At 41.4% G+C, this 576,716-nt stretch overlaps 3 protein-coding genes, 1 long non-coding RNA gene, 1 other non-coding gene and 2 pseudogenes across 16 annotated transcripts; 2 read left to right on the forward strand and 5 right to left on the reverse strand.

Moving 5' to 3' along the window:
* Window positions 1-39,587: 39,587 nt before the first annotated feature.
* Window positions 39,588-141,442, reverse strand: MRPS28 (mitochondrial ribosomal protein S28). Of its 2 annotated transcripts, none has more exons than XM_015145517.3 (3): window positions 141,239-141,442; window positions 119,560-119,741; window positions 39,588-40,016 (listed from the first exon to the last, which is right to left on the reverse strand). In XM_015145517.3, exons 1-3 carry the CDS (start codon window positions 141,431-141,433, stop codon window positions 39,848-39,850), a joined length of 546 nt encoding a protein of 181 aa, XP_015001003.1. In that variant the 5' UTR covers window positions 141,434-141,442; the 3' UTR covers window positions 39,588-39,847.
* Window positions 141,443-147,810: 6,368 nt separating this feature from the next.
* TPD52 (tumor protein D52) lies at window positions 147,811-284,395 on the reverse strand. Of its 8 annotated transcripts, XM_077942514.1 has the most exons (9): window positions 283,814-283,959; window positions 276,154-276,287; window positions 175,899-176,014; window positions 164,709-164,857; window positions 162,928-163,029; window positions 161,838-161,864; window positions 155,614-155,655; window positions 154,056-154,104; window positions 147,811-149,746 (listed from the first exon to the last, which is right to left on the reverse strand). In XM_077942514.1, exons 2-9 carry the CDS (start codon window positions 276,233-276,235, stop codon window positions 149,627-149,629), a joined length of 687 nt encoding a protein of 228 aa, XP_077798640.1. In that variant the 5' UTR covers window positions 276,236-276,287; window positions 283,814-283,959; the 3' UTR covers window positions 147,811-149,626. The 8 variants fall into 8 exon arrangements, with proteins under 8 accessions (XP_077798640.1, XP_015001007.2, XP_015001009.1 ...); XM_015145521.3 differs by lacking the exon at window positions 276,154-276,287 and having other exon boundaries at window positions 283,814-284,395; XM_015145523.3 differs by lacking the exons at window positions 276,154-276,287; window positions 283,814-283,959 and adding an exon at window positions 191,118-191,637.
* Window positions 190,104-195,291, forward strand: LOC114680284 (uncharacterized). Of its 2 annotated transcripts, none has more exons than XM_077943841.1 (5): window positions 190,104-190,607; window positions 192,618-192,900; window positions 193,391-194,444; window positions 194,707-194,860; window positions 195,103-195,291. In XM_077943841.1, exons 3-5 carry the CDS (start codon window positions 194,238-194,240, stop codon window positions 195,126-195,128), a joined length of 387 nt encoding a protein of 128 aa, XP_077799967.1. In that variant the 5' UTR covers window positions 190,104-190,607; window positions 192,618-192,900; window positions 193,391-194,237; the 3' UTR covers window positions 195,129-195,291. The 2 variants fall into 2 exon arrangements, with proteins under 2 accessions (XP_077799967.1, XP_077799968.1); XM_077943842.1 differs by having other exon boundaries at window positions 192,618-192,735.
* A 32,358-nt stretch (window positions 284,396-316,753) lies between the features above and the next one.
* Window positions 316,754-343,876, reverse strand: LOC106999826 (uncharacterized). Its single transcript, XR_001446736.3, has 3 exons — window positions 343,666-343,876; window positions 330,819-330,889; window positions 316,754-316,911 (listed from the first exon to the last, which is right to left on the reverse strand). It is a non-coding gene; the product is annotated as an uncharacterized LOC106999826 (long non-coding RNA).
* Window positions 343,877-376,713: 32,837 nt separating this feature from the next.
* LOC700008 (large ribosomal subunit protein uL13 pseudogene) lies at window positions 376,714-377,763 on the reverse strand (annotated as a pseudogene). Its single transcript, XR_013397312.1, has one exon. The product of XR_013397312.1 is annotated as a large ribosomal subunit protein uL13 pseudogene (transcript).
* A 34,095-nt stretch (window positions 377,764-411,858) lies between these two features.
* LOC704396 (small ribosomal subunit protein uS7 pseudogene) lies at window positions 411,859-412,543 on the forward strand (annotated as a pseudogene). The gene has a single exon (XR_001446737.3). The product of XR_001446737.3 is annotated as a small ribosomal subunit protein uS7 pseudogene (transcript).
* Window positions 412,544-429,397: 16,854 nt separating this feature from the next.
* Window positions 429,398-429,528, reverse strand: LOC114680498 (small nucleolar RNA SNORA20). The gene has a single exon (XR_003732716.1). It is a non-coding gene; the product is annotated as a small nucleolar RNA SNORA20 (small nucleolar RNA).
* Between the last annotated feature and the right edge of the window lie 147,188 nt (window positions 429,529-576,716).

Below are 576,716 nucleotides of genomic sequence, written 5' to 3' on the forward strand. Positions count from 1 at the left end.
TGTAATCATTATTTTTCTAGAGGACTCTCTACTATCATAACAAATTTAGTCTCATAGGTCTTTTTGAGTAACCTGTTTGACTTTGAAGAAGGCCATTAAGAACAATTACAGATCTGTCATGAAGGGTTGGTATAGTCCCCAACTATCAGAATTTATTTGTCCTAAAATATTCATCCATTCCACAAATATTTGTTAGGCATCACTATGTACCAAGCACTATTCTAAACCCTGGAGATACTGCAGTGAATTTTTAAAAGTAGTGGGGGGAAAAAAAACCTGCCCTCATGGAACTTACATTCCAGGGGTGAGGTGGATATAGAAAATAAGCAAAGAAAACAAGAATATGATATAATATAATAGGTCATAAATGCTATGGAGATAACTAAAACAGGCAAGGGGATGGGGATTATGAGAAAGGGTTGCAACTTTTCAGTGGTCTCAGTAGGACCCCTTGAGGAAGTGGCATTTGAGGAAATGAAGGAGCCAGGCTAAGTGGAAGGGGGTGGGATCATTCCAGGCAGCAGACCTAGTGAAGGCAAAGGCCCCGAGGGCAGTGGGCTAAGGGGATTTCAGGAAAAATGAGGCCAGTATGGCTGGAAGGAGAGATTGCTGGAGAAAGTATAGGAGAGGTTTAGGAGCTAAGGGGGTGGTATAAAGGGCAGATTGGGCAAAGCCTTTTCGGCCATTCTAGGGACTTTGGTGTTCATCCTGAGCGAGATGGAGCATTTTGATCCAATGAATGACACAATTTGGCTTTGGTTTTTAAATGATCACTCTGGCTTCTGTTTTGAGAATGTCTATCAGGGAACAGAGTTACAAACAAGGAGACTGCTTCACAAGCTACTGCAGTAATTCAGGTTACAGATGATGAGGGGTTGGGCTAAGGTGATGGAAGTAGAGATGGTAAGAAAGAGTTGGATGCTGGATCCATGTTAAAGGTAGATCCAAAGGATTTACGGAGATATCAGAAATGGGGTATACATGAAAGAGAGGGGCCAAGGATGATTTCCAAAATGTTTGGCCTAAGCAACTGGCCAGAGTCGGGACAGAAGGCTGTGGAAAGTGGGAGGTGAAGGGGATTAGAAGTTTATTTTAGGAGATACTAAGTTTTGCAACGCTGTCTGGACATTCTAATGGAGTAGATGTTAAGTAAAGGGGTGTGTGTGTGTGTGTGTGTGTGTGTCTTGAATTCTGGAAAAGTTCAGGCTACAAATCCAAATCACTTAAAGAGTGAGTGTAGATAAGAGAAGATAATATGTGTGAAGGACTGGTTCCCAGGTACTCCAACTTTAAGATGCAGGGAAAATGAGCAGTGAAAACATGCTTGCATGTTTTGAATCATTTTCTACATTATATTCTCCAAAGGTAACATTCAGAAGCTCCGCTAGGGCCCCTCTTGTGGGTTCCTTCTGTACTAAGCCAACAGCTTCTATAACTGGCTGTGAAATCGCTACATTTTTCTAGGAAGTCACCTCAGAACTGGCTACTAAAATTGTCTGTTGGGCTTATGGGCCTTATATTGGAATCACACCTTCTCTCTTTTGCTTTTGGTAAAAAAAAATTTGAGAGGAATGGAGAGGGGGCATTACTTGATCTCTTCAGTAATATTTCCCAGAGCCAGGCAGTTCTGGCATGCCCAACTGCAAGATGCATACTTGAACACCAAGATATGTACTTATCTTATCCTGGCAATTAAGACCCCGTTCACTTTTGTTTAGAAAGATAGAAACCAATGCAATGATCTTTGGCTAGATTCTTCACAGAATACATGGAAACCTTGAACTCTAAAGTCAGAGAAACCAAAAATTCTCTTATTTCAAATGAGGCCTTTTAAAATGTATTTTTTCATGTGTTTATGCCTGACTCTTGAGGTCTTAACATCACGAACATTTTTTAAATATGAAAATTATATAAATAAAAACTTTGAGCTTTTGTCTGACTGCCCCCAAGTCCAGCCCCACCACACATTGGGAAGAGAGAGAGGTGGGAAGCAAATAGTAGTCCTTTAGGTAGCTCATTTGAGGAACAAACAGTATTATCTGGAAAGAAATCATGGGAAATGTAGATTTTCTTTTTTGGAAAAAAAAAGGAAAATTTGATACCATGGGTTAAGTGCTTCTAATTTTCTTTTTCACATACCTCATCTTTGTGTTATTATCCTATTGTACCTCTCAGAATTGCTGAAACCTCTAAACAAAGAAGTAGAAAGTACACAACTACAAAAGACTCCAAATCCTTTTTCTATGTCAGAACACAATACCAGCCTCTAGTCCAATTACACAGGACTATGCCTTCTTCTCTTTGAGTTGCAGAAAGAACACACTCATGCTTCTTAGCTTGTACTTATGTTCATCAGGCAGCTCTAAATGCATTTTAAGACATTTAATAAATGAGATGCAGACCCCTGACTCAATTTCTAGATTGATACTTTGAAAAGTTTGAATCTCTACTGAAAAGGGGGTAAAAAGAATTCAAAATTTCTGACATGTCACTGATACTCAAATTCTCAAAACATATTCCATAAATTTGTAGATGCCTAAAGATTTCTGTGCATTCAGACCTTGGAACAAATAAACCAGTTCAGCAAATGGAATCTCATTCCTTTGGGAAGTCATATGGGAGGGGCACCTGCTTTAGAAAAACACAGAACACAGACTGGGCTTGAAGACTAATTCCATCATTTTCATTACTTGTGTGTCCAAAGGCAAGTTACCTTATCTCTTTAAGCTTTTAGCTTTCTTGTCTGGAAAAAGAAGATAATAAATGCCTTCCTCATTGGATTGTTGTGAATATTAACTGAGATAACTTAGGTAAGCACCTAGAACAGGGCTAGTGCTCAACAAATGTGATACCCCTAAATAGAAATGTAGAGAAATAGACTCAACCATAGTTACTGAAGAAAGGAGATATTTTGAGTGTGTTTTGAAATAGACATCAAATAACAAAGGGAAAGCACACAATTCTTTTTTTCAAGTGATTATATATTGTGATATGCATCATCCTTTCTTAAAGCAAGGAAAGTCTTGGCACTGCCAAATCTACTAATATAGCTTTATAATTATTACTCCGGGGAAAGAGATGAGCTTTTAAAAATTTTTAATTGGAGCTCAGATTTTAGAAATTTCCAAGATTTTGCAAATTCAAATACTAGAATCAATTTTGGAAACATCTACCAGTTATCCTTGCAACTTAGCTAAGACAAATGAAATCTTAATCTTGAAATTTCATTTCTGATGCTCTATTTCCATTCACATAAATTCTTTTCCTCTTTGTATGGCTCAGGAATAACCAAGTTCTTTTGATCTTGTTTCCTTATTTTCGTGTTCTCTAGAGAAACCCAGATATTCTTTTGTTCATATTTGTTGGACCACGACCAACAGTGGTCTGACGTGCCCTGTGCACCTCTAGTATAAGTTTCCATGTAATCCTTGTGGTCAACTCTGAATTTGCCTTTCCCAGATATTTTCTGTAATTTTATCAAACTGCCTCCCAATGCTTAATGACATACACAGAGAATTTGACCCAAATCTAACATGCCTAATGCTCTTTAGCCAGCCTCCTCTGGATTGGGATCTCACGACTAAGCAAAACCAGGCTTCAACTCTTCTTGGATGGAAAATCCAAGGGAAAGAGGATGTAAACTGAATGATAATCTTTCCTGCAATCAGCACTGAACCAACCACCCGTTATAGTCTGAGGTTTAACTGGAGCACATCCATTGGAATAACACATAAAACTAAGCTGCTGTTAATTTTTCCACTAAAATGCTTCATTTACCTAACATTCTTGAGGAATGAAGAATTCTACTTATCTATTTCACAACTAACTAAAGCTTATCCCCTTACATGCTAAAATCTTCTATTTTAAATCAAAATCCTTATAATCCTTATACTTGCCTACCTTTCTAAACAGTGCAATAAGTGTAATTTCAACTTGTCTTCAATATTAAAGTTCATAATTATTGTCATTTATATGGAGAATATTAATGGCCTTTTGTGCTGAAAAGGAAAGGTTTGTTGTTGTTATTGCTGTTGTTTTGAGACAGAGTATCGCTCTGTTGCCCAGGCTGGAGTGCAGTGGTGCAATCTTGGCTCACTGCAACCACTGCACTCCCAGGCTCAAGAGATTCTCATGCCTCAGCCTCCGGAGTAGCTGGGAAATTTTCATATTTTTAGTAGAGACAGGGTTTTGCCGTGTTGCTCATGCTGGTCTGGAACTCCTGAGCTCAAGTGATCTGCCCACCTCAGCCTCCCAAAGTGCTACAATTACAGGCATGAGCCACTGTGCCTGGCTTGGAAAGGGAAGTTTGCTCACACATGCAACGACTCCATATGAACCTAATTGTTTTTTAAATTACTTGGCACTTCTCTGAAGTCTGAAACTCTCTTCAGGTTCTCAGTTACAGTCAGTATTCTATCTTTTCCATTCTAATGGTCTATTGTGAGGTGGATTAAAAAAAAACAACAACAAACCAATACTATTAGGATTGTGCTTCAAGAAAAAGCAACTAGGCTGAGTGGATGTCTGTGGGAATCTCCTAATAACAAGGTATATGACCTTCAGTGCATGGCCGTATAAGTCTTTTTTTTTAAATGCTTTCTAATTTGATAGTTGTGTGTCTGAGAGTTAACGTTGGAGTCATTGTTTGAGTCAAGTGTTACCTCACCAGAGCATTTCCTTATTTTAAAAAAACACACACACAAAAAGTATTTAGTTCTCATCACTTCCCAGGCAGTTTTATGACTGGTCCTGCTTTCCTGTTTTTATTAATGGGAGCGGACAAGTGAAGTGACTTATTGAAGGCTAGCAACACTAGGGTTAGAATCAGATACAGAAGTTTAGTCTTTTAACTTCTCTGATCAATTCAGTAAACGCATCATGATCTACAGGACTTACACTTAACTGAAATTTTAATTGAGTAGTTTTTTGGTAAATCAAATGTTATAATGATAGTATATTTAGTGATGTCTCTAAATGATTTTTCATAAACGGAAGGACTGAGGGAAGCCTTATAGAAAGAGAAGGCAGAGCTTTTACAGTTGCCTTAATGGACTGGATGCCTCAGGATGCCTTTTTCTAGCACCTGGGATTTGGTGATCTAAACCCAGTTTAGAATTTTTAAAAATGAAAGTTACTGCCAATCATGTGGCCCCTTGAGAATACGTAACAAAATGAAAGGAGATAGATGGATGTTTCTTGTCAGGTGTCTATAATTCCACCTGATACATAAAAGGCATTAAGTTGGCTGGGTGCGGTGGCTCACGCCTGTAATCGCAGTACTTTGGGAGGCTGAGGCAGGCAGATCATGAGGTCAGGAGATCAAAACCATCCTAGATAACACAGTGAAATCCTGTCTCTACTAAAAATACAAAAAATTAGCCGGGCGTGGTGGCGGGTGCCTGTGGTCCCAGCTACTGCGGAGGCTGAGGCAGGAGAATGGCGTGAACCCAGGAGGCAGAGCTTGCAGTGAGCCTAGATCAGGCCCCTGCACTCCAAGCCTGAGCGACAGAGCAAGACTGCGTCTCAAAAAAAAAAAAAAAGCATAAAATTGATTTACTTCATTTTGAGGAGAGTAAAATCCTGCATACAAATCAACAGCTCTTTTAGACTAAATCTTTAGAACACAAAGTTTTTTGTTAGAAGTGAAGCAGTATCTACAATTAACAGATTCATCAGGCCGTATTTTTTGTTTTAATGCAAGCATGAGCCACATAGGCCTCTGCAGGGTAGTATGCTAAAGGCATTATCAGCCCAGATGTTTCTACCTTACCCTTGGCCATTCTGGTATGAGAGATTTTGGGCTGTAGGTGGGCGGGAGGACCCCAGGTTACAGGAGTGGGAGGATGGCTGAAAGCAGGCAAACTTCTAAATGCCCTTCTGTGACTCTCCCAGGCTGAGTGGAGTACTATCTGGATCAGAGGGTTTCATTGTACCCAGCTCCACACTAAACTTTCAGCATTGGCCAGGGAGAATTGGTTAACTTCTTGTTGTCCACAAGGCATAAGGTAGTGTTCTGTGAGTTTCACTCACTGCAATTATTTATTTCTTACATTAAATTTTGCTCGAGTCCCTTACAATTTTTCAAAGATAGACATGTGGATGTGGGCAAGCAGGCACAAAAGCAAAAAAGCAAACAACAACAACAACAACAAAACCTCTTGAATTTCATTTTGCTTCTTTTGATTATTCAGAGAAAACTTCTGAAAGTTAATGTAGCACAGATAGAAAAATGTGAAATACAGAGTTGAAAGAAGACAGTGCTTTCATCTGTCAAGCTTTAGGGGTTTCCCAGCCTGGAATGTACCTGGCTTTAATAGTTTTTAAGGGATTGGTTTTTATTCTGAACCCAAATCCCACCCCACCTCCCCAAACACACACGCGTACACGCAGGCACACGCTTATACATATCGGGTTATACAGTGATGCCAGAACAGACAAGGAAGGGAAGTCAAGATTAATAGCGGTGAGCAGGGCGCTGATTTCAGCCAGTTCTGTTTACACAGCATTTTCCTTCCAGAACCGCAGAGCTCTACACAGATACTATCTCACTAATCCTCAATGGAGCTTTCTCAAAGCGCCTTTATCCAGCCTCTCTCCTAGGAGAAAGTGAGGCATGGCGGGCAGAGGTGGTGAAGTCCTCGCAAAAGCTGGAAACATGACCCCGGGCTCCTGACGCACGGGCCATTGTCCTTTGCACTCCACCGCGCCACCTTCCTGTCAGGTGTCTGGTAAACAGGTTAACTGATCACTGATTGGGGCCTCCCGCCTACGTGCCGTGAGTGGCGGAAAGGAGCTTTTCCTTATCGATACGAAAATCTGAGTGCAAATCGATAAAGCTAGAGATTCAAAGACTGGCTTTATAAAACTGGAGAAGATGCACTCTGGCCACAGGCGGAGGGGGCGGCCCGGGGCCCCTGTCAGGAAGCCAAAGCGGCCCGAGGCACCCCTGGAAGGTTGCCGAGTGGGCAGCGCCGCCTCTGGGGACGGCTTCGTGGCGAGTCCGGGACGGGCGAGAAAGAAAACCAAGCCCCATTTGTTAATTTTTTTTTTTTTTTTTTTTTTTTTTTTTGTACTCTCAAATGCCACCGGCACATTCCTTTAAAAAAAAAAATGAAAGGAAAGAAAGAAAGAAAAAGAAAATAAGAGAGGAAAAGGTCCTGAGAAATGACGGACGCTTGAACCTCGGGCCCGGGAAGACCAGCGCCCTTCGGCGCCTCGGCCTCGGGGGCGTGCGGAGGGCGGGCCCCGCGCGACCGCCGCTTTCCCAGGCCGCCAGGGGTGAGGAGGTGACGCCGCAGGCTTGGTGGCGGCTGGTTTTTCACACAGGAATCCCGCTCGCCACAGCTCACTCGAAGGCCGCCTCCCCGCTCCACCCCTAGCGCTGGGCGCCCGCGCCTTCCGACTCAGCCCGCCGCCGAGCAGACGGCGCGCCGCGGTAATTGGGCACAGGGCCTTTTTCAGAGTCGCTCAGTCGATAAATGAAACGTCAGCTCCCCTGTGATCCCGCGTGTGTGCGGCGGCGGCGGCTGCGAGCCGGGGCGCGGGGCCGGCCGGCAGCCGCTGCTCTTTCACAGCCCCAGGCCCTGCGCGGCCTGCAGGCTGCTGGCGACCTCCCTTCCCCTCCCGTGGCGCCTGTGGCCTCCCTTCCCCTCCTGGGGCGCCCGCGGCCTCCGACCCCCTGCCGGGGCGCCTGTGGCCTCCCGTCCCCTCCCGGGGCGCCCGCGGCCTCCGACCCCCTGCCGGAGCGCCCCAAGGGCCGCTGCCCCATACCAGAGGCTCCTGCGGTCTCCTGATTTGGTTCTACATCTCTGAAACCCAGAGGTGAACAGGAAACCATGGAGGAGAATCCGAAACAGTCTTCCAAATCAGACCTCCAAAATAACTAAATTCTTCTTGTTAATCATTAGATTCTCCCTTTTATTTAATGTGTGAGTCCAAGGGGATTCCCTCTGCTTCCCCATTCAATTAGACAGCAACCACTTCCTCTAAAGTTCTCTCATCTGAAACCATCTGAGCAGGAGCACTTTGACCAACCCAATTCTGCTCTGGTCTGGACTACTTCTCCCAGTTTAGGGATTAGTAAATTGCCAAACACTTCCCAGTTTATCTCTAAAGGAACCCCTGAAAAATGATGGCCTTTATTCTCCCTCAGAGAGGGAGCTTGAGCTCTTGAGAAAGACATGAAGGCATCACTTATTCCTCCCTAATCCGGTCAGTTAATTGCTGAGTGCTCGCTTCCTGATCTGCGTGATGGCCTCGGAACGGGGCTGCGTGTAGACCTGGGTGACTCTCAACTCAGATCCCGAGTGCAGGGCCTGGGAAGACGCTCTGTGCTACCTAATAAAAAGCACGAGGTAACAGCCCTTGGTACTTTCCATGGGATTTTATTATTATCTTGTTTACTCTTCACAACGGTCTCTTTTATGGGTAATCAAACAAGCTGAGGGAGGTTCAGAAATCTGCCTGAATCTCACGGTTCGTATACATGGCAGATGTGTCTGACTCCATGATCTGAAGAGCTCCTCAGTCTCGGGCTAGCCGGAGTTGGATCAATATGGTGTGATAAAAAGCAGCAGAAAGGCAGGAGGGCAATGGAACCTGAGAAGGCATTCTACTTTTTATTAGATACTAGTTTAGAAGCTCAGTTTGCAGAAGCGGCATTCGCATTCTTGCTGGAGGGACCCGGCCTTCGCTTTTACCTCTGAGGGATTTCCTCACAGGCTTGATACTTTAACCAGCATCAGAGAAAGTCATATGCTCACTATGGTGAGACGCACGCTGTCATTCCTCACTCCTTGGACTTAATGTGAAACTCCTAATACAGGAAATCCTAAAAATTCAACCCGGTTCCAGAATCCAAAGATTGTGACAGCTTCAACAGCAACAATTAGATATTGGTTAATGCATTAGTATTAATGGAAATGGGGTAAGAGAGAACCAAAGTGATGTCCTTGTTGCTGCCCTAAGAATAGTTTTACAATTTAGAATACGTGGCTTGATATTCATTATTTTGCGTATACTATAAAGTGAAGCTCGCTGGCATCTTCAGGGTCTAATCCCATGAGACCATCTTCAAGATGGAATTGTATCACAATGCCTTGTGACACTTCGAAAACTAGATTTCTTTCAGGAAAGCTAATGAAGAGTCATTTTATAGAGAATTATATTTGAGAAAGATTCCCTTGTAACTGGAAGCAACTTACACAAATATTTTTACAGGGTTAGAATCATTTATTGAATAGAACAGCTTTGGTTCAAGCTAACATCAGTGGAATGCCATTTTGGTATGGTTTTCCATTTTTTCAAAAGCAAGTCCAGGGAAGCCAGATTAATCAGGAATCTGATTATGTTTCTCCATATATGAAAAAAGAATAATCCTATTGAGAAGGCTTATCTTGGTCAAGCATATAGCTAACAGAAGCAATGTAGCTTTCTAGTGACATCTGTGTAGGGTTGGTTGATTGTGGTAAAGAGCTGGGAACGGGGACTGCCAAGTTCTAATAAAATTCCTCTCGCACTTCAGTCTTGCAAAAGAAAAATGATGCACTTTACTCAGAGTAGCCAAGCACAACAAGAAGTGACAGCCATAGTACTGGCCTAAAGAATTGCCACCTATCAGCAAATCCTTCAGTCATGAACATCTTAGTATGAATTTGCTTTCCTCTTAAGTGAGAGACAGAATCAATACGTTTTCTCACAGTTTATTCTTTTGCAAATCACTAAATGTTTTATAGTAAATAGTATTTCTTTTCATGATCCACACCCCTTCTGAAAGCCTGTTATTAGACCACTGGAAGGTTTGATGGGATGGAGTAAGAAGTGAAAGTAGGGATAATTCCGATTAATTGTGCCTGGCCTCCTGGATGGTGGGCCTGGGGCTGGGATGGCGAATTGATGGCAAGAGGATTAGAGCTTCAAAACTTCAGTACTGAAGGCACTTAGTGCTCAGTGGGAAGAGGAAATAAGATTTCAGCAGACGGAGAAGAGGTATAGAAAGGAAATCAGGAACCAGACTTAATTTGTTTTGTGGTTTAAATAGATTAGGTCCTAGGCACCGGCAGCCACCTCCTACCCTGACCTGCAGACATGGCCCATTCTTGGTTAGGAAAACTCATGTGGACCATCACCACACTATTAAATCAAAAAGTAAGGTTACTTAACTGCTGTTATTATTTGTGACTGAGACAACTTTTGCTCAGAAATAATTAAGACATTGCATCCTAAATTATAACAATTCAACTTTCCTGGGCTATCTATACCCCTGGGTTCCGGGGCTATCTATACCACTGGGTTTCTACATTTATCTTTTGTTTCAATAGAAACAGGCCATATTAATTCAACAGGGCATATTAAGCCATATCTGCTGGAAAAACTTACACTTTATTTCTTGACCAACAACTACAGAGTGATTACTTAAATTTTTTTTTATGGTAAAATATATATAACATTATAACATTTATAATTTTAATCAGTCTACGTGTACAGTTCAGTGGCATTAAGTACATTCACATTGTTGTACACCCATCACCACCATCCCTCACCAGACTTTTTCATCCTACCATATGGAAATTCTACCCATTAAACGTTAACTCCCTATCCTACCCCTAGCCTTTGGGAACCGCTGTTCCACTTTCTTTCTGTATGTGATTAACTATTCTACCTTATATAAGTGGAATCATACAATAGGTATCCTTCTGGGTCTGGCTTATTTCACTTGACATAATGTTTTCAAGGTTCATCCATGTGGTAACATGTCAGAATTTCTTTCCTGTTAAAGGTTGCATCATATTCCATTATATGTACATACACATTTTGTTTATCCATTTATCCATGAATGGAAGTAATTATTTTTAAAAAGCACACCAGTACTTAGACATAAAAACGATGCTGTCCTTCAGAATAGGGCACTTCAGAAGTTATCCTTACTCAGTGATGACTTGTGTCATGGGCTCTTTAGGGGAATTGTGTTCCCCTAAAATTCCTAGCCCCCAGAACCTCAGAATGTTGAATTCCTTACCCCCAGAACCTCAGAATGTGACTGTATTTGGAGACGGTGCTCTTTAAATAGGTGATTGAACTAAAACAAGCCCTTTAGGTGGGTCATAATACAATGTGACCAGAGTCCTTATAAGAAGAGGAAATTTGGGCACACAAAGAGACACCAGGGGTACACACAGAGAAAAGGCCATGTGAAGACACAGCGGGAAGATGGCCATCTGCAAGCCAAGGAGAGAGGCCTCCAGAGACACCAAACCTGCCGACAACTTGATCTTGGACTTCATGCCCCCAAAACTGTGAGAAAATAAATTTCTGTTGTTAAAGCCACCCAGTCTGTGATACTTTGTTATGGCAGCCCTGGCAAAGTAACACAACTTAGTACAAAAGACATTTAGGGTGCTTTTGCTGAAATTGTCTCAGAAACAGCGTAAGCCCATGCACCCACATCAGCCTCGTTACTTTACAGTCACAAACACCATTCAGCTTGATCACTAGCTTTTTTCATCATATTGGGCTTTAAGTGGCTTCTGACTCTTTAACAAAAAATTAAATCCTCTCTCAAGGGATAAAGTGCCTTCTCCTGAGAATATGCAAAAGAATACCCTGCCAACTTTGTAGGCAATTCCAAAAGGAAATTGCTTTGAGCAATAGCAGCAGAGTAAGAAAAAGTGTTTTGTCTACTATGGTAACTTGCACTGAAGAAGGCAACACTCCTTAAGATAAATATGCCCTGTTGTATTTGCTAAAGAATCTGTTGCTGTACTTTATATTGCTGCCTCCTCTATCAAAATGCAATATATGTACATTTTGGAACTTGCCTCACACCTTTTTTTTTCCTGCAAGAGCTCAAGCTCTTCAAAGAGCTCTATGACCTGACTCTTAAACCAAAGCTGCAGAGCCTTCTGTTTCTTAATCCGCAGCTGGATTGCTTTGATACTTTGGTCAAAAGGATCACTTCTCAATGGGGCTCAGTTCACAGGCAAGCTCCAGTACAGCCCTCTCACCCCTACCCTCAGCCTGATCAAGGAAAAGTGGGGGTCGTGAGGAAAGGACTGTGTGATGTGGAGAAGAGAGCAAGTCCCAGGAAAATAGGCTTTGGTGTCTTGAGGGAAAAGAACTGAGCTGGAATCAGGGATTGTATTAGTCATTTTTTTGCACTGATCTAAAAGAATACCTACAGCTGGGTAATTTAAAAAGAAAAGAGATTTATTTTCACTCATGATTCTGCAGGCTGTACAGGAAGTGTGGCACCAGCATCTACTTCTAGTGAGGCCTCAGGAAGCTTTTACTCATGGCAGAAAGTGAAGGTGGAGCAGGTGTGTCATGTGGCGAAGAGGAAGCAAGAGAGCTGCCAGGCTCTTTTAAACAACCGGCTCTTGTGTGAACTAATAGAACAAGAAGTCACTCATTACCATGGGGAGGTCACCAAGCCATTCATGAGGGATCCGCCCCTCTGACCCAAACACTTCCTACCAGGCATTACCTCTAACATTGGGGATCACATTTTAAGATGAGCTTTGGAGGGAACAAATATCCAAACTGTAACAGGGACCTTGAGTTATTATATGCAGTTAGTTTGCCAGATACTTGTCATTTGTCAGGCATTTTCCAAAAAGCTTTCAATTACGTTATCTTGAAAGTTATTTTAGAAGAAGAGGTTGGACTAGGAATCATGGTCACCGTCATGATTACATCAATCTCTGACTTTAAGAAAAATGACACTGGCTAGGAATCTCATTTGTTTTCTAAAAAACAAAGTCCTATTTCTCACTGAGTGGAGCTCCTTGAGGATAGGGTCTGTGCCATCATCATCTTCACACATTTAGCACTGTGCAGGGCACCGAGTAGGTATTCTAAATGTTGAATGAATGACCTACAGCCCTTCACTAGATTTCCAGCTCCTGTGATTCCAGTGTCTACCATCCTCTGTTGTGTTTCACATTTCTGCCCAGTTCCCACTTGATTTTCCCTTATTTGTATTTCTCAGGTTGAAGCCCAGATTTATTGTAAAACTGTGCCTATGACCAGAATAGGTTTTATCTTCACCATATCTCTGAATTTGAACTCGTAAGGAGGTCTGGAGGCTACAAAGGTAACTGGATGCTACGTAAGCCTAGGTTTCAGTCTGTTGGAAATGAACTTGAACTTGGACTTGGACTGAAGCTTTCTGCCTTCCCCTTGTCAGCCATCTCTCAGGCAGGTAAAGAATGGCATCAGAAAAGAACCAGCCATCAAAGCTCCCTTAATTTTTGATATCACCTGACTTTAAGGTAACATCACCTTAAGACTTCAGACTTCAAATGGTTAATATAATTAGGCTAATGCAAGATAACTATTTGAACTAAGAAAAAGAAAATCTAGTGTATAATGACAATTCCTTTCATCAAAAAGAGACACACAGACACAAAAAAAAACAAAACACCTGTTAAAAGGGCTGCCTTTGTCTCCCACTCTCCTGGAGCTCCATGGCTGGTACAAAATTGAAACAACTCTTTTCCCTGTTCCTCCTAAAACATTCCTTGTATGAGACTATTTTATGTGGGCAGAGATCAACAATGATGCCCCAACACAGTGAAAGAAGTTTGGATTCCTTCTCCTTAAGAAAATATTTCTCCAGCGAGCCCTCACTATTCTAGCTGACCAGCTGGCAGGCTGGCAGGTGGAGACACTCTCTTTGCAGACCCCAAAGCCTTCGGCAACTTCTCAACTGTGCCTGAACTTGGCAATCATGCCTATGGAGAATGAGCTTTCTTTTTTTGAGAATGGAGGAATGCAATATGCACAATTTACCTTTTTTCTCAGAAGCTATTTTATACCTCATTAATGCCAGGAGAAAGGGCTTATAAGGGTCCTGACATGTAAATGTCTAATTAGGAAACTTTCAAAGCTGACACTATGTAAAACACTCACGTTTTATTTAAAAGAGAAAGAAATGAAAAGATAATTTATCATCACACTGCTAAAGAAGTCCTCCAATAGAAAAAGGAACGCTTTTACACTGTTGGTGGGAGTATAAATTAGTTCACCCATTGTGGAAGACAGTGTGGTGATTCCCCAAGGATCTAGAACCAGAAATACCATTTGACCCAGCGATCCCATTACTGGGTATATACCCAAAGGATTATAAATCATTCTACTATAAAGACGTATGGACACGTATGTTTATTGCAGCACTGTTCACAATAGCAAAGACTTGGAACCAACCCAAATGTCCATCAATGATAGACTGGATAAAGAAAATGTGGCACATATACACCATGGAATACTATGCAGCCATAAAAAAGGATGAGTTCATGTCCTTTGCAGGGACATGGATAAAGCTGGAAACCATCATTCTCAGCAAAATAACACAGGCACAGAAAACCAAACACTGCATGTTCTCACTCATAAGTGGGAGCTGAACAATGAGAACACATGGACACAGGGAGGGGAACATCACACACCAGGGCCTGTTGGTGAGTGGGGGCATAGGGGAGGGATAGCATTAGGAGAAATACCTAATATAGATGACAGGTTGATGGGTGCAGCAAACCACCATGGCACGCATACAGCTATGTAACAAACCTGCATGTTCTGCACATGTACCTCAGAACTTAAAGTATAATAAAATAAATAAATAAACAAATAAATAAATAAATATGTTTTGTTTTTAAAACACTACAGAAGTCCTCCAATAAAATGAACTTCTTATTTGTATATTCCACTTAAGCTCAGCTCAGCCTGCTGCTCTCATCTATTAAGTCCAATGTTCATGTTCTCCTTTCTTCCTTCCTGCAGGCATTTTGTCACACTCTTATTGCCTTAGCTTGGTTTTCCCTGAAGGAAGAGCCTGATGCCAGCGCTTTTGTGCAGATAGATAACTTTGGAGGTGGTCCTAGGGCAGAAGAGAGAGAGAGCAGGGAGAGTGAGATGGTAAGGCAGGGAAACACACTACTACGGGAAACAAGGGTTTGATTCTGCCGGGACCACCTGAGAAGCCTGTTTAATGCCTTCTTGAACTGTTCTCTTGAAAGATAGGAAGCAGGTCCATGGATTCATCAGTTCCCTTCCCATGGGTCAAAGGTTATTCCCAGGAGTTTTAACTTCCCAATCTATGCATATGCTTGGGCAAAGGCAACCCTCCTAGTATCTGTGGTGACCCAGTATAGAAAACAAAAATATATGATGTATTAATTATCCATTGCTACAGAAAAAAATCACCCCAAAATTTGGTGGCTTCAAATCACAATGATTCCTCCACAGTTTCTGTGAACCTGGATGTCGGAGCAGCTGAGAAACTCTGGCTCAGGGTCCCTCATGATGTTGCAGTCAGGACATCAACCCAAGATTCCATCACCTGAGGGCTTGACTGTGGCTGGGGGATCTGCTTCTAAGAGAGCCCACACACGGCAGCTTCCTCGCTGGCTGTTGGCAGTAGGCCTTATTTACTGTCACAAAGGCCTTCCCATAGGGCTGTTCGAGTGTCCTTACTCTGTGGCAGCTAGCTTCTCAAAGAATCGATGGTCCAAGAGAGAGCAAGGCAGAAGCCACATGTCTTTTGACCTCACCAATAGTATTTATGCTATTGGTCATATAGACCAACCCCAGTGAAATGTGGGAAGGGACTACACAAGAATGGGAATGCCAGGAAGTGGAGACAATTGGGGCCATCATGTGGGCTGGCTACCACATAGGTTATGTGTGCAAGGGTCACATAGCACAAAATGTACCAAAACCTGCACAGAACTGTCAACCCTGACATGGCTGAAATAATATATGAGTCCACAAAGACGTGAGTCATGCTGAACGCAGTGGCTCACACCTGTAATCCCAGCACTTTGGGAGGCCAAGGTGGGCGGATGACTTGAGCCCACAGGTTCAAGACCAGACTGGGTAACATGGCAAAACCCAATCTCTACAAAAAATACAAAACTTAGCTGGGCATGGTGGTATGCACCTATAGTCCCAGCTACTTGGGAGGCTGGGGTAGGAGGATAGCTTGAGCCCGGGAGGTGGATGTTGTAGTGAACCGAGATCGCACCACTGCATCATTCCAGCCCGGGTAATAGAGCCAGATCTAGTCTCGAAAAATTAAAAAAAAAATTTAAAGGATATGAGTCATGGTATTCCAGATGCCTGTTCCAGCTATGTCTCTTTCTTGCTTCCCACCACTCAGACCCAACCATTTCCTTGGTTCCTCAAGTTGAACCCAGGATTTGCAATTAAACGAAGATCTCAGAAAATACTGAGGTGCTAAGCTGATCTACAATTGTAACATTACAAGTACAATAAATGATCTGAAAATGGCCTACGTCTTGGATTGATTAAATCATTCAGGAAGTTTATTTCTTGGTTTTCTTTTACTCCAAAGCTACAACAGGCAGGCTGCAGAAGCCAACACATGACTGTCTGCCTTTCAACAGGGGAAGAGAACAGGTCAGATGCTCCAGCTTTATGGAACAGAACATTACCCTCAAGCAAACAAACCTGTGTAAAACATTTTCAACCTGGAAAATATAGAGAAATGAATCTCTAAGTATAAAGGTTTTATTTGGGAATAATAGATAAGAAGTAAGATTGCAGTCTGGGACATACATACATGCAGATCATGGTGGCCTCTGAAATGTCCAGAAAGCAAAGGAAACGATTAGGGTCCACTGGGGAAAAAGATTTACACAAGTTGTTTTGAAAGAAAGCTTATTGGCACTGTATGTGTCTTACAAGCGCTGGTGAGTTCTGATTGGTGAATGTCAGTAGTTGCTAGGTAGGACTTGTAACCTTGGAGTTATGGTTAGGCGCTTGTAGGTTTTTTTGTTTGTTTGTTTGTTTGTTTGGGGTTCTTTATGAGACACAGTCTCACTCTGTTGCCCAAGCTGGAGTGCAGTGGTGTAATCTCGGCTCACTGCAACCTCTGTCTCCTGGGTTCAAGTGATTCTCCTGCATCAGCCTCCCAAGTAGCTGGGATCACAGGCTCATGCCACCATGCCCAGCTAATTTTTTTTTGTATTTTTAGTAGAGATGGGGCAGTCTGGTCTCGAACTCCTAACCTCAGATGATCCACCCGCCTTGGCCTCCCAAAGTGCTGGGATAACAGGCGTGAGCCACCCTTATAGTTTTTGACTGGGCTTAGTGAGACAGTTTTTAAAACAGGCAAATGTTCTTATATAAGTGGCTATCTCTCCTTGTGCTGCTAGCTGCAGTTTGAAAAAATTCCTTGGGATATTTCCTTTTGTCAGACAAATCATATGTGAGAGCCCTCCCTTCATGGCCTTCTCTGAACCCAGTGGCGAGTTTGACACAAGTGACTTTATTTTGAATCATACAACTTCCATGGCATGAACATTAATTGAACACATTCATCACAAGGACAAGATTCGTTTTGATTTAAGTCCAGTTAACAATGCAACTGACTACTCCAGACTTTCAGGGTCTTAGAGGATGACGAACACATGCCTCAAAGTCATCACTGCAGCATGACTACTCTGACTCCAGTCATTGTCCCCAACTTTCCAGGCAAGGGCAGAACACAAAACAGGAGTAATGTGTGTATCAGAACAGAAAACCCTAGAACTTGCCAGCCAGCAGACTTCACATATATTTTATTGGCCAGAACAGTGTCACAGGTCATTCCAGGTTGTCAGAGAAGATGGGGAGGTTGTTAAAATGTATTTGTTATTAAAATTTAAAAAAAAAAATAGAGACAGGTCACGCATGGTGGCTCACACCTGTAATCCCAGCACTTTGGGAGGCCGAGGCGGGTGGATTACTTGAGGCCAGGAGTTCGAGACTAGCCTATCCAACATGGCAAAATCCCATCTCTACTAAAAACCACAAAAATTAGCTGGGCGAGGTGGCACATGCCTGTAATCCCAGCTACTTGGGAGTCTGAGGCATAGGAATCACTGGAACCCAGGAGGCGGAGGTTGCAGTGAGCCAAGATTCCACCACTGCACTCCAGCCTAGGCAACAGAGCAAGACTCTCTAAAAAAAAAAATAAATAAATAATAAATTTTAGAGACGGGGTTTGTTCTGTTGCCCATGCTGGAGTGCAGTTTTAGAGACAGGGTTTTGTTCTGTTGCCCATGCTGGAATGCAGTGGTGGCATCACAGCTCACTGCAACCTCAAACACTTGGGCTCAAATGATCCTCTGGCCTTGGCCTCCAAAAGCTCTGGGATTATAGGCATGAGCCACTGTGGGGAGTTTTTTTTTTAAAGCTGATTATCCAAATTGGGTTCTATAAATAAGGGAAAAGGGGAGGTTGGATATTGGATGGGCAATTCATTGTTTTTGCAACCCAGGGATTTTTAGCCTACTCTATGGGTGGAAATGCTTTTTGCTACAGTCACCCAAAAGGCCAAGATAGTCAAAGGGATCTTGAACGACTAAACAACCAGCCACTGGTTAGTTCTGTACTTGGGCGAAAAAAAAAAACCCACTGTGACATGACCCATTGCTGCTGGATTTTCTGTTACATGCAGCTGAACTCAATGCCCGATTGATACAACCCACAGAAATATTTTTATTTATTTTTACTTTTTCTTGAGACAGAGTCTCGCTGTGTCGCCCAGGCTGGAGTGCAGTGGTGCAATCTTGGCTCCCTGCAACCTTCACCTCCCGGATTCAAATGATTCTCCTGCCTCAGCCTCCCGGGTAGCTGGGGTTACAGGCATGCACCACCACCACATCTGGCTAATTTTTTTATTTTTAGTAGAGACTGGGTTTCACCATGTTGGCCAGGCTGGTCTCGAACTCCTGACCTCAGGTGATCCACCCACCTTGGCCTCCCAAAGTATTGGGATTACAGGTGTGAGCCACCATGCCCAGAAAGAAATATTTTTAGATCATCTCTAACCAAGTGACAATTATGTTGCATTAATTGTTAAATTTAAAATTTGTTCATTATCTTCAAAGATGTGGTTTCAAATTTGTCAAATTTATAAACATCATCATTATTGATCTTCTGAAAAAATAACAGCCACGTGATAATCCTGACGCTTCTGCACATTGGTGTTTTTCTGTTTGTTTATTGTTTTTTCCAGTCCCTTTAACTGGACACGCTCTCACACACCTTTGGGTCTTCATGTCTGACAGGCCCTCTGTCTAGATGCTATCTGCTCTCCCTACCCCATCCCCAATTTGCCAAACACCTCCTTGCAAAGGCTTTCCCTGAATCTTCCAGTCTAAATCAAGTAACTCAGTTAAATTCTCAGGCAGACAGAACACTTTCTTTCTGAAACTTACTGCATTTTATACATACCTATTTCTTTTTGAGGGTATGTATATAATGTGTTTTCCCACTGAACTGTAAGTCCTATGAGGTCAGGGGCTGTGTTAGTTGTGTTCGCGCGTGTCCTGATCCTGAGAGGAGAAAAGTGCCAGCTGGAATGTTATGTCCACATTGACTTTCAAGAAGCCCCTGGAAAGTTCAAGTGGGATGCTCTTGTTCAAGGGATTGATAGACTCTAGACATGATCAAGGATGATGTCCATAGTGGATTCTGCTAATTGAAATGTTTAAGCCTTTCTATTTGTTTCTTATTTTTTATTTTTTTTTCTTCTTGTAAGCCTCTGGGGAACAAGGAATGTGTCCAGGAATGGCAGGCTCCACAAAGCAGTCTGGGCAAACTTCCAGGCTGTCCAGCCAATCAATAGAGTTTCCAGGGGTGACAGGCCAAGTTGTAATCCCTCTTAGTAACTCTAAACAGAGCAAAAATACTGATCGACCACAGTTAAAGGTGAGAATCTCTTAATGCTTGCTCATATAATATTTCTTAAGGCTTGCAGTTTGCAGAAGTAAATACAGATTGGAAAATATCTGTTTATACTCTTGTGGCAAAGCAGGCATCTGGAGCGCATTTAACTGTGGTAATACTTTGCTCCCAAGTAAATGTTCTGTTTGTGACAATACAACACCAGGTTATTTGGCATTTCAGAAAGGCACCATTCTCCTCCTGGGTTCTATACAAAACTGAAGGCAAGATTTCAGGACAATCCTTTCTGAGAATATTAAAACATGCACCAACTCAAATGAGAAGACCAGGAAAAACTGGAAAGAAGTTCAAGTTATAAGAAAATTTGAAAATATAATGCCGTCGTAGAAAATTACTGTTTGTTGTCTATTCTACTTCTTTCCTTTAAAGACTACTATGATGGAAATGCCCATTAATGACTCCTGCCTATGAGGAAGTCTTGTTTATCCACACTATCTGGGGTTTGAAAGATGTGGAGGCAGGAAGTGGGGTAAGAGAGACGGGAGATAGAGGTCAACTGGAAGCTGCACTTCCAGGTATAGGCTACACACTGTGAGGCTATAATAATAGCTGGTCAGCTAGAGATGGGGGTTCTGGAATATTTGGATGTTTATGTATCCAGATTACTTGAGTCCCAAAGGAGCCAGGTAGAAGGAATTCTAGTGAATAAATAAAACTCTGACCCAGCATTTATTTAATTCAAGGTAGTAATTTTACAAGCTGCTTCATTTTTTTACTGAAATTAGGACAAATTCTAAATAAATTAAGAGTTTAAGTCACTAAATAAAATTAAAAGTAGACTACATGGCGGGGGGATAAAAATTATCTTACTAATCACTTACTCATTATTTGAGAGGTACCGCTCTAAGAGGGAAAAATATTATTTATCTATTTTTTTCCTGGTTTTTATACACCAAAACATCCTAAAAGTACTGTGAGAAAATAACATTTTTAAAAATGGATAATACTTTTCAGTGTCTTTTAGAAAATAATTTTTGAAAAGTTACTGATAAATTATTCACCAGAGGTAATCCATCATAAAGAATTAACCAGAAAATATCAGAGACATACAGTTAACAAACCTAAGGCAGAGAATTGTATGCTTTTGTACTTTCTGTATCACTATAAGGGAAATAGGTTTAAATCCAGAGAGGAGATACTGCCTTTGCCAGAAACAGAAACATTTTTAACACTATTCTTCCTGGGAAAAAAGCATTTAAAAATTCGATGGGGCCAGAATACCCATCCAGAAGTTATGACCTTAAAGCCACTTTCAAGTCCACAAGAACAAGGTGTGCTGTGGCCTACTCAATCTACCTCCTGGGGAGTCAGGCTCATAAAGCTGAAGTTGAGGTCAGAAAAATGAGTAGGATGCAGCATACACCTTTTATCAGTGCCAGCAAACGGTCCATGAGCTCTCAAAAATGCTTCTATTGTTGTTGCTGTTTCAACCATGACTTGGAATTAACACAGCACAGAACGATACTGCCTCTCTGTTCTGAAGTCCTGGTAGGTAAGTAAACAAGTAACTTGCTACAACTTCCCCGCAAAAGTATGTATGAGAAGCCTGCCCTGGCCGGGTGCGGTGGCTCACGCCTGTAATCCCAGCACTTTGGGAGGTCGAGGTGGGTGGATCACAAGGTCAGGAGATCGAGACCATCCTAGCCAACATGGTGAAACTCCGTCTCTACTAAAAATACAAAAATTAGCCAGGTATGGTGGCACGCGCCTGTAGTCCCAGCTACTCATTGAACCCGGGAGGCGGAGGTTGCAGTGAGCCAAGATCATGCCACTGCACTCTCGCTTGGGCGACAAAGAGCAAGACTCTCTCTCTCTCTCAAAAAAAAAAAAAAAGCCTGGTAGAACGTTGAGTCTAGCTGAGCTTCTTTCATAGCTTGCATTGCTTGTGTTTTCTTCTTTAGGTAAATAGTAGAACTATTTCGCCAGTCATATTACAGTTTAATCTGCGGCACTTGGTCTAGAAGAAACACAGATGGAACTGATGAAGGTTTTACTGTGTGGACAGTGTGATACTCACCATGTTTGAGTGACACTGTTTTGTATATATACACATAGAAAAGTTTAACAAGCCATCATTTGCTATGACAATGGGGCATATGAGTGGTTCTCAAACCAAGGAGCAGAGATTATCTCTTTGTGAGGAGAAATTTGATTAAGAGGCATTCCTTGTGTGCTTTTTGTGGTATTGAACAGAGAGCCAAATGCTTAGCTTCAATGTAACCATCTTTCCAGTACCCTTGAGAAAAAAAGCTGCCTGTCAACACTTGGGTAAACAATATCTAGAAGTGATGGAAGGAAAAATACTCAGAGGCAGGAAAGCAATGGGCATTGCAAGTCTTACAGACTTGCATACAATTCATGAAAGAACCAGAAGGCTCAAAAAGAATAGAATTCTGGGCCCTCCCCTCTTCAGTTTCCTCAAACTTTCCACAGCCTTTAGACTCAAGGGATTCTTCTTTGGTTGCAATGAATATAGTGAACACTTCAAGGTTTGTGCCAACAGGGAAGTAAGAGAGCCCAGTTAACACAAAATAATGAGACATCCTTTAAAGTCATACACAGTCACTTCCCCTGTCCCTGCCCCACAGGCCAGCAAAATGCTAGACGTGGAGACATGGGCCCAGCAACCAGCTCTTTTCTAGAAAATTACCAGGAGAGATGAACCAGACTCAGATGAATACTTAAAATCTGGATATGCAAAATCTGTTCATGTAGCATGATCTTTTTATTTCTGTTAAGTCTCTAAAACAAAATGTGATGAAACATCATTTAGGCAGAAAGCTTGTGGAGTTGTGGGGTGGCAGAGACAAGGGGGTGAGGTGAAGGGGACTGTGGAAGAGGAGGAGTGAAAAGGAAAAAAATCCAGGAGATTATCTGTATCAATCTCATTGCTAAAAATGTCTGCTTCCTTCCTTGGGGATCAGAGTTTGCGGGGTTTTCTCTTTCTCTGTTGACAGAAGATCTTGTAAAATGATAGCCACTGAATCAACTAAATACATTCAACAAATATTGATGAGTATTCTCTATGTTTTTGACACTGTGCTGGCACAAAAGAAGATACAAAAATGAGTAAAACTCAATTGCCCATCGTTGACACTTCTACAGTTTATTAAGAACGTATACATTAACTCCCCAGGAGATTAATCTACAAAGTACATGAATTGGTTTCAAAGCAGAGGTAATTGATGAATTCATATCCATTTACCCACTTATTTACTTAGATGCTTAAGGTCTAGGAGATTGTATCAGGACAGTCTTTAAAGTTGTTTTAAAAAATACCAATTTGCTTATTAGTTTTATCTTCTTTTCTAGAGCCTTTAATTGTAAATGATAGAATGAAATAAAATTAACAACCTTTGACATGAGACACAGCTGTGCTTCTGAAAATAAGGGACAAAGGCTGTGAAATAGAAAACAGATATCCAAAATTCATGCATTGTTCCACAGTTTTACAAAATTGGCCTCAAAGCCTCTTCCAGACTACTGTAAAACAAGCTTATAAATTAGAAGCGGAAAAGCGCACTGATACCAATAAAGGTTACAAATTTAGAGAACAGAGATGGAAAAATATTTAATGCAAACAGAAGAACTAAAGGAGGATACTTATTGATGGTCATTTTGTACATAGGCATAAAGCTCCCTCAATTAGATCAGGAGCAACTTGTTAGACAAGCAGGAAATTACTAGAAGTAGGTACATTAGCATAAGTAAAAACTATCAGCTGATAGTAAGGGAAGTTGTAGGTAACCAGTTAAAAAATTCAAAGAGCACAAATGGTCTGGGACCACTTGGTAGAAGCTAGCAGCTCTACCCACCTTAATAATCCCTGGGAAATCACATCATTACAAAATTGTTTTTCATAATGGTGGCCCTGAGTCATCAAGGAAAACTTTAAATCCTGTCAGTATTCTCTGTTTTAAAAAGCAGGAAATGTTTTGGGGCCAGGAGACTATGTAATGCATTTTAGGGTTTTATAGGCAACATTTGGTTGTGTAGACTATTCCCTAGGAACTGAAATCTCCCTGATTACTCAGGAATTTACAGTGCCTTTGACCAAGAAAATACTCTTTGAAAAACTTTCTCTAATAACTATCAACCATGTTTCATTAGAGAAAATAGTAGGTTATCTTTTCCATATATTCCCACAATTATTTTAAAACACTGAATCTGGCCTACTCTAGGGAAAGCTTTTTGTGTAGAATTTATGTAGATGGAGAGATGATAGGGAGGAAGGTGACAGCAGCAGAAATAGCAGGAAGGTATGTGATGACTTGACACATTCACTAATGCTAAGTAAAAACTGACTACAGAGCTTCTGTGGTGGAAGGTACAGAGATGCAGGACCCTATGAGTGAGTCATGGTGTTGGTAGAGTATAAGAAAATGACCGCATGTCTCTGTCTTTCTTTAATACGTGTGAAGACTGTAGTGTTTCGTTCCAACAGGCATGTCCTGTTCAGGCCCCAGGAAAGGGCCACACTTCTGTGAAGAGTCCCTATCTTTCATATGGAGGAAGACGGCACTAGAATAAAAACTAAACTTGACAAACAGGCCCTTACAGAGGTGGGTGGGAGAACGCCTTGTTTCCTCTAGGCCTCACTTTCCTGGGCCTTGATTTGGAGCAGCCTGGATATGCTGAGGGAGCAGCCTGGTGAAAGCGGAAGCTGGTCTCTGTCTTGGGGCAGGAGGAAAGGAACAAAGCCAAAACACATCCAGGGGTCTTGTATGGATGAGCAAGCCTGATCTCATTATCTAGAGTTCTTAGTTACAGGTGAATTCTATGTCCATTTTCCTTTAATAACCATGGAACTTCGGCTGCGTCTTCCTGCACCTTACCACCTCTTCTCAAGTGGTCATCCAGTTCACACTGCAAACAGCTGTGACCAACTTCCTACCTCTCGAGGCAATCTTAGAGAATCATTTAGGAGACAGCCATGTTAATGTTAATTCACCTCATATCAGTAAGACTTTAATCTCTGGCTTACCAGAGGATCCAACTTTATAATCATTCTTTTTCTTGCTCTTTGTGGAATAATGTCTTTTCTAGTTTTTCTAGTCCTTGCATCCACACTTATCAAGTGACATGTACCTTAGACTACATGGAGGCTGATAATACTATGCTCTTGGTAGATTTTCCAGGACTTTTTCTGGTGCATTAGTCCATTCAGATTTTGTTAATACCCACACCAGAGGCTGAGTGGGAAAAAGAGAGGTGTTAACAAAGATTGAAATGACTAATGGACCAGATTTTTTAAAAGACAAAATTAGAGGGGATTACCTTAAATTATCATCCCTTCTGTGGCTCTATTTTAAAAATTTACTAGTATATTAGGCATTGCTAAATATGTCTAAAAGACAGTTATGCAGCAACATAGCTCAGACATAGTATTATTTCCCACCAAGAAAGATGGTAGCATTTTACCCACAATCCTTGTCTCAGCTGCCTGCCTGAGTGGAATTCCCACTCCTTTTGGTATGGTTTTGAGAGTTGAGACATCATCTTTATCTACTGGCTTCTGTGGTATTTACTGCATCTAAAATGAAAGATTCTGCATTTAAGTGTTGCCTAGAAAAAAACACAGTATCTTGCTTTCTTTTATTCATTCATTTGAAGTAATTATTGCTATCACAGTCTCATGTGCATTTTTCCCAAACCATAATGATTTGAGACTTATAGAGCATGGTAAAACAGTTGGATTGTTTTTTCAGAGAGGCAATTTTGTGAAGAAAATGGTAGTAATCTGAGCCACTTTTTGGTTTCTAAAGATTTCATCTGTTCACAGGACAATTTTGGGGTTCATACAATTTTTTACCTGGAAGCTGAGAACCTATGTTCAAAATCTTGTTTTCCATCTTCCACATGTAGAGTGCAGGTATAAGAACTTAAAATAAGACACATTCTTTTGTAGAATTTTCCTTTCCTTCCTCCTTTGCCTCAGAGCATCTCTGAGTTCTTTGTAATTAGTTTTAAAGAAACATGAAAAAAGTTATAGTCTTTTCAAATAAAATACATGTTTCCCTTAGGAATTTATACTAAAATGTGTATTTATTTTTAAAAACCAAATGATATGAATATAAGAAATGCAATACTGGGTCAGCCCAATGGTCTAACCAGTCTGTGGTTTCAAAGTTTCATAGTACTCCATTAATGTTGACCTCAGAAGTTTTGGGATGTATTTCAAACTCCCTGGTTTCCTTTAATACTGAAATCTGAATTTACCATTCAGAGATTCATCTAAATCTTTCCTGAACTTATTTATATCTCTAACTTATATCAACTATCGAAATAATGAGTACCATAATGGCGAGGTTACTATATCCTATCTACTATGAGACCATAGAAAGGATATTACTACAGGGGGATGAAGAATTGGGATGGATAATTCAATCTCTTACAATTATTTTCTTTTTCTTGAGACAGGGTCTCGCTCTGTTGCCCAATCTGGGATGTAGTGGTATGATCACGGCTCACTTCAACCTCAACATCCTGGGCTGAAGCAATACTCCTGCCTCAACCTCCTGAGAAGCTGGAACCATATGCATGTGCTATCATGCTGGCTAATTTTTTTTTTTTTTCACTTTTTGTAGAGATAGGCTCTACGTTGCCCAGGCCAGTCTTGAACTCCTGGGCTCAAGCAATCCTTCCATCTCGGCCTCCCAAAGTGCTGGGATTACAGGTGTGAGTCACTATGCCTGGCCTACAATTATTTTCTTGGTTACAACTATTTATATCCCTCCCACATGCAAAACTCCCCCATCCCCATCTTGTGACATCTTTCCCCGATCCCAAAGCCTCATCCAACCATGGCATCTGCCAAAAACCTACGATCTTGTGATCTATAAACCCAAATGCTGCTACTTAGATCCAAATACCTATAAGCCGGATAGAAATTATCTACCTCCTGCATACCCATGGTAGGCAGCTTCTAAGATGGTCCCAATGGTTCCTGCCCACTGGTATTTGTGGCCTTATGTTATCTTCTTCCTATGAGTAACTTGCTTCTAGAATGTGGCAGCATTAAGGGGATGTCACTTCTGTGAATATGTTACATAAGAGTGACTTCCATCTTGCTAGCAGACTCTGTCTCTTTTGCTGGCTCTGATAAAGCAAGGTACCATGCTAAGGAGGCTCACAAGGTAAGGAACTGAAGGTGACTTCTGGCCAATAGCCAGCAAGGAATTGAAGCCTCAGTCTAATAGCCATCAAGGAAATGAATCCTGGCAATTATGTAAGTGAGCTTGGGAGTGGATCCTTCCCCAGTCAAACCTTCAGATGAACCCCAAGCCCTGGCTGACAACTTGAACAAAGCCTATGACAGACCCTGAATCAGAGAATCCAGTTCAGCTGTGCCTGGAATTCTGACCCACAGAAACTATGAGATAATAAATATGTGTTCTGTTGTTTTAAGTGACTAAATTTTGGGGATGTTACTTAGCAACAGATAATTAATTAGCAGTAGACAATTAGTACATCTAATGTACAATGGTGGAACAGGGACAGGATAACCGCAATAAATACTCCCATTTGAAAAAGTAAAGACTGGGCTGGGTGTAATCTTAACACTTTGGGAAGCTGAGTAGGGGCAGATTGCTTGAGTTCAGGCATTTGTGACCAGCCTGGACAACATGGCAAAACCCTAGCTCTCAAAAAAAAAAAAAATTAGCTGGGCATGATGGTGTGCACCTGTAGTCCCAGCTACTCAGGAGGCTGAGGCACGAGAATCACTTGAACCCGGGAGGTGGAGGTTGCAGTGAGCTGAGATTGTGCAACTGCACTTCAGCCTGGGCAACAGAGTGAGACCCTGTCTCAAAAAAAAAAAAAGGAAAAAAAAAAAAAGACTGAAGGCACATCATAATCATTGGCCCAACAATTCTAAAATCCCATTAGGTAAGTGTTGTGGGAGTCCCTCTTATGAACAGAGTGGGGTCCCTCTACCCCAAGGCAAGAATGTTCCTTACTAGATCTCCATTCTGCTTCATGAGTATAGCTCTCAAGTCCATTTTTCTCCATCGCTCTTGGTTCTATTTTCTCAGAGACCCTTCCTGTTCCATGATACTTCTTGCTCCTTTGTGAAGAGAACATTGGAACAATTTCAGTTGAACATTGGAACCACCCAATCCCAGAACCAATGCCACTTCTAGGTATTAATTTCTGTATTGGTCAGGTATTGCTGCTTAACAAACAACCACAAAAATGTCAGTAGCTTACAACAATAAGCACTTATTGCACCCTGTGGTCTACAGACCTGAGGGTGGCTCTGCTTCAGGCTGGAAGTCCATTTGGCTTATTCTAGTCTGAGGGTCTATGCCAAAAAGCAAGGCCACACTCAAAAGCATCTTCTCTGTTCACATCACAGACACTAAAATCCTATTGACCAAAGCAAGTCATATGGCCAAGGCCAAAGTCAAGGCGCAGAAAAGTATTTTGCCATCGTGAGATCATGTGGAGAATATGGATATACAATATCACTACATTTGAGGAAAGAACTGAGTTCAATTATTCAACCTATCACACTATATAAATTTTATATGAAGAAGGGTTCCTATGCCTAAAAATATTTTAAGTTCCTGGCCAAAAGGATTTCTAAAATCTCTAGTTTTTAGAGCACCATGGAAACAGAATATTTGCATGGGTAAGGGGTAAATAAGTAAGTACAGAGAGGCCAGCCCTGTTTGGCAGGCACTGAGGGTGGTTGTGTATTTCATCAAGCACCTGGAAGGAGTACAGGAAAGGCAGAATGAGGATGCTGGATAATTAAGCAGCTTATCCAGAATTAGCCCATTATTTATTATGGGATAAAAAAAAATTTTTGCATGTCTCAAGCAAGATAGATGCATTCAATTGTAAGTTCAAAAGTATATTGTAGTACCCTAGTGTTTGCAGTGGCATGATACATAATAGCAAAAGATGGAAACAACCCAATGTTCTAGATTGTCCGGAGCTGCGCGCCCCGGCCATAGCGAATGATAGCTGACGATTGGGAACGCCTGAGCTCTGTTCATTTCCACCTTCTACCTCCTCCCTAGATTTACCTTTTTCCCTGTATTAATACCTCATAAAAGATGGCGCTCTTCCTGCTTCTTCTTCACCCATTTTTCCCGTGCCCGCGAAAATTACTACCTGACAGCGCAGGTGCAACATGACGTTCGACCAGAGAAACCAATACCTACTTGGTCACGCCTTTTGCGATGAGATCATCTCCACCTCTGGCCCAACCCCTTTCCCTCCAAGTGTATATAAGGCACTGCATTACCGCCATTAAAAGAGACTTGATCAGAGCACTGTCTTGTCTCCATTTCTCGTATCTCTTGTTCCCCAAATTCCCACTCCCTCCTCCAGGGCCTGCTTCGACTATCCCGCGGGCCGGGATACGTGGCGCCCGAACAGGGACCTGGAAACGAGGGACTTTGTGAGGAAGAGGACGCCAAAGGATGGTCGACCGCTAACAAAGACAAAAGGAATTAAACTGATCACCGCGGGAACCTGCCGCATCAGGATCGAAGGTAAGTGACGCGTCCGAAATGGGACAAGAATTAAGCCAACATCAAATATATGTAGGACAATTAAAAGAGGCTTTAAAGATACGAGGAGTAAAGGTTAAAGGTAATGACTTGTTTAAATTTTTTGATTTTGTAAAAGATACTTGCCCTTGGTTCCCACAGGAAGGAACTATTGATATTAAAATATGGCGTAGAGTAGGGGATTGTCTTCAGGACTATTATAATACTTTTGGGCCAGAAAAAATTCCTGTGACCGTTTTCTCTTATTGGAACCTCATTAGAGATTTAATAGATAGGAAGGAGGTCGATCCTCAAGTCATGGCTGCGGTCGCTCAGACAGAGCATATTTTAAAGGTGAGCTCTCGTTCTAACCTTGCAAAGCCTCCGCAAGATATGGAGGAGGGTCTCATTTCCCTCGAGGGTGATAGTGGGAGTGGATCCCAGTGGATGTGCGGATGGCTGGGTGGGTCTTGCATGTTTGCAGTTTTTGTAAATTTGTCGAGTACCATCTGAAAATAATTATTACTATTCAGTGATTCTCAAGCTTTCTCAATTTTGGCAGTGTATATGAACCACCTGAAGATTGTATTTTAATTGGTTAAAACAATGGTTCTCATTGAGTTTCAGCCTTCAGTGTGCATGAAACTCACCTGGGAGGCTTGTTCAATCACAGCTTGCAGAGCTCTGCCCTCCAAGTTTCTGATTTGCTGCGTCTGGGGTGCAGACCATTATTTACTTATCTACCATGTACCCAGGTGATGAGGTTTTTGGTCTTGTAGGCATGCTTTGCGCTTACAAGATTTAAGAGCAGTAAATATCACTATGATCCTTATGGGTGCCTTACAACCAGGATTACCTTCACCGGTTGCGATTCCTCAAAAATATTTTAAAATCATTATTGACCTTAAAGATTGCTTTTTTACAATTCCCCTTCATCCTGCTGACCAAAAAAGATTTGCCTTTAGTCTTCCATCTACAAATTTTAAACAACCAATGAAACGCTATCAATGGAAAGTCTTACCTCAGGGTATGGCTAATAGTCCTACCTTGTGTCAAAAATATGTAGCTGCTGCTATAGAGCCAGTCAGAAAAACGTGGGCACAAATGTATATTATACATTATATGGATGATATTTTAATAGCAGGAGAAATTGGCAAACAAGTCTTACAGTGTTTTGCTCAACTCAAACAAGAGTTAGCAGCAGCTGGACTACAAATAGCCCCAGAAAAGGTACAATTACAAGATCCATACACCTATCTTGGTTTTCAAATTAATGGACCCAAAATTATTAATCAAAAGGCCGTTATACGTCGTGATCATTTAAAAACTTTAAATGATTTCCAAAAATTACTGGGAGACATAAATTGGCTTCGGCCGTACTTAAAACTCACTACAGGAGAGTTAAAACCTCTTTTCGATATATTAAAAGGAGACTCTAATCCAAAATCTCCCAGGTCCATTACTAAAGAAGCATTAATGGCACTCCAACAGGTAGAACATGCCATTGCAACACAATTTGTTACCAGTATTGATTATTCTCAGCCATTAATATTCCTTATTTTTAACACAACAATAACCCCTACTGGCCTATTTTGGCAGAACAATCCCATTATGTGGGTACACCTGCCCTCCTCCCCTAAAAAGGTTTTGTTGCCTTATTATGATGCCATAGCTGATCTAATTATCTTGGGAAGAGAAAACAGTAGAAAATACTTTGGAAAAGAACCCTCTACTATTATACAGCCCTACACTCAATCACACATTCATTGGCTATTACAAAATACGGAAGCCTGGCCAATTGCTTGCGCTTCTTATACTGGCGCGATTGACAACCATTACCCACCTAACAAACTTATTCAATTTTGCAAACTTCATGCGTTTGTGTTTCCCCATATTACCAGTAAAGAACCTCTCAATGACGCATTATTAATTTTCACTGATGGATCTTCCACAGGACTTGCCGCTTACACCTACAATAATGTAGTCGTTAAATTCCAGACCACTTATACATCAGCTCAGCTGGTCGAATTGCAAGCTATAATTGCAGCACTATCAGCTTTTCCTTGTCAGCCACTTAACATTTACACAGACAGCACCTACCTGGCTCATTCAATACCCCTCTTAGAGACCGTGCCTCAAATTAAACATATTTCAGACACAGCTGACCTATTTTTACAATGTCAACAACTTATTCGAAAAAGGACTACTCCCTTTTTTCTTGGGCATATTAGAGCACATTCAGGATTACCGGGACCTTTAACACAAGGTAACGCAACAGCTGACGCGGCAACAAAAATCATAGCCACAGTCACTACAGACAATTTGCAACAAGCACAAAAAGCACATGCCTTGCATCATTTAAACGCCCAAACCTTAAGACTCATGTTTAAACTTACCAGAGAACAAGCTCGACAAATAGTTAAACAATGCGCCAACTGCATAACGTATTTACCTGTTCCCTATCTAGGAGTTAACCCCCGAAGACTCATCCCCAACGAAATTTGGCAAATGGACGTTACTCACCACTTAGAATTCGGTCAGCTAAAATATATCCATGTATGCATAGACACCTATAGTGGATTCGTCAGTGCAACTCTCCAAACAGGAGAGGCCACCAAACATGTCATAGCCCATTTATTGCACTGCTTTTCTATTTTAGGAATACCCAAACAAATCAAAACAGACAATGGCCCCGGTTATATAGCCAAAACCTTTTTACAATTCTGTAATACCCTACAAATTAAACATACCACAGGCATTCCCTACAATCCCCAAGGACAAGGTATAGTAGAAAGAGCTCATCTATCTTTAAAAACTGTTATCACAAAATTAAAAGGGGGGAGCTGGTACCCCGTGAAGGGTACCCCTAGAAACATATTCAATCATGCCCTGTTTATCCTTAATTTTTTAAATTTGGACAGTCATGGAAAATCGGCTGCCAATCGTTTCTGGCATCCTGAATCTCAAAAACAGTTTGCAATGGTAAAATGGAAAGATCCATTTGATAGTTCATGGCATGGCCCCGATCCAGTTTTAATTTGGGGAAGAGGTTCAGTATGCATCTTCTCACAAAAAAATGATGCAGCCAGATGGCTGCCTGAAAGATTGGTAAGACAAATAAATCATAACCATTGTCAGTCCAGGGAAGATAAATCTCCCTGAGAAGTTCTTTCCTTTTTGTTTTTCAGAAAATGAAGCCTAACATGAGATTCCTTTGGAGAATAATCGCTCTATATAACATAGTGACAGTCTATGCAGGTTTTGGTGACCCTCGTAAGGCAAGAGAATTATTACGAAAACAATACGGCCAGCCTTGTGATTGCAGAGGGGGACAGGTATCTGAACCTCCGTCAGACAGAATCACCCAGGTGACTTGCTCGGGCAAGACAGCTTACCTAATGCCAGACCAGTCATGGGAATGAAAAGTGCTGTTTTTACGTCAACAAATCCGGAATCGTCAGAGATAAGATAAAGACTTTACAGGAAGAACTAGAAGAGCGCAGAAAAGGTCTGGTCGCTAATCCCTTGTGGACTGGACTCGATGGACCTCTCCCCTATCTCCTGCCATTTCTTGGTCCTTTACTTACTCTTCTACTCTTTCTCACTCTCGGGCCTATAATCTTTAATAAGCTTATGGCATTCGTCAGACAACAAATCGAGGCCTTCCAGGCCAAACCTATACAGGTCCATTATCATCGCCTTGAGATGACTGAAAATGGTGAGTCTTATTTGCCTTAATAAGACCACCTCCCCTGTGTGCTGAACTGGACAGTCAATGACGGGTAAGAGGACACTATCTCCATCGGAGCCTAAGACAGGAGGGCCGCCCTTGCTGCTGCCTTATCCCATGACGGGCCTAGAAGGTGGGGATGAGTTGACCCAACCTAAGACAGGCGCAGTTCCCGAGGGGTCGTTTTCTCATCATAAAATAATTAAAAGGGGGACCTGTCCGGAGCTGCGCGCCCCGGCCATAGCGAATGATAGCTGACGATTGGGAACGCCTGAGCTCTATTCATTTCCACCTTCTACCTCCTCCCTAGATTTACCTTTTTCCCTGTATTAATACCTCATAAAAGACGGCGCTCTTCCTGCTTCTTCTTCACCCATTTTTCCCGCGCCCGCGAAAATTACTACCTGACAGCGCAGGTGCAACATGACGTTCGACCAGAGAAACCAATACCTACTTGGTCACGCCTTTTGCGATGAGATCATCTCCGCCTCTGGCCCAACCCCTTTCCCTCCAAGTGTATATAAGGCACTGCATTACCGCCATTAAAAGAGACTTGATCAGAGCACTGTCTTGTCTCCATTTCTCGTATCTCTTGTTCCCCAAATTCCCACCCCCTCCTCCAGGGCCTGCTTCGACTATCCCGCGGGCCGGGATACTAGATGACTAGATAAACAAATGACTATATATACACACAATGAAATATTATTCACCTTAAAAAGGAGTAAAATTCTGATACATGCTACCACCTTATGAATCTTGAAAACATTATGCTAAATGGAATAAACCAGACACAAAAGAACAAATACTGTATGAGTCCACTTACATGGGGTACTTAAAATAGTCAAACTCATAGACACACAAAGTAGGATAGTGGTTACTAGGGGCTGGGAAGAAATGAAGAGTTCTTGTCTAATGGATACAGAGTTTCAGTTTGGGATGACTGAAAAGTTCTGGTGATGGATAGTGATGATAGTTGCATAATGTGAATGCACTTCAAGCCACTGAATTGTACATTTAAAATATGGCTAAAATGGTAAATTTTATTTTTTCTTCTTTTTAGCCATCTATAGGCTTATCAATTTTGTTATCCTATGTGGTATATTTTATCACAAAAAATTTGCTTCATAGAAAAAATATATTCTAAAGCTAACCACAAATAATTAGGATAATCTACACCACTGTACTTCTCCACCATAATGGGTAAAGGGTTGACCATATTTAATAATGAAATCTTATGCCAAATAAAAATGAAATTGGGAAGGGCTGAGAAACTCTTATGACATGTCTATATTTCAAAGAAAATTAGGCTCCTACAAAGACATGATAAACCTGTTATGATTGAAGAAAATCCACTTATTTCCAGCTTCTATTCTTGTTCAGAAAACCAAGAGACAAATCAGAATGGCAATAGTCCTCATATGTCAGTACTTTTATGTTTGAAAATTCCATAACCCTAGGAATACACTCTTAGATCTCCCTTTAAGAAAGCCTAATTCCTGGCCGGGCGCGGTGGCTCAAGCCTGTAATCCCAGCACTTTGGGAGGCCGAGACGGGCGGATCACGAGGTCAGGAGATCGAGACCATCCTGGCTAACACAGTGAAACCCCGTCTCTACTAAAAATACAAAAACTTAGCCGGGCGCGGTGGCAGGCGCCTGTAGTCCCAGCTACTCGGGAGGCTGAGGCAGGAGAATGGCGTGAACCCGGGAGGCGGAGCTTGCAGTGAGCTGAGATCCGGCCACTGCACTCCAGCCTGGGTGACAGAGCGAGACTCCGTCTCAAAAAAAAAAAAAAAAAAAGAAAGCCTAATTCCTGTAATCCCAGCACTTTGGGATGACGAGGCAGGTAATCACCTGAGGTCGGGAGTTTGAGACCAGCCTGGCCAACATGGTGAAACCCCGTCTCTATTAAAAATACAACAAATGAGCCGGGTGTGATTGTGGGCGCCTGTAATCCCACCTACTCAGGAGGCTGAAGCAGGAGAATTGCTTGAACCCTGGGGGTGGAGGTCACAGTGAGCCGAGATCATGCCACTGTACTCTAGCCTGGGCAACAGAGCAAGATGCCGTTTCAAAAAAAGAAGAAAGAGAAAGAGAGAGCCTGATTCAAGGAGTGTAGTTTGCAGACAGCCTCCAGCTGCTGAACCTTCAGAATCCAGCAGTGTCATGCTGAGGTGACACTCCCCGGACCTCTCCAATGACTGAGCTTGGTGGGAGTAGTAGAGATGGGCCATTCTTGCCTACTGTGGAACTCTTCTAATGGGCAATCTTCGCTCTGACACTCCCATTAGCCTGGCTGAGAATTTCACAGAGCTGCACCGCAGTCTGGACACTCTTCCTACCCAACCTCCCTTTACAGGTGTCAGATCGTCATCACAGCTTGAGGCTCTCCTGTTTACTCCTGCTCCCTCTCCCCTTTATCCTTCACTGGCATTTCTCCCAGAATTGCACGTCTAGTTCTGTCTTGGTGTCTGTTTCCTGGAGGGCCTGAGCTGACAGAGAAACACTATAAGTTAAGTTTTGTTTGTTTGGCATGTTGACTTAGAAAACTTTAATAATATTAAAAGAATGAAGACTGTTCCCTGAAAACTGGTTCTCTAGGCTATCTCAACCTGGCTGACTTGAACTAGGTGACTGGGGTTTGGGGAGCTGGTTTTGCTAGGTTGAATATAGCTGGAGGCCCCATTGATGTTTTCATTCAGGCTGTAAAAGAGGTCAATGCTGGACCAAAATATAAAAGTAAACGAAAAAAGAAAGGAGCACAGGAAACTGGAGATATAATATGGGCTGCAAATGGCAATCACGGAGTCAAAGCATCGGGAGAGATGGACAGCTGTTCTCTGAGTCAGGCTGGGAAATCAATCCCTGACTAGACATCGTATGTCTTAGAGATGCCTGGTGTAGTTAGTTTTCTAGGGCTTTCCTAACATACTACATATTGGGTGGCTTAAGGCTTAAAACAACCAAAAGTCATATTCTCACAGTTCAAGAGGCCGGCAGACTGCAGTCAAGGTGTCGGTGTACTGATTCCTTCTTAAAGTATTCAGAGGGAGAACCTGTTCCATGCAGCTCTCTGAGCTTCTGGTGGCTGCTGGCAATCCTTAGCTTGTGGCAGCAGAACTTACCATCTCTCCCTCACAAGCCACATGGCATTCTCCCTGTGTGTCGGTGTCCAAAGCTTGCCTCCCCTTCTAAGGACACCAGTCATACTGCATTCACTATGACCCACTTCAATCCAGCATGACCTCATCTTAACTTGACTACACCTGCAAAGTCCCTATTCCAAATAAGGTCACATTCACAAGTTCCAGATGGACATGAATATGGGAGAAGGTTGGGGGGTGGGGGAACTCTTCAACCCAGTACACCTGGGAACTTGAGTTTAGATTAAAAAGAAGCCTTAGATTGGTGTCATAAGAGATGAGGAAGAATTTTCTGGTGGTGAGACTTTGAAAATAGGAATATAGGGTCTTGTTGCAGATCTGAAACATCAGAAGGTACAGACTGCCTTCTTTCCTGACCACTGTTCTTAAGGTATTACTTAATCGGGCCGGGTGCAGTGGCTCACGCCTATAATCCTAGCACTATGGGAGGCCGAGGGGGGGTAGATCACAAGGTCAGGAGATCGAGACCATCCTGGCTAACACAGCGATTCCCCGTCTCTACTAAAAATATACAAAATTAGCTGGGTATGGTGGCACGCGCCTGTAATCCCAGCTACTCAGGAGCTCAGGCAGAACTGCTTTAACCCGAGGTTGCAGTGAGTTGAGATTGTACCACTGCACTGCAGCCTGGGTGACAGAGCAAGACTCCATCCCCCCCCCCCCACAAAAAAAAAATATATATATTACTCAATCGATACTCTCCTTGGCTTCTAGTCTTCAGAGCAGTGAAATATCTGGTTTAGTGCATTTGTGTATGTGCATTTGACCCACTCCTTTACTGCCCCACCCCCAACTGTTTCTACAGAGGAAGGCAGATAGCAAAGTCCAAATACGAAATTGCCAGAATCATCCTGGAAAGGGAGAGAGACAGCCACTTTGGGTGGAAGTGGGCTGCCACATCATTTAAGTGGAATGGGGAAAGGAATCTAGGTTATTTTTTAGCTTTTACCCCCCCAAAATTTTTTTTTCCCTTGAGATGGAGTTTCACTCTTGTTGCCCAGGCTAGAGTGCAGTGGTGTGATCTTGGCTCACTGCAACCTCCGCCCCCTGGGTTCAAGCGATTCTCCTACCTCAGCTTCCCGAATAGCTGGGATTACAGGTGCACACAACCAGGCCTGGCTTTTTTGTATTTTTAGTTGAGACGAGGTTTCACTATGTTGGCCAGGCTGGTCTTGAACTCCTGACCTCGGGTGATCTGCCCACCGTGGCCACCCAAAGTGATGGGATTACAGGCGCAAGCCACCATGGCTGACCCCCAAACCTCTTTATTCTGACCTCCCCTAACCCCACTTCACTCTTAGATCTAGAAGTACCTGGTTCTGCCAGTTCCTGAATATTCTGAGGATTCTGCAGTAAATCAGGTTGGTTCTCAGCTTTCTGCGCTGACAGCTAAGAATGTGTCTACCTCTGTTCTGCTATGTAAATGTCTATTCATCCATCTATTTTCAGATTGCAAAATTTTGTTCTTTTCCTGTTTTTCTCACACTTGACTTTTTTTTTTTTGCTGTGGGTATTCATGTGTCTCTATCATCTATCTTCCTATTCATCCATCCATCTCCCTTTGTTGTAATTTTAGTGAGGCTTTGGAGGGAATAAAATTAGATGTATGTATTAACCTGACATCTTAACCTGAAATTCCAGATTTAAAGTGATACCAATCAATATAATTGTAAGGTTGTCTTCTGTAATGCTGAACAGCTCAGGTGCAGGAATGAAGCAGGTAGACATTTAATCAGGGTTGAAGTTATGCCAGGTGAAAAATGGCGGAAGGGAGAAGACTCAACGGTGTTTTGTTTGCAAGGGAGTCATCATAGCGATGCACCCCAGACTCTAAAGCTGGATGAAGGGGATAGTGAGAACATAAGATGATGAGTGAAAAAATTGGGAGTCAATGGGGATTGGAATCTCAAAGATTTTTGAAAAAGTGCTCAATTGGGCACACAAAATTAAGGGAGCAGGAAGGATAGTGAGTGGAGGGGTTAAAATTTAGATTTGAGACTTTGCAGAGGCTATTGGCTACTGGGTGTGACCTTGGGAAGGGGTGCTGTGGCAGGCTCTTTTGCCACAGTATCATTAATCCACTGACCTTCTACACTGTGACACTGTCACACCTCCATTAAGAGGTGGAGTCTTATTCCTTCCCCTTGAATCCGGACCTTATAACTTTTTTTATAACCAACTGGGTACAAGTGAAGCTGTGTGATTTCCTGCGCTCGGTCAGATAGTGTCAGCCTGGTTCTTGTGGAATGCTCCCTCTGGGGAAAGCCAGCCCATGAGAGCCATCTTACTATCCTGAGACTGCCATGCTGGAGAGGCCACGTGTAGGTGCTCTGGTTGACTGTTCCAGCTGAACCTAACCTTTCAAGCACCCCTGCCAAAGTACTGGACACGTGTGTGAAGCTGTCTTGGACGCTACTAGAGTGGCCAGCCAGGTGACTTCAACTGATACCATGAGAAACAAAACTGCCTAGGCCAGGTCAAGAACCCTGCCTGAATTCTTGACCTACATCATTTGTGAAGTATGATTATGACTTGCAAGTATGTTTATGATTTGCAAGTCTCTTTCTTTCATCCAGAGCTCTCCCAGGAACTCCAGAGCCATATATCCAACTGCCTTCAGAACATCTCCAGTTAGATGGCTAATATGCATCTCAAATTTAACATGTCCAAAATTGAGTTCAGAATAGTTCCCTCAAACCTGCTCTTTACCTACCTCAGTTAAAGGCAATTAAAGTCTTCCAACTGTGCAGGCCAAAAACCTTGTTGTCATCCTCACTCCTTCCTTTCTCATATATTCCATATCCAATGTGTTAGGAAATCCCACGGGCTCCATCTTCAAAATATATCCAGATTTCAAGAACTTCTCGCCAATTACACTGCTACTACCTTGGTCCAAGTTGCCATCATCTCTTGCCTGGATAAGTCTCCTTATGGGTCTTGCTGTGGCTGTCCTTGTTCAACTTAGGTCTACGCAGCTAACTTACTCAAAGAGATCCTGCTAAAATGTCAGATTATATCCTTCCTCTGCTCAGAATCCTCCAATGACCTGCCATCTCAATCAGTAAATAAATGCCAGAGTGCACATGAGGACCTACAGAGCCTCCCTCACCTCTCTGTTCATCTCCTACTTTTTTTGTGCTCCTACAGTGGCTTCCTCCCTGGTCCTTAATCTGGATAGGTGCAGTCGTGTCTCAGGGGCTTTGCACTAGTCGCTCCTTCTGCTGGAAAATTCTTCCTCAGAGACCCATGTAGCTAGCAACCTATCACTCAGATACCTTGTAACCCCATTCCTTGCTTCCTTTTTCTCCTTAGCTATGTATCACTGTCTAACATACCATATATTTTACTTATTTATTGCCTGTTTTCCCCAGTGGAATGTAAGGGCCACAAGGCAGGCAATTTTGTCTAATTTGTTTATTGCTGTTTAAACTAGTACCATACACATAGACAGCACTCAAAACATATTTATTGAATGACAATTTCTCAGTACAGTGTATACCATCCCCATCAAAGGAAAAAACATTAAGGGCAAAACAAGGGGTAAGGGGCAGGAATATTGCTAAAGAAAATTCTAACAAGAGCTATCTATAATTATAGCTTTTATTTATTATATCTTAATTCAATCATTTATTCACAATTAGTCTAACTGCATTTTTGATGAATACCTGACTTCAGCAAAGGAATGAATCCACTAAGCAAAGTTCATTTATTTTTCATGATGTTCTTCTTTAGATCTTGAGTCTTTACTCTCCTGGATTCCTAAGAGAACCGCATCAGCCTCTAGTATAGTTGTATCTGTTGTTGCTCCCAGGAACCTAGATGTAAGCTCAAGATCTAATAGCCGCAACCGGACCCTGGTTCCTTTCTGGTATTTCCTAAATAGTAAAAAAAAAAAAAAAAAAAAAAAAATCCATTAATTCTGAATATCATAACACGAACAACTAGTTTAACGACAACAACCAAATTCCAATTTTAATTTCTGTTAGCTCAAGATGAAGTTAACACTGGTAATTTGATTGTATCAGAAATCCTGCCCCCCACCCCCAAACTTTTTTGTTTTGGAAAAAAAAAAGACAGGGTCTCATTCTGTTACCCAGGCCGGAGTACAGCGGTGCAATCAGAGCCTACTGTAACTTCAAATTTCTGGGCTCAAGCGACTCTCCTGCCTCAACCTCCCAAGCAGCTAAGACTACAAGCATGCACCACCATGACCAGCTAATTTCAGAGTCAGGGTCTCTCTATGTTGCCCAGGCTGGTCTCAAACTCCTGGCCTCAAGTGACCCTCCCAAATTTTGACCTCCTAAATTTTGGGAATAACAGGTGTGAGCCACTGCCAGCTCTAGAATTTTCATCTTAAAAGTTGCCTTTAAAGATTTTAAAACCCACAGTAAACGGAAATTCAAGCCAGACAGTTCTTAAAACTGGTGTCTGCTTTGTCAATTAAAGTCAGAGAGTATCAAGGGGAAAAGAAGTTTCAGATACATTTTCCTTCTAAAATTAAAACTTTATTTTAAAGTAAAATTTTACAAAAGCAAAATGGAAAAATGTCTAAGTGTAAAGAACTCAGTATTTGGGATTGGTTGCAGTGTTATTAATATGTAATGCCAGTTGGATGAACCTGGAGGACTTTATAAACCAGGCACAGCATGACAAACCCCACATGATCTCTCACTTATATGTGAAATCTAAAAAAGTTTAACATCTTATAGTAGAGATAACTACAGCTCCTGTGGTTACCAGGTCAAAGGATGTTAGTCAAAGGATACAAAATTTCAGTTAGATAGGAGGAGTAAGTTCAAGAGATCTATTGTGCATCATGGTGATGACAGTTAATAACAGTGTGTTGTAGACTTCGAAATTGCTGAGTATATTTTATGTTCTTATCACCAAAAATGATTTAAGTACATGAGGTAATGCATTTGTTAATTAGCTCGATTTGGCTATCCCACAATGTATACATATTTCAAAACAGCATGTTATACCCAATAAATATGTACAATTTTTTTTTTTTTTTTTTTTTTGAGATGGAGTCTCGCTCGTCACCCAGGCTGGAGTGCTGTGGCATGATCTCCACTCACTGCAAGCTCCGCCTCCCAGGTTCACACCATTCTCCTGCCTCAGCCTTCCGAGTAGCTGGGACTACAGGCGCCTGCCACCACGCCCGGCTAATTTTTTGTATTTTTAGTAGAGACAGGGTTTCACCGTGTTAGCCAGGATGGTCTCGATCTCCTGACCTCGTGATCCACCTGCATCGGCCTCCCAAAGTGCTGGGATTACAGGCGTGAGCCACCGTGCCCAGCCAAATATGTACAATTTTTATTAGTTAAAAAATAAATTACAAAAGAAAATGTAATGCCAGTCATAACACATGATGACTTAATTTAGTAAATAAAAGATTCAAGTATTTTATAATACCAAATGAAAACTGATATCCATTTGCCTTTCTTCCTCAATCAATTATTTTAAAAGTTAAACATCAACATTATAGAATAGCAAGATGGAAGTACTGCTGATTAAAAACCACAAATCTTCAACAATCTATATACTTTATATATTCTAATTTAATTTTAAAGTTAAAATAACTTTATATAAACAGAAAATGAAGAAACAAAGTTCTCAAAAAAGTCACTGGAAAATAATTTTGGTAGACTACATATGAAGAGTCTCCACATAATAATTGGTATTCTGAAGAAATTTATATATGGTCCATCAAGTAAACATTTAGGCTATTCAGCTTTTTTTGAGAAGTTACTTTTTCTGATTTTAGAAATAAATGTCCTTTTGTAAAATCTGGAAAATGATGAAGTCAGTCACATTTTCTAGTCCTTCTATATGTTTATATGCATATATGTATATATGTGTGTTTGACATCATAGGTAATATTTTGTGTCTTTGTTTTAAAAAACTAGAGATATCCTCCATGTTACAGACAAAAAAATTATGGTACACGGAAGTAAAGCTACTGGCCTAATGCCACACAGTGGTGTAAAACGATTCACAGATTCTTCTGTTCCTCCTTAAGTTTTCAATTACCTATGACCTCTTGAAAGAACTGTAAACATAATCCCTTTAGGAGTGGTAAGAATTTATCACTTCATATAGTCTCATGTCTTTCCTATGAAGTAAAATATAAGCCATATTGCTGCCATTCAACTCATTATTTTAATTCTCATTAGAAAAATGGCTACTTTCAAATAAATTATCATTAAAAACAATACTGCCTCGTGCAATGTGATATTTTTACATCTTTTTTTAAATTGGGGGAAAAGCCCCCCAGGCAGCAGTTTTTCAGAAATTTTGTATTTCCTATTAAAACCAAAGAATACTGCTGTCTTGAAAGGCAAATAGGATGTCTCCACTGAGCACGTTCAAAATGAAAATAGCCTGTGTTTTTACTGCTTGGTGTGTTTCTTTTAACTTCAAGTGCTTGCTTCTGACTGATCTTTGTGAACTCCAGCCTAAATGGATTCAATCTCAGCCTTTACCAAGACTGCTCTCTTCCACTGTGCACTTTCTCAGGCCATATGCTGCAGTAAACGAGCCTGCACGTCTGAGCTGTATAGGAAAAGGGCAATTAAATCTGGTTTTGCATTTCTGTATTAAGGGCATGCTTTAAAGACTTTCCTTTGGAGAGGTTTCTGACATTCTTTCCACAGACATTCTTTAACATCTGTCAGTGCATGCTACTGATGGTTCTCACAGACTTAAAATAGAGAGAATCTCTCTCACTAGTTCTTTGATATAAATAATATTAAGTAATACAAAGCCAACAAATACAAAGCTTGGATTGAACCTTGGTATCCAAAGAGAATACTGTAAGGAATTCTGACATTGCTAGTCAAATTAGCTGTCTTGCTGTAATCATAATTCTCACAAGTTTTAAAATAGTTCTTTTGAAATCATTAACCATCCATGTTTTCATCCTACTAAGTTAAAATCATTCAGATATTTTTCTGGCTTTCTCGCAATTCCTTAATTAGAGTTTTAAGACTACAGAAGAAAAGTTTCCATTTTCTCTTTTTTCAACAGGAAGAAAAACATTTCTAAAGGTTTAATTGGCCGGGCGCGGTGGCTCAAGCCTGTAATCCCAGCACTTTGGGAGGCCGAGACGGGCGGATCACAAGGTCAGGAGATCGAGACCATCCTGGCTAACACCGTGAAACCCCGTCTCTACTAAAAATACAAAAAACTAGCCGGGCGAGGTGGCGGGCGCCTGTAGTCCCAGCTACTCCGGAGGCTGAGGCAGGAGAATGGCCTAAACCCAGGAGGCGGAGCTTGCAGTGAGCTGAGATCCGGCCACTGCGCTCCAGCCCAGGCTACAGAGCAAGACTCCGTCTCAAAAAAAAAAAAAAAAAAAAAAAAAAAAAAAAAAAAAAAAAAAATAAAGGTTTAATTAACATCAATTTGTTTCTTTTTCTAATTCATACAAATATAGTCATACCAATCTATATGTGAAGTCAGTAGCCATGTCCCTGTGTGTATGTGTGTAAGTAGGAATGTGTATGTATTTTCTTCTTTAAATAAACTGTCTGGGCTTCAATTTCATCATTGTTAAAAAGCACAGGGTCAGAAAAGACCTTAGATCTTTTGCAGTTGGATGATTTTATTCTACTTTATACAATTCTAAGTATTTGGAAATTGATATAATGTAAAGTGATATTACATGCAAAATTGATTATATACACAAAATGCAAACTTTTAAGCCTTTTTATTAGCTTATATAAAACATTGTAATAATCTTGAACATTCAATTAACAAATGAATCTTTATACGCAGACTACTTGGTTTATTTCAGGTTTGCCCCACTTTTTCAAAGTACCATCTGCCATGTTCCCTTGACCTGTCTAGTCTATTGCTTCTTTCCATTCAATCTGTAAGATGCCTATAAAAAGTCTGTCATTTGTTGTTTTTATTCCCTAGATGATCATAAGCATGTAACATTACATAACCCCTGATTTCTAGACAATCTATTGAATAAGTGGCTATTTAAACTATGTGTGCTTTAGTACTGCTATTGTTCATCACTGTACTATCTGTACTGTACACCATCAAGCACAGAAGCCAAGATTAACAAAATAAACATGACAGGGTGTTCAAAAAGTTCTACTCCTCTCCAATATTTCTAGTCATCATTAAAATTTCAAATACAGCGCACATCTTAAGTCCTAATTTATTATCCCAGGCCATTAGAAGATACAAATTAAGATATAAAAATTATTATAATCATAATTTTTGCTACCTGAATTATTCCCAAAAGTCCTTTGGGAAAAAAAAAAAAAAACCTAATGATTATCACTTAAAAATACTATCTAGAGTGTGCCTACCATTAGGCCAAATAAACAATATGTATAACTGGCCCGCTGGAAATCTACATACTCTCACAGCAATGAGCAAAAGATACTATTCATAATATACCAAAACACATTTCCTCAAACTGCAATTATCCTGGATAAAGATTTTAATCTTGTTCTAAAATTCTAATATGAATATATATTTTTCAAGTTCTTTTTAACCTTGCCCTGCTAGTATTCTGTGCCACCACAAACAGAAGTTTTGTCTCTTGTTCAAGAATTGATTTATTTTATAAAATGTGAAAATGGAGAATTTAAAAAGTCTAGTAAATGATTTCATTTTTTAATAATGTGGAATATGCATATAATACATTATAAATGGTATCAATAATGACAGTTGTAATTTTTTCTCAAGTTACAAAAGAAGATGTGTCAAGAAATTAGGGAAGGCCAGCCATGGTGGCTCACGCCTGTAATCCCAGCACTTTGGGAGACTGAGGCAGGAGGACTGCTTGAGTTCAGAGTTCGAGACCAGTCTCGAACATGGGCAACATGGCAAAATCCCATCTCTACAAAAAATACAGAAATTAGCCAGGCGTGGTGGCACGCATCTGTGGTCCCAGCTACTCGGAAGGCTAAGGTGGGAGGATTGCTTGAGCCTGGCTGGTCGCAGCTACAGTAAGCCAAGATTACACCACTACACTCAGGCCTGGGTGACAGAGCAAGATCCTGTAGGGAAAGGAGAGGAGAGGAGAGGGGAGGGGAAGAGAGGAGAGGAAGAGGGGAGGGGAGGAGAGGAGGGGAGGGGAGGAGGGGAGGGGAGGAGGGGAGGGGAGGGGAGGAGGGGAGGGGAGGGGAGGGGGGGAGGGGGGAGGGGAGGGGAGGGGAGGGGGAAAGAAAGAGAAAAGAGAAGAAAGAAAGGAAAGCAAGAAAAGAAAGAAAGAAATGAGGAAAAGGAAAATCCTGTCACCTAACAACCATAACAATCATCATATCAAGTCTATTTTTATTAAAAAACTAAATACTTTTTGCTAGTTAAATATGAATACATACATATGGAAAGGGCAAAAAAAAAAAAAAAAAATCCAAAGAAACAGAAGGAGTAAATGCTTTCAGGTACCTGAAACATGCTGATGACTAAAATTGGGATCAAACTTGGCAGTAGTATTATAGCTTTTAAGCAAAAAGGGATGTTTTGGAATATGCAATTTTCATTTTAAGTGAGAGGAAAATATATACATTTATTGACTGAAACAAGTTTTTTTCAGTGTAGCACAGAGGTTTGACTGTGACCAAGTACAATACATCTGCCTTTTCTGAGCTGTTTACTCATCTGCAATATGCAACACCTTGCAAGTCTGACAAGAGGCTTAAAGCATTAAGGTATGAAAAGTACATGGCACATAATAAATATAAAATAAATAGGAGCTTACATAATTCACTGCATCAATACTTATTTATACTTCAATATGGTTTTACTAAAGATACTAGAATACTATTCAAGTGGACAAGTCTGGTAGCAACCTTCAACATATATAAAATAAATGACAGGAGAGCAAAACTCATTGAAGGCATTCTTTGAGTTTGGGAATTTGGGGCAGAGGGAGGGGATAATAAGGTCTAAAGATCACTCTGCAGTTTACAGTGACAGACTTGGTATATCTGTGGGTAGCCTGAGCTGGGAGCTATCACAGAATATCTGTGGAAGATTTTTAAAGTTTTTTCTTAAAAAGAAAATACTGATGGCCTGGGGTCCAACCCAGACCTGCTCCAGCAAAATCAATAGCGTAGAGCTGGAGATTCATGCACATTTGGGAAAACACTTCCCATATGAGTCTGATCTCCTGACTGTTAACAAAATCACTGATTTAACGTGTTCAGCAGCTATTCTCCAAATGGTTTGTGGTAGTTTTGGGCCAGGCTGAATCTTGCTTAATTCAAGCCTTAATTTCCTTAACAAGTGCATGCAGTTTAGACATTATGTAGAAGGTCAAAGTTAGAACTACGTGTTTTAAATATCAGATATGACAGGCCAAAATTGTTTTTCCATTATGAAAACTGAAGAGATTAAAAGATATTTTCATCTAAACAAAAGGCTGAATCATTTTAGCTTGGCTATGTAAGGTTTACTGTCATTAAGGTTGTACTTTCATGACCAAAAGACGTAAGATTTTCAAAATCACTAGCACAATGCTCAAGAACATAAGCACTTGCTCCATACACAAGAGTCAAGTTTTGGCTTGACAACTGCTTGATGGCAAATGTTATTTCCTGATTTCCTCATCCCTAAAATGTCCTTAACAATGTCCTCCCATGGTAAAACCCCTGTCTCCAGATTCCTAATCCCCTGTACTTTTGACTACATTAAGAGAACAGAAAACTTTTAAATTTGTTGTACCACCCATTTTCAAGTTTGGTTTAATCTTGTTTCTGTCTCTCTGAATTAGTTACTTATAAATAGGTATTGTGGAATTTTCAACAAACACTTGTTCAACACCTACATGAAGTAAAAGGATACCAACAAGAATTAGAGAGACTATCCCCTCTCCTCTCCTCTCAACCCCAGGAGGCAAAGATGGAGGGAAAAGTCATATTCCACTCATTCCCTTGGTGGGAAGAAGTACTTTAGGTCTGTTGTGATTTCTTTGTCTTTTCAACAAGAGATGAGACTTCATGGATCCCTTTTGGAAGGCCAAATACTTAAGAGACTGTTATTGCAATAGAGTATGTGGGCTGGTAACGGTCAGAGAGAGGAAAAAATCTTTCATGAAAGAATCAGACCCATGCTGCAGATTCCATGCAATCCAGAGTGCTTTAATTAGCCTCTTCTGTAGGACAAGAACCAGGGTCAATGAGGGGAGAGAGAACAGAAAGGAAAGCAGAAGGGGAAAGGGTGGAGCACAAAGACTACTATCCCATGCTGACCAGACTTATGTTAAGTTGATTTGAGAAAGACTCTCGGCTGGGCATGGTGGTTCACACCTATAATGGTAGCACTTTGGGAGGCTGAGGCAGGAGGATAGCTTGAGTCCAAGAGTTTGAAATCAACCTGGTCAACGTAGCGAGCCCCTTTCTCTACAAAAAAAAAAAAAAAAAAAAAATTAAAAATTAGCCAGATGTGGTGGTGAGTGCCTGTAGTTCCAGCTACTGGGAAGGCTGAGGCAGGAGGAGATCTTGAGCCCAGGAGTTCAAGTCTGCGGTGAGCCATAATCACGCTACTGCACTCCAGCCTGGGCAATAGAGTGAGACCCTGTCTAAAATTAAATTAAATTAAAAACAAAAAGAGACTTTCAGGGCTTAGAATAGAGCTCGTGACTTGACCACAGGTCCTGTTTGATATTTGCCCTTTGCACCCCCAATTTGGAGAACTTTTTTTTTTTTTTTTTTGAGACACAGTCTCTGTCACTCAGACTGGAATACTGTGGCACAATCTCAGTTCACTGCAACCTCCACCTCCTGGGTTCAAGAAATTCTCGTGCCTCAGCCTCCCAAGTAGCTGGGATTATAGGTGCATGCCACCACACTTGACTAATTTTTTGCATTTTTAGTAGAGATGAGGTTTCACCATGTTGCCCAGGCTGGTCTTGAACTCCTGGCCTCAAGTGATCCACCTGCCTCGGCCTCCCAAAGTGCTGGGATTACAGGGATAAGCCACCATGCCCAGCCTGAGTACATTAATTAAACACTACAGGCCAGGCGTGGTGGCTCACACCTGTAATCCCAGCACTTTGGGAGGCCGAGGTGGGTGGATCACCCGAGGTCAGAAGTTCAAGACCAGCCTGGCCAACAGATGGTGAAACCCTGTCTCTACTAAAAATACAAAAATTAGCTGGGCGTGGTGGCGCATGCCTGTAGCCCCAGCTACTTGAGAAGCTGAAACAGGAGAATCGCTTGAACCCAGGAGGTGGAGACTGCAGTTTGCCGAGATTGTGCCACTGCACTCCAGCCTGAGCAACAAAGCGAGACTCCGTCTCACAAACAAACAAACAAACAAAAAATAAAACAAAAAAACACTACAGTTCATGCTCTTTATTAAAAACTGAGGGCACTGCAGCCTAGAAAACTCTGTTAAATTAAAAATAAAAATCAACTACATAAGTACAGAAAAGCAAGCACTTTAAAGTCACTTAATGTGAGAAGATGGTTTTAGATCATCACAAGCTCAATAAGAATCAACAATGTAGTTTTGCTCCCCCAATAAGCAAATGTAATTTTAGGCTGAATTAGAAGTACATATTCTATTCTATAAACTGCATAATAATCTCAATCTCCTTTCACTTTTCTGACCATATTTAGACTACTGTGACCTGCTCTGTGCAACACAATTAGAGGGTCATTGATAATCGGAACCTATCAAGAAGAGGACAGTGAAAGAATACTGTATTATGTTGAAGGAGGAATTGAAGGGAAGGCAGGCATTTAGCATATTGGAAAAAAAATAGCAAGAGGACCCCAAACCTGTCTGAATTTGCAAGGGTTTAATATTAAAAAGGTGACAGTACTTATTTTATGTGACTACATATTGTATGCCCCCGCCCCAAAAAAAGCAGAAATAAGACAAACGGGTAGAAGCTTTAGGATGGCAGATTCATAGCAGTTTAATATGAGAAAGAACTTCTAACAGAGCTGGCTGGAAAGGGAACAGGTTGTTTTTTAGTGTGTATTAATGGTGGAAATCACAGGGAATTTTCAAAATGGATGACCTTTGTAGTAATGATGGAGTTTGAATTCGGTAAGGGTTGAATTAGATGACTTTTAAGATCCTTCCATTTCTAAAATTTATGATTCTGTGACCCAGAAAGCCTAATAGTTCTCCAACACCAGAAAGCATGAAAGCTGGAAACCAGATTAAAAAGAGTAGCCAGCCAGCCAGTCAGGAGGTAGGTCATGCGTACAGTAACAAATTTAACATCTGATTATCTTTCAGTCTACCTATCATCATTTAACTCTGATAGACCATGAAGTACAACACTCTTACTGACTTACCACATCCATAGGTACCCTGACTTATTTCCAGATAACAATATCCATTATGCATAATTAGCTTCTTTATCTGACTCAAATCTGAAGCTAAAGATTTTTCTGGACATGATTTCCTGGATAGATGGTCAGCTAAGTTGTGTTTCAGATAGGAGGACCACTTAATTAACCAGGCGACACAGGTTATTTTAGTATATTAATCACTTCCCTAGGTAGGCAAGTCCTAAATCACCCTTTTCTCCTATATGAGGACACATGGAGCTACCGTTTTCTGTTTCCATGCTACTCTTTAATCTCTGTCAGTGTTGTACTTTTGAACTTCCACTTTGTAGCACTGCACTACACTATATGTACTAAGCATTCTATATGTTTGTAGAAGATTTTAGTAAATATGCACTTTCAAATGCTATATAACACATCTGCAACTTGTTTTGCAAACTAGGGGTCTGAAGTCTTTGGACAAGTCTGCATTCCACCACCTGTCATATGTGCTCCTTAACTTGGCTTCCAATCTCAAAGCTGCATTCACTTATTTTAAATCTTGAGGGGCAGCATAGGTGTTGACAATGTGTTACTTAGAATGTTCCAAGTATTCCCTGATCTCTGGGTCATTCCTGTCAAAACAGGAGTGTGACTACACAGTGACCAGGATGCAAGTTGATATTTTTGCTTCTAATCTGAGAAAAGAAATTGCTTCTGTGCAGATTAGTATCTCTAGGGTGACTTTGTTCTAAATGCTAATATCTTATTCTAAATATCATCAATTGTCAAATATCTTTGGAATAAAATTCTGCAAAAAAAAGTACATACTTCAGAATTTCTAAATAAAAAATATCAAAGCATCTCTTTATGATTTAAATTGTAAATAGGAGCTTTGTTGTTTGCTTTTGTTTTTATTTTGATGGCAACAGGACGTTGAGAAAATTTCCTTGATATTAGATAATGACATTATTTTAAACTTTTTACTCTCTGGGAAAAAACATTCAAATAATAAAATTCAAAAAAATGTTAGGCATATTTTGAATAATATATCTTTGAATAATTCGTATGCCTTTAAAGTAAGACAAAACAGGGTAGAATAATGACTTATTTTTGTCTTCACCACTAAGAAGGAATTAGTAGTTCCTAATAGGAACTCTAACTTTGATAAGCATTAATTTCCCCTATCAAATTATATTTTATAGAGGTTATCTGCATCTAGTTGTCCTTGCCCATTTGGACTTCCTAGATCAGTGGTTACAACACAGAAAAAGATCTCAAAATCTTGGAGCTTTCTAACTTTCTAAGAAAAGATGAAGAAAAAGCAGAATTCTGTACAGAGAGCATGTATCATGCCATATTAATGGGTAAAGAAAGCCGGTCTACTGGTGGGAACTAATTAAAACTAGGATAACCAACGGACAGTGTTTAAGAACACTCCTTGTAGGTGAACAACTCTATGATCATTATGTAACCCTAGGCAAGATATTCAACTCCTCAATCATTACTGTAAAATAGGAATCACCATAGTTCCTACCTCATAGGATGGCTGGGAAGATCGTAGGAAATAATGCACATAAAAGACTTAGTAAATCCTCAATGAAAGTCCAGTCAGGATAGGCCTTGATTTAACAAAGAAATAATTCAGGTACAGAACTAGTTACTCTCTGTCATAAAGTAGGTCTGGCTGTTAAGGTTTACTGGAGCTAATTGGCTAGCAGGAGGATTGTCTATGTTGGGAGTAGACAACAGTTGACAGGGAAATTTTCAAAGATGTGTTCAACGAATTAAGCTTAACTTTGGTGGGTATCAATTAGCTAAAGGCTTCTAATCTACTGGATAAGCAACAGCATCTGGACTTTTGAGAAAGTGTGTCTCTAGACTGTAGAGGGCCTTCCTGTTGACAGCAAGGCCCAAGTGACTGAGGATATGGGAAAAGAATATGAGCCTTGAGAAAGATGGGCCCTGCAGGAGTACTTGCCCTGGCCCTGGGGCTCCAGCCTACCTGTTTGTTCACTGGTTCATTCATTCACTCAAAAATGTTTTTTAGAGGCCCATCTGTGGAAGATACTGCTCTAGATGCTGCAATAACCAGTAAGTATAGAAGAAAGAAAGGGTTCCAGTACTCTTAGAGCTTACACTCTGCTAGGAAGAGAAAGACAACAAACCAAAAAACAACCAAATCAAATAGGACTAAGTGTTGTACAGAAAATAAAAATAAAGTGGTATGTTAGAGAGGACTAGGAAACAACAGTAGACTGGGTGGTGAAGGAAGGCATCTCTGAAGAGGGGACGTTTAATGACAAGAAAAGGAGCCAGCTGTGCAAAGATGGGGGCAGAACTTTTCAGGCAGCAGCACCGTTGGTTCAAAGGCTCAAAGGTAGGGTAAAGTTGGCACATTCAAAACCAAAAGGCCAGTGTGGCTGGAAAGTACTGGCAGGACCCGGAGGCCAGACAGGAAGGCAGGAGGCAGGCCATGTAAGGCTTCACACACCAAAGTAAACGGTTGGGGGTTTCTTTTAGGTGCTCTGGAAAACCTATGGAGGGGAAGTGAATGATCAAATTTCTGTTTTGAAGATCACTCTGGCTGCTCTGTGTAAGAATGAACTCTAGGGGACAAGGATGGAAAGACACTGGGCAGGGAGGGTGAAGTGCTAATCAGAAAACTTATCTGCGGACAAAGGCACTGCAGCAAGAGAAAGAGGCTGTGCTGGCATGCCACACTCCCGGCAGCCAGATCTAACGCCACTGATGAAGCTGTCTGTCTTGGTCAGAATTCACTCAGGACCATGGTAGAGTCAAGCTTTGCTATACTGCCCGCATTCTTCTCGGTTTAACAAACAGTTCATTCAGGAACAGAACCACTCCTTCCTGTCAGAATTGTTGGAGGTCTGGCTGTAAGGTGGTCTGGGTGGGTAAACTGAATTGGCAGGATTGTATTCTTATGAAGGCAGAAAGCAGTTGACAATGTTTTCAAAGATGTGCAGTGGGATCTGGGGAAGCAAACCTTTTTTATTTTCTACAACAATGCGTACTCCTCCATTTGCTTGTTTATATATGTGTATATTAGTCTGCTTGGGCTGCTATAACAAAATACCACAGATTGGGTGGCTTAAACAACAGAAATTTATTTTCTCACAGTTATGGAGGCTGAAAGTCCAAGATCAAGGCTCGGGCCAATTCAATTTCTGGTGAAGGCTGTGTTGCTGGCTTGCAGAGGCTGTGACCTCATGTGGCCCTCTCTCACTGCATGCACATGTGGAGTGTTCTTTCATGTTTCGTCCTCCTTTTATGAGGCCACCAATCTCACTGGATTAGGGCCCCAACCCTTACACCTCACTTAACCTTTATTACTTCCTTACAGGTTCAATCTCCAAATACAGTCACATTGGAAACTTGGGCTTCAACATATAAATTTTGGGGGGATAAAATTCTGTACATAATAAGGTGTTATTACCATATGAAAGCCTATTTGCATGCAAATGTTCAATTTATTTGAAACATGTACTAGTCACACATTATTTGCCAAGGAGATACTCAGGAGATGAAAAAGAAATCAGTGACCTTAAGGAGGTTAGAGTCTAGCAGGAAAGACAACCATAATGAAATGAAATACACTAGTGGTATAGGTAAATGTAAAGAAATTCTAATAGGAAAGAAGTATCAAGGAACTCTCGGGAAAAGAGCTGAAATTTATGTTAAGTTTTGTAGAATAAGCTGGAAGTCACCAGTGAGGCAGACAAGAATATTCAGACCCACCCCAAAATACAAACTGTGAAAAAGGTGTTCCTCTGACTATCCTAGTCTAAAGATATTTATTCTTTTACTGAGTTTCAAGAATGATCATTGTTTGCACAGTTCATTTGGCCACTAAAGAAGTAATACTCTGAGACTGGACTCTCGTTGTTGCCTGAAACTATAATTGAAATCTTTTGTTATCAACACCTTTTAATGATTAAATTTCTTGTTTACTAACTAGAAACTAAGTTTTTCCATGGTGAATATCTGATGAATCCTTTGACAGAGTATATCAGTAAATGAACGTTGGTTTAATTTGGTAAGATTGAAGGAAATAAAAGAGAATGTTTAGCTGTGAGAATTAGCAGCAGTGTAATCTGGTTTCAATTCCTCGTAACCAGGTTATTACTGGTTAATTTTTCTGCATCTCACTTTGTCAAAAGAGATGGTTGACTAGATATCTATGGTTCTTACAAAGTCTAAAGCTTCATGAACATATTAGTTCAATCTCTAATTCAGCAACCCCATCTAATTAGGGTTGATCTTAAGGTTTCCACCCTTTACTAATTTTTATAGTCTCCTTTCCCTTCCTGTTTGAATTTTATGTAAGCAATTAAAAGGCCATAAAAATTCATTCAATATTATATAACATAAAAGGAAGAAGGGAGGGATAAACTAAAAAACATTCAATTTCAATCCTTAAAGTTTACATTTTAACCTTAAAATACAGTTAACATCTAGGTTAACATCCAGTACAACATAGCTAATTGTTCTACTTCAAGTAAACTCTATGGAAGACAAGGACAGATAATACTGGCAAGCCAATTAAAGAATACTCACCTTTGCTTTCTGGTGATTAGATTTATATATACGTTAAACATCTCACAACATAGTATTTATATTTAAACAAAAAAGCACTCCAAATATACACAGACTGCTAAAATATGAAGCATGTAAATCAGCACTTTCTAGTTTATAACAAAACTTTATCTTAAATGAACAAGAGGGTTAAGAAACAACCTGATTAAAATATTTCTATAACAATTCCAAAAAACACTAGTTTAGCAATTATAAAAAAAAAAAATGGTTCCATTTGAAAAGTGGTTACAGGTTTAACTTTACAGTCACAAACTCTTTTGTTGAATTACATTAAATAAATTGGTTGTTAAAAACTAGTGCTTGCAAAAGTAATTCTAATGCCCAAGTATGGGACAGGCTTCATGACCACAAAACTATGCCAGCTCTACCTTTTAAATAGACTTTGCCAAAATGAGTGTGTTATTAGCCAGGCTTGGCTGAAACAATCCATTGCCCACAAAGCTACTTTAATGTACTGTCTCTATTGAAAATCACAGTAATCCAACAATACATTACGATACTTTCCCATCACTGCAGCAATTCCCACCACAGGCAACACTTTGTCTCCAACAAAGAAGCCTCACATTCTACGTCTGCAGAAACCCCAATCCTGACTAGTACTGTATGGCTGCCAAGAGGAACATCTGTGTGCTCAACAGTACACAAAACTGGCTCTTTTCTTTTTTTCTTTCTTTTCCTTTCTTTCTTCTTCTTCTTTTTTATTTCCTAGACAATAAACTGTGTGATTGCTTGGTAAGGAAATGGTCTTTCATTCTCTTCCTCTTCCCTTTTATTTGTTTGTTTGTTTAACACAACAGTCAAACAACTACATCTGCCATCCACCATTACTTTAAGGCCAAGCCCTGAAAACAAAGTAAAGTTTATTTTTAGATTTCATATAAGCTTAGATTTCTGATTAGCTGAAGAGGGTTGACTTTAAAGATGAAGACTCCTAAAGGCATATTAATAAAAAGGAGCTATCCAATTCTGAGAATATTCTAGAATGTCATTTATATTTGTAGAGTGATAAATCCAAACAAAACACTAAATGGCAATATAATTCTTGAGAGTAAAGAAGTTATAAACTAAATGTCCCCTGTAGAATATTTACAATGTAAGCCGGTATTTCTATACAAATATTACATTTTTGTATTTTATACCAAGAAAGACTTTTCTGTTATGTTTACTCAAAGTAATAATTTTGCTTAAAGAAGTAAAATAAATTGAGGCATAAGAGACAAATGGACAAAGAGATTACTAGGAATTCACCAGAGAAGAATGACTTATAAACATTTAACCTTAATCGGCTCCCTAGACAAAAGAAAAAAAAAATCCTCTAGTTCACTGACAATCACAAAAATGCAAATTGTCTAGATACTTTTGCTATTAATATGATTAATATAAAAAAACAGAGGGGCCAGGTGTGATGGCTCATGCCTATAATTCAAGCACTTTAGGAGGTCAAGGTGGGAGGACTGCTTGAGGCCAGGAGTTTGAGATCAGCCTGGGCAACACAAAAAATTTAAAAATTAGCCAGGCATGACGGCATGCTCCTGCAGTTCCAGCTACTCGGGAGCTGAGGTGGGAGGATACTTTGAGCCCAGGAGTTCGAGTTCATACAGTGAGCTATGATTGTGCCACTGCATTCCAGCCTGGGTGACAGAGTAAGATCTTGTCTCAAAAAAAAAAAAAATTAAAAATTAATAAACTAAAAACCTACCCATGTTTGCAAAGAAATGGGCTAGTTGAGATTTTAAATTAGCCCTACCTTTCTAATAGTGAATGATTTAGGAATATGAATGTTTTATACCAATTTGTCCAGAAATTCAGAAATTCTACTCATTGGATTTTATCCAATACAAGTAAAAAGAGATGGGCATAAGAATGTTTACTATACTTTATTTAAAACAGAAACAATTTAGAACAACCTAAATATCCAACTATAGGGGATTGGTTAAATAAATTATGATGTCTCTACAAGGAATACTATACAACCAAAAGATGTTTAATATGTAACAAAATGTTCACTATATAGTTAATAAACAAAAATATTAGGTTACAAAATACAACATATGATGGCAACCCACCTTTTAAAAAATCTGTGCTTGCTTAGAGAAAAGAAAAACATTAATAGTACTATCTCATGATGGTGTGATAACATATTTCTCTATTTTTTAATCATCAACCTCTTACTTCTGTTTTTTGTTGTTGTTGTCGTTGTTTTTCTTTTTGAGACAGGAGTCTCACCCTGTTGCCCAGGCTGGAGTTCAGTGGTGCTATCCCAGTTAACTGCAACCTCTGCCTCCCGGGTTCAAGCGATTCTCCCACCTCAGCCTCCTAAGTAGCTGGGATTACAGGCACCTGCCACCATGCCCCGCTAATTTTTGTATTTTCAGTAGAGACGGGGTTTCACCATGTTAGCCACCCTGGTCTCAAACTCCTGACCTCAAGTGATCCTCTCGCCTTGGCCTCCCAAAGTGCTGAGATTACAGGTGTGAGCCACCTCACCCGGCCACAAGCTCTTAGTTTTATAATGAGAAAAAACCCTGCATTATTGCCTCTTAGAACAGACAGGAATTTATTATCATTGAGGAAGGAAAGCATAACTCATTTCTTCTCAAAAGTTACATTAATGTTTTCCTAGGTTTTCAAAACTTGTTCCCTCGAAAATCATGTAAAATTTTACCAAAAAAACTGTAATAAGAAACAAATAGGAAGATGTAGTCAATGCAATAATTTGAGGGACTGGGGGGAGAAAAATCTTAGATGTATCACTTTAAGTTGTAGTAGGCAACCACAAAATTACAGCTCAAAAAGTTTCATGAAGATATAGCTATAGCTTAGTGATACTGATTTTCAATGCCTGAAAAAACACATCATACGAAATACACCTCTAATTTTCAGTAGGTCGCAATATAAACAACAAATAACTAAAATGTGTGTAATTGTGTGTGCTTTTTATGTGTGCAGTTACCAGTAGAAGTGGAATAGAAAATAATGAAGTTTTTATTTTTTAAATCAAAAACAATGCAGACTTTCTTTTTATCTTTCATAGTGTGATACTACCTTACACTGTATCAAACTGGATTGGTAAGGAAATCACTTTTCTGGTTTTCTTTTTAAAGAATGAAAAGGTATTCCCTGATACTTTACTTTGTATATGTTTGTAAAGCAGCTGTTAAATAAATGAGAGACATAGGGCTGTACTCTATTAAGTGACACCAGCTAGTTACATGGTATTTAAGAAGGTTCACTGAAAAAGCAATAAAAAGTATACTGGTTTCTGATCTGGATTTCTCCCCCCTGTACACAATCAGAGTTCATGTTATATTTTTAAAGAAGTATTTTCCTAGAAGCCGAGTAATTCATCTTTTTTGGGTGGAAGTGTGTGTGCTCGCTGGTGTACAACTATTGTTCATAAATAAAACTTAAGGTAGAAGAGTAAACTCAGTATGTGAAGACCTGTCAACAAATAAGGAAACTTCTGAAGGATGCACAGATTCCTTCTGATTCAATTGCTGAATAAACATACTTTGGGGAAGTGATCACCTATCAAGTGAAATCTGAGTGCTATATTAAAAAGACATAGGTGGGGGCACGCTCCTATTTGCCACACATCGTGTTTTGCACTTTACATGTTATTTCATTTCTTCTCACACAAACAACTTTAGAAGAAGCATTACTATCAGCATATTCCAAGTGAAAAGCTTTCCCAAAGCCATAAAGCTAGTAAATAGTAGAGGCAGGATTCATACCCTGTTCTCTCTGATTGTGGGCTGTGCTTTTTTTTTTTTTTTTTTTTTTCCAAACCATGCTATTAAATCAAGAAAAGTAGAAAAACTGAATGTTAAAATTAAGGTTTTAAAGCTCATTCTTTTTGGTAAAAAAAATAAAATTGAGATACCTTATGGTTGAAGTTTTAGTAGGGAATGCCACCAGATTAAACAAAACAAAACAAAACAAAAAAAACCCTTACTGTTGCCAGTGTTTTCCCTTCCCTCAAAGACACTGGCAAAGGGCATCTGTTTAGAGAGGTTAGAGCCAAACCAAGTGTTCCACAGAAGAGCATCTGTACATAATGGAAACTTCTGTTGCAGGTCTGTCAAAAAGGTACCTTAGACTGTCAAATATACAGACCAAATTGCTTTCTAGAGAAGTTGGACTATAGGTTCAGTGATATAAATGAGTTCTCTGTTGAGGGAGCCCTGATTTGATCAAACAAATAAATGAAAAAGAAACATAAAATCTTTACATAAATTTACAAATATTTATTAAGCAAAATCAAATATTTAACATAAAACCTGCAGATGGGGGATTCCTTGGATGTGCTGAGCTGGCTATGGAAGTCTGGTGACAGCTTCGCTTCTAGTTTCTATCAACATGCACTAGCAATCATGTTTTCAGAGATACCTACTGAAAGATCAGGGCGTCTCTCCAAACTCCTTAAGACTGGGTTTAGTTACCTTACCCAACTTTCACTAATGATTTTCATCCTTTCCTTTAGAATGATTTTGCTCACATTGAAAAAACATCTCTAGTGGTCACATCACATTCTTACTCATTTGAAAGCAGGACCAACACTCCTCTGATAAAGTCATTGCTTGCCAAGGAGCACACTGATTCTTTAAGTCTCATCATGGTGCAGTAATGCAATCAAACATTTTCTAAGCCATCAATCAGCCCATTATTTAATCCTTTTCTGGCATAGTGGTTCTAAAGCAGAAAATACACCCAGTTAGTGTTGCCTATAACATACATACTTCCTTGCCTTTTTAAGGTCATTATGAACATAATTGCATTTTAAAATTTACTGCACAAGCCACGTTGTGATTGAAAAAAAAAAAAAAACTAATCAGCCTGGTCTCAATCATCCATTAAGAAAAATCTACTATTAAATATTCCAAAATAGAACTTTCTTTTAAAGAGTGTAATTTTTAGTTTTCTGGCCTCTTTCCACAATGTACTTGCCTCCCAGGTACTTGCCTCAATTTCCGATATGGTTTTTAGAAGAAAACCACTTCTAATCTCCTCTTAGCTGAGAAGCCAAATAAGCTTATTAAGAAATATATGTCAGCCGGGCATGGTGGCTCACACCTGTAATCCCAGCACTTTGGGAGGCCGAGGCAGGCGGATCACAAGGTCAGGAGATCGAGACCAGTCTGGCTAACACGGTGAAACCCTGTCTCTACTAAAAATACAAAAAATTAGCTGGGCGTGGCGGCGGGCACCTGTAGTCCCAGCTACTCGGGAGGCTGAGGAAGGAGAATGTCATGAACCTGGGAGGCGGAGCACGCAGTGAGCTGAGATCACGCCATTGCACTCCAGCCTGGGTGACAGAGTGAGACTCCGTCTCAAAATAAATAAATAAATAAATAAATAAATAAATAAATAAATAAATGTATGTATGTATGTATGTCAGGAGAGGCTGATGAACCTCTTTATGAGGGCTAGAAGCAATGTTTCTTCATTTTTCACATTTGAAGTACCCGGGGGATGTGTTGAAAGCTGATTTCTGGGCCTCATCCCCAGATATTCTGATTACTTATACTAGGGGTAAGATTAATGAATTGCATATTGAGCAAAAATCTCTGGTAAGAAGATATCAGGTTTTAAAACAGGTTTCATGGCCACTGCTTTTAGAACTCCATCTTATTTTCAGGTTCTCTGCTCTATTCTGGAGAGCAGTTATTATAAGATTCTTATCCTAGATAAATGAGGCATTATTGTACATATCATCTGGTCCTTTCGTTTAAAATTCATTAAACATTTTTCATAATGCATTTGTGAGTGAAGTGAACTCCTTTACTGTTCCAGGAAACGAAGTGTGGTGAGGGCTGGTAGGAAATGATTTTTAAAAGTTTCTCTTACCAAATTTGTTTCTGACATTAGTCTTACAGGCTGAGGTATAAATTCCAAATCTAGAAAGAAGAAATGATTAAGAAGTTCTGCCTTTATTGCATAGCAAGATAAACTATACAGCAGAATCTTTCTTTTTTCACCATCTCCAAAGTTGGCTTGTAGCTTTCCCACAGTATCCGGTTGCTGTCTAGATACACACACAACCTAGGTGATAATTCACTTAGATTTAAACTACTTTTTTCAAAGCCAACTTTTCCAAACAATGCATCATCTACATTTTAAATGCTGGGTGAAATTCTACCACCACTCCTGAAAAAAGGGACAAGGAGGTGTATTGTACTAGACAAAAGAAATGAAGAAAAGTATTGATAGAACAAGCAATCTATAGTACCCCTGGGGTAGAAAGCACTGTTAAAACAGTTTTCTCACAGATGAAAAAGCAATGAAGCATGCAACACTGATTTTTATTTCATTAGTTTTTGGACCTAGGTATTGAAATACCTAAAAGGAAGCCATCATTTAAAAATAATTATAATCCCTTTTTCCCACCAATAGACAAACTAGTGACATAAGCCTATGCTTAAAAATAAAAGCACTTGGGAGCCCCGGGCAGGAGGATCACTTGAGGCCAGGAGTTTGAAACCAGCCTGGGCAACCTAGCAAGACCCTATTTCTACATAAAATTAAACATAAATACATAAATAAAGTTAAAATTTTAAATCAGATTAGTGAGATTCCAGTCTCAATTCTATGAAAGATCTGTCTTTAAGAAAAGGTGAGACATAATCTTAATCACTTGAAAGGATATATGAAAATCCTCAAATCTTCTAGACCTTCCTTGATTCCAAATGTGGTATTACAACACCTTGATCCATTCATTGTTCAGTCTCCTGCTATTCTTCCAGATCACCAACTGAAGAAAGTGTTCCAAATGGCAAAAAGATGTAACTATATTATTCTCAATATTCTCTGTATATAACATTTTGTGTTGTACAATCTTAAAGCCAGAGATCTTCAGCTCATTTCCCCTGCTTAAATAATTATTGATAAGAAAGATGTCTGCAGAACAAAACATAGTATAAAAATTATATTCTCAGAGGTCTCTGAGAAGTCACTTAGTCAAATTTCCTGCCCCTAGTCCTCCTTAATCAACATGCTGCTTATAATGAAATAGAGTTCTTCCAAGATTTTATGCTCAATTATTTTTTAGTCAAATTAGCTAGCATGAACTAATGAGCTGGAAATGAATTTGAAAAGTTCAGTTTTAAATGCTGAAAAGTTTAATTCACTCTCAAATACAAAGCAGTTGTAATGAAAGAGAAAACTGTTTCAATAATTTATTTAGATCTAAAGAGAAGGTAGGTATGTATATATTCCACTGCATTATCCATCGTAAGAACTTGTGACAAATATTTTAAATTAGGGAGAAAAGGATTAAGATGAAAAAAAATTTTTTTTTTATGTTCATGCTTATACTACTGATTACTGTGACCAGTTGCTGTGAAAGGTAAAGCATAGTATGTGCATTTAACTTAATGTAGTAAGATGGTAAGGGAATTTGTTGATGAGGTTAAGGAAGCTAAATAAGATAAGGCACCTGGAGATCTGAGACTCAACTTAGATCCCCTAGTGGCATGCAAAGTCTCTTACTGAGGGGACAAGACAACTGAACACAACAAAGTTAAAACTGCAGGGTAAAAAAAGAACACTTCTGACTTGCTCAAGCAGGTTCACTGCAATATTTTAGTCCAAGAGGAAAGTGGAATAGTAGATGGCAACCAGGACTGCACTGACTCTCCACTGCTGATCCAGGCTGCATTCAAGGGAGTGATACATTTGGAAGCAGCACAGTACTTTGGGGTGAAAATAAAGTCACAATTTCAAGAGATTCAAAAATTACCATGAGCATAAAACAGTGCTTTATAGCTACCTCAAGATGGCTGTTTCAAGAACTATGTTCAAAATGAAGCCATGATGACATATCTGGGATTTTGAAGATGAGTCTCAAAATCTCAGAATGTTATCCCCAAATTTCTGACTAAATGACCCAACTTCAGGCAATATTTGTATCCATGTGATTCCATAAAACTAGCTTCTTTCATGACATTTCTATAAATAAAGCTGAGAAGACCAATTCTAGAAGTCTGGAGTCAGAGTTGTTATGGGTCAGTGTGAATTTACCCAACAGTTCTTATGAATACCAATGTTTTCATTGACTTGATCACAGTTCATCTCTAGGAAATGGGAGACTACTATTGGTGCACTTTTATCATTTAAAGTTAACTAAACTGGTCTTGAGATTGCTTTTTAAATACTAAATAAAAATTAAATATTTTAAAATTCTCTAACAGCTTATTACAACTTAGCTAAGAAAAAAATTCATGTTGTCTACAGATAAAAGAAATTTTGAATATGTGGCCGGCCCCAAGAAGGGGAAATTCTAAAAAATAAAAAATAAATTTTAAAAAGGTTGAAGCAAACTCAGTCAAAACTACTTCAATATCCTTCCATTAATTATCTATATGTTTAGGAGGAATCAATCATTGTATTTCACTCCAAGTGGTCAGGATCTAAGATTAAAAGACCACCCCCCACCCACTGCCTTTTCATACTTCTGTTAAGTTTTGTTGTTAATACCAAGAGCTCTTCCCCCAGCTGTGAAGTCAGTCCAGCAGCTGCATTAGCAAACCATGCCAATCCTACACCAATATATAAAGACAGCTGCCTTGCCTGTCCTTACAGATGAAAGAAGAGTGCTAAAAGCCTAGAAAAATCTTTAGTACTGGCAATGGCTATGAAGGCAGCTGCTTGCTTGTCATACTTCAGAGTATGCTACGTGACAATAGCTACAAGAGCCAAAGAATGAATACAACTAATTTCTAACAGTAATACATTATATTTCCAAATTGTTTTCATCACAAAATATTGCATTTTTTTGATACTTTCAGCTTTAGATTCCTCAACATTCTACACAGAGAAGCAAAACCTTACTCCTATGTAAACAATCATGATTTCTAGTTTCAGTAAATTAAGCAATAAAGAATCTTGGAGATTTGGGCTCCAAAATTCAAGTCACAAACAGCAACTGATTTTCTAACATGAACACTGTTATAATGTTTTTTGTGTGTGTGTGTGTGTGTTTTTTTTTTTTTTTTTTGAGACGGAGTCTCGCTCTGTCGCCCAGGCTGGAGTGCAGTGGCGCTATCTCGGCTCACTGCAAGCTCCGCCTCCCGGGTTTACGCCATTCTCCTGCCTCAGCCTCCTGAGTAGCTGGGACTACAGGCGCCCGCCACCTCGCCCGGCTAATATTTTTGTATTTTTAGTAGAGACGGGGTTTCATTGTGTTAGCCAGGATGGTCTCGATCTCCTGACCTCGTGATCCGCCCGTCTCGGCCTCCCAAAGTGCTGGGATTACAGGCTTGAGCCACCGTGCCCGGCCTGTTATAATGTTTTTATATTAAACACGGTTATAACGTTTTAATGTGTTTTTACTTCAGATAATCTGAGACTCATACCAGGATACAACTGAATTTGAAGAGGATAGTAATTTGATGGAACTAACAATTGCAAGCAAGAGTGTTTCTGTTTCAATAAAATGCCCCTCCCCCTCTGCATACATTCAATATGAATTCAAAGTCTACATAGAGTTTATAAGCAGAATTGATATTAATATTTCTCTTTTAGGAAATGTTTTTACATCAACCAAAAAAACTGACTATGCTCAATGATCAAGATGCCTGCAATTTACTCTGAAATACTTAAAATATACCAGTGTGATAGTATGATGTGAGCAAAAAAAACAAAGACACAATATAGGGAAAACTCCATTTTAGCCATAATAAAAATCCACATTCCAGATTTGGCCACTATAAGTGCCATTACTATTTGTATTTCAGCAGATAACTGACCCCTTGATAATCATTATATTGAATATCAGAAAAAATTTCACTGGTGAAAATAGTGGGCTATAACTACAATAATGAATATTAAAAATGGGGTTCCATTTGTGAAATAAAAAGCATTTAAGAAATATGATCTGGTTAAAAAGTATTTTAAAGATTTGACTCATCCTTTCAGAATCCAGTGGAGCATGGATGTTTTTTCCGTATGGATGATGCCTTCCTTTAAGCTGAATATTCCAATATCCCACTGTGATATGTGGAAGACTCTGTTTGCCTATTGCTGGCTACGAAGAAAGCAGAATTCTCCTTTATATGACCCCTTTCCTGCAAGGTGGTGGTCAGAGCCTCTCTTAGGACTAAAGGATGGGCTTTCCTCAGGTTATAAGAACTATCTGTGCCTGCTTATTAAGATTTAGTTAATACATTTCTATATGGTATGTCTATATGTGCAGCAAAATTTGGTCTGAGATTTGCTTTCATGAGACCCTAATAATGAAGTTGTAAGAAATAGCTAGTCCTTATCTTTTTCAAATTTCTTTGGAGGCTATCACTATCTACCAAAACGAACCTAAGAGTAGGGCACAGCCACACTGGCTTAAGTCAATGTGGTAGTAGTAAGATATGCATGCATTGAACACTTAAGAATAATTCTATTTTAAGCTATAAGTTTTTTTTTTTTTTTTTTTTTTTGAGACAAGGTCTCACTCTGTCACACAGGCTGGAGTGCAGTGGCACAATCTCATCTCACTGCAACCTCTACCCCCTCCACCCCCAGCTCAAGCAATCTTCCCATCTCAGCTTCCTGAGTAGCTGGGACCACAGGTATGCACCACCATGCCCAGCTATTTTTTTGTATTTTTAGTAGAGACAGGATCTCGCCATGTTGTCCAGGCTGGTCTCGAACTCCTGAACTCAAGCGATCTGCCCACCTCCCAAAGTGCTGGGATTACAGACATGAGCCACCACACCCAGCCTAAAGCTGTAATTTTTCTAAACACAAAACTTCAAATTCAACATATGACTATTACTATCAAGAGGCATTTTAAAATATCAAGTTAGAATGATCTATATAGGAACATATAACTTTACATGCAATACATAAAACCTAAGTTTCAATAAAGCCAGTATGTAATTTTGGAAATTCCTGGCAACCTAGTCATGAAAAGCCTTTGGATATCTGTTATAATTTATTAGGGAAAATATCCATATATAATAACTATACAGAGAGAACAACCAAAGGGACGCACCACAAGGCAGTGTATTTATAAATATAAATTTACTTCCTAAAATCCCTGGGCAATAGAACTGACAAGAATAAACAGCCCTGCAACAAACCTCAGTACACAAAGGCACCAGATGATAGAGACAGCATTTTACATTTGTGGAAAAAAAGAAGATATATTCAATAAATCACATTAGGAAAACTGGCTTTACATCCAGAAAAAAGAGATCAGACCCCCATAGCAAACCATATGCAACATAAGCTGTATCATGGGTACAGAGTTTCCTTTTGGAGTAATGAAAATGTTCTAAAACTGGACAGTGGTGATGGCTGCAAAACATTTTGAAAATACTAAATTTAAATACTGAATTTAAAATGGCAGAAATGGTTTTATGTTATATGTATTTTACCACAATAAAAACAATATGTGGCAGATATGTTACAGAAATTAAGTAATATTTATTTGCATAAATGTAAAACCTCCTTAACTGTTAACATAATGAATTACTTCAAAATTTTCAAAAGTGCATAAGAAGAAAATGTATAATCTAAAAAGTTATGAGAAAATAAAAGGGTAAAAGCAAGTCCATTCAAGTAATCCTGTGCAAATTAGGATAAAAACGACTAATATTTACTGAGCATTTAATATGTGCCAAATACTATTTTAAGTTGTTATTCTAGATATTAACCCATTAAGTCCTCTCAACAAGCCTATAAGGTACATACTGTAAAGAGACTACTGAGAAATCCTAAAAACCACTAAAATCAAATTTGTGTTAGGGACCAATCCAAAAAAGCTAACACAGTTTCAAGACCAATTTTTGCTTATGCAAGGTCCTTAAGATGTAAACCTAAAAATACTCCGTGATCTCAATGCCCATATAAAATACCAATTCCATGGCTATTTTCTAAATATTTCACAAATCCATTCCTTCCTTTACATCCCCAATACCACTGCCCAAAGCTAAATAATCAAAATGTCACATCTTGACTATGGCAATAATCTGTTATCTCTCTTCTGGGCTTATCTCATCCTTCTAAAAATCATCCATCTGAAAATCAGCACTCTTAAATCACTATTAATAAGTATATACTTGAAATAAAGAAGAAATAGATGCTGTAACACATGCTTTTTTCTTGTATGTACTAATGAAAGTACAAACAACCCTCCTAGCCAAAATAGTATGATTTATTTAATTGGAATCCAATTTAATGTTCACTCTGAGGTTTAAAATCTTATAGAAAAAGAACCAATTTACCAAAATTAGAGCTAGCTATTAAAAACATCACCCACTACATATTAGAACACATATTCTCTGTTCAAGATAGCTTACTTGGGAAAAAAAAAATCTCTGGAATGCAACAAATAAACCATTATATGTACAATGATTATCTGAGTGGTAGGATTTTGTTCTTTTCGCTCCTGTGTGATTTCTAAATTTTCTAAAGTAAATTTTCTAAAGTAATTTCTAAATTTTTCTAACCTTTTCAGTATGGAAAAAAAAACGCTTCTCAGCAAGTCATTAATTCTAGGTTTGCAAAATGATTATTTTTCTAACTAAAATAACAAGCGTTCGTATTTTATAAAGAATCATTGCAAATTAAGATATCAGAATGTTCCCTAAGTATTAAAAATCAGCTTAACAGACAAAAAAGAAAATCAGTAACTTGGTAGTCTTATAACAACAAAAAGTAACACTGTAGCCACTATATTTAGAAACCATAAGAAATAAGCAAATACAAATTGGAAAGAGGTATGTTTTTCATTATTTACAGATTATTGTTTCCTTGAAAAATCCAAAATAATCAAAGTAATAACAAACCATAAATGTAATAAGGTAACTGGATACAAAACTAACCCACAAAAATCCAACAGTCTTCATATACGAGAGCAAAAATTAGTATAAAGATGCAATAAAATACAGACAACATTGGCAATAACAACAACAATGAAAAGATAAAACACCTTAAAATAAACATAAAATATGTGCAAGAGCTTCATGGAAACCAACCAAAAAGTCCTGTAAAACCCTGATCTATATTGGCATCTTTCCATATGCCAATACCATACTGTATTATTACAATTTTACAATATGTATTGAAATCAGGTAAGAAACAATATTGCTTTGGGTATTTTAGGTCTTTTACCTTTTCGTATGAAATTTAAAATCAACTTACCAATTATTTTTTTTTAAACCTACTAGGATTTTTGACTGAGATTACGTTAAATCTATAGACTAATATGGAGAAAGCTGACATCTTAACAATATTGATTCCTTCTAATCATCTCTCCACTTATTTAGCTTTTGTTTAACTTCCTGTTGTAGTAATTCTGTAGTTTTCAGCACAGAGGTCTTACCTATCTTTTGTTAAATATATTAAGTAATTGTATGCTATTATATATAGTTTTAAATTTTTCCTTTTTTTTTTTTTTTGAGACAGAGTCTCACTCTGTTACCCAGGCTGGAGTGCAACGGCGCAATCCTGACTCACTGCAACCTCCACCTCCCGGATTCAGGAGAATCTGCTGCCTCAGCCTCCTGAGTAGCTAGCACTACAGGTGTGCATCCCAACACCTGGCTAATTTTTTGTATTTTTAGTAGAGACAGGGTTTTGCCATGTTGGCCAGGCTGGTCTTGAACTTGACCTGAAGCAATCCACCCACCTTGGCCTCCCAAAGTGCTGGGATTACAAGTGTGAGCCACTGCACCCAGCCAAATTTTTCATGTTTTAATAGTTTATGCTTGGTATATAGATAAATATTTGTTTTTTATACTAACTGTGTATCCCTAAACTCTGTTAAATGTACTTTTAGTTCTAATAAGTTTATTTGCCATCTGCAAATAAACTGTTTCACTTCTTCCTTTCTAATCTATGTATCTTTTATTACTTTTTCTTGCCTTACAACTCTAGCTAGCTATGACATCCAGTATAATGTAAGTAAAAAGTTAAAAAGAATGGACATCCATGCCTTATTTCTGATTTTAGAAAATATGAAGCCTTTCACAGCTGAGTTTGACGTTAATTTAAGGTGTTTTTTTTTTTTAAATGACCTCAAGCAGCTTAAGGAAGTTCTCTTTTATTCCTAGTTTGCTGAATTGTTTCTCATGAATGAGCATTGAATTTTGTGAAATGCTTTTTCTGCTTTCCTGATTGTATGGATTTTCTTTTTTTTTATATTAATATGATGAATTTCATTGAGTTTTTTTTTTCACAAGTTAAACCAAACTTACATTGCCAGGATAAACTGTACTTTGGTCATGATGTATTACACATTTTTCAAAAACTGTTGATTGTTACCATTTTGTTAAAGACTTCTGCATCTATGTTTACAATGTGTGTTGGTCTACAGCTCTCTTTTCTTGTGACACCTTTGATACTGATTCCTGATATTTACTTTCCATTATCATTATGAGTCAGTAAAGAGTGGGGAATTGAGTGGGATGGCTTGTGTTTACTCCTGTTTGACAATTATTCATAGAGTAAAAAATTTACATTAATGATTCGGTGTAGCTCAGTCCCTTTCACAGGTCTTCTGCTTTTAAAACTAATCTGTGGCTCGGCGCTGTGGCTCACACCTATAATCCCAATACTTTGGGAGGCCGATGGGGATGGATCACAAGGTCAGGAGTTCAAGACCAGCCTGACAAGATGGTGAAACCCCCTCTCTACGAAAAATACAAAAAATTAGCCAGGCGCTGTGGCAGGCGCCTGTAATCCCAGCTACTTGGGAGGCTAAAGCAGGAGAATCACTTGAACCCATGCGGCAGAGGTTGCAGTGAGCCGTGATCACGCCACTGCACTCCAGCCTGGGTGACAAAGTGAGACTCTGTCTCTTAAAAAAAAAAAAAAAAAACTAATCCGCTTTTGGGCGAAGCGTAGTATTTAATAAAATATAATGGTGGGTGACAGGATCATTCCCATTAAGCAAAATTTTAGGGCCCTGTTTTTGCTTCCAGCATTCAATCAAACTACAAGAACTTGCATTCTACCCTTCCAGATATCTCCTATAATCAGATATTATGTAGTATAATTAATATGTACATTACAGTTCCTGGTATATCTACATGAGTTCATAATTGTTGTTTTCCTCATATGACAGAAAAAATTAACTTTTTTTAGAGTCAGCTTGTTGATGAACAATGATTTGTCAATGAATACCAAGTCTCTGAAACAGGACAAAGGGAGGCTCAATTAATGAAATCACCAACTAAAAATAAAATATTGGATGTGATTATAAAATTTGAGTAGTGTTTCTGTATTTCATCTTCTATATCCCTTTCCTCAACTCCAAGAGGGCAAATAAAAAGGTTTTCGTTACTTTAAATAAACTTTTCTTCCCTAGAAGAAGTATATTACGAATAATATTTGTGTTGCATTATTAGTTAGAAAAATCACTAAGCTACATTTCAGGTCATATTCAGAAAAAGTAAAGAAAAACACATGAAAATATAAAAATAAAAACAAAAAGCTCCCAAACAAACAAAAAACCCTAGCTTTCCCCCTAGTTTCTAGAGTTAATTTGCAGGGAATTTCTAAATTGTTTAACTAGTAAAACAAAATATTCTTTAAAGGTCAAAAGTATTCTCTTGCATATCAATAAAGCAAATGCTTAACTAATTTTTTCTTTCTTTTGTTTTTTTGGCGGTGGTAATCTTTAAGAAGTTTGGCATAAACAGTAACCAAGTCTTTGGTCTTCAATGCATTCTCTAGCAGCCTTTCTCAACTGGGGTTCAGCCAAAGAATTTAACCCCACAGAAAATGATTTGAATGACTCTATTCTCAATTCTGCCAGGAATGAGTAAGTTAATTCATTAAATATTTATTAATTCATTAAATATACTTTAGGATATTAGGGTATAATTCTCTAGATGAGCCTTTGCTGAGAAAGGCTGCACGATGATTCTTTCAATGATGTAGGTAATACAGTAAGATTTTAAACTGTAACACAAACACACACACATACATACAACACAAGCACAACTATGAAATACCTTCAGATATATGACTAGAAATAAAAATAATTCCATAACTTTCTAAAAGCATCTTTATCAATATAGCTAATTTAATGAATAAATGTTTTTTGCCATCTGAAGTAAAACTTTGAGTTTGAGAGCTTTACTTTACATCACACCAGCTGAGCTTTAAGATGTCGTTCAGGACAAGTCTTAACCAATATCAAATGAATAAATTTCTGCTACTATTCACCCTGGAGTCAGATGTGAAGTCAGTTAATGTGAAGTCAGAGCATATGCCCTGTAGCTTTTACTTTAGGACTCATATTCCAAACCACTGTATTTTCTCTGGTCATGGTATCTATAGCAGATGTTGTTGATTCCCAATCTAATATCTACTACTCTCCCCACCTCAATTTCCTTCTTCCTGGCATGTCCCATTTTATTCAGATAGCCACCCTGATATTTTTCAGGAGAGGCTGGCTGCAGTCCTAATCCCAGGGAAAGAGTAAATATGTGACCAGTGCAGTCACATGGGGCCTCACGCACAAAAGGGCCCAGTGCTTTGGGTTTATTAATCTGTGGTCACTGACTCGAAACTCTTAATAATTTTATCCTTGCATCTGAGTTTGTAAGTGAAGTAGGATGGGACAATGGCGCATGCACCCAGGGCTTGTTAGTCTACGCTCACACATGGTCCTGATCCCTCAAGGACAGTTTCTCAGCCACCAGGTTAGGGGATGGGCATTACTCTGTAGAATCTCACTGCAAAGTGAGGAGATGGCCATTCTGTCTCCAAACTGATGGTGCCATGATGTGTTATAAGGGCAAACCAGCGGGAGCCTCTTGTCTATCTATCATCTAGGTGCTTCTGTGCATCCTGGCACACAGGCAGCAATCCCCTGGGTTGTCCTCCACTGTGGGTTGAGATGGTGGGTCCATGAGAAAGGAAAATTAACTTCCCCACCCCTACCTTGGGCCCTGAGTTTTCATTTTGTACTGGGTCCTGGGAATTATGCAGCCAGCCCTGGCAGATCTTGATAAGTCTGAATCAATCATGTGATCTCACCCTCATTAATGACTGCTTCACAACTCAGCATGTGATGTAATTCTGGCCAACAGTATATGAAGGAATGCAGAGAAACTTCTACAATAATTTTCTTAATCTTAAAAGAGACATACAAAAGAGATGTCCCCTTTCCTGTACCTGTAAATTAATTTTGGATATGATGCCTAGCATTGTTACTGCCATCTCACAACCATGATGGGATCAAGCCTGAGTACAAAACCTATACGGTGAAAAAGGCCAGACTGGAATAAAAAATTACAAAAAGGAGGATCCAGAGTTTTTATCACAACACAATCACAACTGTCTTACCTCTGGGTTCTTTGTTAGCTGAGTTGGTAAGTTTCTTATTGTTTAAAACAGTTAAGGTAGAGTTTTCTGTCAATTGCAACTGAAAGCATCTTCATTACATATGACGGCACACTTTTACATGACGGCGCACTATTAATAGAAGTAATATCTCACAGAACCTATTATCAACTTTCGAAAAGAATGTCCATTCCTTTAAGATGTCTCGAATCCCCCTTCCTCCAAGTAGATTTCATGTTTTACATACCCCATATTTTAAATCAAATCATTTAAAAACACTCCCTTCCAAAATTTGTTAGGATATTTTCAGTTGTTTCCTTGATACAGGTAGATAGAAACAATTTTGTTCATATCGATTGAGATGTACTATCATGACAGATTTAACAAGGAATATTAGAAAGAAAATTAAGTTTTTAATGGGCCTACTTTCTCTTTCTCCCTACCCTAACCTTCCAAAATTAAGTACATCATCATTAGCTGAAAATCATATAAGTGAAGAGTAAGAATGAACATAAAAATACACCAAGAGTAGAAATGTTGCCACACTCTATTTGGCAAGGGAATGATGTAAATAGTTCTCATGAAGAGGTAGCGATGTTCTTCTTAAGAGAGCATTCTGTTGTCAAAACCTGTGCCCCTCAAATGGGCTGGAACCTCCTCTCCATGTAGCAAAAGAGCAATCATAAAAAGCACACCAGCAGATGCATCCCTGTTTACTACCTACTCCCCTGCATCAGGATCCTTCCTTATCACAGGAAAGAGTCCCACACCATCAACAGTTCCTTATTTCCCATGGGTAGCTTCTCTACTACAGGAAGCCAGCTGTTCAATATGCTGACTGGGCCTCTCTTGAGAGCTACCTAGTTCTGCAAAGGAAACTGTCTATTCCCAGATAATAATAATAATGAGAAGACTGGATAGTAACACTTACAATTTCATAACTTCACGTTATGTAAAGCATCCAAAAGCAGGTAAAGTACACAAATTTCATCTGATTTTGGGAAAATCATAATCTCTTGCAAAAAACAAAACCCGTTAAAGCACAAGACTATAACATTTTTAGAGATAACTTTCAGTAGTGAGAAAATTAATTAAACATTCTTGAGAAGCCATGGAGCTGAAGTCAGTGCATTGACTAACAGAGCAGCTGTCAGTGCAAAGTGGGTTCCTGTCCTAATCCTGCTCTGACCTCAGAGTTGAGCCTGAGAACCTGTCAGAAAGGTGCTCTCACAGTGGAAGACATCAAGCAGCAGCTGCTTGAGCTCAGCAGGCTGCAGCCGTTTTCTCTCTTTTTTAAAAAATACAATGCCACTCCAGTTGCGTATTCCATGACACAATGGTGTGTACAGTTCTCACTGTTGCTGCAGAGGACAGTGAGTTTTTAACTTCATTAGTAAGTGGCTGACAAAGGCAGAGGGGTCTACTAGAAACTCTTCAGAATTTGGAGCTGAATGTGTTTGTATGGGTGTATACAGTGATAATCATAGTTATAGAATACAGTTACAATGCTACACCTGCCCTTTTTCTAGGAAGTTAAATATTAATAGTTTTTTATCTCATTTATACAACACAAAAGTAACATTTAAATTTTCTTTTAGAACATTTGAGGAAAGAAATAAACACAAAAGAATGGTTGAGGGAGAGAAAGCAAATCATACATATAAAGAGAAAAAGAATGATAGATAGAGACAGAAATAAAGATCATTGACATAGAGAAGCACAATAGAAACATGCTAATACTTCCTTTAATTTTGGGGTGGTCATTTGAGCAACAGTATTAGACGGAGTCACATCTCCCTAGTGGTAACACTGCTAATTGTTTCTCTGATCCTTTTCTTTTACACACGGGGGACAAAGATGGGAAATTCATTGTGAAAAAGAAAGGAATTTGTGTGCTTATTAATTCTTCCTGCTATAATTACACACACCCCCCACAATGCTTGACCTGGAGTGGCTGCTCCATGGAACTCTTTCCCAGGTTTTGCTGCTATCTCCCCTGCAGGGATCATTTCTGTTAACTCACAGAGGCAGCACTGCTATTAAAAACATCTCTCTGTGGCTTTGCTTCTTCTATATTATTTGATGCTACAGATGATGTGATGGTTAGGTTTATGCATCAACTTGGGCTATAGGACCCAGTTATTTAATTACATATGAATCTAGGTGTTGCTGTGAAATTATTTTGAAGATGGTGTTAACATCTACAATTACCCTCAATAATGTGAGTGGGCCTCATCTAATCAGTTGAAGGCCTTAAGAACAAAAACTGAGGCTTTCTGGAAAAGAAATTATGCCTCATGACTGCGGTATCGACTTCTGCTTGAGTTTTCAGCCTGCCCTGAACATTTCGGACTTGACAGTCCCCACAATTAGGTAAGCCAGTGCCTTAAAATAAATCATCTATAGCTACAGCTGTAGTTCTTACTGGTTCTGTTTCTTTGGAGAACAGACTGATACAGATGGTAACACCAACTTTTCTATTTTGCAAGCGGAAATCCTAAATTCTCCAATCTATGCTGGGTATCTGTCACGGCTACAGACTGATTCCAGGCACAAGAGGTTCAGGAGCACAGAAACTCCGTAGTCTCATGGGGACAGAATTCATTACCTGAAACTGTGATCAAGGTTTTAACCTTTCATGATTGGCAGCTTTCCTTTCCTTACTGTCACAACTCAGCCGGATTTTCCCTGGCTGGAGATTTCCACAGAAGAAGGTCCTTTCCTGTTTGCTTGGTATCCTTTGCTACATTTGATTTTAATTAAAGTACAGTGTATATAAATACAGCACCTAAAAGTATACAAAAGTACACACACACACACACACACACGCGTGTGCAAAAGTATACCAAAGTACACACACACATATGCGTGTGCGCTATATAGAGTCTTCTTCATAAATTGTGCTAGGCTAACTGGATAATCATATGAAACAAAAAGAAATTTGACTTCTACCTCCTGCCATTTACTAAAATCAATTCCAGGTGGAATATATGTTATATAGGGTGTGTGTGTATTTTTCTTTCTTGAAAATACAATATGAAGATACATACAACAAAACCTTAATTATATCAAAGCCTTGAAGAACGGAGCCCTCTGATTAAACAAATGTTCTAGGTTGCTGGAAATCTGTCTCCTTTCTTTGTTGAGTCTTTCCGCATTTCCATTTAAAAACAGAAAAGATGGGGGGAAAAAAACAAGAGTAAGATGACTGATTTAAATACAAATATATCAGTAATTACATGAAATATAAAGGAACTAAGCAATTAAAAGTCAAAGATTGGCAGACTGGATAGATAAAGCCCTACTAAATGCTGTTTGCAAGAGTCACACTTTAAATAAATATAAGACACAGAAAGGTTAAAAGTAAAAGGACAGGCAAAGATATACTATATGAACACTAACAAAAATAAAGCTGGTGTAGCCATATTAATAAGAGTTAAAGCTTCAGGGTATGAACAAAAGGAACATTTCATAATGACAAATGGATCAATTCCACCAGGAAGAAAAATCATTCTAAATTCTTAGGCACATAATAATACAATCCCAAATATGTACATCAAAACCTGATAGAACTAAAATGAGAAATGGCCAAATATACAATCATAGTGGCAAATTTTATCAGTAACTAACATAACGAGCAACAAAAACTAATCATTTTTGAGGACTTAAAGATCTGAACACCGCAATTAACAATATTGAACCTACTGGCATACACAAGACACTACATACAACATGTGAAAAATACACATTTATGGCCGGGCGCAGTGGCTCCCGCCTGTAATCCCAGCACTTTGGGAGGCCGAGGCAGGCGGATCACAAGGTCAGGAGATCGAGACCATCCTGGCTAACACAATGAAACTCCGTCTCTACTACAAATACAAAAATATTAGCTGGGCGTGGTGGCGGGTGCCTGTAGTCCCAGCTACTCAGGAGGCTGAGGCAGGACAATGGCGTGAACCCAGGAGGCGGAGCCTGCAGTGAGCCAAGATCTTGCCACCGCACTCCAGCCTGGGTGACAGAGCGAGACTCCGCCTCCAAAAAAAGAAAAATACACATTTATTTTTCAAATGTACATGAAACATTTGTCTATGCTGTCTACATTCTAGGCAAATAAAGTAAGTTTCAACCAATAAAACAATAATATTTAAGATAATATGATATTAGTTCAAAGACATGGTACAGAATAGAGATAAGAAACAGCCATTTATAGGCGTTTAATTTCTGGAAAAGGTAGCACTGCAAAACACTAAAAGAAGGATAGTTTTTTTAACAAATTGTGCTAGGCTAACTGGATAATCATATGAAAAAAATGAAATTTGACTTCTACCTCATCCCATATACTAAAATCAATTTCAGGTGGATTTTAGATTTGAATATAAATGGTTAAACATAAAACTTCTAAAATATATATTAAGACCATATTCTACACTTTGGGGTATGTGAAGCCTTCTTAAACTGAACACAAAAAGTATTATGTAAATGAAAAGATGGATATACTGAATTACTACTTCTGTTCATCAAGCTTCCACAAAAGAGTGAAACGGCAAGCCATAGGGTGGGAAAAAATGTAAGTAGCCAAGAAAGGGTTGCTATCCAAAAAAAATATATCAAGAAATGCTACAAGATAACCTTTTTTTAAAAAAACAGAAAATCCTACAGAAAAAATGGGTAATTACATTTTTCTGTATATATGCATATACACTAAAAAGGGATTTCAAAATAGACAATAAACATGAATAGTTCTCAACCTCAAGGAAATACAAATTAAAACTGCAATAAAATAATGCCCTACCAGAATGGCTATATTTTTTTAAAGACTGACAGTAACAACTGTGTGACGTAATTGGAACTCGCATTCATTCCTGGGTAGGAATATAACTACTATATCCCCGAAGCCAGGCACACCACATGCACCTGTATTCTCAGCTACTTGGGAGGCTGAGGCAGGAGGATCCCTTGAGCCCAGGAGTTAGACTCCAATTTGGGCAATAAATAGTGAGACCTCACCTCTAAAAAAAAATTAAAAATTAAAAGATAAAAGATAAAAATTAAAAAATAAAAAATATAGCCTCTTTAGAAAATGGTTTGGCATTATCTTCTAAGCATACGCATATCCTATGACCAGCAATTTTACATAATAGATATGGCTATATCTATATATGCACATATACACACTCATGGAAACTCTGTTCCAAAAAGGGGGAAACAGGAGGCACGTAACAGACTGTTTTCTGCAATGATTCTGGAATCTAGCCAATGTTACCAGTTGCTTGGTTAGGGCTTTTGTCTGAGAAAGATACCCTGTGGCTTTTCTCTGCCCTCTTGGTTCTTGGTTCTATCCTCTGAACTACCCTTCCTTTTCCATCAAATGTAATCTGCATTTGCAAGTGTTAGTTTTCTCAGCTTGCTTCTCTCCATAGAAATCCAGGGTTCAAATACTTCTTCATTTTAAGAGTATCTCTGTACCCTTTAGTCCAGCTGGCAGTGTTTCCTCCACTACAATTCTTTTGAAAATTTTGTAGGCTTTTTATAAATCATAGTAGAGTTCATTTCATTAAACCAAAGCCACACCCACAAATCTTGCTGAAATAAACCCTTCACCCTCTTCTCTATCTTGAAACATGCAGTGGAATAATGCCTTTAAGACTACTGGAAGCTTAGCTGGGTGCAGAGGTGTGCACCGTAGTCCCAGCTACCTGAGAGCCTGAGGCAGGAGAATTGCTTGAACCCAGGAGGCGGAGGTTGCAGTGAGCTGAGATTGTACCACTGCACTCCAGCCTTGGCGACAGAGCAAGACTCTGTCTTTTAAAAAAAAAAAAAAAAAAAGAATGTTGGAAGCTCCATTTAATGCCTATTTAATGAAAGAATATCTGTAGAATATCTATGAGGCACACCCTTAAGATCTTTTTGTCTGTTTAAAAGAGTCTGTAAGGCACTGCTTTAAGTCATTCTGAGATCTTGCCTTTCTATAGACCAAGTTTTCCTGACTGCACCCTTGGATTTCACCTTTGCTCACAAGCCATTGCCCAGTTTTAGAAACTATCTGCCATGTGGAGTGATGATTCCAGGTTGAGAACGAGAAAATAAATTTAATGCTGAACCTAGCAAGTCCAGACTGATTTATATTTAACTTCTAGAATTTTTGCCTGTCTCTCTTCTCATTTTATTTAGGCAGGTAGAAGAAGCCAGGTATTCACAGCACCTTTGACTTCTGTGTGGATATTTCCTTAGCTAGATCCTCTGGTTCATGAGGTACATTTTCTATTTTCCATATTATTGTAGTTGAGGATGTTGCCAAACTTTCTTCCACTATACAACAAGCATATCCTTTCCCTCGGCTTCCAATAACATTAAAGCCTGTGCTGACAGTCTCCTCAATACCCGTTAGGCCTCTGCTAACAGTCTCAAGATTCTTCCAGCTTCCATCTACTACCTGGATGGAAGCCAGTGTCACATGTTTTAGGTTATTTTTATGGCAGTATTCCACTTCCAGGTACTTCATAAAATCTGTGCCAGTTATGTAGTGCTATGTAAGAAACTACTCCAAATTTAGAGGCTTAAAACAAAAACAAATAGTTTATAAATCTACAGTTCTAATCAAATTTCAAAACAAAGGTTTTGGTCGAAAGAAACATTTGTTCTATGTGTAAAGCTGACATTCTACGAGTAAGGATGATAATTTTTTAGTACTTCTTAGTTATCACTGGACAGTATTAAAAATGTTTCTGAAAACTAAGAATAGCTAACATTTATTGAGTGCTACTAAACTCTTTAGCCTCTGATTTTCCAAAGGCAAGTGATATAGGACCAAAACTGTTGGAATGAGACCCAAGAGTTCTAGGCTTTTGGTCAAAGTTCTCTGGACCTTAGTTTCCTCATCTAAAAACTGAAAGGCTAGACTGAATATTTTTTTATTTTTATTTTTTAAAATTTTCTTGATGCCTGATTGCCTTTGAAACCACCTTTTGTTGACTTTTGCTGTTATGAATAGTTAGCCTCTTAAATCCAGGTGTATTACATTTTATTGCTGCTCATTTTATCTTACAATTGCAGATTTGTTCCTAAGACAAGTTAATACTATATGAAATACTCCTTTTTGAGTATGTATTTAAAATATTTTGTATCAAAACTAAATATGTCATTATAAAATGTTTCATCTGGTAGAATGCTAACTTTGAATATATTTCTTATACTTTAAAAACAAGCTATACTGTTACTATTTTGCCTTTTACTCAAGAAAGTACAAATATTTAGTAATTTAAAGATACCAAAGACTACAAAATGCCATTTAAATACTTTTTTAACTATTATTTTAGGTTCAGGGGTACACATGAAGGTTTGTTACGTAGGCAAACATATGTCACCGAGGTGCGTTGCACGTATTATTTCATCATCCAGGTATTAAGCCCAGGACCCAGTGGTTATTTTTCTGCTCCTCTCCCTCCTCCCACCCTCCACCCTCAAGTAGACCCCAGTGTCTGTTTTTTCCTTCTTTGTGTTCATAAATTCTTATCATTTAGCTCCCACTTATAAGTGAGAACATGCAGTATTTGGTTTTCTGTTCCTGTGTTAGTTTGCTAAGGATAATGGCCTCCAGTTCCATTCATGTTACCACAAAAGACATTATCTCATTCTTTTTTTGGCTGCATGAATATTTCTTAATTCCTTTTCTGCACCTACACTGGGTGACTATAAATTAATGAGATTAATTAACACATGAACAGTTCTCTCAGCACTGTCCATTAACGAATTTAGTAATGCCTATGAGGCCTTTCTTGGCGCCTTCCTAGTCCGGCTTTCTAGAGTCATCTTCTGCTGCTGCTCCTGCCACATGAATTCTGAGCTCAGGAGTCACCTGAGTCACTTGCAGTTCTTCAACAGTCTATGCTTGTTTTGTTTGTTCTCCCCTTGCCCCTTTGCCTTCATATAAGCTATTCATTCTCTTTGCCTACAAGGCCCTTGTCTCCCTGCCACATTCTCTTTTTTCTTAGACTAAAAGTCCCATTCTTAAGAATCTTCCGTAACATCTTGGGGTAGAACACAGCACTTTCTTTCCCCATGCCCCAAAGTCTGGTCTGCTATTTTAAAAACAAAGGTCAGAACTTTATGACATCGTGTAGCATACTGCCACATTTTTGGGCATACTTTTGTTTTTGTCTATCTACTCTACTAATAGCAAGACTCTGGAGGGCAGGAATTATAATCTGGTCATCTCTGTATGTTTAATATATAAGACCAGAGCCATGCGTGGTAGCTAACACCTGTCATCCCAGCACTTTGGGAGACCAAGAGGGGGATGGTTCACTACTGGAGGCCATAAGTTCCATACCAGCTTGAGCAACACAGTGAGACCCTGTCTCTACAAAAAAAAAAAAAAAAAAAAAAAAAAATTAGCCAGGCATGGTGGTAAGTGCCTATAGTCCTAGATATTTCAGAGGCTGAGGGCAGGGGATCACTTGAGCCAAGAAGGTCAAGGATATAGTGAGCCATGATTGTGCCACTGCATTACAGTCTGGGAGACAAAGGAAGACCTTGTCTCAAAAACAACGGTAACAACAAACAAACAAACTAAACAACATATGAGACAGTACTCAGTATACACCAGAAAATCCACATATCTTTGCTGAGCAAGTGTATTTTAACTCTTCACATATTACAGTGTGGATATTACTACATCCTATTAAAATGAAGCTAGGCTAATGATTTAGTCTACATGTAACGTATTTACTAAAGTGGTGTACTAAAACTTCTTTAAAAGCTTTACTGAGATATAATTCACATATCATAAAATCTACCCAAAGTGTATAATTCAGTGACTTTGAATATATTCTCAGAGCTGTACAGCTTTTACCACAACCTAATTTTAGAACATTTTCATCACCCCAAAAAAGAAACCCTGCACTTATTAGCAGTCTCTCATCTCCCCTATTCTAGACCCTGGGGATGACTAATCTACTTTCTGTCTCTGTGGATTTGTCTATTCTGAACATTTAATATAAATGGAATCATATAATATATGATCTTTTGTGAATGGCTTCTTTCATTTGGCATAATGTTTTCAGGGTTCATCCATGTTGTATTACAACTTCTTTATCTTTTACAATGTTTTCCAAAGTCAGAGCTGGAAGAAAAACCACGTTATCATCACTTGTGAAAATCTCCTTCAAACAGCATAATATGAAATGGGACTCCTGAGTGAAGGAGAAAATGTTCAGATTCAGAAGAACTCAAAGCTATTTTAAAAGTAATTTTTATTGCTGATTTTATTTGGCACACTAACAATTTTTTAAAAGGCATTTATTAAGAAAGAGAGTCACTAAAAGATTTTGCTGAGTTTTTCTTTAATGTAAAAAGGGATGTCCTGAGCCTTTGCTGATAGGCATATATCAGCACAAAGTGATTTAGCAATTTAGCGAATGACCACTGTCCTGATATTCTATTCTCTTAAAACAGCTAAAATACTAACAAATGTGATGTGTGCTCAACACAACAAACACTGGATTGTGCTGGTATGAGTGCCAGGGTGAGTTTTTCTTCTCTTGTGAGAAATGTTTCACATTTAACCCCCAAGTATATAAAAATTAGTTTGGATTTACTCAATTCACTTAAATTAAGCAAATTATATAACTTGAGTTTAGTAAGAATATACTGTGAGTCTTGTACCAACACTGCCTTAAAGATAGACATGGGGTTACAATCTAGTTTTGGAGACTATATGAGTTAAAGAAACAATGCAAGATGTATAAATGAGTACCAAAATAAATGAGTGGTATAGACAACCACAGCATACACTATATATATTCAACCAAAGCTACATAACAGATTTCAAAGTGAAATCCTTCCCTCTTTCATAGTGTGAACTTGTAAAGCACTAGACTATACAGGAATTATGTTATTTTAACTGCAGTAAAGATTACTGAACTAATGACATTCTATTGCTAACCGACTTTAATAATGGCAGTAAATCAGCTCCAAAATACTGTTATTAATATTCTTACAGCACAGAAATAGGGCTGTATTAAGTAATGTTCAAAGAACAGGTCTCACAAGCTGAGAGCTGGAGATCTTTATTATACAAAAGCTATAAAATATGGGAAAAAAATTCAAATTGTTATTCCCAGGGAGGTAGTCTACCTATTTTTAATAGCTATAGGAAAATTGGTTTTTCTAAATAAAAAGACTGTAATGAAGCTTTTTCTAAGAACTACAAGATTTTGTTATATATCTGTTGTATACACATAGTTTTCAAAAGTTAGATTTCATTCTGAAAGATTGAACGGTACAACTTTAAATAAAAGGGGGACAAGGAGGTTTCTAACACAAAATGGTTTCCCTTATCTGAAATATAATTTTATACAGAAAAACTTTTCAGCAAATAGAAATTTAAGCTCATTTACAATATGGGTTTTGGGTATGAAAGAAAGGTTACCATAGAAATTTTAGTCCTAAAAAACTGAGTTATCAACCATCCAAATAGCAAATCTAGTTATTTTAGCTAATAAGTAGAAAATACTAGATTATAATCCTAGACTTTTAAGAGTTGTATACTTCGTAAAACCAGTATATGTTTTAAAAAATAACACTTACAACAATGCTTTATTTCAAAGACTCATAATCTTATAAGCCAATATTAATTTTATCAAGCAAGCAACAATAAAACTATGTACTTTCTCTTCTTGAAAAAGCACAGAGGCTAAACATTGATTTAAACATCTCAACACTGCCAAATCTCCCATGGATTATTCCCAAACCTCAAATCCTGACAACATCCTGTTTTACAGGGGTGACTGCTTTCCACATGGTGCAGTCTCAGAGAGACCACAGGGCTTTCCTTGATGGGTTTAAGCTGGCCTTTCCTTGAACAGAGCAAAGCACTGTGGAGTGAATCACTATAGAAGTCCTGCCATGACAGGTACTCTTGCTTCCTTTTTAAAGAGACAAATAGGAAAGCTAGATGGGAAAATGCCTGGCTGCTTTGTCCCTTGTCTGGACAGCCCCTCACTTTCCCACAACAGGTAGGCACAAGCATAGAATGCTGCTGCAGGCTGTAGACCTTGCCAAGAAGCTAAAACCCACTGGTTTCTACAGTTGTCCCAGGCAGACCCATTTTCTACTGATCCTGGCTCTGTGCCAGAGCCTAATTAAGTCACTGAGAACGCTGGATGGTTAACCCTCTCTGCACCCATCTACAATTATTTGCAAAGCACTTTGATATGCTTTCACTTTTCCCAAAGATATGTGTACCAGAGTCTCTCGATGTATAGCAGCGTGAATGTGGGTGGGTGCATCCAGGTACCCGCAGGCTAGTACTTACCACCAGTGCATGTACTTACTGTAAAGAAAGAGAAGCTCAACTGTGAAGGCTAGCATTCAGGAAACCCTCCAAAATATATGTGTGGCTTGGTTTTATTAGTTAGGATTCAGAGAAAAGTGCAAAAGAATTCTACATTTTAATTATGCTTAATCTTAGGGAAATAATTTCCCATTAAAAGAAAAAGAAAACAAGTATTTAGATCACAATGTCTGTTGTGAATCCTTTTTACCATAGGAACAAAACATTATAGAGCTTTTGAAATTCCCAGAGCCGCTGCTGTTCATTAAAAAAAGAAAGCACCCTTTTAAGATTTAGGTGCTTTATCTTTTACAAAATGAAAAGATCAAACATAAAACCTTATTTGTAAGCAAGGCAATAGTGTCTCTGGGTTTCTTGCTAAGATCAACAGCAATGAGGATGAATGAGGGGAAGCAGTGACAATGGTCAAAATGGGTGAAAGGAAACTCTCTGTTGAGGCCAGCCTTCCCTGATTTCAATCTTTAGACCCAAGGCCCATAACTCTGTTTAACTACTATATCCTGAATAAAAAGTTAATTCTACTCTAATGAGAGGCAAGTGAAGCTGAACGATGAGAGGAACACTGAGAAACCTAATTGAGCCCACATAATCTGATATCAGAGATCTCTACTTGAAGATAATTTAAGAATATCTAAATTGGAATTCAGGAGAAATGCAGGAAATTGATTAGTCAGGCTAATTATTTTCCCTTTTTAACAATAGGATATCCCAGTATACACAATACATAATTAAGTAATCTTTTCTCTTTCTCTTTTGTCTAACAAGAGACCTGCTACAGATGTTCAGCTTCCAACTTCCTGTTAATATTGATGCAGTTTTCTATGGACCAAAGTGATAGGAATCATTTTTCAGCTGTCCAAGTGCCAAATTCATTTTATCCCAATAACTTTTCTCCATTCTTCTCATGCTTCAATTACCTGCACTTACAACTCCTATTACTTTATAGGAAACATAACACCAAAATTGAAAAATTTTCTTAAAATTATCATGGATACACGGGAATATTTTTATTTGGTGAAGACAGAATATTTCACACTGATGCACCACCACAATATGGCCAAAACAAAAGAGTGGCTTAATTAATTGCTGGCCAAGAGCCACGTTCTTTCCAAATCAGGGCTTCTGCAAGATGGCATATGGTTTGTTATTTCTTACAAATATGAAAAGCCTTTTGAAGTGATTACACTTAGTATCTGTCAAAATAATTCTGTATGTGAAACAGCAGCACTGAAAAATGAAAGAATATTATTTATGCAAAATGATTTCACTTTGAGTTTGAAAATAATTTTCATTTCTAAGGATTAAAATACTGACCAGCATGCCATTTGAGTAAATATTATTTTAATTCCACATACTGTTCCATGTAGAAGATGTCAAGTTTACTTAGGAACATTAATGTTAAATATTATATTTTAAGTGGAAGGAATATTTCTTCATTATTGGCCCACATTTTCTAAGGTAGAACATATTTAATACTTAATTTTTTATCTTATTTTGTGTATTAAACTCAATCACTGTGCCATCTTTTCAAAATTGTGCTTGTAGTGATGATGGTTAAAAAAAAAAGGAGGGGGGTCACCTGAGTTCCCAGAGGGTAGCAATTTTATATAATTCATCGTTGTATTTCTAGTACCGAGGATACAAGAGGTGATCCTGAATGACCATGCTTTGAATAACCACCACAAGCTATAGGAGCCCAGTGCAACCACCCAAGCTTACTCTGAGAAGCACAAGGCAAGGGGGCATGAGCTAAGACCTGCTTACGAGACTCTGGCTCAAAGGGCAGAATAATTCAGGCCAATGGGCATCCTGAGTGCTTTCTCATCAAGGTCCCAATGGGATTTGTAATCATCCACTTAGAAAGACAACGCCTCCAAACACTCAAGAGACAGAAAGTACCAAAAAATTAGGAAAACCTTTACGTTACAAGGTCTTACAACTTTTCCTCTACATACTACAACAGTTCCACTCCTGATATACTTCATAATACCACTAGTGACAGCAGGAATTAGAAAAAGTAATCCAATAGATTTTTATTTTAAAATTGTACCCTAATACCTAGCACAGAATCTACTAAATTTTCAATAAATATTGTGAAATAATGAATTGTGGCGGTGAATGAAAATATGAAGGTAGGGTGCTCAAATGGTAAAGGGATTTTCACGGTTAGTTGGAACACAATTCTAAACATGTTTTCTTTTACTAATATAAAAGTGATTCTTCTCCACAGGACATTGAGGATGTGATGTACTAGGACTAATTTATTCATAACGTTTGCTCCTTAGACCACTGACAGAAACTAGAAAGGATAGGCCTTATTAACATAATTGATAACCATAAGCCTCAATTCACTCTGATGTACTTGCCATGCCTGGGGAACACAGACCTCTTGGAAACACTGTCCTGCACTGGAAGAGCACAGCAATGAAACACAATGGATAAAACCCATAGGCAAGCAAGCAAAATTACGTGATGAGGGGCAGCCCTTTCAAAATAACTTAGTATGATGATGCGATTGTACAGGATAGAAACATAAAATTATCTTTACCTTACACTACTCAAAATCTAAAACTGAATCAAGATTATTCATGCTGGAGTCAAGGAAAGGCACTGTATCATCAAAGAAAAACACACGCAAACATCTGTGGCAGAGGCTATTTTAAAGTACCCATCTTGTTGATCTTTTAGTCTTCTTAGCCTACTATCTATTCTCAGTTAAAAATCATTAAAGTCCACCGTACACGAATCTAGACACAGGACAAAAAAAAAAAAGCAACAAAAAAACACGTATTTTTTTCCATGGGGGCGGTAACCAGATGTCAATAGCTGCAGCTGTGACTATATAATTACCTGTTTGCATTAACATAGACCACAGTTTAGATTTAATAGGTTAGATGACAATGCAGCAAAATGCATTTAGCCTATGATTACCCCCTTTCCAAACATTCTCTCATTCGCAACTTCGACCCTGGGAACATAGCAGGCACAGACTTAGGTCAATAAGAAACACTGGCCAGTACAATAGGCCTTGCCTCAAACAGCACTGTTGACAGACACCAGCACAAAGGAAATGAATAGAGTCCCCCTCAGTTCTCACACAGAGCGAAGAATGACTCAGTGTACTGCTGCTTTGGTGCTCTGTTTGTACAGTGTATACAGCTTTTGTCCTCAGCCACTGTTCACAGCTCAATGGGGGCTAAAGAGCCTAGGAAGTGAAGGCGGAAGAATGCTCCACACTCGTCCCTGTGGCCAGCAGTTGTATCCATATGCACATGACAGGTCAAGTGAGAACTGAAAGTCACTAGATGAAACTCTCCTACCAAGCTTACAGGAGTGAAGTAATTTCTGAGTTAAAACACAAAACAGGTAAAATAGAAAAGTCACCATTAGTTTGATATTAATAGAGTTACTGACTGAATTATTGTTCTTTTGTTTTCCTCTTTTCTGTCATATTTTTCTTATGGCCACTTATACAATCTTTTTCAGAGGCTTGTGTTGGGCACAAAGAGAAATCAGGATTGGCTTAAAGTAGGGAACTTAAGTAATGTAAGCCATTACTCAACAGAGATTGCTGGAGTAGGGCCAGAAAGCAGGTGAGGCAATATCCAAGTCTGGAGTCTGAAGCATCAGCAAGGGCGGGCAGTGGCTTTGCTTGATGCATGTATATTAATATCATATTGTCCCAAGCACATACACATCTCTCTATATGCCCACTTCCCAAAGTAGTGGGGTACAACAAGAAAGAGCCCAAGCTAGGGACAAAATAAAATTCTAACACAATTCAGTGGAGACTATAAACAGACAGATACTTCCACTGGCTTAAAATGGTTTGCTTGATACTGGCCAAAAAAACCTAGTTAGAGCAAAGTACAAGCTCAATTGCTAAATGAAATACCATTTCTCTAAGCCAGAAACATCTTGGCAGAATCACATCTGTATTTAAGCATATGTGTTTTGGAATTAGACTGTGTTCAAATTCTGGTTCCACCAATTACTAGCTGTATGATCTTACATAACCCCTCCGGTGTCTTGATTTTTCTCATCTGCAAAATTGAAACGCTCGCCCATTTCTTTATTTAAAAAAAAATTACTGAGATAGTAATAGCACTTACTTCATTGGATGCTGTGAAGGTAAAATAAGTGAATACATGGGAGGTGCCTAGAAGACCTGGCACCATGTGAGCATTCAATAAACGTTACCTATGAGTGTTCGCCCCTATTGCTACCATGACCACTGCCATGGTTCTACAACTATTAATAACATCAGAACCATCACCAGTCCTACAGTGAAGGAACTGCCATATTCATGACTCCATAAGAACATTCTTGCCAGATGATCGAGATCACTATTCTTGAGGATATCCTATTTACCCAGAGGCTGTTTTTAGCGGTCTCTAGTAAGTAGATGAATTCAAGCTTTATGGATGCTACATATGTGACATAGCCATATATAAACACACAAATATATAAACATTTTTTAAAATGTAAATAATTTGAAATTTTCCCCAAATTTAAATCAATGTACAGCCTAATTATTCTTAGGCAGAAAAGACAATAGCAAACATTAACTGCTCACTATTTTAGGGGCCAGATAGTCTTCTAAGTGATTTCTCTAAAGTACTATTATTTTTACAGGAAGGAAATTGAATGCCAGTATTAAATAACTCACTTAAGATGACACTGTTAAATAAGCAAACCCAGGCCATTTGACTTCAGATCTTGTCATAAATATAACACTATACTCGTTAATATTACAGTGAAAGCATCTACCACAACTTGCTAAGGAGTACTATCCTTATTCTTATGCTTAGCAAAGGAAAGAAGTCACTGTCTTAGAAGATCTGGCATAGAATCAAACCATATATCCACAGTAGTCTCATAAATGATAATATATTAGGAATTATTATATGCTTAAGGTATGTCCTTTTATCCTTTTTGAAGAATAGGCTGTTGCTGACTACATCTAGTTCAGTAGGAGTCAAAAAGTAAAACGCTTTGTTTAATTGCTTTCGTAAATCCTCGTCACTACACAGCTATAATTAGTTTCATGCTTATGAATTTTATCTTACATGTTAATTATATCTGCAATGATTCTGAGAATGCAAACAAGTTATTTAATGAAAAAATAACTGCTTTGAGAGTAGATGCTTTAAGCATATAAGCGATAACAGGAAGAAAAAAATGTCCATTGTTTCAATAACTTTCAGAATGCCTCTCTATGCTTAAATCTTCCATAGTATTGGTCAATTAAATATCAATACCAAGCAAGAACAATGTTGGATGATTAAGTAAAATTTTGTACTTCTTTAAAAGTTCATTTCATATGGCTCTAATTTTATTCTTAAAAGTCTGAGCTTGTGAATATATATAAGTATTCATGAATGATCCTGATTTTAAAAAACAAGGTAACAGACTTCCATATCTAGCAGTATGTTAGAATGACTAAACTGACCAAAGGTTCTCCTAAAAAGAAAGAAACATAATGGTTAAAACACCAAAAACATTTTCTTTAATTCTATTATTGAGTCAGTAGTTTAGGAATGATTATAGAATGATTACAGAAAGGCAGAAAAAAGAAGAGAGCTACAAATCAAAACATAAACAGAACACTGAAGCTGGGTTTTGCAGAACTTGAGCTTGTTTTAACATTATTATACATATATAAAGGGTCAATATATAATAAAAAGCAGAATAAAGTTGCCTAGAATATGAAAATTCTAAACTTGTAAGAAAGTAGTAAAACAGCCTCAAAATATACAAAAGCAAAAGTTAAAATAATTACTAGCAGAAAAGACAAATCCACTATTGTAACGATTTTATAAATGGTACATTTACACAAACTGACCAAATACTGGTCAAAAAAAGTAAGTTTTAACAAATTTAAAAAACTGGAGTCACTTTCTCTGCTCTCAATACAATTATGCTAGAAATCAATAATAATTCTCATTTCTTTGAAAATTTTAAATATCTTTCTATGTAACTCATCAGTCAAAAAATAATGGAATCTAGAAAATGGTATGAAAAAGTACGTGAAAAATTAGGACAGTTGTTCACATGAACTATATAAACAGCATGATATCATCTAAAAAAGCACTTTAATTCTTGTGAATTATTTAATTGCCTATAGTTTGTCTGGCTTTAGTGCTTTTGTCATTCACAGAATACTCAGTTAGCACAGTTCATAATCATGTATGCGACGTATAAAAAAGTGACCAGTATTTTTTCATGATAATAAACCTGTTCTATCTCACTTTATACTTACGAGTAATCTTCTCTGGCTGGGCTATTCCAAGGTATAAATTGTTTGAATTAGTTTGACATCTTAAAATTTTCCATCCTAAAAGTATTTATGATTCTTTGACCCTAATTCACGTATCATTTTTTAAACTGTTGAATAACTGCATACAGGCATTTAAAAGCAATCTTGATTCGACTGGTTCCTATCTAAGGTCAAACACTTCAAAAATTGTAGGCCTAGTATGGCTAACAACATATCCTAGTAGCATATCTACTGACAACAGGCAAGAAAGAGAATGAGAGCAGGAAGTATTAGTGTATGGATATTGACTCTTGGCTCCTAGAAACAGAAGTTAAAAGAAACACAATGACATTCATTCACTCACTCACTCTCCTCAGCTCTTTTCTCTCCACATGGCTGCATGCTTCTTCTTTCTTTGGATCAGATTTCTCTGTTCTCTAGTCTGCATGGCATACAATATGGCTACTCAAAGTCCTGACTTTATACTATAAAACAGTTAAAGCCCCAGACATGTTAAGAGACTAATTCTCTTTCCCTTGATCCCAATTCCCAATTCCTGGGAACTTGGATTGGTTCCAGCTTGGTTCAGGTGTCTGTTCTCACCTAATCAGCTGTGGCTAGGCGGAAAAGGCCACATAGTTTCCCATTGACCACTGCTTGAGTAGCAAGGGGTAGTAAAAGGTGTTGTGAGCAAGAAATGGCATAGGTGTATCAGCAAGCAACATGTGCTATGTGTGTGCAACGTGGTTTCTGATGGAATCCTAACACCACTCTATGCCTGTTAGGCAGGTGTCAAGTTGAATAATCAAGATGGATGGCATTGCCTGGGGCTTTGGGTAGGGGAAGTGATACTATTTGGCACCGGACAAAGGCGTGGAGGGTAGATCTCCTCAAGTAGCAAAGACTGTACAGCAAAGAGACATGTGGCCAGCACTGCCCCAAGAAGCTGACGGGTCACATCTGAACAGAAGCTGCCAAGTATACAAGTGATACATACTATCAGTATACATATACATACTATTAATATATGTGTATATATCATATAACTGATACATACTATTTACATTACCTTGAATGTACAGATTTAAATAATCAAAAGTGAGTATGGCAAAATAATGCATGATTATCCACCCATTTGCTCAACCTATAAATTCTAGCATAACCCTTTATCTCTTCCCTATCTCCTTCCTGCTTATTTATTTATCAATTCTTACTCTGAAATACCTTTTCAATCAGTTCCCTCCACTTCATCAACAATACCACAGTCTAATTTGTCTTATTATATCTCTTTTCTAAATTTTTGCAATAGCCTCCTAATTGACTGCCCTGCCTCCAAATCTCCAATATATTTTGTACTCGCTTCAATTTCCATAATTTCTACTTTAAAGCAAAATCCTGTCCTTGTCATATCATTGCTTATAAGTCTCTAATAAGCTCCTCACTGGCTACAGCAGAGGTCCCAAACATAAGTGCACCACATAGATTCCTGGCCCTCATCCTAGATTTTCTCAATCAGAATCTCCTAGAATGGGGCTTAGAAATTTGTCTTTTTAACAAACTTCCCATTTGATTCTAGGAATCTGTCCAGCATCAATCTTTGTATCTGTGTTACGGAGCCACTGTTTTATAGTATAAAGTCCAGACTCCCTGAATAGAACACAAGTCAATTCATAATCTGATTCCAACCATTTTCTAGTCTCAGCCCCTGCAACTTTCCCTTCTCAACCTTTCTCACAACACATTCAGACTGTCAGGCTGTCAGGCTGTCAGGCATCTATATATCTGCCTTCTTCTCCTCTCTCGCCTTAGGGAACTTCTACTCATTCTGGGACAGAGTGTGACTCCGTCTCAAAAAAAAAAAAAGAATCAGTTCAATTGTCACCTACTCTGTGAAGACTTCCTTGACTGCCTCTAGCATTTATTCATTCCCTCTTGATTATAGAGTTGAAGAGACAGTATAGTGTGGCCATTAAGAACACAGGCTCTGCAACTAGACTGCAAATGTTTGAATCTAGGCTCTGATAATTTCTAATGAGTCAGTGAGTAACATGTGTACTTGGACAAGTTAATTGGTCTCTGTGGTCTTAGTTGACTTCATTGAAAATGGGAATAACAACAGTGTGTGTCCAACATACTTCTAAGGGTTAATGAGTAAATGTACAAAAAGCAGTTGCTCAGACTCTAGCAAATGATCCTTAAGTATTAGCTTCCTGTTTAAGAGTTATTCCTGTCCCTTAAACTATGAACAAACCTATTATATTAAGCCAGTCAATTTAAGAATTTCCCTTGTTAGTTGTGGTACCATAAATGAAGAAAAAAAAATTGACATAACTTATTTTCATCTCCTCAAAAGATGACTGAGGATAATGTACTAAACCTATTTAAGAAATAAAAGTCATTTAAGTGAGAAGGTCTTAGGTTATCTTTTTAAGTCATTCACTTGATAGGAAGAAACAATTTGGAAATCTTAGACAACTATTTGAATTTCAATGAAGAAAGAAAACATTAAACATAGCTCTGGGCTATTAAAACTGTATAAAGAACTGAAAAATCTAGAAAGAAATCTCACAGAACAAAATTCCCATTACTTATAAAACCAAAATTTTAGCCAAAAATATATTTCAAGAAATCCTGTAGACTTTTAAAATAACTAGAAATAGAATAAAAACTTTTTAGAAATCCTGCCTTTTATTACTAAAGTCGTATCTGAAATGGAAAAGATGGGGTAACAGAAAAACCTGGTCATCTGTAACGAAACAAAACACAGGCCGAGGCAGGAGGATTGCTTGAGCCCAGGAGTCTGAGACCAGCCTGGGCAAGATGGCAAAACCCCACTATAAATTTAAATTTCTAAAATAAAAAAATAAATTAAAAATAATAAAGGAAAACACATGGTTAATGTAAGGTAAGAAGTAAATAGGAAAACTAAATTGGTGCTCAGAACAAAGTGAGCATCTTCCATAATTTTCCATTTTTCTTATTTTGCTTTGTAAGTATTAGCTATCGAAACAAAATATAGTGAAATCTGGTAACAGGAGTCAGCTCTTCTGCAGAACACATTTCTCCTTGGACCCATTCATTCACTCAAATATTTATTGAGCAACTAATATTATACATGTTTGAATATAGCAGTAAACAAAAGAGTCATTCAAGTGTGATGCCATTCCTACAGTACTAACCATGTGAACAACATCGATATTCCAACAAGTTCCACAATACTTTGTATACCTTATATACTGACATAAGGAGCATACAACTCCACCTGCAAATTATCACCATTAGTGACTCCAGAAGATTAAATCTATTTTGCTTCCATATCATCAGACCTCCAGATCATGGGTTTTTTGCGTATATTCATGGATACCTAAAGGTTAATGGGTATATTGGGGGAAATCTGTGAACTCCTTAATACTGCATGCCTATACTGTATTCTCCAGTGGCCCAAGACCCCAAGAAGTATTTTTTTTAAAAAATCACTGCTCTAGATACAGAAAATTCTCTAGCTATTTGAGCAATTCTGTCCTACTGAAAAGGCTGCTGCCATATACCAACACAGAGAGTACTTGGTGAATTCCTTACCTGACACTTTATAAGGACAATATTCAACAATTTTATCATCAAGAAGTTATGTTTTGCTCATCTAAATTCTGTCCTCTCCTGTTTTGAATACCAACAATCTAGTCAGTCTGTTAGACAAAGACTTCTTCCAAAAAAACTGTTTATAGAACTTGGGCTCCAGCAACTTTTGCAATATAATCCTTGTGCACTACTGAACCACAGAAAAATAACTCCTTAATTTGTGGTTGGAATAACCACTGCAGAACAACCTACAGTGGGTGGCATGAAACTATCACAATTATAAAGTAACCAAGCAAATAATATACTAGGTCTCAAAGAGATAAAATGTTATAAATCCAAAACATACACTGCTATAAATAAAGTCTGTGGTTATTTGCTGAGATGCTCTAACATAGCAGTAACAAGGGTTACTCTTAGCGTGTTTTATAAAGAAATAACTAAAGCTATTTGACAGTAGACTCAGTGGCACCACATGTATTGTTTGGGCTAAGAAATTAGGTGAATTGCACTGTATAGTAACTTTGGAAAAATGCCGCCTTTAATATAAACAAACAATGGACTTTCCTTTAGAAGTCATGAGAAGGGAGAGTAGGGAGGCAGGATTTGCACTACTAAATCAGCATGCCAGCAAATTTGGGAAATCATTGAATAAGAGCAATCAGTGTGTCTAAATGCATATTTGTTGACAGCTGTAATCAGATCATTTCCCCAAAATTTAAATAATGGATTTTAGAGTTGGGAAGGCTCTTTAATACCAACCAGATAATGGGGACTGAGGACTAAAAAGGGTGCATGACTTGCTCAAGTTCACCAAACAGAAGAACTGAGCCTCTTGACTCCCTTATCAAGCTATCTTTCTTACACAGAAAAGTTTTTTTAATTAAAATATAATTCATGTGCTACAATTCACCAACTTAAATAAATAATTCAATGGCTTTTGGTATAGTCACTAAAAACAGCTGTACATTCATCATCACAATTTTTTAACATTTATATCACCCCCAAAAGAAACTCCCTTAGCTATCACTCCCTTAAATGTCCCCCTACCCACCCACAGCCTCCCATCTTCCCATCCCTAGGTTACCACTAATCTATCTTCTGTCTCTACATACTTGACTATTCTGCACATTTCATATCAAGGAATCATAAAATATGTAGTCCTTTGTGACCAGCCTCTTTCACTGAGCATAATGTTTTCAAGACTCAGACATGTTGTACCATGTCTTAGTACTTACTTTTTTTTTTTTTTTTTTTTGAGATGAAGTCTTACTCTGTCACCCAGGTTGGAGTGCAGTGGTGCGATCTCGGCTCACTGAAACCTCTGCCTCATGGGTTCAAGCAATCTTCCTGCCTCAGCCTCCCAAGCAACTGGACTACAGGCGGGTGCCACGCCACCATATCTGGCTAATTTTTGTATTTTTAGTAGAGACAGGGTTTCACTATGTTGGCCAGGTGGGTTTTGAACTCCTGCCTCAGGCGATCTGCCTGCCTCAGTCTCCCAAAGTGCTGGGATTACAGGCGTGAGCCACTGTGCCCAGCCCCATTACTTTTTATGGCTGAATAATATTCCACTGTATGGCAAGTTCCACCATCTGCAATTTCCGTACAGGTAAGTTCCACATCTGCAATTTCTACATCTGCAGATTCAGTCAACCATGAATAGAAAGTATTCAGGAAAAAAACGCAATAAAAATATAACAAAATATAAATTATATCAGTAATCTAGAAATGATTTCAAGTATACAGGAGAATGTGTGTAAGTTATACCCAAGCATTATGCCATTTCATTAAAGGAACTTGAGCAACCATGGATTTTGGTATCTGTGGGGGTCCTGGAACTAATCCTTGCACAGGTACTGAGGATATCTATACCACGTTTTATCCATTCAGCAGCCGATGGACACTTGGATTGTTTCCACCTTTTGGCTATCGTGACTAATGCTGCTATGAACATCTGTGCACAAGTTTTTGAGGTGACATCTGATTTCATTTCTCTTAGGTATATATGTAGGAATAGAATTGCTGGATCATATAGGAATTCTGTTTAACCACTTAGGGAACTGCAAAACTGTCTTTGAAAATGACTGCACCATTTTACATTCACAGTCGTCAAAAAGTTTCTGCTTTTAAAAACAAAACAATCAGATCACAAATTCCTTAGTTTCTGTTAATAGATAACTGAAGAAAAAAATCCAAGTATTGACATACATGTTTTTTAAAAACCACATACTATCACTACATGAAACTCGGATTCAGAGTTCGAAACAGAGAAAGATAGCTTCAAAGTGCTATTTTACAAACGATTACAGTATAGTGAATATTTCCTTTATTGTTGAAATCATATCAAAATATCACACAAGGGCTATAAATGTCAAACATTCAAAATATTGGGAGATCTTATATATAAATTAAAAAGGACAAATTGATCGAATGTTCTCAAAAACCAAATTAAAATCTATTGCCAGGTGATTTTTACATACTTTCAGTCATTGGAAGGAAAACAAATATTTTTAAGATACAAAATTGACAGGTAGTCCACAGGGCAAAGTAAATGCAGTATATTGGTTTGGAACAGAAAATAAAAGCTAGCCACTATAACCATACAGCAAAGACAACAAAGAGAGATCGTCCAAATGGGCTTATGGTAAGCAATTTGGGCAACAACAACTTTATACACAATGCAGTCAACTGTACATTCTGGATGTCAGGGGGTTCTGCCTCCATTTACTGGGTAAGCTTCATATATATACATTCAGAGTTGGAATCTCAACACACTGAGTGTATGTGTGTATACATATATATATACATACAAATATTTAGAGTTGGGATCTCACTGTGTTGCACACGCTGGAATGCAGTAGCTACTTACAGGTTTGATCATATCATACCATACCCTCAGCCAGGAGCAGTGGTGTGTGCCTGAAGTCCTAGCTACTCAGGAGGCTGAGGTGGGAGAATCCCTTGAGTCCAGCCTGGGCAATTTATGAAGACACACCCCCATCTCTAAATAAATAAATAATGAAATTTAGAAGCCAGCACATTATAGCCTCAAATTCCTGGCCTCAACAGATCTTCCCACCTCAGTCTCCCGAGTAGCTACAACTACAGGCCTACAACACCACGCCCAGCTAGGGTGTGCTTTCTATAAAGGAAGGCTGGGGCAACTAGTAAGTGTAAAGTCGAGATTAAAAGGAAATTTGGCCAAGTATCAGCAACTCCCATGGGTGTTTCTGCCAATCAGAGACTCTAGAACTTTTGAACAGCAGCAGATAGACAGGTGGGCAAGAGGAAAATGTGAATAGAAACAGAAAGAAAAAGAGTTCTCACAGAAAATGGCCAGGAATAAATTAATAAACAAACAAACACAAAAAAAACAAAAACAGAAAGAGAAAGTGAAGAGTCTAAGAAGATACAAGTAGGTGGTGCATAGAAATCTAAACTTACTCTATTATTTTTTAGAGATAAGGGTCTTGCTATGTTGCCCAGGTTGATCTCAAACTCCTGACCTCAAATGATCCTCCCACTTCAGCCTCCCAAAGTGTTAGGATTACAGGCATGAGCCACTGCACCTGGCCTAGAAATCTGAATTTTTATCACATTTTCAGCACTAGCCAATTTGTCCTTTCTTTTCAATAGTAGTTAAAATCTTCCAGAATTGTCTTTAGCTTTACTGTTACAATCTCCAGACAATGGTGGCTGATGAACTTTTTGACAGTACACCAAAGAAAGAACAGTTTACATCAAAACTAGCACCCTCATAGAAATCTTTCTATAGATATACATATAAACAAATGAAATGTTTCCCAAAAGCATTAGTCTTGCTATTTTGGCACAGTCTAATATTTTCTATTCTATTTCATATTTTTAAAAAAGCTGAAAATGGCCCAATAGATTATGATGTGCAGTTTTTCAAGGCTAAAGCTCATAAGAAATGATGATAATATAAACAACCATGACTAACTTCAGATATGATGATAATATAAACAATCATGACTAACTTCAGATATGGGCAGGCAATGACAAACTACATCCTAAGTGTCACCTGGCCAATAGTAATTTCAAAGAGGTAGGGCAGGCTAAAATACAAAAAAAAAGTTTGTCTTATAGTCAACAAAATAAGGTAATAAAAGCTCAATACATGACTATTAGTTCATAAATACTACATTTATTATTATTATTATGGAGGGCAGTAGGAGTCCTGACTTAATTCCAAAATAAATTTCAAGTAATTTCAAATAAATAAGGCTGGGCACGGTAGCTCACAGGCGTAATCCCAGCACTTTGGGAGGTCAAGACAAGAGGACTGGCTGAGCCCAGGATTTCAACACCAGCCTGGGCAACATAGTGAGATCCCCCCCATCTCTACAGAAAAATGTACAAAAATTAGCCAGGTGTGGTGGCATGCACCTGTAGTCGCAGTTACTTGGAGGGCTGAGGTGGGAGAATCACTTGAGCCTGGGAGGTTGAGGCTGCAGTGAGCCATGGTCATGCCACTGCACTCCAGCCTGAGCAACAGAGCAAGACCCTGCCTTGGAAAAGATAATTACTTAATTAACATTGAAATATACAACTATAAAATACTAGAGAGAAACACAGACCACTATTTTTACAAAGGTAATAGCCTTTGTAAGTATGTAAGTATTATACCTAAACTAGAAACTATAAAAGGAAAAAAAAGGCAAATGAATTACATAATGGCAACATTTTGTATAGAAAAGTAATCAACAACTAACTGGAGTAAACTGTTTTTGACAGTTACAACAAAGAATATAAACCAATAAGAAAGTGAAAAATACAAAAGACTAATGAGCAACCAGAACAGGCCAATGACTCTGGAATACAAAATTCATTTAAGAATTAAATGGCCAAACGTTCACCATTACTAGTCATCAAAAATGCAAATTAAACCAATGATGTAATAACTTTTGCTTATTAGACTGGCAAGATGAAAAAAATAATACCTAGTATTGGAGAGAGGCAGTTACTTTGGAAATTTGAGAATGTGTATAAATCTTTAAAGAATGTACAACCTATCCAGTTCCTCCACTCTAAATAATTTATTATAAGGAAACAATCAGTTATCCTAAAATTTGTATACAGATAAAAATAATAAAAACTGAAAACAACATCAATATATATTAACAGAGAATTAGTTAAAGAAATTGTAGTAATAAAATGCTATGCAGTCTTTAACAATTTTGTTTGATACAATTAGCTGGCCCTGATATATGTTTATTTGGGAAGGTGGGGGAAGACCTACTTATGAGGCAGTATGCAAAAATACTGGCAAATTTTTGTTGTTGTTAAGAACCTTTTTTTTTGAGACAGAGTTTTGCTCTTGTTTTCCAGGCTGGGGTGCAGTGGCGTGATCTCGGGGTGCAGTGGCGTGATCTCAGCTCACTGCAGCCTCGACCTCCTGGGTTCAAGTGATTCTCCTGTCTCAGCCTCCAGAGTAGCTGGGATTACAGGCATGCGCCACTAAGCCCAGTTAATTTTGTAGTTTTAGTAGAGACGGGGTTTCTCCATGTTGATCAGGCTGGTCTCGAACTCCTGACCTCAGGTGATCCGCCCACCTCGGCCTCCCAAAGTGCTGGGATTACAGGCGTGAGCCACCGCACCCGGCCCTATTAAGAACCTTTTTTTAAACACATATATATATATAAATGCTGGCTGAGTTCCGTGGCTCATGCCTGTAATCCCAGCACGTTGAGAGGCCAAGATAGATGGATCTCTTGAGTCCAAGAGTTCAAGACCAGCCTGGGCAACATGGCGAAAAATTAGCTGGGCATGGTGGCGTGTGCCTGTAGTCCCAGGCACATGGGAGGCTGAGGTGAGAGGATTGCTTCAACCAGGGAGGTGATGGTTGCAATGAGCTGAGATCGCACCACTGCACTCCAGTCTAGGCCACAGAGTGAGACTCTGTCTCAAAAAAAAAGGAAAAGAAAAGAAAAACAAAAAGAAAATGTTTCACTTGGTGATAATTGTTTTTTTCCTTTATTTGAATTTGTATTTTGCAATCAGCTTAAATTACTTTAAAAATATTTTTCCAATAAAAAGATGAACAATCTTAATGCGTAATCTGTTTACATAAACCTGAAAAATATTAATAACCTTTAAGAATACTTATTCCACTTAATCTTTCCTCAGGAAATAATCCTAGAAGTCTTACCCACAGAGATATTCCAGACTGTGTCATTTGTAAGAGTGAAAAAGTAGTAACAACCTGCCTAATAAACAGGAATGCCTGAAGAAATTAGAATATATTTGATATATAATGCATCCTTCATAATGAAAAAATGCTACACAATAAACTTCAGTGAGCAGCTCAATATTCAAAATTATACAGAGTATGATTAAAACCATATTTTAAATTAAATTAAAAACTCACTTAAATGAGTAAATTTTAAAATTTAAATACTTAGAGAATTTCCTACAGCTTCTTTATGAAAATGCATTAGTTTTACAAATTGAAACCAAAAAATAATAATAACAGAAATATCGACAAAAATCCAATTGTACTAATTTGGCTTGATCATTGAAGAATATTAGCTTTGACAGCTCAGTGATCAACATATAGAACAAACAAATGATTTAAAGCTTTAATTTAAAATGAAGAGACCAATAGAATTAATTAAGTTTCATTTGGTCAATAAACTATTTTTATAATAAACAAAAGAATACAGGCCAAGCGCAGTGGCTGTCGCCTGCAATCCCAGCACTTTAGGAGGCTGAGGCAGGCAGATCACTTGAGACCAGGAGTTCAAGACCTACTGGCCAACATGGCGAAATCCCATCTCTACAAAAAATACAAAAATTAGCCAGGTGTGGTGGCGGATGCCTGTAGTTCCAGCGACCTGGGGGGCTGAGGTGGAGGACTGCTTGAACCCAGGAGGCAGAGGCTGTGGTGAGCCAAGATTGTGGCACCATACTACAGCCTGGGTGACAGAGTGAGACTGTCTCAAATAATAATAATAATAATAATACATAAAAATATATGTATAGGAAGAAACACTTGCATAAATAGAATTTTAATGTAAAAGAACACAGTATTTGATATTTATGATGTATAAATACTTCTTTTTCCTATTTCCCTTTTTCTTACAAAAATGCAACTAGAACTATTTTCTTGGTTAATTATCCAATTTAAAAAAATAAATATGAAAACAAAAATGTAGATAATCACATCATAATGTAATTAGTTAAAAAGACATGCTTTGGAATTCAGATTAGGAAAATCAATATAAGAACAGTCCATCTATTATTAGAGACTGACAGCTTATGGTTGACAATGGTGTGGCTGAATTTAACTGAACTTAACTAAATATTACTTGATAATACTTAACAGTAAAGTAATAGGGTGAAACAGAAATTGCAAAGTGTGGGCTAAGGTAAACTAGGCTTATACTTAATGTTTTTTAATTCTTTTACAAAAGATTATTGCAACAAAAAGATGTTAAAATATTTATTTATTTATTTATTTTTATTTTGAGACGGAGTCTCACTCTGTCGCCCAGGCTGGAGTGCAGTGGCTGGATCTCAGCTCACTGCAAGTTCCGCCTCCGGGGTTTATGCCATTCTCGTGCCTCAGCCTCCTGAGTAGCTGGGACTACAGGCACCCGCCACCTCGCCTGGCTAGTTTTTTGTATTTTTTAGTAGAGACAGGGTTTCACCGTGTTAGCCAGGATGGTCTCGATCTCCTGACCTTGTGATCCGCCCATCTCGGCCTCCCAAAGTGCTGGGATTACAGGCTTGAGCCACCATGCTCGGCCTTGTCAAAATTTTTAGAAAGTGACAGCTGTATTTTTTTTCCCTGATAAACATGCAATCAAAGCAGTTTAAAAGAATTAGGAAGCTAAGAATCTGTTCTAAGTGACAGACTGGTCAGGACTTCATCTTCACCATGCATTGTGGATCAGATCAGGCTTCAATCCAAAACTCTACTGTGTACTAGCTCACTGATTTTGCATATAATTCATACCTTCCCTAGGTCTCAGTTTCCTTGTCTAAAAACTGTGGATAATGTTTCCTAACTTAGAGCATTACTATATTTATCCTTGAAAAAAAACAGGATATAAGAGTAAGCTACAGTTATGTATTTGACAACTGAATAGAGAATTTGGATTATGACCTTAATTTTACCCAGTGTTCACCCCACCCCCATCTCTACAAAAACAAAACAAAATAAATAAATAAATATGCAGTTTCCAAGAATTGTGACATAATTTTATTTTCCAGAAAATGAAATCAGTGGATAACCACCCCTTAGGAAATGAGCATAGAACAAACTCATTTTACATGAGTTAAAACATAGTAATCAGAACGGAAAGAGGCAAGAACATATTACTTTAATTACGTATTATGCTTTTTTTCACTATTGAAACTTGAAAAATGTTATCAGAAATTCCCTGAAACAAACATATCTTAGTAGTCATTTCTAATATAAAATACATTCAGTCACTAATTTTTATGTTGCTTTATATCTTTAGTTGAAGATAGGAACACATAACCTATACTTTCAAAATACAGCCAGCCTGAAAAGGTAAATAATTTTTATTTTGAAAAGGGAAAAATTTCTAGAAAAAAACTGTGTACCTATCTGTAGATGCTGGATAATGTTCATTCAAAATCTTTATAATATGGGAGCCTTTATTCTGAGAGGCAGAATTGGAGAATTAGGCCTTTGGAGGAAGAGACATCTGAGTTAGAATTCCAGCTTTGCCACTTAATAGTGGTTGGAGCTCAGCACAGCAGCAGAACCCACTGGCTAGGTGGCACAAGAGTTATTCCCAGTCCCCTTCTCCCCTGAAGCAGTCACAGTGAAAAAGTTAAATGCTAGTTTTCAGAGCCTTCCCTGCAGTTAGGGAGAGGCTAGATATGTTGTATAAGTCTGACAATTAAATGAAAACTGAAGTCTGGCAGCTTTTGTTTTCCTGGTAAAAGGGACAAAAAAATAAAAAACAAATTTTAAAAGAAAATTTTTTACTTATTTATTTCTTTTTGGGAAACAGGGTCTCACTCTGTCACCCAGGCTGGAGTGCAGTGGCACAAACACAGCTCACTCCAGCCTCAACCTTCCAGACTTGAGCAATCCTCCTGCCTCAGCCTCCCAAAATGCTGGGATTACAGGTGTTAGCCACTGCACCCATTCCAGGTCTGCTTTTTAACTACCCTTATGAAAACTACTTGCCCTCCCCATTCTCTTCCTTCCCATTCTCTTCCTCCCTTAAACACAGACATGTGGTCTGTAGAATCAGCAGCCTTACTCAAGAAGCCCCGAGCCTCATGTTGATGTTAAAGCATAAAGCATTGTCAAGCTTCTAAAACAACCCCAGTAGCCACCAACATTCAGGATTCTCATGCAAAAAAAAAAAAACAAAAACAAGTCTCTAACTTTTTAAGCCACAAGTAGACAAGTTTTCTGCTATTTGCAATGGACACAAGTCTAAATAATTTGGAAAGTCACAAATTCTGAGAATCACCCTCCTCATCTAGTATATAAGGGTGATGCTAGTAAGACGTATGTAAAGCATAGTATCTGTCTGACACATAGAAGAGGTTCAGTAATGCCAGCTGTTGTGATAATGATGACATCTTTAATTCTCACACCAACCAGTACTTTCATAGTACTTTGGGGTTAAGTACTATCTTCAACCACTTTAAAGACAAGAAAATTAAGGCTCCAAAGTTAAGCAACTTGCTTAAGATCACACAATTAGTTAGGAGTAGAGTCAGGATTCAAATCCAGAAATCTTTTCAAGGCCATGATCTTAACTAGTATTATGCTTAGAAAAGTGACTGAATACAGTTAAGACTTAACAGCTAATAAATGTTGGCTATAATGATTATGATAACATAGCCAACTATGAAGACAAGAACAGGTAGAAAATGCCCTATAGTTTTCAAATCCAGAAAATAATAAATTCTCATTTAATTCAACACTGATTTTATTTTTCTTTTTTTTCTTTTTTTTTTTTTTTTTTTTTTTGAGACGGAGTCTCACGCTGTTGCCCAGGCTGGAGTGCAGTGGCACCATCTCGGCTCACTGCAAGCTCCGCCTCCTGGGTTCCCGCCATTCTCCTGCCTCAGCCTCCTGAGTAGCTGGGACTACAGGCGCCCGCCACCGCGCCCGGCTAATTTTTTGTATTTTTAGTAGAGACGGGGTTTCACTGTGGTCTCGATCTCCTGACCTTGTGATCCGCCCGCCTCGGCCTCCCAAAGTGCTGGGATTACAGGCTTGAGCCACCGCGCCCGGCTGATTTTATTTTTCTTAAAACTGAAATGGCTCTCATTTCTTCACTGAAACAGGAATACTACAGCCTCGTCACTGGAGGTTAACTTCGTCCCTTTATAACACCAAAGGAACTAAGAACAGTGTATTCAACCAATAATTGAAACACTCTACTGATAGGTAAATGCCTTGATGACTCTTGTCCATCAAAAAAGTAAGCAATGAGTATTTATTGTGAACTTATACTCTGCAAGGCACTATGCCAGACATTTAAAAATTATTTTCTCCAAAATATGCAGCACATGTTTATTTTCTTAAAGTAACAAGATTCCTTTGGAGGGAAAACTTCATAATAATTCAAAACATTAGAAAGATGCTGCTGCTGCTACCAGTCATCAACACCATCGTCATCATCACTACCATTACTACTAATAATAGACATAGAATTCATATCACAAATCAATATATGCTAAACTTTACTTTTGGAATGCTTTGCTTCAAACTTCAGATGTTCTCTTCAGTGAAATAAATGAAACAAAGAGCTTTAAAAATTCATGCTGGGTCAGGTGCAGTGGCTCATGCCTGTAAACCCAGCACTTTGGGAGGCCGAAGCTGGCAGAATGATTGACTTCAGGAGTTCAAGACCAGCCTGGGCAACATGGTGAAACTCCATCTCAACAAAAAATACAAAAATTAGTTGGGCATGGTGGCAAGCACCTGTAGTCCCAGCTACTTGTAGGGCTAAGGTGGGTGAACTGCTTGAACCCAGGAGGTGGAAGTTGTGGTGAGCTGTGATCGCACCACTGCACTCCAGCCTGGGCAACACAGCGAGACCCTGTCTTAAAAAACAAAACCAAAAACATGCTGAAGACATAGTATTTAAAAAACAAGCTAAATTCAAAATTAAAGTTTCTAAATAAATTACATTCAGGAAACAGGCAAACTAAAATATTTGCAATTGCAGTTAGGAAAGATATTTAGTTTCTCAAATAGATCTTGAAATTTAAAGAGTTTGTGTTCAGCTGTTAACTTTCAAACTAATTTGAGGTATTATCATTCTAGTAAATTTAAAAAATGTAAAATAAAAGTTGAAACAGAATGGCGAATAAAATAGAAGTTTTGAGGTAAGATTAACTCTAGCAAAAATGCTGAGTCTCAAAATATGTACATTTACAGCAATATATTTTGGAAGCCAAGTAACTTCAAATCATATCTTCCACACTGAAAGAGGTATAGCATAACAAAGAGTTGATACTACCATTTTTATAAGTAGATATAAAAGAAATGCTTTCAAGGAAAATACATCAAGGAAGGATTGGTTTGCTTAATAAATTCAAAAATGACAGGCAATAGCATAAAATCCACATGAACATTATAATATGCTCAATCAGTTCTAATTAAGGACTTAATTATACCTATGTGATATCTAATTTGCATTTTTCTAAAGGAACACAAAGTATTCTATTTTAGGTCCAAAGTTAAGGTTCTGGGCTGGGCGTGGTGGCTCATGCCTGTAATCCCAGCACTGTGAGAGGCCGAGGCAGGTGGATCACTTGAGGTCAGAAATTCAAGACCAGCCTGGCCAACATGGTGAAACTCCATCTCTACTAAAAGTACAAAAATTAGCCGGGCCTGGTGGCGGATGCCTGTAATCCCAGCTGCTCAGGAAGCTGAGACAGGAGAATCCCTTGAACCCGGGAGGCAGAGGTTGCGGTGAGTCAAAATCGTGCCACTACACTCCAGCCTGGGTGACTGAGACTCCATCTCAAAAAAAAAAAAAAGAAACCTAACTGTAATATATTTATGGAAAAATATTTTATTAAAAATTAAAACAAGGTAAGAACAAAGCATCATGTTTTCAAGTACAGGACAATTTTGAACCTAAATAATTCCTAATATATTCAATAAAAGAAAAATGGATACGGAGACATAAAAAACACAAATGTCATTTATAGACACATAAAAGTATTCTTTATTATAATGCTCTGATTTTTAAAACAGGGAGCTCCAAAATAAGCCTTTTTGAATAATTCTGTTCATCAGACACCCGGGTAAATGAATTTCTACTGTACACACTGAGAGATGTAGGGTTAGAACCTAGACCTCTTGTCCTCCACTCTATGTTCTTCCTGTTACTTGTCTTACTTGACTTCCTTGCACATGCCAAAAACTACTGTCATCTCCTTCCTGCCATTTTTACCCTCTAAAATTGTATAAAGCACTTCCTAGAAGAATATTGAAAAAGAACAGAGAAGTGGAAGGAGAATCAAGAAAATAAAGGCATGTGAGAATTTCTGAGAAGGGAATAGCCAATATTATTGAATAATACAAAGCAGTTAAGCAAAAGCTATTGGGCAGAAAACTAGATGTCCCTGATGAATTTAAGAGGGTGCTTTCAACAAGTATAATGGTGAGGGCACAGCCTGGTGGGCTGACCTAATGAATGAACGGTAATTTGGGAATGGGAAAAGTACAATACCTTTAAGGGGAAACATGCTAAAATGTTTCCAATCTCATCAAACTATTTAGAAAAAATGATACAGAAAAAATTTAAGGTAAGGAATAGGAAATCCAGGGAGTATTAGCTTGAATCAATTGAAATGTCAGACACTCAACTATTCTGACGTTAAAAACTGCAACTTTATATGGTTTAAACTAAGGTACAAACTTGATTTCAAGAAAGGAGATAAGGTTATCTTCTAAGGATGTAGAAGCAAAGAACAGATGCCTAAGAGTGAAGTAGGAAAAGTAATAACAAATCTACGAGAAATGAATGAAAGAATTTTAGAGTCCTGAAGTTTAATAATAATAATAATATACCTGGCAAGGTTACACTATTTTTCTAAAAGGATCCTGTTATTTTTACATTTGCATTTCACTTTTAGAAATGTAGCTTTTTTTTCTGTAATAGGATGCCTGAACATGAACACTGCAACATTTCTTCAAGGCAGGCACTCTCAGTGTGGTACAAACATAAATCCGCAGTGATGCTGTTGCCTTTATATTTTGTTTTGTTTTGTTTTTGCTGATAAAGGCACTCAGAGCCTAATATGAAGTTGCTATTAATAATTCCAGGTCTACTGTTATTCCACAGCCTAATTTCTCATCTTTCCAATCCCATGTCACCAAATGCCTACAGAAAAATCACAACATGACCGGGCACAGTGGCTCACACCTGTAATCGCAGCACTTTGGGAGGCCGAAGTGGGTGGATCACCTGAGCTCAAGAATTCAAGACTAGCTTGGGCAACATGGTAAAACTCCATCTCTACCAAAAATACACACAAATAAAATTAGCCAGGCATGGTGGCAGACACCTGTAGTCCTGGCTACTCAGGAGGCTGAAGCACAAGAATCACTTGAGCCCAGGAGGTGGATGTTGCAGTGAGCTGAGATTGCACCACTGCATTCCAGCCTGGGTGACAGAGTGAGACCCTGTTTTAAAAATAAATAAATAAAGATAGAATAACCACAACATGTCCTAAACAGAACTCCCGCCCTTTGAACAGTTCTCTGCCCCCCTTCCTTACTGCTGTGATCTATATTTTTCTAGTCACCTGGGCTAGAAACCTTTAGCATGAGTTACCAAGTCCTATCAGTCTTTCTCTGAACAGGCTCTTCTAGTTTTCTGTTCCCATCTCTTTCCACTCTAGTCCAGCCTCTAATCACCTACTGCCTGGATTACAATAGTCTCAGAACTGGTCTTGTAGCATCCACTCCATCTCACACATCACTACTAATGTCAGCAGATACAAATGCCAATCCCCAAACACTACCGTCATAACTTTTCACCCTGAAATTCAGACTTATCTATAAGGATCCTAGCCCATCCAGCAAAGCAAGTATTTCACCACTCCCTAAAACTTCCATGTCGTGGAATCTTGACCACTGTGGTCACTTCAAATGCATACACAGAAAAAGAAAAAGAATAGAATAGAGGAGGAAAGAGAATGGAAACAAAGACAATGATTAGGAGAAAGTCACTGTGAACCAGGTGTGGTGGCTCACGCCTGTAATCCCAGCACTCTGGGAGGCTGAGGCAGGCAGATCACGAAGTCAGAAGATTGAGACCATACTGGCCAACATGGTGAAACCCTATCTCTTCTTTAAAAAATACAAAATTAGCTGGGCATGGTGGCACGTGCCTGTAGTCCCAGCTACTTGGGAGGCTGAGGCAGTAGAATCGCTTGAAGCCGGGAGGTGGAAGTTGCAGTGAGCCAAGATCATGCCATTACACTCCAGCCTGGCGACAGAGCAAGACTCCGTCTCAAAAAAAAAGAAAAGAAAAGAAAAGAAAGAAACTGTGGCAAATTCAGGTACAAGGTACAAGATATCCATGGCTGGAGAAAAGCCCTAATGGTAGAGACAGAGGAAAGGACAGATTTCAGTGATAATTAAGAGGAAAGCTGGTGACTGAGTGGATGAGGAGGAGGGTTGTAATGAAGAGAAATGAGCCTATTCTGACTCAGCTTTTTGGACTAGGTGGCTGGATAGACTGTAATTCAATTAACCAAAATAAAAAATAATTTGAAATTTGTCTGAAATTAGCAAGGCTCTCTTGCATGAGATAGAAATAACTAAGAAAATGGAGTGTCAGCAGCTTAAAAAAGAGCTTTTGCCAGATTTGAATTCATAGAGACAAAGAGAAGCAGTGTGGACTTTTAAAGCCAAAGCTGGCACTGGGTCTAGCAAAGAGAAGTCACTTGATAAATGTTTACTGAACTAGCTCAAAGTTGCTAGCAGTTGACTCAATGTATGGATAAGTAAGGAGACAAGAATTTTAGATACCTAGAATCACAGTAGGAAAGAAAAAAATAAAGATTACCTTGAAAGTATACAGAAAATCTAGGTTTAAGTAGTGTCTAACAATATATTAGTGATGAAAATATTTTTAACATTGAAAACAGCAAGGAGAGAAAGATGTTTCCATTTTCTTAAATCTTGCTCATATATTTTATGTTTTTATAGTTACATTTTTGTATTAAAAGTTAAGCTTTGTTCACACACAGAAAATACGTAAAATGCATACACAAATTCTGTACACCTCCCTCTAAAAGGCAAAGCCCAATTCCCTTTCTCTTGAGTATAGGCTGGGCTTTGTGACTCACTTTTAACCAACAGAATATGGCAGAAGTGATAATGTGTGACTAGGTCATAAAAGTTATCACCACTTCCTCCTTGCTCTCTTTCTCTCTCTCTGATCACTTACTATGGGGGAAGCTGCTATGTTGTGAGGGCACTCATGCAGCCCATCAATGGTGAGATTCACGTGCCAAGGAACCAAGGACTCCTGCCAATAGCCAGCACTAACTTGCCAGACATAGGAGTGAGCTACCTTGGAAGCAAATCTTCCAGCCCCAGTCAAGTCTTTAGATGATTACAGCCCTGGCCAATATCTTGACTGAACTTCATGTAAGACCTTGAGCCAGAATCATCTAGCTAAGGCATTCCTGGATTCCCGTCCCACAGCAATTATGTAAGATAATACATGTTTATTGTTTTAAGCCACTAAGTTATGAAGTAATTTGTTACACAGACATAGATAACAGTCACACAAAGCTTATTCTCAATTCTGTGCCACTCCTCATGCCATTTTCCCCAGAGGTGTCCTTTCATTATCCATCCCAACACTCCCCGTCTATCCTTCAGTATTCTAACTAAAGTTTCATCTCTTTGGGAGGCACTTTTTTGTCTATGAAACCATCTCAACTTTCATTTCTCTGGCTTCTCCTTTGAAGAAGCCAGATGATTGACCACATCATTCATTTAGTCATTTATTCATATATTCCTCTGTGTTACTGTGCTATATGTATATATCTTTCCTCCTAAAGATGAAGATGTCATACAGTTTTTAAAACCTGCATTAAGCACACTATGATTAAGGTACTCAATAAATATTTGCTGATAAAATTAACACATCTCACACACACTTATAAACACATACCCTGAAAGTGTAATTTGAGTAAGTAGCATAAAGTAGTGGTTAACAATGTAGAGAAGCTACTTTACCTCACATCTGCATACTTACTAGCTGCTGTCCCTGGCTAGGTTATTTAAAATATCTCTATAAACCTTAGTTTCTTCAGTGTTTTTAAATGAGAATTCTAACAGTACCTTAGAGTAATAACAAGGTTAAAGAAAATAATGCATGCAAACCTCTTAACAAAGTACCTAGCATAGAGTACTCAACAAATGTTAGCTATTATTGTTCTTATAATGAATTACAAATCACAAAATATGTGCTGAAATTCTAAGTCCCTATGAGTCTCTAGATGTTATCAAGTAGCAATCTAAATTAAGACAAAATTCTACAAACAAAAAGAGAACTCAGACCTTCTTTTAAAACAGCTTTTAATTCTTAAAAAATCCACTTGTAGGTCAATACAACTACAGCCTGAACCAATCGTAGGAGTGCAGACCTGATTCTTTCTCCTTTCTGTCCTATTAAGATATTACCTTCGAAGCTTTTGTGAGAACACTTAATTGCTTGCATTCCTTAACAGGCAATCACCAAAGTAGTTTCCAGATTCACTTTTGACCTTTACAGTCCTGAGAAGGCATATGAGGCAAACTTCCTAGAGATGTAAATTTAGACAATCTCTGGAATGATAGAGCTACACATATGTGAATATGCTACATAAAGCAAATCCATTTTGCACATCAACTAAAACAGAATTCAATTGAACAATCAATCCAATAGAACAAATCAATCCAAAAGAATTTTGTTATGGCATGTATCCAAACAAGAAAAAACCCCTCTAATGCTGTTCAGTCTGAATTACATGAGTTTCATGAACTGAGAACATCTCTAAGATCATATTTTATAATTTGATCATATTTGAACATATTTTAAGGTTTCCTATTAAAAAGCTAAATATAACAGATGCTCTCCTATCCTAAAAAGGACTTAAGAGATCTGTTAAAGAAAAACTAGATGATTTTAAACCACCAACCTATATAAAAACATGCATACTTTTTAAATATGTTCCATGTCATCTGCAATAAAATGACCCACTTAATTCAAATTCTTATTTTCTCTTTTCCCCACCAATACACCTTAAAAACTTTAGTTTTTGAAACATCCACTCTTTATCTGACCCTACATATCACACAACCTGAAATAGAAACAAAGATGGGGAAATTAGCTTGTTTATTCCACCTTAGTGTCAAACAAAAGTACAAATAATATTCAGTGCATGTGCTAGTTACCTTAGAGCTGCCAATCATGCTTGTTTTGAAACCCTTCGATTTTCAGAGCTGTCAATCTTGTGTGTTATGATAGAGAGTCAGCACAGAGATAATGCTTTAAAAGACAGAATCCTCATTAACACATTAGTAAATGAACTTTACTTATAAAACTGGACTTGAGGATTTTACGGACATGTTTACAGCTCTTAAAACATCAAAACTAAAATACAACTTAATGAAATGAAAAGATTTGGAGAATTTGGCTCTTTGACCAAAGCAACAGCATAGTTTAACCACAGGGATTGTATATACATATATAAGATACTATATTATAAAAAAAGAAATGCTCCTAACACTTATCACAAGTATTATGACCTTGAACGGAAGTAGGAGAATAAAACTGATCTAAATCTGGGCATTTTAACTTTTGTTTTTAAAGCAGGCAATCATATCAATATAACACATTCCCCTTCTCCACCTCCCCCATACAACCCACCTCACTATCTACCTAGTCATTCATGTCCAAAATGAAACATTATTCAAAACTTTTCTCTCTCACACACAAACCACAACTATTCAGTCACCAAGACCTGTCTCTTCTACTTCCTAAATTGCTAAACGTGTCTCCTTTCCCCACCCTAAGATTTAATTCACATTCTCATCATTTTTTTCTGGCGGCTTCCTTACTAACCTCCCTCTCACATCTTTCTTCCGAAATATGTTCCACACCTCTGCCAGAATGATCTCACTGAAACACAAAGTTGACCCACGTTGCTTGTTACAATATTTTAATGATTCTTTGCTACCTTCAGAATAAAATCCCAATTTTTTAGGACAGTATGTAAATTCCTTGAAAATCTGGCTCCTGGTCATCTCCCCACTCTCCCATCACTCCTCCTAAACTTAAGCCAACTAAACCACTTGAATTCCCAGAAGAGGCAGGCTCTCTCTCTCATTTAAAACTTGGGCAAGTGCTGCTCCCTCACCCAGAAACACTCTCATTTTCTGCACGTAGTATCTCCTACCCATCCTTTGCAACCCAGTTCTATTGTTAGTTCCTCTAGGAAGCCTTCTCTGACACAAGCAGATTGAACCATCAATTCCTTCTCCATTCCTGTAGAAGACAGTAAACAGAACTTACATGATGTTATATTTATTGGTTTACTTCTCTATCCCCCTGACCGGATCAACTCCCTGGAAGCAGGGATTGTCATTAGTCTGTATGTCACTAGCCTTAAATACACAGGTAGCACATAATAGATGTTAATAGCTCATTAAAGGTTTGGTGACTCAGTGAAAATCTTATCATGCCCAGTTCATTTAAAAATAAAATTAATAGGCCGGGCGCGGTGGCTCAAGCCTGTAATCCCAGCACTTTGGGAGGCCGAGACGGGCGGATCACGAGGTCAGGAGATCGAGACCATCCTGGCTAACACGGTGAAACCCCGTCTCTGCTAAAAAATACAAAAAACTAGCCGGGCGCGGTGGCGGGCGCCTGTAGTCCCAACTACTCAGGAGGCTGAGGCAGGAGAATGGCGTGAACCCGGGAGGCGGAGCTTGCAGTGAGCTGAGATCCGGCCACTGCACTCCAGCCTGGGCGGCAGAGTCAGACTCTGTCTCAAAAAAAAAAACAAAAAACAAAATTAATAAAATAAGTAGCTTATTTCTTGAGATTGATAAAATGTTTTACCAGTGCATTCTAAGGCATCCAAACTAATCAATGCTATAAAGCAATTCTTTGGGCCTAACAGGAGTTTTAAGAAATTTACTCATTTATTTGCAAATTCACTATAACAATTGGTACCATCTCAAGCAGGATTTCAGATTGAATAATTTCACCTTATTTTTGCTACTGCCCCTACTGGAGGTGTTAAAGTCTCAACCATGATAAATGTTCATGTCCAAAACACTCGGCACCTTGATTGGTTCAACAAACACTGTTCTGATATGTGACAATCCTTATCAAGGGCATCAGTGAACAGTCAACACAGGCAAAACTCCAACCCAGCTACACTTCACTTATCAGGAAGTTAGTTATCTGGTGACATCAAGTAGCTACACAGCCCAGTGAGACCTATACAGAAGGAGTTTAGGAGCTGTCAGAATACATGTTGAAGCCCATACACTAAAGTACCCATACTTTACTCACAGAAGAGGCTGCTAGGTCCTTACTCAAACCCTAGTTGTTCTTATTTTAAGCACAACAAATTTGATGACTGATCTCCCAAGTATAGGCATACTGGAAGAGGAAAATTAGGAGGTCTGAGAAAGCTATAAAAAGCAGATAAGGGCATAACAGCAGTAAAGGAGAGATAACACAAAACTGCAGATCTGGGGGGTTATATGGTTATGGAGCATAATTCTGCATATTTTTATTATGATACAACACAAAAATTAATGTTTATAATTGTGACCCTGGGTCATCAAAAGCAAAAACAAAAAAAGGCTCAACTGCTTTAGATCTAACAAGGTTCAAAGAAAGTATATAATACATTTTATTAAAAGAACCAATAAACAATTAAAAATTAAGTATATTAGGTATAAATAGCCAATTTTCTATTATTTACACAATAAACTGTTTTGAAACATATCATTCCCAAATAACATGAGGCATATTGATATTAATCAGGTCCTGTGACTAGAGGTCTTACCATAATTATGATACAGATCCATCACAAAACAAAGCCTAGACCTGCTAGTTATTAGCTTATTGGGGGTTACAGTATTCAGACTCACCATACTATTTCTTAGTCTGTTCGATCTGAATAACAAAACACCATAAATGAGGGTACCTTATAAACAGCAGAAACTTCTTTCTCACAGTTCTAGAGGCTGGAAGTCCAGGATCAAGGAACAAGCAGATTTAGTGTCATGAAGACCTGGACCTGGTTCATAGATTAACTAGCCAGTTTACTAATCCCATTCATGAGGGCAGAATCCTCCTGACCTAAGTACCTTCCAATAGTCCAGCCTCCTAACTACATCACACTGGTGATTATGTTTCAACAAATGAATTCTGCGGGGACACAAACATTCGTAACATAGCAACGACGGACACCATAACCAAAGATATAATAGACTACCTATCATTTTTTAACAGACCTCCACAGAGCTTCACTGCCACACTGCCTTCAAGGTCCCTGACATGAAATTGCTTCATATGTAAGACTGTTTTAGGAAGTCTTTATGATGCTTGAGTTACTATATATTGTATGATTTAGAGTGCAGCACAGCAGGGTGAAAGGCAAATTTGGACATACACTGCCCTAGGTTTGAATCCCTGCTTTGTTAATTACTAGTTGCGTGACTGCAGCACATTATTTATGCTCAGAGATGCATTTTCTTCATTTGGGAAATGGAGATAATATATACTTTCTATATGTTTGTTGTGAAGAAGAAATGAGACAATATACATAAAATGCCAGTGTAGGTTTTTAAAAAGCTGTTATGATTATCAGAAGGAAATCAGATGGAATATAGAAAGGAAACAATCAAGTCTGTGAAATTGTGAGCTGCATTAATATGACAGAAGAAAAAATGTCTAAAAACACGGGTACACAAATTCCCATGATGGGAAAAGTGCTCTGTATTTTTAAATCACTATACAAGCCCTCTGACTCACAGAAAGTTTCATGGAAAATTAGGTTAAAGACTCATAGAAAAAGTATACATGTACACAGCAAAAATATTAACTTAAAGCAGATTAATGCAAATATTCTAATATGGGACCAAGGCGTTCTCTCTTAGTATAGGGTCCATTCACTGAAGCTCTGCTCTTCCTTACATAAGAATACCCACACTGCAAGGTCTGTGACTGACAGGGCCAGTCATGTGAAAGTAGAACAAGAACAGAAAGACAATTGGAAAGCAATACCTTTCACGTTTTTATAATTTTTGTTTCAATCTGCAGTTTTCTTGCACAATCTAATTCAATAGCAATTTTTTAAAAAACTCCTTTCTGATTCAAGCAGCAGGGACAGGGGGAAAAAAAACAAAAAACCAAAGTTTTCCTTTGTGGGGTCTTTCTAAAACATTAAAGTTAGCATTTATAAGAACAAAAACCCTTTCTGTATTCAAATTTTATTAATTTGTACAATATTCAAGTAAATTTCTTAATATAAACACGTTTTGAAATGAGTACAACTAGGCCGGGCATGGTGGCTCACGCCTGTAATCCCAGCACTTTGGGAGGCCAAGGCGGGCAGATCACTTGAGGTCAGGAGTTCGAGACCAGCCTGGCCAACACGGCAAAACCCTGTCTCCACTAAAAATACAAAAATTAGCCGAGCGTGGTGGCACACGCCTGTAATTCCAGCTACTCAGAAGGCTCAGGCACAAGAATTGCTTGAACCTGGGAGGCAGAAGTTGCAGTGAGCCAAGATCATGCCACTGCACTCCAGGCTGGGTGATGGAGCAAGACTCTGTCTCAAAAAAAAAAAAAAAAAAAAGAAAAGAAGCACAACTAAGCTTTTGCTAAACATGTACCTCAACTGGAAGAAACAAAAGTGCCTAGGTATAGTACAGGACTACTAATTTCTAATGTTCCATGTGGTGTTGGTATCTGTCAGTGGGCTTTACAAAAGAAAACGATGATGTCAACTGATTTGACAAATCAGTTAATTAAATGATAACTTCCAAAGAAGTTAATGCCATTCTTAGTCATTCTGATTTGTCATCTGTGATTTCTGACTTCAAGTCATAAGCTGATTTAAAAGAAAAATAGAATAACTTTTGAGGCTGGCACTATAAGGTCCCATGCATGTCTCAAAATCTTTAAATATACTTATGCCTATTCTGCAACTTACTCTAAGTAGATCAAATTACTATTGTTCATGCTTAAGTACTATAGCTTAGATTCTGAATGTTACTATTTAGGTCATGTCTTTCTAAAATTAGTTTCTTCCTTTCCAAGTGTTTTTCAAACTTTTCTTATTTACAGTAGAAATACTCACCACACACATTAAACAAAATTGTCCCAGAGCTGTAATACATAAAACAGATAAATGTAGGGCCACTCTGAAAGTAGGGCCCAACTGTCCCTTTATCCCCAATAAGCAATATCTTAAACTTTTCTGCAAAACTCTAGGGTTTTTTGGTACAAAGACTAAAAACTGTTCCTTTAAACTATAATCAAAAATGAACATTAAAACAAAAGTTATAGAACTTAAGAGGCTATCATTTAGCTAATTAGAATATTCATTAATCAAAATATTTTCTGATCCCTATTAGTTGTTATAAGTCTGAAATGCCAAACTTACTTATTAAAAGAAACAATAAAAAATTAAAACATTTGGCTAAACTGGATATTTCAATTAGTTATTTTTCACTGTATTTAATTAATCTTTAAACTGTCCTAAAGTAGCATTACTCAACTACACAAAAGTCTGAATGAAGAAAATAAAATAGTTCTCTAAAAGGATCAAAATAAAGGAAGGCTGGGCTGGGTGCAGTGGCTCACACCTGTAATCCCCAGATTTTGGGAGGCCGAGGCAGGTGGATCACAAGGTCAAGAGATCGAAACCATCCTGGCCAACGTGGTAAAACCCCGTCTCTACTAAAAATACAAAAATTAGCTGGGCATGGTGGTGCACGCCTGTAGTCCCAGCTACTCAGGAGGCTGAGGTGGGAGAATCGCTTGAACTCAGGAGACAGAGTGTGCAATGAGCCAAGATTGCACCACTGCATTCCAGCCTGGTAACAGAGCAAGACTCTGTCTCAAAAAAAAAGGAAGGCCGATGAATGATGAACAGATTATGTATTTCTCTTATTTATAACGATTTAAAATGTACCAAAGCAGGAAGCTCTGTCATTATGGAGATTCAGCCTCCTAGACTCTGTTCAGTCAGAGGCCTGACAGCATGACTGTAGAGAACATGTGTCCAGCCCAATAAGCTGTTCTACCTAGTCATATAATCTAAACACAGGTCCAAAAAGGGAAAGACCAGAAACAACTGAGCTGGATCTCATTACTTCCTTGTTCAGTGATAAAGACAACAGGCAAACATTTGAATAAAGTCGGTTCCTACCCACAAATTTTGTTTTAGATATAAGTAGGAGTAATAAGTAACCAAAACAGTAATTATGCTGACCTGACAATTCTCAACAATATTTTCAAAGCATAAGTGACAGATCCCTATAAGAAACCTAGAGAAGGGTTTTAGAAAGAACCTAGGCATTTCTACATGAAGATCTATTTATTAGATCTTCAAATGAAGATCTAATAAATATTCTGTGAAGAGTATAAACCTTCATTTCATGATAGATTAAAAACTGGAGAACATGAAATTTGATACGTTAAAAAGTTTCTCTCAAAAAACAATGTATGTAGATAAAGACCTGGAGTTGTTATCTACATAGCCATAAAGGTATGTACATAGGATATGTAGGTAGAGAAAATAAGTAATCAAACTACTGATGTTAAACCTTGGCTGAAGATTGGGCACAGTTAGAAATAACATTACCAGTCTGTAGGACCAAAGAGGAAGCTGAAGAGAGCTTCAGAGACAGCTGAAGACTTGACTTTTACCTTTTTTTTTTAAAGGCACTTTGGTAGCATTTCAGACTTACAGCACTAGAACTAGAAGTCAAGCACTAGAACTAGAAGGCCTTTTTTGACTACTGTTATCTTCCACTCACCAGGCACTTTGTCACCGTACTATCCATTTTTACTTATGTAATTACCAATATTTTAAATTGATTCATGTACTTGTTTACTATCTATGCCTCCCTCCCCCATTTGCATATGCACTTCAAGAGAGCAGAGAACTAGTCTGTCTGGTTTACCAGTCTTTACAACAGTACCTGGCTAACTGAAGAGGTCTAGTAAGTATTTGTTGAATGAATGAGTGAACGGATGAATGAATGAACAAATCAACTTCTGTAGCACTTTGACTCTTCCCTCTTGATGATCCTCATTCATGAATGTATTCATTTTGTGACTCCTTTGAAGTTTAAATGGGTACTTCTGGTAAGAGTACTAAGCAGATGGTTTCATGGAAGCAGGAATAGAGAAATTACTACAGATAGCTACAGAACAAAGAGATGTAGGCATATAACTCTCCTAAATACATTTAAAAAGACTCTAATATACTCACTGCTCCAAAGATTAGAGAATTTACTTGCAAAATTACTGAGCCACCCCCTCTCCCCTCAAAAAGCTTTTATGACTGCTTCATTGGGGGGAGAACAGAGATGGAGGTTTCAAGAAAATAATTTATATAATAGAATGTGTGCATATGTGTTATATACTTAGTTTTAAATTAAAAATTAAGATTTAATAAATGTAATAGATGCTAGTATTTAACCATTTAAAGCTATACTACACATAAAACAAATTTAAGTCAGACTATACTACTCATTAGAAAACTAATCGCAAATCTGATACTTAAAAATCTGTGACTTAAAAGCCAAGCATGGTGGTACATGCCTGTAAGTCCCTGCTGAGGTGGGAGGATTGCTTGAGCCCAAGAGTTCAAGTCCAGCTTGGGCAACTTAATTCTAGATCTCTACGGCATTCTGAATATATTATGTTCAAGAATATGACATAATCACAAAAGTGATGTTTTAAATTTTTAATTCAATGAGAAAAACGAACAGTGCAGACAAAAGAATATCCACAAAGAAATAAATATCCATGAAAGACATATGATTAACAGAATTCCATCCTCACATGTAAAAAAAAGTATATGACTGGTATTTGTAATTTATAATAAACTTGACTAAGCAGTTGAATATCTGCTGAGAAATAGCTTAGCAGAGTTGTCATAACATAGATCTTTTTAGAAAGTCAATACCTGATTCTCTGGTTGCACGTTAGGTCAGCTTGTAAGAATAAGATAGGCACTGCAACTGGACAGCATCCATGGTAGCTGATCAATTGTAAGGAGGGGACTAAGGATTTCTTTGTGTAAAATAAAACAGTACTTTATTTTATAATTACTATATATTTTCCACTAATGAAAAAATGATCTGCTACAGCTTCTGGTGATAGTATAATACCTAAGAGCTGAGGATACCTCTCTTAAAGGGTAACTTTTTATCACATATCTTCTTACTTGCCTCCTTCATAAACCCTCCTCAAAAGGAATTCTTGAGGGATGTCATCATTAGGTCACCAGGATTTTAGTAATAAAATGCAATGAAAATAACAATAACAATAGTAGTATTTGTTTACCATATGCCAATCGCTTTTCTAAATTTTTAGACACAATAATTGAATTCCTTCTGTAGCCGTTTACATAACAGATACCGATTACAGTATTAAAATCTGGATTGACAGACACACCCTACTTAGAAATTTCTTTGGGTCTCCCTACTTTTGAACTAAGCTTGTATGATATTTGATATACCAATTCAAGTCATGCTCGAGCCATTCCTCTCATGCCAGGGAGCACAGTCTTTCAGCTGACACCTGGTTTATACCACTCATCTTGTTAAAACACTGTTCAGCCTCTGGTTATCTAAGCTAGAGGTGTGCTGCAGCCAGCTAATATCAGTTTGTGAGAAGCCCTGCGCACACATTTTCCCAACTCTGCATTCAGTGACATCATGTTGGTGACTTGACGTTGGCCATGTTGGGAGTATTTTACATTATAGAAATTGGGGCTTTTTTTTTTTAATCAGCTAGTTGTTAAATATTTACTCATATATCACTAATCTGAGGAAATGTGTATTCTGTTAAGTTTGTCAGGCCCTATTCAGATTCAGGTAGAACAAGTTTATGTCTCTAAATTGGTAAGACCAATTATCAACGCCATCTTTAGATAGCCAGCTCTCAGGAGAAAAGCAAATAATTCTCATAATTGCTCTCCTAGGTCTGGAGTAGACTCTTCGCCTTTCATTTCCACAATATGACCAATTTTTATATGCCAAAAACTTCTTAAACACTGTAATTCATCCTATCTAAAATACCATTGATTACTAGATTCACTATTGTTTTATATATGATTAAGAAAAAAAAAAACACTGCCAGTTAATTTAATATACTGTCAACTGTAATATGCATCCTGATATCAAAAATAGTGAAAACTAAAAAATGCACATCAGAAATTGATGGGGGAAAAAATCACTTCTGTCTTGTTTACTATTGGTTTCCCATCTCAGAATCTTAGTTCAACCTCTCCTTGACTCTCGATATTCCACTCCTAGATCTCCCACCTTAGTGCCTTCTCCAGTGCCTTTTTGTATTCATAAATATCTTTACCTACATAAACTACAACAGAATGAACTCTATTTATTAGGAAAAATAATCCTAAAAATAGATGCAAAATAATAAGAAAAGAAAGAAAAAAAAGAAAGGAGAAGTAGAAAGAGATCATGGAACAGAGAAGGGACAAAAAAAGGGTTCCAGGCAAAATGGCCTAAGCAACGTGCATTACAAAGTTGGTTTTAAGTTTATGGTGTGGAATGGCTTATTATCAGGATGAACATTCAAGTCTTCCCAGCAACTGCTTTCACTGCTTTGAGAAGACATGAGTCTGGCCTACCATGACCAACAAGTATTTTTAAAGCACTTCAGACTTTTCTTCCGCATTATCAAGACAAATATATATGTTTTCTGTCTTTTCAAAAAATACCTTTCATTCAACAATACTTTTGAGCTGTCTTGACTTTAATGAATACTCTTAAGGTACTTGGAAATGATTCTACTTACTCTCCATCCACTTCTGGTCTTCTACATACACAATGAAACTTTCCACCAAAATCTATGTAAAGATCATTCTCCACAATATGAAAGATCCGTCCAATGACCAGTTTATCCTTTGCAGGTCCCATCTGCATAAGAGGAGAACGTCTCAGCATAGATGCGAAGGATTCCACATTTTTTGGAGAGCCCTAAATATGAAAAGAGATATTTATATACATGTACCTCAACATGAAGGTATAATAAAGTCTTAAAGAAATATTATTAAAGTCAATTGTTGTAGCAATAATTTTAAAATGTTTGTGGAATTTTGCTTTAAAATGCCAGTTATGCTCTTCAACTTCCTCTTCCATCCTTTCCTTCCTGAAGAGGAGTTAAAGAAAGTAGGCATTGAGGTTGAGTGCAGTGGCTCACGCCTGTTATCCCAGCACTTTGGGAGGCTGAGGCGGGTGGATCACCTGAGGTCTGGAGTTCGAGACCAGCCTGACCAACATGGAGAAACCCTGTCTCTACTAAAAATACAAAATTAGCTAGGCATTGTGGTGCATGCCTGTAATCCCAGCTACTCAGGAGGCCAAGGCAGGAGAATCACTTGAACCCGGGAGGCAGAGGTTACATACAGTAAGCCAAGATTGCACCAATGCACTCCAGCCTGGGCAACAAGAGTGAAACTCTGTCTCAAAAAAAAAAGGAAAGAAAAAAGAAAGAAATTAGACATCTACACTTGGCAGAGGATGACAGAGATGTGATAGTCCAGGGTGAGGTCTCAAGAGCCCAGGCAGGGTAAGGAGAGTAGAAGAGTGTCTGTATATCAAGTCTCTGAGAATGGGGGAGGTGGGGTGGTTAGTAGTCAGAGTATGAGCACGTGAGGAGGGCATCCAAGAAGCAATTGACTTTATTCCTAGCACTGACCATCTGTAAAAAAATGCCTGCTAAGTCAAGTTTAGTGAAACTGACTATTCTTTTAAAACAAATTTAAATATACATTATGATAAAAACAATTAAGAGCCTTTCATCACAATGATCAGTCTGAACATGATTTCCTGATATACAATTCTTTCTAAAAAAAACTTGAATTTATTAATACTTTTGTTTTTCCTAAAGTAAATTCCAAAAGAAAAACAGCTTGTTTTGTGCTATTCACTTTCTAGGAATCGTTTTACATATTAAATTCACTTGAGGTATGACTATTCTTTTTTTCTTACAAAAATTTTTTCCAAACACATTTTTCCAAATCCGTAAACACAGATTTGTGCCTTCTACTCATTTTTGTGTATAGAGTGGTGTGTGCAATTTGGTACAAACTAAAGGAAGAGCTAAGTTTCTATCTGTGAGAGCAAATCATGGAAGAATATTAACAATTTGAGCTGACGACTTACATGCTGTATTTGGAATGAGTTTTACATTTGTTATTCAGGGGAGAACTACTTACTAAAAGTTCAATAGTAAAGTGCATTTATTTTTAAAGCTACACAACTATATTTGTGACGTAAGTTTAATGCATGTACTACTTGAAAGATTACAAACTCAAACGCCAGGCCAGGTGAGGACTTGATAATCAGGATACGTGCCCAAGTTTAAAAGGTACAGACACTACTCAGCTCCAGCTGCAATTCAAGTCCCCATGTTTTAATTTTTAATGTTTTAATTTTCCAAGAAAAGCCAGAAATCCACATATTAATGTAAATTTTCCAATTTTTAAATACGTATTATATGCAGGGGGAAAAAGTTGTCCATTTTACCAACCTGGCAAAATACATCCAGGTGTTGAATTTGGCCCACGAACCACAAGTTTATGATCTCTGCTTCAGGAAAAGGAAAGTCAAGACATTTGGCTTATGCCAAGTCCCTTAGGTGCTAGAGGGAGGGTATGATGATGAATTTGTTTGGTGAACTGAAACACACTGGGAAAAAATCCTTAGCACAAAAGGGTCAATCTAAACTAAAGACAAGTCAATAGGCCTAGAGACCAACTACAGCTGAAAGGGTAACCAGGAATGTATGCCATGAGCAATCACACTAGTTTTATAAATCCACAAAATACAACATTAAAGGTCCTTAAACAAGCACTTTGAAAAAAAAGTTCTTTCTTGCAGAGCCAAAGATAAAACAAATCCTACAGAGGTAACACAGACACAGCTGACTTGCCCTTTAGAGGTAGCATAAAAGAGTAATTCTAAGTAAGCCATTCTTGACAAGAGCAGCTACATAATCCTTTGCTGGGAGCCACTATTCCATCCATAGCAGCTGCCACCAAAGCAGTGGATAATAGCAGTGCTCAAGAGAAGAGCAAACAGTATCAACTTGGGGGTCTCTGCTTGTAACCAGGGCAGGTCCTGCCCACTTTCCCTATGATCTGCTTTCCCATTACTCCACTTTTATGGCTGATATCTACCAGAGTTCCTCTCTTCTTCTTCTTTTTTCCTTTTGGCTGACTCAATTGAAGCCATAGTTCAATTAAAACTAGATGACAGGGGCTAGGCATAGTGGCTCACACCTGTAATCCCAGCACTATGGGAGGCCAAGGTGAGTGGATCACTTGAGGTCAGGAGTTCAAACCAGCATGGCCAACATGGTGGAACTCCGTCCCTACTAAAATACAAAAATTAGTCGGGCATGGTGGCATGTGCCTGTAATCCCAGCTACTCAGGAACCTGAGGCAGGAGAATCGCTTGAACCCAGGAGATGGAGGTTGCAATGAGCCAAGATGGCACCACTGCACTCTAGCCTGGGGAACAGAGTGAAACTCTGTCTCAAAAAAAAAAAAAAAAAAACAACTAGATGACACAAAGATGCAGTAGTAGTAGATCCAGTAGTTAAACTTTTACTGGAGATAATTCAGCCATCACTAAGACTTGTTCCTAAAATAACACAATGTCCTTTATCAATTGTAAAGAGACATTTGAGCTAAGATTAGTATAATAGTAAGCGGTATTTTCCCCTTGGTTTTAGAAAATTATTGAGTGCTCTCAACTGTTTAAAAAGATTCTCTTGAGATTTTTAGTAAGTCTACAGTTAAATATTAATTACATTATAAACTTTATATAGTTATTTTTTAAAGGTAACTTTAAAATCAAGTGGAAGTAGAACATTTCTCTTCCATTATTTTTTGCCTTTACTTTATTATATTTTGCAAGGAAGTCAGTGTGTTTTCAGTGAGTGAAAAATAATTTTCACTCACAAGCATAAGAACCCTGGATTAACACCTGAATTTGCTTTTAAATTGTAGCTCATTATTTCATTTGATTTTTGATATTGCATCATTGATTTTGAGAAGCTACATCAAACAATCAGACAAACCCTTGCTTCAAAAATCATAGTCTAGAACCATCTCTGAATTCTAGGGCTTATACCAAAATGTACTCATTTACTTGTCAAATGACTACTAAAAACAGTAAATGTAGCAACTCCCACAATCCATGTTGACTACAGGGAGTCCTGTTTTAAAGTCTCTAAACTAACATTGATAGCTCCTCTCATGCTGACATAGACTGCAGAGACTGGAAGCATACTGTCACTGCTGGATATGTATCATGGAGCTCAGTGCCTAACCCTGGAAAATGTTACAATAAAGCCCACTAACTGAGCTGTCATAGGTACTAACTTGGAGTTGACTATTTCCTTTAAGAGTTGGTCACAGAGCTCAGATCTCCTGCTATTCTGCTGTACTATTTTCTCCTTGGAAGCCTGAAAGTTGAACAGGACCGTCAAGGTAGAAAGGAGGAAGGTAAAGGAATTACAGACATATGGAACAGTATCACTTTCATGTATTCAATCATTCATTCATTTATTCATCAAACATGTGTTGTGTTTTTAATATACATTAAGCATATATATAACTATCATGCATATGAGGACCATTTAATATACAGCTTAGAATCGGGAAACTAGTGGTAAAAGAAATATGAGACATCAACTAATCCAACTACCTCATGTTATACATGAGTACCATACATGCTATTCAAAGCTACATGGGATGCTGAACAGTAGTTCTTAAATAAAATTTGCTGGCGAAGACAGAAAATAGATACAAACATCATAGCAAACTTAAAAGAAGACAGTACAGAAGAATAACAAATACTTACGAAACCTGACTTCTATGACCAACTCAGACAATAAACAGCTAAAAAATCCTGAATAAGTCATTTAACTTCTCTAGATCTGTTTTCTCATTTATAAATTAAAGGACTGGATAACTATAAACTTTCTTCCAACTCTATAAAGTAGTAGGAATTCTTAAATATTCTAAAATATAAAAAGGATTTTATAAAGTAACACACATTAGAAATGGGAGACATTTCTCCCATTTGACCCAGTCACCTCCTTTATGTAAACAATAACAACAGCTGGGCACAGTGGCTCACCCTGTAATCCCAGCACTTTGGAAGGCTAAGGTAGGTGGATCACCTGAGGTACGGAATTCGAGACCAGCCTGACCAACACGGGGAAACCCGGTCTCTACTAAAAATACAAAATTAGCCTGGCAAGGTGGCGCTATGCCTGTAATCCTAGCTACTTGGGAGGCCGAGGCAGGAGAATCGTTTGAACCCGGGAGATGGAGGTTGCGGTGAGCTGAGATTGCGCCATTGCACTCCAGCCTGGGCAACAAAAGCGAGACTCTGTCTCAAAAGAAAAAAAGAAAAAAGAAAAAGAAAAAAAACAATAACAACAAAGGTAATGAAATGGTATATATACTTTTAACTACTTCATACTGGTTAGCAAGAAAAAAATTTCAACATGCATCTCCAAAAATGACTCATTTCTATTAACTGTGCTATGATAACTTTTGTTTCTTTAACACTAACCAATAAATGTTATGCTCACAACAAAGTTCTTTTATTGAAATAAATGTATTGGTGACTCAAAGTGATATGGTACTTACATTTATCTCTCTCCCTCCTGAAATCCCATTAAAGGATGGTAAAATAATAAATTTAAAAATTGTAAAAATTATAAACCCTCAATATTAAAGGGAACAGATGGAGAACAAAAGTATACAAGCATACTTTCTAGTGGATAGGAAGCATGTGGAAGAGTGGTAATTAATGAAGCAGAGTGAAATGCAAGAAGAAGCTGTGAAAAAAAAAAAAAAAGCTATTCTATCCTGAAGAATTCCATAAAGGTATGGAGCTCAGTCATGCCAGGCTGCAGTGAGAAGACAAGCTGAAAATAAGAAGAATAACTAAAAACAACAGAGGTAGGGCAGTCAATCTTCTGTCAAGCACAAAATTCCTCAAATGCATAATATCTGGTAATAGGTATGTATTATCCTGGCAAAAATAAATATATTTTTTTCTTCTCTTAAAAAAAAATCGAATAAATTCTATAGAGGAGAGCCAAGTTTGGGATGGTTTGTTATGCAGCAGTAACTTACACTGTTTCTATAACCTATAGAAGCAGCAAAGAAAAGAATCCAAATGACAGCTGTGCAGCAAGCATATGAATAATTTGTGATGACTCAAATACGAGGGCTCCCAAAGGAAGTCTGTGAAGTCTGGCCACATGGCTCGAGCCTTGGCTCTACCACTTACCAGCTCTGGGGAAAGGCCTATGCACTCAGAATCTCTGTGCTGCTGTTTACTCATCTTATAAAACGGGGTTTGTAATTATATCTATTTTACAAGATTGTTGTAAGGAATAAATATGTAGCCATATGTAAAGCACTCAAACACTGCCTGAAGGTAAACAGCCCCCTGTCAAAAACTTTAGCTTTTTTTAAAATTAATTTCTTATAGACTCAGTCACCACCATCAAGTTTTATTGACTAATCTAGTATTTCTCAACCAGGATGATTTTGCCCCCCCGCATCCCCACCCCAGGGGATATTTGGCAATGTCTGGAGATGTGTTTGATTGTCATGACTGAAATATCAACAGCTCTTCTTAGATCCATCGGAGAGGTGGGGGTCACAGGGAAAACTGCTGTTCCCAAACATGGAGAGACAAGTGAATACAGAGAACTACTGAAAAGAAGCAGCCTCCAAGAACAAACCTCTGTGGGAACCGGTGCCAAGGTAGGGAAAACCGAGTTGTAACTGGTGAATTGGTGGAGGCTCAGTGTGGACAAGTCTGAAAGTTAAAAACTCCAGAGAGACCCAGTTACTGGGGACTCCCACACTTTTGTGAGTTTTATCTGCAGGAGCTCAACCTGGTTCTCACAGTGAATACAGGAGAAAAATCCCTTTGTACTTCAGACAGCAGTGGAGAACAGAACTATTTTGAAATACATCAGAGCACTCTCTCCTATTCAACAATTTATTCATCAAACATGTGTTGTCTTTTTAATATACATTAAGCATATATATAACTATCATGCATATGAGGTGTGTCCTCAAGAGAAACTCTTCAACCAGAGCCTAAACTGCTGGGGTTTTGTCAGAGCCTAAGTGTCCTGGGGGAAGGGAGATAACCAACTCTAGCTGGCTGTAGTCATCTTGTCCCACCAAAAGAGAGGGAAACACTGAGAAGCAAATGTGAGGTTCACAGTCCGGAGGCAGAGGCTCACAAGAAGACTGAGACGCACTCATAAGACTGTAGAACACTCCCTCCCCACATACCCTATCACCACATTACTAAAGGCCAACTGACAGCCATTCCTTTTACCCAATACATCATGTCCTGATGTCAAGAAGAAATTACAAGATATACAAAAAGGCAAAAAACATAGTTTGAAGAGACAGAGCAAGCATCAGAACCAGACTCAGATACAGAAGGGATACTGAAATTATCAGTCCAGGCATCTAATACAACTATGATTAAGACACTAAGGGCTCTAATGGATAAAACAGACAGGATGTAAGAACACATAGGCAATGTATGCAGAAAGAGGGAAATTCTAAATAAGAATCAAAAAGAAATGCTAGAGATCGAAAGCCCTGTAACAAAAATGAAGAATGCCTTTGATGCGCTTACAGGTAGATGACACAGCCGAGGAAAAAAATCTGTGACCCTGAAGATACCTCAATAAAAACTGCCAAAACTGAAAAGCAAAGAGAAAACAGATTGAGGGAAAAGTACAACAGAGTATTCAAGAACTTTGGGACAACTACAAAAGGTGTAAACTAACGGGAATTCCAGAAGGAGAGGAAAGACAAATACAGCATAAATATTTAAAACAATAATGACTAAGACTTTCCTCCAAATTAATAACGGACACCAAACCACAGACCCAGGAAGCTCAGAAGACATCAACCAGAATAAACACCAAAAACACTACATCTAGGTATATAGTATCATTTTCAAACTACAGAAAAATCAAAGATGAAGAAAAAATTCTAAAAGAAGCCTGGGGGGAAAACAGCTTACTTATAGAGGAGAAAAGATAAAAATTATATCCAGCTTCTCCTCATAAATCTTGCAAGCAAGAAAACAGTGCAGTGAGATATCTAAAGTGTTAAGAGGAAACAAAAAAGATACCAAGCTAGAATTCTGTACCCTGAGAAGTTATCCTTCAAAAATGAAGGAGAATTAAAGACTTTCTCAGACCAATAAAAATTGAGGGAATTGGTTGCGAGTAGACCTGCCTTGCGAGAAATGTTTAAAGAAATTCTTTAGAAGGAAGAAAATTATAAAAGTCAAAAACTCAGACCTACATTACATAAAGAAAGGCAGAACACAGAGAAGGAATATGTGAAGGTAAAATTAAAACTTTAAGTTTTTAATTATTAATTGATCTAACAAGTAACAGTTTGTTCATGTTAAACAATTTCCTAATAATAAAGGGGTTAATTATCTGAAGAAGTTGTAACAATCCTTAATGTGTACATGCCTAAGAATAGTCAAAAACCATGAGGCAAAAACTGACAAAACTGCCAGGAAAAATAGATGAATCATTACAGTTGGAGACTTTAATGCCCTTCTATCAGAAAAGGACAGATCCAGCAGGGAGAAAATCAGTCAGGATACAGCTGAACTCAACAACATCGTAAATCAACTGGATATGACGGACATCTGTAGACAATTTCATCCAGCAACAGCAGAATATATATTCTTCTCATGCCACATGAAACAGTCACCAAAACAGACCACATTCTGGACCATAAAACACACCTCAACAAATTTAAAGGAATAGAAATCATGCAATGTCTGCTTTCAGACCACAATGGAATTTAATTAGAAATCAGGAATAGAAAGATAGCTCGAAAAACCCAAAATACTTAGAGAGTAAACAAATACAATTCTAAATAACACGAGTCAAAGAAATCTCGAGAGAAATTGTAAAATACTTTGAACTAAATGAAAATGAAAACACAATTTACCTAAAATAAAAATTAGCACAGAAAGCAATGAAACTGAAAGCAGGAAATCAACAGAATCAATGAAAGCAAAAGCTGGTTCTTTGAGGTAAGCTTCTAGCCAGGCTAAGAAAAACAAAAAGAGAGGACACAAATTACTAATAATGGAAATGAAAGACAGGACATCACTACATATCCCATGGATGTTAAAGAAATACTACAAACAACTCTATACCCACAGATTTGATAACCTAGATTAAATGGATTAATTCCTTGAAAGACAAAGTCTGCCAAAAATCAAGTAAGGAGAGACAGATAATCTGAATAGGCCTGTCTATTAAAGACATTAAATCAGTAGTTAATATACTTCCAAAACAGAAAGTCCCAGGTCCACATAGGTTCATTGGTGAATTCTACCAAACATTTAAAGAAGAAATCAAACCAATTATCTACAATCTCTTTCAGAAGATAGGAGTGGAACTTATCCTATGAGGACAGCAATATCTTAATATCAAAACCACACAAAGACATTACAAGAAAAGAAAACTACAGACCAATATTTCTCATGCATGTAGATGTAAAAATCCTCAACAGAATATTAGCAAATCATATCCAACAACATATAAAAATTATATACCACAACTGACTGAGATTTATGCCAGGTTTAACATTCAAAAATCAAAATGTAGACAAAGGATTAATAACCAGGATATATATGGAGCTCAAACAACTCTATAGGAAAAAAATTCCAATAATCCAACTTTAAAATAGGCAAATAATCTCACACCTATAATCCCACCACTTTGGGAGGCCAAGGCGGGCGGATCATGAGGTCAGGAGATCAAGACCATCCTGGCTAACATGGTGAAATCCCATCTCTACTAAAAATACAAAAACAAAATTAGCCGGGAATGGTGGCAGGCGCCTGTAGTCCCAGCTACTGGGGAGGCTGAGGCGGGAGAATGGTGAGAACCCGGGAGGCGGAGCCTGCAGTGAGCCGAGATCGCGCTACTGCACTCCAGCCTGGGAGACAGAGCAAGACTCCGTCTCAAAAAAAAAAAAAAAAAAAAAAAAAAGGCAAATAATCTGAATGGACATTTCTCAAAAGAAGACATACAAATGGCAAACAGGCATATGAAAAAGTGCTCAACATCACTGATCATCAGAGAAATGTAAATCAAACCTACAATGAGATATCATCTCACCCCAGTTAAAAATGGCTTTTATCCAAAAGACCAGCAGTAATAATGCTGACGAGGATGTGGAGAAAAGGGAACCATCATATATTGTCAGTGGGAATGTAAATTAGTACAACCACTCTGAAGAACAGTTTGGAGGTTCCACAAAAAACAAAAAACAAAACTAAAAATAGAGCCACCATGTGATCCAGCAATCCCACTGCTGATTTTATACCCTAAAGAAAGGAAATCAGTATACTGAAGAGACACTTCCCATGTTTGCAGTAGCACTGTTCACAACAGCCAAAATTTGAAAACAACCTAAGTGCCCAACAACAGATGAATGGATAAAGAAAATGTGGCACATATACACAATGCAGTACTACCATTCAGTCCCAAACAAGAAAAAAAAGTCCCTTGTAACAACATGGATAGAACCAGAGGTCATTACGTTACATGAAATAAGCCAGGCACAGACAGACAAACTTCACATGTTCTTATTTGTGTGAGTTAAAAATTAAAACAATTGAACTCATGGAGACAGAGAGTAGAAGGACGGTTACCCAGAGGCTGGGAAGAGTACTGGGGATTTGTACCCATTAACCATCCCCACTCCCTTATATGTGCTATAGTATACTTACAGTATACAAGGGTGTGGGGATGGTTAATGGGTACAAAAAGTAGTTAGAAAGAATAAGACCTAGTGTTTGCGAGCACAACAGGGTGATAAGCAATAATTATTTAATTGTATATTTAAAAATAACTAAAAGAGTATAATTTGATTGTAACACAAGGAATAAATGCTTGAGGGAATGGATACTCTATTTACTATGATGTGATTATTACATGTTATAATGCCTGTATCAAAGTATCTCGTGTGCCCCCCTAAGTATGTACACCTACTATGTACCCACAAAAATTAAAAATAGGAAAAAAATGTAATCCATCACATCAATTGGCTAAAGAAGAAAAATCACATGGTCATATTTCATTTTGTCAAATGGAAAAGCATTTGACAAAATCCAATACCCATTCATAATAGTAACTCTCAGAAAACTAGAGGAAAGCTTCAACTTCATAAAGAGTATCTACAAAAAACCTACATATGTAATGGTAAGAAACTTGAAACTTTTCCTACTAAGCACAGGAAGAAGGCAAGGATGTCCCCTCTCATCACTGCTTTTCAACATTGTACTAGAAGTCCTAGCTAATGCAATAAGAAAAGAAGAAAAAATAAAAGTATACAAATTGGGAAGGAAGAAATAAAACTGTGCTTTATTATGGATAGCATGATGATCCATGTAAAAAATCAAAAAGAATCAACAAGAAAAATACCTCCTGGAATAAGTAATTACAGCAAGGTTACACAATATAAAGTTAATATACAAAAAACTATGTGGCCAAAGTATTCGTAGTCATTAATGTGTCAACCAAGAGTATGAAACAGGTCTAAATCAATTTGGAAAGTTTATTTTGCCAAGGTTAAGGACACGCCCATGACACAGCCTCAGGAGGTCCTGAGACACATGCCCAAGGAAGCAAGGCATAGCTTGGTTTTATACATTTTAGGGAGACATGAGACATCAATCAATACATGTAAGATGTACATTGGTTATACTAGCTCAGTCCAGAGAGGCAGAAGAACTAGAAGCAGGTTGCGAGGGTGGCTTCCAGGTCATAGGTAGATTTAAAGATTTTCTGATTGGCAATTGGTTGAAAGAGTTATTATCAATAGAAAGGAATGTCTGGGTGACCATAAGCCATTGTGGAGACCATGGTTTTATCATGCAGATGAAGCCTCCAGGTAGCAGGCTTCAGAAAAAACAGATTGTAAATTTTCTTACTAAAGAGTCATTTCTATCACTAATTCTGAAAAGAGGGAGGTATAACGAGGCATGTCTGGCTCCCCCTTCCCATCATGGCCTGAACTAGTTTTTCAGGTTAACTTTGGAATGCCCTTGGCTGACAGGAGGGTCCATTCAAATGGCTGAGGGGCTTTAGAATTTTATTTTTGGTTTACAAATATAAACGCTGGTCAATGAAGATGGTAAGTGTGAAGAAAAGAGAAAAGCTGTGAGCCAGATGCTATTGAAAAATTGAAAGAATCGAAAAGATTTCTATCAAGGAGCCTTTTAAAAGTATTTCTGATAGAACAGTAGTATGAAATGGTACTGAGAAACGAGAACCAAGATGAGTCATTTTCTTCTCCTAGTCTTGAGACCCATTGCAATCTATACTAGGGAAGACCAGAAGGGAAGCAGTGTTATCAAGGGAAACCAAGAAAGCACGCAAGAAGTACTTGTAGAGAAGGTTAAAGGGGAGATTGTTCATAAAAAGACACAGGAAATTTTTTTTTCCTGTGTCCAAATATGTTCCAACGATACATATTTACAGACCAGGCCTGAAGGAAAAAGGTCAGGTTGCAAGAAAGAATAGTAATCTCTCTTATAACCCATAGGACAAAAGAAGAAAACACTGGAATTTCTATTTTTTTTTTTTTACTTCACCCTCAAAATATATTTATGTGTGAATGCTTTAAAATGTACATAATAAAGAAAACTACAGTACATATATATATATATATATATATATATATATATATATATATATGTACACACATGCACACATACTTCTTTATTTTTTTGAGATGGGGTCTCACTCTGTCACCAGACTGGAGTTCAGTGGCGCAATCTTGGCTCACTGCAACCTCTACCTCCTGGGTTCAAGCGATTCTCCTACCTCAGCCTCCCAAGTAGCTGGGATTACAGGCGTAAGCCACCATGCCTGGCTAATTTTTGTATTTTTAGTAAAGACGGGGTTTCACCATGTTAGTCAGGATGGTCTTGATCTCTTGACCTCGTGATTCACCCACCGCGGCCTCCCAAAGTGCTGGGATTACAGGGGTGAGCCACTACACCCAGTCACAAATGTATTTTTTAAGTAAATACTGGAACATGTGCTCAAAAATTTATTAATGAAGGGACATGATCAAAAAAGTTTAGAAATCCCTGTAATAGTGGTATATCGTGGGAGCAGGAGAATCATTATGCTAGATAGGGACAAATAGTTACAAAAGGAGACTGGATAGTCAGTCTCTCATTTTCTGAGTAGAGCTGTGAGCCAGATGCTGACAGATGCATAGACTGGGACCAAGGGATGCTTTTAAGATTTCTAGTAAGACAGAAGTTGTCTAACTAAAGGCTAAGGTATGCACATACGCATGTGGAACTTTACTTCTAACTATTCTTGGATTTTTCTGGTATTCTACACTGCATTACTTCTAACAACAAAAAATTACCTTACAGGAAATAATGTGGGATAATTGTCTCATGTTTATGGAATTCAGTGGTCTCACCAGTGCTGGGCCCAACAGACCAGTGAAATGCTCCCTTTAAAAAAAATTAGCTTTCTATTTAAAAATCATTGTAGATTCACATGCAGTTGTAACCAAGAATACAGAAAGAGCCCCTGTACCCTTACCCAGTGCTCCCAATGGTAACATTTTAGAAGACTACAGTATGACATCACAACTAGGAAATTGACATTGACACAATCCACCAATATTCAGATTTCACCAGGTGTATATGTAATAATCAATGCGATTTTATTATATGTAAAGGTTCTGTACTGGCCATCACAGTCAAAATGCAGAACAAGTCCATCACCACAAGGATTCCTTATGTTGTCCTTTTGTAACTCCACATATCCCTTCTACCTCCCTCCTTTCTACCTCTTAGTAAGCACTGATCTGTTCTCCATCTCTATAATTCTGTCATTTCAAAAATGTCATATAAATGAAATCATACCATATGTAACTTTTTGGGACTGGCTTTTTTTTTTTCACTCAGCATAATTCCCTTGAGTCATTCAAATTATTTTGTGTATCAATCACTCGTTACTTTTTACTGCTAAGTAGTATTCCACAGTAAGGATATACCACAGTTTGTTTAACCACTCAACGGTTGAAGGACATCCAGGCTGCTTTCAGTTTTGGGCTATTACAAATAAAGCTGCTATGAACATTTCATTTCTTTGGGATAAATACTCTGTGTCCCAGTGACACCCAGTTCTCAGTGTGCATTTATCTCCCTTGAGAGAACCCAATCATCTCAATTTGGGTAGCTGGCCAGAGGTCAGGCAGCTTGTTCAGTTGCCAACTCCTAGACTGAGTCCACCATTCATTTCCTGGCAGTTGTCAACAATGGAATCCCCAAAGCTTTAAAAAGGTAGGCAAAACCCAAACAGAATCAAGACTATTTAGTTTTATTCCCAAATCCCAACAAACCAGGCTCCACTTGAATGTGCTTAATTGCTCTTATTTCCTGTTATTTAATGCCAACAGATAAAAACTTAAGGGCCATAATCAGGTTATAAAAATTAATGTGATCAAAAGAGAACAATTTAAGAGCAGCCTTAGAAGCAAACTTAGACACATTAAAAGATGGAAGTGAAATTTCTGAGTAAAAATGAGAGTTACGATCTCCAAATAGTGAAAAAACTAAGGTTGGCTTGGGAAGTCGTGAGTCCAATTGGGTATGATCAGATCATATGACCACACAAAAACAAAATACATACAGAACATATACATCTTTTCTTTTAGGAAATGTATAGTACTGCTTATAAGCATGTTACAGGTGTTAACAAAAACCTACTTTCCCCAGATAATTCTATCTACTTCTTCACTATTTCATTGTTTTTATATTAACTGGTCATTTCCTCTAAACATGCTTCAAAAATGTGAGACATACAACATTTCAAAAGATTTTTATTACTCAGAGGTAATTCTCCTAGAATTCTATAATGTAAAAACAGGTTGGCACCACAGTTAAAACCAGAAACATTTTCTATCATTCCTTTACATATCAAATCGTTTTTAAAACACTGGTATAATTTTTAAAGTTGTCAGTAAAACTGGTAAGAAAACAAAGGGTTAAGTAAAACTATATAATTTTACTATGACAGTATACGAATTTAGTGGACTTAAAAATTATACGAAAAATAAATTAATTTCCCCATTATATTGAAATAAGCCCTTTAAATCTATATATTTTCTTTTTTTCTTTTTTTTTTTTTTTGAGACGGAGTCTCGCTCTGTCGCCCAGGCCGGAGTGCAGTGGCCAGATCTCAGCTCACTGCAAGCTCCGCCTCCCGGGTTCCCGCCATTCTCCTGCCTCAGCCTCCCGAGTAGCTGGGACTACAGGCGCCCGCCACCTCACCCGGCTAGTTTTTTGTATTTTTTAGTAGAGACGGGGTTTCACCATGTTAGCCAGATGGTCTCGATCTCCTGACCTCGTGATCCGCCCGTCTCGGCCTCCCAAAGTGCTGGGATTACAGGCTTGAGCCACCGCGCCCGGCTTAAATCTATATATTTTCATTTTTCCAGTATTCTGAAAGGATTGGACATCTGATTTTAAATATTCTGTCTTCTGGAATATTCCAGTATTCTGAAATAAAAAATACTAATAAAAATATTCACAAAAAAGTAAAAAATTACATTTAAAAATATTTGCATGAAATCTAGTATATTGCTAAAATAAGGTAAAACTATAAACTGTCATGTAACATCAGTATTTTAAATAAATTCAAAATTTGAGTAAAATTTTTACTGTGCGGCCCCAAAACTCTCTGAAAAACATTTTTTCCAACGTTCTGAAAAGTGGCATGCCACCCTCTACTGCTAAGAAGGAGTAAGAGTCACAAAGCAGAAAAACCAATTCTTTGCTCAACTATTGCCACCTTGTGGCTATGAGATGAGTTATATGCCATAGCACAGCTCCCAATGGCCTCAACAGATTCTACAAATTTATATTGTCTAAGTAACATAAGAAGGATTAAGGTTTTAAAAATGGAGGGAAAATGGTACCTGACTTAAATGGTTATAAAAATGAATGGGACGGCCGGGTGTGGTAGCTCACACCTGTAATGCCAGCATTTTGGGAGGCAAGGGCAGACAAATTGCTTGCACCCAGAAGTGTGACAGCAGCCTGGACAATATGGCAAAACCCCATCTCTACAACAAAAAACAAAAATCAGCCAGGCATGGTGATGCACACCTATGGTTCCAGCTTCTCAGGAGGCTGAGGTGGGAGAATCACCTGAGCCGGGGGAAAGAGGTTGCAGTGCGCCAAGTTTGCACCACTGTACCCTAGCCTCAGCAATAGAGCAAGACCCTGTCTGAAAAAAAAAAAAAAAAAAGATCTGGTTGCTACTCTAAAAACAAAACAAAATTAGTTGAAGGGAAAGATGCATAAACCAATATTAAAGCTAATGAAGCAAAGTAAAAGAAAAGTAGGTAAGTGAGCATGGGATGAGTATGGAACCTACAACCTCCATACAGACAGTGGCATTACACTTAATGCCATTTAACTTTGGTTCCCTTTAACTAGTAACCTCAGTGTGTAATAGGATAAGAACTTCATGATGCATTGCCCTTTATTACATTCCTGGCTGCAGGGGAAAGTTCTCTGTAAGGATAATGTGCATGGGCTCTTACTGAACGTCACTTATTTCTGAGGTCCACATATAAGTAAGTCTACACTTTTAATGACTATAAGAACTAAATCAATAGGTACAACTTGGACTTTCATCATATACATATTTTTAAGTCTAATAATAGGCCATCTGAGATGTTATTTTTCATTTGTAATTATTCAGCCATCAAACTGTTTAAATTTCATTCCAACTTAAATCAGCAAATATACATTCGATCCCTACTTAAGTATAAAGCATTATGCAAAGGATCAAGAGGGTGGACTGAAAATGGGCCCTGTTCTTCAGGAACTACAGCTAGAAAACAGGACAAAACAGGTTTGGAAATCACTTTACTATAATGAGAGCTGTGGGTATACCATAAAGGTAGTAAAACACAAAACTCCAGAACATTCAAAAACAGTTTCATCTGTTTGGTGAGATCACAAAGGTCTAAGAGAGGAGATTTTTACAACAGAATTTGCAGACAGGGAAGCTAATTCCAGGATAAAGGGTACAGAAATAATGATTTGTTTAGAGAACTGCAAAATTCAACTTCAAAAAGAATATTTTAAGCAGAAACCATTTTACAAATGAAATCTTACATACAATCCCAATATATACAGTGCAAATGTAGTATTTTGTTATTTTAAGTGCATTTTATGAGTTCAAATTGACAGCACTTATTATAAAGTCAAAAATTGTCAACATGAAGTTATAATGATAAAAATCAAAAACTGAAATCAGGAATGAAGGATGATAATCCCAGTTCCCAATTTCTGTATTTTAATTGTCGAATATCAAGAAAATCCACCTATTACACCCCATGTGTAGATAAGGGGCTGAGGAAACAGACATTGTCATGTACTGTAAGTGGGAGTTCAGTACAAACAGGCTATAACTCAAATTGTGTGTACACTTTTACCCAACATATAGCCTACAAATACACTCTCATAAGTATGCAAAAAATGCAAATGTTCACTGTAACACCGTGTCAGAAAACAAAAACAAACAGAAACAACCTCAAAGTTCAATAATGAAGGCTTTCCTGCTTAAATAAATTATGCTACATCCATACCATGGAGTACCAAGCAAATATTATGTAATGATAAGGAAAAATAGTCTTACTTAGGTAAAAACTGCAATTTTCAGCAGCAGCAACTAAAACATACTAAGTGCTTATTAAGTATCAGGCACTTGTGTTAAGTGTTTTAAATAATGAATTCATTTAATCTCATAAAAATCTCATGACATAGGGGGAAAAGGAGATATACAGATACTAAGTAATTTTCCAAGGCAACACAGCTAGTAAATGGTAAAGGAACCAGGATTTAAACCAAGATTGCGTCACTGCAGAATTTACACTCTTTAACTGTAATATAGTTTAAAACGGTATTCATACTATGAACCAATTAATGTTTTTAAATATATAGTAATACTTAGCTTATACTTATATGTGTGTAATATAAAACTCTGTAGCTAGGCGTAAAAAATACACTCTCCAGCCTTGAGAAAGTAAGAAAAAGGGACTTTTACATTTCACATAATAACCTTCAGGGCTATTTAAAATTTCTTTCTAAATAATTCTAAAATAACTTTCAGGGCTATTTAAAATTTCTTTCTAAAGTAACCAAATATTACTTTTATAAAATTTGTAAACAATATTTTTCAAAAATCCTGAATACACAATTGGCATTTATTCATCTTGTAATCTCAGGAAACTCTTCAATTAAATAGGTCCAGTAACTTCAAAAGAGGTAAAGTTAGTTTTTTCACAAGTTGAATTCCTATCAACACCCAACAACTCCTCAAATTCCTTACCATAAATATGTTAGAAAAACATTGAAAACTTCCAATAAACACTAAAACTAAAACTAATGAGGTATTTTCAATTTCTTACTACTCTTAAAATTATTTTTACTCAATTATTCTGGATAGGCACATTCAACTGACATGCTCAAGGCTATACTATTCTTGTACAATTGTTTGTGAACAGTCACACATATTACAATTCAAAGACAGGCCAGGTGTAACTGAAGTTCAAATGTGCACTACATGTACTATTCATTCATTCACACATTTGGCAAATATTTACCGAATGCTCACTATGGGTCAAGGACTGTGCTAGGCACTGGGAATACAACAGAATAAGAAAGACAAGGTATCTGACCTCCTGAAACATATTCTACTGGGAAAACTTAGGAAAAATTTTATTCTGATGTGTCGCGTGTTACTTTGGCACCACAAGTTAACATATTAGTGATGACGAATGTCCTTACATTTGGGATTAAATAGAATGGCATGTGCATGGTTGTTTTCTGGTGTTTATATTTTTGTTTGGCTTTGGGCTTTTTGCCACGAAAAAAACTTGATTTTATTGTCTCCTTGAATGACACAGCTCAACCTCTAGTTAGAGCATATACCGCCTTATGTTTTTAAATAGCATTTTATATTCATTCACTAACAAAAAAATTTATTTTTTTAGAGCACTTTAGGTTTACAGGAAAATTGAGAGTACAGTATAGACACATCCCCATACCCCTCCTGTGCTGACACACGCATAGCTTCCCCCACTATCAACATCCCCCACCAGAGCAGTACATCTGTTACAAGAGATGAATCTACATGGTTTGATAAATCAAAGTTTATTATTGTTTAAGAAAACAATGGGACTTCAAAGAACTGTGCAACTGTGGAAACACCTCTGTGAAACTATTCTCAGGAAGGCAGAAGGCTGGAGAAGAAAAGGCTGGGGCCACATAAAAGCTAAAATGCACTGAATAAAGCTTACTCTGTACCAGTCAACGTACTGAAAGCACGTTAAATGTATTATTTCACATAAACTTCCCAGTAACTCCAGTTGGAGCATTATCTCCACTTTGAGATAAGACAGCAAACGTAGATAGGCTAAGTAAGTTGCCCAAAGTCACTCAGTTGAAAGATGGCAGAACCTGGCAGCCTGAACTGAGCCTAAGCAGGGTCTTGAATGGCGGTAGGCCTCTAAAGCCATAGTAGAGAGATGTACCATTGTATATTTAATCTTGCAGGCAGTGTGAATGGAGATTTAGAAGATTCTCAAGGAGAGCAATAGAGCCCAACTTTAGGAAGATAACTTTGGTCCACAGTGTGTGTAATGACCTGAACAAGAGGGCAACTGAAGTCAGTGGTATCAATTAAGAAGCAGTAGGCCAGGCGCGGCAGCTCACGCCTGTAATCTCAGCACTTTGGGAGGCCAAGGCAGGTGGATCACAAGGTCAGGAGATCGAGACCATCCTGGCGAATAAGGTGAAACCCCGTCTCTACTAAAAACACGTAGCCGGGTGTAGTGGCAGGCGCCTGTAGTCCCAGCTACTCGGGAGGCTGAGGCAGGTAAATGGCATGAACCTGGGAGGCAGAGCTTGCAGTGAGCCAAGATCGCACCACTGCACTCCAGCCTGGGAGACAGAGCGAGACTCCGTCTCAGAAAACAACAACAACAAAGAAGCAGTAAAGGGGTCCATGTAACTTGAAATGCTTCAAAGCTAGGAACTTGCTGAATGGAGACTACAACACAGCCTCCTGATATCCTCCTCCCCGGGGAATTTTATTTCCATTAAATCAAGATGTCAAAGACTTGTGAATAAGAAACTGGTGAACTGTACATCAAAACCAAACACCTTTACCCATTATCTAACAGAATTATGTTTTCTAAACTGTGTTAAACGGAGAACAACCACGCAGGGATCTTGCTGAGCCTGAGCTGGACTGAGAAAAATCTAACGGATGTCCTGGGACTGCCAGGAAACACCCCAGCCTCCTCCTGGAAAAACTGAACTGCCTTAGAAAGGAAAGGAAAGGAAAAGGAATAGGAATTCTGGGGACTCTAAAACACCTTGGTTGTTTCCTTCATTAAACAAACATTACATTTTGAGTATCAAACACTTAACTGACTACACATGTGATGCTACAATTTTCACTCTTACCACAATTAACTCAGCAATTAAGAATTATTTTATGGGGGTTTCCGAAGGGGCTTAGAATGTGGTGTGAATGGGAGTGAAGTGTGAGTGAGAAATGTTAGGTAAGAAATAGAAAAATTCCTTTCCTATACAAATATTTGGAAGGGAGCACTTAACTTTGTTTTCAACCTTATTGCACTTAACTCTTATGGCCTTACCTTAAGGATAGATCTAAAATCCATCCCTTAGGTGGCTTCAGGTCAGTCATCGCTATTCTGCTAGTATTTTATGACTTTTCCATCTATGGTAGAAAGAATAATGCCCCCTCCTCCTACAAAGACATCCACATCCTAATCTCTAGAATTTGTGAATATGTTACCTTCCGTGGCAAAGGAGAATTAACTTTGCAGGTGAATTAAGATTGCTAATCAGCTGATCTTAAAATAGATTACTTTGGATTATCTGGGGAGGCCAACCTAATCACAGTGATCTCAAAAGTAGAAGATGGCGGGCGGAGAAGGGGGGGGGGCGCCAGGCCAGGTGGCTCATATCTGTAATCCCAGCACTTTGGGAGGCCAAGGAAGGAGGATCACTTGAGCCCAGGAATTCAAGACCAGCCTGGGCAACATGGCAAAACCCCATCTCTACAAAAAAAAAAAAAAAAAAAAATGCAAAAATTAGCCGGGAGTGGTGGTGCACACCTGTAGTCCCAGCTATGAAGCAGGAGGATCACTTGAGCCCAGGGTGTTTAGTCTTCGGTGAGCTGCGATCATGACACCACACTCCTGCGTAGGTGACAGAGCGAGACCCTGTCTCAAAAACCAACAAAACAACCCAAAAAACAAAAAAGTAGAAGACAGAGGTAGAGGAGACGTTAACAGGCAAGGAAGAGATTCGCCCAGAAACTACAGAAAAGGACACAACATCACCAACACCTTGATTTTACATCAGTGCGACCCCATCTGACTTCTCACAGCCCTAAGAACACCACATTTCTGGTGTTTTATGCCACTCAATTTGTAGTAATTTGTTACAACAGAAAAAAATAAACTAATATACCAGGCTTCTTCTAGTCCTTGGATTTCAGAAAAATTTTGACATCAGTAATTGCTACTAAAATGACCCTATAACCCAGGACACTGCCAGTCTTGTAAACTGTTTGGTACTACTTCCCAGGAAGAAAAATACAGAAATTGGGTTTATTTGTACATAATCCAATTTCATGTCTGCTGAGTTTAATTATTAAAAACTTAGGCTTGTAATTTTATTTCTTCCATTTCATTTATCTATAACTTTATGGTATTTTACAAAAGTACTGGCTGAGACAAATGGAGATTTTACTTTTTTAAAAAAGAAGACATTTACAAAAGAGAGGTGAAGCGCTGACAAGTTCAATCACTTGCCCAAGTTCAGAAAGTGATTCATCACCCAGTCATTAAATTAACAGATGTTTATCCAGACAGCAAGCTCCATGCTAGAGGTACTGTTTAGAACAAGACCCAGCAGAGCACAGCCTCTCCGTGTGAGTCCCATTCTCCTCAGCGTCCCAGAAATCGCCCTAGATCGCCTACCTAGCAGGGCTCCCCGCTGGTTACCCTCCCACCAGCATTCAACCCCAGCAAAACACGCGCAGTGTGGACAGAACCCGGTCTAGTACGCAAATGCCACACAAAAGGACAACGAAAGGAAGTAAAACACCAAGCACGGATTCTAGGGGCCGAGGACTGAGCCACAATCCACCGCAACTCCGGAAAACCGGGCCTTGGCCCTCGGCTCCCCTTCCTACGCCAGGCTCCGCCCCTACTCCAGGCCTCGCCCACCGCGTCGTTGGCGTAGTTCCCGCGACTCCCTCTCACCCGCCTGGGCTCCACCTTCTGCAGAAGCTCCGACTGCCGCTCTAACGCGCTCGCGAAACCGCCTAGGCGCGTCTTAGGCTCCGTGGCAGTGGAACTCCCACTGTCGGATCCACCCTCAGTGCCTACGCCCCGAAAAGGCCTGGAGAAGAGAAACACTCGCAGAAAATGGCTCTCGGCTGCCACAGCACGGGTTCGACACAGCGCCGCCATGACTTCTTTACCTCTGACCTTTGACCTCCCCGCCGCAATCGCGCGGGTCATGGGGCGGAGCGATAAGAGGTCCGCCCACCGGCCATAAAGTGCTGAAGGCCAACGGGGTGGGGCCTGCCTTTCATCTGGGAGTGGCGTGGAGCGGGAAAGACTTGAGCTAAAATTGGTGGGCTAAATAGTTGGAAAGGGGCCCGGTAAGTTTTGCGTTAGAAGTACGTTTAAGTTTCAGGAATTTCGCCTTCCTGGGCATCCGTTGGTCCACATTGTACTGTAAATTCGGCTAACGTGACCTTCGTTCTCCCGCCCGGCGGTCCCCCCTACATGGCCGCCAGCACTCGAGTTTGGGGTCTTCACTCAAATATGAGGGTCTCCTTGATTACCCTATTTAGAAGTGGAAGCCCAAATGCAGACTCTCTGGCACCTGTGTTTTTCTTAGTACCATGTAGCACTTTCTAATATGCACATATTAATATTAAATATTTAATATTTAGTGTCTACTCCCAACTTTTTAAACTTTGAAAGGAGGAACTTTGCTGTAGGGTCCCTAGCACCGGTCACAGATTAGGGCTCACTCAACATTTGCAAAACCCTGCATCCAAGTTTGCCCTTTGCCACTTCTGCGGCCGGTCCACTCACGCTACGAAAACAGTAGTTTTCCTGAAACGTTTTGACACCTCCAGATACCTGTTATCTAACTTAGGAGTTCAGAAGTTTTGGAATATCCCTAAGTATTGCACCACCATAGGCCCCCCATCCTCACTCTGGATTTTTTCCCTTTTCTCCCGCAGTGTTAATTCCCAAAATTTACGCACCCTGTTCAAAACTGAGCCTAACATCATTCTTGAGGAAGTGTTCATTAATTAGCTGTCCGTCTATCTTTGACCCAGCAGTTTAATCCACAGTTAGTTTTATTTTGGTGGCACACACCTTTCCAGTTCATTTGCAAGTACTTATTTTTATGATCACAGACCCTATTTTAAGAATGCCTTGACTATGGATTTTAAGCTTTTCTGATGCTAATGGTATAGATAGCGTAAGAACACGAAGTACACTGATCTCAGAATGGTGCACAATTGTATGAATCACATAAAAGTATTACTAGCTATCTATATGGTAGTCCTTACAAATTCATTAAGGGGCCTACAATAAATTCTCCAGGTGAGTTCTCCCTCTTGGCACTTAAAACTGTTTATCTCCCAAGACTATTAATGGACTCTTGCCTAAAACAGTTTAGAATTATTTTCTACGGATGGTGCTACTTCCACTTTTTTTCAGAGAGAGTGTGGTAAATTGTAAAAAGCATGGCCAGTAGCCTTCAAGAACCCTCAGTCTGACTGGGCAGGGTGGCTCACACTTGTAATCCCAGCACTTTGTGAAGCTGAGGAGGGAGGACTGCTTGAGGTTAGGAGTCCGAGACCAGCCTAGGCCATAGCAAGAACCGGTCTCTACCAAAAAATAGAAAAATTAGCCTGGGGCAGTGGTGCATGCCTGTAGTCCCAGCTACTAGGGAGGCTGATGGAGGAGGATCACTTGAGCCCAGGAGTTTGAGGCTGCAGTGAGCTATGTTCCTGCCACCACACTCCAGCATGGGCGAAAAGTGCAAAACTCAAGTCTCTAACACACGCTGGGCATGGTGGCTCACACCTGTAATCCCTGCATTTTGGGAGGCAAAGGAGGGCAGATGACCGGAGGTCAGGAGTTCGAGATCAGCCTGGTCAGCATGGTGAAACCCCGTCTCTACTGAAAATACAAAAATTAGCTGGGCGTGGTGACGCATGGCTGTAATCCCATCTACTCGGGAGGCTGAGGCAGGAGAATCACTTGAACCCAGGAGGTGGAGGTTGCAGTGAGCCAAGATCACACCACTCCTCTCCAGCCTGGGTGACAGAAAAAAAAAAACAAAAAACTTAAGTTTGCATCAAATGACCTCAAATTTGGCTTTAGTTCTGTCTTTGGTAGAGGATCAGAAGCATCAAATGAGAGGGACTGTAAAGAACTGAGCAAGTCAACAGGGGAATGTCTGCACACTTTCTCCTTGCCTATACAAGTGCCAAGAGTAGCATCCTCTGTAATAGTGATGTTTTGACATATGGCATCTTAAGGATTCTGATCCTGCTCTAACCACTCCTTGCTTTATTAAATAATACAGGCCTAGCTAGGCAGCACTGCACACCTTTAGTCTCAGCTGCTCAGGAAGCTGAGGCAGGAACATCACTTGAGTCCAGAAGTATAGGGCCAGCCTGGGCAACACAGTGAGACTCCATCTCAAAACAGCCAAGGAAAGTGAACAGAAAATAGTTGTAGTCTACTGCTAAGTTCAAGCCTAATACTTTATAGCTACTGGCTATGGTCTTATCTATAAAATGGTGACATTGCCACATGCCTGAGTAAAGAGTTAAAGGTGATGAGTGTAAAATGCCTGGGCACTTAATGAATAGTAGCTATTGATGGCTAGGTGGAGGTGACCATGAGTTTATTAGAAATTCATGCCTTAACCATGTGTGCAAACCTAGAAGGATAGTGTCACAGGGTTCTTAGGATGTCGCTTCGCCAGCTGGAAACTTCCATGGCCTGCAGCACCTCTGCTGGAGTTTTGCTCGTGTCTGCTGGGCTTATTCTGCCCACTCTGCCTGGCAGGCTGCGTTCATCTTGTGCTGCTGGCCCGGATACCATACCTGCCAAGGGCAAGCCAGGCATGGGCTGGTGAGGGGTGTGTGACCAAGTGAGTGCAGGTTCCAGCCACTGCACCTAGCCAGGCACACTGGCTGCTACAGCAGGGTAAGCAGCTACAGGCACCGGCTCTGTGCAAGGCTGCAGCTGGACCAGATGGACCACAACCAGCTTCTGCTGCAGGCACCAGTGTCTGGGCAAGGGAAACGTGGTAAAACCCAAAAGCTCGGAGTTGCCAGGAACCTCCGAGTCCCAAAGAGGGTGTTAGAGCATGTCACAGCCCTGGCTTGAGGAGCCGCGAGGTGTGGGCTCCCGCTCTTCTTGTTGCCTGCAGTGTGGTGACTGATGGTGAGGGAAGGGGGGATTATTTCAGTTTGTTTATGTTACAGCTCTTTCAGTCCCACCACCCCACTCCAGCCCATGGCTCCTCAGTTGGCCTGGCTCTGCTGCTGCCTCCTGTCATGTGGGGCAGCTGTCTGGTGCCGGTGAAAGGCAAGAAGGCTATAATGTTATAGCATTCTCTAGCTCGGGGAATCCCAAGGTCTGGGTCCCCAGAAGGGTCACCACTCTTCTCTTCTGCAGTCTGGGAGCGTGTCACCACCTACAGCTTGGCAAGCCAGCCAGGAACATGTTACAGCTCCTTTCGCTCCCACTGTTCAGCAGGTCCTGAGTTCTTGTCCTGTGTCCAGGAAGAATAAGGTTACATGGACAACTATAGGGTGAGCAAGGCAGAGAGGAGCTTTATTGAGTGACAGAACAGCACTCAGGAGACCCCAAGTGGTCCCTTCTGCAGGCAGGTTGTCCTGATGAGTATCGAGTTTGGCTGAGTCTGGGGTTTTTATGTGCTCAGAATGGAGGAAGAGTGGGCCTGGAAAAAGCACCATCCAATTGGCCAAAATGCATTAATAGAGTTCTCGGTCTGGGTTGTGGGCTCTACCTAAAACTGGCAGCCTGGCCCCCAGGCTTCAGGCTGTCCTTGGCTTGAAGGTGGGGTTTCAACAGGGACCCACCCCTTCCCACCTAGGAACCTGCCTCCTGCCATCATCAATATGCCATCCACAGCACCCAGGCTGTCCACACCAAGCCACCCTCAGCCCCCTGGCCACCCTCCCATGCTCATTGGCGCCCAAAGTCAGGAGGGGGCCGAGGTAGCAGGGACCTGGCATGTCAGTGCCACCCTGAGGATGCACACACCTAGCCAGGTTGTGACAGCACCCAAGCTCAGCCACAACTTTGCTCCAAACCAGAGCAGGCACTTCCAGGCCTGCAGGGGCAGGGGACTTCCCAGGCCCCCAAAAGCACAGGGATGCCTGGATCTGGAGCTGTGGCTGGGCAGCTGCAGCTGCACCCAGGAGCACAAGCTCCTGCCCTGCCAACATGGTAAGGCAGGGCTCCTGCTGGGATCACCTACTGCCGGCCCCTGCCAGCTCTGCGGAACATGCAGCCCCCAGCCATGCTTCCCTTGCTGCAGCTGGTATCCTCACAGCAGCTCCTCAAGGAGGGCCACCACCATCAACATGTCTGGAGATACAGGTTGGGAAGCTATTAGTATCACTCTAAAAATAGTCATTTCACCCATAGAAATGGATAAGATCATTAAGGGGATCGTGTACAAGATGACAACAGATAGACAATAGCATTTAGGAGCTGGAAGAATTCTAATACTGAAAAATAGTCAAAATGGAAAATAAGAACAGAGAATTCTAGAACCCAAGGAGAAACTTTAAAGCATGCTGGAGAGTGGTAAAGTGAAAGATCACATCCATTTACAAATATTCAAACAAAACTGTATTTGGTCTTTTCTATATGATAGAAAAACCACTAAATTAATAAAATAATCAAACTACCAACCAACCTCAGTAAATAACATCAAAATTACATGAGAGCTGGCAAGAATTTCAGTTGCCAGATAGCATTTATTTAAGTACAAAATCCCACCAGGTGATAGCACATGCAGACCCTACCCTCTGAGAACTTACAAACGAAAAGTGAAAAGCCCCTTGGTTCATTTTGAGTCAGAACAATAAGGAAATTATGAAATCTGAGGTGTGCGGGTTTACTTAAAAGTGATAATGGTTTATATTAACTGTGGCCCACACAGGGTCTCTCTAATCCAATGAAAACAGGACAGTTCCTGAAAATAAGGACCAACCAATGGCCAAATGTTTCTTCACTATGGGCAAAAATGTGATTTTTTTTTCATCTGGGCTTTAAGAGCTATCAAGAAAACACATGGCTGGGTGCATGCCTATAGTCCTAGCTATTTGGGAAGCTAAGGCAGGAGGATTCCTTGACCCCAGGAGTTGGAGGTCAGCCAACTCTAAACAAACAAAAACATCATTCTGACAAATGACCTTATGTAGGATCTCACTCTTGCTATTTTCTTAGTGTCAAACACAAGAGGAACCAGGAACTCTTTCTGGCATTTCTACTAATTACTATGTTTACTAAAGATATCTCTTTGGGCACATATGCAGCAAGCAGTCATTTAATAAATGCCTTCTGATAACCAGAATGTAGCTGCTCATGGCTCTTTAAGTATCATATCCAGAACATGAAGGGTTTGGAGAGAAGTTGCATAATGGACTTGCCCCTTTCCTCAATGGGCAGGTAATGTATACAAAAGAACCCATACCCAAATTATAGAATTTTTATTTTCCAATACTATACAAAAAATAGACTGTGTATATCTTAACAGATCCAGAAACAGTCCAAATTAAATGTGTTTTTTTCTATTTCAAGTTATTCTAAGTTGCTAAGGTGATAATCCAGTTTTGAGCTCTACTCTCTTCCACTGATTACTTGGCTCTCATAAGCATAAGAATTCTTGCTCTATTTCCCACAAACTCCATAAATTGACATTTCTTTTTTTAAGAGGGGGATATTTTCTTCTACACTTGAGTCCTTACATCTGTGAGATTTCATAAGTATCTGAGATTTCACACTCTTGCTATTTTTTTAGTGTCAAACACAAGAGGAACCAGGAACTCTTTCTGGCATTTCTACTAATTGCTGTTTCTCATTCCTTAAATATCTGTGAATTCATAATATTGAATCTGCCACAAAAACGATTTTGAATATTTCTAAATTCATGTTTTTTTCTAAATCCATCCTCTTAATACTTCCTTTAAGGGGCAGAGTACTTTACAGTAGATTAATTTTTTGTTTTTTAGATTAAGTATAGGTAGATGCCCAGAAAAGTGATTCTCCAACATTTTCTTTCACAGCCATCCCCAATACCCACCTTCATCCACTCACCCCACTTCCCACCCCGATTTCTATCACTTTTCCCTTTTTGGACAGAAAAGAGACTTGAGGGTATTTCACTCAACTAAAGAAATTGCCACTTTACTCCATTTTGCCTTGTTGAAAAGTTAGTAGCAGGGCTGGATGCTCAAGAAACAATGTGATCAAAAGAATATGTTTGAATTTTAAAAAGCAGACTAGCTGGTAGAAAAAATAATTTAACAGTTATGTTGAGTAAGCACAATATTTCTATAGAAAGACAAACTTCTGCAGATCCACTCCTCTGAGACAATGCTTCAACAGCCTGTTCCTTAAAGCCCTTATTTAGTATATGTTAATATGATACCATTAAGCAATAATTTAAGGATGGTTAAGTATTTAAGTATAGACTCCAGTTGATTCTGTAATATAACAAGCTGTTTCCAGACCACTGGTCTCATAATAAATATTGAGACCTATACTACTGATAGACAGAATTTATTAAGCTTTTCACATGTGATAGCACATAGTTTTAATTGCATCCAAAGTACTAACAAAAGCTCTAGCAATCAAGAATGGCAGCATGTTATTTTATAACAACACTTGTGGCTTTTAAAATTTGGTTTTCATAAGATAATTTATACTGAAGTAAATCTAGCCATGCTTTTAAAAAATGCTTTAGATCGCTCCAAGCTTGGCAATTAACATAAACAATAAAACAATCACAACTTAATAAATAACAAATACAACATTGTAGGCCATAAACATATACAGTATAAGGAAAAGGTGGTAGTGTTCAGTAAGTAGTTATTAGAATACCTTGGCCTTTATGCAAATATGTCTAGAGACTTTGGTTCACTCAGCCCTGACACTCAGTTTTCAAATTAGGGGACAGGTTCTACAGTATCATTTTACAATTTCCAACACATTGAAAACAAGTAGAAAATGATGAGTTGATTTTTATTAATGCATTACATCCTCAAGAGTTATCACCAACCCCTCAGTATAAAAAATTTTCAAGTTATATTAGTCATATAACTTGGTGTGCTTATTTTAAATAGTGCTAAATGGATTAAATGAAGACAACAATGGTTCCCCTAATGTGATTGATATTATCATTTTCACAAGCTTCTAGATCTAAACTTTCAGGCTTTTGAACTGAACATTGATGACAGTGTTCATAGTTCAGCCTACTGATCATACAGTATGCTTGATTCAGAATGTTATTTTGTAGATTTTTTTTTTTTTTTTTTTTTTTTGGAGACGGAGTCTCACTCTGTCGCCCAGGCTGGAGTGCAGTGGCCGGATCTCAGCTCACTGCAAGCTTCGCCTCCCGGGTTCACGCCATTCTCCTGCCTCAGCCTCCCGAGTAGCTGGGACTACAGGCGTCCGCCACATCGCCCGGCTAGTTTTTTGTATTTTTTAGTAGAGACGGGGTTTCACCATGTTAGCCAGGATGGTCTCGATCTCCTGACCTCGTGATCCACCCGTCTCGGCCTCCCAAAGTGCTGGGATTACAGGCTTGAGCCACCGCGCCCGGCTATTTTGTAGAAATTAAAATTTTAACCTGGTGAAAAATAAGTTGATATAAGTGGTATAATAAACAATACACTGAAATGTTTACTGTCATAAATGGTGATAAATAAGGATGTAGGAGGTTCCACTCAAGTCACCTGGAAGTTTGATTACATATTGTTACTTACAAAACTATAATAAATTGGATGCACAGCTGTTTACTTCAGTCTGGTGTCTTCAACCAAAATATGTACCTTATACCAAAACAGTGCTTATTCCAAAATATTTTTTGTAGCTGGTAGTTCTTCCCTTGGAGGTAAAGAAAATATACCCAAACTTTTAATTACCAGGATTCAGATTATTTAAGAGAACAATTTTAGTTAAGAATCAAATATACAGAGATTCAGAGAGGGGGAAAAAAAGGAAATAAAGACAAAGGTCAAACTGGCATTCCAGATCTGGAGCAATTTTGTAAAGTAGGAAAACAACTATGACAATCTGTAGCTTCTTAGATCATTCTAGTGAATGTCCCCAGGTACTATAGGTGTTTTTATAACAGTGTTTCCTAAATAAAGGAACATAAATGTACACTAAAGGGTGTTTCCCAGGAATAGAGTTGAAGATATTTTCATTTGTTTAACCCACAAACTATTTGGTCAAAGGAATATGTAAAGCTAAATAAAAGCACATCTGGTAGAAATTCATGGCAATGCATGTTGACAAGATGTGCTTGGACCTCGCTTGCAGCATCTGGCAGTGGGTAGCAGAACAAAGGTAGGAATCTCACAGGCTCTCCTGTGTCTGTTCTGGAAGAGGCTCCGTGGTGGTGGCACTAGCATTTGCAGCCGAATTCAAGACTTCTCCAAAATCACCACCAGCAGGCTTGGTTCCCCCTACTTTAGACTTTAAAAAAAGTTCAAAAAAGGGAAAGACATTATGAAACATAAAACTAGCTGATTCTGCATAAAGTAACTCTAATTTACTTTCAAGAACAAATACATCAGAAACCTTATAGCTCAGTGATTATTATATATGTATGGAATTTAGTATTGTTGTAATGTTCAGTGTGGTTTTATAGTAAAACTCATGCATTCTCCCTTGCTGAAATATTCAGATTGGTAAACTCTACCCCTCCTCTTTTCCCCCTGCTCCTTGTTCTTCACGGGGAAGTATGTCTAGAGAACTTTGTAAGGCCTACTATTCTAAAGTACCTAGTGACCTGTCTTTACACTTGCGTAACATTTTGTATTGCACCGAATTGCTCACCTAGCTACACTCAGTCAAGAAATATTGAATACAACATGGGAAAGAAATATTTATTTTCTTTTTCTCAATTACAGTATAAGCTTTCTAACTCTTTACTACTTAAAGTGTGGTTCAAAGACCACAGAGTCAACATTACCTCGGAGCTTATTAGAAATGCAGGGTCTCAGATACCCTTTCTACCCCACCCAACTCTAGCTACAGAATTGAAATCAACACTTGAACAAGATCCCTGAGTCGTTCATGTGCACACTATAGTTTGTGAAGCACTACTACAATCTATCTGGCCTGAAATTTTGCCAATAAGCATTTATTTCAATATATCTGCCTTGCATTTGTATAATACTTTTTCAAAACCCTTACACGTCACTTCATCCTTTTCAATGCTAATCTGTATATGCTCTCTCACTGTTACACTGTCCAATAGGACAGCTAACATTAAGACAACAGTCCGTAACCATGGATGCAAGAAGCTCATAGTGGGTTTGAACTTGACCTTGCTCTTAGCTCAATCTTAATTGAGTGGTCAGAGACCCCTTATTTTCACTCTCATTCTTTTTGGTCTGCCATCCAAAATTGTTTGGGAAATGTGAATAATGTGTGTTCATCAAATCTCCTTGCAGTTTAACATGTCTAAAACTGAACTCCTTCCCCCGACAACTAGCCCCTTCTCTATTCTTTTTTAAGACTTTATATTGCAGTAGCACCTACCTAGCTGCCCCAGCCTGACACCTGGAGTTGTCCTTGATTCTTATCCAACTTGGTCTACATCCAATCAATCTTTTTTTTTTCCTGTCATTTCTCACTTCTAAATAGCTCTAGACTTGGTCCCACTGCACTAACTTAGTTCACTCTCCACTCTCCATCATCTTTGGCTTGAAGTACAACTCCATCCTTCCAACTAATCTGCCTGTCTCCAATTGTTCTCCCCTTTGATGTGCAGGGCAGCCAGTGATCTTTCTAACATTCACAGAAGAATGCACCACTTGGGTTGTTTAAAACCCTTCAATGGCTTCCCATTGCCCCAAGTTCAAACTCTGCAATGTGGCCTATCCATCTCTCTAGCTTCACCTCCTGCTCGATATCCTACAGCACAGTGAAGTTCTTGGTGGTCCTCAAAAGGGCTCCCAAACTTCAAACATTCCCTTCAACCTAAAATCCTCTATTTACATTACTGAACCCTCTAAGAGGTCTTCTCTGACCTTCCCTTCCACCAAGCCAGGTGAACTTTCTGCTATTTGTCCTCATCGCACCCTCAACTTTTCATGTCAGAACCCTTACCTCACTTTAGTTTCATTGGCCATTTAATTGTCTAGACATCTTGCAGAAGGAGTCCATGTCTCTCTTGCTCACTGTGGTAACTCTGGTGCCTAATACTCATTGCCTGGCACATGGCAAATGCTCAGTAATCACAGATGAATGAATCAGCCCAAAATCTAAATGGACCTCATGTTTAATTAAATATAAATGTAATTTAACAAAAGTATATCCCCAGCATATAATTTTATAGCTTCCTTGGGATACTTAGGATATCTGTTTAATACACTATGCTTTTTTTTTTTTTTTTGAGACAGGGTCTGGCTCTGTCACCCAGGCTGGAGTGTAGTGGCATAATGACAGCTCACTGCAACCTCTGCCTCCCAGGCTCAAATGATCTTCCTACCTCAGCCTCCCAAGTAGGTGGGACTACAGGTGTATGCCACCACATCAGCTAATTTTTCTATCGTTTTTGGCAGAGACAGGGTTTTGCCATGTTTCCCAGGCTGGTCTCAAATTCCTGGACTCAAGTGATCTGCCTGCCTTGGCCTCACAAAGTGCTGGAATTACAGGTGTGAGCCACTGCGTCCAGCCAACACACTGTATGTTTTTAAATTACATTTTTTAATCTGAATGGTGCCTAGTCATATTTTAAAGCAGATTTCATTACAATTTATAGAATCTAAATATATTCAGGAGAGTATATAGTGAATGACCTGGAAGTTTCTCCTCATGTCCAATGTCAAAAACACATAAGATTCCTGGTTTTCAAATTTGCCATTTCAAAAATTAACACTTGGGGCAGATTTCAAGGAGAGGCTATAACAGTCCTAACAATATCGAGAACTGATTTTTAGTAATCCTTGACTTCCTGCAACTACAGTTTGCTTTCAAATATATGATTTGGCACTAAGAAAAATAAAGCAGGTCTCTTGAAATGACATAGAAGAATGACTCTTACATATATTTTTACTCATCAGATGCATATTGAGCGACATGCCAAGAACTGTTCTAAGCCTTTGAGAAGTATCAGTGACCAAAAAGAACAGGTCCCTGCATTTATGGCTCACAAAGCATCCTGCTAGTGAGGGCTGAATGAATAAGTTGTAGGACTGTGGGTGTACAGTGTTAACTCCTCTTCTGAAAAAACATTCATATGTCTGCATACAAACAGAAAAGGTGTGTACTAATGTTTGTATGTACAAGAAAAAAACGATCTGAGGGGGTGGGGTGGTAGGGGGGTGATAGCATTAGGAGAAATACCTAATGTAGATGATGGGTTGATGGGTGCAGCAAACCACCATGGCATGTGTATACCTATGTATCAAACCTGCACATTCTGCACATATATCCCAGAACTTAAAGTACAATAAAAAAATTTAAAAAAAGATCCAGATGACTGTAGAGTGTTTTATTTCAATAAATGTACCCTGCTTTTAAAGATGCCTTTCATGACTCAAAGTTCTCAAAGACTAAATGAATATTAGTTTTTAAACTGACTGATATAAAAACACTTAAGATACTAGTTTTAATCCTTAAAATATATTCCGTATAATTATCAGAGTTAGGAAGTAATGAAAATATGGGTTTTATACAAACTCTGTAGAGAGGGTCGAGGAGTAGATGGGAACTAGACAACTTTTGAGGTTGCTTGTGATCCTAAGAGTTGATGATTTCATAGCTTTGAATATAATCTCAAAGATAATATAATTTACAAATCAATAAAGCTCATTATTATAGGCAAATGTTCACCTCCACTGAAATCAAAGAAATCAAAAAATAAAAACAGTAAATTATAAATGATCGTCATGGCATCATTATAATAATAAAAATGTCCAACAACTGAGGACTGAACAAATAATATCCATTATAAGGTAATATAGGCCAGGCACGGTGGCTCACGCCTGTAATTCCAGCACTTTGGGAGGCCGAGGTGGGTGGATCACAATGTCAGGAGATCGAGACCATCCTGGCTAACACAGTGAAACCCCGTCTCTACTAAAAATACAAAAAATTAGCCTGGTGTGGCGGCCGGCGCCTGTGGTCCCAGCTACTCAGGAGGCTGAGGCAGGAAAATCGCTTGAACCCAGGTGGTGGAGGTTGCAGTGAGCCGAGATCACGCCACTGCACTCCAGCCTGGGTAACAGAGCGAGACTCCCTCTCAAAAAAAAAAAGTAATATACAAGCAGCCATTGCACATAACATTGAAAGAGAATACTAACTGATACAGGAAAATGATTATGATGTATGGCTACTTCTTTTTTTAAAGCATAACAGCGTAACAGTACATACATATATCACTGTCTGAGTGGTAGGACCAATTTTTTGTTTTCTTTCTTGTGCTTCCTATATTCTTGTTAATTGTTGACAAGAAAGTTATATTAAATTTTGTCCACCTACAAAGGTACTTGAAATGAATAAAGCAAAAAGCAGCACAAATTTCTAACGTGCCATTGCGTTGTAAATTGTCCATTTCCTTTCAGTAGTGGCATGCTGCCATGCTACAGCATGCACTAAAAAGATACTGAGTACATAACACCTTAAATGTCCACTAGTAACATAAGGAGTAAAGTTCTTTACATTCTTTAGATATTTTTAGAAAGAAATATTAATGTCAATGATTTTCCCGCACCAAAGTTAATTAAGACACCAGGTAATGTATCAAAAAGACCCTGTTCATCTCTCTACTTGCCTTTAAGTTTTCGACCTTTTCTTCAAATGATTTAAAAGTTGGGGAGTTTCTATGGAGAGAAAAGAAAAACAAATAGTAAATACAAATACTGAAAAAAAAATCCAACTAGTTTGAAAATACCATTGATTATATTCCTCTTCAACATTTTTCCTTATCGGCAAAAGAACAGATACAATTAACTGTATCATATATGTGCAGGTACATACAAGTATTTATAATGTAAGATTCTCGATTTCTGATCTCATCTTTTTGAGAGTATGCATTTAATTCCATGAATAGGGCCAGTCTCAGACATAAGTAATATAGATATGGTCAAGTACGTGTGTGAGGAGAGGGAACGAAGCCAGGTAAAATAGCAATTCTGTCACTTCCCCAACCAACTTGTCATGGTACAAGAAAATGCCACCATTAGATCCGTTTAATTTTGGTTAAGGTACTATGCTCTAAAATCCCCATTTTGATTCACATCTTCCCTGGCAGAATTTCTACATGAACACACATCACCCAAGTGGGACAAGCTTATGAGGTTCAGTATCAGGGAGCAGCATAATAGACAGGGAAAGCAGGGACCAAAAAGGGGGAGAAGCATAGAAACGGCTTTGCCTACTTCACAACGCTGTCCCAAAGGATGAGGAGAGCACACTGAGCCCACAGGACATTCATTCATCCATGTTACATTCACATCTATCCATATTAATTAAGGAGGATCACAGCGCCTTTGTCTCTCACAAAGGCGCTTTGGACAGAGGGTTTCCAATGCTGTTATCCTATCCAACTGACCTTGAATATCCTTCCTACTACCAAGATGAAAAATGCAAAGAAGGGAAAAGGGGTTTCTTCCTTCCCACGGTGGTGATGGCAGGACAGTTAAGCCAACAGCTCTCAAAGTGTGGGCCCCAGACCAGCTGCTGCTGCAGCTATCGGGAAGTCATGCACAATGCCAATTTTCAGGTCCCACCCCAACTCTACAGGATCAGAGGCTCTAGAGGTGGGGCCCAGCAAGCAGGGGTTTCACAAGCATTCCAAGTGATTTTGATGGACACTGAAGTTTAAGCCAAGCACAGATTGTTAAAAATCCTCTACCTCTCTAGAGAGGTTAGGTGAGGTAATATCACTTGCAAGTGCTAATGAGAGCAGATACTAGAATTAAATCATAGTTGGCTTCAAATGTCACAGTGGGACAAGGGAAGTGAAAATGGGAAGGATGTAGAAAAGGAGAGTGTAAGTAAAGCAAATGCAGACGGAGGTGGCAGGACAAGAGAAGGTTTGTTAACAAGCAGTGCTCACTTGGTGAAGTAAACAGATTTCAGACAGGAAACAAAGGTTTTACAAAATAAAATAGAAATAACTTTTAAAAAACAAAATCAAAACATTTAACGGATCTCTTGCACCCATCCCAACATTAGAGGACGTGTAGCTGAAAACTGATAGAGTGTTAAACACACAGCTTGTTTCAAGGGGAATTCTAGTTCCCTGATTCAGAACAGTTCAAGTTAAACATCTAATTAAAGAAAAATAAAGCATAAGACCAACTACATTTCATAAAAATATACTTTACCTCATAGCAGGCATGCTAATTGAATGCTGAATGGAACGTATACTAAGAGGCAGCATTAAAAAGAGATAGAAATAAGGTTAGTATAGTGGTGCTTCAACATTATTAAAAGCTGACAAAACTTAGCTTCCCAGGAGCTTTATTCTTTTGGCGCCATGAAGAATTACCTACTTTTTGAGGTGGAGGGGATCAAAATTATTCCAACAAAATTTACTTTTATTCAGGAGCCAATTAATTCCCAGGAGTTACTAGAGCTAACAATACCACCTTGCATTTTATAGCACTTTGAAAACTAAAGTGCTTTCACTTAGAGCTGTAAGGCATATAGGAGTTAAATGAGTTACCCTAGGTCACAGCAGAATCAAGAATAGAACTTGGGTCTTCTAATTCAATGTTTATCGCCTCCCCTCAAAAATGAAGCATGCACACACACACACACATACACACATATATACATACAAGCAAGGACAGGGAAGGACCCCTAGTAAGTCAAGGGGTAACTGCCCACTCAAGGACAATGCAGTTCACTGACCACTCAGGTTCAAGGTTATCAACTCTTAGCCATCTCCCATAGAGACCACCTCACGAGATGAGAGTGCCTTCATTCCTAGGCTCGTAAAATGACTGTATTCTGCTAATATTGTTACTATGCTTATAGTAGTTTGACCACCGGCATGACTTTGGTAAATAAACTTTCCTTTGGGTAAAGTGTGTAGGTTCAAGGTATTAATTCTCAGTTATATTTAAATATTTTGTGTGCTTATGATTTCCTTTTCTTAAAGACTCATTTGTTACAAATGATAATATGTCTTCAATGTAGCTCCTCAAATCTAACTTTGCATTAATATCTGATAACATGGAGAATGATTGTGATATATGGATATATGTCAAATATGCTGGGAATCAGTGTAATCAAGATTATCAATGAAATATTTAAGCATCTCTGTACTCAATGTCTTACATAACAGGAAAAGATACATGTAACTCAGCATTCTCTCTATCCTACAATGGTGGTCAATACCTACGGTATAAGACTATAATAATCTATTCTGGGAGGAATTTGATAAATTTCCTACCTGAATCTATCAAAGACTGTTGGTCCCAGTCTCTAAATTTACAACACCAGAACTCTAAGTACCACCTGTTCTTCCTCAGACCCTTCTGCTGAAGCTGCCTGGAATAGTCACATTGCCACAAACCACCTTCTACCATAACTGATATGATAAGTGGATCAGTGAAGCACCACCCACCACCGCTAACCTCCCAGTGGCCTATAAACTGTTTGGAATGTATGAAAAATGAAGGAGTGAAGACAATTAAGACTCTTATCCTGGCATATTGTAATTAGGACACTAAGCTTCTGGACACTTAGATGTTGAAGATCTGGCGGGACCAGGTGAAAGCTGACAGAACGCAGAGGAAACCAGTTCCCAAAGAAAGAATTGAATACAAGCACAGAGAGAGGGAGAGCAAATGAGGTCAGGAGAGGTGATCATGCAGGGAATCCAGCAGGGCAGGAGAGGAACAGGTTTCTTGGTTTCTATAATAGAAGCTATTTCAATTTCCCAGTTGATGGAGCTGGTTTGGGTGGAGCCTGGCCTTGCTTCCTTTTCTCTTCTTGAATTACAAAAAAAAACTTTGTATTTGTGCAACACATTCTTCTTTTTAGGTAAGCTAAAAGTTACACAGCTTTCTGTTCCTAATAATCAAAACTCTTCATTAGGACATTCATCTTGGCAGAAATCGCTGAAAAAGAAGGTGAGTAATGGCCAAATACGTGATAAATTCCTTGTCCAGGGGACCCACACATTGAATTTAATAGTATCAACAAAATGAGGAAACAGGTGGATAAGTGCACATTTCAGAATTTCACAGCTAATTCTAGTCACTGTCCCTAAGAACCCATGTAAAATATCACTTCCTCCAGCAGTGGATCGGTCGGGCTCTATACCACTTTACCCAGCACATACCTACTAAATATGTTTCAGTGGTAATATATCAGGAAAGGCAAGGAAGTGGTTAGACTAAGTGTTTATTTTGTGAAAAAAATCACTAAAGTGAATTTGGTATTGAGCACTTTTCTGTATGCATTATATCACCTTGAAGATAAATATACAGAATAAAATCAGTTAATAGAGTCAAAGACAAGGTCTCTCTGCTTTTACAGTAGCTATTTTAGTAGGAAGAAAAGGAGCACACATCAACTTCAATTCCATCTGGTTGCTGGATCCTCCCCATAACCCACAGTTAGATGAAATTCAATTTTGTTAATAACTAGTCGTAATGTAACTATAGGGTGGCTGTTCTTTCATTTCTGGCTTCTCTATGGCAAGTTACACAAAGCTTCAACTTGCTCATCATTTTCAGTTTCATTCAAGCTTAAATGTAATATGGAAACCTTCAAAAGCAAAATGTCCTGTTGCTGCAGGACCAGAATCATCTCTAATAGATAGGTTGTAAGAATCAGTTACCATCTATAAGGCACATTTTATTAAAAATGTTCTGTCTTATTTGTAACCCTCAAATACATTAATCTGTAATCAAACTAGGAATGCAAACCTGGGCTCCTCAAAACACTGAAAAAAAAATCAGGATAATCTGATTCTCAGTAAGTACTCTTCAATCTCATACTGCATTTACTCTATTTGAAAAGTCATTGTTTAAAAAACAGCTGAATTGATTTTTTTTTTAAATTCCTTGTTTCTAACAGTTATCAGATCCTTTCATCCTTAATACTAATAACAGGGGAGGGGGCAGAGGAAGGAGAAGGAAGGAAGTCGCAGCACAGGAAGGAGGAGAAGGAAGAATTAATGGCTAACACGTTGGAATGCTTACTATGTACCACGTATGCTTTTCACAGCTATCGATGTAATATTATTCCACTTTGCCCTCACACAATCTCTTGATGTTGTGGTCACAGCGGCTATTGTTCAAAGTGCTGGACAGTGCCCAGAGGGGCATTGTCTTAAACCACCATTACTCTGGGAAGGCCCAGGAGGACAGTGCAGGCTCCGGGACTAGCCATGCTTGGTTCCAGTCCTGGTGATCAGCCACTTACACCTGCTGGGCAACCTTGGGGAAGTCCTTAATCTCTCTATGGCTCAGTTTCCTCATCTAAAATATCAAAACAACAATAGCACCTACTTCTGAGGTACTATTGTCTTACTGGGCTTATAAATGTTAATTGTTATTATAACACGTGACTTTAATTGAAACACGAATTAACATCTACTGTATATTATACTTTCACATATGCATAGAAAATATGCAAACAGGAGGGGAAATATAAGCATATCACCTTCAAGCTTTCAAATTTCAGCATTATTTTGGTTTTCAGCTCCACCCCTATAGTCTACAGCAATGCCTGGCACATAGTTAGCACTCAATAAACACTTCTGAGTGAAAGAATGAATGAATAAATGAATAAACAATTTTGATAACTAAAATTGGGAATATGAGCATGAAACACAGAAAAGTTCATTAAAGTGTTTCAAATTCTAATCAAAAGACATTCTTTTTCTGACACAAGGAAAGAGATCATTTCTCTTCCCATTAAGTGGTGGAAATTTTCAGCAAAAGGGAATTGTCTAGCAAGACTTTAATGAGCCCAAAACAAATAAATATCTACAGGGGTACATGAAGAAACACACATTTAAAAAGGAGAAATTTTCTTTGGAAATAAAGGCAAAATTAATTAGCACTTCCTCTTCAATATACCAAAAATATTAGACAAATGTGTCTACTGAATATTACAGTATAGTTTTAATAACACCAAAATTTTATGTTTAACCCTGGCACTGACTGAAATGAGAAGGTTCTTTTAAAGCTTCCCTCAAAATGTAATGGCATGAGTCAATACTTTCATATAGGCATAGAAAATATGCAAATGGGAGGGGAAATATAATCATACCACCTGAGGGAAAAGCAGGCTGCCCAAGAGGGCCTCCCAGGACAGCACTCATGACCACATCCTCCTTGGCCTCGCTACCACCACCGCCCCTCATTCTCAGGACATCAAAAGCAGCTCGCTCTCTCTGTTTCCTTATATATCTGCCTCCCCCCAACCAAGGCATAAGGCAAATATCTAAATCCCAAGTGCTGATTTATCAACTATGTAAAATAAAAACTGTTGCTGAGTCTAATACATTCAGGTTGGCAAAACTGGTGCATTTTCTCCTTCTATATCCATAATTACATTAGGGAGTAAAATCACTGGCATAAGTTTGCCAGGTAAAATGGACCTAAAACAAACAGTGAGTGGGATTAAGGATTAATCAACTATTTCATAGCACTTAGCAAAAGGAGCCTACTGCATCCATCTCCGTGGGAGAAAAGGACTTACTGCTGGGATTGTAACACTCAAAATCTACAGCCTAAGCTCTCTTTCCTTGGATAGTTCTTGAGGGAATGTGGCCAATATTTGCCTCTGTGACTCACATAATCTAAAAGATGTAGGTTTTTTTTATGTATGTGAACACATTAAATCAGAACACAATCACTTCTTGGCCTTGGAATTATTTTTTTAAATGCCTTTACCTAGCCTTTGATTTGTAAGAATTACAAAGTTTAACTTTCAAAAGATAATCTCATTTCTCTCATTTTAATCAAAAGCCTTACTTTAACCCCCACATGCTGATGGGCAATTAAATATTCATAAAAACTTAATATTTATTAAAAACAAGACTGAAAATGGTACAGCATAATCTCAATATTTTTAAAATAAAATGGACAAAGTGACTGTAAAGTGAGCTAGAAAAGAGTTGCAAAACATAATTTGTTGCTGATGAATTAATAAGACAGCACACACTGAGCCATATCTAGGTATGGCTTTAAGGTATAGAAAGGTATTCTTTAAAGGTATAGAAAAGTCTAGTGGTATGTACTGAAGAAACATCGTCCTCAATGGCCCTTACTTTTATATCTTATATTGATGTTTGCATCACACCTAACATTTTATAACCAGTACTGATGAGGCTCTTCCATTCTTAACTTATCCCAAGTCCCCACTTTTCCCCTACTCCACTCTAAGATTTTAAGCTTGATTCTAATAAAAGCCATGTCTTCTTTACCGTTATGCCCATGGGACCTGTCCACAGTAGACACTCTAATGTCAGCAGAATGGGTGATGTATTCAGTTACTTAGAGCACTTTTTAACTGAATGCCAACGATACACAATCACCTATCATTGGTTACTTGATTTTTTTAGCATAATTTTAGCTTTAAATAGTTCAACATTTAGAGTTTATATATCCCTATAATCTACTCTGACTTCCAGGGCTAAGTGTCACCGAGACAGAAGCTATAAGTACCTGTTTGCTTACTTAAAAAGGCAAGTAGCTAGACTACCATGAGTGACTGCTTAAGAAAATAATCTGCATCAATAGGAACAGAGATGAAGACTACTATATTATCCTTCCTGCTTACACTCTAAAGACTTTCCTCCACCTTAGATTCCTCCAACAACTGATTAGATAATCATAGAGTCTGCCTGGGAAAGACAGAGGTTTGCTCAACATCACAAAGTCTCTTTCTATAAGGCATGGTTTGAGCTAACATCTTTTTAATGTGCTTTTTTTAGCTTAATATACCTTTTCCTTATTCAAACCATGAAGTTGCCTTGTGTACATAGAGAATATAACAAGTGTAAAGAAATAATAAAATCGTAAAAACTATAAGCTAGTAAAACAAGTATTAAAAAGTACAGAGTAATGGTAGATTTTACCTTATGTATATTTTACCACAATAAAAAAAAAAAAAGTAGAGTAACCAATAGAAGATGGAAGACTAACATCAGGAGGCAGTACATATGCAGTCTATTACAATTGCATAATGAAACCCAGGTGAAGAATTCCAACATCCTTACAAAAGTACCAAAGAAACAAAAGCATCAAAAACAAACAAAGTCAGACATTAAAAGGGAGGGATTTTGCATGCCACGGTAAAGCTGCTTCTTTTTACCAAAGAAAAAAGTAAAAAAGAAATGTCAAAATCATTTCCATATCCGTTGAACCACAGTGTCAAATACTTCTTTTAATTTATCAATTACTCATGGTATACAAGAAACCCTCCCTTGAAATTAGGAATGCACTAGAGAAAAAGATACTCCAAATGCAAGAAAATTATGTACTGGACAAACACGATCATCCAACACAGCATAGTAATCTAATCTCAGCACACTTTTCTTATACAACTGCTAGACTGCAGTGACGGTTCAAACTCTCCTTACCTAAAGGAATGTGAAAAGGCTTGCAATCTGTAAGAAGCCAGAGTAAGCATTAAAAAAGAAAGAAGTTCTGATAAATCTAAAACAATTAAATAACCTAAGTTTTAAAATGTATAATGTTTTCCCTGGGCTCTAAACTGCTACACAATTCAGTCAGCATAGAGAAAATGAACACCTAATAGATATATACATAATTGTCAAGAGAATTCAAGAAAGCTGTATTTATTACATTATGCTTAGACGACGACAGTCCAAATATAATGAGAGAGGAATTTAGTTATTTTATATAAAGTATAACACATAAATTGACCAAACCTATTCAACCAAGAAATTCTGGTTGTAAGATCCACTTTCCCCACAAATGCAAAACACAAAGCCATGCAATCTGAGCATTTTTTTAAAAACACAAATCTTGCATGCCAACAGAAGCACAGCTGACTTAAACCACATTTGTCATTTTCATCACTATCCTAATCCACATGAGTGAAGGGGGGACACAAAAGCACTGTGAAGTGGTTTTATCAAAATGGCAAGGAAAACTCTGCAGACTAATCTAAAGTACAAATGCAAAAAAAAAAAAAAGCAACAACTCAAAATCAAGATTTTGGCCTAAGCATGAACGTAGTTACAGCTTACTGGTTAGAATAAATCAGTGCACAAATGAGCATGTTGTAATCACACCATGGTATAAAATGTCACATACAGAACGTGAAGCCAAGTTTGAATCGAAGCGTGCACTTCAATGCTCCTGTTGTCATCCCTAGTAACACACCAGGCTCTGCCCACAATCACAAATTTGCAACCAAAGACATACTTACCCTGCATGATCATGAAGAACTAAAAAGACACAGAAGTTCACAACCAGAACTTTTCAACAACCTTAAATGATCATCAGATGATGATCTGATGTCAGAATGCTAGGCCTAGAAGACCTTAGGTGAGCCTTCCAGGTACGGGTTTGAAGGAGTGCCCTCCCTCACTCTAACAGGAGTAGCTAGCATCAACTACAGCCAAGGTCAGGAAACAGATGCAACAACAATAACATTTTAATTTGCGTCAGCTACTTAATGAGCAAGGAAAAACAAGGACATACTTTACGTCTTCCAGCTTTTTGGTGATGACTGAGCCAACAGACGAAAAAGCAGCTGAGGCCTTCTGTCCAGCCTGGGACAAGGTTTCAGATGTCTTCTTGTAACTATATTAAATTATAAACACACAGAGCAAAGAAGGGTCAGCTGATCTTTTCTAGCATCAATTGTTTCAAGTGCAGTGGTCACCACCTGCTGGAGAACTCTCAAAAAGAGAAAACATTTTTCAGAACTTCTAAAATCCTTCATAACCAGCAGGGCAGCATCACCGCATCTTCGTATGTTCAACCCTAAGCTCAGGCACAATCTTCTGCAGTGCCCTAGTCCAGCCAGAAAGACAGAGGCCTATAAAGGCAGGGCCAAAGAAGTCAAGGTAAGGGCTAAAAATAATCATAAAACAAAGATGAAAATAAGCAAGGGCCTGAAAGAACTCACACCTCTTGTTCTTTTCCAAAATCTAAACAAATTTTGGATTATTCCACATAATCTAAACAAAACAAAAATGAAATCAAATTCCTCAGATGCCTTTGTCAACTTGATTTCCTAAAAAAGGGCCGGAAGCAATTAGTAGTTGGCATAAGTAGGACCCATTTGTATTTTATTATCCAAATACATTTTATGGGCATACTTTTAAAAAAATTTTGCATGTCTTTAGAGCTGCCAAATAAGGACTTAGTGGACTTTCAACAAAGTATGTAAAATATGCAATGCTTCAAATTATTCTAGTTTGGTATCTGCTATCACACAAAGGCAAAATTTGCCACCTCCTTCCCAGCTACCTGGAGATTAGAGAAGGGAAAAGTGAAAACAAAAAAATGACGACAACAACAACAAAAAACAAATAAAATAATATCATACCTACCAAAACAATTCCCACATTATGGGAAAGAATGCTCAGGCATTTTTACTTACCCTGTCAAGATCAAATACCAATAAAAAACATGGTTTATGGTAATAACTGTCAAAAAAAAAGTTTCCTGTATGTTTTCCCACTGCCAACTTAGATGGGTAGAAAATGGACCAAAAGATTGGGGACTCAAGTACTGTCATGTTAAATACAGTTGGCCTCACTTCTGAGAGTTAAACTGTAAAACAACTTCTACGCTCACCAGCTCTGCAGATGGCTCTCAATACAGAAGACAGAGCAGTTCGGATTCTGCTGCTAGAAGCTTGCTCCTCCTTGTGCCAGGAAACAAAACTGCATTATGATAATGCTATATCATCGTATGTGTGGTCAAAAAGACAAAAAGCTTAAGGGATTGACCTCTGCCAAGAGCATATATCTGAGACTATGACCTGAGAATCTTACGATACATACAGAGCAAGGTAAAAAAAATAAATTAATAATAATAATAAAGACTGGCTCCCGACCTGAGTTTGAATCCCCACTCCATACTTTGAGAGGTTTGTGACCTAAAAACTTAATTTGTCTGAGCCTGTTTCCTTATCCAGGGTTATCTCACCACCCATTCTTACTGGGTTATTCTGAGGACTAAAGGACACAATGCACATATTTGTGACAAGTCAATACATAACACTTATGGGACTTGAATTTTATTTCTCCAACTGGCTAGCTTTCTTTCTGTTCCTTAGAATAAATGGTCTGGAAAATCTAAGTTACAAAAAAGGCAGGTACACTTGAAAATCAGAAAAAAAAAAGTGTGCCATGTCGTCCAAAGAAAAGCTGCTGAAGCATCCTCATCCTCTTTTTCTTCCCCTCCCCAGACAAAAGGCACGACAGTGTCCTTTACATTCCCAAGGACAGTGTACGATCAAGGGAACATACGCAGATGTTGCTGTCACGTCTTGCCACCCTTTGGCAATGTTCTGTTTTAGTTCCTGTAGAGAATTGATTCCAAGTTTCCGCTTGATCTCTGCTAGATGCTTCTCTTTTGCTGCTAACACTTGAGACAGAGTCTGGATTTCTTCTTCTACCTATGAGGAAGGGGTTAGGGTAGGAATATAGCAAAAGTCGTTCAGTAAGTTAAGATTATTAGCACAGAACTATATCAAAAATTCCAGTCATTAAACATTTTTTGAACCATTTATCTTTCTAAAAACAATGTATAATGTTGTTGAGTAAACTGGTTACTTGCTGATCTCTCCTGTAGAGCTTCTCTCTCCTCCTCCATGGGAGCTCTTTATAATCCCATCTTAAGTTGTTTTGGGCCTTCTCCTCTCTCCCTATACTTCCTTACTCAGCTATCTCATGTAGGTTTAGGACTCAAATTTCTACACACGTAATACTTTATAAAGTACTCTAACATCCACTCTCCCGACCTGTGGGTCTGCCTTTCCAGCCTAGACATTTCTATTTGAATGCCTACAAAACTTGTATTTGTATACTAAATCAAAATAATCTCCATCCCCTACCAAAACACACACAACCAAGCCAAACCCAAATCCAACCTCCTTGCATATTTGATGAGTATATATACTGGATACATATACTCAGTCTCCGTGTCTGGCAAAGTCATGGCCATAATAAACCAAACTGCCTCCTCTTGAGAGCCCTGCGGTGGTTTCATGTGAACCCCTTAATGCTGACTGCCCAGACTTGGCTAGGTGGTTAGAGGTGGGCCCTGAGCCACTGAGAGCCACCCATCAAGAGCCAGTGGATGAGCCCGGTGTGAAAAGAGGTGCTCAACTATTCAATCGCTCTCACTCAGGAATCTAGTTTGAGAAGTAAGATGACATTATGAGTAGAAGCTGAAAAGACTTGAAGAAGCCTTGAGGTAATAGGTAGGCCACAGTGAGATTATGAAAGGTATGGAAAGCTTAAACATGACTGAGGAAGCTAAAACTGTAAGCAGGAGCTATGAAGAAAAGGAAAAAGTGGACAGAATAGAACAACAGGCTAATCCAGGAAAACAGAGAAAAGGGTGGACCCTATTTCAGAAACAGGGAAAAGGGCAGACAGTCTATTTCAGAGAAAAAGAGACACCATGTGGAAGAGACTTTAGGTCCCAGGAAATTGAAAAACCAGGTCCCTAAAGTATATCCATTAACATTCAAGACCCTCAGAGAAATGCGTCTCCTGGCTTGTTGCAAAGCCATACTCTCAGCCCTGACCTGCATGGTATTTCTGTGATTTCAAAGACAACATGCCCCTTTAAAAATAACATAGAGTCAGTCAAATCTTTTCATAGATGATTAAATCTTTAGAGAACACAAAACAAAGAAAATTAGTGCAACGGAGAAAAGGATAAATCAAATGTGATGCAGCTGCCAAGAAAGAAAAAAAAAAAAAAGAAGAAGAAGAAGAACCTACAACATCACTCTCAGACAAGATTAACTGGAACGGAGGTCCCTCAGAACAAATAAATAATCCCCTGTGCTTGTCAGAGTCACAAGTACTGGACCCAGTTTTGTAACTCACATTTTAAGATATACATTGACAAAGTGGAATATGAGAAGAAAAGGACAAAAAAAAGAGGAAAGAATAAGGTTCAAAATTAAATAAATTAAATGATTTGCCCAAAGTCATCAAACAAATAATGTAGGAACCAGAATTTCTATCTAGGTTTTCTGAATGCACGTCTCAGTTTACTGGCTGAATTATCATGTACACTCTCTTAAGCTTCCCAATTCCTCTGTCTCTACTTCAAACTCCAAATCTTCAGACACTTCTAAGAATAGACTTAAATGGTAAGTTTCCTACCCCTTAGCCTTCTCGGAGGTATTCACTTCCTCTAATGAAAGCTGCAAAGACAAACCACTGTAAATCTTTCTGAACAATGCACAACACAGTATATTCCCCACCTTTGTTGGGTAGCTTGTGCTGCTAACACACCTAGCCCAGCACATCACAGCTGCGATTTCTTAATTCAACATATACATGTAAAATAGAGTGACCTTAAAAGCATAAAGAGCATGATTAAGAATGTCTGATGTGTCTATCACTATATGCAAAGATCAACTCAAAATGGACTAAGGACCCAAAACCATAGAACTACTAGAAGAAAACATAGAAGAAACACTTCAGGGCATTGGTCTAAACAAAGATTTTACAGCTAAGACCTCAGAAACACAGGCAACAAAAACAAAAATAGACAAAAGGGACTAAGTTAAAGGAAATCATCAACAGAGTGAAGAGATAACCTGTAGAATGGGAGAAAATTTTTGCAAACTATTCATCTGACAAGGGACTAATATCCAAAATATATAAGGAACTCAATTCAACAGCAAAACAAACAAGCAATTCCATTCAAAAAGTGGGCAAAGGATCTAAATAGACATTTCTCAGAAGAGACATATAAATGGCCAACGAATATATTAAAAATATCACTAATCATCAGGGAAATGCCAATCAAAATCAAAATGAGATATCAACTCACACCTATTATTATGCCTGTTATCAAAAAACCAAAAAATAACAGATGCTGGCAAGGATCCAGAGAAAAGGAAACTCTTATACACTGTTGGTGGGAATATAAATTAGTACAGCCACTATGAAAAACAGTATGGAGGTTTCTCGGAAAAACTAAAAATAGAAATACCATATAATCCAGCAATCCCACTACTGGGTATTTTATCCAAAGGAAAGGAAATCAGTATATCAAGGGGATACCTTCACCCCCATGTTTATTGCAGCACTATTTACAATATCCAAGTGTCCATCAACAGGTGAATGGATAAAGAAAATGTGGTATACACAATGGAATACACTTCTGCCATAAAAAAGAATGAAATTCTGTCATTTGAAGCAACATGGATGAGCCTAGAGAATAATACGTTAAGCAGAATAAAGTAGGCACAGAAAGATAAATACTGCATGTTCTTACTCACATGTGGAAGCCAAGAAAAAAATTTGAACCCATCTAAGTAGAGAGTAACATTGTGGGTGTTAGAGGTTGGGAAAGGGAGAATGCCGAGAGGTTGTGCTTCAAACGACGCTATTGTGAAAGTAAAAGACAACCAACAGAATGGGGAAAATATTGGCAAATTACATATCTAATAACAGTCTAATATCCACAACATATAAAGAAACTTACAACTCAATAAAAAGACAACCCAATTAGAAAACGGGCAAAGGACTTAAATAGACATTTCTCCCAAGACATACAAATGACCAATAAGCACATGAAAAGATGCTTAACACCATTCATTAGTAATTTGAGAAATGCAACTCAAAACCACAAGGAGATACCACTTCATACCCATTAGGATGGCTATATTAAAAAAAAAAAAACAGACATTAATAAATGTTGGCAAGGATGTGGAGAAACTGGAACCCTCAGACACAGCTGGTGAGAATGTAAAATGAAGTTTGGCAGCAACGCAGTTTAAGAGTTCCTCAAAAAGTTAAAGTTAAACATAGAGCTACCATATGACCCAGCAACTCCACTCCTAGGTATACATAACCAAGAGAATTGAAAACACATCCAGCCTGGGTGCAATGGCTCACAGCTGTAATCCCAGCACTTTCGGAGGCCAAGGTGGACAGATCACTTGAGGTCAGGGGTTTTAGACCAGCCTGGCTAACATGGTGAAACCTCATACTACTAAAACACAAAAATTAGCCAGGCATGGTGGTGGTGCACCTACAATCCCAGCTACTCAGGAGGCTGATGCAGGAGAATCGCTTGAACCCGTGAGGCAGAGGTTGCAGTGAGCTGAGATCACGCTATACACTCCAGCCTGGCAGAGCAAGACTCTGTCTCAAAAAACAAACAAACAACAATAAAAAAAAAAATACACCCATACAAAAAGCTGTATACAATTGCTTACAGCGGCATTATTCATAACAGTCCTAAAGTTCAGCCACTATGGAACGCAATTTGGATACTTCTCAAATAACTTAATACAGAGCTACCATTCCCATTGGGAATGGGATCCCTGGCAGCAATCCCATTACTGGGTATAGAAATTGTTCGACCAAAAAGACACCTGCACTCATATGTTTATTGCATCACTATTCACAATGGCAAAGACATGAAATCAACCCAGGTGCCCATTATCCAATGTGGTACATATACATCATGGAATACTATGCAGCCCTTTCTAAAAAGTACAAAATCATGTCCTTTGCTGCAACATGGATACAGCTAGAGGCCATCTTCCTAATCAGATTAACACAGAAACGGAAAACCAAATACCACATGTTCTGACTTATAAGTGGGAGCTAAATATTGGGTAGCTAAATATTGGGTACACACGGACACAAAGATGTGAACACTAAACACTGGGGATTCCAGAGGTGGAGAGGGAGAGTTGGGGGAAAGAGTTGAAAAACTATGTTCACTACTTGGGCAACAGGATCATTAGAAGCCCAAACCTCAACATCATGAGGCATTAACATGTAACAAACCCGCACATGTACCCCTTGAATCTAAAATTTTTTAATAAAAAATTTAAGTTTAAAAATGTTTTAAAGGGGACTATAAAGAAAATGAAAAGGAAAATCCACAGAATGGGAGAAAATATTTACAAATCATACAGCTGGTAACTTCGTTTGTTAAATAAAGACTATGTTTCCTCTTCCATCAATCATGATAATAACACCTGCCCCATAAGACTGTTGTAATAATTAATGAAATAATGCATGTAAAGAGCTCAGCTTAACACCTCCCACACAGCCCATGTGGGATAGCATTAGGTGCTATCACTATTATTTTTATTTTGTTGATAATAAAACAATATTGAGAACTGCCAAGGATTTGGAAAAAAAAAATGCTCTTTCAAAACATTGTAAGAAATATTCTGCATAGCATTTTGGCCATGTTGCTATATACTCTTAAAAACCATTAGACCCAGGCATAGTGCTACTTCCAGGACTTTATCCTAAAGCACTAATTAAAGAAGTGCATAAAGGCTTACATGAAGGTATTTACTTCAAACTATTATTCATAATAGCAAAAAATGGGAACAATCCAAATGTTTATAAATAATATAAATTTAAAATGAGCTTGCAGAAATTCAAAATGGACTATGAAGCAATTTAAAATGAGGTTGCAGAAGAGTATATTGGCATAAAAATGTTTTTGAAAAATCAGTTAAATGGGAAAAGGTTATTTGTATTCCGATGCCCTCTACAAATATAAAAATATATCACCAGGCATGGCAGCCCATGCCTGTAATCCCAGCACTTTGGGGGGCCAAGGCAGATGGATCGCCCAAGGTCAGAAGTTCGAGACCAGCCTGGCCTACATGACAAAACCCCATCTCTACTAAAAATATAAAAATTAGCTGGGCATGGTGGCACGTGCCTATAGTCCCAGCTACTCAGGAGGCTGAGGCAGGAGAATCACTTGAGCCTGGGAGGCAGAGGTTGCAGTGAGCCAAGATCACGCCACCACACTCCAGCCTGGGCAACAACAAAGTGAAACTCTGTCTCCAAAAAAAAAAAAAAAACAAAACAGTTTATCACCCATCTGCCTTATCCATTCTATCCCACTCTTTATAAAACTTTGGGTAAAAAAAATGAGTAGTACAAACAGACAGAAGATCAAAGAGATAGACTTGAACAATACCATACATCAACTAGACCTAACACATACATGTACAGAACAACTCACCCCAAAATAGAAAGTACACTCTTCTCAAATGCACATGGAACATTCTCCAGGGCAGAGTATATGTTAGGCAACAAAACAAGTCTCTATAAACTTAAAGTCATACAAAGCACCTTCTCCAACCACCACCATGAAACTGGAAATCAAAAACAAAAGAAAAACCAGAAAATTCACAACTATGTAAAAATCAAACCACACACTTTTAAACCACCAATGGGCCAAAAAAGAAGTCACAAAGGAAATTCGAAAACACCTTGAAATGAAGGAAAACAAAAACAACATATTAAAACTTATGGGATGCAGTTGAAGCACTGTCAGTAAGAAATGTATAGCTGTAAATGCCTCCATTTAAAAAAAAAAACTCAATAACCTAACTCTACACCTTAAGGAATTAGAGAAAAATTTAAAAAATAGTAAGCTACACCCAAAACTAAGAGAAGGAAGGGAATAATAAGGAAGAGATTAGATATTAGAGTGAAGATAAACAAAACAGACAAAAGAAAACAATAGAGAGAATGAATAAAAGCAAAAGTTCATTCTTTAAAAAGATCAACAATGCATTAAGGGTTAAAAAAAAGAAAAAAAAGAAAAGAAAAAGACGGCCAGGGGCAGTGGCTCATGCCGGTAATCCCAGCACTTTGGGAGGCCAAGGAGGTCGGATCACCTGAGGGGAGGAGTTGGAGACCGGTCTGACCAACACACTGAAACCCCGTCTCTATTAAAAATACAAAAATTAGCTGGGAGTGGTGGCGCGTGCCTATAATCCCAGCTCTTCCGGAGGCTGAGGCAGGAGAATCGCTTGAACCTGGGAGTCAGAGGTTGCAGTGAGCCGAGATTGCACCGTTGCACTCCAGCCTGGGCAACAGAGTGAGGCTCCATCTCGAAACAAAAAAAAGAAGTTCGAGACCAGCCTGGCCAACATGGTGAAACCTCGTCTCTACTAAAAATACAAAAATTAGTCAGGCGTGATGGTGCATGCCTGTAGTCCCAGATACCGGGGAGGCTGAGACATGATAATTGCTTGAACCCTGGAGTCAGAGGCTGCAGTGTGCCAAGATTGCTGCTACTGCACTCCAGCCGCCTCAGCGACAGAGCAAGGCTCCATCTCAAAAAAGGAACGGAAGGGAACAGAAGAAAAAGATGAGCAAACTTGACAAACCTATAGCTAGACTGACAGAAAAAAGGAGAGAAGACATAAATAACTAGAACCAAATGAAAGTGGGGACATTAATACTAACTTTACAGGAACAGAAAGGATTACAAAAGAATACTATAAGCAATTGTACACCAACATACTAGATAGTCTAGAGTAAATGGACAAATTCATAGAAATATATAAATGATCAAACTGACCCAACAAAATAGAGAAAATCTGAACAGGTAAAGAGATTGAACCAGTATCAAAAATCTCCCAAAGAAAAGTCTAAAAGTAGATAGCTTCAATGGTTAATTCTACCAAACACTTAAAGAATGGACAAACCTTTTCAAACTCTTCTAAAAAACAGAAGATGGTAGAACACTTTCCAACTCATCATAAGAGGCCAGCATTACCCTATTTACCAAAGCCAGGGAAAGACATCACAAGAAAATGGCAGTCCGTATCTCTTATGAATATCCAGAAGCATATCAAAAGGATTATAAAACATGACCAAGTGGAATATATCCTAGGAATGCAACAATTATTCAACACATGAAAATCAATCAGTGTCATATACCACATTAATATAATAATAAAAGGAAAAAAATACAATCATTTCAATATGTGAAGAAAAAGCATTTCATAAAAATCCAATACTCTTTCCTGGGGGAAAAAAAAAAAAAACACTAAAACTAGGAATAAAAGAGAACTTCCTCAACGCAAGTCCATTTGTGAAAAAATGACAGCTAATATCATACTTATGGTCAAAGACTGAAAGCTTTCCCCCTAAGATAAGAGAAAAAGATAAGGATACCCATTTTTACCGTTTTTACACAATATTGTACTGAAGAGGTTTAGCCAAAGCAGTTAGACAGCAAAAATAAATCAAAGGCATGCAAATTGGAAAGGAAAAGTAAAACTGTGTTTAATCACAGATAACATGATTTCATATATAGAAAGTCCTAAAGAATCACAAAAAAGGCCAGGCACGGTGGCTCATGCCTGTAATCCCAGCACTTTGGGAGGCTGAGGTGGGCGGATCACCTGAGGTCGGGAGTTCGCAACCAGGCTGACCAACATGCAGAAACCTCATCTCTACTAAAAATACAAAATTAGCCGGGCATGGTGGCACATTCCTGTAATCCCAGCTACTTGGGAGGCTGAGGCAGAAGAATCGCTTGAACCCAGGAGGCGGAGGTTGCGGTGAGCTGAGATCATGCCATTGCACTCCAGCCTGGGCAACAAGAGTGAAACTGTCTCAAAAAAAAAAAAAAAAAAAAAAAGAATCCACAAAAAAATCTATTCAAGAGTGGGTGTGGTGCCTCATGCCTTGAGAGGCCATGGCAGGAGAATCAATTGAGTCCAGAAATGTAGCAAGACCCCATCTCTACTGAAAAATAAAAAAATTAACCAGGCAGATGGTGGCAAGTGCCTGTAGTCCTAGCTACTCAGGAGACTGAGGCAGGAGGATCACTTGAGCTGGAAAGTCAAGGTCGCACTGAGCCATGATCATATCACTGCACTCTAGCCTGGGTGACAGAGTGATACCCTGTCTCAAAAAAAAATTTTTTAATATATTTGAGCTCATAAATTCAATAAAGCTGCAAAATATAAGATCAAGATATAATATTCAGTTATATTTCTATATAACAGCAATAAACAACCTGAAAAGAAAATTTTTTTAAAAATCCATTTCAATCACATCAAAAATAATAAAACACTTAGGAATAAATATAACTAAGGAAGTGTAAGACTCGTACAAAGAAAAATGTTTTGTAATTGCTAAAATAAATTAAGAACTAAATAAATGGAAAGACATTTCATGTTCACGGACTGGAAGACTTAATATTGTTAAAATGGCAATACTTACCAAGTCAATCTATAAATTGAATGCAAGTCCTATCAAAATGCTAATAGCATTTTTGTGTGGGTGGAAAAGCAGATTCTGAAATTCATATGGAATTGCAAGGAATAAGGATTTTCAAAAAGAAGAAAAAGGTAAAGAATTCATACTTCTCGATTTCAAAACTTACTACAAAGCTATAGTAATCAAAATAGTGTGATACTGTCAAAAGAAAAGACACATACATGAATGTAACTAAATTCAGAGTCCAGAAATAAACTCATACATCTATGGTAAACTGAATTTCTTTTTTTTAAACAAGGATGCCACAAGCATTCACTGGGGAAAACTAGCCACATGCAAAAGAATAAAGTTGGATCCCTACCAAAAGCACATACACTAATTAACTCAAAATGGATCAAGGGCTTAAATCTTAAGAGCCAACACTATAATAAAGTCTTAGAGGAAAACACAGGGGTAAATCTTCATGATCTGGGATTCAGAAATGAATTCTTAGATATAACAGCAAAAGCACAAATCAAAACCACAATGAGATATCACTTCACACCCACTAGGATGACTATAATCAAAAACACAGAAAATAACAAATTGCCAGGGATGTGGAGAAATTGCTAATAGGAATATTAAATGGTGTCAATATTGTGAAAACAGTTTGGTGGTTCCCCGAAAAACTTGAAACATGGGCCAGGAACGATGGCTCACACCTGTAATCCCAACACTTTGGGAGGCCCAGGTAGGAGGATCACTTGAGGCCAGGAGTTTGAAACCAGCTTGGGCAACATAGCAAAATCTCATCTCTATGAAAAATAAAAACTAAAAAATCTGCCCGGCATAATGGCGTGTACCTGGAGTCCCAGCTACTCAGGAGGCTGAGGCAGGAGGATTGCTTGGCCCAGGAGTTCAACATTATAGTGAGTTATAATCATGCCACTGCACAATCCACCAACCCACACAACACAGTGAGACCTTGTCTCTTAAAAAAAAAGTTAAAATTTTTTTAAAACATTAAACATGCAACTACCACATGATGAAACAATTCCATATCTAGGCATATATGCAAAAGAACTGAAACTAGGTACTTAAGCAAGTATTTGTCCATAAAAGGTTCCTAATTCACTACCCACCATAGTCAAAGGTGAAAATCACCCAAATGCCTATGAACGGACGAATGGATAAACAAAATACAGTAGATATATACAATGGAATATTATTTAGCCATTAAACAGAATGAAGCGGACATGTGCTACACCATGAATAAAGCTCAAAAACATGAAGGGAAAGAACCCAGATACATAAGGTTACATATTGTATGATTCCATTTATATGAAATAACCAAAAGATAGTTAAATCCATAGAGTCACAAAGCAAATTAGGTATTGCCAGGGGCTGAAGGAGGGGAGCCAGGAACGAATGCTTAATGACTACAGGGATCTCCTTGGAGGTGATGAAAATGTGTGGAACTTGAAAGGGTTGACAGCTGCACAACATTGTGAATGTTACATGTTACTGAATTCTACTCTTTAAAATGGTTAATTTCTTCCCTGTAATCCCAGCACTTTGGGAGACCAAGGCCGGTGGATCACTTAAGGTCAGGAGTTCGAAACCAGCCTGGCCAACATGGCAAAACCCATCTCTACTAAAAATATAAAACTTAGCTGGGCACGGTGGCACACGCCTGTAATTCCAGCTACTCAGGATGCTGAGGCAGGAGAATCGCTTGAACCCAGGAGGTGGAGGTTGCAAGGAGCCAAGATTGTGCCACTGCACTCCAGCCTCAGCAATAGAGCAAGACTCCGTCTCAAAAAATAAAATAGAATAAAATGGTTAATTTTTATGTTAAATGAATTTCATGGAAGAAGTTAGGAAAGAAAAAAGAAAGAAGGGAGGGAAGAGGGAGAGGGAATGAGGGAGAGGGAATGAGGGAGGGAGGGAGGGAGGGACAGAGGGGAGAGAAGGGGAAGGGAAAGAAGGACTAAAGGGAGGGAGGGGAAGGAAGGGAGGGAGGGGACGGAAGGCAGGCAAGGTGGGGAGGGAATGGAGGGAAGGGAGGGGAGGGAAGGAGGGAACTGGAAGGAAGGAAAGGTGGAAGGAAGTTCGAAAGTGCCCATCTCTGCAACACAGCCAAGGGTAGAACAAAGTCATTGATGCACTGAAGAGCAAGTGTATCAGACCTTGGTGAAGTCCCTTAGAAGAACACGAGTACTCCTCTCATTCATTTCCTGTTTCACACCCTACTTTTCACATCTATTTTACCCATATATACATTTTTCTCATATAAAAACGAACCGACGTCACCCTCTTCTATCTCCTCTCCCCTACTCAAGACCTGCTGGAGAAGTAAACACATGTACTTTCTCTCCCCTGGAACTAACTATAAACATATCACCATGTACTCTAGAATCACAAATGACAGTACATTTTAAGTGCAAAAATAAAGTTACAAAAGGAATGGTTCTTTACCTTTGCAAGTTCTCTTCTTAGCTCTTCCCGCTCCTCTTCTGAGAGGGTCTCTGTGGCACTGATGGTGGCAGCAACATCTTCTCCTTCCTCAGGGACCGGCTCTGTTCTCAGCAGACCTGGTTGGGGATTTAAACAATTGTTTAAAGTACAAAATCTAAGTAAAATCCTTCTTTAAGCTCCTCCACTGTCCCAGCCAGAATAAAGCCAATTAGAGTAGATCCACATATCTCACCTCTGGACATTCAAATGACCTGGCTCTCTCAGCAAAGGACAAAAAATCTGAGCTAACCGCCGGAAACCACCAAGTAGATTCTGCCAAAATACGAATTTAGAAAATATAGCATTCTCTTAGCTTCTGTTCATAGTCTCAGTCACTATATAGTTATGGCAGAAGAGTGAAGGGCCCAAAATGAGATCTTGCCGAGGCTTTAAACTGCTGTACAACTAAATCAGTATAAATTAGATGAAAGATTTTAGCTCCTTCCCACTAACCCAGGGCAGGAGTTTGCACATCTCTTCAGCTTGCTGTGGTAATCAAAGTCAACATTTTACAGACTCAGTAAAGGAGTAACCACTGAAAGAACTAAGTGTCCTAAGTAAATTTTATTCTGTTTCTTTCCATTAGTGGAGGCAGAAAACATCTTCTTGTAGGTTTTCTTTTTGTTGTTGTTTGTTTGTTTTAGGAGGTAGAGACAGGGTGTCACTATGTTGCCCAGGCTGGCCTTGAACGCCGGGCTTCAAGCCATGCTCCTGCCTCAGCCTCCCAAAGTTCTCGGATTACAGGCGTGAGCCACTGCCACTTCTTATAGCTTAAAAACAATAATAATATATATCTCATATATGTATCATATATATCATATACCATATATATATCATATATATCTCTCATATATATATATAAAAAATCCAGATACCCTTATAAAAGACTACTAAGCTATATGTTCAGAGACATGATCAACAGCCACATAGAGACATTCCACACTACTGAAGACCAATCACGCCGCACCCAGTCCCCTTGGAACAGAGCCTGTCAGGAAGAATGACTGGAGAGTGACCAGCAGGCTTCCGCCCCTCAGATCTCCCCTCTTTTCCTGCCCAACCCTTACCCACAGGCTAAGATGAGGCCAGAAAGGCACCCCAACCTCGGGTGCAAAATTGAAGAGGCCACTAAAGCACTCAATATAAATATCTTAATGGAATATTTTTTTAAATCAAATTCAAAGAACCCATGAAGAACAAAATGCCAAAATTTTAAACTGCAGGATCAGTATTGCTGATACTTTCTTGTGTCTCAAACTCCAAAATGGCTCTGCATGAACAGCACTACTGCTAATCTCGTCTTTATTTAAAATTGCGATATTTTATTCATGATTTTCTTTTACATTAATTTTTTAAAATATTATATTCGCACATTATTTGACGACTAAGCTTTTTGTCACCCCCTTCCTGGCCGTAGCTGCCTTACCCTAGGCTTCAGGCTTCAGTTCAGTTTACAGGTTTGGGATTGCAAAGTCTCCTCTGGCAACAGATTTTTATTTATTATTATTATTTTTTTTTTGCAAAGAAACCAGGGAAAGGTTTACTCCTCTGCCCGCTCTTCCTGCCAGTGAGCATCACAGCCACTGCAGTTGTTCCCTGCTACCCCCCAGGACCATTTCTGAGAAGTGCCAGTTCAGTCACAGCAGCAATGTGGCATCCTGCCCAACACAAGGCACCAGGGAGCAGACGCAGAAGAAAAAGGAAGGAGAATAGCCACACTGTGGAACAAGCAGCCAGCGTCACAGCAAACATTAGAGAATTACATGAATCAATGAGACGATGCTTATGTACATGGTGTACAAGTTACAAAGGTACTTGGTACAGGGTCTGCTGTACTTCACTGATTAACAGTAGTTAATAATTATAATAATCATCAGCATGGCAGCACCAAAATAGTGCCTACCTGGAAAGTATGTACAGAACTGTGAAAGCCATAAAAGTAACACAAATAATTCAAAAACCACAAATCAGACTGGCAAAAAAGATGAGTAAGCTCTTGACTGATTATAAAATACTTAATCGGTACAATCAGCAGGTAGAAAAGCTCAATGCATAATTGCTTCCACAGGTCTTCCTCTAAAATATCTGTGAACAGACTGCCCAAATAATATTTCTATAATAGAAATCTGATTGTGTCACTCTTCAGCTTAAAATCCTTTGGTGGTTCCTTACTGTTTTCAAAGCAAAGTGTGAGGTTGGCACACAGCCCTTACTGGACCCGTCTCCTGCTAGCTGGCATTGGCACCTCTTACTCCAACTCCAGCCAAATCACACCGTGAACAAGGTGCTGTCCTATGTACTGTCAGAAACCATTTCCCAGCATCTGTGTGCTTGTAAATCTATCCTCTATGTTAGATTATGTGAAGAAAGTTGTATGAGATTGAAACTGGGAGTCAGACATTCAAGTAACAATCATATAAGGCAACACAGTAAGAACCATAACAGAGCTACGTGTTACACATTATTTTATTTTTAATGTTTTGTACAGAACTCCCAAGTTCTCCAACTAGAACAGATCTCCAAAACAAAACAAGCAAAACTCAGGTACCAAACTATTACTTAAATAGTAAAGACTCTTTCATGCTTTTTTGATACACACTCTTTTGCAAATCTACTCAAAGAAGGGGAAAAATACAGTATCTGATTGCTAACAATGCTTTATGTATACTGCCCATTTCAAAAAGAATCCAAGGGGATTCTGGTTCTATTCAAATATGTGGCTAGGGTATCAAGGAAAATAAATCTCTCAGAAAAGAGGATGACGGGTTGTCCGGTTGGCTTCAAGTCTGCCAGGATGACCTTGAGATTTTATATTCAGCATCTAAGAAAGTTGGTAATGACATGTTCTGCTCTTTCCACATCAGCCTGTAGGTGGCAGCAAATCATCATCATTCAAATTAAAAGGTGCAGTCTGGAAAAAAAAATTAGCAATTAAAGAACACCAAGGAAGAACAGAATGGTAGGTACCAAAATCAGCAGCAAAACATCACAGTCACGCCTTGAGAAAATTATTAACCACAGCCACCATGACAGAGTGCACTCCATTTACAGACAAGTCCAAATTAAGTGTTTTAAATACCTATGTGCAACACTTCAGTGAGGTGGGGGTCCCCCGTCACCATTTACAAATCAGGAACCTGGAGCTTACAGACATTCAGCGACTTGCCCAGGTGAACACACCTAAATGTTTGGTAGAGGTCAGATTTTAAACCTAGACAGTCTGATGTAAAAACAAATGCTTCAAATCACTGATCTGAAAACAAAGACAAAAGTAGGAGGCTTACAGTAAGACCTGAAAGGTATCTAGAAGCAATAATAAGACCCTAAAAAGAGAAAGAATCTGGCAGACTAGATCAAAAGCAGTCTTCATTAATTCCAACTAAAGTTTCCCCAAACCTGGGAATCCAAATTTTGCCTTATATATTCATCTAGATATGATCCTGTTTCTTGTATGTTCAGTAATAGTACAGTATTTAATACGAAAATAGAGTCTGGCTTTTGGAAGAAAAGATCAATTTCTCATTCACAGCATGAAAGGTGGAAAATAACAACATTTAAAAGTATAGATTATTGAAAACCATAATCTGAAACTTATTCGTTCATTAATTTTAATGTTTTTTTTTCTCAGAATCTGATGGAAAGCTGTTTTTAAAAGACAAATATGGTGGGGAAAATACGATTAATATCTACTGACATTTACTACACCAGCCACTGTGAGGGGAAGTCTACGTTATCTTATAAAAATAAAAACACCCCATAACCACCACCTGAGAGGAGTATTTTTTTTTTACTAGGAAACTGCAGTCCTCTAAGGCTATATAATTTGCCCAGAGGCAGGATTAATATACAGAGGCACGATTAATACTTGGGTCTTTCTGTCTCTCGACTCAGCTCCTTCATGAATATCTTTTCTTAGAGAAATATCAATGATCATGGCAGGACAACGAAACAGGGCCTAGTCTTTCTCCATAGAAACTTTTTTCTTTCCCGAGGAAAGAAAAAAGGAACTTGTGGGGATCCCTGATTTGAAAGTCACAGATAACATTATCAAACCCAAATGACTGAAAATGAGTGATAATTTCTTCCATCAGGTTATTAACATTTTAGCCATTGCCTTAATTCTCTTCATCTAGCTATGCAAACAGATTGTCAGCCTGTCTTTAGTTCCATCCATGGGCTCCCTAAAGAGCTTTAGGTAGGGGAGTGACAAGTCTAGACTTGTCTTTGGAAAAGTCCTTCCAGCAAGCTAGGTAGAGGGTGGCCTGCCCTGGGAAGGTTCTGGAGCCCACTGGCAGGGTGACGCATCTCACTGATTCCCAGGTGAGATTTCTAGTGTCTCCGGGATGAGGATGGAGAAGACAAGCAGAGACACATCCCATCAATCTGAAGATACTTTTTACATTTTACATCTTTGAGATGCACTGTACAATTAATCAGCCAGTCATTGTGACATGGTTATCACCAGCAAACACGCCTCAAAATTTGCAAAGTGGCTTCAAAAATGCCAGGTCCAGTTACAGACGTCTCTTACGAAAGGCTGCACCACAGACATTTTATGTGAGGAAAATAAATCAATAGAATAGACATAGATTACTCCAAGTTGAAAAGCAGTTCAAATAAGTTAAATTATAGGTGTGAAGACATTTTAGGAAATGTTCGTTTTTATTTTAGAAAATATGCACAGGAGTGTTATGATCAGTGTAAATGTCTGAATAAATCTAAAAAAGAACTTCAATAAACATAAAATTTTTGGCCAGGCGCAGTGGCTCATACCTGTAATGCCAGCACTTTGGGAGGCCAAGGTGGGAGGATCACTTGAGCCCAGGAGTTCGAGACCAGCCTAGGCAACAAAGTGAGATCCTGTATCTACAAAAATCAAAAGTCATTAGCCGGGTATAATGGCCTGTACCTGTAGTCCCAGCTACTCAGGAGGCTGCGGCAGGAGGATCGCTTGGGCCTAGGTTACAGTTGAATGAGCTGTGATCATGCCACTGCACTCCAGCCTGGGCAACAGAGCAAGAAGAGCAAGACCCTGTCCCAAAACAATGACGACAAAAATTTAAATAAAAAATTTTAGGGGGCTGGGCAGGGTGGCTCACACACTCCTGTAATCCCAGCACTTTGGGAGGCAGAGATGGGTAGATCACTTGAGTCCAGGAGTTCGAGACCAGCCAGCACAACGTGGTGAAACCCCATCTCTACTAAAAACAATTTTTAAAAAAAAGATTTTAAAACAATTTAAGTGATGATAAAGCAGGATTTTTTTAGTTTAACTATCAGCATATTTTATACTTAATGAAACAAAATAATAGTAACATCTTACAATCTGTGGTGTCTTAGATTTAATGAAATACATACAACACTTCAAGACTTCAGAGTCTTTGTGAATAACATGGAGAAGACAAAGTGGAAATGTGTGTGTGTGAGTGTGGTCAGAGCAGGGAAACGCAGGGCACAGTGACCAAGAACAGCAAAGAGCTTAGTCCTGAACACGTCTCTAGTTCTAGACTATAAAGTCCTGATGTCACTTTCTTATCTTTCCGTCTCAGAACTCACAGTGCCTAGAACAGAGCCAATGCTAATATTGCATCTGAACTGAATTATTCATTAAAGATTTAATTAGAGTAACTCTCTCTTTACTTTCCTATGCATAACCACCCATTTGCCACAACTTCCACAAATTTCAACTGGGGAAAGCAGCAAAAGTGTTTTCACTAAAAATGTAGAACCTACACATAAGCCACAAATAAGAGTTTGAGAAGCACCTCTCTCTGCTTGGGTGCAACCCCAACCCCCCTTTTGGAGCACCCACTTAAATGGTTCTCTTCCCTCTAGTTCTTCATCTTTGACTTTTATTCCAATTATGACCAAGTGCTTCAAGACTTTCTATGATTATTGATTAAAAGTTTTTTGGCCACTGTCATACAATTTTAGATCTGAAAGAATTCTGAATCGTTTAAGTCAGCAGTCCCCAATGTTTTTTGCACCAGGGACTGGCTTCATGGCAGACAATTTTTCCACGGGGGTTGCGGGTGGATGGTTTTGGGAGGAAACCGTTCCACCTCAGATCATCAGGCATTAGATTCTCATAAGGAGTGTGCAACCTAGATCCCTTGCATGTGCGGTTCGCAATAGGATTCACGCTCCTATGAGAATCTAATGCCACCACTGATCTGACAGGAGGCAGAGCCCAGGCGGTAATGCTCACTCGCCTGTCACTCACCAGTTCCTAACAGGCCACAGACAGGTACCAGTCCACCAAATGGGGGTTGGGGACCCCTGGTTTAAGTCAAATGCTTCATTATATAAAGATGAGAAGACTGAGGACAGATTTTTAAAAGAATACAAAAAGACAAGATGAGCTTTGAAATTAGATGGTGTTGTGAGTTGAACTCTGCTGCCTTTAAAGATGTCTTCAATTTCCTAACCCGTGACAACAATGAATGTGTCTTCATTTGGAAACAGGATCTCTGGAGATGTAATCAAGTTAAGATGAGGTCACACTGGATTAGTGAACTCTAATCCAATGGTTCATGTCCTTATAAGAAGGAAATTTGAACACAGAGACTCAGGGAAGAGATTATGTGAAGATACACAGCGCAAAGCACAGAGAACACACAGAGATTGGGGTGACATCACAACAGAACAAGGAACACCAAGGTGTGCAAGCTACCACCAGAAGTGAGGAGGCGGCAAGAAGGATTCATTGCCCTGCACGTTTCAGAGGGAGCAAGACCCTGCCAACGCCTTCATTTCAGACTTCTAACCTCCAGAACTGGGTGATAAGCCACCCAGAATGGCTACCGCAGCCCCCAGGAGAATAATTCTGATGGAAAGGGGCATACACACTGATTCAGCCATTTACTAGTTGGTTGATCTTCTTTAATCACATTTATCTTCAAACAGCCCCAAGCCCCTTACCTGCAAACAATGGGTGCACATAAGGATTTGCTGTTTCTCCCGGATTCCAAGCCCTACAACTTGACCTGGGAACTGCTTCTCTCTCCTCTCGTCTTCCCCGAGTCTTGGCTCTCAGGTCTTACTTCCTCACTGCCCATTACTCCTCAACCCCCTGCAGCCCTGTTGCTGCCCCTTCCACCTACCTTCCACTAAGGACAGTTCTGGGTCACTACCCTCATCTGGCCACACCAAGGCCATCTGACACTGAACTTCAGTCTGAAATCTCCATTCCTCTCCTCCCTCCTGCTTTTTCTCTTCCTACCTCTCTGAGATGTTGTGGCTCCATCTTACTCTCTGGACATCCACTTCGCTCCCTGCCTCCAATCCTGCCATCCTGCCCTCCTGCCTAGTTTGGGCTGTCACTATGTGTTGCTTAGATTCCTGCCCCTAAGCTCCTTGCCAGTCTCTGACATCTGCAAATATTCCTCAACCCACCCCAACAAAGAGCTTTCTAGAGTGCATATGTAGGCCAGGCGCAGTGGCTCATGCCTGTCATCCCAGCACTTTGGGAGACCCAGGCAGGTGGATCACAAGGTCAAGAGATCAAGACCATCCTGGCCAACAAGGTGAAACCCTGTCTCTGTCTCTACTAAAAATACAAAGATTAGCTGGGCATGGTGGCGCGCACCTGTAGTCCCAATTACTCGTGAGGCTGAGGCACAAGAATCTCTTTAACTTGGGAGGTAGAAGTTGCACTGAGCTGAGATCGCACCACTGCACTCCAGCCTGGTGATACACACACACACACACACACACATATATATACACACACATATATCTATAATTTAGCAAGGCGTGGTGGCTCACGCCTATAATCCCTGCACTTTGGGAGGCCGAGGCAGGTGGATCACTTGAGGCCAGGAGTTCGAGACCAGCCTGGCCAACATGGTGAAACCCTGACTCTACTAAAAAATACAAAAACTGGCCAGGTGTGGTGGCACACGTTTGTAATCCCATCTACTAGGGAGGCTGAGGCACAAGAATCACTTAAACCCGGGAGGTAGAGGCTGCAGTGAGCCAAGATCACGCCATCGCACTCCAGCCTGGGCAATAGAGCGAGAGTGAGAAAGACAGAAAGACAGAAATACAGAAAGAAAGACGGAAAGAAAGAAAGCTATTAACTCAAAAAAAAAATGTTTAAATGTACCTCCCATACTTTTAGCCCATTTAATTTTTTATTATGTTAGAATATACAACAAAAATGTATCATCTTTAACCGTTTTTAAGCATGTGATTCAGTGACGTCAATTATACTCACAATGTTGTACAACCATCTCTGCTATCTCTAAAACACACTCTTTTTTGTGTGTCTTTGCACATATTATTTTCTCTGCCTGAAATCCCATCCCTATTTCCAGTTCCCATTCGCTTCAATAAGTCAAAAGTGTCTCCTACTCTTGGGGGATCTCCCCTGGACCCTGTGACCATGGCTGAAAAACAGTCCTTGGCTCTGGGAATAAGAACCTACGGTCCAGTCTATTGTATAGAACACAGACTGCAGCTGGGCAATACTTGGCCTTCATGCTCCAATCCTGTGTCTTTAGTCCTAGCAGGGTCTCCGATGCACAGTGTCTAGCGCAAAGCAGATGCTTGTCAACACTGTGAATAAATGCATTATAGGAAGGTATACAGTCAAGTTAGAGGGAAAGATAAGAACTCAGTCTCCCTTCATTCTCTCTCCTTTTATCTCGAGCTTTTTATTGTATAGATTGCATTCTCACTTCACTGTTTTTACCTAGAAAGGTTTTTCTATTTAAAGCAGATGTGAAATGTCACTTTCCTAAAGAAATGACTTCCATACATAATCTGTCCAAAGATTGTCACTTTGGGGAGCAGGTCACCTACCTTCACATTACAGGAAAAGAGTGTGCAGGCAAATGCACCATGGTTATATAGGTGGGACACAAATGATATCACAGAAAGAATATGTCAGCTGCCCCCGAAAAAATTCAACTAGGAGGGAAAAAGATGCCAAAATGGAGTCTAAGGTATCTGCTATTTAGCCTGAATGTTAACACTGCCTACCCAAGAAAGAATCTGTTAACATATACTTGAGCCCTGGAAGCGTCTCTGGAAAATAAAGCTGCACGCCTTTCCTACCAAGTCTTCAAAGCAGCACCAATAACTTAAGACCAGAGTCGCGATAAGAAACTTCAGTCTCTATGACTGTTTCATTTAAGCACAAACAAGAGGAAATACGCATCCCCCCTTTTTAAAGCTAGAGGCATAAAAAGAGATTTAAACATATAGTTCAAAGTATCTTTAGCGGTAACACCCAAAAAGATCACAAGATGTTTCTTCCCCATGAAAGTCTGTGCCTGGGGTTCCCATTCTCTGTGCCTTGTTGTTTCTGGATGTAATAAAATCCCAGAAGTGGGAGGAATATTTGCAAGTCCCCACACCACAGAGCTTGTCTTCAGGAGACCCAAAAGACTAAGCATCCAGTTCAGGCAGCGCTTCTCAGCCACGGCACCACGGGCGTCATGGGCATCTTCCTGTGTAGCATCTCAGGCCCACTCACTAGATGTCAGTAGCAGCCCCACACGCACACCCAGTTGTAACAACCAAAAGAGTATCTACAAACATGGTCAAATGCACACAGTGGGGCAAAACTGTGGTTGAGAACCACTGACTTAAGGCAAGGGAGCATCTAAGAGGACACAACAGCCAGTACCTGCTGTCTGCCACTGAGTGCCTTCAGAAGAGAGGGATGCAGCGGCTTAGGCCGTGACAACTTAAGATTCTCAAGGCTGGAATTTTCCCATGAGTGCCCACGATGAGAACAGTAAAACCTTAGAGGAAAAATGAGTCGGGTAACTGTAGTCAAGGCAGCCGGGAAGAAAAAGGCTGAGAAAACTTGATCCACTCCATTTAAGGGAAGACCCAAGCTCCTCACAAGCATAAGGGGACAAGGGTTATTTGCTATTTTTTATTTTTTATTTTTTGTTTTATAAGATGGAGTCTCACTCTGTCGCCCAGGCTGGAGGGCAGTGGCGCGATCTTGGCTCACTGCAATCTCCGCCTCCTGGGTTCAAGCAATTCCCCTGCCTCACCCTCCCGAGTAGCTGGGACTACAGGTGCCCGCCACCATGCCCGACTAATTTTTTGTATTTTAGTAGAGACAGGGTTCACCATGTTGGCCAGGATGGTCTCGATCTCCTGACCTCGTGATCCACCCGCCTCAGCCTCCCAAAGTGCTGGGATTACAGGCGTGAGCCACTGCGCCCGGCCAATGTCTGGGTTAAGAGGAAAGGAAATAGAGCAGGAGGGGAGGGGCTGCCCTAAGACAAAAAGGGAAAGGAGCACTTGGGAGCCACATCAGATGCAAAGTGCTCCTGGGACTCAGCTCTCAAAGCAGGACCCTGAACAGTGGTCAATGTCCCCACACAAGACAGAAGGTCACCTCCCAAAAGCGTTACTTCACAGAAAGAGTGGACAAAGAAGAAACAATCCTCAAGGTAAAACACATTAGTATTTTCAAACGCTTTACTTGTTCCTTCCAGATATTTCTAAATGGACCCTTAAATCTCTTTCTTTTTAAAAAATAAAAATAAAAAGGAAAAAATCTTCAATTACTTCAGAGCTATCTCCTCTTCCCACTACTCTGCCCCAAAATTAAGTATAAAACTAGTAACTGGGACATTCCAGAAAAGAGTGACAAAGGTCAGTCATGGAGAAATTTCAGAATCCCCAGAGAGGAAGTCTCTTCCATCCTTAAATTTCCTCTCTAGGAATAAGGAAATTCTACATCTCTTCAATTTGGCTCCAGTTTTTATTTTGTAAACCACAGCCATGTTTGCTATTTAAGACCTATGCAATCATAAAAAACTTTTCAGAAGTGGTAACCACTTTTCTAAAAAGAAGTGAGAATAACACAGAGTGAAAATCAAAAAGGGTAAAACAGAATGAAAAGAAGAACTGTGAGCTAAGGAATTTCAGTTTGATTTTTCAGTCTTTCTAGAGTTTCAAATATGATCGCATTAAACTAAAATGTCAGATTTTTCCATTCCTCATATTTCCTTAAGTCACTAGAAATAACCAAAGGTGCCATAAGCCAAGGCTGCATCTTCCTGTACATTAGAAAATTCTCCCCAGCAATCCCATTACTGGGTATATACCCAAAGGAATATAAACCATTCTATCACAAAGACACATGTATACGTTAGTTCACTGCAGCACTATTCACAATAGCAAAGCAAGGAATCAACCTAAATGCCCATCAATTATAGACTGGATAAAGAAAATGTGGTACATATATGCCATGGAATACTATGCAGCCATAAAAAAGAACAAGATCCTATCCTTTGCAAGAACATGGATGGAGCTGGAGGCTGTTATCCTTAGCAAACTAACACAGGAATAGAAAACCAAACAGGGCACCTTCTCACTTATAAGTGGGGGCAAAATGATGAGAACATATGGACACAAAGAGGGGAACAAATGACACTGGGGCCTACCGGAGGGTGGAGGGTGGGAGGAGGAAGAGGAGCAAAAAAAAAGAGAAATCACTACTGTGTATCAGGCTTAGTATCTGGATGATGAAACAATCTGTCCATCAAACCCCTATGACACATGTTTACCTATATAAGAAGCCTGTACATGCACTCCTGGATCTAAAATAAAAGAGTTTTTTGTTTGTTTGTTTGTGTTTTGAGATGGAGTCTCATTCTGTTGCCCAGGCTGGAGTACAGTGGTGTGATCTTAGCTCACTGCAAGTAGCTGGGACCACAGACGTGTGCCACCATGACTGGCTGATTCTTTTATTTTTAGTACAGATGAGGTTTCACCATGATGCCCAGGTTGGTCACAAACTCCTGAGCTCAAGTGATCTGCCCGCCTCAGCCTCCCAAAATGCTGGGATTACAGGCATGAGCCACTGCACCCAGCCAAAAGTTTTTTTTTTTTTAAAGAAAATTCTGGCCCAGCCTGGTGGCTCACGCCTGTAATCCCAGCACTTTGGGAGGCCGAGGCAGGCAGATCACGAGGTCAGGAGTTCAAGACCAGCCTCGCCAATATAGTGAAACCCCATCTCTACTAAAAATACAAAAATTAGCAGGCGTGGTGACGTGCGCCTATAGTCCCAGCTATTTGGGAGTCTGAGGCAGAAGAATCGCTTGAACCCAGGAAGCAGAAGTTGCAGTGAGCCAAGGCTGCGCCACTGCACTTCAGCCTGGGCGACAGAGCAAGATTCCGTCTCAAAAAAAAAAAAAAAAAATCTTAAGAGGAAGCTAGATGCTATGTAAATAACCTTTGGGATATTATCCTTATGGGTGTTGACAGAATAGAAGAGATAATGCAACAAAAGACCCCAGCTGTGAGACTCTGGTCCTGATAATGTTCGGCCCAAAGATGGAATAGAATGTTGAGATCCCAGTGGCGTATAAAGTGTTAACAAATTACTCCCACAGTAAAACACCTGACCAAAGGAGAATTTAAGCCTTAAATGGTTAATCTGTTCTATAATATCCGTTACTAGAGAGGCTGAGACATTGCGGTCTAAAAAAACAAAACAAAAAACCCAAACCACTAGCTTAAGAATTAAGAGATGAGTGCTAGTCGTATCTTAGCCTAACTAAACTTCGTGATTTGAGAACATCACATATGCCTCTCAGCCTCAATCTTCACATCCAGTAAAATGAACTGGAGTATGAACTACTCCTCACCAGTATCATTCATTCATTCATTCATGCATTCCACAGTTTTTGAGCCATAATGTCAAGTACTATCCTTGGTGCTTGGGGAAACAGCAGTGAACAAAAAAGATGAACAGAGCTTCTGTTCCAGATTCTGAAACTATTATAAATCGGTGTTTTCACACTATGGGTTGTAAAATCCAGTAGCAGAACCAGATGAGCACTTTAAAAAGAAAAAATGGCATACAATAGTATAAAATGTCAGAGTACATCACACATAGTAAAGAGAAGTTCTGGTTCATAACATTTTGCTTCAGTTATTGATAGATTCTTATATTTATGAGGATTGTGGGTAAGGAGGTATAAGGCATTTCTGAATAGGGGTTGGTTGCGTCAAAGGAGTTCAAAACTCCCTAATAAAAGGCCTCATTTTGTTCCAGCCACTGTCTTCATCCTAATCTCCGCTTTAATGACTTCTTAGGAACATCCTGCTGATAGATAAAATCTCATTACTTTCCCATTTGCCCCATGATGGCATTCTGGATAAATACCAGAGAACACAGTCTTTTCAGATCAGTATTCCCAACCTCTCTGAGTAGCATCCCTCTTCTTGTCTGTATTACTTGTCTGCTGATTAAGAAAATACACAGTGGCCAAAAACCACAAGAACTTTTAATGGGTTCATAATGTATTGATCCTAAGAGCTTCTACATAGAAATACAAAGACTGCAAACACACGGAGGACACATTATTCATTCCATCGACCAACCATGTTTGATGTTCAGACAGGTGTGCAGGCTTCTTATGCCTTGAGAGGTCATGGGCACACAGAAGAGTAATCCGTCTTCCAGGCTTCCATTTTTATTTGGACATTTTAGAATCACTGCGTTCTTACAGATGACTGCTGAGGGTGGTTTCTGCTGGTTTTAATGCTTGTTCACCCTCTTTTCTTTCAATTAATGCAAACTACTAAACCTAGCTACATGAGCTTGTTTTTCATTATTGTTATTCATTTGCTTTTTAAAAACTTTTTAAATCTCACAACCCCATGCTCCTTCAAACAGCTAACAGGAACTGCAAAGATAATCCTTCAGAATTTGCCTAGAGGCACACCCAACCCTACAACTGCCCTGGTTTTGACAGAAAACATCCCAAGGCAGTCATGACTGTAACTTGGAAAATGGCAGGAGGTGAAACAAAGAGACAAGAAGGGTAGAAGGGAACTAAAAGCAGCAAGCAGTGTCAACCTTCCTGGGAATCTGGCTGCTTGCACACTGATCAAGGTCCACCTGAAGTCATAAAACCACAGCCCCAGCTTCTCAAAGGTTTCCTCCCTTCCCCGCAAGTCACTTGGGTTTTGGTCCATTATTGAGCTCTCACTTCCCCATTCTGTGTGGCCCCCTATTAACTTATACATAAGATTTATAAATTAGAAGGGGGCTGGGCAAAGGGGGAGCCCAGGCCCCTTTATTACAGAGGTCTGAGGGGGGCCACTTGGGCAAGCCAAGGTCAGCACTGGAGAAAGTTTCCTGGCAATCAGAATCCCCCAGCAGACATCAAGCTGCTGCCTCCTGCCCCCAACTTCTACAGACCAGCTCTACCCCTTCTTTGTCATACTCCACATTTTCTCGTTCCTGGAAATCCCAGCCACTTTTGGGGAAAGATGGCTACCAGTTGCAACCAAGAGAGGAATGTTGCTTCACACAGTCCCTACCGTCAGCAAATACACAAACCTAAAATACTTAAAACTAAGTTTCATGCTGTCACCTTTACCATGTTTTTTTCTAAGTTACCCATTTTTTCAGCTTAAAACGAACAAAATGTGACCTGTTCTTCATTAATCAGGAAAAAATTAACTTCTTCTGGAAAAACCTGATTATTTGGCAAATTACAGAGAAGGTCATTTAACCAGTTCCCAGCACTGGCTATGATACGAGGGACCCGGCCGGGAGGATGGCTAAGCTGCCTCCGGCTTTTTGCTGCCTTGTGCCGACAAAGGAAGAGCCTCCCTGATGGTGCTGCTGGCCTTCAAAGCAATCTCATCCCGGCAGGTATGAACGAATAACTGCTTCTAAAGGTACGGCAATTTCAAGTTTTTCTTTAAAAAAAAAAAAAAAAATCTTGCCTAGCAATTTCTATAAGTTGCTCTCAATATTCCATAACAAAACCCAGGACAGTCATCAGCAAGGCCTTGAACCGAGTCAGTGCTTAACCATCATTTAACTAAAGAGAAAAATTAAGAAAGTTGTCGTAAATTACCTAAGCAACTAGAAACCAAGGACTCCAGATTCCTCCTTTTTTGTTATTTACCAGCTCAACAAACTCAAAGTAAGCTTGGAATATCTATAAATGGAGAGGTCTACTGATCGTATAAATAGTACTAACTTTAAAATCTAACTTCTAAGTATAAACATATTCTAAATATTTAATGAGATTTAATATTTGAATCTAGAATAGCTTATTAGCTAGTTACAATCCAGCGCCACCCTGGTACATCTTTACACTAATAATTTTAAAGCCAGGCAAACCCCAAGTTAGGTCTAGGTTTTATTCCAAGCAAACTTAGCTTTACAAAATTAGTAGTTACCAAATTTCTGAAGAGTAGGTGATCCGGGTGGAGATGAATTTCCACTAGGAGACAAGTAGAGATAGCTTTTGTTGACTCCTGCTTCAAAATCAAACGGGGACTGGTAGTCCTCGCCTAAGTCCATCTCTCCACAATCCATTCCAGACAAACGCAGAACGCATTGCTTTCTAATCGCCTGATATCATCCTTCAGTTGAGTGCTGCTTTGGCCATATTCCCTTTGTAGGGTGCAACTTCACTGAAGAAATCAACCCCAGGAGTTAGAGGCCCTGGCTTCCGGGCCCCGGCGCCAGCATTTCCTTCTGGGAGCCTTCACACCCCTCCTGACAAGCAGACCTATTTAATAAATGATTTATCCTGAGCAACCTTAGGAGGGGCTCTGTTCACCACCTGGTGTTAATTTTGATCAACAATGAAAAACCTGGGCAGGGAGCGAGCTTTCCTCAGTCAACAAAGAAGGGCAGGGTTCCGCAATATGGCCCAGATGTACAAACAGTTCAGGCAAACATTGGACACGGGCTGACTTACAACAAGAAACTACAATTTATTTAAAAAAAAAAAAAAAAATCAGCTGACCATGACTACACCAGGGCAGACTTAATCTTCTAGGACAAGGAGGGATTACCAGTCAGTAATCTCCCACAAATGCCATCTGGGTGATACTTTTTTTCCACCCTGATTACAGTAAAATTCTGAAAGCCAAGCTTCCCGGTTTAGCAATCAGCTTTCTAAGCACAACTTGGTACAAAAATAAAGCTGTATTTCCATGATTACTTTATCTAACATGGAGTCTGGCTGAGTGTCACGAAAACTTCAGACTGACTTTTCTTTTCTCCCTTTTTTTTTTTTTTAAAAAAAGAAAGCTGGTGCTTCAGTTACATGCACTGAAAGGAGAAGAATCCATTTTGAATGGAAAGCTCCCGTGTATTCCCACACCTTCTTTGTTTGTCTAAGGCCATGGCTCTGCAGAGCTGCAATAAACCTGCGTGCCCACCCTGTAGAAGGCCTGGGCCACAGCTAGCTTGTAAAACAAAACTAAGTCACCAAACTTATTTCCTTTAACACAGTCTCTTAGCAGAACCTTTCTATGCTGACTATGGCCTTGGCTCAAGCAACAGCAACTGCAGCTCCTGCTGGTTCTACTAAGGAGGTAAAAATAAAGGTGACTTGCCTTCAGGTGGGCAATGGTCTGTTACTGCATAACAAAAAAAAAAAAAAGCGGTGTTCTAATCTAATCTAAAAGGCGGTTTTCAAATCTAAAAAAAGAGCTCAGATACACTCTCCTCAGATTGGAAGCAAGTATGAAACCTAATATATTGTAAGCATTAAAAATATCAATATGTGTCTAGTGTATAAAATGCACCAAGATGGTCTGTATTCATCTTGTGATTTTTTTTTTTAACATACAGAATATATGCTGGATGATTTATTTGTTATTTTTGTTAGTCTCATGTTGTACTCCATTTATGGTAGATCTTTTTTTGTTTTGTTTTCGATACAGAGTTTTGCTCTTGTGCCCAGCCTGGAGTGCAATGGCACAATCTTGGCTCACTGCAACCTCCACCTTCTGGGTTCAAGCGATTCTCCTGCCTCAGCCTCCCAAGTAGCTGGGATTACAGGTACCCACCACCCACCACGACTGGCTAATTTTTGTATTTTTAGTAGAGATGGGGTTTCGCCACATTGGCCAGGCTGGTCTCAAACTCCTGACCTCAGGTTATTTGCCCGCCTCCGCCTCCCAAAGTTCTGGGATTACAGGTGTGAGCCACCGCGTCTGGCCTATGGTAAGTCTTTATTTTTTTTAAGTTTATTTTTAACAACAAAAGAATCTGTATTTTTCTCCTAAAAGGTACCAAAATTTGGGCAACTATAAATGTTTCATTCTATACTTAAAAATAAAATAAATGGTTTCTTTTTTATCATTATTTGAAAGAATGGATTGTCTGGCTTCTTGAAATCCAAGGCCTCTTACTGGGACAGGAAAGGCATTGGAGCTATGTCCCCAGACTAGAAAGAGCATGGTTCATGAGGTCCCTGGCCCTCTCCATAATTCTGCATTTGGTCACCAAATACTGGTAGAAAAAGCATTTCTCCATTACTTTACTTGTTCTACCACCTAGAGCCAAAGGCATTCAAAGGTAATTAATAGTGACACGGATAGAATGCAAGTCACAGTCACCTCCATTCTTCTCACCATCTCTCAAGCCCATGTCCTTGACCTTTGGTATTTACATCCATGCGACACGCTCTACCTGAAATGTCACCTTTTTCCAGCCTGTCGAAGTTATTCATCCTTCAACACTGAGGCAGAAATGCCACCTCTTCTTAGAAGCCCCCCAGTCTCTGGCCCCCTCTTCTCCCAGCAGCAGCACACAGCATGTGAAGAGCCCCCTCCCACGCATCTGTGCCTCTCCAGGGCCTCTCCAGGGTGCGCCACCGGATACCTGCCCTGAAGGTTTGGCTCCTAATCAATGTAGAATTAAAAAAACAAATGATGGCTCATGTAGACATTACATGCCTTATTAATAAATGTGAATATTTCAAATTTAAGTAATTGTCTAAAATTTTTATTTTACCTGCTTAGATACAATCTTAGGACTTTTATGCAACACCCTGGCTCTTTGAACCAGCTTTTGTTCTCATTATCTCCCATCAGATCCCAGTCAAGACATTCTAGCCTATAAGAAAAGTGAAATCTAGAGGTGGGAAAAGCATGGGATGGGTTAATGGAATGGCAAAAACTTAGTTGACTCAACAGTCAAATACAAAGTAGAAGGGAACTGAAGGAAATACAACATGGAAATGTAGCTTGGGGGCAGACCATTAAAGACTTTGACAAATTTTATACTTAATATACTGTTCAAAAAAAACAACTGAGGATTTATGAGTTATACGGAGAGTATAAGTTTTATAAACATGACTCTGGAAATGGTGTAAGGATGCACTGCAGGCAGAAAGAGGCTAGAAGAGAGCAGACTCAGAAAGAGGCTACGGGTACAATCCCAGCAAGGGGGAGAAAGCCTTGTGATATGGTTTGGCTCTGTGTCCCCACCCAAATCTCACCTTAAATTGTAATAACCCCCACATGTCAAGGGCGGGATCAGGTGGAGTTAATTGAATCATGGGGGCGGTTCCTCCACGCTATTCTCCTGATAGTGAAAGAGACAGTTCTCTGATGGTTTTATTAGGAGATCTTTATAAGGAGAACAGATGGTTTTATAAGGAGCTTCTCCCCCTTCGCTGGGCACTCATTCTCCCGCTGCCCTGTGAAGAGGTGCCTTCTGCCATGACTGTAAATTTCCTGAAGCCTCCCCAGCCACGTAGAACTGTGAGTCAATTAAATCCTTTTCCTGTACAAATTACTCAGTCTCAGGTATTTCCCCATAGCAGCGTGAGAATGGACTAATACACCTTGGTATCAGGGCAACTCTTTTTATTTCCTGCTCTGGACTAGTTGGCCTGGGGAAGAATCAGGTTAAGATTTGGTCCTGTCCTGTGGATAATTCCACCTGGCTATTCCAAAAGTACTTCAAAGTCAGTATGCACAAGACTGAACTCACTGGCTTTCCTCCCGATGTTCTTACCTCTAGATTAGGCATCCTGAGTCTCCTAGGCCTGACTTTGAAGGAATCACATCAAGCACTCTCACTCCATATGGAGAAAGCACTGAGAGCTCTCTACCAACTGGTACAAAGCCTTCCAACCTTTCCCTCATCCACCCCCTACTCGAGACCCACGTGGAAGGTGAGACCCACTGTATTGTTACTATGTTTTTCCTTCTGGGGGGGACCAGGCCCCATAGCAGTGTGGTAGACATCTGCTGTCTTGTCATTTTGCCCCTCTTTCCCTAGAGGAATTTCACCTCACCTGCTCCCTGGGGTTCTCGGTGGGGAGAGAGTCCATAGTTCCCACCTGTTCCCTGGCCCTAGGCAAGGGCCTGTGCTTCAGATCTGGTCCACACAGACACCCCATCCCCTTGTTCACAGGGACTGGCCTAAGGATAGATATCTGACCCAGACAGCGTCAATCAGTGGCCTTCCCTGACGTTTACTCTGTGAGTAATGGAAGAAAGTGACTCTCTGTAACCTGAGCTGTTGGGTGCCAGTTTGGAGGGACTGGCAGCTCCTTCCCTCCCCAGGCCAACAGGCAAGAGACTCAGTGCTCAGACTGGGAAAGGACAGGAGAAGAAACAGACAGGGAAGGGATGGGGCAGCAGCATCTAAGCCCCTGCCTCCAGCTACCCTGGGCTTCCCAGTTATTAAATAAACACAATTTTATTCTGCTCCACTTGCGGTTGCAGTTGGATTTCATCATTTCAATAGAAAGAGTCCTAACATACCTACTTTCTGACCATATTTCCCACTATTACTCAACCATGTTTTAGCCAAACCTGACTTTCCTGTTTGTTGAACACATCCTAAACTTAGCCTAGACAATTTTCTCAAACTAGAGTTTCCCCTTTTCCTGTAAGTTCCTACCCATTTAGCAAGCTCTACTTATTAAGTCACATATGAATGATATACATGCAAGGGACGTTCATTTTAGATGCTACCGGAAATGGAAACAAGCAATACAAATGCCTACTAAAAATGGGTGATTTAAATGCTAAAAAGAACATTCATGTAACAGAAAAATATGGAAACACTGACATAATTATATAAAAATATATGTTTTATATGGAAAGATATTCTTGATACAGTTAGCAAACAAATCAGGTTTGAAAGCAGGTTGTATGGTATGCTCCATGTTTGTGTAATAATTTATGAGAGAGAAACCAACAAACCAAAAGAAAGAAAATGGGCAGAAGGAGAAATCCATTCCATGACCCCAGAAAAGTGCTCACGCGCTGCAGCGCCAGCAGAGGGAGCCCAAGGGCAGTTCAGAAGTCAACTCGGTGCAGCCAGTAAAGAGCGTACTGCAGGGTAATAACCGGAGGCGACTCACGTCATTGCAAATGGAAATGGTAGGTACAAATCACTATAAAGAAAATTAAGTTTTTGTCTGCCTGTTAACTCAGCACTCAAATATGTCAGTGTAAATTCTCCACAAACTTGAAAGACATATAAAGGGCAGTCTGATTTAAAAGCTATGAAACACAACATTCACTTGGGGGGCACGTCAAAGGGAGACAATGTAGCTGTCCACCAGGAGAGGCAGGCTGCCGATACTCGGAGAATGCAGACGTGTCATGGTGACACAGCAGCTGGCTCGAAGGGGCTCCAACTAGTCAAATATGGGACAATCGAGCCACCAAAAAAATTAGGGACAGTCACGGATTATAAACCACTGAAAAAAACAGGACTCCAAGAGTCCGTGAAAGTAATAAATAGAAGGAACAACTACATAAGAATGCCACCCTGACCATCCCTGTAAAGATTCAAACAAAAATCATCGCTGGATGCTAAAGCTAGGGAGAAATTTTGAGGAAGATAATGATATTTAAATGATATTTAAAGTGCCTCTCCACAGATTAACTAGCTGCCAGAAGGAAAAACATAGTAACAATACAGTGGAGATGACTCTTTGGCCTTTTGGCTAAGATCAAGTGTATTATCAGTACAATGGAGAAAAGCCCCACCCTGACTGAAGGATAGAGATGGTCATCCCCCAGTGAGAGGCAAATGGACCACTCTGAATACCTACATAGTGTTCAGGCTTGGAATGCAGAACCTGAATCTAATCATGAGGAGACATCAGACAAATCCAAAACAAGGAAGGTTCTAGTTTTTGTTGGAGTTTTTTGTTGTTGTTGTTTGTTTTGTTTTTTGAGACAGACTCTCGCTCTGTTGCCAGGCTGGAGTGCAGTGGCACGATCTCGGCTCACTACAACCTCCGTCTTCCCATTTCAAGCGATTCTCCTACCTCAGCCTCCTGAGTAGCTGGAACTACAGGCACACACCACCCACACCCAGCTGATTTTTGTATTTTTAGTAGAGATGGAGTTTCACCATATTGGCCAGTATGGTCTGGATCTTCTGACCTTCGTGATCCGCCCGCTTTGGCCTCCCAAAGTGCTGGGATTACAGGTGTGAGCCACCGAGCACCGCCAGAAGGTTCTAGTTTTTAAAAGAGGAGGGGCTGCATTCTTCAAAAATATCAATGTCAGAAAGAATAAAGGCTGTGAAAATCCACATTAAAGGAGACTGACATTACTAGGTCCATTGAAAAAACTGGAATATGACCTCAGATTAGATGAAAGTCTTGTATCAATTTCAAATTTACTGGCTGGGCTTGGTGGCTCACACCTGTAATCCCGGCACTTTGGGAGGCCAAGGCAGGCAGATCACCTGAGGTCAAGAGTTGGAGACCAGCCTGGCCAATATGGTGAAACCCCGTCTCTACTAAAAATACAAAAATTAACTGGTTGTGGTGGCACATGCCTGCAGTTCCAGCTACTCAGGAGACTGAGGCACAAGAATTGCTTGAACCCGGGAGGCAGAGATTGCAGTGAGCTGAGATCATGCCACTGCACCCCAGCCTGGGCAACAAGAGTGAGACTCTGTCTCAAAAAAAAAAAAAAAAAAAAAAAAAATCAAATTTACTGACATTGACAACCGTGCTGAGAATACTGCCTTTCTTAGGCAATACATACTGAAGTATTTAGGGGCAGAGGCCACAATGTATGTAACTTCTTCTCAAATTGCTCAGAAAATAAGACTATGCATGTGTACAGACATCCACACACAGACAGACTAGTCAACCAGATGGAGCTAAACGTTAATAGTAACTCTGAGTAGAGAATGCAGGTGTTCTTTTACTTTTTTCCCCCCATCAACTTTTAAGTTCTAGGGTACATATGCAGGATGTGCAGGTTTGTAACATAAGTAAATGTGTGCCATGGTGGTTTGCTGCACAGATCAACCCATCACCTAGGTCTTTAAGACCAGCATTTATTAGCTCTTCTTTCTTATGCTCTCCCTCCCCGGCACCCATGTTGTTGGCACATATACACCACGGAATACTATGCAGCCATAAAAAGGAACAAAATCACGTCCTTTGCAGGGACATGGATGGAACTGGAAGCCATTATCTTCAGCAAACTAACACTGGAACAGGTATTCTTTACACTATTCTTATTCTTGCAATCCTTCTGTAAATTTGAAAAGGGCTTAAAAACAAAAACAAAACAAGAACTCCTCTGCCTTAGATTCAGCAGGACGCTGTGGAGAAAGGGTGCAGCAACCAACTCTCACAGCAATCACGGGGCCAGGGCCTAATGGGGCTGGGCTCCAGCCACAGACACACAGGCACATCCCGGCTCCCAGCCCCTTCTGAGAGCTGGAAGGGCTTTCTCCACCTTCCACTGAAGCAGCAGTTGGTTTACCCTCTACAGAAAAGAAGTCTCCCCATCACATCCCTTGCTGGGCACATCTTCCCAGAGGGTGACCAGGCGGGATCCTGTCCCACAGGGTGAGAGGACAAAGAGGCTGAGAGGTTAATGAACGCCCCACATCCCTTCACTCCCCGACACTGTGCCACAATAAACAAACCTTGACTCCAAATAAAAAGTACTTGATTTTAAGTATGAAATTCAATTTAAAATCACAAGGGTAGATGCTCTTTTATTTACAAAATTTCTCAACTAATCCTCGAAACCTCTGTGAGGTAAACCTCTGCCTCTCCCTATTTTTCAGAGGGGAAACAAGACAAGGACAATTTCTATAAACCTGTCTTTGGGCATAGAGCTCGCAAGTAAAGGAGCTGCAGTTTGAAGCCCGGTACAGGCCTCCAAGGCCCTGTCCTCTCCATCCTGTGGCTGTAGCTTAGAGCCAGGAAGTAAGGATAAGCCAATCCCTCCCATGTAAGGGCCCTGGGGATCTCGCTGTGATGCAGAGTCTGCATCCCGGTGATGGTAGGCGGCTGGCCCCAAAACCCCATGGGATCACACTTAGAGTAACAAGATGATGGAGGACCTCGAATAGAGGCTGGAGAGTAGGTACTTGGTTTTCATCAGATTAAAACAACAATTCTTCATTAGAATTTATTTAAACCTTCAATAACACGAGGTTAGTCATGTTATCCCCAGTTTCCAGAGGAGTGAGCATAAGGAACTTAGAAATGAAGGAAGCCACCCTACAGTAGTCGTTTTCCTCTCGCTGCATCTAGGCCGTGGGGAGCCAAGTCGAGTGATTACGAATGGGAAGGAGAGGCCAAAGCTGTGGGTCGGCAAGATCATTCTCACCCCTGTCTGAAGCTGGACTGCCGAGGGGAGAGGGGAAGTCAGGACGGTTACCCAGCAACAGCATCAAGGGTGTTCTGGACTGAATTGTGTCTCCCCAGCTTCACGTGTTGAAGCCCTAACTCCCAATATGGCTTTATTTGGAGATGGGGTCGTTAAGGAGGTAATTAAGGTTAAACAGGGTCCTAGGGTAAGGCCCTAATCCAACAGGGCTGCTGTCCTAGTAAGAAGAGACGGCCGGGCGCGGTGGCTCAAGCCTGTAATCCCAGCACTTTGGGAGGCCGAGGCGGGTGGATCACGAGGTCAGGAGATCGAGACTATCCTGGCTAACATGGTGAAACCCCGTCTCTACTAAAAATACAAAAAACTAGCCGGGCGTGGTGGCGGGCGCCTGTAGTCTCAGCTACTTGGGAGGCTGAGGCGGGAGAACGGCGTGAACCCGGGAGGCGGAGCTTGCAGTGAGCCGAGATCAGGCCACTGCACTCCAGCCTGGGAGACACAGCGAGACTCCGTCTCAAAAAAAAAAAAAAAAAAAAAAGAAGAGACACGAGGGATACTCGCACATGCACAGAAAGAAGTCCAGGGAGGACACAGCCAGAAGGCAGCTGACTGCCAACCAGGAAGTAAACCCACACCAGAAACCTATCTACCCTGCCGGCACCTTGATCTTGGACTTTCAGCCTCCAGAATTGTGGGAATAGAAATTTCCATTGTTCAAACCACCTATTCTATGGTATTGTTATGACTGCCCAAACCAACTAATACAAAAGGCATGTGCCCTGCATGGAACAGAAGCAGGAACAGCAAAGCAAAGACACACTGCATGACACCACGAACAGACAATCAACAGATGCTGGAGATCAGCTGGAGGACTTGGGTGACCGGCAATGAGAAGCCAATGCTGTGATGCCCCAGCAGGAGTTGTAAAGGACAGTGACAGCATTAATGAAGATGGTGGCAAAAGAGAGGCAGGACTGAGGAAGACAGAGAAGAGACTTTAGGTGATAAGAGAATGAGCTGCATTTTGGCAGCTTTGGTTTATAGAGCTCAAGAGACTTCTGGTGTAAATGGCCAGCCTGAGGTTAGAAAGTAAACTCCTACCCTCAGGGGAAAAGTTAGGGGCTAAGACATAAAATGTGGGAAACCCAGAGATCGTCAAAGAAAAATTTGAAGAGAAGAGAGGCCCTAGGAAAAGGAGGGGAAAATTTAGTGATCACCTACAATCAGCATGCAGGCCAAAGAGCCTAAAAAGGGCAAGAAATGACCTTTAATGATGACAATAATGATGACTCATCCCTAAGAAACCCTTACTATGCGCCACACATTCTTCCATGCACTTTGCATCAACTTTATGGGGGAAGTTTTTCCCTACCCTCATCTTACAACAAAACTGAGGCACATCAAAGTTAAGTGTCTCGCCCTAGGCACAGAGCTAGTAAGTGGTAAAACTTAGGATTCCAACTCCATTGCTGTCAAGAAGCAAAACATCTGGAAGAAAACCTTGAGTGACCAATGTTATGGGAACCAAGGGAGGAGAGAAAGTGGATAAGATCGAATGCTGAAGAGACATAAGAAGAAGTGACAGGAAGTCTGGCGATCTTGCAGTGAAGTTTTGGTGAGAGTGATGGTAGGAGTCAGATAAGCAGAAGTGGTGGGCAGTGGAGGAAAGGAAAGGGAAGAAGCGAATGGAAAGAAGTTTTAACAAGTATTTTAGGCCAGGCATGGTGGTTCACACCTATAATCCTGGAACTCTGGGAGGCCGAGGCAGGAGGATAGCTTGAGGCCAGGAGTTCAAGACCAGCCTGGGCAACAAAGCGAGGCCCTGTGTCTACAAAAATAAAAATTAGCCAGGCGCCGTGGCGCACACCTGTAGCCCCAGGTACTCAGGAGACTGGGTCCGATGGGATCACTTCAGCCCAGGAGTTCAAGGCTAGAGTGAGCTACGATGGTGTCGTCTCTTAAAAAAAAATAAATAAAGTTTTCGAATGTGTGTGTTTAAGAACAAAGAAGACAAGCAGAAGAGGAAACACAGTGGGGATGGGGAGGGGTGGGGCACACCAAGGGCAAAGGAAGGCTCAGGGATGCTGTCCCTTACCCAGGGGCACTTCAGCTCCTAAACTGAATGAAACTAGATTAAATCATGTTGGCATTCGTTTAAAAATACGTAGCAGTTTTCAGATTAGAAACTTTGCATTAGAAATTTAGGAAATATTCCCTATGGGAATGCCACTTCTTTTCTCCCTTATATTTCCATCCCAATGAGGGAAAAAAGACTATTATAGCATAGTATTATAAGAAAAAAAAAAAACTATCCTCTTTGGAGCCTCTTCTCTAGAATAAAAAGGCATAACCTAGCACACATATACAAATTATTTGGAACTAAATGCAAATACTCTAAGTGATAAATGGATTTGTATTTTTAAAGAAATCATTTATTTGGCCCGTTGACTTGCAAAGAAATTCTCACTTGTTAGGAACCCCTAACATTCTACTTAGAAGGTTCTTCTGCCCTCTCAAAGTAACTAAAATTGAGTTAATGTCAGAAGTCAGGACAGACGGTTTTTGTTCTTTACACAGTGTTTCTTTCAAATATTGAAGAGCAAGAGTGACATATAAGAAGGATAAGATGTCATTCCCTCTCTGAACCTATCTCCAAACATGTCGTCTGGATAAGCCGGTACCTGGGAAAGTCAGAATCTGTTGAGAAGTCTCAAGAATGCCTGAATTCTCTATCACAAGGAGTCAGAGACTGGATTCTAAAATATACAAAAGAGCCTTACTATTTTCAATTTGGTCATCTCAGGACATGTTCCTGCCACTGTCATTGTCAGATCATGAGAACACCAGAAAATAGTGGAAAGAGAGCTTGATATTTGTCATGTTACCTAATTAGCTGCAATAGACAGATTTTTCATTTTAGAAATAGAGTTTGAGTTGAAGTGTTATGGTCACTCCACATACTGATTGGTGACTCCATGATTACAGACTCAGGTAAAAGATCTCCAGCCAGTGCTTCTGAAACTTTAATATGTACCAGAGCCACCAGGGGTGCCTGTGGAACTACAGATTCTGAGTTAGAAAGTCTGGGGGTGGAGCCTAAGACTCTTGCCTTCTGGACAAGCTCCAGGTGATTTCCGATGCTGCAAGTCTGGTTTTAGATAACAGCTGCTAGGTTTGCCTGAGGAGGAAAGCTTGAGTAAACTCTGAATACTTATGCTACAGGACCCAAGCACTTTCTAACTATATATATTTGAAACTAAGAGACCGCTTTTGTAGCTAAAAAGGTTTGGCTTTTTGTATATATTTCTTATTGATACAAATATTTGTACATGTATACAGGGGTACAAATATGATACTCTATCACATGCTTACACTGTGTAATGATCAAATTAGGGGTTTGGGGCACCTATCACCTCGAGTATTCATCATTTCTGTATTGGGATTATTCCAAGTCCTCTCTTCTAGCTATTTTGAAATATATATTGTATATATTATATATTGTATATAACAACAGTGTATATACAATACACTGTTGTTAACTATGGTCATCCTACACTGCTATCAAACATTAGAACTCATTCCTTCCAAGGTGTGTTTGTAACCGTTAACTAACCTCTTTTTATCCTCCCCCCACCCACTGACACAACTGCCCAGCACACCCGCTATGAAAAAAAGTATGGAGATTTCTCAAAACAATTAAAAACAGAATTGACATATTAATAGATCCAACAATCCTACTACTGGGTATTTACCCAAATGTGAAGAAATCAGATGTCAAGGATATTTGCATGTGCATGTTTATTGAAGCACTATTCACAATAACAACGATATGAAATCAAACTAAGTATTCATTAATAGATGAATAAAGAAAATTTTGCTATATATACACAAGGGATTACCACTTGGCCATAAAAAAATGAATCTTGTCATTTGCAGCAACATGGATGGCACTCGGAGGTCATTATGTTAAATGAAAGAAGCTAGGAACAGAAAGACAACTGTCACATGTTCTCACTCATGTGGAGCTAAAACATGTAGATCTTATGAAGACAGAGTAAAATCACAAACTCCATGTTACACACATTCTACCACAATTTTTAAAAATGATCACATAATTATAAGAGGTGAGACTGTCACTCACACTTTAAACTAAATTACTGCCAGAGGCTGGGAAGAGGAGGAGGTGAGCAGGGGTGGGGGTGGGAATAAACGATGCAATAAAGGTGGAAGGGGGAATAAAGAATATGTTTATTACCAAGGAAGTACACATTTCAAATGGTAAAGATGGTAAATTTTATATATATTTTTTTTTGTCTCAATTTAAAAATATAATAAAAACTATAAAAAATTAAATGATAAAAATAAAAGATTTTGCTTTTTATTTTTATTTTTCTGAGACCTTAACAGTTCACAAAGCAGGCAAGTTCAGACAGGACAAAACTGGCTGTGTCACAACAGGGTGTACATATGTTTGGTCTTTTCAATGGGATAATTACTTCGAGTCTGGAATAATAATAATAAACAGAGTCCAGAATAATGGCTCAGTAATAAGAGAATGAAAGCAGGCCATTCTTACTAAAAGTATTAACACTGTATTTGAGAGTACAGTGGTCTCTATGGTGAGATTACTGGAAGATAAAGAGGTTTCGACCAAGCTAAATGTTTCCAGTTTGCTGAGTGAGTTTAAAGACAGCTCTACAGGGGTGCATAAACACAAGCGACTGTCAGAACCCTAAAAGGAATAAATGAACTGGTGGACTACATTTTAATGTGGAAAAACTTCCACAATGCTTACACAGCTATTCCTGGCAATGAGAGGATCACATGAAACACTTTTCCTTAAGGGAATGGGAGTTTCTAGAGAACAGTTGGCACTTATTTAAAATTAATATTGGACCACGAACTTCTATCATCAGCAAGCTGAGGTCTAACAAACAAGCTCAAAATACCAAGTCATACATTTAGGCAGCTAAACTTGCTTTTAAACTGTAATGAGCTAATTAGATGCATTCAGTGGGTCAACCATTAAAAACAAAATACACTACACAAATCTTGTCAAATTTTCATTAAATTTTATTAAGAAACAGAGTCCTATGCCAAAATTTATAGCATCACCATCTGAACCTGCTACTCTGGTTAAGAAATGTCATTGCCAATTCCAAATTTCACATACTTTCCTTTATAAAGACAACAGCAGAAGACCAATGCTACATGTAAACCCAATAGTAGTAGCCCATTATCTTGAAACCAAATCATTGTCTGGAAAGCTTCAAGACTGCTTCTTTGCCTTTTGGCATAAGACTGAAAACATGAGATTTTTTTGAACATCTGACCATAATAACTGCTGTATTAATTACTGTGAAGGCTCCTTGTTGACTTTTCTCAGAGTTTTATAAAACATCACTATCGAACAGGTATTTGTCAAAATAGGCATATAATTTCATTTATTCCAGGAAGCTCTCTCATGTTAAAAAGATAAGATAATTAAATTTTAGATGGAAAGAGAGCATGGGATGGAAAAATGCTCCCCTGAAACACAGCCGGATCTATGAAACCATACAATTACTGTCATGTCATCTCTGAAAGATCAAGTTAACAATGTGTATGATTTAATAATCTTACTTAACATGGCCAGGAATGCTAACAAATCACCAAGCCAATTTGTTCTGGTTCCTATGCATGTAGCTAGGCTACACTTTCCAGGCTCCTTTGCAGTGAGATGTGGCCATGTGACTAAGTTCTAGACAAAAGAAAATGATACATATATTACATATATATACATCATGAGGGAGACATAAAGATTGTTGCCAATAGCCACCGAGATTTTGGGAATTACTGATGGAAACATTTTGCCAAATATAGCTTCAGATGTATTTCTTCAGATTCCTCTTTTAAAATGATCATATCCCCAGGTAAGAGTTTTGGAAACATATAGTGGCGATGGTTGCACAATGATGTGAATATAATGAATACAACTGAATTGTATACTTAAAAATGGTTAAAATCACAAATCGTATCTTATATACACATATTCTACCACAATTTTAAAAAAAACAATGATCACATAATTATAAGAGTTGAAATAAGTTGGAACCATGATCAAGAAGTATTTTAAACACTCTTCCCTGAAAACACAAGCAGGACCTTTGTGTCCAGATTTGTTCAGAAAATGCTCTAAGAAGAGGAAGCCCTGGGAGAGGCAGGCCTGGTTAGGTTGTCACAATAAGGAGGGTAATTGTCAGCAGGAGGAAAGACACTGGGACCAAGAATATATCACCTGGTCAAAAGTCTACTGCAGATCCTTCAATTGCACTCCTAGGTATTTACCCAAATGAGGTGAAAACTTATGATCACACAAAACCCTGCAGCGAATGGTTATAGTGGCTTTATTCATGATCCCCAAAAACAAGAAACAACCAAGACGTCCTTCAGTAGGTGAAAGGATAATAAACTGTGGTACATCCAGACAGTGGAATATTATTCAGCACTAAAAAGAAATGAACTAGCAAGCCATGAAAAAACACAAAGGAACTTTAAATGCACATTACTGACAAAAGCCAATCTGAAAAGCCTAAATACTGTAAGATCTCAACTATGTGACATTCTGGAAAAGACAAAATTATGGAGACAGTAAAAAGATCAATGGTTGCCAGGGGCTGAGGGGAAGGAAAGCAGGAATGACTAGGTTGGGGAGTGGTGATTTTTAGGGCACTGAAAGTATTCTATATGATACTGCAATGGTGGCTACATATGCATTTGCCAAAATCCATTGAACTGGACAACACTAATAAAAACTATAGACTTTAGTTAATAATAATCAGTATTAACCAAATGTAACAAATGTACCATACGAATTTCAGGTGCTAATAAGGGAAACTAGGGGCATGAAGGAACTCTGCACTATTTGTTCAATTTTCTATAAACCTAAAACTGCTCTAAAATATAAAGACTAGGCTGGGTGTGGTGGCTCATGCCTATAATCCAAGCACTTTGGGAGGTCAAGGTAGGAGGAGCACGAGGTCAAAAGATCAAGACCATCCGGGCCAACATGGTGAAACTCCATCCATCTCTACTAAAAATACAAAGATTAGCTGGGTGTAGTGGCTCACGCCTGTAATCCCAGCTACTCAGGAGGCTGAGGCAGGAGAATCGCTTGAACCCAGGAGGTGGAGGTTTCAGTGAGCTGAGATCATGCCACTGCACTCCAGCCTGGTGACAGAGCGAGACTTTGTCTCTAAATAAATACATACATACACACATACTTACTATCAGCCAGGCACAGTGGCTCACGCCTCTAAGCCCAACACTTTGGGAGGCCAAAGCAGGCATATTGCTTGAGCTCAGGAATTTGAGGCCAGCCTGGGTAACATGACAAAAACCCGTCTCTGCGAAAAATACAAAAATTAGTTGGGCATGGTGGTGTGCACCTGCAGTCCCAGCTACTGAAGAGGCTGAAGTGGGAAGATTGCTTGAGCCCAGGTGGTCAAGGCTGCAGTGAGCCATGATTGTGCCAATGTACTCCAGCCTGAGTGACAAGAGCAAGAACTTGTCTCAAAATAAATAAAGACTATCAGTTAAACACACACACACACACACACACACACACACACTTTTCCTAGTCTGCCTGGGGTAAAATACCCAAGCACTAAAACTCATCTGCTCAGACTAGGTCAAGGATTCCTAAGTATCTGAAGTACCATCAAAGAAAGCATGTTTACATGTATAGGCATACTCCTGTTTTACTGCACTCCACTTCATTGGACTTCACAGTATGTTTTTTACAAACTGAAAGTTTATGGCAACACTGTGTCCAGAAAGTCTATCTATTAGTGCCCTTATTCCAGTAGCACATGTTCACTTCGTGTCTCTGCGTCACATTTTGCTAATTCTCTCATTATTTCAAACTTTTTCATTATTATTATATCTGTTATGGTCCTCTGTGATCAGTGACCTCTGATGTTACTATTGTAATTGTTTTGGGATGCCACAAACCACACCCACAAAAGATGGCAAACTCAATCGATCAATGTTTGCGTTCTGACTGTTCCACAAACTGGTCATTCTCTCATCTCTCTCCCTCTCCTCTGGCCTCCCTATTTGATGAGACACAACCATATGGAAATTAGGCCAATTAATATCCCTATGATGGCCTCTAGGTGTTCAAATGACAGGAAGAGTAGCACATCTTTCACTAAATCAAAAGCTAGAAATGATTAAGCTTAGCAAGAAGGGCATGTCAATAGCCTCCACAGGCCAAAAACCAGACCGCTTGCACCAAACAGCCAGGTTTTGAATGCAAAGAAGTTCTTGAAGGAAATTACAAGTGCTACTCCAGTGAACACACGAATGATAAGAGGGCAAAAACAGCCTTATTGCTGATATGGACAAACTCTGAATGCTCTGGATAGAAGTTCAAACCAGCTACAACACTCTCTTAAGCAAAAGCCTAAACCAGGGCAAGGTCCTACCTCAAGAAAGGTGAGGAAGCTGCAGAAGAAGTCTGAAGCTAGCAGAGGTTGGTTCATGAGGATTAAGGAAAGAAGCCATCTCCATAACATAAATGTATAAGGTGAAGCAGCAAGTACTGATGGGGAAGCTGCAGCAAGCTATCCAGAAGATCTAGCTAAGATAATTTATGAAGGTAGCTGACATGGTTTAGATCTGTGTCCCCACCCAAATCTTACGTCAAATTGTAATTCCCTTGTTGGAGGAGGGGCCTGCTGGGAGGTGATTAGATCATGGGGGCAGATTTCTCCCTTGCTATTCTCATAATAGTGAGTTCTCAAGAGATCTGATTGTTTAAAAGTGTATAACACCTCCCTGCTTTGCTCTCTTCCTCCTGTTCCACTCATCTAAGACATCCCTGCTTCCCCTTTGCCTTCCACCATGATTGTAAGTTTCCTAAGGCTCCCCAGCCATACTTCCTGTACGGCCTGTGAAACTGTGAGCCAATTAAACCTTTTCTTTATAAATTACCCAGTCTCAGGTAGCTCTTTATAGTAATACAAGAACAAACTGATACAGTAGCTATACTAAACAATAGATTGTGTATGTAAATGAAACAGCCTTTTATTGGAAGAAAATGCCCTCTAGAACTTGCATAGTTAGAGAGGAGAAGTCAATGCCTGACTTCAATGCTTCAATGGACAGGCTGACTCTCTTCTTAGGAGCTAATGTAGCCAGTGACCTTAAGTTGAAGCCAATGTTCATTACCATTTCAAAAGGCCTAAAGCCCTTAAGAATGATGCTAAATAAATCTGCTCTGCCTGTGCTCTAGAAATGGAGTAACAATGCCTGGACGATGGCCCACCTGTTTATAATACGGTTTCCTGAATATTTTCAGCCCATTGTTGAGAGCTACTGCTCAGAAAAAAAGATTCCTTTTCCAAATATTACTGCTCATTTACAATGTACCTGGTCATTCAAGATCTCCAATGGAGAATGAACTAGGAGATGAAAGTTGTTTTCATGCCTGCTAATACATTCATTCTGCATACTATGGATCCATGAATAATTCCTGTTTTCAAGTCTTATTATTTAAGAAATCCATTTTGTAAGGCTACTGTGGCCAATCTGCCAGAGATTGCTCTGGTGGGTCTGGGCAAAGTAAATTAAAAACCATCTGGAAAGGATTCACTGCTCTAGATGCCATTAAGAAAGTTCATGTTTCATGGGAGGAGGTTAAAATATAGTATAAAAGGGGTTTGGAAGAGGTTGATTCCAGCCCTCATGGATTACTCTGAGAGGCTTAAGGCTTCAGTGGAGGAAATAACTACAGATGTGGCAGAAATAGCAAGGGAACTATTACAGAATTACAAGTGGAGCCTGGAAATGTGATTGAATCGCTGCAATCTCATAACACTTGAAGGGATGAGGAGCTGCTTCCTAAAGACGAGGAAAGATGAAATCTACTTCTGGTGAAGATGCCATAAACACTGTTGAAGTAACAAAAACAAATTTAGAATATTCCATAAACTTAGTTGATAAAGCAGCAGCAGGGTTTGAGAGTTTTGACTCCAGTTTTGAAAGAAGTTCTACCGTGGATAAAATGCTATCAAACAGCATTGCATGCTACAGAGAACTTTTTTTTGTGAAAGGAAGAGTCCATCAATTGCCACAGCCACCTCAACCTTCAACAGCTACCTGCCTGATCCGTCAGCAGCCATTCTCATTGAGGCAAGACCCTCCAGCAGCAAAAAACATTAGGACTCACTGAAGACTCACTGGCCACTAGCATTTTCTGGCAATAAAGTATTTTTTTTTTTTTTTTGAGACGGAGTCTCGCTCTGTCGCCCAGGCTGGAGTGCAGAGGCCGGATCTCAGCTCACTGCAAGCTCCGCCTCCCGGGTTCACGCCATTCTCCTGCCTCAGCCTCCCGAGTAGCTGGGACTACAGGTGCCCACCACCTCGCTCGGCTAGTTTTTTTTTTTGTATTTTTTTAGTAGAGACGGGGTTTCACCGTGTTAGCCAGGATGGTCTCAATCTTCTGACCTCGTGATCCGCCCGTCTCGGCCTCCCAAAGTGCTGGGATTACATGCTTGAGCCACCACGCCCGGCGCAATATTTTTAAACTGAGGTATGTACTTTTTTTTTTTTTTTTTTTTTTGGTTTTTGTTTGGGGGAGTATGTACACAATTTTTTAAACATAATGCCTATTCTGCATTTAAAAGACTACAGTATAGTGTAAATATAACTCTTACATGCACTAGGAACCAAAACATGTATGTGAGTCGCTTTATTGCTATATTTGCTTTAATTATGGCGGTCTGGAAGCAAATCCACAATATCTCCCAAGGTATTCCCGCAGTTCCAATGGAAAGGCTAAGCTCATAATAAAGGAAGTAATGGCCTTATTATAATATCAAATGCCATTATTAATGCAAAGTAGACAATCGCCTGACCAACTGTAGCTAAATTCTTGGCATCTACGGGAAAAAAAAAAAAAAAACCCATAATGGTTTGAATGTCTGGCCAAGCTAGAGATGCTGCAAATGATGGAAGGGTATTACCATTGCAAAGAAACTTCCACCACAGGTGAGGGAGGTTCACAAAACTGGATGGTGGTCTAATATCTTTTTTTTTTTTTTGAGATGGAGTCTTGCTCTGTTGTCCAGGTTGAAGTGCAGTAGTGCGATCTCAGCTCACTGCAACCTCTGTCTCCCAGGTTCAAGCAATTCTCCTGCCTTAGCCTCCTAAGTAGCTGGGACTACAGGAGCGTGACACCACCCCAGCTAATTTTTTTGTATTTTTAGTAGAGATGGGGTTTTACCAGGTTAGCCAGGCTGGTCTTGAACTCCTGACATTGAGTGGTCTACCCGCCTTGGCCTCCCAAAGTGCTGGGATTACAGGCATGAGCCATCGCGCCCAGCTGGTCTAACATCTTTTTTAAACTAAACAGAAACAGATTATCTATTGAATGCAAAAGTAGGACAAGTTTAAGGCCTACACTTAATTCTTAAAGTCTCTTTTCTTAGCAAAAATTTGGTGAAAACAGCCTACCAAGATGACAAACCTCTTATAGCCCAATGATACAATAAATACTGGCAGCCCTAGTTCCTTTTTGTGGATTTCTAAGAAGGCAGGCGTGGGCCCCAGCATCTTCCCTAAGTCGTGTTCTAAACATTTAACCTGCATGTTTATCAAAACGTGTAATTTTAAATTTAGATTCTTGATAAAGAGGATCTGATTTAGAAAGATAATCCTCTGGGGAAATCTGGCCTCCAAATTTTAAGAACTGAAAATCAAAGGGCACAAATTGCAGAAGGGGGCAAAGTGACACACAGAAACAGGATCTGAAATAAGCCAAAGTAATATCTTAGTGTGAAGATGATTGCTTTAAATAAGCTGATCCAAACCCTAACTATTTTCTCTGGCAATTTCTTAAACAAAAACAGAAACACTATTCATACTTCCCTTTACAGATTGTACTCTGTTGCTTATGAACAAGCAGATGAAAAGAAGCAAAAAGGCAACAGCACCTTCAGCATTTCACTCTAAAAACCAATTGATTTCGGAACAGAAACTAGAATCTGCCTCACTGAAAAACCCTACCTGAAACCAGGTTCATACCTGCTGCTGGATAAAGGATTTTTTCAGCAGCTGGCATCTCAGAAATTACAAAGTCAACTCTTTCCAGTCACCTAGCTAGCCAATGCTTATTAGGTCATTTGTACAGTCAGGGTTCTCATCTCACAATTATGGAGGCTAAGAGGTCCCAAGACCTGCAGTTAGTAAGCTGGGGACCCAGAAGAAACTGTGGCATTAGGTTCTAGTTCGAGTCTGGGTCCAAAGGCAGGAGAAGACCAATGTCCCAGCTGGAAGACAGGCAGAGAGAGGTTCCCTCTTTCCCAGCCATTTTGTTCTAGTCAGGCCTTCAACGATAGGATGAGGCCATCCACATTCGGAGAAGTCAATCGGCTTTACTCGGGCTACCAATTCAAATGTTGATTTCATCCAAAAACAGCCCAGACACACCCAAAATATTTGACCAAATGTCTGGGCACCCCATGGCACAGTCAAGCCCAAACATACATTTAACCATTACATCATTCCTGAGCTCAGAGTGTTGCCATACCAAGTGTTATAGTGAGATATTTACTATTGAACATCTTAGCAGCAGGGACCCAGACAACAACATATTTAAAAGAGAAGAAAAGATGTATGGGAAGAGAAATAATGTAGGTAACATAAACATAATAACAAATTAAAGCCGGGTGCGGTAGCTTACACCTGTAATCCCAGCACTTTGGGAGGCTGAGGCGGGCGGATAGCCTGAGGTTAGGAGTTCGAGACCAGCCTGGCCAACATGGTGAAACCCTGTCTCTACTAAAAATAGAAAAATTAGCTAGGCATGGTGGCATGCGCCTATAATCCCAGCTACCCAGGAGACTGAGGCAAGAGAATCACTGGAATCCAGGAGGTGTAAGTTGCAGTGAGCTGAGACAGCACCACTACACTCCAGCCTGGGCGACAGAGCGAGACTCCCATCTCACAAAAAAAGAAAAGAAAAAAAGAAGTAAGCAACTGTGTTAGTCTGTTTGCACTACTAAAAAGCAATAACTGAGACTGGGTAATTTATAAAGAAAATAGGTTTATTTGGCTCATGGTTCTGCAGGCTGTACAGAAGCAGAGCACCAGCATCTGTTTCATGAGGGTCACAGGGAGCTTCCACTCATAGCGGAAGGCAAAGCGAAGGCAGGCGCATCACATGGTGAGAGAAGAAACAAGAGAGGGACCAGGTTCTTTGAAGCAAACAGCTCTCATGTGAACCAACCGGGTGAGAACTCGATCATTACCAAGGGGAGGGCGCAAAGTCATTCATGAAGGATCCCTGTGCAATGACCCAAACACCTCCCGTGAGGCCATACTTCCAACACCGAGGATCACATTCCAACATGAGATTTGGAGGGGACGTACATCCAAACCATGTCAGCAACCAAGTGAAATTGTGTGTGTGAGAGAGAGAGAGGCAAAGAGAAAGAGAAACAGAGAAGAAGGAAGGAAGACAGAGAAAGAAAGCGCATACAAGTAAGCCTGTGGGCACGCACTGAGACTGAGGGGCTCCAGGGCATGGGAATAAAGTGGTACAACTCGACTCACAATAGGAATTGCAGCATGTCCTAGTTATCTTAAAACAAATTACTATAAAACTCAGCAGCTTAAAACATCTAACATTTACCATCTCACAGCTTCTGAAGGTCAGGCACAAGGGAGCAGTTTAGCTGAGCGGTTCTGGCTCCAGATTTCCCCTGGGGTTGCAGGAAGCCCTCAGGCAGGGTTGCAATCTTCAAAGGTTTGCTTCCAGGCTCACGCACTTTCAAGCTCACTCACATAGCTACTAAGGAGGCTTTTTCTCTTCCCAATGTTGGCCTCTTTATGGACCTGCTCATTACATGTCAGCTGGTTTTCCAGGAAAGCGGTTGAGACACAAAGAGACCCCTAGATGGAAGCCACAGTCCTTTATCTTAGAAGTGACATATTGTTTCTGCTATATTCTACTGGTCACACAGACTAAACCTGGTAACACGTGGGAAGGAACTACACGAGTGTGAAGACCAGATCATTGCAAACCATGCTGGAGGCTGGCTACAGAGAGTAGCAGAAAAATACCTCGCAAATAGAAAAGGCCTTTTAGAATATCGTGTTGTGACATTGAAAAATATATATTTGGTCTTTGTCCCCATTTCCTGACATAGAGCTCCTAAAATCTTTGGAATCTCCAGAGTAATCAGACTGTCTTTGCATATTAATGAGATGGCTAGTAGCTGGGGGTTCCTAGATAGCCTCAAGATGGGGGCTGGTGGCCAGGGGAACCAACCATGTGATTAGAGGGCTGGAAATTTCAGTCCCACTCCCACCTTGTTGGGAGGGGAGAAGGGCTTATAGTTGAGTCGATAAACCAACAGCCAATGATTTATCAACCATGCCGACGTAATACAGTTTCCACAAACAAACAACAACAACAACAACAACAACAACAACAAAAACAGTTCTGGGAGCTTCCAGATGGCAGAATCCATGGAAGTTCCTGGAGAACGGCATGCTCAAAGGGGACGTGGAAGCTCCATGCCCCTTCTCCCACACCTCGCCCTACGCACCTCTTCCATCAAACGGTGCATATTTATCCTCTGGCATATCCTTTTTAATAAATGGGTAAACATCAATAAAGTGTTTCCCTGAGTTCTGTGAACCACTCTCCAGCAAATTGATCAAACCCAAGGAGGGGATTCGTGGAAACCCCAATTTACAGGCAATGTTAAAAAAAAAAATTATAATTGAGTCTGACTAGCTCTATCACTTTAAATTCCTGTGTGAACAAACCAAGGCCCAGTGTAAACAGTAAACTGAAACTAGAAACTGCACCAATCAGAAATCACCAAATAACCTCTAACTAGAAACTTTCCACTCTAACCAATCAAAATTGGTTTCACTGTGTTGTTTCTGCAAATACTTTATAAAAGCTTCCCCTCTTTCCCATCTGGGCAGAGTGCTAGCCCCTTGTGGTCTGATGCTACTCCACTCACGAACTGCTGAATGCTCAACTAATCTGTTGAAAATGTAAATGTGCTTAGGTTTTTCTTTTATGAGATCTGATATCAGAAGTGGGATCCAATGGACACCACATGATAATGATCTCTGGGAGCAACAAGCAAACAGATACAGTTCCCCACAGAGCCCCTTGTGCTAACTACTACTCCCTGCACATTTGGAGGTCATCATCAGTAAGTAGTCTCAGATACATGAGTTCTAACACTGACGTCAAGTTCTCCAAGTTCATTTTAACATTTCTGCTCCAGACTAGGTTTGGAAGTCACAGCAGAAACAAGACTGGGTCTTGCAGGGAGGTTTCAGGTGTCCAACTAAGTCAGACAAAAACCGAACTGGGTTAAGTAAAAGACCTCCACTAGGAAAGGTTCCAAGAAGACTGGAAATAATGAGTTTATTTAAATCCAGAGTCTGAGACTCCAGCTATAGTGTGCCTGGTTCCCCACCAGGTTACTTAAGAGCATATGTGTATTGCTTGAACCCTGAAAGCTAGGCAGTGAGCCAAGGTCACTGCGCCCAGCCAAGGACCAGGTGTCCCTGAGAACTTAAACATGCTGGGGCATAGCTGGGGACATATCAAGGAAAACTGCACAAAATAGACAAAGGGCCAGAAAATTAGCTTAAAAGCAGCTTAGAGATGGGAGGTGCTGTGGCTCTCTAGAGCTGTCCAGCCACCATCCAGGAGTGTCCTGTAGGTTAAGTCCTAACAAACTCATCTAGTCATCAAGCTAGATTTGTCCAAGTTATTCTTTGGTCTCTGAGCTCCTTCCCAGTTTAGGGGTGTGGGGAGAAGGATGTTATAGTCTCAAGTGCTTCTCATAACAGCATCTCAGAACCTAAGCTCTTCTAGAAGAATGGGCAAATCTCACCAAAAGCAATTTAGAATTTTAGTGGCTACAAAGGGGAAGTTTTTACCTAAACAAAATTGTTCACCTACATACACAAGCACACACACACACACACACACACACACACACACACGATCTCGAACATCTCAGAAACAGTGGGAGGGCCAAGCTCACACCTGTAATTTCAGCACTCTGGGAGGCTGAGGTGGAATGACTGCATGAGGTCAGGAGTTTGAGATCAGCCTGGGGAACACAGCAAGACCCCATCTCTATTAAAAATAATAATAATAAAACAGCAATGAGAAGTATTTTTTACTGGCATGTGGAGGTTTCTAAGCTCTCTTGTCTACTCTGAGTCTGCTGATTTTTTTTTCTTTTGCTTGTTTACCTGCATGCCCCAAAGGAAAAAAGAAGGAAAGAGAACTAAATGAGTATTTATAGTTAGGTTCTCAGATTAACCAGGTCTGCTTCTTTTTAATAGAAAATTTTTAGGCTGGGCGTGGTGACTCACACCTGTAATCCCAGCATTTTGAAAGGCCAAGGGAGGCGTATCACTTCAGTTCAGGAGTTCACCACCAGCCTGGGCAACATGATGAAACCCCATCTCTACTAAAAATACAAAAATTAGCCAGGTGTGATGGCACACACCTGTAATCCCAGCTACTTGGGTAGCTGACATAGGAGAATCACTTGAACCTGGGAGGCAGAGACTGCAGTGAGCTGAGATTGTGCCATTGCACTCCAGCCTGGGCAACAGAGTAAGACACTGTCTCAAAAAAATAAAAAATAAGAAAAATTTTTAAAAAGAAAATTTTTTACTTAATTCATTTCTTTTTGTGATAGGGTCTCCCTCTGTCACCTAGACTGGAGTGCAGAGGCACGAACACAGCTCACTGTAGCCTCAACCTAAGGGAGGAGACCACCCCTTATACTGTCTCATGCCCAATTTCTGCCTCCAAAGAAAGAAGAAGTAAAAACTAAAAGGCAGAAATGAAAGCCACAGGCAGACAGTCTGCCACCATACCCTGGGCCTGGTAGTTAAAGATCGACCCCTGACCTAATCGCTTATGTTATCTATAGATTACAGACATTGTATGGAAAAGCACTGTGAAAATCCCTGTCCTGTTCTGTTCCATTCTAATTACCGATGCATGCAGCCCCCAGTCAGGTACCCCCTGCTTGCTCAATTGATCACCACCCCTCACGCGGACCCCCTTAGAGTTGTAAGCCCTTAAGAGGGACAGAAATTGCTCACTTGGGGAGCTCGCTTTTTGAGACGTGAGTTTCGCCGATGCTCCCGGCATTCCGGCCAAATAAAAGCCCTTCCTTCTTTAACTCAGTGTCTGAGGGGTTTTTGTCTGCAGCTCGTCCTGCTACAAACCTTCTGGACTCAAGCAATCCTCCCCCCTCAGCCTCCCAAAATGCTGCAGTCACAACTGTGAGCCACCGCACCCATTCCAGGTCTGCTTTTTAACTACCCTTATATCTTTTTTTTTTTTTTTTTGAGATGCTGTCTCACTCCATCACCCAGACTGGAGTGCAGTGGTGCAATCTTGGCTCACTACAACCTCTGCCTCCTGGATTCAAGCAATTTCCCTGCTTCAGCCTCCCAAGTAGCTGGGATTACAGGTGCTCACCACCACGGCCAGCTAACTTTTGTATTTTTAGTAGAGATGGGGTTTCGCCATGTACCCTTATGTCTTGATCAAAATCTTAACTCGGAGCAATAATAAAAGGTATTGCTGTCTGGCAGAGAAAATGCTTTGTCTGCCCTATTCATGAATGAGTTTTGCTCTGAACTTGGCAACCTAGGTAAACATGGGTTTTTTTTTCCTTTTTTTTTGTGGGTTTTTGGATTTTTCTAATTTTTGTGGGTACAAAGTAGGTATATATATTTATGGGGTACATGAGATGTTTTGATACAGGCATGCAATGTGTGATAATCACATCATGGAGAATGGGTGTCCATCCCCTCAAGCATTTATCCTTTGTGTTATAAACAATCTAATTATATTCTTATTTTTAAATGTACAATTAAGTTATTATTGACTATAGTCACCCTGTTGTGCTATCAAATAGTAGGTTTTTTATTGTTGTTGTTATTTTGAGACAGAGTCTTGCTCTGTTGCCCAGGCTGGAGTACAGTGGCATGATCTCGGCTTACTGTGGCCTCTGCTTCCCATGCTCAAGCAATTCTCCTGCCTCAGCCTCCCGAGTAGCTGGTACTACAGGCGCCCGCCACCATGCCCGGCTAATTTTTTGTATTTTTAGAAGAGATGGGGTTTCACCGTGTTAGCCAGGATGGTCTCGGTCTCCTGACCTCGTGACCACCCGCCCCGGCCTCCCAAAGTGCTGGGATGACAGGCGTGAGCCACCGCGCCCAGCCATAAATAACCTTTTGAAAGCAGTTCCTAAAGTGTTTCCCACCTGCACTAACTGATCAACCAATCGACCAGACCTGCAGAAAGAAGAAAAATGAATCTGTTACTAATTTCAAAGCCCACTTGGACCTTTTGTTTCTCCTACAACATTCCAGGCATTCCATCAATTCAGCTCATCCTAACTGTCCTTTTGTAAATGGAGTCTCTCCACATTACCCAACAAGAGAGAGGGGGGGAAAGGATAAGGAAGCTGTAGGGTTAAGTCAGTTAGCTGAGGACCTCAGAGCAAGATGACAAACAAAAGGCTTCCAAATTAATGGCCTTGTAATTATAGCAACTGTGGAACAACCAACAACCAAGAAGGACCTTTGGACTACTTTTTTTTTTTTTTTTTGAGATAGAGTCTCGCTCTGTTGCCCAGGCTGGAGTGCAGTGGCGCAAAGTCAGCTCACTGCAAGCTCCGCCCCCCGGGTTCACGCCATTCTCCTGCTTCAGCCTCCCGTGTAGCTGGGACTACAGGTGCCCGCCACCACGCCCGGCTAATTTTTTTTTTTTTAGTAGAGACGGGGTTTCACCGTGTTAGCCAGGATGGTCTCGATCTCCTGACCTTGTGATCCACCCGTCTCGGCCTCCCAAAGTGCTGGGATTACAGGCGTGAGCCACCGCACCCGGCTGGACTACTTTTAATAAGGGACTCAAACCAGAAGTTTATCTCCTTCTGTCTGTCTGTCTTCGTATGAATGTATGTGTCCATATATATATATGTGTATATATATATATATGTGTGTGTGTGATATTTTCAGATGGTATTACTAAACCAATTTATAAAATCTTTTAATGGAGATCTTTTCAAATTGGCTTGGGGATAAATGAACATGCATGTAAATTATTTCTAAAACTCTCAGAAATATAGAAACTGAACCAAATGTGTATGTGTGTTTTTTTTTAATAAGTTCACATGATTTACATAAGTCTGTGGTAAATAAAGCTAGTTTTAAAATTATCGGTAAAATAAAATGGGAGTTTCTCAGAATTGTCAAGTTTTTCCTGGGTTGCTGGTTAGACAGATTGATTGGTGTTGGCTCTGCTAGATGTTTAAGATCATAAAACCATAAATCCAACCTAAGAGGAAAACGCACAGTAAAAATGAATTACTTGATCTTGATGCACACCAGTCATGGAAGTCAAGAACTGTGATACCTGCCTGATTTGTCAAGAAAAATTAAATAACATTAAGATAACAGCATGGGAGAAGGGATAGATGATAGCTGAATTTCTTTGGAGGATCTGTCTTTAGGCAGACAAGGGAGTCCCAAAAAGCCTCTCCCAACATTTGTTATTTTTCAAATGCTTTCAGCTCAAAGCAATCAATATTCCAAAGCTGTATATTTTGGGGTGGCATTTCCTGAACTCTTTCAATGGCTAACTCTATTCAATATCTCATGACATTTTTCATGAGTAATTCCAGCATATTTGTTTAAGAAGGAGTGAATTAAATATAAATGGATGAAAGTTTAAAGCTTTTTGAAATTGTGTTTTATAAAATGTCTACAGTCATAATTTTGATTATTATGTTAAAATGTTGTATGCCACAGAAAATAACCAGATTTTTTTGTCAATTGCATCATTATTATAATGAAACCTCATTAGAATTTAACGATGGCCATCTTAAGTCTTGTCATCCATAGACAGTTATTGTTTTGATTTCTCTCTAAAAGCATTTGCAATCAGCTACAGTCCAAAATTGCTTCTTCTTCAAAGACATTCACGGAAAGGACTCTGACAAGTACTCTGGGTATACCGGTTTCGGATAACTTTAAATTAAGATCATGCCATGAAACTGGGTAAGAATTCTCAGAACTCTAATGAAGAAACCGGTGAGTTTGTGAAACTGCTATCCCATGATCATGCAGAATGAGAATTAATTACATAGGACTGAATAACTGATGAAAATAATGTTTTTATGACTTTATATGTGAAAGTTTTGCTGGCTCTTTATTTTAAAGTTTTAAGAAACATTTTACCTTTTAAGCTATCTACAGCCTGCAGCAATTTGGAAAAGTATACTTTTGTGAATAAAGATTGAAGTATTTACTTTTTCTCTCTACCTGATCTTCGGGAACTTGGAAAGCTACTCGTGAAGACTTTTTTACAACAATATAACTATTTGCATAAGTTCAAAAATAATCTGTTCTCTTTGTAACAGGATACATTTGGAAACACTGGTTATATTACCAAGGGTCATATTTGAGACTGTGCATAGAATGCCTGGCTTCAAGGGTTCCCAGTCTCACAGTGAGTAAAAGCTATCAATTCCCAGCAGACCCAGGAACCTCAAGATATTTGGGGGACCTTACGAGAAGAGAAGAATTCACCCAAATATATAGGTACTGCAGGCGAAGTCTAAAATTTGCCTTGGTTTGGCTTCCTAGGTTGAAGAGGTTTTTTTAAAAGTCCAATCTGATTCTCTATCAAAAGTTCCAGCAAAGCAAACTTTAAAAAGAGCCTATGTGGTCAATCACTATTCTTACTGCGCTTACATAATCAGGCCAAGTCTGATGAGATAAAATTTATTATGCAATCAAATTTGTCTTACACTGATTATTATGATTATTTCTTTCTTTTTTTTTTTTTTTTTTTTTTTGGAGATGAAGTCTCGTTCTTGTCCCCCAAGCTGGAGTGCAATGGCACGATCTCGGCTGACTGCAACCTCTGCCTCCCAGGTTCAAGCGATTCTCCTGCCTCAGCCTACCAAGTAGCTGGGATTACAGGCACCTGTCACCACGCCTGGCTAATTTTTGTATTTTTAGTAGAGACGGGGTTTCACCATGTTGGTGAGGCTGGTCTCGAACTCCTGACCTCAGGCGATCCACCCGACTCAGCCTCCCAAAGTGCTGGGATTACAGGCGTGAGCCACCGTGCCTGGCCTATTTATCTCTGGTAGCAACAAGGATGACTGTAGAGAGAAAATTATGTTTTGGAAAGAAACAGTAGTACACCTGTTATTAGACTGCAGCCCTATTAATTGTTTTCAAGTTTTATTATCTACCTGTAGTTTGCACTGAATCCCCAATTCTTCCAGGTTCCTCCATCCAATTTTCTCCCACTTTTCTGACTTGGAACCACCCTGAACAAGAACTGCTCTGTTCCTGAAACCCTGTAAGCTGGAGATGTACATTTGATAAAATTTCAGAGGACAACCCTCATGCCTGATGTGTGGACCACTCAGGGAGTTCACCAAAATGCCCACTGCCATAACTAGAGGCATTCAAACTTCAAACCAGGAAAATATGCTTAGAGCTCAAATCTAGAAATCTTCCTGACTAATCACCCTCTGGACTCAGAGACCGAATTTATGGTTTGTTCTTATCATTAACCTTTGTTTTTCTTTTGTTTCCATAGAAATATTAGTTGGTTTGGTTCAAGGGGACCTTAACTAAGAAGCTAAGTTTCTCAGTATCATCCTCCTGGAAGTCATCATTATAATCTTCCTGGTGCACTATATTCTCTCAAGGGTCTTAAATGTGTATTCAAAAACATCAAGAGCATACCAGATTGTCTCATTGTGATTAGAGGGAAAAAATGAGATTAACAACAAAAGGAATTGTTTTTCATTGAGCCTGTTGTCATGATTTATGAGTTCCACACTGAGACAAAGACAACCTAGCCATGATGGTGACAGAGAGTGACACTTACATCCAAGTTTATAAATGAGAGGCTGACCAAAAGGAAGAAACTTTTAAAAAAAATCCAATTGAGAGGCCATTAGACTGGGGTAGGGTAGCTCTTGTCACTTTAAATCCCCAAGTGAACAAACCAAAGCCCAATGTAAATAGTAAATTAAAACCAGAAACTGCACCAATCAGAAACCACCAACTAATCTCTAACTGGGAACTTTCCACTCCAACCAATCAAAATTGGTTTCTTTGTCTTGCTTCTGCAAATACTTTATCAAAGCTTCCCCTCTTGCCCCTCCTGGAGGAGTGACACTCCTTTGTGGTCTGGTGCTACCCTATCCATCAACTGCTAAATGTTCAAGCTGTTTAGGCTGGGTGAGGGGGGCTCTGGCCTGTAATTCCATCCCTTTGGGAGGGTGAGGTGGGAGGATCACTTGAGGCCAAGAGTTCAAGATTAGCCTGGGCAACATAGTGAGACCCTGTCTCTATGAAAAATAAAAATAAAAAAAATTAGCAGGGCATTGTGCTGTGCACATGTAACCTCAACATCTTGGGAGGCTAAGGCGGGAGTATCACTTGAGCCCAAAAGTTCCAGGCTGCAGTGAGCTATGATATCATCACTGCACTCCAGCCTGTGCTACAGAGCAAGACCCTGTCTCTAAAAAATGTAATAAAAAATAAAAAGAAACGGTTTAAAATGTAAAAGTGCTTAAGTTTTTCTTTAATCACTGGTCAGTCAGAAATTCCATATTCTGGAGGCCCTGACTTGTGAATGGCATCTGAAGTGGGGGGCTGTCTTATGGGACTGAGCTCTCAAGCAGTGGGATCTGACACTACCTCTAGATAGATAGAGTCAGAATTAAATTGAATTAGAGGAGACACCAGAGCTGGTATCTGCTGCAGAATTGTTTGGTTGGTGTGCAGGGGAAAACCCCCATGCACTGGTAACAGAAGCATTTTGTGCTGTACTGAGTGACTATGTGAGAATGGGAAAAGAACTTTGGTTTTTCCTGTATCTCTACACTTATAAAGACAAAGATTTTTTAAGATCTCGATCATATAGAATGAAGAGACTAGCTTACCATTAATAAATCATGCCCAGTGAGGTTTTTATCCAGTAGTGGTAAAGAATTTGTACAAATGCATCTGACTGTAAAATATATATGTTTGCAAGACAAAAAGGTTGAATAACTAGAAGAAGTTAAAGAAGGAGCAAGTACTCTGGGGTCAGGCGGAGCCAAGGATCAACAACAACTGCACAGCTCTCAGGCTGTCACTTAGGGAAAGTTTTCATCAGTGTAAGCATCAGTTTTCTCATCTGCAAAATCTGACTAATATTTACTTACATCATAGGGTTGTTGTGAATGGCAATAGAATATGCTTAACATGCAATATGTACAGTAAACAGTGGCATTTGTTGCTAAAGAAACCACTGTATGTATGAAATTAAAACATTAATTGGCCCATGTTCTAAGTCACCATACCTCATGTGTGGTCCACTCATGGAATTCACCATAGCTCCAGAAGTAATAACAGTTTTTCCCACAGCACAAGGACAAACAAACCACCCAGGGTGACTGCTGAATTTGAAGATTACTTGCCTCACCTTCAGAGATTACGATTGAATACAAACAATTGTATCTAACACTAAGTGTTTACCAGGTGACAAGCAGCGCTCTGGCACTTCACATAAATTAATCTACTTGATTCTCACAATAATTCTATGAAATAGATATTATCACTATTCCCATTTTACCAATGAGGAAACTGAGGCACAGAAAAGGTAAGTAAGCATCTTGCTCAAGACCACCCAGTCAAGTAAGGGCAGCTCCAGGATTTGAATCCAGGCTGATTACCTTGAGCCTGTGTTCTTGGCCACTATCCTGCTCTTCCTCCAAAATTTGGGGCAGGGCCCAGGCATCTATATGTTTAACTAGTACCCCCAAGTGATTCTGATATAGGTAGTCCATAAATAAAGAAACACTAGACTCTTGGGAGTAAAGAATACCAATAGTTTAGAAATCATATCTCGCAAGTCTAAAAAAACAATGTAGAGCTTATTGGGCTAGTTAACTGCTGGACTTCTTCGCTAAGGCAGAAAATATAAACCAAATGGAAAAAAAATTTCACTTCCAACACTGAAGCGACTTATCAGTTCATACAAATCTTCAGTGGTTTTCTTGCCTCCAGACTTCATCAGCATCCCCCCACCACCATTCAACAACATTTGACCTGGCTTTCTGTAATATTCTCCCTAATGAACTACAGGTTGAGTATCCCTTATCCGAAATGCTTGGGGCCAGAAGTATTTCAGATTTCCGATTTTTTCAGATTTGAAATATCTGCATATACCTAATGAGATATATTGGGGATGGGACCCAAGTCTAAACACAAAATTCATTTATATTTCATATACACCTTATACATATAGCCTGAAGGTAAACCTATACACTATATTTAATAATTTTGGGCATGAAACCAAGTTTTGACTGTAACCTGTCACATGAGGTCAGGTGTGGAAGTCTCCGCTTGCGGTGTCAGCTCTCAAAACCTTTTAAATTTTGGAGCATTTCAGATGCCAAATTTTCAAATTAGGGATGCTCAACCTGCAGCAGGTTCTATCTTCTGGCACCTTCTCACTAAAGCCTACCTTGACCACCTATTTAAAATCACATCTATGAAATGAAATATCATCTCACCCCAGTTAGAATGGCTGTTATCAAAAAGAAAAAAAAAGTGCTGGCAATGATGCAGAGAAAAGGGAATTCATGTACACTGTTTGTGAGAATGTAAATTAGTACAGTAATGATGGAAAACAGTGTGGAGGTTTCTCAAAAAACTAAAAATAGAATGACCATATGATCCAGCAACCCTACTACTATTTATCCAAAGGAATGGAAATCAGTATTTCAAAATGATACCTGAATCCTCATGTTTACTGTGGCACTATTCACAATAACTAAGATATGAAATAAACCTAAACATCCATCAAAAGATGAAGAGATGAATAAAATGTGGCATATACACACAATGAAATACTATGCTGCCATAAAAAAGAACGAAATCCTGTCATTCACAGCAACATGGAGGAGCCTGGAAGACATTATGATAAGCAAAACAAGTCAGACACAGAAAGTACCTGCTCTCATTCATAGGTGGAAGCTAAAAAAAAAATAGGTCCTCATGGAAGTAGAGAGTAAAAACTATAACTTATTCTATATCCTCAAAAAGCTAAAAGAAAGGACGCTAAATGTTCACAACACAAAGAAATGATAAATGTCTGAGGTGATGAATATGTTAATTACCCTGATTTGATCATTACACATTGTATCCCCATATCAATGTGTCTTTCTGTATCTAATAAATATATACAACTATGTGTTAACTAAAAATAAAAGGTATATATAAAATCACAGGCCAGGCATGGTGGCTCACACCTGTGATCCCAGCACTTTGGGAAGTTGAAGCTGGCAGATCACTCGAGGTCAGGAGTTCAAGACCAGCCTGGCCAACATGGTAAAACCCCGTCTCTATCAAAAATACAAAAATTAGCCGGGCGTGGTGGTATATACCTATAGCTACTCAGCAGGCTGAGGTGGGAGAATTGCTTGAACCCAGGAGGTGGAGGCTGCAGTGAATCAAGATCATGCCACTGCACTCCAGCCTGGGCAACAGAGTGAGACTCCATCTCAAAACATAAAATAAAATAAAATCGCAACTCTGCCTTTTCCCCTAAACCTCCACCTATACACCCATTCCCTATTATCCTACTTTTTTAAATTTTTGAACAGAATATATTACCTAGCATACTATATGATATACTTATTACACATAGTAATATTGACTGCCTCCTCAACTAAAACGTAAGTTCTAAAAGCAGGAATTTTTTTCTGGTTTGTTTCGCTCATTGATACACCCCCAAATGCCTATAACAGTGTCTGACACACATAAATATTTGTTGAATTAATTAGTTAATTAATGTCATTGTCCAGCTCAAAACTTTCAATAGCTCCCCACTACTAATCAAATAAAATCCAAGCATCCTCTCAGGGAATCTGGACACTCCAAAATTAGGCCCTAACTGACCTTTCCATCCTTAATTTTTCCTAAGTCAGACTCAGAAGTCCAAGAGTCGACATTTCCTCACTTCCCGCTTTCCTGCCCCTGTGCCTGTGCTCAGGTCGCCCTTTCTGGCTGCCTTGCCTATATCACAATATCTTTATCTATCAGCGTGATGCCTATTGTGAATGAGAAACTAGCCTCCAAGACCTCTGAAACGGTGTCTGTTTCAAACACATCCCTGAATTCAGAGGCCTGACAGGCTCCACTCCTAAGGCTTAGTTTCTGCCAAGTGCCATCTTCCTTGCTTCCATGCGTTGTGGTTAATCGTGTCTGAGTCGTACCCCTCCACTGACCCTAGCTAACTGAGGCCGCTGATGGTCTGGGATTTGAGATACATCTGTACACCAAGAATAGCTGCTTATTGTGTTGCACATTTTACAAGTTAGACAAAGGAAGGTGCCTGTTGCTTATAGTGCTCCTTTTGTTTTTTTTGAAAATTTCTGCCACATGCACCTTTTTAAGCTTTTTGACTTTTTTAAGCACAGAGGCCTGCCCTACATTCTACCACTTGGCCCCACTTTTGAAGCCCAGGTTGACTGGTTAGTGCAAAGAGCAGCCAATCTGCAGTGAAGAGAGGCTTGGCAGAAAGTCTCCACCCGTCCGCAGTGGTCTACAATGAACAAAAAACAGTGACCTGACAGACCGATCTGATCTCTCCTCTGAATAGGAGTCATAAAATGGAGACACCACAAGTCAGTACTTACCAATGGACACAGAAGCCACAATGACCTACAGAGAGATGACAAAAAGCAGAGCAAGAGAGCAGAAACCACAAGGCTTCAATAAACAAGAAAGATCAAGAGTCATACAAGTGGCGGAAAAGGCAGCAGGATAATAACAGTAGAATGTCACCTACAGAGAAGGAAGAGAGGCAAGAGAGGAATGGAATGTCGTCTCTAAACAGTCAACTACTAGATTTTCAGTCAAGCTCCCTGCAGAAAGCAGACCCTACAGACTAACTCCTGAAAGACTGCTGCGTCCCCAAAAGATAAACCTGACTGTGTGGCTAGTCCTACTTTTCTTATTCTCTATGAATTCAATAAAATTCACTTGTTTCTTAAAGCCTAAAAGAGTCTATTTATATGGCAGTAATACTGTGTGACACATGGCAGTGACACCGGTCCAGAAGCCAGAACGGAAATGGAGGATAAATCTGACCACACAAAACTTTAAAACTTCCGTATGCCAAAAAATGTTCAACAAGGTCAAAAGAAACTAAAAACAAGAAAAAAATACTTGGAAGACACATGACAAAGGCTAATTTCTTCTTAATATAACAAAAACTTGTTAAAATAAATAACCCAATAAAAGACAAAGAAGTAAAGGATATCATAGCATAGAAAAATAAATGTAAATAGCGCAAACTCTCTAAAGGATAATTTGTCAATATCTACTAATATTGAAAATTACATCCCTTTGACCTAACAAATCAACTGCTAAGAATTTACCCTCAGAAGCACACTATCACCAAAAGTACCCTACAATATATCAAAAGATATTAACTGTGGCATTATTCCTAATATTAATGACCATATATAGGTTAGTTATGGAATACTATGTGGTCACTAAAAAATGAATTCAATTTTTACATAAAGATCTCTAAAATATAAAGCATTAAAAAGCAAGGTAGAACTAAAATCCTGAATTAAAAGAGCAATCATTAAAGCCACCCATACAGAATACAAAGGATTATAAAGTAATACTATGACCAACTGTATGCCAACAGATTAGTTAGCTTAGATGAAATGACAAATTCCTAGAAAGACACAAAATCCTGAAACTGACCGAAGAATAAACAGAAAATCTGAAAAGACCTCTAACAAGCAAAGATATTTAAAAACCACCCACATGCAAAAGCCTAGTCCCGGATGGCTTCACTGGTGAATTCTACCAAATATTCAAAGAAGAATGAATACCAATTATTCACAAATACTTTCAGAATAAAATAGAAGAGGAGGAAATGCTATGCAGCTCAGTCTGAGGCCAGTATTGCCCTGCTACCAAAACCAGACAAAGATACCACAAGAAAATGAAACAATAATAAATACAGACACAAAAGTCCTCAACATAATACTAGCAAACCATTATCTAGGAATTAAAAAAAAAAAAAAAAAAAAAGTTTATTTAGTATGAACAAGCAGAATTTATCCCAGGAATGTAACTTTGTTTTAACATTCAAAATCAATCAATGTAATCATACCAATAGATAAAGGACTAAAAACATATGATCATCAAAATAGATGCAAGAGACACAGAAAAAGCATTTGCCAAGATTCATCACCCTTTATGATCAAAACATTCAACAAACTAGGAATGTAAAGGAACTTCCTCAGTTTGATAAAGGGCATCTATGGAAAACCGCAGCTAACATCTTAGTTAACAAAGACCGAATGTTTTCCCCCTAAGACCAGGAACAGAAAGGGTATTTGTTCTTATCACTTCTATATAACATTATACTGGAGGTTCTAGCCAGGACACTTAGGCAAGAAAAAGGATTAAAAGGCATCCGTTTTGGAAATGAAAAAGTAAAACAATCTCTATTTGCAGTAACATAATCTCATGTATAGAACAATAAGGAATCCACTAAAAAACTATTAGAACTCATAAATGAGTTCAGCAAGTTTGCAGGCTTGTAAGATCAACTCACAAAACTTATCACATATCTATACAATTTCAATGAATAACCTAAAAATGAAATTAAGACAAAATTGTATTTACAACAGCATTGAAAAGAATACATTTAGTAAGAGAATTTATACTTTGAAAACTACAAAATATGGATGAAAGAAATTAAATACATTTAAATAAATGGTAAGTCTAAAAAAATGGGAAGACATCCCCTATTCATGGGTCGGAAGACTTAATATTGTGGAGATGGCAATACCTGTCAATCAATTTACAGATTCATTGTAATGCCTATCAAAATCCCAGCTGACTTCTTGACAAATACTGACAAGCTGATCCTAAAATTCACATGGAAATTCAAGGGACCCAGAATAGCCAAAACAATCTTGAAAGAGAGAACAACTTAGAGGACTCACGCTTTTTTTTTTTTTTTTTTTTTTAGACAGAGTCTTGCTCTGTTGCCCAGGCTGGAGTGCAGTGGTGCAATCTTGGCTCACTGCAACCTCCACCTGCCGGGTTCAAGCGATTCTCCTGCCTCAGTCTCCCGAGTAGCTGGGACTACAGGTGCATGCCACCACTCCCAGCGAATTTTTTGTATTTTTAGTAGAGACAGGGTTTCATCATGCTAGCCAGGATGGTCTCGATCTCCTGGCCTCGTGATCCGCCCACCTCGACCTCCCAAAGGTGGCTCAGGTGTGAGCCACCCTGCCTGGCCTAGACTCAAGCCTTCTAATTTCAAACTTCACTGCAACACTACAGTAATCAAGATAATGTGTTATAGATATAAGAACAGACATATAGGTCAATGGAATAGAATTGAGAGTTCGGAAATAGACATTCACAGTTAAGGTTAATTGATTTTTGACAAGGTGCCAAGACAGTCTAACATGGAAAAATAGTCTTTTCATTAAATGGTGCTGGGGAAAATGGACAGCCACATGCAAAAGAATAAAACTGGACCCCTACCTCAAACCATACACTTAGAATCAAAGACCTAAATGTAAGGGTTTAAACTATAAAACTCTTAGAGGAAAAAATAGATACAAATCTACATTGGATCATGCCATGGTTTCTTAGGACACCAAAAGTACAAAAAAAGATAGATAAATTGGATATCATCAACATTAAAACTTTTTATGCTTCAAGCACACCATCAACAAAGTGAAAAGACAACCCACAGAATGTGAGGAAATACTGTAAAATCATCTATCTGATGATGGAGTTGTATCTAGAAAATAAAAAGAACTCTTGCCATTCAATAACGAAAAGACAACCAAATTTTAAAGTGTGCAAAGGATCTGAATAAATCATTTCTCCAAAGAAGATATACATATGGTCAATTAGCACACAGAGTGATGGCCAACATCATTAGACATCAGGGAGATGCAAATCAAAACCACTTCATGCTTTACATCCACTAGAATGGTTGTAATCAAAAGGACAATAAGTGTTGGTGATAATCCAGAGAAACGACAATCTTCTTACACTCCTGACAGGTATGTAAAACAGTGCAGTCACTTTAGAAATCAGTCTAGCATTTCCTCAAAAGGTTAAATATAGAATTACCATATTACTCCATAATTACACTCCTAGGTAAATATCTAAGACAAAAGAAAACAATTTGTCTGTACAAAAAACCATGCAAATATACACAAGTATTCAAAGTAGCTAAAAAGTAAAAACAACCCAAATGTCCATCAACTGATGACTGAATAAATAAAATATGATATATGTACACAAGGGAATATTATTCAGCAGTAAGGAAATTAAGTACTGACAGATGCTACTCCATGGGTGAACCCTGAAAACATCATGTCAAGTGAAAGAAGCCAGACAAAAGACCACATATGTATAAACCCACTTATATGAAATATCCAAAATAGGCAAATTTATAGACAGAAAGTAGATTAGTAATTGCCTAGGGCTGGGAGGAGGTGGGGAGAGGAATGAGGAGTGACTGCTAATGGGTAAGGAGTATCCTTTTGGGTTGATATTCTAAAATTATGGTAAAGGTTGTACAAGTATCTGGATATACTAAAAACCAATGAATTATAGACTGAACGAGTTGTATGGTTATCAGAATTATACCTTAAAGCTGTTATTTTTAAAAAAGCAAAGCAAAGAATAATGTGTATACTATCCCACTGTAAACTTCTACCCATGGTTTTGTGTACATGCTAGTACATGGACAGTTTTCTGGGAAAAAAAAGTCAAGAAATTTAACAGTAGTTTACTTTGGGAAGGGAAAATATGGTGAATGAGTTCAAGAAAAAGGCATTTTAATTTTTTACTTTATACCTTGCTGTTAATGTAAAATTTGTTTCACACCATGGGAAAGAAAATATAAGTTTCTTTAAAATTAAAAGAATATATGGGCTTTAAAACCACACAGTACTGGCATAAGAATAAACAAAACATTTGAAACACATCCAGAAACAGATCCACAAATATAAAGGAATTTAATATATGAAAATAGTTACATTTTATTTTAGTGGAGAAAAGATAAATCTTTCCCTAACTCAAGCCAGAAATTCTAGATGAAATAAAAAGCTATAGCAAAAACATTAGAAAAATACACAATTAAAATGTTAGAAAAACTACAGGACATTAATAATTTGGGTACTGACGGGATCTGTCTGGGATAAAAAACTCAGAAGTTACTAAAGACTGACAAATTTGACTACATACTATTTAAACTCTGTTATGATAGAATAGCACAAGTTAAAAGACAAGTGAAGGCCTGAGAAAAAATATTTACAACAGACAGAGGTTTACATACCTTGCACCACATATATAATAAAGACTCAATAGATGGTATCTCAGCACAACAAAATTGGAATTAAATTAATATTTTAAAAAAAATAATAGGGTGGGCGCAGCGGCTCATGCCTGTAATCCCAACACTGTGGGAGGTCGAGGCAGGTGGATCACCTGAGGTCAGGAGTTCAAGACCAGCCTAGCCAACATGGTGAAACCCTGTCTCTACTAAAAATGCAAAAATTAGCTGGGCATGGTGGTCCACATCTGTAATCCCAGCTACTCAGGAGGGTGAGGCAGGAGAATCACTTGAATCCAGGAGACAGAGGTTGCAGTGAGCTGCTACTGCACTCTAGCCTGGGCGACAGAGCAAGATTGTGTCTCGAAAAAAAAAGAAAAGAAAAGAATGGATGGATTGAATGACAGGTTGATCCTATAAAAGCTACTGATGGGACTGAAACACAATATATGCATAGAAGTGAAGTGCTGCTTTAATCTTTGAAATGGCTTGCATTTTTATCAACACTGTCCTTTGACCTTCTTCAGTTAACAATATAAACAGAATGTTACTAAAATCATTTCAGCTAAAAAAAATCTAAGATAAATATTTCACACTAAGCAGGCTTTCTTCAGTTGCCTTACGTCTTACAGTATAGAGATAATATGCATTTGGCATTTAAAACAAAAAATCAGGCTGGACGGGGTGGTGGGCCTATAATCCCAACACTTTGGGAGGCTGAAGCGGGCGGATCACCTGAGGCCAGGAGTTTGAGACCAGCCTGGCCAACATGGCAAAACCCCATCTCTACTAAAAATTCAAAAAATTAGCTGAGCATGGTGGCATGTGCCTGTAGTCCCAGCTGCTCGGGAGGCTGAGGCAGGAAGATAGCCTCCAGGGAGAAAGAGGTTGCAGTGAGCTGAGATCACACCAGTGTACTCCAGCCTGGGCGACAGAGTGAGACTCTGTCTCAAAAAAAAAAAAGGAAAAAGAAAAAATCAGCTCTGAAATACAAACTTATTTATGTTGGTTTTCCCTTCCTCTACCACAGAAATTTGTGAACATATCCAAGATCATTATCAAGACGTCAAAGGTCAACACTTTACCACTTTCCACCAAGAACAAATAATCATGTTAACACTAAGGGTTATTTAAGGTGAACACAGCAAAACTGCCTCCCTTTCACAGCCCAAGCAAAGGCAAGATGTGACAGGAGCCCCCAGTGAACATGAAAGTGACAAGACCCTCCTCCATGCAGGATAAGAGGCCACATTATTCAATTCAATTAAAAGATTATTGCCACGGAAATAAGACTGAATGTTTTTATAACGAGCTCTCAGAGAGTTTTAGGGTTACTCTTATTTAATGCAGCCATTAATCCTCATGAATACCGTACTGCAAACTAACAAATACATTGTGTAAAAGTAGTCAAACCCAAACAGACCATCCAAACTAATCCCCTGAAACCTCAGGAGTCATGTGGAAAATCTAATATAATTATCTCCCACTAAACTCTGTACATCTGTTACACGGAATTCCAGTGTGATTACATTCTTAGGGCGAATGCCTGGAATTAATTCCAAAACAATCCAAGCCCAGGCCTAACCAAGTGGCCTTCACGACGCAAAACCTGCATCGGATGGTCCCCTTTTATCTCCTTTCATCCACAGGTAGCCTGGTTTACAAACCAGGGCTCCAGTCTGGCTTTATCCCTTTCTTTATTCATTTAGAAGGTTTTTTCCATTGATTTCAAGCTGAGTTCCTATGGCTAGCAGTAATAAGACACAGTAAAAGGGTTTTTCAAAAATTATAATTATGTAATTAACAAAGAAATTATGTTTATCATTATTATTTCTACTTTACATTTTTATTTCTACTTCCCCTTTGCTTTGCTTACTTAAGCCTTCAAAAAGGAAAAAAAAAAATTCCTGTGCAATGACGTTTTATCATTATTGTCATTTTATAGATGAGAAAGGTGAAAATCAAATTATTTAATTTAGCTAAAATCTCACAAAAGTTCTCTCAAGAGAACAAGGAAATCACGTCTTACCACATAAGGGCTTTCTCTACGGTGACAGATCGCATCTCAAAACAAAACGGAAAATAAGATAAACCAAGCTGTGACGCAGGAAAATAGCAGAGGGAACTGGAAGTTGGATAAAGGGCAGAATGAGTAAAAGCAGAGAGCAGAAGCAAGTTGCATGGGTAGGTGAGTAAGAAACAAGATAAGAGACAGAAGCTGAGCAGCCAAAACAAAAATAAGATTAAAAAGTGAGTAGAGACCCCATGGCTGGCTCCTCAGAGATGGGCATGCACATGAGAGAGAAAAAGTATCCTTAACATGACCCCATATGATAATCAGCTCATTAAAGCTCATGCATATGAACTACATATTATGGGATGGAGGCAACACACAAGCACACAAAGGCCAAAGTAAGCAGTCCACCTATCAATTACATGGCAGAGTCTGGCTAAAGATTAAGACAGTCTTGGGAAGATAAGAGAAAAAAAACACATACAAATACCCAAAGCACACCAAACTGATGCTGATCTCATTTCACAGAGATCAGTCCACTCTCGTCTCTCTGAGTGTAATACGGTGCTCAATAAACTTTTGCTGCTTGCTTTGCTACTTGTGTGTGTCACGTCCAATTCTTTGTTAAGGACACCAAGAGCCTGGAACTGCATGGCACCATCCGGTGACAGTTGGAGTGCACAGAGGGAAGAAGGTGTTCAATCAGAAGCAGCATTCAGGCTGAATGCATGGTAATTAACAAGGACATGGCAGTTCCACAGACAATAGTTTGGGGAACCTTCACTGCCAGGGTGAGAATTCTGACGTCTGCCTCTAGGCCAGCAAGGGCATGCCGTGGCAGAAGCAGGTCAGCAGTGGGGCATGGGAGTAGGAAGAAAGCCGGAACAGTGAGCATGCTCAGGAGCACCACTGAGGTCTTCTGTGCAGAAAGGCACCAGCTGATCAAGACAAGGACAGTGGGAGTGGGAGGAAAGGAGGTAAGTGCTGGTGATGTTAAGGTAGAGAGGTGACAATTCAGGTCTGCATCTTAGATGAGTCTCCCTGGTGACCGTGGAGGACCAATTTGAAAGGGCCAAAAGCAGAGGCAGGAGGGCTCTGAGGAATGTACGTGAGGATGAGGTCCTGAGCTAGGACACTGGTGGCTTAGAGGGGAATGTAAATGCTGAGAAATATTCAAATAAAATGTGTAGGTCTTATTAAATGAGTATATGTAGAGGCGGAAAAAAAGGGAAAAAATGACTCTCAAGACAAGGTGGGCGATGGTGCCTCCGACCAAGAAAGAGAACGTAGGTTTAAAGAAAAATAAATTCCAGCTGGGCACAATGGCTTGTGCCTGTAATCCCAACAGCTGGGAGGCCAAGGCAGAAGGACTGCTTGAGCCCAGGAGTCAGAGACAAGCCTGGACATAGTCAGATGTCATCTCTATGAAAAGAAATACTAATAATAATTCAATTTTGGTCAAGTCTATGGGATATCCAAGTAGATGTGCTGCATGGGCAGTTGGAAATAAGATTCTGATGCTGGCAGGAATAACCAAAGAATAGGTTTATAAATCATGAGCATAGAATTGTAGTTGAAAACTTGAAAATGTATAAGCTGCCTGAAGGAGGGTACACAGGGAGGCAGGGAAACTATCATAAAGGATGGACCAAGAATATAGTCTTGGTTCTACATTCTTGGTACTGGTGAAAGAGGTATGAGAAACACTGGGAGAGTTCAACTTCTGGAAAGATTTGGAAATAGAGTTTCAAGAAAAGGAATAGACAACAGCATCCAGTACAACAGAATGTCTAGTAAGGAAGGAAAAGTCAATGGCAAGCAGGTGGTTACTGGTGATTATCAGCAACAGCATGTCAGGAAACTCACAAAGGTAAAGCCTAATTACCTGAGCTGAACATGACTAAAAGGTAAGAAAGGGAAGACTGAGAACAGATCCCTCTTTGGAGAACTGTGCAGGAAAAAGGGAGGCAACATGTCAGGCAATACTAGAGAGGGACCTGTAGCCAAAGAAGGGGTAGAAGGGGTATCAGCATGTTTCTCTCTCTCTCTCTCTTTTTTTTTTTTTTTTCCAGTCAGGGTCTCACTCTGCACCCAGGCTGGAGTGCAATGGCACAATCTTTGCTCACTGCAGTCTCAACCTCCCAGGCTCAAGTGATCCTCCCACCTCAGCTTCCCGAATAGCTGAGACTACTAGTGCATACCACCGTGCCTGGCTAATATTTGTATTTTTTTGTAGCGATTAGAGATGGGGTTTTGCCATGTTGCCCAAACTAGTCTCGAACTCCTGGGCTCAAGCAGTGCACCCTCCTCGGCCTCCCAAAGTGCTGGATTACAGATGTGAGCCACCCTGCCCAGCCTGGCATGTTTCATAGACTAAAGGCAATGGTCTTAGTCTGGGCCCAGGCATCAGTAGTGTGTATACATACGTTTACACATACACATACACACACAGTATGGCATAGTTTAATTAGCAATTTTCTATCTTAGTGGTGTGGTTTACAATTGATAGTGTCTTAAATTAGATGATATAGGCCGGGCGCGGTGGCTCAAGCCTGTAATCCCAGCACTTTGGGAGGCCAAGACGGGCGGATCGCGAGGTCAGGAGATCGAGACCATCCTGGCGAACACGGTGAAACCCCGTCTCTACTAAAAAATACAAAAAACTAGCCGGGCGAGGCGGCAGGCGCCTGTAGTCTTAGCTGCTCGGGAGGCTGAGGCAGGAGAATGGCGTAAACCCGGGGGGCGGAGCTTGCAGTGAGCTGAGATCCGGCCACTGCACTCTAGCCTGGGCGACAGAGCCAGACTCCGTCTCAAAAAAAAAAAAAAAATTAGATGATATATGCTAGCTGTATGTTTACGTAAATTTCACTAGCATAAAAATAACATCACTCTAGGAGAGAGAATTTTTGTTTTAAGAATAGTGCTATATAAATGATGTTGATCATCTTTTTTGCCATGCTTAGCACGTATTCTGATCCCAGGACCATTTGACCATTAAAACAAACAAACAAACAAAAAACCACTTTCTTTTTTAAAGTATTTTAGGTTCTTAGCAAAATTGAGCAGAAAGTACAGAGAGTTCTCATATAGCCCCTGTCCCCATATATGCACAACCTCCCTCACTCATATTGACATCCCACGCCACAGTAATGTTTGTTACAATCGATAAACCTACACTGACACATCATTATCACCCAAAGTCATCATTGGTTTCATTTTTTAAAGCTTCCCTGATGATTCTAACGTGCAAGTGAGTTAAGAAACCACTGGACTCAGAGGTAATGGTCTATCAAGATGAGAAGAGTGGAGATTCAAGAGAGAGGGAGCCAAGGAGCAAGAGCATGAAGGACTACAGAGTCCAACAGATATGAAGATGCAAGCCTCAGCCCTGCACAGTGGCTCACGCCGTAATCCTAGCACTTTGGGAGGTCGAGGTGGAAGGACTGCTTGAGGTCAGGGGTTGGAGAGACTAGCCTAACCAACATATTAATAACAAGACCCCCTCTCTACAAAAACTAAAGTTAGCCAGGTGTGGTGCACGTTTGAGGTTACAGGGAGCTATGATCCTGCCACTGCACTCCAGCCTGAGTGACAGAGAGACACTGTCCCATTAAAAAACAAACGAACAAACATGCAAGCCTTGCACAGCTGGAGATGATACCAATACTTCTTTTTCCAGTGGCAATTAAGAAGCAAGCCAAAGTTCTGAGAAATTTTAAGTTAACATTTTTCACAATTAATTTGGCCTTTCGATTAAAAAAACAACAAAAACAAGACTACTGCAGTTCATTCAACCTAAGATGCCACTGACTACAGGATGTGTCTTGATTATAGAATCAATAAAATACAGTATTTTTATAATTCATTAATATCCATTATGTCATCCCAATAGTGTCAACATCACACCCAATTTTAGTTTAAGGCCCTAAAGACTCCTAAGTGATTAAAATTTAAATAGGAGATATGACAATTCAGCTACCTAAGAATACAATTTTTGGAGATAAACTATTAAACCTTGTCAGTGTCCAAGGTAACACAACAAAGTTGTACACAAAACCACTGACAGCTGTAGGCTCTAACACTTTGGTTATGAAATCCCACCCCAGAATCATCACACATGGTCTAAGTGAGTATGTGAGGAGGATGTGAGCACTCTCAACAGGCTCTCCTGAATGCTCACAGCAAGGGGTGTATGTTCACTCAGGGAAATAAGAAGCCAGCCTCAATACGGTGACACAATCACAGATAAACTGCAGTCTGTATAAATGTCCACATTCAGACTTATGGAGTCTGTAAAATTCACCTGCATATTTGATCTTTGCTTTATTTAATACCTGTATTTTGTTTCATTTATTTTGATTTTTGCTCCACTTAATTTCTGAAAAACTAAGCATAAATTTGTATCCAAGCATAAGATTATGAATTATATACTATTTTGAGAAAGCAAGGGGAAAATATACGATCTCAAATTCTATAACTTATTCTGGTTTTGTTCTTTTCTTTCACAGGGAAAAATATTTTTGCTTTTTTATTTTTCTTTTCATTTTGAAATACTCATTGAGGTTTTTGGGGTTTTTTTTGCACACATTATCTGTTCATCCCAAATGGATTTTAATTACTCATTTCTCTCTGACTGAAACAGTAAACATAGCTTTTCCTTTTGAAGATAAAAGTTTACAATATTTATTTATTTATTTATTTGAGACAGGGTCTCACTCTGTCACTCAGGCTGGAAGGCAGTGGCGCAATCTCGGCTCACTGCAACCTTCACCTCCTGGGTTCAAGTAATTCTCCCACCTCAGGCTCCCAAGTAGCTGAGACTACAGGCATATACCACCATGCCTAGCTAATTTTTGTATTTTTTGGTAAAGGTGGGGTTTCACCATGTTGACCTGGCTGGTCTCGAACTCCTGACATCAAGTGATCCCCCCGCCTCAGCCTCCCCATGTGCTGGGATTACAGGCATGAGCCACCGCATATTAGGCCAGGCACCATGGCTCACACCTTTAACCTAATACTTGGAGGCTGAGGTGAGAGGATGGCTTGAGCCCAGCCTGAGCAACTACAGAAACAAATTTTTCTCTACGAAAAAATTTTTAAACAGCCAGGCATGGTGGCACACACCTGTGGTCCCAGTTACTCAGAAGGCTGAGGTGGAAGGATCGCTTGAGCTTAGGAGGCCAAGGCTGCAGGGAGCTGAGATCAAGCCACTGTATTCTAGAGCCTGGGCAACACAGCAAGATGCTGTCTCAACAGAAAAAGAAGAGAAAGATACCACGTTAAAAGAAGTTTTATACAAAAGAAATTCAGGTTTAGAAACCACTGTCAAACAACCAATTGAGTCATCAATTAACTATAAATGTAAAGAATCTTTTGATACAACTTGAAACATTTCAACACTCTCCAGCTCCCACATCCAAACTGATGGCCTGAATATTTTTGATGGGTTATCATCCTCGTGTGTATTATAACTTCACTTCGTTCACATTCATGTATATTTTGATAATTTGACAATCATTTTATAAATGCATGAATGTTAACTATAGAGTGAAACTGACAGAATGACAAAAAATTGACAGAATGTTCATATCTTCACAAATCTAATTACTTACAAACTCAAAAGGTAAAGATGGCAGCCTGGCTACAGCGCTCTTGGTTCTTTTTCCCTAATTCTATAATTCGAATTGTGTTTTTCACATCCAAACAGGTAGGAGTAAAGCCACCATGTGGACGGATCCTGGGTTCCGGAGTTTCCATTTAATGGAGCACTGCCGAGAAGAAAAACCCAAATAAAGACACTGCAAATCAGACCAGTAAGGCAGTGAGAGTTCAAATATTATTATGCAAAGAAACAGAAATTTTGAGATTTTTACAGGAATCATCCTGTAATCTAGAACCTGACAAATACAGGTCCCATTTGTGATTTCTAAATACACACACACACACACACACACACACACACACACACACATATGGAGATGAATAATAAAAAATATAAAGGTAAATACTGAAGCATTATAGTGGTTCTCTCTCAAAAACAGGACTCAAAAATCAGGGAGGTAGATACGAATGGTTTTGTTTTTCACTTTGTACTCTTCTGTGTTGCTTGGTTTTGGTTTGTATTTCTTTTCTTTTCTTTTTTTTTTTTTTTACATTTACTAAAAAGGGGCTAATGAAAATTAGATAGCTGCTGAAAATGTCAAAGGTTATCTTAAATTGCCAGCTGTCCACATACTATAGACTGTCTTATCACATTACTAAGTAAACAAAAGAAACAATTATCTCATAATGTCCATTTCAATCTTGATTATCTCACTTGAAATTTGTTCATTTTGTATATTTTTTAAATTGATTTTTATATATTTTTATTCTGATTTTTACTTTTATTCATAGAAGGAAAACAACATATCACCTCATAATGGTAAACTCTTTAATAAGTAAGATATTTTACTAAAAATTTCAAATACATTCTATTTTTCTATCTATCTTGAATGAACAGATAATTATTTATCATTGGCCGGGAGCAGTGGCTCATGCCTATAATCCCAGCACTTTGGGAGGCCGAGGTGGGAAGACTGCTTGAGCTCAGGAGTTCAAGACCCCTAGCCTGAGCAACATAGGGAGACCCTGTTTCTACGTTTAAAAAAAAAAAAATGCTGGGTATGGTGGTGTACACTCATACTTCCCAGCTACTCAGGAGGCTGAGGTGGGAAGACTGCTTGAGCCCAGGAGGTCAAGGCTGCTGTGAGCTATTATCACGCCACTGCACTCCAGCCTGGGCAACTGAGCAAGACCCTGTCTCAAATAAAATAAAATAAAATAAAATAAATTTAAATGTTAAAAAATAAAAAAGTATCAGATACTAATACTGGTAATATTAGATATTAAGATGGTAATACTGTATCAGACAGTATTACCATTTCCATCAAAATTTATAGTAATTTTTAAATAATTCACTTCTTCATTTCTTTCATGTTTTCTAAATTTCAAATCTCGATCATTTTTGCATCTGGATTTTTTTCTTTTCAGGAAGAAATACTAGATTAGTACCAGAATGATTTCATTCTCTGTAATGTTACATTTCAACTATTTACAAAAATATAAATTACAGGATTTTTTAAAAACCTTAAGCCTTTCAAGTTTGCTTGAATGTTTTCTAACTTGAAGGTAAATTTTGGTTGACACAGTTGTTCACTTATACTGAAGAATCTGGTGGATAAGCAAGATTCAAGCTTGATACTTCCTAGTTCTCATCTTCTATATATTAGATATACATGAATTTATTAATAGTAAAAAAATTATTGGTTGTTCCTTACTATTCTTATCTGCTTGCCTCAGAACATAAACTGTTTAAAATTTTTAAAAAATAATTGCTATTATTTTAAAAATCACAACCAGTCACAAAGTATTGAACAAATGTTTAATTATAAAATAGTATATTTACACAGGCATATAATTTATATAAAAATTTATATTAACAGCATGATTATATTAAAAGTCGTATGCTCATGAAATTTACATTTAAAATTCCCATACAAGCATTACAAATCTGCTAAGACATTGAAACGAACAACAGATCCTTCTACATGGGACGTAGAATGCTGGCCAGATAGCAATGTCAGCACTGGAATTTGTCAGCTGAGTCATAGCTAAGTGCTCATCACTTTTCTTTGCTCTGGTATTCTTCCTGAATGTTTTTGTTTTATATTTCCCTAAAGAATCACAATGTATGTTCCACAGTTTGTTTAGCTGATTTCACTGACTTTAGCAATTAGAAAGGAGAACAGTGGCATCCTTGCCACACTTCTCTCAAATCCTCTCATTTCTTTTTTTTGTTTGTTTGTTTGTTTGTTTGTTTTGAGATGGAGTCTCCCTCTGTCACCCAGGCTGGAGTGCAGTGGCACGATCTCGGCTCACTGCAACCTCTACCTCCCACATTCAAGCAGGATTCTCCTGCCTCAGCCTCCTGATTAGCTGGGGCTACAGGCACACGCCACCACACCCAGCTAATTTTTGTATTTTTAATAGAGACAGGGTTTCACCATGTTGGCCAGGATGGTCTCGATCTCTTGACCTCGTGATCCACCGGCCTCGGCCTCCCCAAGTGCTGAGATTACAGGCGTAAGCCACCGCTCCTGGCCACTCTCCTTTATTTCTAAATGATCATCCTGGATAAGAGGTCAGTCAGGTCACGAGTTTTATATTCTGAAGAAGGAAAGTGACAAGAAGCCCCAGAGGTCACACCAAGTTGGCTCAGATTGCCCACAGAGAGGAGACAAAAGCATCTACTGAGATGAAGAGGAGGGGGAGGGAAAGTTTTGCAAGTCTGGAATACATATGGGGTGGAAAGGATGAAAAAGGGAACGACGCAGACAAAATCACAGAAGTCAGTATTTCAGGCTTGATGAAACCACCATTAAAAACTTCTAACTTACTTTGCAATGTCTGGTTGCAAACAAAACCCAAATCATGTCATTACACGGCTTAAAATCCTTCAGTGGTTTTAAGGACACATTGCTCTTAGGACCAAGTTTACTCCTGAATGTAGCAGATTTTTTAGCCCTCTGGTTTCTGCATACCGGTCCCATCATATTCTACATGCTAACCATCTGGTTTATGAGCAGTTTTCCAAAGAGCTACTTAACCCTCAGGACAATTTCATATGCTGTGCCCTCCACCCAGAGCACTCTTCTCGCCCACAGTAGGAATTTTTAGTTAAATTGGATTTTAAATTGAAATGGACATGACAGAGTCAATAAATCACAAGCAAGATACTAAAAAAAGTATTTCATAAGTGTAGAGCTTAAAGTAACATTTTGCGGTGTGACTTAGATATTAAGATGCAGAGCTACCAGCTGGACTGTTTGGTGGCCAACCTTGCCTGCTTTCAAGATTAGAGTTCACCCTTAATCCAACTCACCAGGAATATAAATTCTGGCATTTTCTGTTCAGTAAGAGTCTTCGATGCACTACAATATCAACTAAAGGCTGGGAAATGAAATACCTTATTTCAGGGCTCTGTTAACAAAAAGGGGAATCATTTAACATATTTAAACTATGTTCACCATTCAAACGAAATTATCATTTAACTCAAATGCTTAAAAAAATATTGAAGAAAGCAATCTAGGAAGAATGTAACTTACCCAGACCTTTCTCAAGTGCATACAGTTATTCTTCCTTGCCACCCACACACAGTGTCTTCTGGAAATTCTTAAAGTGTGGGTGGGGTGAGGGGTAGAGGTTCAGTTTTAGGAGTCAGTGACTGAATGGTATTTAAAGCTTTGGTCCTGAGGAAGGTGACCTAAAGAGCCAGTGTGGTCAGAATAGAGAGGAGAGCCAAGAAGAAAGGCTGGTGTTGAGATCAGGAGAAAAAAATCAGCAAAGACAACTCTTTGAAATATCCAGAATGGCTCAGCTACTTGAAGGGAAACAAGCTGACCAGTCAGCCCAATGATTCCATCTGCCTGTTATACTTCTACTAGGAATTAATAAACTATTATTCTAATAAATCTGCCTTATTAATCACAGTACACATATTTCAAAGGAAAATACCTGGCATATTATATACCCTCAAATATTAATTGGTACTCTGAGGAACACTGACTCCCTTTTAAGTGCTAATCCGGTAGCAACTGTATCCAGGTGTCTTTAAAAGATCAGTATGTCTTCCAGTCCTGTCTTGGTAAGACTCCAGCTGAATTTCCCAGTTATACGTGGAACTAGTTATGCCTGGCAGCTTTTATGGCAAGAGTCCTGGACCACTACTAAACAGTTCACTTTCTCTACCCTTCATTCCATTCCAACATTGTTGAAATTTGGCCACATTTAGTCTTCCAAGGTACCCTACAAGAATACCTATGAGCTCACATACTTTAAGATACTCAGTGGCTGGTCACAGCCACACATCACTTTACAGCTGCTCCATGCGGCAGCCATCTATACTGAATGGCGTAAAACTATTAATAGATGTGGGTGGAAAAGGTTTTGGTTTGGAGATGGATTTTCTATGAAGACATCTAGTTACTGCAATCCTATAACACATCTAGGATGCAATTCAGCATCCTAGTTAAGAATGCAGCTGTCGAGTCAGAAGAACTAGGGATGCAAACCCAACTCTCCTACTGATTAGATGTATGAAATGGTGAAATCTCAACTCACTAAACCTGAAGTTCCTCATCAATGAGAATGGGATAATAAAAATCTATTTTTCTTTCTTTCTTTTTTTTTTTTTTTTGAGACAGGATCTCACTCTATTGCCTAGGATGGAGTGCCATGGTGTGGTCCTGGTTCACTGCAGTCTCAATCTCCTGGGCTCATGCAGTCCTCCCACCTCAGCCTCTCAAATAGCTGGGACTACAGGAAACACCTGTTAAAGTTGTGTTGTTAAAATTGTGATTGTTATTGTTTGTGTGAGGATTCAGGATCCTATGGGCAAATTTATCTGTATACCAATCCTCCCTCCTCCATGCCTACACAATACAATAGGCTGGTGACCCCAGAGAACAGCACTTCTTGGGTTTACAATATGCCAGGACCTGTAGTCCCAGCTAATTTTTTTATTTTTTGATAGAGACGTGGTTTTCCCATGTTGTCCAGGCTGGTCCCGAACTCTTGGGTTCAAGTGATCCATCCGCCTCAGCCTTCCAAAGAACTAGGATTACAGGTGTGAGCCACCATGCCCAGCCAAAATTCTATTTCATTCAGTTGCTGTGAAAATTAACTTTTCTATGTTTGCAAATCATTCAGTATACAGTAAATGTTCCAGAATTGGTTGTTAAACTTGTGACTGCTATTGTTTGTGTGAAGATTCAGGATCCTATGGGCAGGTGGACCCAGAGAATAGTATTTCTTGGGTTTACAATATACCAGGGTGAGGACAGGAGAGGTGCCAAGAGGGAAGGGGAGCTGATGGACCCTGAAGGTTTGGAAGCCCAGGATCTAAAACCAGACTTCCTTTTGTTGTTCTGTGCCACCCACTACTGATGCAGAGAAAGAAACATGGGTCTCCTGCCTGACACTGTACCACATGAGGACATTCTTCCAATGGCTGGAAGAAAGGAATAAGCAAAAGGTTACCTGGAGATTAATTACCCTTAGCAATTAGTTACTAAGGGGTCCCCATACCACTTTTCAGTCCATACTTGCTATTTCTCTATTAATTCAGCCAGCCATAATGCTTTCTGATGCTGATGTAAAAGGAAAAATTGTTCATTGATGAAAACTGAGTGTAGAGTTCAAATCCTGGCTCCAACACCTCTTAGCTACATAACCTTGGATAGCTCACCTGGTCACTCTGGTCCTTTTTTCCTGCATTTGTAAAACTAGGTACCGACATATAACTCATATAGCTGTTACTAAGAATAAATATGACATTCAAAAGCACCAGTCCAATAATGTTTGTTCCCTTTATCTTTACTCAATAATTATAGGCCCCTCTTCCTTGACCCTCCAGACATTTTCTTTCTCCTAAGGATACCACTTAGGCTAACAGTGACACCCTGAGACTGACCCTCTGAGAGGCTCCAGGAATAGCAGCAAGGACTGCTACCGCCACCCATGGGTCATACTCCATGTTTAGCTGTCTGGTGGATGCCAACTCCCCTCAAATTCAGAATCAAAACAGAATTTTCCTTCTTCCCTCCAAAACCAGATATTCTTTCCTCTTTGTGTTCCTCCTGGTCTCTTATTAACACCAGCACCACTTTCTCCAGTTGCCCAGGCTTAAAACCAATTACATACATTTTATTTCTTTGACCCATCCACTCATTTAGCAAGAGAACCATCAATCCTTCCTCAGTTTCCTTTGGCTCCGTTTCTTCTTTCCATTCCTCCCACCACTGGACCTTAGGTCTAGACCACACCTGCTCCTCAATTCCAAATGGAGTCCCTGCAGAAACTATCTCGATTTCATCAAGTTCAAGAGTCCAGGAACTTGATGGTACCACTAATACAAAAAAAGAAAGAAAGAGAAAGAAAGAAAGAAAGAAAGAAAGAAAGAAAGAAAGAAAGAAAGAAAGAAAGAAAGAAAGAAAGAGAGAGAGAGAGAGAGAGAGAGAGAGAAAGAAAGAAAGAAAGAAAGAAAGAAAGAAAGAAAGAAAGAAAGAAAAAGAGAGAGAGAAGGAAGGAAGGAAAGAAAGAAGGAAAGAAAGAGAGAGAGAGGGAAGGAAGGAAGGAAGGAAGGAAGGAAGGAAGGAAGGAAGGAAGGAAGGAAGGAAGGAAGGAAGGAAAAAAATAGTTGGCACATTTGAGGGAAGCTGGGCAAGGAGGGGGACGATAGTCAAAACATCCCAAGGAAGAATAAGAGGGTCACTTTTTTTTAAAGGATGAAGTTTATATTGTAGTAAGTCAGATTAAGAAGATACAGAGGACTCGAAGTCATGGTTGAAATTCAGATTAGAAATGTCATCCAAATATAGAAAATAACAAATAATAAAAACTATTTTTCCATATACAGTATTCTGTAGAGTCAGTGACATGGTAGACACAGTGATTCTAGTCCATGGCCACAGCTTAGCGGCAGCAGTTATTTCATTTACCAATTAATTTTCTTCAGTGCCTGGCATATCTATTTCAAAACCAGCAATTGTAGCTGTTAATTGAATGCTTACTATGTGGCAGGCACTGTCCTGCATTATCTACATATTCTCTGCCTTGGTCCTTATCCAACCCTATGAGGGGCACTGCAATCATTCAAAGATCAGAAATGACAGTATAGAGATGGGGGAGAGACATGTCCCTGGGCTCACCTTTACAAGAGGAAAATGGTTTGCCCAATAAGAAAATATTCATATAGTACTTAAAGTTTCCAATGTCTTTAATGCTTATCATCTCATTTGAGTCACACAATAATCCTATGAGCTAGGCATGACATCAATTATTATCTCTGACTTACAATTGAGAAAGGCTCCAAGTCATGCAGGCCACTGTCTTCTTGCCTTCAAACATCTCTGCATGTTTCTTTCTAGAGCTGGTGGCAAAAGGACCATATCTGTGCCCATTTGTGAAGGGAGCAAAGGAGTATCTTTGGCATTACCGTCTCCTTTCTGATCCGAGAGAGAGTGTGTCACTCAGGCAGCTCCAAGTGGACATTCACACAGTAGGAACTGAGGCCTCTTGCCAACAAGTGTGTGCAGGAGCCATGTTGAAAGTGGATCCTTCAGTCCATTCAGCCTCCAAATGACGACAGCCCCAACTGTCAACTTGACCACAGTCTCACGAGAGGCCCTGAGCCAAATCATCCAGATGAGCTGCTCCAAAACTCCTGACTTGTTCCTGAGACAATAAATATTTGTTGCCTTAAGCCCCTAAATGATGAGGTAATTTGTTACACAGCAATAGATAACTAATGCCAATCCAAACCCTGAGACGTATCAAACCTGAGGGTTTCAACATGAAGAAGCTGACGAAGAACTGGGATCCCTAGAGAGTTAATGAATTCTCTTCCAGGAGACGTATGCAAGTGCAGATGCCGAACTATCGGGCAGAGGTATTGCAGAAGGGATGCACCCACAGGATGGAAACTTGCATAGATATCCCTTCAGGTTACTTCCAACCACAAGACCCAGTGAATGTAATTGTAAACTTCTCCCTAGTCTAGATGTACACATGGTTGTTGCCAGAACTGAAGAGCTAACAAGCTACCTAAATTCTATCCAAAGCCTCCTTGTTTAGAACATTTGAAATAATTTATTATTTTTGATAGAGAAAAGTGGTAACACAGGGAGTTTCATTTTAACCTCCTACTTTCCAAGACAACTGGCTCACTTCCCAAGCCAACCTCAACAACAAAGTTCTATCTCAGTGAACTACCTGAGTCTTCTCACCCTACCTGCCCCAGCCTACCTGCCCCCAGGAGAGTTAAGAGCTCTGACAAAGAGGAAGCCTGAATATACTCTTACTCTTAAGGCACTGGTTTTCCAACGTTTCTGATAATTACTACATAACGAACACATTCACACACACATTTAAGCAAAAGTTGACATTTAAGAAAACAATGCTCACCATGAGAACATGAAGGGCATTTTGTCTCATACTGTTCTACTACTTTGTTCTTCTTAAAAAAAACAGCTGGTCAAAATCCACAACCCAGTAACAGGTCCCAAGAAACAGTTTGGAGAATACATCCTAAGACATATTTCTGAACACTGAGTAGCTCCTAAAATCCTCCTAGGTAGAGACAAAAGCAAAAAATTGAAATAATAAATCCCCCTTCACCCCAATCAAGTGTAAATACTTAGTTCCACTTCACCCACATCCATAAAATACACACTAAATGCTGGGGCTTCCATCTAATCAAGAAACACCTCAGGCAGTTTCTATTCCAATGTAAATAATTATCCAGGCCCCAAAATTCTTCTAGTTCCACGGGTAATGACTGGAAAATCCACAAACAACTTCAGCTAATATAACTCCCTTATCACTCTTAACAAGTATGGCTCAAAGGCAAAACTTCAATCTTTTCTAATTTTTTTAAAAGTAGGCAGGCAGCAAAATAAAACATCAGCAAAAGCTAAATGTGCTTGGATAAAGCCCAATTAAATACATTTTTGTACTTTTCCAAAACAGACCACAGGTTGCTATTAAAAAGAGTAATAAAATCAATCTATAGAAACAAAATAGATTAGTGCTTGCCTGGGGGCACGGATGTGGAGTGGCTGTAAATAGGCACAGGATGATGAAAATACTCTAAAATTAGATTGTGGTGATCACTGCACAACTCTGTAAGTTTACTGTAAATCACTGAATTGTACATTTAAAACAAGCGAATTTTAAGGTAAACTATATGGTGATTATTTATGGCAACTTATATATCAATAAAGCTTTTTTTAAAAAAAATGGAAACTATGTTAATTTTTTTTTAATATCCAAGCTACATGTCAGTTAAAACAAGCAAAGTACAGAATAATGTGTATGACATGTTCCCATTTGAAATTTTAAAGTGATTGTATACATTACCTGCCTAGACATTTCTGGAAGGACACCCAGAGGCTGATCATAACAGCTGCTCTGGGAGAAATGGGTCTAGGGTAAGGGAGTTTAATTGTATACTGTTTGGATTCGTTTGCTTTGAACATGCATTATTTTTCATAAGTATGAAAATAAGGTAGGTAGAAGCCCTCAGGAGTAGGACTCTTATAGCAGAATCAAGTTTATAATGGTGCTAGTTCATATTGTTCTTTGAGAAGGGGATAGTTTGGTCCTTCAGAATTTAAGTATTTCAGCAAGGTAGGGTGGCTCACACCTGTAATTCCAGCACTTTGGGAGGCCGAGGCAGGAGGACCACTTGAGCCCAAGAGTTCAATACTGCAGTGAGTCATGATTGTGCTACTGTACTCTAGCCTGAGAGACAGAATGAGACCATGAGACCCTGTCTCTATCTTTTTTTTTTTTTTTTGAGACAGAGTTTCACTCTTGTTGCCCAGGCTGGACTGCAATGGCACGATCTTGGTTCACTGCAACCTCGCCTCCCAGGTTCAAGCGATTCTCCTGCCTCAGCCTCCCAAGTAGCTGGGATTACAGGCATGCGACACCACGCCCGGCTAATTTTGTATTTTTAGTAGAGACGGGGTTTCTCCATGTTGGTCAAGCTGGTTGCGAACTCCTGACCTTAGGTGATCCGCCTGCCTCGGCCTCCCAAAGTGCTGGGATTACAGGCATGAGCCACCGCACCCGGCCATGAGACTCTGTCTCTAATTATTTCTCAGTAGAAGTCTATGTTAAAAGGTGCCTGTCTTTGACAATAAGATGCCAAGTGGCAGAATCTTCCATCTGAAATCTGATTTCATAAAATCCAAGAGGAAGAGAATGTGAACGCCCTCTTAGGAGGAAAATGGGGTTCGTATGATTTAGTCGTCTGCTTTGGCAGGTGCTGGAACACAACTGAAAGTGGCTTATGGTTTGCAATTACAAATCTGGAAAGACATTAGATACATTCTATCTGAGTACAGAACTATATGCATCTAGGGAGTTGAAAATGTTCATAAAGATTTATCAAAAAGAAAAAGAGGCCGGGCGCGGTGGCTCAAGCCTGTAATCCCAGCACTTTGGGAGGCCGAGACGGGCGGATCACGAGGTCAGGAGATCGAGACCATCCTGGCTAACACGGTGAAACCCCGTCTCTACTAAAAATACAAAAAAAAAACTAGCTGGGCGAGGTGGCGGGCGCCTGTAGTCCCAGCTGCTCGGGAGGCTGAGGCAGGGGAATGGCGTGAACCCGGGAGGCGGAGCTTGCAGTGAGCGGAGATCTGGCCACTGCACTCCAGCCTGGGCTACAGAGCGAGACTCCGTCTCAAAAAAAAAAAAAGAAAAAGAATATGCAAATAAAAAACTAAAATGGAATCCAAAAAGGTAGCTGACCACCATTCTCAAATGTTATAACCAGACTTTTGACAACTGCTCAGATCCAGGCCTGGGTTCTACATCTTGCCTCAGCTCATTTTTGGCTTTGGTTCCTAATTGAGCTCTTCACCTTGCCACTTAAGGACACAGGCTCTCTGAATACTGAGAACTTGTGGCTCACAGCATCCTCCCCTCCTCACCTTAGGCTCACCCTGTCATCAGACGGCTTCCTGATTTACAAGGCCAAGGTAACCAGAATTTGGACCATAAAATATTAGTATTCTCAACTGTCAAACATGAACCAACCAGGTGACCTGTTTCCAGGATCATGGCAGCTCCTCCCACCCAGAGCCTCTCCTGCTAGTGGGGTCTTCTTCCTCCAGTGCCTCCACTGACAAAGGAGCCACCGTCTCGGCCACCCCGTGAGCCTCTGTCCCGCTAGACTGCTACAACTGACACTGCAGCCCCCACTTCCACTCTCATCTATTTGTGCCATTTGGATTATTTCAACTATATTATTCAACACTCAGTCACCTGTATTTACTGAATGGCTGCTCTGCCTAAGACACTGGCAGGGAGGGGAGAAAATAAGAGTATTTTTATAGTAACAATAAGGATAGTGTTTTGTTTCTAATAGCAGCTTGAGAAATAATTCACATACTATAAAATTCACTATTTTTAAATAAAGTGTCTGATTCACCAATTTTTAGTATATTCCCAGAGTTGTGCAAACGTCACCACAATCTCATTTTCGTTACTCCAAAAAGAAACCCACACCCATCAGCAGTCTAGGCTCGTATTTTTCTGAAAAAAAAATTTTTTCAGAGTTTCAGACTTGCAAACTTAAAACATTTAAAATTATAAAGTGCCCAAGTTATCCAAAGACTGTAGGGTCCAGATTAACAGAGTTAATAATTACCCACTCTGGGGCATATGCAACATCAAGGGCAGAGGTAAAGATTTGCCTTGGGGAAAAATTCAGCACAACCATGAAAATAACAAGTAGCAATAAATGGGGGGGAGGGGTTGGGGAAGGGGTGGGGGGAGGGCGGGGCAGGGGTTGCATTTGGATAGCGCCTCCCAATGCACTGGAACACCACAGGTAACAATACTGCATTATACACTTAAAAATTTGTTATGAGGACAGATCTCGTGTTGTGTTATTATCAAAATCAAATAAAATACAATGGCATTTTTCAATCCTCCTAACCGTCTTGACAGGAATACAAGACATTTAGAAATGGGGACCCTGATGTTCGGGGGGGGGGATGCCTGACTCCCAGTCACCCAGCCAGGGGACCCCACCCGGCTCTTCTGATTATCTGGCAGAAGTCAGCAAAACAGCTCAGTCCAGCAGGCTCCATGTTAGCAGTAAGGAACTCTAATTTCATATCTGACTGAAAAAAAGAAAAGAAGCCTATTTATGCTCTCAACACAATAAAGCAGCCTTTGTTTTAGGCTAAGGCCCTGGTGATTTTTTCAGCACCAGTCCAGCTGTGACACACAGACGCTGGTTCGATGCCTGTACAAATGCTTTCTCTTTGTTTACTGGTGAGAACGTGAGACCTCACTAAGGCCCAAGTCCTGGGTTCTCCTGAGGTCACCCCCTGAAGTGAGTAGTGGAGCCTCACTGACAAGGAGACCTACCTGCGCCTTCCCCAAATGCCTGGGAAGGTAGGTTAGAGTTAGAATCTTTTAATTAAAATGAGGTAAAATTCTAATTACTCCACAGTTGTCTCCAGAATAACATCATTTCTGACTCATCAAGTCTTATTAGAACCGGAACCACTGGGAACACCAGCTCCACCTTGTTAACTAAAGAAAGCAGCTCTCTTTCTGCAGGAGCATGAACTCTTTTTTCAGACATAAAAGTAGTATTTAATGGTGGTGCTTATTAGTCTCCTCCAAGCCATTAATGACCTGAAAGAGATTAAACAACTTTTGAAAAGTAATCCATTGTAGGTAACAATGGTTAAGGCTTCCTTGTAGCTACGAAAAACACCCAGAGTGCAGGACACTCACTTAAAATTAACACTGACTTGGATGCACACCACACACAAATACAACTCCCACATGTAATCAATCTATTTTTATATGAATTGGTTGCACCTGGTAACAAATTCTAAACAACATGATGTAAATAAAAGGGTTAGCTGCACTGCACTCTAGCAAACTATTCCACCAGCTTCCACTCCTGCACCGCTCAGCAACAGGAAAACGATGGGGAGGTCTACACTACCAAACAAGTAGGTCACCTCAGATTTGATTTAACCCTAAACTCAACAGTCTCAGGAAGTTCTGTCATACTGGCAGGAAGAACAGACCAGGAGGAGCATTTTCAGGCGCAATACAGCTCGTGCGTGTGTGTGTGTGCGCGTGTGTGTAAGAGTATCAATCATGGCAATCTAGACATTATGAGGCATGGATCAACCACACCACCCAGTGTTAGCAACACGTGGATCATCTGTGCCTCTGTGCATGTGTCACTTTCCACAGTTATATACAAAATGTAACTCCACTACTACACTAAGCTCTTTGAAGGTTAATTCCACATCACATTTATACTCCATACAACTCACAACATATCAGCATCACCTCCTAGACATCACTCCTAATCCCCTAAATTTCAGCTACAGACGCCCTGTACCTTTCCTTGCTCATTACACAGTGGGTCATCTGTATGACCCCCAAAATCACTGGTATTCACATATCTGTGTAGGCCTCTTCCACATGGCACCAGGGTTGGTCTGTGTGACCAATAGAATAATACAGCTCTTGGGTTCTCTTTCTCTTGCATCATTTGCTCTGAGGGAAGCCATGTTGTGAGCAGCCTTATGGAGAGGTCCCTGGGGTGAGGAACTGGCACCTGCTGTCAATGACCACCCAAGTGAGCTTGGAAGCAGATCCTCTAGCCCTGAGATGACTCATGCCCCAGCCAACAGCTCTACTGCGACCTCATGGAAGACCCAGAGCCAGAATCACTTTGCTGGCCAGCCCCAGATTCCTGACCTGCAGAAACTGTGAGATAATAAATGTGGCTGGGCGCGGTGGCTCACGCCTGTAATCCCAGAACTTTGGGAGGCTGAGGCGGGTGGAACACAAGGTCAGGAGATCCTGGTCAACATGGTAAAATCCCATCTCTACTAAAAATACAAAAATTAGGCCGGGCGCGGTGGCTCAAGCCTGTAATCCCAGCACTTTGGGAGGCCGAGATGGGCGGATCATGAGGTCAGGAGATCGAGACCATCCTGGCTAACACGGTGAAACCCCGTCTCTACTAAAAAAATACAAAAAACTAGCCGGGCAAAGTGGCGGGTGCCTGTAGTCCCAGCTACTGGGGAGGCTGAGGCAGGAGAATGGCGTGAACCTGAGAGGAGGAGCTTGCAGTGAGCTGAGATCCGGCCACTGCACTCCAGCCTGGGTGACAGAGCAAGACTCCGTCTCAAAAAAAAAAAACAAAAATTAGCTGGGCGTGGTAGTACACGCCTGTTGTCCCAGCTAGTCAGGAAGCTGAGGCAGGAGAATCACTTGAACCCAGGAGGCAGAGGTTGTAGTGAGCTGAGATCACGCCACTGCACTCCAGCCTGGGTGACAGAGTGAGACTTCATCTCAAAAAAATAAATAAATAAAAATAAAAAAATAATTTTTTTATTAAGCTGCTAAGTTTCGGGATATGTAGCAATAGATAATAAGACAATAGTCATACCATCTTTACCTGGAATGTTCTTCCCTAAGCCTATCTATCAAAATTCTAAAAAGTTGAGCTCCAAGGAAAGTGGCTTGTCTTTTATGAAAATGCTTTGGAATCTCTCACCAGCATCACTTCTTTCTCTTAAATGGCATGGGTCAGTCTCTAACAGTGATGTTATTCTGTCATGTGTTGCAATTAACGCTCACATGCCTGCATGCCATACTAACTGTGAGCTCCCTAAGGCACAAATCAGGTCTATATCTTCTCACGGAGAGCAGTTAGCCTAGTCATATGAGGGATTCTCATCCACCCCACATCTGTGTAGAGGAAAAACTGGGTAGTGAGCCTGTCAGACATTAAGTTAAGTTTGGGCTGGTCCACAATAATAAAGGCTTAACTGTGAAGAGCCTGTCTCTAGTCAAGGACCACATCTGGAAATAAAGCAGGTCAGTAAAAAGGGGAAGACAAAAAGTACAATCAGGCCAGCTACAGTGGCTCAAGCCTATAATCCCAGCACTTTGGGAGGCCAGGAGTTCGAGACCAGCCTGAAGTACAAAAATGAGCCAGGTGTGGTGCCGCATGACTATAGTCCCAGCTACTCAGGAGGCTGAGGCACAAGAATTGCTTGAACCCAGGAGCTGGAGGTTGCAGTGAGTGGAGATCATGTCACTGCACTCCATCCTGGGCAACGGAGCGAGACACCGTCACAAAGCAAAGCACAATTAGACTGACCCTGGGCAGAACTCAACCTTCCCTTCCTAACCCTACACTCTCCCTTACAGTCCCATTAAAAGAGAATAGGGAAGGAGGAATAATCTATAGAAACTTTAACTTGATGACACTGGTGATTGTTGTGCCCAGAATCTAGCAAGAGCTAGGACCGTGCACAGACATTCATGTATATCCTCATGTGCACGCAAGGGTGCACACACTCAGGGGAAGTGAGGTAAAGGTAGGTAGTTCACCAATCCACAAAGCAACACCCTCCAAGTCAGCTGCCATGTCTTCAAGCACCTGGTGACCATGGTCACAAAGCATGAACTTGGGAATCAAACAGATGGGGTCTGGATCTTGACTCCACTATGAACTAGGAGGAAAGTACCTACTTCATGGACTCTCACATTTCCCATCTGAAAATTACTATAAATTATCAAGGCAGCTGCTGAAATGATGAAATATGATCAATCTAGGAGTTTGTATATACCACCAAGAACAATGCTTGTCAAATCACTCACTTCTTTTCCCCTCTCTGGAGCCAGGCTTCGAGAAGTTGTATCCAGAATGAGAAGGCCTAAACCCTAACATAAGGACCCAAAGTCAAGTCATCTCTATTTGCCTTTACTGCTACAAATCCCAAATGAAGGTCCAGGGTTGAAAACACAACCCTCCACTTCACGGAGAGACGTATGTATAACCCCAATTAAAAGTTTTGCTCCTTTGGGACATACATTTCTCTTTGACCAAAACTCATTAAAACTTGGCAGGAAGCCACCCACAGTGAGCTAATTATACACAGCACCACCCTCTATACGAATAGCTTACTGTCGCTAACTCACATGCTAGCATCCGCCACCTGTCTACACCTTCCTTACGTGCAGGAGCCATGGACTCATTTCTTTCTTTTTTAAGCTTCATTATTTAACAAAATGTTCATCATTTTAAAAGCGACCAACTGATCAACCAAAAATTATCATTTCTAGAACTTAGTATCACATAACCCTAACTCAGGGAACTAAGAAAGTAGAAACAATGAAAAACTTAATAACGATTTGACAGTTCCATTGCAACAGGAAGCTAAACATTTATTAAGATTTTAGTACATTCCACCATATTAAACATCAAAGCAGACAAATATGCAAAATACTTTTCAGAAAAATGCTATTTATGTTCTTATAACGTTCATGAAACATAAAAATTAACATTTTAAACAATCACAAAAATCATATTAGTTCGTTTGTTGATGAATATGTAAGGTGAAATCCATGTAAAATACTCTAAAATTTAAATTTCCTTCCCCAAAGGATACCTCTTATACAATCAAACTTTTAATTTTATATGATAAATTTTGTAATCAGCTTCTAAAAATGTTGAAGGTATAATCAGAATCAACCAGAGCTTCTTCAAATGAAAGTAATCTCTGTCAGGAAAAATTTGTATAATATTTTGTAATATTACATATATCATAATATTTTATTCTTTTTCCTACTACGAAGAATATCATAATATTCCAATTAGTACATAAATTACATCTCCTATTACCAACATACAAGGCTAAGATTTTGCAATTAGAAGCCAAATTCTGATAAAATAAAACAGTGCCTGAAAAAACACTGAACAATTAAAAATGTTATACACATTAGAATATAGGAGAGCCCATAAAGAAACTAATCAATACTCATCAGAACCAACTAGGGACTTCCAGCTGAGGTTAAATGACCTTTCGCTCCTGCTCCTGTTCCTGAACGGCCTGTCTTTGTCACACAGCTGAGCCAGCACCCGCCTCTCCATAGCAACTGCAGCACACCCTTCAGCGTTATGAAAGATACCAGATAGATGCCTCCTCTTACATTAAATATTTATTAGGATTCTGAACAGTGGTCTTCCAGGGCAAGTTCCCGGGAGGCACACACAACTCACAGCCACCCGTCCCCCCTTTAAAAATACCTTTTCTATCAGAGTCACCCAGAAAGGGAGACCACAATCAGTTCTCTGCGGCAGGCAGGTGGTGGACTGTCTCCTTCACATGGCCTCTTGTGTGCATTTTTTACATGGCATTCGGTGTGCACTTTGACCAAACTTAAGGATTCTCTAAACTTGTAGGTCATCTCATTCCCTGTAGCGCCTTGTCCAGTAAGTTATAACAAGCAAAAAAAAAAAAAAAATCTAATAAGCATAGTATCTATTTAAAGTCTAATAAGCCCTTATATCCTGGTTGTGTGGAAAGGATTAAGACTATAATGAGTTACTCTGTGGGTTATTTTTTAATTCATTTCTACACACCACATGAGGTTCAAAATGAGCAACTAACTCAGGCTCAGCTGAAGAACTCCTGGAGGGTCACTCTTTATCTGGGAAGCACTGGTGTTAAAAATTGGTGCAAATTTTGTTGCCATTTAGTAGAGTATTTTCACATCCCAAAGCAAAAGCACAGAAGTAGGTAACAGATATCAAAGTTTCCTTACAAGACAAAGGATTTCTTTGCTTTACTCTGCCCTGCATGAACAGTTAAGTGAAAAGCAGATTCTCCCAGGAGGCTCAAAGATAAAACAGTAATCTTGTTTAATCCCGGCATGTGTCCAGAAGTGATGAATCTATGTAAAGATTTTGATGGCAAGTGATCTTTGAGCTGGCACGGCAGCTGCCCCACAAAAGGTCGAACACATTTTCATGGGAAAGTTGCCTATGTGCTACTGAAGAAGCTGGACTATGAAGCAGCAGCCGAAATGCAAGAACACCTTCCCCCACTTCTCTGTATCCAGGACTCAGCTCAGTGCTGGGCACATAGCAGGTGCTATGGGAATGGGAATGGGTGACTGTAAGAATCATAAGAATTTTTCTTCTTTCAGGAGTACTGCACATTCCAGGCCCACTTCATGCTCCAGAAGTTACTATTAGATAGGAACATCATCAGAGTATGACAAACTAAAAGGGAACTAATTAGGAAAATGTAATATAGACATCAAATCTTTTCTTCAAGAAATGACTCAGTTTCTCTACAACCTAGGGCAACTCTAGACAACAGCAGCATTTTCACTTGTCTGAGACAAAAGGAGGAGGGAAAAAACCCCACAATGTTCCTGAAACTAAATTCTAAAGTAATGCCCTTTATTCTGAGATAATGTTTTTCCTGATTTTTTGGAGGGGGAGGAGGAGTGTTAAAAATCTTGTATCTGGCCGGGCGCGGTGGCTCAAGCCTGTAATCCCAGCACTTTGGGAGGCTGAGGCGGGCGGATCACGAGGTCAGGAGATCGAGACCAGCCTGGCTAACATGGTGAAACCCCGTCTCTACTAAAAAAATACAAAAAACTAGCTGGGCAAGGTGGCAGGCGCCTGTAGTCCCAGCTACTCGGGAGGCTGAGGCAGGAGAATGGCGTAAACCCGGGAGGCGGAGCTTGCAGTGAGCTGAGATCCGGCCACTGCACTCCAGCCCGGGTGACAGAGCGAGACTCCATCTCAAAAAAAAAAAAAAAAAAAAAAAAATCTTGTATCTATAAAAAACATGGTGGCTTTTTGTTAGTTGACTTCAATAACTTGGCAAAACAAGGAGTAGACAACTCATTATAAGCTCTCCCCCAACCAATTTTAATTTATGAATTCCAAAAAATTTAAAAGGGTAATGCTAGGACGTAACACCCACTTGCCCTGCCTACAGGCCAACTCACCTAACACACATCACTGCCCAGAACAGAAACAGGACAAACAGGTTTAGAAGGCAGAGGGCACAAAGAATGCTGCATTTGGCTATACATACATGGAATCTAACATGAGGTAAGAACATCCAGATTGGAAAAGTCTAGCACTGAAGTCGTGCAAAAAAATATACTTGGACGCATAGCCCCTGCAAGTTCATCTAAGTGAGCCATTGTTGCTAAGGGCAATTCTTATTTACCAGGTGTGCTGGTAGGGGAAAAAAAAACAGTTGACTATCCCTGCTTTTAGGTAATCTACAAAAGACTTAGAAAAACTGGCTAGCAGCCCAAAGCCCATTTCAGGTTCAATTTATAAAGGGTCTAGTAAGCACATTTATGATTTTCCTAGCAACTCTGGGTTAGCCTGAGCTTAGGCAGAGAATAAAACAAACTACCTAAGGCTGGGCATTAATGTGGTGAGCATCACAGAATGATGGTCCCATTATCTACTAAAACAAAAATAGAACAAAAAGTGCACATGTTCAGCAATTTCACTTCTCTATATTACCCTAGACAAACATAGCTGCATAAAGGAGGAATAAACAAAGATGTTCAATGCAGGATTTATTTATAATAGTTAACAAAAAATACTGGAAAGAACCAAGTATCCATTAATAGAATTAAGGCACATTTATACACGGGTACACTATGCAGAAGTTAAAAATAATGAAGTGATCAATATGTACTAGCACAGAGAGTGCTCCATGACACGGGGCTGATGAAAAATACAGAAACACAAGCGTGACAGCATTTGATTTTTCAAAAGGCACACAAAAAAATCCCATGCTTTACAGCGTTCCCAAATGTGGTCCCTGAACCAGCAGTATCAGCATCACCTATGAACTTGCTAAAAACGCAAATTCTCAGGCCTCACCGCAGACCTACTGAACCAGAACTCTGTGGGCGGGGTCAGCAGTCTGTTTTAACAAGCCCTCTGAGGGTGTGAGGTCTTGTTTTAACAAGCTTGAGAACCACTGGCCTACATGGGCAGGCATAAAAATCACTAAGAAAAGGCTGGCCAAACTTGCACCAGATGAGGTCCCTGCACAATTCTCCTTATCTATACTCTTGCCTATCTTTATCTATACTCTTGTGTTCATGTATGGCTCCTGGAAGTTAAAAGTCCATTTTTAAGATACTGCAGGTGCTAGGGAGGAGCCTGGGAAAATGGTTAACTATGCATCTCAGCAAAGATAAGGGAGACCTCGCTGATGGAATGGGAGAATGAGGTTCCCTAAGAGCTGCTGAAACACTGCCAATCACAAAAAGCACAAAAAACACGTCCAGTCAGAATTTTACTCCAAAACTCTCAACAGAGTTCGGCTGGTCTTACGGGTGACTCCGGTGGAGAGAGTACATGACAGTCAACACTAGTGGGAAGGACAGCTAGCCACCAAAGGATGAAAAAGAAAGAACAATGAAGACCTTGTTTGGGAAAGCTAAACTATTTACATAGTCTCTGTTGTCCTGTTTTGTTGATTCTTTAGCACTACATGTGGTAGCGGCTACCCCAGCTACCAGCCCCCACCATCATCCTTACATTTGCAGGGGTTGTTGAGCCAGGCAGCAGGGCAAAGGCGACAAAAAAGGTAGCTCTGCCACCTATGGAACAAACCTTAGTGAGGCCCTCTAGCCACTACCATTCTAATCCCTAATCAAGCCTCTTCAAGACAGTGGGGCCTGGAAAATGCATGTGTGTGCGCACGCGCGCGCGCGCGCGCGCACACACACACACACACACACACACACACACACACACACACACCCCACCCCTGGTACTTTATTTCCTATTAACTTCATAATCAGAAGTGAAATCAACCATTACTGCCAATGCTTGTAAAGATAAAATAAACGCCACAAGAGTAGTCAGGAACTCACTTTAAAATAAGGTTTACAGAAATCTATAAATCTAAAAATAAGATAACTGCACTTAATTTTCAGTTGAGAGATTGCCATAAGAGGTAACCGTATTAATCTCCCTACTATTGCTATCTATTAAGTCATGTTCCAAACCAGAGCTAAAAAGTAAGTAGCATTTTATTAAAACTTACAAATTTTCACTTCTAAGTTTTTTTTTGAGACAGGGTCTCATTTTGTCACCCAGGCTGGAAAACAGTGGCAAAATCACAGCTCACTGAAGCCTCAACCTCCCAGGCTCAAGCGATCCTCCTGCCTCAGCCTCCCAAGTAACTGGGATTACAAGTGCACCACCATTCCTGGCTAATTTTGTGTGTGTGTGTGCATGCGCATGTGTGTGTATACAAACAGAATCTCCCTGTGTGGCCCAGGCTGGTCTTAAACACCTGGGATCAAGCGATCCTCCTGCCTTGGCCTCCCAAAATGCTGGGATTACATGCAAGAGCCACTGCACCTGGCCCTAAATTTTTTTTTTTTTTTTTTGAGACAGAGTCTCGGTCTGTCACCAGGCTGGAGTGCAGTGGTGCAATCTCTGCTCACTGCAACCTCTGCCTCCCGGGTTCAAGCGATTCTCCTGCCTCAGCCTCCTGAGTAGCTGGGACTATAGGCAAGTGCCACCATGCTCAGCTAATTTCTGTATTTTTAGTAGAGACGGGGTTTCACCATGTTGGCCAGGATGGTCTCGATCTCTTGACCTCATGATCTGCCCACCTCGGCCTCCCAAAGTACTGGGAATACAGGTGTGAGCTACCGCGCCCTGCTCTAAATTGTTTTTAAGTGAGATTTTAGTGGATTTGATGTCAACACTGTGTGGCATCACCCTCGACATATATCATACGACAGTTTTAAAGCCAGTATCTAAAACAGCCTAGATATTCTTTAACATTCTGATAAAAGATCAAGTAAAAGTTTTGCTCTCTGTAATAAGCACTCTTCAGATTTTACTGAAGAGAAAATGCAAAATAAAAGCACATTCTCACTCTGGGGTTTGGGGAACATCAGTTACTCCAATTTGAAGCTTTATTCTCTTCGATTCTGGGAGGTCATCATAACCCACTTATATTTTGATACAAGCAATGCCTATGCTCGAAGACTGAAGAACTACAAAGAAACAGCTGTATGCCATTCCACTTTCTGGGCCATGTTTCTCCATTGTATAGAGAAAAATCATTTCTTTTTTTAACCTAAAAGCAAACACAGTGCTGCTCACCTCCCACTGTTCAGCCTATTTTTTTCCTCCTTTAACAAGGCCAAATTTTTAGCTGTATCCATTGAGAAGCTTAAGTTATTTACACAGAGATGATGAAGCAAAAAGTGTTGTTACAGTCTCATATAAAAGAAATATCCAATTATTAAAACAAAACCAAACCAAAAAAAAGGTTTGCCACTACATAGGTTTGGCTGTGTCCCCATCCAAATTTCATCTTGAATTGCAGCTCCCGTAATTCCCACGTGTTGTGGGAGGGACCCAGAGAGAGGTAATTAAATCATGGGGGTGGGTCTTTCCAATGCTGTTCTTGTGATAGTCTCATGACATCTGATGGTTTTACAAAGGTTTTATAAAGGGCCGTTCCCCTGCACACGCACTCCTTGCCTGTTGCCATGTAAGACATGACTTTGCTTCTCATTCGCCTTCCACCATGATTGTGAGGCCTCCCCAGCCATGTGGAACTATGAGTCAATTAAGCCTCTTTCTTTCATAAACTACCCACTTTCCAGTATGTCTCCTCATTAGCAGTGTGAGAACAGACTGATAAATAATAAATTGGCACTGGTATAGTGGAGTGCTGCTTGTAAAGATACCCAAAAATGTGGAAGTAACTTTGGAATTGTTACCAGGCAGAGGTTAGAACAGTTCGGAGGGCTCAGAAGAAGATAGGAAAATGTGGGAAAGTTTGTTGAATGCCTTTAATCAAAATGCTGATAGTGATATGGACAATAAAGTCCAGGCTGACGTGGTTTCAGATGGAGGTGAGGAACTTGTTGAGAACTGGAGCAAAGTTGACTCTTGCTGTGCTTTAGCAAAAAGACTGGTGACTTTTTGCCCCTGACCTAGAGATAATGGTAGAACTTTGAACTTGAGAGAGATGATTTGGAGTATCTGGCAGAAGAACTTTCTAAGTGGCAAAGCATTCAAGAAGAAGCAGAGTATAAAAGTTTGAGAAATTCGCAACAGAAAAGAAAAACCCATTTTCTGGAAAGAAAGTCAAGTTGGCTGCAGCAATTTATATAAGTAATAAGGAGACAAACATTAGACAAATATAAAGACAATGGGGAAAATGTCTCCTGGGAATGTCAAGAGACCTTCAGAGCAGCTCCTCCCATCACAGGCCTGGAGGCCTAGGAGGGAGAAATGGTTTCCCGGGGCAGGTTCAGGGCACTCCCGCTGTGTGCAGCCTAGGGACTTGATGCCCTGTGTCCCAGCTTCTCCAGTCATGGCTAAAAGGGGCCAAAGTACAGCTCCGACCGTGGCTTCAGAGGGTGCAAGCCCCAAGCCTTGGCAGCTTCCACCTGGTGTTGAGCCTATAGGTACGCAGAAGTCGAGAATTGCAATTTAGGAACCTCCGCCTAGATTTCAGAAGATGTATGGAAACGCCTGGATGTCCAGGCAGAAGTTAGCTGCAGAGGCAGGGCTGTCATGGAAAACCTCTGCTAGGGCAGTGTAGAAGGGAAATGTGGGGTTGGAGCCCCTACCAGAGTCCCCACTGGGACACTGCCTAGTGGAGCTGTGAGAAGAGGGCCATCATCCTCTAGATCCCAAAATGGTAGATCCACTAACGGTTTGCACTGCGTACCTGCAAAAGCCACAGACACTCAACACCAGCCCGTGAAAGCAACTGGGAGGAAAGCTGTACCTGCAAAGCCACAGGGGTGGAGCTGCCCAAGACCATGGGAACCCACCTCTTGCATCACCATGACCTGGATGTGAGACATGGAGATCATTTTGTAGCTTTAAGATCTGACTGCCCCACTGGATTTCGGACTTGCATGGAGCCTGCAGCCCCTCCATATTGGCCAATTTATCCCATTTAGAATGGCTGTATTTTCCCAGTGCCTGTACCCCCATTGTATCTAGGATTTTACGGGCTTTTGATTTTACACGCTCATAGGTGGAAAGAACTTGCCTTGTCTCAGATGAGACTTTAGACTGTGAACTTCTGAGTTAATGATGAAATGAATTAAGACTTTGGGGGACTGTTGGGAAGGCATTATTGGCTTTGCAATGTGAGGACATGAGATTTGGGAGGGGCCAGGGGAAAAAAGGTATGGCTTGGCTATGTCCCCACCCAAATCTCATCTTGAATTGTAGCTCCCATAATTCCCAGGTGTCGTGGGAGGGACCTGGTGGGAAGTAACTGAATCATGGGGGCAAGTCTTTCCCGTGCTGTTCTCGTGATAGTGAATAAGTCTCATGAGATCTGATGGTTTTATAAAGGGGAGTTCCCCTGCATATGCTCTCTCTTGCCTGTCACCATGTAAGACATGACTTAGCTGCTCATTCACCTTCTGCCATGATTGTGAGGCCTCCCCAGCCATGTGCAATTTAAGTCAATTAAACCTCTTGCCTTTATATATTACCCAGTCTCAGGTATGTCTTTATTATCAGCGTGAGAACAGACTCTTACAATGGGAAAGAGAAACAACAAAAGTATATTTTACCTCTGAAAAGAATAGGCTTAAAACTTGAAGAAACAGCCAAAGTGATTTTTAAAGTACATCTAACAAAAATTATGGGAGGCCACTGTTTTTGGACTAAGCTCCTGCACTAAGCCCCAAGAGCCAGACCACACCAAACTGAGTTACTCATGCTAACTGCCACATAATCATACTGAAACTTTAAAGAAGTAGTAGATTCTCAAAAAAAGATCAGTTTTTTCTGGAAACAGGCGATTCCAAACTACCGGAATCAGCATAATAAGAAAGTCTCCTCTGCTTGAACCCTAACAAAGAAGTAACCTGAAGTAACTTCTTGTTAACCAATCAGCTTTTTTTTTTCTATTGTTCTGTTTCCTTGTTCCTTTATAAAAGGCACAGTTCTGACATTGCCCAGTGGACGCTCTCAGTCTCTTTTATAGAATGGAGGCTGCCCACTTCCAAAATAATGAATAAACGCCAATTACATCTATAACTAAATTTGTTGTAATTTTGTCTTTTGACAGGTGCAAGATATAATTACAAGGTCACTTTGTAATATATCCATCGCTAAATGAAACAGAAAGCAAATTAAGTTAAAAGCAAGACAATAGATGTTAATTGCACTTATGCTGATTTTTGTCAGAAGAGACCCAAGTACTTCCTGGTAAGCAGCTTTCAATATAAACAAGAGCCCTGCACCTCTCTATCAGTTCAAAAATAGAATACTGAAACGCTAGAAAGGTAACACCCAGGCTTCAGTCGCACCTTCTAGAACATACTTTTCTAAATAGCCAATAACAGCTCGAGAAAGGGAGAAGATCAGACCTGCCTTTCATGCCCCCTATCCCAAGAGCAAGAGGTGAATCTTGAATACCTTTTCCTACCCAGAGGCAGAGAGCTGACCGGGGAGAGAGGCCAGCCATCTCCTCAGCAGGAGGATGAAGAAGCCAGGCCAACCCTTGATAGTAACCAACAGAATCACATGGGCAGAAGCAAACTGGAACGGCAGCACCAAAGGAGGTGTGAAATGCTGTGGTGAAAACTTCCTTCCTCCTCAACACTTATTCCCAACAACAAAAAAAACACCCACTACCATTTAATATCCAAAAGAGTAACTGGTGCGTCTAGCTCTAAAGATCTCTCACATGAAAGATGTCAGGTGGCCAGCAGCAGTGGCTCACGCCTGTAGTAATCCTAGCACTTTGGGAGGCCGAGGCAGGTAGATCACCTGAGGTCAGGAGCTCAAGACCCAGCCTGGTCAACACAGTGAAACCCCGTCTCTACTAAAAATACAAAAATTAGCAGGGCGTGGTGGCACAAGCCTGTAATCCCAGCTACTTGGGAGGCTGAGGCAAGAGAATCGCTTGAATCTGGGGGGGCAGATGTTGTAGTAGCCAAGATTGTGCCACTTCACTCTAGCCTGGGTGAAAGTGTGAGACTCCGTCTCAAAAAAAAAAAAAAAAAAAGATGTCAGGCACAAGCAGGTCTCAGGTTTCCTTCAAATTGAGGAAACTGATAGGCCTGCCAAAGACAGCCTATGTGGCAAGTAAATGCTTGTGATTAAGAACCTGAATATCAACTTGATGGGGTGTGTGCAGGGGAGGGGAGAAAGGGAGCGTACACGAAAACATTTGTGAATAAAATTAGTAATTACCTTCATTAGAATGTGTCTAAGTTTCTGATAGCACATTTGACCCAGAATTTATATGTATATTAAAGAAGACTCTTAGGCACTAACAAATATGGGAGGAGAGTGCTGAGGTTACTAGGATTTTATTACAAAGAAATGTCTTACTTCTATGCTTTCACAGGTGTCTCCACTAAGGTTATGTACAACTGACGCAAAAAATGGTAAAGAATTACTTCAAGCATAGGAAAATTCGAACTACATTAAGTACAGCTGTTTTGACTGCAATGTTCCAGGAACTGAAGGAGGTTAATGGCATGACAGATGCTTCCGAGACATGGGGGCTGCACGGTGGGCTGTCCATTGGCTTCCCTTGGAATAAGCAGAGTGTCGTGCCTTGGTAGGAAAAACTATTTCCTCAAAGGAAGCAATGATCCCTCAAGAAGGCTGGACAGGGGTGAGCAGAATGCTTCCTTTCTGGCACTTTCCACATCTCATCATTGCCTTCTGCCCTCTTAGGTCCCAGGCGCTTTTAAAAATCAACAACAGCAAGACTTTTTCTCTTTTCTTTTTTGGCTACACTGGCATCATAACATTCTACTAGACGTTAACTCAATAATTCAAAGCTAAAAACCCCAACATTTGAGACTTGGTATTATTAAATAAATCACCTCCATTTTGGCAAATTTACATCTGTAACCAATTCATTTAAGGTAAGATTTCTCTATACTATGGAGAGGCAGTAAAACATTGGCGATAAACTCTATGATCTTGGGGAGTTCCTTAATCTCCCTAAACTTTGAGCTCCCTCATCAGTAAAACAGGAAAAGAGAAAATACATCTGCCCAGGGCTGATGTGAGGGACAAACAGGGCATTTGCTGCCCATAGATGTTTGGCGGGACCCAGGCCCTAGGAAACACTCCTTCAATGTTAGTATCACTAGCAAATAAAATACCTTTCTTTCCACATAGAACTGGTTGAAAAGAACTAAAAATTTCAAACTCTTCAATAGCAGAAAGGCCCAAACCATCCCCATCTCTCCCTCTGCATCCTTTCACTCACCTTTTCCAACCTCTACAAAAAGGATGAGCAGAACCTGCCCCACTGTGAAGGACACAATCACATCTTCTTTTGTTCACTGCACAAAATAAGGCTATGAAATAGGAGTGTTGGTGGGAAAATGAACACACCTTTAAAATTCTAAAAAATAACATTATCATCAAAAGCTAAAGGGTGACTGGGTGGGCAGGCAACTTGGTCAGGAAAAGCAAGAGAGACAGAGAAGCAAGGGGCCCTGTCGTCCCCCATGGGGAGTATCAGGAGGGCTCCCAGGACTCCTGTGGAAGAGGCAGGCCCAGCCCGCAGCCTCCGCAAGCTCTAGACACAGGTGAGGCTCTCAGGAGTCGAACCCTCGCTGGTGACCAATGTGCGCAACGCCCAAGGTGGACGTGACAATATGACAGAGCTCTATGTCCTGGAATGGCACCAGATTCGAACTTCAATTGACTCACCGCTTACTTCCCTCTCCCTTTAAATGAGAATGAAAAATCAAATGTCCTCTTCATCTTCTAATAAGTTTTTAAATTATGACACCTTTGAATCAAGAAAAAGGAAAGTTGCTGCGGCTTCTATATGTTTCTCCTAGGCCCAAAATACATACAGAGAAACCCAAATAGCTGAACTAATGAAGTATGATTTTTTAAATTCTCAATTAATAATTCAAAATGTTTCTTCTGTGTTTTGAATCATGACATACACACCAAAAAAAAAAAAAAAAAAAAAAACCCTAAATTAGCTTTGAAGTAGCAATGAAATTAACTAATAAACAAAGTAGGGAATCCATTTCAGGGTTTTTTTTTCTATTATTCCTGCAGAACAAAATGTAATACAAGACATAAATCATACATAAATTAGTATACGATGATCTGTGATGAGAAACCTTTGAGGCTACTATTGTAATTGTTTTGGGGGGTTGTTTTGGTTGGTTGGTTGGGTTTTTTTGTTTGCTTTTTGTTTTTTTGAGACAGGGTTTCGCTCTGTCACCCAGGCTGGAGTGCAGTGGTAGAGTCTCCGCTCACTGACACCTCCACTTCCTGGCCCAAGCGATCCTCCTGCCTCAGCCTCCCAAGTAGCTGGGATTACAGGCATAAACAACTGCTCCAGGCCTGATGTTACTACTGTAATTGTTTTGGTGCGCCGTAAACCATACTTGTATAAAACAGCAAATGTAATCAATAAATGTTGTGTGTGTTCTGACTGCTCCACTGACTGGCCGTTCCTCCATCTCTCTCCCTCTCCTTGGGCCTCCCTATTCCAGTGATTTGAAGTGGTGAGAGAATAAAGAGAATGGTAAGGAAAGAAATTTACAAAGAAGATTCAGCATGTGCAAGAATGCAGATGTATGAGAGGGCAAAAAGGCATTTATGAAACCTCAAACCACGTAGTGGTTATCACGGGGTCTGGGTGCTGCATATCTGCAAGGCTCAGGTTGGAATAGTCAGATGTTGAGCAGTGGAGGGGGACTCAAGGCATCTGAGGAAAAGGAAGAGTACAGAAAATCTCAGATTGAATGGAGAAGTTTGAGATAAAAAATATGGAAAGGGCCAGGCGTGGTGGCTCATGCCTGTAATCTCAGCACTTTGAGAGGCCGAGGCGAGCAGATCACTTGAGGTCGGGAGTTCGAGACCAGCCTGACCAACATGGAGAAACTCTATCTCTACTAAAAATACAAACTTAGCCAGGCATGGTGGCACATGCCTGTAATCCCAGCGACTAGAAAGGCTGAGGCAGGAGAATAGCTTGAACCCAGGAGGCGGAGGTTGTGGTAAGCCAAGATCGTGCCATTGCACTCCGGCCTGGACTACAAGAGCAAAACTCCGTCTCAAAAAAAAAAGAAAGAAAGAAAAGAAAATATAGAAAGAAGAGCAGATGAAGGGATGGAGATGATGCATTTGTTTGGGGGAGTACATCATGTTTAAGGTCTGCTCCAGTTATCCAATGCTACATAACAAGCCACCCCAGAACTTAGTGGTTTTAAACAACAGCATTTATTACAGTCACAGCACTGCAGTTTGGGCATGGCTTGGTGGGAACAGCTATTCTCTGCTCCACTCAGCCTCAGCTGGGGGGACTTGAAGACTGAGGCCGGGGGCATCTGAAGGTGCACCCACTCACATGAGGGGCTACTGACACCAGGAAGACCTAGCAACTGAGGTTTCCTGGCACCTGCCTCCGTCTGTCTGGCCTCCAGCATGCAGCCTCAGGGTGCCTAGGCTTCTTACATGTTAGCTCAGGGTTCTTAAGGCAGCAGTTCCAAGAGAGGCATGCACAAGCTGTGTGGCTTTTTATGGTCTAGCTTTAGAAGTCACATGGTGTCACTTCCATCTCATTGTATTAGTTAGAAATACAAATAGAAAAGGCCAGCCCATATTCAAGGAGAGGGGAATCAGAACACCTTTTGAAGGGAGGAGTATCAACGAATGTGTAAACATGTTTTAAAACCATCACCAAGTCCTTGTGGGATGTCGATGTGGGTAGATTCAGGAGTGACATATGGATTTCTGAGAGAAAGAGTTGGGCAGGATATCAAGGTTTAGGAGACCTGAGGACATGTGATACTTGAAGCTATTAAGCTGTTTAGATGGCCCAGGAAAAAGAATAGGAGAAACATGGAGAAATGAGCATGGAATGTGAACATCTCAGGGGGGAAAGGAAGGTATGAATTAAGAAATGGAGTGCTGGACTTTCAAAGGCTGTGGGGATGCCAAGTAGATTGAGAGGGAAGAGTAGATACGGGATTTGGTGATAAGGAGCAGTAGTGGATAATGCTGAGAGATTTGGGCTCCGTGGATTGGGGTAGAGTAGAAGAGAATTGGGGTTGAGTTGAAGAGGAGTGGGGTGGGGTGGAGGAGAATGGGAGGGCTGGTACAATGGATTCCAGGCCTGCAGGAAGAGGGGAATCGTAAAGGGAAGGCAACTGGAAAGGGAGATTGCCCTTTGCCAAAATGGAGCTGATTATTTAATAATACCAAGTCTAACCAGTGATTTGAGGTTCCTGCTCCACTTTGGATTGGAGGGAATTCACAAAGTGCCTTTGAAAAGCTGGTTGCTTCATCAGACTCCACTACTTTTCAAATTTAATATCTATAGTCATCATCATGAACTTAATAATCCAGTCAAGAGAATGTCATCTGCAGTGACCACAGCCCCACCAGCCAGAGCCCAACCAAGCAGAAGATCAGGCTCCTGGAACCAGAGGCCCCTCTTGAAGGCTAAAAAACAAAAGGAAATAGGTTTGGGAAAGGATGGTAATGCTGGGAAAAATAAAACCCTAAACCAAGAGAAATGTGCCATGTCCTCTTCACCATCAGTCAGGATTTTCACTGAATCGCTGACACAATCAGCAGTGTCAATCCACTATAAAGTCACCAGGAGAGGCAGGCTTGGCCAACAGGTTTCCCCCTCAACAATGACCTGAAGAAAAGCACTGACCGACTCTCAGGTCGAGGAACTGCTGTTCTAGAATGTAAATCATTTCTCAAGAGAACCTGAGCGAGAATAGTTAACAAATCCAGAAGCTGCACAAATCAGTCCCATAGTCAAGACACCCCATGATGAAAACAAGCACTCACAACTTCAGGTTGGCCCTTAGAAATCACTGGTTAAAATTCTAAAATCACAGCGTTATTACAATTTCACTCAAATGTTACCTCTAGACTAAACTGCTTTTCTGGCTATAATACCACCCAGAGAAAGTATAATACTTTCATTTTGCAAATATTTAATATGTTCTTATTCTCTGCAAGGCTCTTACACATTAAAGTGAATTATTGCTTACAGACTTGAGCTTCCTGAAGGTCAAACTCTACGATATCACTATTAAAATACATTTTGCATTAAAAGCATCTTAACTAAAACCAGTGGCATCCACAGGCATAGCAAATCCAGTTATTCTCCCTTGCCTCTGGTTTCTGCTCTCATTTTACAAACACACACAAATGCCAAACTACTCATCCTCTCTACTGAGGAACTAAAAACAACAGTCAAATTTAATATCTATAGTCTATTTGCTTGGGAATATCTGCTTGGGAATAGCCAAGCAAATTCCCATCACTTAATCCAAATTTCCCTTTAAAACACCCATGACTTCTTCAAAGAGCAGTCTCCCTTTCCGGTTGCCTTCCCTTTACCATTCCCCTCTTCCCACAGGCCTGGAATCCATTGTACTGGCCCTCCCATTCTCCTCCACCCCACCCCACTCCTTTTCAACCCCACCCCAATTCTCCTCAACTCCACCCCCAAGCCCCATCCCTGGAACCCAAATCTTTCAGCATTATCTACCACTGCTGGAGTGGTGGATAATGGGGGTGGGGGAGATGCAAACATTCAGTCAATAGCAGCTTTCAAGTCCAAGTTCAAAGGTCAGGAATTTGGACTTTAGGAATTCTTTTCTGAAGACCCCAGCCAGGGCTGCTCACTTCCTCCTCGGCCAGGGTTATAAACCTCTCACAACATCCACTCTACTACAGCAGCCTAGTTGTATGTTTGTTTCTCCAGAATGGCCTGAGAGCAGGCTCAGAGCCTAGATCGCACCACTGCACTCCAGGCTGGGCAACAGAGTGAAACTCTGTCTCAAAAAAAAAAAAACAAAAAAAAGAAGGAAATAACTAACTTCAATAGAAGAGCATCGAAAATGTGTTTATGAAGTACTTATTTAGCACTACGTCCAATATCTCACTTGTCTCTAAAGAAATAAAATGTTTCGTTTAAACTGGGAACCACTGAGTTAGCATTTTACAGAAATCTCTAATATTCAGTTTCAAAAATCAGTATCTATTGAGCACCAGTACTAGTAACAGATTGTACCTAATTTTCACGCATATGTGAGATACCAGCCTCAGAGAAGTTTAGTGACTTACCCAGTGTCTCACAACCAGAAAATGATGAAGCCCAATTTTGAACCTTGATACGACTTCAGGTTCAGTATTCTGAACTAACTTACAATTAATTCTGATGCCTAAGATCAGACACAGGCCAGACTCTGATATAGATACACTGCTTGGTGCTCCTTTCCATGGCTCCTACCACAGCTGTACTGTGCTTTTGAACAACACCTTTGCAAGGAAAAGGAAGATTGTCTGCAACTTTTATGTAGTATAGGTATAGGCTGAGTAAGGACATGTACTCTCTAGCCAGACATCACAGATCAAAATCCCAGATCTGTCTGTGCCAAGCTGTGTGCCCCTGAAAAAGTTATTACTCTGTCCCTTCATGCCCTGTTTCATTTGTAATGCAGGGATACTATTAGCACCTGCTCACAGGGTATGTTGTGAAATTTTTCAAAAATGAAACATGAAAAGCATTTAGACAGAACCTGGCATATAGAAAACAATAAATGTTGTTGCTGGTAACCACAGTAGTTGTATTACTAAAAATGACCCAGTAAAACCCCAGCTGGAAAACTTAAATAATTGTAATGCAAAGCTGAAGCTCTGTCACTTCAGATTCCAATTTTGTTTCAATTATTTGGAAAGAAAACATTTCTTTAAAAAGTATGAGATGTTCCTAGCCCTATAAACTAATTAGAAAATGTGGTTTAGGCCAGGCAGTGGCTCACACCTATAATCCCAGCACTTTGGTAGGCCAAGGGAGGAGGATCACTTGAGCCCAGGGGTTCAAGACCAGTCTGGGCAACATAGTAAGATCTTGCCTTTACAAACAATAAAAAAATTAGCCAGGCATGGTGGTGTGCGCCTGTAGTCCCAGCTATTCAGGAGCCTTAGGTCGGAAAATTGCTTGAGCCCATGAGGTCAGGGCTGCAGTGAGCCATGACTGCACCACTGCAACCCCAGCCTGGGAGACAAGAGCAAGACCCGATCTCAACAACAACAACAAAAAAAATGCAGTGTAAATTTTTCTTGGACTCCAGATTATTCTCTTAGAGACAACAGATTTGGGATGAAGCTTTTGTAGGGCTCTCCACATCCAGCAGAGTACATCTGGGGAAGTCGTGACCATTCAGATTATGTTTCCTCCTATATAAAATGAAAATGTACCAGTCCTACCTCCCTGCAGCATTGAAAGACCGAAATGAGATAATATGTAGAAAATTAGTAAGAGTTCTAAAAGGCCGTGTGGTATCATCGTCATCATTATCATTCTGGGTTCCAATAAAATAATATTCCATACAGAATATTCCAACTTCCACACGGAATATTCCAACTTCCATACTGAAATGGAAGACTGATCATCCCTTTGCTAAATGTCTCAGGCAGGCAAAATGTTTGCATTTTTCCCTCTTTACAGAATTTTTGTTCTGGTTTACTAGTAGCAAGCACTTTCCACTACTGTGAACATCCTCCTTGCCCTTCTCAAATGTGTTTTTTAAAAACTACTACTAAAATGTGCTGAGACCATCAAGTCTCCTAGGCTCAAAACACATTAGAAGTAAATAACTGGCTGGGCACGGCCGGTGGCTCACGCCTGTAATTCTAGCACTTTGGGAGACCAAGGCAGGTGGATTGACTGAGCTCAGGAGTTCGAGACCAGCCTGGGCAACATGTCAAAGCTCCACCTCTACTAAAAATATTTTTAAAAAGCCAGGCATGGTGGCACACGCCTGTAGTCCCAGCTACTTGGGAGGCTGACGCACAAGAACCACTTGAGCCCTGGAGGCAGATGTTGCAGTGAGCCTCGATCACACCACTGCACTCCAGTCTGGGCAAGAGAGTAAGACTTTGTCTCAAATAAATAAATAAATAAATAAAAGAGGTAAATAACTAACTTCAATAGAACAGTATTGAAAACGTGTTTAAGTATTTATTGAGCACTACACCCAATATCCTTTCAAGAAAAAAATTTAACCAACACTGTCTCTTCTACCTATGCATACACACACATTCTTACATACACACCTCAGGAGCAAAGTACCAATGTTGCTTCTATTTACAGATCAGATTTTCAGTGATTCTATGTAAGACTATAAGCGTATTTAGAACATATTCCTATCTCCCTGCCAAACCATGTTCCTTCTCTAATTCTTAGTCTTTTCTATCCAAACCCATCTGACTCTATTTTTTTTTTTTTTTTTTTTTTTTTTTTTGAGACGGAGCCTCGCTCTGCCGCCCAGGCTGGCGTGCAGTGGCCGGATCTCGGCTCACTGCAAGCTCCGCCTCCCGGGTTCACGCCATTCTCCTGCCTCAGCCTCCCGAGCAGCTGGGACTACAGGCGCCCGCCACCACGCCCGGCTAGTTTTTTGTATTTTTAAAGTAGAGACGGGGTTTCACCGTGTCAGCCAGGATGGTCTCGATCTCCTGACCTCGTGATCCGCCCGTCTCGGGCGGGATTACAAAGTGCTGGGATTACAGGCTTGAGCCACCTCGCCCGGCCCATCTGACTCTATTAATGCTAGAAGTCTTTGATTGATATATGTGCAATATGAGAAATATGGAGTACCTACTACATACTTGAACTGCATGCTGGGAATACAATGTAAGGCAGTCTCGTGTTCTAGTGACACTATTTCTAGCCAAGTACAGATTCTAGTGGGTTGGATAAACTACCATCTTTATTTCTTAAACCCTCCTGATTGGACCATAAGCTCCTTTTCCACACCACAATGCCTCCAAATAAACTAAGGATACAATGGGTGAAATTTCATCCTGTTAATAAGTTCCCAATCCAAAACTTTATCAAGAACACATTTTATATATATTTATATATATACATATAAATATATATATATATATATATATATATATATATATATTTTTTTTTTTTTTTTCAAGACAGAGTCTTGCTCCGTCACCCAGGCTGGAGTGCAGTGGTGCGATCTCAGCTCACCGCAACCTCCACCTCCCGGGTTCAAGCGATTCTGCTGCCTCAGCCTCTTGAGTAGCTGGGACTACAGACGTGCGCCACTATGCCCAGCTAATTTTATATTTTTTGTAGAGATGGGGTTTTGCTATCTTGGCCAGGCTGGTCTCAAACTCCTGACCTCAAGTGATCCGACCACCTCAGCCTCCCAAAGTGCTGGGATTACAAGCGTGAGCCACTGAGCCCGGCCTTAAATAATTTTTAAAACTGACATTTACATGTGTATAGCTGTAACATGAAACACACTCACCATGCTTATGAGCCAAGGCATGTAAATTAATAGCCTGTCTGAAATCACTATTTTTAGTACCAATTACAAGTGTCTAAAGAGAAAAGATACAAAGAAGGAAGTACCGAAAGCCACACAAAGCCATGCAAATTACCCCCAAAATGTCACCTGGAAAATATTTGCTCCTAATACTGTATTTTGTTAATAAAAATAACATTAAAAGATCCACCATAACCAAAATGATAAGCAAAATAGAAAAAGTAAATATTTGCCACGGAGGGAAGGTGGCAGAGAACAATGAGAAGGCAAGACACACTAAGATCCCGATTGTAAAAAGTAGATAAGTAACAATCTCAAGAGGGAAATACAAATGGCTAATAACATCTATAACCTCTCTAGGAAACAGATAAATTGAAGCCTATAAGCTCTGTAATTTTATTTTAAGGAAATGACTAGAGAAACTGAAGCAGAAGGACTCCTTGAGCCCAGGAGTTCAAGGCTACAGTGAGCTAGAATTGTATCACTGCGCTCCAGCCTTGACAACAGAGAAAGACTCTGCCTCTTAAAAAGAGAAAAGAAAAAAAAGACAAAAAAGGCAATTTATGTAATAAAAGATCTGCAAACCAAATATCCAATAAAGGGTTAACATCCAGAACATATATATATATAAAAGTCCTATAACTCAACAACTAATCTTATCAAAAACAGGCAAAACAGTCTTGCACAGTGGCTCAACACCTGTAAGTCCAGCACTTTGGGAGTCTGAGGCAGGAGGATCACTTGAGCCCAGGAGTTCAAGGTTATGGTAAGCTATGATTGAGCCACTGCACTCCAGCCTGGGTGACAGAATGAGACTGTGTCTCAAAACACAACACAACACAACAAAACAAAACAAAACCAAAAAAGGGAAATAACAAGTGTTGGCAAAGATGGAGAGAAACTGGAATCCTTGTGCACTGTTGCTGCACATGCAAATTGGTAAAGCCATGATGGAAAACAGTATGGAGGTTCCGAAAAAATTAAAACAGAATTACCATATGATCCAGCAATCCCATCTCTGGGTATATATCTAAAAGAAGTGAACACAGGCTCTCAAAGAGATATTTGCACACTCATGTTCATTACAGCATTATTCACAATTGCCAAGATGTGGAAGCAACCTTACTTTCCATTGACAGATACATAATAAAGAAAACGTAGTACATATATACAATGGAATATTATTCAGCCTTAAGAAGGAAATTGGGTCACATGCTACATATACATGAGCACCGATATCATGCTAAGTAAAATAAGCATGATTCCACTTATATGAGGTATCTAAAGTGGTCAAACTCATAAAATCATAGTTTCTATGATTGTTACCAGGGGTAGGGGATGGAGGAATGGGGAAGTTGGGAAGCTGTTGTTCAATGGGTACAGAGTTTCCATTTTGAAAAATGAAAAAGTTTCAGAGATCTGTTGCACAAAGAGGTACACAAAGTTAACACTATTGTACTGTACATTTAAAAATGATTAAAATGGTAAATTTTGTTATGTATTTTTTACCACGAGAAAAAAAGGGCAATGATAGTTACGTTTTCCAGAATGAGATTCAGTAACAGGCATCAAAAGGCTTAAATATATTCACATCCTTTGACCTGTCTATGGAAATTTATCTTAAAACAATTTCTCTTAAAGCAGTATCATAGCTAAAATGGAATGTAACCTTACTCCAGGAAAGAAAGAGTTAAATAAACATTTGAATAGTGGAAGAGTGCAATCATCAAAACTTATAGTTTGGGGAAACTTTTTTTAATGATGTGGTAAAATTCTTATTATCAAATAATATCCAAAACAAAACTGTATGTGTAGTATATACAGTATAACCCTAATGAACATATATTGGGGTATTGAATAAAGAAACAGACCAAATTCTAACTAAGAGAGAGAGAGAAAGAGAGACAGACAGACAGACAGAAAGGGGAAAGTGGAGAGGAGAGAGAAGGAGAAAAAGATCTGCCAGCATGATTTTTGTTGAATTTTCACCTGGATAAGTTGATTCTAATGTTCATTTGGAAATAAAGTCTGGCAAGAATACCTAGAAAAAAAAAACTGACAGAAAAAAAAAATAGAGTAATCAAAGCAAACTAGCCCTTCCAGACATTTTTACATTTTATGATAACAAACTAGGTTTAGCTGCTGGCAATGAACATACACATAAAGAGAAAAGAAAAGAATGTAAGCACTTAGTACATGACAACAGTGGTATTTCAAATCAATAGAGGAAGAAGCCATGAGTCAATTAATGGTGTTAGGCATTCGGGTGGCCAATTGGAGGTGGAGGTGTTAAGATTTATACCTCACATCTTATTATCAAAACAAACTCCAGATTGAGGAAAGATTTAAACGTAAAAAATAAAACCATAACAACATAAACTCAAAGTGAGGAAGGCAATTCTAAAAATGATTCAAAAGCTAGAATCCATAAATGAAAAGAGCTATTAGTTAGACTGGGCATGGTGGCCCACTCCTGCAATCCCAGCAATTTGGGAGGCCAAGGCAGGTGGATCACTTGAGGCCAGGAGTTCAAGACCAGCCTGGCCAACATGGCAAAACCCCATCTCTACTAAAAAATACAAAAATTAGCCAGGCATGCTGGCACGCACCTGTAATCCCAGCTACTTGGGAGGCTGAATGAGGAGAACTGCTCGAGCCTGGGAGGCAGAGGTTGCAGTGAGCAGAGATCATGCCACGGCACTCCAGCACTCCAGCACTCCAGCCTGGGTGGCAGAAGGAGATACTGTCTCAAAAAAAAAAAAAAAAAAAAAAAAAAAAAGCTATTAGTATTTCTTCTTGGTTAAAAAAAAAAAAATCACTATAAAGTCAAAAAAGGAATGGAAAGCTACCAAAAAAAATTAATTCATCTCATAAACAGGGGCTACATTCTATAAAACACAATAGAAAAACTGGCAAAAGATATGGACAGATATTTCACAGAAAATGCAATGTAGATTGTAAACAGATCAAAAGACGTAAACATATACTGAGAAATCATTTGTCCCCTATAAGGCAAGCAACAATGGAAAAGTGTGGCAACATCCTGGCCACAAGGCATGGGAAAGAAAACGCTTACACATGCTGGTGGAAGTATAACTGGCACCACTTCTATGGAGCAGAATTTGGCACTATCAAAATTGAACAGCCACATTCTTCTAAGAATTCTTCCTACAGACACACTGGCATTTTTGTGGAATGACTTGCATACACATACATTTGCTGCAGCTTTGTTTTAACAGCAAAATATAAGAGTAAAGGAGTTCAGAACACGACATCCCAAAACATTCCACTTTAACATGCTGATTATTTTGGGCTAAAGGCACTTGAAAAACAGTAGGTGTAAGAAGGCCACGCAAACCTCTTCTCTTTTTCCTGAAAGCAGAAGATGAAGCTCCCGTATGAAAGATGCCCTCCCTCTGTGAGGAGGAAAGAAACATTCTTATCACAGGAAATCCAAGCCCAAAGAAATCTGCATGAAGAAACCTTGCTAAACTAAACCTTACCTTCCTAGTTACTTTTCCACAACTGCCACTCTTTTTTTGACCTAGTATATAATCAATCAGGCCAAGCCACTTCCTTGAGTCTTCATTCCTCTTGTGAGGGTAAAAGGTGTGTAATATGTAAAAAGCACTAAATAAAATTTGCATGCTTTTCTCCTGTTAATCTATCTCATGTTGGTTTAATTCCTAGGCCTCGCCAGAAACCCTAAAAGGGTAGGGAGAAATTTTTCCTCCCCTACAAGGCAAAATGTAAATGTCCGTCAACAGGGAAAAAGTTAATTATCTATAACAGGATATAAAATGTTACATCTATAAATACATACATACAAATGGCCATTAAAAATGGAGCTGCTCTAGACCAGGCGCAATAGCTCGCATCTGTAATCCAGACACTTTGGGAGGCTGTGGCAGATGGATTACTTGAGGCCAGGAGTTCAAGATCAGCCTGGACAACATGATGAAACCCCGCCTCTACAAAAATAGAAAAATTATGGTATGGGGGTGCATGCCTGTAGTCACAGTTACTCAGATGGCTGAGGCAGGAGAATCACTCGAACCCAGGAGGTGGAGGTTGCAGTGAGCCAAACTGGTGCCATTGCACTCCAGCCTGGACAACAGAGAGAGACTCAATTTAAAAAAAAAAAAAAAATTGGAGCTGTACTATATAACCTTATGTTGAATGATTTCTAAAACCTATACCATATTTAAGTGAAGAAAGGTGCTAAACAATTTATGTGCTAGTTTCTATCACACACTCAAATACCTATCAATGCTTTATACATATGCTTTATACATGTGTATGTATACATACATACACAGAATCTCTGAATGGATAGAGAAGAAAATGGTAGAAAATGGTTGTTACCCAAGAGAAATGTCCCGGGAGACAGAAATGGGAGGGAGATTTATTACTAATTTACAAACTTTTACTCCTTTTGAATTTTGTATTATGTGTATTTTTTTTTTTTTTTTTTTTTTTGAGACAGAGTTTCGCTCTTGTTGCCCAGATTGGAGTGCAATGGCATGATCTTGGCTCACCGCAATCTCCGCCTCCTGGGTTCAAGCGATTCTCCTACCTCAGCCTCCCTAGTAGCCAGGATTACAGGCATGCAATACGCCACCACGTCTGGCTAATTTTGTATTTTTAGTAGAGACGGGGTTTCTCCATGTTGGTCAGGCTGATCTCAAACTCCCAACCTCAGGTGATCCGCCCGCCTCGGCCTCCCAAAGTGCTGGGATTACAGGCATGAGCCACCATGTCTGGTTGTTAAAGTGTATTTTTTTAATACACTTAGGGTTTTTTTAAAAGGGCAAGTTATAAAATGCAATATTCGGTAAGAAAGTTGTGATTTGTTGGCCAGGCGCAGTGGCTCACACCTGTAATCCCAGCACTTTGGGAGGCCAATGAGGGCAGATCACCTGAGGTCAGGAATTTGAAACCAGCCTGACCAATATGAGGAAACCCCATCTCTACTAAAACTACAAAAAAATTAGCTGGGTGTCGTGGCGTGCGCCTGTAGTCCCAGCTACTTGGGAGGCTGAAACAGGAGAATTGCTTGAACCCAGGAAGCAGAGGTTGCAGTGAGCCAAGATCACGCCACTGCACTCCAGGCTGGGCGACAGAGCAAGCCTCAGTCAAAAAAAAAAAAAATTGTGATTTGTTTAAAGCATAGATACATGAGCAGGTATAAATTAATATGCTAACTACGATTTCTCGTTCTCAGCACAGGATTATGGGTAATTTTCTTTTTCTCCATCAATATTTCTGATTTTTCTAAAATAGACAACTATTCTTAGGTTCCAAAAGGCATTTTTACATTCTAACTTTTTTAAAACTTCCACTAAATATTAAAATTCCTTAATCTGTTGGAAACATTTTTCTAATAAAAATACATGGCTACAATTACGGTTTCAGTACAGCTGGTACCCACTAGTTTAAATAAAATTTGGGAATGTCTCAGAAGAGAGATTTCACAACAGTCAATAATTAAAGCAGAAATAATTAACCCCAAAAGGAAAATAATCTTAGCCTACAACAAAAGACTCAGTAGCACAGAAGTTCCAGGGATTGGCCGGGCGCGGTGGCTCAAGCCTGTAATTCCAGCACTTTGGGAGGCCGAGACGGGCGGATCACGAGGTCAGGAGATGGAGACCATCCTGGCTAACACGGTGAAACCCCGTCTCTACTAAAAAAATACAAAAAACTAGCCGGGCGAGGTGGCGGGCGCCTGTAGTCCCAGCTACTCGGGAGGCTGAGGCAGGAGAATGGCGTGAACCCGGGAGGCGGAGCTTGCAGTGAGCCGAGATCCGGCCACTGCACTCCAGCCTGGGCGACAGAGTGAGACTCCGTCTCAAAAAAAAAAAAAAAAAGGAAGTTCCAGGGATTTGGGTGTTCTGTTTGGTTTTGCACTGTAAGTGAGTGTATTTGTTTTTATTACATGCATACATTATTCTGTTTTGAAATCTTGCTAAAAGATCACAACCCCTCCTACCACTCAGCTTTTCCCCTAGGGACTAGGCAGGCTGCCACATAAAAATAAATGCAGGAAGTGAAGAAGAGCTAACAAAGACATCAGCACCATATGGAAATCGAGAAACTGTTGACCAAATAAATTAACAGCCTCGGTGGGTCACGCCCAGAGACTTGCGAGTAGACCCTCAAAATTGTTATCCATTATTCTCTACATTTGCTTTACTTTTAAATAAATGATACCCCACTTTTCTGTTATTTCTACGGCACAATTACAATGTTAAAATGATAGTGACATATTATTGTGTAATTCTTTTTTTTGAAGCCTTTCCTCTCTCCCTAGTTTTTTGGCCCCAGGAACCACTCCTCTTCCCCTTGAAATTATGAAGTTTTTTTGTTTTTTTTTTAATTCAAACTAGTATAATGTGTAGTGGGCTAGATGACTGTCACTTCTATATAATAGTGCTAAACTAAAGGTTATGACTAACATGAGAGCACTCAAGTATGCATATTTATTCAGCTCCATAAAAAGTAGTCAGGAGGGTTTTCTACACAATGTATGCTCTAGTTAGCAGCACTGCTCTGTCAAAGTAGGAAACACTACACAGTGAATGTGCTGCACTGAGCTTAATGCTTGGAAACTCTTGAGAGGCATTATGAAATTTAACGTATTTTAAATCATTTGATGTTCACTGAACTCTCACTATAAGCAGAGTATTGTATTCAAGTCCTAGGTATGAGAGAAAGTAGAAAAACAGCAGAATCTGGGCCTGATACTACAGAGTATTAGAATACTCATGGTTGAAAACATAAGGAAAACTCTGTGTTTATTTTAAAACTTTACAGCTCTGTTAAGTACAATCAGTAGCAAGAACAGATTTTTTGATAGCTTCACATAAGAAGGTTGAAAGAGGCAATTTCAAGAGATAAATGCACATAAGACAAGAGGGAGGGCATTTAATTTTGCATCTAGAGTTTCATTAGGGATTTTTTGAGGGACAAATGTAAGAAAACTCCATGTACATTACAAACTATTAAAAGTTCAACAAATCCTAAAATTTTCTGCTTTGGTTTTAAATATGTTGCCAAAAATCACAATTCAGGAGATAATCACAGAGTATGATAAACCTTATTTCAGCCAACACAGTTTGCTAGTGAACATCAGGTTTAAAATCCCAGGTTCTGCCTTTTCCAGTTTAAGGCAGGAGTCTTGCTCCAGATTCATTTAAGGCTGAGTCCACCCTACTAGTTCAAATATCTTCCATGTAAACTTACCCTCCAAGCCCGGCACCACCTTAACAGCAACTTTCTCTGGCTAAGTTCTGCTTCTTGAGAATACAGAGGGAAAACAGAACAAGAGAAAGCAGGAAAACAAGAGACGGATTTGGAGGGACACAGAGGTTACCATGGCTGGGGCCTGCTCGCTCATCTTAGGCAGTCAACACACATTTCTGAGTACCTACTGTGTGCACTGGTAACATAAAGATGAAAAGGCAGGTAGGCAGATGGAAGCAAAGTAAGGAATGGCTAGGTGGGTTTGTTTTTTGTTTTGTTTTGTTTTGTTTTTGAGACAGAGTCTCGCTCTGTCACCCAGGCTGGAGTGCAGTGGTTTGATCCAGGCCCACTGCAACCTCTGCCTCCTGGGTTCAAGTGATTCTCCCACCTCAGCCTCCTGAATAGCTGGGACTACAGGCCAGTGCCACCACGCCCAGCTAATTTTTGTATTTTTAGTAGAGACAGGGTTCCACCTTTTTGGCCAGGCTGGTGTCAAACTCCTGGCCTCAAGTGATCTGCCTGCCTCAGTTTCCCAAAGTGCTGGGATTACAGGCATAAGCCACCCCACCCAGCCTTGGCCACGTAGTTCTAACACAGCAAAGCTTGGGAGTAAATGAACTGACCCTCCCAAAGCAGTGCCTTCATTCTGAGCAGAGTCCTCCACCCCAACCAAAGAAAATATGGGGAAAATATAGACAGGAAAAGACTCATCTTACAAGCTAAAGATATGAAAAAAATATGTCTTAGAATGAGACACTTAAACTAGTCCTATAAAAACTACACAAAATGTATTACCAAGTTGGAATACTGCAGTGCTACCAATGACTGTCATTCTTACCACCCAAGCTAGAACACAAACACCATTAAAACTAGTTACTCCACTCACGTAAGTAAAACACAGCCATTTAATTTACTTTGACAAGTACCAGTTATTCTAAAAACATCATTATGTTAAATGACAGTGTAAAACAGATTAGTAACAGATTAGTATACAAACACCAGTGGACACGTTTGTCATCATGTCTCCCCCGTCCTGTGTCGCCCCCATTGAAAGCCAGACAGACATAATGCTGACTTACATGGTGGCCTCTAAGCCGGCTAACAATATATACAAGACATGTGACAAGCTTTCTGACTCAAACATTTGCATGTCTGCTATGTGCAAGTCATCATGTTACCCAACTAAGGACAAAGATGAAATATGTTTCTAACCTCAAGAAGCTTAAAATTTAGATAATAATGTGTATGTGTATATATATATTATACATTACCTGTATAATGTATGTATACACATAGACAATACATATAAAGCTTATTATAATGTCTATAAGCACTTGTGTTAAGTGTGAAATTAATCTGAAGGGGAGCGAGGAAAGCGTTGAAAGACTCCAAAGATTCTATCTTACAAGTAATTGAAAGTAAAGTACAGGCTTGGCCCAGTGGCTCACACCTGTAATCCCAGCACGTTGGGAGGGCGAGGTGGGTGGATCACCTGAGGTCAGGACTTCGAGACCAGCCTGGCCAACATGGAGAAACCTCCGTTTCTACTAAAAATATAAAATTAGCCGGGCTGTGGTGGCGCATGTCTGTAATCCCAGCTACTTGGAAGGTTGAGGCAGGAGAATCGCTTGAACCCAGGAGGCGGAGGTTGCAGTGAGCCGAGATCACGCCACTGCACTCCAGCGTGGGCCACAGGGGGAGACTCAAAAAAAAAAATGGAGTCTCAAAAAAATAAAGTACAAGATAGTATATTTGGAATATGGTTTGATTTACATAAAAATGTGGGCCGGGCGCGGTGGCTCAAGCCTGTAATCCCAGCACTTTGGGAGGCCGAGACAGGTGGATCACGAGGTCAGGAGATCGAGACCATCCTGGCTAACACGGTGAAACCCCGTCTCTACTAAAAAATACAAAAAACTAGCCGGGCGAGGTGGCGGGCGCCTGTAGTCCCAGCTACTCAGGAGGCTGAGGCAGGAGAATGGCGTAAACCCGGGAGGTGGAGCTTGCAGTGAGCTGAGATCCGGCCACTGCACCCCAGCCGGGGCGACAGAGCAAGACTCCGTCTCAAAAAAAAAAAAAAAAAAAAAAATACACACATGACGGCACATACTGGAGGAAAATAAGCAATACATGAAAACTTGTGTCAGGGCTCAAAACAGGAGTGATTCCTGTCCTCACTTCCCAAGATTACCTACCTTGTTTTCTTTCTTCAGCATTTATGTATCTTTTTAAAATCGTGCCACACATATCTGCGTACAGTCAGTGGCTTATGATCAGCAGAGATCTCTAGGATGAAACAATATTTAAATCTGAAAACCATGCCCTATTACTGCTCTATTTGGGGGCAATTTCACTTGAGTTGTTTTCAGAAACAAGTGCACCCAACGCTATGGTAAATTAGACTGAAGGTTTTGTGTTGTGGGATTTCACCCTTCCTACGAAAAGCTCTCTTCCCTCAAACCCACGGACACCACTCCACAATTTGGGGGTTCCTAGTATGATAAATATCTGCCTTCCAAACCCTCCATGGGCTCAAACGCCACCAAAAATCCTAACCACCTGAACTTAGAAGAAGGCGCAAAGTCTTAATTTATGAGGGAGAGAGGGGTTTCCCACCTGGAGGGACGAGAACGACCCACTCTCCTCTGTTCCTGGTTCCAGTCACTTACAAGAGCCGGCTGTGCCGTGCTCCCTTCACGCGGTTTTCCACCCAAAGCGCATCACTGCCGCCAGCCCCTGACGCTAGCCCCTTCGCCACCTCCCAGAACCTTCCCTCCCTCTCCCCCACACACGCACACTCACACTCAGCACATGCACACTCACACTCACTCACTCACACACGCAGCCCCATCTGCCCCCGCCAGAGCCGCTCCTTCCAGGGCCCCAGGATGCCAGATCCAGATCCGGGAGATGCAACTTGCGGCGCCGGCCCAGGAGGCTCGGCACCTGCTCGGGCGCCGGGCCGCGCGCAGCCCGGCGCCAAGCCCAAGCCCGAGCCCAAGCCTGCGGGGTCCGCGCCCTCACCTTGCTCGCCGCGGTCCATGTCTCCAGCCCGCCGCCTCGCGTCCTCTGCACCCCCGCCGCCTGCAGCCAGTCCCAGCTCGGATCGCCCGCCGCGCCGCGCCGCGCAGAGCTCCTCCTTGCCTCCGCCGGCGACTCCCGCGAAGTCCCCACCCCCAGAGGCGTCGGGCGCGGCGGCGCCGCCCGCCCTCGGCCGGGAGCGCTTTCCCGGGGCGTCACCCAACCACCTGACCCGGCCGACCTGTGCGCTCCGCCACGTCTGCGCGGGCGGCGCAGCGCGAGGAGGGCCGGGCGCGCCCCTACTCCCGCACCGGCTGGAAGTCGGCCGGGAGGAGGGAAGAGGACGGCGAGGAGATGGACTCAGCCATGGAGGCTGAGTGGAGCCTGCTTGGGAACCGCGATGGCGTTTGCCTTCCACCATCAAGTTATTTATAAAATCAAAAGTTTCCTCCGAGGCCTTGGAGCTGCCCCTTCTCTGCATCTGCGAACACCTACTTTCCTATACTTACAGTAGAAAACACAGGAACGTTATTTAGAAATGCCAGTGGCTCTTTTTTCTCTGTATTTTATTACCTAAATAATGCCGTATGATGTCTTCTCTAACTAGGTCATAAACAAGCATAGGTAAAAATTGCAAAGAATCTCTTGAAAAATTATATAGTCCTTTCCACAGAATGCGGATTTTTTAGGTGACAAGCTAGGAAGATTTCCATATAATAAAAACCTGTTTTGAGTGCAGGACTGAGGACAACACTCAAATGAATTAAATCAAATGAAATTAATTAATTGGCCGGGCGCGGTGGCTGAAGCCTGTAATCCCAGCACTTTGGGAGGCCGAGACGGGCGGATCACAAGGTCAGGAGATCGAGACCATCCTGGCTAACACGGTGAAACCCCGTCTCTACTAAAAATACAAAAAACTAGCCGGGCGAGGTGGCGGGCGCCTGTAGTCCCAGCTACTCGGGAGGCTGAGGCAGGAGAATGGCGTAAACCCGGGAGGCGGAGCTTGCAGTGAGCTGAGATCCGGCCACTGCACTCCAGCCTGGGTGACACAGCGAGACTCCATCTCAAAAAAAAAAAAAAAAGAAATTAATTAGATTAACCGAAGGTCAGAATTATCAGCGGAGATCTTTGGAAAATGCGTGTTGAGGCGTCGTGTCCGTTGATCAGTTTGAAGTTCCTGTAACAATCCAGTTCTTTTCATTATTAGCCTTAACAATCTGTTTTCACAGGGTTCTGCAGTTACTCCTCTTCCATGAAGTCACTTTGATTGTATGGGTCGTGGTCTTCAGATGGTGTCTAAATTTCATAAGTCATCTGAGGCTGCAAATGAACTGGGCTTCTTTTCTGTATTGCTTGACGTTGAGCCCGAAGCATTGTGTAGCACTCCACAGACAACAAAGAAGCAGTTATTCAGATGTTTTTAAATTACTTATAGTTACCTGAAGTGACTCCATGCTATTAATATCTCTATACTGTGGCGCTGTATGTAAAGTGTAGTGCTCTCTAGCCTGCATCTTCCAGTGTCTTCTGGTGACGTTTACTGTTTCACTCAACCAGATGTAATCTCTTCTCTTTGAGTCCTTCTACTCTCACTGCACTTGGCTCCTCTCCTGTGACACTCACCCCAGCGCTGGTGCCAGGATGCTACCAGTGTATGTTTCACAGTCCTATTAGGTTACAGGTTCCAGGTGGTAAAGTCCTTAAAATGGCCTAATAAAAAAAATCAAAAAACAGGCCTGGCGTGGTTGCTCACGCCTATAATCCCAGCACTCTGGGAGGCCAAGGCGGGTGGATCACTTGAGCTCAGGAGTTTGAGACCAGCTTGGCCAACATGGTGAAACCTTGTGTCTACTAAAAATACAAAAAGTAGCTGGGCATTGTGGCACACGCCTGTGATCCCAGCTACTCAGGAGGCCAAGAGGAGAACTGCTTGAACCCAGGAGGCAGAGATTGCAATGAACTGAGATCGCGCCACTGCACTCCAGCCTGGGCGACAGGGCAAGACCCTGTCTCAAAAAAAAAAAAAAAAACAAGTTCCAGGTGGGCAAAGATTATTTTGGATTTTGGTCATCTCTGCATCCTTTAATTCTACCATGCAATTCATAAATATTGTAATTTTAAACCAGGCATGGTGGCATTTGCCTGTAAACCCAGGAGGCCAAGGCAGGAGGATTGCTTGAGCCCAAAAAGGTGCAATATGATTCTTTACAAATTTTTTTAATGTAACATTAAGGTAAATTTTGGCACCAGCAGAAAATTCTGTATATGGTAAAGAATTTTTGACTAGCTGATACTGAGATCTATTGTATAGAGATAAACATCTGGAGAGACAATCTGTCAATGTACTAATTTGTGGACAAATAAATAGCACTTGAACATGAGTGTCCATTAAAATATTTATTCTGTTTGTATCTGTTTAACTTACTGTATAGTGATGAACTTGTTATGCATGCTGAAAGGAAAAAAAGTCTTGTCTTTTGAAGAGTTTACAGAGTAGTTCACATGCAGCAGAGATGGCTAATAGCCTACCTGATAAACAGCTTTCCTGTTTTCCTTCCTAAGAGAACCTAAATATTGTTTGGAGTGGCAATGTGCCCAGCTGAAACACTGGGCACTTGAAACAGCCTTGCAGCTAGGGGTGGGTCTCTCTCATTAATATCCGATGAGATGTGAGCAAACTGTACTACTTGGAATCTCCAAGAAAACATTTAAAAAGAAGACAGACTTGGCAGCATTACTTGGCCCTTCACCCTTCCCATTCCTGCCTAGAGAGGCAATAGCCATTTTGCAAACACGAGGAAGAAATTCACAAGCCAAGGATGGTGGAAAGAACCCAAGAATCCATGGCATCAGAGACCTGCTTCTTACAGGAAAAAAAATAAATGCCTGGCTCTGTAAGGCCACTATAGTTGGCTTTCTGTTAGATGGAGCCAAATGCAATCCCAAATGATAGAATGTGCCGTATAAAAAATGCACTCTGGCATGCACCCACGTAGGTGGATACATGCAATCCTGAGCCTTAGAGATAGATTAACTTAATTTTCTCTTTGAAGTTAAATGAGCACTGTTCATACTATAAATATCCTAGTACATGATATTTCCACAAAAGCCTGCTTTTCTCTTGCGTCTTCCTACTACATGATATTTCTACAAAAGCCTGCTTTTCTCTTGTGTCTTTCTACTACTTCATTTGTTTTCTTCTGACAGAATCTGCGCTTACAATTTATGCTGTGTTACTTCTGAAATGAACAGGTCTTATGTTTTAGCACTCTGAGGAATCTCTGGAGAATGACTAGCACTTAAACAGAGCACCTGGGTGCATTGAGCTGAACCACATTTAAAAGGCTCAGTACAGGAAAGAAACACTAGATTTACTTTGTGGTGTTATTATTGTTGATGGGAACATGGATTTTTTTTTAAGTTTCTTTTTTCAAAATACTCATTTGTGGGTGAAATTTCTACAAGAAATTGTAAACTCCCCCCAAAAAAACAAATGCACTGAAGCAAATGAAGGTATTGAAAAGGATAGATAGAAACCGAGTTATGTAAGTGGAAAAACTCTATACTCTGCCTTCATTGTATGTACCTTCCTTGACCGATAGCCAGCAGAAATCACACAGAATGGGCCGGGCGCGGTGGCTCAAGCCTGTAATCCCAGCACTTTGGGAGGCCGAGACGGGCGGATCACGAGGTCGGGAGATCGAGACCATCCTGGCTAACACGGTGAAACCCCGTCTCTACTAAAAAGTACAAAAAAAAAACTAGCCGGGCGAGGTGGCGGGCGCCTGTAGTCCCAGCTACTCGGGAGGCTGAGGCAGGAGAATGGCGTGAACCCGGGAGACGGAGCTTGCAGTGAGCTGAGATCTGGCCACTGCACTCCAGCCTGGGCAACAGAGTAAGACTCCGTCTCAAAAAAAAAAAAAAAAAAAAAAGAAATCACACAGAATGTGTGGCAAGTGGAATACTTTCTGTAGTCCTACCCCTCACATTTGTGGGGACGGGGGCGAGGATACAAATGGAGGCCCTGGCTTTCTCTTCTGGCTTTGTCCTTTCACTTTGACTCTGTCCTGCACTGGGCCGGCCCACTCCCTTGTGCTTGGATGCCTTAGGACCTATCCCATCTCTATCCACCCTTTCCCATCAGCCGAGCCTTGGCCATACCTCCATTCTAGGGTTGCACTAAAAAGGACTGTCCTGGGAGAAGAGGCGAAGGCCTTGACAACAGATGTTGGCCAGTTTAGGCAAGAGATTTTGTAGTTATAGCTACCAGATGCACAGTCGATAAAGAGGGGGTAGATATTTGATGCTAGGGACTGCTCATCAAGGAGAACAAAAGTGGGAAGTCTCTATGGGGCCCAGGGCACCCAGTGCAGGGGCTTCAGGTAGCCTGCGTCTAGGGTTGCCAGATAAGATAAAAGGACACCCAGTTCAATTTGAATTTCAGATAAATGACAAGTAATTTTTTTAGTGTAAGTATATCCCTGGCCAGGAGTGGTGGCTCACGCTTGTAATCCCAGCGCTTTAGGAAGCCAAAGTGGGTGGATCACTTGAGGTCAGTAGTTCGAGACCAGCCTGGCCAACGTGATGAAACCCTGTCTCTACTAAAAATACAAAAAATTAGTTGGGTATGGTGGCACATGCCTATAATCGCAGCTACTCAGGAGGCTGAGGCAGGTGAATCACTTGAACTCGAGAGGTGGAGGTTGCAGTGAGCCAAGATTGCACCACTGCATTCCAGCCTGAGTGACAGAGCAAGACTTCATCTCAAAAAAAAAACCAAAAAAGTATACCTTACAATATTTGCAACATACTTAAATGTATATTTAAATAAAATATAATGTATTATTTATCTTAAATTCTTAGCAACGTGTCTTATATTTCTGTTTGCTAAATCTGACTACCCTACCTATGTCAAAGGGTAGTTCTGGCTCTCTGATTGTTCAAACAAATGAAGGCATATGATACCACAATTTTGAAAATTGTATCATCATCCAGGAGAAAGACAGACTCTTCCTGCTTGAATCATGGTAGTAAACAAAGGGATGAAGGTTAGGAGGCCCAAGGAATCAAGAACAAGTTTTGGAGAAAAATTGATTTATTGTCAGGTAATGAACATTTTTTTGCTTAAGATAATTGAATAACCATCTTATTGTATCCCCTTAGCCATGTAAGAGACTGACTGTGAATATGAAATAAACAACTTTTAAAAATGTGTAGAAACAGGTACTGGCAGGAAAGAGTACTTAACACTAATGGAGGTTGGACACGTAAATACCTAAACATTAACAGGAAACGATCTCACACTATTGATTTTGGCTATGTTAAGAAAAGCCATAGACTACTTAATCTTTCTTGTATGTTTTTAAGTCACTCTGGATTCTGCGTATTTATCAAATTACATATGTGAACTGGGTAGGGAAAGGAGTGCTGGGAGAGCCATTGTCCCTTTTCTCTTGGAGTCTCCACCATCACCGTTCTAATCTTTTCATCTCTCTCTAAGATTACCATAGGGTATAAAATGCATAAGAGATATGTATATTTAACAATTAAATGATTAACAATATTTCTAAATTTTTACACCAGTGTTCAACTCAGTGTCCTGCAAACCATTTCGCCCCTGCAAAGATAGCTAGTTTTCCAGAATGCCAATGGTTCTCTGGCAGAAACGGTGTAGGCCAGAATGGCAAGTGCCCAGGGTCTTTGACTGAAGAGCCAAATTCTGTGCCACTGTCACCAAAATGTAATTCAGCAAGGCCAGAAACGACTAAAAACTCTGGGGTGGATTTATCTAAACCATCACTTAAAACTATCTGGCCAGGTGCAGTGTCTCACATCTATAATCCCAGCACTTTGGAAGGCCAAGGAGGGAGGATCATTGGGGGTCAGGAGTTCAAGACCAGGCTGGCCAACATGGCGACTAAAATACAAAAATTAGCCAGGAGTGGTGGTGGCACATGCCTGTAATCCTAGCTACTTGGGAGGCTGAGGCACAAGAACAGCTTGAACTCAGGAGGCGGAGGTTGCAGTGAGCAGAAATGGCACCACTGCACTCCAGCCTGGGTGACAGAGTAAGACTCTGTCTCAAAAACAAAAACAAAACAAAAACATCACTAGCTGAGTGTGGTGGCTCAGGCCTGTAATCCCAGCACTTTGGGAGGCTGAGACGGGAGGATTGCCTGAGTCCGGGAGTTTGAGACCAGCCTGAGCAACGTAATAAGACCTCCTCGTTTCTACCAAAAAGTCAAAAATTAGCCAAGCATGGTGGTATGTGCCTGTAGTCCCAGCTACAGGAGGCTGAGGCAGAAGAATTGCTTGAGCTCAAGAGGTTGAAGCTACAGTGAGTCAAGATTGCACCACTGCACTCGGCATGGGCAACAGAGCAACACTCTGCCTCAAAAAAAAAAAAAAGAAAGAAAAGGAAAGAAAAAAAAATCACTACCTTGAGCCTCTCACTTCAGCTTCTCTGGTTCACTGTCCTCATCTTTAAAATATGGAGTCATACTTTAGGGGATAAAGATGGCACATCAGACACATTTTTATTGATTGATTGATTGAGACATAGTCTCACCTGTTGCTCAGGCTGAAATACAGTGGCAGGATCATAGCTCACTGCAGCCCCAACCTCCTGGGCTCATGTAATCCTCCCATTTCAACTCCTGAGTAGCTGGGACTACAGGCATGAACCACAGCACCCAGCCTTCTGTATTTTTAAAATGTTTTTTATTGAGATATAATTCATGTACCATAAAGCTCACCCTTCTGAAGTAAAAAATTAAGAGGTTCTTATAAATTCTCAACATAGATTCATTCTTACTTCCTCCCTATGCTGCTAAAATTACAGTAAAGAGATAAACTCACAAGGACAAAGAGAAAGTAAGTGTCTATGTAATGATAATTGGTCTTGTGAATCTGAGAAGGCCAAATGCTAGACTGGCAGTGGGGAAAGCCAAGAAGAACCTAATTTTCAGTGCAGCACTTCCAAAAAGCTCAGGACTTGCATCAGGTATCTGTGGATGTAGAAAGAAAGTGAGGCTCAAAACAAGAGGATTGGTTGAAAGTCTACTTAAGAAGAAGTTGGGTCCCATCCCCTCCCCTATTCTGCAAAGAAGACTAAAGTGGCTTCTCAGGAGAAGGAAATCTGACAATCTCTTCACTAGAAGGCTAAGTACATTTGAGGATGAGGATTTCCTTATACAGGCAGAAAAACTCATTAGCAGTTCACATCATGAATGCTGTTTCTCCAGCCTTGCTCTGCTTGGTTCTCAGGATGCAGACAGCCAGGCGTATACTCTGAAAGCAGGAGACCAAAAGATCCATCTCTCAGGAATTTGACCAACCTAAGAGTAAAGAACTAAAAATGTTGACGTCGGATAAACCAGATCACCTTACCCTCAAACCTATGGTCACAAGTCTTGCCCATGTACCTGAAGAAACCAGTCAGCTGCTTCATGCTTATGGCAGGCAGCCATGATCCAGAGATAAACCCTGATATGGTTTGGCTCTGGCCCCACCCAAATCTCACCTTGAATTGTAATAATCCCTATGTGTCAAAGGCAGAGCCAGATGGAGATAGTTGAATCATGGGGGCAGTTTCCCCCATATTGTTCTCGTGGTAGTGAATAAGTCTCACGAAATGTGATGGTTTTATAAATGGGAGTTACCCTGCACATGTTCTCTCTCTCTTGCCTGCTGCCATGCAAGACATGACTTTGCTCCCCTTTTGTCTTCCACCATGATGGTGAGGCCTCCCTAGCCGTGTGCAACTGTGTATCAATTAAATCTCTTTACTCTATAAATTACCCACTCTCCAGTATTTCTTTATTAGCAGCATGAGACCAAACTAATACAAGTCCCTTGATGGAAGATAAAGACCAAAATAAACACCATAAAAAGGCAACTTAACGGGAAACAAACTATACAAGGAGAAGGAAACAAACATCTTTAAAGCTATTGTTATTATATTCAGAGAGATAAGTGAAAATATCCTAAACATGGGACAAAAATAGTTTGCTCTATAAAAAGTGGAGCATTCAGAGAAAAGCCAGTTGTTAGAAATTAAATATATTATAGCAGCCGGGTGCGGTGGCACAAGCCTGTAATACCAGCACTTTGGGAGGCTGAGACGGGCGGATCATGAGGTCAGGAGATCGAGACCATCCTGGCTAACATGGTGAAACCCCGTCTCTACTAAAAAATACAAAAAACTAGCCGGGCGAGGTGGCAGGCGCCTGTAGTCCCAGCTACTGGGGAGGCTGAGGCAGGAGAATGGCTTAAACCTGGGAGGCGGAGCTTGCAGTGAGCTGAGATCCGGCCACTGCACTCCAGCCTGGGCGACAGAGAGAGACTGCATCTCAAAAAAAAAAAATATATATATATATATATGTGTATATATATAATAGCAGACATTAAAACTCCTGTAGTAGGTATCATTTGGGATAAAGATCCCCAAGGATGTCTATGTCCTAATCCCCAGAACCTTTGGCAAAAAGGGACTTTACAGACATGATAAAGGTTAGAGATCTTGAGAGAGGGAGATTATCCTGTGTTATCAGATGGACCCACTCTAATAACATGTGCTCTTTTGTTTTTGTTTTTGTTTTTTGAGACAGGGTCTCACTCTGTCACCCAGGCTGGAATGTAGTGGCATGATCTCGGCTAACTGCAGCCTCGACTTCCAGGGCTGAAAAAAATCCTGCCACCTCAGCCTCCCAGGTAGCTGGGACTACAGACGGGCACCACCACACCCACCTAATTTTCATATTTTTTTTGTAGAGACGGGTTTTGTCACATTGCCCAGGCTGATCTTAAACTCCTGAGTTTAAGTGATCTGCCCACCTTGGCCTCCCAAAGTGCTGGGATTACAGGTGTGTGCCCCTGCACACCACCTACATGTGCTCTTAAGAGCTGAGAATCTTGTGGCTGAGCAATGCCACAACAGAAAAAGAGGCAGGAGAGATTCGAAAGCATGAAAGGACTTGACCCACTCTTGCTGGCTTTCAAGATGGAGAAAAGGGGACCATGGGCCGAGGAGTATGGGTGACCTCTATAAGCTGAATGAGCCCTTAGCTGACCATCATCAAGAAAACAGGACCTTAGCCCTACAATCACGTGACACTGAATTGCAACAACCTGAATATGCAAGAAACAAATTTTTCTCAAGAGCCTCTAGAAAGAACGTAACCCTCTAGATACCTTGACGTGAGTCCTGTGAGGCTCATGTTAGACTCCTGATCCTCAGAACCATAAGTTAATACCTCTGTGCTATTTTAAGCCACTCCATGGTTGATTTGGAGTATAAACTAAATTTTCTAGAAAGAAAACCAACAAACAAAGGTATGAAAAATAAAGGAGAACATATAAGAAAATCAGAAGACTGATCCCAGAGGTCTAACATCCAAAAAAGAGGCCAACAGAAAGACATGGAAGAAACAGAAAAAAAGAAGTCATCAGTGAAATAATTCAGGGAATTTCCCCAAACTGAAGGATTTCCAGATTGAAAGGGCTCACTGAGAACAAAGCACAAATTTATAAAGTTCAGAACACTGGAGATAAAGACCCCACAAGTTCTAGAGATGAAAAAAAATGGTCACATTCAAAGTAAAAGGAATAACAATGGCTTTGGAGTCATGAACAACAAAACTAGAAGACAATGGAGGATTAGCCTTAATTTACTGAAGTTTCTACCTTATTTTCTTCTTAGATTGAAAAGACAGAATGGGAGCATGTAAGAAAGTTAGGGATGAGTAATAAGTGAGGGGTGAATAGAAAGGATGAATCCTCATCATTCATAGTGGAAAACTGGTGGATAATGCTGAAAACTGGAATTATCAATATATGCAAGTTTAAAAAAAAAAATTAAGCCAGATGTGGTGGCTCATGCCTGTAATCCCAGCACTTTGGGAGGCCAAGGCGGGCAGATCACTTGAGGTCAGGAATTCAAGACCAGCCTGGCCAATATAATGAAACCCAATTCCTATTAAAAATACAAAAATTAGCCAGGTGTGGTGGCGGGTGCCTGTAATCCCAGCTACTCAGGAGGCTGAGGCAGGAAAATGGCCTAAACCAGGGAGGCAGAGGTTGCAGTGAGCCGAGATCGCGCCGCCGCACTCCAACCTGGGCAACAGAGCCTAGACTCTGTCAAAACCAAACAAACAAACAAACAGACAAAAACCTAAATGAATTTTATCTGAAAGTGGTTGCCTTCAGGGAGGAAAATGCAAAGGGTAAGAGGGTGGAAGGCTGGTTTTTTCTGTTTTGTTTTTGTTTTTTTGCGAAAATCCTTGTTTGTCTCTTTAAAATATGTACATGTATAACTATAAAAAACTAAAAACTGGAAGGTAAAAATAAAAAGACAAAGATAAATTAGTGAGACAATAAGTTTAAAAAAAACAAATTAGGTTGCATGAATATACTAGGTAGCACAAACTTTTCTTTAGGGAGAAGCTACTTGCTATTTCCCTGAATCCTTGAAGTAGCCGTGAAATCTCTGTGTTTGTTCTGTGAAGAGAGCTCTCAAGCCCCACACATTTCCAGTGAAATAAAAGGACCCCTACTGACACTATTCCCAATTTTCCTTTCAGCTCTGAAAATCTATGGTGCGTAGGAAGATGGACAAAACATTTTTTGTGATGAGAAAGCAAAGCAGATTGTGATCACATTTTTGGAAAAAATATATTTGCATATTTGATCTCATGCACAGAAAGATATCTGGCAAGACATTGACAAATGTTAATAATAGTTACTTCTTGATGGTAGGCTCAGATTATTTTTATTATCCTCTTTAGTTTGTTCCTGATATATTTTTTAACACTGAGCTTATCATATTAACAGTAATCTACATTGTTTAATAGGTGCTGGCTGGGCACAGTGGCTCATGCCCATAATCCCAAAACTTTGGGAGGCTAAGGCAAGTGGATCGCTTGAACCCAGGAGTCTGAGACCAGTCTGGGCAACATGGTGAAACCCTCTGTATACAAAAAATACAGAAAGTAGCTGGGTGTGGTGGCACATGCCTGCAGTCCCAGGTACTTGTGGGATTGAGGTGAGAGGTTTGCTTGAGCCCCAGCAGGTCAAGGCTGCAGTGAACCGTGATTGCACCACTGCACACCAGCCTGGGCAACAGAGTAAGACCCTGTCTCAAAAAAAAAAAAAAAAAAAAAAAAGGACAGAAAGAAAAGAAAAGAAATAGGTACAGAGTTTCAGTTGGGTTGATGGAAGAGTTCTGGAGTTCTGTGAATGTACTAAATGCCACTGGGCTGTACAGTTTAAATGGTTAAAGTGGTAAATATTATCTTGTATATATGTTACCAACACAACAAAAAAGAGTTATCCAATACTTGCCCTTTATTTGCTTCCAATTAATTATTATAAATAACAGTTAACCTTTCGAGAGGGTCAGAAAAAATGTCAAACAAGTTTAAAGAAGATGTGACCAGCCTGGGTAACATAGACCCCGTCTCTATATTTTAAAAATAATTTATATAATTTTTTTAAGTTTGAAGAAGACACTGAATATTGTAAAATTGCCTAACAATTGATATTTTCTGAAGGCAGCTCTCTTGGTGGGATGTAACTCCTACGTTTCTCTCAAAAGTTTTTGTTGTTGTTTTTCCATAAGGAAAATGAATTTAAGAGAAGTTTGGGCCAGGCACAGTGGTGCACACCTGTGATGCCAGCTGCTCAGGAGGCTGAGGAGGGCGGATCACTTGAGCCCAGGAGATTGAGGCTGCAGCGAACCCTGATTGTACCACTGCACTCCAGCCTGGGTGACAGATGGAGACCCTGTCTTAAAAAATAAAAATAAAAATGAGAGAGAAGCTTGATTCCGAGTAGGGGCATGAGAAAGGTAGAGTAATATGGTTCTCCCATGCAAAATGTTCTTTTTTTAAATGCATTTATGTATTTATTTTTAAATTTTGAGATGCAGTCAAAATTTAAAAAAAGATCACGCCTGGCTGGAGTGCAATCACCTCAAGTGATCCGTCTACCTCAGCCTCCCAAAGTGCTAGGATTACAGGCATGAGCCACCACGCCTGAATGTTTTGACCGTTGTTGCAGTCAGGGTCCCTGTCACATGGCTTGTGAGATGGAGATTTGAGTGCTGGGAGTGGATTGGTGAGCACTCTGGGATCCAACCTGTTGGGAAGAGAAACTGGAAGGATTCAATGAAGGAAGAATGGACTGTGTGCGATGCAGTCACAACAGAGGCCTCATCCCATTCCTTCAGAAGCTCTGGAGCCACAATGTCTCTTCAGAGTTGTCCCAAATTGAAGCAAACGGCCCTGCCTTTATATCCCCATGCTGATCCACCCTAGGAAGTGGGCTGCCCTCAGGAAATGATCTTGGGCAAGGTGGCTTTTCAATTTTGAGGGCAGTTCTCACCAAGGAACTTCCCTGAGGGTCATCAGCTGCCAACATTCCCAGTCCTGAAGGGAAGATGTGGATGGCACCACTCAGTGTCGTCGCCAATCATATATTCTAGAACCTTCCTGGGCTTTTCAACCTGTATCATAAATCATCCATATGAATCAGAACAGAACCGAAGAGTGTCAACCAGGAAGGTAAAGACTAAACCTACCTTCCAATGAAATTGGAGTTTAAGAATAAGGAGAAAAATGTTCCACTCCCCAGATATTAGGACGTTGACCCCAGAGCCTCCTCAGAGAGCCAAAAATGTACTCCAAATGACCCTGTAATGATATACTATGGCACTGTCACCAAAATCTTTTCAAAGCAGCTCCAAAGAAAGCTTTGCTCATGGTGTAGCTTAAGCCCAACTCTTTTTCTCTAGCCCTAAAAAAAGAAAAGACAAATACTGAAGTCATTTCATGGGCTTATTCCTAAAGCCCAAGATGCACAGTAGTATAAGTGCTTTTCCTTTATGAAAACATCAAAACAAAAATGGTGCGTCATTAAAGAGAATCTCCCTTTCCTTCAATTATGTTCTGTCTTGCTTCCCCTCAAGGGAAACCGCCAAAGAAGGAGGAGGTTTATGAAGTAAATGACTAGATGCAGATGTGAAATGACCTACCAGAGAGCTACTCCTGCTGACACAGGATAGACATATTCTCCCTCCAGTCTCTACCAATAAACCAGCTGAGCTCTCCCCATTAGTCAAGGGACTTAGGAAATCCCACTTGCTGGCCTATGGATGAACTGCCTGAAAAATATTTCCTCAGGTTCTCTACATTTTCTTTAAGGTTTTAAATTCTGCACTGGAAAAAAGTTGAATTGTTTTCTCCAATTCACACTTCATTACATTCAATACTGGAATTTTAATGAAGCCAAAGATCAATGTGAGGATACCTACTAACATTCTGACTCTCTTCACAACCTTGGGGCGACAGAATGACATCTTGCAAATGAGGACACTGCAACACAAAGAATATAAGGAAACCTACTGAAAATCAAATACCTCTTAAATGTCAGAACTGTAACTCACCAGAGATCTCCCTTCAAGTTTAGAGTTCTTCTCACTACACCACAAAATGGCTCTGAGGGTGAATTAATGCATTGTCACAGCTTAAGTCAGGAGAAAGAAACAAGCACATGTGAGCACTTCCTATTTAACCCAGCAGCCTGGTGCCCATCCCAAGGGACAGACCTAGAATCAAAAAATTATGGAATAGTCATGTGACTTGGGGCTAGAAACTCCTGCAAGTGAACATCTGGTTTGGTCCTTTGCCTTCAAGGAAATAACTTTATTGTTATGTCCGTTTTCTTGGAATAGGAGTTAAGTCCAAAGAGGAACAGTAAGTGCCCAGGGCTTATAGTTACTGATGAAGAGACAACCAAACTTGAATCCTCAGAATTACTTTGTGGTATAGGAAATAGCCAGAGTATTTTGAACTGACTTTGGTCATGTTTCAGGCAGCCTGGGAAGGGACATTTTCTCAATAGGTGGAGTAGACTTCTGTGTAGATAATGAGGTTTTAAATTTTAATTTAATTTATTTATTTTGAGAGAGGGTTTCACTGTATCACCCAGGTTGGAGTGCAGTGGCGCAATCATAGTTCACTGTAGCCTCGAACTCCCAGATTTGAGTGATCCTCCTGCCTCTGCCTCCCAAGTAGCTAGAACTACAGGCATGTGCCACCACATCTGGCTAAATTTTAAATTTTCTGTAGAGACAAGGTCTTGCTATGTTGCCTAGGCCTTGAACTCCTGACCTCCCTCCTCAGTCTCCCAAAGTGCTGGGATTACAGGCATGAGCCACAACGCCTGGGCCAGTGGAGTTTAAGGGGCGTCAGATTACTATTAATAAACTGAGGCCGGGCATGGTGGCTTATGCCTGTAATCCCAGCACTTTGGGAGGCCAAGGTGGGTGGATCACCTGAAGTCAGGAGTTTGAGACTAGCCTGGCCAATATGGTGAAACCCCGTCTCTACTAAAAATACAAAAATTAGCTGGGCATGGTGGTGGATGCCTGTAATCCTAGCTACTCAGGAGGCTGAGGCAGGAGAATCACTTGAACACAGGAGGCAGAGGTTGCAGTGAGCCGAGATGGCACCACTGTACTCTAGCCTAGGCGACAGAGCATGATTCCATCTCAAAAAAGAAAAAGAAAAAGAAACTGAATATACAAATGGACATTGGAGGCTGGGTGCGATGGCTCACACCTATAATTCCAGCATTTTGGGAGGCTGAAGCAGGAATTCCAGACAATGGCCAGACTATATATTACTGCAGAACCCTGTCCCACAACCTGTGTCAACCAGTCCAGAAAGCCAAACCACAGCCTATGCAGCAATCAGCCCAGAATAGTTAGGACTTTGCCCATAACTGTCGGGTTTCCTATTTTTCGCCTACTTCCAACTCAGGACCAACCAGAGGAAGTCAAATATGCTCCCCAGACTAATCATAGGAGATGCCCACTGCTAATTGGCCTGCCCCCAGCTTCCCCATGCCAACAACCCCTAATCAAATCATACTGGAAGCCTTTGGTGGTTTTTTGTTTTGTTTTTTCATTATAAATCTTCCCCTTCTCCTGGCTGCCTTTGAGTCTCTGCCAAACACAAATGATGGTGGCTGACTCCCTGGATAGAGCAGGCTCTGAATAAAGAGCCTCTGATTGTTCTCATTTGGGCATCTCTGTTTATTTCTACATTTTCCCTGGAGGTTCACAAGACACGGGCTGCACTGCCTGCCGCTGCAGACCCCAGCCTTCAGTCAGGTGTGGCTTCAGGAAGACCCCTTGTGTCTTGCTGCTTGTGGCCTTTGAGTCAATGATGACATGGTAAATCAGCACCAGGCTTACATTCTGCTCTTTTACATTGAGTTCTTTGGCCATTTATTCTGTTTGGTACCCAGGTTATTAATTCATCCCCACTTGTTTGGCATCCTTTGTGGAATCAGTTCCATTTCTTTCTTTTTTTTTTTTTCTTTTTTTCTTTTTTTCAAGATGGAGTCTTGCTCTGTTGCCCAGGTTGGAGTGCAGTGGCACGATCTCAGCTCACTGCAACCTCTGCCTCCCATGTTCAAGTGATTCTCCTGCCTCAGCCTCCCAAGTAACTGCGATTATAGGTGCACACCACCACGCCTGGCTAATTTTTGTATTTTTGGTAGAGACAGGGGTTTCACCATGTTGGCCAGGCTGGTCTTGAACTCCTGACCTCATGATCCACCTGCCTCAGCCTCCCAAAGTGCTGGGATTACAGGTGTGAGCCACTGTGCATGGCCCCTAATCAGTTCCATTTATTTTCATTCTTTTTGCTCTTGCTTGTGCTTTCAATTTGCATTACGCTGTCTAAAAGCATTGTTTGACACCAGAGGAGAATCAAAAGGTATAGCCCAGGCATAGGCCCTATTAGCCAATTTTTTTGAATCATCCTCACAGACTGGGGAATTTGTGGTTCTTACCAAAATGGTAGCTATTCAGACAAATTTTGTTGTGGATTCCCAATAAAACTGACTAAGTCACTTCTGTCTTTGTCTTGATTTTTTCTCCCAGGAGCTTGGCTTTGCTCCAGAGAGAATGCTGTTTTTCTGTCTGCTTTTCTGCATACTAGGGGGCACAGATTGTGGGGTCTGCATTCAGAGGTGGCCCATCGTCAGGTTGGGGCCTGAGACACAAGTGCAAAACCATTACTTTTAGGTAATTGTTGCCCCCTCTCCAGGGGTTGTGTAAGTCTGGGTCTTCTCCTCTTCCAGGAAAAACTTCTTACTGGAACTCTCATTATAACCCTAATTCTTGTGACTCCTTTCTAAATGCACGATTTCACCAAGGTCCTTCAATGGCCCCGCTGGGGAAACATTTGACTTCAGCAATATTGTTCATTTGAGAGGGATCTTAGAAAAGAAAGGAAATAAGCTTTCTCATGTCCAATGGGCACTACTTTTTTATTGGTATGTGGAGGCCTCTGAATGAAATTTGGATTCAATAGCTGGTTCACTAAAAAACTATTTGGTCAAAGCTAATGAGGAATTTGACAAACTTAAGCAAGAACAAACTAGACTCATTTCCCTAGTAAAGCCTCGCCACTGCTTGTTCTCAGCTACTTCCCTATATCCAGCGCTTCCTCTTCTGCCTTATCCTTCTGATCTCTTTCCTTCTGCCCGTCCATAGGCTCCTCCCTCCGCTTCCCCCGCATCCAGCCTCCCCAACCTTCGCTAACAACTTTCCTAAGTCCTGAAAATATGAGTTGCCTCTAAACATCAATCCTGCCCTTGAACCAGCATGCAACTGTAAAATTTAAATCTTAGACCCTCTGAACTTTGTGACCATTCTCAGTACAACCATGTGAAATATCAACCCCGATGATACATCATCAGTGGAAACCATAACAACACTACATTGAACTGGCCCAAAGGATCTCATCCAGAAGATCACATTAGCTGCTTCTCCCCACCTTGAACCATGGTCAAATCGTGTTAGCTTCATCTAGACCCACTTATGCCTGAATGCTAGTTCACTTCTGTTCTTCCCAGTTAGGTGAACCGGTAATTCCCTTTTTAACTTAAGCTACCTTAAGTTGAGTGTCTACCACTTGTAATCAAAAGAATACTGATGGCTAAGCCTGGTGGCTCACACCCATAATCCCAACAGTTTGGGAGACTGAGGTGGGAGGATCACTTGAGCCCAGGAATTTGAGACCAGCTTGGGAAACATAGGGAGACCCCACCTCTACAAAAAATTTAAAAATTAGTGTGGTGGTACGTGCCTGTGATCCCTACTTGGGAGGCTGACGTGGAAGGATCACTTCAGCCCAGGAGGTTGAGGCTATAGTGAGCTGTGATCGTGTGACTGAACTCCAGCCTGGGTAACAGAGCAGGACCCTGTCTCAAAAAAAGATAAAAGAAAAAAAATGCTGATGAATATAGTAGAAACTTACAAGATGTGCTAAGAAGTATGATTTAAACCTTGAAAGTTGTGTGTAGTCACAGGTGAAGGGTATTAATCACATGAGTGATATGGTCAGTCTATTTGACTTTATCCGATTGGTCCTGAATTAGACGTGAGGACAAAAAAAAGAGACGCTGGCAGTCATTGGCCCAGTCTTGACAGTTCCGTGCTAATTGCTGCAGAGCTTGTGATTTGGCTTCCTGAACTGGTTGTGGGCCAGAGTTCTTCATCATAGATATCTGATCATTATCTATTTCTTTCTTTCTTTTTTTTTTTTTTTTTTTTTAGATAGAGTCTCACTCTGTCGCCCAGGCTGGAGTGCAGTGGTGCATTCTTAACTCACTGCAACCTCCACCTCCCTGGTTCAAGTGATTCTCATGCCTCAGCCTCATGAGTAGCTGGTTTACAGACTCGCGCCACAACGCCTGGCTAATTTTTTGTACTTTTAGTAGAGACAAGGTTTCACTATATTGGCCAGGCTGGTCTTGAACTCCTGGCCTCAAGTGATCTACCGACCTTGGCCTCCCAAACTGCTGGTATTACAGGCGTGAGCCACTGTGCCCGGCCAGATCATTGTATATTTCTTTATTCAATCTCTCAGTCCCATTTTGGTCTCTCACTTTTGAGAAGTTTCCCAGCTCACAAAATGTTGGAGATCCAGATCTTTACTTCTTGGAGACTGTCCAGTTGTCTCCATAGCTAATTAAGAGATCTTGACTTCTTATATCATCATTGTGATCGTCCAGCAAGAAAGTGACTGAACGGATACCTTTAAGACTCTGACGACAATACAGTAGATCAGTATGATGACCACTATGACAAAAACAAGACCAATTAATGTTAGCTGTAAAATGCTTCAAAACCAGGAACCCCAATTGCTTAACTCAGAACAAGAGAACACGATTGTGGGTGGCAGGAGGAGTATAGTTTTTGAGTAAGAGGTAATGCCTTATGAGATTCTTATACAATGCTTCCTACAAAACGTGTGTCTCAGTCACTTGATGTAAAATTTGGTTTACCTCAGGTTAGACTCAAGTGGGCTTTTTTTTTTCCTTAGCAACAACAAGGGCTGTAACTCTTTAGAATAGAACTTCTTCAACCCATCCTGAAAATAGACTCAAAATAACTAAAATATATTAAAATTCCATGGAGAGAATGAAATAGATGCAGGAAGACACTCAAAGGGCCCTTGAAGTTTTGATTCCTGGCTATGCCCTACCCTTACAATTTTTCTAAAATTATGTTGTTGACAGGTGACACATGACCTGCAAATAACTTCAGCCATCTTTAAAAATTTTCCCCATCAATGTTGATTTGAGATAGTAACCAATTTTTCTATACCAAAAGGAGTAATTTCATGGAGAAATGTAGCTAATGTTCATTTGAAATCATCTGAGGCCACCAGCCTGGTTGGAAGGATTAGAGATTATGTGTGTGAAGGGTGTAACCAGATTTTTTTCTATTCTTCCTCTCTAAAACAAGAAACTACAAATTGGTATTTTGTAATGGCCTCTTTGAATCTCTCCAGAGATTTATCTTTTGAGGGTTTACTTGGGATCATAACCTTGATTAAGGCTTCTTATTAGGAAATGCTGCTGGAGCATTTCTTTAGCTTACAAAGTCTCTTTCTGCATGGGCCTCAACATTTACAGTAGCTCCCTTTCCAGATAGTAGGGGTGCACCTAAAGTTCCTTAATTTGTTCTTCATTTTTAATGGGGGTTCCATCTGAGATGTTTTGTTTCCAAAGCATGCTCAAACCTAGTTGGTCAATTAGGTACTTCTAGTACCTAGCTGACCAGCTCTACCAAGTGCAAAAGTTGTCTGCTGAGTTTTAGTTTATTTTTTTATTATTATTTTTAAATTCACAAGTAAAACTTAAATATATTTATGATGTACAACATGAAGTTTTGATATATGTAAGATATTTAACATACGCATTATTTCACACACTTATTTCTTTAGTGAGAACACTTCGTTGTCTGGATGAAATTGTTATATGTTCTCAGTAGTAATGTCTGTATTGCAGGAGGAAACACGAGGTCAAATAGGGAGCCTAGAACTAGTTCGGGAGAAGTATTGACAAGTTTTGCAGTGACAGCTATTGCACTAAAATAAGTGAGATAAACTTCTGTGACCAGGTCAAGGATGAGGCTGCAGTAAGCAATGGGTTTTGAAGGTTCCCATGGAGTTAAAATCCCAAGGGTATGTCTAGATTGCTCATGCCACTGTTACATTTGCACATTCTTTTGCTCTCGAATGTTACTGAAAAATATTTTTTACATTATCCTAAATATACATATTCTCTGCCTGTTTGAGTTATGGTCCAATTAATTTTTTTTTTTTTTTTTTTTTTTTGGAGATGAGGTCTCCCTTTGTCACCTAGCCTGGAGTGCAGTGGCATGATCTAGGCTCACTTCAGCCTCCACCTCCTGGGCTCAAGCAAATTTTCCACCTTAGCCTCCTGAGTAGCTAGGACTACAGGCATGCACAACCATACCTGACTAGTTTTTATATTTTTTGTAGTGACGAGGTCTCACTATATTGCCCACCTGGGCTCAAGCAATCCACCTACATCAGCCTCCCTCTCAAAGCGCTGGGATTACAGGTGTGAGCCACTGTGCCAGGCCATCCAATCAATTCTTATGGGAATTATTTCAGGCAAGGCTATTAGGAGACTTTGCCCAACTTTCGGGGCCATTTTTTGACCTTCTGGTTTATTGTGAAAGAAGAATCCTCAGTACCTTGCTGGATAAGTTCAATTGGCTTTCTGTTTCCAGGATTTAGCTTCTGAGTTTCTGATCAACATTTGTATAATTTGATACAGCTCAGGTAACCCTGAGGTCGTATGTGCCCAGGTCAACATCAACTCAAAGACTAACAAGGTGAGAAGAGCCCAATGAGCTTAGTTGCTCAAATGGAAAGAGTTCAATCAAGAATGGCTCATTCAGGCTGGGCATGGTGGCTCACGCCTGTAATCCCAGTACTTTTGGGAGGCCAAAGCAGGCAGATCACTTGAAGCCAGGAGTTCAAGAACAACCTGGCCAACATGGTGAAACCCCGTCTCTAATAAAAATACAAAAATTAGCCGTGCATGGTGCTGCACGCCTGTAAGCTACTTAAGAGGCTGAGGTGGGAAGATCACTTTAGTCCAGGTGGTAGAGGTTGCAGTGAGCCAAGATCGTGCCACTGCACTCCAGCCTGGGTGACAGAGCAAGACTCTGTCTCAGAAAAAAAAAGAAAAAAGAATGGTTCATTTGCTAATTCAGCCGGGGCCAGGTACACTGGCACCTGCCTATAATCTGAGCACTTTGGGAGGCCAAGGCAGGAGGATCACTTGAGGCCAGAAGTTTGAGACCAGTCTAGGCAACATGGCAAAACCTTGTCTCAACAAATAATTTAAAAATGAGCTGGACATAGTGGTGTGTACCTGTGATCTCAGCTACCCAGGAGGCTGAGGTGGGAAGATCACTTGAGTCCATGTGGTGGAGGCTGCAGTGAGCCATGATTGCACCACTGCACTCCAGCATGGGCAACAGAGTGAGACCCCATTTCAAAATTTTTTTTTTCTTTTTTTTTTTTTGAGACGGAGTCTCGCTCTGTAGCCCAGGCTGGAGTGCAGTGGCCGGATCTCAGCTCACTGCAAGCTCCGCCTCCTGGGTTCACGCCATTCTCCGGCCTCAGCCTCCCGAGTAGCTGGGACTACAGGCGCTGCCACCTCGCCCGGCTATATTTTGTATTTCTTAGTAGAGACGGGGTTTCACCGTGTTAGCCAGGATGGTCTCGATCTCCTGACCTCGTGATCCGCCCATCTCGGCCTCCCAAAGTGCTGGGATTACAGGCTTGAGCCACCGCGCCCGACCCCCATTTCAAAAATTAAAAACAAAAAAAGATTCAGGTGCCTTGAACTTGGGTTTCCTCTCCTGTTACCGTCTTATATGCAGTCCCTGTTTGTATCACCTGGTAGGAATTGAGATTCAGGCTAAGGCTATCGCTTTTTCTATGAGTAATAGTCCTTTGGTTCTGGAATGTTGTGACAATATCCATAAAATAGGCAGTCTAATTTGTTAGCTTGCAAGTAGAATAAAAATCTCACACCCTTCACAGCTGTTAGGCATCGTATTATTACAATTCTAGATTTCCTTTTCCTGCATTCAATTATGATTCTCAGGGAGAATGTCGGTAGAAAGAAAGGTACTATTTATCCATTGAATTGGAGGAACAAGTAGGGCATCCCAGTGGAGATGACCAATAGAGAGTTGGATATTGCCATGTCTGGCATATAAGTGGCACTAAAGACAGGGATTTGTGAGAGATAACCCAGGAAAAACACATAACATGTATGATATGCTGGAGTCAGCTCATATCTGCTTAATATCAGTGAACTGCATGCATATCTTCCCAATGCTATGTTCAGCGACTTCATCTTGGTATCTTGAGATTGGCCATAGTGAGAGTATTTACACCATGGAAATTAACAAATGCTACAAATCAGGGCTTCCTCCACCTCCATGAGAGCTAGTAATTATCAGCATGCTACAAGAGGATGGTGTAGCTGATAAATGATCACAGCAACTTCCATCATCTATTTTCTTCTTCTGTGAAATGTGAAGAATAATTGTGTCTATGTCATGGGATTTTTTAGAGGATTAAATGAGAGACTTTGTAGAACATGTACAATAGTAGTCTTGGTACATATTGTATCTAATCAAATCTGAGATGCTACCAAATTGAAAATTTGGCATTCTTTTAGGCCATACTGCCAAGAAAGAAGAAGCAGTTAATTAAATCATGTGTTCTTGCCACACTGATTTTAAGACATATATCAATTTCAGAGATGGTAAAATGTGAAAAAAAAAAGTCTGTCTGGAATGAATATTGTAAGTAGCATACTTTTAACATACTTCACTAATGGTGTATTATCACTGTGAGTAGCTAAAATGTGTGTATGCGTAGTAAAAAAAAACATTTATTTCGGGTTCTACAATTTTAATCACTAATATAATCAAAGTTTCTATCCATAAAACGCTCAGAAATCAGATGGTTTGCATTAATGAAAGCTCAGCATACAAATAGGTGGGAAAGAAAAAATTAGAAATATGACTTTTTTATCAAAATAAAACCAGACACAAAATTCAGTGAGTTATGAATTTCAAATAGTTAAAAACAACAATAAAAACAACAACAACGGAGATTTAAACATACAAGAAGCATTCATGGGGCACAACAGTAAAACCTGTAATCATACACAAGTGAATGCAAAACCAGTTCTCTAAACAGTTTATCCACATATTAGAAAACGTGAACTTACATGAAAAGCGAGGGAAGTACTAAGTGTGCTTATTTGACTAATTATATATATGTCCTAGAGAAAAGATAGGGGACTGGTAAATAATGACAAAGGAAGGGAATTGGCTACAGTGTAATTAGCTCAAGGCTGTGGGAATACATTTATATTGTATAAAGAAAAATTCCTGGAAACAAATGAGTCCAAGCTACCAAATTTGGAGAGAGGAGAAACTACTATGTTTGCACAAAAGAACTTCAAAGGGAAACAGGGCTGATTTTCTTTTACACCATTGCAACTAAAAAATAATAGAAGAGTCTACTATAATTAAGTGAAGACTTTACAGCTATTACAGAGAACACAGAGTTTTAAGCAGGCTATAAAACACAATGACTTTTCTGTGAAGAGGGAGGTATGGGAAAAAATGAAAAACAAAACCAAACCCATAATGACTTTCAGAAAAACTTAACTCTCAACCCCTTGGAAGCAATCTCCAGTTCCCTCTGGGGAAGAAGCCTAATGTTCAGCATGAGAAGATACAGCTTTGACCCCAGGACTCAGCCCACTGCAGCTGGGTTCCTTTGCCTAAATGTGTACTTGCCAACTGACCACAGCTGGGGCGCTCTGCTGGAAATAGTTTGCAAATCAGTTTCCATACCATAAGGAGTAGACGTTCCCCAAGACCATTGTAATGGATGTGGTATAAAATTTTGAAGCCGGGGATGTGTTTCTGGCATGTCATTTGGATATGAGCCTTGGGCAAGGCAGTCTGTGAACCTCAGAGTTTGTTTGTTTGTTTGTTTGTTTCTTGAGACAGGGTTTTCCTCCGTCACCCACACTAGAGTGCAGCGGCATGAACACAGTTTACGGCAGTCTGGACCTCCTGGGCTTAAAAGTGATCCTACTACCTAATTCTCCGAGTAGCTGGGACTACAGGTGCATACCACCATGGCTGGCTAATTTTTTTTATTTTTTAAGGAGATGGTGTCTCATCATGTTGTCCCGGCTGGTCTCAAATTCCTGGGTTTGAGTGAGCCTCCCATCTCAGCCTCCGAAAGTGCTGGGATTATAGGCGTGAGCCACAGTGCTGGCCCAAACTTCACAGTTCTTATCAGCAGTAAAGAATAGTGCAACTTGCCTGTCAGGAGTCATAAGACTCCTGAAAAGATCAAGATAAGTGTTTTAAAAATTATTTTAAAACTGTAAAAATGTTTTATAGTAAGAAATGAGTTACTATTACTACTACCGCTGCTACTCTTATTCGCCCTGCAAATAGCGTATCAGTCACCATATCACTGTATGATGAACTTGGGACACAATTCTGCACAAAATGATAGTAAAGGGACATTAAGACTGCTTTGGGAGGCTGAGGCAGGAGGATCGCTTGAGCCCCAACAGTTTGAGATCAGCCGGGGCAACATAGTGAGACCCTGTCTCTGCAAAGAAAATATATATATTTTTTAAATTAGCTGGTGCAGTGGCATGGGCCTATGGCCCCAGCTGCTTGGGAGACTGAGGTGGGAAGTTTGCTTGAGACCAGGAGTTTGACAGTGCAGTGAGCTATGATCAAGCCACCACACTCCAGACTGAGCAACAGAGCAAGACCCTGACTCTTTAAAAAACATTTTTTTAAAGATATATTAACATGTCTTAAAAACAAAACAAAACAAAACAGGTGTTTCAAGATAGAAGTTATGCTTCATTTTCTATTATAAAGTCTAAAGGAATTCCAGAAAAATCATGAGCTTTTAATTCAGGCAGACAGGGATTTGAATGTGGACTTTACATTTTACTAGCTGTGTGATGGTGGGCAGGTTACTTAAGCTCTCTGGGTTTAGGGAATCCTACCTCACAGGCTTGTTGCAGGCATTCCATTGTGTAAAGTGTGTAGCTCAATGAATTCCAGGTCCTCCCTCTGCTCTCAGATACTTTATCTTTTTTCCTTACATTTTTGGAAGAACTCTGTGGGGTTATGGGTGATGGTGTATGTAACCCTGTCCCTCTTTTTTTTTTTTTTTTTTTTTTTTTTTGAGAGGGAGTTTCGCTCTTTGTTGCCCAGGCTGGAGTGCAGCGGCTTGATCTCAGCTCACTGCAACCTCCGCCTCCTGGGTTGAAAGGATTCTCCTGTCTCAACCTCCCAAGTAGCTGGGATTACAGGCTCCCACCACCACGCCTGGCTAAATTTTGTATTTTTAGTAGAGATAGGGTTTCACCATGTTAGCCAGGCTGGTCTCAAATTCCTGACCTCAGGTGATCCACCTGCCCAGCCTCCCATAGTGCTGGGATTACAGGCGTGAGCCATCGTGCCTGCCCTCATTTTGTTTTTGACACAGCTTTATGGTGATAAAGCAGTCAAGAGAAACAGTTGCTTTTCTGCTGTTTGAGATTACCACACATAAATTAGAGATGAGACAGAAAACAGTTATGTTTTATGTCAGTAGAGCCAAAAGCTTCATTAACTGATAATGGCATTTATTCCACACTTTCTGTGTGTTAGGCACTGTGTTTTATTTTGTTGTTGTTGTTTTTCATGAGACAGGGACTATATTACCCATAGTGGTCTTGAACACCTTGGCTCCAGCAATCCTCCTGCCCCAGCCTCCTGAATAGCTGGGATTATAGGCACTCACCAGCTCAGTATGAAGTCTTTTTCTTTTTTTTTCCCGAGACGGAGTCTTGCTCTGTTGTCCAGGCTGGGGTACAGTGGCACAGTCTCAGCTTACTGCAACCTCCACCTCCCAGGGTCAAGCGATTCTCCTGCCTCAGCCTCTCAAGTTGCTAGGATTCCAAGCGTGTGCCACCACACCCAGCTATTTTTTGTATTTTTCGTAGAGACAGGGTTTCACCATGTTGGCCAGGCAGGTCTCAAACTCCTGACCTCAGGTGATCCACCGGCCTTGGCCTCCCAGAGTGCTGGGGTTACAGACATGAGCCACTACGCCCAACCCAGTATGAAGTCTTAAATGGCTGTTTTCATTTAATCCATACATAACCCTGCAAGGAATTATTAATGACCTGTATTCATTTCCGATTGCTGCTGTAACAAATCACCACACAGTTAGTGACTGAAAGCACCACAAATATATTCTTTTGAAGGTCTGGAGATCAGAAGGCTAAAATGGGTCTGCAGGGTATGGTATGGCCCTCCTGGAGGCTGTAGGAGAGACTGTTTCCTTGCCTGATCCAGCTTCTAGAGAATGCTCACCTCCCTTGGCTTATAGGCCCCCCATAAGCCAGAGTATCGCTCTGACCTGAGCTTCCATCATTGCATTTCCTGTCACTCTCCTGCCCCTCTGTTTGCTGTATTATAAGAACACTTGTGATTACACTAAACCCTCTCAGATAATCCAGGATAAGCCCCCCATCTTAAAATCTTTAATTCTTAATAATGTCTAAAGTCCTTAATTAAAACTGCAAAATATCTTGCCATGCGAAGTAACTATGTACAGGCTTTGGGAATCCTGTATGTTAAACAGGCACGTGTGCCAGACCGAATGATGACCTGCCTCCACTTTCCTGTTAAGACATTCATGGCTTTGGGAAGGGGGTGCATGTCATCATTCTGTCTGGCACACGTGCCTATTTAACATATGAGGGAACTGAGGCTTGCACATGGTGCATGAACACTCAAGTTGTGCACTTCGTAAACGAGAACCCAAGTTCTGGGTCTTGAGCCCAGATGGCAGCCTCTATCCTTTACTACATGAGCCTCGGGCCCAGAAGCACACACTGCCAATTTGTATGAACAGATGTGCTTTGTTTTGGGTATGGTTAGTACACTGATGGTGGTGACCACATCTGATAAATACGGATCAGACATAGATTTATTTTGTACATTGTCTCAAGCTCCAGCAGCCATACTTATTATCTATTGTCAGACCGATCACCTTCAAGACAAATTTTGTACCTACTTGGCATTACACCAGTTGTTACAGATAATTAAACAAAGACCCAATTCTTAATCCCTGAGGGAATTTCTAAGACAAACCGGCATAAAAATGCAAAACTTTATGTGTCAGAATAAAGACCAGACGGGACTGCTGACCCAACTGGGAAGGACAGTTAATACATTTATTAATTTTGAACTGTTTTGTGTGTCTTTTGCAATGGGGTTAATAACTTACTTAGGTCACTATATCTTATTTACTATTATTACTTCAGTGAAAATACTGATGGAGATTGATTTCTTGCTTTAAATGTTCAAAGTGTGGAGTTTAAGCCTCCTTATAGGAATGTAAGAAACAATGACAAATTCTGCTCAAGCAAATACCTCTAATTTTTCTCACTAGAAATTGGTGAAAACATTTCACCAGCACTGGAGTAGAGAGGGACATGTGAACAAAGTTCAAGCTGTACTTGCAGTTGAAAGTGGATGAAATATATGCAGATATGGAAGAAAATATGCCCTTTGGCCTGGAACTCTAAAAGCATGTGTCACCAGGCACGGTGGCTCACACCTGTAATCCCAGCACTTTGGGAGGTCAAGGTGGGCGGATCACTTGAGGCCAGGAGGTCGAGATCAACCTGGCCAACATGATGAAAACCCCCGTCTCTACTAAAAATACAAAAATTAGCCAGGGTGGTGGTGGGTGCCTGTAATCCCAGCTACTTGGGAGGCTGAAGCAGGAGAATCTCTTGAACCTGGGAGGTGGAGGTTGTGGTGAGCCGAGATTGTGCCAACACACTCCAGCCTGGGTGACAGAGCGAGACTCTGTCTCTCAAAAAAAAAAAAAAAAAAGGACACATCACTCAGGGAAACAACCAACAACAGAACCTTATGTCAGGGAGAGAAAGTAAGCCCTTAGAAACCCTGCAGGTCCCTGTCAATGTCAGCTGGCTGCCCTGTTTTTGCTGGTAGTGCCAAGTTAGGAAGATTCCACCTTGGAAAAATACCATATCTCGGAGGAGGAAGGGGTCAGGGAAGGCCACGTGTGGAAAAGAAAGTCCTCCATCTGTTGTGCAGTTCAAATACTGAGGCCATTATTTGTTCATCTGGTCGATTCGAAGCTTCAGTCTCTCTCTGTGGCTTTCCTTCTCGAGCCCCTTCATGTTTATGGCTTGAAAAATAATTAATGTCCTGCTTTTAACTCCAACATGATGTTCCTGTTTATATACATCCCACACTGCAATTCTATATTCATAATTCAATTAAGGAATTTATGTCTGGTACAATTTTTGCTTAGCTCTTCATATATTTCAATAGATGTAATATATTATCTACAGAAAAATAGAGGAGTAATGTAACAAATAGCTTTACTTTGGATGATTATCTTGCGTATCTTGCCAGATCTTAAATGTCCATCTTTCAATCCTTCCTCTATATGACTAGGATAAAGTGTTGCAAGAGTATTAGCTAATGGCCCGCTGGCTTCACTTAATTTCCTTTGAGAAGATTTATCTTTATTTGTGTCTGCACCAGCGACTGGGTAGTGCACACACTGGTTTGTGAAACACTCTTCTCTTATGCACCATCGACACAATGAGTAATGAACAAAATGTTATTTTTCCTAAATGCTTCACTGCTGAAAATAAAATGTCTGTTAGATATTTCCTGAAGATTTCTTTTACTGTCAAAAATGATTAAGTGATGGAAATTTGCTAATCAATACAAATCATATAGGAGAAATTTTATAAAACATTTTTGCTATTCTGTTTGTGGACATTTGGTCAGGAATGAGAGCTTTAAAATCTAAATATTGACCTAGTCCACTGAGCTGATTAAACAATGCCTTGGACATTCAGGAGGAATCCACTGAGAGTCGATGTGGGGTGTGAGGGGTTTACCTGCTCTACAACAGAGGAAAAACCTTCAGTGTGACACTTTCTATTTTAAATCAGGTCTCACTTTGTCACCCAGGCTGGAGTACAGTGGCATAATCCTGGCTAACTGCAACCTCTGCCTCTGAGATCAAGCAATTCTCCTACCTCAGCCTTCTGAGTAGCTGGGACTACACGCATGCACCACCACACCCAGCTAATTTTTGTATGTTGTAGAGACAGGGTTTTGCCATGTTGCCCAAGCTTGTCTGCGACTCCTGAGCTCAAGCAGTCCTCTCGCTTCAGTGCCAAAAGTACTAGAATTACAGGCATGAGCCACTACACTTGTCCTAATGTCTTTATTTTCCTTATTAATGTCCTTCTGTGTAAATGCATATATTTTATATAGCTTCACAGGCAATATAACCTATATAGTTTTCTTATCTATAAAACAAGGAAAATAATATTACCTACTTAGAAAGTTGTTGTAGGTAAGAATTTTTAAATTTCTTTTTTTTTTTTTTTTTGAGACAGTCTTACCCTGTCACCCAGGCTGGAGTGCAGTGGTGTGATCTCAGCTCACTGCAACCTCCGCCTCCCAGGTTCAAATAATTCTCATGCCTCAGCCTCCCAAGTAGCTGGGATTATAGGCATGTGCCACCACATCTGGCTAGTTTTTTTGTATTTTTAATTGAGACAAGGTTTTACCACGTTGGCCAGGCTTGAATTTTACATTTTCAAGCAAAGAATACAGCTTGTTGCCTGGCATACAGTAAGAACTCAATAAATGTTACACTTTTTATCACCTACTGCCATAACTTTTATAATGGCGAGGTATGTATTATATTAAGTAAAGTGTTAAACGAGAGCAGCATCAAAACACTCTTTTTTTTTTTGAGACGGAATCTCGCTCTGTCACCAGGCTGGAGTGCAGTGGCACAATCTCGGCTCACAGCAACCTCCGCCTCCCAGGTTCAAGCGATTCTCCTGCCTCAGCCCCCCAAGTGGCTGTCACTACAGGTGCATGCCACCACGCCCAGCTAATTTCTGTATTTTTAGTAGAGACAGGGTTTCACTATGTTAGCGAGGATGGTCTGGATCTCTTGATCTCGTGATCCGCCCGCCTTGGCTTCTCAAAGTGCTGGGATTACAGGCGTGAGCTACCACGCCTGGCCTCTTTTGTTTCTTGTAAATCTTGCTCTGTTGCCTAAACTGGAGTGCTGTGGGATTATCCTAGCTCACTATAACCTAGAATTCCTGGGCTCAAGGGATCCTCCTACCTCAGCCTGCTGAGTAGCTAGGACTACAGGTGCATGCCACCATGCCCAGCTAATTAAAAAAAATTTTTTTTTTCATAGAGCAGGAGTTTTGCTACGTTATCTAGGCTGGTTTCAAACTCCTGGCCTTAAGCAATCCTTCTGTCTTGGCCTCCCAAAGTTCTGGGATTACAGGCAAGAGCCACCATACCCTGCATCAAAACACTCTTTGAACTCACGCCTTTTTACTATACCACTTACTTTTTTATAATGGAAAAAAGAAAAGAAAAAAAAAAACAGAACTAAAATACTTAACATGCCTGATGGGAAATGTAAAAGTAAAAATTAAATTGAAAAGATCCTCAAATGAATGATACAGTCTTCCATTAATTTGTCTGGGTAGTCAGTCATGAACTGTTGATTGAATGTCCACTAAGCACAAGCTAGAACCAGTGGAATTGGAGCAGGCAAAGTGTGTAACCTGAACACAGCAAGAAGCAGGGGAGCTGCAGCATGGTCATGATATAGTCTAGTTTACTTTGGTGGGATTAAGAAATCCTGCTTAAATGATAAATCTTCTCACTAATCAGTAATATACCTTTCAACATCAGCCATAGAGTTATTTCCCACAGGTTTTAACAAGGAACAAAGATGTCTGTGATGTGCTTTTCATGACTACAGTTTCCATGCCTCAAGGCTTAACACAGTCGAGGAAAATCTTTCCTTCTTTTCATTCTCTCTCAAGGCTTCAAGCCTTCAAGGCTTTGAAATAAATCAATACTGAATTCATTGACTTAGGCATTCCAACAAAACAAAGAAACTTAACAGACTAGGAAAAGCCTTGAAAACATTTGGAATACTTCCTCCGTCCCCGCCCCTGCCTCCACTTTTTTCTTATTGGAATTGCAAGAGTATTTTCACTGTGGAATTGCCATTATGGCCGGGCGCGGTGGCTCAAGCCTGTAATCCCAGCACTTTGGGAGGCCGAGGCGGGCGGATCGCAAGGTCAGGAGATCGAGACCATCCTGGCTAACACGGTAAAACCCGTCTCTACTAAAACTACAAAAAACTTAGCCGGGCGTGGCAGCATGAGCCTGTAGTAGCTACAGCTCTCCTGACTCAGGAGGCTGAGTCAGGAGAATGGCGTGAGCCTGGGAGGCGGAGCTTGAAGTGAGCTGAGATCATGCCACTGCACTCCAGCCTGAGTGACAGAGTGAGACTCCATCTCAAAAAAAAAAAAAAAAAAGAATTGCCATTACTTTGCTTGCAAACAAATGAAAATCCATTGCTATGGTTTGATGAATGATTCGTAAATCAGGCAGCCTTTTGAGCATCAGTAGGCTCAGAGACTCCAGTGCAGCCACGTGATGGAAGAACATTTATGGACAGAAAAGAAAAAAAAGAAAGAACAGGGAAGGGGAAGGAAGGGCAAAGGGGGGGGAAGGAGGGAGGGGAGAAAGGGGGGAGGGGAAGGGGAAGGGAGACCATTGCTACAGTTTGAATGGGTGGCCTCCAAAATTTAGGTGTTGCCAATGTGATAATATTAAGAAGTGGGACCTCTAGGAGGTGATTAGGCCATAAGAGCTGCTCCATCTTTAATGGATTTAAGGTCGTTTAAAAAGAGGCTTCACGCAGCATGTAGCTAGCTTGCCCTTCTGTCCTCTGTGTGAGGATATAGTAAGAAGGCCCCCACCAGACCAAATGCCTTGATTTTGGACTTTCCAGCCTCCAGAACCGTAAGAATAAATGTCTGTTCTTTATAAATTACCCTGTTATAGCAGCACAAAATAGACTGTGACAACTGTCAACCATCCCCTTCCCAAATTCATTTTATAAATAACAAGTTAGCATTTCACCAATAGATACTAGTTTTTTAAAAAGAAGGTGATAAAATGGTCATAAAATGACCATACTGGAGCTCCACTGCTTCTTGCTGTGTTTGGATTGCACACTGCCTGCTCTAATTCCACTGGTTCTAGCTTGCACTTAGTGGACATTCAATAAATAGTTCATGACTGCCTAGATTGACAAATTGATGGGAGACTATAAAATTCATTTAAAGATATTTCAACATAATTTTATATATCCTGCTTTCACTCTAAGTTATGAATCGTTTTCATGCAACACATATACTCAAGTATATTACAAGTTAAATAATATCTGAGTAACTAAAACTATTTAATGAGTTTTCCTGAATATGCAAAACAAACACTTTCACTTTTGCTGTAAGCTTTTAAGCTGAAAAGTTTATAGCATTTCAGAAAGAAAAATCAGGATAAAATAAGCCTATATCTATGGTACTACGTACTCAATGGCGTCTGGTTGCTGAATATTTTCTTTTGTCTTCTTGATCAATAAACAGCAGGAAGCTCTGGCTGTCTATTAGAATGCTTTCAGTAGCAAGACAGAAAGCCCAATCAAACTATTTAATTATAACTAGAACTGGAAAGTTTAAAGGTAGAGCAGCCTTCAGAATTCTTTGATTTAGTAGCTCTGTGATAGCAAAGAACCTAGTTAGGGAGACAATCAAAATATCACACTCTTTCCTCTGGTCATACTGTTATAATATACACAACCATATAATGGTACATCCTGTCTAGAACTAAGCCTACCAATAGATGGTATTATTTCCAACAAACCCTTAGACCCTCTTAGCCTCAAAAATCTCTATTCTATCAACTGTTCTCCAGAATAATATTACCTTCACAATACCTTGTTCAAAGAAATTATTCATGGTAATGGGAACAAATAATTTAGTATCTGAGTATTGCTGCTACTTCCACTGCATGGTTATAAGACATAGGGCAAACCATCGACCTCAATAATTTTCAGTTTCCCAAACTGTAAAATGAAGCTTACAAATTATATGCTCCTTGATTGTATAAACAATATCTAACAAAATCCTACAACAAACATTTTAGTGAATTAGAACAACTTAGGAGTGGTCCTTGTATGTCAAGAGCAAGCCCATTTGTTTACCTGTTTTCTGTAATTGCTTTTGCACTACAATGGCAGAGTAGAGAAGCTGCAACAGAGACTATACAGCTCTCAAAGCCCAAACCATTTACTGTCTGGCAACCTTACAGAAAAAGTTTGCCAACCCTTGCCCTGAAAAAGGAAGGCTTTCATACCAGAGTTGCAGCTTCACAAGAAGTCTTGTCTTTTTTTAATCATTGACCACCACATATCTTGGGAAACAGGGAAAGCAACTTTGGAGCATTCATGTTTTTACCCAGAGAGTGTCTGCATCCCGATAGAAACAGATGGCCATTTTAACTCAGATCATTTGAGGAGGGTTTATTTACAAAGGTTTGAATTCAGGAGAATCATGGAGACTATTACCTGAAGTAGGGTTTGGGGAGCAGTTACCAGGAACAGGGAGAAGAGAACATTGCAGAGTTAGAGGTCCTGAGAAAAATGAGGGCTTCCAGTCGAGGGACACAGCCAATTCAAAGATACCTGGTGGGGAAGGAGGCAAGGTGATAAATACCCTGACTTTCCTCTCTTCTTTCTTCTTTTTTTGTTACTGAGACTCTGAACTGGCTGAATCCAATCAGAATGACAGTGGACTTGGCAACTGATCATTATGGTCCATACTATTCAGGCTCCTGGGCAGAGAGCAACACAGAGAAGGCTGGAAACTGGATATGGTGGGGCAAATAGAAGCTATCAGGCATAGAGAGCAATCTTGGAGGTGTCACTGAGCAAAATGAAGAAATGTAACAGTAAAACCGATAGTCACTCAGGCTCCTCTTAAAGGGTTCCTAGATGGAATGACACACTGGTAGTAGTGAACACACCTACCATCCAGATCTTGGTTTCTAAATACCATTGTCACATAAAAAGAACCAGTGTTCCTTGGGAAAATGGCTGTCTCTATGGCTGTGACAGGGAAAACACAAGATGAGCTGGGCATATCTTGTTTTGCCAGAAAGTAAGGAAGAGCTCAAAGACTGAAGGCTGCCAGGTGTGGTGGTGTGTGCCTGTAGTTCCAACTACTCAGGAGACTAAGGCAGGAGGATGACTGAGTCCAGGAGTTCTGAGTTGTAGTGCACTACGCCAATCAGGTGACTGTGCTAAGTTTGACATCAATATGGTGATCTCTTGGGAGCCAGGTTACATAAGAATGTATGTAACCAGGTTACATAAGAAGGGGTGGACTGGCTCAGACTAGAAATAGACCAGATCAAAATTTCCTTGCTGATTAGTAGTGGCATGGTATCTGTGAATAACCACTGCATTCCAGCCTGGGCAACATAGAAAGACCCTGTGTCTAAAAGGAAAACAAAAAGTTTTGAGGGTACATGTCAAAAGGACATAGGAGTCAATTTGAAGAAACTTCCGCTGGCCAAATCTGTGACAATTTGGACAATATTTAACTATTTGTAATAATAGTTACAGATTGAGGCTGGGCACAGTGGCTTGCGCCTGTAATCCCAGCACTGTGAGAGGCTGAGGTGGGCAGATCACAAGGTCAGGAGTTCAAGACCAGCCTGGCCAACATAGTGAAACCCCGTCTCTACTAAAAATACAAAAAATTAGCTGGGCGTGGTGGTATGCACCTGTAATCCCAGATACTCAGGAGGCTGAGGCAGGAGAATTGCTTGAACCCAGGAGGCGGAGGTTGCAGTGAGCCGAGATTGTGCCACTGCACTCCAGCCTAGGTGACAGTGCGAGACACCATCTCAAAAAAAAAAAAAAGTGTTACAGATTGAACCTCAGAGTAAAATAAGTGTATGTGAACATACAGTGATATAAATGTTTAAATGAATGAATAAATAGGGAGAATGCTCTACCTTATAGTAAAAGTATTAAGGCATGTTACTACAAAGTACTAATTAACTATTAATCAGTGAACACAATGTACTCATTAATTAATTTTATAGTGGAGAAACTTGGTGAACACATTAACCAAGTGATGAATATTATCATCAGGGCTAGATATGGTGGCTCATGCCTGTAATCCTAGCACTTTTGGAGGCCAAGGCAGGCAGATTGCTTGAGACCAGGAGTTTGAGGCCAGTCTGGGCAACATGGAGAAACCTCATCTCTGCAAAAAATACAAAAATTATCCAGGTGTGGTGGTGTGTGCCTGTAGTCCCAGCTACTTGGGAGGCTGACATGGGAGGGTCAGGTGAACCCAGGGAGGTTGAGGCTGCAGTGAGACATGATTGTACCACTGTACTCCAGCCTGGGCAACAGAGTAAGACCCTGTCTCAAAAAAAAAAAAAAAGTTGTCATCAATAATGAAGTACAAGTCCTGTGCCCCTGATGTAATGTAATGAGAAAACCACATCATTACTTCTATGGTATTCTTTGCAATAAAAAAGCATACATCTTGAAGAAACATCAGACTTACCCAAACTAAAGGACAATTAAATGGTTAGTAGCCTGTACTCTTTAAAAATGACAAGTGTTTGTGTTTGTTTGTTTCTGTTTTTTGTTTTTTGAGACAGAGTCTTGCTCTGTCACCCAGGCTAGAGTGCATTGGCATGATCTCAGCTCACTGCAACCTCCGCCTCCCGGTTCAAGTGATTCTCCTGTCTCAGCCTCCCAAGTAGCACCACCATACCTGGCTAATTTTTGTGTTTTTAGTAGAGATGGAGTTTTACCATGTTGGCCAGGCTGCTCTCGAACTCGTGACCTTAGGTGATACATCTGCCTTGGCCTCCCAAAGTGCTGGGATTACAGGCATGAGCCACCGAGCCTGGCATAAAAATGGCAGGTTAATAAGAAACAAAGAAAGTCTGAGAAACAGAAACTGATTGAAGGAAACTAAATGGATATCATAACAGTCCCTGGGACTGTTCAGGGACTGTAATGGCCTGGATTTGACACTGGTCAGGAAGCAGGTGGCGTTGAACCTTCTCAGAGGCTCTGAAGGGAGGGGAAACAGTAGAAGTTTAGCACCCGAGTTCTTCTTGGCACCACTTCTAAACCAGAACAGCCTGGGCAACATAGTAAGACTTCCATCTCTACAAAAACAAACAAACAAACAGACAACCTCTGTATTTTTTTGTAGAGATGGGGGTTTTGTCGTGTTGCCTAGGCTGGTCTCAAAACTCCTGGACTCAAGTGATCCTCCTGCCTCAGCCACCATGCCTGGCTGTACATTCATCTTATTAATAATATACCTCTGTGTCTCTTACATGGGTATATATTAATAAATTCTAAGAAGTGTACTTCTTGGTCAAAATGTATAAGTGTTCTAAATTTTATTAGACATTGGAAACTTGCCTTCCAACATATCTCATTTTGTAATTCTTAAAGTTGGATTGGGAAATATTGACTCTAGCCATCCTAATCTGTTATCTTTTTAGGCTCCTATGGGTCCCATTTTAGATATTTTTGGTTGTATTGATTTTATCTCTTTTTGCTCCATTATATTGCTTCATTTCCCCTTTGTTTTTCCTTTATCCCTCTTTGATGACTCATCTTTTTGCTATTCAGCCAGAATCTGGGTCTGGAGGAGTGTGAACCATGGAGGGTTTACATTATAAACAAGAAATCGCCTCTCAGCTGCTCATGCACCTGCTCCCTTGGCCTCCTGTGAAAACAGATGTCCCAGGGCAGTTACAAGGCTCTTTCAGAATTTCCTCTAAGGAGATTTTGCAACTCAAGGGTAAAGCCTCTTCAGGACCATAAGTTCCATGGTGAGGACAGCATACTTCATCTGCTTGAAAACTATTGGTTATTGACATGTTATACTATTTAGTATTTATATTAAAATTTTGCTTGTCAGAAAGTCCAAGGACTCTGGTTGGATTTTAGGCAAAAATGTCAATATCAGGCCACAAGACAGAGAGTGGCGATAGCAGGGAGGAGGGTCTGTTCAGGGACTGTAATGGCCCAGATTTGACACTGGTCAGGAAGCAGATGGCATTGAAACTTCTCAGAGGCTCTGAAAGGACGGGGAGCAGTAGAAGTTTAGCACCCAAGTTCTTCTTGGCACCACTTCTAAATCAGTTATTTCTAGCCTTTTGTGAATGATTCTCCTCCTTGACTTGCAGAATCACAGGATTCTCTTAGATGCTAATACTTCCAGCTCTCTTTCCTTACCTTGGAGGCTTGGGAGAAGCTGGCTACAGTGAAGGTCATCCCTTAAAGGATATTTGATGGGCCCATTGTTCTCATGCTGGGTGGTTCTTTCCATCTGACAGACTCTCCATCTAACTACTGAGAATGGTCTAGAAGGGCAGGTTTCAGGGAGAAGAGGCCCCCTCTCACTTTCTAACCTTTAGCCATGGCTCCACTCTGGAAAGTTCTTGAGATACAGGGACATGGCTAAGACTGATCTGTAAAAATTGTTTACTCATCTCTTTTTTAAAAAAATTACCTCCAAGGTAAATAGAGTTTCCGAAAAAAAAATGTAAAACAAATTTTAGAATCTATGCTTTGCTGAAAATGTTCTTGATTTTTTTATATTTGTCTCCCCACAAAGAATTTGCTGGGTTCATTAAGCACAGCTTTCTAACTGATGTGCCCACATGGGTTGCCCTGCTCTCAATATTGAATCCCTCAGCCCTCAGGTAATCAAATGGAGCTTGGACCAGCCTGAGCTCCCAAGATGGCTATCTCTGGCTATGAGCAGAATCTTCAGTTTATCTAAATGTGCTATTTAATATGTGCCAAGATGTTTAAAAGTTTGTGAAGTTCCGCCTTTGAGAATCATCCTTCAGCACGTTTTTTTCTCCCTGACACATATAGAAATAAGTTGTAAAGTCCTTCTAATGTGTCCCAACAATGTCGTGGAAGTAGCTTGCCTTCTCGGTGGGGCTGGAACTCAGGCAAGTACCCCTGAACAGGGCTATATCACAACAGCTGCCCCAGCAGCTCATTGCTCTGGAATCACTGTGCTATTGTTGGTACTATTAATATTTAAGCAGGAGGCTTGGTGTAGCTGCCTGCTGAAACCCAGGCAGCCTCAAGCCATGTGGCTCATAACCCTGTCCTACTGTCAGTGTGGCTAATGCTATTTATACCAACTCCTCTGCAGGCCACAGTAGTCCTTCTCCATGTCACAGTCTGTTAAAGATTCTCTTCATTGAAAGGCCAGGCACGGTGGCTCACACCTGTAATCCCAGCACTTTAGGAGGCTGAGGCGGGTAGATGATTTGAGGTCAGGAGTTTGAGACCAGCCTGGCCAAAATGATGAAACCCCATCTCTACTAAACATACAAAATATTAGCTGAGTGTGGTGGCGTGTGCCTGTAATCCCAGCTACTCGGGAGGCTGAGGCAGGAGAATCGCTTGAACCTGGGAGGCAGAGGCTGCAGTGAACCAAGATCGCGCCATTGCACTCCAGCCTGGGCAACAGAGTGAAACTCTGTCTCAAAAACCAAAAAAAAAGATTCTCATTGAACTGGCTTTCAGATGCACTTGAAAAATCTTTTCCCTGCACTCAAGCTTGCCAGCCAAATGTATTTGTTCCAAGAGGCCTCTCTCTAAGACCTTGAACCAACAATCTGTTTTCCCCTCTATGTGGAAGTTCAGAAGCCAGTCCACCAGCCCTGTGTCCTATCCTCATGGTGAGTCACTCCCCCAGGATCTTGTTGTACTCTCCAGCTCTTTGCCCAGCCCAGTCCAGACTTGTCTTCAAAACATTGCGCCTTAGAAAGAAAGTGAGTTAGTGTGTGTGTGTGTGTGTGTGTGTGCGCGCACGTGTGTGTTTACAAGGAAGCGAGGAAGCAGCAGGACTTTCTCAAATGTGTTTCTTCCATCACAGGCATTGTTATACCCTTTGCTATCACAGGGAGAACACAGTTTATTGGAATTTTTGAGGTTTGCATTTTCTTGGCCTGGGCTTTTGACTTTGGGTTTGGGAATCAGTTTAGGTTACACTGCCTGGGCTCAAGTGGGAGTACCATTCCTTGAGGTTTGTACGGAACCTGAACAGCACTATTATTATGAGATTTGGGATCAAAGGGGTGAACTCTTTGAGGAGATCCTAAGGGTTTCCAGCAAGTTATAGAAGAAATGTGTTTGCTTCCTCCTTTCCTTTCTCCTCATTTATTTTTTAAACCAGATATGTGTTGGTTGATATGAGTTTGAGTGATGTATGCTTATCTTCTAAAGAGATCAGAAGGGTAGGTGTTCTTTCATTGCCAATACTTTCTCCAAATGGCAGTGGCCCGGAGAGATAACTGGCCCGCTGGGTAATTATTACCAGAAAGAAGCATTAGAGCTCAATTGTTCTTCCTTTCAATTTTCTCCATGTTTATTGCTTTTGATAAGCAATTGGCTGACTTTTTACTGGTGTATAAATAACCATTTCAAGGCCGGGCTCAGTGAATCACGCCTGTAATTCTAGCACTTTAGGAGGCTGAGGCAGGTGGATCACTTGAGTCCAGGAGTTTGAGATTAGCCTGGGCAATATGGCAAAGCCCCATCTCTACAAAAAAATTAACAGGACATAAATAAATAACCATTTTACGTAACAGTTTTCCTCATTTATCTACCTTGGAGTTTACTTTGCAGAAATTTTGTGTTGAAAGAAAATGGCAGGAAGTAGAGCTATTCGATGTGGGTTATTTTATGAATGATTTACTAAAAACCATTTGTTGTTCACAAGGAAGTTTGGATATAGCTGCTTTAAAAATTGTCCAGGGGCCAGGAGTAGTGGCCCACGTGTGCAATCCCAGCACTTTGGAAGGCCGAGGTGGGCAGATCACCTGAGGCCAGGAGCCGGAGACCAACCTGGTCAACACGGTGAAACCCCGTCTCTACTAAAAATACAAAAATTAGCCAGGCATGGTGGCAGGCACCTGTAATCCCATCTACTGGGGAGGCTGAGTAAGGAGAATTGCTTGAACCTGGGAGGTGGAGGTTGCAGTCAGCCGAGATCGCACCATTGCACTACAGCTTGAGTGACAAGAGCAAAACTCCGTCTTAAAAAAAAAAAAAAAAAAAAGGCCAGGCACGGTGGCTCATACCTGTAATCCCAAGGCTGAGGCAGGTGGATCACCTGAGATCAGGAGTTTGAGACCAGCCTGACCAACATGGAGAAACCCTGTCTCTACTAAAAATACAAAATTAGCTGGGTGTGTTGGTGCATGCCTGTAATCCCAGCTACTCGGGAGGCTGAGGCAGGAGAATCGCTTGAACCTGGGAGGCAGAGGTTGCAGTGAGCCAAGATCACGCCATTGCACTCCAGCGTGGGCAACAAGAGTAAACCTCTGTCTCAAAAAAAAAAAAAAAAAAAAATTGTCTGGGCTAGGCCAGGTGTGGTAGCTCACACCTGTAATCCCAGCACTTTGGGAGGCTGAGGCAGGTGGATCACTTGAGGTCAGGACTTTGAGACCAGCCTGGCCAACATGGTGAAACCCCATCTCTATTAAAAAAAAAAAAAAAAATTAGCCTGCTGTGGTGGTGTGTGCCTGTAATCTCACTGTAATCCCAGCTACTCAGGAGACTGAGGCACGAGAATTGCTTGAGCCCTGGAGGTGGAGGTTGCAGTGAGTCGAGATCACACCACTGCACTCCAGCCTGGGCAACAGAGTGTGTGATTCTGTCTCAAAAAAAAAAAGAAGAAGAAGAAGAAAAAGAAGAAGAGGAAGAGGAAGAAGAAGAGGAAGGAGGAGGAGGAGGAGGAGAAGAAGATTGTCCAGGTTTGCCTTCTATGTCACAGGCTATGGAAAAAAAAAAAAAAATCCCAGGCTGAAAATATGGAGTAGAACTTCATATGGGAGCTCTGGAGATTGCTTGTCCATTGCTCCCTCCAGTGGACATGGGTCGGCCTTCTCGTAAGATCTGATTCCCTGTTCATTTCCTTAGCCGTCACCAAAGTACGTAACTCTGTCTTCAGACTACTCATCTCTTGGCAAACTAGAATCACTGTGGAGCACATAGCTGGCCAGTTGCTAGATAGCAGCTTTGTATCACCCAACACATAAGAGAATCCATAGCCCTCCAGGGCTATTTGAAGAACATGTAACTGAAAAGCAGGTTAGTTACTTGCCACATAGAGTTCAATTAACACGAGTGAAGTCTGTTCCAAAAAGTGATTTTATTCCCAAGCTAGCTTGGGGAAAGGGGCATAAAGTGTCCTGCCTTTAAATGCGCCACTTCACCTTTAGAGTAGAGAGTGGACGTTTTTATAAGGGAGGGGAGGAAATGAGCAAGAGGGGGATGCCCCCGCTTCCAGGCAGTTATCTACTAGGCAGTTGAGTTGGCGCCTTCCTGGCAGAAGCAAGTTGTAAAAGTGGCCAAGTGGGCTGGGTGTGACTTCCAAGGTGACCCCCTGGAGATGAGAGTTCCCTAGGGGCATGCTTTACTTTGCAAACTGATTGTCAGCTCTCCAGGAGAGATCCCTCTTAGAGCGCACAGTTACATGACCCTGCCCTGTAGGGAATGTCTGGTGAGAGGAGGTGAAAGGTTATATTTGCATTTCTAACGGGCTACCTAGGATACAGGGAACAGGGGGAAAAGGAAGAGAAGAGAAAATAATAAAATGATTAAATTATCTCGTAGAAAAATGGGGATACTCGGTTACAGAAACACAGTCCATTCACTCTTTCTGAAAGTCTAAAATCTACCCCTAGACTAAACCAGACCACAAGAAAGCTGGACCCCATCAAATTGATTGACACAAGGCATACACGGATGCTACACAAAAGGATGTCCCTAACCCAGATCAGAAAGGTCAGGGAAGCTTTCCAGAGGAAGTGATGTCTAAGGCAGCACCTGAAACACAAGTAGGCATAATAGTAGGCAAAGAAAGATGAAGTAAAAGAGAACTAAGAGGTGAGAGAGCGAGCGCGGATTGTTAGAGGAACTGAGGACAGTTCAGTGTGGCTGGAGCACCATATAAGATAGAGAGTAGCAAGAGGTCAAGCAGGCAGGCAGATGCCAGATTATGCAGAAACAACTATGTTGAGGGTCTAAACTTTGTCCTGATGGCAATAGGAAGCAATTGGAGAGTTTTATGTAAAGGGGATGACAGTCTGAGATGTGCCTTTTTGAAAAACTATTGTGGTTGCACTGCAGTGATGGAGGGGGCGATTGGAAAAGACAAGACTGAAAGTTGGAAGACTGCTTGGGAAGCTGTCCTAGTAGTCTAGGTGGGAGACGACAGTAGGTGGAGAGAAACTGTTCTATTGTCAGGAACACCATCTGTGTTGCCTTGGAGTGCCCACAGTCACAACCTCTCACTTGGTTTTCATGTTCCCTGTTTGCACCAGCATTTGTGTATTTATAAGGATCACTCAAAGTGGTTTTTTTTTTTAAAAAAAAAAAAAAGCACAATAGCTAAAGACCGCACAAGTTACAGGCATAATTTTGTTTCCTGGGAGATTTTTGGAAAATAGAAAAGATTCCATTTTCCCATTGTAATTTTGTTAATCTGGGGCTTACATTTATTCAAAAGCTACAACATGCTCAAAGTTTCATATTATGACAAATTAGGAGCCAGCTTCCATTCCTCTCTCCCTTCCCTCTCACCTCTGGGGAATAATCAAGTCCTGTAAACACTCCCTAGGAAGTGTCTCACAGTCTTTCCACTCCTCTCTATGCTCCTGCCACCATCACAGTTCAAGTTGCATCATCTTTTCCTTCAAAAGACCCCTAATTGTGTCCCTTCCTTCAGGATTCCGCCTTTCTAGCCATTTTCCACTCTACAGCCAGAGCGAGCCTTCTAAATGTAAAATGATTATGTCTCCCCATCATTCTTTAAATGTTGAAAATGACTCTTCATCATCCTTGTGATAAAAAGCAGGTCTCTTGACTGGGCGCTGTGGATCACGCCTGTCATCCCAGCACTTTGGGAGGCTGAGGCAGGTGGGTCACGAGGTCAGGAGCTCGAGATCAGCCTGACCAACATGGTGAAACCCCGCATCTACTAAAAATACAAATATTAGCCGGGCATGGTGGCACACACCTCTAATCCCAGCTACTCAGAGGCTGAGGCAGGAAAATTGCTTGACTCCTGGAGGCGGAGGTTGCAGTGAGCCGAGATGGCACCACTGCGCTCCAGCCTGGGCGACAGAGCAAGACTCTGTCTCAAAAAAAAAAAAAAGCAGGTCTCTGCTTTTCCTTCTTCAGACTGAACTTTTACCACTCTCATCTTGCATTCTCTGCTAAAGCTTTTCTGAACCCTGTTCTCCCTTGTTACAGCCATACCTCACCTCCACGATTCAAGAAAGCTATTCCCCCTACTTGGAATGTGGTGTGTGGTATATTCTCCTCTTATTTTGGTTATATTATTATATTGGTTATATTATTCCTTCTCCCAGCTCTCAGCCTTTTGTTGTTGTTGTTTGTTTGTTTGTTTGTTTTTGAGATGGAGTGGCACGATCTCAGCTCACTGCAACCTCTGCCTCCTGAATTCAAATGATTCTCCTGCTTCCACTTCCCAAGTATCTGGAATTACAGGCACCACCACGCCTAGCTAATTTTTGTATTGTTAGTAGAGACAGGGTTTCACCATATTGGCCAGGATGGTCTCAAATCTTGACCTCAAGTGATCTGCCCACCTCAGCCTCCCTGAGTGCTGGGATTACAGTCATGAGTCACTGCGCCCAGCAGCTATCAGTCTTGTCTCTTCAGCCATAGTTTTACAATTCCCAGATTTGGCTAAATCCCCTTGTGATGTTGTTATAAACATCGACAGTTCCCCTATCAGAATCTCCACCACATTGTTAATTTTTTTAAGTGCATCTCCTTCCTGACTGACCATTCGTGTCTTGTTCCCTTCATATATTTCCTGGTATAAAGAAGGTTAAAAAAATGCTTTGAATTAAAAATAATGAAACAATCTTGAAAAAGAAGAACCAAGTTGGAAGGCCCACACTTCAATTTTAAAACCAACTACAAAGCAACAATAATCAAGACAGTGTGGTACTGACATATGGATGATATTGTGGTGAACCCCTATTAACCTCAGTTGGGAAGGCACCAGGTTCAAAAGGCCAAAGAGAGTCCCAGAGCCAGCAAATGAGACATGGTGTTTTATTAGAGGGATTACATATGGGGGCGAGAATCCAGTGGCAGTGGGTTGGGCAGGAAAACCACAACCACTTGCAAAAAGCACTTTGTAATTTATACACATTTGCACTCAATACCCTACCCTTAACAATCACCACTTGGCAACCTTCATTTAACCCATAACTCAGGGCCTCAAGCCCCTGTATGGCCCGTGTTCCACGGGACTGGCTGGAGATGCAGATGTTACTCACAGAGAAAGAACAAACCTCCAGGTTGGCTATTCCTGAATTCCCTAGCTCAGAACACACATTCAGGTGCATCTGCTATACAGGCTTATTGAAAGGTTGTGCTTGTTATTACTATCAGGTGCATTTATCCTACGGCTGGGCGTATAGTTCAATGGAATACAGTTGACATTCTGGAAATAAACCCATGAATCTGTGCTCAACTGACTTTTTAACAACAGTGCAAAGACTATACAATGGGGGAAAGAATTTTTTTTAATAAATGGGTTTGGAACAACTAGATATACAGATGCAAAAGAATGAAGTTGTACTCCCATGTCACATGGTATATAAAAATTAACTTAAAATGGACCAAAGACCTAAATGTAAAAGCTAAAATTGGCTGGGCACAGTGGCTCACACCTGTAATCAATCCCAGCAGTATGGAAGGCTGAGGCAGGAGGATCCCTTGAGGCCAGGGGTTTGAGACCAGCCTGGTCAACAAAGTGAGACCTTATCTCTAATAAAAATTTTAAAAATAGGCTGGGCACAGTGGCTCATGCCTGTAATTCCAGCACTTTGGGGGGCCAAGGCGGGCAGATCACAAGGTCAGGAGATTAAGACCACCCTGGCTAACACGGTAAAACCCCATCTCTACTAAAAATACAAAAAATTAGCCGGGCGTGGTGGTGGATGCCTGTAGTCCCAGCTACTCTGGAGGCTGAGGCAGGAGAATGGCATGAATCCGGGAGGTGCAGCTTGCAGTGAGCCAAGACTGCACCACTGTACTCCAGCCTGGGCGACAGAGCAAGATTCCATCCCAAAAATAAATAAATAAATAAAAATTTAAAAAATAATAAAAAATACGCAGCCATAAAATAGAACGAGATGGGCCGGGAGAGGTGGCTCACACCTGTAATCACAACACTTTGGGAGGCCGAGGTGGGCAGATCACTTGAGGTCAGGAGTTTGAGATCAGCCTGGCTAGCATGGTGAAGCCCCATATCTACCAAAAATACAAAAAAAAAAAAAATTAGCTGGGCACGGTGGCACACCTGTAGTCCCAGTCACCTGGGAGACTGAGGCAGGATAATGGCTTGAACCCAGGAGGCAGAGGTTGCAGTGAGCCAAGATCATGCCATTGCCCTCCAGCCTGGGCGACAGAGCAAGATTCTGTCTCAAAAAAAAAAAAAAAAGTTAGCCTGGCGTGATGGCACACGCCTGTAGCCCCAGCTACTCGGGATGCTGAGGCAGGAGAATCACTTGAACTGGGGAGATGCAGGTTGCAGTGAGCCAAGATTGCACCACTGCACTCCAACTTGGTCGACAGAGCAAGACTCCATCTCAAAAAAAAAAAAAAAAAAAAAAAAGAACAGATCATGTCTTTTACAAGAACATGGATGGAGCTGGAGGCTGTTATCCTTAGCAAACTAACACAGGAACTAAAAAGCAATTAACTCATGTTTTCACTTATAAGTGGGAGCTAAATGATGAGAACCCATAAACACAAAGAAGGAAACAATAGACACTGGGGTCTACTTGAGGGTGGAGGGTGGGAGGAGAGAGAGGAGCAGAAAAGATAACTATTGGGTCCTGGGCTTAATACCTGGGTGGTGAAATAATCCGTACAACAAACCCCCATGACACGAATTCACCTATGTAACAAACCTTCACATGTACTCCCGAACCTAAAATAAAAGTTTAATTAATAAATAAATAAAAATAAAAAGTAAAAAAGCCAAAACTATAAAACTCTTACAAGAAAACATATGGCTAAACCTTCACAACCTTGGATTTGGCAATGTTTTCTCAGATATAACACCAAAAACATAAGCAACAAAAGAAAAAAATAGATAAATAGGACTTCATCAAAATGAAAATCTTTTGTGCTCAGAAAACACTATCAAGAAAGTGAAGACTCAGAGAATGGGAGAATATTTTTGCAAATCATATATCTAATAAGGGACTTGTAGAACTTTTTTTTTTTTTTTTTTTTGAGACAGAGTCTTGCTCTGTCACCCAGGCTGGAGTGCAGTGGTGCGATCTTGGCTCACTGCAAGCTCTGCCTCCAAGGTTCAAGTGATTCTCATGCCTCAGCCACCCAAGTAGCTAGGATTACTGGCATGTGCCACCACACCAGGTTAATTTTTTTGTGTTTTCAGTAGAGACAGTGTTTCACCATGTTGGCCAGGCTGTTCTCAAACTCCTGACTTCAAGTGATCTTCCCACCTTGGCCTCCCAAAGTGTTGGGTTTTACAGGTGTGAGCCACCACAACCAGCAGAACTTTTTTTTTTTAAATTCATATAGCAATAATAAAAAGACAACACAGTTTACAAACGGGTTGGATAATTTACAAATGCAAAAGATCTTAGTAGACATTTTTCCAAAGAAGATGTCAAAATGGCCAATAAACACATGAAAAATGTTTGATGTCATTAGACATTAGGGAATGCAAATCAAAACCACAATGAAATACAATTACACACACCAGGAAGGCTATAATCAAAAAGATTAAGAATAACAAGTGTTGGTGAGGATATGGAGGAATCAGAACCCTCATATATTCCTGGTAAGAATGTAAAGTGGTGACACCACTTTGGAAAATAATCTAGTAGTTCCTCAAAAAGTTTAACATAGGCCAGGTGTAGTGGCTCACGCCTGTAATCCCAGCACTTTGGGAGGCTGAGGTGGGTGGATCACCTGAGGTCAGAAGTTCGAGACTAGCCTGGTCAACATGGTGAAACCCTGTCTCTACTAAAAATACAAAAATCAGCCAGACGTGGCAGCATATGCCTATAATCCCAGCTACTCGGGAGGCTGAGGCAGGAGAATCGCTTGAACTCGGGAGGTGGAGTGTGCAGTGAGCCGAAATCGTGCCATTGCACTCCAGGCTGGGCAACAGAGCAAGACTCAGTCTCAAAAAAAAAAAAAAAAAAAAACCTTTAACATAGAGTTACCATATGATCCACAAATTTCATTCCTAGAGAAATGAAAACATGTGTCCACACAAAAACTTGGACATGAATGTTTATAGCAGCAATATTCATAATAGCCAAAGGGTGGAACAACCCAAATTGTTCATCAACTAATACATGGATAAACCACTTTGGATATGTTCATACAATGGAATATTGTTTGGACATTGTCTTAGTTTGCTTTGTGTTGCTAAACAGAATACCACAGATTGAGCAATTTACAAAGAAAATAAATTCATTTCTCACAGTTCTGAAGACTGGGACATCCAGTATCAAGGGGCTCACATCTGGCAAGGGCCTTTGTGCTGTGTCATCCCCTGGCAAAAGGCAGAAGGGCAAGAGAGCATGAGAGGGCAAGAGATAGCACTTGCAGGCATAAGTCCTTTTGTAATTATCATTAATCAATTCATGAGGATGGAGCCCTTTGCTACATTCAAACAATAACAGCCATAAAAAGAAATGAAGCATTTATACATGCTACAGTATGAATGATCCTTGAAAACATTCTGCTAAATGCTGAGAGGCTAGTCACAAAAGACCGCATATATGATTTCATTTATGTGAAATGTCCACAACAGGAAAATCTGTAGAGGAGGAAAGTAATAATTTACCTCTGATCACTGCATTAGCTTTATGTCACAAATTTTGATACGTTGTATTTTCATTTTCATTCAGCTTAAAATATTTCCTAATTTCCCTTATGATTTCTTCTTTGGTGGGTTTTTTTTTTTTTTTTTTTTTTTTGAGACAGTCTCGCTAGTCACCCAGGCTGGAGTGCAGTAGTGCAATCTTGGCTCACTGCAACCTCCACCTTGTAGGTTCAAGTGATTCTCATGCTGCAGCCTCCTGAGCAGCTGGGATTACAGGTGGCCGCCATGACATCTGGCTAATTTTTGTATTAGTAGAGACAGGGTTTCACCATATTGGTCAGGCTGGTCTTGAACTCCTGACCTCAAGTGATCCAACCACCTCGGCCTCCCAAAATGCTGGGATTACAGGCGTGAGGCACCGTGCCTGGCCTCTTTTTGGGATATTTAAAAAGGTGTTGCTTAACTTCTAAGTATTTGGGGGTTTTCTGGATTTTTTTTTTAGTTTCTTTAAATACAATTACCTTTTGATCTGAAATCACTATAATTTCAATTCTTTTAATTTATTGATACTTGTTTTATGGCTGAAAATATATTGTATCCTGGTGAATATCTTACGTAAACATGAAAAGAATACATATTATGCTATTGTTGGGTGAAATATTCTATAAATGCAAACTGAGTGATTGACGGAGGTTTTGTTTTTGTTTGTTTGTTTCTTTGTTTTTGAGAGGAGTCTCGCCCTGTCACCCAGGCTGGAGTGCAATGGAGTGATCTTGGCTCACTGCAACCTCCGCCTCCCGGGTTCAAGCGATTCTCCTGCCTCAGCCTCCCAAGTAGCTGGGGTTACAGGCACCCGCCACCACACCTGGCTAATTTTTTGTATCTTTAGTAGAGATGGAGTTTCACCATGTTGGCCAGGTGGGTCTCGAACTCCTGACCTCATGATCCACCTGCCTCAGCCTCCCAAAGTGCTGAGATTACAGGCATGAGCCGCTGCGCCCAGCCTTGACAGAGTTTTGACATCTTCTACATGCTTTCTGATTTTTCATCCACTTTCTTTTTTGTTCGTTTATTTTTGTTTTTGTTCTTTTTTTTTTTTTTTAAACGGAGTTTCACTCTTGTCCCCCAGACTGGAGTGCAGTGGCGCGATCTCGGCTCACTGCAACCTCCACCTCCTGGTTTCAAGCAATTATCCTACCTCAGCCTCCCGAGTAGCTGGGATTAAAGGCGTGCACCACCACACCCGGCTAATTTTTGTATTTTTAGTAGAGACGGGGTTTCACCATATTGGCCAGGCTGGTCTCGAATTCCTGACTTCATGATCTACCCGCCTCAGCCTCCCAAAATGCTGGGATTACAGGTGTGAGTCACCGCACCCAGCCTGTTTTTGTTCTTTTCAAGACAGGGTTTCACCCTGTTGCCCAGGCTCGAGTGTAGTGGCACAATCAGGACTCACTGCAGCCTCAACCTTCCAGGCTCAGGCAGTCCTCCCACCTCAGCCTCCTGGGTAGCTGGGACTATGGGCATGTGCCACCACGCCTGGCGAAATTTTATGTATTTTTAGTAGAGACAGGTTTGTTCATGTTGCCCAGGCTGGTCTCAAAATCTTGGGCTCAAGCGATCCACCTGCCTCAGCCTCCCAAAGTGTTGAGATTACAGGCATGAGACCCCACTCCTGGCCCACTTTCTATTGATTACTGAAAATTGAGTGTTGAAATTTCTAACTCTAAATGTGGTTTTCTCCATTTCTCCTTTAAGTTCTAACAGTTTTTGCTCTGTGTTTTTCAAAGTTTTGTTATTGGGTACATACACATTTAAGATTTTAAAATCTTCTTGGGGAATTGAATTTTATAGTTATGAAATCTTCCTTTTATTTCTGTAATATTTCTTGTTTGAAAGCTTATTTCAGGCCTGGCGTGGTGGCGCACGCTTGTAGTCCCAGCACTTTGGGAGGCCAAGGTGGGCAGATCACCTGAGGTCAGGAGTTTGAGATCAGCCTGGCCAACATGGTGAAACCTTATCTCTACTGAAAATACAAAAATTAGCTGGGTGTGGTGATGTGCGCCTGTAATCCCAGCTACTGGGGTGGCTGAGGCACAAGAATCACTTGAATCCTGAAGGTGGGGGTTGCAGTGAGCTGAGATCGCACCACTGCACTCCAGCCTGGGTGACAGAACGAGACTCTGTCTCAAAAATTAAATAAATAAATTAGCCATTTAAAAAATTAAGAAAATTTTTAGGCCGGGCGCAGTGGCTCACGCCTGTAATCCCAGCACTTTGGGAGGCAGAGGCGGGCGGATCATGCGGTCAGGAGATTGAGACCCATCCTGGTTAACAAGGTGAAACCCCGTCTCTACTAAAAATACACAAAAAATTAGCCGGGCATGGTGGTGGGCGCCTGTAGTCCCAGCTACTCTGAGGCAGGAGAATGGCATGAACCCGGGAGGCGGAGCTTGCAGTAAGCCGAGATCTTGCCACTGCACTCCAGCCTGGGGGACAGAGCAAGACTCCGTCTCAAAAAAAAAAATTAAGAAAATTTTTAAAAAGAAAACTTATTTCTGCTAGAGCAGTGACTCACGCCTGTAATCTCAGCACTTTGGGAGGCCAAGGTGGACAGATTGCTTGAGCCCAGGAATTTAAGACCAGCCTGGACAATATGACAAAACCCCATCTCTACAAAAAAATACAAAATATTAGCTGGGCATGGTAGTGCATGCCTGTAGTCCCAGCTACTCAGGAGGCTGAGGTGGGAGGATCACTTGAGCCCAGGAGGTAGAGTTTGCAGTGAGCCAATTTTGCACCATTGCACTCTAGCCTGGGCGACAAGAGTGAAATTCCACCTAAAAAAAAAAAAACAAAAACAACAACAACAACAAAAAGAATTGTAATGCCAGGAGTAGTGGTTCATGACTGTAATCCCAGCACTTTAGGAGGCCCAGGAAGGCAGATCACCTGAGGTCAGGAGTTCAAGACCAGCCTGACCAACATGGTGAAACCCCACCTCTACTAAAAATAAAAAAAATTAGGTAGACTGTGGTGGCTCACGCCTGTAATCCCAGTACTTTGGGAGGCCAAGGCAGGTGGATCACCTGAGGTCAGGAGTTCAAGACCAGCCTGACCAACATGAATAAACTCCATCTTTACTAAAAATACAAAATTAGCTGGGCATCATGGCGTGTGCCTGTAATCCCAGCTACTCGGGAGGCTGAAGCAGGAGAATTGCTTGAACCCAGGAGGCGGAGGTTGCGTTGAGCCAAGATTGTGCCATTGCACTTCAGCCTGGGCAACAAGAGCGAAACTCCATCTCAAAAAAAAAAAAAAATTTGCCAGGCATGGTGGTGCACACCTGTAATCCCAGCTACTTGGGAGGCTGAGGGAGGCGAATAGGTTGAACCCTGGAGGTGGAGGTTGCAGTGAGCCAAGATCGCACCATTGCACTCCAGGCTGAGTGACAGAGTGAAACTCCAACTTAAAAAAAAAAAAAGAATTGTATATGAGTATCCTCCCACGTCCTTGTTCCTATCATTTTTTATGGTGATTGTTATACATTTTATTTCTCCATATATTATGAGCTTCACAATACCTTGTCACTAATTTATATTTTAAAATTATCTTTTAAAGAATACTAAACATGAGAAAAATCATTTATATTCAGCAAAATATTGTATTTTTCCAATATTTACTTTATTCCTGTGTGTCAATTCTCATGTCACCTTGGTATCATTTTCCTTTTCACCTGAAAACTTCTTTATAATATTTTTATAGAGCTCGTCTAATATTAATATCAATAGAGCATCTCAGATTATTTCGAATCTAAACATATTTTTATCCCACCTTCATTTTTTTTTTTTTTTTTAAGAGATGAGGTCTCATTATGTTGCCCAGGCTGGCCTCAAGTGATCTTCCTGCCTTGGCTTCCAAAGTGCTGTGATTACAGATGTAAACCACTGAACCCAGCTGCAGCTTCATCAAGAAGTCTTCTGTCAGGCTGGGCATGGTGGCTCATGCCTGTAATCCCAGCGCTTTGGGAGGTTGAGGCAGTGGATCATCTGAGGTCAGGAGTTCAAGACCAGCCTGGTTATCAAGGTGAAACCCCATCCCTACTAAAAATACAAAAATTAGCTGGGCATGGTGCCTCATGCCTGTAATCCCAGTTAATTCAGAAGGCTGAGGCAGGAGAATCGCTTGAACCCAGAAGATGGAGGTTGCAGTGAGCCAACATAGCACCACTGCACTCCAGCCTGGGTGAAAAGCGAGACTTTCTCAAAAAATAAGAGAAGTTTTCTGTCATTCATTCTTATCTCAGTTCTTCTATACATAATCTTGCTCCACCCTTCCCTCAATTCTGGTTGCTTTAGGACTTTGTCTTTATCACTGGTTTTCAGAAATCTGATTGACATGTGCATCAGTGCCATTTTCTTTATATTTCTTCTGCTTGGAGTTTGTTGGGATTTTTTAATCTGTTGGTTTATGGTTTCATTAAATTTAGGAAATGTCAGGCATTGTTTTTCAAATAATATTTTGTTCCCTTTTCTCCTTATTTTTCTGGAACTCCAATTACATGTATGTTAGGCAGTTTGCTATTATCTCATAGATCCCTGAAGCTGGTTTTGGTTTTTTTGCTTGTTCGTTTGTTTTTGTTTTTTGGGTTTTTTTGGTCAGTCTTTTTTTTGCCATGTTTCTTTCTTTTTTTGAGACGCAGTCTTGCTCTGTTACCCAGGCTGGAGTGCAGTGGTACGATCTCAGCTCACTGTAACCTCCACTTCCTGGGTTCAAGCGATTCTCCTGCCTCACCTTCCTTAGTAGCTAGGATTACAGGTGCCCACCAACACGCCCGGCTAATTTTTGTATTTTTAGTAGAGATGGGGTTTCACCATATTGGCCACTCTAGTCTTGAACTTCTGGCCTCAAGTGATCCACCACCTCGGCCTCCCAAAGTGCTGGGATTACAGGCATGGGCCGCTGTGCCCAGCTGCCATGTTTCATTTTGGATGGTTTCTGTTGTTGTGCATTCAGTTCATGCAAAAAATTTTTTCTCTGCTGTGTCTATTCATTTCAACCAGTATACTGTTATTATTATATAGTGTATTTTCATGTCTACAAATTCTATTTTAAAATATCTTCTATTTCTGTCATCATTTTGTTAATGTTTTCTTTACATTCTTGAACATGTAATAATAGCTGTTTTAAAGGTAATTCCATCCTCATTATCATTTCTGGGTCTCTTTCCATTGATTTATCTACTGGTTATGTGTTATATATTCTGCTTTCCATGAATAATAATTTTTTATTGGTTCCTAGATATTCTCAATTTGCATTGTTATATGCTGGGTTTGTTATACTCCTTTAAAAAAATGAACTTTTTTTTAGCATTCAATTAAATTGCTTGTGAATTAATTGGCATAAGTGGGACTTCTGGGATATCTTGTTTTCTCCTTTTTTAAATCTGGGTGCTGGTTATGTGGGTATGCTTATTTTGTAAAATTTATCAAACTTATTTATGATTTGTGTATTTTTCTGCTTATATGGTACATTAACATATATTCAATTTTAATACCTTTACTTTTAGAAATGTAAAGGAGGCTGGGCACAGTGGCTCACACCTCTAATCTCAGCACTTTGGGAGGACAAGTTGGAAGGATTGCTTGAGGCCAGGAGTTCAAAACTAGCCTGGGGCCGGGCACAGTGGCTTACACCTGTAATCCCAGCTCTTTGGGAGGGAGGTGAATTACTTGAGGTCAGGAGTTCAAGACCAACCTAGCCAATGTGGTGAAACCCTGTCTCTACTAAAAATACAAAACTTGGCCAGATGTTGTGGTAGTGGCCTGTAGTCCCAGCTACTTGGGAGGCTGAGGCAGGAGAACCACTTGAACCTGGGAAGCAGAGGTTGCGGTGAGTAAGATTGTGCCACTGCACTCCAGCCTGGAAGACAGAGCAAGACTCTGTCTCAAAAACAAACAAACAGCAACAACAACAACAAAAACAGCCTGGGCAATATAGCGAGACTCCATCTCTACCAAAAAAAAAAAAAAAAAATTGGGAGAGAGCATTCCCCTTTTTTTCCCTCCACTTTGATTCTCCTCAGAAGATGATGGGGGGCTCAAAGCATATCAATGCTCTCGAAGGGGTGATTCTGGGTAAGTGAGTATGCAGATTCTCCCGTAGGTAAGTCATCCCACAATCTACACTTGGAGTAGACCAGATTATGGCCCGATATTCAAGCTATTATCTTCAATTCAGTTTTGCAAATCACAGGATGGATGATTTGTCTCTGACAGACTTTGATGTCTTCTTTATTGATTCGAAACTTAAAAGGCAGAAAGAAAAGTATTTTCTTTTCTTTTCTCTTTTTTTTTTTTTTTTTTGAGACAGAGTTTCGCTCTTGTTGCCCAGACTGGAGTGCAATGGTATGATCTCGGCTCACTGCAAACTCTGCCTCCCAGGTTCAAGTGATTCTCCCGCCTCAGCCTCCCAAGTAGCTGGGATTACAGGCATGCGCCACCACGCCCGGCTAATTTTGTATTTTTAGTAGAGACGGGGTTTCTCCATGTTGGTCAGGCTGGTTTTGAACTCCCAACCTCAGGTAATCCACCCACCTTGGCCTCCTAAAGTGCTGGTATTACAGGCGTGAGCCACCGCCCCCGGTGAAAGAAGAGTATTTTCAACAAGACCTCAAATGAAAATCAGACATTCTAGTAATAAATGGGACTTGGACATCTTTGACCCCTCCATGTGTCTAAAATTTAAGTTTCATTTTAAAACATGAAAATAATGATATGTCTGTTTCTGAACCCCTGGATTGAAAATTTACACATGGATGAGTTTCATAATTTCACATGCTTAATTGCTCATTAAGGTTACCTTAGCAACTGCTACATCAAATGATAGCTTTTGACTGGGCATGGTGGCTCACACCTCCCAAAGTAGTCCCAGCACTTTGGGAGGCCAAGGCAGGTGGATCACTTGAGGTCAGGAGTTTGAGACCAGCCTGGCCAACATGAGGAAACCCTGTCTCTACTAAAAATACAAAAATTAGCCAGGCATGGTGGTGCATACCTATAATCCCAGCTACTCGGGAGGATGAGGCAGGAGAATCGCTTGAACCCGGGAAATGGAGCTTGCAGCGAGCTGAGATCATGCCACTGCACTCCTGCCCAGGCAAAAGAGCAAGACTCCGTTGCCAAAAAAAAAAAAAAAGGAAAAAAAAAAGGTAGCTTTTACAACTCTGACCTATAGAGAGCTTTCTTAAAGCAACTCGAAGGCCAGGTGCAGTGGCTTACGCCTGTAATTCCAACATTTTGGGAGGCCTAGGCTGGTGGATCACCTGAGATCAGGAATTTCAGACCAGCCTGACTAATATGGTGAAACCTCATCTCTACTACAAATACAAAAATTAGCTGGGTGTGGTGGCACATGCCTGTAGTCCCAGGTACCCAGGAGGCTGAGACAGGAGAATTGTTTGAACCCAGGAGGCAGAGGTTGCAGTGACCAGAGATCGCACCACTGCACTCCAGCAGCCTGGGTGACAGAGCAAGACTCTGTCTCAAAAAAAAAAAAAAAAAAAAAAAAAAAAGCAACTCAATAGCATTAAGTAAAAAGTGATACCTTTATGAGCTACTAAAATGTGTATGTGGCCGGGCATGGTGGCGCAGGCCCATAATCCCAGCACTTTGGGAGGCTGAGACAGGCAGATCACTTGAGCCCAGGAGTTTAAGACTAGCCTGGGCAACATGGAAAGACCCTATCTCTACAAAAAATTTAAAAAATAGTAAAATACAATCTGTATATATCAAATAAAAATTCCCAATCAAGTATGAAATTCTCTAAAGCTTTATACGTGAAATGTATAACATGTAATTATCCTTTATTATAGCTAGAGTGGGCTTCTCTTATGAACTGTGGTACAGTGTACAAATTTTTGATCTGATCATTTCTGAACAACAGAAGGAAGACACCAGTGACATCAACAACATATACAATTTAAACTTTCATATGTATGGTCTGAATAAGAAAATTCCATTTCAATAAACAAAAAAGGTGTTTTTTTCAATTACCCTGCTAAGTTTTTGAGATATCAAATTGAGTGAAACATGGCCTAACATCTTAAGAAGTTTACAGTCAGGTAAGAACAATTCATTTTTTCATTCAGCAAATATCATAGCACATCCGTATTGTGCCAGGGAATTTTCTAAGAGCTGGAGGTGGAGAAGGGTGCACAGTGAGCAAAATCGACAAAAATCCCCATCCTTACGGGAATTTACATTCTCATAGAAAAAATAAACAATAACCAAATAAATATATATATTGGATGGTAAAAAATGCAATTGAGAAAAAGTGGAAGGAGGATAAAGTGTATGTGTATATGTTGTGTTGGGGAGGACACAGTTGTCATTTCTTTTCTTGGATGGTGGAAAACCTCAATATATTTAGACTTAGTGAGCTGGAATCCACTTATATGATCCCAGTTTTGTTGGCACCACTTAAAGCATCATGGTAGGTCTAGTCTAAAGTATGCCTTCTTCTCTCCCAAGCAAGTTGACCTTGGCCATGTCAGGGTCCCAGAGCTTCTTCACCTCTTGCCAGATCTGTCCTGACAACCGCAGTAAGCACCAAGTGCTGGTGCCTTCCACCTTCTTTATAACCCACTGGGAAATCAGGGACAAACTTATAGTGGCACAATGGTTGTTCTTCTTTCTGGAGAACACTTCTGAAGGTACATGGCCTGCCTTCGAAGTCAGTGTTCTGGGTCACTCAAAGGTGGGAAATGTGTGGATCTTTTCTTCTTTTAACCATGGATTTCTTTCTGCATGGCCCCTTGGCTTTTAAAACCTTCTTTGTGGCCGGGCGCGGTGGCTCAAGCCTGTAATCCCAGCACTTTGGGAGGCCAAGGCGGGCGGATCACAAGGTCAGGAGATCGAGACCATCCTGGCTAACACGGTGAAACCCCGTCTCTACTAAAAAATACAAAAAACTAGCCGGGCGAGGTGGCGGGCGCCTGTAGTCCCAGCTACTCGGGAGGCTGAGGCAGGAGAATGGTGTGAACCCGGGAGGCGGAGGCTGCAGTGAGCTGAGATCCGGCCACTGCACTCCAGCCTGGGTGACAGAGCAAGACTCCGTCTCAAAAAAAAATAAAAATAAAAATAAAACCTTCTTTGTGGCCAGATGTGGTGGCTCACACCTGTAACCCCAGCACTTTGGGAGGCTGAGGCAGGTGGATTACTTGAGTCCATGAGTTCGAGACCAGCCTGGGCAACATGGCAAAACTCCATCTCTACAAAAAAACACAAAAATTAGCCAGGCATGTGGTGCATGCCTGTAGTCCCAGCTACTTGGGGAGCTGAGATGGGAGAATCGATTAAGCCCAGGAGGTCAAGGCTGCAGTGAGCCATGATTGCACCTCTGCACTCCAGCCTGGGCAACAGAATGAGACCCTGTCTCAAACGAAAACAAAAACAGAAACCACCGTTTTTGCTTCAGTTTTGGGAAGCACTTATCTCCTTTCTGAATCTTCTTAGAAACAGTTCCATTTTCAAGTAGGTAGTCAAGGAAGGCTTCCAGATAATGTATTATTTAAACAAAGACTTGAAGGAAGTGAGAGAGCTGGGCATACAGCTATGTGGGGCAAATGCAGAGGCCCAGGGGTAGGAGTCTGCCTGGTGTGTTTAAGGTAGACATGAAAACATAATTGTGATAAATGGTACTTGTGGTAAGGAAAGTACTCCCAAGGAAAAATTGCTTAGATTTTACTTTGTATTACTTACGCATAAACAGTACTTTCACTTTAAGGATTTCAGCTGCATTTAAATACAAACAGGAAGCTGGCTGCAGCAGCCCAAACCGGTAATCCCAACACTCTGGGAGGCCAAGGCAGGAGGATTGCCTGAGGCCAGGAGTTCCAGACCAGGCTGGGCAACACAGAGAGACTCTGTCTTTAAAAAAACTTAAAAAATAGCTGGAGTGGGCCAGGCGCGGTGGCTTATTCCTGTAATTCCACCACTTTGGGAGGCCGAGGCAGGCAGATCACGAGGTCAGGAGATCGAGACCATCTTGGCTAACACTGTGAAACCCTGTCTCTACTAAAAATACAAAAAATTAGCCAGGCGAGGTGACAGGTGCCTGTAGTCCCAGCTACGCGGAGGCTGAGGCAGGAGAACGGCGTGAACCCGGGAGGCGGAGCTTGCAGTGAGCCAAGATCATGCCACTGCACTCCAGCCTGGGCGACAGAGTGAGACTCCATCTCAAAAAAAAAAAAAAAAAAAAAAAACCTGGGGTGATGGTGCATGCCTGTGGTCCCAGCTACTCAGAAGGCCAAGGTGGGAGAATCCCCTCAGACCAGGAGGTTGAGGCTGCAATGAGCCATGTTCACACCACTGCACTCCAGGCTGGGCAACAAAGTGACACCCTGTCGAAAAATTAAAATAAAAAATAAGCTGGGTATGGTGGCTCACGCCTGTAATCTCAACACTTTGGGAGGCCGAGGTGGGTGGATTACTTGAGGTCAGGAGTTCAAGACCAGCCTGGCCAACATGGTGAAAATCTCTCTCTACTAAAAATACAAAAATTAGCCAGGGGCATGGTGGCATGTGCCTGTAATCCCAGCTACTCAGGAGGCTGAGGCGGGAGAATAACTTGAATCCGGGAGGCAGCGGTTGCTGTGACCCGAGATAGAACCACTGCACTCCAGCCTGGGCGACAGAGGGAGAATCCATCTCAAAAAATGATCATAATAAATAAATAAATAATAAACAGTGACTAACCAATATGATAGTAAGATAGACACATTTATTATGTCAATTCTATGCATCTGAAAGCAGAGAGAAAATATAAATAAAAGGAAAAGTAAGGGAACGGTCACGGTAGTTCACGTCTGTAATCCCAGCACTTTGGGAGACTGAGGCAGGCAGATCACGAGGTCAAAAGATCGAGACCATCCTGGCCAACATGGTGAAACCCCATCTCTACTAAAAATACAAAAATTAGCTGGGCGAAGTGGCACGCGCCTATAGTCCCAGCTACTCGGGAGCCCAAGGCAGGAGAATCCCTTGAGCCCGGGAGGCGGAGGTTGCAGTGAGCCGAGATCGCACCCCTGCACTATAGCCTGGCGACAGAGTGAGACTCCATCTCAAAAAAAAAAAAAAAAAAAAAGAAGTGAAAGGAATAATACTGGATTGGTGCAAAAGTGATTACGGTTTTTGCCTTAAAAGCAGTGACATCAGGTCAGGTGCAGTGGCTCACGCCTGTAATCTCAGCACTTTGGGAGGCCAAGATGGGCGGATCACCTGAGGTAGGGAGTTTGAGACCAGCTTGACCAACATGGAGAAACCCCATCTCTACTAAAAATACGAAATTAGCCGGGCATGGTGGCACATGCCTGTAATCCCAGCTACTCGGGAGTGTGAGGCAGGAGAATCACTTGAACCCGGGAGGCGGAGGTTGTGGTGAGCCAAGATCATGCCATTTGCACTCTAGCCTGGATGACAAGAGCGAAACTCCATCAAAAAAAACAAATAAAATAAATAAAAGCAGTAAAAGCAATGACATCAACCTAATAGCAGGGCATGGAAGCTATTTTGCCTGAGTAAAGATTCCCAGCTTTGCACTGGGCAACTTACTGAACTTCTCTTTGCCTCAGTTTCCCACTTTAAAATTGAGATAATAATAGTGCCTCTGTTATGCGGATTAAATAAGATAATACATAGGAGAGAGGAATGGTTCGGAAAATTTAATGTGTATACAGATCTCTTTTAAATGCAGATTCTGGGAGTCTCCATTTCTAACAAGCTCCTGGGGCTGCTGACTCTGCTGCTCCACAGACCACACCTCTGTATCTAGGTTGTAAGGCACGTAAAACAGTGCCTGGCACACAGTGTGCGCTGAATAAATTTAACTATGATTATATTTTCACACAGTTGAGTTGGCAGGGAAACTAGATTAAAAAGCCAATAAGTTTCCCTCCTTCTCTATCAGATGTTTCCTGACGATACTGTATCCTTGAATAGAATTCTACTGCATTCTGAGTTCAAGTGATGAATGTGCATATGGATAACAAGTTTTCATTTTTAAAAGCTCTCAATAGCAGCTTGAAGCACTATTCTTGAATGTATGGTTTTAAGCCATGTCAAAGTTCATAATACCGTGTGCATAGTAGGCATTTATTTAATACTTGGATCAAAGAATGTCCAGGCTATCTAAATAAATCATCCTTCTAGGAATAAACAGTGCTGCTGGAGTTCAGTTTTATTTAATGCGGTGGCATGTATGCCAAACTATGACTTCAAGAATGTGGCAATTGTGTTCTAAAATCCAAAGTATGTTACACTAATCTAATTGCGTTAGAATCTCATGCAAGGCTGACTATAACCCAACTACTTCCTTCTTCCTGTGCGGCTCAACCCAGACTTTACAGGCTAACAGTGCCCTCTACTGTTCAACAACCAGTCGGTGCTACTAAATCCAATCCATGAAGCTGCAAAATCAGAATTCAGACAACTGAGTTCACTTACCACACAAACGTAGCTTGCATCTGCCTTTAGAGGACAGAGGGCCGTCATCAAGGAGCGGTCCATGCTAGGAGGGACTGAGACTGATTTCTGGGCCACCATTGTGAAGCTGACCAGGATCCCCAGAGAGGAGAGAAAAGCTCGTTGCTGTTTTCCCCTGAAGCACTAACAGCCTACAACCTCCCTTTCTCCACACTGACCTGGTCTTCACCCTTTGTCCTCCCCCTCCTTAAGGTTAGTTGCATCGTCAGCCTTTTCTACTTCTCATTCCACCTGCCAAACCGTAATTCTCCTTTGGAGAAATCTGGAAACACAAAAGTCCTCGGGATACAGCCTCTTGCCACTAAGCATGGGCAACTGTTCTGTGACTGTGATTAGATCCTCTAGTTTGTAGCACCTCAACTTTTGTTTTCAAAGCTTTTGAGTATATTCACAGAGGTGCGCAACCATCACTGTAATCTAATTTTAGAGCATTTTCATCACCCCAAAAAGAAATTCTGAGCCGGGCACAGTGGCTCATGCCTGTCATCCAAGCACTTTGGGAGGCTGAAGTGGGAGGACTGCTTGAACTCGGAGTTCGAGACCAGCCTGGGCAACATAGTATAGTAAGACCCTGTTTCTACATAAAATAAAAAATCAGTTAGCTAGGTGTGGTGCTGTGCACATGTAGTCCCAGCTACTGGGGAAGCTGAGGTGGAAGAATTACTTGATCTCAAGAGGTCAAGGCTGCAGTGAGCCCTGGCAGCATCACTGTATTCCAGCCTGGGCGACAGAATTAAACTGCCTCAAAAAAAAAAAAAAAGGAAATTGCGTACTGATTAGTATCCACTTCCCATCCTCCTACCTCTTGCCCATCCCTAAACAACCATTAATCTATTTGCTGTTTATAAATTTGACTATTCTAGACATTTCGTATAAATTGAATCATATAATATGTGGCCTTTTGTGAATGGCTTGTTTCACTGACAATGATTTAAAGTTGTAGCGTATATGAGTATTTCATTCCTTTTCATTGCTGAATAATATTCCATTGTATGAATATGCCATATTTTACTTATCCATTTGCCAGTTGGTGGACGTTTGGGTTGTTTCCACTTTTTGGCTATTATAAGTAGTGATGCTATAAGTGTTAATTTGCAAGTTTTTATGTAGACTTACGTTTTTCACTTCTCTTCAGTAGATATCTAGGGATGGAATTACTGGTTCATATGGTAAGAAAGCTTCATATCCCATCCCCAACTAAGAATAAAGATTAACATGCTGGGCACAGTGGCTCACACCTGTAATCCTAGCGCTTTCGGAAGCCAAGGCAAGTGGATCACCTGAGGTCAGGAGTTCAAGACCAGCGTGGCTAACATGGTGAAACCTCGTCTCTACTAAAAATGAAAAAATTAGCCATGTGTGGTGGTGCACTCCTGTAATCCCAGCTATTTGGGAGGCTGAGACACAAGAATCACTTGAACCTGGGAGGCGGAGGTTGCAATGAGTCAAGATTGCGCCACTGAGCTCCAGCCTGGGTGGCAGAGCAAGACTCTGTCTCAAGAAAAAAAAAAAAGAGATTAACAGAGAAAAAAATTATGTTATCCTGATGGCCGCTAAATACAGTCTTACTAGGATTGTGATGAAGAGGTTTTTAACAAATGATTTAACAAATGATTCAGCCTTGATTCCTCAAGACCAAGAGCCCAGGTCTGATCTCTTTTTTTCTTGACAGTTCTAAACGTGGCCACCAGCATAAGTGTTTCACATTCCTTTGAAGCATATTTTTCCAGCCCACTACCCAAAGTCACTCCCACTTGGAATTTTATTATTTCTAAGCCTTCCTAGAAGCAGGCAGAGTAGTAATCGCTATTTGTTTTTTGTTTGTTTGTTTTTTGTTGTTGTTTTTTGCGACAGGGTCTCACTCTGTTGCCCAGGCTGGAGTGCAGTGGCGTGATCTTGGCTCACTGCAACCTCTGTCTCCTGGGCTCAAGCGATCCTCCCACCTCTGCATCAGTCCTGCAGCTGGAACTACACAGGTGCAGACCACCACACTTGGCTGTATTTTGTAGAGGCGGAGTCTCCCTATGTTGCCCAGGCTGGTCTTGAACTCCTGGGCTCAAGCAATCTGCTGGTCTTGGCCTTCCAAAGGGCTGGGATTACAGATGTGAGCCACAGCACCTGGCCCAGTCATCCTAGTCATCCCTATTATATGATTTGTGAGGTTTTGTTTTTTCAAAGCCATAATATCCAATTGGTTAAATAATCAAGTATAAATACTTCCTGAGCATCGACTCTCCACACAGCAAAGTGGCAAAAACAGAAGAGGTAAGACAGAGCTCCTGTCCTGGAGGAGTTTATAAGCCTGTTGGGAAGAAAAGTAAAACTGCAACTCAAAATGTCACTTAAGTGTACAAACATTTTCAGCAAGTCATTGTCTATAGAGCAGCGATAGCCAATATTTCCAAGTCAAAGCAAACACAGACTATGGACATATTTCTATGGACACTGGGATGAACAAAGGGGCCTGCGATGGCTGGGCACCCCCACCTCCCTGATCTCACTACCTCCTCTCACTGATAACCTGTTGGGGCACATCCCAGTGGCAGCACACCTGTAGACGTCTCCTTTTTTTTTTTTTTTTTTGAGACGGAGTTTTGCTCTTGTCACCCGGGCTGGAGTTCAATGGTGCTATCTTAGCTCACTGCAACCTCTGCCTCCCAGGTTCAAGCAATTGTCATGCCTCCTGAGTAGCTGGAATTACAGGCACCTGCTGCCACCACGCCCAGTTAATTTTTGTATTTTTAGTAGAGACAGGGTTTCACCATGTTGACCAGGCTGGTCTTGAACTCCTGACCTCAGATCATCCACCCAGCCTGGCCTCCCAACGTGTGGCGATTACAGGTGTGAGCCACCGTGCCCGGCCAACTTGTGGAAATCTCTAGTTCACTGGATAACTTCCAAACATTTTTGCATGGTATTCAAGGCTCTCGCAAACTGGCCTTAATCTACCTTTCCAACCATTTCTCCCATGAGCCCTCCATACCTAACAACCTGTCAGCTCATTGTCTTCAGAACATTCTGGGTACCCTCCCTAAAATGTGTACCCTCCCCAAAACGAGCCTTCAGTCACTATTTATTCACTGGTTGATTCTTATCCCTACACTTTCTCTCACATAACTCACAGCAACTATTCAAATCCCTTCAAGTCCTCATCAAGTCCCCTGTCCTGGAGAGGCCTTCTCTGTCCCCTCCAGCTCACAGGAGTTCTTTCTTTCTCTGCATGCTCATGTCTTTTAGTATTGATTCAACATCTTTGACTTGTGACAATACATAGCCTCATAGTTATTAAATTTCCAAGGGCATAACTGTGGCATGCCCAGCCAGAACCTAGACCAGCTCCTTCTGAGCATATATCGTGTCTCCAGCTGGGTGTCCATAGCACCTTCGGGAAGCCTGGGTAAAAGGATCAGGGAAGTGGGCTGGCCTAGACGGGTGCTTAGTGCAATGCTACCACATTGCCATGCAATCTGCTTTTCATCTATTACCTGTTTCTTCAGTACTTAGGTATTTACGTGCTTTCTCAAAATCTTTAAACAAAACCAAAACCCCGTCTTGACAGAACAGCATAAACGGAAACTATCCTGGACTGAACCAGGGTGTAAAGGTGACTGTATTAACCCACAGAAGGCTGGGGCAGAGTACAAATTAACAGGCCCCTCTGTCTGCTCTGCAGTAGCAGAAAGAGGAGGAGAGGGAGGGGGAGAGGGAGGAGGAACAGGGAGAAAAGGGAAAAGAGGGAGAGTAGGGGGAGGAAGAAGAGGAGAGACAGAGTTTCACCATGTTGCCCAAGCTGGTCCCGAACCCCTGGGCTCAAGCAATCTGCCTGCTTTGGCCTCCTGAAGTGCTGGGATTACAGGTGAGAGCCATGGTGCCCAGCCTAGCAATTTGTTTTTCTACTTACTCATTCCAAAATCTGCCCAGAACGTACCTGCGATCCTGGCGCCTGGAACCACAGGCTGGCCACCCCAATCCTAATGACACCTGTGGTCTACAGCTTCTCTTTTCTAGAAACATGGCCAAAAGGTGTTAGATCAAAAAGGAAATTATAGGCTTTTGAAAATAGAGAAAAATAGGCTGGGCACAGTAGCTCATGCTTGTATATCACAACATTTGGGAAGCCAAGACAGGAGGATCACTTGAGCCTGGGAGTTTGAGACCAGACTGGGTAACAAACTGAGACCCCTTCTCTACAAAATATTTAAAAATTAGCTGGGTGTGGTGGTATGTGGTTACAGTCCTAGCTACTTGGGAGACTGAGGTAGCAGGAGGATGGATCACTTGAGCCCAGAAGGTTGAGGCTGCAGGGAACCATAATTGTGTCACTGTGCTCCAGCCTGGGCGACAGAGCCAGACTCTGTCTCAATCAATCAATCAATCAATCAATCAATAGCTGAGTGTGTTGGCTCATGCCTGTAATCCCAACACTTGGGGAGGCTGAGGTGGGCGGATTACCTGAGGTCAAGAGCTCGAGACCAGCCTGGGCAACACGGTAAAATGCTGTCTCTACTAAAAATACAAAAATTATCTGGGCGTGGTGGTGGGCATCAGTAATTCCAGCTTCTTGGGAGGCTGAGGTGGGAGAATCGCTTGAACACAGGAGGCAGAGGCTGCAGTGAGCTGAGATGGTGCCCCTGCACTCCAGCCTGGACAACAGAGTGAGACTCTGTCTCAAAATAAATAAATAAATAAATAGAATACAGAGAATCAAGATGGGAAATGATGTTCATTTGTGAATGTTCCAGTGCTTACTGTGGGCCATGCATTGTGGCAAAACCGTGACCAATGTGAAGAGAAGCCCTCAGCCAGCTCACAGCGCAGGGGAGTGGGGAGGTGAAAACAACAAGAAGACATTTTAGCTGGGGAAGAATAGCACCAAGAGCGCGACCCCTCACCTTTGTACTTTAAATTTGTTATGCTTCATTGGATGGGGGAAATGAGCCTGGCAGAAGTTGGAGATGAGACTAGTACTGTGGCCTCTGCACCCAGGGCTTGGAGTTAGAAGAGGGATGGGGGTTCTGGATCCACAGCAGTTGATGGAACTTGTGCCCTCCCCTGCCCATCCCCCAGCTGAGTTGGAAATGCCACCACACTGGGATCTCTGGCTAACACAGCTGAGTGAGACCCTGAGGGAAGTAGCAGCCCATCCTCCCATCTCAAGGAAATGTTGCTCTACGGTGCGCAAGTGGTGGCGGCTGCGATGGAGCGGGAAGCTTAGCCTGAGCATCATCCCATTTTGCCAGATTTCAGTAGCTGCATCAGAGCTGTGGTTTCAGTAACCATGGTGTCAGCTGTGGGACTCTGGAGGCATCCAGCACAAGGGGTGTAGACTCTTCCAGCCTCAGCTCCAGCCTCTGTAAGTGAGGCAAGCGTATCTGGGGCTACCCCTTCAGATACACATGTGCATTTCTGGCACTCACGTTCATAGCAGGGAAGTGGCCTCTGTCAAGGGTGAAGAAGCCCATCAAGGAAGATGGGACACCATGTGGAATGACATCATTTATACTCCAAGCAAAGGAAGCAGGATGTGTGGATAACATATATGTAAATATAAAATACTACATTACAATATAACATAATCAGTGTAATAACCAATATGTATAGGACACTGTGGGTGGACCTAACCAAGACCCTGTGTACAACTAACCAAGTTGACACTGCACATCTGCAAGCCACAGAATTGTGCAGTGTCTAAGGTGGCCCTGTACCTAACCAGGTATGTGTTATTAGCCCTGTGTCAAAAGGCAGTGGCTTATTGTAGTGGACACTACGCACATTTAAAAAAAAAAAAAAAAGAGGAGTTAAATGCTGGCCTTTAATTCTTTTTTTTTTTTTTTTTTTTTTGAGACGGAGTCTTGCTCTGTCACCCAGGCTGGAGTGCAGTGGCCAGATCTCAGCTCACTGCAAGCTCCGCCTCCCGGGTTCACGCCATTCTCCTGCCTCAGCCTCCCGAGTAGCTGGGACTACAGGCGCCCGCCACCTCGCCCGGCTAGTTTTTTGTATTTTTTAGTAGAGACGGGGTTTCACCATGTTAGCCAGGATGGTCTCGATCTCCTGACCTCGTGATCCACCCGTCTCGGCCTCCCAAAGTGCTGGGATTACAGGCTTGAGCCACCGCGCCCGGCCGGCCTTTAATTCTGATTTAGAAAAGTAAGTATCTGTTGTGTGATCTTGGGCAAATTCTAGTTGACATTCTTTAAAATGAGAATATTACCAATTTTAATGTATTGTCACATTGTGATAATACATGTAATGGCTTACCCAGCGCTATTTCAGATACATAGTAAATGATTTTTAAAATGTTAGCAAATGTATTTAAGCACAGGGAAACAAACCCAGAAAGAAGAATGATTTGACCACATCAAAACTAATGACAAAAGTGAAACCTGAGCCTGAATCTTCTGATTTTCAATCCACCAGAGGGTTTTCTCCCAAGGAAGCAATTCCCATGCCAAGAATTGTTTGAGAAAACTGTAACTGGATTTGCCTACACATGCAGTAGCAAACTTCAGTGAGCACCTGTCCCTATTTTGAGGAGCAGGGGAAGGGCACACTTACTCCACACAGGTAGGAAGTGGTTTTCCTCCTCTGTAGCTCTCCTTTCCCCGGCCTTCCATTGGAGATCAGAAGGTCTCAGGAAAATGAGAGAGTATGGGTCACTATTTTATATTTTCAAGTTTTCAGATCTTAATCTGCAAATTTAGGTGATCCCAGCTCTGGAAAGAGTATCGCACTTTTACCTTTTTTTTTTTTTTTTTTTTTTTTTTTGAGACAGAGCCTCACTCTGTCGCCCAGGCTGGAGTGCAATGGCACGATCTCAGCTCACTGCAACCTCCACCTCCAGGGTTCACGAGATTCTCCTCCTCAGCTTCCTGAGTAGCAGGGACTACAGGCGGCGCCACCACGCCTGGCTAATTTTTGTATTTTTAGTAGAGACGGGGTTTCGCCATGTTGGCCAGGCTGGTCTCCTGACCTCAGGTGATCTGCCCACCTGGGTGTCCCAAAGTTCTGAGATTACAGCATGAGCCACCGCGCCGGCCACTTTAGACTTTTTTGACCAGCAAGCTTCCATCTGGAGCCTAGGCTCTCTTCTTTAGGTGCCCACAGCCCCAGGGGTGCACAGGCTGCTGAGCAGCTGCGGGCCCGCGGGGCTGGGAGCCCACCAGGGCTGCGTGTCCTGTGTGAGGCACAGTCCCGGTCATCCTAGGAGGCAGCTCTGAGTTCACACCTTCTCGTTCCTCTTTGTCAGAGCTCAGTTAGTGGGTGGGACACTGAAATGGCACTGCAAACATAATGAGAAAATGAAAACTGTATTTACCAGAACTGCTTTTAGAGAAAGAGCTGGAGGCATTGGAGGGAATTCTTTGATAAGCTGCTTTGAGACATCGTGGTGGGGGTGATACTCTCATGGGGCAAACCTAATCTGTAACAGCAAAGGATCACCAAGCTGCCTTCCAAAAATGTCCCTGGATTGCAAGGCTGTATTTTCCCAAGAGAATGGAAATTTGCCCTCAAAGGAGAGTTTGGTCACTGTCCCCAGGAGGCTTCTTCGCAGTCTTTCAACATTCGGCATCAAATCTATCCGTGTTCGGGTGGCTACCTATTAACCTGCCCTGATTATTAACTGTGCCCAGGTCGAGACAGTATCAGGGTTGTGGTTCTATCAGGCTTTCTCTTTGCAGTCTTTGCCTTCTGTCAAAGTTGAACACAGTCCACCTCCCTTTTGGTTGCAGCCACAGAGGCGTGCTCCGCAGCGCCGCCCTCCAGCACTCCGCGCTCGCGCTCCGGGTGCTGCCAGGCTCCCAGGCGCCGCCCTGCGGCCCCGCGCATCCGCCTCTTCCTTCAGCCAGCCCCTGTGCTTCACAGGGCTCTGTTCGGGGCTCCGTCCTCCGCCCAGGATTGAGAGTCGGGGAATATAGAGAGTCTCTAGCCACTGTTCGTTGGAGAGACCGACAAGGAGATGTCTCAATTGCCTTTGGGTTCTCTTCCCTTTTTTCTTCCACCACGGTTGCAGGCTGAGAGAGAGTCTCAATGACAAGAATATTGTGATTCAAGGGAGGCTTCAGTCAGGCGTAGGGAGGAAAAGCAGCAGAACACTGGAGAGAAAAAGAAATAATCTGGTATTAAAAATCAAGTTGCTTTTTGTTTGTTTGCTTGTTTGAGACAGGGTCTCACTCTTGTTGCCCAGGCTGGAATGCAGTGGCACGATCATGGCCCACTGCAGCCTTAACCTCCCAGGCTCAAGCGATCCTCCCCATCACAGCCTCCTGAGCAGCTGGGACCACAGGTGTGCACCACCAGGCCTCGCTAGTTTTTAAAAATATTTCTTGAGATGGGGTCTCAATATGTTGCCCAGGCTAGTCTCTAACTCCCGGCCTCAAGCAATCCTACCACCTCACCGTCCCAAAGTGCTGGTATTACAGCCATGAGCTACTGTGCCTGATCAAAAGTCAACATTAAACAACAAATCTTGGCCAGGCGCAGTGGCTCATGCCTTTAATCCCAGCATTTTGGGAGGCTGAAGTGGGCAGATCACTTGAGGTCAGGAGTTGGAGACCAGTCTAGCCAACATGGTGAAACCCCGCCTCTACTAAAAATACAAAAATTAACTGAGTGTGGTGGCACATGCCTGTAATCCCAGCGGAGGCACTAGAATCGCTTGAACCTGGGAAGTAGAAGTTGCAATGAACCAAGATCTCACCACTTTGATCCAGCCTCAGCAACAGTGAGACTCCATCTTAAAAAAAGAAAAAAGAAAATCTCCACAAGATTGCGGGATCCTTTCCAAGGATCACACTTACTGTGAAGGTAGTGGGCATAGGGACTTGGCTGGAAAGAAAGAAAAACAGAGACTGTAACCCATTCTTGGTGAATAAAGTTATCTTATACCTGTATATTCTTTCCAACAACCTGAAAACACTTGACAGGACTTAGATTTGATTTCTGAAAATCATTCTTTTTTTTTTTTTCTTGAGACAGAGTAGCCCAGGCTGGAGTGCAGTGGAGCCATCTCTGCTCACTGCAACCTCTGCCTCCCAGGCTCAAGCGATTCCCCTGCCTCAGCCTCCCGAGTAGCTGGGATTACAAGTGCCTGCCACCTCACCTGGCTAATTTTGTATTTTTAGTAGAGACAGGATTTTGCCGTGTTGGCCAGGCTGGTCTCGAACTCCTGACCTCAGGTGATCTGCCCACCTTGGCCTCCCAAAGTGCTAGGATTATAGGCGTAAGCCACCAAAGCTGGGCCCTGAAAATGGTTAAGTTTGAATATGTGTATATAAAAATTACTCTTTTGATTTTAATGATTAGCTTTTCCCCAAAATTTCTCTGCTTTTTCAATTACAGATTTTTTTTTTCATTTTCTATTTTCCTGTGCCTGTTGTAATTTTCTATTTTCTTCTTAGAAAACATATCTTTCTGGACAGGCATGGTGGCAGGTAACTGTAGCCCCACCTACTTGGGAGGCTGAGGCGGGAGGATCCCTAGAATTCAGAAGTTCAGGGTCAGCCTGGGCAACATAGCAAGATCCCATCTCTAAAATAATATAAATATATATGTGTGTATATATATAATGTACACATGTAAATTATATAGCCCTTTCTTTTGGAACTTGGAATTCTTCAAATTATATTTTGATTTTTTTTCATGTACTGGCACTATACATATTTGGATTTGGTACCTGCTATCTTTATTTATAATTCAGGACCCCAAACTCTTTGTCAGCTTTGCTTGCCTGTGAATTTCCACCAAAATACTAGTCATTAGGAGACAGAGATACTATGACTGATGATAAAGTAATGTGCTCTCTCTCTCCAAATCTGCATAGAAAGCATCTTCTTTTAGCTCCCTGGCTACTTTTTTTCTGGACTGTAAAACATTATAACCTTTAGCTGTGCCTATAAGAATCACTCATTTGTATCTAGTTTTCTGCCTACTTCCAACCAGACTTTATGATCTAAATTATTTTCATTGAATTTTTGTGCTGCATTCCTTACTCCTACAGCCTTGAAATCAAGATTCCCAACTTATTTTCTATTCCATTTAAAAACGATTTGGTTCTTTCCCTGGCCATCTTGGGTCACACTGATCTGATTTCACCCGTCTGTGTCACCTCATAATTTATGATAAGAAAGAAACTAGTAGAAGTGTCTCCATTTTTAACAAGCTGGGGACAACTATTTGCCTGAGTTGAAATTAACATCACTTCAGTAGAAATACAGTTTTAAAATCACAGTGAAATGCAAGAGCAAAGACAAGATTTTAAAAATATGCCTTCCCTATGGAAATTCAGATGGTAGGTCAGGCGTGGTGGCTCACACCTGTAATCCCAGCATTTTGGGAGGCCAAGGTAGGCAGATCACAAGGTCAGGAGTTCGAGACCAGTCTGGCCAACATGGTGAAACCCCGTCTCTACTAAAAAATACAAAAATTAGCTGGGCACGGTGCCACGCGCCTGTAATCCCAGCTACTTGGGAGGCTGAGGCAGGAAAATCACTTGAATCCAGGAGGTGGAGGTTGCAGTGAGCTGAGATCTAGCCATTGCACCCAGGTTGGACCTGGGTGACAGAGCAAGACTCTGTCTTTAAAAAAAAAAAAAAAAGGCCGGGCGCGGTGGCTCACGCCTGTAATCCCAGCACTTTGGGAGGCCGAGGCAGGCGGATCATGAGGTCAGGAGATTGAGATTATCTTGGCTAACACGGTGAAACCCCGTCGCCTACTAAAAATACAAAAAAATTACCCAGGCGTGGTGGAGGGCACCTGTAGTCCCAGCTACTCGGGAGGCTGAGGCAGGAGAATGGCGTAAACCCAGGAGAGGGAGCTTGCAGTGAGCCGAGATTGCACCACTGCACTCCAGCCTGGGCGACAGAGCGAGACTCCATCTCAATTAAAAAAAAAAACAAAGAAAAGAAATTCAGATGGTAATGTGTTGACAGATGGAGAGCCAAGGGCATCAGTTCAAGGAGAATTATTTAAAAAACCACCTCTGTGCAAGGGGCTGACACATAAACTCAGCTTTTCATACTGGGAATTTGAACAATGAACAACTTTTGCAAACTATTATATTTTGGTGTCTCTAACACCAAATTAAATGCCAATTTCATTGCACATCTAATTTTTCAAAAATTTATCAGAATTTTGCCAAATCCATATAACTGCTTATACTGAATATAAGCATCAACTCAGATATATACATACATATTCCTATGCTCTAGATATTTTACTACTTAAGATGGAAAGAAATTTTTTTTTTTTTTTTTTTGAGATGGAGTCTTACTGTCTCCAAGGCTGGTAGTGGCACAATCTTGGCTTACCGCAACCTCTACCTCCTGGGTTCAAGTGATTCTCCTGCCTCAGCCACCCCAGTAACTGGGATTACAGGCGTGCACCACCACACCCACTAATTTTTGTATTTTTAATAGAAACAAGGTTTCACCATGTTGACCAGGCTGGTCTTGAACTCTGGACCTCAGGTGATCCACCTGCCTCGGCCTCCCAAAGTGCTGGGGATTACAGGCATGAGCCACCGCGCCTGCCCGGAAAGATGATTTTAAAAAGGATCTTCTAAACCACAGTGTGTAAGTGAAGATATACATAGTTTATGAATACATGAATACATAAAGTCTGCAGAAAAGGTACCAGATATAAATACCAGTTTTCCCATGTGCCATAATCCCATTTCTACTGATGACAGGGAATATTATGTTTTAATAAAAGTAAAAAGAGGTGTGTATGTGTGTGGTCTAAAATTCCAGGGTAAGTGAGCAACCTAATAGAACTTTTGATTAGTAATAAAAGGGAGGGGGACTTGGGTCTGGTGGCTGACACTTGTAATCCCAACACTTTGGAAGGCCAAAGTGGGAGGATTGTTTGAGCACAGGAGTTTGAGACCAGCCTGGGCAACAGGGTGACACCCTGTCTCTACAAAAAATTTTAAAAATTTGGTCAGGCATGGTGGCTCACGCCTGTAATCCCAGCACTTTGGGAGGGTGAGGTGAGCAGATGACTTGAGGCTGGAAGTTTGAGGCCAGCCTGTGCAACATGGTGAAACCCTGCCTCTACCAAAAAATACAAAAATTAGCCAGGCATGGTGGCAGGCACCTGTAGTCCCAGCTACTTGGGGGCTGAGGCAGGAGAATCACTGGAACCTGGGAGGCGAAGGTTGCAGTGAGTCATGTTAGAACCACTGCACTCCAGCCTGGGCAACACAGCGAGACCCTGTCTCAAAAATAAATAGATAAAATAAAAGGCACAGCGGCATTCTGCTGTCCTATTGATGTACTATGTCCCAGGTCTTCCAGATCACTTCCCACCATTCCACCAATGTACCTTTCACTCCTGCAACACCAAATTACACTGCTTGCATTTCTTCTAAATTGACATGCCTCCAATACCTTCCTCAAATGGTTCCCTCTGCTTGAAATGCAAAACAGTGCTTGCCTTCCTCCTGACCTGGCATGCCTCCAAGGCTTTCCTCAGATGGTGCCTTCCCCAGTGCTATTCACCTGGTCTACTTACCGCACGTGTTTGAACTACTACCGGCTTAGTACTGCATGCCACTAAGAAGAAAGCTCTCCACAAAATGCTGGCTAATAAATGAAATGTCTCAGGGAAAGCTTATCATCACTGTCATAATCAATATATTAATGTTAAGGGCAGGGCAAGGTGGTTCACGCCTGTAATCCCAGCACTTTGGGAGGCCAAGGCAGCCAGATTGCTTGAGTCCAAGAGTTCGAGACCTGACTGGGCAACATGGCAAAACCCCTTCTCTACAAAAAATACAAAAATTAACCCTCATAGTGGGGTGGTCCCAGCTACCCCAGAGGCTGAGGTGGGAGGATCACTTGAGTCTGGAAGGCTCAAGCCGATTGTGACACTGCACCCCAGCCTGGGCAACAGAGTGAGACCCTGTCTCAAAAAAAAAAAAAAAAAACTGTTGAAATAAACAGGTGCCAAGTTATTAAGAGATCCACATTTAAAGAACAATGCTCGTGTGGTGGTTCACACCTGTAACCCCAGCACTTTGGGAGGCTGAGGTGGGCAGATCACCTGAAGTCAGGAGTTTGAGACCAGCCTGGCTAACATGGTGATACCCTGTCTCTACTAAAAATACAAAAATTAGCCAGGTGCGGTGGTGCACGCCTGTAGTCCCAGCTACTCTGTAGGCTGAGGCAGGAGAATCACTTGAACCCAGGAGGCGGAGGTTGCAGTGAGCCTAGACTGCACCACTGCACTCCAGCCTGGGTGACAGAACAAGACTCCATCTCAAGAAAAAGAACAATGCTAACAATATGAGGGGGAAGAAAGGCTATAGTCATTTGGAAACATTATGAGTGTCAGGACAGTTGGAGAACCTTGTAAGAAAGTGTGCATGCCGGGCTCGATGGCTCACGCCTGTAATCCCAGCACTTTCACTTTGGGAGACTGAGGCAGGTAGATCACTAGAGTTCAGGAGTTCAAGGCCAGCCTGGTCAACAGGGTGAAACCCCATTTCTACTAAAAATACAAAAATTAGCAGGGTGTAGTGGCAGATTCCCATAATCCCAGCTGCTCGGGAGGGTGAGGCAGGAGAACTGCCTGAACCTGGGAGGTGGAGGTTGCAGTGAGCTGAGATCGCACAACTGCACTCCAACCTGGGCAACAGAGTGAGACTCCAGATTTAAAAAAAAAAAAAAAAAAGTGTGCATGGACATTACAAGACTGCTTACTGTATCTGATGCAAAACCCCGTGATAGAGAAATTAGACAGGTTATGTAAAAACAAGAGGGAACACTTGGTTCTGGGGTTGAAGATTTATATGGTCAGAGAAGGGGAAATTGTGCAAAAGCACAATCCACTGAGCTTTGCACAGGAAAGATCTTATCAGGGGAGCCCCGTGTTTAGTCAGGCTGTAACTCAACTTTGCCTTAGTAATATTTTATGGATCTGTTTCCTCAAGGATAACAGCATGACACAAATAGATAACATAACCCTGCATGATCCAGGGAAGGCTAGTAGAGCGAGGTATTGGCATTATCACTCTGTCATGCTTTTTAAAAAGCACTTTAGAGTCTGCTTTGGTTATTTTTTATTTTCTGACAGGTTATTTCTTCAAAATGCCTGTCACCATTTTCAAATTCAATAAAAGCATATTAAAGAGTGTCTTGCTTTTCAGAAGGAACGTAGCTGGCAGAAGTAACAAATGGGAGGTGGGAATGCAGAGGCATTGGTTGGGTCTGTACTGGTCACTCTGCTGTTCATAATGCATCAATGCACTCAAGGCCTGTGTATTACCAACGTATTTCCTACTTGTTAACTCTGAGTCTTGAGAAGAGCCAGCTTTTTAAGTCAGCTGGCAGCTGGGCTTGTCAAACTGAGCAATCCCCTTCTGATTTAAACCCAATTGTAGGATGCATAGTCATCTTTGGTAGTTGGGAACTACTGTAAAGTTTTCAAGACTTAATTGGAATTGAAGTGGTTCCAGCCACTCTGCTCACTAGCAGCCTAAGAACCTGTGCCTGTCCCTGGAGGAGGAAAGCAGTAGGAGGTAAGGAAACACATGTCCCTTCCGGCTTCCTAGGGGAGTAAGTAAGCAACAGGCTGTCCAAGGGCTGTCCGAGGGGCTCTGACAATGTGAAGACCCTGCCTTAGCCATTCAGAGATGGCAACATCCTCCCGACCTCAAACACAAAGGGTAGCCTCTTCCTCTATAGAGGTGATCCAATATTCCCCATCCTGCAGATGACTTGGCAGGAACCACGCACGAAGGATTCTCCAAAGCTCCTCTTTCCATCTCCGTAGAAATGACAGTTTACTGAGGAAGCAAAAGGAAGTCCACATATTCTCTAACATGATGAGATTTGGCCAACAAAATAACTTTTTAAATGTCTGAAATTTGTAAGAACAGTAGAAGACTGCCAAAAATACTCCTGCACATGGCAGGAGCTGAAGGGTCTTTGTTTTTTCCCTCTTAAGGGTACTCTTAAAGATCAAGGACCATCAGATTCTGCAAATCCATGTAAATACCTACACAGGTATCCTTTCATCAATATGCCCTGCTAGAGGGATTTGGGTATTGTAAATAATCTCATAACAAAATAGAGATGATCATTGACATGGCATGCCAATCAAGACATCCTGCAATGATTATCCATATTACTCTTCCTGGGCGGCCTTATATGGTGTCGAGAGACAGATTTTGGGTTCCAAAAGGCAGATAATTAAATCCTTGCTATCTGGATTATTCACTCACTTGGGCACAGTTCACTTCAACTGACTTTGGGCTAAATACCTCTCAGAGCCTGTAAAATGGTAATAATAATATTTTTATTTTTATTTCATTTATTTTATTATTTTATTTATTTATTTATTTATTTATTTATTTATTTATTTATTTATTTTTGAGATGATGTCTCACTCTGTCACCCTGGCTAGAGTGCAGTGGTGAGATCTTGGCTCACAGCAACCTCTACTTCCTGGGTTCAAGTGATTCTTCTGCCTCAGCCTCCCAAGTAGCTGGGACCATGGGCATGCATTACCACACCCGGCTAATTTTTGGATGTTTCGGTAGAGATGGGGTTTACCATGTTGACCAGGCTGGTCTTGAACTCCTGACCTCAAATGATCCGCCCACCTTAGCCTCCCAAAGTGCTGGGATTATAGGCGTGAGCCACTGCACCTGGCCCAGGAATATTATCTCTTGAAAACATTCGTAGGTTTAAATTATGAGACAACTTTTTTTTTTTTTTTTTTGAGACAGAGTCTCGCTCTGTCGCCTGGGCTAGAGTGCAGTGGCCGGATCTCAGCTCACTGCAAGCTCCGCCTCCCGGGTTTACGCCATTCTCCTGCCTCAGCCTCCCGAGTAGCCGGGACTACAGGCGCCCACCACCTCGCCCGGCTAGTTTTTTGTATTGTTTAGTAGAGACGGGGTTTCACCGTGTTAGCCAGGATGGTCTCGATCTCCTGACCTCGTGATCCGCCCATCTCAGCCTCCCAAAGTGCTGGGATTACAGGCTTGAGCCACCACGCCCGGCTATGTGACCACTTTTATCCCATTTTCCAGTTTTCTTTTCTTTTTTCCTTTTCCTTTTTTTTTTTTTTTTTTTTTAATACGGAGTCTCGCTCTGTTGCCCAGGCTGGAGTGCAGTGGCACCATCTTGGCTCACTGCAACCTCCGCTTCCCGGGTTCAAGCAGTTTTCCTGCCTCAGCCTCCTGAGTAGCTGGGATTACAGGTGCGTGCCACCACACCCAGCTAATTTTTAGATTTTTAGTAGAGATGGGGTTTCACCATGTTGGTCAGGCTGGTCTCGAACTCCTGACTTCATGATCTACCCACCTCAGCCTCCCAAAGTGCTGGGATTACAGGCATGAGTCACTGTGCCCGGCCTCCAGTTTAATTTTTTCATGGCATTTATTACTGTCTGAAATGACCTAAGTGCTTGTTTATTTTCTGTTGCTTGCTCCTCCTTCCCCAACGTAAGCTTCTTGACAGCAGGAACCTGGACTGCTGCCTTTGTTTGGTGTTGTTCCCCCATTAAGTGGGACAGTGGTTGTACACTGTAACTGCTCAGTAAATATTTATGGAATGAATAAAGGTGAAGCGAATGCATTTGTCAAGCACATAATAGGGGCTCAGGGATTGCTGGGTTTTTTCCCCCCTGAAAGGTTTCGGTTTGCCTCTGCTTTGGTTGTAGCAGTGTAGTATGGAAATGACCTGGACTGCAACATAGCACAGGTAATGGAATTCAACAGCATCCTCTTTGTTCAGGCCAGGAAGACCTTTTCTAGATTATTCAACATCTTACAAAGAAGGCTTTCTGAGCTATTATCATCTGCATGGCCTGGATAAGAATTCAGCTTTAGGCTCAAGGTCATTGGCTTTCTCATCGTGGGTCCATTTCTGAAGCTGTTTTGCCCTCTTGTGTCATCCTGGATAAAATTCTCCAGTTGTGGTGATGGTCATTCAATAGGTGGCAGTCTCTCCCAGAACACTGTCATTCTTCACAGCCCAGATGTCATACCTGATAAATCATTAGACTATAGTTAGGTGAATAGCAGAGCAACAGCTACAGCATTGTCATGCTGATTACTTTGTAACATTTCTTTACCTCCCATACACCAGATCCCACTCCCTACTCCCATTTTCTTACCTCTTTTAGAATTTGACCAATGTTCCACTACCTTGAACTTATAGAAGACATGTTGACCCTTTTCCTAAGATGAATGAGGAACAGAAGGGAGACATTCAAATTTCTGTGCTTGAAGTCAATTTTGATGATTTCCTTCATTCATCCACTTATTCATTTATTTGCTAAACATTTCCTGTGGCCAGCATGTATCTTTTTGTCATTTAGTTTTCCTTTGTTTTTGTTTATGTTTTTGTTTTTGAGACAGAATCTCACTCTGTCGCCCAGGCTGGAGTACAGTGGCATGATCTCAGCTCACCGCAACCTCAACCTGCTGGGTTCAAGCAATTCTCCTGCCTCAGCCTCCCCAGTAGCTGGGACTACAGGTGTGCACCACCATGCCTGGCTAATTTTTTTGTATTCTTAGTAGAGATGGGGTTTCACCATGCTAGCTAGGCTGGTCTCAAACTCCTGACCTTGTGATCCACCCGCCTTGGCCTCCCAAAGTGCTGGGACTACAGGCATGAGCCACCGCGCCTGGCCTGTTTACTGATATAATAGTTACATATATTCTGGAGGTATGTGTGATATTTTAATGTATATAATGCACATGTATATAATATGTGAAGATCAAATGAGAGTAATTGGGATACCCATCACCTCAGATATTTTTCTTTTCTTCCAATACCTCTCTTAGTGGTAAGAACAGACTTGTTTTGGGGAAGGGTAGACTTAGAAACGGGAACCAAGGTTTGAAGCTTGGATCTGCTACTCATTGACTTTGGCAAATTTCTTAACCTCTCAGAGCCACAATTCCTCATCTGTAGAAAGGGAATGATAATATTAATAGTGCTTATTGCTGACTCTACAGGAATAAATAAATAAATAATGAAACAAAGATAACAGTACTTATAAGATTGTTTCAAGGATTAAATGAATTATTATTTATAACACAGTAATATTAAATTAGGATCTATTAAATACTAGCTATCTAATACTTTGATAATGACTTGCTTAATTTTTCAAATGGACATAGCAGTGTTTTTTATATTGGATATAAATATATTGCATATTTTCCCCCATTTTAACATCTCTGAAATCAGAATGGGATGTCATAATTTGGTAACATTTTTTTCTCCCTCAGTGATATACAAAATAGTTATTCATCTTAAAACTGAAGGCCGGGCGCGGTGGCTCACACCTGTAACCCCAGCACTTTGGGAGGCTGAGGCGGGCGGATCACGAGTTCAGGAGATCAAGGCCATCCTGGCTAACACAGCGAAACCCCATCTCTACTGAAAATACAAAAAATTAGCCGGGCGAGGTGGCGGGCGTCTGCAGTCCCAGCCACTCGGGAGGCTGAGGCAGGAGAATGGCGTGAACCCAGGAAGCGGGGCTGGCAGTGAGCTGAGATCACACCACTGCACTCTAGCCTGGGCGACAGAGCAAGACTGCGTCTCAAAACAAAACAAAACAAAACAAAAAAAAACTGATGACATGTTGGGTTTGATGAAATATTGCAATTATCAATAACATCTTTTGGCCAGGCACAGTGGCTCATGCCTATAATCCCAGCAGTTGGGGAGGCTGAAGTGGGTGGATTACATGAGGTCAGGAGTTCGAGACCAGCCTAGCCAACAAGGTGAAACCCTGTCTCTACTAAAAATACAAAAAATTAGCCGGGCGTGGTGGTGGGCATCTGTGATCCCAGCTACTGGGGAGGCTGAGGCAGGAGGTGGAGGTTGCAGTGAACCGAGATCACGCCGCTGTACTCCAGCCTGGGAGACAGAGTGAGACTCGTCTCTAAATAAATAAATCAATCACATATTTCCCTTTTTACTGGTCACTTCCTATCAGGTTCCAGGTGTGCTCAAATTTTGCTAACTGAGAGAGAGAGAAAGAGAGAGAGAGAGAGAGAGAGAGAGAGAATTATTTGTACCTGAGCAGAGGACTGCCTGAACTGGAATAAAGGGAAAAAGGCCACCCAGAGGGTCTGAGTAGAGCTTGGAGGCCTCAGGAGAATGGGTTTCAATGTATCTTCATTCCCATCTCCTCTGGAAATGGCACACATACACTCTCATCAGTGACAGTTCCACCAGTGAGAAGGTGCAGGGAAGGAAAGAGCCTTCCAGAATGAAGCTTGGTTACTCCTATGATTGTGTTCTGGAAAAGGCTGGGCTTAAACTGAGAACTGGATGGGCTTTCAGATAGGGTCTTCTCAAGCTCTGGGTTGAGGGTCACAAGTAGAGGGGCTGGGCCTGGTACCCCACAAGGCAGGCCAAAGTCACTGCCACGATAAGGTCTCTGGACAAACAGCATTCTCAGGTTGCACACGGTCATCAGTTTACAGTGAGAGCTGTATGGAATGTCATATGTCAGTATTTGTGCATGTATGTGTACGTGTGTGTGTGTGTGTGTTTCTGTCTTGTTTTTGCTTTTTTTTTTTTTTTGAGACAGAGTCTCGCTCTGTCGCCCAGGCTGGAGTGCAGTGGCCGGATCTCAGCTCACTGCACGCTCCGCTTCCTGGGTTTAGGCCATTCTCCTGCCTCAGCCTCCCAAGTAGCTGGGACTACAGGCGCCTGCCACCTCGCCCGGCTAGTTTTGTGTATTTTTTAGTAGAGACAGGGTTTCACCGTGTTAGCCAAGATGGTCTCGATCTCCTGACCTCGCGATCCGCCCGTCTCGGCCTCCCAAAGTGCTGGGATTACAGGCTTGAGCCACCGCGCCCGGCCTTGTTTTTGCTTTGAGACAGGGTCTTCATCTGTCATCCAGGCTGGAGTGCAGTGACATGATCACTGCCCACTGCAACCTCAAACTCCTGGGCTCAAGGGATCCTCCCACCTCAGCCTCCCAAGCAGCTGGAACTACTGGTGCACACCACCATGCCCAGTTCTTTTTTAAATTTTTTGTGGAGATGGGGTCTCACCGTGTTGCCCAGGCTGGTTTTGAACTCCTGGGCTCAAGAGATTCTCCCACCTTGGCGCCCCAAAGTGCTGGAACTAAGCCACCATGGCTTAAGCCACCATGCCCGGCCCTGTGTGTGTTTTTATGTTTTCAACTTAGGTTCTTTCTTCTGTGTAATCTATCCAGCTTAGACCCATTCCCCTGAAGTTCCACTGAAATCCCTCTTCACTAGGCAACTGTAATTGAAGATGCTCCAAGTGCTAACAAGACTCTTTGAGACACTCAGATGATCCATATTCTTTGGCCTTCAGTACTCCCAAGATGCCCCCACGTTTGTTGGGGATATTTCTAACACCCTCCTTCTGTTCATTGAAGCACCCCCTCCTAGTCTACTCCATTTATCTTGAAACATTCTCCCAGCCTTTGGCTCACCCAGAATCTGTTAATCACCCCTTGCCATCCTTTAATTATTTATTCATTGAGTGCTTCTTGTGTTATTCTGTATATCCTGGGCAGACAAAGATGAATAAGACCAGTCCCTGTCCTGGGAACGCAGTCATATTCTCCTTCCAGTTCCCAAGAGACCTCCATACATTTTGTCTGATCTAAGCCTTTAACCGGCCATTGAGATGGGCATCTCGCCTCATGTTTTACAGATGAAGAAACTGAATGGAAGAAGGCGAAATGACTTTCTGTAGGGAAATGGCAAAGCCAGGTTACTGTTGGGTTGGCTACGTGGTGACTACCCTCAGGAGCCTGCCCTCCAGCTGCTCAGACTCCGCAGCTCACCTACTCTCAGCCTCAGAAGCTTCACTTAAACATCAAGTGAAGAGTTGATGTCCTGTGGCAGCCTTGAGGAATCTGTGAGACACTCACCTGCATCTACCAGAGAAGCACTTACCAGCAGGGTTGTGGGCTTGCTTCATTTCCCCCCACTGCTTTTTTTTTTTGCCTTAGCTGTGGGCAGTTGGGGTTGGGAGAGCCAGTCCGTCAGTAAATACCTGCTGAGCAACAGGCAGTGTGCTAGGCTCTGGGAGTCACCTTGAACTCACCTTCCCTATAGGTGGGAGGATATGAACACCAACAATTCTTTGAACAAGAAATTCTAATAGAGACCCTTTGGAACACGCTCATGTTTTTAACAAAGAGACACAGTGGGCAGTAGTGTGTATGTTTGTTTTTCTATTTTTAATTGTTCTATTTTTACAGTTAGGCTTCTGTCCAAGCCCAAGGTCTCTGTGGAAGCCCCTTTGGAACTAGGGCCCGAGGCCACAGCTGAAGGGCCCTGAAGGTGCAGGGCCCCAGGGGTGGAAGGGGGTTGGAACCTCAGACAAACACCCTGGCCACACTGTGGTGCTCTCCTCACCCCCAGGTGTCTGCTGAGTCACTGGCCACCCCACCCTCCCTCCAAGGGGCAGGGGGAGCTGCTTTTTAAAGTAGCTATTGTCTGCACTGGCAAAAACTGCTAGTGCTGAAAGCTCCAAAGGCAGAAAAACAGGGGTTCTGATCAGAAAATATATTATCCTTACTTACTTTTCAACTCTTTAGAGGAAGGAAGGTGCGGATCAGGAGACACCACACATGATTGTATCTTACATTTGGGGTGGCATTACCCATTTTTCAGATTGGAATGAGTGGGTGTTATTGACTCCATAGAACTGCCTGTCCCAAAAGGAGTGGGTTCTCCACTCTCCCTTCTTCTTCCTTACTCTTTGTGTCCTGCTGTTTATGTCTAGTAATCACTAGGCAAGTAATCTTGGGAAAGTGTTTTAACTACATGGCCTTGCTTTCCCCATCCATAAAGCGTGGAGAATAACACTGCCCAACTCAAACGGCTGTGCTGAGCGTGGAATGAAGTAATTCACCTCTTTGTAAATTGCTAGACTCTAAACAAAAGTTAATTGTCTTCGCTCCACTTATTTATTCTTTTATGGTGTCGTTTGCTTCCAAACTCTCCCCAAGCATTGTGTTTGGTAGCAGAGTGCCTGGCCCCGTGGAGGGCTTCATGCATGAAGACCGTGACTCCTAGTGGGGTCAAAGCATTAAACTAACACCTTGGTGATGCAGGGATTTATCCTCATCTCCAGTGAAGAAACAGTGGATGCTAGAGGAGGAAAGGAAGTGTCCTCCATAGAGGGGAAGAATGAGGGTGGGGGAGAAGTTCCCCTTTCAGATGCTTTTCCTTCTCCACCCCAACCCACCCCACACTGTTCCCTCATTCTCAACCTCCCCCACACTCATCCCCACCCTACCCTGACTCCCTATTCTCCGATCACAAACCCTCAACTCTCAAGATAACATACCGTTGAGATGAAAATGGTTGATATGGCTGGGAGCTGTAAAATGAGAGCACTAGATTCAACTCTGCAGAGAACACGCAGTGCGACACTTTCATTTTACAGAGAGGCAGCAGGGCCTGATGCATGACTTCGGCCAGTGTTTTACATTTTTAAAAGACAAGGAAGAATTCAATGTGAAGGTGTAATTAGAGTTTGGGATTTGGGCGTTCTAGGCTGGACAGAGTGGCTGGGGTGTGGGGTCCCATGCCCTCCCTTCTCCCCACCTCTCCACTGAGCTGAGATCTTATCTATCCAGGAGACTCTTTGGAAATGGAATTCTTCAGGGCTTTTATCTCTGTCCTTCTACCTCCCTTTAAAACATACAGCATTGCTTTCATGTTTGAACAATAAGATAATTCAGTTAAAATAGAGCTACAATTCTTCTCTGACTCAACTGCCCCCATAAAAAGCAACTAAAATATCCAAGACTTTGCTCAAATAGAATCTGTCTTTGGAGCCTTTCCCCCCTATTTCCTGACAGACAATGGTCATAGCTTCTGTATCTGCTTCCACACTTTCCTGTGGCATCTCCCCTTCTAGACTTGGGCCCAAAGCCTCTTGGCATAAGAGGCTCATTTCATGTACCTGGCACATCCTGAACTCTCAATACTGTAGGATGAATCAATCAAAGAAGTGGATCAGTAACATCAGCAATCCTGAGTTTAATCTTGAGATGCTACATATGGAAAGCTCTTTTCTTGAGACAGAGTCTCAAAATGTGGAGATGATGTTTTTCTTCCATATCAGGGTGAGGAAACGTTTATGTTGCCTATTTTAGTTTCTAAAGAGTTTTCCAAGCTGGGTGCGGTGGCTCATGCCTGTAAACCCAGCACTTTTGGAGGTTGGTATGGGCCCAGGATGGAGTGCAGTGGTGTGATCTCGGCTCACTGCAACCTCTGCCTCCGGGGTTCAAGTGATTCCCCTGCCCCAACCTCCCAGGTAGCTGGGACTACAGGCGTGTATCACCAAGCCCAGCTAATTTTTGCATTTTTAATAGAGACGGGTTTTCACCACGTTGGCCAGGCTGGTCTCGAGCTTCTGACCTCAAATGATTCGCCTGCCTCCCCATCCCAAAATGCTGGGGTTACAGGTGTGAGCCGCCACACCCAGCCTGGAAAGCTCTTTAGAAACTAAAGTAGGCAGACCAGGCACAGTGGTTCACGCCTGTAATCCCAGCACTTTGGATGGCCAAGGTGGGCAGATCACGAGGTCAGGAGATCCAGACCATCCTAGCTAACATGGTGAAACCCTGTCTCTACTAAAAATACAAAAAATTAGCCGGGCACAGTGGCGCATGCCTGTAGTCCCAGCTACCCAGGAGACTAAGGCAGGAGAATCACTTGAACCCGGGGGCGGAGGCTGCAGTGAGCCAAGATTGCACCACTACATTCCAGCCTGGGTGACAGAGCGAGACTTCATCTTAAAAAAAAAAAAAGAAGGAAAAAGAGAAACTAAAGTAGGCAACATAAATGTTTCTTCACCCTGATATGGAAGGAAAGCACCTATCTCCAACCACCAGAAGCATAAAGATTTCCCTCCCAAACATCCAGCTAGTTCACTCAACATGTATTTCAGGATGCCTGCAAGTTACAGGAATAAGTCGCCCCTATGAGGCACAGCAATAAGTCATCCCTAAGAAAGCTGCCTTCTTCAGCTGGATGTGGTGGCTCACGCCTGTAATCCCAACATTTTCGGACACCGAGGTGGGTGGATCACTTTAGTTCAGGAGTTCAAGTCCAGCCTGACCAACATGGTGAAACCCCACCTCTACTAAAAATACAAAAAATTAGCCGGGCGTGGTGGTGCGTGCCTGTAGTCCCAGCTACTCGGGAGGCTGAGGAAGGAGAATCACTTGAACCTGGGAGGTAAAGGTTGCATTGGGCCGAGATTGCGCCACTGCACTCCAGCCTAAGCAACAGAGTGAAATTCTGTCTAAAAAAAAAAAGAAAGAAAGAAAAGAAAAAAGAAAGCTGCCTTCTTCAAGGCCTTCTCTTCCCTTGTTCTTAGTCACCCTCAGAACATCTTCTTTTCCAGTTCTCCTGTACCTGAGTGATGAATACAATATCTCGTTTATTAGCTTAGAGACCAATAGAAAACAATATTCTCTACCTTTTCAGAAAGACTGGGGAAACTAGTCTTTTTTTGCCCTGCTCGGAGACCTGGCATCTGAGGTTTGCCTACTGTTTGGGAGAGGAACACAGGGACACTGAGGAGGCAGAGGAGAGAATGGCTAAGCCCCTGGGCTCCGCCCCACAGTGGCCTCTGGCCCCATGTGCTGCTGGCCCTACCACCCCTTCACCAAGTCACTCCACTCTTGACCCTGTACCCTCCCCCAGCAGTCTGCAAAGCAATTTAGTTAAGAGTGCCCTAAGTGGAAAGAAAGCAGCCAAATGCCAAAATCATCCCTTTTCCCAGCATTATTTGGTTCGGGTGAGGTCAGGTGTAGCAAGTAGTCAGTTGTGAGGCAAGATTTAGGGAGCACAGGAAGGCTCAGGCTCAAAAATAAATTCCACGTGAATGCCTGAACTGTTGGTGACTAATTCATCCCTTTATTCACTAAACAAATATTTATCCAGAACTCTTCACAGACAACCCCTCCCCCCAACTAAATAGAAATGGTGTCTATCCTCAAGTTGATCACAATGCAGCAGAAAATTCTAATTTAAATGTAAATCACCCAATGCCAGGTGGCGCTCCTGGAATCATAGGAAGAGCTCTGTTTTGGATCCTGGGTTGTTGACCTTAAAGTCCAGCCCTCCAAATCCAGCCGATGACCTGAGACAAGTTACTTAACTTGTTACAACCTGTTTTCTCATATGTCTAAAAGCTGTGATGATAGTAATAGCTTACCCTTGTTGTAAGAGTTCTACAAACACATGTGACTCAGGAGAGGTACTGAGAGCTTCTAGTAAGAAGTCAACAAAGTATTATGGGAGTACAAAGGTAGTAACAATTTACCTCTCCCTCCAGGCGCTGAGAGGGTGGCATCTGAAATGGATCTTGAAGGACACGTAGGATTTGGCCAGGTGGAAAAGACAGGAGATAAATATCAGGCAAAGGGAACAGTATATGCGAACTACTGAAGCGAGAAACAACATAATTTTTTTTTTTTTTAAGACAGGGTCTCACTCTGTTGTCCAGGCTGGAGTACAGTGGCACAATCACAGCTCACTGCAGCCTTGACCTCCCTGGGCTCAGGTAATCCTCCCACCTCAGCCTCCCGAGTAGCTGGGACTATAGGCACACACCACCATAATCAGGTAAATTTTGTATTTCTTGTAGAGATGGGTTTCACATAATGTATTCTTAGAACTTGAGAGATTCAGTCTTGAAATGACAAGAAATGTCCAAGGGTGAGGGGAATTCATCGCCTTGTCCCTGTTCCCTATGTAGCCTCGAAGTTCACTCCTCCACTCCTTCACTTGCAAATTCTGTTCTGTCTTCCCTCCCTGCCTCCCTCCCTTCCTTCCTTCCTTCCTTCCTTCCTTCCTTCCTTCCTTCCTTCCTTCCTTCCTTCCTTCCTTCCTTCCTTCCTTCCTTCCTCCCTCCCTCCCTCCCTCTTTCTTTTTTTCCCAAAGTACTTACTGTATAATATCAATGTAATAGAAATGTACTTATTTTGTTGACAGTCCTCAGCACCCTCATCCTCCTTCCCCCACCCCCATACATAGATGGGAAACAGCTCCCAGAGGAGAGGAATTTGTGTCTGTTTTCTTTACTGACATATTCCCAATGACTCACACACTGCCTGGCACAGAACAAAACAAGTCATTTAATTCATTTAACACATATTTGGTGCCTACCAAGCACTGGCTTGACACTGGGGCTCTGATGTTGAACAAGATTGGGTCTTGAAGTGTTAGGACCTCCTGAGGGGTCTCCTGGCCATTCTGTGAAGGCTTTATTTAGAAAGACCCCGCCCGCAGGAGCTTTGGCTGTTTCTTTAGTCTTTCTTTGCCCACTCCCTAAATACTTGCAAAATGTAAATCCTTAAAAAAAAAAAAAAAAAAAAAAAGGTAAATCCTTACTGGATTGAGCCTACTTCCAGTAAGTCTCTTCCCTTTGTGGGTTTATTGTGTGTCTGGTGCTGGGGGAGGTGACTTTGGGAGTCCCATGAGACTGCCAGGTGCCTGGGGGAGAAGATGTTGAAAGGACAGGGTAGGGGTTCAGGAATGGAGGCGCCCAGAGACAAGTAGCCTCTTTCACAACCAGGCCTGGGGCTGTTCCTGTGATTGGGTGTCTCAGCCAAGAATGTCCCCAGAATTCCAAGTCATTTTTAGATGCAGCTTTCTTCTCCTGTGTTCAATGGCCTTCACTAAAGAAGGTTTAAGAGAAGGGGGTTTTCGTGGGTAGCTGTGCTTTGGGGCCTGAGATAAGGGGAAAGAGGATCAAACCTTTCTTCGGCGTTTTTTCTTTTTGTTTTATGAAATAGCACAAAATATATAAAAGAATAATTAACAGCAGAACAGGCCGGGCGCGGTGGCTCAAGCCTGTAATCCCAGCACTTTGGGAGGCCGAGACGGGCGGATCACGAGGTCAGGAGATCGAGACCATCCTGGCTAAACCGATGAAACCCCGTCTCTACTAAAAAATACAAAAAACTAGCCGGGCGAGGTGGCGGGCGCCTGTAGTCCCAGCTACTAGGGAGGCTGAGGCAGGAGAATGGCATGAACCCGGGAGGCGGAGCTTGCAGTGAGCTGAGATCCGGCCACTGCACTCCAGCCTGGGCGACAGAGCGAGACTCCGTCTCAAAAAAAAAAAAAAAAAAAAAAAAAAATTAACAGCAGAACAACTTATTTGCCAGTTAAATATCCATTTACTTAGTTTTGGAAAACAAATGCTGGCTGAGTGTGGTGGCTCACGCCTGTAATTCCAGCACTTTGGAAGGCTGAGGTGAGCAGATCACATGAGCTTAGGAGTTCAAGACTGGCCTGGGCAACACAGTGAAACCCCGTCTCTATAAAAACACAAAAATTAGCGAGGTGCAGTGGTGCATGCCAGTAGTCCCAGCTACTTGGGAGGCTATGGCAAGAGACAGAGGTTGCAGTGAGCCAAAGTCATGCCACTGCACTCTAGCCTGGGTGACAAGATAGAAACCCTGTCTCAAAGAAAAAAAAAAAAGAAGAAGAAGAAGAAAAGAAAGAAAGAAAAGAGGCTGGGCACGGTGGCTTATGCCTATAATCCCAGCACTTTGGGAGGTCAAGATGGACAGATCACTTGAGGTCAGGAGTTCGAGACCAGCCTGGCCAACAAGGTGAAACCCTGTCTCTACTGAAAATACAAAAGCATCAGACGGATGCGGTGGCATGCAACTTAATCCCAACTACTCGGGATGCTGATGCAGGAGAATCGCTTGAACCCGGGGGGTGGAAGTTGCAGTGATCCGAGATCGCACCACTACACTCCAGCATGGGTTACAGAGCGAGACTCTGTCTCAAAAAAAAAAAAAAAAGAAAAAGAAAAAAAGGAAAGAAATTCTAACATTGTGCTTTACTTGCCTTTTTAAAGCTTTTAAAGCAATAAATAATTATACAACTTAACAAGAAATAACATCAAGAAAAATATTAGAAGACAAGCCACAAACTGTAGAGAGATATTTGCATGCTTATGACAGATAAAAGAATTATCGGCCGGGCGCGGTGGCTCAAGCCTGTAATCCCAGCACTTTGGGAGGCCGAGGCGGGTGGATCACGAGGTCAGGAGATCGAGACTATCCTGGCTAACATGGTGAAACCCCGTCTCTACTAAAAATACAAAAAACTAGCCGGGCGTGGTGGCAGGCGCCTGTAGTCTCAGCTACTTGGGAGGCTGAGGCGGGAGAATGGCGTGAACCCGGGAGGCGGAGCTTGCAGTGAGCCGAGATCACGCCACTGCACTCCAGCCTGGGAGACACAGCGAGACTCCGTCTCAAAAAAAAAAAAAAAAAAAAAGAATTATCATCCAGAATACATAAATAACTCTATGAGTTGATGCAGGATTTTTCTCGACCCCCTCATCAGACTTTCAACAGGAGCGTGGCCACCTTGGGTGCCTGCAGGAACAGGCTCTGTGCAGGCCCTGTGGTGTTGCCCAGGTGGGAGTGCCTGTGACCCCCAAAGCTCCAGAGGACATGTTACGATGCCCTCTTAGCTTCACTGTCTGTGGACAGCAGTGTGTTATCAGCTCAGTGAGCCCCAGCCATCCGTGTGAGATGGCTGCCCTCTGCCAGCGGGGGCAGAAGGCCCAGATGACAGCCTTTTTTTGGTACCCCCTCTTGGTGGGCCTCAAACTCTTGTCCGCATCCAGAAAGAATAAGGTTGCATGGACACTTGAAGGATGGTGGAGGTGGAGAATTTTATTTAGCGATGGAAATGGCTTTCAGTGGAGAGGGGAGCTGGAGAGGGGGTGGAATAGGCAGGTAATCCCCTGAAGTCCAGCCATCTCCAGCCAGCTCTTCCCTGAAGTCAAGTCACCTCTCTCTAGTCAAGCCACTTCTACCCCTCTACGACTGAGTCTGGGGTCTTTATGGGCACAGGATGCGGGGTAGGGTGGGCTATAGGTAGTTTTGGAAAAGGCAACATATGATTGGTAAAAGGACATTATTCAGAAAGAACCAATCGGAAGAGAGTGGGCAAACAGAGATGGAAGTTCTCACTTTGGGCTTCAGGTTTCAGGCTTTTTGGCTCAAAGGTGGGGTTTTGCTGGGGACCTGCCCCGTCTGCGTAGAATTTCTCTGCCTCCAGTCTCTATCAAGATCAATAAGAAAGAGACAAACCATTCTGGTTGCTTTGTAGCAACCACAAATTTGGAGGACTCTGAGCCTTCCCCTTCCCTCTCCTGTCCTCTCACTCCCTCTCTGCTGCTCCCAACAGAAATTCACAGTTAGGCAGATGTGAGGAACATGAGCAGGGAACAGGAGTCTTGAAGAGAAACTCTCCCAGTTTTTTTCTCCTTGACCTGCTCCCAATCCTCCTCTAACAAAACTCAAACAAGATGAGAAAAGGTACCTTGGAGATCTGAAACACCTCCTCTTTTTTCTCTTTTCCCATTTGTTTTCTAACAGGAAAAAACATGCTCGGTTTATCTTTTTTTTTTGGAGATAGAGTCTCGCTCTGTCACCCAGGTTGGAGTGAAGTGGCACGATCTTGGCTCACTGAAACCTCCGCCTCCTGGGTTCAAGTGATTCTCCTGCCTCAGCCTTCCAAGTAGCTGGGATTACAGGCACACACTGCCACACTCAGCTAATTTTTGTATTTTTAGCAGAGATGGGGTTTCACCATGTTGACCAAGCTGGTCTCAAACTCCTGGTCTCAAGTGATCTGCGTGCCTCAGCCTCCCAAAGTGCTGGGATTACAGGGATGAGCCACCACACCTGACCTTGGTTTTTCTTTTATGTGACCATGTGAAGGAGAAGGGGCCTTCATAACTATTGCAAATATTTTCTTTAACTTCTCAACCTTCATGAGGGAGGCATCAGTATTTCCACCGTACTAGTGAAAAATCTAAGCCCAGAAGGAGTAAATAACTTTTGAAGGTCACACAGGTAGCAAGCAGAGAAATAACATTTGAACCCACAACTGTAAGATTTCAAAGCTCAAGCTTTTCCCCCTAAACTACAAATCCAAGCTCATGATTGCACCTCAACTTCCAGAAGTGAGTGTGAGACTTGGAGCAGTGGCTCATGCCTGTAATCACAGCACTTTGGGAGGCCAAGATGGGAGGATCGCTGATGTCCAGGAGTTCAAGACCAGCCTGAGTAACATAGTGAGACTTCATCTCTAGAAAAAATAAAAAATTAGCTGGGTGTGGTGGCATGCACTTGGTAGTACCAGCTACTCAGGAGGCTGAGGTGGGAGGATCATCTGAGCTCGGAAGTTGAGACTGCAGTGAGCTGTGATCATGCCACTGCCCTCCAGCCTGGGTGACAGAGTGAGACATCTTCAAACAAACAAACAAACAAACAAACAAACAAACAAACAAACAAGAGAAACCTTTAGGGGCTGATGAAGTTACTGGATGCTGAGAAGCCACCAGTTCTAATTGAAGTGCAGAGAAATCTGTTCTTTTCTTTTCCGGTGTTGTACATGTAGCCCTCCTAGCTAGTGGTCATGTGAGACAGTGTTTAAGCGCAGACTTAGGAGTTTTGCAGAGTCCAAATTCAAATGCCCGCTTTGCTTCCTAGCAGCTGTGCAATCTTAAACAGTTTGCTTAGCCTTTCTAAGTCTCCTGTTTGCAAAGTGAGTCTCATAGCTAGGTTATGGGGCTGTTGAAAGTTTATTTTTTATTTCTGTTTTTTTAATTATTTTTATTGTTTGAGTCTCACTTTGTTGCCCAGGGCTGGAGTGCAGTGGTGCAATCCTGGCTCACTGCAACCTCCGCCTTCCATGTTCAAGCAATTCTCCTGCCTCAGCCTCCCAAACAGCTGGGATTACAGGCGCCTGCCACCATACCTGGCTAATTTTTTTTTTTTTTTTTTTTCTAGGATAGACAGGCTTCCACCATGTTGACCAGGCTGGTCTCAAACTCCTGACCTCAAGTAATCCACCCACCTCAGTCTCCCAAATTGCAAGCTTAAATAAGATAATGTATGTAGTGCTCAGCCCAGGGACTGGCATGCAGTAAACCCTGGTAGCTCTTCTTATCTTATAGGATTATTATTTGGCAGATAGGAATTATTCGATGGCAGAAGTTCACTGATTTATTCAACAACTAGTTATTGAGCACCATCTATGTCAACAGGCATCATTTTTGGGCCCTTAGTGCGCATCAGTGAACACAGTGACCCAGATCTCTGCTCTTCTGGAGCTGAATTCTGGAGCAGGGAGACAGACAATAGGCACATTAAATAAGTCAATTACATGGTGTATTGAAATGTGGTATGTGTCCTGGGGAAAAAAAATTAAGAGAAGTTTAGGGGACTATCCAAGTCACATATTTCATTATGAACCCTAATCTAATCTGAAATCGTATCAGTGAATGCTGACCCTGGTAGTAGATTTGGTTGGAAACTGATGCTGGTCTTGAAGCCTGACTTTTTTTTTTTTTTTGATGGAATCTAGCTCCCCAAGTGCTGGGATTACAGGCTTGAGCCACCACGCATGACCTATGTGTTGTATTTTAACTTTCGAGATCTTGAGATTGGTCCGTGTTATTAGTTATAAATCTGGTTTATTAGTACTCTTCTCTAAAAGCAACCAGTTGATTTCTGTCCCCTAGGACACATCTGGAAGGCTAGCAAGATATATTATTCCACACTGTGTTTCTCTGATGGATTCTTCAGCTCATTTGTCAAACTGTCAACTCTCTGAGATCAAAATGCCAGTAAATTAGGTAAAATTTGCTGAGATGGGAACAAGAGCTACTTGAAGAAACTGAATAACAAACAAAGCTATTTGAGAACTAGGTAAGAGAAGTGAGGAAGAGTTTACTTCTTCATAGAATTTTTTTCTCTTTTGAAAACATTTTCTTCTTCCCTTAAATAAGCCTATAAAATATTTGTATAATTTTTTGTTCATTTTTATTCTTCTTTTTGTTTTTTTTTTTTGAGACAGGGTCTTGCTCTGTCACCCAGGCTGGAGTGCAGTGGCACGATCATGGCTCACCGCAGCCTCAAACTCCTGGACTCAAGGGATCCTCCCACCTCAGGCATGCACCACCACACAAGGTTGATTTTTAAATTTTAATTGTTATAGAGATTGGGTCTGCCTATGTTACCCAGGCTGGTCTGGAACTCCTGGGCTCTAGTGATTCATCCACCTCAGCCTCTCAAAGTGCTAGGATTACAGGTACTTGCCATTATGCCCAACTATCTTCATGGAATTTTTTACCTCAATCTCCTGGACTTTTTTTTCTCCTTCCCATCACTGCAGAAGCAAACAGTATTTCAAATATTTCCACCATCAGTTTGTCAAGTTCTAGAACTTCACAAAAATAGAATCACATGGCATGGCTTTTTGGTGTTATGCTTCTTTCACTCAGCATGATGTTTTTTGAGATTCCTTTGTGTTGTTGCATGTGTCAGAGTTTACTTCTTTTTATTGCTGCATAATATTTAGTTTCGTAAATAGAGCACAGTTTGTTTCTATACCCTTCTCTTAATGAACATGTGGATTGTTTCTAGTTTTTAACTATTATGAATATTACTGTATGAACGTTTATGTGGACATATATTTTCATTTCACTTGGATAATTATCTAGGAGAAGGATTACTGGGCCATATGCTAAATGTATGTTTAACTATAAGGTACTCCAACTGTCGTACAAGTGGCTGTCCCCTTTTGCATTCCCACTAGCAATGAATAAGAGTTCTAGTGGCTCCACATCTTTGTCAACACTTGGTATTGTCAGTCTTTTTAATTTATATCCATTCTTGTTGATATATAGTGGTATCTCACTGACTTTTTTTTTTTTTTTTTTTTTTTTTTTGACAAGGAGTCTTTTTCTATTGCCCAGGCTGGAGTACAGTGGTGCAGCTTTGATCTCCTGGTCCACCTCAGCCTTCAAGTAGTTGAGACCACAGGGATGCACACCACCATGCTCAGCTATATTACTGACTTTTTCCCCACTAAAACCTTTTTATTAGTTAAAACGAATTTTAGGCTGGGCATGGTGGCTCATGCCTGTAATCTCAACACTTTGGGGAGCCAACGCAGGAGGATTGCTTGAGTCCATGAGTTCGAGACCAGCCTGGAGACTTAGTAAAACCCATCTCCACAAAAAAATGTAAAAAGTAGCTGTGTGTGGTGGTGCCTGTCTGTGGTCCCAGCGACTCAGGAGGCTTAAGTTAGAGGATCTCTTGAGCCCAGGAGGTCGAGGCTGCCGTAAGCTGTGATCACACCACTTATAAAACTTTTAAACCTAATCTCAAAAAAAACTTAAAAATTAAAACATTTTAAAAACTAGGTTTAAAAGTTTTATAATGGCTGGGCATGGTGGCTCACACCTGTAATCCCAATACTTTCAGAGGCTGGGTAGATCACTTGAGCCCAGGGGTTGGAGGCTTTGAGCCCAGCCATATCTTTTTTTTTCTTTCTTTCTTTTTTTTTTTTTTTTTTTTTTGGAATTTAACATTCTTTATTGGGCTCAGACCAGGAGTCCATGGGTCTTGTGGACTTCTGCGTATTTGTCAGTTTTCTTCTCCATGTTCTTCTCGGCCTGTTTCCGTAGCCTCATGCCTTGCTGCTTCTTCCGGTAGTGGATCTAGGCCTTTTCCTTCCTCTTCTCCAAGGTAGCTGCCACTGCCTGGTACTTCCAGCCAACCTCATGTACCAGGCGCCCCAGATAGGGAAACTTTCTTGTAGGCTTCAGACGCACGACCTTGACAGCAGCAAGAACCATCATCCACTTTTTCTTGTCGTAGGGTGGTGGGATGCTGTCAAACACCTCGAGGCGGTCCGACATGGTCAAACACCTGGAGGCGGTCCAGAGAGGCCTGGCCTCCCTGGCCTTGTGGGGCCGCATGCCTCGCACGGTCCGCCAGAAGATGCAGCTTGGGGCCCGGAGGTGGTAGAGGCCTCGTGAGGGGTTGGTGTTCATCCGCTTGCGGAGGAAAGCCAAGTACTTCAACTTGTTTCTGTAGACATTGCCAGAAATGTTGATGCCCTCGCAGCGTACGACCACCACCTTCCAGCCCAGCATTACCTCCTTAGCCACGATGGCTACCAGGAGGCCCAGGAGATGGCCTCGACCATCGAGGACTAGGACCTGCACCTCCGCCATCTTCGGCAACCGCCTGGGAAAGCACATCTTTTTATTTTTCTAATCATTAGCAGATAAGGAAAGTGTCACAGGCACAGGCACTGGTACTAGTAACAATAGTTAATACTTCTATGACATGTGTTGTCACTTAAAAATAGTATTAAGGGCCGGGCCCGGTGGCTCATGCCTGTAATCCCAGCACTTTGGGAGGCCGAGGTAGGTGGATTACCTGAGGTCAGGATTTCGAGACCAGTCTGGCTGACACGGTGAAATCCCTTCTCTACTAACAATACAAAATTAGGCCGGGTGCGGTGGCTCACGGCTGTAATCCCAGCACTTTGGGAAGCTGAGGCGGGAGGATCGCCTGAGGTCAGGAGTTTGAGACCAGCCTGTCCAACAAGGTGAAACCCCGTCTCTACTAAAAATACAAACACTAGCCGGGCATGGTGGCAGGCGCCTGTAAAAAAAAAAAGAAAAAAAAAAATGAGTCGGTTATGGTGGCACATGCCTGTAATCCCAGCTACTTAGGAGGCTGAGGGAGGAGAAGGGCTTGAATCGGGAAGGCGGAGATTGCGGTGAGCCGAGATCGTGCCGTTGCACTCCATCCTGGGCAACAAGAACGAAACTCCGTCTCAAAAATAAATAAATAATAAAATAATACACACACATGTTGTTCAGGCTGGTCTTGAAGTCCTGGACTCAAGTGAACCTCCTTCTTTAGCCTCCCGAGTAGCTGGGATTATAGGCATGCCTCCATGCCCAGCTATGTAAGAGATCTTAGAAAGCATGGGAGCAGAGCCAGGGCCCTAGCATTGGAGGCTCGAGTGTTTGCCATTCGCCCATTCTGTCTCCCTGCACTTGGGTGCTCCCTCAGTTTGGACACTGCCACCCTTTGGCATCTCCAGATAATAGGGGAGTTCCCAGGATGATTCCCACAGGTAGCAGTTGTGCTTCCAGGGAATTGCATCCCATTCTTTTGGCTCTCTGCATCACTCACCAAATCATATCCCTAACATTTTTTTTTAAATTTCTTTTTTAGAGACAGGATCTAGCTCTGTTGCCCAGGCTGGAGTGCAGTGGGGTGATCACAGCCCCACTGCAGTCTTGAACTCCTCTGCTCAAGCAATACTCCAGCCTCAGCCTCCAGAATAGCTAGGACTACAGGTGTGTACCACCATGCCCAGCTAATTAAAACTTTTTTTTTTTTTTTGTAGATACAGAATCTCGTTATGTTGCTCTGACTGGTCTCAACATCCTGGCCTCAAGTGATCCTCCTGCCTCGGTTTCCCAAAGGGCTGGTATTACAGCCATGGGCCACCATGCCCAGCCCTCATCATGCCTTTACTAATATACCCAATTCTCAATTACCTGCCGTAGCAGGAACATAATCTGATAAATTTAGCTAATGGTCTCCTCCTGGTACACCCAAATTTACTGAACCCTACTGTGGAAACCATATGTTAGACTCCATAAGAATACACACAATATATATAATAGCTGCTATCAAAAAGTACTATCATCAACTAATATTTACTGAATCTCTAAAAAGTTTCAGTGTAGACCAAATTTTACACATATGATTGACCCCAATGCCCTCTTTGCCCCTCCTTCTGGGAACTTTTTTTTTCTTTAGTATTATTATTATTTTAATTTATTTGGAGAGACAGGGTCTCACTATGTTGCCCAGGCTGGCCTTGAACTCCTGTGCTCAAGTGATCCTCCCACCTCAGCCTGCCAAATTGCTGGGATTACAGGTGTGAGCTACTGAATCAGCCTTCTTTTTTTTTAAATGTCTTTTTTTCTTAAAAGAATGCTATCTTTTATTTTCCTTTATATATTTAATAAATGCATTGGGTGGTTTCTTGTCCAAAATGATAGTATTATGATAAAAAAGAAGACAGCGTTTATGTAGACTCAGGAATCTTGACTTCTAGGGTCCTCTTTGTTGCTTATCAGCTGAGTGACCTTCAGCAAGTAAGTTAAGCTCTCTGAGCCTCTTTGCAAATCTGTAAAGGACAAATACTAATTGTATCCACATTGAGTTGTTGTGGAAATCAAATGAGATAACAAAATGCTTTGAAAATTCTAACCTTGGCCAGGCACAGTGGCTCACACTTGTAATCCCAGCACTTTGAAGGTCAAGATGAGAGGATCGCTTGAGCCCAGGAGTTCGAGACCAGCCAGGGCAACATAGACCCTGTCACTCCAAATAAATTAAAATAATAATAATACTAAAGAATCTTTAGGCTGGCTGGGCGCGGTGGCTCACGCCTGTAATCCCAGCACTTTGGGAGGCCGAGGCTGGCGGATCACGAGGTCAGGAGATCGAGACCATCCTGGCTAACACTGTGAAACCCTGTCTCTACTAAAAATACAAAAAATTAGCCGGGTGTTGTGGCGGGTGCCTGTGGTCCCAGCTACTCTGGAGGCTGAGGCAGGAGAATGGCGAGAACCCGGAAGGCAGAGCTTGCAGTGAGCGGAGATCGCGCCACTGCACTCCAGCCTGGGCAACAGAGAGAGACTCTGTCTCAAAAAAAAAAAAAAAAAAAAAAAAGATTCTTTAAAAAGAGGAGAGGGCTGGGCACGGTGGCTCACGCCTGTAATCCCAGCACTTTGGGAGGCCGAGGCGAGCGGATCACCTGAGGTCAGGAGTTTGAGACCAGCCTGACCAACATGGAGAAACCTCATGTCTACTAAAAATACAAAATTAGTCGGGCATGGTGGTACATGCCTATAATCCCAGCTACTCGGGAGGCTGAGGCAGGAAAATAGCTTGAACCCGGGAGGCAGAGGCTGCTGTGAGCCGAGATTGTGCCATTGCACTCCAGCCTGGGCAACAAGAGTGAAACTCCATCTCAGAAAAAAAAAAAAGAAAAAAAGAAAAAAAAAAGAAGAAGAGAGAACATTCTAATGTTTTTGAGAGCTATAAAAGAAAGAACTTGGGGCTGGGCGTGGTGGCTCACACCTCTAGTCCCAGCACTTTGAGAGGCCGAAGTGGGCAAATTGCTTGAGCCCAGGAGTTTGAGACCAGCCTGGGCAACATGGCAAAACCCTGTCTCTACAAAAGATACAAAAACAGGCCAGGTGAGGTGGCTCACGCCTGTAATCCCAGCACTTTGGGAGGCCGAGGCGGGTGGATCACGAGGTCAGGAGTTCAAGACTAGCCTGGCCAATATGGTGAAACCCCATCTCTACCAAAAACACAAAATTCAGCCGGGCATGGTGGCACACATCTGTAGTCCTAGCTACTTGGGAGGGTGAGGCAGGAAAATTGCTTGAACCTGGGAGGTGGAGGTTGCAGTGAGCTGAGATCACGCCATTACATTCTAGCCTGGGTGACAGAGCAAGACTCCATCTAAAAAAAAAAAAAAAAAAATTAGCCAGGCGTGGTAGCACTCACCTGTAGTCCCAACTACTCAAGAGACTGAGGTAGGAGGCTAACTTGAGTGTGGGAGGCTGAGGCTGCATGAGCCAAGATCACACTACTGCACTCTAGCCTGGCAACAGAGTGAGACCCTGTAAGAAAAGGGCCGGGCGTGCTGGCTTATGCCTGTAATCCCAACACTTTGGAAGGCTGAGCCAGGAGGATTGCTTGAGCCTAGGAAGGAGTTCAAGATCATCCTGGGCAACATAGTGAGACCGCATCAAAAAAAAAAAAAAAAAAAATTGGCTGGGCTCAGTGGCTCACACCTGTAATCCTAGCACTTTGGGAGGCCGAGGCGGCAAATTCCCTGAGGTTGGGAGTTTGAGACCAGCCTGACCAACATGGAGAAACCCCCGTCTCTACTAAAAATACAAAAGTAGCCTGGTGTAGTGGCGCATGCCTATAATCCCAGCTACTTGGAGGCTGAGGCAGGAGAATCCCTTGAACCTGAGAGGCAGAGATTGCGGTGAGCCGAGATTGTGCCACTGCACTCCAGCCTGGGCGACAGAGCAAGACTCGGTCTCAAAAAAAAAAAAAAAAAAATTAAATAAATAAGAGAGAGAGAAGGAAAAAAACGAACTTGAACTTCGGAGTCAAAAGGCCTGGATTTCTGGCTTCACTGAGCATGTGACAGAGTCAGAAATGACAAAGCCACATGGAGGAGCTGGAGGCTGGGGAGCCTAACACGGCTAAGAGGGCCCGGATCCTGACCCCAGGCCTGGCCCTGTGTTCATTCACATTCTTTCTTCAGCAAAATCACAAGTTAATACAAGTCATGGCCCTCCTTGAATAATCAAACCAAAATTGTCAAACCGTCGGATGTCAGAGATTTACACAGAGGAGGCCTTGATTGGCAGAAAGAGAGCATTCTTGAAGACAGATATGATAATTCAGTTGTCTCATTCATTCATCCTTCAGCCAACTTTCACTGACTGCAGTTTGGCTGCTAGGCATTGTTTCCCATGCTGGGGATATAAAAACAAGAGGGTTAATGGCGCTTCTAAAAATGTTTCCTGGTGGGGAGGAGATTTGAGGTTAGGGACACGGTGGTTGGCAAATCCTGGCTGAGGGGTTGGAGGAATCTTGTCTTGGGGAGCGCTGATAGAGAGCAGGAACAGGGAAAGGGGAGGCCCTCAAGCATCCCTCAAAAAAAGACCCAATTTCCATCATTAAGAGTGTGTTATCTAGTGGGGGAGACGGAAATAGAAATCAAGAATGACAATAAGAATGTGATAGTTGTGGCCAGCATGGTGGCTCATGCCTGTAATCCCAGCACTTTGGGAGGCTGAGGCGGGCAGATCACCTGAGGTTGGGAGTTCAAGACCAGCCTGACCAACATGGAGAAACCCTGTCTCTACCAAAATTACAAAATTGACTGGGAGTGGTGGCACATGCCTGTAATCCCAGCTACTCGGGAGGCTAAGGCAGGAGAATCGCTTGAGCCTGGGAGGTGGAGGTTGCGGTGAGATGAGATTGCGCCGTTGCACTCTAGCCTGGGCAACAAGAGCGAAACTCCATCTCAGAAAAAAAAAAAAGTCTGATAGTTGTATGAAGGAGATAGACACATGGTGATCTGAAAACACACACGAAACATCAAATTGGAAGAGACACCAAGACAGGGAAGAACATTGCAGCCTAAGGGGAAACACGGAAATGCATGATTTATTAGAATTTAGTCTATGCATTCAGTATTCCTCTTTCTTGCTTTGAACAACACCTCACTTTGCACAACACCCACAGTTAACAGATACTTTCACAGTCTGTGTTTCATTTGATTTAATGAAAATACAAATGAACAATGATAATTCCCATGTTACAGATGAGGAAATAGGCACAGAGAAGTGACCAAAGTCACATGTCTTATAAACAGCAGTTTGGAAATTGCAGCATAGTTTTTCTGACTCAGTCAAAAGCACTTTTCTAGCATGACTAAGTGACTTAATGATCAATCTTATAAGAACATTCTGATTTTAACCTTCAATAATCTAATTTCACCTTTTTTTTTTGGTATGTTTTAACCCTCTGTTGCCCATTTTTTTGTTCTAGAACATAATAAGTATCCAGAGTCTGTGCCACTGTGATTTGAACAAGCAAGAACATGAAGTTACTTCTGTGACCCAAAGGCCTCATATTTTCAAAGATGCTATAATTATAGTCCAGCTGTGTTCCACCCTCAGGAAAGAGTCTTGCAGATTCCACAACTGTCAAATGAGGGGCTTGGGCTACAGTCACTCAGTGTTAAGATTCTATGATTCATTTTTATAACCATCAGTATGATTTAAAAGTGTACATTAAGCAGATAGACACACACTGAAAAAAAATATGAACAATTATAAATTAAAAATGTTAGTAATTGGTATCTTTGGGTAATTGGGTCGTATTTATCTTTTCTTCTTTTTGCTTAAGTATATACCTTTTCTTTTTTCCTCTTTCTTTCTCATCTTTATTTTTAACAACATGAATAGCTTACATAATTTAGGTAACATATAGTTCTGTTTAGTTCTGAAACTGTGTCAAAAATGTCAGTGCTTGGCAAAATCTAGCATAATTATAGCTAGATATTTTCCTTCTTTTTTTAAAAAAATGTTTGGTTCGTTTATTTATTTAGAGATGGGGTCTCAGTATGTTACCCAGGCTGGAGTGCAGTGGCACAATCACAGGTACCTGCAGCCTCCACCTCCAGGATTCAGGCGATCCTTCCACCACAGCCTCCTGATTAGCGGGCACTCAAGGCTCGTGCCATCATGCCCAGCTAATTTTTGTATTTTCTGTAGAGACAGGTTCTTGCCATGTTGCACAAGTTGGTATCAAATTCCTGGGCTCAAGTGATCTTCCCGCCTCAGCCTCCCGAAGTGTTGAGATTTCAGGCATGAGCCAGTGCACCTGGCTGAATTTTTGACACTATTTGTTAATTCAGTCAGTTTTTATATATAGCCAAAAAAATTACTTGGCTGATTATCATCAGAATATACTCTGATTTCTAAGTTATTCCCCATCTTTATGCCATGACTATGCCAAGGTGCATAAAGCCCAGATTTTTCCTCAAAGGGCTTATAGTTTAGTGTTTAGTTTTATGAGGTTGGTAGTGATTAGGTTTTGAAGGTAAAAATTGTGTCAAGTCACAATGATCCCTGAAAATACTTAAATCACCTCCAAATCTAGTATATATGGGCATACCATATGATTGCATTTATGATCAAAGAAGAGGCTACTAACTCTATATTGGTTTTCTAGGGTCCTCAATTTTTTAATTGCTTGGAGGTGCTATGCACTTGTCTGGCTCTATGATCTCTAAATTCACTTGTCGTCATTCAGATCATAACATGGAGTGACTTGTTTGCCTCATTGCTTGGGAGCATCATTGTCATTCATTACCTTGAGTAATGAGTAACAAAATGCTTCCTTTATTCTTTCTCTCCCTCTTCTGATTTATTCCTTATAATCCACATAAGTTCACACTGCACATATGTAATATCACCTATTTTTTGAGGTGGAGTCTCGCTCTGTTGCCCAGGCTAGAGTGCAGTGGTGCAATCTCAGCTCACTGCAACCTCTGCCTCTGGATTCAAGTGGTTCTCCTGCCTCAGCCTCCCCAGTAGGTGGGATTACAGGTGCACACCACAATGCCCAGCTAATTTTTGTAGTTTTAGTACAGAGGGGGTTTTACCTTGTTGGTCAGGCTGGTCTTGAACTGCTGAGCTTAAGTGATCCGCCTGCCTTGGCCTCCCAAAGTGCTGGGATTACAGGTGTAAGCCACTGCGCCTGGCCTCAATATCATTTTAAGAGGGTACTATTTATTCACAAAAAAACACAAAATAAGACAAGAGTTGTGTTAAAAAAAAAAAAAAAAAAAAAAAAAGACTAGCAGCTGAGGTAGATTGGGAAAAATGGAAATGATTAGGAAAAAGCTGATATGTCACCTGGGCTTGTATTCACTGAAATGTATTTATTTGTTGTTTGTTTTTGAAACAGGGTCTCACTGTCTCCCAGGCTAGAGTGCAGAGGCACAATCACGGCTCACTGCAGCCTCAGCCTCCTGGACCTAGGCAATCCTCCAGCCTCAGCCTCCCAAGTAGCTGAGACTACAAGTGCATGCCACCACGCTTGGCTAATTTTTTTGTATTTTTTGTAGAGACGGGGTCTTACCATGCTGCCCCAGCTGGTCTCTAACTTCTGGGCTCAAGCAATCCTTCCACCTTGGCCCCACAAAGTGCAGAGATCACAGACGTGAGCCACTGCACCTGGCCTAATCCTTACAACACATCTGAGAGGTTGGTACTATCATCCATAGTTTTTAAACAAATAATTGAAGCTCAGAGAGATTAAGTAATTTGCACCAAACTAGAAACCTAGGAGGGTTCAGGAAAAAGACCATCAGTGCCTGACATCAGAGTTTGGGTTTTCTTTGGACAGTGGAGGAGCTGCTGAAGCCTCCTGAGCAGAGGCATGGTGTGATCAAAGTTGTGCTTTTTTTTTTCTTCTGGAGGCAGGATCTCTGTCACCCAGGCCGGAATGCAGTAGTATGGTCTCAGCTCACTGCAACTTCCACCTCCCAGGTTCAAGCCATTCTCATGCCTCAGCCTCCCGAGTAACTGGGACTACAGGTGTGTGCCATCATGCCCAGCTAATTTTCGTATTTTTAGTGGAGATGGGGTTTCACCATGTTGACCAGACTGGTCTCGAACTCCTGACCTCAGGTGATCTGCCCAGCTCGGCCCAAAGTGCTGGGATTACAGGTGTGAGCGACTGCGCCTGACCTAAAGTTGTGCTTTATCTGAGGTGGAAAAGAAAAGATGAAGTTAGCCGGGCGCGGTGGCTCAAGCCTGTAATCCCAGCACTTTGGGAGGCCGAGACGGGCGGATCATGAGGTCAGGAGATCGAGACCATCCTGGCTAACACGGTGAGACCCCGTCTCTACTAAAAAGTACAAAAAACTGGCCGGGCGAGGTGGCAGGCACCTGTAGTACCATCTACTTGGGAGGCTGAGGCAGGAGAATGGCTTAAACCTGGGAGGCGGAGCTTGCAGTGAGCTGAGATCTGGCCACTGCACTCCAGCCTGGGCGACAGAGCGAGACTGCGTCTCAAAAAAAAAAAAAAAAAAAAAAAAAGAAAATATGAAGTTAAATCAGTTTGGAAGGTATTGCATTAGTGTACAGCAGAGGTGATGACACTGTGCGTAACTCATTAGCACAGATGCTGTGGGAATGGGGAAGGATAACTTGATGCACAGTTAACGACTGACTGGCATGGGGGTAGGTAGAGAGGGGATATTATCAATTTTTTTATTTTTTAAAATTCCGAGTGCATAAAATAATGTAACAAATAAACTTGTATCTGCTCTAAGACTTGATTTATACTGAGAAACTTCGTAGCTTATAAATTCAAAATACTTAATATTCCTGTAACACAAGCCAAATATAGATGAAAGCAAACATTCAACTAGGCGTGGTGGCTCACACCTGTAATCCCAGTACTTTGGGAGGCCAAGGCAGGTGGATCACCTGAGGTCAGGAGTTCAAGACCAGCCTGACCAACATGAATAAACTCCATCTTTACTAAAAATACAAAATTAGCTGGGCATCGTGGCGTGTGCCTGTAATCCCAGCTACTCGGGAGGCTGAAGCAGGAGAATTGCTTGAACCCAGGAGGCGGAGGTTGCAGTGAGCCAAGATCGTGCCACTGCACTGCAGCCTGGGTGACAAGAGTGAAACTCCGTCTCAAACACACACACACATACACACACACACACTAGCTGGGCGTGGTGGCATGCGCCTGTAGTCCCAGCTACTTGCGAGGCACAGGTGGCAGAATCCCTTAAGTCCAGAAGGTCGAGACTGCAGTGAACCGTGATCATGCCTCTGCACTCGAGCCTGGGTGACAGAGCAAGACCCTCTTGAAAGAAAGAAAGAAGGAATGAAAGAGAGAGAGAGAGAGGGGGAGGGAGGGAGGAGAGAGAGAGAGAAAGAGAGAGAGAAAGGAAGAAAGAGAGAAAGAAAAAAAGAAAAGCAGAAAGAAAAGCAGACAACTGGGCAGGATGTGCATTTTAAACAAGACCCCCAAGTTATTCCTGTGCATATTAAAGTTTGAGAAGCACTGGGCTAGCACGTGGATTGGGGATTTGCTCCTCCTTCAGAAAAAGCCCAGGTTCTACAGGAGAACCATGAATACTGATTAATTACTCTGGAGTTCCTCAGGATTTCAAAGGAGATATCAGGCCCTGAAGTTACCTTTGTAAAAGGCCTAGAGTAGGACAAAGAAAGGTTTCTAGTCTTATGTGCATTTAACTGAGGGTATTGAAAACAAAACAAAACACAGCTGGTGGTGCGCGTGCCCTGGGCCCCCAGCAAGTTGCTTCAAAACTTTGCCTCTCAAAAAAACTGTTGAAAGATGATGTGAATGAGTTTAAAGATTTCTTTGGCTTTTGGACAATACCCGTTTTGAGGAGTTGAAAAAAAAAAAAAAAAAGGGCAGGGGATGGGGGGTGGAGACTAGTTGTTTTTCTTTTCTTCTTATTTTTTTTTTAATTTTGAGATGGGGTCTCACTCTGTCACCCAGGCGAGGGTACGGTGACACGACCACGGCTCATTGCAGCTTCCACCTCCCGGCTCAAGTAATCCTCCCCACTCCTGGGCTCAAGCAATCCTCCCTCCTCAGCCTCCTGAGTAGTTCCCAAATACAAGTGCGCTCCACCACACCCAGCTAATTTTTATTTATTTATTTATTTATTTGAGACAAAGTTTTGCTCTTGTTGCCCAGGATGGAGTGCGATGGCACGATCTCGGCTCACTGCAACCTCCACTTCCCGGGTTCAAGTGATTCTCCTGCCTCCGCCTACCGAGGAGCTGGAATTACAGGCGCCCACCACCATGTCCAGCTAATTTTTTGTATTTTCAGTAGAGACAGGTTTCAGCACATTGGCCAGGCTGGTCTCGAACTCCTGACCTCAGGTGATCCACTCTCTTTGGCTGGGATTACAGGCGTGAGCCACCGCATCCAGCCTAATTTTTAAAATTCTTGATGGAGATGGGATCTCCTTATCTTGCCCAGGCTGTTCTTTTCTATTTAAACACAGCACTCAGTATCTGGTTCTTTGACCTTCTCCATAGACCTGGAATATTCTGACACAGGATGCCGCATTTCACATCCTGACACTATCCCCAGAACCACCTTGGACAAGCTACACCATCAATGTAGGCCTGGATTCCTCCTTCCGCAAATATACTAGAATGGCTGCCTCCAGGTTGCAGTGAGCCGAGCTCGCACCTGGGCAACAAGAGTGAAACTCCATCTCAAAAAAAAAAAAAAAAAAAAAAGAATGACTGCCTCACACGATTGCTCAGGGTCATATGCTTGAACATGTACAAAGTACTTAGACCAGGGCCTGGTACATTCATTTGTTTATAAAACAATTCCATGCCTCTTGTCACCACAAGGCTCAGCATGGACTGGCCCCTCCTGTCTGCCGCCTCATCCCCTGCAGGGTTGCTCCCCCTGGGATCAAATGCTCCCCGCGCTCACTGACCTTCATCTGTCCCTTAAGCATCCAAGTTCATTTCCATCTTCAGGCCTTGCCCCAGCCTGGTTTTTCAGCCTGACACCGTCTTCCTAGACCTTTGTACTGGAGTCTTTTCTGGCATTCCAAGGCTTTCTGAGGAAAGTATCCACTGTGACCTCCGGGCTATGGCTATGGCTCTTTTATTATTATTCTCTCTGACTATGATCTGAAATTGTTTTATGTTTACTTGTGTGCATATTTCCTCTCTGACTCCCCTCCATGGGGATGTCAGCAGGGCAGGATCTTGTTCACCACTATTTCCCCACTGCCTCCAACAGGGCCTTGACATGCGGCCAGGGCTCAGAGAACATTTGCCAAATGAAAGTGTGGACGAGTGAGTGGAACAAGGAATGTCCCAGGAAAAAACACGTGAAGAGGGAAGCCTGAAGGGAAAGTCAGTGTTTGCTGTCTTTGTCTTAGGTAGGGGACAAGTGACAAATGCAAGAGCCTGGGCAAGTGGACCTTGGAAGTCCGTCCCTGGATGCCTTCATCCCCTGCACCAAGTAGCCATGGCGCCACTAACTTTGCACTGAAGATGTCTATGTATGACTTGTTTGTCTTCCCCAAGGGACTTCCTGCTCCTTGAGAAAGAAGCCTCGTCTTATTTGACTTTTATCAATACCTAACACCAATCAGGCAGGCATATAATAGATGCTCAATAAAAGAGTTTGGTGAATTAACAAATATAAACAAATATATATATATGCTATTATATTTCAAGTTAATACTAATAAAGTAACTGATGCTTGTCTTTGGAAAATATTGGACCTTTAGTAAATTAAGGTTTGCTTCAGCTTTATTTTGGGTGTCTCTAAAAGTCAGGTATGGAAATGTTGTGGCAGGCATACTTTGGTCCTTGGTGGCACAGAGAACAGGGAGAAACTGGGACCAGGTGGGGGTAGAGGGAGACCAGGGAACAAAGTCAGAGGCGGCCGAGGCTGTGCTTCCTTATTTCTAGAGAAGGGGATCCAGAAAGGCAGGTATGTGGTGAGGGACACCTGGGATTTCCCCGAAGGGGCTCGGAGCGTCACCCCACCCCGCCCTGCCTTTGTGCTCAGCGTATCAGTAACAGGCCCAGCGGGGACTCATCTGGGTGCCCCGGGTGAGGTCAGGAGGGGTGGGGACTGAAGGAGGGCTGGGGAGTCAGCAAACACTCTTGCAGAACCTTTACATAGATAAATGAGGGTGGGGAGAGGGGAGAAACCCCCCCCCAGGGAGAACAGAGGGAGGCTCCGCAAAACTGCACTCAGGTGACCCCTGAGAGTGCAAAAGCCTTTCATCAAGCCCCACCTGAAGGCCAATTGTTCTGCAATCCACAGGGTGGTTTTGGCTCTAGGCTTATCTAAATCCAGTCTTGGGGGGGTGGGAGGGAATGGGGTTTCTTTCTTTAAAGGGAGAGGACAAACAAAACTGCTCACATAACAAAAGCTTTCTCTCTTGCTGATATTTAAATTCTTCAAAAATTTATCTGCCTCCAAAAGTAAGGGAGAAATTTGATTTTGCTTTGAAAAACACTTCCCCCGGCCCCATCCCTCATAGTACCCACACACCTCCCTTTTAAAACTGCTGTTATATTCCTGACTTCTGTTGGAAATAACAATTCTTTGTGTGTGTGTGTGTGTGTGTGTGTGTGTGTGTGTGTGTGTTTCCCGGAATAGCAATTCTAATGAAAACGCGCCTGGAATCTTTTTTCCAAACAAGCACATACTACATGCCAGAGACAGACACAGAGATACGGGCAGTTTAATAGGATTAGGGAGTTTTACATTATACCTAAACTAAGACTTAAAAAAAGACCAATGGCTGAACCTAAGGAATATGCTGTTCCACATTGAAGAGTGTCTTAGGATAAGTTACAACCTCTTTAAGCCTCAGTTTCCTCATTTGAAAAGTGGTGATGGTAATAATACCTGCCTCATTTACTTGTGAGGATTGAGATCATCTGTGGGAAGGCTTTGGGAGAATATTTGGCCCATAATTTCTTTTCTTCCTTTTTTTTTTTTTTTTTTTAATTGAAATAGTGTCTGTGTTGCCAGGGCTGGTCTCAAACTCCCAGACTCAAGGGATCCTCCCACCTTGGCCTCCCAACGTGCTGGTATTACAGGCATGAGTCACCGTGCCCAGCCTGGCCCATTATTAACGCACATTAGAACTTAGATCTCATGAGAGATGTATTATTGAAAAGCACTCAAATTCATTTCCACTCCACAGATAACACATTAGACTTTAGGATATAAGTAACCTTCTGGGAACTTGGCCTGGAGGTGAAGACAGACCAATAGATAGAGAAGTGTGATGCAGTGAACAAAGTGTGGCACCCAGGGGGCTGTGGGAAGTGGCAAGGGAGCACGAGCTGGGTTTCTTTGTGTTCCTATCTTAATGTGGCAAATGGAAGGGACCATCTTCTTCCTTTTTGTTGAGACAGAGTTTCACTCTTGTTGCCCAGGCTGGAGTGCAGTGGTGCGATCTCAGCTCACTGCAACCTCTGCCTCCCGGGTTCAAGCACTTCTCCTGCCTCAGCCTCCCAAGTAGCTGGGATTACAGGTATGTGCCACCACGCCCAGCTAATTTTGTATTTTTAGTAGAGACGGGGTTTCTGCATGTTGGTCAGGCTGGTCTTGAACTCCCAACCTCAGGTGATCTGGCCGCCTGAGCCTCCCAGAGTGTTGGGATTACAGGTGTGAGCCACCATGCCTGGCCAGGGGCCATCTTTTTTTTTTTTTTTTTTTTTTTTTTTTTTTTTTTGAGACGGAGTCTCGCTCTGTCGCCCAGGCTGGAGTGCAGTGGCGCGATCTCGGCTCACTGCAAGCTCCGCCTCCCGGGTTCACGCCATTCTCCTGCCTCAGCCTCCCGAGTAGCTGGGACTACAGGCGCCCACAACCGCGCCCGGCTAATTTTTTGTATTTTTAGTAGAGACGGGGTTTCACCGTGGTCTCGATCTCCTGACCTTGTGATCCGCCCGCCTCGGCCTCCCAAAGTGCTGGGATTACAGGCGTGAGCCACCGCGCCCGGCCCAGGGGCCATCTTTTAAGGTAGTCTATGCAATCTATATATATCATATATATACATTTATACATATATATCATATATACATATATTATACATATATATCGATACATATATTATATATTATAAATATATATCTATACATATATAATATATACTATAAAATAAAGTTTAAAAATATGTATCATACATATATATCATACATATAAGATATCATATATTACACATATATGACATCATATACATATATGATATCATATTATACATATATGATATATGTCCTTTTAAAACTTATGTTTGTTTATTTATTTAATTTATTTAATTTTCATTTGTTTATTTGTTTATTTTTTGAGGCCAAGTCTAGTTCTGTTGCCCAGGCTGGAGTACAGTGGCATTATCTCAACTCACTGCAACCTCTGCTTCCTGGGTTCAAACAATTCTCATGCCTCAGCCTGGGCATGAGTTGGGACTACAGGCGCGCGCTATCACACCTGGATAATTTTTGTATTTTTAGTAGCGACAGGGTTTCGCCATGTTGGCCAGGCTGGTCTCGAACTCCTGGGCTCAAGCAATCCACCTGCCTTGGCCTCCCAAAGTGCTGAGGTTACAGATGTGAGTCACCGTGCCCAGCCCATATATATTTTTAAAATTTACACTGCCTCTTTTTCTGAGATATACTACAAATTTGTTCCAGCACCTAGCACCATGCCTACTATATAGAAGGAGTTGAATAAATACTTGTTGAATGAGTGAATGGAACTAATTTAGACCTTTTCTCTGTGAGTTTCAAGAAAAAAACAAAGCCAGGCACAGTGGCTCATGCCTGTAATCCCAGCACTTTGGGAGGCCGAGGCATGCAAATCACTTGAGGTCAGGAGTTTGAGACCAGCCTGGCCAATATGGTGAAACCCCGTCTCTACTAATAATACAAAAAATTAGCTGGGTGTGGTGGCGCACACCTGTAATTCCAGCTACTCAGGAGGCTGAGGCAGAAGAATCGTTTGAACCCGGGAGGTGAAAGTTCCAGTGAGCTGAGATTATGCCACTGCACTCCAGCCTAGGTGACACAGCGAGACTCCATCTCAAAACCAAACCAAAACAAAACACCCAGAGTCACAATATTATATGACAATGTAAAATTGAATAGAGGGGGGGAAAATTCAAGGTAAGTTAGAAACAGCAGGCCCAACCTGATGGCCTATATTCAGCATTAGATAATTGCAGGGGCTGGTGCCACCTTGACCTAGATACTGGGCAAGGCAGCGGGTGGATGAGGAAGGAACATGACTCCTGCCCTCAGAAACCTAGAGGAGAAACTGAAAAAGGGAAGGCCACATCACAAGGTGCCGGCAGGCAGAAGCTGACAGCGGAAGACAGGGTAGCAAAACTGCGGGGCCACCACTACCATGTGTCAGGGAGAGTGCGGAGCAGTCCTGGAGGGGCAGGCAAGAGCCACATGGAGGATCTAGGTTTGCACATTTGTGACGATCCCACTGTGTGAGGGGAGATGGTGGTACTTCTCAGCAGAATCATCTCAAAGCTTCAGTGAAGTTTGGTTTCATTTTATTTTCTCCCAAACCTCAGTGGACATGCCTTTCTGTTCCCTCCCCAGGCTAGGGATGCACATCTGGAGCCAGGGTGTCCATCCATTCACAACTTTGTGTCTTTTGATAGGTTACCTGACATCCTCGTTCCTCAGTTTCTGAAACTGTGTAATGTGTGATTATTGCAGGAATTGAGTCAGTTCATGCAAAGGGCTGAGGGCAGAGCCTGGCCACACTTGTCACTGCAGACCCCTCTCCTGGACGTGTGTCCTTGCCATGAAAGCGAGCCATGGGTAATGAGGAGAGTCACTTGACCCAAAACATGCTCACTAGCTACAAGAGGCCTTGCCATGTTTAAAGCTGAGGCCTTATGTGCTGTGTTTGCATTTTATTATAATTATTATTTTTAAAATATTTTTTCCTTTATTAACTTTAAAATTTTTTTATTTTATTGTTTTCTGTGAACAATCACCTGAGATAAGCTGCTGTGTGTTTGCATTTTGGGGAGAGGTAGATTTAAAAGAGAGAAACAAGCCTGGAGGAGGCCAGGAGCCAGAGAGGAGGAGGTTGTAGCGGCCAATTACCAGTTCAAAACCTGTCAATATATCTCTATAACTATCAGATAAATAGGATTCTAATAGTACTTACCTCATAGGATTCTTGTAACACTTAGTTAATGCAGATTGAAAACTTAAAACATACCAAGTGAACATAGTAATTGCCATGTGTGTGTTTGCTATTATACTTATGATTGTATAAATAATACCATTCTTTTTTCATTTTTCAGTTTTTATTTTTAATATGACTTTCAAAGCCCGCTATCATCTACCTTCTGCCCACATCCTAGACTCACCCATCGTCATTCCTCTCACTTGCACTAACCCCTCAGTTCACTGAACACATGGCCTTCTCTCACCTCCAGGCTTGAAAACAACTACCTTCCCCCTGTTTTCTGCTTAACCTTCTTCCTCATTCATGTCTCGCTAAGATGTCACTACTCTAGGAAGCTTTCCTTTACCCCCCAAGCCTGGGGGTGGGTGAGGAGCCCCTCCCGTGTATCATATCCCGTAGAACTTTCTGGTATGTGTCTGTACAGCTCTGTGTTGGAGCTCCTGGAGTTCAGGCTGCTGATCTTGGGGAGTGTTGTCTTCTCAGCACAGTGTCTGCACGTAGAAGGGCTGTCTACACGTTCTGTTTAGATTGATGAGTGATTGAGTTAAATTTGGAGGAAGGATCTGGATGACAGATACAGACTAGGAAGCCATCTACATCTGGATGGTGTTTAAATAGGAGAGAGATGAGATCAATGAGGCTTCACACACAACCTCTCATCTTTTTCCCCCTCTTTTGAGGAGTTTTTTTTTTTTTTTTTTTTTTTTTTTTTTTTTTAAGACAGAGTCTTGCTCTGTCTCCCAGGCTGGAGTGCAGTGGCACGATCTCTACTCACTGCAACCTCCACCTCCCAGGTTCAAGCAGTTCTTTTGCCTCAGCCTCCCGAGTAGCTGGGATTACAGGCGCCTGCCATCGTACCCGGCTAATTCTTGTATTTTTGGTAGAGACGGAGTTTCGGCATGTTGATCGGGCTGGTCTCGAACTCCTGACCGCAAGTGATCTGCCCGCTTTGGCCTCCCGAAGTGCTGGGATTACAGGCGTGAGCCACCACGCCCGGCCAAGATTATTTTATAGGCCTTAACAGTGAGCAGCAGAGGCAGGGCTATCCTGGTCCCATTTGGCATCACTGGGAGATAACCATTTACAGACATTTTATCATGAAGATCTTTACACCCCCTATCTTAAGATGACAGGTTTTCACATAACTTTTTTCAAAGCCCACAGCTAGCACCTTTAATTAATGTTAGGGCTTCATCCATTACTTTGAAGCTTCAGCCTGCAGCTCTACTTCTCACTGTCTGTGCAGATGTCAGAAGGAGGCCATCACCAAAGGCCGGGGCTGCTCTCTGGGCTGGCACCAAGGGGAGCCACCCCTCTCACTTTTTGAGACTTAATGTTTTTTGGAAACTGCAGTCCAATCAATTCTCCTTATCTGAGCATTCTGCATCCAGGAATTTAACCAATCCTGGAACAAAAGTATTAAGAAACAAACAATAAAAAAAATACCAGTACAACAATAAAAATCACACAAATTTGAAAACCAATCTAGGCCGGGCGCGGTGGCTCAAGCCTGTAATCCCAGCACTTTGGGAGGCCGAGACGGGCGGATCACGAGGTCAGGAGATCGAGACCATCCTGGTTAACACGGTGAAACCCCGTCTCTACTAAAAAATACAAAAAACTAGCCGGCCGAGGTGGCGGACGCCTGTAGCCCCAGCTACTCGGGAGGCGGAGGCAGGAGAATGGCGTGAACCCGGGAGGCGGAGCTTGCAGTGAGCTGAGATCCAGCCACTGCACTCCAGCCTGGGTGACAGCGCGAGACTCCGTCTCAAAAAAAAAAAAAAAAAAAAAAAAAAAAAAAAGAAAACCAATCTAGTGTAACTACTTACGTAGCATTTACATTTCATTAGGTATGATAAGTAATCTAGAGAAGATTTAAAGTATACAAGAGACGATGGGCCAGTTATATATAAATACTACATTATTTTAAAAATTATTTTTTATTCTTTTTTGAGACAGAGTCTCCCTCTGTTGCCTGGGCTGCAGTGCAGTGGCACGATCATAACTCACTGCAGCCTTGACCTCCTGGACTCAAGCTAATCCTCTCACCTCAGCCTTCCTAGTAGCTGGGACTACAGGCATATGACACCATGCCCAGCTAATGTTTTTGCTTTTTAGTAGAGCCAAAGTCTTGCTATGTTGCCCAAGCTGGTCTCAAACTCCTAGGCTCAAGTGACACTCCCACCTCAGCCTCCCAAAGTGCTGGGATTACAGGCGTGAGCCACTGTGCCTGTCCCTAACACCATTTGAGCATCTGTGGATGTTGCTATCTGCAGGGGTCCTGGAACCAACTGTCACAGATATGAAGGGATGACTGCATCTCCGTGATTCCAAGTGTACCATCCTCTTTTACCTCTTCTGCTACTTTGGTGATAGACGCTTTATGATCTCTTTCACTGATTTCTTTTACCCTAGCCACCCCTTGGACATCTATTTTTCTCCTATAATTTCAGCTCTTATTGACTGTTATCTCCACATGCAGCTTCAACTTTGCTCCTGACCGCCTGGTCTGTATCCTCAACTGCTCGCAAACACTCCAGCTGGATATTTCACAGTTCTCCAAGTAGAACAGGTCATTATTTCTACTACCCTCATTCCCATACCTCAAACTGAGCTCTCCTCTCCTGTTTTCTAGCATGGCTAATAAGATCCCCACATACACAACCACCCAAACTAAGTCTTGTAAATTTCCATTCCCTCCACCTCTCCTCCTGTGTCCTTTCTCTTAGATATCTTGTAATCTCTCCCTCTGAAAGTCTTGAATTTAACCCCTTACTTCATTGTCAGTGTCACGATCCTAGCTCTGACCTTCATTATCCATGTCTTGGACTATTATAATTGCTTCTTAATTGACTTACCTGTCTGCGGGTAATTTTCTAAAACACAAGCCTTGTCCTGTCACTCTTTCACTGAAAGACCTATGTTTTTTGTTTGTTTTTTTGTTTTGAGAAGAAGTGAAACTCCTTCTCAAAGAAGTTGTTGCTGAGGCTGGAGTGCAGTGGCGCGATCTCAGTTCACCACAACCTCCGCCTCCTGGGTGCAAGCGATTCTCCTGCCTCAGCCCCTCGAGTAGCTGGGATTACAGGCATACGCTACCATGCCTGGCTAATTTTTGTTGTTGTTGTTGACTGGGTTTCTCCATGTTCGTCAGGCTGGTCTCGAGCTCCTGACCTCAGGTGATCCGACTGCCTAGGCCTCCCAAAATTCTGGGATTATAGGCGTGAGCCACCGCACCTGGCCTTGGTTTTGTTTTTTGTTTTGTTTTTTTGAGATGGAGTCTGGCTCTGCTGGCCAGGCTAGACTGCAGTGGCACAATCTTGCCTGCACCTGCCTGGGTGCCATGGCTCATGCCTGCAATCTCAGCACTTTGGGAGGCTGAAGTGGGAGGATTGCTTGGGGTCAACAGTTCAAGATTAGCCTGGGCAACATAGCAAGACCTGTCTCTATTAAAAAAAAAAAAAAAAGTCTGTGATTTACCCAAGCACATAAACCTACACTCACTGTATATGTATGTTTACACTGTGTATGGTAAAATAACTGAATTAGGATACACTTCTTTTTTTGAGATGGAGTCTCGCTCTGCTGGCCAGGCTGGACTGTAGTGACATGATCTTGGCTCACTGCAACCTCAGCCTCCTAGGCTCAAACAATTCTCCTGCCTCAGCCTCCCGAGTAGTTGGGATTATAGGTGCATACCACCAGCCTGGTTAATTTTTGTATTTTTAGTAGAGATGGGATTTCACCAGGTTGGCCAGGCTGGTCTCCAACTCCTGACCTCAAGTGATCCACCCGCCTTGGCCTCCCAAAGTGCTAGGATTATAGGCGTGAGCCATTGCACCTGTCCTGGAGCTGTGTTTTGAATTGTGCAGATGTGATGAAAGAAGGATAAGTTAAAATTATCCTGATGTTTAATTTAATTAACATGACTTTCTTCTAGCGTTAGCTCCGTCGTTAGACAATAGGAAATAGAGGATAATTTCTTGCCTCTCATGTAATAAGGTCATTATTAGAAACATAAAAGAGAAACTGAATATCAAAAGACCTTCAGTTGAGCATTTCATTCTTTGAGGTTTTGCTTGCTTATAAAACAAGATATACAGGGGCTGGGTGTGGTGGCTCACACCTGTAATCCCAGCACTTTGGGAGGCCGAGGCAGGCGGATCATGAGGTCAAGAGGTCAAGACCATCCTGGCCAACATGGTGAAACCCCATCTCTACTAAAAATACAAAAGTTAGCCGGGTGTGGCAGCGCACGCCTATTGTCCCAGCTACTCGGGAGGCTGAGGCAGAAGAATTGCTTGAACCTGGGAGACGGAGGCTGCAGTGAGCCGAGATTGCACCACTGCACTCCAGCCTGGGCAACAGAGCGAGATTCCATCTCAAACAAAACAACAAGACAAAGATATACTATTATTTCTTAAAATGGATCTACATCATGTTCAGGCACATTGTGAAAAGTGTGGATTTCTGGGCTGCATGTCACATTTTCTGGATCTTTAGCATTATTATCTGGAAATTCTTTTTTTTTTTTTTTTTTTGAGATGGAGTCTCGCCCTGTTGCCCAGGCTGGAGTGCAATGGCTCGATCTCAGTTCACTGCAACCTCCGCCGGGCTCAAGTGATTCTCTTGCCTCAGTCTCCGGAGTAGTTGGGATTACAGGTGCATGCCACCACGCCGGTGTCTGGGTAATTTTTTGTATCTTTAGTGGAGACAGTTTCACCATGTTGGTCAGGCTGGTCTCGAACTCCCGACCTCATGGTCTGCCCGCCTCGGCTTCCCAAAGTGCTGGGATTAGAGATGTGAGCCACTGCTCCTGGTTTTGGAAATTCTTTATTACTTCTACTAATTTGGTGATAGATGCCTTCTATTCTCTATTGTTTATGGGCTTCTTTTTCCTTTATCATTTTGGAGTGGTACCATAATTTCAGCTATCACATATAGGCTGTTACTCCCACTACTCTACTGAACTGTTTATTTGTTTGTTTATTTATTTTTTTTTTTGAGACAGAGTCTGGCTCTGTCGCCCAGGCTGGAGTGCAGTGGCGATCTCGGCTCACTGCAAGCTCTGCCTCCCGGGTTCACGCCATTCTCCTGCCTCAGCCTCCTGCGTAGCTGGGACTGCAGGAGCCCGCCACCATGCATGGCTAATTTTTTGTATTTTTAGTAGAGATGGGGTTTCACCGTGTTAGCCAGGCTGGTCTCGATCTCCTGACCTCGTGATCTGCCTCCTCAGCCTCCCAAAGTGCTGAGATTACAGGCGTGAGCCACCGCGCCCGGCTAACTTATTTTTTTTTTTTTCAGCTCCATACCCCTGAACTTCTCAAATATTTCCAATGCTCATCATTGGGTCTTCAGCATGGTGAAAAGGGTTGTAGGTGATTCTTCTGTGTTGTACAGTTGAAGAGCAGCTTAACCCACACTTCCTTTTTGGTCTCACTTCTCCCCTTCGTTCTGGTCAAATCCTGACTGTTTCAAAAGGAAAACTGAGTGAGTACAGGAAAAAGGACATATATATCTATATATGTCATCTACTGCAGTCAATTTTGTGGCAGGTGTTACTTCAATGGCTGCAAGTCAATGACCATGAGGCCCACTTATTAAAAATATGAAACAAAGCAAGCTTTGGTGACTCACACTTGTGATCCCAGCATTTGGGAAGCCGAGGCAGGAAGACTGCTTGAGGATAGGAGTTTAAGATAAGCCTGGGCTACATAGTGAGGCCCCATCTCTACAAAAAAAAAATTTTTTTTTGGCCAGGCGAGGTGGCTCACGTTTGTAATCCTAACACTTTGGGATGCCGAGGCAGACGGATCACTTGATCTCAGGAGTTCGAGGCCAGCCTGAGCAACATGGCAAACCCTGTCTCTACTACAAATACAAAAATTAGCCAGGCATGGTGGCACATGCCTGCGGTCTCAGCTACTCAGGAGACTGAGGTCGGAGAATCTCTTGAGCCTGGGAGGCAGGGGTTGCAGTGAGCCAAGATCACGCCATTGCACTCCAGTCTGGGTGACAGAGTGAGACCCCATCTCAAAAAATAAAATAAAATAACCAGGTGTGGTGGTGTGCAGCTGTAGTCTCAGCTACTTGGGAGGCTGAAGTGCGAGGGTCTCTTGAGCCCTCCTCCTCACTTGAGCCCAGGGTACTGGGATTATAGATGTGAGCCACTGCTCTTGGCCACAAGTGCCTTTTGAAGGGCATATCTTTAATGTATATTATTCAAGGAACTTAAATAATTTAATTCCCTCTAAAGGCTAATGCTAATAGTATTCCCATTTTACAGATGAGAAAAACAGGCTCAGAGAGGTTAAGTCGTTTCCTCAAGGTAACTCAGCAAGTAAGTAGCAGAGTGAGGATTCAAACCTGCCGGCACTAAAACACACATTTCACGATATGTTATTGACTGTAATGTCAAAAGAGGAAGAAAACATGTTGTTTGCCCTTCTTGAGGTTTCAGTCTCTGTAGGAAGAAAAGGTACAACTTTAAAGATAGAAAATTATGCTATTGCCTAAGGGAGTTTTAAGCCCATTGCGCATTGCTAAAAGAACAAAGGAGAGGTTAGAATATACTTCCTGCTCAAGAAAGACTCCTCTGGAATGCTTCCTGGGGGAGGGTATTCAAAGCAGGTAAATGCTGGCAGATATATGTGGTTGACAGAGTAGGAGAGGCAGAGTCAGGATGTAGAAATGCACAGGGGCTTGCTTGGGAAATGGAATGTTGTCTACCTTGATTGGACTATAAAGATACTGTAGATTAATGTAAGGTAACCCTAGAACATAACAAGTTGTGTCCATCGCCCTTCTGAAGAAGATCTTGGATGTCAGGGGTTTACCCTGTTTACCAAGTGGCAAAAGACCTTCCATGAAGATTTTAAGGCAAGGAGTGAAATGGTCTGAGCAGTGCAGTGAAGGTGACCCCATCTTGCAGCGTGTCCAGCGGATGGAAGTGAAGCCAATGACTGCTTAAGAAGCAACTGCCAGAAATAGGGCAGTGGCAGAGAGGAAGAAACAAAGAGCAGGGATGAGAGATGTGTCAGAGATGGGACCCACAGGACTCTAGTTGATGTGGGGTGGTGGCATGGAGGAGAGGAAGAATGTGATCACTACCATTGTCTCAAATTTGGAAAGAATCCAAAACAAAGGGATATGTGTGTGTTTACCTTGGGCAGAAAGAACTGAGAACCTGGGGTATGGGTGTGTGGAGTTCAAGGTGATCCGAAGAGATGAAGAGGTTCATCAAGCAGATGAAAACTCAGAAGTTTTTGAGATGAGACGGGAGGTCCTGGTGGTGGGCTCTGATTTCGCAGCCCTCTGCCTGGGAGTGATGGTTGGAGTGATGGTTGGAGTCGCTGGCTCCTGTGCAGGTGTTCTGCGTGAGTGGCTTCCCATTAAAGGTTAACTGCATAAACACCATTCACTTAAAAAAAAAAAAAAAAAAAGTATCTGAAAACACTAGTAAAGGAGTTTTGGACTCACATCCAGTTAAATAAAGAACAAAGATTGCTAGCTGGTTAAACTAAAAAGTTACTTAAAAGATTACTAAAAAGTTACTTAAAAGTTAATGAAATCAATTTTGAAACACTGAGATTTTCCTATAGATTGGAAGGATTGTAATTGAAGTTAATTGTAGTCATGCTAGATTTCCTCTCTGATGTTTATTTTTCTTCTGGTTATATTTCAGACAATTAATAGCGCCTAATGACTCAGGGTTTCAAGTAATTACCACCAACACTTATAATCTCTCTGACTGGAATGTTCTTTTCACGCAGGGGCTCTGAAACTGAAGGAAATTTATGATTGTTCATGAAAGTCCTTCCATAGGCTGCTAAAAAAAAACAGACTAAAATAAATGTATTCTTCATTTATGTTTCTATTTGTAGCTAGAAAAAATGATAAAAATAATCAAATACCATTTAAGTACTCTTTAAAAAGTTCCAATAATTCCCTCTCACACAGCTTTTCTTCCCTCCAATATTAGAATGTTTGAGAGAAATGACAATTAAAATAGAAGATGATTTTTTTAAAATTCCGTGAAACGCTTTGGTTATATATAGGTCTTTCCCCCTAGGTGTGAAAGTATTTTAGTGGAAGTTTCATCACAACTTTGTAAATAATTGATCCTCTGTTTCCTCCAAAAGTCTGACAATGTAAGAGTAACAATAACAGGCCATAAAACACTCCCCCTAATTGAGCAAGGGCTCATTCTTCCCTAACAGGGTTCGGGTTGACTGGAATGTGCTGAAGTCACATTCCAACACCTTCCACTGGCCTGGGCAGCTACACACGACTCCAAAGGGAACTAATGAGAATCTTTATCTCTATTTCTGCTCTTAGGAAGAAGGCCCAGGAAGAAATGAAGAGTCCAGGAGGCAGCCTAGAAAAGGTAGTGGGCCTGGAAAACAAAGGACAAAGTAAACCATGGGGAGAGTGGAAGGATGAGGCAGAGGCAGGGATAGAGAAACTCAAACCAGGGGGGAAGATGACTCAAATACACTGGGGAGGACGATAGAAAAAGCAGATCAGACATCAAGCCAAAAACCCCCAAACATCTTTTCTTTTTCTTTCCTTTCTTTTTTCTCTTTTTTCTCTTGTTTCTTTTCTTATTTTGAGACAGGGTCACTCTCACCCAGGCTGGAGTACAGTGGTGCAAACACAGCTCACTGCAGCCTCAGCTTCCTGGGCTCAAGTGATCCTCCCTCCTCAACCTCCCAAGTAGCTGGGACTACAGGTTCTAGCCACCACACCTGGCTAATTTTTGTAGAAACGGGGTTTCACCATGCTGCCCAGGCTGGTTTTGAACTCCTGGGCTCAAGCTGTCCTCCCACCTCAGCCTCCCAAAGTGCTGGGATTACAGGCATGAGCCATTGTGCTCAGCCTCCTTTTTTCTTAATGACTTTAGTGAGGTAGAATAACATACTGTAACTTTCACCAGTTTTATATACACAATTCAGTAATTTACCCAGTTGTACAACCATCACCATAATCCAGTTTTAAATTTTATTTTTAATTTTTGGTTTAAACAACTGAAATTTATTTCTTCACATTCTGGAGGCCAGAAAGTCTGAGATCAAGGTGTCAGAAGGGTTGGTTTCTTTCAAGGCCTCTCTCCTTGGCTTGTAGCTGGCTGTCTTCTCCTTGTATCTTCACTGGTCTTCCCTCTGTGTCCATAATCCAGTTTTAGAACTTTGCCTTCACCCCAAGAAGATCTCTCTTAATCACTTGCAGTTAATCCTCGTTCCTATTCCAAACCCCAGGAGACCACTGACTTCCTTTCTGTCTCCATAATTTTGACTATTCTGGGCATTTCATATAAATGAACTCACATCATTATGTGGTCTTTTGTGACTGGCTTCTTTCAATTGCAAATGGTTTTGAGGTTAATTTATATTGTGGCAAGTACCACTATTCCATTCTTTTTTTTTTTTTTTTTTTTTTTGAGACGGAGTCATGCTCTGTCGCCCAGGCTGGAGTGCAGTGGCCGGATCTCAGCTCACTGCAAGCTCCGCCCCCCGGGTTCACGCCATTCTCCTGCCTCAGCCTCCCAAGTAGCTGGGACTACAGGCGCCCGCCGCTTCGCCCGGCTAGTTTTTTGTATTTTTTAGTAGAGACGGGGTTTCACCGTGTTAGCCAGGATGGTCTCGATCTCCTGACCTCGTGATCCGCCCGCCTCAGCCTCCCAAAGTGCTGGGATTACAGGCTTGAGCCACCGCGCCCGGCTATTCCATTCTTTTATTGTGAAACAGTATTTTGATGTGTGGATATATGCTTTTTGTTTATTTATCAGCTGATGGGATTGTTCCCACTTTTTCAATTCTTATGAATAATGCCGCTGTGAACATTGGTGTTCATTCAAGTATTTGTGTGATCATGTTTCCATTTTCCCTCATTAGATACCTGGGAATGGAATTGCCAGATAATGCAGTAAACTTATGTTTAACATTTTAAGAAACTGCCATGTTTTCCAAAGTGGCTGCATCGTTTTATCTTACCACTTAAAATATATGAAGGCACAACAATGTATGTGTCTTTCTCCATATCCTTGTTAATTTATGTTACTGCATGACTTTGAAATTATAGCCATTCTAGTGGTTGTGAATAGTATCTTACATGGTTTTAATGTGAATTTCCCTAAAGATTAATAATGTTAAGCATCTTTTTAATGTGCTTATTATCTATTTATGTAATTCAGCAAAATACATATGCAAATCTTTTGCCTATTTTTTTTAGGCTAGTCAAATGAAACAGTGGGAGTGGAGAAGGATTTTATCTGTTTTAATTGGATGTTTCAGGCCGGGCGCGGTGGCTCAAGCCTGTAATCCCAGCACTTTGGGAGGCTGAGACAGGCGGATCACGAGGTCAGGAGATCGAGACCATCCTGGCTAACACAGTGAAACCCCGTCTCTACTAAAAATACAAAAAACTAGCCGGGCGAGGTGGTGGACGCCTGTAGTCCCAGCTACTCGGGAGGCTGAGGCAGGAGAATGGCGTAAACCCGGGAGGCGGAGCTTGCAGTGAGCTGAGATCTGGCCACTGCACTCCAGCCTGGGTGACAGAGCGAGACTCCATCTCAACAAAAAAAAAAAAAAAAAAAAAAAAAAAAAAATTGGATGTTTCTCTTATTGAACTGTAAGGGTTCTATATATACTATGGATACAGGTTCTTGATCATATATATGATTTGAAAATATTTTCTCACAGCCTATGGCTTGTCTTTTTACCTTCTAAAAAGTTCATCTTTATCATTTTGATTTTTTTTTTAGAGACAGGGTCTTACCATGTTGTCCAGGCTGGTTTGAACTCCTGAGCTCAACTGATTCTTCTGCCTTAGCCTCCCAAAGTGCTGGGATTACAGGTGTGAGCCACTGTACTTGGCCTCTTTTCCCTTTCTTAATGATGCCTTTTATAGCACAAGTTTGAAATTTTGATGAAGTCCAATTTATCAGTTTTGTTTTTTTTCTTCTTCAAGGGTTATGCTTTTGGTGTTGTATCTCAAAAATTTCTGCCCAACACAAGTTCACAAAGATTTTTCTCCTACATTTTCTTCTAAAAGTTGTATATTTTTAGCTCTTACATTTAGGCCTCTGATTTATTTTGAGTTAAGTTTTTGGTTATGATGTGAGGTAAGGGTCTGAATCAGTCTTTTTGCATTCAGTAACTTATTTAAAAGGAATTTTTTTTTTTTTTTTTTTTTTTTTGAGACAGAGTTTCACTCTTGTTGCCCAGGCTGGAGTGCATGGTGTGATCTTGGCTCACTGCAACCTCTGCCTCCCAGGTTCAAGTGGTGGGTCATGCCTGTAATCCCAGTACTTTGGGAGGCCGAGGCTGGTGGATCACCTGAGGTCAGAAGTGCCAGACCAGCCTGACCAACATGGTGAAACCCCATCTCTACTAAAAACACAAAAACTGGCCAAGTGTGTTGGTGGGCACCTGTAATCCCAGCTACTTGGGAGGTTGAGGCAGGAGAGTCACTGGAACCTGGGAGGCAGAGGCTGCAGTAAGCTGAGATTGTACCACTGCACTCCAGCCTGGGCAAGAGAGTGAGACTTTGCCTCAAAAAAAAAAAAAAAAAAAAAATTACATTTTTTCATAAAAATAATTGGTATTTGTGGCACCATTTTTTTTTTGTTCTTGTTTTTTTGTTTTGTTTTAAGTACTAATACCAGCATCTGGGGCTACAACCCCTTACCAATGCCCTACAAGACATCTATTTTAAGTAGTTTTTTTGTTTTGTTTTGTTTTTTGAGATGGAGCTTCACTCTTGTTGCCCAGGCTGTAGTGCAATGGTGCATTCTCAGCTCACTGCAACCTCTGCCTCTCGGGTTCAAGTGATTCCCCTGCCTCAACCTCCTGAGTAGCTGGGATTATAGGGACCCACCACCACGCCTAATTTTTTTGTAGTTTTTTTAGTAGAGATGGAGGTTCACCATGTTGGCTAGGCTAGTCTTGAACTCCTGACCACAGGTGATCCGCCTGCCTTGGCATCCCAAAGTGCTGGGATTACAGGCATGAGCCACTGCACCCAGCCTAGTTTTTTTAAAGTACTAATACAACCTGATAGTTTTCTTATTTATTTATTTATTTATTTATTTATTTATTTATTGTCTTTCCCATTTGGACAAAAACTAGAGGAAAAATGTTAAAAAATGTAACCTTGTCTATGTTTACCACTGCAGTACCTTCAATGTCAGGTACCTAGGAGATGCTCACTGTATATCTAATGAATGAATAAAGTGCTAGGGTAGTAAGTCAGTTGGTAGAACAGTCACTCCTGTAGGTGAGTGGGGAGTACGAAGCCGAGGTTTTAGAGCAGAAACCAATAGGTGAGGCTTACCTTGGGTTTTGGGTCTTTTTTCATGCCACTGAGATTCAGGACCTCTTGCTGAGAAAGTGCTTTTTGGCTGCCCTAAGTATAACTTAATATTTTCTCTTTCTTTTTTTCATTTTTTAAAATTTTTAATTTTTTTTTCTTTTTGTTTTTTGTTTTGAGACGAAGTCTCACTCTTGTCCCCCAGGCTGAAGTGTGATGGCACCATCTCGGCTCACTGCAACCTCTGCCTCCTGGGTTCAAGCGATTCTCCTGTCTCGGCTCCCCAGGTAGCTGGGATTACAGGCACCTGCCACCACGCCTGGCTAGTGTCTGTATTTTTAGTAGAGATAGGGTTTCGCCATGTTAGGAGGCTTGTCTCGAACTCCTGACCTCAGGTGATCCACCTGCCACGGCCTCCCAAAGTGCTGGGATTACAGGCGTGAGCCATCGCGCCCGGCCTAATTTTTTTTTTTTTTTTTTTTTTTTTGAGATGGGGTATCATTCGTTGCCCAGGCTGGAGTGCGCTGATGCAATGATAGCTCACTGCAGCCTGGAAATCCTGGGCTTAAGTGATTCTCCTGCCTCAGCCTCCTGAGTAGCAGGGACTACAGGTGTGTGCCACTGCACCAGCCCAAGTACAGTTTTTGAATTTAATATAGTAGTTAGGGGCATATGTATACGTTTAATAATATACTTATTATTCATTTATTCAACAAGTATGTTTGTGTCCCTTGCCAAGTATCAGAGGTTTTGCTAAGACTTGGAGATTTAGTGGTGGAGGAGGTCAGTGTGTTCTCTGCCCTTATGAAGTGCTCAGTTCCCAAACCCCACACGAACTAGCTGTGTGACCTTGTGAATGGTATGTGACTTCCTCTAAGCCTGTTTTCTGATTTGTAAGATGAAGATTGTAAAGTAGCTACCTTATTTGATTTTGACAAGTATTAAATAAAGTACACAAAGCAAGGGCAACTACTATTTTGCGTAATAAATATTCAGAATGGTATTATTATACGTTGTTTAACCTACAAGGTAAGATGGAATTATACTGTATTATTCAGCCTCACCTCCCTCTTAGTACCTTATTAATGATTCTGAGTAAATCACTGAAAGACAGGGAATTAATATTTCTTTTTAAAATCTTTAGACTTGTTTATTATAAAGGCACTACATGTGATAGACTAAAAAATAAACAGTACAGAAGCATATACATTAAAAAGTACAAATTCCCCCACCCACAGCACACACCCAACTCATTCTTCAGGGGCAATCACTGTAAACAATTCTGTTTCTCCTCCTAGAAAAGTCTTATGCATATAAAAGTGTGTGTGTGTATATATATATATGCATATCCTTAGAAAACAAACAGCACTTTCATGTCCTTTGCAGGGACATGGATGAAGCTGGAAACTATCATTCTCAGCAAACTAACACAGGAACCGAAAGCCAAACACCGCATGTTCTCACTCATAAGTGGGAATTGAACAATGAGAACACGTGGACACAGGGAGGGGAACATCACACACCGGGGCCTGTCAAGGGGTGGGGGGAAAGGGGAGGGAGAGCATTAGGACAAATACCTAATGCATGCGGGGCTTGAAACCTAGATGACAGGTTGATAGGTACAGCAAACCATCATCGCACACGTATAGCTGTGTAACAAACCTGCATGTTCAGCACGTGTATCCCAGAACTTAAAAAAAAAAAGAAAAAAGAAAACAAACAGCACAAAGAATTAGACACTGCCAATCGTTATCACAGAGCATTTTCACTTCATAATGTATATTGGAGAGCAGTCCAAAAGGAACATATCTTGTTCTTACTCAGAATGAGTATTTTTACATTTTCTCAACACACAATTAAACACCACCACCACCACCACCACCACCACCACCAAAATACTCTCAAACTCTTGGAGAAGGTTTATGGGCTACACCCTCCTTCCCTTGCAGCCCCCGCACTCCGCACCCTGGCCTCCCGCGGCTTCCAGCAGCCAGGGCCTGGCACCTGCCCACCCACATTTTCTTGGCCTGCAACCAGCTGTGGTCAAACCAGCAGCAGAAAGGGAGGGTGGGGGAGGAAAGAAGGAAGAGAAAGCACATCTTCCAAGAGTAGTTGAGAAAGAGCTGCACGAGTCAGGCCCCGACATATAAGGCATAGCACCGAAAGTGTTTTATTACAGGCGTTTACACAAAAGGTATCAGGAAGAATGTTTTAGAAGACAGTGGGTGTGGGAACATCAGGCTTTTGAACTGGTAGTGACTTCTGCATCTGAGATCATGATTGGTGGATGTGGGCAGTGAGAAAGGGCTTGGGGTCGCAAGGGACAAACCTGCTTCCTAGAAATGCAGTGAGCTAGGGTTGCAGGGGAGGGGCGAGGGGGAAAGAGAGAGATTTCCTCAGAGAAGTGAAATAGCAAGATTGGGCCCAGTACCAGATGAAGGACAAAGGAATGCTCTGCCCTTCCTCACTGAAAACTAAACCCCACTTCCTCCATTTCCCACCTGCTTGTTTCTCCTCCCACCTCACCACTCTCAGCCCGATTGCTGGACTTCACTTTTGTGAGGGGCTGTAGCTAGAGCTCAGTCCTCAGCTAAGGCTCCAGATGACTGACGTCTCTCCCCAGACACAGGCTTCTTAGTGGTTGGATGCTAAGGCAAGTAAAACCTGGGGTAGAGATTCTCATGACCTTGGGAGGTGGAGAAACAGATCTTTGATCTTTGCCTCTTTCCTCTGGTTATTCATTTAATCTTGGTTCTTTGGGTTGTGTCTACCTCCGCCTGGGCCAGAAAATATTATAGAATGGTTTAGAGCTTCTAAATTAGGCTGTTAGCGGGGCCAGCACCTCAGCCTGAAGGCCTGGCCTAGAGCCTACACCCAAGAAAGCAAAAACACTCCTTGGGTGGGGCTTTCCTAGACATAAAGCTTTACCATGCCTCTAAGCAGGGGAGCTCCAGCCAAGATTATATTGGGCAGGTAATAAAATTAAGGGCAATAAAACCAGATAAACCACCTCGTTAGCAGCAGTTTACTGGTAAGGCCATTTCAACAAGAAGAGAAGAAGAGGAGGAAAGATGGAAGACTCAAATTCTTTGTCAAGTTCTTTCCAGTGGCCTCCTCTGAAAAGGAACATTCTTTTCAGGAGTGCTGGCTTGGAAGACAGGGCATATGTACATTTATCCAACACCTGCTGAGATCAAGGTGCTGGTTCAGAGGAGAGCCTCTGGAGTTTGGACCTGTCACTTGATCGCTACTGAGAGATCACCAACCGAACTGCTTGACTTTCTCAGAACTTTTTTATCAGTCATGTAAACAAGAGAATGAAGATCCCGTACCAGTCTACATAGGATCAACTGATCATTGAGTGTAGATTTGCACATTAAAAGTCACACTTATATTCATAGTTTCAAAAAAAAAAAAAGAAAAAAATGACACTACTTATTTTGTAAAGATAGAACCATTTTCTTTTTTTTTTTTTTTTGAGACAGAGTTTCTTGTTGCACAGGCTGGAGTACAGTGGCGCAAACTCGGCTCACTGCAATCTCTGCCTCCCAGGTTCAAGTGATTCTCTTGCCTCAGCCTCCCAAGTAGCTGGGATTATAGGCATGCACCACCACGCCCGGCTAATTTTTGTATATTTAGTAGAGACGGGGTTTCACCATGTTGGTTAGGCTGGTTTCAAACTTCTGACCCCAGATGATCCGCCCGCCTCAGTCTCCCAAAGTGCTGGGATTGCAGGCATAAGCCTCCGCACTGGGTCAGAACCATTTTATTAACTGTATACATCATAGTGATATTATGTTGCTTTTAAGGGATTAAGAAGGAAAAACATGGAGAAAGCAATTAGATTCTCAAAATTGCCTGCACCTGCCTGGGTGCCATGGCTCATGCCTGTAATCTCAGCACTTTGGGAGGCTGAGGTGGGAGGATTGCTTGGGGTCAGGAGTTCAAGACCAGCCTGGGCAACATAGCAAGACCCTGTCTCTATTTAAAGAAATTTAAAAAGTCTGTGATGCACATACACTTTACCCAAGCACATAAACCTACACTCACTGTATATATATATTTGCACTGTATATGGTAAAATAACTGAACTTTTTTTTTTTTGAGACAGAGTCCTGCCCTGTCATCCAGGCTGGAATGTAGTGGTGTAATCTCGGCTCACTGCAACCTCAGCCTCCTGGGTTCAAGCAGTTCTCTGTCTCAGCCTCCCAAGTAGCTGGGATTACAGATATCCGCCACCACACCCAGCTAATTTTTGTATTTTTTTAGTAGAGATGGGGTTTCACCATCTTGGGCAGGCTGGTCTTGAACTCCTGACCTCGTAATCCATCTGCCTTGGCCTCCCAAAATGCTGGGATTACAGGCGTGAGCAACCGCACCCAGCCAGGATGCACTTCTAAGCAGCTGTTATTTATTTATTTACTTATTTTTTCATTTTTTTGAGATGGAGTCTCCATCGCCCAGGCTGGAGTGCAGTGGCGCGATCTGGGCTCACTGCAAGCTCTGCCTCCCAGGTTCATGCCATTCTCCTGCCTCAGCCTCCTGAGTAGCTGGGAATACAGGTGCCCGCCACAACACCCGGCTAATTTTTTGTATTTTTAGTAGAGACAGGGTTTCACCGTGTTAGCCAGGATGGTCTCAATCTCCTGACCTCGTGATCCGCCTCGGCCTCCCAAAGTGCTGGGATTATGGGTGTGAGTCACTGTGCCCAGCCAGTAGCTTTTATTTTTTTAAGCATTGGCAAAATATTTCTATAAATAAATACTTGCCCTTGTCAATTTTATTTCTATAAAACTTCATGTGGTAATTGAGCTTCTAAATAAGATGCCCTCCTAACAATTGTAAACTGTATTTGCTCACTAATAAGAGGCATGAAGTGTTCCATGACTGTATTATTCTTGGGGATTCAGGCTGTGGTGATGTGAGCAGCCACCCCTTTGGGACACATCATGCTGGTAAACCACTGATTCATGACACACTGCCAGGAATGGCTGTCATCCAAGTCCCGGGGCAAGTTCAGCCAGCACTAGAAATCACCCAAGAAGGGCTAGTCAGATGTTTAAATTTCTGCCTTTGTCAGAATCCTCAGAATTATTTTCAATACCTCCTTTTCCCCTCCCATCTTTATCCAGTCAATTACCAACATCTCTCAACTGGTTTCACTTCCTAAATGCCCCTCCAATCTGTCCACTCCTCTTTTACTCTACCACTGCTTTCCTAGACCAAACTGCCTGGATTATTGCAAAATCTTTCCAACTGGGCTACCCCCATCCACTTTTGTCCCCCTCCAATCAAGTCCCCACACAGTGACCAGGTTGATTTAAAAGCGAGCACAGATCTGAGTGGTCTTTCCTCTCCCTCCCAGACTCCAGTGGCTTCCCCTTGCTCTCAGATGGAAAATCAATATCTGCACCTGCCCAGGGGCCATGAATGAACTGGCCTCTCTCCAACTGGTCAGTCTCAACCTGTACTTCACATCACTATTCTCCCACTTTCTCCACGTCATTGATCTGCTCATGGCTCCTCATATCTCACGAAATTAGGGAAGACCCACGTACCTGAATTTTCCCCAAAGTTCCTTAGGTGGTTCTGAACCACTACTATGATTGAACGTATTAATAGCTAGACAGGCTCTTCCTGTCTGTGCCAGGGCGGCATGTGGTGCATGCCGAGCCACAGAGATGCTCAGGCTGTGCACTCAGGATGGCCGAGTGGAAGGCAGCAGCACCAGTGGTAGCAGAGAGCCCTGGCATCAAGCTCTTTGGGAAGTGGAGCTCCGATGATGCGCAGATCTATGACACTTCCTTGCAGGATTACACTGCAGTGAAGGAGAAGTATGCCAAGTACCTGCCTCACAGTGCACAGCAGTATGCCACCAAACGCTTCCGCAAAGCTCAGTGCCCCATAGAGTGCCTCACTTACTCCACGATGATGCACGGCCGCAACAAACGCAAGAAGCTCATGATCGTGCGCATCGTCAAGCCCGCCTTCGAGATCATCCAGCTGCTCACAGGCGACAACCCTCTGCAGGTCCTGGTGAACGCCATCATCAACAGTGGTCCCCGGGAGGGCTGCACATGCATTGGGCGAGCCAGGACCGTGAGACGACAGGCTGTGGACGTGTCCCCATTACGCCGTGTGAATCAGGCCATCTGGCCGCGGTGCACAGGCGCTCTTGAGGCTGCCTTCCGGAACATCAAGACCATTGCCGAGTGCCTGGCAGATGAGCTCATCAGTGCTGCCAAGGGCTCCTCCAACTCCTATGCCATCAAAAAGAAGGACGAGCTGGAGTGTGTGGCCAAGTCCAACCGCTGATTTTCCCTGTTGCTGCCCAATAAACCTGTCTGCCTTCTGCCTTTTGGGACGGCCTCACAAAAAAAAAAAAGAAAGAAAGAAAGAAAAGGTAGCTAGACTGAAGATGGAGCCAAGTTGAAATTTGCATCCCAGGCTCTTATGATAGCATCAGAGTTTGACTTAGGTTTAAAAAGCAGGCCAGGAAAAATTTCAAACTGGCAAGTCATGGGGCAGGCTTTGCATAGCAGTTCACTGCTGTTCCTTCTGCTATCCCAAAAGGGCTTGAAGAGTGAATTACAGATCAACCGCTGGGTAAATACCTTGTTACTTTCTAGAAAATATAAACGTAGCTAAAAGAAGCAACCATGAGGCTGAGGATGCATTCACAAAAGCTCTGGAATATTACAGATGAAGCAGATGGTTCCTTCATAATCAAAAAATCAGCTGAAAATGTCTTTCTCTGGAGGAATAGAAGTTCGTGTTTGTAGATTCTGTGTAATGATGTTGCAACAGAGTTTGTTAAACAGACTCAGATGAGCTATGAGTTGAATCCTGTTCTAGAAACTGACAACTAGGAAAGGCTAAGCCTGATCAAATGGTATTTATTGCTCTTCTCTTCCAATTCCATTATAGAAAGATTCCAACATACTGTCAAATTTCCTTTTTTGCAAATATCTCATGAATTGCATTTTAAAAATGGGATTGATTGACCAGAGCGGTGGCTCACACCTGTAATCCCAACACTTTGGGAGGCCGAGGCACGTGGATCATAAAGTCAGGAGTTCAAGACCAGCCTGGCCAAGATAGTGAAACCCCGTCTCTACTAAAAAAAATTTAAAAATTAGCCAAGCACGGTGGCAGGTGCCTGTAATTCCAGCTACTCGGGAGGCTGAGGCAGAGAATTGCTTGAATCTGGGAGCGGGAGGTTGCAGTGAGCTGAGATTGTGCCACTGCACTCCAGCCTGGGCGACAGAGTGAGATTCCATCTAAGAAAAAAAAAAAAGAAGGATTGATTTTATTTGCCGCTGTTGCTTATAGCAAATACTGAGTCCTCAGCCAGCTGTGGGAGGGTATGGCTAGTTTAGATTCCCTCCAAGTTGTGTGTGACAGTATCTGGCATATTTTCAATAACTGTAGTCATAATTCCCAACATTACTTGGAGAGCAAAGCACAGGAGGAAATAAATCAACTTTTAATGTCAGGATGTCACATCCTTTCTAATGTTTTTTTGGACATCAGTGAGGCAGTAATTGTATAATTAACCTTGAACTTATCACTTTATAGTCAGATGATTGCTTTATCAAGAAGCTCTATCTGTAACACACGTTTATTTATTTTTTTTAAAAACAGCTTTCCAAACTAGAAAAAATCTCAAAAATATGACTAGAAAAAATCTTAAAATAATGATTATCATCTGTGCACGGTGGCTCATGCCTGTAATCTCAGCACTTTGGGAGGCCAAGGCAAGAGGATCACTTGAGCCCAGGAGTTCAAGACTAGCCTGGGTAACATATCAAAACCTTGTCTCTACAAAAAAAAAAAAAAAAAAAAAAAAAAAAAGATTTTATATAAGTAATGCATGCGAAAAGTCCCAAACATAAGATGTTCAAGAGAATATATAATGAAAAATACGCCTAACTCCTACCCTCATGACCTCAGTCATCCAATTCTCTTCCCTGGAGGCAAACACAGTGACCAATTTTTTGTTTATCGGTTCAGAGACATTCTATGCATTTACATATAAACACACATTCTTTTTCAAAACCCACCTGGTAGCATATCTTACATAATGTTGGCTTTTGTGTGTGTATTTTAAATAAGATATGCTGCTGTTCCACATTAGTGCATAGAGAGGGGCCTAATTTAATTGTTAATAGGTGTATTTCATGAAATAGTTTCTTTCTTTCTTCTGCTGTAGAGAAAGAGTTCGATGTGAGGCTAGTTCATGCGGGAGAACTGGAGTGATCATTTACATCAGTCTCCCTGAAGGCTCAGAGGTTAGGGTTTTTATGGACAACTTGGTGAGTAGGGGGCTAAGGAATAGGTGCTGCTAATTGGTTGAGGATAAAGGGATGTGGAAACCTATCCTCACGCACTGAGTCTACCTTTGGGAGGGGCCACAGGACCAGTTGAGTCATGAGTCATGAGTCCAGGTGGGGTCATTCTGAAAAACATCTCAAAAAAAAAACCCGATCTTAGGTTCTACAATAGTGATGTTATCTATAGGAACAATTGGGAAAGTCACAAATCTTGTGACCTCTGGCCACATGACCCCTGAGCAGTAAGGAAGTATGGAAATCATGCCTTGGCTGGGTTTGGGTCTCATAGTTGAAATCCCAGCACTTTGGGAGGCCAAGGCAGGAAGATTGCTTGAGCCCAGTAGTTTGAGACCAGTCTGGGCAATATAGTGAGACCTCATCTTTATTTAAAAAAAAAAAAGAAGAGAAGAAGAGAAAAGGAAACTATGCCCACATCTTAGCAGAGATCAGGCTCCTCCCATAACCTTATCCTTATGACCTTTCATTAGTCTTAGAAAGGCAGTCTTCAGTCCCTGAGCAAAGAAAGAGTGGGTTAGTTTTAGGAAGGGACTATTATTATCCTTGCTTTCAAGTAAACTATAAACTAAATTCCTCCCAAAGTCAGCTTGGCCTTTGCCCGGGAATGACCAAAGACAGCGTGGAGGTCAGAAGCAAGATGGAGACAACTATGTCAGATTTCTATTACTGACGTAATTTTGCAAAGGCGATTTCAAATCACCCATTGGGCTACAGCACACCTCAGTCCTGAGGTGTGAGCTGCAGAGATGGGAAAATGCTGATGACTGCTCTAACTTCTTCCTGCCTGACAGTGGGCAGTGGGTTTAGTCGGGGTAGGAGTTGCCCCAGGGTAGGAGGCATGAAACCATCTTGCAGTTGTCTGTATATATTCATGGGTACCTGGTTTGGGTCCCAAGGTACGCATAACAAAAACATTAGTGCTGTTATCCACAGCTTTAGTGACTATAAGACAAATAATAAGCCCTAACATAAGGAGTGAAAGTCCTAGCTTCAGGAGTCCCTGTAGAACTGGCTAGAAGTCTTCTTCTTCTTCTTTTTTTTTTTTTTTTTTTTTTTTGAGATAGGGCTCACTCTGTTGCTCAGGTGGGAACGCACTGGCACAGTCATGGCTCACTGCAGCCTTGGCTTCCTGGGCTCAAGGGATCTTCAGCCTCCTGAATAGCTGGGACTACAGATGCATGCCAAGTTTGGCTAAATCTTCAGTTTTTTTGTAGAGACAGGGGTCTCACTATGTTGCCTAGGCTTGTCTTGAACTCCTAGGCCCAAGCAATCCTCCTGCCTTGGCTTCCCAAAGTGATGAGACTATAGGAGTGAGCCACTGTGCCCAGCTTGACCTGAAGTCTTAAGGGATCTGGGTGAATGATCCTGATAACTAATTAGATGTGGAGTCATCAGCAGACACTCAAAATCAATGAACAAGGCTGAAATCTAGTAACAAAGTGTAGTTTTTCCTAAAACATATTTTTTCTCTCCTAGTTCTCCATGTTTAATTAAAGACAAATCATAATAGGACCAATTTATTTGCAAAACAAAGTTCAGTCTTACTATACTTGGCCTAATTATTTGTATAAAGTACAAAAGGAATAATTATTTGCCATATAGGCACTTTTTAAAAAAATTGGCTTTGCAGGAACTCTTTCATAAGAAATCTCAAATTAGACCTTTTGAAAACCTCTTGAGCCAGCTAAGGATTTATTTCTGCCTGCAGATACCTGTATGAATTGAGTGTATTCCTCTCCTCGAGGTCTCAGAATAGCTTGGGCTTCCTGGGCCTGTCAGAAGTGACATTTTTTATTTACCACAGGTCAGAAATCCAGTACAAAACATAGTACAAGGCCAGTTTTCCAAAAAGGCTTTTATCATCTCTATAGGTCAACTTCAGTTCCTCAAAACAGTCTGAAAACATGTTTTTCTAGTCAACACCTTGGTGAAATAGCCATAGTCTCCAATTGTGTCCGGTTACAAAAGAAAACTGATTCTTTTTTTCCCCTCATGGGACTCTGCTCAATAAGGAAAACTGATTCTTATTGAACTTATGCAAATGACTGTGTTGCTATAAGTTAAGAATACTCAGAGTTTCCAAATTCTGGAGAGATTCCGTAGAGAGAAATACACTCTAAATTTTGCTCACAGGAGTAAATTTTACTCAATAGTTAACAGCTGGCCAGGCACAGTGCCTCATGCCTGTAATCCCAGTACTTTGGGAGGCTGAGCTGGGTGGATCACCTGAGGTCAGGAGTTTGAAACCAGCCTGGCCAACATGGTAAAACCCTGTCTTTACTAAAAACACAAGAATTAGCTGGTGCGGTGGTGGGCACCTGCAGTCCAGGCTATTTGGCACTCCAGCCTGAGCATCAAAGTGAAAGAAAAAAATTATTAAAAGCTGTAAATAGCACAAAATGAAAGTTTTTGTGACTTTGAAAAATGAAACAAAAATAATCGGTGGGTTGGGTATCCAATAACAGGTATTAACTAACCGGGTATCGAAGAACAGGTATAAAAGTAGATTATTGCCAGGCATGGTGGCTCATGCTTATAATCCTAGCACTTTGGGAGGCCAAGACAGGCGGATCACCAAGTCAAGAGTTCAAGACTAGCTTGTCCAACACAGTGAAACCCTGTTTCTACTAAAAATACAAAAATTAGCTGGGCCTGGCGGCAGGCGCCTGTAATCCCAGCTACTTGGGAGGCTGAAGCAGGAGAATTGCTTGAACCTGGGAGATGGAGGTTCCAGAGAGCCGAGCTTGCACCACTGCACTCCAGCCTGGGCGACAGAGCTAGACTTTGTCTCCAAAAAAAAAAAAAAATCGATTATTTCAGTCTCCTACTAGTTCAGTCCATGCAATTAACTTCTGTTCTGCTTGATACTCATGAACACATCAACTTTCCATGAGATTCCTGGAAATTTTGTTTTTGTTTTTGTTTTTCTATTCCAATAACACAATTTCCAAAGTTATCAGGACACATTGTGCCCTGTGTCTGGGCACAATGGCACATGCCTGCAATCCCAGCAGTCTGGGAGGCTGAGACTGGAGGATTACTTGAGCTCAGGAGTTTAAGACCAGCCTGGGCAGCAGGGCAAAATCTTGTCTCTACAAAAAAAAAACACAAAAACCCACAAAAAATTAGCCAGGCATGGTGGTATGTGCCTGTAGTTCCAGTTACTCAGGAGACTGTGGTAGGAGGATTGCTTGAGCCTGGGGGGTTGAGGCTGCAGCGAGTCAAGATCGCACCACTGTACTCCATGCTGGGCGACAGAGTGAGACCCTGTCTCAAACAAAAACAAAAACAAAAACAAAAACAAAACAAGGCCAAAAATCTGCATTCAAAAGCGCCTGTCAAAGTCCTATAGCTGATTATAAAACCACGTTTTTAAAAAGTATCAGGCTGGGCACGGTGGCTCACGCCTGTAATCCCAGCACTTTGGGAGGCCAAGGCAGGTGGATCACCTGAGGTCAGGAGTTTGAGACTAGCCTGGCCAACATGGTGAAACCTCGTCTCTACTAAAAGTACAAAAATTTGCTGGGCATGGTGGCACACAACTGTAATCCCAACTACTCGGGGGGCTGAGGCACAAGAATCACTCGAACCCGGGAAGTTGAGGTTTCAGTGAGCCGAAATCGTGCTCACTGTATCAAAGTAAAATAATTGGTGATAACATAAGTCTCAGAATGGCCATGGTTAAGAACACAATTGACAAGGAAGTTTGATTATTTTTGTGACATATGACATTTACCATTACAATTATAATTATTACTGATGACATACACTAAGTCATATCGGAATTAAAGGAGTTTTGCCCAATTCTGGAACACACACCAATAACGTGTTCATACAAATACAGCCTAAAGAAAACCAAACAGGCTGGACATAGTGGCTCATGCCTGTAATCCCAGCACTTTGGGAGGCCAAGCTGGGAGGATCACCTGAGCTCAGAAGTTCAAGAGCAGCCTGTGGTCAACGAGGTGAAACCCTGTCGCTACTAAAAATACAAAAATTAGCTGGGCTTGGTGGTGGGTGCCTGTCATCCCAGCTACTTGGGTGGTTGAGGCAGAAAAATTGCTTGAACCCGGGAGGTGGAGGTTTCAGTGAGTTGAAATCGTGCCTCTTCACTCCAGCCTGGGCAACAGACAGAGTGAGTCTTGGTCTAAAAAAAAAAAAAAAGAAAGTCAAACACCATTTCCTACTTGACAGCGCTTCGTATATAATTTTTTTGATGGTTGTATGGTTTTTTAAATATAGACAACTCTTGATAATTTGTACCAATGAACTAGGGGTGATGAACTGGTGTGATGTTCAATAGTCCTTTATACTTGGTTTGACCTTCCTTATCGAAATTGTAACAAAAAGCCAAATACTAAAGCCATACCGGAAGGTGTAGTTTGGGAAGAAAGGGGAAGCTGCTCACCTGCTGCATTCCTGTACTCTCCTTTGTGCTGGGAATGAACATCGTCATCTTGCCATAGAGCTGTCTTCTTTGCAAACACCTTATAATCGCTCAGCTGGTCTGGGGTTCCGGTAAGGAAAGCCTCTGTGTAGGAGTGAAGCTTCAGCAGTGGTTTGACAAGTCCTGAGATCAGAATTTCTTCCTTGGCAGTGGTTCGCCAAGTCCTGAGATCAGAATTTTGTTTTTGAGATGAATATAAAAGCACCTAAAGGTCAAGGAAAATATTCTTCCTGCGATTAAGGAACTTAAGACCTTTGCTTTATAAGTGTAGATGATCACTCCCCTCTGAAAGGGAGGCAGAAAGAATGTTGCTTTAATTCCTTTCCCCTGGCCCATCTCTTTTTTTCTTCTCCGGGCATGGTCCAACAGATGCGCGAGGCCCTCGGGGGGCTGGCCTGCCTCCAGCCTGGAGGCTGGTTTACAGCGGCATGCCTCACTCTGCCATCTTCGATCCTTCCTTTATATAATTTTAACACACCAAATAAGCCAAATGTCTCTTTGGACTTCAGGGGACTTAGTATCTAAAAGCTTAATGAGTACAATAGGGCTGAATTTAGAATTTGAAATTTTGATTTTTGGAAAGTTTGTCAAATATCAAAGATTTCACACACTTTTCCCAAAATGGGATCACAGGTCATTCATTTAGCCAAAGTGATAACTTAAAACATTTCAAAAGGGAAAAACCTTTACTCTGATAGAGAGGGGACTCAGCTTTTCTTTTTTTTTTTTTTTTTTTGAGACGGAGTCTCGCTTTGTGGTCCAGGCTGGAGTGCAGTGGCCGGATCTCAGCTCACTGCAAGCTCCGCCTCCCGGGTTCACGCCATTCTCCTGCCTCCACCTCCCGAGTAGCTGGGACTACAGGCACCCGCCACCTCGCCCGGCTAGTTTTTTGTATTTTTTAGTAGAGACGGGGTTTCACCGTGTTAGCCAGGATGGTCTCGATCTCCTGACCTCGTGATCCGCCCGTCTCGGCCTCCCAAAGTGCTGGGATTACAGGCTTGAGCCACCGCGCCCGGCCGGGACTCAGCTTTTCAAACAAAACCCAAGAAAGACACCATGAGGCCAGCTGAGTCTGTCTCTTCTTTCTTCCCGCTTTTCCCTTTTTTCTTTCCGTTTACTCAAAAGGCAAACAAAAATCTTTCACTACCTCTCAATATTGCATGACAGTCTTGTTCAAAATAGAAAACAAAAAATTTTCCTTTGTATTAGTGTACTTTTAATGTTAAACTCAATTTTTAATAAAACCTTATAAACAAATAATTTAATTTTTATTTATTTATTTATTTAAGACAGAGTCTGGCTTTGTCGCCCAGGCTGGAGTGCAGTGGTGGGACCTCGGCTCACTGCAGCCTCTGCCTCCTGGGTTCAAGTGATTCTCCTACCTCAGCCTCCCGCGTAGCTGAAACTACAGGTAGCGCTGCCATGCCCGACTAATTTTTGTATTTTTAGTAGAGACGGGGTTTCTCCATGTTGGTCAGGTTGGTCTCAAACTCCTGACCTCAGGTGATCTGCCCACTTCAGCCTCCCAAAGTCCTGGGATTACAGGCATGAGCAGGAGTCATCACGCCCGGCCTTATTTAATCTTAATTGTGTACCTGCAGTACCATAAAGACCTTCTGTAGCTTCTCAGTGCTCAGGTATGATGCAGAAAGGTCTCCACAACCATGTCCCACATCTGCTACTATTCTTTAACCTGAATTCTCCACTCCAATTAACTCACGTACTGGGGCTCTCGAACAGAGTTCTTTTTTTTTTTTTTTTTTTTTGGAGACGGAGTCTCGCTCTGTCGCCCAGGATGGAGTGCAGTGGCCAGACCTCAGCTCACTGCAAGCTCCTCAGGTTTACGCCATTCTCCTGCCTCAGCCTCCCGAGTAGCTGGGACTACAGGCGCCCGCCACCTCACTTGGCTAGTTTTTGTATTTTTTAGTAGAGACGGGGTTTCACCGGGTTAGCCAGGATGGTCTCGATTTCCTGACCTCGTGATCCGCCCCTCTCGGCCTCCCAAAGTGCTGAGATTACAGGCTTGAGCCACCGCGCCCGGCCTCTCGAACAGAGTTCTAATCCCTGCTCTGTCATTAACTCCCTGTCTGACAAATGATCTCTTCCTTCTGGCTCTTGGTCTGCTCACCCACAAATTAGGAGTGGTACTGGGAAGGGATGGGATAGATCCCTCCCCTAGGTCCTTTTCAGATCTAACATTCTGTCAATCTGTGACTAGATGAGATCAAAGGGCCTTCCTTTCCAACTCTACACTTGAATCAGCAATTTACATTTTCGTGGGTTTGGTATTGTTTCTCCAATTGTCCTTGAGTTTATTAAACACAAGACGATCTCTTTGTATCCCCCCAAGAATATCCCGCTAGAATAGTTGCTCCAGAAATGTATGTTGATTTTCTGGGTTACCATTTAAAGTGCTATACATTAATAATTGCTCCCTTCCTATTATTTGAAATAGGTCGATTAAGCCAGTTTCTTTTAGAACAAAGACTACAAATTGAAATGCTTGTGCTGAATTAGAACAATTGGGAACATTTGGGAGGCTGAGGCAGGCAGATTACTTGAGTCTAGGAGTTCAAGACCAGCCTGGGCAACATGGCAAAATCCCATGTCTACAAAATAATACAAAAAAATTAGCAGGGCGTGGTGGTGAACACTGATGGTCCCGCTACTTGGGAGGCTGAATTGGGAGGATCACCTAAACCTGGGAAGTCGAGGCTGCAGTGAGCTGTGATCGTGCCACTGCACTCCGGCCTGGGTGATGGAATGAGACCCTGTCTCAAAAGAAAAAAAGAACAATTGGAAACAATTCTTGATCTTAGCATTAGGTCCTTAACAATATATCTAATTTATGCAATCTATATATCACTGACATACATATAAATATTATTAGCATCTTGAAGAATAAAAGTATCTGTTTTTAGAAATGAAGAGGACATTGGGGATGACAAAGTCAAAACTTTTTATTTTTTAGATTTCCTTTTTTTTCTTTTTTCTCTTTGGACAGGGTCTTGCTGTGTCACCCAGGCTGGAGTGCAGTGGTGCAATCTTGGCTCACTGCTGCCTCCACCTCCCGGGTTCAAGTGATTCTTGTCCCTCAGCCTCCCAAGTAGCTGGATTACAGGTGTGAGCCACTGCACCTGGCCGTTACTTTATAGATTTAGAAAATTAATTTCTAGAGTTTAAGATTTGTCTGAGAGCAAATAGATAAAATTTAAAATTTGATAACATTTTAAATAGATAAAAATTAACAAGTGAAATTAAAGAAATGATCTTTTGGGTCATTTTTAAATGTATTGACTGAGTTATGAGACTGGCTAGTTTTTGTATTTTTGGTAGAGACATGGGTTTTGCCATGTTGCCCAGGCTGGTCTTGAACTTCTGGGCTCAAGCAATCCTCCCATCTCAGTCTCCCAAAGTTCTGGGATTACAGGTGTGAGCCACCGTTCCCAGCCACTGAAAGTTTATTTCATATAGTAATATAATTCCTCCCCCCTCCTCTTTTTTTTTTTAGGGAGGGAGGGAGTTGGATTTAAATATCAAATTTTGTTAAAGGAAGACTTAGCCTAGCTAATGTCACAGCCATCCATTGCCTTGTTCTTTATCTTAAAATGGGACAATTACCCCTGGTTTTTGCCCATCTTTCAGTGAATATGAAGATTTGATTATGAAGGGTATGAAAATGTCATTCATACATATCTAAATTCATGAATTTTGCCAAATCTACGTATTATCTCTATTATTATTTACTTACTACTTTTATAGCCACATGACACATAATGATGTTTTCATCAATGATGGATCACATATATGATGGTGGTCCCATAAGATAATAGAGTTTTTTTGTTTTTTTGAGATGGAGTTTCGCTCTTGTTGCCAAGGCTAGAGTGCAATGGCACGATCTTGGCTCACTGCAACCTCCAACTCCCAGGTTCAAGCTATTCTCCTGCCTCAGCCTCCAGAGTAGCTGGGACTACAGGTGCACACCACCATACCCAGCTAATTTTTGTATTTTTAGTAGAGATGGGGTTTCACCCTGTTAGCCAGGCTGGTCTCAAACTTCTGACCTTAGGAGATCCATCTGCCTTGACCTCCCAAGTGCTGGGATTACAGGCGTGAGCCACCACACCTGGCCTAAATTTTCTTTAAATTTTTTTAATTTTTTTAGCTGCAGTGTTAAATTTTATATATATATATATGTATGTGTATGTATATAATTTTTTTTATTTTTAAGAGACACGGTCTTGTCCTGTTACTCAGGCTGGAGTGCAGTGTCACAAGCATGCTCACTGCAACCTTGAACTCACTGTTTACAGGTTCAAGCAAGCTTCCCACCTCAGCCTCCCAAGCAGCTGGGACTATAGCTAATTAAAAAAAATTTTTTTTAGAGATGGGGTCTTGTTATGTTGCCCAGACTGATCTCGAAGTCCTGGTCTCAAGCAGTCCTCCCACCTCGGCCTCCTAAATTGCTGGGATTACAGTCATGAGCCACCATGCCTGGCCTATACTTTTAATAATTGTTTTAGAGGTAGTTCTCCTACATATATCTTTAGAAAGTTAATTGTAAAAGGGCCTCAGGCAGGTCTTCAGAGGTATTCCTGAATAAGGCATTGTTATCCTAGGAGATGACAGCTCCATGCATGATACTGCCCCTGAAAATTTTCCAGTGGGACAGGATGTGGAGGTGGAAGACAGTGATATTGATCATCCTGCCCCTGTGTAGGCCGAGGCCAGTAGGTATGTTTGTGCCTTCATTTTTAACAAAAAATGTACAAAGTAAAAACACTTTAAAAATAGAAAGAAGCTTATAGAATAAGAATATAAAGAAAATATTTTTGTATAGCTGTACAATGTGTTTGAAGCTAAGAGTTATTATAAAAGAATAAAAAAGTTAATTAAAAAGTTTATAAAGTAAAAAGTTTCAGTAAGCTAAGGTTAACTTTTTACTGAAGAAAAAAATATATTTTTATAAATTTAGTGTAGCCTAAATGTACAGTGTTTATACAGTCCACAAGAGTGTACAGTAATGTCCTAGGCCTTCACAGTCACTCACCATTCACTCACTGACTCACCCAGAGAAACTTCTAGTCCTTCAAGCTCCATTCATAGTAAGTGCCCTATAGAAGTCTACCATTTTTTATCTTTTATACTGTGTTTTTTGTTTGTTTGTTTGTTTGTTTGTTTGTTTTTGTTTTTTGAGATGGAATCTTGCTCTGTCACTCAGGCTGGAGTGCAGTGGCACAATCTCGGCTCACTGCAACCTTCACCTCCCGGGTTCAAGCAGTTCTTCTGCCTCAGCCTCCTGAGTGGCTGGGATCACAGGCGTGCACCACCAGGCCCTGCTGATTTTTGTATTTTTAGTAGAGATGACCTGACCATGTTGGCCAGGTCAGTCTTGAACTCCTGACCTCAGGTGATCCACCTGCCTCAGCTTCCCAAAGTGCTGAGATTACAGGTGTGAGCCACTGCGCCCAGCCCATACTGTATTTTTATTGTACCTTTTTCATGTTTAGATAAGTTTAGATACACAAGTACTTACCATCATGTGACAATTGCCTACAGTCAGTACAGTAACGTGCTGTATAGGTTTGTAGTTTAGAAGCTATAGGGTAGGCCGGGCGCGGTGGCTCACGCCTGTAATCCCAGCACTTTGGGAGGCCGAGGCGGGCGGATCACAAGGTCAGGAGATCGAGACCACGGTGAAACCCCGTCTCTACTAAAAATACAAAAAATTAGCCGGGCGCGGTTGTGGGCGCCTGTAGTCCCAGCTACTCGGGAGGCTGAGGCAGGAGAATGGTGTGAACCCGGGAGGCGGAGCTTGCAGTGAGCCGAGATCGCGCCACTGCACTCCAGCCTGGGCGACAGAGCGAGACTCCGTCTCAAAAAAAAAAAAAAAAAAAAAAAAAAAAAAGAAGCTATAGGGCATACCAGCAGCCCTAACATTTTTGGCACCAGGGACCACTTTCACAGGAGACAATTTTTCCACAGATGGGGTGGGGTAAGGGGATGGTTTTGGGATGAAACTGTTCCACCTCAGATCATCAGGCTCGTAAGGATCGCACAACCTAGATTCCTCGCATGCACAGTTCACAAGAGGGTTTGCACACCTATGAGAATCCAATGCTGCTGCTGATCTGACAGGAGCTGGAGCTCAGGAGGTAATGCAAGCAATGGGGAGAGGCCGCAAAGACAGATGAAGCCTCACGTGCTCACTCGCTGCTCACTCCCTGCTGTGCGGCCCAGTTCCTAACAGGCCATGGACCAGTACCTGTCTGCGATACAGGGGTTGGGGACCCCTGGGCTATACCATACAGCCGAGGTGTGTAATAGCCTCTACTATCTAGGTTTGTGTAAGTACATTCTATGATGCTCACACAATGGCAAAGTTGCCTAAAGGCACATTTCTCAGAACATATCCCCATAATTACGGGATATATGGCTGTAGTTAAACTGATCACCATATTATTTAAATGATTTGTGTAAAGTTACACTAAAATCTGTAACAATTTAAATAAAATATATTTCTTCACAGGCCACCTAGGAAACACTGGGATAGTGGAAATAAATGCATTTGAGTTGAAGAATCAGAAGATTTGGATTTAAATCATAGCTTTTTTTTTTTAACTTTTATTTTAAGGTCAGGGGTACAAGTGCAGGCTTGTTGCATAGGTAAACTTGTGTCATGGGGGTTTGTTGCACAGATTATTTCTTCACCCAGGTGTTAAACCTTGTACCCATTAGTTATTTTTTCCTGAGCCTCTCCCTCCTTTCCCACTTCATCCTCCAAAAGGCCCCCGTGTGTGTTGTTCCCCTCTATGTGTCCATGTGTTCTCATCATTTAGCTCCCACTTATAAGTGAGAACATACTGTATTTGGTTCTCTGTTCCTGTGTTAGTTTGCTAAGGATAATGGCCTTCAGCTCCATCCATGTCCCTACAAAGGACATGATCTTGTTCTTTTTTATGGTTTCAAGCTTTGCTTTTTCCTAGTCAGGTGATTTTGAGGAAGTAATCTTGGTTTCTTTACGTATGAAATTATGACCATAATACATAAGTCATAGTGTTGTTATGGTGATAAATAGGATCATGTCTGTGAATGCACTTTGAAAAAGTGAAGACAATGCACATTATTAGTTGTTATTGTTAAAGAGAAAATTAGTGTTGGGAGGAGAAAGTACTATTGTTTTAATAGTAGTTTATTCAGAAGGATAGAAGGTGTAGAAAATGTCTATATTTTAAGGAATGGATATACAAAAATGTTTATTGTATTAGGTAGATCAGAAAATGGAAGAAAAGTTAATCAAATACTGCAAAAAGACAGGAAGCAAAACCCACCGAAATTTTCTTGATAAAAAGAGCATTTTTAGTATAGGTCCAACATAAAATTGTGACAGTTTTATGTGAAGTTTAAAAAATATAATTTCAAGTATTAAAAACTTAATTATATATGAATCAAAAGTTATCATAACAGTAATTAATGTCTTATGTATTTCATTACAATCATTAATTCTCTCCTAATACTGATACAATTTCTTTTTTTTTTAATTATACTTTAAGTTCTGGGGTACATGTGCATAACGTGCAGGTTTGTTACATATGTATACTTGTGCCATGTTGGTGTGCTGCACCCATCAATTCGTCAGCACCCATCAACTCGTCATTTACATCAGGTATAACTCCCAATGCAATCCCTCCCCGCTCCCCCCTCCCCGTGATAGGCCCCGGTGTGTGATGTTCCCCTTCCCAAGTCCAAGTGATCTCATTGTTCAGTTCCCACCTATGAGTGAGAACATGCGGTGTTTGGTTTTCTGTTCTTGCGGTAGTTTGCTGAGAATGATGGTTTCCAGCTGCATCCATGTCCCTACAAAGGACACAAACTCATCCTTTTTTATGGCTGCATAGTATTCCATGGTGTATATGTGCCACATTTTCTTAATCCAGTCTGTCACTGATGGACATTTGGGTTGATTCCAAGTCTTTGCTATTGTGAATAGTGCCGCAATAAACATACGTGTGCATGTGTCTTTATAGCAGCATGATTTATAATCCTTTGGGACAATTTCTTAATTGATCTCTAGTGTCTAATGTAAACCATGTTAAGGCTCCTGAATATGTGTTACTTAATTGCAAAGTGTATGCATAGTAAAAACTACAGCTCCTCAGAATCGAACCATGTTTATTAATAAAAAGTTCTTTGAAACATATTCCAGGCCGCGTGCAGTGGCTCACGCCTGTAATCCCAACACTTAGGGAGGCTGAGTCAGGTGGATAGCTTGAGTCCAGGAGTTCGAGACCAGCCTGGGTAGGACAGTGAGACCCTCTCCCTACAAAAAAATACAAAAATTAGCCTGGCATGGTGGCATGTGCCTGTAGTCCCAGATACTCAAGAAGTTGAGGTGGGAGGATGACTTGAACCTGGGAGGCAGAGGTTGCAGTGAGTCGAGATTGTGCCATTGCATTCCAGCCTGGGTGACACAATGAGAAGCTGCCTCAAAAAAAAAAAAAGAAACATATTCCAACACTTCTCCCCCTCTTTATTCCTTGACTACCTGCTCTGCCCTCTTATTCTTGCTAGGGATCTTGCCTTCAACTTCATAAACTAGTGATTGTCTGAGCCACTGTCAACTTCCGGCGCCCAAATTGCTGCACCTGAACTGCCTTCCCTTCGCCCTGGACCGATGACGGGGGCGTGTCTCCATTCTGGGTTCTGAACTTTGTGCTCACTGTGTCTTCTGCACTCTGTGTGACTCCAGTCTTGCCCTCTCTGCCAGCTTTTCGCATCAACATTAAACACTTTCGCAACTTCTCCTGGTCACAGGTTCCCATCTAGCACAGCCTTTACTCTTTCTATCCCTTGTGGCCAAATGTGTCCTGTCCAAAGAACTCTATTCCTAATGTCGTATTTTGTCATCCTTTGCATCCTTCACTTTCCAATTCAGCCTCCATATTTCTGTTTCCTGAGAATATTGTTTTCCCCCACCAAAGTATAATCCATAAACATTTTTACATACTTTTAAAGAAACTCTGGCTATGTGCAGTGGCTCATGTCTGTAATCTCAGCACTTTGGGAGGCTGAGATGGGAGGATCACTTGAGCCCAGGAGTTTGAGACTAGCCTGGGCAACATAGGGAGATGTTAACTCTACAAAAAAAAAAAAAAAAAAAAATTAGTGGGGCATGGTGGTGCACGCCTGTGGTCCTAGCTGCTTGGGAGGCTGTGGTGGAAGGATCAGTTGTGCCTCTAAGATTGAGGCTGCAGTGAACAGTCATTGTGCCACTGCACTACAGCCTGGGCAACAGTGCAAGATGCTATCTCAAAAAAAAGAAAAAAAGAGTTTCCAAATCCTCAACATTTAAAAAGTATTAAAAAAATAATAAAAGAAAATGATATATAAAATCTGCCTGTAATGCCTCTATATAAATTGTTCACATGCTCCATTTCCCCTCACATGCCTTTTTCCTGTGGGTAGATTTCTTGTGGTCATAGCACCCATACTGATTTTTTTTTTTTTTTAAGATGGAGTTCGCTATTGTTGCCCAGGCTGGAGTGTAATGGCATGATCTCGGCTCACCGCAACCTCCGCCTCCCAGGTTCAAGCAATTCTCCTGCCTCAGGCTCCCAAGTAGCTGGGATTACAGGCTTGCACCACCACACCCACCCAATTTTGTATTTTTAGTATAAACGGGGTTTCTCCATGTTGGTCAGGCTGGTCTTGAACTCCCAACTTCAGGTGATCCGCCTGCCTCAGCCTCCCAAAGTGCCACCCATACTGACTTTTAATTCCACCCCAGGAAGCAAGCATAGCCTGGTTCCCAAAACAAGTGGACTGGGATCAAGAGGCTACCTGAGAGAACTTTGACTTAGTTATTTGAGTACTATATTCGTATTAAGATTTAAAAAGATTTCCATGCTAGTAAATCTAACGTACACTTCAATCTGGATTTAAATCTCGATGTCTTAGTAATGTTTGACACAACCGATCATCCCTTCATGACCTCTCTTCTGTCCCTGGTTTTGTGGTGGGTCCTCCTGGTGACCTGTCTACTGTGGTTTATCTCCTCAGTCTCCTCCTGCACTGTTTTTTACATGCTGGGATTCCTAAGGGCTGCATCCTGAGTTCCTCTGTTCTTGTCACACTGCAAATTCTTCTCAGGTGATCCCATTTACTCTTGAGACTCCCATTACCATCTTCACGCTGGTGATTCTTAAATTGATTACTCCAGCAAAGACTTTTCTTAGAACTTCATCACTGTCTATCCAGTGGTCAACTGGAATGTCCACATCATGTGTCATAATAGGCATGCAAAGCTCAGAATTTTCTTTTTGTTTCTTTCTTTTGTTTTTTCTTCTTTCTTTTTTTTTTTTTTAACCAAAAACAGTGTCTTGTCCATGCAGAAAAGATGAAAAGGGTGACTTCATTTCAATTTACAATGTCCCAATATTATTTTATCCCATGCATGTAACTGCTTGTATCATTATGAGGCTATGGCAGCAAATAAATGGGAAGAAGCTTGATATTTTCTAAAATGGAAATTCTTACTTTCTTCAGTGACTTCCTATCCCCAAATTCTTATTTTCTTCAGTGTCCTCCATTTTATTTTGTTTTATTTATTTATTTTTTGAGACGGAGTCTTACTCTGTTGCCCAGGCTGGAGTGTAGTGGCGCAATCTCGGCTCACTGCAACCTCTGCCTCTCGGGCTCAAGTGATTCTCCTGCCTCAGACTCCCGAGTAGCTGGGATTAGGAGTGCCCGCCACCACGCCAGGCTAATTTTTGTATTTTTAGTAGAGCCGGGGTTTCGCCATGTTGGCCAGGCTGGCCTCGACTCCAGACCTCATGTGATCTGCCCGTCTTGGCCTCCCAAAGTGCTGGGATTACAGGCGTGAGCCACCGCGCCCAGCCTGTCCTCCATTGTAGTAAAGGGCATCACCATCCCCTCAGCTGCTCAAGCCAGAAACCTAGGAGTCATTGTTGACTTTTCCTTGACTACTTGATGACTTCCTTTTCCTTACGGTGCCCCCTCCCCATTAATTAATCACCAAGTCTTTTCTATTCTATCTTCTAAATACATCTTCAACCCATTTGCCTCCCTGTATCATCGTCACCACACCAAGTGCAAGTTACCATCATCTCTCAAGCAGACTGCTGTGAAAACTTCTTACCCTCCCATTAAAGCACATTTGATTGCATTGATTCTCTCCTTACACTCTTTTTTTTTTGAGATGGAGTTTTGCTCTTGTGGCCCAGGCTGGAGTGCAGTGGCGTGATCTCGGCTCACTGCAACCTCTACCTCCTGGGTTCAAGTGATTCTCATGCCTCAGCCTCCCAAGTAGCTGGGATTACAGTTGCTCACCACCACACCCAGCTAATTTTTGTATTTTTGGTAGAGACGGGATTTTACCATGTTGGCCAGGCTAGTCTAGAACTCCTGACCTCAGTGATCCACTTGTCTTGGCCTCCGGAAGTGCTGGGGTTACAGGCGTGAGCCACCACCCCCGATCTCTCCTTATACTCTTGAAAGGTTTCTTGTTGCCTCTACGGTAAAAGCCTAAGACTGATGAGATGCTTTGTGATCCTCCCTCTGCCTAGTTGTTGAGGTTCAACATATCTTATTCCATATCCCATTCTTTCTGTTCCAGAAATTGTCCTCTCAGTTCTTTCCAATAAGAAGCCACTCTTCTTCCATCTTAGAATTTTACCTGGAATATATTAGCTTAACCTAACCAGCTTGAACATAGATAAGTTATTCTTTTATTTTTTTGAGACAGTCTCCTTCCGTCACTCAGGCTGGAGTGCAGTAGTACAGTCTTGGTTCACTGCAACCTCCGCCTCCTGGGTTTAAGCGAGTCTTCTGCCTCAGCTGTCTGAGTAGCTGGAACTACAAGCACACACCACCATGTCCAGTTAATTTTTTTTTTTTTTTGAGACAGAGTTTCGTTCTTGTTGCCCAGGCTGGAGTGCAATCTCAGCTCACCACAAACTCCACCTCCTGGGTGCAAGCGATTCTTGTGCCTCAGTCTCCTGAGTAGCTGGGATTACAAGCGTACACCACCATGCCCAACTAATTTTTGTATTATTAGTAGAGACAGCGTTTCATCATGTTGGCCAGGCTGGACTCGATCTCCCGGCCTCAGGTGGTCCACCCGCCTCAGCCTCCCAAAGTGTTGGGATTACAGGTTTGAGCCACCACGCCTGGCCTAATTTTTGTGTTTTTAGTAGGGATGGGGTTTCACCATGTTGGCCAGGGTGGTCTTGAACTCCTGACCTTAAGTGATCCACCTGCCTCAGCCTCCCAAAGTGCTGAGATTACAGGAATGAGCCACCGTACCTGGCCAGATAAATTATTTTTTAGGTTTTATCTTAAATATCACTTAGTTAAAGAACTTCTGTGAACTCTCACCCACAGTTTGTACTCCTTCTCAGCTTTATAAGTTATATTTGTATAACTCTTCAACTTTCCAGCTGCTAATCTCTATTGCACTCCAGCCTGGGCGACAGAGCAAGACTCCGTCTAAATAAATAAATAAAACAAGGTTATGAAGTAGTTATTATTTTCACCCTTGCACTGGAGTGTAATTTTATCGCTTTGTTCATTGCTCCAAGGGCAGCATGAAGGAGGCCTCTGTCTGTTGCTGACACACCTCTTCATTGGGTCATATTTTACAGTTAGTTACACTAGATTCTGACCATGACAGGAACTTTTTCCTGGCTCACGCAGACAGCTCTCAGGCCTCGCTGCCAGAGGATTGTCTTCCGTCATGTGCTGCCTCTTGTATCACAGCTTCTTCTCCGGTGGTTTTGGCTCCATCTTTTTTCATGACTGCCAGAGGAATTTATCTGGTCATGCATTGCCCTTGATGTCACCGTAGCCAGTCCCTATGATTTCTTTGAATGTGGTGGTTCTTCTAAAGGTGTTCAGAAAGGAGAATACTGCAAGGGACCTGCACTTGGCTCCTATCCTGAGTCCTCTTTGGGCATAAGGATGGGAAGCAGTGAATATGTCAGGGGAGCTGGACAAGGCCTGGAAGCTGAGGGCACAGGTTCTGGAGCCAAACAGACTTGGCTTCAAATTCAGCCTGCATCTGTTCCTAGGTGTGTCCCTGGTCATGGCAACTGACACAGGCCAGTGCTGGGGTAATGCAGAAAGGAGGAGAAGCATGCAGGCTGGAGGGATCATGCACAGCCACACAGAGGAGGGAAGAACCTACCTAGTTTTTTTGTTTTTTTTTTGAGATGGAGTCTTGCCCTGTCACCCAGGCTGGAGTGCAGTGGTGTGATCTCAGCTCACTGCAAGCTCCGCCCCCCGGGTTCAAGCAATTTTCCTGCCTCAGCCTCCTGAGTAGCTGGGATTACAGGCACGCACTACCATGTTTGGCTAATTTTTGTATATTTAGTAGAGATGGTGTTTCACCATGTTGGTCAGGCTGGTCTCGAGCTCCTGACCTCGTAATCTGCCCGCCTCAGCTTCCCAAAGTGCTGGGATTACAGGGGTGAGCCACTGCACCCAGCCTGAACCTACCTTTTAGGATGAGTAAAATTTGGACAAATAGAAGGGAGCAAAAAGGTATTCTAGGCTGGGCACAGCAGCATGCACCAAGGCGTAGAGTTAGGAATGAGCATAGAAGTAGATAAAATAAGTCAATAGTGATTCTAAGATGCAATATTTTTTGGGGGCGGGAAATGAGAAATTGGAAGATGAGCTGACTTGAGGAACAATGGAGAGTTTAATTTTGGACTCATGAATTAGCATTTCCTATGGAATGTCCAAGCAGAGCTGTTCACAGAGTAGTCAGAGTTGCCGACAATATTTAAATATAGGCAAGAAGGCAAGAGCTGGAAAGGTATATACAGTAGATATGAGAAAGAGCTGTACCTTAATGTAAAGGCTTAGAGAAAAGAAAAGAGGAAGCATGTTTGTTGAAGATGTGTTCAATAAACAGAATAAGTGAAGGAAGAAATGGAAGAAGAAAGAAGGAAAGGAGGAGAGAGAGAAAAGGAAAGAAAACAGTTGGATATGTGAATGAAGAGAGAAAAGAATAAAATTGTGGCCATGTGGCATCATGGAAGCCCAGGGAGGAGAGAGTTCAAAGAAAGGAAGAGCTGTCAATTGCATCCAATAGCAATTTAAGATATATATTTCTAGTTGGAAGGCAGAGGAAGACATCCAATTAAAGATAGTCCAAAAGTAGCATTAGGATATGGAGACGGCTGTTATACAAAAATTTTGGATGTAAGACAAAGATGCCCATTATCACTGCTATTATTTTACGTTGATTTGAAACTTGTAATTCAATGCCTAAGTACAAAAGAAAGAGTATAATTATTGAAAATAAACACAACAAATAAGCAAAACATTGACTCTTTGTAAATCATATTATCCTCTACCAACAAAGTACCCCAAAGATGTAAGTTTTTTAAAAAAACTATTAAAACAAAAAAATGACTCAAATTAATTTAAATGTTTACTACAACTAATCAAAATCCCAATTCACTCTTGTGGTGACTTGACAGACCAATTCTAAATAACAGTAAGGTTAGAAGGCTGGATCCTGTAGAGAGCAGTGGTAAGAAACTCTTTTTGGTGAAGTAATCAAAATATTTTAGGAAAGGAATATTAATATTCACGTCTCATATATTCAATATAAAAATCACCTCCATTTTCCCAGACATTCAGTAAGATCTGCTAAATACAGAAATGTCTTCTGTAGCAGTTTCAAGGGAGGAACACCAAGCAAAAAGAATGGTCTTCTGCCTTTGGATTGGTTGAGAAAAAAGCAACTTGCAAAGATGAGACACAGTTAAATTCAGTGGAATCAGAACCGAGGGTCAGAAATGACCAGGAGATTGTAAACCCCTGGGGATTTGAAGAAATCTTAGAGAATGAATTGCAACCCCAGTGAAATATGGGAAAGTTCAAGCCAACCTTTTCTAAATCTTAAAGTTCAGGGCAAAATATCAGTTGGCATATCAGTTACCTATGTGGAAGTTGTAAATTTTTTAGAAATCTCTAGAAAAGGCCAGGCGCGGTGGCTCACGACTGTAATCCCAGCACTTTGGGAGGCCAAGGTGGGCGGATCCCAAGGTCAGGAGATCCAGACCATCCTGGCTAATGTGGTGAAACCCCGTCTCTACTAAAAATACCAAAAAAAAAAAAAAAAAAAAAAAAAATTAGCCGGGCATTGTGGCAGGCACCTGTTGTCCCAGCTACTCGGGAGGAGAATGGCGTGAACCCAGGAGGCAGAGCAGCCTGGGCGACAGAGCGAGACTCCATCTCAAAAGAAAAAAAAAAAAACAACTCTAGAAAAAACACAAAATATTAGTAGCACTTATGTCTATAATATTAAATTATCAATATTTTATTCTTGATACTTTTCTGAGTTTTCTGAATTTTATATAATGGGCATGCATTATTTTATAAGAAAAGTCTGTTAGTTAAAAAAGATAAGTAGGTAAAGCTGGGCATAGTGGTGTTCGCCTATAGTAAAAAATTATTATTATTATTTTTTTTTGAGGCAGAGTTTTGCTCTTGTCACCCAGGCTAGAATGCAATGGTGAAGTCTCAGCTCATTGCAACCTCCACCTCCTGGGTTCAAGTGATTCTCCTGCCTCAGCCTCCTGAGTAGCTGGGATTACAGGCGCCCAAAACCATGCCTGGCTAATTTTTGTATTTCTAGTAAAGACAGGGTTTCACCAGGCTGGCCAGCCTCATCTCGAACTCCTGACCTCAGGTGATCTGCCCACCTCGGCCTCCCAAAGTGCTGGGATTACAGGCATGAACCACTGTGCCCTCCCAATGTTGTTATTATTATTATTTTTTTTTTAAGGAGAGAAGTAGGATGAATGCTTGAATGGAAGGCAGGGTTAAATAAAGGTTTTCAAGTTTGCTTGCTTGGGGATTTCTAGGAGGGCCACAGTAAATGACTCATCATCAGTCATAGTTATGCATCATGATTCTCACTTTATATGCTTTGCTGTCATTTTAGAACCAAGCACCCAGGGTGATCAGTGGATGATACCTCCCTCTTCCCATTGATACCTCCCTCTTCTGATGCCACACACAAACCACACCAATTATACACTCTCTTGAAATGTTGTCTAGTTGTTTCATGTGCTTAAACATTTTTAAAAATTTCCTCATGGACCGCCCATGTGCTGAAATATTATTTTGCTAACTAGGTTATAAATGTGTGTATAAACATGTCTTGGCTTGTATTTCTGTTGATTTTTCCTGTGATTCCTAATAATTAGCTAATTATCTATGCGGTTTTATGTTTATTTATTTATTGAGACAGGGTCTCACTCTGTTGCCCAGGCTGGAGGGCAGTGGCATGATCTGCAACCTCTGCCTCCCAGGTTCAGGCAATTCTCCTGCCTCAGCTGAGTAGCAGGGACTACAGCTACAGTCCCGAGTAGCTGGGACTACAGGTACCCGCCACCACACTCAGCTAATTTTTGTATTTTTTAGTAGAGACAGGGGTCTCGCCATGTTGACTAGGCTGGTCTCAAACTCCTGGCCTCAAGTGATCTGCCAGCCTCGGCCTCACAAAGTGTTGGGATTACAGGCGTGAGCCATGGTGCCCAGCCTGGCCATAAAGAACTTATTTTTTTGTTTTTTTTGGAGACGGAGTGTTGTGCTGTTGCCCAGGCTGGAGTGCAGTTGCAAGATTTCAGCTCACTGCAACCTCTGCCTCCCATATTCAAGCGATTCTCCTGCCTTAGCCTCTCATGTAGCTGGAATTACAGACGACTGCCACCACACATGGCTAATTTTTTGTATTTTTAATAGAGATGAGGCTTCACTATGTTGGCCAGGCTGGTCTCGAACTCCTGGCCTTAAGTGATCTGCCTGCCTCGGCCTCCCAAAGTGCTAGGATTACAGGGTTGAGCCACGGTGCCCTGCCTGGCCGTAATAACTCTTAAAGACCATATTCACACAAACTATATTAGCACGGGCTTCTAATTTTTCATAAGATCTCCTCCATGAGGCAGCCTAGGAAGACGCCTACTGTAGTTAATCAAATTATGCTTGATGAACTGCTGGTAGGTTGATATTAGTTCCTTATCGCTGTAGAGCTATGGAATTATATTTTACATTTATATCTGTATTTTGAGCTATAGAGTTGTATTTTTATCAAATTAGTGCCTTTCTGTGTAACTTCCTTGTAAGTTCTGTGTAAGTTCCTTGCAGGCGTTCACATTTGTATTCTCCTGCACCTATTGTAATGCTTAGCACATAGCAATAACTCTAATAAATGTTTGGAGGCAATGACCTCATTTGGCTTCCAAACAACTCAGCAAGATAGTTAAATACGAATAATGATAAAAATATAGTAACAAGAATTAAGTACTACTTGAACACTTTTGTGTGGCAGGCATTATGCTGAGCATGTCATATGGAATATTTCATGTACTCCTTACTTATTCCAAAAGAGGTAGGGCTCTGATTATTTCACTTTATGGATGGGGAAACAGGATCTTAGAAAGATTAACTGGTTTGAGCAGTGTCTGTGTAAGAAGCTGCAGAGCTGGGAGAAGAACTGGGGTCTTCCCATGAGAAAATCAGGGCTCTTCCTATTATCTTCTGCCTTTCCTAAAACCAGGTTTTGTCTCAATATTTGAGATTCTCATTTTTCTCAACTGGGAAAAAAACCCGAGTTTCTTAGAATAAAATATAAGGAGCCTAAAATATGTAACAAAAGCACTCTGCTCAGTACAAAGGGATTAACTATTTAATACCAGTGTCAGCAACCACAAAACAAATGAAAACTTTATGCCAATAGAGTGTGACTTGAATTAGGAAACTGACTTTCTGGATTATTAAATTTAGGGAAAAAAGGGTTTGATTACGGTTTGAGCCAGTTCACGGTAGAGATCATTCAGCCTACACCCTGACACCACATCTTTACAAAATGCTGTCAAATTTATCTTTATATTTAAAGTGTTCAGGCCATACTTAGTAAATTGGTTAGCTATGAAGCCGACTGGGGCAACACCGAACCCCATCAACCGAATTCTGCCTTTGTTCCCTAGGCATTCTGGGCTGGTTGTTTAGATCACTTTCTATTACTTTTTGAGCAGAAATTCAGGGTGAGCATGGAAACAAGTATGTATCTGTTTTTTGTTTTGTTTTGTTTTTTTGAGACAGAGTCTCACTCCATCACCCAGGCTACAGTGCAGCGGAGTGACCTCGGCTCAAGCAATTCTCCTACCTCAGGCTCCCGAGTTGCTGGGACTACAGGCGCCCACCACCACATCAGAATAATTTTTGTATTTTCAGTAGAGATGGGGTTTCACCATGTTGGCCAAGCTGGTCTCAAACTCCTGACCTCAGGTGATCCGCCCACCTTGGCCTCCCAAAGTGCTGGGATTACAGTCATGAGCCACCGCACCTGGCTGGAAACAAGTATGTATCTTTGTTTATAAACCTTTGAAGGGCAGTGCTCTGTTCCTGCCTGTGCCTCCTGTGCCCACCAGTATTTTGCATGCTGCCTCCATCTCCAAGCCTCTGGTGTGCTGGGGCCCTCAAGCTTGCTGACTCATACAAGGAACACATGCAGGGCTGGTATCACCCCATAGTCCTGCCTTCCCTTCTCTCCCCTCCTTAGAGTCCTCAAAGATGGGCGTGGAGCAAAGGCAGTTTGCTGGGCAATTAACCAGGTGTAGCTCTGCTGGCAGCTATGTGCAATGGGGGATCTCAGGCCAGAGCACCCCTTGGCGTGGGGACAGAGAAAGACAAACTCCTTTGACGTCCACACCCCAGGGTACCCGCACGAGGCAGGTTGACAATCAGAATTGCCTGTGGTCTAAACAGGGTAGGTGAAAGGCAGTGGGCGTGAGAGAAGCAGAACTGGGGGTGGGTTTGGCAATACCTAGCTTAACTTCCTGAAGCCCTGGGGTGACAGGCAGGCAGCCTAACTTGGTTCCTTTCATGACACACTCCCAGCTTTCCTGCTTCCTGGGATCTGGGTACCTGTGAAGATTCTTACCTGTTCAGGACCTTTCAGCTCCCAAAAAAAGCAGCAACAGAGAAAATTTTAATTAAGAAATGTTATAATATATACCATTCCTCTGGGATCCTAGGCCCCCATAAACATAAGTATTAGTTTCCTATTGCTGCCATAACAAGTTACCATGAACTGAATGGCTAAAATATGACAGATGTATTAGCTTATAGCTCTGGAGGTCAGAAGTCTGAAATAGGTCTGTTGGGCTGCGTTCCTTCCAGAGGCTCAAGGAAGAATCTGTTTTCTTGCCTTTTCTGGCTTCTAGTGGCCACCGACTTTTCTTGTCTTATGGCCCCTTTCTCAGCCTTCGAAGTCAGCAGTGTACCATGTTTTCTCCTCTCTGACCTCTGCTTCCGTCCTTGCGTTTTCTCTGGGACTCTACTCTTTCTTTATAAGGACCTCTGTGATTACACTGGGCACATCTGGATAATCCAGAATCATCTCCCAACCTCCAAAGCCTTAATAGAATCACACCTGCAAAATTTCCTAGGCAGTGTAAGATAACATATTCATAGATTCTGAGCATTAAGATGTGGACATCTTTTTTGGGGGGCAATTTATTACTCAGCCTACTATAACATGTTAATCTAATTTTCCATTTTCACACATTTGATCTTCAAACACACTTACAGAAATATATTGTATATAAAAGTAGAAGGCTACCTATAGTGAGGTGGAAAGACATTAGAAAATAAAACATTGGGACCGGGCGCAGTGGCGCACGCCTGTATTTTTAGCAGTTTGGGAGGCCAAAGTGGGTGGATCATCTGAGGTCAGGAGTTTGAGAACAGCCTAACCAACATGGTGAAACCTCATCTCTACTAAAAGTACAAAATTAGCTGGGTGTGGTGCATGCCTGTAGTCTCAGTTACTTGGGAGGCTGAGGCAGGAGAATCACTTGAACCCGGGAGGTGGTGATTGCAGTGAGCCAAGATTGTGCCATTGCACTCCAGCCTGAGCAACAAGAGTGAAACTCTGTCTGAAAAATAAATAAATAAATAAATAAATAATAAAAAGATGGCATGGTGGCTCATACCTGTAATCCCAGCACTTTGGGAGTACACAGCTTGAGCCCAGGAATTCAAGACCAGCATGGGAAACATAGTGAGACCCCGCCTGTACAAAAACATTTAAAAATTAGCCAAGAGTGGTGGTGCATGCCTGTAATTCCAGCTACTCAGGAGGCTGAAGTGGGAGGATTGCTTGAGCCCAGGAGGTTGAAGCTGCAATGAGCAGTGATTATGCCACTGCACTCCAGCCTGGGCCACAGAGCAAGACCCTGGCTCCAAAAAAAAAAGAAAGAAAGAAAGAAAATATATGACCTGCTTTCATCATAGAGAAGCTACTTGTGTATTTATTTTTATTTTTTATTTTTTGTTTTAAAACTGCTTTCCCTTTCTCCTCTTTCTAAATAGAATGAGGAGTCAGGAAAACTAGAAGACCAGAGGTGACCTTGGGAAAGACAAAACTGCTTTTGGGTATTCTTTTGTTTGTTTGTTTTTTTGAGAAGGAGTCTTGCTCTGTCGCCAGGCTAGAGTGCTGTGGCGCCATCTCGGCTCACTGCAACCTCCAACTCCCTGGTTCAAGGGATGATCCTGCCTCCGCCTCCTGAGTAGCTGGGATTACAGGCATGCACCACCATGTCTGGTTAATTTTTGTATTTTTAGTACAGATGGGGTTTCACTACGTTGGCCGGGATGGTCTCCATCTCCTGACCTCATGATCCGCGGCCTCAGCCTCCCCCAAGTGCTGGAATTATAGGCATGAGCCACCGCGCCTGGCCTGCTCTCAGGTATTCTAAAAACAGAGAGCACTTACAAACCTACTTTGTGTCTTTTGCTTAAGTGTGAACAGGTGGCTGTCTTAAAAGACTAGTAAGGCTGGGTGCAGTGGCGCACACCTATAATCTCAGCACTTCGGGAGGCCGAGGTGGGTGGATCATTAGGTCAGGAGTTCGAGACCAGCCTGCCAACATGGTGAAACACCATCTCTACTAAAAATACCAAAAAAAAAAAAAGCTAGCCAGGTGTCGTGGCACGCACCTGTAATCCCAGCTACTTGGGAGGCTGAGACAGGAGAATTGCTTGAACCTGGGAGGTGGAGGTTGCAGTGAGCCGAAATACCACTGCACTCCAGCCTGGGCGACAGAGCAAGACTCTGTCTTGAGGGGGTGAAGTGGGAGAAGCAAAGTCAAGGATTTTTAACTATGTTGCCTCTGAAGTTTATGGATTTTCTTGGAAGACTTTTTATTTGTGAAATTGAAAAAGTTTGTACTCGGAGTAAAACATGAATCTTTGACCATAAAACAATTATTGTCTGACTATCAAACATTTCCTTTTCCTCCTTTAAGGAAGCTGTTGTAGGACTATTTTCTGGGCTATTTAGTCGTACTGGCTATTTATCAGAGTAAAATTGCTGACTTGTTAATACTTAAAGGTAAAAATTAGCTGGTCATGGTGATGTGTGCCCCTAGTCCCCACTACTCGGGAGGCTAAGGTGGGAGGATCTTTTGAGCCCAGGAGTCGAGGCTACAGTGAGCTATGACCATACCACTATACTCCAGCCTAAGGAACAAAGCAAGACCCCATCTCTAAAAGAAAAAAACCAACAACATAGCCCTGAGCTAGCGATTATACTTAAACAAAAAAAGCAAAAATTTATGGTGAGGAAAAAGAAGTGTTTGATTTAAGCCTGGAAAAGAAACCAAGTTTAAATTAATCTGAATTCTTATTATATGAGAAATTGAGAATAGAGTTCTATATTTGTTTAAACAATGGACTTACTAATATTATTTAATAGTTATACCTGTTTGCTTTACTAGATAGTTACACTAGCCAGGCACAGTGGCTCACACCTATCATCCTAACACTGTGGGAGGCTGTGGTGGGCGGGTGGCTTGAGTCCAGGAGTTAGAGATCAGCCTGGGCAACATGGCTCTGATTTTCCTGTCTCTACAAAAATACAAGAAAATTATCTGGAAATGATGGCATGCGTCTGTAGTCCCAGCTACTTGGGAGGCTGAGTTGGGAGAGTCGCTTGAGGTTGGCGGGTTGAGGTTGCAGTGAGCCACGATGGTGCCACTGCCCTCTAACCTGGGTGATAAAGAGAGACCATGTATCAAAAAAAATTAAATTAAATATCAATAGTTACATCATTTATTGAAGGATTAAAAAAAAAAGGTAACTGACTGAGGGAAAAAGACTAATTTCTCTGGTATAATCCTTACTATGTAATTCTTTGTTCTAGCAGGCCATCCCAAGGCATTATCTGGGGACAGTGTGGCCTGCTTCTAGGGAAAATCCACAGATAAAAGTCCCTGCAAACTGAAATTAATAAAGTGGTAGTAAATGTCGGATTTCACCCTATAGGTAGAAATGCAAAGGAATTCTAAGTCCCCTTTTTGGTTAGGTTGAATTTATTAAATTCTCAAGATAATATATTGACTTTAGGGAAAAATCTTCAAAGGGAAGTGTGCATAACGCCTTTCTGCCTTCACTGGCTCTTCCCCATACCCTGTGCTCTATTAACATAAATCATAACAATATTTGTCATTTGTGCAGCATTTAGTCCATGTTAGACACGGCTCTCAGCATTTGGCATAAAATAATTTTCTTTATTTGGATTTCCTTATGGCTTGAGGCATATCCATGCTTTAGGTATAAATTCCCAAGTAATTTCAGGAAATTCTCCTTTCCCCCTTTTCATTTCTTAGCTCATTAAGAGCCCCACAACAGAACAGGCCAAGCCCCATGTATTAAGACGCATCTATCCTTCCTTCCTGTGGGAGATAGCTTAAAAATAAATAAATAAAAGCAGCATCTACCAGGAGGGCTTGGACTCCACATCACATTGCTGTTCGCTTTCTTTCGGCAATCGGAGACGGGGCCTTCCTAGTGTCACGCTGGCCAATTTTGAACCATATTATCCTTCCCTCCCTCCCTCCCTTCCTTCCTTCCTTCTCTCCTTCCCTCCCTCCCTCCTTCCTTCCTTCCTTCTTTCCTTCCTTCCTTCTTTCCTTCCTTCCTTCCTCTCTCTTTCTTTTTAAGCTGGGATTACAGGTGCCGGCTAATTTTTGTATTTTTTTTTTTTTGAGACAGAGTTTCACTCTAGTTGCCCAGGCTGCAGTGCAATTGTGCGATCTCGGCTCACCACAACCTCCACCTCCCAGGTTCAAGTGATTCTCCTGCCTTAGCCTCTCGAGTAGCTGGGATTACAGGCATGCACCACCATGCCCGGCTAATTTTGTATTTTTAGTACAGACAGGGTTTCTCCATGATCAGGCTGATCTTGAACTGCTGACCTCAGGTTATCCACCTGCCTCGGCCTCCCAAAGTGTTGGGATTACAGGCGTGAGCCACCACACCCAGCCTAATTTTTGTATTTTTAGTAGAGACGGGGTTTCACCATGTTGGCCAGGCTGGTCTTGAACTGCTGACCTCAGGTGATCCACCTCCCTCAGCCTCCCAAAGTGCTGAGATTACGGGAGTGAGCCACTGGGCCTGGCCCCATATTATGTTTTTAGACAGTACAACAAACAGTGGTGAAGACACTGGATTCAAAACTAGGTTTAAAATCCTTACCTGCCACTCAGTAACTATGTGACAGGAGTAAGTTACTTCTCACCTCTCAAAATCTTCTGTTACTTCCTTTGTAAAATGGGGTGGTGAGCGATGCTACTTCACAGGGCTCTTCTAAGATTAAATGTAAAGTGTTGGACAGAGTAAGAACTCAAGAAGAGAGACTTATCGTTCATAGTTTCCCCTTCCTGTTTTGTGTTATTTTTCTCTGCAAAGTTAATGAGGCCAGCAAGCTAGCAAACTTACAGATAGATTGTGTGTATGAGCTGCAAGCAATATTTCATTTGATCCTCACAATAACCCTGCGAAATGGATACTATTGTTATCCTAACTTTATGGAGGAGGAAGCCACATCTAAGTCATTTTTCCGTGGTCACACAGAAAGCAAATGACAGAGTCGGCCAGGGTATGAATGTTTGACTCCAAATTCCACATCACTGACCACTACACTCATATTTTGCATCTTTTGACAGGACACAATTTTTAAATTCCAGACGGAAATTTGCTTCATAGGTATTAACAAGAAATATAAATGTCATAGAAGGACTGGTTAAGTCATCTTGGTTTCGCACTACCTAGTCGTGAGACAGAAGGCCACCCCTCCTGGGTCTGGAACAAGCACCCTCCTCTGCTATCTGTGAATAGAGTGTTCAGGGCAATAAATCACTCTGCGGTTTTCCTTTGCCCCACTGACCCACAGAGGCCCGTTTCACACTCAGTGAATTCAGTATATATCAGCCAGCTTGTAAGGAGTGTAACTGTCACTAAAGGAACGAAGTAATTTTACACTCTCTTTCTAAAGTAAACAAATCTGGACAGCGCCATGAGCCGCCACAGTGAGCCCGGGGGCGAAGGCAGGCCCCCTCGCTATGAAAGTGGACTTTGTGAAAAGGAAAGGCAGCATTTCTTTTGGAAGTTCACTGGGACATTTTAAGCTCACTTTGATCCCTTTTTCTGGCACCCTGGTTCCTGAAACCACCATCTGCTGCCCAGTCAGATGATGAAACTCTCCAGCCATTTGATATGCTTGATTCAAGGTGCCAGGGATGTCCGCATGGCATGCATGACCCAGGACAGTCACACGGGGTTGGGCAACGGGTAATTCACAAGAGAGATCTTCCCTTGTTTACCCCCTGAAGTTTTTGTGTAAATAAAATCAGGCTAAATGGATCTGCAGAGCCTTGGGGTGGCAGCATGGGCAGAGAAGAGACCAACCATAGTTCTGTGTGATAAGACTGAAGGATATTGGTCGGGCGCCGTGGCTCACGCCTGTAATCCCAGCACTTTGGGAGGCCGAGGCGGGCGGATCACAAGGTCAGGAGTTCAAGACCAGCCTGGCCAATATGGTGAAACCCCTTCTCTAGTAAAAAAAATACAAAAATTAGCCGGGAGTGGTGGTGGACGCCAGTAGTCCCAGCTATTCGGGAGGCTGAGGCAGGAGAATCACTTGAACCTGGGAGGCGGAGGTTGTAGTGAGCTGAGATCGGGCCACTGCACTCCAGCCTGGGAGACAGAGTGAGACTCTGTCTCAAAAAAAAAAAAAAAAAAAAAAAAAAGAGTGAAGGATATTATAAGGCTGATTGTACTGATGGGGGCTTCATATCATATTGGGCACCCGTTAAACCAGCTCTTCTCCCCATGCCTGCCTCCTTAAGACACTGCCCAGATAACTGGTTTCAGAGTTTGAGGCCTAGGAAAATTTACAGAATTCAGTACAGACGGCAAGATGCAGACCCAGGTCTCAAAAGGAGAAAAACTCTTGAGTCCAAAGACTCTCTACTCTCCCTAAGGATGGTCAACTAATCTTTCTTCTTTTTCTTCTTTTTAAATCTCTGTTGAGGAGCAGAACAATGACTTAATAGGTGACATAGAAAAAGAACAGCATTAGACACCAACAGTTCTTGGCGCTATGATTAGTAATTGCTGCTGCTTGTCATAATACATCAGAAAAGCAGCAACCCATCTGTTCCAAATTGATACAGTAAAGGCTCAGCAAGAAGTGTTTATCCAGATTGTGAGGGGGAGTGTCTGCATTTTACGGCACATTGACATGTGTGCCCGTGCAGCTCAAAGTCGTCAGATGCCAGCTTTCTACCTAGCTGTGTATCATGTTAACATCTGTCACCACAATAGCTAAGAGTTTTGACGAGTGGGCTGTTTTAGCACGAAAATGTCCAAGTGAGAGGAAGGATATCCTCTGCTGAAAGTTAAATGCCACTTCAAATCTACAACGCCACTTAGCCTAGTATATACTGAGGATATAATAGGACATGGAATCAAACCACCTCTCCAACCCACAAAACAAATTGCTGTAACACTCTGTGTTGGCGTTTCCCAGGCACTTCTCACTAGTGGTAATTAGCAGCACATAAATGCTAATGACTAATTACCTTGGCCTGTGTAGACATCCGGTAACCAAAGTAACCTATCATCCAAAAGCCTGACTTATCAGATACAGAGACAGTAAAACCCCAGATTTTTTCTTTCAGTAATGCCAGGGTTTGCAGGGAGGAGAGGAGTGGGGAGGTGGGGAGGTGGCTAGGAAGGTATGTCAATAAATTAACGGTAATTAGATTTTAGGAGGTAGATCTGGGCAATTGTCAGCCTCTGTATGCTAATAGCTCTGAAAATAAATTTAATTCAGGGAGGCATACAAAGTCTCTGTGTACATTTACTTGAAGGTCTGTTTTTCCTCTAGACACTCTGTTGTCAGAAAGTGTGATACCTAACACTTATGCAGGAACATCTGGTATCCTTAATAAAACATGTCAGATAAATAGGTGGCTTCTGGGCAGCATATGTGGATATAGGTGGAAATAAATAATTTACTTTTCTGGAAAAAAATATCAAGGTCAAAGAGATGATTCTTCATAACAAGGTGGAAATGAGGTGTTGCAGGAATAGGCCCTGCCTTTGAAATCCCCCTTGCTGTGTCCTTGAGGAAGAAGCAGTGCGGACTCCTGAATTTCTATAAAGTTAGGGGTTAGGGACAGCCATGGAGTTAACTGGACTAGAGAGCTTGTGTTGTAGCTGCATTGGCCAAGCAAGCACAGCTTTGACCTGCAGGTTTGTTTAGTTTTGGTACATGGCTTTGGGGAATGGGCAACTGTAAGGAACTAAAGTCCCACCAAACAACCCCCTGGAGCTGCCATTGGTGGGAAGGAAACTGAATCTTTGAAAAATTTTATTCCTTATTGATCTTCACCTACCTTGTGTAATATATTTTTCTTAGAGAAACCGGAAGGAGAATTTGAATTTATACCAGTTAGCCTTATCTAAATGTAAACACCTGCATTTCGAACTCTGTTGATTTATGTTATATAACTGAAAAGCATTATCTTTTAAGATAAACTTGAATAATTAAGATAAGTTGAATAATTAAAGCTTAGCTTTGTTTCTATATTATTTTCAGTACTTTAAAGGGGTTAAAATGGTCACTTGGGATGTAATCTCATGTATATTATCTTTTGAAATCCCATTCAAGCACCAAAAAAAACTGAATAGCATACATTTTACTAATTCAATGTCTTCTCATTTCACTTTTTATTTTTACATTTTTTGTTAATTAATTAATTTATTTATTTATTGAGATGGCGTTTCTCTCTTGTTTCCCAGGCTGGAGTGCAGTGACACAATCTTGGCTCACTGCAACCCCCGCCTCCTGGGTTCAAGTGGTTCTCCTGTCTCAGCCTCCCGAGTAGCTGGGATTACAGGTGTGCACCACCACACCTGGCTAATTTTTTGTATTTTTAGTAGAGATGGGATTTCATCATTTTGGCCAGGCTGCTCTCGAACTCCTGACCTCAGGTGATCCACCTGGCTCGGCCTCCCAAAGTTCTGGGATTACAAGTGTGAGCCACCTCATCCAGCTATACATTTATTTTTAAAGACAGAGTTTTGCTCTATCACCCAGGCTGGAGTGCAGTGGGCCATCATAGCTTATTGGAACCTTGAACTCTTGGGCTCAGGCAATTCTCCCACCTTAGCCTCCTGAGTAGCTAAAACCACAGGTGTGTGCCATATTTAAATCTAAAATACTATGTTCTAATTTCAATGTCTCTACACCAAACTCATAAAATATACACATTATAATAAAGCCCCACCAAAATTAGTGTAGATTTTTTTTTGGTTTGTTTTTTTGAGCTACTCTGTTTGTATTTTCCGTAAGTTGTTTTACTATATTATGTAAACACTAGAGTGATAAGAGATTCAGAACCATATCTGGCAATTTAAAGTGCCAGAAATCTGGCCAGAATTCTGGCCATGTCAACCAACTTGTCACTTCTGAGAACTTGGTTACAATAAAACTAAGGAGATAATATCCTTAGGCTCGCAAAAGTCAGAGATTACTTCAAAACCTCGGGAGAGTGCAGAAACATGACCTTGGACATCACTGTAGATCACGCTTGTCCAACCCACAGCCCATAGGCTGCATGTGGCCAAGGACAGCTTTGAATGTGGCCCAACACAAATTTGTAAACTTTCTTAAAACAGAATGAGATTTTTTTTTTTTGCATTTTTTAAGCTTATCAGCTATTGTTAGTGTTATTGTATTTTATGTGTGGCCCGAAACAATTCTTCTTCTAATGTGGCCCAGGAAAGCCAAAAGATTGGATGCCCCTGCTGTAGATGAATCTCATTACACACACACCACAAACACTATGACCAAGCTGAGATAGGATAACAGGTTAGAACCCTTTGAAAGGCATACTCTGCAAATATCTACTTACTATTTGCTTTGGGGATATGTAGAGTAAGAAAATGGTAGAAAGGTGGACCACTAGAAGGTATACTGAGTCTCACCCTTATTGTTTTAGGTAGTCCGGCTATGGCCCCAAGCTTGCATATCCATGAAAACATTACCTTGGATTCAGTGACACCCATTTTCCTTAAAAGGTCCCTACCTCAAGTTGCTCAGCAGAATAGTTCTCTAACCATATCTTCTATGAGGGAGAAGTCAGTGACCCGGACACAGTGGCTCGTGTCTGGTAAATACAATTTTCTCTCTTCACACTTCCAGTGATGTTTTAATGCTCAGTAACATTTTTGTTACATCTAAATAATTGCCAGCTGGTTCACCTTTTAATTTTTTTTTCTTTTTTTGAAACAGGGTCTCCCTCTGTGGCCCAGGCTGGAGTGCAGTGGCACGATCACGGCTCACTGCAACCTCTGCCTCCCAGGATCTTCCCACCTCAGTCTCCAGAGTAGCTGGGACTACAGGCATTCACCACCATGCTTGGCTAAGTTTTAGGTTTTTTTGTTTTTTTTTTTTTAAGAGACAGAGTCTCACTATATTGCCTAGGCTGGTCTAGAACTCCTAGACTCAAGCAGGTCTCCTGCCTCAGCCTCCCAAAGTGCTGAGATTATGAGTGTGAGCCACCACACTCGGCCCCACCTCTTCATCTTATTCCTGTCCTTATATACCTCTCCCTGGTTCTTATGGCCTTGTTCAAATGAAGTAGTTTGCCTGCTGGGGAAGCACAAGTATTTTAAAGGTTTTTTTTTATTCCCATTCCTTTTCCAATTGTAAGGTATTTGAGAATCTCAAGAGACAACACCTGGCAAATAAGGCCATCTTACCTGGTTTTTCTTCTGTCTTTAAAGGCTTGATGAGATCCCTGCCTATCTTTAGTTGTCTTTAAAGTGTTTCCAATTTTCTTCCTCCTTGTCCTCGGAACTACTTGTGAGAAGACTCTGATCAGGAAGGAACTTGATAAAAGATTATACAGCAAGTAGCAATTTTACTAAGTTGCTACATAAAAGTGTCACTTGATTTTTCTAGGCAACAGAGAAGTCTCCATCTTTATTCATTTCTTAGTGCTGCTGTAACAAATTACCACAAACTTAGTGGCTTAAAACAACATACATTTATTTTCTTACAGTTGTGGAGGTCAGAGCTCCGAAATGGGGCTCAGTGAGCTAAAATAAAAATTTTGGCAGGGCTACATTCCATCTGGAGCCTCTAGGACAGTATCCATTTTATTTTCCAACCTGCAGAGACGGCTGGCATTGCTTGACTCACAGTCTTTTCCACCATCTTGAAAGTCAGCAATGGCTGCTCTAGTCTTTCGCCCATCACTCACTGATTCTTGTCTCCCTCTTCCACATTTAAGTACCTGTGTAATCACACTTGTGATTACATTGGGCCCACCTGGATAATCTAGGCTACTCTCCCCAACACAAGATCAGCTAATTAGCAACCTAAATTCCATCTGTTACCCTGATTCCCTTTGCCATGTAATGTAGCATATTCACAGGTTCCAGGAATTAGAATGTGGACATTATTGTTAGCTCATTATTCTGCCCACCACGCCATCTTACTCATCTAAATATTATAAAGTCTGGCATATTCTCTTTTTCAGTATTTATCCTGATTGTCTACTCACTAGAGTTCTGGACCTGTTTTCCAAAGAATTCCACAGTGGGGGCCACCTTGTATTGGCAGTTGAAAAACAGGAAATGGACAGGGATCATCCAGTTCCCCTAAGTTTACTGAAACACGCCAGGGAGAAGATTGAAAATGGCAGACCAGGACCTAGCGCAGTGGCTCACGCCTGTAATCCTAGCACTTTGGGAGGCCGAGGCAGTCTGATCACCTGAGGTCAGGAGTTCGAGACCAGCCTGGCCAACATGGCGAAATCCTGTCTCTACTAAAAATACATAAAAATAAATATATGTCACTTGAGTACTTTGAGATGCCTGCACTATTTTCCAGCTGCAACAAAACTATCAAAATCAGTGTTTTATAACCTTGTTACATTTGACATTTTGGACCAATAATTGTTTGTTGAGGCTAACACTCTGGTGCATTGTCCAATGCTTAGCAGCATCTCACATCTCTATCACTAGATACTAGTAGTACACTGTGTTCCATCCCCCCAGTTGTGACAACCCAAAGTTCTGGAAGTATTGTCAAACACCCCTAGAGGGACAAAATTGCCTGCCTCCATTGAGAACCATTGATCTAGAATCAATTTTAATTTTTATCTCTGATAATGACTTGAAACCAACATGAAGCTAAAAGCTGAATCAGGCAGCTCTGTGGATTGACAGAGCTATAAATCCTTGCTGAAGGAGACTTATTTCTTTAGATATTGTCTACACCATCCAAGATTTAAGGGACAGAAGCTCTGAAGACATGTAATTATTATCTGTGACAAGTCAGCCAGTCCAGAGCATCCTTATTCTGGAGATATGGACATTATCTGTAAAATGAAAGTCATAAGGTTCTATACTCCACCCAAAGGCAGAGCTTTCCCAACTGTCTTTCCCAAAGGCATATCTGATGATCCTGTATGATAGCAAGACCTTCACACATATCTCTCCACACTTTGAGAGTTTTCACAGAATATTTTATTCTTTAAACTTAAATGATAGTACACACTATGTCCAAAATAGCCCAGGTTTACTCTTCAGGGAGAAACCTTTGGAAATATTATCGAGTCTTTTACAATTATGTTTCTAAATCTTTAAAAGGTCAAATAGTTGAAAATAAAGCCTTTTAGAGTCTACTTGTGTGAGAGAGGAGAGTGGCCCAGAAAAGTAATATTTGTTTCCAGTTGCATGTACACGAAGAGCTAAGAAAACTCATTAATAGAAAATGTGGGCCGGGCGCGGTGGCTCACGTCTGTAATACCAGCACTTTAAGGAGGTCGAAGTGGGTGGATTGTGTGAGCTCAGAAGCTTGAGACCAGACTGCACAACATGGCAAAACCCCATCTCTACAAAAAATACAAGAAATAAGCAGATTTGGTAGCACACGCCTTAGTCCCAACTACTTGCATGTCTGAAGTGGGAGGATGGCTTGAGCCCAGGAGATGGAGGTTACGGTGAGCTGAAATCATGCCACTGCCCTCCAGCCTGAGCGACAGAGCCACAAACCCTGTGTCCAAAAAAAAAAAAAAAAAAAAAAAGTTTGAACTGGATCTGACCACTGTACATTATATGTATCAAAACAACACTATATACCTCATAAATATGTATAATTATTGTCAATTAAAAAAATAAATACAATTAGGAAAAATCAATAATAGTTGGCAAAAGAAAGAAGAAAAAAAGGAAGGAAAGAAAAGGGAAAATGTGTAAAAAGTACAATCAGCTTAAACTTCTGCTCAGTAGAAAGTAGTCATAAATGATCTTGGATCCTGTCAAATCCTTCCTCCCTCAGAATACCACAAAAATGGCCTGTTGATAAAGCAGAATTTTATGTAACACTATTCTAATGAAAGCAGAATGACTCTTGCTTATTGCAGTAAAACTGATCATGACCCTAACAGTGTCTTAACAGCGTCTGAGAGGGTAGAGGACGAAGGTGGCATATTTATGGTTTTTGGGGGGACTGGTAATAGGTGGGTTGTTCAATGTGGAGGTCTAATTGGGATTAGGCAAAAACTTATGACGTAATAGTTTAGGATTTTAAAAAATAGTTTAGGATTGGGGAACACAGCAAGGAAGGAGCTTCAAAGTCCATCTTGAAGAGTAAATAGTCATTTATAAAATATCTATCTGAAGGGGATATTTACTGAGGGTTAGTTGAGTAGCCTGTAGTTCGGATAGATTTTGGAGTTCTTGTAACAATAAAGCTATCTGCCACATTTTCATGGGCAACTTTCTTGGAATAGCCACATTATATTAATGTAGGCAGTTGAAGAGTGAAGCCATATTAAGGTACACAGCCAATTGTGTGGATATAGATGGTTTTGAGTCTCAATCTGAAAATACCAAAATGTATGAGAATAAGATACTATGAGATCATCATCCTCTCCCCACCCCAAACTCATTCTTTTTCTTATATTTTTCTGTCTCATTTAATATTTCCATCTACCCTGACACCCAGGCTAGAAACAAGCGTATCTTCCTTGACTCACCCCTAACATTTAGTCAATAATCAATCCTGCCTCTTTAAGATGGTAGATATTTTTTTCTTTTTTCTTTTTCTTTTTTTTTTTTTCAGACAGAGTCTCCTTCTGTCGCCCAGGCTGGAGTGCAATGGCGCGATCTCTGCTGACTGCAACTTCCACCTGCTGGGTTCAAGCGATTCTCCGGCCTTAGCCTCCCGAGTAGCTGGGATTACAGGCAGCCACCACCATACCCAGCTAATTTTTGTATTTTTAGTAGAGACATGGTTTCGTCATGTTGGCCAGGCTCATCTCCAACTCCTGACCTTAGGTGATCCGCCCGCCTCAGCCTCCCAAAGTGCTGGGATTACAGGTGTGAGCCACTGCGCCTGGCCAAGATGCTAGATATTTCTTGAATCCTTTGCACTCTTCATTCCTACCACCTCTTTCCTAGTTCAGTTCATCAGCCTATCTCACCTGGATACTCAATATCCTCCTAACTAGTTTCCCATCTCAATCCACGTAAGTGACATTTTTATATGTACTCTTTTACTTGGAAATATTGGTGGTGGAAATAAGCTTTTCTCAGTTTTAAAGGAATCTTTTTGTAAGCTATGGTTCTATTAAAGAAAAATAAAATAATCTTTGTTTTTCATGACCAGTAAATGTGTATTCTAGTTATCCTCACCTTTTTCATGATGACTACCTTGTCCTTTATTTATCAGGTGAGCCCAAAGACAGGAACTCTGTCACTACTCATTCAGAAGGGAAATGGCAGTCAGAGAAGGGAAAAGATCTGGGGGTAGGGTAGAGGTTACAACTGTCTGTTGCACATATTCCTTATTTTATTTATTTATTTATTTATCGAAATGGAGTCTCCCTCTGTCTCAGTTTACTGCAAACTCCAGCTCCCGTGTTCAAGCGATTCTCCTACCTCAGCCTCCCAAGTAGCTGGGTTACAGGTGCCTGCCATCATGCCTGGCTAATTTTTGTATTTTTAGTAGAGACAGGGTTTCATCATCTTGGCCAGGCTGGTCTTGAACTCCTGACCTCTGGTGAAGCACCTGCCTTTGTCTTCCAAAGTGCTGGGATTACAGGCATAAGCCACTGCGCCCAACCATATTCCTTATTTTAAAAATAGTATTAAAAAGTCCCACTTTAATTTAGTCTCCCCTGTGAATACTGTTGGTACCTTGCCCAAATTCTTTCCATTTCTGTCACCAGCTGTCTGTCTGTCTGCCCCCAGTTCTTGCATCTTTGCTGTTACCTGTCATTGAAAGAGGATTGTCCTTTGCAATGGAACTGCCTAGCCCATAGGGACAAGAAGACCTGCCAAGAGTCAACTCCAGGATGGCCGGGTGGTGACAACTGACTGGTGTGCAGATACAAAAGCCCAGCCACTTGCCTTAGGTGGACAAACTTTGCGGTGTAATTTTCACTCCAGAATTTCTCACAGGATCAGAATGAGTCTAGGACTTCTCTCGAAACTGCTCCCTTGCTTGACTTCTTCCCTTTCCCCTTTCCCTGGTCTGTTTCTCCCACTTTCTTACTAGTTTCTTCCAGGATCATTTCCTTTAAAAATGACTTTGACACAAATCCTTGGTTCAGGGTCTGCTCCTGAGAGGACCTAACTTACACATGCCCTTCAGGTTCCTTCACCAGAAATAAATCTAAAGATTTGACTCCCTGCCAAATCTCATTGCTGCTTTCTTAAGGCATTTGAGGCTGCCCATCATTGGTGTTCGCTGGTGTTTGTGTCTCTCTCCAGTCTCAAGGCTTACCAATCCCGGGTTCCCACTCTATGGTGCAGTAATGTCAAACAGCTATGGTTCCCCATTCACCTCTTTGTCATCTGCTTGGTTTCTGGTGTTCCCATCATCTGTGACATTTTTAGCAGCCCCTCAGCCTTCACAGCTTCCCCAGATGGGGCAAGGTTCCTCTTTTGTCCTCTTCTGACAACCTGTCCACTCACTTCCATTGCGTTTACGACATTACATTGCAATTCTTCTTTTGTTGTTGTTTTGTTTTTGTTTGTTTTTTGTTTTTTGAGGCAGAGTTTTACTCTTGTTGCCCAGACTGGAGTGCAATGGTGCAATCTCGGCTCACTGCAACCTCCACCTCCCAAGTTCAAGTGATTCTCCTTCCTCAGCCTCCCAAGTGGCTGGGATTACAGGCATGTGCCACCATGCCCGACTAATTTTGTATTTTCAGTAGAGATGGGGTTTCACCATGTTGGCCAGGCTGGTCTGGAACTCCTGACCTCAGGTGATCCGCCCACCTCGGCCTCCCAAAGTGCTGGGATTACAGGCGTGAGCCACCGCACCTGGTGCAATTCTCTTTTTGTTTGCCTCCCCAACCCGACAGTGAGATCCTTAAAAGCAAAGACCATGTCTTCATCATTTTAAAGCTCTCACTAGCTAGTACAATGCCTAGCACATTCTGTTATCAAAGGTTTTTGAATGACTTCACATAACCATTTTTTTTCATGCAGAGTAACCAGAGATGTGAAGGTAATTATAACAGTATGAAACTCAATTCTATCACTGGGAAGCTAGAAACACATTCTTAAAATAATAAAAATGACAAAGACTTTCAAAATATTTATGTTCCTAGCAGTCAAGGCATAACTATAGTGATTAAACTGATAAGGCATAGGAATTGGGGCTTCATCCTAAAATATGAGTCCTTGGGCTTTTTTGCTCAAACATTTTTTTCGTCCAACTCAGATGATCTAACTGGCTGGCAACCCTTTATGTAACCCTTGTTGTTTTTTTAGTGGCTTTGTTTACAATTTTTTTTTAACTTTGTGGTTTTTGTGGACTCCGCAGGACTGCTCCCTGACCCTCCCCCTGGATTAGGAGCACAGCTACTGGTTCCACAGCAGCTACTCACCACCATGCCTCATTCCTTAGCTGGGTTGGCATAAGTGAAAATGCCACAGGAAAAACAAGAGAGGGAGCTAAAATAAGCTCGCTTGGTTTCATCCTGCCAGAAACTATCTGGGAGAATAATTCGGCATCCATCAAATGTGAAAATGTCAAAATTAGGAGAAAAAGAAATGTATTTGCTACTTGTAAGGAAAATTTACATCCCATAAACTGGAGAAGAATGTTGGCAATAGGGTTTGTGGCATGAAGATCTGGGGTCACAATGAGGTGAGAGGTCAGAGCAAACAGTCCTCTCACATTCAGCTGTGCAAGGAAAGGTTTTTCTTTATCTACAAATGGTTCACATATTGAATATATCGAGTCAGAGCTGCATTGGGAGCACTCAGAGAATCACAACATATGTGTCATTGGGAAGTTTGATTAGAGGTCCCTGCTCTTTTTGTTTTAGAGACAGGGTCTCACTCTGTTGCCCAGGCTGGAGTGCAGTGGTGCGATCACAGCTCACTGCAGCCTCAAACTCCTAGCTCAAGCAATCCTCCCATCTCAGACTAGCTGGGACTACAGGCATGTGCCACCACACCCGGCTACTTTTTAAAAATACTTTTTGTAGAAACATGATCTCACTTAGTCACCTGGGCTTGTCTCGAACTCCTGGCCTCAAGCGATCCTCCTGCCTCAGCCTCCCAAAGTGTTGGGATTACAGGCATGAGCCACCTTGCCCAAACTGAAGGTCCTTTTCTGTCTTGTTTCTCATAGGATGGTCTACCTGCTACTCACTCCTGTCCTCTCTTGCATTGCCAAAAACAGTGTTCCAGAAGTCATCCCTTCTCTCCCAGAATTGTCCATTTTTTCCTACCACTGGATCATTGCCATCAGCATCAACCCTTTTGATTTTTTCTGTGACTCCCAAATCCTTTCTCTATCTCCCCTTCTCCCTATGGCTCTCGTACCATTTCACCTCTCCTTTTAGAACTCCTTTTAAAAGTTTTCTATGCTGCTGTCTCCAATTACTGTCCTCACATTCTCAGTTTAACCAGTCAGGCTTTTGTCCCATTGGTTGTCAAAATTGCTCTTGTCAGGGTTACCATTGACCATCAGGTTGCCAAATCCAAGGGTCAGTCCTCAGTCCTCAATTTACTTGATCCGTCAGCAGCATTTAGTGCAGCTCTTCACTCTCTCCTTAAAAATGCTCCCCCTGCCACCCGCCCTCCACAACATGGCTGCTAGGAAATTGCACTCTGGCTTTCCTCCTAGCTAACTGCTCCCTTCTCCTGAGTCCCTGTGCTGGTTTTTCATCTTTCTGGCTTCTTGACATTGGAATACTAGGGCCTCAGTCCCTGGAATGCTTTTCTTTATTCTCTCTACTCTTTTGGTGAATTCATCCAGTCTCATGGCTTTAAAAATCATTTATATCCTAATGACTTCCAAACTTCAATTTTCAGTCCAGGACTCTTCCCTCAAATGTAGATTTCTGTCTACACGACATTTCTACTTAGATGTCTAACATACATTGCAAACTTAGCATGTCCCCAAATGAATTTCTGATTTTATTCTCTAAACCTCTCCCTGAAGTCTAACCCCCATCTCAATGCTATCCTCCCAGTGGCACAGGCTTACTTAATGAGACTTGGACTCATGCTTTACTCCCCACTACCACTTTTTTTTTTTTTTAATTTGAGATGGGATCTTGCTATGTTGCAGTCTGACCACTGTTCACTTATTTCCTCTGCCGTTATTATGGTATGTCTAACTCATCGTCATCTCTCTTCTGGGTTATTGTAGTAACCTTTTAATTGGGCTCCTTGTTTCTACCTGTTTAAAAAATGACACCAACAACTCATTCCCATGCACTCCCTATCCTTCTTCCTTGCTTTGCTTTTCTCTAAACCATTTACTACCTCTTAATACGTACATAAAATATACATTTTATCACCTTTGTTGAGGTGTAGTTTATATATAACTCAATATACCCACTTTAAGTGTGCACTTTGATGAGTTTGACAAATGTATACACATGTAACTGCTACCACAATCAAAGCATAGAACATTTCCCATTCTGTCGAAACGTTTCCTCTCGCTCTTTCTTTGCAGTAAATTATCTCCCCATTCCTGGCTCCAGGCAACAACTGATCTGATTTTTAACAATGGGAGTGGGAGTGAGAGAAAGGACATGTTTTCTGTTAATGGGAATGATCTAGCAGAAAAGAAAAATAGATGATGCAGATCACAATGAACTTTCCTTTCCTAGAATTTCATATAAATGGAATTATTACATATGTACTCTTTTGTATCTGGTGTCCCATTCAGCATAATGTTTGTGATTCATCCATGATGTTGTATTTCACTCCTTTTAACTTTCTGAGTAGTATTCCATTTTAAGGATGTATACAACTTGTTTTATTAATTCACCAGTCAATGGCCATTTGGGTAGTTTCCAAGTTGGGACTCATGAATAAAGCTGAATAAATATGAATAAAACATTTGTGTACCAATAATTGCGTGGATATGGATATTTTTTCATTTGTCTTGGGTAAATACCTAGAATTGCTGGGCCACAGGGTAGCATTTCATTTCATAGGAAACTGCCAACTGTTTTCCATAGTGGTTGTACCATTTTACATTCCCTGTAGCAATGTGTGCGGTTTCTAGTTGCTCTACAACTTCCATATCACTGACATTTTTAGTTTAGCTTTTTTTTTTTTTTCCAATAGCTTTTGGGAAACAGGTGGTGTTTGGTTACATGGATAAGTTCCTTAGTGATGATTTCTGCGACTTTGGTGCACCCATCACCCAAGCAGTGTACACTGTACCCAGTGTATAGTCTTTTATCCCTCACCCCCCTCCCACTATTTCCCCCGAGTCCGCAAAGTCCATTGTATCACTTTTTTTTTTTTTTTTTGAGACCAAGTCTCACTCTATGTTCCAGGCTGGAGTGCAATGGCACAATCTAGGCCCACTGCAACCTCCATCTCCCTGGTTAATGTGATTCTCCTGCCTCAGCCTCCTGAGTAGCTGGGATTACAGGCATCTGCCACCATGCCCAGCTAATTTTTATATCTTTAGTAGAGATGGGGTTTCACCACGTTGGCCAGGCTGGTCTAGAACTCCTGACCTCAAGTGATCCACTCGCCTATTCCTCCCAAAGTGCTGGGATTACAGGCATGAGCCACCGTGCCCGGCCCCATTGTATCATTCTTATGCCTTTGCATCCTCATAGCTTAACTCCCACTTATGAGTGAGAACATACAATGTTTGGTTTTCCATTCCTGAGTTACTTCACTTAGAATAATAGTCTCCAATTCCATTTATATTGCTGCAAATGCCATTATTTCGTTCCTTTTTTATGGCTGAGTAGTATTCCATGGTATTTATTTACCATATTTTCTTTATCCACTTGTTGATTGATGAGGATTTGTGCTGGTTTCATATTTTTGCAATTGCCAATTGTGCTGCAATAAACATGTGTGTGCAAGTATCCTTTTGTATAATGACTTCTTTTCCTCTGGGTAGACATCCAGAAGTGGGATTGCTGGATCAAATGGTAGTTCTACTTTTAGTTCTTTAAGGAATCTCCATGCTGTTTTCCACAGTGGTTGTACTAGTTTACATTCCTACCAGCAGTGTAAAAGTGCTCCCTTTTCACCACATCCATGGCAACATATATATTTTTTTATTTTTTTGATTATGGCCATATTTGCAGGAATTAGGTGGTATCACATTGTAGTTTTGATTTGCATTTCCGTGATAATTAGTGATGTTGAGCATTTTTTCATATGTTTGTTGGCCTTTGCATATCTTCTTCTGAGAATATTCTATTCATGTCCTTAGCCCACTTGTTGATGAGATTTTTTTTTTCTTGCTGATTGTTTGAGTTCCTTGTAGATTCTGGATATTAGTCCTTTGTCAGATGTATAGATTGTGAAGATTTTCTCCCACTCTGTGGGTTGTCGGTTTACTCTGCTGATTACTTCTTTTGCTGTGCAGAAGCTTTTTAGTTTAATTAAGTCCCATCTATTTATCTTTGTTTTTGTCGTGTTTGCTTTGGGTTCTTGGTCATGAAGTCTTTGCGTAAGCCAATGTCTAGAAGGGTTTTTCCCATGTTAACTCCTAGAATTTTTATGGTTTCAGGTCTTAGATTTAAGTCTTTGATCCATCTTGAGTTGATTTTTGTAGAAGGTGAGAGATGAGGATCCAGTTTCATTCTCCTACATGTGGCTTGCCAATTATCCCAGCACCATTTGTTGAATAGAGTATCCTTTCCCCACTTTATGTTTTTGTTTGCTTTGTTCAAAATCAGTTGACTGTAAGTATTTGACTTTATTTCTGGCTTCTCTATTCTGGTCCATTGGTGTATATGCTTGTTTTTATACCAGTACCATGCTCTTTGAGTGACTATGGCCTTATAGTAGAGTTTGAAGTTGGTTAATGTAATGCCCCCAGATTTGTTCTTTCTGCTTAGTCCTGCTTTGGCTATGCAGGCTCTTTTTTGGTTCCATGCGAATTTTAGGATTGTCTTTTCTAGTTCTGTGAAGAATGACGGTACTATTTTGATAAGAATTGCATTGAATTTGTAGACCGCTTTTGGCAGTATGGTCATTTTCACAATATTGATTCTACCCATCCATGAGCATGGGATGTGTTTCCATTTGTTTATATCATCTATGATTCCTTTCAGCAGTGTTTTGTAGTTTTACTTGCAGAGGTCTTTCACCTCCTTGGCTAAGTATGTTCCTAATTATTTGTAGCTATTGTAGCAGGGGTTAAATTCTTGACTTGATTCTTAGCTTGGTTGTTGTTGGTGTGTGGCAGGGCTACTGATTTGTGTACATTAATTTTGTATCCTAAAACTTGGCTGAATTCATTTACCAGTTCCAGGAGCTTTTTGGATGAGTCTTTAGGGTTTTTAGCTATTCTAGTGGGTGTATAGTGGTATCTCATTGTGGTTTTAATTTGCCTTTTCCAATGACGAAAGATATTAACAGTCTTTTCATGTGCTTACAAGTCATTCATATATCTTTGTTCATAAAATATCAGTTCAAATCTCTCCATTAATCTTTAACTGCATTATTGTTTTTCTGTTGAGTTGTAAGAGTTCTTTATATATTCTGGACATAAGTCCTTCATCAGGTATTTGTATTACATATATGTTCCCCCGGTATATAGGTTGCTTTTCATTTGCTTAATGGCATCTTTTGAAAAACATACATTTAAAAATTTTCGAGGAAGTCCAACTTATCAATTTTTTCTTTTATTATTAGAACTTTAACTTTCTGTGTCCTAAAATATCTTTGCTTACCTCAACGTTGTGAAGATTTTCTCTTACAACATAACATATATTTCATTTATATTATTTTGTCTCCCACAAAATGAAAAATGCAACAAAATGCTAGAGGAAATGAATAGAACCCAACTGGTTATGTCCACATTTTCCAACTTATAGCTTAAATAACCTATATTTTCTTCATTTGCTGATGTGTTTCTGTAGAAAGACAATATAGCATAGTGGTAAAGACATGCAAAACAGACAGACCTGGGACCGAAATCTGCAGCCTTTGCATAGCAGCCTTGATTGGGAAAGTCCCTTAACTCTCTGAGCCTCTTTCTTCTTAGGCAAAATGGAAACACTGATGAGTTTATGACACAAAGCCTGTGTCCCAATCCTGAGCAAATGGATAGGGTTTAATGAATTTTAGATGCAATTATTATTATTATCATAAATTCGAAGCTGCCAGTGCCAAGCTAGCCAACAGGATATGGTGAATAGTATTTATAAAATAGTCAGAAGTTAGAACTATTGCTATGATTATTATTAAATTATTACAGGAGCATCTCCCAAATAGTAATGAGCCACACATTTCACAGTTGGCAGTATGTTTTCCTAACAAAAATTTGGGGGTGTTGGTAATTTGTTACAGCCATATGTCAGCAGATTTCTTCCAAACTTCTAAGAATAGAATAACCTCAAATTATTTTGACCACAAAAGACCATTGAAAAATGTTTCTTGGCTGATGCTGCTTCTGTTTCACAAAGTCAGGTCTGGAAGAGGTTTTGTAAGTTTAATGCATTTGTAGCAATTGCTTGTTGGTTTTCTTCTCATCCTTGACCATGACAGCCACTCATTGGTCATGTGCTACGTCTTAGGACAGAATTGAGATTTACCTGCCGTCTTTCTTCTCCACTCACCTTCTCTGGTAACATCTATATTAATAGAAATTTTGTAATTTCTGGCTCAGAGAGCTTTCAGGCAAGTTCATAGGATAACTACTCCTGCCACGTTATTTGTATGTTGGTTTATAACTGAGTTAGCTTGTCATGTTTAGAATGCCGGACTAAATATGTAATAAGCAATCTGAGCTCAAACATCAGTTGCCTTTAGTATACATATGTTAAACCAGCCACTCAAAAAGGGCAGCTTTTGGTTCCTTCCGATAATTGCTAAGCTGTATGCACAAAAGTCTCATGATGTATTCTGTGGTGACTTTCCTGGAGGATGTAAACACAGTATAACCTGAGTTAGATGTAACTAGGTTGTGGTGACTTAGGGGCTTCTGCTGTTTGTATGATTTGAAACCTGCACTGCTGGGGCAGCAGAGCTCATTCTCCAGTGAAACATCCTGAAAGCATGAAATGACTCACTCTTCGCACTCTCACTGATCTATTGGCTTCTATTCAAACCACACAAGATATATACAGTTTGGTTTTGATGATTTGTCATATAGTTAAGTAGAATTTAGCAAATGTTTATTTGCTTCCTTACCCCTGAATTATATGCTCTCTCTCTCTCCATCTTTCCTTGGGGCATACTATTCCTTCTTCAGAGATAGGAAAGCTGGTTCTTGACATAACAGAACTATTCTGCTTTATGAATACACTTCCAATTGCACAGAATGCCTATTGGTGTCAACGTGTGCTTCCTTCTGTTTCTCTGCTTCTTTTGGGATTTGCAAGAGGCTGTTCCTGGGGACACTGGACTGGGGCACAGGTGTGTCTAGTGAAGCTCTCAGAGTTGTGACCAGTGGGGCAGAGGAAGCCTCTTCTGGCCCAAACATGTGCTACATTTCCTAAGCATGGGCATGGTGCTGGTGGTGGATACGGGGTTCTGCTGAAGCCTGTTGCCCTTGGTGAATTAAAGCATGGTTTTATTCTACAATAAAGATGAGTGCATGATCCTGTGAGGGTGGTCACTTTAGGTTATCAGTTTATACATATATTTTAAGACATAGTCTTACTCTATTGCCCAGGCTAGAGTGCAGTGGTGCAATCATGGCTCCCCGTAGCCTCAACCTCCTGGGCTCAAGTGGTCATCTCACCTCAGCTCCTGAATAGATGGAATTGCAGGTATGCACCACCATGCCTGGCTAATTTTTGTATTTTTTGCAACCATGGGGTCTTGCTGTGTTACCCAGGCTGCTCCTGGCCTCAAGCAATCCTCTTGTGCTAGGATTACAGGCATGGGCCACTGTGCCCTGAGAGTTTTTTATACTTTAATGTGAATGGGTTCCTGTTTCCTGTGTACTGATATTTACAAGAGAGGAGATACAGGAGGGAGGCAGAACCAAATGGAAGAGAAGAGCACTGAGTATGTGAAGTGGGCAAGGAGGGAGTGGGGAGGGCCATGTGGAAAGGCAGGAAAGGTGGAAGGGTGCCAAACTGCAAATCTTCACACTCCCCAGTTGTTTGTTTGTTTTTTAGACACGGTCTGGTTCTGTCACCCAGGCTGGAGTGCAGTGGCGCAATCTTAGCTCACTGCAACCTCCGCCTCCCAGACTCAAGCAATTCTCCTACCTCAGCCTCCTGAGTAGAGTAGCTGGGTCTACAGGCACGCGCCACCACACCCAGGTAATTTTTGTATTTTTTATAGAGATGGGGTTTTGTTGGCCAGGCTGGTCTCCAACTCCTGAGCTCAAGTGATCTGCCCACCTCGGCCTCCCGAAGTGTCGGGATTACAGACATAAGCCACCGCGCCTGGCCCTCCCCAGGTTTTCTAAGTGATCATGGAAGTGGAATGCAGAGGCCTTTGTGATTATTAGCAGACAGCCTAAAGCAGTGGTCCTCAGCCTCTACTGTACATTAGCATCACCCAGAAGATTCTCAAACTACCGAAGCCTAGGCCCCACTGGTTATCTCCAGCCAGGCAGATTTAATTGATCTGGGGTGGAGCCCAGGGATCAGTATTTTTGTAAAATCTCCCAGTGTTTCTCAAAGGTAGTCAGGGTTGAGAACCCCCTTAAAAGAAGCTTTAGGAGTCCCCAAGAGTGGGGATCCCCACTTTGGTATCTTTCTTATGGAACCTGGGGAAATCCTAAGGACTGTTCAGCAATGGAAGAAATCCCCACTTTTATTTTGTGGGAAGAGGAAGAGGATGTGGGTCGGTCATCACCCTGGAAACTCCCTGGCCCTCAGGACTCTCCCTGTTCTCTTTACTGGCTACAGAATGCCTTCCTAAAAAGGTGTGGCCTGATGTTTTTGCCCATTCTTTCATTTTTTTTTTTCAGGACAAAATTCCATTGGAGATACTTACAATTAACCGTTTCTCAAGCTAGATTTCAGACAAGTTGGTATGGTCGTAACATGATTTTCCGGTTTGGCTTGGATTCAGACCTACTTCCCCAGTAGCAAGGAAAGCCTATGGGGTTTTATGGAACATTTCTTAAACATAATCATAATGCAATTTACAACTGCCATAGGTGTGGACAAAATATGTAATAATCCACTTTAAAATCAGATTAATGATTCCAAACTTCTAGATTAAAACTGAAAAACAAAAACAAAAAATCCTCTTATCTCAGGCCAGGCGCAGTGGCTCACGCCTGTAATCCCAGCACTTTGGGAGGCTGAGGCAGGCGGATCACAAGGTCAGGAGTTCGAGACCAGCCTGACCAACATGGTGAAACGCCGTCTCTACTAAAAATACAAAAAATTAGCTGGGCATGGTGGCGCGTACCTGTAATCCCAGCTACTTGGGAGGCTGAGGCAGGCAGGAGAATCGCTTGAACCCAGGAGATGGAGGTTGCAGTGAGCCGAGATCATGCCACTGTACTCCAACCTGGGCGATAGAGCAAGGCTCTGTCTCAAAAAAACAAGCAAACAAAAAAACCAACTCTTATCTCTTTCAAGATCTTGGTAAACATGATAAACATGGAGGAATTCAGAAATTATTCTGGCATAGTGAAACATCAATTTCAGTTTTCTCATCTGAAAAATAGGATTGCAAATATCTGCCTTTTCTGTTAAAGATTTGTTTATAAAGATTAAATTAGATGACTCAGGTGAGTGCATGTTAGAAACTGTAAATTAAGGGAAAGGAGGTATGGAGGGAAGTTGTAGCCCTCTTTGCATTTACAGAGTTGCATGCTGAGAATTTGAAAAATGAAAATGATGCAGACACTGGGCTATTATGACTGGTCTAGACTTTGCTTATAATACCCCTAACTGCTGGATTCTCCAGTTGCAGCTTTTCTTGGACAGTGACTTACTTCGATTCTTTTGAACCAGGAATGTTTCCTCCTGCTCGTTGTTCACCTGCCAGGTTCAAGAAACTGACTGGACATTCTTTCCATATGGGCCATAGCATGGCGATTTTGAATGGCATCATAGCTGCTCTTACTGTAGAGTGGTGCCTCATGTAAACCCACACTGAAGAAATATTGTTGGCAAAACTTAGTCATGATTGTTTTGTAATAACAGGAACGAACATCATTGCCTACTCAGAAGACCAAGAAAACTGCTGTTCGTTATGTGGTTCAGATATATGTCATCGCATCATAATCATGGAAGAGCTTCTAAAGCAGAATCTAGGCATGGGGATATCTGAGTATTAAGTTTTAAATACTTTCCTCAATGTATAAGAGGCTTACTTCATCTTTTTACTCTTGTGTGTAGTTCTTACAAGTTGTAGAAAACACTGTAATGGAAATCAAACTTGAAAACTTGAATACAGAACAATGCCTGTGCCTTTCCATGTATGTACTACATTTTTTTTGCTATGATACACTGATATTGATATTTCTTTTCTTTTTTTTTTTTGAGGCAGAGTCTTGCTCTGTTGACAGGCTGGAGTGCAGTGGGGAGATCTCGGTTCGCAGCAGCATCTGTCTGCCGGGTTTGAGCGATTCTCCTGCCTCAGCCTACTGAGTAGCTGGGACCACAGGCATGCAACACCACACTCAGCTAATTTTTGTATTTCTAGTAGAGACGGGGTTTCACTATGTTGGCCAGGATGGTCTCGATCTCTTGACCTCGTGATCCACCCGCCTCAGCTCCCAAAGTGCTGGGATTACAGGCGTGAGCCACCGCACCCAGCCAATATACTGATATTTCCATTTAATTGTGAAAGGTTTCTTATTTACACATGTAGGAAAGCAAACAATGTCTACTACTCTGAAATTTTATAAAAGCTACTTTTAAATCAGAATATTTAGTTTTCAATATTCATATAATTAACAGGAAGTGCATTGTTTATTTTTCATTTATTTTGAGATGGAGTTTTGCTCTGTCGCCCAGGGCTGGAGTGCAATGGCACGATCTCGGCTCACTGCAACCTCCACCTCCCGGGTTCCAGCAATTCTCCTGCCTCAGCCTCCTAAGTAGCTGGAATTAGCAGACATGTGCCACCACACCCAGCTAATTTTTGTGTTTTTAGTAGAGATGGGGTTTCACCATGTTGGTCAGGTCTCGAATTCCTGACCTCAGATGACCCAGCTGCCTCGACATCCCAAAGTACTGGGATTACAGGCATAAGCCACCACACCTGTCCTGTTTAGCTCCCACTTACAAGTGATAACATATGGTATTTGGTTTTCTGTTCCTGAATTAATTTGCCTTGGATTATGGCCTCCAACTGCATCCATGTTGCTGCAAAGGATATGATTTCGTTCTTTTGTATGGCTGTGTAGTATTCCATGGGGTATATGTACTACATTTTCTTTATCCATTCTACCATTAATGGGCAACTGGATTGATTCCATGTTTTTGCTATTGCACACAGCAAGGCAGTGAGCATATGAATGCGTGTATCTTTTTGTCAGAATGATTTATGTTCCTTTGGGTATATAGCCAGTGATGAGACTGCTGGGTTAAATGGTAGTTCAATTTAGAATTTGCATCAAAACAAATCACCTTATTTATCTAGTTCTTAATTTCAGGAAGTCATGGAAAATGAAAATGTGTATATTAGCTCACCCACATGTCAATCAAGATTTGCTAAAAAGACCTTACTTTCTTAGATATTTTTTAGTTTTTTAAAGAAAACTTTTCAGGCCAGGCATGGTGGCTCATGCCTGTAATCCCAGCAATTTGGGAGACCGAGGTGGCAGGATTGCTTGAACCCATGAGTTGGAGACCAACCTGGGCAACACAGGGAGACCCCTTCTCTACAAAAAATTTAAAAAATTATCCAGGTGTGGTGGCGTTTGCCTGTTGTCCCAGCTACTAAGGAGGCTGAGATAGGAGAATTCCTTAAGCCTGGGAGGTTGAGGCTACAGTGAGCTATGATCGCACCACTGCACTCCAGCCTAGGCAACAGAGTGAGACCCTGTCTCAAACATATATATGTATTTTAATATATATATTTATTAATAATATGTATTTACTAATATATATTTAAAAATAAAAACTAAAACTTTTTGAAGGTTTTGGTCATTTCATCTTTTTTTTTTGAGACGAAGTTTCACTCTTGTTGCCCAGGCTGGAGGACAGTGGCACCATCTCGGCTCACTGCAACCTCTCAAAGTTTTGAGGTTACAGGCGTGATCCACGGTGCCTGGCCCCTTTCATCTTACTTTATCCTTACATCCACTTAATAGTATAATAAAACCCCAACTTCAGCAATTTTCAGCAATAGACTGTCTTGTTTCTTCTTTTCAAATTATTCTCACCCTCTCTAACCCCCAGGCTATTTTGAAACACATTCCAGACATTTTATCATTTTATTCATAAGTAATTCAATTTTAAAACATGTTTTGAGATAAATGGTAGTAGTTTCAACAATAGCAAATATAGAGGCTGAGACCCTTGGCACCCTGCACAAGGTTACATAACTTTTTCGTAAATGAATTTGGACTTGAAACAAGCTTTTTAGACTTTATGAGAAATAGGCAACACTTCTTTAACATTCATTAAAAAAAAATATCATGTCTCATGGGTAAATGTTTTGCTAAAAAAAATTACCAAATATGTATTATTTAGGGTTGGTTTTTTAGGATTAGGGAATAAACAAGTTGTAAGAATGAGTCAAAAAACGGCCAGGCATGGTGGCTCATGCCTGTAATCCCAGCAGTTTGGGAGGCCGAGGCGGACAGATCACTTGAGGTCAGGAGTTCGAGACCAGCCTGACCAACATGGACAAACCCCGTCTCTACTAAGAATACAAAATTAGCCGGGTGTGGTGGTGCATGCCTGTAGTCCCAGCTACTTGGGAGGTTGAGGCAGAAGAATTGCTTGAACCCAGGAGACAGAGTTTGCGGTGAACAAAGATGGTGCCATTGCACTCCAGCCTGTGCAACAAGAGCAAAACTCTGTCTCAAAAAAAAAAAAAAAAAAAAGAAAGAGTCATAAAAATTAAAATAACTAGAGAGGCTTGATTGTCTTGTCCAACCCCTTCATTGCAAAGTTGAGGAAATTGAGGTCTATAGAGAATAAGAGACTTTTTTTTTTTGAAACAGAGTCTCACTCTGTTGCCCAGGCTGGAGTGCAGTAGTGCGCTCTCATCTCACTGCAACCTCTGCCTCCAGAGTTCAAGCGATTCTCCTGCCTCAGCCCCCACTAGTAGCTAGGATTACAGGCACCTGCCACCACACCCAGCTAATTTTTGTATTTTTCGTAGAGACGGGTTTTCACCGTGTTGGCCAGGCTGGTCTCAAACTCCTGACCTCAGGTGATCCACCCGCCTTGGCCTCCCAAAGTGCTGGAATTACAGGCATGAGCCACCGTGCCCAGCATTGTTTTTTTTTTTTTGCATAGAAAAACCTGTATTCACAGTCTGTAATTTCATAAGGAGAATTAGTTGACATTAAGATTCCAATGGGTAAAATAATTAAGAACTTGTTTTAAAAGGGTTGAGAATTTAAATGAGTTCTATAAAGATGTATTTAATTTTATTTATTTATTTTTTTGAGACAGGGTCTCATTGTGTCACCCAGGCTGGAGTGCAGTGGTGTGAACATGGCTCACTGACGCCTTGTTCTTCTGGGCTCAAACGATCTTCCCACCTCAGCCTCTTGAGTATTTGAGAGTACAGGTGCATGCCACTACACCAGACTATTTATTTTTTATTTTTTTGTAGAGACAGGGTTTTGCCATGTTGTCCAGGCTGGTCTTGAACTCCTGGGCTCAAGAAATCAACCTGCCTCAGCCTCCCAAACTGTTGGGATTACAGGCGTACACCACTGGGCCTGGATGTTTTATTTTCTACTTTCCCAGTATCCTGTGACAGTGTTACTAACATTGATGATGTTAAAGGTGAGAAAGTGATGACAACGTCTAAGTGTCCAGACTGGTTAAACTCATTTTGGAGCCAGTAGAATAGAACAATGGTCTCCATGGAGCAATGATTCTGGGCTGAAACAGACATGACAAAATATAATTATACGCAGAACACATAAGATCCAAAAGAAACGTTCATATTAGGGAAAAACAAACCCAATAGTGTTTAATTCAATAGTTTCCTTTAAAACTCAGTTGAAAGAGAGAGAGAAAGAGAGAGAGTGAAAATGTGTGTGTGTGTGTGCGTGCGCGTGTGGTTGTCTAGCCATTAGCAGTGGCAAGCAAATTAGCAAAAATTACAGTTGTAGAACTCAAGGTCACGTAGGCTAGTGTCATTCATGGATATAATAATCAACAAGAGTCATGGTGCCAGTACAAGCAACTCTGATGGGTTACCAAAGAAAGCTTCCAGGCAGTAGTTACTGTGCCAGTGTTCTGAACACTGGGGTCTTTTAGATTCCGTATCAGCTCAGTTACTGCGTTGGTTCTGTTTTCTTTTCCCAGGTAGATATATAGGCATGAAAGACCTTGATTGCTTAGACTCTTGGGCCAAACTCCCAGAGATCCTGATTTTAAAAAATTTTTAATTTATTTTATTTTAAAAATGTAAAACGTTTTTGTGGGTACATAGTAAGGGTATATATTCATGGGGTACATGAGATATTTTGATACAGGCATGCAATGTGAAATAAGCACATCTTGGAGAATAGGGTATCCATCCCCTCAAGCATTTATCCTTTGAGTTAAATAGGGTGGAGCCTAGTCAGTGGTGTATTTTTACATGTTCCTCAAGTGATTCTAAGGTGTGACTAGGGTTGAGAATGGCCGACTTAGATGAAGAGAAGCTCTCCCTGACTGGAGCTCTTCTCTGGCATGAGGAATTGTCTTCCTACACTAGGAGTTACCCACATTACTACCCATGGTGCTGACAGAGGTGCCATGCTCTCTAGGAGGGCGAAGGGTCGTTTGGGATGGGGACTAAGGTGGTATCCACGTCCTCTCATGAAATTGACTCCCTGAATGAGTAGCTAGAGTTCTCATAACTCATACATAAGTAGCGGAGACTCCTTATGTAATCAGAGCTCTTACCATTAGGGACCTGGACATCCTCTGAAGTCAGAGAAAAAATTATTTTTAGGTGAGGTTTTAGGGTTTTTTGGTTTTTTGTTTGTATGTTTGTTTTGAGATGGAGTTTCACTCTGTTGCCCAGGCTGGAGTGCAGTGGCAAGATCTCAGGTTACTGCAACCTTCAACTCCCAGGTTCAAGCAATTCTCCTGCCTCAGCCTCCTGAGTAGCTAGGATTACAGGCACCCACCACCACACTCGACTAAGTTTTTGTATTTTTAGTAGAGATGGGGTTTCACCATGTTGGTCAGGCTGGTCTCAAACTCCTGACCTCAGGTGATCCATCTGCCTTGGCCTCCCAAAGTGCTGGGATTACAGGCCTGAGCCCCCGTGCCTGCCTGTCTGGTTTTTGTTTTGTTTTGTTTTTTGAGATAGGGCCTCACTCCGTCTCCCAGGCTTGGAGTGCAGTGGCATGATCAAGACTCACTCCAGCCTCAACCTCCCAAGCTCAAGCCATTCTTCCACCTCAGCCTCTGGAGTAGCTGGAATTATAGGCGAGCACCACGATGCCTGGCCAACATGTTGCCCACGCTGGTCTCGAACTCCTGAGCTGAAGTGATCCACCTGCCTTGGCCTCCCAAAGTGCTGGGATTACAGGCATGCACCACCGCCTGGCATCCAACTATAGCATTATCTTTCCCCTACTTCTAAATAAAAAATGGCTCCAATTACCTCCAATTACCAATTGCAGTTGGATCAGTTGCAACCTTATCTCCCAGGCTGTCATGATTCTCTATAATCTAGTAGCACTAACCATTTCTTTAGCTTTGTTTTCCACGTTTTACTCTCAGATGCTTTCAGTCCCATCAGGTGGATTCACTAGTCGTTCTCAAAGTGCATCATGGCATTTTCCTTGTCCTTCCCTCGTCCCCATGTTCTCATCTTTTCTGGGATGTTCTACCTTCATCCCTCTGTCAGTTTATTGCCTCTTCTCAAGCCTGGATGTAGTCACACCTCCCTCCCAATATGAACCCAGGTTATTTCAATCCACATTGATTTATGTTTCCTCAGGCCTACTACACCAGTCATAATTTGCAATTATTTCTTTACGCCTTGTGTTAGTTTTATTTTTGTTAACTATTCCTCCTCAACTAGATTCCAAGTTTGTTGAGAATGAAATCTGTAACTTGTTCTTTTCCCATTCACTGTATCGGGCTGAATTTGTATAAACATATCCATAAATATCATGGGATAAAAGATTGAGATTATATGCTGAAAAATTCAGTATTCAAAATCTATTACAGTAGATTTGTCCAAAATTTTAAAAGACATTATGCTTTTCTTTCTCTGTTCACTGAAATAGTTTTCCTATTTATCCAATGGATATAGGTTGCGTCAATAATAAAACTTAGGAAAGATTACAGTTTATAGGTCTAACAATCAAATATTTTATCTATTTTTTCATATTCATCAATGGCATTAAAATAGATTCAGGCCGATTGTGGTGACTGAGTCCTGTAATCCCAGGACTGGAAAGCCAAGGCAGGAGGATAGTTTGAGCTCATGTGTTCGAGACCAGCCTGGGCAACATGGCAAAACCTTGTCTTTACTAGAACAAAAACAAAACAAAACAGATTTAGTCAAATTTAATTTATCATAGATGTGAGTTTATCATCCTCCTAATGATGTCATGAGCTCAAGGGTAAGAAAGTCATACCCTTTTCCTAAGGCCATTTAGCCAATGCCATTTCATCTGTATTCACTTTCAATAGTCATGTTGGAATGTAATATTTAGGAAAAATGAATCTTTAAGAATCTATATGTAAAGAACTTGTATAATAGTAATAATTATAAAATTAAATAAATAAAATCATAAGCTGAACCATAGGCAAATACTAGCACAGATAAGAGCCATCATCCGGTGGCTCACGCCTATAATCCCAGCACTTTGGGAGGCTGAGGCGGGTGGATCACCTGAGGTCAGGAGTTGAGACCAGCCTGGCCAACATGTTGGAATGCCGTCTCTACTAAAAATACAAAATATTAGCTAGGTGTGGTGGCGGGAGCCTGTAATCCCAGCTACTTGGAAGGCTGAGGCAGGAGAATCGCTTGAACCTGGGAGGCAGAGGTTGGAGTGAGCCGAAATAGTGCCATTGCACTCCAGCCAGGGTGACAGAGTGAGACTCTGTCTCAAAAAAAAAAAAAAAAAAAAAGCCATCATCTAGGTACCATTTCCTCCTGGAAGACAGACATACAATATTTACTTATTTGAAGAATGATTCTCCAGTTGAATAAGTATTGTTGTTTGCTGGTTATAAAACTAATAAATGTTCACAGAAAAAAATTAAGAAAATACCAAGCTCTATGTCATGAGAGAAATTGTGTCCTTCAAATTTGTTAGTTAGTTGAAATCATAAACCCAGGACCTCAGAATGTGACTGTCTTGGAGATAAGGTCTTCAAAGAGGTGATTAAATTAAAATGAGGTCACATGGGGGGACCCTAATCCAATCTGAATGGTGTCCTTACAACAAGAGGAGATTAGGACACAGATAACACACAGAAAGAGGGATGACCTTGCGAGGACGCAGAGGGAGAATCGGCAAGCCAAGGAGAAAGGACTTTGAAAAATCCAAATCTGCTGATGTCTTAATCTTGGATTTCTAGACTCCAGAATTGTGAGAAATAAATGTATGTTGTTTAAGCCACCTAACTAGTCAGTGGTGTTTTGCTAATGAAGCCCTAACTATAGTATAGAGTATATAAGTAGGAAAGCTATGTTACACTTTTTTTTTTTTTTTTGAGATGGAGTCTCGCTCTGTTGCCCCGGCTGGAGTGCAGTGGTGCGATCTTGGCTCATCGCAACATCTGTTCCCCGGGCTCAAGCAATTCTCCTGCCTCAGCCTCCTGAGTAGCTGGGACTACAGGCGCCCGCCACCACGCCCGGCTGATTTTTGTATTTTTAGTAGAGACGGGGTTTCACCATGTTGGTCAGGCTGATCTCGACATCCTGACTCATGATTCTCCCACCTCAGCCTCCCAAAGTGCTGGGATTACAGGCGTGAGCCACTGCGCCTGGCCTATTGTACTTATAATCCCACCTTCAGGATAAAACAAAACTGTTTTAAGAGCTTAATACATATATACATTAAATGCTTTCTAATGCAGATAGGTTCATAGTATACATCAAGTTTGTAAACACTCATCATGGACATTTCCCCATGAAATGTGTGCAGATACACAATATCTGTTGTTACAGGCTCATAGTCTTCTAATAGATTGAACCAATCCTTATCAATAGCCATAAGTTTGAGACATAGTCAGTATTCCACTGTCTTTGACTTTTTTGATAGCACTTTAAGTTGTTTTTTCTTTGTGCTAAACACTGCACAAAGGACATATTTATTATTGTACCCACATAAGAGATTAAACATAATTTAAGGGCTAGGTGCTGTGAGTGGCTCATGCCTGTAGTCCCAGCACTTTGGAAGGCTGTGGTGGATGGATGGTTGAGCCCAGGAGCTCGAGACCAGCCTGGGCAACACGGTGAAATCCCATCCCTACAAAAAATACAAAAATTAGCCAGGCATGGTGGCACAGGCCTGTAGTCCCAGCAACTTGGGAGGCTGAGGTAGGAGGATTGCTTGAGCTACAGTGAACCAAGATTGTGCCACTGCACTTCAACCTGGGCAACAGAGTCAAAAAAAAACAAAAAAAGACTTAAACAGTTTGCTTCTGATTAATGTATTCATTGAAAAATTGAAAATAATCATAGAAATAAGCAAAAGCTTGGCCAGGCGTGGTGGCTAATGCCTGTAATCCCAGCACTTTTGGGAGGCCGAGGTGGGCAAATCACCTGAGGTCAGGAGTTTGAGACCAGCCTGGTCAACATGGTGAAACCCCGTCTCTACTAAAACTACAAAAAATTAGCCGGGTGTGGTGGCATATGCCTGTAATCCCAGCTACTCAGGAGGCTGAAGCAGGAGAATCACTTGAACTTGGGGGGTGGAGGTTGCAGTGAGCCAAGATCATGCCATTGCACTCCAGCCTGGGCAACGAGAGTGAAACTCTGTCTCAAAAAAAAAAAAAAAAAAAAAAGAAAAGAAAGAAGAAAAAAAAGACAAAAGAAAGAAAGAAAGAAAGAGAGAGAGAAACAGACAGAAAGAAAGAAAGAAAAAGAAAGAAAGAAAGAAAGAAAGAAAGAAAGAAAGAAAGAAAGCGAAATAAGCAAAAGCTCAAAGAAAAAACATTAAACTTGCCCATAAGCTCAAAAATCAGACAATTGCTTATAACGTGAAGATCTCTGTCCTTCCAAACTTCTATTTACATGATTTAAAAGCACAACTGTATATTCACCTGTTTCTCAGTAGGCTCAAATGGACAAAAATTCCCTGGCTCTCATTGTATCCCATGATGCAATTATGAACTCTCATGGGGAAAAAGAAGTTGGCTGTGGAATATATACCTAGAATTGAATGTCTTAGCAGTTGTGAATGTTGCTTTACTTGTCCCTTTAAAACCCCTGGAGTTCGACTATTTTTCAACAGTAAAAACACCTGCAATCCTGTAGGCTGAGCCACAAGGGGTTGGTAAAAAAGGAGGTTGGGGGTGGCAGACATGGTGGCTCATGCCTATAATCCCAGCACTTTGGAAGGCTGAGGTAGGTGGGTCTCGTGAGCCCTAGAGTTTGAGACCAGCCTGGGTAACGTGTCAAAATCCCATTTCTACTAAAAATACAAAAATTAGCTGGGTGTGGTGGCACACACCTGTGCTCCCAGCTACATGGGAGGCTGAGGTATGAGGATCACCTGAGCCTGGGAGGTTAAGGCTGAGGTGGGAGGATCACCTGAGCCTGGGAGGTTAAGGCTGGGGTGAACCATGATCACGCTACTGCACTCTGGCCTGGGCTACAGAGTGAGACCTTATCTCAAAAAAAAAAAAAAAAAAGAGGTAGGAGGATAGGGCAGCCCAGAGATGACTGACCTAGAGACGACTAAGCAGCAGGATAAACTCATCTGCAAATATCTTTAAAGAAAAGCCCTTTGATAGCCTTTCCCCCTCCTTTTGGAATGAAGTCAGACTGCCATTCAAGGGCCACACAGTGGCCCCCAGCACAGTGGCTCATGCCTGTAGTCCCAGCACGTTGCGAGGCTGAGGCAAAAGGATTGTTGGAGGCCAGGAGTTTGCAACTAGCCTGGACAACATAGTGAGATCTCATCTTTATTATTAAAAAGTAAATAAGGCTAGCTGTGATAACTCGCATCTGTAATCCTAGCACTTTAGGAGGTTGAAGTGGATTTCTTGAGCCCAGGAGTTTGAGACCAGTCTGGGCAACATGGTGAAACCCTGACTCTACAAAATGTAAATAAAATTAAAATTTAAAATTTAAAACCATTAATATAACATGCAAATCATAAAAAAATTACCTGGACATGGTGGTGCACACTTGTAGTTTCAGTTACTGGAGAGGCTGAAGTGGGAGGACTACTTGAGCTGGAGAGGCTGAGGCTGTAGTGAGCCGACATTGCACCACTGCAGTCCAGCCTGGGCAATAGAGTGAGATCAACTCTAATAAATAAATAATTAAATAAGTACGCATAGCACTTTGAAACAGAGGAAAGAGAGTAAATGATAAGTTGTAATTTGGGATAGGTAACCTGATCGTAACTCTCTCTCTATGTATGAAATTTCTAATTTATCAAGAAGTTTCATCATCTGTAAGATGAGGAACACGGACCAGGTGCAAGCCACAGAATTCTCAGGCTGTAAGTCTAATTTACGTATTTGAACACTACGGCCACACAGTGCCTAGCACAAAGCAGGCTCTCCATAAATGTTTGTTGAGTTAAATTAAAAAGGGACAGAAAAAAATTGCAAACTAGATTAATTACTTTGTAAATAATTAAATTGAAGCTCTGTATAGATGACTGAAAAGAGCAAATTCCTCTGTGGTAGGACGTCTGGTAATTATTTTGCTCCTAATTATCCTTAAGTTGATGACTGTGAAAATATTGAATGGTAATAAAATCTATTATGTTATATTTGGCTTCAATTATAATAAAACCAGATTGATGAAATAAATATCAAAGTTTGAGCTCATTCTACATGAACTGGACAACTGAGTCAAAGTATAGTAAATTAGGCTGGGCACAGTGGCTCATGCCTGTAGTCCCAGTACTTTGGGAGGCCGAGGCAGGCAGATCACCTGAGGTCTGGAGTTCGAGACCAGCCTGACCAACACAGAGAAATCCCATATCTACTAAAAACACAAAATTAGTCAGGCGTGGTGGTACATGCCTGTAATCCCAGCTACTTGGGAGGCTGAGGTAGGAGAATCACTTGAACCTGGGAGGCAGACGTTGCGGTGAGCCGAGATTGCGCCATTGCACTCCAGGCTGGTCAACAAGAGAGCAACTCCATCTCAAAAAAAGGAAAAAAAAAGTATAGCAAATTAGGGTAGAATTCACTGTAGACGTTTAAGAAAGATGGAAGGCCTCTGGTGGATACAAAGGACTGGCCCCCAAGTTTATAATTCATCTCACCCTCCTTGATCATCAAAGCAGAACTAGTAGGAATTCTTCCTCCCGCATGTGAATTGCCTGCTCTACATGCTGGCCTTTGGTGACTTCTTGTCTTCAAGACTATTCACTTAACCATGCTTCCTCTTTCTAAATATATTGGGGGTGGGCATGAGACAACCCAGATATTCCATGGAATTTGTCCCAGGTGTCCCTCTCTCCAGTTGAAATGGAAGAAAACGGAGGGAATTAGTGCTGAATATTATGTGTAAATTCATTGGAGAGTTAACCATGTGGACACCCTGGCTGATTAAAATGTGAAATGTCCTCCATAATAAAATTCTCATACTCTTAGATTTTATCTTTAAAGAGAAAGTGTGGAAAGAGGAAAAATCAAGTAATTGTGGGATCTGAATAAATGATGCCTCCAAACACTTTAACTCAATTATCTAAAGTTTAAAAGATTTTTAAAATTTAAATGACATGGAGGATAGTGTCAATGATTTCTCTTCTGCCGCATGCCTGATTTCAGTCTTACTCAGTATCTCCAGCACCCACAGAATGCTGACCTTAAGAAGATGAATGCCAATCACTGTTATTAGGTCAATGCTGAGTTTAAGACCCCACTGCACTGTATTAAGCAATTGCAGGTGTGAGCTAGTCCCAGCTGCATTGAACCTTTGAAAAGATTTGTGGTTATCTGCAAGGGTGTGCTTGTGTGTGTGTATTCACCACAAATAAACATTTGAGATTTGCATCTTTCGAAAATGTGGTTTCTTGTCAAGCATGCTATATCAAACTAATGCAGTTTTCACAAGAATGTTCATAAAATTTATTCATGGAGAAAACCAATCACATTATACCTATCACCATAGAGTATCCTGTCTGCCTATGATAGACTATTCGCAAAATAGAATTGAAATTATACCCAAGTAGACCTCACCTACCAACTACCAATGATATTGTCAGGCCAATTGGTACAATATGGCCCTACATTGCAGTCGGGCACCACTCACTAAGGCAATTCCTCTAAATTATGTTTACTCCAACTCATACAGAATTCCATTTACTTGCTTCCCATTATAATCCTTTCGGATTTCCAGATTGTCCAGGTAGAGTCATCTGAATCCATGTGCAGAGTGTACAGAGACTTTGAGGCATTCTCATGCTGTTGAGTGCCTGTGGGGATTCTTTTTGGACTGCATAATTGGGCTCGTGCCCTAAGAGAACATTTGCAATCAAGATCATACTCATCCTCTGTGATAGCAAGTGTCTCTCCCACTGGACCCTACTCAACATGAGTTCATGGCCGGGCACAGTGGCTCACGCCTGTAATTGCAGCACTTTGGGAGGCTGAGGGAGGCAGATCACTTGAGGTCAGGAGTTCGAGACCAGCCTGGCCAACCTGGTGAAACCCCATCTCTACTAAAATACAAAAATTAGCCGGGTATGGTGGTGCATGCCTGTAATCCCAGCTACTGGGAAGGCTGAGGCAGGAGAATTGCTTGAACCCTGGAGGCAGAAGTTGCAGTGAGCCGAGATCATGCCATTGCACTCTAGCCTGGGCAACAGAGTGAGACTCTGTCTCAAAAAAACCCAAAAGAAAAACAAAAATAACATGAGTTCAGGCTGTAGCCTCAGCCTCTTTGCCTAGTACTTGTATCCATTCAATGAATGTTTGTTGAGTGAAAATCTAAGGGAGTAGATTTTTAGTGTTCTCACCACAAAACATGATAAGTGTGTGGAATTATGCATATGTTATTTAGCTTGGTTTAGTCATTCTGCCATGTATACATATTTCGAAACATCATGTGTACATGATAAATATGTAAACCCTTTTGTCAACAAAAAATAATTTTAAAATATTTGTTTAATAAACAATTATATACACAAGAAAGAATAACTAGCAAATTTGTTAATATCCATTTATTCTTTTCTCCTCAAGCTTTAATTAATATGTTTCACTGTTAATAAGGGCATTATTGCTTAAGATGAAGATTATTTTTTCGTAAAACAAATGAATAAATATTATCCTTCCTTAGCGCTGTGGTTTAATACAGTACCTGACTCATCTTGGGTTCAGTAACTTTTTATTAATATAAACTGACTTAGTCACTTTTTATATATTTCCAAGATCCATTGAGATAATAATAATTTTATCATCTGAGCACTTTCAAACTAAAATTATACAGGAAAATGATTATTAAGAAATATAATATCTAAAATACCTTTTATAAAAATTAGTTGGGCTTGGTGGTGCTCACCTATAGTCCCCGCTACTCCGGAGGCTGAGGCAGGAGAATGGCATGAACCGGGAGGTGGAGGTTACAATGATCGTGCCACTGCACTCCAGCCTGGGCGACAGAGCAAGACTGTGCCTCCAAAAATAAAATTAAATTTAAAGTGGCTGGAAAAATCCTTGACATGTAGTATTTACTAATTCTTTCACTCACATATATTTTCAAAGAATAATGAACACTGTAACTCCGAAGCTGGGTAGAAAATATAAAATTAATTTTACTAGAGGGCAAATGGCAAAAAGAAAAGGTTGTAGATTCTCTTTTCATCCAGCAAAGAGGTTTAACTATCTCATCAAAATGTCAAAATGTTAATTTGCCCTTCTCATATTTCCTGGCATCATAGTGAAACGCATCTAAATTAAGGCAGCCAGATAAAATACACAACACCTACTTAAATTTGAATTTCCAACAAACAATGAATTTTTTTATTATAAATATGCCACCTTGTAATATTTTGGACATGCAAGATTTGGGACATAATTATACTAAAAATTTATTCACTGTTTATTGGAAATTCAAATTTAACTGACTATCCTGTATTTTTAGTTGCTAAATTTGGCAACCCTAATCAAACAGCAATGTGTACCAGCAATGTGAAAAAACAGTAATAATTTGGTGAGCTCTTTTTTTTTTTTTTTTTTTTGAGACGGAGTCTCGCTCTGTCACCCAGGCTGGAGTGCAGTGGCCGGATCTCAGCTCACTGCAAGCTCCGCCTCCCGGGTTCCCGCCATTCTCCTGCCTCAGCCTCCCGAGTAGCTGGGACTACAGGCGCCCGCCACCTCGCCCGGCTAGTTTTTTGTATTTTTTAGTAGAGACGGGGTTTCACTGTGTTAACCAGGATGGTCTCGATCTCCCGACCTCGTGATCCGCCCGTCTCGGCCTCCCAAAGTGCTGGGATTACAGGCTTGAGCCACCGCGCCCGGCCTCTTTTTTTTTTTTTAAAGAATTTTTTGTTGGCAGTCGACCAATTTCTTTCAAGTTAAAAAAAATTTTTAATCTAAGATTTTAGAAGTGAGATAAAGTCTTTAAGCTAATTTTCCCCTCATCCTAAACCTATGGTTCTTTTGCATAATGGCACTGTGATTTCACCTTCCTTTAGAAAATACTCTAGAATCAAAATATCTATTGTGGCTCTCCATGGTCACCAGAATGTGGCTTGCAAAAAAGGGAACAGTTGTTGGTTCTGGCTAAATGCCAGACATTTGGTGTAGAATTATCAGTTGCTTATTCTACCAGAAGTTTCAGTGGAAGCTTGTAAAGCAGGTTTTCCATATTGGTGTGGATCAAATAGCCAGGAGACCATTTACATTGCTGTTTATTTTCATTGCATAGCGAAGAGCCCCAAGCATTCACACTGGAGGAGAAAAGGGCCAAGCTTGATAAGCAGTGTGGGAGGGGATAATAACCGGCTGTGACCTCGCCCGCCGGACAGCTCTGGTTCACAGTGCAAAGGAACCGCCAGCCAAGTTTGGATGGAGGTCTTGGCAGAGTTCTGCCAGCAAAGAAAGAAAAACCAGAAGTTGTACTAAATTGGTCCTTTTATGGGCACTTTCTCCCTTCATTATTCACCTCTCTCAAGCAACCATATAAATCATCTTGTGCCTGAATTCTAAAATTCCAGGGAGTTGGTAGGTGAGCAACGGCGGGAGGCCTGGGCCTCTTGCCAGTACAAAACCCGGAGGACATTCCGGGGCTTCAGCCAGCTCCCAAAAGCCTCTTTCCTTTCTTCTCTGAGCCCTAGGGATTGGCCAGCCTGTTTCCTTTCCACTGATGCCACCTGTTATTTCCAACTGCGTTTATCTCCTCTCCTGCTACAGTGTGGGATGGAAGACAGCTTCACGACTGCTGGCCCACATTGCTCACACCAACAGCCATTTATTGCCTGCTCACGTGTGTCGGGCACTCTACTATGCACTTTGTATCATAATATCATTGTACAGAAGAGGAAGTACAGTTCTTATATGTCAGATAACCTCACAAGATCGTAAGTATGAAGATGCGTTTCAAACATATCCAGTTATACTGTCTCAATCCAGTTCCCCAGACAAATGACATCCCTTGTCTAAGTGACATTGCCAGTAAAAACCCTAAGAATGGGGCTTTTCCTAATGCTGCACCAGGTCTTCTTACAGGAAAATACAAAGACCACAGAGGTGCTAATAGTGGATCTTTGAGGCTTAATGGGACTTTCTGTCATGAGATGGGGAGAGAGATAAGAGATGGTCTGGTGAATAAGTGGTTTTCTTTTTTTGTTTTGTTTTGTTTTGAGACAGAGTCTTGCTCCATCACCCAGGCTGGGGTGCAGTGATGTGATCTCTGCTCACTGCAACCTCTGTCTCCTGGGTTCAAGTGATTCTCTTGCCTCAGCCTCCCGAGTAGCTGAGATTACAGCCATGGACCACCATGGCTGGCTAATTTTTGTATTTTTAGTAGAGATGGGGCTTGACCATGTTATGAGGCTGGTCTCGAACTCCTCTCTCAAATAATCTGTAAGCCTCGGCCTCCCAAAGTGTTGGGATTATGGGCGTGAGCCACCCCGCCTGGCCAATAAGTGGTTTTTAATTTTGATGTATGCAAGAATCATCCACGGGGTTTGTGAAAACACAAAAGCAAAGATTTTAATTTTTTTTTTAAAGAACCCATAAAACTAATAAACATGGATAAATTTCTATTCTTAGATAGCCATAGATTGACTCAGGCTAACTGTATACATTTAAAACACTTGATGGGATGGTAATAATTTTATCTTGTTAAATTATTCCTAGCTGAAATTATACAAATAAAATCATCAAATAATACAATATATATAAATGCCTAAGAATATCCCTATCATTTTGCTACATATAACTCAATCTCTACAAGTCACGGGAGAAAAAAAAACAGATCATTTGACTTCATAACAAAAATTTTAAAGGTCTGCATGGCACAAAAAAGACATATACAGGCCGGGCGCAGTGGCTCACGCCTGTAATCCCAGCACTTTGGGAGGCCGAGATGGGCGGATCACGAGGTCAGGAGATCGAGACCATCCTGACTAACACGGTGAAACCCCATCTCTACTAAAAAAAAATACAAAAATTAGCCGGGCGTGGTGGCGGGCGCCTGTAGTCCCATCCACACGGGAGGCTGAGGCAGGAGAATGGTGTGAATCCCGGAGGCGGAGCTTGTAGTGAGTGGAGATCACGCCACTGCACTCCAGCCTGGGAGACAGAGCGAGACTCCGTCTCAAAAAAAAAAAAAAAAAAGACATATACAAAGCCAAAAGATAAATGACAAGGTGGAAAAAATATTTGCAACTTGTATCACATACAAAGAGCTAATCTCCATAATATATAAGGATCTTGTCAGAAATCAATAACATAAAAACCCAATGATCAATAAAAATTGTGTGAAAATGTGTTTTCTCTCTCCTTATATAAATATCCACATAATATTTTCAATTTTACCTTTTGGCCTGCAAAGTCTAAAATATTTACTATCTGGTCCTTTACAGGAAAAGTTTGCCAACCCTTATGAGAGTAAGAAGTGGAAGGTAGTGGCTCAAGCCTGTAATCCCAGCACTTTGGGAGGCCGAGACGGGCGGATCACGAGGTCAGGAGATCGAGACCATCCTGGCTAACCCGGTGAAACCCCGTCTCTACTAAGAATACACAAAACTAGCCGGGCGAGGTGGCGGGCGCCTGTAGTCCCAGCTACTCGGGAGGCTGAGGCAGGAGAATGGCGTAAACCCGGGAGGCGGAGCTTGCAGTGAGCTGAGATCCGGCCACTGCACTCCAGCCTGGGCGACAGAGCAAGACTCTGTCTCAAAAAAAAAAAAAAAGAAGTGGAAGGTAAATTCTGGTTCCTCTAATGGCAGAGCAGCTTGCATTAAACTAGCCCTACCACAAATAATATTTATAAACTCTCAACAAAATATAAAAGCCAACTATTTGAAGGCACTGGACAGCAAGTAAAAGTGGGCTGACACTGAAAGGAGTTAGACCACTGAAAGATGGAACCATACTATGTGAAACTCATGTTTATGTGGCTTTTTCACTGAGGACACTTCCCAGTCTGCATGACAGCAGTTCAACCAAAAGGTCAGCTTAATTGGCTTGAGGTGTCAGAGGACAGGGTTCAGAGCTGCTAGAGTGGCTGGAAATTATCAATTTTATCTCAGAAATGAGGGAGACACAGAGGAAGGAGTTCCCCCCAATCTATGTATAAATACCACTCAAATTCAGACTAGTGTTATAAAAGAATGCTTAAGGAAGCTCTTCAAGCTGGAGAAAAATGTTATCAGAAGGAAATTTGGATCTCAGAAAGAAATTAAGAGCACTAAAAATGGTAATTATGTGGGTGAATTAAAAGGTCATTTTTTTCCTCTCTCAATTTCTTCAAGACATGATTGCTTAAAGCAAAAGTTATAATGCTATTTCGTGTTCATAACATATATAGATTAATAACCTATAGAGATGCAAATTAGTGCAAAGATGAGCTTGAAAGGTACTGAACTGTTTCAAGGAACATATATTTTACATGAAGTAGTACAATTTTAACTCAACGTAGACTCTAATAAAGTAAGGATGCACCTTGTAATCCAACAACTAAAAAATGAACAGATATAATTAAGCCAATAGAGAAATGAAAGGCTAAAAATTAACCAATTAACACACAAGAAGACAGAAAAGGAGAAACAGGGAAACAAAATCAAATAGAATAAATAGAAACTAAATGGCAAAACTGTAAACCTAAACTCAACTTTATCAACAATAACATTTTTGTAAATGGATGGAATAGTCTAATAATAGAAAGATATATAGAGATTGTATTAAAAACCAAAGAGCCAACCATATGGTGTTTATAAAAGATGCACTTTAGGGGCCAGGCGTGGTGGCTCATGCCTGCAATCCCAGCACTTTGGGAGGCTGAGGCAGGCGGATCACGAGGTCAGGAGATCAAGACCATCCTGGCTAACCCGGTGAAACCCCATCTCTACTAAAAATACAAAAAAAAAAAAAAATTAGCCGGGCGCGGTGGCGGGCGCCTGTAGTCCCAGCTACTCAGGAGGCTGAGGCAGGAGAATGGTGTGAACCCAGGAGGCAGAGCTTGCAGTGAGCCGAGATCGTGCCACTGCACTCCAGCCTGGGCAGCAGAGCCAGACTCCATCTCAAAAAAAAAAAAGAAAGATGCACTTTAAAGACATAGATAGGTTGAAAGTAAAAGGATGAAAATAAGTATTCCATCAAACTGTAAGCATAAGAAAGTCAGTGTGGTTATCTTCATAACCACAAGATTATCAATTTAGTAGACTGAAAAACAAAGAGTAACACTAGAAATTAAAAAGGTCATATCAAAATGAAAAAAAGTCAATTTATGGGAAAGACATAACAATAAAATGTATCACCTAATAACACATTTTAACAATAATAATTATGTATCACCTAATAACACACTTTTAGTATACATAAAGGAAGATATAGTTAAACAGCGATAGTTGGAGATTTTACCACCACCCTCTCACAATTGATAGAACAATAAACAAAAATATTAGTAAAGAGCCCGAGTGCAGTGGCTCATGCCTGTAATTCCACCACTGTGGGAGGCTGAGGCAGGAGGATCATTTGAGGCCAGGAGTTCAAGACCAGCCTGGCCAACATGGTGAAACTCCATCTCTACTAAAAATACAAAAATTAGCTGGGCATGGTGATGAGTGTCTGTAATCCCAGCTACTCCAGAAGCTGAGGCAGGAAAATCACTCGAACCTGGGAGGCAGAGATTGCAGTGAGTCAAGATTGCACCACTGCACTCCAGGCTGGGTGACAGTAAAACTCTGCCTAGGAGAAAAAAAAAAAAAAAAAGCGTAGCTTGAAATGCTTGTATTTGAAGAAAATCTTTAAATCATAGATCTGAGTTTCCACCTTAAGAAACTAGGAAAACAAAAGAAAGATAGGTAGAAAAAAGAAAATAATATAAAAGCAGAAACCAAATAAATAGTAAGCAAAAATTTTAAAAATTAAAAGAACCCAAAAGTTCGTTCTTTGAAAAGATTAATAAAATTCATAAATACCTAGAAAGATTGAGCAAGAAAAAAAAGAGAGAACACAAATTGCCAATGTCAGATATACAGGAAGAAATATCACTGCAGTTCCAATAAATCAACAGTTTAGATGAAAGGACACATTCATTGAAAGACACAATTTAGGAAGTCTGACACAGGAGAAATGAAAAAAATAAGAATATCTCTATATTTGGCAGGGCACAGTGGTTCATGCCTGTAATCCCAGTTCTTTGGGAGGCTGAGGTGGGCGGATCACGAGGTCAGGAGATCAAGACCATCCTGGCTAACACAGTGAAACCCCGTCTCTATTAAAAATACAAAAAATTAGCCAGGCGTGGTGGTGGATGCCTGTAGTCCCAGCTACTCAGGAGGCTGAGGCAGGAGGATGGTGTGAACCCGGGAGGCAGAGCTGCATTGAGCGGAGATTGTGCCAGTGCACTCCAGCCTAGGCAACAGAGCAAGACTCCGTCTCAAAAAAAAAAAAAAAAAAAAATACACACACACACACACACACACACACACATACTTATCAAAGAAATGTAATTTATTATTAAAAACCTCCCCACATGAATTTCATTGCAATAAAAATTTAAATAAGCAAAACAAACTCAAGGCCCCAGTGGTTTCTGGTTAATTTTATCAATCATTTTGGGAAAAATTATTTCCGTTCACATAAACTCTCAGAAAAATAGTGGGTGAGGAATCATTTACCAACTCAATTTATGAGGTCAACATTACTCTGCAAAGCCATGGAATTTACAAGAAAAGAAAATGATAAACCTATAGTCCCCGTGAACCTAGATGTAAAAATTCTTAACAAAATAGTAGTAAATCTAATTTTGAAATATATAAAAAAAGATAAGACATTATGACCAAGTAGAGTTTGCTACAGAAATTTAAGATTAAAATTGCATTTGAAAGTCAATATAGTCTACTATATTAACAGAATAAAAAAGAAAAACTGGCCGGGCGTGGTGGCTCACATCTGTAATCCCAGCACTTTTGGACGCCAAGGTAGGTGGCTCAGTTAAGGCCAGGAGTTTCACACCAGCTTGGCCAACATGGTGAAACTCCATCTCTACCGAAAATACAAAAATTAGCCAGGCATGGTGGCGTGCGCCTGTAATCGCAGTTACTTGGGAGGCTGAGGCAGGAGAATCGCTTGAACCTGGGAGGTGGAGGTTGCAGTGAGCAGAGATCCAGCCACTGCACTCCAGACTGGGCAACTCTGTCTCAACAAAAAAAAAAGAAAAAGAGAAAGAAAAATGATACAAAATTCAGCATCTATTCAAGGTAAAAATTCTCAGCAAACTACGAACAGAAGGGAATTTTCTTAATCTGATAAAGGACATCCTTAACTCCTATCATACTTAATATTTTAAAAAACTGAATTATTTCCCCCTAAGATTAGGAATAAGGCAAGGGTGTTCAGTTTCACCACTTCTATTCAATATTATGTCCTAGCAAGTGCAATAATACAAGAAAAAGAAATAAAATAAATACATATTGAAGAGGAAGGAATAAAACTCTCTTTGTGCAGATAATATGATCACACATACACAGATTATCCTAAGGAATTTACCAAAAGCTATTAATTCATAGATAATATGATCACACACACTGATTAGCCTAAGGAATTTACCAAAAGCTATTAAAACTAACGAATAATTTTAGCGAGTTTGCAGGAAATAAGACCAATATGCAAAAATAAATTGTATTTCTATACAGTAGTTTGGACAACTGGAAATTGAAAAATTTTAAAATTTAATTTATAACAACATCAAATGTATAAAAGCATTAAATTATAAAATGGTATTAAAGTATATTACATATTTAAAGAGAAACGTAACAAACTATGGACAAGACCTGTATACTGAAAACTACAAAACTTTACTGAGAGATGTTAAAGATCTAAATAAATGAAAAAATAAACTTTGTTTTTCAATTGAATGACTCAATATGGTTAAAAATGTCAATTATCCCCAAACTGATCCACAGAATCTACGTAATCTCAATCATAATCCCAATAGGATTTAGTGAAGAAATTGACAAATTTGCTCTAAAATTTAAGTAGAAATGCAAAAGAAGTAAAGTGACCAAAACTTGAAAATGAAATGCTAAGTTAGAGGACTTGCACAATTGTATTTCAAGATTTAATACAAGGCTACAGTAGTTAAGACAGTGCAACACTGGCATAGGCAAGGATAGATATGCAGATCAATGGAACAGAATGGAGTCTAGAAATAGACCCAAACATACATAGTCAATTGATTTTTATAGATGTGCCAAAGCTATTGAATGGGAAAAGAAAAATCTTTTCAACAAATGGTGCTGGAGTGACTGAATATATGTGTGGAAAAATTGGACCCTGGTTCCTATGTCACACCATGCACTAAAAATAACTCAAGATGGATCCTAGACCTAAATATAAAAGCTAACATTTTAAAGTTTGCAGAAGAAAATATAGGAGAATATTTTTACAAACTTGGGTGGGCAAATTTCTTAGACAGGTACAAAAAAAGTACTAAATATCAAAGAAAAATTGGTTAATATTATGAAAATTCATTTTTATTTATATTTATTTATTTATTTATTTATTGAGACAGGGTCTCACTGTCCCCCAGGCTGGAGTGCAGTGGTGTGATCACAGCTCACTGCAGTCTCGACCTCCCCAGATTCAGGTGATCCTCCCACCTCAGCCTCTCGAGTAGCTGGGACTACAGGTGTGTACCACCATGACTGGTTAATTTTTGTGTTTTCTGAAGAGACGGGGTTTCGCCATGTTGCCCAGGTTGGTCTCAAACTCCTGGGCTCAAGCGATTCACCCATCTGAGCATCCTAAAGTGCTAGGATTACAGGCATTTTTATTTTCTTTTGGTAGAGATGGGGTCTCACTATGTTGCCCAAGCTGGTCTCAAACTCCTGGCCTCAAGCGATTCTCCTGCCTTGGCCTCCCAACATTATCAAAATTTAAAACTTTAAAATCTTTTTCATTGGAATAAACCATTAAGTAAATGAAAAGGCAACCAATTAAAAACTGTCCACTCTTGTATCTAGAACACGATAAAGAATTACAGATAATAAAAAGATCAGCAACCCAATACATAAATGAGCAAGATTTGAATAAGAACTTCACAAAAGAAGACACAAATGGTCAATAAGCACATGAAAACATGGTCAACATCATTAGTCATCAGGGAGATGAAAAATGAAAAAACAATGAGATTTCATTTCTCACCTATTGGAATAACTAAGCTGACAGCTGGGCATGGTGGCTCATGCCTGTAATCCCAGCAGTTTGGGAGGCCGAGGCAGGTGGATCACCTGAGGTCAGGAGTTCAAGACCAGCTTGGTCAACATGGTGAAACCCCGTCTCTACTAAAAATACAAAAATTGCCCAGGTGTGGTGGTGCATGCCTGTAGTCCCAGCCACTGGGGAGGCTGAGGCAGGAGAATCACTTGAACCCGGGAGGCGGAGTTTGCAGTGAGCCGAGATTATGCCATTGCACTCCAGCCTGGGTGACAGAGCAAGACTCTGTCTCAAAAAAAAAAAAAGAAGAATAACTAAACTGACAACACTAAATGCTGGCGAAGTTGTAGAATAACTGGAACTCTTAGAAAGACATTGCTCATGGGTGTAAAATGGTACAAATACTTGGCAAAGTAAACTATTTGGCAAATTTTTTTACACTAGAAATTCAGTTCCTAGGTATTTACCCAAGGGAAATAGAAACAAATATGGACTAAAAGACTTGTATAAGAATGTCAGCAGCTTTATTTTTTTTATTTTTATTTTTTTTGAGATGGAGTTTTGCTCTTGTTGCCCAAGCTGGAGTGTACTGGCATGATCTCGGCTCACCACAACGTCTGCCTCCTGGGTTCAAGCGATTCTCCTGGCTCAGCCTTCCGAGTAGCTGGGATTACAGGCATATGCCACCACGCCTGGCTAGTTTTGTATTTTTTTAGTAGACACAGGGTTTCTCCATGTTGGTCAGGCTGGTCTCGAACTCCCAACTTCAGGTGATCCTCAGCCTCCCAGAGTGCTGGGATTATTCAGGTGTGAGCCACCACGCCCAGCAGCCAGCCCCTTTATTTGTAATAGCCAAACATGAAAACAAGCTTAAATCTTTAAACAAATGGTGACATATACACAACATGATACTATTCAGCAATTAAAAAACTGAACTATTGATACACAGGATAACATGAAAGCCAGGTACAAAGGGGTGCACAGTGTATGATTTCATCTATATGAAGTTCAAGAACAGGCAAAACTAATCTATGGAAATGGAAGTTAGAGCATGTGGAGTGGGCCTCAACTAGAAGGGGACTCATGGGAAACTGTGGCTGATGTGAGGTTCTGTATCTCCACTGGAAGGTTGGTCACACATTTAAAAAGCTCATTGAATTATACACTGAAGATTTGTGCATTTTATTATATGTGAGTTATATTATATATATTTATAACTCAATTAGATAAGAGAAAATAATAAGAGCACCACAGATGAGGCTGGAAAGGTGAGCGGGGACAGCAGTGCTAGTACACAAAGGGCCTGGTACACCATGCTAAAGAGGCTGAACTTGGTTCTAAAAGCATTAGGGAGCTATTGAAGGGCAAGAAGTGGGATGGTGCTATAGGTGTGCATTTTAGAAAGCCTCTTGAGATGCTTAATACGAAGGAAGAAGTCACCCTTCCTAGCATTCATTTTTTTTATGTCAACATCATCAATAGAAATTTTGCAGTCCTTCTTTAAGCTTAGTATAGCACACAAATGACAACTTGCACTTTTCCTCTTTCCCCATTTTATCCCAAGAGATCTCTTTTATTTCTTATGACCTGGCTCTATAGAAATCTGGATAAAAGATTAGAATCCCTGTATCAAAAGTGTTTTCATACATGTATCCTGTAGGATGTGAAAATCAACCAGGAAACCCAGAATTTCATTTATTTATGGAGTGGATTAGACTCCAGACTTCAGAATGAAAAGGCTTTGGCTTCAGAGATGTAGTTTCAGTTATAATCCGCGAGTCTTAGAAAAAAATGGAATCAGCATTAAAAATGAAGATTTTATATAAAAAACACAGATTGCGGTAAGCTATGGCCTACCCTTTTCATTTTGTGGCAGCCCCCTCTATCCTGCTTGGTCACTGTCTCCCACGTGGTTCTCATAGATGTTGAGTTTCTGGCGTTTGATGGACGTGATGTCACCTGCAAAAGTCTTCACAAAGTCTCCGAGAGGGTGCTTTATTTTTGCCAGTGTTGGCTCTTTCACTGATAGTTGTAGAGACTCTAAATTAGAATGAAAAATATGAGGGAGCTCACAGGCCCCATATGTCTCACAGGACATGTTTTGGTTAGGCCTGCTGTGTTTTGTGTGTATGGGACCAAATTGAATTTCTGGAGTTATGTTGTGTTTCTTCCAAAATTTTCTGGAATCCCTCATTACCGTTCCATCTTTTCCTCTGATAATTCTGCAGAAGACAAGTCCACTGGGCCACAGGTCCTCAATGAAGTAGCTGTTTCTAGGAGGTTAAGCAAAATTTCTGGTTAAAATGAAACTCTTACGTCTGCTCACTCAGCTGTATCACTTCAAAGAGGAAAACAAATAAAACCCAGCTTCCTGTCAGCTCCCGGCATTAAAGGATGACAAGCTACAGTTGCTTTCCATTTTGACTAGAAGCAAAACTACAGATGAATAATATCATAGATCAAGAAGCCAAACAAACTGAAGTAACCTCTTCATCAGCAGAAATCAAGCAGTTAAAGGCAGAGTGAAAACCTCCCACGCTGGTACCTCTCAAATTCAAATGAGGGTAAGAAAAACAAAACAAAACAAAAAGACAAAGAAAAGGAAGAGAAACTCTTTTCTGAACAAGCAAATTATAACCCAATACTGAGCCTAAACTACTAAAAGCTGCAAGCACTTTTCACCTAATTACATGGTGTGAGAAGAAACCACTAAAACTGTACTCACTCACCATGGAAGTTTTTCTTCTTCTAAAGGTGAATTCTTCGTCCTCCTGCTGCCTGAAGAAGGCCTTGGCTATTAGAGACCACCCACATGGGGACTTTCTCAGGTGCCTGCCCTGAGACAGTCACGACACTGTCTCGGCCTCTTCTCTCCTGATTTGGGCAGGACTTACTGACTCATTCATTTATTTACCATATACTCATTTATTCATTCATTGTCTACTTTCTGTCCACCAATATTGATAGAGGACCATATGAAAACATTATATATACTTCTAAGGTTGTTGCTTTTGATGATGCCAACACTTGATTACTCAACTTTGTAGAGCAATGGCTTGTAGAGCCTTTTTTTTTTTTTTTTTTTTTTAAGATGGAGTCTCACTCTATTGCCCAGGCTGGAGGGCAGTGGTGTGATCTTGGTTCACTGCAACCTCTACCTTCTGGGTTCAAGCAATTCTCCAGCTTCAGCCTCCAGAGTAGCTGGAATTCCAGGTGCCTACCACCATACTGGCTAATATATATAATATATATATAAATATATATAATATAATATATAAAAATAAATATAATATATTATATTATATATAAATACATATATAATATATAAAAATAAATATAATATATTATATTATATATAAATACATATATAATATATATTATACATAATATATATTTTTTGTATTTTTAGTAGAGATAGGGTTTCACCATGTTGGCCAGTATGGTCTTGAACTCCTGACCTCATGATCCGCCCGCCTCAACCTCCCAAAGTTCTGGGATTACAGGCGTGAACCACCACACCCAGCATTTTTTTTTCACAAGCATTGTTTCACAAATTTCCAAGCCCCACTCCCACCCCTAGGGCAAGGGCAGCAGCTTTTCATAAGAAGGCAGTCATGTGCTGACTCCTCTTCTTTTAGAATATAAGTGGAGGGATGCCAAGAACAGCTGTGGAAATGTGCTGATGACAATTACATTAACTAGATCTCCAATGACCATGAGCAAGTAACACCTTCTCCCCTCTGTCTCCTTACCTATAGAAGGAAGACTTTAGAGTAATTCAGGGGTTTCCCATGTGTCATCTGGCTGCTAAGAATTGCTCGTGGGTGCTTTTAAAATATGTATGTATCTAGCCTCTACTCCTGAACTATGAAATCAGAATCGCTCAGGCTGAAGTCCCTGAATCTGCTTTTTTTTTTTTTTTTTTTTTTTTTTTTTTTTAATTTTTTTTTTTGAGACGGAGTCTCGCTCTGTCGCCCAGGCTGGAGTGCAGTGGCCGGATCTCAGCTCACTGCAAGCTCCGCCTCCCGGGTTCACGCCATTCTCCTGCCTCAGCCTCCCGAGTAGCTGGGACTACAGGCGCCCGCCACCTCGCCCGGCTAGTTTTTTTTTGTATTTTAGTAGAGACGGGGTTTCACTGTGTTAGCCAGGATGGTCTCGATCTCCTGACCTCATGATCCGCCCGTCTCGGCCTCCCAAAGTGCTGGGATTACAGGCTTGAGCCACCGCGCCCGGCCCTGAATCTGCTTTTAAAACGGGCATTCAAGGAGAGTCTTACGTTGCTGTAAAGTTGACAACCATGACTAGACAATCTCCAAGGTTCTTTCCAGTTCCAAAGGTCATGACCAGTGGTCTGTCATGTAGGAGAGAGAGTGTCACTGAGAAGATGAGGTTTTTGATTGAGGTCAGTGGATGTTGGGGATAGGGAGATGATTTTAGATAACAGAGAACTTTTGAGATTATTCAATTGAATACACACAGAAAAAAGCACAGAGAGACCACTCTGATATCCACCCCTCAAAAGAATAAGAACATTATTTTGAAATAAATAACTCTAGTATGTTTTGTAATAGAGAAACCTACCAGGAATAACCATCTTAAAATGTGTGGTTGATAAATTAAGCTATAATTAGAAAGAAAATAAGAGAATAAATTCCAGATGCCTCTATTTCAGGTAGGGCATAGTAACATTGAGTTAAATAACGGCTGTTCAACTTAAGTTAGAGAAGACAAGTGTTTGCCGCAGAATGGAGTAAATATTTTTGGTAGAATGCCTTTAATCATCATTCTGGTGGTGGATTATACTTCATTTGTGACAGAAGGAAAACAAACTGAAGAACCATAGCATAACTGAGGAAACATAACATTTTGATTTATAGTTAATGGTGATTGTTTGGGAACGGTCATTTATTCAGTTCTTTTAAGAGAGCTGATGAAATAAAAAGCGTATTTCTGGGTCAGAAAAATCACAGAAAGAAAAACATTTTAAATCCAATAAATCCTCTCACTAGCAAACCAACTTCTCTGGATTGGAAGCAGCCATACACACTCATTGGGATTTTCAGATTCTCCCAGGAATACAACTAATTATTAGAGGAGCCACTAACTGGGTTAGATGCTGCCCTCAAAACAGATACAGTAAATTCTTGCCATGTCAACACTTTAGGCCTATCTTCTCTCCCTCTGACCTAAAAATTAATTTTGCAAATACATGTGCCCTTACAAGTTTGTGATGGCCCTCTGGAGGAGTCTCACATTATTAAATTTGCAAACTTGTGGGTCTCTTAGCGCTCTAAGCACATCTTGACACTGGAGGTCACATAATTATTGTCTAGTTACAGGCAAGTGAACACTGGGTCCTCTTTGGTGATATAACAAATGTTAACTTGCAGGGTGTGTTGCATGGTACTTTTATAAATGCTGTGCCTGAGATTTAAAAGGCACATATAAGCCGGGCGCAGTGGCTTATGCCTGTAATCTCAGTACTTTGGGAGGCCAAGGTGGGTGGATCACCTGAAGTCAGGAATTTGAGACCAGCCTGACCAACACAGTGAAACCCTGTCTCCACTAAAAATACAAAATTAGCTGGGCGTCGTGGTGCATGCCTGTAATCCCAGTTACTTGGGAGGGTGAGTCAGGAGAATCACTTGCACCGGGAGGCGGAGGTTGCAGTGAGCTGAGATCACGCCATTGCCCTCCAGCCTGAGCAACAAGAGCAAAACTCCATCTCTAAATAAATAAATAAATAAATAAATGAAAGGCACATATGCCAAATGCATGTGCCTATAATGCCAGTTACCTGGGAGACAGAGGTGGGAGGATTATCTGAGCCCAGGAGTTGGAGACCAGCCTGAGCTACGTAGCAAGACTCTGTCTCATTTAAAAAAAAAAAAAAAAAAAAAAAAGGCACATGCATTATACTGAGCATTAAAAACATGTTATCATCATAATATGATTATATTGTCCAGAAATATTACACACAGCCCAGATTTCAAACACTTTGTTCCATTGACCGCTTAGGAACACTCCTGCATATAGCACCATTTTACACAAAGGAATATAAGCTTCATTTCAATCTTTTAAAACTTATCTTTAGACAACTCCCTCTCTGTTTCCTCTTTGAGTAAGCTATTCTACATTTCTGTCACATTCTTCAATCCCTGCCCCCTTTGGATCAGCAGCTATCCTTACCCATTTTGCTGAAAAAACAAATTGAGAGCATTAATTAAATATGAACATTTGAAAAACCTTTTGTCTGCTTTTCATCTTCTTGCTTACAAACTTACCTACAGCACCATTATCCTTCTCTTTGTTGTCAGATCAACAGATATTCCTCCTACTGTGTACAAGCTTTGGAAATAATGTCCTTAAATATTTACACAGTAATCTTAGACACACTCGTTATAGAAAAAGAAGAAAATCAGACAGTATAGGTAAGTGAGAAATGACTTTAAAAGAATAAAAATGAGGTCTTGCTATGTTGGCCACGCTGGTCTCAACTCCTGGCTTCAAGTGATCCTCCTGCCTCAGCCTCCCAAAATGTTGGGATTATAGGTGTGAGCCACCGTGCCCGGCCAAGAAATGACTTTAATTTTCTTACTCTACTGGGCTTCAATCAGTCTTACCCTTTCACTTATTATCACTTACTACTTTTCCCTCTTTTTTTTGAGATGGAGTCTCGCTCTGTCGCACAGGCCAGAGTGCAGTGATGTGGTCTTGGCTCACTGTAGCCTCCACCTCCCAGGTTCAAGCAATTCTCCTGTCTCAGCCTCCTGAGTAGCTGTAACTACAGGCACATGCCACCACACCAGCTAATTTTGGTACTTTTGGTAGAGACTGGGTTTCACCATATTGGTTAGGCTGGTCTCGAACTCCTGACCTCAGGTGACCCACCCATCTTGGCCTCCCAAAGTGTTGGGATTACAGATGTGAGGCACCACGCCCAGCCGTACACTTGCCTCTTAAATCTACATCTTCACCCTAGACTGCTCTCCTGAGGTCCAGACTAACAGCCCCCTGACTGCAGACTGTCCCATGTGGGTGTCCTATAGATAACCTCAATTCACCACCTCCTTTATTGCAGCTTCTATCTTTTCTCCAAAATTGATTCTTTCTTCCATAATTATCTCTTTAGTGGAGTCACAATCAGAGCCAAAAGAATGAAGAGTCATCCTTGATCCTGCCTGCTCATCACTTCTTCATGGAATCAATGATCTAGACCTGTCAATTACATCACTATTCATGAATGCTTTCCCCATCTCCTCACACCATCATTATATTTTACCTGGATGAGGGCAATGTTCTCCCAGGGTGTCTTCTTGCATCCTGTCAGGCCCACCCTGCTATCCATCCTCCTTACTACACACCCAGATGCTCAGTTACTTCCCATGAGTCTCTCTCTTAAAATTCTCCTCTAGATCCCTATCCTAGTTAACAGCATAATGTCGCAATTCATTCTAACAAAGTCCCTAATGATGTGACCCTGTCTGTTTTTTCCCATCACTGTCCTACTATTCATCCCTTCATTCAAACTACAGCTGTGAGCTTCATTTCCAGAATGTGCCGGTCTCATTCTCTCTCTAGGATTTTATGCATTCCTTCCCTTTGTCAGAAATGCCTTCACCTCCCTTTGTTCACCTGGTGAATTCATGCTTAGCCTCAATTCTAATTTCTTCCCTTCTAGGCATCCTTCCCTGACATCCATGGGCACAGTTAAGTGCATCTTTTGTGCTCTCCTAGTACCTGTATATCAACACCCTTTTCACATTCTCTGTGCAGCCACAACAGAATTTTGTCAGTTCCTCAGATGTGCTAAGATTCCTCTGCATTGTTCCTGGGCCTCTCCACACACTATTGCCTCTACTTGAAACTTTCCTTCCCCCATCCTTCTTTCTCTCATTGGTTAACTGCTACCTGTCCTTCAGATCTTAGCTTACACATCACTTCCTTTACAAAAGGTTCTTGATCGTATGCTAAAGTCCCCTTTCTTTAAAAACTCATAGATCTCCATACTTCCCCGATTACAACCCTGTATTGTTACCACTTAGGTAATTGTCTGTCCCTCCCAAGAGACTATAAACTCTTTGTGGTTGGAGACTAGCTCTTTTTCCCTGCTGTATCTAACACATTATCACAGTGCCTGGCACCCAATAAATATTCAACAAATATTTCTCAAATAAATAAATGGATTATACTATCACAACTCTGTAATAATTTGTCTTCTATAACTCTCTATAACAAGGACTGTTCTATTCACAGTTGCATGACTAGCATCCAGTCCAATGTCTGTACCAGTAGGCAGTTAATAAATGTAAATAAATGAATGAGCTACAATCAGCAAATCAGAGCAGCTGGATTTTTGTATTGAGTTGGTGTGGGCAGTCCTCAGTTTACCTGCCTAGGAGCTTAGACCCACAGATAATAGAGACATGTTATCATCAATAGATTCACCCATCTTCCATCAGAAATGCAAACAAGAACCGAAATCACCTCATGTTTCCCCTCTTATTCTTCAAACATTATGAGAGTGGATATTAAATTTTTGGCCGGGCACGGTGGCTCACGCTTGTAATCCCAGCACTTTGGGAGGCCAAGGCGAGTGAATCATGAGGTCAGGAGGTTGAGACCATCCTGGATAACACACTGAAATCCTGTCTCTACTAAAAATACAAAAAAAGTAGCTGGGCATGGTGGCGGGTGCCTGTAATCCCAGCTACTTGGGAGGCTTAGGCAGGCGAATGGCGCGAACCCGGGAGGCAGAGCTTGCAGTGAGCCGAGATCGCGCCACTGCACTCCACCTGGGCGACAGTGTGAGATTCCATCTCAATAAATAAATAAATAAATAAATAAAATTGTCAGTCTCTGTCCAAAAAGGAGTGGGCAGAGAATGTCCTTTGAAAGAGTATTAAAGGGGAAGTAAGAAAAGGGAAAGGAAGATCTCATATGATGAGCCTAACTCTATCATGATCACTCCATGAAGTAGCGGGATTATGCTCATTTTCACAGATTAGGGGAACGTTCAGTTGGTTGGGAAGCCTGATGAAGGCAGATTGGCCCTCATCCTTTTTCCACTGTACCGTACTACCTAGACACAAAAGATGCCTTGTTAATTTACTTCTAAATTCTCTTTTGTGTTGTTCTTCCTACACTTAATTTATTATTTACCCAAATTAGGTAACTTTATTCAGAGCCTAGTATGAGCAAGGTACTAAATCTGGGTGCTTTAGATATATTAATCTTCAAAAAATGGTATGAGCTTAGTTAGTATTGTCCCCTTAATAGAGATGTTGAAATTGAGTCTTAGAGTGGTTTGGAATAAGGTCCATATACAACAGGATGAGAATTCAAATCTTTGTTTGTGTGATTATGAAGCCCCTGGTCTTTCTACTATATTTTGGTCCAGCTAAATGAGGACAAAACTTCAGATAATCTACCCCAAATGTCTCTGAATCTTGCCCCTGCGTTGGAAGGGCAGGAAAGGTTTTGATAAGGGGAAAACACTTCAATCCATCAGCTGACAGCTTTGACCTCTTCAACTTACTGCATAGTAATAAGCCCTTAGCCCTTAGGGCAGGGAAAGGAAGAATGGAATTGAGAAGTTTTGTGCAAATCATTTTGCACAGAACAAATAGAAAAGTGAGTTAAATTGCCAGGCACTAGACAAACGATGATGTAAAGTGCTTAATGACAAATAAATATTAATTAGTGTTGAACGGTAAATGAAAAACACCACATGGATGATCCTCAGAATGATATAAACAAAAACATTCTGCATTGACAGGCAAAACATTAAAAATATTGCTTGTCAATGCAGAATATGCTTAACAAGCTCTAAATTCTTTAGCAAGTTTAATATACAGAAAGAAGTAGCATTTCCCAATGTTAAACTGCTTATTTTCAAAATTAATTTAAAAGCATTTTGGAATTGATGGAATTTTTCAAAATTTTCCATGATTTCCACTTCTAGAGAGGCCATCTAAAGGTTTTTTGTTTTTTTTTTTTTTTTTGAGATGAAGTCCCATTCTCTCACCCAGGCTGGAGGGTAGTGGCTCTATCTTGGCTCACTGCAACGGTCACCTCCAGGGTTCAAGCAATTCTCCTGCCTCAGCCTCCCAAGTAGCTGGGATTACAGGTGTGAGTCACCACGCCCGGCTAATTTTTGTATTTTTAGTAGAGACAGGGTTTCCCCATGTTGGCCAGGCTAGTCTCAAACTCCTGACCTCGAGTGATCCGCCTGCCTCGACCTCCCAATGTGCTGGAATTACAGGTGTGAGCCACCGCCCCTGGCCTGAAGTTTCACTTTTAACCCAAAACAATTTTCAGCAATGTAAGAACTTCACATGACAATTGTCATAAAAATGTTTAAGGGTGGCCGGGCGCAGTGGCTCATGTCTGTAATCTCAGCACTTTGGGAGGCCGAAGCAAGTGGATCACCTGAGGTCAGGAGTTCAAGACCAGCCTGGCCAACGTAGTGAAACCCCGTCTCCACTAAATATACAAAAAAAATTAGCCTGGGCCGGGCGCGGTGGCTCAAGCCTGTAATCCCAGCACTTTGGGAGGCCGAGACGGGCGGATCACGAGGTCAGGAGATCGAGACCATCCTGGCTAACACGGGGAAACCCCGTCTCTACTAAAAAATACAAAAAAAAAAAAAAAAACTAGCCGGGCGAGGTGGCGGGCGCCTGTAGTCCCAGCTACTCGGGAGGCTGAGGCAGGAGAATGGCGTAAACCCAGGAGGCGGAGCTTGCAGTGAGCCGAGATCGCGCCACTGCACTCCAGCCTGGGTGACAGAGCCAGACTCCGTCTCAAAAAAAAAAAAAAAAAAAAAAATTAGCCTGGCTGGTGGCATGCACCTATAATCCCAGCTACTCAAGAAGAAGAAACAAAAATATTTTGGTGTATCTGCATGTTGTGATCACGTAATTGGCAATTATAAAATTCCAGCAAACAAGTACCATTACAATAATATGAAAATAAATAAAAAGAAAATTACAATAATATGAAAATTACAATCATCAATATCATGCCAAGAACTACACTGATCAGGTATTTTCCCATAATTTGTAATAAAGGAATTTACTTTTCCTAGGATAATTAAGAAAACATTCATGTGGGCCAGGCATGGTGCCTCACCTCTATAATCCCAGCACTTTGGGAGGCCAAGGTGGGAGGTAAGCTTGAGCCCAGTAGTTTGAGGCTACAGTGAGCTATGATGGGATCACTGTACTTCAGCCCGGGTGACAGAGCAAGACCTCATCTCTAAAAAAGAAAAGAAAAGAAAAGAATGAATAGAATATTCGTGTAATATTCTAAAAAGACTTTCTTTGGTTTTGTAAAATATTAACACACACCTAACAGTGGCCCTTTAAAAACAAATTTTCCAAACCTGACTAGTTGGTCTAATAAGAAAGAGTACAATTAAAGGAATAACAAGGTAAAATCTTTGAAATTGGGACTGTCCCAGAAAATCTTGGATGTGTGGTGACCATGACAATCATTTCGCATTTTTCACTTCTCACTTTCCTTTAGTGCAATTCCTAAATGCTGGCGATGCAGTGTTCTGAATTTAAAATGATCATAGTAAGTCATCAAAATCTGCTCTGTGTCCAAAAAAGAATTAAGTCATGCAGAAAATGCCTTATGGTGTCTTTTGAGTGCTCATGCATCAGTAGACTCTATTGCCCTGAGAAATTTCTTGGAGAGGAAGAAGGAATGGATTCATATTTGCTTCTTAGGAGATTCACAATGTGCATCTTCTACTTTTGCATTCATTTCCAGTTGCTCAATCAATGATTCTGCTTCATTCACAAGAATCTGAGAGTTAGAAAATCAGAAAAGATGAATCTATAAGTTGTTTGCTGCCACTTACTGGATAACCACTCTTCTTGCCTGAACAAATGGAGAAGAATTTCACTGCTTTGTGGCAGTCATATACATGAACTTTCACATTTTTACCAATATTAGAAAAATACTAGAGACAAAGTTAACATCAAAATTACTTCCCAAATCTGTTCCATTTTCTCAGTAAAACATAAACTCCCTTCTGCTATTTATTTTATTTTTATTTTATGCCCAGGAAAAGGAAAGGATAGTCTATATCCAGAACAAGAACATCTAAAACAGAAAATGGGGATAAGGGGCAGAATATCACAAGGAGTGAGGAAGGGACTGAGAAGAACATTACATAGTAACTCACAGAGTGTTTCAATAGCATAAAGCTTCAAAATGGGAAGCTTTCCTTAGAATAAATGGCATCTGTTGCCTCCACAAATGTTTGTACAGTTTATTTGCTTTGGTGCAGAATATTCTGTTTGGGGACATTGTAGGAACTGCTAGTGCCTGTCATCTTCCCCCAATCAGTTAGTACCACAAACCCATTAGAAAGAAGCCTCTGAACACTTCGCAGTTAAACAGGTGTCTAATCTTTTTAATACTGCATTTTTTGCCCTGTATTGTTTCTCAGCTGTTACAAAGTTTGCATGTGCAGCAACGGCAGCTCATCCGAATACCCCTTTACTTAGGGGTGATTTGGTGATTTAGCCTTATGTGGAAGTCTGTGTAAATGTAGTTACAATGCTTATAGTTCTAATCTCAAGTAAAGTTTTATTTAAAAAATAAAAGTATCAGTACTATCACATTGGGGATTAAGTTTAAAAAATTATCGGAAAAATATAATTGAATTAAATCAGTCCTCACCGGACATAATTTTATATATCTGAGCTGAAATCAACTTTAAAAGCAATTAATAATCATTAGATAATGAGGTAGGCTTGTAGTTTTTCATGTAAAATACAGGATGATGTTTTACAAGGTGAAAGGTGGAGATTTATTTGAGTAATAACTCCATCTCCTCCCATGTGGCATGGCAATTAAACTCAAGCTTCAAAAATAAATAAATAAGGCCGGGCGCAGTGGCTCACGCCTGTAATTCCAGCACTTTGGGAGGCCGAGGCGGGCGGATCACCTGAGGTCAGGAGTTCCAGACCAGCCTGGCCAACATGGTGAAACCCCATCTCTACTAAAAATACAAAAATCAGCTGGGTGTGGTGGCGGAGGTTGCAGTGAACTGAGATTGCGCCATTACACTCCAGTCTGGGCAACAAGAGCAAAACTCCATCTCAAAAAATAAAATAAAATACATTTAAAAATATTATTAGTTTGTATTATTTTTCGGATATGTATAGAAAAAGTATCTATATCTGCAGGCTGAACCTATCTGGGAGGATTCCAACTCTCAAATGGCCATCTTCACACATACGATCAGCAAACATAATATGTCCTAAGCACACTTTGCACCTGGCCTCAAGTGTGCTCGTTGTCCTGTGTCCTTAGGACAGCAAATGCAACATCATCCATCCAATCAGTTGGCCAAGCCAGAAACCTGGGTTATCATCCAGATTTCTCCTTTTTCCTCTCTCCTCACATAAAATCACGAAATCTGCTGATGAAATGTCCTAAATATCTCTCAAATCCATCCACCTCTCTATCTTGCCAACACCCCACCATCCTTCACACCACTGCCATTCACAGCTGATGCGACTGCAACAGCCTCCTGATGGGGCTCTTCTCTCATAGCTCCCCAAATTCTTTGCACTTGAAACTGTTCTGCCACAGAGACAGTGCATGTATAATTTCCTTCCCCCTTTTTTCCTTTGCTTAAAACATTTCACTAGCTGTGCATTTCTCTTGGGGTCCAGCCCCTTCTCTTCAACATGGATGGCCTTTGTACTTCCTGCTTACCTCTCTAGTAGGGGAGACAGAAGGAAAAAGAAGTCAACAAATACAGTTGTTTACAAGTTGCTCTAAATGGTCTGAAGGAAATAAGCAGGGAACTGAGACAGAGAGAAGCTGTGGTTGGAAGCTGTGACCACTGGGGCTCCTTTAGGTAAAGGGAAAATGGGTGAAAAACCATTCTAAAGGCCCTAACTGGGGCACAATCAAGAACTGAGAAAAGTCTGTGTGGCTGGGGAGAGATGAACAGAGAGGAAAAGTGGCACCGGCTGAGGTTTGCAGCCCTAGCCCTTGGGATGGAATTTGGATTCTATCCTAAAAGAAATGGGACTCCACTGTCATTTAAACCGATGTCCCTGGCTGCTCTGGGTTTGAGGGGAATGGGGAAACTGAGAACAGAAGCAAGGAAACCAGTTAGGAGGAGACTGCAGGGGTCTAACCACAAGAGGCGGCACAGACAAGAGCAGCGGCGGTGAAGGGAATGTTGCTGAAATGATCTGGGTGCACTTTAGGGGTGGAACTGGTGTGACTCCTTGATGATTCGAGTGTGGGTGTTCTGGAAAGGGAGGAATAAAGGCTGACTTTCAGTTTCTGGCCGAAAATCCCAAGCAGGCTATTTCTTGAGAAGGAAAACCTGGAAGAAGGGTAGGCTTAAAACCAAAAGACCCTTTTTGGACGTGTTAATATTGAGATGCTTGTGAGACATGCGAGTGACATCTCCAGGAAGGCAATTGGTTTGGGGTTTGGAATTAAAGGATAAGCCTGGGTCAGAAATTAAGAGTGGGGGCGGGGCACGATGGCTTACCCCTATAATCCCAGCACTTTGGGAGGCCGAGGTGGGAGGGTTGCTTGAGCCCAGGAGTTGGAGACCAGCCTGGGCAACATAGCGAAACCCAGTCTCTACAAAAAATACAAAAATTAGCGGGGCATGGCGGCGCATGCCTGTAGTCCCAGCTACTTGGAAGGCTGAGGTGGGAGGATCACTTGAACCCAGCTGTCCAGGCTGCAGTGAGCCAAGATCAGACCACAGCACTCCAGAATGGGCAACGGGAATGAGACCCTGTCTCAAAAGAAAAAAAAAAAAGAGACATTAAGAGTGGGAATTTGTTGGCCGGGCGCGGTGGCTCAAGCCTGTAATCCCAGCACTTTGGGAGGCCGAGACGGGCGGATCACTAGGTCAGGAGATCGAGACCATCCTGGCTAACAGGGTGAAACCCCGTCTCTACTAAAAAATACAAAAAGCTAGCCGGGCGACGTGGCGGGCGCCTGTAGTCCCAGGTACTCGGGAGGCTGAGGCAGGAGAATGGCGTAAACCCGGGAGGCGGAGCTTGCAGTGAGCTGAGATCCGGCCACTGCACTCCAGCCCGGGGACAGAGCGAGACTCTGTCTCAAAAAAAAAAAAAAAAAAAAAAAAAGAGTGGGAATTTGTCTACACAAGGATGGGGCATGTAAGCACCTCCGGGAAGCTTCCTCTAACCCCAGTCTGGTTTAGAATTCCCTGCGTTTAGCACTGCACCCTGTGCTTCCTCCATCGCTGTGCCAAGACTGTCCCGTAGCTAGTCTGTGTCCTCCACGGAACCGTGGACTACCTCCATGAGGCCAGTGATGGTCTCTAATCACCGCTGTACACTTAATCTGACCCCGTGAATGCTGTCTACCTAAAAAGAAAGTGGGCACCCAAAGATAAACTTTATCCAATTCGCATTGTGTTCTGTGCACTCGCCTTGGGGTGCACAAGCCCAAGAAGTACTTTGATTAGATACTCTCCAGCAAGTGCCCAGAACAGGTCCTTTACAGGCTGTCTCTGTGGTGTCGAGGCTACATGCCACCCATGAGTAGGAGTTTGTGAGGGACTCACGCTGGAAGGGCAGGCAGGGGTCCTGACTCCAAAGGAGGTCAGCCCATGGGGTGGAATGGCAAACACATATTTTACAAAATTAAACTTTTTTCTACCTTATAAATTGAGAAATTGGAAACTGAAACTCTTTTGTGCCTCACAACTTTCCTGATGTCACCTATCTTTGGAGAAGAGAGTTGAGTTCTTTTGTTTTCTTTTTTTCTGAGATGGGGTCTCACTGTCACCCAGGTTGGAGTTCAGTGGTGAGAGCTCAGCTCACTGCAACTTCCGCCTCACAGGCTCAGGCGATCCTCCCACCTCAGCCTCCTGAGTAGCTGGGGCCACAGGCGCACACCACCGTGCCTGGCTAATTTTTGTATTTTCTGTAGAGGTGGGGTTTTCCCATGTTGCCCAGGCTGGTCTTGAACTCCTGAGCTCAAGTGATCCGCCTGCCTCGGCCTCCCAAAGTACTGGGATTACAGGCGTGAGCCACTGCGCCTGGTCCAAGTTCTCTTTTTTAAAAGTATTTTTTATATTGAGCTGGGCATGATGGCTCACCCCTGTAAGCCCAGCACTTTGGGAAGCTGAGGCGGGTGGATCACGGGGTCAGGAGTTCAAGACCAGCCTGACCAATATGGTGAAACCCCGCCTCTACTAAAAACACAAAAAATTAGCTGGGCGCAGTGGCAGGTGCCTGTAATCCCAGCTACTTGGGAGGCTGAGGCAGAAGAATCGCTGGAACCTGGGTGGCAGAGGTTGCAGTGAGCTGAGATCGCACCACTGCACTCCACCCTGGGTGACAGAGTGAGACTCTGTCTCAAAAATAAAATAAAATAAAACTATTTTTATATTGAATAGAGACAGGGTCTTGTTATGTTGCCCAGGCTGGTCTCGAACCCCTGGTCTCAAGCAATCCTCCCACCTAAGCCTCCCAAAGTGCTGGGATTAGAGGTGTGAGCCATGATGCACAGCTGAGTTCTCTTTAAGTTGGAACATTTCTTAGCTGTCAGCCTATTACCCAGCTGTCATTCTGAACTAGTTTGGCTGACAGGTTTTCTGTGATATTTTTATTAAAAAGTAGTGGCCTGAGAATCCAGTGAGTAAAATTCTAGTGTTGGCTCTGTCAACAAGCTGTGCGGTCTCAGACAGGTCAAGCTGTGGGCTCCCCTTTCTGTAAAATGAAAGGCATGAACTCAGGTTTCTTTTTTTTTTTTTTTTTTTTTTTTTTTTTGAGACGGAGTCTCGCTATGTCGCCCAGGCTGGAGTGCAGTGGCCGGATCTCAGCTCACTGCAAGCTCCGCCTCCCGGGTTTTTACGCCATTCTCCTGCCTCAGCCTCCCGAGTAGCCGGGACTACAGGCGCCCACCACCTCGCCCGGCTAGTTTTTTTGTATTTTTTTTTAGTAGAGACGGGGTTTCACCGTGTTAGCCAGGATGGTCTCGAACTCCTGACCTCGTGATCCGCCCGTCTCGGCCTCCCAAAGTGCTGGGATTACAGGCTTGAGCCACTGCGCCCGGCCTCAGGTTTCTTCTAGTTCTGAAATTTCTGTCATTCTAGTACAACAGTCCCCCTTGTCTATGGGGTATATGTCCTGAGACACCCAGTGGATGCCTGAGACAATGAATAGAAATGAATCCTATATATACTACGTTTTTTCCTATATTTATATTCCTATGATAAAGTTTAATTTATAAATTAAGCACAGTATGAGATTAACAACTAAAACTAATAATAAAATAGAACAATTACAAAAATATGCAAGCCTCACTACTCCTGCACATTGGGGCCATTATAAAATAAAATAAGGGTTACTTGAACACAAGCACTGTGATACTGTGACGGTCCATCTGATAACCTGGGGGGCTACTAAGTGGCTCACAGGCAGGGAGTGTAGACAGCGTGAATACGCTAGACAAGCAGAGGGTTCACGTTCCAGGTGGGATGACGCAGGACAGCACGAGATCTTATCACAGTACTCACAATGGTGTGCAATTGAAAACTTACCAATTGCTCATTTCTGGGATTTTCCATTTAATATTTTGGGGCAGCAATTGATTGCTGAAAGCGGTACCTCAGATAAGGGGGGATGACTGTGATTCATTACAAGACTTCCTGTTGTTACCACACAGTATAGCGTAGTCAATATTTGCAGAGTTTTGTGTTTGTTTGTTTGTTTGTTTGTTTTTTGAGATGGAGTCTCTCGCTCTTTTCACCCAGGCTGGAGTGCAATAGCATGATCTTGGCTCACTGCAACCTCTGCCTCCTGGACTCAAGCAATTCTCCTGCCTCAGCCTCTGCACTCCAGCCTGGACGACAGAGTAACTGGGATTACAGGCGCCCACCACCGCACCTGGCTAATTTTTGTATTTTAGTAGGGATGGGGTTTCACTATGTTGGCCAGGTTGGTCTCGAACTCGTGACCTCAGGTGATCCACCCACCCCGGCCTCCCAAAGTGCTGGGATTACAAGCATGAGCCACCACACCACATTTGTTTGTTTTAATTTTGCCTTGCTACTCTCCCCACCTGTCCATATAGGATGCTTTTCTTTTCATTTTAGAAGAAACTGTTTTTCTTACACAGTGTATTGGTAATCTATAGCTGCATGACATATTACATTAAAATGCAGCAGCTTAAAATAATAAACATGACCTGGTGCAGTGGCTCCTGCCTGTAATCCCAACACTTCAGGAGGCTGAGGCAGGAAGATCACTTGAGGCTCGGAGTTCAAGACCAGCCTGGGCGACAGAGCAAGACCCTGTCCCTAAAAAATAAATAAATAAAATGAAAAACAACAAATATGAATTATCTCACATGGTTTCTGAGGGCAAAGAATCCTGGAGGAGCTTAACTAGCTTTCTCTGGCTCAGGACATGTGAAGTTATTGGCTGAGGTTACAGTATTGGGAAAACTTGCCTGGGGCTGGAACTTTCCCTTCTAAGCACAGGCTGCTGGCAGAAGGCTTTAGCCTCTTACCATGTGGGTCTCTCAATAGGGCTGCTAATGACACAGTTTCCCCCAGAGAGAAAGAGAGAGAGAGAACAATGAGGCATGCCACAGTCTTGTAAAAACCTGATCACAGGAGTGACAATCCATCACTTCTGTCAAATTCTATTCCCTTTTTTTTTTTTTTTTTTTTTTTTTTGAGACAGAGTCTCGCTCTGTCGCCCAGGCTGGAGTGCAGTGGCGCGATCTCAGCTCACTGCAAGCTCCGCCTCCCGGGTTTACGCCATTCTCCTGCCTCAGCCTCCCGAGTAGCTGCGACTACAGGCGCCCGCCACCTCGCCCGGCTAGTTTTTTTGTATTTTTTAGTAGAGACGGGGTTTCACTGTGTTAGCCAGGATGGTCTCGATCTTCTGACCTCATGATCCGCCCGTCTCGGCCTCCCAAAGTGCTGGGATTACAGGCTTGAGCCACCGCGCCCGGCCATCAAATTCTATTCTCTATGAAAAACTCCCTAAATACAGCCCACACTCAAGGGGAGAGGAATTAGCTCCACATCTTGAAGAGAGGAGTTTCAAGGAATTTGTGGATCTGTCTTTAAAATCATCATAGTTTACTAAATAGATGGGGAAGGGGTATAGTTTATAAAAACAAACTCTTCATGAAGTCAAATACGACATTTCATTCTCTTAGAAAAAAAATGTTTTGTTTTGTTTTTTTTTTGATGCCAGGCACGGTGGCTCATGCCTGTAATCCCAGCACTTTGGGAGGCCAAGGTGGGTGAATCACTTGAGGTCAGGAGTTTGAGACCACCCTGGCCAACATGGTGAAACCCCATCTCTACTAAAAATACAAAAATTAGCTGGGTGTGGTGGCACACACCTGTAATTGCAGCTACTTGGGAGGCTGAGGCAGGAGAATCGCTTGAGCCCAGGTAGCAGAGGTGAGCCGAGATCATGCCACTGCACTCCAGCCTGTGTGACAGGGTGACAGGGTGAGACTCCATCTCAAAAAACAAAACAAAACAAAACAACAACAACAACAACAACAAAACAACACCATGGCACAATCATGGCTCATTGCAGCTTTGACCCCCCCAGGCTCAGGTGATTTTCCCACCTCAGCCTCCCGAGTAGCTGGGATTACAGGCACACACCACCATGCCCAGCTATTTTTTTTTGTATCTTTAGAAGAGATGAGGTTTCACTATGTTACTCAAGCTGGTCTCAAACTCCTGGACTGAAGCAATCCACCCACCTTGGCCTCCCAGAGTGCTGGGATTACAGGCGTGGGTCTCCACACCCAGCTGTTCTTAGAAAAATTTTAATATGATTTGTTATGAACCACACTCATACTCTTCTCAAATTTGACTATGGAGTTATCTTTATTTTGAGACCAAACTTGGAATTACCAAAAACTTTATGACGAACAGAATTGTTCTTACTTCCAAATAAACATACATGAAAGAGCATTCATTATTTCTTAATTTAGTTATCAGTTTAAATTGATAGTCATAATACACAATCTTTCTGCCTCTAGACTTCTAGGAGAGGGAGAGAAAAAAAAATACCAAAAAAGAATACTTGCCAATCTAACAATGAATAATTTGGGGTTTTAATTGCTAATTTAGGCCGGGCGCGGTGGCTCATGCCTGTAATCCCAACACTTATGGGAGGCCAAGGCAGGCGGATCACCTGAGATAGGGAGTTCAAGACCAGCCTGACCAACATGGAGAAACCCCGTCTCTACTAAAATTACAAAATTATCCAAGCATGGGGGTGCATGCCTGTAATCCCAGCTACTCAGAAGGCTGAGGCAGGAGAATCACTTGAACTCTGGATGCTGAGGTTGTGGTGAGCCAAGATCGCGCCATTGCACTCTGGCCTGGACAACAAGAGCAAAACTCCATCTCAAAAAAAAAAAAAAAATTGCTAATTTACTTTTGTTAATATATACTAGGCAGTAAAATGGCTAATTGCCACTCTTATCAATATCGGTTCTTTCAGGAAGGTTTGCTGAAAGGTGGAAATACTATTAGCCATGAGGCTTTTGTTTGCTCTGGGATTAGTAAGGCAAAGAGAACCAAAGGCAGGTTGTAGAATCTGTGTAATATTATATATTATCCTAATATATCATTAGATGAAGGCTCTACTAAATCTTTTTAAAAGATGCCAAAGTCTCTTGTTTAACTTTGCTTTTAAACACTATTTTACAATGTCATAAATAAATTATATATATATATATTTTTTGAGACGGAGTCTCACTCATTCTCCCAGGCTGGAGTGCAGTGGCGCAATCTCGGCTCACTGCAACCTCCGCCTCCCGGGTTCAAGTGATTCTCCTGCCTCAGCCTCCCAAGTAGCTGGGATTACAGGCATGTGCCACCACGCCCGGCTAATTTTTGTATTTTTAGTAGAGATGGGGTTTCGCCATGTTGGTCAGGCTGATCTCGAACTCCTGACCTTGTGATCTGTGCCCAGCCAATTTGTTATATTTTTTATCAAGGCAACAATAGAGGTACAAGATCTTCATTAAATGCTATAAATCTCAGATGCTGCTAACTTCCTGATTTCCTCTGTAAAGATACTACGTTTTTTTTTTCTCAGACCAGGCGTGGTGGCTCACGCCTGTAATCCCAGCACTTTGGGAGGCCAAGGCAGGTGAATCATGAGGTTAGGAGTTTGTAGGCCAGCTTGGCCAATATAGTGAAACCTCGCGTCTCTACTAAAAATACAAAAATTAGCTGGGCATGGTTGCACGTGCCTGTAATCCCACCTACTCGGGAGGCTGAGGCAGGAGAATCACTTGAAAACAGAAGGCAGAGGTTGCAGTGAGCCAAGATCACGCCACTGCATTCCAGCCTGGGCGAAAGAGTGAAAGTCCATCTCAAAAAAAAAAAAAAAAAGAAGAAAAGAAATTACTGTTCTTGTTTCTCCACATTTTCTCTGCCATCACGGCAGAGAACTACTCTCAGTACTTCCAACTGTTTAAGACCCAACCTGAGCTTTCTCTTCACTACAAAAAGTGCCAAATTACGGAATATTGTCCTGTATATATATTTTTGTTGTTTAAAAAATGATGCTCTGTGAGGGCAGAAAAAAAGAATAATTCCAGACCCACATCTGCTTCTGCACTGAGGGTCCATGGGCCTCATTTATTCCCAGCTGAAATCCTTGCTGAGGTGGGAACCCAATGCCTCCAAAGGCAGCCAGTTCCATTTTTGGGCTTCAATTATTGTTAGTTAGTTTGTTTGTTTTTGTTTTAGAGACAAGGTCTCACTCTGTCATCCAGGCCGGAGTTCAGTGATGCAATCATAACTCATCGCAGCCTTGAACTCCTAGGCTCAAGCAATCTTCCTGCCTCAGCCTACCAAGGCACGCACCATCATGCCTGGCTAACAGACCAAGCTCTGCCCCTGGATTGGCATGTACTGGTCCAACCTCAATCCTAGCTAATTTTAAATTGTTTTGTAGAAATGGAGTCTTTTCATGTTGCCCAGGCTGGTCTTGAACACCTGGGCTCAAGTGGTCCTCCTGCCTTAGACTCCCAAATTGCTTGGGTTACAGGTGTGAGCTACTGTGCCTAGCCTCATTATTATTTTATTTATTATTTATTTATTTATTTATTTATTTATTTATTTATTTTGAGAGGGAGTCTTGCTCTGTCACCCAGACTGGAGTGCAGTGGTGCGATCTTGGCTCACTGCAACCTTCACCTCCCAGTTTGAAGCAATTCTCCTGCCTCAGCCTCCCAAGTAGCTGGGATTATAGGCATGCAACACCACGCCTGGATAATCTTTTTTTTTTTTTTTTTTAGTATAGACAGGGTTTCACTATGCTGGCCAGGCTGGTCGCTAGCTCCTGACCTCAGGTGATCTGCCCACCTGGGCCTCCCAAAGTACTGGAATTACAGGCATGAGTCATCACACCTGGCGTTCCATTATTGTTTTATACAGCAAATTCGTCCTTAAGTATTCTCATCTCTACCTCCCTGTTCCTTTAATCAGCTGGTTCTGTTCAACCCTCTGCAGCCATGCCGCATAGTCTCTATCCTTTTCTCTGTGACTTCAGGGGACTCAAGTATTTTTCTCTTTTCTTTATTGAACAGTTTTTGTTCTTCCAGTATTCCTTGTATGTTAGGTTTTCTAGATCCTCCTAACCCAGCCTCCTGAATTATTCAGGTCATCAGTTTTTCTCTCTTTTTTTTTTGTTTTTGAGACGGAGTTTTGCTCTTATTGCCCAGGCTGGAGTGCCATGGCACGATTTCTGCTCACCACAACCTCTGCCTCCCAGGTTCAAACAATTCTCCTGCCTCAGCCTCCCAAGTAGCTGGGATTACAGGTGCCCACCACCACATCTGGCTATTTTTGTATTTTTAGTAGAGATGGGGTTTCTCCGTGTTGATCAGGCTGGTCTCGAACTCCTGACCTCAGGTGATCTTCCTGCCTTGGCCTCCCAAAGTGATGGCATTACAGGCATGCGCCACCGCACCTGGCCAGGTCACCAGTTTTTCAGTAGTTATCTTTTGAGAATCCCATTCCCAGCTAAGAGTTTGGTCAGACAGACCCAAGTCAGCCCCTGGACTGGCATGTACTGCTCCATTGAGTGACAGTGTCCTTGGGTATAAAAGTGAGGCACTAACAGGACATGACCCGAGGCTTGTTGTGTGGATTAAGTGGGAGCATGTGAAGTGTTTAGGCCATCACCTGACATGTATTAAACATTTAGTAAATGTTAGCCACGTATGTAATTGAAACATAGAATCCTACTTTTATACTTTTATCAACACAAAGCAATAAGGAACTGCCACCTCCCTAATCCTGATCAGCAGAGTATTTTCAATGAAGCTTAAATCCCTATTAGCTTTCTCAGCACCCTCATCATACATGGCTGACTCATACTGAGATAATCAGAACTCCTAGGGCTGTTTTACATATGCTTCTAGTTACCACATATTCTCATCTGTACTTGCGCAGTTTGTTTGTGAGTTTGTTTTGCTGTTATTATTGTTATGGTGGGTTTTTTTTTTTCTTTTTTCTGGAGACAGGGTCTTGTTGTATTGCCCAGGCCGGTCTTGAACTCCTGGGCTCAAGTGATCCTCCTGCCTTAGCCTCCCAAAGTGCTCGGATCACAGGTGTGAGCCACCATGCACAACTGCGGTGGGTTTTTATTATTTATCCTTATTTGATTCTTTTTTTTCTTTCTTTCTTTTTTTTTGAGATGGAGTCTTGTTTTGTTGCCCAGGCTGTAGTGCAGAGGCTATTAACAGGCATAATCATAACACACTACATCCTTGAACTCGTGGGCTGGAGTGATCCTCCCGCCTCAGCCTCCTGAGGCTGGGACTATAGGTGCACACTACCTTGCCTGGATTATCCTTGTTTTATTCTAACATATTAAATGCAGCCTACAGAGATAATTTTGGATTCTATGTGTTCATTATCCTTCTCAGCTGCGTGGAACTATTGAAAAGTCCAGTTGCTGTTTGCATCCCTGCCTCTTAGCCTTTGCAAGACATAGCATATTCTTTGCCAGAAAGAACAGCCTCCTTCCTCACAGTTCCATGTGCGGCTGGCCTGGGAGCAGCTGCACGTTCCTAGTGAGCTGTAGGCTTGCCATGCTGCTCCAGGATTCAGTGAACCCTCGGGTATTCCTTTTTCTTGTGAATGTCAAACAGCAGCTGACCCGTATCCTGTGGTGGGGCACTCTTCACAAGTGGTTTGCCCAGTAAAACTGTGAGTTATGTTAATGCCAGTGAATGATCATGCTCCAGGTTACAATACCAGCTACCAGGTTCTGTGCACCAGGCTCATGGGAGAAGGTGATGGAATTGCTCAAGAGGATACACAGAACATTTACCCCCATCCTACACAGACCCCAGCATTACACTCCATTACACTCAGACTTTCAAAACGCATGCTCACTTTCTCTTTGTTGGAAAGACAAAAATGCTTAGAGGTTTACATTTCTATCTAGGCCAGGCAAGGTGACTCGCACCTGTAATCCCAGCACTTTGGGAGGCTGAGGCAAGTGGATTACCTGAGGTCAGGAGTTCAAGACCAGCCTGGTCAACATGGTGAAACCCCATCTCTACTAAAAATACCAGAATTAGCTAGACAAGGTGGTGGGCACCTGTGATCCCAGCTACTCAGGAGGCTAAGGCAGGAGAATCACTTGAACCCTGGAGGCAGAGGTTGCAGTGAGCCAAGATTGCACCATTATACTCCAGTACAGGCAACAAGAGTGAAACTCTGTCTCAAAAAAAAAAAAAAAAAAAAAAAAATCTACCTAAATGTGTTATCTTGGACAAGTGATTGAACTTTTCCGGCAAGAGTAAAATGAGGGAGTTGCACTGAGGTCACCTCCAGTTGCCCAAGAAGCAGAATTCTGTAGCTTATTCCAGTTCTCTGTTTCCACTGAAAAGTAGTCTTGTGTCAGGATCTCATAGTTCATAGTTTAGGTATGTTCCACAGTCCATAGCACTGGATCAAGGATGCAAGGGGTCGCCTGATGATCATGATTTCCAACATGAGCCTGCAGCGAAAATTATCTTGGGCATCTCAATGTCTTCAATTTTCTGGGGGTAAAATTACCTCATCTAAAAGTTATTTGCATAGGGAAAATAATTTTTTTTTTTTGAGATGGAGTCTCACTCTGTTACCCAGGCTAGAGTGCAGTGGCAGGATCTCGGCTCACTGCAACCTCCGCCTCCCGGGTTCAAGCAATTCTCTGCCTCAGCCTCCCCAGTAGCTGAGATTACAGGTGCCCGCCACCATGCCCAGATAATTTTTTTGTATTTTGAATAGAGACAGGATTTCACCATGTTGGCCAGGCTGGTCTTGAACTCCTGACCTCATGATTCACCTGCCTCAGCTTCCAAAGTGCTGGGATTACAGGCGTGAGCCACTGTGCCTGGCCAGTGGGAAAATGATTTCTAAAATGATACGCAATCTGAATTCCAGATGTAGATATATTTTTATTGGAATTCCTGACCCATAGGTACCTGATATTAAACATCTTTCACACAAAGTGGCTCGTCTTCCTGAATTTTCTTTATAGGTGGGCAACACCACCCAAGAATCAAGACAGCCAAACCAAATGTCTTCCCTCTCTTCTCCTGGGCTCCAGCCCCCTTGTCCATCCCACTGACCATTTGGTCAGCAAATGCTGTTGATACAAGTTACCTTGTATCAGTCAAAACTGCCCCCTCCTTAGCCGGGCATGGTGGCGGGCACCTGTAATCCCAGCTATTCAGAAGGCTAAGGCAGGAGAATCGCTTGAACCTGGGAGGCAGAGGTTGCAGTGAGCCAAGATCGCGCCATTGCACTCCAGCCTGGGTGACAGAGTGAGACTCCGTCTCAAAAAACAAAAAAACAAAACTGCCCCCCGATACTGCCTGGATCCAGGCCTTTCTCTGTAACTGCCTCTGCTTTCTCTCTCAGTTCTCCTGTCCATGGTCTACAGTGAGGCCGGTGCAATCATTCCAGAATATGATCTGGTCACAAAGCTTCCCTGACCCTTCAGAGCTCCCTCTGTGGTGTGACACTCAAGGCCCACAGAATCCAGAGCCTACTGCCTTGCAGCCGCAGGTCCTGCTCTTCTTCCACGGGGTACCCAGGGCTTCAGTCCCATTCCTTCATGTTTCTGCCCGGCTGACTTCACTGTATCCTTTGAGACTCAGCCAAAGTGTTGCCTCCTTTTAAGAAAGGAACCATCAGGGGTCCTTCCCACGATGTTTTACCACGGTGGATTTAGGTGCCTGTTCACCCACACGCCCCCCTTACTGGACCGAAAGGTTCTCAAGTAGAGGAACGGTATCTTTGATGCCAGGGAAGTCGGAGGAATTCCGTGAGAGCAGACTACATAAGCACAAGTTTGCTGCCTATACTTTTCTTCTATAGCACAATTTTATTGAAATCTCCTTTCTGGTTTAAATTATGGAGAGAAAATAAATAAACTAAAGATGGTCTGGATAGGAAAAGTTTACCCAAAAAGAATTCTGTCCAAAGCAGTGATCCCAAATGAAACTTTTATCTTCTTGAAATTCCTCAGAAAATACTGTATGCAGGGAGAAAGTTTTCTTAAAATGTCCTCATTAGTTAGTTTTCTCAGCAAATATTTACTGAGGGCATACTGTCTGCTAAGCCCTGAAATAAGCATTGGGTGATGGCATGAAGGGATGAGGCCAAGTCCTTGTCCTTGCAGAATTTAGAATCTGGTGGGGAATTAAATACTAAACAGTAAAAAACAAAAAGGCAGGAATATGAATCAGCAGTTAATTGGTAAAGGCTGGGTGCTGATGTAGACAATAACAGTAGAGCCTATGTAGATGGGGTAGTCTGAGATGGTGTATTAGTCTGTTCTCACATTGCTATAAAGACATACATATCTGAGTCTGGGCGTGGTGACTCATGCCTGTAATCCCAGCACTTTGGGAGGCTGAGGTGGGCGGATTACCTGAGGTAGGGAGTTCAAGACCAGCCTGAACAACATGGAGAAACCCCCATCTCTACTAAAAATACAAAATCAGCTAGGCATGGTGGCGCATGACTGTAATCCCAGCTACTCAGGAGGCTGAGGCAGGAGAATCACTTGAATCCGGGAGGCGGAGGTTGTGGTGAGCCGAGATTGCGCCATTGCACTCCAGCCTGGGCAACAAGAGCAAAACTCCGTCTCAAAAAATAATAATAATAATAATCCCTAATGTTATCTCAGCATGGTGGGGTATGCCTGTGGTCCCAGCTGCTCGGGAGGCTGAGGTGGGAGATTCGCTTGAACCCGGGAGGCAGAGGTTGTGGTGAGCTGAGATTGCACCACTGCACTCCAGCCTGGGCAACAAGAGCAAAACTCCATCTCAAAAGAAAATAAAAGAAAAAAGAGAAGAAAAGAAAAGAAGAGAAAATAAAAGAAAAGAAAAGAAAAGAAAAAAGAAAAATGAACAAAAGCCGGATGTGGTGGCTCACACCTGTAATCCCAGCACTTTGGGAGGCTGAGGTAGGCAGATTACCTAAGGTCAGGAGTTCGAGACCAGCCTACCAACATGGTGAAACCCCGTCGTTACTAAAAACACAAAAAATTAGCCTGGGTGAGGTTGCAGGCACCTGTAACCCCAGCTACTGGGGAGGCCGGGGCAGGAGAATTGCTTGAACCCGGGAGGCAGAGGTTTTGGTGAGCTGAGATCACGCCACTGCACTCCAGCCTGGGCAACAAGAGCGAAACTCCATCTCAGGAAAAACAAACAAACAAACAAAACAGAAAATGAACAAAAGACATGAAAAGACATTGTGCTGAAGAGGGTATACAGATGACACATAAACACATATGAAAAGATGTTCAAAATCATTAACCATCAGGGAAATGCAATTTAAACCAGTGTGAGATGCAATTTAAACCAGAGTGAGATATCACTACACATCTATTAGGATATATAAAGTAAAAAATAATGACAATGCCAAGTGCTGTCAAGAAGGATGCAGAGAAACTGGATCACTCATACACTGATGAGTATTTAACATGGTATATAGTATGGAATACTACTCAACCATGAAAGGAATAACTACTGATAGTTCATACAAAACCTTGAATGAATCTGGCGGGTGGAGAGCCAATTCCCAAAGGTTACATACTGTATGATTCCATATATATATATGTGTGTGTGTGTGTGTGTGTGTGTGTGTGTGTGTGTGTGTATATATATATATATAGAGAGAGAGAGAGAGAGAGAGAGAGAGAGAGACGGGAGTCTTGCTCCCAGGCTGGAGTGCAGTAGCTCGATCTTGGCTCATTTCAACCTTCATCACCTGGGTTTAAGTAATTCTCCTGCCTCAGCCTTCCAAGAAGCTGGTATTAGAGGAGCCTGCCACCATGCCCGAGTAGCTGGGATTAGAGGAGACTGCCACCATGCCCGGCTGATTTCTATGTTTTTAGTAGAGAAAACATTTCTATGTTTTTAGGTTTCGCCATGTTGGCCAGGTTGGTCTTGAACTCCTGACCTCAGGCGATCCGCCTACCTCAGCCTCCCAAAGTGCTGGGATTACGGCATGAGCCACCACGCCCAGCTATATAATCTTGAAATGAAAAAAAGTTTAGAAGGAAAAAGCAGATTAGTGGTTACCCATAGTTAGGGTGGGAGATGGGTGTGGTTATACAAAGGCATTAAAAGAAAACCCTGTAATGTAACTCTCTGCACCTTGCCTGTGGTGGTGAACATGCATAAAATTTATAGCATACATACACATGCACACAAATAAATATAAGTAAAACTGGGGAAATTTGAAAAAGGTCAGTAGAGTATATCAATGTAGAGATCATACAGAGAGAGACAGAGTGAGAGAGAAAGAGAGAGAGACGGGATTTCACTCTGCCATTCAGGCTAGAGTGCAGTGGCACAATCACAGCTCACTGCAGCCTCAAACTCCTGGGCTCAAGTGATGCTCCCACCTCAGCCTCCAGAGTAGCTGAAACCACAGGCACATGTCACCTAACTGGGCTACTTAAAAAAAAAAAAAATTGGTGTTCACTTTGGCAGCACATATACTAAAATTGGAACCATACGTGGCCTTGTGCAAGAATGACACGTACATTCATGAAGCATTCCATATATATTTGTTGTTGTTGTTATTGTTATTTTTCGTTTTGTTTTGTTTTGGAGACAGAGTCTCTCTCTGTCACCCAGGCTGGAGTGCAGTGGTGTGATCTCGGCTCACTGCAACCTCTGCCTCCTGGGTTCAAGTGATTTTCCTGCCTCGGCCTCTGAGTAATTGGGACTACAGGCACATGCTGCAATCACTGTGTTGCCCAGGCTGGTCACGAACTCCTGAGCTCAGGCAATCCGCCCATCTCGGCCTCCCAAAGTGCTGAGATCACAGGCGTGAGCCACTGCACCCGGCCAGTTTTTGTATTTTTAGTAGAGACGGGATTTCACCATGTTGGCCAGGCTGGTCTTGAACTCCTGACCTCATGTGACCCACCCACCTTGGCCTCCCAAAGTGTTGGGATTACAGGCGTGAGTCACTGTGCCCAACCCATATATATATGTTTTTAATGATATTAAAAAAAAAAAATCTGTAGAGACAGGATCTTGCTATGTTGCCCAGGGTGGTCTCAAACTCCTGGGCTCAAGCGATCCTCCCTTCGTGGCCCAACAAAGTGATGGGATTACAGGACTGACCACCACACCCACCCCAAGGTTGATATCCTGATTGTGATGACATACCACAATTTCGCAAGATGTTATTATTGGGCGAAACTGGGTAAAATTGTGAATAGGCTCTTTATTATTTCTTACAACTGCATGTAAATCTGTATCTCAAATTTTCAAATTTTAAATTTAAAAAACTGGTAAAAAGGGATTTGAGGAAATGGTATTAACAAGTATGCTAAAAAATATATAAAAGAAACACAAGAAAAATGAATAAAAAGAAAAAGAGAAGGAAAAAATCTCTGAAGAGAATGGGAGTTGAGCGTGGGGGAAGTTAGACTGAAAGCCGGGATACCAGCGAAGAGGCGGCTGCCATGGAGATACCAAATGATGACTGAGACCATGGGGGCTGAGGGGAGAATCACGATGGAGAGGAAGAGAAATGGGGTTGATTCGAGCTCTAGAGTCTAGACCTTCGACACTTGAAAAGAATTTTCCCAGAGAGCTTCCCAAAAGCCCAAATTTGCAAGAACCATGATAATATATAATAAAAATATCAGTATCAATGCCATATAATGAAACATTCATCAACATTCCTCTTCCTTTAGTCACAGTGATACAAAAACAAGAACAAGCCGGGAGCGGTGGCTCACGCCTGTAATCCCAGCACTTTGGGAGGCCCAGAAGGGCGGATCACGAGGTCAGGAGATCGAGACCATCCTGGCTAACAGATGAATCCCTGTCTCTACTAAAAATACCAAAAAAAAAAAAAATAATAATAATTAGCAGAGCGTGGTGGCAGGTGCCTGTAGTCCCAGCTACTCCAGAGGCTGAGGCAGGAGAATGGTGTGAATCCAGGAGGCAGAGCTTGCAGTGAGCCGAAATCGCACCACTGCACTCCAGCCTGGGCGACAGAGCGAGACTCTGTGTCTTAAAAAAACACAAAAACCAAAAACCAAAAACCAAACCAAAACAAAACAAAACCAAAAAAACACAAGAACAAAGTCAAAGTACGAGCGGATTCTGGGCTCCAGAGTCTTGTGGGGTGTCACCTTCACTGCCCTTCCTCTCTCTTCCTACTTCTTGTAAATGGAATCTGGTTCTTGTAAATGGAATCTGGCGGCAGATTCCATTCCAGGTCAAGGCAATGGCCTGGACCCTGCCCTTTATTGTTACCTTGAATGACAAGGGGGATAAGGAAGACGGTTGGGCGGGTTTGCTTCCCACTTCTCCAGGAACCCTGGAAATGCACCATCGCATGCATGCCACACCCTCTTCACATCCATGCTTCTCCTTTCCACCCATGCCTGAGATTAAATCTCATTCCTTCCGCATGATGCACTTTCTACACAGACCTTGGAGGCACTCTTGGTATGTTAAATCTTGAGATGTTAAATCTCTCAGTATCAAGGGCCTCCTCGACTGTTGTTTCCATGTGATTGGGACAGTGTTTTTCTCTAGGTGAGATCAAATGACTTCTCCCTAGAAAGACCTTCAGAATCACAAACAATGATTTAAGAACTAAACAAAGTCCTACCCTAAAAGATAGGAGACAATTCAAAGAAAGTAAAGAATAATTCTAACACAAATGTGAAAAATAGATAAATGATAACATACAGAAGATACAACATCTACCTACATTTATTATATTAAAATCACTAAGGATGGGCTAGGCTTGGTGGCTCATGCCTGTAAGCCCAGCATTTTGGTAAGCTGAGGCAGACTGATTGCTTGAGTCCAGGAGTTCAAGACCAGCCTGGGCAACGTGGTGAAACCTTGTCTCTACCAAAAAAATACAAAAATTAGCTGGGTGTGGTGGCACATGCCTGTGGTCGCAGCTACTTGGGAGGCTGAGGTGGGAGGATCTCTTGAGCCCAGAGAAAGAGGTTCCAGTGAGCCATAACCACACCACTGCACTCCAGCCTGGACAACAGCGCGAGACCCTGTCTCAAAAAAAGAAAGAAAGAAAGGCGCTAAGAATGAAGAGAACCATGCTGTGTAGCTGTAAAATAGTATAGATTGTGACTGTTTTCATGTCACCGGTTCACAGTGACTTGAATTTCCAGGGAAGTACTAGACATCTGGCCCTTTGTAACTGACATTGTGGCTTTCCTTTACCAGGCCAGAGGAGGGAGATGAGGAGGTCCAGAAGTGTCCTGGTGAAATTCGAAGGATGGTTCAACTACCGGAGGGTCCAAGTGGCCCCTTCCCAGTTACCTCTCCCGCATTCCCAAGTGATCAGGCACAGAAGACACCAGCTACAAGATAACCAAGACCTTATGAAATCAGGAGGCAAGTTTCACAGGTGCCCCCAAATCAACCTCCAACAGCTGACAGCTAACTTACAGTTTTGGGAGATTTGCAACTAAAATGAAAGTTCAGAAATGAGTCAAGTATCCAGATTCAGAGTGGGATGGAATATCACATTTGGGATGGTGTGGGAGGTGATGGAACTACCAGGAATGAGAATCCTGGGGGAGAATGACTAGAACTAAAAATGAAAATAAAAATAAAACACGAAATCATACTGGGCACCTGAAAATGCAAGATAAAGCTCTGAAAAAAAAAAAAAAAAAGAGAGACCCATCTATTTGTTTCATGATAACTCACCATTTTGTCTACTTCTTTATCTCTTGAAAAATGTACTTTTAAAAAGATTTACTTTGTAGCATATATGTGGATGAAACCTTTTTACCATTTAGGTACCTTACTGAGGGCTGCCGCCTCTTCCTCCTGCTCTTCCCCTCCCTGCCTCCTCCTCCTCACTTTCCTCTTCTTCTTTGGTCTCTTTGTCCACATAAACAAAATCATTTAGCCCTCCGTATCCTCAGGTTCCACCAATCACAGATGGAGAATACAGTATTTGGCTGGGAGCAGTGGCTCACCCCTGTAAACTCAGCACTTTGGGAGGCTGAGGCAGGAGGATTGCTTGAGTCTAGGAGTTTCAGACCAGTCTGGGCAACACAGTGAGACCCCATCTCTTAAAAAAAAATAACAAAAAGAAAAAGAAGGCTGGGCGTGGCAACACAGTGAGACCCCGTCTCTTTAAAGCAACAACAACAACAACAACGACAAAAAGAAGGCTGGGTGCGGTGGCTGGGATTACATGTCTGTAATCCCAGCACTTTGGGAGGCCAAGGCAGGTGGATCACCTGAGGTCAGAAGTTAGAGACCAGCCTGGCCAACATGGTGAAACCCCGTTTCTATTAAAAATACAAAAATTAGCCAGGCATGGTGGCACATGCCTGTAGTCCCAGCTACTCAGGAGGCTGAGGCAGGACAATCACTTGAACCTGGCAGGTGGAGGTTGCAGTAAACCGAGATTGTGCCACTGTACTCCAGCCTGGGCGACTACGAGAGTGAGACTACGTCTCAAAAACGAAAACAAAAAGAAAAAAGAAAATATACTATTTGTAGGACGTGAAACCTGCAGATATGGAGGACTGACTTTTCACATCCCATCGGGCTGATTAAGGCACCTGATCACCCTTGGATTTTGGTGTCTGCAGGGGATCCTGGTACCAAACCCCTGTGGATCCCAAGGGATGACAATAAATATCACATCTTTTCTAAACATTTGGTAGAATCTTAAGTAGCCTTATTTCACTCCAAATGCACACACCTTTCTTTGTGAAGTCTTCCTAAGAGACAGTCTGCGTCATACTCTCTGCCCCACTTCTCCATTAGACAGAAGAGATTTGCTCCTCATGTGACCCCTTCCATGTTCCAGCTGAGAACCATGAGGGCCTTCATCTTTGTATTTTGAAGGTTACTACAGGGCCTGTCACACAGCTTACTCAATAGCCCTAGCTCAAGAAAATAGGTTGAATAAAAATAAGACAAACAAAAAAAGTACTCAGTAGGTTTGAAATTAAGTCATCACGATCATTAACTCTTCTGATCACATGATTTGCAAGGCCTGTGACGGAGTTCCAGAAGGCAACACTGATCTCACTCATGGTTTTATCATCATTCCTATACCTGTTTCTATAAAATATTGTAGAGTCTTCTTTAGCTAGTGCCCAGCCTCGGGATGATGATCTAAGTCTCTGACCACAGCTCAGTTACAAGAAAGTTTTGGCCAGACTGGTGGAGAATCCTCAAGCCAAAGTCTTTCATTAAAGGCATCTCAAGTCTTCCAGGACTGGCCTATGTTAGTGCCATGTGAGATGGGAACACAATTGGGATCTCGAGGGGCAGCGGCTGGCCTGTCAGTTATGTTCTCCGTAGTGGGTCTGAGCACCACAGCTCATCTGTTGAGTTTTGTAAGTTGTTGATTTTATTTTTCATTGTTAGGTTTTCTGTTTGGGTCTTTATCAGATCAACACGTTTTTGCTTCTATTCTAATTGGTTTCGCTTTCTCAGTTCTTGCTCTTTTTATGGATGTTATCATTGAGAATTCTTAGCATTCACATTTAGAAATATTTCTTAGACTGTTCTAATTACTTTTATTTCATTAGAAGTGTATTTGGGCTGTTCATATAGTTGACTTTGTCAATTTATCTAAAAAATATTTATTGAGCACTTACTATATCTGAGTATTCTATTTATTTATTTATTTATTTTTTGGGACGGAGTCTCGCTCTGTCACCCAGGCTGGAGTGCAGTGGCAAGATCTCGGCTCACTGCAAGCTCCACCTCCCGGGTTCACGCCATTCTCCTGCCTCAGCTGGGACTACAGGCACCCGCCACCACGCCCGGCTAATTTTTTTGTATTTTTAGTAGAGACAGGGTTTCACCGTATTAGCCAGGATGGTCTCAATCTCCTGACCTCGCGATCCACCTGTCTGGGCCTCCCAAAGTGCTTGGATTACAGGCATGAGCCACCACGCCTGGCCAGTATTTTCTTTGTGTTCAGAATTTTTTTTTATTTTTAGAGACGGGGTCTTCTCTCTGTTGCTCAGTTTGGATTAAAGTGGTGTGATCATAGCTCACTGCAGCCTCCAAATTCCTTGCTCAAGTCATCCTCCTGCCTCAGCCTCCCACGTATGAGTAGCTTTGCCTACAAGGGTGAGCCACCATGCCCACCTAATTTTAAGAAAGTTTTGAGAGACAAGGTCTTGCTATGTTGCCCAGACTAGTCTTAAACTCCTGACCTCAGGCAATCCTGTCATTTCAGTCTCCCGAGTTGCTGCAATTACAGGTGAGAGCCACCGTGCTAGTATTTAGAATTTTTATTTGCAGGCAAATCTGGAGTGGAACATTTCTTTGTCTCCTCCTTTCCTCCTTCTCTCTCTCCCTATACTCTGCTTTTTCTGTTTAGGTCAGCTCTTTCCAATAGAACTTTCTGCAGTGATGGAAATATTTTGTATCTGCACTATCCAGTACAGTAGCACTAGCCACATGTGGCTATGGAGTACCTGGAAGATAGCTAGTGAGACTGAGAAACTTAATTTTAAATTTTAATTTTAATGAATGTAAATTTGAATGTATGTAGCCACATAAGGTTAGTGGCTACTGTGCTGGTCAGTGTAGGTACTATTTTAGTAATTGCCTGACTGGGCTCCCTAACCCCGAACCAGAACTTCTATGGGCAGCTGGAGGAAGGGATATTCTAGATCTTGTCATTGGATGAGGGCAGAGCATGGCTCAATTCCTAGTCTCTGGGGTATGTGTGCGCTCTTTCTAGGAATACATTTTAATACAAACCATGGTCCCAGGTTATAGATTTTGGGAGCCTTCTCTCAGGAACAGTGGGTCCCTATCCCAGGCTCTAGCTTTAAACTGTGGGTCTTCCACTGCACCAGATGGGGCATCTTCCTTCCTCGTTATCCCACGAAAATCACGCTCTGGCCAGAGCCTGCCTTCTCCCAGACCCGAAGTATGTCAGGCTGCATCTTCATTGTGTCCATTGCTCTAAGTCTTCTCCTCTTTCTGACCCATAGTCATTTTACATTTTGTTTTGGGCACAGCCATAACTTTACAGCTTTTTCTTTCTGTGCTTTAACTAATGGTGCAGTGTATTTGGAGTTCAGAAAGCTAGACTGAATCTGCGAAGTGCTAACAAATGGGAGAGAGTTTCTGTATTTTTTAACAGGATGATGGTAATACAGGTAGAAAGGGTCATCAAAGTTAAAGTGCCAAAACTATCTTAAGGAGCAGTTTGGAATTTGACTGTTTTGGTGCATTTGTATTGTTTAGATGTGAGTGCTGTGGGGAAGTGTGACAAGGCCTCTGCTAAAGTCTCCCTGGTTGTGGCCCTCGGTTCTGCAGGGTGGGGCACCTGGGGCTGACAGGCAATTGACACCAACCTCAACTTCAAAGCCTTCACCATGATGCCAGCAGAGCTTACGCTTCAAACCCATTCACTTGCGCTGGTCCTTTCCAATGCCCTGGGAGCAATTTCATATTTGCCAGTTTGTGTTTTCTTTTCTTTCTTTTTTTTTTTTTTTTTGAGACAGGGTCTCGCACTGTCGTCCAGGTTGGAGTGCAGTGGTGCAATCATGGCTAACTGTAGCCTCTATCTCCTGGGGCTCAAGCAATTCTTCCATCTCAGCCTCCCCAGTAGCTGGGACTATAGGCCTAGGCCAACACACCCGGCTAACTTCTTTTTTTTTTTTTTTTTTTTTTTTTTGAGACGGAGTCTTGCTCTGTCGCCCAAGCTGGAGTGCAGTGGCGCGATCCTGGCTCACTGCAAGCTCCGCCTCCTGGGTTCATGCCATTCTCCTGCCCCAGCCTCCCGAGTAGCTGGGACTACAGGCGCCCGCCACTGCGCCCGGCTCATTTTTTGTATTTTTAGTAGAGACGGGGTTTCACCGTGGTATCGATCTCCTGACCTTGTGATCCGCCCGCCTCGGCCTCCCAAAGTGCTGGGATTACAGGCGTGAGCCACCGCGCCCGGCCTGGCTAACTTCTTAAATTTTTTTGTAAAGACGGGGTCTCACCATGTTGTCCAGGCTGGTCTGGAACTCCTGGGCTGAAGCGATCCACCCACCTTGGTCTCCCAAAGTGCTAGGATTATAGGCGTGAGCCATCCCCCCTCCCCCCCAGCTTGTGTTCTTTCCTTAAAGACAACCTCCCTAATTGTAAAAAAATTTTCAGGCTGCACAGACCCTGGATATGCCCCCTGCAAAGCACTGAAGGTTAAATAAAAGTGCAGACTTCCAGTGGAGGTGGTAATTTTCTAGAGAGTAGTTCTCTGTGGGTATTGAAGTGCTAGGTGGTTGCATTAATCTTCAACATGTTGCTTGGGTTGCTCAGAGAGCCAAGAGAGATGAGATGGTCTTGGTTAGCTCAGGCAGAACATGTAAATTTCAGAGCTGTTCACACCCAGCTTCAAAGTGTGTCTATAGTTCCCGTATGTGACCAACTCTGCCCAAAATCTTACTTACTGGCTTTTTCTTTCTTTAAGATTCCATTACTTACCATCTGCCAGTTCTTAGTTAACATAATTCTTTCTTTGTTAGGGTATAATAGAATAGATTAAGCAACAGCTTTCAAGACTCCACCTTAATTGCCCTTCAATGAAATCTGACTATTCCCTAATCCCCTCAACTTCATATTCACAGATCATCTTTTAGGGTGGGTTAATCCTATCACCCACCCTACAGATTCACTGTTCCTAGTTTAGTTGTCTGAAAGTCATCTTGTTTCCAGTCTCAGGGTCACCTCACTGTCATCTGCAGGCATTGACATTTAGTGGCAACATGTCATTAACGTCTTGAAACTCTAAGCACAATTTGAAGTTAATAATAGTTATACAATTAAAAATTGGAAAAAAGTCTTACAGAGAACAGATATGTAAAAGTCTTCTCACTTTCCTATATTTACTGGGGAAAACTAGAAGGTCTCAAATCCAGATGAAGCACTTTATGTTTCATTATACGGACAGCAAAAGCAGAATAACCACGACACAGTGAGCAAGAGAAATATTTTATCCTTCCTCAAAGAACCACTTCAAGTGATATGGATTAATTGTATTGTTAACAATCACTGCTTTAGACACAAGGCACATTTAGTGGAGTATGTAAATAGTAACAGTAGAACATTTGCCTTCAAAGAGGTTAAACCTAGCTCAAGATGCAAAACTTACAAATGCAACATAATTTTGAACAGTTATTTTAAAAATTGTTAATAATTATAAACAATTATTGGAGACAAGCCAAAAAGGTGAAGCGTGAAAGAAGGAAAATAATAACAAAACCAACAATGATGACTGCCATTTACTGAAGACCTACTATGAGATGCTCACTAGAGTGGTACTTTTATTTAGTATCTACATTGTACAGATGAAGAAATTGATGCTTGAAAAAAAAAAAGAAATTGAAGTTTTAAGTGGTTGTAACCAAGATACTGAGCGTTAGGATTTAAACCATTACTCCACCCAGCCTGGGCATGGATTTGAGGGAAAGCAATCTAGAGGGAATGAAGCGAATGAAGGCACTCAGGAATGACAAGGCTGACTTAGCTGGAGGGCAGTAGAAAGGAAAGAGGTGGCGTAAACTGGCAGCTGGCGGGGGGGGTCTGGGTGTCCCAGTAAGCTTAGTCCTCTGGAGCTGGTGTGATAAGCTTGTAGGAAGCTACCATGAGGAGTAGTTATCTTGTCATATGACTTTTTGCAGACCTAGAATCTGAAGACCTAGTGGGAAATGGAATGGTCTTTACAATTAGTATCAGCATTTACAAGAGTCTACACAGATGAAAACCCATCATCTTGGAGGCTGCCTAGACAAACAATAAACAAAGATATAAGCAAGATAGTAAAGTTTGGTATAAGGGCTATGAGCACAACAAACAGGGTGGCAACAGAGTAATTGGGGTGGGGGAACCAAGTTCAGATAGGGAGTTGTATAGACTGGAATAGTGGTCCAACAATGCTCTTTTCAGCCACTCCTAGTCACACTAAAATAGCAATTCATGGAGTACTATGTATACATTTCAAAGTATGTATGTATATATTTCAAAATTACATGAAACTATAAAACATGTCTAATACCATGTTTCCTTTTGTAAAACTATAAGGAATGTACCCTTGAAGAACATAAAAAAGTATATAAACTTAATTCAAAGTCTGTGATTTTTGTAGGGAAGTTTGTACTTGGAAGAAAATATTATTTGAAACAGATTTTTACAACTTTTCCTTTTTTCCTTTTTTTTTTTTTTTTTTGAGACAGAGTCTCACTCTGTCACCCAGGCTAGAGTGCAATGGCATGATCTCGGCTCACACTGCAACCTCTGCCTCCTGGGTTCAAGTGATTCTCATGCCTCAGCCTCCTGAGTAGCTAGGACTACAGGTGCATGCCATGACACCCAGCTAATTTTTTGTATTTTTAGTAGATACAGGGTTTCACCATATTGGTCAGGCTGGTCTCGAACTCCTGACCTCAGGTGATCCACCCACCTCAGCCTCCCAAAGTGCTGGGATTACAGATGTGAGCCACTGCGCCTAGTCTACATTTTTATTTAAAAAATATAGAGATAAGGTCTTGCTATTTGCCCAGGCTGCTCTCAAACTACTGGCCTCATACAATCTTCCCACCTTGGCCTTCCAAAGTGCTAGGATTACAGGTGTGAGCCACCATGCCCATCTTGAATGCATTTTGAGAGATATAGAGAATCATAGTTTTATAGGGCAATGTTTTCTTTTTTGGTTCGTCTTTCTTTTTCTTTTTCTTTTCTTTTTTTTTTTTTTTTTGAGACAGGGTCTCATTTTGTCCTCTGTCACCCAGGCTGGAGTACAATGACATGATCATGGCTCACTGCAGCCTTGACCTCTTAGGCTCGACAATTCTTCCACCTCAGCCTCCCAAGTAGCTGGAGGCGTGCACCACCATGCCTGGCTAATTTCTTTTACTTTTTGTAGAGACAGTGTCTTGCCATGTTGACCAGGCTGGCCTCGAATTCCTGGGTTCAAGTGATCCTCCTGCCTCTGCCTCCCAAAGTGGTGAGATTACAGGTGTGAGCCACTATACCTAGCCAAGGCAATGTTTTTTTTTTGTTTGTTTGTTTGTTTTGAGACAGAGTCTCGCTCTGTCGCCCAGGCTGGAGTGCAGTGGCCAGATCTCAGCTCACTGCAAGCTCCGCCTCCCGGGTTTACGACATTCTCCTGCCTCAGCCTCCTGAGTAGCTGGGACTACAGGCGCCCGCCACCTCGCCCGGCTAGTTTTTTGTATTTTTTTAGTAGAGACGGGGTTTCACCGTGTTAGCCAGGATGGTCTCGATCTCCTGACCTTGTGATCCGCCCATCTCGGCCTCCCAAAGTGCTGGGATTACAGGCTTGAGCCACAGCGCCCGGCCAAGGCAATGTTTTTATTTCAAAATACAGACACACAGGGCCGGGCACTGTGGCTCACGCCTGTAATCCCAGCACTTTGGGAGGCTGAGGCGGGTGGATCATGAGGTCAGGTGATCAAGACCATCCTGGCTAACACGATGAAACCCCGTCTCTACTAAAAATACAAAAAATTAGCCGGGTGTGGTGATGGGCACCTGTAGTCCCAGCTACTCAGGAGGCTGAGGCAGGAGAATGGCATGAACCTGGGAGGCGGAGCTTGCAGTAAGCCGAGATCTTGCCACTGCACTCCAGCCTGGGTGACAGAGTGAGATTACGTGTCAAACAAACAAATAAAAAATACGGACACACAGTTTGAAAACTGCTGGCTTCACTTGAGTAATTGTTAGTGGAGGTTGTGTTGTCAAAGAATGATCCCGGGGTATCTGAAATTTCTACAAACTCCAGAAAAGTCAGGTGCCCCTACAACATGTGGCCTGAAAGAAATTATCTTTCCAAAAGCAGATCTATCAGATGTGTGATACTGGGCATCCCCATACTCAGAGAGCACAACGTGAAAGGTCATAGTTATTAAACTCATGAATGAGTCAACAGGACTTCCTTATTTTTTTCTCTTACTAAAATAATAAAAATGTAACAACAGGAAAAAAATTTATTGAAAGCAGGATTGGCCGGGCGTGGTGACCTATAGTCCCAGCACTTTGGGAGGCCTGGGCAGAAGGATCGCTTGACCAGGAATTCCAGATCAGCCTGGGCAACATAGTGAGACCCCCTCAATCTCTACAAAAAACTTTTTTTTAAATGAGCCAGGTGAGGTGGCAAGCTCCTGTAGTTCCGGCTACTTGGGAGGCTGAAGTGAGAGGATCGCTTGAGCCCAGAAGTTTGAGGTTGCAAGGGGCTATCATTGTAGCACTGCACTCCAGCCTGGGAGACAGAGTGAGACCCCGTTTCTAAGCAAAAAACAAAGCAAGTGAGCAAGCAAGAAAGCAAGGAAGTGAGAAAGCAGGATTCATGGACTCCAAACTCCCTAGATTCCCTTGGTTGAAAGCCTTCCTTGTGCCACTAATTACATTAAATGCTGGACATGCAAGTTGAACAATACATATTCCCTCTTGGGGATGAGCTTAGTGTAGAAGAGACATAAGAAAAAACAATTACAGGCTGGGTGTGGTAGCTTACACCTGTAATCCCAGCACTTTAGGAGGCCGAGGCGGGTGGATCCCTTGAGCTCAGGAGTTCGAGACCAGCCTGGACAATATAGCAAAATCCTGTCTCTACAAAACATACAAAAATTAGCTGGGCATGGTGGTAGATGCCTGTAATCCCAGATACTCAGGAGGCTGAAGCACAAGAATCTCTTGAATCCAGGAGATTACAGTGAGCTGAGATCAGGTCACTGCACTCCAGCATGGGCAACAGAGTGAGGCTCTGTCTCAAAAAAAAAAAAAAGAAAGAAAGAAAGAAAAAGAAAAAATTACAATGGTATTTGCACTTGTTTGGTTGTGGATTGTGCAATGAAAACAGAGGCCCAAAAGATTGTCTTTTCTTGTTGTTGTTAATGTATTTATTAATATGTTTAATTTATTGGAATTTTTTTTTTTTTTTTTTTTTTTTACTAAATGATGAATGCCTTTAAACAAGTTCAATGATACAGAGATGTAGAAATAATTAATAATCTCTGTAGAAATCCTTATTACCCTACAGGTCCAAAGAAATGCTACTTATGTCATGAAGCTGTTCATCCCAGGCTCTTTTGGATGTTTATGACACTTGGTAGCACTCATATGACGCTTTAAGTGACATAGGAACTTGGGATCTTTGAGGACAATTGAAAGCATCAAAGGTATTCAGCAGCTGGGTTCGATGGCTCATGCCTGAAATCCCACCACTTTGGGAGGCAGGCGAATCACTTGAGGTCAGGAGTTTGAGACCAGTCTGGTCAACATGGTGAAGCCCCATCTCTACTAAAAATACAAAAATTAGCTGGGCGTGGTGATGCGCGCCTGTAAGTCCCAGTGATTTGGGAGGTTGAGGCCTGGGAGGTGGAGGTTGCAGTGAGCTGAGACTGTGCCACTGCACTCCAGCCTGGGCAACAGAACAGACTCTGTCTGACCAAAAAAAAAAGGTATTCAGGTCATGGCAAGTAATCCACAAGGTTCACACATGAGAACGTTAAGAGAAAAGAATGGAAAACCAGGGTGGGAGCATGGGACCTGGAGTTCCAGGTCAAGGACTCTAGACTCTATTCCATGTGCTGTTTCAGTGGACTATCCACATAAATAAGCACTGCTCTAGAACGGCAATAGTGCATAGATTTGGAGTAGGCAGAGCAGAGACTGGGAGAGCTGGAAGGACAGTCAGGAATAAGAGGTCATTGAGGCCTAGGTCCTGGTAGCAGCAATGGAATGAAAAATGATGTGACAGCCTGGGCAACATAGTGAGACCCCTGTCTCTACAGGAAAAAAAAAAAAAATTGAGCAGGCACAGTGTCTCAGGCCAGGTGCTCCCAGTACTTTGGGAGGTCAAGGCAGGAGGATCTCGTGATCCCAGGAATTCAAGACCAGCCTAGGCAACATAGGAGACTCTGTCTCTAAAAAAAAAAAATTTAAAAATAAAAATTTAATTTAAAAAAATTAGCCAGGAGTGGTAATACCTGCCTGTAGTCCCAGCCATTCAGCAGGCTGAGGTGGGAGGACCATTTGAGCCCCTAAAGTCAAGGCTGCAGTAAGCTGTGATCATGCTAATGCACTCCAGCATGGGCAGCAAGAGAGAGAGCCCCTGTCTCAAAAACAAACAAACAAAAAACAGTGATGTGAAACATGGGGGAGAGTCAGCAGAACTTCATTGGTGATTTGGACCTGAGTGTGGGAGAGATTAGGAGCCTCTCATTGCTTTGTGGTTAGGTGGAGAAGGAAGAGTGGCAAAAATTAATGAGAAGTCAAGAGGAAGACTGGTTTGGGAAGGAAGATGGTAAGACTGGATTGGGTTTTGTTGACTATAAGATGCCAGTAGGTCATGAAAGTGGAACTATCGAGTTCCTTGCTAAAGTGTGGTCCGCAGAGCAGCAGCATGCGATCTCCCAGGAGCGTGTTAAAAATGTGCTGCTCGAGACGGCTGGCCTGATGAATCAAATCTGCGTCATAAACCTGCACCTGTTAAACCTTGGTCTCTCACTTAGCGTCATACTGCTGAGGAAATCACCAAACTTCCTACACTCTGGTCATTAAAGCTTCTAGGATTTTTTTTTTTTTTTTTTTTCTTGAGACAGAGTCTTACTCCGTCACTCAGGCTGGAGTGCAGTGGCACAATCTCAGCTCACTGTAGCCTCAACTTCTCAGGCTCAAGAGATCCTCTCACTTCAGCCTCCCGAGTTGCTAAGACTCGGTTAATTTTTTGTAGTTTTGTAGAGACAGGGGTCTTGCCATGTTGCCCAGGCTGGTCTTGAACTCCTTGGCTCAAGCAATCCACTCCACTCGCCTCAGCTTCCCAAAGTGCTGGGATTACAGGCATGAGCCACTGCGCCCAGCCAGCTTCTGGTATTTAGGGTGTGTTTTGTAGATGTGGTTACTGCAAAGGAGCTGCAGAAGAAATAGATTTGTAAAGTTTGCATGAGCCCCTTTAAAAAATTCTGCCTGTAGACCGGGCGCAGTGGCTCATGCCTATAATACCAGCACTTTGAGAGGCCAAGGCAGGCGGATCACCTGAGGTCAGGAGTTCAAGACCAACCTGGCAAACATGGTGAGACCCCATCTCTACTAAAAATACAAAAATTAGCCGGTCGTGATGGCAGGCACCTATAATCCCAGCTACTTAGGAGGCTGAGCCAGGAGAATCGCTTGAACCGGGGAGGCAGAGGTTGCAGTGAGCCAAGATTGTGCCATTGCGCTCCAGCCTGGGCAACAGAGCAAGACTCCATCTCAAAAAAAAAAAAAAAAAAAAAATTCTGCCTGTAAAGTCTACCCAAGGCAAAGGACACCTGTGGACCACGCATACAGCTGGGCCATAGCTGCTGACTCATCTGCCTGATGCAGCACTCAACTGCTCTGTATTTCACACATTTTTTTCTCTGTATTTAAGAGCAGCTATAATAACATCAAAGAGAAAATTACTTATAGAAGTTTTAAAGAACATGTCAAATTTTAAGAATTTACATATAGATATTAAATAATAAGTGAGACTTTGGGTAGACTAGCATAATTATAAAATGAATATCTTATTCTGAAAACTCTTCATGTTTTAAATATGATGTTTTCATCTTAATTGCATAAGTCTGTTCCTCAAACTCACCACAAAACAGACATCTATGTGTGAGAAATCATTTCCCAGTCTCACAAAGAAAAAAATCATAACTATGACATTTTCTAATATGCGGTTTATACAAATGCATAAACAATCCCTTCCTTTTCTGTTTGTTCCTTCTTTAAAATCAGATATATACAGATACTATATTATAGTATAGTACACACTGTACTATACTCACTCAGTGCAACCTCTGCCTCCCAGGTTCAAGCAATTCTCATGCCTCAGCCTCTCGAGGAGCTGGGACTACAGGCATGCACCACCACACCCAGTTAATTTTTGTATTTTTAATAGAGATGGGGTTTCACCATCTTGGCCAGGCTGGTCTCAAACTCCTGACCTCAAGTGATCTGCCTGCCTTGGCTTCCCAAAGTGCTGGGATTACAGGCGTGAGCCACCACACCCGGCCAACACACATTTCTGGATGTTAAAATGTAATCGAAATCCTCAACAAGAGGAAAAAAATCAGAAGTGACTGTCATCTTAGAATGTGCAAAAGCAATATGTTTACCAATGGTGGGTGGGGGAGTGGTTGTAAAATGATCTGTAAATAAAATGTTCCTGCTCCATGGACTGCTTAAATCAGAATCAGAATTATTAGGATGAACCACATGAAACTCCCATTTTCATAGGTCAAACTGGTCAATTATTGGTCAAATACTGGCAATTTTATATGATTCAACCCCTACTGTAATTAGTGGTTTCTTATGGGTCACCCTATGCAATAACTAGACAATAAAGTAGAAAGCAAAGCAAATGGTGTACGTGTAGGATTTTTTTCTTTCATGTGGTTGGTTTTCAGTGTAGCACTGCCTCTATAATGCTGTTGCTTCACTGACTTTCTTAATGACAACTCTGTAACTTGACTGCCAAGAAAGAAACTCAATTGTGATGAGCCATTGGTTCCAGTGCCCTTGTCTGATAATTGCTCCAATCATCAGAAAAGAGTTGACAGATAGTGTGACAGGATGGAAATCAGCCCCACAGGAAAAGCATTTCTTGTTTGTTTCTTTAGCTGACTGGAAATGTACCTATGATGTCTCGGCTTACTGATGACACCCTCTTTGTACTGAAACTCTAAAAACCTAAAATGCAAAGACCTAAGGGTAAAAGGCTATCTCACTGTTTAAAATCTGTTGCCAAAAAAAGCTGACCTGACACAAATAAGAAGCAAACTATGTTTATATTCAAAAATGTCTTATTTAATGTAATCAAATTTGGAATGCATGGCTAATTCATGCCTCTTGCCTTAGGGCTAATTTTGTATCATGACAATATAATGGGAAGAATAAATTATCCAATAATTATAGGGAAAAAATAATGTTATCTGGGAGTTTTTAAAGAAGATAATATATACCTCACATTTTAAATTATTTTATAAAACCTTAAGTAGTCAAACAAGGGCCAGGAAAATCATCCAAGTGAATTATTTCTAAGTTTAAAAAAATTAAAAGAATGAACAGGAAATAAAAAATGGGTGCCACGGATCAGTGGTTACGTTATTACAATGCCTTAAAAATAGCACAGTGACGGACATATAATAAACATTCAAGAATTGCAACAACTGTTATTACTACTACCACTACTAACACCAGCATTACCATGACTATTAATATTACTGACCAGGTAGAGTTGCCTTTGAAATAATAGTTTCACTTATTTTATTTCTATGTATTTCAAAAAGTGTCAATTTGGTTACAGATTTCTTTAGTTAAATCAAGAGTAAAGATGTTTTATTCTACCATAAATCATAAAATTAAATATGTATGCAATGCCTAATCTTATATGGTGCTATAGTAAACATTAATATAATTTGTACAAAATTGGCATCTAAAAATCTGGATTTGAGTGTGGGCTCTGTTACTAATTGTTAACCAAGGAGAAGTTGCTTAAAGTCTATGAAACTTAGTTTTCTTATCTGTAAAATAGGGCTAATTATAGTAGCAATAATAATAGCTAATGGTTAGGATATAGCGCTTCCTATGTGCCAGGAAATTTTCTAAGAGTTTTATATACATTAACTCACTTGCTAATACTTCCCATAATGCCTAGCATTAATTTAGTAAAAGAGGATTGAGCTATCAGTCTCCATTTGCCTTCCACCACTGGCTGTTCTCTGCCAGGAAGCTGACTCCTGCAAATGGATCACTTGGGCTTCCTTGACACCTGACTTTCAGCTGGATTCAGACAGAGGAAGGCACCAACAGGAGATTAGAAGGTAGCAGGGGAGAGGGGCAGAGCTATGTCTCTCCCTTTGCTGCCTGAGCTAGCAACTCTATTCTAATGTGTGTGTTTGAGGAGGGAGAGAGAGATCCCTAAGACTAGACCTCTTGTCAGACAGCCTGGAAACATAGGTCCTCTTCTAATTGGACTCAGTAAACACTACATCCTTCTTTTGCCTCTTTATGCCCAGGGTGGTAAACACTTCCTGCTGTTGCTAGTTTCTTGGTACCTAAACACCCCTCTCTAGTTCCCTTAAGTCCCTTACCATAGCTAGGTAAGTAGTTCCTTCATTAAAGTATCTTAGTTTGACCTCTATGAGGGGAATACTCTTTCTTGCTGGGACTCTGACTCTTTTAGGGACTGCATATTTTAGTATTTCCGTCAACTACTTGTTACTTAGTATAATGGTAACTTGAGAGTCATTTATTTTTTAATGAATCAGTATGTCAGGGAATATAATTTTGCTTTTCAATAGTTCAAGAAACCAAAATGTTTCTAACTTGAACGAGTTCACTATTTTTTTTAAATAAACAAACAAAAAATCTTTCATTTGGTTCACACTTCAGGGAAAGGATATTTCAGATGCAGTTTAGTTTTGGAGCATAACCAATTAGCCTGGTGTTTCCCAATTAAATGGTTCATGGTTTGGTTTGGTTCAGGTTAAGCATGAAACCCTGACATTGTGGAAAAAGTCAGTTGGAATATATTTGTTTCCCTGAGTGGGACAAACGCACACTGGAATTATGGAGATATATTCCTAAGATGGTAGAAACTTAACGTCATCCTAGTAATAAAATTATTCTCAGTTAAGTGAATGGCTCATCAATCACTGGAGTTCTTATTGTGTATGGTTCAGCTTCCTAAACAAAATCAGTAATAGGGCATGGCAGAGAGCACCTGTAGTCCCAGCTACCAAGAGGCTCAGGCAGGAGGATTTATTGAGCTCAGGTGTTCAAAACCAGCCTGGGCAACATAGCAAGACTCCCTCTCATTAAAACAATCAACAGCAAACCATGTACACCTGTTTTCTAAGTGCTTCTCCACCCTCCACCCTCCACCTTCTCCACTTAAATTAATTCCTTTCCAATTAGATTTGTCTTCCTCAAAGTATGGGCCCCAGACAATCATCTGGGATTTGTCGGAAATGCAAATTCTTAGGCTTCACTGCAGATATTCTACTAAATGAGAAATTCTGCCTTAGGGCCCAGCAATCTGTGGCTTAACAAGCCCTCCAGATGACTAGAATGCACTATAATGTTTGAAAACCACTTAATTATCTATTTCTTGAAGTCAAGTCCTATCTATCTAGTATTTCTGTGTTGGAATTGCGTTCCGCTCAAAGAGCATGCTGATATTAATTTCATGTGTGTGTGAGTGACAAAATAACAGGGACAATTGATGGCATGCCCAAAGACATGAGTGTTTGAACTCCAGAGCAAAGATTTCTAACTGCTATGCTAGAATGCTCTCCTAAAGGCTGCCCAGAAGCAATAATGAAACCCTGTGCAAAATTCAAGGAACAACTAGTTGCATAAACTTTTAACCCTCAAACACCCGTAATCTGATAATGCAGTATCTATTTATGATAATACATATTTGCTTCATTATTTTTATCCAGTTGAAAAGGCCAAGATGTAATTTTACTAATACACATCTAAATTTTCAAGCACAAGTTCCTTGTTACCCTGTAACTAAATAACTTTTCACATTTTGGCTTATTGAAAGCCAGTTTCTTTGCTTAATGAAAACCAGGCAAAGCTGCACACATACAGTGCAGCTACAGTCTGTGATAAAGCCATGGACACCTCGTTCCGAGCATTCCAAATGTGTTTAATTGTATCTTTTGGCTTTCATATTTCTTTTTTCTAGGACAATAGGTCTGTTTTAGTTACATTTTTTTCCGCCTGAAGTCAGATCTCACAGCTTCCGGTGAAAGGCACAAAATGGCCAGGAAGAGCAGGGTTGGAAGTGGGTAGGAGTTGATTTCTAATCTAGGGATTCCCTTAGTCGGAAGCTAATGATGATTCACAACGCAGGCACATCTTTAATCTCATAATGAATAATGTATAATGGTTTACAGAAAGATTTAATAAAAGATCCCTATGTTCCAAAGCAAGTAATTTGGGAGTTATGCTAGTTCCTCCCTCTCTCGCCCCCAAACACAATCTGTCACCAAGCCCTACTGATTCTAGCTGCCAAACCATTCTCAAACCTGTTTTATCCTTTCCATTCTCATTACAACTGCCTGAATTTAGGACCTAGACTCTTAATTGGACTTCCTTTCTCTTGCTCCCTTTTGCTTCATTGTCATGCCAACTACAAAAACTTTTCTTAATATCATATCGCTTCCCTATTTTAAATGTCTCCAACACCCACCCGATTAAGTCATTAGCAGGCATACCTCCTACCTCGTCTTGTTGCTCAATCAATATTCTAGCAATTTGCTGTACAAGCCAATCTGTTTCATACCTTCTAGGCTTTGCTTTCCAGCCATTTCCTCTGCCTGGAATTCCCTTTCTCCTCCTATGCCAAGAGGGAAATACATTATATTTTCCTCAACACCGAGCTCAAAGGCCACCTCCTCTAGGGAGTCTTCCTGGTTCCATGACCAGGAATTTCTCCATCCCTTGCCATCCCTGTGCCTTGTACGTAATCTCATAATCCATCACATAATTATTATTATTTTAACAATTTTTTTTTCTTGAGATGGAGTCTTGCTCTTTCCCCCGGGCTGGAGTGCAGTGGCGCAATCTTGGCTCACGGCAAACTCCGCCCCTTGGGTTCAAGTGATTCTCCTACCTCAGTCACCACACCCGGCTAATTTTTGTATTTTTAGTAGAGACAGGGTTTCACCATGTTGGCCAGGCTGGTTTTGCACTTCTGACCTCAAGTGATCCGCCCACCTCAGCCTAAGGGCTGGGATTATAGATGTGAGCCACCATGCCCCGCCCATCACATAATTATTTTAGCTATTTATTTATATGTCTTGTTTAGTGTGAATTTCCAGACAGTTCCACACAAAGCCTGAAGTGAAATAGGTACACATAATTTAAGAAATAATTGCATTCATCAATACCACATAGTATGTTAAATGGTATCAGACATGATACAACTGGAAAAGTTTTGCCTCTCATGCAAATGTTCTGCAGAGCCAGATACTTGAAGTTGAATGACACAGCTTTACCACCTGTCACCTGTAGCAGTTGCTCATTCTTGTCTTTAGTTACAGAGTAAGAGAAAAAATTGTTTTAACTACCACAAAAATCTTCCTATTCCTGAAATTATATCTGTACGACATAAAGGAATCATAAAGAAAAGCCAGCTGAGCACCTAATTTTGCCTTATTCTGTTCTAATTACATGTTTTAGGGTGTCTAACCCTGGTATGTCTAGGTGTATCTAAGAATTTTGATTTTGAAGATGCACTTGAACCGACTACATTATTAGGCATAACCACTAACCTCAAAAGTCAAAGTATAGCGTGGGCACGGTGACTCACGACTGTAATCCCAGCACTTTGGAAGGCCAAGGCAAGGGTATTGCTAGAGACCAGGAGTTTGAGATCAGCCAGGGTGAGACCCTGTCTCTTCAAAAAATTAAAAGAAAAATTAGCCAGTGTGGTGGCACGTGCCTATAGTCCCAGCTACTCAGGAAGCTGAGGTGGGAGGATTTCTTGCGTCCAAAAAGTAGAGGCTGCAGTGAACCATGATTGCACCACTGCACTCCAGTCTGGGTAACAGGGTGAGACCCTGTATCAAAACAAACAAACAAACAAACAGGCCAGCCGGGCGCGGTGGCTCACGCCTGTAATCCCAGCACTTTGGGAGGCGGAGGCGGGTGGATCACGAGGTCAGGAGATCGAGACCATCCTGGCTAACACGGTGAAACCCCGTCTCTACTAAAAACACAAAAAACTAGCCGGGTATGGTGGCGGGCGCCTGTAGTCCCAGCTACTTGGGAGGCTGAGGCAGGAGAATGGTGTGAACCCGGGAGGCGGAGCTTGCAGTGAGCTGAGATTCGACCACTGCACTCCAGTCTGGGCAACAGAGCGAGACTCCGTCTAAAAAAAAAAAAAAAAAAAAAAAAAAAAAAAAAAAACAGGCCAAGTGCAGTGGCTCATGCCTGTAATCCCAGCACTCTGGGAGGCTGAGATGGGTAGATCACTTGAGGCCAGGAGTTTGAGACCAGACTGGCCAACATGGTGAAACCCTCTCTCTTCTAAAAACACAAAAATTAGCCAGTCCATAGTGGTGCATGCCTGTAATCCCAGCTACTCGGGAGGCTGAGGCATGAGAATTGCTTGAACCTGAGAGGTTGCAGTGAGCCGAGATTGTGTCACTGCACTCCAGTATGGGCGACAGAGTGAGACTCTGTCTCAAAAAACAAACAAAACTCAAACAAACAAAAAATCAAAATTCAAAGTATAAAAGTTCAAGATATAAAACAAAATGCCAGTGTATTAACTAACAATAAAAGATAAAGACCCGTGCAAAGATCTTTCTATTCCTGTCCACTCATGCCTAAGCAAGAGGTAAGTTAGAAATCAGAGGGTTGGCCGGGTGCGGTGGCTCACGCCTGTAATCCCAGCACTCTGGGAGGCTGAGGCCGGCAGATTATGAGGTCAGGAGATCGAGACCATCCTGGCTAACACATGAAACCCCCATCTGTACTAAAAATACAAAAAAATTAGCCAGGCGTGGTGGTGGGCGCCTGTAGTCCCAGCTACTCGGGAGGCTGGGGCAGGAGAATGGTGTGAACCCAGGAGGCTGAGTTTGCAGTGAGCCGAGATCATGCCACTGCACTCCAGCCTGGGCAAAAGAGCGAGACTCCATCTCAACAAAAATAAAAAAATAAATAAATAAATAAATAAATAAATAAATCAGAGGGTTACGTGCTGAGTGTGGACTTGGAGCAAAGGGAAATTACTAGTCTTTTTACATTTAATTTTATTTTATTTCAATCCTGCCTGCTTCTTCTATAGAAACTACAAGTCTTGGCCTGGTGCAGTGGCTCACACCTGTAATCCCAGCACTTTGGGAGGCCGAGGCAGATGGATCACGTGGTCAGGAGATCGAAGTCATCCTGGCTAACACCGTGAAATCCTGTCTCTACTGAAAATACAAAAAATTAGCTGGTCGTGGTGGCAGGCACCTGTAGTCCCAGCTACTTGGGAGGCTGAGGCAGGAGAATGGCGTGAACCCGGGAGGTGGAGCTTGCAGTGAGCTGAGATCTTGCCACTGCACTCCAGCCTGCGTGACAGAGCGAGACTCCATCTCAAAAAACAAAAAAGAGAGAAACTACTAGTCTTATAAGACATTTTTTCCAATCCAGAGAAAAGCAAGGTGAACTATTCCTGTCCTCACTGTAACAGAGCACACTGATTCTCCAGGGCCTGGATGCACTTTGTCTGGTAGAGTGAATGACTCTTTCTCCTGGACAATGCAGGAGCATTACTAAATTTATTTCTAGGAGAGATGGATTTTGTCATTTCCATTGCCTAGGTTCTGGCCTTCTGCTAACACTTTTTTTTTTTTTTTTTTAAATTCAGACAGTGCATAATAAACAGTGACCTCAGAACTCACCCCCTTTCACTCTTGACTTTCCTAACCACTTTTGCAACTTGGCCTTTTAGTCCTGTCCTGTCCTTGGTATCCTAGTTATGATTTTCACTTCTTCTCCATCACCTTACCGGTAGACCAGGCAATAAGGCAGTCATAGTGATAAAATTCAGATGGTTGCAGTTTTCTCAGCATTCAATTATGGTCTGTCTCATCTGTAGAAGACAGGTCCCATCTTCAATATTTTTATCCTTTCTGGCTTTCTTCTTAGAGAATAACATTCTGGGAGTACCTAACAGTAGTTCCCTAGATACTGACTATACTTAACATGATGGTCTTGACAACTACTGCTGTCCCAAGATATTTTTTTTAAAGGAAGAGGAAAAATTAGACATGATGAACTGAATCTTTCTCATACTGACTCTTCAAAACACTTCTGCCTCCACTCAAAAGCTGAAGATGGGGCTGGGTGCGGTGGCTCACGACTGTAATTCCAGCACCCTGGGAGGCCGAGATGAGTGGATCATTTGAGGCCAGGAGTCCAAGACCAGCCTGGCCAACATGGCAAAACCCCATCTCTACTAAAAATACAAAATTAGCCAGGCATGGTGGTGGGCACCTGCAATCCCAGCTACTCGGGAGGCTGAAGTAGAAGGATCACTTGAACTCAGGAGGCAGAGGCTGCATTGAGCTGAGATCAGGCTACTATACTCCAGCCTAAGCAAGACTCTGTCTCAAAAAGGAAAAAAAAAAAAAAGCTGAAGATGGGAGGTGACCCTCATAAGGTTATATGGAATAGAAGAATTACTCCCTGCCAGAGGCTAGAAAAAGAGCTCTGTTCAAATCATCTTCCTGCAATTTCCTGCAATGATTTTCCATGGTTGCAGAGGCAGGGGAGAGAATGTATATACAGGCATTGTCTGTGTTGTTCAAGAGGTGACTTCCTTTTTGTTGTTTTTTGTTTTTGTTTTTGTTTTTTTGAGACAGAGTTTCGCTAGTTTTGCCCAGGCTGAAGTGCAATGGTGCGATCTCGGCTCACTGCGACCTCCGCCTTCCAGGTTCAAGGGATTCTCCTGCCTCAGCCTCCCAAGTAGCTGGGATTACAGGCGCCTGCCACCATGCCTGGCTAATTTTTTTTTTTTTATTTTTAGTAGAGACGGGGTTTCACCATGTTGGCCAGGATGGTCTCAATCTCTTGACCTCGTGATCCGCCCGCCTCAGCTTCCCAAAGTCCTGGGATTACAGGCATGAGCCACCACGCCTGGTCTTTTTTTTTTTTTCTACTCACAGGATGCCTGTTTTTTTGGCCAAGGTTGGCCATAATTATTCTTGACCTTGAAGAGCATAACTTGTGTATTATCTCTCACAACTGTCTACCGGAATATTAAAAAAAAAACTTGGTCTTGATCTACTATACACATATAAACCAATTTCAGCTCCCCAAAAGAAAGAAATTATTCAATGTATTTTTTAAAGTTTTAAAATTCTGGCTGCTGAGTTTGGGGCACATTTCTGAAATGTGATTCTAATTATTTATATAATACAAAAAAAAATGCTAAGCCTCTTTCAGGGTATGACTCACAACTTTTTTCTACCCACATACAACTTTTAAAATCATCTTTACATAATATCAGCATATTCTGGTGCTTAACTATATTATAGCTGGCCACTTAGAAGAATTAAATAAAACTCTCAGTTGCTCCTGTGAGGATCATTTGTTTTGTGAACTCTTTTATTTATTTCTTTTTTTTTTTTTAGACAGTCTCACTCTGTCGCCCAGGCTGGAGTGCAGTGGCGTGATCTCGGCTCACTGCAACCTCTGCCCCCTGGGTTCAAGCGATTCTCCTGCCTCTGCCTCCTGAGTAGCTGAGACTACAGGTGCCCGGCACCATGCCCGGCTAGTTTTTGTATTTTTAATAGAGAAGGGGTTTCACCATGTTGGCCAGGCTGGTTTTGCACTCCTGACCTCAAGTGATCCACCCGCCTCAGCCTCCCAAAGTGCTGGGATTACAGGTGTGAGCCACCACACCTGGCCTTGTGGGCACCTCAATAGATTTACTCAACTCCGACGCCTGGATTCCTGATTCTTTCTCCTTATCGTCATAAAATACTCAGGAAGACTGTACTTCTGTGCAGGGGACAATACAGATGACATAGTAAGGAAGTAGGTCTTATTGCCAAAAAGTTTACAATTTTACAAAGTACACTGACATGTAACATATGAACAGCAAAATAAGTAGAATAGGAGGGGCACAGGGGCCGACGCCTGTAATCCTAGCACTTTGGGAGGCCGAGGTGGGTGGATAACCCGAGGTCAGGAGTTCGATACCAGCCTGACCAACATGGTGAAACCCTGTCTCTACTAAAAATACAAAAATTAGTCCGGTGTGGTGGTGGGCGCCTGTAGTCCCAGCTACTGGAGAGGCTGAGGCAGGAGAATCGCTTGAACCCGGGAGGTGGAGGTTGCAGTGAGCCAAGATTGTGCCACTGCACTCCAGCCTGGGTAACAGAGTGAGACTCCATCTCAAAAATAATAAATAAATAAGTAGAATATCACTATAAAATTAGTAAATTAGATTTAGGATGTTTATATTAGGGATAAGTAGCTTGAAGGTTAATAAAAATAGATGAGGCAGATTGCACTGACTTCCATGTGCGGAACGGGGAGCAGTATACTCCAATGGTGAAGAAAGTGGCAAGGGGGCCAGATAGGCCTGGGCTCATCTTCCAGCTCTGCGGTTGGCTCCCCGTGCCATTAGTTAGGGGACCATGTCCTATGGACCTTGGGCATTTATGATCTAAGCCTCTGTTCCCTCATCTGTAAAAGTGGGTTAATAATCCTCACTCTAGTGCTTATTGAGGTGATTAAATGATGCAAATCCTGTAAAGCATTGAGCACAGTGCCCACACATAGTGAGAGCTCAACAAATAGTTGTGTTTTACAATTACAGCACTTTGTATTTAGTCAAAGCATTTTCAGATATATCATCTTATTGACCTGGGCCTCAATTCTGTAAAGATGAGGAGGCAGGTATTATACACCTCTTGTACCTCTACACACACACACACACACACACACACACACACACACCCCACCCCTTCCGGTTCTGGACAGAGACACAGAAAGTTCAAGAGTTGTTCAAGTTAGTGACAGAGTTGGTATAAAAAGGGTCAATAACTCTGGTCTTTCTCCCTCCTGTCTCACTGAGTAGGAAGGACACACACAGGCGTTCCAGGTTCAGACAGAGTGACATCATGTCAACAATTACTTCTCTCTTTCTGTGGTACAGTGTTCATGGAATAGAAAAAAAAATGCTGTTTTCTAAATGGCTTGAGAAAACTTTATAGACAACATGAAAGATGTCAAGGGCTCTTTGAGTGGCAGAGAAAAGGTGACTTTTACATGAGGTGAAGGATTGGTTCTTAGCCCTGCTTGGAGAACAAGCTCACCAGAAGTAAGGGATTTTAATCAAAACTGCCTGAGAAGAGGAGATACATTTCAATTTCTTCTGAAACCGAGAGTACTATTTAGCTGCAGAACTGTGATAAAGATTAACTGGGGTAAAATCCATAAAGGATGTGTACATGGAATCATGATAGAATCTGGGGATCTGGAAGTAAAGAAAATAAGAAAAATAATACAGCTCCATTATCCTTCATTTTTATTACATTGCCTAAATTTACACTAATTAGGATTCATTTAGGTTAATAGGCAGTTGTGGATTTTTAAAGATGTACATAATTCAAAAGTTTACTTATCTGCTAGCCATTAATAGATTAATGTGTTGTTTAATCAGATTGCTTTCCTAACTTTTTAATGACACTGAGGAAAACAATACTTTTTCACAGGGAGAAGAGGCAGGTAATCTGAGGGTAAAGAGCAATTGGAGAAGTAGACTAAATTGGGTTCAGTCAACTGGTAGGAGCCTAAGTAACCTGGGAGAACACAGGACTTTCAGGGCGATGAGTTGCAGAAAGGGAGATGGCAGAGTCCTACAATTATTATATGGCAAAATAATTTTCCAGGATTATGCCTGTATACACAGAAAGTGTGGAAATATTTTTCTTCTTCACCTTCTTACATAAGGGGGACCCTTAGTCTTCCTGTAACCTTATAACTAATGATATCACTCACTGTTATTTGACTATGTAATGGTTAAACAGATATTTGTGGGCTGGCCTGAGTGGTTATATTAGTTTTATGGGAAAATTATTCTTGAAGTTGTTGTTGTTGTTGTTTTCCTAATTTACCATGCCTCCAACATAAGTTCATGTTTTGGCTTTTTCTTTCTTTCTTTTTCTTTTTTTTTGAAAGGATGAAGGGATTTATCGAAAATGAACATACGCTCCACAATGTGGGAACAGGCCTGAGCATAGGGGCTCAAAGGCCCTGCTACAGAGTTTTTGTGAGTTTATATACCTGCTACTTGGGGTACGCCCTATGTAAATGAAGAGGATGAAGTAAAGTTACAAAGTCATTTACTCCGTACATGCCCTGTGGAGAGGATATTTCCTGTCATAGCTAAAGTATGAATTGGCCTTATGTTCCCTGCCTCCACACCCTATTTTACTGCCTCATCTCTCCTCTGAGAGATGTGATCCCCATAAATCTTTATGGGAGGCAGAAGGACCGATGGTCTTTTTTCTGTAACTGCTTCATGCTGGCCCCGGGTGTAGTCCCTACCTATTGGGGATCATGGAACTCTCGTTCTACTCCAACTAGTGGAGGCAGGGTAGCTTCCTGATGGCCAGGGGTGGTGTCTTCACCTGGAACTGGGTGGAACCTTTGTTGCACGATCATCTGAAGCTTGATGGTCTCCTTGTGCTGGCATGCCAAGTTTCTGGGTTCTCTCTCCCTGAGCAGCCCTGGTGACCCTGCTCTTCCTCCTGGTTGGCTCTCAAAAATATGTTAACGGTGGAGGGTGTCCAGGTTCTTGGCATCTTGAACAAAGGACTGGACAAAACGCGCAAATGAACCAGGGAAGGGACAAAGCGATATTGAAAATGAGAGTACGGCCGGGCGCGGTGGCTCAAGCCTGTAATCCCAGCACTTTGGGAGGCCGAGGCGGGTGGATCACGAGGTCAGGAGATCGAGACTATCCTGGCTAACATGGTGAAACCCCGTCTCTACTAAAAATACAAAAAACTAGCCGGGCGTGGTGGCGGGCGCCTGTAGTCTCAGCTACTTGGGAGGCTGAGGCGGGAGAATGGCGTGAACCCGGGAGGCGGAGCTTGCAGTGAGCCGAGATTACGCCACTGCACTCCAGCCTGGGAGACACAGCGAGACTCCGTCTCAAAAAAAAAAAAAAAAAGAAAAGAAAAGAAAATGAGAGTACACTCCACAGTGTGGGAATGGGCCTGAGCATAGGGGCTCAAAGGCCAATTTTTGAGACAGGGTCTTTCTCTGTAGCCAAGGCTGGGGTGTAGTGGCATGATCCTGGCTCACTGCAGCTTCTACCTTCCTGGGCTCAGGTGATCTTCCCACCTCATCCTCCTGAGTAGCTGGGACTACAGGTGTGTGCCACCATGCCCAGCTAATTTTTGTATTTTTTGTAAAGACATGATTTCACAATGTTGCCCAGGCTGGTCTCGAACTCCTGGGCTCACATGATCCACCTCCCAATGTGCTGGGTTTACGATTCTTGAATTTTAAATAAATAGTATACGAGTGAAATTATTTAAACTTAGGAAGTGCTCGTGTCTCTATTAAATATATTGATATCGCATGCTAATATCTTTACATTAGTTATAATAATATCCTTTATTCCTTAGCTCTCTCCAAATTGGGTGCATGTCTTGATTTTCTACTGTTATTGGCCAGTATATTTTTTGTATCACTGTAAATATTTAATACAAAAGCAGTAGAAATAGATATATTTTATATTTTCTAAAGATAGTTTCAGTTGTTTAATTGCCCAAAATTGGTTTAGAGGACTTGTTCCAAGTACAGAGTCTATCTACTGAAAATATCTAATCTTCACAAAATACATTGTTGAATAAATTCATATATTTTGAAAACAGAACTGGACAGCAATGTCTATGGAGAATCCTTGCTAGTTATCAACCTATCCTAAACTTGCTTGATTTATCTTTCCAAATATACTATTTCTCCTGAAATTATTTGAAACTTCAAATGAAAATCTCCAAATATGCAGGGCACCTAATTCAGCACAAAACTTATCAGAGCAAGTTGCGTTTATTTGGCATTACTCTTTTCCTAACTGACCTCCTTAATTTCTCATTAAATTTCTATCATGGTTACCAGATTTGTGAGTTGAGTCAGTTTCTAAAATACCACATTAACGCAGGAGATATTTAAATACAAGGATTCAGAACAATAAGTAATACCTTGTTTTAGGCTTTTTCTCTCCACTTACACCATCTTGGTGCTAGTTACTATTATCTTTTCTCTTTTTTTTAAAGAGAGTCTTACTGTGTCACCCAGGCTGGAGTGCAGTGGCACCATCTCAGCTCACTGCAACCTCTGCTTCCCGAACTCAAGTTATTTTCCTGCCTCCTCCCAAGTAGCTGAGATTACAGACGCCCACCACCATGCTGGGCTAATTTTTGTATTTTTAGAAGAGACAGGTTTTGCCATGTTGGCCAGGCTGGTCTTGAACTCCTGACCCCAGGTTATCCGCCTGCCTCAGCCTCCCAAAGTGCTGGGATTACATGCGTGAACCACTGCGCCCCGCCTACTATAATCTCTTAATTGACATTTTACAATAGCTTCTGAAACTGGTCTCTATTTCCAGTCTGCCATCTGCAATCAAATCTCAACACAGAGCCAAAGAGATATTTTAAAATAAATCAGATGGTGTCACTTTTCAGCTTAAATTCCATTAAGTGCTGACTACCGCACTTAAAATAAAATTCAAACTTTTTACCACAGCCTATGAGGCTCTGCATAACTTAGCTTACCTCTTTTCTGGTTGTTCTTCCCCCTCATTGCTGTATTTCAGCATCACTGGCTTCTCTGTGTTCCTCAAGGAAGTCCAATTTTTCCCCCGCCCAGTTCTTTGGCACGTGAAATCTTCAATAGGAGTGCCTGACTCCCATCTTTCCCAAATCTGGACCCTGCTCTTCTTCAGGTCTCAGAGTTCTCTACCTACCTATGTCATGTCATCCCCTAGACCACCCAGTCCTTCTCTAGAATACTATCCTGTCTTATTTCCTTTGTAGCATGTATTTCTAACTACAATTATTTTATCTATTTATAGCTATCTCTCTGTCCTCCCTTCCCACTAGAATTTCAGCTCAACGAGAAAAGGGATCTTCCCTTGTTCTTAGACACTATTGCTTGGAATTTTTCCTGGTACATATAGCAGTTACTCAATAGGAGTTGATTTCTTGATATTTTAAACTCCTATAACCTAAATTTTAGAATTTAAAGAAGGCCTCAAAGACTATTAAGTCTGACCTTTCTGTTATAGATAATAAAAATGAGAGCACAGAGAGGTTAAATGACATATTTGGCAAGTGAAAAGACAAGTACTATAATCCAGTTCTAATTCCATAACTTCACACAGCCACTCCATTACAGCTAGTTAGCTAGTTGCTCTGAATTCTTTCCCTAATTCTTTAGCTAGCTTGATCATATTTCTCTTCTTTCCCTAGATAATTTTAAGCTGTTATTTTGTCCATTCATCCCAGCTAATATAATTCATTTATCTGTGAGTCTTATTGGCCTTCTTAACTCTATGAAGTGCTTTGTGATTCTGGTTATGAAAACTGTCTTATGAAAATCAACCATCACATGTGAAAAAAGCCAGTCTACACAGTGCCTGTAACAAAGGCTCAGTTATGCTGTTGCAGGAGAGAGTCAATAATTAGTAACACATTTCTAAAGGTCTCTCTTGCATAATTTTTGTGTCCAGATGTCTATGACATTTGGGTTCTAAAATAGAGTTCCAAATACCACACATTCATGTACATTTTCCAAGAATAATTGGATGATTTTGAGTCTTTCTATTTAATAAACATCAGGACTAAAGATGGGCTACTTCACAGTATCAAATTTATTCATTTTAAACATCCATTTTGATGTGGAAAGTGTTTGGCATAAATACAATTAAAAGAGTGCCGGATTGTAAATCCTTTGAAGTTTTTGTTTATGATCTATCTCTTCCAACTGCTAGTAGTGTAAAAATGGAATGTAATTTGCATAAAATTTTTCAATTCACATGTTCTTAGAGCTTAACTATTAACAATTTCCACAAAACACTCTGGTGGATCCCCATGGCTGGGGGTGCAAAGTCCAAGTGCCCTAATAAGGTACAAGCTCCCTTTCCTGCATCTGGTCCTGCCTACCTCAAAGCGTCAACAGCTGCCACTCCCTTCCCAAAGTTTACGCTCCAGGAGCACTGAGTTGCTTGTAATTCCTGGAACACAATGGAATGTTCCTTGTTTCCATGTCTTTCTGCATACTGTGCCCTTTCCACTTCTCTCAGCTTAGTCCTATGCAATCTACAAGTTTCAGTTCATAGGCCACTTCCTGTAAGAAACTGTCTCTGATGTCCTCAAGTTGGGTGAGGTAGACTTAGAGTTTGACTTCCTCCCTGAGTTACAGTGAATTATAACTGTTTATGGATATTTCCCAGTGGGCCATGGACTACTAAAAGGAGCTCATCTTTGCCTCCATAGCATCTAGTAGGAGTTAAATAAAAGTTCAATGAGTCAGGTATATTGGTGTGCCTATAGTCCCAGCTACTCTGGAAGCTGAGGTGGGAGGGTCATTTGAACCCAGGAGATTAAGGCTACAGTGAGCTATAATTGTGCCACTGCCCTCTAGCCTGGGCAACAGAGCAAGATCCACCCTTCCTCAAGAACAAAAATTAAATTAATAAAGAATTTGCATAATAAAATTAAATCAGCAAAAAGCAAAGGATGGACTTCAGTGATTACTAAGTGTTTGAAAAACCTCAGTTAACTAGAACCCAGTAACTTTGCTGAAATTTTGAAAGAAGATGATTTACACTTCATGTTTTTTGTTTTTGTGTTTGTTCTGAGACCGAGTTTTGCTCTTGTTGCCCAGTTCTGGAGTGCAATGGCGTGATCTCAGCTCACCACAACCTCCGCTTCCTGGGTTCAAACAATTCTCCTGCCTCAGCCTCCCGAGTAGCTGGGATTACAGGCATGCGCCACCGCGCCCGGCTAATTTTGTACTTTCAGTAGAGACGGGGTTTCTCATGTTAGTCAGGGAGGTCTCAAACTCAGGTGATCTGCCCACCTTGGCCTCCCAAAGTGCTGGGATTATAGGTGTGAGCCACCACGCCCAGCCTCCACTTTATGTTGTTGTTGTTGTTTTTCTTTATGTTTTTAAAAACAGTCTCAGTATTTCTTTTTTGCTTTTACCAAGGATCTCTTCTGTTGTTGAGACAGAGTTTTGCTCTGTTACCCAGGCTGCAGTGCAGTGGTACAATCTTAGCTCACTGCAACCTCTGCCCCCCTGGGTTCAAGTAATTCTCCTGCCTCAACCTCCCAAGTAGCTGGGATTACAGGCATGCGCCACCATGTCTGGCTAATTTTTGTATTTTTAGTAGAAACTGGGTGTCACCATGTTGGCCAGGCTGGTCTCGAACTCCTGACCTCAAGTGATCTGCCCACCTTGGGCTCCCAAAGTGCTGAGAGCCCATGAGCCACTGTGCCTGGCCTCACTCATTGTCTCATTAATTTTAAAGAGATCCTTGGGCTGGGCGTGGTGGCTCACACCTGTAATCCCAGCACTTTGGGAGGTCAAGGCAGGAGGATCAGTTGAGGCCAGGAGTTCAAGACCAGCCTGACCAACACGGTGAAATCCTATCTCTACTAAAAAACATAAAAATTATCCAAGTGTGGTGGTGCATACCTGTAGTCCCAGCTACTTGGGAGGCTGAGGCAGGAGAATCTCTTGAACCTGGGAAGCAAAGGTTGCAGTGAGCCAAGATGACACCACTGCATTCCAGCCTGGGCGATAGAGCAAGACTCTGTTTCAAAAAACAAACAAAAAAAGATGCTGTATATTTTTTAAATGTATATAGATATTTGAGATTAATAAAACATAAATATATTTAAAACAATACTTAATCCACAGAATTGATGTCATTATATAATATTACAATCTGCATACTAATACATTCATTCAACAAATATCTACTGAGAACCCAGTATGTGCCAGGTCCTGTGCAGGTACTGGGAACTCAGTAGTGAACAAGCTAGAGGTAATTCCTGTCCTCAAGGTATGAATAGTCTAATAGGAGAGACAGACAATAATCAAACAGGTAATAACAAACGGGGTGACTCTTGTGAATAAAAAAAAAATCTGGAAAATGTTAGAATAAAATAGGAGAAAAAGAAACAGGTATTCAAATGAGGCCCTTCCAGAAAAGTAAGTTTTAGACTAAGGTCTAAGGTCTAAGAAGCAGCTAGCACAGAAAGAGGTGGGGGAGTAGCATTCTAAAGAGAAGGATCAGCATGTGCAAAGGCCTAGTTAAGAAAGAGCCAGGCTGGGTGTGGTGGCTCACGCCTGTAATATCAACAATTTGGGAGGCCGAGGCAGGCAGATCACAAAAGAGATTGAGACCATCCTGGCCAACATGGTGAAACCCCATCTCTACTAAAAATACAAAAATTAGCTGGGCGTGGTGGTGTTTGCCTGTAGTCCCAGCTACTCAGGAGGTTGAGGCAGAAGAATCACTTGAACTTGGGAGGCCAATGTTGCGTGAGCCGAGATTGGCACCACTGCACTCCAGTCTGGTGAAAGACCAAGACTCCATCTCAAAATAAATAAATAAATAAATAAATAAAGAAAGAAAGAAAGAAAGAAAGAAAGAAGGAGCCACATAGTCAGGCATGGTGGCTTGTGCTGAAATCCAGCTAATAGGGAGGCTGAGGCAGGAGAATTGCTTAAGGCCATGATTTCAAGACAAACCTGGGCAAAACAGTGAGACTCTATCTCTTAACAACAAGACTGGGCTGGGCGCAGTGGTTCACACCTATAATCCCAGCATTTTGGGACACTGAGGGCGAGGCAGCTGGATTGCTTGAGTCCAGGAGTTTAAGACCCAACTGGCAACATGGCAAAACTCCATCTCTACTAAAAATATCAAAAAAAAAAAAAAATGGGAAGCACCTGTAGTCCCAGCTACTTGGGGGGCTGAGGCAGGAGGACCTCTTGAACCTGGGAGGTGGAGGTTGCAGTGAGCCAAAATTGAGCCACTGCACTCCAGCCTAGTCAACATTGTAAGACTCTGTCTTAAACAACAACAACAACACCACGCTGGGTGCGATGGCTCACACCTGAAATCCCAGCACTTTGGAAGGCAGAAGCAGGAGGATCCCTTGAGCCTAGGAGTTTGAGATCAGCCTGGGCAACATGGGGAGAAACCATCTCTGTTTAAAAATAACAAGAAGAAGCTCATGTGTGGCCGGGCGCGGTGGCTCACACCTGTAATCCCAGCACTTTGGGAGGCTGAGGAGGGCGGATCACGAGGTCAGGAGTTAGAGACCAGCCTGGCCAACATGGTGAAACCCCATCTCTACTAAAAACACAAAAATTAGCCAGGCGTGGTGGAGGGCACCTGCAGTCCCAGCTACTCGGGAGGCTGAGGCAGGAGAATCGCTTGAACCCAGGAGGCAGTGGTTGCAGTGAGCCGAGATTGTGCCACTGCACTCCAACCTGGCAACAGAGTGAGACTCCAACTCAAAAAAAAAAAAAAAAAGAAGAACCTCATGTGTTTGAGGAACTGAAATACGACCAATGTGGATGGATACAGCATGCTGGGCGAGACCAGATCATGCAGAGTGTGTGGGCCATTCCAAGCAATTTCCTTCTAATCACAGTATGAAAAATGGGGACAGGGGTAGGCCAGTCATAGTCTATCTAAATTACTTCATGCAGTGCTGATTTATGTTGCATTTACATAATCACCTAATTTTGTTTATCAGATACTCAAATAGTATTTATGAAATTATTTATTTTTCAGAATACAGAATAGAATATTGTTATACTGAACATCTTCTCAGAATATGAACATTTTAGTAGATCTAGTCAACTGTATATTGACAGAAGCTTGGCCCTTCCTGGTGCCCTCTTATCCAACCTTATTCACAGAGAAAAAGGGCTATTGACATAAGGATCCAGAAAGCAAAACTTTCTCTCTCTTTTCTTTTTTTCTCAGAGAGACAGAGTCTCGCTCTGTCGCTCAGGTTGGAGTACAGTGGGATGACCATAGCTCACTGCATCCCTGAACTCTTGGGCTCAAGTGATCCTCCCACCTCAGCCTCCCAAGTAGCTGGGACTACGGATACATGCCACCACACCTGGCTATTTTTTTAATTTTTGTAGAAACCGGATCTCGTCAACTTGCCCAGGGTGGTCTCAAACTCAAGCGATATTCCCACCTCAGCCTCCCAAAGCGCTGGGATTACAGGCGTGAACCACCATGCCTGGCCTAAAATTGTTTCTCTTTAACTCTGGGCACACTGGTTCCAAAAAGCAACATTCTCCAGTTGATTATTGTCCTGGCCATGAAATTCCAAAGGAATATGACCTGAGATCGAGCTGGGGGGGGGAAGCAGATGCTTTTAGCTAGGGCTGAATGTTGCTGTCCTCATACTTGAAATCTGGAAGATCACTCTACTGCTAGCTCTTTTATTCTCATTGTTTGTTCTTGCATAAACTGAATTTTTGTGCCTCCAAGGTATTCTCCCAAATGAGGAGGAGACTGTTTCTATATCCTTTTGTGTTTGAAGGACAGTCTCAAACTCAAAATGAGAATATAGAGATCACATAAGCCAGACGCAGAAAGACAAATTCTGCATGATCTCACTCACATGTGGAATCTGAAAAAAAAAAAAAAGTTGATATCAGAAGCAGAGAAGGGAACAGTGGTTACCAGAGAGTGGGGAGGGAGAGAAGAATGGCAGTTTGGGGAGAAGTTGGTCAATGGGAACAAAGTTACAATCGGATAGAAAATAAATTCTGCACAGTTGGGTGACTATGGTTAATGGTAAAATATGTACATTACAAAATAGCTAAAGGAGAGGCCTTTGAATATTCTCACGACAAAGAAATGATAAACGCATAAGGTAACAGATGTACTAACTACCCTGACTAGATTATTAAACAGCATAGATATTTATCAAAACATGTACTATTACAATGTATCAATTAATGTTTTCAAAAGAATATAGTGATCATAAGCATACAATACTAATGAATATCTATGTAGTATTTTATGGTTTGTGAATGCACAATTCCTACAACTTGAGGCATTTGCCCTTTACTGTGCTCTAAGAGAGATTGAGAGGTCAGCTGTCAGCGATTTCCCTGGGGTCTCGAAGCCTTGGTGATGTAAGCACTTTTCTTCATTGGGTTAAACTTAGGAGGAAAGGAAAATCTGCTGAGTTAGTATTTTTGGTGGCAATAAGCCAATTTTCCTTTCCATATGTTGTTTGTCCTGGAGCACTTTTATAAGGTACATGGGATTCATTTCCACTGAAGGAGATGCCTTACAGCATAGGGGAAAAATGAAAGACACAGGACTGTATGATTAGTTATTTACCATGATCTGCAGAAAGGTATAAAAATTGGGAATGGCCAGGCATGGTGGCTCATGCCTGTAATACCAGCACTTTGGGAGGCTGAGGTGGGAGGATGGAGGCTGGGGATTAAGAATGGGCACAAGGTGGGGTGCGGTGGCTCACGTCTGTAATCCCAACACTTTGGGAAGCCGAGGCAGGTGGATCATGAGGTCAAGAGTTCAAGACCAGCCTGGCCACGATGGTGAAACCCTGTCTCTACTTAAAAATAAAAAAAAAATTAGCTGGGCGTGGTGGCAGGTGCCTGTAATCCCAGCTACTTGGGAGACTGAGGCAGGAGAATTGCTTGAACTCAGAAGGCAGAGGTTGCAGTGAGCTGAGATCGCGCCACTGCACTCCAGCCTGGGTGACAGAGTGAGACTCTGTCTCAAAAAAAAAAAAAAAAGAAAAGAAAAAAGGGCACAAATTCAGGCTGCCATTCCAGAAAGTGAGGAGGTTTTCTTGATTTCTTATACAAAACAGGTTGCTAGAAGGTCAAGGCCAGGAAAGTTTGGTTTGAAGTGCTGGCCCTCACTGAGGTGGGGTTTGGACTAAGAAAGGACCCCTAGTTTGCTAACGGAGTTCCAGTGATGGTTGAGTTCCCAGCGCTCTGACAAGGGAAGTAGAGATTAGTGCAACGGTAGCATATGGGAAGGATTTGGAAAGGAAGGTTTCCTGGAGGAAGTCCTTTCTAAGCTGAGATCTAAATCATGGAGATGGAATTTCAGGTACAGGAGTGGGATGGGAAAGAAGTGAGGTGCGCTGGTGTGTGGAGCATGGAGGAGAAGCTTTTATGCAAAATATAGTTAATGAAGGTGTGTTCTAGGAACTGAATGTAATTTGAAACAGTGTGCAAGTTGCGGGGGAAGGAGTGATTGAGAGGAAGCTAGAGGTGTGCAACCAATTATGAAGGACAAGCTCAAGATTTAGCTGAGGATAAGGGGATCCAATGAGGGTTTTAAGGATAATGATTGGTTGATAAATATCAATTGGGTGTCAGTGTGAAGAATGGATTGGAGGGGTCAGGAGGTAAAAGGCTGTTGTAATAAGAAAGTGATAGATAGTGATGAACTGAACTAAGGTAGTGTTGGTAGAGTGGGTGGAAATGGATGGATTAGGAAGTGAAATTAGTAAGACTTGATATGTGTTTGGAAGAAGGGAGTGAGGGAGAATAAGGAATCCAGCGTCCTTCTAGGTTTCTGATTTAAAGAGGAGGTAGATGATATGTCTGTTCTGTAGGTAGGATGGCACCCAAGAGAGCTGATGTAGTGATCTTTGCATTAGGCCATGCTCCTTCCTCTCTACTGCAGGTCATGCTCTGGTGAGAGGGAAGTCCGGGCAGTCAAAGGGCAGCTATGAATTGAGTACGACAGTCATGATTTCCCAAGGCAGTCCTGTTCTATGCCTACGGATGTCTCATCTGGTTTATCATTTTTCTGGAGAACAGCATCCAGTTTGGACCATAAGTTATAGTCACCTACTTATATGGGTGACTGCCCTTAGAAGGAAAAATGTTAGTTATTTTCTTATTTTAAAATTATTAATAAATTTTTTAAAATATTATTATTTTTAGAGATAGGATCTCACTTTTGTTGCCCAAGCTGGAGTGTGACAGTGCCATCATAGTTCACTGCACCCTCAAACTCCTGGGTTCAAGCAATCCTTCTGCCTCAGCCTCCCAAGTAGCTGGCACTATAGGTGTGCCACCAAACTTTGCTAATTGTATTTTTTGTAGAGTTGAGGGTCTTACTTTGTTGCCAGGGCTGGTCTCGAACTCCTGGGCTCAAGCGATCCTTCCTTTTGGGCCTCCCAAAGTACTGGGATTACAGGCTGAGCCATTATGCCCAGCCTAGCTCTTTTCTTGAACACAAATTTTACTGGGGTTGCAGATATAAGGTAGTGTGTGAAAGAGATGAGTTGTGTAAAAAAATTTAGTAATGAATAATCCATTATTCATATCATTTATCTGAGTAAAATTACTGTGGTAGAAATTCTAAGTTATATCTATTCCAACTGAAGAAAGTTACTGAACTTTGGAAATTATTTCATGAAGTACTATCTTGGGTACATTAAACAAAAGAAAAAAACGGAAATCATTTCACCGTAACCTGTCACTTTATTTTTTAAATTGTGAGTATTAGTGATTCTAAATACTATAAAGAGGTGTAATAAATCATGGCCATGGCTACAGTAGTGTACATTTTTTGAGGAGCTTTTTTTTTCCCACATGGATGTGATTTAATGTAGAAGAGATTATTCTTAGGATATAATTGGGCTTTACTCCAAAGTGGATGAAGCTCAATTGTATTCTAAAGTGAATAGTTGATTCCAGGGCTATGGGAAAGATTTCCTGGATCTCTGAACTGGTGAGACTGTTCTATAGCTCCATGTTAAAGTCTTAAAATCCATTTAAATTTTTTTTTATCTAGAAGCCTCATTTGTATATTTGTAGCCCACCTCCTTCCAAAAAGTATCCAAGATATCTCAAAAAGATTGAGTCCCCATTAGAAACCAGTTTTTCATAGTAGTTGGTATGTTTCTAACCCCAAATTTTATTTGAAAGCTAACTTATACAGGCTGCCTTGTTATTTCATTTTCAAACAGATTGCATTCCAAAAATGCATTTCAGGGTTGGCTCTTTGAAAATTGGAATACATTTTTTTCAGAAACATTGTGATGGTTGAGTTCCCAGGCTACTGCACAAAAACCTGGTCAACTTTGGATGTATACTACTCATTTGAATTCTGGGTTCTAGAAGTATTACTGAGAAGAGTGGAATAAATAGAGCTTTACCCCCATTTTCTATATAAAGAGGAAAATTCCAGAAAATGTGAAGTCTGCCTTGTTATCTCCACCCTTTTCTTCATGTTTCTCTCTCCTGCTGGTGTTTCACCAGGGCCTCTGTCCTGGCCCAAGGCAGCACTGCTTCCCTCCATTTGGGCCTGTTCCAACTCCTACATAATGTCATATTTCCTAACGATTGCTTCTTTCTTCCCTAATAAAACTTCGATGCCCTCAGCATAGTTATCTTAACTTCCCATTAAAGCATTGAACACCCATATGTGAATGACTAATGAATTCCGAATATTTGCAGAGCTGTTTTATTTATTTTTTTTTTTTTTGAGACGGAGTCTCGCTCTGTTGCCCAGGCTGGAGTGCAGTGGCCCGACCTCGGCTCACTGCAAGCTCCGCCTCCCAGGTTGACTCCATTCTCCTGCCTCAGCCTCCCGAGTAGCTGGGGCTACAGGCGCCCGCACCATGCCCGGCTAATTTTTTTGTATTTTTTAGTAGAGAGGGGATTTCACCGTTTTAGCTAGGATGGTCTCTATCTCCTGACCTTGTGATCCACCTGCCTCGGCCTCCCAAAGTGCTGGGATTACAGGCGTGAGCCACCGCACCCGGCCTGCAAAGCTATTTTTAAAAAGACAGGGAATATATATTATTTCAAACATGTATGATATGGGGGAAAGAACGTTGTGCAATTGAGTAATAGAAAAGGGGTAAATTCAGGTTAGGATAAGGCAATTTTAGACTAGGGCTTCCAGAGTTAGATTCTTTAAATTCCTAGTTTTATTTGTTTGTTTGGTTATAGTCTCTGCCTTTCCTTTTAAATGAGAGCAACAACTAACATTAGCATATCACTTTATAAATACTACGATATACATTTGAACTGGTAAGGGATTATTTCTATTTAACAGAAAAGGAAACCGAGGCTCAGAGAAGGTAAATGCTTACTCAGGATCTCTAGCTAGTAGGGTTGAAGTTCAGATTGAGAATCCGGTTTCTAACACTCCTCTTCTGTGCTAGTTCTGACACATTAGACTGTCAGAGGTTCCAAAGTTCCAAATATCTCCACGTTTATAGTTTAGGCTCTGGCACCGCTGCAAAGAGAAGAGCATGGAAAGTCAGGGATTTAGTTCAGCAATGCCATTCCTAACGCAGTTTCTGTCAGAATTTAGATGTGCCTCCTTGGCCAGGCACAGTGGCTCATGCCTGTAATCCCAGCACTTTGGGAGGCCAAGGCAGGTGGATCACTTGAGGTCAGGAGTTCGAGACAAGCCTGGCCAGCATAGTGAAACCCTGTCTCTACTAAAAATACAAAAATTAGTTGAGTGTGGTGGCATGCACCAGTAGTCCCAGCTACTAAGGAGGCTGAGGCCGGAGAATCACTTAAACTTGGGAGATGGAAGTTGCAGTGAGCCAAGATTGTGCCAGTGCACTCCAGCCTGGGCGACACAGCAAGACTCTGTCAAAAAAAAAAAAAAAAAAAAAAAAAGATGTGCCTCCTCTTGTCAGAAATGGGTGCTATGCTAATAGCTGACGTAAACAAGATTTGGTCAGAAGGGAGTGGGGAAATGGAGTCAGGAATAAACGGAAGCATTTTGCATATTAGAGAATATATACTTTGTATGTGTATATATATAATAATCACTTTACATTGCATATCATCATCAAAAAACATAGATCAATATCTTCCATAAATATTTTTCAGTGTTCCATTATTGATAAGACAATGAAATTATGTATCCTATAAATGTCAGTGTTTAGGAAACTTTAAGAGGTGGAGAACATACGCTTGCTGAAATAGGGAAGAAATGAAAAGTAAAATTTAAAAACAGAGGCACAATTCAAGAAGCTATGATATTTGTGGTCACAATGAGAATGAAAATGAAGCCCAGTCAAACATGTATCCGTATGTTTGGAGAAATGCCCTAATGGCAAGCTCTGCACATGGCAAGGAACCTTCCTTTCTATTCCTAAATGACATGCATGGATGTGTTAAACAGCCTTGGGTTACTTCTTGTTTGGGGCCAATCCAGTTGATCATCAGTGAAAAAGATGACATAGGAAAACACAGATGCCCAGAAGTCCTGGCCACAGCTTTGGAAGTGAAATGCTGAGGGGACCATTTAGGTATGCCTCAGGGGTGCTTAAATGTATAAACCCCTGAATGGGCTGGGCGTGGTGGCTCACGCCTGTAATCCCAGCACTTTGGGGGTCTGAGGTGGGTGGATCATTTGAGGTCAGAAGTTTGGCCTGGCCAACATGGTGAAACCCCATCTCTACTAAAAATACAAAAATTACCTGGGCGGTAGTGGTATGTGCCTATAATCCCAGCTACTTCGGAGGCTAAAGCAGGAAAATCCCTTGAGCCTGAGAGGTGGAGGTTGCAGTGAGCCGAGATTGAGCCACTGCACTCCAGTCTGGGCGAGAGAGTGAGACCCTGTCTCGAAAAAGAAAAAAAAAACAAACCTGAACACCTTGCTTTGGGCTGCCTAGTACTAGAAGTGCTCTGAAAAAAGTGATGGGGAAAGAGCCAGAGGCAAATAATTTACTCTTCATGTTAAAAACGTTTACAGGGACACCTGGATTTAAAAATAATATTAGGGTGGAGCGCAGTGGCTTAAGGCTATAGTCCCAGCTACTCGGGAGGCTGAGGCAGGAGGATCGCTATAGGCCAGGAATTCAAGGCTGCAGCGAGCCATAATTGTGCCACTGCTCTCTGGCCTGGGTGACAGAGCACTGCCCCCAACTCTCCCATCTTTATTTTTTTTTTTTTGAGACAGAATCTCACTCTGTCACCATGGCTGGAGTGCAGTGGCATAATCTAGAATACAGCCTCTGCCTTCCAGGCTCAAGCAATCTCCCAACCTCAGCCTCTCCAGTAGCTGGGACTACAGGCTCATGCCACCATGCCCAGCTAATTTTTGCATTTTTAGTAGAGACAGGGTTTCATCATGTTGCCCAGGCTGGTCTTGAACTCCTGAGTTCAAGTTATCCTGCCTTGGCCTCCCACAGTGCTGGGATTACAGGCGTGAGCCATCATGCACAGTGACCCCTGTCTCTAAATAATAATAATAATAATAATAGACAAACATTTATCAAAAGCTGTTCAATAACGAAAAACCTTCGCAACTGAGTGATGAAAGGAAGGTGCTAGACTATTGCCTGCATTCAAAAGAGATGAGTCATAGAATCTTACCGTGGGAAGGAAAGAAAGGTTCTTGTCAAGGGGAGGGAGGAGTGGGCAGAAAGAGCAGGGAGGGTTGTGGTAGGTTTTTAAAAATTGCTGATAATCTATCAAACCTAGGTTGGAGAAGAACATCCCAACAATGAAAATGTTAATCCACTTACTTTAAACAAAGGCTAGGCATTTAAGTAGGCAGATAGGATGGAATTTGATACCATTTGGGGGTGATTGGATCTATTTGAAATTCAGAACCCCCTCAAAGAATGTTAGGGCTAAATTGGGGCAAAATAAGCATTTTTTCATTTTGTTTTGAATTTTATTTTGGCAGGTGGAAGGACTTCTTGTTTGTATAGAAGTACCCTTGGCTTTATTAAAGTGTAGGAAAATTCACTAATATCCATTTACTGTACTGCATTTTATTAGTAAAAGAAAGATTTTAAAATGAAAGAGGTAGTCATATACATTGGTAATTCTTAATATTCTTTACTCAGGTAATTTGTCATTATTTATTTAGACATGAAAATACTATGAGCCTCTATAACCTTAAGTGTCAGTGCAAATTATTATTTTGTTCTGTTTTTTTCCACTAACAATCTTTGCATTGTGCTAGCACATAATTCTCACAGTTTAATAAAGGAGCTTCTTTTGTATTTTAAGAGCTGTGCAGAGCAAGTACTGTATATCTTTAAATGTAAATAATATATAAATTATGTTTTCACCAAATTACATTAAAATCTGCTATCTAAATATATTTATGCTAAGCGTCCCATATCTTTGGTTTAATGAATATTTGTTGAATTCTTATATTGAGAATTTAAGAACAAAGTAGTTTTTTCTGAGAGCGGATTTAGTTAGATAAGACAGGTGATACAGTACAGATTTAAAAAACAGATATAATTAAGTCCACTGGTAGCAGAATAACTTAACATTATACAATCCTTCTGGTTCCATAAGACTCAGAAGTGTGATACTAAAACTCAAAATATACAAGCATTTTATAGTTTACTGAGCTTGTTAAATTCATTATTTCATACGGTCTTCATAATTTCTGTCTCCAAAATATCCCTTAAGTATATCTACTCCTCTCTGTTGACACTGCATTCCTTAGTCCAGGCCTTCAACATTGCTACCCTGGGCTATACTCAATGGCTTTTACTTTATTCCATTCTCTATACAAATGGTAGAATAATTTCTCAGAGTGAAACCAGACCATGTCACAACCCTCTTGCTGTCCCACAACCCTTAGAATAATCTCCATGTACCTTACGATGGCTGTAGGGCCGTACAGATCTGGCTCTGCCTTCTCTCTAACATCATCTCACCTCATTCTCCTCAATCATCCACTTCACTCCTGACAAGCATCTTCTTTCAACTCCTCCAATATTACAGTATTTTCCATCTCTGGGTCTTTATGTACACTATTCTGTTTCAAAAACATATTCCCTGCCTAAAATATTATTGTACTCATTCTTATCCAAAGTTTCTCTTTCATTCAGCCTGGGCAACACAGCAAGACCCTGTCTCTACAAAATTTTTTTTTTTTTTTTTTTTTTTTTGAGACGGAGTCTGGCTCTGTCGCCCAGGCTGGAGTGCAGTGGCCAGATCTTAGCTCGCTGCAAGCTCCGCTTTTTGGGTTCACTCCATTCTCCTGCCTCAGCCTCCCGGGTAGCTGGGACTACAGGCGCCCGCCACCTCGCCCGGCTAGTTTTTTGTATTTTTTAGTAGAGACGGGGTTTCACCGGGTTAGCCAGGATGGTCTCGATCTCCTGACCTCGTGATCCGCCCATCTTGGCCTCCCAAAGTGCTGGGATTACAGGCTTGAGCCACCGCGCCCGGCCTCTACAAAATTTTTTTTTTTTTTTTTTTTTTTTTTTTTGAGACGGAGTCTTGCTCTGTCACCCAAGCTGGAGTGCAGTGGCTGGATCTCAGCTCACTGCAAGCTCCACCTCCCGGGTTCACGCCATTCTCCTGCCTCAGCCTCCCGAGTAGCTGGGACTACAGGCGTCCACCACCTCGCCCGGCTAGTTTTTTGTATTTTTTTAGTAGAGACGGGGTTTCACCATGTTAGCCAGGATGGTCTCGATCTCCTGACCTTGTGATCCGCCCGTCTCGGCCTCCCAAAGTGCTGGGATTACAGGCTTGAGCCACCGCGCCCGGCCCCAAAATTTTTTTTAAAAATTAGCCAGGCATGGTGTTGGGCACCTGTGGTCTCACCTATTTGAGAGGCTGAGGTGGGAGGATGGCTTGAGCCCAGGAGGTCAAGGCTGCAGTGAGCCTTGTTTGCATCACCGCTGCACTATAGCCTGGGTGACAGAGTGAGACCTGTCTAAAAACATAAAATAAAAAGTTTTGGCTGGGCACGGTGGCTCATGCCTATAATCCCAGCACTTTGGGAGGCCGAGGCAGGTGGATCACGAGGTCAGGAGTTCAAGACCAGCCTGGCCAAGATGGTGAAACCCCGTCTCCACTAAAAATACAATTAGCTGGGCATGATGGTGGGTGGCTATAATTCCATCTACTCAGGAGGCTGAGGCAGAGAATTACTTGAACCCGGGAGGTGGAGGTTGCAGTGAGCCGAGATAGTGCCACTGCACTCCAGCCTGGGTGACAGAGAGAGACTCCATCTCAAAAACAACAACAAAAAGTTTCTCTTTCCTGCTCTCTTGTTTTTTTCATAACATCTGTCACAATTTGTAATTGCTTTATTTTCAATTGAGTTTTTTTTCTGTTTTCTTTCTAGATTCATGAGCATAGAGACTATATTGATCTTGTTCACTGATGAATGCCTAGTACAGAGCTGCTGAGTAGTAAATATGCAATAAAAACTCATTACATGGGAGCCAAGCACAGTGGCTGACTCCTATAATTCCAACACTTTGAGAGGCCAATGCAGGAGGATCGCTTGAGGCCAGGAGCTCACGACCACCTGGGGCAACAGAGCAAGACCTCATCTCTACCAAAAATTAAAAAGTCGGCCGGGTATGTGTCTCACACCTATAATCCCAGAACTTTGGGAGGCCAAGGTGGGCAGATTACCTGAGGTCGGGAGTTCGAGACCAGCCTGACCAACATGGAGAAACCCCATCTCTACTAAAAATACAAAATTAGCAGGGGGTGGTGGCACATGCTTGTAACCCCAGCTACTTGGGAGGCTGAGGCAGGCAAATTGCTTGAACCTGGGAGGCGGAGGTTGCGATGAGCTGAGATTGCACCATTGCACTCCAGTCTGGGCAACAAGAGTGAAACTCCCCCTCAAAAAAAAAAAAGTTAGCCAGGTGTGGTGGCAAGCACCTATAGGCCTAGCTATTTGGGAGGCTGAAGTTGGAGGACTGCTTGATCCAGAAGTTGGAGGCTATAGTGAGCTATGCTGGCAGCACTGCACTTCAGCTTGGGTAACCGAGTAAAATCATGTCTATAAAACTTATCTATCTCTCTATCTATCTATCTATCTATCTATCTATCTATCTATCTATCTATCTCATGAGAATTAGTAAATGAAGAAATGAACAGTAACCTGGTGAAGTGCACAGGTTTTTCAAAGGGGTCAATATTATTTACTAATGATCACATACCTTTTAAGTGGTGAACCAAATAGAAGTTAAGACCTTGTGATCAATGGTCTAAGGTTCAATTTTACTCACTGATTGGCTATCTAGCTATCTCCCACTCCTGCCACACACCTCTGTTGAGAAAATTACTTAATAATAGGAGCAAAGCTAAAAATAGGCATGAAACATGCAGGGCACAAATAATAAATTTGTTATGTTCCATACATGAACAATGAGCGACCAAATATGACAGCTGAGAAGGAAAGTCATTCCTCAATATCCACGGGGGATTGGTTCCAAGACCCCCCATGAATACCAAAATCCATGGATGTTCAAGTCCCTTATATAAAATGGTGTAGTATTTGCATATAACCTATGCACATCCTTCTGTATACTTTAAATCTAGTAGTCTAGATTATATCTAACACAATGTAAATGCTATGTATAATACCTAACACAATGTAAATGCTATTTATAATACCTAACACAATGCAAATGCTATGTAAATATTTGTTATACTGTATTGTTTAGGGCATAATGACAAGAAAAAAATGGGGGCCAGGCAAGTTGGCTCATGTCTGTAATTCCAGTGCTTTGGGAGGCCAACGTGGGAGGATTGCTTGAGCTCAGGAGTTTAAGACCAGCCTGGGCAACCATAGGGAGACCTATGTTAAAAAAAAAAAGTTAAAAAAAATAAAGAAAAAAGTGTACATGTTAAGTACAGATGTAATTAAAAAAAATTTTTTTTTCAGCTGGGCATGGTGGCTCACACCTGTAATCCTAGTACTTTGGTAGGTCGAGGCAGGCAGATCACTTGAGGTCAGGAGTTTAAGACCAGCTTGACCAACATGGCGAAATCTCATCTCTACTAAAAATACAAAAATTAGCTGGGTATAGTGGTACATGCCTGTAGTCCCAGCTACTCAAGAAGCGGAGGCAGGAGAATGCTTGAACCCGGGAGGGAGAGGTTGTAGTGAGCCAAGATCACGCCGCTGCACTCCAGCCTGGACAACAGAATGAGACTCCATCCCAAAACAAAAAAACAAACAAAAAAATTTTTAATTTTTTTTCTTTTTTACATGAACCAGTTCTGTAATAATGAGTAACATTTTCATGTACCTCCTTTTCCATCCCTCTCTTTTTTTTTTTTTGGCTATTTTATTTCTTCCTCAACTCCACCTTCGTAAAAATGTTTGATATGTATTTGGTGGAGGTGACTAATATATTCTCTGCGTAAAGCATCTGGAAACTCTAAGAAAAAGTAAAGAGGAAAATAAATTTTTACAATTAAACTATGCACATAATTTTGTATCTTACTAAAACCTATTGTGGCACAAACATTTTCCCATATTACTAAAAATTCTTCAGAAACATGGTTTCTAATATCAATAAAAGAGATGATATTGATACAATCTTTTAAAATAACAAGTCCTGTTGTTCAATTACTCATTCATCTTACAATGATATGTTGAGAATACATTGTGTATTACACATTAATAATACCACCAAGCCTTAGGGCTTCAATCTGTTTTCCTAGAATTTAGTAGCCATCTTTTCACACTTTGAAGCTATATTGTAGACCTCTAGAATTTGAGCAGAATTACTCATTCTCTCCTCTGTGTTCCCATAGCATAGTGTTTATGACACTACTATGATAACTTCTGTTTTATATCATAATTAGTTAGGTATCTCTTTCCTTCTGTTGATTATAGACTCCCAAAGGGCAGAGGCTGTTGTTCATCCTTGTGTCCTCAGGGCCTAGGACAGGACCTGGAACTAAAGTGAATTTTTTTTTTGGCGGGGACAGAGTCTTGCTCTGTTGCCCAGCCTGGAGTGCAGTGGCATGATCTTGGCTCACTGTAACCTTCCTCCAGAGTTCTAGCGATTCTCATGCCTCAGCCTCCAGAGTAGCTGAGACTACAGGTGCGTGCGCCACTGCACCCAGCTTATTTTTTGTATTTCTGGTAGAGATGGGTTTCACCATGTTGGCCAGGCTAGTCTTGAACTCCTGGCCTCAACTGATCCACCCTCCTCGACCTCCTAAAGTGCTAGGATTATAGGCATAAACCACTGCGCCCAGCCTAAGTCTTGAAATTGTTTTAGTTATATCTGACTGCTTCTCATTTCCAGTAACAATTTACTCATCCCACAGATATACCCTGGGTGCCACTTTCTACCATGCATTGTTCTGGGTATGATACATAAAAACCTAACAATAAACAGAACTGACCAGGCCCTTCCCTTTTGGATCTTATGCTCTAATAGAGGCAGACAGTCAATAAGCAAAGAAGCAACTAAACAAACAAGAAAATTATCACATAATGGTAAGTATTTCACAGAGAATTAGACAAAATGATAGGTAGAGAATGGCCACTTCAGCCTGATCATCAGAAAAGGCCTCCCTTTAGGATATTTCCCCTCTCTCTCCCTTCCTTTCTAGTTCCCTTGCCAACAGGCCTTCACCATCTCATGCCTACATTAATTATTACAACAGCTTGCTGGATGGGCTTCCGGACTCCCGAATCTACTCCATATCCTGCTGCTAGACTGATCTTCTGTTTGATTATTATGGAAAGAAGGGATAAGTCCTGTGGAAAATTGTAATTTTCTCCTTTGTTAAACACACAGCCTAAATTACAGAATTCAGATCTAATTTTTACTCACCAGACAGAAAACTTAATGACTCATTTAGTTAATAAGGGATTAAAATGGGAGAGATCTCTTTGAATTTTGGCTCTGAGACCTTTCTGATTAGAGTTTATGGAGAAAGAATTATACAGTATCATGGAGGGAGCAAGGACCGAGCCCTTTTTCTTTAACCTTTGAGGCTGGACAGAAAAGAACATTATTCATGGAGCTCCAATGAGGTGCTGTAAACTGTACTGAGTGTTTTATTTACCATCTATTATATAAACCTCATACTAACCCTCTAATTTTGTCTAAAGTCCCCATCCCAAGTAAGTGGTAGAGCAGTGACTAGAACTCAAGTCTGTCTGAGTACGAACCTTTTAACCTTATGAATTATTTGGTTACAAATGATATCCTGAGAAATATAAGAAAGATAAGCAAGAACTACAAATCAGTTGAAAGAGAGCAGTACCTGGAACAATTATTTGTAGAATAAATGAATAAACAAAAATAAATAGGATAATTTACACATAAAGTAATCATTTAGGGAAATGGAAAGCGAAAGGAAGTAACCACAGTTAAAGATATTTGTCCATTCACTAATGCAGCAAATACTCATTAGTACTTACTCGGTGTCAGATGCTGCGCTTGGCATTGTGGGTATCATTCCTGCTCTGCTGAATCTTACAAGCTGGTGGAACAGGTAGATATTAATATATACGTGCTTTGGGCCGGGCGCGGTGGCTCAAGCCTGTAATCCCAGCACTTTGGGAGGCCGAGGCGGGCGGATCACGAGGTCAGGAGATCGAGACCATCCTGGCTAACACGGTGAAACCCCGTCTCTACTAAAAATACAAAAAACTAGCCGGGCGCGGTGGCGGGCGCCTGTAGTCCCAGCTACTCGAGAGGCTGAGGCAGGAGAATGGCGTAAACCCGGGAGGCGGAGCTTGCAGTGAGCTGAGATCCGGCCACTGCACTCCAGCCTGGGCGACAGAGCGAGACTCCGTCTCAAAAAAAAAAAAATAATAATAATAATAATATATACGTGCTTTGAAAGAAAAACACAGCCTGTTTTGAGAGTTAGACCTGAGCCACTTTGGAGCATCCTTGGCGATTGATATTTAAGTTGGAACATGCAAGGTAAATAGGAGTTTGTTAGGCAAGGAAGGAGGTTATGAGCATTCACAGGTCTCAAGGCAGAAAAAGCAGTATGGTGTTGGAAGAACTGGAAGGGGAACACTTTGGATAGAACATGATGAAAAGAGTGGGGAAGTGGAGATCAGGGAGATCATGCAAGAACTTAAAGATTTTGAGCTTTATCTTGAGAGCAATGGGTAGACACTGAATGAGAGGCTTAAACCGAGGGACAAGACCAGATTTATTTATATATATATATATATATATATATATATATATATATATATATATATTTTTTTTTTTTTTTTTTTTTTTTTTTTTTTTTTTTGAGACGGAGTCTTGCTCTGTCGCCCAGGCTGGAGTGCTGTGGCCGGATCTCAGCTCACTGCAAGCTCCGCCTCCCGGGTTCCCGCCATTCTCCTGCCTCAGCCTCCCGAGTAGCTGGGACTACAGGCGCCCGCCACCTCGCCCGGCTAGTTTTTTGTATTTTTTAGTAGAGACGGGGTTTCACCGTGTTAGCCAGGATGGTCTCGATCTCCTGACCTTGTGATCCGCCCGTCTCGGCCTCCCAAAGTGCTGGGATTACAGGCTTGAGCCACCGCGCCCGGCCCAGATTTATATTTTAAAGAGCTCATATGTCTTCATGGTAGAGCACAAATTAGAGAGAAACCAATCTGAATGCAGAAATACTTCTTAGGAAGGGTCATTACAATAAGGAGGTGAGACTTGATAATGTATCCCATTGGTAGAGAGAACTGGAGGATTCAAGAAACATGTAAGAGGTAGAACAGATAGTATTTGGTGATTGATTGGATAAGAGTTTGAAGGACAAGTTTCTGGAATGACTGGTCATATTTCTAACGTAAATAATAACCTGGTGTTAGTTAATGGGATTAGGAACCCAGATGGAGTGATAAGTGTATAGGCGTTAATATCATAAATTCAATTTGAAGAAGTAAGCCATTGGAAGAATGCGGTTGGGGCTGGGAATATCAGCCAGTTGTGCTGAAGGAAGGTTTAAAACTCATTGGCTGATGACAGTGATCTCTAAACTGTTTTTTAGATTTCTCATGCCTATGAGTAAAAAAAAATTAGTAAGTAGCCTGATAAATTGTATTTATTTACAAATCATAAGATACTGTCAATCTCTACATTAAATATTAGCAATTATTGATTTATTGTATGGATAAAATAAATAGAAATAAAAATGATAACTATGTCTTCATGTACTCCAATGGATCATGATACCTTGGAGATAACTAGTCTAGAGAATTAAAAAAAATAGAGTCCTGTTATTTCAGACGTACAACTACTGGAAGTTATAACACCTTAAATCTATTAATTTAAATGAAATCATAGAAAGCAAGTTAGCCTTTTTAAGATTAATAATCAGTCTACCCAATGAAGGCAAACTTCTAAATTTTAAGCTAAATGTGGAATAACTTATTCAAATTGAGAGGCGACCAACCTGGAGCCCAAGTAGCAACTCCAGAAAAGTAATCAAAGACTGGCTGGTCCCAGAACAGACAAAAAAGCTTCAAATATCTAATAGGATATTAGGGTGAGAGTATATGTTTATCTATTAGTTCGAACTGTATGACTTGCACATCACAAAGACACAATGTGAACCAGCTCAAGCAAAAAGAGAAATTGATTAGGAGGATACTGGAGTGTTTTATAGAGAGTAGTAATGTGAATCTTAGGGAACTGGACCCAGAGACCTGAATCACATCAGTTCCCACAGTTTCAAGTCTCTGTTTCTTTGCATATCAACTTCCTTCTTTACTTTCTTTATTATTATTATTATTATTATTGAGACAGAGTCTTGCTGTGTTGCCCAGGCCAGTCTTGAACTCCTGGCATCAAGCGATCCTCCCGCCTTGGCTTTCCAAAGTGCCGCGATTACAGGCATGAGCCACTTTCTTTTATATTAATTAATTTTCTTTTCTTTTCTTTTTCTTTTTTTTTGAGATGGAGTCTTGCTGTGTCTCCCAGGCTGGAGTACGGTGGCATGATCTCGGCTCACTGCAACCTCCACCTTCTGGGTTCAAGCAATTCTCCTGCCTCAGCCTCCTGAGTAGTGGGACTACAGGCGTGTGCCACCATCTCCGACTAATTTTTGTATTTTTAGTAGAGATGGAGTTTCCCTATGTTGGCCAGGCTGGTCTCAAATCCCTGGCCTCAGGTGATCCACCTGCCTTGGCCTCCCAAAGTGCTGGGATGACAGGCATGAGCCACTGTGCCCAGCCTTAATTAATTTTATTTTCATAACCTATGAAGTAGATACAACCAACATTTCCTTTTTATGGATGGAGAAACTGAGGCATGGGGTCATAAGGTTAAGAAGTGGTAGAGCCAGGATTCAAACCCAAGCAGTACAGTGCTAGCATATACACTCTAATTTTTCAGAAGTAGAGAGACTAATACAATTAGTATTAGTCTCTGTGTGTGGACTCATCATCTTGCTATGACAATCCTCAACTTACGCTCACTTTGGTTTCATATATATCCCCACCAATTTCGCCCCATCTTCATTGGATTATTTAGTTTTTCAAACTAAAAAAGGTCCGGCCGGGCGCGGTGGCTCACGCCTGTAATCCCAGCACTTTGGAAGGCCGAGGCGGGCGGATCACAAGGTCAGGAGATCGAGACCATGGTGAAACCCCGTCTCTACTAAAAAAATAGAAAAAAATTAGCCGGGCGCAGTGGCGGGCGCCTGTAGTCCCAGCTACTCGGGAGGCTGAGGCCGGAGAATGGCGTGAACCCGGGAGGCGGAGCTTGCAGTGAGCCGAGATTGTGCCACTGCACTCCAGCCTGGGCGACAGAGCGAGACTCCTTCTCAAAAAAAAAAAAAAAAAAAAAAAAAAGGTCCATAAATTACAATTGGTTGGTGGCCTCTTAAGCTTCCTCCACTGTATACTTTCCCTTCATTTCTCTTTCCCCCCCCTTGCAATATATTGAAGAAAGTGATCTTACAACATATCCTACACCCTGGATTTTGCTGACTGTAGCATTTCATTTAACATGCTCCTCTATCCCCTGTATTTCCTGTAACCTAGTAATTTATCTTAGAGGCTTGATATTGCACAGGTTTATTTCTTTGAAAAGACTGCTTCAAAGCTGGTGTTAATACTTCCATTAGGAGACACATACTATCTCTCTGATGTATTGGCAGTTAGTGATGATTGCTGTCTAGAGCAGCACTGCCCAAAGAAATTTTGGACAGATGCAGTGGTTAATGCCTGTAATCCCAACTTTGGGAGGCCAAGGTGGGCAGATGACTTAAGGCCAGGAGTTTGAAACCAGCCTGGCTAACATGGTGAAACCCTGTCTCTACTAAAAATACAAAAATTAGCTGAGTGTGATGGTGCACACCTGTAGTCTCAGCTACTTGGGAGGGTGAGGCAGGAGAATCACTTGGACCCAGGAGGTAGAGGTTGCAGTGAGCCAAGATCGTGCCTCTGCACTCCTGCCTGGGCAACAGAGCAAGACTATCTCAAAAAAAAAAAAAAAAAAAGAAAGAAAGAAAGAAAGAAATTTAATGTGAGACACACACATAATTTAAAATTTCTAGTATTCTTACTTTATTTTTATTTTTTATTTTTTTGAGACAAGGTCTTACTCTATTCCCAGGTTAGAGTGCAGTGGCATAATCACAGCTCACTGTAGCCTTGAACTCCTGGGCTCAAGCGATCCCCTTGCCTCAGCCTCCCAAGTACCTAAAACCACAGGTGTGCAACACACCACTCCTGGCTAATATATATATATTTTTTTGGTAGAGACAGGGGTAGGATATTGCTACGTTGAAGCGCTGGGACTACAGGCATGAGCCACCATGCCCAGACTAGTACTACCATTTTTTTTTTTTTTTTTTTTTTTTTTGAGATGGAGTCTCGCTCTGCCGCCCAGGCTGGAGTGCAGTGACTGGATCTCAGCTCACTGCAAGCTCCGCCTCCCGGGTTCACGCCATTCTCCTGCCTCAGCCTCCCGAGTAGCTGGGACTACAGGCGCCAGCCACCTCGCCCGGCTAGTTTTTCGTATTTTTCAGTAGAGACGGGGTTTCACCGTGTTAGCCAGGATGGTCTCGATCTCCTGACCTCGTGATCCGCCCGTCTCGGCCTCCCAAAGTGCTGGGATTACAGGCTTGAGCCACCGCGCCTGGCCAGTACTACCATTTTAAAAAGTTAAAAACAAGCCAGGCACGGTGGCTCACGCCTGTAATCCCAGCACTTTGGGAGGCTGAGGCGGGCGGATCACAAGGAGTTCGAGACCAGCCTAGCCAATATGGTGAAACTCCATCTCTACTTAAAAAAAATGCAAAACTTAGCCTGGCGTGGTGGCGAGTGTCTGTGGTCCCAGCCACTCGGGAGGCTGAGGCAGGAGAATCGCTTGAACCCGGGATGCAGAGGTTGCAGTAAGTCGAGATCACGCCACTTTACTCCAGCCTGGGTGACAGAGCAAGTCTCAAAAAAAAAAAAAAGTTAAAAACAGAATCTAAAATAAAAGTTGAAAGTATAAAAAGCTAAAAAATAAGTTAAAACAGGTGAAATTTATTTTCATAATATTAGTTTGATATATCCCAAATATTATTATTTTAACATGTTATCAAGATAAAAAATATTGAGATAGGGTCTCACTCTGTCACCCAGGCTAGAGTGCGGTGGCATGATCTTGGCTCATTGCAGCCTCTGTCTCTTGGGCTCCAGAGATCCTCCCACCTCACCCTCCCAAGTAGCTGGGACCACAGGGATACACCAATACGCCCAGCTATTTTTTGTATTTTTAGTAGATACAGGGTTTTGCCATCTTGCCCAGCTGGTCTCAAACTTCTGGGCTCAAGTGATCCTCCTGCCGTGGCCTCCACAGTTCTGGGATTACAGGTGTGGGCCACTGCACCCAGCCAAGATAAAATTATTAAAAAGGTATTTTATATTCTTTTTTCATTTAAGTTTCCAAAGTCTGGTGTGATTTTTTCACTCACAGCCAGTGGGTGCTGCAGCCAGCTTGACTGGCTAAATAAGAGTCCATTGTAAGCATTTTATCTCAACTCTACATTCAATGACATCTCGTTGGTAGCTCAAAATTGGATATGGTGGGAGTATTCATACCATGGTGAGCAACACAAATCAGGGTTTTGTTCTTTTCAGAGAGTCAGTCATTAAACATTTGCCAGCCTGCCACTGCTTATAACACATTTCAATTTAAACCAGCAACATTCCAAGTGCTCAAAGCCATGGACAACTAGTAGATATTGTATCGGACAGTTCAGGTCATCCATTGTTTCATTAGGAGTCTGCAACAGGCCGGGCGCGGTGGCTCAAGCCTGTAATCCCAGCACTTTGGGAGGCCGAGACAGGCGGATCACGAGGTCAGGAGATCGAGACCATCCCGGCTAACCCAGTGAAACCCCGTCTCTACTAAAAAATACAAAAAACTAGCCGGGCGAGGTGGCGGGCGCCTGTAGTCCCAGCTACTCAGGAGGCTGAGGCAGGAGAATGGCGTGAACCCGGGAGGCGGAGTTTGCAGTGAGCTGAGATCCGGCCACTGCACTCCAGCCTGGGCGACAGAGCGAGACGCCATCTCAAAAAAAAAAAAAAAAAAAAAAAGAGGAGTCTGCAACAGAGGGTAATCTAGTCTATCATTTGCTCTTCCTTTATTAGGTAGAATAACTCTATCACGAAAGAACTTTCTTCATTAATTATTTAGTGGCTAGGCACAGTGGCTCCCACCTGTAATCCCAGCAATTTGGGAGGCTGAGGTGGGAGGACTGTTTGAGCTGAGGAGTTTGAGACCAGCCTGGGCAACAAAGCAAGACCCCGACTCTATAAAAACAAAAACAAACAAAAAAACTATTTAGTTACCTTAATGTATAGTAAATACAAGGAAGGCAGGATAAATCCTTAGTTCTTTCCCTTTATTAACTAGTGTTCAAAATAATGAGTTGAGACAGGGTCTGACTCCATTTGCCCATAATCATCCAATGGCATGATTATGGCTCACTGCAGCCTCAACTTCCCCAGGCTCAAGTGATCCTTCTACCTCAGCCTCCTGAGTAACTGGGACTACAGGTGTGTGCCACCATAGCTGGCTAATTTTTTTTTCTCTATAGTAGAGATGGGGTTTTGCCATGTTGCCCAGGTTAGCCTCAAACTTCTGGGCTCAAGTGATCCACCTGCCTTGAGTGCTCATATTTTTATTGATGCTCAAATTGTCCTATCTTTGGCCAGTAGAAGCCTCTTCAAGTTCAGAACTTACACTTTAAACAGCTATAGTACCACAAATATCATTCAGACTTACATCTTATAATCTCAGCCATTAAAAGGGACTGACTATATTGCCTTTTCTTTCTATAAAGATGGTGACACCATTATGACCCTATTTTCTAGATCAAAAGACTAGGATTCACCAGCCCAGTTTGTTTCAAGTGCCCACCCCTGTGACCAACAGCGTCACGGGAGAATCGGCAGCTCCGTTAACAATCAGGGAGGGATCATCTCCTTTGAGAATGAAAGTTTAAAAAAAAAAAAAAAGTCAGGGAGGGGCAGTTCCCAGAACAAGCACTTGATAGATAAAACAATAGGTGCACACCATAACATATTTAAAATATTGCACAGAAATTTTTAAAACATATCATCTTTCTCATGTCATTGATTGGTGGCTTTGTTTGCTCATTTCATACATATCTATCAAGAATGAATGGCTCGACGTGGTGGCTCACGCCTGTAATCCCAGCACTTTGGCAGGCCAAGGAGGCTGGATCACCTGAGGTCAGGAGTTTGAGACCAGCATGGCCAACATGGTGAAACCCTGTTTCTACCAAAAATACAAAAATTAGCTGGTCGTGGTGGTGTGCGACTATAATTCCAGCTACTCGGGAGGCTGAGGCAGGAGAATCGCTTGAACCCAGGAGGTGGAGGTTGCAGTGAGCCGAGATTGAGTCATTGTACTCCAGCCTGGGTGGACACAGTGAGACTCTGTCTCAAGGAAAAAAAAAAAAGAATGAATGATATTCATAGGACTATTATTCTGACCATATAAATTAGTTAAAAGAAGTATAAACTTGTGTAAAATTCTTGAATCTTTCAAGATTTTTTACTTTTATCAAAATGCAAGAGAATGAGTGTGAAAAACATCTCATAGCAAGTGGCACAGAAGGCATAATTATATATATTTTAAAAGACAGAGAACATCTTTTTGTCTCATGTAATTTGAAGAAAGAGGCACATTTTTACTCAGGTTGTCCCTTAGCCATGAAAAGTAAATTTTACATTAAACAATCTTATTTTAAATTTGTCCATGGTAAAAATTAAATGGAACAATAGAGAACTCTAATACAGCAACTGTGGTCTCTTTGATTTCTTAGCATTCTCTCACTCACTGAACTCTCCGAAAGCACTAACATTGATCCAACACCCCACTAATCAATTACAGCCTGGCAGGTAGGTATTTTAGGAATGGTCATATGCTTGTATTAAAGGAGAGCTCACTCCAATTTTCAGTGAGCACAATATGAAGAACCTGTCTTCTAGTAAAAAATAGAATGCACAATAACCAAAATATTCAAAGAATGAATTGTTAAGATTCACCAGGTACTCCAAAATAAGCAAAGAAGTATTTCCGTGACTTCCTTTTTAAAACCAAAAATATCAATAAAGGTTTAAAATTGGATGGTTAAAAACTGTAGTTGTCTTATAAAATGTTTGTGGCTTTTCAATAAAATCCTTCCACAAGTACATTTGCATACAGTTTAACAAACACAAACATAAAACGTGGTAACTGGGAAAATAATTGATTAATCTAGGGACTAAACAGGGAAAGTTACTAGGCAAAGGGAGGCAGAGATGCCAACGTCTGCAGATGAAAAAAATTCATCTTGTCAGTTCATTTTATTAGAGTCTTGGTTATCAAGTTTTGGGGGAGACTAGGAGATAATTTACGAAAAATGGAAATATTATAAACTATATTTAAAATTTTTCATTCAAAATGGAAATAGTTTTAGTACTACAGGGAGAAAAATGTGTGTTTTTAGAACTTAGATGATCTATTTTATTGAAGACTCTCAATGAAGGAAAGACTGGGGCATGACTAGCAATTTTCTTCTTCTTTTTTTTTTTTTTTTGAGACAGAGTCTCACTCTGTCGCCCAGGCTGGAGTGCAGTGGTGCGATCTCGGTTCACTGCAAGCTCTGCCTCCCTGGTACACGCCATTCTCCTGCCTCAGCCTCCCGCGTAGCTGGGACTACAGGCACCTGTCACCTCGCCTGGCTAATTTTTTGTATTTTTAGTAGAGACGGGGTTTCACCGTGTTAGCCAGGATGGTCTCGATCTCCTGACATCGTGATCTGCCCACCTTGGCCTCCCAAAGTGCTGGGATTACAGGTGTGAGCCACCACACCCAGCCCGCAATTTTCTTCTTTTTACACTGATTATTCTAATAGTCTCACACCTGTAATCCCAGCACTTTGCGAGGCCGAGGTGGGAGGATTGCTTGAGCCCAGGAGCTCAAGACCAGCCTTGGCAACATAGGGAGACTGTCTCTACAACAACAACAACAATTAAGATTACCAGTGTAGGCCAGGCACTATGGCCCACGCCTGTAATCCCAGCACTTTGGGAGGCCGAGGTGGGTGGATCACCTGAGGTCAGGAGTTTGAGACCAGCCGGGCCAACATAGCAAAACCCTGTCTCTAATAAATATACAAAAATTAGCTGGGTGTGGTGGCATGCACCTGTAATCCCAGCTACTCGGGAGGCTGAGGCAGGAGAATCGCTTGAACCTGGGAGTGGAAGTTGCAAAGAGCTGAGACAGTGCCACTGAACTCCAGCCTGGGCAACAGAGTAAGATTCTGTCTCAAAAACAAACGAACAAATCAAAAACCAAAAAACAAAAAAACAAGAATACCAGTATAAGACACTATGCTAGTGTGTTGTGGATACAGAGGTAACTACGACATGATATCCGTCTAGAGAGTTCATAGTATGGTAGTGCAGACAAATATGTGTATAGACGTGTTAAAATAATTTAGGAAGGGCAAAGAGCAACATGAATCCTGAGAATTATAAAGGCATAAAGGCACAAAGGTGTATGTGTGTAGGTAGGTAGGTAGGTAGGAAGACTTTCTAGGAAGAGATAGTAACTAAGACAGGTTTTATAAAAGAATGGTTAGGAATTAGCTAAATGATGAGGAAGAGGGTAGAAAGAGGCAGGGTAGAGTGTTCCAGATAGGAACAGCAGAGAAACAGCACCATTATTAGAGAACAAGTAGAAAGAGAAGAAGTGGAGGAGGATGAGAGATTAAAATATAAAGTTAGATAGGGGCAGATCACAGAATTCTTGAATTCCATGTCAAGAAGCTTGAACTTTATCCTACAAGCAATGAGGAGTCAATGAGCTTTTAAAACAGGGAAACTGGCTGGGTGCAGTGGTTCATGCCTGCAATCCCAACACTTTGGGAAGCCGAGGTGAGAGTATCTCTTGAGCCCAGAAGTTCAAGACCAGCCGGGGCAACACAGTGAGACTTCATCTCTCAAAAAAAAAAAAAATCCAAACAAATAACATATGGAAACAAAATTAAAACATATAGATAAGGGCAGACCAGAGATTAGAATAGATTAGTTGGCCGGGTATGGTGGCTCACGCCTGTAATCCCAGCAATTTGAGAGGCCGAGGCAGGCAGATCACAAGGTCAAGAGATCGAGACCATCCTAGCCAACATGGTGAAACCCCGTCTCCACTAAAAATACTAAAATTAGCTGGGCGTGGTGGAGTACGCCTGTAGTCCCAGTTACTTGGGAGGCTGAGGCAGGAGAATCGTTTGAACTCAGGAGGCGGAGGTTGCAGTGAGTTGAGATCACGCCACTGCACTCCAGCCTGGGTGACAATGAGACTCCGTCTTAAAAAAAAAAAAAAAAAAAAAAGAAGACTAGTTAATAGGTTTGCTGCAGTATTTGGGATAGGAGAGGATGATAGGCCAAACCAGGGCAGTAACAGCAGAGGCAGAGTAGGAAAAGGATTCAAGAGCTAATTATAATTAGTAGGTATAATTGGCAGGACTTGGTGGTTGGATGAATGTGGGAAATATGGAAAATGGAAGAGTGCAAGACTATTGTGAGGCATAGTATCAACACCAAGTGCAATAGAGAATACTGGAAAAGGAGTAGGTTTGAAGGGAAGTGGTAACTTCAGTGATATTAGGCTTGCTGAGGTTAAGAGGTAGGTGGAGGATACATGTAGCAGACAGTCAGCAGGTATTGAGAAAGGTTTGGGGTGCAGCTGTAGATTTGATGTCATTACCATATTTGTGATAATTAAAATCAATGGGTCATGTAACTCAGAAATAATGTAGGCTGAGAGAATTTTCTCTCAACCCACCGTGAAGTTGTACTTTTAGAGAGCTTCTCTCTGCCATTAACTGTGGACTTCAGATGTAGTACCCATCATGAAAGGGTCCACCTACTAGATTTATCACTGATTTATGTATCTTTGAAATTGTTCTCCAAAGCCTAGACATGGAGGCTCATGGTTTTTTTGTTTGTTTCTTTGTTTGAGACGAAGTCTCGCTCTGTTGCCCAGGCTGGAGTGCAGTGGCGTGATCTTGGCTCGCTGCAAGCTCTGCCTCCCGGGTTCATGCTATTCTCCTGCCTCAGCCTCCAGAGTAGCTAGGACTACAGGCGCCCACCACCACGCCCTGTTAATTTTTTTTTTTTTTTTTGTATTTTTAGTAGAGACGGGGTTTCACCGTGTTAGCCAGGATGGTCTCGATCTCCTGACCTCGTGATCCACCCGTCTTGGTCTCCCAAAGTGCTGGGATTACAGGCTTGAGCCACCGCACTTGGCCATGGAGGCTCATGTTAAGTGAAGAAGCGCAGAACAGCAACAAAAAAAAACAAGCAAATACACAAAAGTATCTAAGATTGAATATACTGACAGTTCT

Source organism: Macaca mulatta, chromosome 8 (genome assembly GCF_049350105.2).
Source record: "Macaca mulatta isolate MMU2019108-1 chromosome 8, T2T-MMU8v2.0, whole genome shotgun sequence".
NCBI lineage: Eukaryota > Metazoa > Chordata > Mammalia > Primates > Cercopithecidae > Macaca > Macaca mulatta.

Excerpts from the sequence above, each read along its gene's own strand:
- MRPS28 (XM_015145517.3), bottom strand. The coding sequence starts at position 141,433 with ATGGCGGCGCTGTGTCGAACCCGTGCTGTGGCAGCCGAGAGCCATTTT. Across the intron at positions 119,742-141,238 it reads AGTCGGAGCTTCTGCAGAAG|GGCTCTCCAAAAAATGTGGA; the intron begins GTGGAGCCCAGG and ends TTTCATATTTAG. Across the intron at positions 40,017-119,559 it reads AGACCAGAAGTGGATGGAGA|GAAATACCAGAAAGGAACCA; the intron begins GTAAGTAGAATC and ends TTTACTATTTAG.
- LOC114680284 (XM_077943841.1), top strand. The coding sequence starts at position 194,238 with ATGGGGGCGGTTCCTCCACGCTATTCTCCTGATAGTGAAAGAGACAGT. Across the intron at positions 194,445-194,706 it reads CTCCCCAGCCACGTAGAACT|ATTAGGCATCCTGAGTCTCC; the intron begins GTGAGTCAATTA and ends TCTTACCTCTAG. Across the intron at positions 194,861-195,102 it reads ACTCGAGACCCACGTGGAAG|GGACTGGCCTAAGGATAGAT; the intron begins GTGAGACCCACT and ends CCTTGTTCACAG.
- TPD52 (XM_015145521.3), bottom strand. The coding sequence starts at position 284,291 with ATGCAGAGAAGGGGCAGCTCCAAGGCCTCGGAGGAAACTTTTGATTTT. Across the intron at positions 164,858-175,898 it reads TAAGAAGAGAACTTGCAAAG|GTAGAAGAAGAAATCCAGAC; the intron begins GTAAAGAACCAT and ends CCTTCCTCATAG. Across the intron at positions 161,865-162,927 it reads AAAAAGCTGGAAGACGTAAA|ATTGCAAGCCTTTTCACATT; the intron begins GTATGTCCTTGT and ends GGCTTCTTACAG.